Source organism: Psittacula echo, assembly GCF_963264785.1.
Source record: "Psittacula echo genome assembly, chromosome: 12".
NCBI classification, from domain to species: Eukaryota; Metazoa; Chordata; class Aves; order Psittaciformes; family Psittacidae; genus Psittacula; species Psittacula echo.
The window spans coordinates 13,754,631-14,331,346 of record NC_137747.1 but is presented as its reverse complement, the minus strand read 5'-3'; the positions used below and the strand labels follow the sequence as shown (position 1 = coordinate 14,331,346).

General features: G+C 44.2%; 1 protein-coding gene across 1 annotated transcript; it reads right to left on the bottom strand.

Moving 5' to 3' along the window:
• Positions 1-114,271: 114,271 nt before the first annotated feature.
• PTPRT (protein tyrosine phosphatase receptor type T) lies at positions 114,272-572,212 on the bottom strand (the record flags this gene model as incomplete). Its single annotated transcript, XM_080628020.1, has 34 exons — positions 114,272-114,325; positions 115,131-115,266; positions 116,057-116,220; positions 117,747-117,872; positions 121,611-121,742; positions 124,683-124,856; positions 127,769-127,918; positions 128,898-129,033; positions 131,566-131,720; positions 133,098-133,214; positions 135,004-135,101; positions 136,023-136,059; positions 137,104-137,180; positions 145,191-145,278; positions 152,106-152,293; positions 161,103-161,150; positions 161,348-161,425; positions 167,811-167,959; positions 170,139-170,186; positions 177,814-177,843; positions 184,562-184,697; positions 200,897-200,933; positions 210,188-210,461; positions 231,841-231,943; positions 235,308-235,509; positions 269,514-269,623; positions 271,121-271,417; positions 334,555-334,848; positions 375,468-375,642; positions 378,183-378,298; positions 381,388-381,469; positions 387,160-387,431; positions 443,632-443,757; positions 572,143-572,212. 34 exons carry the CDS (start codon positions 572,210-572,212, stop codon positions 114,272-114,274), a joined length of 4,479 nt encoding a protein of 1,492 aa, XP_080484146.1.
• Positions 572,213-576,716: the final 4,504 nt, after the last annotated feature.

The following is a 576,716-nucleotide window of genomic DNA, read 5'->3' as shown; positions in this document are numbered from 1 at the left end:
GGGGAGATCACCCCCAGCTCTCATTGCTTACGGATGACTATACCCATCCTCTGCAACAGGACATGCGGTTGGAGAAGATGAGGAATGGGGACAGAAGTATGACACCTCCCCTTTGGCGTCTTGTTTTCTCTCTCTGGCCTTGATTTTTGTCATATCTGCTACAAGACTTCTCTTGCTCAGGGATGCAGGAAGAGTCATTAAGGTTGAGAGCAAGCATCCATCCAGCCTTGCACAGTGGCCCTTGGCAGCACCTCCAGCTACTTCCCCTGTTAACTCAGGGATTTTTTTAAGACTGATGTGACCTGTGAATTTAGCAGCCACCAGTTCATCCCCTGTACTCTGCTCTACAGACTAAAAATCAGCCCTGACCAAGCCAAGATCCTAAAGCAACACTAAAGTTCTCAAGCTGGTCCCAGTTTTGACCCTTCCATCCCTCTTAGCCCCTGAACTAGCAGAATTAGAAGCAAGGTGCTTCATCTGGGAAATATAATTTATTTGGATATGTGACCTTATATTATAGTTTGCCATGCTTGCAAACCTGTAACTCTTGCTGAGTTACTTCTGTTGTCTCCATTACTGTCATGTTCATTTGTCCCTCAGGCTCTAACGAACATCTCGTCAAGAGCCTCTCCAGCCACAGACATGCCGTGATGGCTCTTTGCAGGGAGGGAAGAGAGGAGCAAAGAGGGAGTTACTCAACTGAGGCTGGAAACACGAAGCAGAACATAAAGCTGAAGTCTGCAGTGTTCCAGGTCAACCTTGCCTTGCCATGTCGCATTGCCATCTCTAAACGTGTCACATAGAAAGCTGATCTTAAAGATTCATATATTACATAAGCTTTTGACCCTGGGATGTTCCTGGTTTGGTAGTCATTAGTCACTTAGAGCCTATGTAACAGCTTCTGTTAAACAGATGCTCTGGACACAGGAAGAAAACCTCCCCTGCACAGGCAGGTGTTGGAAGCTGTGAGGAGTGACTATAAATCCTGCCTGTCCTTTGCTGACACACACAAAAAAGGGAAGCAGGACAGAGTGACGTGGCAAAATAACAAGATACGACAAACCCTCATTATATCTAATATGCTGCTCACTCAGGTACAATGCAACTGTCATTCACAGACACAGGGGAAAGGCTCCTCAGTGCCTCTCCTACTCCCCAAAATTGTGAGCACATCCCCATCAGTGAGTACATGCAGTGCATGGCACAAGGGAGCTGCTAAGTAAAAAAACCCAGCAGTATCTTTCGTGCAGGAAGATAACTGCTGGAACAAGTCCAGGGGAGACCCTTCCTGTACAAAGACAGGCTAAGAAAGTTGGGGTTGTTCAGCCTGGAGAAGAGAAGCTGCGTGGAGACCTCATAGCAGCTTCCAGTGTCTGAAGGGGGCTACAAGGATGCCGGTTGGAACCAGATGATCTTAAGGTCCTGTCAACCCCAAACCAGTCTGTGATTCTATGATAATATATGATAACATATAACAGGACACTGTTATACAAGGCCTCATCATATAGGATGTGTAGATGAAGCAACAGCCAGTCCTGCCTTTACTGACTGGTTGTCAGACCAACCTCAAAGGGCAGTTCCTTCCCCTCCTTCATGCTGAAGGACAAAAGTAAGGTTTGAAATTTGCCACACGAACCCAAGAGGAGCTACATGGATGTGTCCTTGTCCTGTAGCATCCCACCCACTGCAGGATCTCACCCATCGCCCCTCACCTGCAAGAGAAGGGATGAAGACATTTCATTGCAGAGTGTTTCTGAGACCAGCACTGTGGTGAAGACAGCACAGCCGTTTTATGACTGTCATGGGAGTGCATGATGGGGATGCTGGAAATGCACTCAGTCCAGGGAGGCAGCACACCTTGGGAAAAGGCACAGAATCACAGAATAGTTAGAGTTGGAAAGCACCTCAAGATCACTTAGTTCCAATCCCCCTGCCTTCTCCATCAGTGGGTCTGGCTTTGGACTTATAGTAGGTAGAATAGCACACTCCTGTCTGAGAGCTCATAGGTCCGTAGGGCAGAAACAGCTGTAGACTCGAAAAGCAGGACAGGAGGCATTTGAGAAGAAACTAAAAATATGGAAGCCCTTATGAAGGTCAAGATAAAAGTACCTTGAACAGATAGAGAAGAGAGGGAGGAAAAAAAAGCTTACAAAACATTTCCTACTGCTGTTTTCTGAAACATGAGAGGTTTTAGTCTCTAGGAGCCTGTTGGAAAGAAGTTCTCACAGCTCTGCTTCTGCTTCTACAAGTAGTTTTCTGAAAATATAAGAACCCAGAAAATTTCACTAGAATTATTATTTCATATTTATTGCCATTCACAGTATCACAGTATCACAGTATGTTAGAGATTGGAAGGGACCTCAAAAGATCATCTAGTCCAATCCCCCTGCCAGAGCAGGAACACCTAGATAAGGTTACACAGGAATGTGTCCAAGCGGGTTTTGAATGTCTCCAGAGAAGGAGACTCCACAACCCCCCTGGGCAGCCTGTTCCAGTGTTCTGTCACCCTCACTGAGAAGAAGTTTCTTCTCAAGTGTAAGTGCAACCTCTTGTGTTCCAGTTTATACCCATTACCCCTTGTCCTATCATTGTTTGCCATTGAGAAGAGCCTGGCTCCATCTTCATGACACTCCCCCTTTATATATTTATATACACTAATAAGGTCCCCCCGCAGTCTCCTCTTCTCCAAATGTTCATATAGGCAAACGGCAAATGTAGACATCAGCCAAACGCTGGACCATTTCTTCTCTCTTTCTGGGCTCTAGATGAGTACAGTAAAAGGAAATCTCTGTCCCTGGCTGCATAACTTCCACTGGGGGGTTGGAACTAGATGATCTTAAGGTCCTTTCCAACCCTATTCTATGATTCTATGGTGAGGCTCAAGAGATGCAAGACAAACTCCAGAGCACACCAGCTCCAAATTTTACTCTCCCCCAATGAGTTCAGCCTGACAGAACTTAAAACCTCACAGAATGTTTTGGTCCTACATGCACAGCATCATTACAAGTTAGCAAAAATACTAACCTTCATGGGGTTTTATACATAAGTGCTATACACAGAGTCAAAGTTATGGTAGGACAAGCCTTGCAGCAGAGAGGTTCTGGTCTTAAATCTGTAACAGAATTGTGGCCCTTTGCACAGCAAAGTAATGCTGAATGACTCTCCAAACACTCATTAAAGTGAAGCCCAATGGACAGCAGAGAGAACAAGGCAGTAAATCCCTGCTGGAGCCTCTGAAGCCCAGAGGAAACAGCGAGTCAGAAAATTATGCTTCCTCCTGACAACTTTTCCCAAGGTTCAGAACCAGCTCAGGGGTGTCACTTCACGTGTGTCCCTTTGCTGAGTGCAACCAGAAAAGAAAGCAGAGCCCAAACATGAGCTCACTCTTCCTCACTGAGATTTATTGTGTGCAGGAACTGGTGATGAGGATGAATAACAGGGTGCTGAAAAGAGAGAGATGGATGTAAATCAGACTGTTCTCAGCCAGCTTGGGCTTTCACAGGAAAAAGGATTGTTTCCAAGCCTGCCTTGTAACCTTTGACTGACTTCATCTACCTGGCAGTGTTTTCCGCCCACTTCCCCATCACTTTGCACTGAGGGGCACGGAAACACGGTAGATACACACAGGACTGCTCCCTAAAAAGCAAAACAGATCAAGTTTAACAGAGTGGGAAACTGATTTTCACAAGACCATCAGTCACTGCCTCTGTTGTAGTGATCCAGCAGGCAGAGCAGCCCCCAGGGCAGCTGGTCCAGCAGGAGAGGGGTTAACCAGGAGAAGGCACAGGGCAGTGCAGTACAGAGTACAATACTAGCCCTGATGCTCAGCATCAGCAGGAACATGCTGCTACCTATTAGCGTGAGAAACTAAGTCTCTGCAGGGTGCAAATTGGCTGCTAAAAGCAAAGAGTTCTCTGACCTCTTTGCAGCCTGAAATATTCCAAATACACTGCTAGGGAGATCAGGGAGGCATAGGGGAGCCACTGAAATGCAGAGAGATGGATACCTGTGAAGTATCTCTGTCACAGTGGATTATTGCATGGGGTTACTGTATTAAATCACCTTCTTAGCTCTGCAGCCACTCTCCAACTGAACAAACACATCTCATGGAAACCATCAGCCCACCCTACCCCATGCCATGCACTGACTGCAGGGGCATCCAAATGCTCATGACATACAAACCTTCCTAATTAGCTGTACCAAAGGCTGTTTTCTTCACACCCAGCCACTCTGAAAGCACAGTCTTTTCCTGATGAGGGCTTGCTAATACAACTCTGTCCCATAAGGCATGAAAGAAATCCCATGTGACCCAGCATGAAAATCCAGTCCCATGGTGGGTATTGGTGGGGTTTGACAGTCGGTGATGCCAGGGCATGGCTTGGTGATGCACAGGCTGGTGGGAGCAGGAAGGTGCATCGGAGCCAAGAAGAGAGCAGACAGAGACCGGGAACAGAAGTGTCTTCTGGACTCACCTGGGCTCATTGTATTACCCATGTCATGCAACAACATGGGTGAGACCACGGCCCCTCAAATACCATCTTACGTTACAAAATACAGGTATGAGGTGGGATGAGGGGCAAAGCCCCGAGCTTTACCTGAACCCTTTCTAGAGAAAAGTCAGAGTAAGGTTTTCTAAAAGCGACTGGGATCCAGAGGAAGGTTCATGTTTGTGAGGTATGGCTCACTTTCACCTCTACAAGAGCAAGAAACACAAAAACATTACGGTTTAATCTGTCTTCTATCTTGTGTTTTGCTGACAGCTCCATAGGAGACCTCAGGAGCAGAGATATTGCAGGTACAGCTGCAAGCATAATGGATTTTTCAGTTCATTTGGAAAACAAAAAGAGCTGTTCTGTGTTGACCTGAAACATTTTTTCCACTATAATGAGAAAAAAGGAGCAAATACTCACCTTCAATCAACTGAAACATCCTGTTTGACCCCCAATGAAAGCTTTCATTTTGTTTTCACAGTAGTCAACTACTTCTTAATTTATGCTAAATTCAAAACAAGTAATGTCATTAGGCAAAATGCGTTGCATTTAGCTTAACAGTTTCTCTTACCTCCCCGCCCTCACCCATGGCACTAAGGTACTAAATGCAAGTCGAGTTTTGTTTTGGTTTTGGTGTCCCTGCCCGTGGCAGGGGGTTGGAACTGGATGAGCTTTAAGTTCCCTTCCGACACAAACCAGGCTGGGATTCTATGAACTATGTGGAAAAGTGAGGGGAAATCTAACGGCAGGTCTAACCTCCCCTGCCTCCCCTTGCACAGATGTAATAACAGGACCAGCTCCTTCAAATCGGCAGCTTGAAACTCCTTTCCTGCCCCATCTAAATATCTGTAATAAAGGCAATTTACAGCTCAAGAGATGTGCACCCTCCCTCCCCACTGATGGCTACCTGCTAATCAATTGCAGCCGTGCTCCCATCTACATCGTAGAATGTGTTATTAATGGCTGGCGTCCCCCAGGGAACGGCAGGAGAGCTGAAAGTAAACCGTCAGGTTATGTCAGGATTTGAGGCACAGAGCAGCTCTAATTGAAATCCTCTCTGTCATTTACTCATCAGGAATGTAGAGCTCCTTCTTTGAATGAAACATTAGACACCGGCCTGACAGCTCCAGGTGGAAGATTATACAGCAGCTTAATCGCTCCTTGACAGCCCTGGTTACTCCCACATCAGCATCCATTAACCCTGTTTCTATGCCTTTTTAAATCAGTGGCTCCGGGTGCTTTGGAGCAAGAGCTGGTCAGCTCTCGGATGGAATGGGAGCACTGCGTTTCACCAAAGCCAAGTTATGCCGTTTGATGGGGCAAGGGCTGCCTGTCAGGTCACCTCCTCTTGGATGGCAAGCCTCAGAAAGGAGGTTGTCTTCTGTAACTGCTCAGGAAGGAGATAACTGTTTTGCCAAAAGTTAGGATGTTATCAGAAGCTTCAAACTTTTGGGCTGTGCTGTTTCATGCCCCAAGTCATGGATGAAAAAAGCACTGTGAAAAATTCAGCTTTAATTTAACTTTTTAAAATTAATATCTATCCTTTATGTTTGCAGTGAAAAGCTCAAAACCAGATGTGAGTGCACCCTCAAGACTCAGACATTGGAAGAGATGAAAAGAACCCAAAGCCTATCCTCACTAAATCAAGACTGGATGACTCCTGAAAACTGATGCTATAACTCACACAGAAGTTAGGGGCTTAATGTGGAAATTATTAGCTGAGGTCTCCTGAACTGTATTATGCAGGAAGTCAGACTGGATGATGATAATAGCCCCTTCTGCCCTCAAGTCTATGAATCCTTCTCCTGAAAGTTTTGCTATTGTTCCAAATTTGTCCTTCCCTGTCTTATTCACTTGGGTCCAGACTCTCAACACTATTCAGATGTATACCACCAGCATGCATCTTTCAGGGGGAAATGAAAGCATTTTAGCATCTCCTTAGCCTCTCACCAACCTGCACCAGTTCCGTCTGTTTGTTCTGAGACCTCAGTGCAGATCCAGGGAGACAAAAGACCAGTGGGAATGAGCAGACTAAGGCACTTGGTGCTTCTAGTTGCCCCAACACAGGGCAGTTGCTTGTCCCATACAAGTATGAGTGTGGCTCAGCCTTTCCTTATTGATATTACAAGGTAATTACTGTAAGAAATCTGGAGAGGGACTTTTTACGAGGGTATCCAGTAACAGGACAAGGGGAATGGCTTTAAACTGACAGGGTGCCCAGAGAAGCTGTGGCTGCCCCATCCCTGGCAGTGTTCAAGGCCAGGTTGGACACAGGGGCTTGGAGCAAGCTGCTCTAGTGGAAGGGGTCCCTGTCTGTGGCAGGGGTTGGAACTGGAGGAGCTTTAAGGTCCCTTCCAACACAAACCAGTTTCTGATTCTAACTTTGTTTATGAAACTATGACATTAACAGACTAAATTTCAGACTGGCCACACAACACAACACAAACTGTTCTATGATCTTATGATTCTATGGCACCACAAGTCTGACTCTTCCTGCTCAGTAGCTGTGGACCACGTGGACCTGCTGAATTCAGGACATTCGTTTATCAAGCAGAAGGGAAGCAGAGCAGCCATCTCAAACTCTGTGGTTTTGAAAAGCCTCTTCCCTTCATCTGCCACCTTTATCCCTTCCAATCTAATTTTGTGCTTCTCCCAGTTAACCAGCATGTATCTATAACACATCAAGGCTGTCTGCCTGCTGGCTCACCCCTGTTGTCTGTTGCTGCTGTACCACATGCTGCTCCACTTGACTCCTGGCTGCGCCAAGTCCTCGCTCTGTCCATGGGCTCACATGCCCAAAGATTCAGTACTCCTTTTCCATGCAATTCTGGCAGGTTTTGTTTCAGCCTTGGTCCAGATTGCTTTTGCTGGCTCCAGTTGGCTTGGCAACGCCATAGTGGAGCCATCTCCAGGATAAATAGCCCTCTTGTGAAAGAACACCAGCAGGCCTCCTGCGCTCACCTCTTTCTTGCTCTCTACTGTTCTATGGGAAAGTCAGGACAGATGAAACGTGTCCTAAGTTGTCTCAGTGAAGAGAAGATCCAGCCTTCAAATGGTGATGCTGTATTTCTGCAATGCAGCCCTGGAAACCGGATGTTCCTCCTCCCACAGGGGGTTCCCAGCCCCCTTAATAATCTGAAATAAGCTTGAGTCCATGCCCAGCAGAGCTTCCAGCAAAGTCAGACAAACCAAACAGCATGCTGGAAAATAGCTGAGTGTTGGAAGGAGTGAGGAAACCTGGTTAAAGGGAGAGAGGTGGAAAGGACTGCTAGAGGGAACGTGCGCAAAGATGGGTTTGATGGAGGAGAGCAGAGGCTATCTGGTGAAAAGGAGAAGAACATATCCAAAGCAGGGGCAGCACAGCTGAAGGCAGAACACCAAGAAAGAAGAGACTGAGGGAATACAAGAATGAAAGGGGTGCAAAATATGAAAACTAAGCATAGGAATAACAACAGAAATTTGGAAAGGTTGGAGATGAGATATAAGACCAGATATAAGAAGAAAAAGCCTATGAATGCATTCAGAATGGTACCAGTAAAGGAAAATGAAAATAGAAATGATGGTCTGGGAGCAGAGACAGAGGTGAAAAATATAAAAATACAAAAAAGGCAAATTCTTATCTAATGAAGATTAGGAGGTGCCTTCGTGGCTTATAAACATTTTCACACTGTGAACAAAGGTAAAAGAGAGATTAATGCAGCTAATGAGTGGCAAGTTTCAGTTTAAATATCTAAGTACATAGATAGACAGATATTTTACCATGAAAACAAAAGGATGAAAACATTCCAGGAACAAGTTGCTGCCTTTCTAGAAAAACTCTGGCGCGATTTAAAAACCATCACCATCCACCCAAGCACTAAAACTCCGTGTGTCAGGGTCAGGTGAGGGAGCAGGAAGAGTAAGGAGTAAGGTGGCAACATGAAACAAACAGTAAGGTTAACCCTTAATCCAGCCTCTTCAAAAAAACATTCTGAAGATTGTTTGTTTTCCAGGCTTGAATTTATCAGATGGGGTCAAGGCACCACACAGCACAACCTGATTGTGGCAGAACCAGATGGAGAGCAGCAATACTGCTGCACAGGTATCAGTGATGTTCCTTCTGATACACCACTGCCATTTCTCCTTCCACCTCCTATTCCCCTAAAGGGAAGAAGCTAGAAAAAAGGTGGGTTTTGTATTATTTTGTATTTTATATATTTTATATTTATATTATATTATATTTTATTTATATTTATATATATATTTTATTTTTGTATTATTTTGACTATTTGTTTTCAGACACCACTGTATCAGATACTCATATATCAGTTGTTTCATGGGAAATAGATTTTACACTCTAAGTGTCTCCGTAAGTTTATGCAAGGTACCGAGAGATGTTTAATCACTGGGTTAACATTTACTTAATAGAGACTTATAAGATACATAATATTTAATAAATTGTATAAAAGAAAATAATATAAACACTATAGATAAAAAATATTTAATGGAGCCTGCACATCTACTAAACTTACAGCATTTCAGCATGTAATAAGCCACAGGGGAACTCCGGATTTGTCATACCCATGAAGCATCAATAGCACTGGATTTGGAAGTCTTTTATATTGCAAGAGTTTGATTTTGGCTATGCTGCTAGTGAATACCAGCATTAACACACACATGTGCATCCCCTTCCCCAGGAACAAACCTCTGCTTGGCCACTAAATCAAACAGAGCACAAACTGTCAGAGTCCCAAATGTCAGCGGTGATTACGTGCTTGAATTTAATTCAAACCTAGCAAAAAAGAGGATATCAGAGGAGCACTCCTGGGTACGGGTGTGATGTTCATGTACTCACTGTTGGAGGAGGATGGAGATCCTTCTGAGAACTATGAGAGAAGTCGAGCACATGTATTACAGACGTGCTGATTGTAGAAGATAATTCACTTGCTTCCAGTGATGGTCATCCCACCTCTGCCCCCTGCATACGGTTAGAGAAGGGATGAATATGTTTGCTGGCAGCAGATGGGGAGTTCTGAATTATGGCAGTTTGACATGCAGTGACCCCCCTGCTGAGTAGTAAATGTAGAAATAGGGTCAGGAGTGCTCCCTGTGAGGTGACTCTAACACTGCTAATTCTACCTGCATAGTAAGCACCCAGATTATAATCATTATTTATAACCCTCCCAATACATCTCACCTGAGGAACGCCAGTAAAGAAAAGGCTTTGAAAGACAATGATTGCAGCTTATTTACAATGGCTCCACTGGATCACAGCACTCTCCAAATGCATGTTACAGCAGCAGTAAAGGAAGCAAGAGCATTTTTAAAACCTGCTTTTATAGCAGTGCATTGGTGACATGTATTTAAATGATCTGAATGCCATCACACATGGGTTCAAACCCACGGGTTAAATGTCACCGTGGAAGGTTTTTGCCTTGTCTCCTGACAAAATCATTTGTCACCTTCCAATTCATGGCAATGAAAGGAAGCGAACAGAAAATTAGACAAAAATCTATGTGTTTAATGTAAAATGCAACCCTGGAAACCACTTACTGGGGGGGGGGGTTTAATATCATTCAAGAGAAAGAGGGGAACAAAACAAAACTACTGTTAAAGGAAACAATAGACAAAGCAAAAGTCTTTCTCTTTGCTAAATGCTAGAACTAACAATCAAATGAAATAACCATGATGGCTGATCATCTGGCTGCCAGGGTGGATATTTACCTTCCTGTTTCTTCCCACCTCTATTGTGATAAACTTGAATAAGTGGGGAGAAGCGGAGGGGAATTAAGTGATATTTAATTCTAAGCTCAAGAAAGCAGCCTCATTTCCCAGATCACTCAAACGTGTTCTTTATTTCTGGCAATCTGACAAAGTGTCTTATATATTCCAATATTTTTTCCCCATGAATTCCTAGTTTATGCTGCCCCAAATTATAACACTCTTCTAAATATGAAAACCTTTGTCACTCTAATGCTTCTTTTGACCAGTAATCTTATTTTTATATCAGACAAAATATTATGAGCATGATGTATAAGTAATATAACATGGTCTCCATAGCTAAAGACACTATTAAACCACTACAACATTTTTAGACTGCAATGGTAGCTGTACAACAGACACACAAACATGGATTATATGACAGCAATGATAAAAATAATTATTACCTTCAGTCACAGAGCCAAATGTACGGCTCCTAAGGCACTCAGCATTGCTCCTCATGCCAGAATATAACCTTCTGCCTTTTTACCTTAAAGGGGAAAATATTTCAAGTCAAAAGAACTTTAATATGGGTTGATGGTAGACAAGGGATTCCTGATTACAGTCCTTTATTAGCAAATATGTATTTGGTTCGCTTTATCAGAGTGAAAGGTGTGAATTTTCCCCCCAGTCCTGTGACAGTGATGAGAATCACTGTTCTTCTCTAAAACTAGTTCAGACTGTAACTTGGACCCAGATGTAAGAGAAAATGCTTTGAAAATAGACATCTGAGGTTGCAATACAGAAAGATGCATTAAAAGGGCTCAGAGAGTTCTTTCCATGAGTCTCATCATGTATGGCCAAATCCAGGCTTTGAGGGAAACTTGAGTCTTAGGGGTACTCACAAAATCTATTAACTTCGGTGAAATTAGTTATGAGCTTGAATTCCAAAGCTTCTCAAACTGGGAGGTTTTCTTCTGGGGATGTTACTGGGCTTTGGGTCAAGATTAATTTGCACATGAAACAAAGCACCGAGTTTCAGAACCAGAGGAAGCTTTCCTTCTCAGAACACCAGGCTAGCTGCTGCTTGGGGTTGCTTCTGTACGAGATGGGTCACAGAGGAACCATGTCTCACCCCACTACGTTCTGCAGTAGATTTGTTCAGTATTTGCTTAATTTTTTCAACACAACTCTCAGACTTTTAAGTCAAGGACCTAACTTTGAATACTCAAATTAAGAAATGAGCTGTTTAATTTACAGTCACTCAATTGGCATGTCTGTCTTTTACCTTTTTTGCATGAATTAAAGTTAGAAAAGCTACAGCACAACAGCAAACAGCACTGAATCGCAAATGCAACAAGATATTTTCCTATGGTCCATGAACTGAGAGTCTCACAAGTCACCTAAATGGGTGTATAAACACATTGGTTAGCTGAAAAGCATGGTTTTAGGTGTCTGTAATCAGTTGAGGTGCTTGTGAGTGACTTCGGCATTCATGAAAGCAAAAGATTATTTGGACTAGATCAAAGTCCTATTCAACATTCCTAACAAAGCTAGAGTGCTCTGTGAATTTGGCCTCCTGTTCTCCAGTTATCCAAAGGCAGATGGTGATTTTCTATTTGGTCACTATTGGATTTTGCTGGACAACCTCAGCAAGCCATTCTCACTCAATAGGTTGCCAGTGAGCCAGCTGAACCTTCAGGACTTGCTCTGGTTCAGTAAGATGTGAGGGAGGACCACCTGCAATCACTGCTGTCTCTGCTGGGATGAGCCTTAGAAACAGGTTTCCAATTAAACAGGCTGTGATTTCAGGTTCGACATTCCCTTTCCAGGAATATTTCTGTAAACTGAACTTTTTCCCGTGAGCATATCTAATAGTCACCCCAATGCCCAGAATTAGGCCAGGTACAAAAAAATCCCTGAACTCCCAATCTAGGCACAGCCATGATCCTTGCAGGTCTTTCTTTTGACTTCCCTACTGAGACTTGAGGCTTTCAGCTCTTCCTTCATATGACAAGCACTTGTCTATAGAATGGTCAATGTGAAGGACGTTTTAAGCAGCCCTTGACAGCCTGCACAGGCTTTTAATATAGTTTATCATCCATTAAAATAAAAGCTTTTCAGAGAAAAGTTACATTAAAAACAATAAACTGATGCATACAAGCCTGCTTCTCCCCATCTCCTGTGCCCTTCAGACTCCCCCCAGTCTCTCTTAAGATCCATCTCTCCACAGGTCTCCTGGTCCCCTACTTCCCCTTACTGCTGGGAGAGGCTTTTAGCTGCTGAGAGTTCCTTCAACCCTCAGGCGCCCCACTTCAGGAGAACCACTTGCTACTTACCACTTAGCAGTGTTAAAAGACATACAGGTCCTTGAATCTCAAAGGTTATCCGTGGTCTGTCAAGCAGATGGATGATAGACAATATTGAAGAAGCTGTTTAGCTTCATGCTTGAATTCCGCTGCATCTGAGCATCAGTGTGGTATTATAAACACTCCTGTACTACAAAATAATCTGAATCAATAAAGTCATAGGGAAATTCAGGTATCACAGCTCATACAATAACTCTATCTGTCTAACCAGGCAACCTAAAATATCCGTATTATATTCTAGGAGATTATTTACCTAACCTCGAGGAGTCTACTGAGCACAAGGATCCTTTGAAAATATGCACACCCATTTATAGGAAACGTCTTGCAGTTGGATTTCATACTATATAAGTTGCCCAGTGCCTGCCAATGAATTGTGAGCCACTTTTCCAGACATGGATTTCTACCAGGCAGAAATAAAGTATGGAATTACTTTTCTTATTTTATGGGCCATGAGAAAAATCACTGATCTCAGGACTTAAACACTGGCCAGCAAAACAAATGTCCGTTCAAAGGAGAATTATAGAGGCATAAGAAATTGCCAATAAATAACACATCAATATTGAAAGTACAGGGTGAGCTAGCAAGCACATCAAAGGAAAACCCAATGTTCTTAACACCAAAATCCTAAATAATCCTGGCAGCATCTCCAAAGGATATCCAATATATCCAAAGGATATATCCCACTGACTCTGAAAGGGTATTGGTATTTCTCAATGATCAACCTGGAAACCACAGTCTATACACAAATGCATAAACATTAGATAAAGCCAGGAGCTGCGGCTCATGAGATGCTTGTTGAGCTTTGATGTAGAGGTATGCTGAGCCAGCATTTTCCAGTATAGAACAGTGCAAGATCTGAACTAGCTGAATTAGTGAAAAGTCAGGGCTTTGAAGCTCAGTGTTGCCTAATGTGGATGTTAAGAGTGAAAAGGACCAAGTTACTCCCCTTGGAAGGCTGGGTTTGGAATTGCAAAGGCCTGGACATCCATGGAGACCCAACAGAACATTCCTATGACTGAGCTGTGCAATGAATTCCTGTAAATAACTTCATGGTTAAACAGCATCACACTCTCACGGTTGTGCCTGATGCTCACAATTCACTGCATGAAATAATGTTCAAGTTCTATAGAACAGCTTAGCACTGAAGCAAAATAAAACATAACAACATTGAAATCCTGGATACAGGGATTTTTTTCCCTAGCGGCACTGGAATTCAAATCAGAGCATAGCAGATGTGCTGAAAGGAAGAACATCTCATGGCGAGCGTAGGTGTTTGAAATGGAAGATCTGGACTTTAGAAAAAGGTTTACAGCAATGTTGGACAATGAATTCATCTTTATCAGATAAAAGAATTTATGAAACATAGAGTTAATAAATACAATTAAACATAAAAATAATAAACATACTGAATAAGTTTTCAAATTCTCCTGCAGGCTCACAACTGAGCTGACAAGTTAACACAGAAGCTGGAGAACCTCACTTTGAAATCACTGAAAAGTTCCCTATCGACTTCAGTGATACCAGTTCATGAACAGATTTTGGGTAGGAAATTATGAATGTGGCTTTGTCAGCATAAAGTTTATCCGTCCTTCAGAAGACATAAAAAGGAAATATACTTTCTTCCATAGGTAGATGCCATACAACAGCTTCACTCTTTCTTCTACAGCACTTCGGTGCAACAACTGCTTGGAAAATGGGTCTGTCAAGATTCAGCTTGATGTGTTCCCACACAGAAAAATCCTGAAGTCACACATATTTAGGGACATGCTCCCGCCTGCATTAGCAGAGATTATTTGTACCTAATGTTTTTGCTGTTTGGGCTATTAGAGCTCCCTTGGCACTGCAGAGACACTGTGCCCTAGAAAACCTCTCCCAGCATGGCCTTGATTTCATGGCTCTCCTCCTCTTCCTTGTTTCATCCCTGCAGAGCTGTAGCTTACAGAGGCTCATTTTAGGAAATATGTCTCAGTTGACTTATGTGGCCACCTCGTTGACCCTGTTCACTGGAGCAAAAGCCTTTTCCTGCCATCTCCCAGTCCTCCAAGTCCTGGTACTGGAAATGAAGTTTTGATGTCTAAGGCACTGGAGCAGTTGCCCCTGCCTATGGAAGGTGGAAGCACTAAACTGTTAAATTAACAGCTGCAAACAGCTCATGGAATTGGGATGAAAGCAAATGAACACTGCTCCAAATCATTCCTTCTGAGCAAAGCAGGCCCCCACGCAGCCAGGGCAGAACCACTGGTGCTCAGGGCACAAAGCAATCAGCCTGGCAAGCACCCTGGCTGGGGCTATAATTCCACATTCTAACCCAAACTCTGCCCCTGAGACCAACCAGTTTGGACAAAAACACTTCTAGAGAGAAAAATAATCTTGCAACTGATGGAGAAGCCTTAAAAAAACATTGTGAAGCCAAGATTTTTTAAGCCCCAAATTGCTGCTCAGATGGCAGCATTTTTTTCTGGACTGTTTCACCCATCCCTACATGATGATATAAAAGTCAGCGCTTCATTGAACTTTCTAATAGCCAGGACATATTTCCTTCGCAACCCCAGTGCTCTCTCGCTATGAGATTTTCTCCTAAGCAGCGTGACACAACATATTGTAAAGGGAAAATGATAATTAGAAGGAACATTCGAGCAGAGGAACTTGTCTGGAAAAATGCTTTAGTTAAATGAAGCGATAAAGATTGTTTTTAACTTAATCTGTTAAACACACACGCACACACGCGCATCTATTCCAGTACAAGAATGCTGTCCACAGACAGAGGACACACCTAAAAGAGGAGGAGAAGTCAATTCTTGTTTTGATTTTATGGAGGTTAAATGGAGGTGCAGAGAGATTAAAGGCACATCAAGTTCCTAAATTCAGGAATAAAGTGCTGCAGGGCTGTGGCCCAGCTCTGTCACACACTGGAGATGCTGCTGCTCCCACACATTACACAGCTGCCCCACAGCCCCAGGGGAAACCTCCATCACCACTGGGAACCAAATTCACTTTGGATGCCTGAATCTTGCCTTCATCACAAACCCGTCCTTCTCAAGGCATATGGTTAAAACCATTGGTATTTCCAGGCAAGCATGTATTAGGAATGTGGGATAAAGACATTTCCGATACAAATCACAAATATTGGAGAGAGAAATAAATAGAAAATGTTGTCCTGAGGTGAAGAAAATAAAATCAATTGCCCTGACAGTCAATTTCTGAGTCCTTGGCCAGTGGGCTGGAGGGTGGCAGATAATGGCAATCACACATTTTGTAATTAAAAACTATTCCAAACCACATTCTTATTTCTTTATTTTCTCAACCATATTCTTACTTTTTTGTTCTACAATACACTGTGAAAAAATAACTATATAGGGAATAAGATTTTACTTAAATGTATATATAGAGAGATATGTTTCTCTTCAAGATAATGCCAGAGCTTCAACAATCCTTAGGTCCAACCATAGCAGCCTCTACATAGCAAAAATACACAATTGCTATTTGCTAAGCACTAAGAAGCATCTTAAACACCTCTGATTGTGTCTTTCTGCCATCTCCACCGGATTCTGTGTTATCTCTGCAGGGAGCCTGCCCTAGTGTTGTTACTTCTATGGCACAGTCTGATGCTGTAAAGACTCCTTGCTTTCTGCTGCACTCTCAAGCCATACCAGAATCATCAGGGCCAAGCTGCTTCCCAAGAACCTAATCCTGGCATTTGGACATGTTTCTTGAAAGAATAAAACTGTTTGAAACCTGGAGAGGGGCTTTGGACAAGGGCCGGTAGGGACAGGCCAAGGGGAATGGCTTGAACCTGCCAGAGGGGAGACTGAGATGAGCTCTTAGGCAGAAGCTCTTCCCTGTGAGGGTGCTGAGGCGCTGGCACAGGGTGCCCAGAGAAGCTGTGGCTGCCCCATCCCTGGCAGTGTTCAAGGCCAGGTTGGACACAGGGGCTTGGAGCAAGCTGCTCCAGTGGAAGGGGTCCCTGCCCGTGACAGGGGGCTGGAACTGGATGAGCTTTAAGGTCCCTTCCAACACAAACCAGGCTGGGATTCTATGAGTATCATCTCTGTTCAAGAGCTGGTGTTAATTAATCAGTTATATTTTTCTAACCAGAACATAGTAACAGCAGTATCTCCTTCACTCAGGAGTGTTTTGCTTTTGCATAGGAGAGAGAACCATACTGGGGTTTGGACCAGATTAATTTGGGTGTGCAGGAAATGAGCATGGAATTCCATTTTGGAAGAGTAAAGACCGATTTTCCTTTGAGAAAAGCTCACTCTTGCAACAGTGATTGATGTCTAAAAGCTACAGGGGTACAAGGCTTTCAGAAGCAGTCTCAGGTGAAAGGATGCAGCACAGTGCAAGGCAAAGTGACCAAATTTGTTTAATAGATGTGGTTTGTCAGGAATATCTCCATCCCATAAGTGTTCTGAAATGATCAAGTTTGCTCTCTGTGTAGAGATTTGGGAATGAAATAATGAACTGCCAAGTAGTGAATGATCATGACTTATAGCAGAGAGCAAGCAGTGCTGCAATTGCAATGGAACTATGCGGGAAAGGGAGTTTTCCTACTGCTAGTAGCTCTGCCTGAGCCTGTAAGCGTAGTACAAAACGAGATCAATACAGCAACATATGTTTTCTCCAGAACTGAGAATTTTTTTTCTCTCTTCTAGGTTAATGTAAGATTTTCTGGTAGCCTTCTGCTTTTCTCTTCCAACCCTTGTTTTGCTTTTGCCTTCAAACACAGGGAAGAAAGAATCTGAAAGCACAGCTGGATGTCAGCTCTTTGCTGGGAGGCACAGGGCAGTCCAGCAAAGCTCATTTGTGCTCAGGCTGGGACAGGACAACCATGGGTCAGTGTTAAAGCCATTTCCTGCCACCCAGGAAGAATGAATTAACAAATCCCTGGTGTAATAGAAAAGAAGTCTAAAGAAGAGCCTTGAAAGTCTTAATACACCCTGAAGCTTTCCTTGTGATAAACTATTACACTTTTAGATAGCTAAAAATCAGGTATTTCTATACAGGAGTTGAAATGAATTTGGTAGTCCTGGCCAAGACTCACTCTTCTGTATTCTTCCACCCATTGCTCAGATGAATGAATTGCCTTGTACAAGAAGATGCTAGAGATTGGTTGTTGTTCACTTACCACAATGTCCGTGCACAAATTTGCTCTTCACATCTGTGTAGATCTTGATTCATTCCACCCTGGGAAAGAGACCAATTCCTTATGGTCAAATGAGAAGATAAGAGGTTAAGCCAACAGTGTGATAAAGGACCCTGATCAATTAACCAGTCTTTCTGGATGGAAATAGTAGGGTCCATCCTCCACTGGGAGGAAGAGACTCATGGGAAGTAATACTCTCCAGCAGAATCTCTATAGAGGGCTATTCAGCAGAAATAACACATTTCTCCTTGTTGGATTTTATGTTCCAGTAAATTTTGTGCAGATGGAAAGTGCCACCTTCATAGCCCTGGAGACCCAGATGCTGTTGCAGAGATTATTTCTTTTCCTGACACCACCTATAAGCAAGTATGTTTCTTTTTTCTTTCTCCCCCTCATTCCCTGCCTGCTTTATAAGCTCTCCCATCACAATGGTGTCCAAATTCACTGTGCAGTCAAAACATGTTCATATAGGACAAGGAGAAATACTGCAACTGCTCCATGACAAACTCCCAGTACCTTTAGTCGCGCTATAATTTCACAGTTGTGCTCCAAGTGTAACCACTTCCTTGGGTTTAATTGTCATAGAACATTAATAGCTGAGTTAGAAAAATAAGCACCTCTCTATAGATGGAGTATTTGGGCTTTGCAGGTTGGTTCACTTTGGCATTGCTATGAGCTGCCTTCTTTGTCTTCCTAATCTAAGTACCTGTTCCTCAGTAGAAAAGATAACTTTGGGTTCTTCAGTCTGGGTGACCCACTCAGATCTTTAATACTCGGCTCATGCATAATCTGTCTGTGGAGCTCCTTGCTACAGGATCCTCTTGCAGCACATGGTATTATGCAATGCTTTAGTGGGAAACAAGTAGAATTTGTTCTTTTGTTTGCTGTCATCATGTTTGAACCTAAAAATCAAGATGATGGCTTGCATCCATGTGAATCCTCTGATGTCACGAATAATTAAAATTCATTCAAGATTTTTTCACTTCTGGACTTGCAAATAAGCTTTTGGCAACCTTATAGTATCATGTGGCACTAAACTAGCCATGAACATGACAAAATTGCCAGTAGCAGAGAGTTCTGGCACTCAACTGTGCTTTTGCATTTGCAGGTCCCTGCGCCACGCTTCAGAACTATGTAGCAGTCAGTTTTCCTTGGTTTTCTGTTCTTTAACTGTGGCCTGTGCTACCAGCATCCTTCTTGGGAGCTCGGAACACCCAATGTTTCCTTTTTGTCTAGAAGGATCTGTCACAGGAGGTGCTGTAACAGCACCACCAACTGCTGTAACCCACTGCCAACACTGCACAGCCCTTCTTCGTGAGGACAGTGTACCAGCCAGGCCAAGTAAAACATAGTTCTCAAAGTCCATCCCGCAGTGTGGATACCAGATTGTCTCTGAAGGCTGAGAAAGTCCATTTTCTGCATCAATGACAAAAAGCCAGGGCACAGAATGGTCACTGACTTTAATAAGAGCAGGACAGGAGTCTGCTTCAGATGACCAGTCTGAGCTTGTGATTTATTGCTCTGCAACACCCATGTTGTAGCAGATACCACTTTGGGGTTAAAGTCTATGTGGGCTGCCAGAGTTGTTGCTTGTGTGCTTTCTGTCCCGTAACATCACTAAATACTTGGACACCTTCTACCCAGGACTATTTATTGCTAGAGCTATGGGTAACTATAAAATCAAATTTGCCAACCAAGGCAAGCTTCCTCCAGCCCTGTTAGAGCATTACAGGTGTACTCAATGGCAGTTAGGGAACTACAACCCTAAGCAGTTATGGTTAGGTTTGATTTCTGGGTAAAAAATTAAAAATAAAGTTCAAGTTCTATAACTGCTCTCCTTGCACAACATGTGTCACCTATAAATACCCATCACATATGGTGAAGTGCTACAGCTCTGTCATTTACACTTTGTCTGCAGGTGGCAAACTAAACCCAAGAAATGAATCTATCGTAACAGTAAAGTTAAATGTTACAGGAAAACTGAAAGTTAAACGAGCATTTTCATATCAGAGGAATTTGATTTTCTACCATCATCTCCACTGGAGCACTGCACAGGAAATCTCCTAAAGGACTGCAGCCCATGCCATGAAGATCCTATTCAGTTGGCTGCAAAATATCATCTCTCCCTTTTAAATCCTTTTTCCCTTACTTTTACCTCCATGATACTTATGGTGCCATCATAAGTAACTGTATCATTGTCTTTATTTCTGTCAGCGGGTCTTGGCTGCTCCTTCTCTTTCCTGCTCCTTGGAAGTCAGGAATGGCAGGTACAAACCACAAAACTATATTAAATCAAGATGTGCTTTCCTGAAGAAATCACTCATCTTTAAATTTAAAGGATGGTGACTAATCTCTTCCATTCTTATTTTTATTATGGAAATAATTGTGTGTACTGGACAACTTGTAGAAGTATAATACAGAAAACAGTAAGTAAGTACGTGAATTAATAGGATGAATGACTCAACACTGCTTTTGTTAAGTCAAATTGTGATCAGAAATCTCCTGGAGTTCTTTGAGGTGTTTATGAGCTTGCAATTATAAAGAATTGGTCAACATAGCATAGCTGGATTTCCAAAAGACTTTCATGACATTTCCTCACGAGGATTCCTAAAGAAGTGAGACCACCATGGAATAAAAGAGCTGCTCATTTTGTGGGTTAATAAATGGTTATAAAATAAGAAACAAAAGGTAAGAATGGATTTTACTCATTTCCAGCAAATGATGTCTGCTAGAACTTGTTTTGTTCGACAGTTCTACATAACCCCAAAGATGTGATGAATACTGATACGACAAATTGCTGAGGACAGAAAATTATTGGCAATAATCAAACTTGAAGTTTATTTCAAGGAAGTGTAAAAGGCTTCCATGATGTGATAGAAGAAATTCAGTGGGAGGGAATTTATGATTGGATAGACTATAGGGGTCTGAACTACTTTAAATAGAAGGTGATTATTCCGCAATGGTGGATGAAGAAGGGTAAAAGATGAGATAAAGTTATGAAATTATCAGTCATGTGGAGAAGGTGAACAAGAAATTATTATTTGGCTTATTACAATATGAAAACAGGGAAGCACCTAATGAAAAGTGTCGGGAAGAGGGCTGAAACAGATAAAAATATACTTCTTTAGCACAAAATAAAGAATTATTTTGAGATCATTTTCACGGGACATTTCAGCAGCAGAAACCATGAACAGATTGGAAAAATTCATTGAGATAAGTTGTTGTTGTTGCTGTTGCACACAATTATTACACATCTTGCATATTATCAAGACCAGAAAACGCTGAACTCCAGAAACTGGGACAATCATCAGCTTAAAATCAACTTTTTTTCTTGCAGATGCCACCCTTGATAACTCCTTGACATGGAGTTACATGGGTCTTCGATCTAGCATTGCACAGCAGTTCTTCCATGTTCATAGCACAACCACCACCTGAATCTGCTTGGGGGGGAGTTGAGCATGAGCCACAGCTCATTCTGGATCAGGGCAGGAGGCCTACAACAGTTCTGGATTTTGTAGCTATTTATACCTCATACTGCATCCATTATACCTTGCTTTATACCCGAATTGCATTATCTATTTGCAGCAATGTAACACCATATGAAAATTGTCTAGTTTAATAAAAGATTGACTATCTGTCTATAGAAACAAGTTTCCCTCATTTTATACAGAGCCATTGCTGCAAGCTACCTGGTTGTTCTTAGCTGAAAGGACAAGGCTGTGGTAGAGTCAAACTTAGTGTGAGAAACCAGGGGTGATTATCACCAAAGAGACGTGGAGGGTAAAAAACAAGATGAAAAAGAGAGGTAATGCAGTGTGACCATAAGCCTCAAAGCTTCCCTCTCTCAGTTCCAGCTCTGCCTTTCCTGATACTGTAAAAGGATTAGGAGGTTTTTGAAAGATGCTTGGCTGTGAAGGGCATCCAGAAAACACCCTGTTCTTGCCCCCATTCGAAGACCACTGAAGTCAAATGGGCTCTTTTCCACAGCATTTTATATTTAGGCTTCTGGTCCCAGAAATGATTATCCATGGCCGATAACTGTCCGGGAAGCAATGCTACGCTGTCTTTCCCAGCCATTAATTGCAGATCCAGATCAGCTGCTCCGATACCAAAGACAAGAATTGTTTGCCACTCTCTGAGCTTGGGTTAGTTCTTGCTCTCAGACTGCCTACAGCCATGTGACACCCTCCTCCCCATCACCCCACAGCACTGCTAAACTGATCAAACTGAGACCCTTTCTTCAAAGCTTCTGCCTATTTCTGATATCTGCTGAAAACCACTCCTCTGATGGTTGTCACTGGTACATTATTAATGAACAAAGATACCATCTTTCTGTGTGCTAGCTTACAGCTCCATCCTGAAAGAGGCTTTTTCCATCATTTAGGAGTGTGTGGGTTGCCTCGTCACATTGTTTGGGTAATGAAAGGGTATAGAAAACAGCCTGAGACCTGGTACTGGAGACGTGTAGTTATTTCTGATATCACAAGACCTTGTAAGTTGGGGGGTTTGTATCATTTGTGCTATGACAATCGCATCTGAATGTTTACCTTTTAGCCCTATCCCATATTTAACAAGCTGAAAAGATGGATGCATTAGCAGGGATTCTAAGGGGAAAAGAGTGGAATAGAGTTTTAGTCTCCTTTGCTGCTATGTGAAGCTTTCTGAAAGCACAGGCTACTAATGCCTGCAGTTTGCCTGAATATTTAGGTTTGTTTCTGTCCTGTATTTTTTTACCAGTGTTTAATATGATGTAATAAACACGTCATGGTACAAGGCTATGTGGTGATACAGCCCCTTTTACACAGCAGATTCACTTCCATAGTAATGATTAACACTACTTGAGCAGGAACATATACCTTTACATTCCCAATGTATTTCCACTTCCATTTAGCCATGGCTAAAATCACAAAATCAGGTAACTCTCCAGCCAGGCAGGAAAGCTCCAGGTACCAGAGGCCATGTGTTTTCCACCAGGGAATTGACATTCTTATGGTGGGTTGGAACAAGAGCCAAATTCCGCCAGGAATTATTACACACAAGATATCAATGTTGATCGACAAATGCACATTAAAAATCATAGCATTTTCTGCAACAAACCACGACACTCTGTATTGCATCCCATCTATCTACTTAGAAGGGAAAGTGCTAAGTGAAGTTTTAAGCTTCATCCCTGCATCCCCGTAAGCCTAACAAGTGTCCATGTGGATTGCAAGCCTCACATCACAGTGTTCACAGAAACCTGTCAGCATCGATAAGCTGATGGTTTATGCAGAGTGAAACCCAAGGATGAACCTCTGACTTTCCTTTTCTCTTATGAATCTCCCATATCTTGAGGCATACCCAAGTTATGGTCTCTAAACACACAAAAGTACCAGAAATACCTAGGCAAAATCACTAAAACACACAGATTTCAGGTGTTCTTCAGCAGCAAGCGCTGCTTTGCTGGACCGAGGACTGTGACCATTCAGTACATCTAAAACTGAGGTGACATTTTAGGTGCCTTATTTCAAATTTACAGGACTCAAGAGACACAGTTCAAAACTTTGTGACTGTTTCAGTGCAAATTTCTCCCTAATCCCTCCCATCCCCACAACACTGACAAATTGCTGGTGAAGTGACTTACATCGGATAAAATAGTGAAGTTTAGATGGGTTTACTCACTTTTCTCCTATGTTTTTTAGCAAAAAAAAACCCAAGGAGAACAACCCCCTTTGTTTTTTTAATTTCTTCTTAGGAACAGATTTGACATCACCCAGTGCCAGGAAATTCCCACTATCTGAAAATCCACAGAAAATCTGGGAGAAACACAGGATATTTCTGCCTTCAGCCATGACTGCAATTAAAGTGTCCCATTGCAGTACTAAAAGAGCGTACCTCTAAGTTGTGCTTGTTTTGAGCTAGCACAGTTCCAGTTCCAGCTACTGGAATTGATTCCAGTTACACAGTTATCTGCAACTGCATTGAGAAAGCTGTGTTGAAAGGCAAGCAATCATATCTATTAACTGCAGATAGACTGTGAAGGCATACCACATATTTAATTTGCAGGAAAATACACCAGAGCAAAGACTGCAGCACTTGGCTTTTGTCATCAAAAAGCAGAGGCTGCTCTAGGTACTGTCTGGTTGGGAGCAAAGGGAGAAGAAGGCCTTGGAGTTGAGAAAGAAGCAGATTACATGCCTAAACTACAGGTGAAAATGAGCTGTGATCCGTCGGGAGTGAGAGTCTGGCACTTGCTTCACCTTCATCCGTGCTGTTTCCTCTCCTGCTGCTTGAAGATAGCCAAGAGCTTCCTTTTTAATCAAGGACCATTGGAAAGTAGCAGCGGGCTCCCACTCACAACGCATTGATTGGCTTCCAACCGCAGTGACAATTGCATCCTGTAATCAAAATAGCAATCATTAATGGCACAATTATTCCCCCCTCCACACACACGCATGCACTCTTGTACCACTGAGTAATGGTGCTGAAATGCAGACTGCAAACAATGTAAAATGGATTCCTGGCTCTGGGAAAGGCTCCAGGTTTTCAGATGCTCCAGGGAAGCAGGTGTTGATGACAGAGCCTGTGGATCAAGGGGCTGATTGGAAATGGAAAGGCAAATCTAAAGGAATTGAGATGGGAATCCGAGCTGATGCAATTGTCATCTTTTTCACAGTGCTCCCTCCCCATCCCTCTTGCTTGAGCATCCCTCATCAACCCCTCGTCAGGCTTTATCTGAGCTGCTTGCATTTGGCTGGGAATTACCTTCCAGCAGGTTTCCCTCCCCATCACACCTTGTGGCTGTGGAGGGAGCCATACTTTCGGGGATGTCTGATTTTTACTTGTCTGAACACAGAGCTGGGGTGGTTTATTCCCAGGACACCTCACTGTGGTGCCAGCTTTTCCTTTCCTTTTCACTTCCTCACCTGCTTCCAGCTCCCTTTTTGATGTTTCATTTCTGAATAGGCTCTTCTCTATCTACAACCACTACATGCACAGGGGCTCTTCTCCCACTCTGGGCCTTGTGCTGCCTTGTTGGGACATCCTTCTCCATCAGTGTCTTAGAAATCCACTTCTTTTGAATGTGAAACTAACCTCCACAGAAACAGGAATATCCATGTGAGAGATGGACTTTTTTAACCTTAACACTTGCAACACAGAAGAAAAATATAGGTGTTAAAGAACCAAATAAATGCCATGTTCAAATGCAATTTCTTGTTAGAGCTGGGTGGACAGCAGACCTCACAGTTTGCTGTAAACACAGGAGAAAACAAGGAGAGTTATGTAAAATCTGTGTGGACTATCCATGCAGTTGTGGGTGATGAAATAAAAATGCAAAGTCCTTTTTTTGCCAGCCCATATCTTGCATTCCTTTAGAAAGCCGGTTTCATTTTACTCACTGGTTATTTTACTTCAAAAAATCTTTACAATGAAGGTGACTTTTAAAGGCCGCAATACTGAAACAAAGAGGTTGCAAAGTTGCACTCTGAAATGTCAAGAAAGAAAAGGAATGGCGGTCTCACAATCCACACCTCTACTTCCTTCCTCCCCACCAAAGGAACACACCGAGTGAAGCCCATTTTGTGCATGAATTTCATCCTCCTAACTTTCAGTTTGGTTTTCATATTTAGTCCCTGTAAACAGCCTCCCATTCCTCATACTTATGCTACTTTTTTTCTCCCTTTATAAACACTCTTAACCATCCTGGAGGGAATCAAAGTCTAGAGGAGTCCTACTTAAACCAATCAATATATTACTCTGTAAATGTAGATCTGAGCCGTTTATGGACCAGTGAAGATCCAACTAGCAAATGATGCTATTCCCATTGTGCATAGATATTTTGTAAGGTCTTGCCAGTAATGTGTGATACCTTTAGTGGGAGCGTGAGGACTATTGACTGGATGAACTACTGGCAGACTTTCTCCTTCTTAACCTACCAGCAGGTTGGAATCAGGACCTACTGACACTGCAGACAGCAAAAGCTTTCAGTGTAACACAGAGACAAATAGAGGGCCTGAATCTGTAGGTGTGATTGGCTGCAAGATTTCACCAGCACTAAACTAACTTCACCTGCACCATTACAGAAAACCAGGAAAGGATATATTTTTACATTCCATTTCTGAGATATAATAAAGCAGGTCCCAGACCCGGAATGAGATGAAGAATTTATGAAATGTTATTAATAAATAAACCTCTGGGTAATAAAAGCGTGATTTTTGTCTACTCTTCTGCAATGCCTCTTCTGGAACTGCTCCCATGGCATCATATGTTGATTCTTTCTTTCCTTACGACCCAACTTCAAGGTATTTACAGGTGAAGAAGTCTCTTCTGTAAAGTAATCAGTAATCAATATGATGATAGAAACACAAGACCCTCACCTTGGGAAAAGTATTTCTTTGTCAGCCTGCATCAGACTGACTTAATAACAAATCATTAGCAACAGGTACATCTCAAGAGTTTGGAATTTGATTCCATTCATTCCAGATACATGTGTTCTTATTACAGTTCCTTGAGCTTATTCTAATGTATTTGGCCTGGAAAGCAGCCTGAGGAATTTGGAGTCTCAATCAGCTTGACAAAGCCCACAAACTAAATGCAGAACAAATTAGTGATGCCTCATGGTTGCACTGGGTAGCTTGACAAGGCATAAGGCTTGATGAGATGTTCAAAAATACATCAGATTGGATTTAAGACCTGCAGTGGGAGAAGGTAGACAAGTAGAGAGAGCCTGTTTTTGCCAGCAGGAACTGCACAGACATCCATTGCACTCACAGTTAGCATTTTCCTCACTGCACCCTTTCACCCCATGGTCATGGAATCCCAGCCTGGTTTCAATTGGAAGGGACCTCAAAGCTCCTCCAGTTCCAACTCCTGCCATGGGCAGGGACCCCTTCCACTGGAGCAGCTTGCTCCAAGCCCCTGTGTCCAACCTGGCCTTGAACACTGCCAGGGATGGGGCAGCCACAGCTTCTCTGGGCACCCTGTGCCAGCGCCTCAGCACCCTCACAGGGAAGAGCTTCTGCCTAAGAGCTCAGCTCAGTCTCCCCTCGGACAGGTTAAAGCCATTCCCCTTGGCCTGTCCCTACAGGCCCTTGTCCAAAGCCCCTCTCCAGCTTTCCTGCAGCCCCTTTAGGCACTGGAGCTGCTCTCAGGTCTCCCCTTCAGGAGCCTTCTCTTGTCCAGGCTGCCCCAGCCCAGCTCTCTCAGCCTGGCTCCAGAGCAGAGCTGCTCCAGCCCTTGCAGCATCTCCATGGCCTCCTCTGATCCTTTGTAGCCAGGTTCAGAGCTGGTTCTATTGGCAGGCAGAGGTAAAACATGGTGCCATGGAGAACCAGCCTCTGGGTCAGCCTCATAACAGTAAGGTTGGTCCTTTGATGTGGGTCCTGCACACCCCCATCATCCTCCTTTAATCAGCCTTTCTTACAGGTGACGGGTGTTTCTGCTTTCCAGTGAGACCAAGCACAGGAAAACCTAAACCAACTTTTCTAACCTCAGTAAATAGTTCAGGACAGTTTCAGGAGTCTCTTTTGTGACAGCTTGTTCCGCTGCCTCCGGAGCCCCGCAGCAGAAAGGAGGACATAAGGCTTAAGAGGAAAGGAATTCTTTCCCTGTTGGATTCTATTAGTAAGTGCATTTATTTCCAGGAACGCAAACTTTTTATTGTTAACAACTAGTTCTGACCTATACAAGGGACTTCAGCCAAGGACGGCTATCAACCACGGACATACCAGCTCTCAATGAGAGCAACTGCTCCCTAAGCCACGATTTCCAGCAGCTGGACTGTTGGAAAGAAGGCCAAGATCTTCACAAAAGCAAATACTGCCTTCCAAGACCTTGGCCTTGAGGGGAAACTCGCACTGCTACAGGGCACTGCAGCCACTGGGTTCAAGGCAGTTCCTAGACCAGGAACTAAAATGAATTTGGCTGGCTGCTCTACGACATGAGCAGTCACTAACGCATAAACATGTGCAGAACCACCTTTTCTTACAGTGCATTATTATTAACCGGCAATAGCAGCCAGATCCATCATGTTCAGCATGCCCCACATCACCGCTTCACTAAAAATCACAGATTATTGCCCTGTAATTGCCTTCCTGAGCTGTCTAGCAGCCTCGATTCATTTCCATTAAGGCTCAGGAGGATGAGATCATTTAATACTTCCCTGTCCTCCTTTCATTCCCCCACACCTTGTTTCTGTAAATTCGGCAATTACGTGCTCACTGACATCCCCCTCAGTCACAACAGTTAAAGTTTAGCACTTGCAGTTGAAGCAGCTGAAACCATAGTGAAGTAACACTTATTGTCATTTTCACCATGTGCTTTCCCCCTTAACTTGAGAGCAAAATAGATTTGTGCCCTGCAAAATCAGACTGACAACAGTTTCATGTCTGGTACTCTGCACAGAACAGCTTGATGGAGTGGTCAAGAGGAGTGAAAGAAGAACACCAGCAGAAGAAAGCCCTAGAGTCTGGTGTCATCCAAGACCCGACATCAAGTTCCTAAGTCATCTGCTGGGTTTTGCCTTTGGTAGCTGCAGAGAGTTAATTAAAAATGTTCTGGATGTAGATTAAGTTTCTGCACTTGGAAGTTATCGTCAAGGCCTCACCTGCCTTGAAATGAGAACTGCATGTTCTTTGATAAATGGATTGAACTCTTTGCTTTGATGAACCAAGTGTCTGCTGCTTCCTTCAGAGGATTTATTCCTTAGACCAGTCTGTGCCATCTCCTGTGCTGCAACTACACTCAGGGAGTGTGGTCTTCCTCCAACCATGAAACAGCATCCACCTGCTCAGATCAATACTCAGATGGGTTAGGATGACATCAGGTTTGATGTCAGGATCATCTCATGGAAAAACAGGTAGTAAGTGAACAATCCTTCCATCAGACACGTACAAATCCCTGGACTTCTGCCAGCTGGGGAGCACTGCTTATGTCTCCATCACAGTTTCAATGCTGCGTTTGTCTCACTGACGCTCTGCTTCTGAGAACAAGATCCAAAACACCATGCTGCCATTTCATAGAATCCCAGCCTGGTTTGGGTTGGAAGGGAACTTAAAGCTCATCCAGCTCCAACCCCTGCCGCAGACAGGGGCACCTTCCCCTAGATCAGGCTGCTCCAAGCCCCATCCAAACTTTTCTGTTCCTTTTCCTAACTTTCTGCACGTGGCTTTGTTAATTCTGACTTTTTTTCCCTTCAGATAACTGTTAATCCCATAAAGGAGTTATCAGATATGTCAAATATCGCCTGTTCTGGCAATTACTACACTTTGATGCAGCAATCTTTTGATGTTGCTATAACCCCATTTTGTCATTAATTCCCCGTGCCACTGCTGTCAGAGTCTGACCTGATCTGACCCCAAGCTCCCCAAAACACCAACTGCCAGCAGGCAGGAGTCCAGAAGGCTTCAGACAGGGCTTTTCATTCTCATTCCCTTGCTTGGCTGTAAACCTTGGACCCACACAGCCTGTGCTCATCTAAGCTCTGCCACTAGTGTGTGCCAGCTGACCAGAGCAAGCAAAAGCCACTCTAAGGACCTGCTGAGGCAGCCCAGAGAGCTTCCCACAATTCAGAGGACCCCAGTGACTGCAGAAATACTTATTCCACATTGAGAGCTCCATGTGGAGCTCTCTCCCCAGCTCTGCTGGGCTCTGAGGCTCTGAGCATCATCCTTGGACTTTGTTCCCTTGCTGCCTGCAAGAACAGCGGCTCAGCCCTGGCAAGGGGTAAAATGGGTATCATTTACCAGCAGGTAAAATGGGAAATAGGGGGAGGCCTGGGCTCCAGGAAGGATTATGCACAATTAGCCTCCAAAAAGAAGCTTATGCAACACATTGCCAGCTCCTAGTTTTGGCTTGAGTGGCATATGACTTACATTGTCTGAATGTCTGTCACTATACAGGTTTATCAGGATCTGACACAACTACCAGTTTGCCAGCGCTTAAAATACTCTGTGGATGGGGAGGAATTCAGGTATAATAGAACTAAACCTTTGAACTAAACTGCCTCTTTGACCCTCCAAGAACACAACTGCACATCATTTGGGGAGCAGCTGAGCGAAGTATCCATGAGATCTCCTTGGGGTCACATCGCTAACAATGGCATGAGGGATTTATTTAATCCAGGTCTTTATCAAGGAGCCAGGGGCTACTTTCTGTGCTGAGAGAGACATCCTTCTCTGAACTCAAGGCAGGAAGGAAAGGAAAGAAGGGACATTATTTCCCATGGATGGCATAAAGGAGACAGAGCAAGACAAAGAGACAGGAGGAGACACGTGAGCATTTATCAACACATCAGCAACGAGAGAAAAGCAAGATTTGTTCCACATGGGCTTAAACAGACTCAGGAGCTGCTGGAGACTAAAAAGTTCCTCAGCCCCATGGACACAAGGCAAACTGAAAACGTGACCAGCAATGCCACCAAGACAGTGCTGCTCAGGGTCAGCCCACAGTCAAGAAACAGCTCTGAGAGCCACAAATGAGCTTCCTCTCCTTAGGGAACCCAAAGGCTTGTGAAGTTACTTTAAATGTTTTGCTGCATGTAGCTCCCATAGAGGCAGGCTGAGGTGGGAATATGCAGCTTTACTGTTGTCCCTGCCCAGCTCAGACCACAGAGTCATCCACACCTAAGGCAAAAGCCAGGAGCAAAGGGGAAGGTGCATCCCACTTCCCCAGGGCCCCACAAACAGAGTCGCACATTCCTTTGGGGCACTGTGGGATGCATCCCACTTCCCCAGGGCCCCACAAACAGAGTCGCACATTCCTTCGGGGCACTGTGGGATGCCATCCGTGTCCACCCACCAAAGCGTGCTGTCCACCCTGCCCCACAGCTCCTGCAATCCTGGGATTTGCTCCTAGAGTGATGTTCTCTGCAGCCTTCTGCTGTCTCCTGCTTCGGTGCAGCCCAAGGCTCCTACATAACCAGGAGTCCCAGACTGCGCAGCCTTGTCTAATGGCTAACAAGAAGGACACATTTCCACAGCATAAACCCTGCTTATTTAATTTTTTAAGGCAATCCATAAGCTCCTGATTATAATGCTCCCTTCCCTGCCTTGCTCAGATCTGTGTCAGCCTGGCAATGTCACCAAGTGGAGCAGATAAACATTTTACTAGTCCTTCAGGGCTATTATGGCAAATGACGAATTGCTCCATATTCACCCAGAAACAGCTGCTGATGTTTAATTTTTTGCATAAAATGCTTTGGAAATAGAGATACAATGCACTGAGCAGCTGTTAATGCTCTGGTTTGCTCGTGCACTGGCTCTAGTGAGGAGGGCAATGCTTATCTCCAGCACTGCTGCTACCACGAGAGATTGACTACAGCAGCATAGGGTGAGGTCTCAGCTAAACCCGTATCAGCTCCAGCTGCTGGGCTTTCAGAGTCCTGGAGCTTGGGCTCACATTGCAGGGAAACGTCAAACTGAAATCTGCTGTCAAAAAAGAAGAAAACCATCACTTCTGGGCAGGAAATGTTTTTTGTCCTCCTTTTGTTTCTGCACATCAAAAAGAGTTGGATTTTGTTCCCCATATCTTAGGAAGCCAAACTGGTTTTGTTACTTGTCTGCATGATGTTTGATTCCTTCTGATGCCACTTTACAGCTTTTCAGGTGTGAGCCAGTGGCTGAATGAAGCTGGGCATTGCCAGCAGTCTCCAGGCACAATGGGCTTTTACCTGTTTCTCTAGCAGCACATGTGGTATCAAACCATCAAAAGGACTAGAAGCAAACTACAGGTCTCAAGAGACTAGAGAATGTGGAATTAGTCACCCTTTGAAATATGGAGGCCCTAGCAAATGAGCATAGATGGGCTTTGATGTCAGGAGGAGAAGCTGACAGTGGAGCTCAAACTCTGATAGATCCTTCCCGGAACCTGGCTCACACTGGCTTTAATCTCTCGAGGTCTGGAACAGCTCTGTGCTCAAAAACGCCTTTGAGAGATCTCTCCATTGAAAAGGGAAGGAATTAGAGGGAAGCATCACATCAACAAGTCCAGCACTGCTCGGTCTGTGAACTGACGCCACCCAGGACTTGCCACTTTTGCTCAGGGAATCCATGTGTTAGAGCTGGAATTGGGAAGCCCAAGTTTGAGCGATGGCTGCTGATGCCTTTTCACTAAGAAGTGACTCTTCTTACTCTTTTCTTGACACTATCTGTGCACACCCCATCTGAAAGAACATGGCAAACAGATTAATTAAGCCTCCAGTAAGTAAACCTATAGGGAAGGTTTATCAAATCAAGGCACAGAGTCACAAAGTCATTATGCAAGGCTATGGCTAAGGCTGCTCCAAATCTATTCTCTGTGCATGACTAGACACTGCTGTTTTTCGAGGCCATGTCTTCCTTTTGTGCCGCAAAGCTCAGCCAGCCGATAAAACTGATTAAAACAGGTCACTTAATGCACAAGCACTCTGGACAACTTCCTGCTGGGTCTCCTCAACTAAGAGAGCAGAGATTGTCTTGAATGCCTCAGGGCAAACGTCTTTGAGTGTGTGTGTTTGCATGTGCATGACACTGAATAAATTTGATCAGATTTGGTGTGACAAAATTATCAAGGAAACATTTGAATTGCCATTTATGCAGCAGGCTGCACGATGGAAAGCAGAAAGAGAACATGTTCAGGGTGTCAGGCTGTGCTATGCCATGATTAATGGGAAGAGACACGCGAGCTAGAGAATAATCGTACTTATTAACAGCGACATCCAAAGCTAACATGGACAGTGTCTTCTCACCAAGGGCAACTAATGTGTCTGATGCTCCTCTGACTTGAGCCGCTGCTGCAGTGAGGCTCAGGGCAGTGGAGACTTGGCGTATTGGCCCCGACGTCCTCCCTTCTCTGTGCAGAGCCCTCATCTCCAGCTCACCAGACAACACCCCAAGGTACTGCACCACAGAGGCTGGGGAGGCCCAGAGCACAAGCAAATGAAGCTGCAGGACACTGCAGCACATCAGAGAGTGAGAACCTTTTCCTTTGTGCCACTCCAAAGTAGGACAGCAGAAAGGGATTCGCAGCCTGTTTATTCTCCTGAAGTTTAAAATGCACCTGGGAGTCAGAATAACAGATTTAACCCACTTGTGAGCAGGCATCCTCTGAGATCAAGAGTGGTCATTTTCAGATGTGGGGTGCTCTAATGGTTCTAGGAAATTTTAAGTGTATTGCCTCTTTACTTCCACTTTTGCACCCAATTATGGAATTTGTTACACCCAAGAGACCCTTGGAATAAAAAAAAAGCTGAAGAATGAAATCACTTTGCACATCTCTACATTGGTTAGTTTTTGGTGTAAGAAATCTCTTTAAAGAAGGATTGTCAGACCTTGAAACTTGACTATTTTGTACGAGTGTGTGCACGTCTGTGCCAGTGGCTTCTTCATCTTCAACCAGCTCTTCCTTTTTATTTATTCCCATAAATACAGGAGGATATGGCAGGGAAAACTGTGCAGGTGGAACTGAGTAACGGCTCTCAGGGTTTCTATAAATTAACAACACCCAACATGACAATGTACATGTCGTCTTTATCAATTTACTCGCTGAGCCCATGCCAAATGTTCTGCAATAAACTTCCTCCCTGTTTCACACCTAATCATGTGTAGCATAAATCCCATAGATCAGAGACTGCTCACAGGGCTGAGGAAGGATCAGCATGCAGTGTTTATCCTCAGATGTGATCTAGCTGAGACAGCTGTTCTCCCCTGCTCACCCCCTACCACAGCAAAGGAACTTCTATCCACTGAATAATCCGGGTTAGGCTTATTTTCTGGTTCGAATGCAAAGCATCTGGACATCTCCCCATGTGCTCTGCTCTCCACCACCTCTTTTCTTTCTGCTTTGTTTGTGAACAAGCTGCAGGTGAACAGTGCTGCTCAGCACTTTGCAGACCTTATCCGCTATTTTTATAAACAGCACAAATGTGATCAGCACATCAGCCTGATTATCTCCAAAAGGATTCGAGGAGAAGACTGCCAGACAGCTTCAAGTCTTTGAAAATCCTATTAAGGTTAAAGAAAGTAAGGAGCATTCATAGCAACGAGTGGTGATGCGGTGGATTACTGCTGTAATTCAAAGTGTGGAGAGAGAAAAGCCCCACCATCATACTCTGTCTGTTCACGTCACACCAACAGCATAAGAGAATTGTTAAAACTGCCTCCTTTTTTGAAGAGAAAGCTAAATATTCTACTAGAAAGTCACTCTCTTGGCCTCTTGTGCCACATTTTGCCCGCTGCTCACAAATTACACTTTGTACAAGTTTTTGACATCCTTTCTGCTGTTGTAGATGCTTGTCCTGCTTTTCAGAGAGCCAATAGCTCAGGCAGAGCTCTTGCTCTCAACCAGTCTGGATAAATGGGGAGGTGCGCATAGAATCACAGACTGGTTTGTGTTGGAAGGGACCTTAAAGCTCCTCCCGTTCCAACCCCTGCCACGGGCAGGGACACCTTCCACTGGAGCAGCTTGCTCCAAGCCCCTGTGTCCAACCTGGCCTTGAACACTGCCAGGGATGGGGCAGCCACAGCTCCTCTGGGCACCCTGGGCCAGCGCCTCAGCACCCTCACAGGGAAGAGCTTCTGCCTAAGAGCTCGTCTCAGTCTCCCCTCTCCCAGGTTAAAGCCATTCCCCTTGGCCTGTCCTTACATACCCTTGTCAAAAGTCCCTCTCTAAATGCATGTTGTGACAATGCACACCAATACTTACAGCGGTATTTGGGTTTGTAAAGGCTTGAAATATGTGGGGTTTGGATTTAGTGGTCTGGATCTGCAAATGTAGCACAGCATCTGCATTTCCATCTGGGAAACAGGCAAGAAATCTGGATAGACATATGGGAGTCACTGGGTTTGAGATTTCTAACACTGATAGATAAGCACCTAAATTTTCAACAGTAACATCCTTAGCTCAAAGGATCAACTGCATTTTCTCTTTGTTGGGTGAAAGAGCAAGTGTTTCAGACCAAAGCTCCACTGATAAAGAGTCAGAGCTCCTGTATGTCCAGAAGAGCTGCGCTCTTGTTGGGAGGCCACACACTGCTGCTGGGACTCACTGTGTTGCCTTGATTTAGCTGTGCAAGAGCCTGGGACAAGAAATTCAGCACAAAAGCTGAATGAGTGCTTTGGTCACACTTGGCTCTAAGAAGTCACACCCAAGTGTTGGCAGAGATGTGAAAATAAGGACGTGCCTTGTGGTACATAAACAAGATCTGGTTTCAAATCAGTTCCTCTTTGCAAACCTTGAGAAAAGGTTTCTGCTTGTCCTTTTCTTGCCTCATCTGCTTTCACATTGCTTTTCTTCATAAGCCTAAGTTAATTCTTCCTGCTGTTAGCCAAGTGTGGCTGGGTATACACGCATAAGTGTACATAGACCTGTGCATATATATACATCTCTACCTACATATATATATACACACATCTATATGTAGCATCTCAGTGCAAATTTTTACATCCTTGCAATCTCCTGGAAAACTCGCCATCAGGTATTAAAAGGCAGAAACCTCCAGGAAGGCTGATAAATCATCCTGAGTGCGATGTGTGTAGGGGAAGACATTTTGGAGATGATAAAAAAGAAGCACATTTTCAAAATGTCAATGAACCCTCGTAAATGGTGAGCAGCTTTTCAGCTGTCTGCCCACTTATTAGAGGTGGGCAAAGTCTGGTACCTAAAATATTCAACTAGGACAAGCTAGAGCAGAAATGACACTGTAGCCTTTCCAAGCCTATAAAAAGGGAGGGATCAGAAATGATGGGGGGAACGAATTTCCCACAAGCCTATTTTTCAGAAACCAGAGTTCAGGTGGTTCCTGAGAATTGCAAGAGGTAACTCCTCATGAGAAATTCTCTTAGAATACATAGGATGACATTACTGGGCAGGAAGGTAACAGGAGGAAGAAGCATCACATGTGTGTGTTACTCAGGAAGCTGTTTGTATCAATTTCTACTTGTCCGTATGTTTTGTTACACAAATTAATAGCTGGGAATGCCACCACAGTCTACTGTGTCTACTAACTCTCCAAATTCCAGTATCTCTCCTATGTTTACACATGGTAGACATCAGAAATACTGAACATAAACACAAATATAATAGCAGAAATTAGGTGTGATGATTCCTGTAGCTGATAATACATTCATTATGTTCCTGCTTTTGAGTACTCCAGGGAACAGGATGCTCACTTCCCTCACCACCATCACAATTACAGAGCATTTTACAATGACATCCTAGGTCTTTGTTTTTCCTTCTTTATGATTGGTAGAATAACCATTTAGAAATAAAACTCCTGCACCCTTTTATTAAAGAAGATAGGGAGCAGAGAAGGTTGTATTATATATGGCATTTTTATGAAACATTAGGCACAAAGTGATAGCCATATTATTGTATATTAGAGAGCTCTGAAGGATGCTCAGCCAACGTGAAAGCTTGATTGCATGAACATTCAAATACATCTTTTTGAAAGGAGATATGGGCTAATGGAGCAGCTAACAGGCCATGGTGCTGGCAGCTGAGGGGTTGACTTTTAAAGCAAAGTTATGGCTGATAGTTTTAATTTCCAAAATATGTGGCTTATTTTTGTAAGACAATTGAAATATCCACAGCTATTTTCTAATATGCCTGGGATCTGGTTCATCTCCCACGTTTTCAGCACTGGTTTCAGTGCATTTATGCCTGATCCATGTCAGGGCAACAAAGAGGAACTCCAGCTGCATGTTTCTTTATATATGCCTCTTCACACAAGGCGTTTAAGCCTGATTCTAAATCTATCCCTATTCAGCAAAGACTGATGCAGATCTTAGGCTTTCACTAAAGAAACATGTTTAAAAGCTTTGCTTAATAGGAATGAACCGCAAGCCAGGGCTTTAGGAGCAGCTTTAGGTTAGTACCTGCACCTTTCCTGATGAACCTTGCTTCAGAAAAGGATCATTATTTCTGAAAGCCAGTATCTGTGGTGTGAAGCTAGACTTCTACTGAGCCTGCACAGAAGATCATTACTTGGCTGCAGCATCTCAGCAGACAAGTATTTGACATTGATACCCATTTACCAAAGGCAAAAAGAAAGAATTAAAGAGGAAAATAAATAGTTAAATAGTAGATTGCATTTTTAGCAGACTTCCCTAACTGCATCTGCAGAAACTGCAAAGCTCTCTGTTCTGTGACAGCACAATCCTCACTCAAGCATGTACAACACGTTCATGTACAACATGTGCACACAGGAGCTCCAGAGCCTACAATTCATAGCGCCAGTAAACCCCCCCTCCAGGTCCCCCAGCTTGTGCACAGCCAAGGTATGCTTGTGCGTTCTATAGACGCAGTCTCAAAAGGCAGCTGGAAACTTCTTTCACTGTGTTCCACAGTAAGTGCACGTTGACTGTAGTTAAAATCATTTCTATTTTGCAAGGGCAGCTTGGTAACACGCTTCCTTTCATGCAGGGCCATGAATTGCAGCAGCAATTAGTGAGAGACGTGACTGATAGAAGCCATGCTTTCGAAAGGTCAGAGACAAGTTTCCTTGCTCACAGTAGCTGCATGAAGCATCAGATCTGAAAGGGGCTAAAAGCTGAACAATGGGTTCAGGTTTGTAGCAGGCATATTGGACCCACATAGATGTAGACTGTACTAAAAGACCCACTATCCCTATACAATATCCAGTCCCCAAAGCTCCTGAATCCTGCTGATGAAGCCATTCAAAAGGCTAAAGCCCGATGTGTGTCTTTCCTCATGGAAATCTCCAAAGCCATTTCCTTCCTAATTCATAGAATCACAGAATCCCAGCCTGGTTTGTGTTGGGAGGGACCTTAAAGCTCATCCAGTTCCAACCCCTGCCACGGGCAGGGACACCTTCCACTGGAGCAGCTTGCTCCAAGCCCCTGTGTCCAACCTGGCCTTGAGCACTGCCAGGGATGGGGCAGCCACAGCTTCTCTGGGCACCCTGTGCCAGCGCCTCAGCACCCTCACAGGGAAGAGCTTCTGCCTAAGAGCTCATCTCAGTCTCCCCTCTGGCAGGTTCAAGCCATTCCCCTTGGCCTGTCCCTACAGGCCCTTGTCCAAAGCCCCTCTCCAGAAGCACTTAGCACACACATCAGGGAGATCAGGGCTGCTATCGCTCATCACAGTGTGACATGAACCTTCCCAGTCTGTGCAGCACCATGAGACAAGTGGGGACAAGCTGGAGGAGGTCTCCATCTGCATGTGCCTCCTTGCCTCCTCCCTTCACTGTCTGAGCTGCAGCCCTGACACCCTCATCTCCCCAGGGACATCAAATGGAGCAAGTGGAGGACAAGGTCTGGTGCAAGGCACATTCGTCTCCAACACAGGCCAACAGAGCACAGATGGGAAGATTTCCTTTGGCCCCAAATTAAGCAGTTTCTCCAATGCAATCTGCCAAGAGTGCACGAAAGCAATATCTATAAACAAACACATTCAGGCTTTTCCTTTAAGAATAAAAACCTTCTAAACTTAATGTGTTGCACTTACAGGTACTTAGGGGCTAGAAAACCTTACACTATCCAAAGCTTCATTAGGGACTCATGTAGCTACAGATAACAGGGATAGGTATAACTGTAACCAGACCTGAGATTGATTGCTCTGAAAAATAGGTAACAATTAACCAAACAACAAAAGAGTCCAAGCAAGTGAACAGATGAAGTTTGCAGTTCTGTGGTGTGAAGGAAAGCTTGGAAGTGTAACCCACCTGTAACACATGGCTGGGTACTGCTGGGTACCCATCCCTCCATAGACAGCACGACCAGACAGTCCTCCATGAGCCAGGCCAAAGGCACTGCATAGCTGGAGCACCCTGAGATTTGACCATCCATTCAAGGCTCCGTAGACATAAGTATAAAAGTTATTATAGAAGTCACCATCTATTCAACTTCCACAGATATTTTCTCATTCATTTGGACATTTGGGCATGCTTATGCTTAGCAATCCCTGTGACCAACACAAATTCTGCTCTCTATGCAATACAGATCTATTCTATATATCTAATATATCTAATACATTCTAGATAATTTTTCTGCTTTTCTATGAAATTAAGATAAAGCCAGCACCCTCCATAGTGTATCTTAGACTGATATCAGACAGAAAGGTCTACTTTACGCCTCTTCTCCCTGTTCTGTGAGCACAGCAACAGAGAAAATCAGCACAAAAAGCCTTTGATTTTCCTTGTGTTCTTATTTATTTCTGTTTCAACCAAAGTTTTCCCTGTTTAAATCTCAGTTTGCTTCCTTCTTCTGCAATTGGGGTCACCACAGCAGGAGTGAAGGCAGCACTTATCTGGTCACACACAACAGACACCAGCCCAGCAGAAATACAAGCAAGCGCTCACCACATAACTCTAATTGTTAGTGCAGAATTGCACTGACCTAAATGGAATTTCACCTTGGGAGTTTGGGCTGAATTGAGTGAACAGAGGTGAAATTCCCCAGGCACATGACAAATCCTGTGGCTGGCATAGCCAGCGCCCCGCAGCACTTCATCAGGCCTTCGGAGCCCACCATTAACTCCACAGAGTGCTGTTATTAGGGAGAGGAGAACAGCTGTAAGTGTCTCTTAATGCCAGTGGGGAGCTGCAGAGTGCTAAACTACTGCATGTATAATATAAAAGGAAGAGGGATATAGCTGCACTGAATCAGTTTAGGCCACTGAGGTCTGTTTGTTTCAATTATCACCGGTACACTCACGTCCCCTGAAAGCCCCTATTAGCTCCCAATGTGTTCTTTTACACATAGGCACCTTTTCAAATAGCTTTCACTTTAATGAAGCTTTCTTTTTTTATAGCACACGTTGGAGCAGATATCAGAAAGAGAGCCTGAGCCCTTAAAAATAAACAGGTCAAACGTGTCCCTGGTGTAATGCAATGGGATGTGTTGGTACTTAGTTCAGATCAAAGCTGTTGGGCAAGTGAAATGGTGGAAAAAGGGGGAAAAGAACAAAGATTGAAACCAAATAAAGGCCTGCCTTCTCTCCCCTCCTGGTTTCCGTTCAACAGGTCAGTGCCTGATGTTTCCACTTGGCAGTGAGGCTTTCATGGATAAGCAGTCACATCTATCATTTGCCCCCTGCTAGCTGTTTAACAAGCCCTGCTAGGGAAAACACTGAATTCATACCTGGTGCCTCCATTCACGCCTACACTTACGTAGCTGGGTGGCAGGGAGAAGCCTCCGAAGAGGACCATGGCTTCCTATGTCTTTTGCCTGGCTGCTGCTACCACAGAGGGAGAAGTTTGAACTTGTATAGAATGCCCAGGACTGCACCTCAATTACAACTCCAAAACCATCAAATAAAGGCAAGAAGGCAGAGCTCAGATGCTGCCGTCCCCCTGTGCCTGTGACACTGCCCTGGCAGCAGCATTGCTCTTTGCCCTGGAGAAGGGACCTGTGAGCATAGCCCGTAAGGCAGCAGAAAGGGGATGGTGCTGCAGGACCGGTTCCATGTGAGCATGCCAGCAGTGCAGGCTCCCGGCAAGGCTCACAGACAAGGAAGGGATCCTTCAGCTCTCACTGAAACTGGATGGGATTTTTTTCACCTCATTATACACTTGCAAGTCCGCAGCCAGCTCTGCTCAGTCGGGCTGCTAGGAAATGCTGCCTTATTTCAAGACTGAATTTCTCCACACCCATTTCCCAGCCTTCTTGTTAGGCTCTATTTTGCAAGGTCAAAAGGCCCTTGACTCTCCTGACTCCTCTCCATGCACAAGTTCTTAAAATGAATGATAAAATCTCCTCTCCATGTTTTAATAAGATAATGAATAGAATTTTCTGTGCTTCAGGTCATGTAACTCGTTTTCCATCCCCTGAATCATTTTCATAGCCTTCCTTTGAGGTCTGTGTAAGATCTTCCTGCCACTCCTGAAGAGGCAAGGCCAGAGGTGGATGCAGTCCCCCGGCAGCCGTCGCTACAGTACTGAAGACAGAGGTGAGGATGCTCTCCTAATTTCACTTGATTCTTTTCGGAGTTACCCTTCTGCTGCAGAGCGAGAGCTCACTTTGTGGCTGCTGCCCACAATGACCCCCAAGTCCATGCCAGAGCCACCATGTTCCAAGACAGAATCTCCCATCCTGTAGGTCCACCAGCATCCTTGCCAGCTGCATCAGCTGAAATGTGGCTGTATTTAACTACAAGTGCTGGGACTGTCGGTACTGATGTGAGCAATGTGAACATCATCACCTTCGCAGGAAGCCTTCTGCTGCCATCGGGGTCTCCCTGCTCTGCATCACAGAATCCCAGACTGGTTTGTATTGGAAGGGACCTTAAAGCTCATCCAGCTCCAACTCCTGCCATGGGCAGGGACCCCTTCCACTGGAGCAGCTTGCTCCAAGCCCCTGTGTCCAACCTGGCCGTGAACACTGCCAGGGATGGGGCAGCCACAGCTTCTCTGGGCACCCTGTGCCAGCGCCTCAGCACCCTCACAGGGAAGAGCTTCTGCCTAAGAGCTCATCTCAGTCTCCCCTCGGGCAGGTTCAAGCCATTCCCCTTGGCCTGTCCCTACAGGCCCTTGTCCCAAGCCCCTCTCCAGCTTTCCTGCAGCCCCTTTAGGCACTGGAGCTGCTCTCAGGTCTCCCCTTCAGGAGCCTTCTCTTCTCCAGGCTGCCCCAGCCCAGCTCTCTCAGCCTGGCTCCAGAGCAGAGCTGCTCCAGCCCTCGCAGCATCTCCATGGCCTCCTCTGGCCTCGCTCCAGCAGCTCCACGTCCCTCTTGTGCTGCTGCCCCAGAGCTGGATCAGGGCTGCAGGGGGGGTCTCCCCAGAGCACAGCAGAGGGGAAGCATCACACATGTGGATGCAGAACTGACCACAGTTTGCAGCCTGGACTATCTCGGTAAATCAGAATTGATTGCAGGTTTCTTCATCCTGGATTCTGGCATTTCAGCAGTTAACTGCACAAACAGCTGAGACCTCCACAGGCACAGGCAGCCTGGAGCTGCCACAGGTATCTTCACAATGAGCCTTCCTCACTGCTCACCCAGCACCAAGGGCACAAGGGGCCACGGTTTTCCTGAGCCTGAATGAAAACTGAAGAGGATCTCAGTGCTATGAGTGGATGTGCAGTGAAAGCTGCAAGTAGGGAGCTTATGGCTATTACTGACCTCTCCTTTCTTACTCTAAGAAGGGGAGCCTTTCATGCACGGTGCCTTCAGTGCCCTGAGGGCTGGAGGAAGGGGAAAGTGCACCATAAACCAATACAAACACAACCAAGCGTACAGCAATTCTGGAAGGAATTTTAGCAAACATTTCCTTTTGCAGAAATTTTTTCTGAAGAGAAAATAAGAACAGTCTTGTCCTTACGAGGAGACAGATTCCACCAAACAGACTATTTTTTACAGTAGCTGATGCCACTGCCAGCACACAGGAAAGCAAACAGTGATTAAAAGAGTCTCAAATCTATTGCTGCAAGTGAAAAAGGACATGGAGTATATATAAATATATATATATATATATAAATATATATATAGCTGCATGGGCAGCTATTTTTAAGATAAGCAGCAGTGTTGCCTGCTGCTTCCACACCACCACAGTTACAATCTCTGGTGGGTCACACAGTTGCTTTCATCTTCTTTTCAAACCCATAACCAGATCTATAACCAGTGTCCTGTGAATCACTGCAGTGGCTCCTAAGATAATGAAGGTGGTTGTTCAAGACAGATTCATTAAACTCCTGAGACTTGCACCTGAGTGCAAATTGTATTTGCAGGTCTTAATGACGAGTGAAAGGCAGCCCTAGGTTAGATCAGCAGAAAAGTCCAGGTGATTCTGATTTACAAGGTATCTAGAGGAGGGGTAAGTATATATACACGTGTGCACTGCATGCATGCCAGGCTTTCCATGGGTGGCAAAGCAAAGAGGTTCTGTTCAGTGCCCCAGATCCTGGGCTAAAGCACTCTATGTAAAAGTGACATGCTGGAAGGTTGGGAACATGCCCACATTTCCACAGGTGGATATTGAGTAATCCCTTAAACCCCTGAGAAGCAAAGAGGTGAAGGCTGGAACAGGGCTGAAGTGCAGGCAGTTTCCTTTATCCTGCAATAAAAACAGAAGATCTCTCATTAGCCCAGTTTTAAAGGGGGAGGGAGGTAAGAGAAGATATATCCACTGGTGTTAAGTGGAATAAAGAATTATATGCAAACAGTGCAAGCCTGCAGCAGCTGCAGTCAAGAAAACAAATCAACCATTTATTACTTCTCCTTCGGTGTTTTTAAACATTTATAGGGTGCCATCAATAACCAGGTTAACTGTGAATGGCTGATAGTGTACTTCCAAAGCCGCCTTCAACCTGCAAGCATCAGAACTGCTGTGAAAGGGGCTTTTCATCAATGGCAATACTTACATGGCCCTTTAACAGTTTTCTGCATACCTTATGGCAGAATCCTGTTCAGCAAGTCACAGCGGGCTTTGCATGATATTATTAATGAGTGGAGCCAAAGACCATTGAGCAAATGGGAACAAACCAGGGTAATTCTTTGTGCCCTCTCTGGAGAAAGAAATCAGGCACCATTTTTGCCAAACAGAGACTTCAGCAGCATCCACAGCTGAGCAAATGAAGAGGCTTGATGGTCCCTGCTATTTAACAAGGTAGAAATGAATCCTGAGTGAGCTCATTCCTGCTCATAGCACTTTGCTTAACCAAGAACACCCAAACCCCCCAAACAAACTGCATACTTGTGCAGTGACCTGGTGTCAGAACTGAAGAATCTGTCTCCAGACTGATTTAATCATATCAGAAAGATGGATGCCAGGATTCATTACTGTGACAACCTGCTTACTGGTCAATCTCATTATCCACCAGCTTTCAGCTAGGCTGAGACAAGCTTATGTGACATCGACCTGCACTGGGGATCATACAGAGCTGCCTCCTGGTTTCAGGATGCTCCTGGAGTCTGCATGCGATGCTGAGCAGCTGAAGGCTGCATCATGCACATCCCTTTTTTCCTAATCTGGCTGCTGTATTTTACCTATTCCCTTCCTGTCAGTTCTCTGGCATGTGTGGATGCACCCTTTTCACCCAGGTGGATGGAAACAGGGCATCAGAAAGCACAGGTACCACTTGAAAAAGAGTTTCTGATCCCTCTCCAGATGCGCATTTTTATGTGAAATCCCACTGACTTCCTGAGGATGAAATCCACAGAAGTCTGTTATTTTTACCACCTCACAACTCATTCAGGCCAACTCCCATTTGGGTTTGCCAGACTCCCTTCAGCAAAATAAGAACTCACAGTATAGGGAAGGAAGGAAAATGTGCTTATGGTATTTCTGAAGCATTTTCCATTTTGGTGACATGCAACAGATCTTAGCGTTGTGCTCAGCTCCGGTGAGAAGGGCAGTGAACAGAGCCAGCTCCTCCTTTGGCAGCTGATTTCACTGTGGGGTAGCAGGTACTAAGCACCCACTGAGAAGCGGGCAAGTGTTGGGTCCTGCCTCCGTAGCAGGAGAGCTACGTCCCACGAGTGATTTCTGTAACTGCTGCACAGAACATGAATTACTCTCCTACAGACCCTGCTCAATGAGGCTGTAAATACAGATACGTGTCCTACAGAAAGCACATCCTTCAGTTTATAACTTCTGCCGGAGCTATGACATATCTTTCACAAAGACATTTAGCCTCCAGCTAAGGACTTCAAATGATGGAGAACCCACCTTGCTGCCAGGTAATTTATTTCAGTGCTTAATTACTCTCACTAAAAAGTGTGTCCCATATTTCTAGTCTGCATTTGTTTAGCAACTGCTCTAGAGCAAGTTCTTAAATGAGCTCAAATGCATGCTGGACCAGGACTTTGAGAGTTCATTAATGCAGTTTGGATAGCCAGAGAGTGGAGACATGCTCAATAAAGCTGATGTTTATGTATCACTATCAATTCAAAAAGGTGAAACACACTGAACGCCTTTGCAAAACAACAGGCTTGTGCATTTTTAGACATCTTAGTGGAATTTCAATAAAGTCATAAGAAATAATCTACTTAATTTCCACCAAAACCTGCTCTCTATAATGTAAAGGTAGAACAGTTTTATTCCTCATCTTTAGAGGAAAATATTCACTCCATAATCCCTTGCAAGCCTGAGCTGAAAAACATTTATCCTACCATTTAAATTTTTTTCCTCCATGACTTGTAAATGCTGCTGCTTTTCCCTAGAGATAGAACCATAGAATCATAGAATAGTTTGGGTTGGAAAGGACCTTAAGATCATCCAGTTCCAACCCCCCTGCCATGGGCAGGGACACCCCACACTAAACCATGGCACCCAAGGCCTCATCCAACCTGGCCTTGAACACCGCCAAGGATGAAGCACTCAGAACTTCCCTTGGAAACCCATTCCAGTGCCTCACCACCCTCTCAGTAAAGAATTTCTTCCTTAGATCCAATCTAAACTTCCCCTGTTTCAGTTTGAACCCGTTACCCCTTGTCCTGTCACTACAGTCCCTGATGAAGAGTCCATCCCCAGCATCCTTGTAGCCCCCCTTCAGACACTGGAAGCTGCTCTGAGGTCTCCACGCAGCCTTCTCTTCTCCAGGCTGAACAGCCCCAACTTTCTCAGCCTGTCTTCATACAGGAGTGTGGAGACATGGTTAGCAAGCAAAGGTCATGTTCCCATGTCTGAGCTTAATTAAGCACAGATTCTGTGAAATTGAGAAAAAACACCAGTTGTGTACAGTTACCAGCAGTGTAAAAACCCTGGAAGTTAACCAATAGAGATAGAAGACCAGCTGGCCAACCTTGTAGCTAAAAATTGTCTGTGAACTAGGAGTAGAGACCTTGAGGGGAGGATGTGTATATGAGCAGGGGAAATCACCGAGATGCACCTGGAATGTACCCAATACTGTATATGCCAACCAATCACTGCGGGAAGCTGTGTGTACGTGGCAGTTTGACACTATATATACCCATTATTTGAGCACAATAAACGGATCACTTTTATCAATCATATTGATTGTGCATGTGTTCCGTCCGTGCGCGACGACACAGGAGGTGCTCCAGCCCCTGATCATCACTTCCTTCTAGTTGGGATGCAACACTCCTGAGCTTGGAGCAGGTGATCCTTGAATAACAACCAACAGTCTTGGGCCCCCCTGCCCTCTAGGGCTGTGTCCCATGGAACCTTACTAAGCAGGTTCCTGAAGAGGCCAGAGTCTGCTCTCCTGAAGTCCAGGGCAGTGAGCTTGCTGCACGCTCTTCTCACTGTGCTGAGGATCTTGAATTCGACCATCTCGTGGTCACTGCAACCAAGGCTGCCCTGGAGCGTCACATTTCCCACCAGCCCTTCCCTGTTGGTGAGCACGAGGTCAAGCATGGCACCTCTCCTTGTCGGCTCCTCTGTTACTTGCAGAAGGAAGTTGTCTTCCACACAATCAAGGAACCTCCTGGATTGCTTGTGCCAGGCCGTACCTTCACTCCAGCAGATATCAGGGTGGTTGAAGTCCCCCATGAGAACAAGGGCCTGTGAGTGTGAGGCTGTTCCTATCTGTCTGTAGAGCGCTTCATCCACAGAGTCCTCTTGATCAGGCGGTCTATAACAGATTCCCACAGTAATGTTCCCCATCGCTGCTCTCCCTTTAACCCTGACCCACAAACTCTCTGTCGACTGCTCACCCATCCCCAGACAGAGTTCCATACTCTCCAGCCTATCCCTAACATAAATAGCAACTCCCTGTCTGCCGGGCCTGTCGTTTCTATAGAGCCTGTAACCTCCCATTCCAACACTCCAGTCGTAGGAGCCATCCCACCATGTTTCTGTGATGCCTACTACATCATACTCCCGTAGTCGTGCACACATCTCTAATTCTCAGGGGTGCCAGGTTTGCATTCCTGACACTGATTGATTCAAGGGGGAGAAGTATGTAACATTTGCTATGACAAGATGAGCACATGCAATCCTTGGACAGATGTACCAGTGAGAGAGGTAACATTTTGAGCCTTGAATCTATTCAGATGTTATCTGGGTTCAGATTCTATGAGAAATCATTTAGAATATGCAAAGAGAAATAACTACAAAGACAAATCTCTTCTTCCTTCCCCTACCAACATGCAGCCATCAGAAAAAAGCAAGATTCAAGAGGACTTCACACTTGTTGAGACCATAATTCACAAATCTCTCCTAGTTGCCAAACAGTGCTAAGGTGACCACAAAGAAGGATCATTGATTGCTTTTTCTTATGCCATGAAGAATGATGAAAGGTATCGGCATTCTCACCCTGTTCAGCTTCAAACTCAAATCAGTTTTGGAAACAGGATTTTTAACTTTCTTGGTTTGGGTCATTTCAAATATTTCAGTTCAATGTCATTGGAATCAGCTCAGTTCACTCCACTCCATTGTTTTGTTCTGCTTTTTCAAACATAATATTATTATGGTTAAAGACAAATGAGCAAACCCAAGTTATTTTATGCTGGAAAAAAGGGATAACCAAAGCCTAGAAATATACGCTTAAAGAAAAATATAAATCAATAGCATTTTTTTCTGTGAATGATTTAATCCACTTTTCATGAACTGAGACATTCTGAATTAAAAGAAATTTTGTTCAAAAAATTCTCAACAACCCCCAGCAAATATATTTTCTTGTGTTTATAAACCCTTTTTGTCTCCCTTTGCAAGTACCTGGTGTGCTTCAATAAGAACCTCTTCTCTTACCCAATAAATTCAATATACCCATCACCAAATGTGGGGAAAGTACAGCATGCCAACGACTTCAACAAGCATTTCTCTTCTACTTTATTGATAGTTACCTGGCAAGCCTTCAAGGAGCTGACCCTGAAGCAAAACAGATGCATGGAGCCTTGTAACACCTACATCTTCATTTCAAATGTATTGCTTTTAGAAGTACTGTAGGTGTCTAATGGGACTTGGGAAAGCCACATTTTCCTTCAACTACACCCTCAAAGTATATCAAGAGTGTCAAATAAAGAGGAACTAATTCTATTTTGCTTGCTTTCAATAAGAAGGAGGATTGTCTCTCCTCCCCTTCTCACCCCAAGCAACAGCATTGGCAGTAAAGAATATCTTTTCTTAAAGCATAATGTAGAAGCAGCTCTCATTCACTCCAGAAAATCCTGTTTAATCCCTGGATTTGTATCGTTTGATGACTAGACTGAGAAATCTGGCTCCATCTAATCCTTCGGCTTCTGAAGAAAAATGGCTTATTTAAATATTTAGCTGCACTTTGTCAATACCAGCAGGACAGGGGTGATGGACTACAGCAGTTATGCTGGGTGCATCTCCATTAACACACCGTTTCTTCCAGGTATGGAGTCTGCCTCTTGTCTGGTTTATTTAATGATCAGGACTGAGAAGGAATCTGAACAACCCCTCAGCAGCTTGTGCTCATTTGAGGCTGGATATCAATTAGTGGTGCACAAGTAGCCAGTGAGTCGGGATGATCACAATGGTGGATTAGACACAGACTCTGCAAGCAAGTTTTCTCCATACCTCATGACATGCTAATTTGCAGCAACCAAAACACGAGGAGATAATAAAGGTTCAGCCATGGGAGCTAAAGGAGCTCTTAGTGCTCCTCAGTGTAAAGGATGACATTCTTCGTGCATCATGTGATGAAAGCAATCAACACTTCCCACCAAACATCAGCCGTGTGTTTCTCTCATGAACTATTTCTTATAGGTAGCTAGAGAGATGGAGACAGAATTAGAGAAGAGAGACACACCTGTGTTCACAGCAATGCCTTCAGCACCCTGGCCTCGGTGACAGCAGTGATATGCTGGCTCCACAGATATCAGGCAGGGGTTCACCAGACTTGCAGCTTGAGTCCAAGGATGCACTGCCCAGGATGTGTTCATATGCACCCCATTCCCCTTGCTTTCCAGACCGTGCTGGAAAAGCCCTTACAGTCCAGAGCAGAGATGGAGACTCAGCCCATGGCAATATGGCAGTCACAGAGCTGGGCATGTACACTCACAAGCCCAAACACTCCTGGGTCTGCTGGGTGCCAGAATAAACCAGTCAAGAATAAATCTGAAGCCATCCACTGTTTTTCATCCTTGGCAGGATGATCATTTCTTATAGGGTGGATCCAGTCTTACCTCACTGACAATTGTAAAGACAAATACAAAGAGAGTGTACATCAATGACAACAGACTTATCACAGAAACCTGACTTTGAGCTCCAGTTCCTTTCCCCCGGCCCCAAATCTTTTCTCCTTCTGTCTAGGCCAGAGATTCTGTTCCTGCTACCATTTTCTGTATGCTATTCATAAGGTTTCTGCATGTAGGGTGAATTCATTTGGCTGCTACTTTTAATACTGATGCTTTCATATCATATGTACCTGTATGCACATAGGCTTCATGTGAATTATTTCCCTCTTGGTCAGAGCAGTGCACAAGAAACAAATATTTGTTCCGGGTGAATTACTGTATGTTAATATTATCATGCAACACGAGAGGTAAAGTGTGGTAATCTGGTAAGTCCCAGTTACTTTGTGTTCCACACACACATGGTGTAAATCTCGTGAAGTCAGTTTGGATGCCCAGAGGACAGACAAAGACAACAGAGACCTTTGCATGTCACTTCATCATCAGGTAACAGACATCCGTTTAGAAACACAATTTAATAATATAGTTTATAGTGCACATTGAAGTACTGAAAGCAGTCCTGACCACTGACAGGGTAGGAACAAGTTCTCTCCATCCTTAGTGCAGCTAGGATTTGGGGGTGCAAGAGGCAGCTCAGCGCTCCCTCTGTACTTTAGAAGTGAAAAAACCCTGTTCTTCCCCTCTAAAAAAAAATCTATTCAAAACCTGCCAGAAATACAGGCTGCACAAACACATTTTTCCTATCTATTTCTCCTGCTATAAGGCATTATTTATACTGGAAAGATGCCTGCACAGAAGGTGCGATGGGGAGGTTTAATCAGTCAGTCTGCAGACCTGACCTGTATTCTCCACCTCAGCCTCCACTGCAAAGGAATACACAGAGGACACCTTAAAAAATAATTAAAGGCAGACCACACAAAGGATCTACACAGCACTGCCATCTATTAATGGAAATGATGGATGCTCTGTATTAACCTTGCTGCAGTCGCAGCCCTATATACAGGGAGAGAGGCAGCTGTGCGGGTGATTCAGGGAGGTTACCTCTTGCAAATTGTATTAATAATTCACTTGTCTGTGTGAACAAATCCCCTTCCCAGGCTGAAGGGCTGGACTAATTTAATGTTTCAAGGCTCAAATAGCCACATGGCTGCTCCAGACAAAACTGAAGCAGGAAACCTGGAGGTTAACAGCTACCCTTCCCTGAGCTCTATGGTGCACGGTGTTGCCCAGCCTCTCTTGTGGGGTGGTAGAAACCAAAGCTGTCCAGAGCCTGAGGGATTTACTGGTACTCATCAAACGTCAGGAGCAGAACATCAATAGCTCAGCCTTGACAACATCAGACCTGGCAGCTGGCATTGATATGTGGAAATTTTGCTTACCTTGCTCACCACAGACTAGAGTTGAGAAAAGTAAATTAATCATTTACTATGGACAGATTAATTAGTTCCGCCTTTCACCACCTATAAATTGTCTACAACCTTGTCACTGGATTCATAGAATCCCAGCCTGGTTTGTGTGGAAGGGACCTTAGAGCTCCCTCCAGTTCCAACCCCTGCCACGGGCAGGGACCCCTTCCACTGGAGCAGCTTGCTCCAAGCCCCTGTGTCCAACCTGGCCTTGAACACTGCCAGGGATGGGGCAGCCACAGCTTCTCTGGGCACCCTGGGCCAGCGCCTCAGCACCCTCACAGGGAAGAGCTTCTGCCTAAGAGCTCATCTCAGTCTCCCCTCTGGCAGGTTCAAGCCATTCCCCTTGGCCTGTCCCTACAGGCCCTTGTCCCAAGCCCCTCTCCAGCTTTCCTGCAGCCCCTTTAGGCACTGGAGCTGCTCTCAGGTCTCCCCTTCAGGAGCCTTCTCTTCTCCAGGCTGCCCCAGCCCAGCTCTCTCAGCCTGGCTCCAGAGCAGAGCTGCTCCAGCCCTCGCAGCATCTCCATGGCCTCCTCTGGACTTGCTCCAGCAGCTCCACATCCCTCTTGTGTCTTACCAGAGCAGAAATAAAGCATCCCTTTCCTCAGCACAGGCTGGTTTGTTACTCACAGGTATTAAAGCATTTTGCCAGTCCCACCTGGCACTCCTCATAGCAGGTACAGCTGCTGGTGCTATGAGTGGCAAACCCAGCACAGTGGGTCCCACACCAGCTGCACTGAGTTTCATCAGAACACACTGAAGGCTTTTTGGCTAGAAAGCTCTCTAGCGCTGAGTAATCCTAATAATAACTCTGCAAACACGCTGTTAAAGTGAAGGAGTGGTCAGGGAAGAAAAGAGTTCAAATATTCTTAGCAGGGTGGCTTTGCAGGAGTTTGGTCCTCTCTGGGAGAGGAAAACCTTTTCCAGACTCACTGCTGCTGTCGATATGTTAAAAGTAAGTTTTTCAGAGCCAAGAGCCTGTGCTGCCACTTACTACACAAGCCTTTGCTCCAGGCAAGCTGGAAACCCAGGACTTGAGGAAAGGAGTAGGCAGTGGTATTCCTCACTGCAGCCGTCACCTTCACTCATTTACTTCTGTCTCAGCATTCCCATTTTTCACATATATATTCCCAAGCCCTGTTTTATTTAACCTTGTAGCTACAAGGCCACTATCCAGTTCTGCTCTTCTGACAAGGTAGGGTATTATTGTGTGCAGTTCTGATGTCCTCATCATACAAAGGACATGAAACTGCTGGAACAAGTCCAGAGGAGGCCACGAGGATGATCAGGGGCTGGAGCACCTCCTGTATGGAGACAGGCTGAGAAAGTTGGGGCTGTTCAGCCTGGAGAAGAGAAGCTGCGTGGAGACCTCAGAGCAGCTTCCAGCGTCTGAAGGGGGCCTACAAGGATGCTGGGGATGGACTCTTCATCAGGGACTGTAGTGACAGGACAAGGGGTGATGGGTTCAAACTGAAACAGGGGAAGTTTAGATTGGATATAAGGAAGAAATTCTTTACTGTGAGGGTGGTGAGGCACTGGAATGGGTTGCCCAGGGAGGCTGTGAATGCTCCATCCCTGGCGGTGTCCAAGGCCAGGCTGGATGAGGCCTTGGGTGCCATGGTTTAGTGTGAGGTGTCCCTGCCCATGGCAGGGGGGTTGGAACTGGATGATCTTAAGGTCCTTTCCAACCCTAACTATTCTATGATTCTAATCCAATCACATACACAACCCTGTGCAGAGCCCCATCATGTCTGCAGCTATAGGCAATGGCACTGCAGGTACAGGTCTTTGGTGATTTAGCAGAGACCCCACATGCTGCAACCCTATCAATGGTGTGTCCAAAGTGATCTATAAGAAACTGCAAACCACTAGCAGTGTTCTTGCTAAATTACTTAGTATTTGCTTATAGCCCCTGTGCCTTAACTGGCAGCGTTAACTTAGCTCACTGAGCTGAGATGGAAGAGAGGGAAGAGAGAGCAGAGGGGTGAGAAGATGTGGGAGCAACCAACAGGTTTTGAGAAATGCTCCAAATCTGGAGGGGAGAAAAGTGATGGATTTCAAGGCTGTGATGCTTTTCTAAGTGTTTTACTCCCCAGTTGAATGTCACCAACCTTTCTTTATGACAACCTGTACAGTGTTGAATTTCCATGTATTTTGCCTGCCTACACAGTCTAATTTGGAGTTACCTGCTAACAATAATTTAATACACTACGGAGTTTTCATACCTTTTTTTACTCCTGGAGTAGTCATCTGACAACATGTGAAGTGGGAGCCAAACACAGCCGAGACTGAGAACTCCTGTTGTCCATGTTAAATGTGGGTGGCAGAAACAGGGAATCAGGAAAGATTCAGAAGCAGCTGGTAATTATCCCAGAGCAGGGATATTTAAAGCAGACGAGTCTCACACAAACCCACTCAAATAGTTCTCTCGCTGTACATACTGCAGCTACCATGCTCCCTGCTGGGTTTACACTGCATGTACAGGAAGACTCAGGGCACAGGGGTAGCCAAAGCACAGATCTGGGGGTTTAGCCCTGGAGAGAAAGAACAGTGTGGCTTTAACTAGGAAGAACTTAACATAACTGGAAACTGTAAATGTTATGGCTTTCCAGCAGTACTGTAAGCATCGCTTTGAATACATAGCTGTGATACCAGCTGTGAGTGCCTGTGCTGGATATAATTGCTTGTTTTCCTCCTGGTGTTCTTCATCAGCCACCCGACCAACATATGAAGCAGAGGAACTTGCCATATGAGAGAGGAAATCAAGTGCAAGATTTACTTCAGTTTCTCTCTGCTACCAAAGAGAAACAAGGACAGCAGATCTCAAGGTGTAGAGGGAAGAAAGGGACATTTGCCTATAATCCTGACTGAATCCAAAGACACAGAGGAAAACCCCTATGTGCCATTTTCCCTAAGGAGCCCTAAGGCTGTTACATTATGAGAAGTGCTACCATCAGTTTGGAACTACAGGGACCAACATCTGGATCCAAGTCCAATGCAGTGGTGACAGCTGGATTCTTAGCTGCTTGCTGCCTGAGCCTGATGTACCCTTATCTATATATGGCTCTTCTGCTCCTGCTGCAGCTCATTTTGCTGCTTTGTTTCCCACTCACACCCCAGGTCTGCCTCTTTCCACCCCCACCCTCCACACTTTCATACATTCCTGTCTATAGGAGCACCTTTGCTCTCTTCCCTATACCCAAACTTAATCAATATTCAACACCAACTGAAGCAACCTGCAACCAAAAAGAGGGACACAGAGGTGCTGTAATGGCTGGAGCAGCTCTGCTCTGGAGCCAGGCTGAGAGAGCTGGGCTGGGTCAGCCTGGACAAGAGAAGGCTCCTGAAGGGGAGACCTGAGAGCAGCTCCAGTGCCTAAAGGGGCTGCAGGAAAGCTGGAGAGGGGCTTGGGACAAGGACATGTAGGGACAGGCCAAGGGGAATGGCTTTAACCTGCCAGAGGGGAGACTGAGATGAGCTCTTAGGCAGAAGCTCTTCCCTGTGAGGGTGCTGAGGCGCTGGCCCAGGGTGCCCAGAGAAGCTGTGGCTGCCCCATCCCTGGCAGTGCTCAAGGCCAGGTTGGACACAGGGGCTTGGAGCAAGCTGCTCCAGTGGAAGGGGTCCCTGCCCGTGGCAGGGGTTGGAACTGGATGAGCTTTAAGGTCCCTTTCAGCCCAAACCAGTTTCTGATTCTAACTTTGTTTAGAAAACTATGACATTAACAGACTAAACTTCAGACTGGCCACACAGCACAACTAAGAAACAAGTCCACTAAAAGTCATTTGCCTTCCGCAGCACGTAAAGCAGTCAGAGCAGATGACATTCCCCAGCAGATCCTGAGCTACCCAGCATCAGACAGAGGTTTTTCCTTCCCATTCATTCCTGCCCTCTATGGGTTTCAATGACAGAGGGAGTGAAGACAGAAATCTGAATGTTTCTATTCATATAGAAAGGCAAATGTCAAAGCAGTAGAGGAAGTTTTCACAGCTGATAGACCCTGAGGACAGGAATACAAGTGCTGTGTTTCTGGCTTCTAGCTGCCAGCATTCCCAGGCACTCACTGGACCTGATTGAACCCACAACTCCTCTATTAATGTGGGACAAAAGCAGCAGAGTTCTTTAAATCTTTACCTATTTTTGCCCAGATTTTCCTTATAGATTGAATTTGCATCAAAATAAGAGTGTTGTGGACTTGGCAGTCTCCTTTCTACGGCTGATTACTTGAAGGAAACTATATTTTCCTTCACTTCTCTCCAAAATAAAGGTGTTTTTTTTTTTCCAAGGGGAGAAATTACATTGCAAACCACTGAAGATTTGCTATTCAGCAAACAGTTCAGTTCCAAGTGCCAGCTTCACCGCTGGTTGCAATATAGACTGTGAGACACTGTCATTCTGCTATCATTTACTGTGCACAGCTTCATTGTACAGAGCTCTTGACCCTATTGAATTTGGCTCAGGAGTTACCTTACGAGAGAATTTATAAGACAGTGGCTTAAAAGGGAACTTGAAAACTGCCAGTGTATTATGCATTTGTTTAGATGAAAATATCAATGATTTTTTGTTTCCAGGAAGCCTGATGGTTACTTATAGACACATTTAAAGAAGGCGGAGGTGAACCCAGAACTTATTACCTTGTTGCCATCAGTAGGAAATAAGTAGAAATGCCTGCAGCTCCTCAGCAAAAACACTTCCAGAAGCAAGCGTTAAGATTACCAGCACTGCAGTGATGACAGAAGAAAAAACTCACAGATGTGGTATGTGTGATTTCAATTGTGGTGTGAGCATCCTTTATGGAGACTTCAACCAATAGACGCCAGAGCTCTAATTTGGACCTTTCATTTTCACTTGGAAATAAGAATAAAGAAGATGTTTGTTCTCTCTCTGGCTGCTCCCAGGTACTTTTCAAGCCAATCATTCATTTTTAATAAGCAAACAGTCCTTTTTGTGACACGAAGTTCTGAATGGAGCCATGTTCAGAATGACAAATGACTATGAGCAGCATCTTCTGCAATAATTAGCAGGGAACTTCAGCAACAACTCCTCTGATTTTTAGCATTTTTAACAGCAAGAGTAATCTTTGCAGCTCAGGGTTGGATTTCTGGAGGCAGAAAAAGGGACTCTGTTCTGCTAACTTTAGTTTGGAGTACTCACCTGATAGAAACAAACACCAGAGCCAGAAATAATGGCACTCCATCCCCCTGAGTTTGCAATGAATGCAAAACCTCATCCTCCCTCCCTGCTATAACCATCCCCAGGCACTGACAAAGGTAAAGCTCCTTCCTCCAGAGACATCAACATTTTTTCCTGCCCTCTGGGACATGATTGTGGCTTTCCAGACCATGGAAGAACACAACTGGGGATGTAAGTAGGGAAAAACACAGGATGCCACAAAAGAGAGGAAGAATAACCAAGAAAGACAAAGGTAAATAGTGATGTTCACCATGGGGAATAGCCAGTGAAGGTCTTGAGGGACTCATGACATATTGCCTGGGTAGACAACACTTAGGGAGGACTCATTTAGGGCCTGATTGTTATAGAAAGGCACTGTTGAGAAAACAAATAATTTGGGTTTATATCATGCTTTTCACACCCAAGCTATGACAGAGCAACCTGATAAATGAGGTGCAGTGTAATTTCTGACTGCTGGCAAGCAAGGGAGGTTTTATATGCACAGCAGTACTTTGCAGCCTGCCTTTGACAGCAGAAGTGCTTCTGCTGAGCAGAAAGACACTGGGTCTAAAGGCAGGAGCAAGGCAATTTGTTCTAGTGCCTCTTCCAAGGATGCTCCTTACAACCTGAATTCTCTTCTCTTGGGACTAAAGCAGCATCAGCAATAACAAGCTCATGCAGCAGTCCCATCTTGGAACCAACACAGCCATCTGCCCTTTAAAGGGATGGAAGGATCAATGTGTCCAGTCTCAGTCCTATGCAAAGTGTAGAGGCCTAAGTGCCCCTCTGGGATAACATGCTTAATACATTACAGAGTGTGCAGCATCACCCAACGGAGCCGTGTGACTTACTGTTGTGGCCCTACTTGAAGCGACTTTCGCATCATTTTCACTAATGATCACCTAGCCTTTCATGTGTGGGATGGCTGCAAGCAGAACAATTTGTCTGCATTTGTAGGGAGAAGCTATACAATCCCACTGGGCATGTTTTCCTAGCATGTGTTAACTTCTCCGGCAGCAGACCTGCATGACCTCAAGCTAACCTGCAATCCCAAACAACTGTGCTGAAAGTAAATCCGTCTTCAACCTCAGGCTGAGCTGCATGAAGGAAAGCCACATCTGAATAAAAGAAGCTAATTTGTTATCTTGTACTGAACCCTTGACAGTTTCAGCAGAGTTTGACATGATATGGGGTTTCATCAAACCAAAAGTTCAAGGTAAAAGTGGCAGAATTATGTTCAAGAAAGCCTCCCAGTCAGAATGATTGGCTTTGTCTCAAATGAGGAGAAATACACAGGCTGCACTCTGCAGAGGAATCGGTGTAAATCATTAGAAGGAAAATCTAGCAGCTTGTTTACAGCCTGGGTTACCTAAATTATGTCAATATTTCTCTTTTTTTTTTTCCCCAAGCATTCCTTCAAATGCACACAAATCACTTCCCCACCACTCAGCTTCCAAAGAAAATCAAGCAGCAACAGATCCTCCCCTCTCTCTCATACAGCTGAGAGAATAGCTCCAAAAGAGAAAACATCCAGCCCCTGCTCCCACACCTAAGGTGCCAGCACAGAAAGCTGCTGCTGGGCATCACATGGTGAGCACTGGAACATCCCCATCAACAGAGGGATTTGCACTTGCTTAGCTGCCTAATGGTCTTAAAGAGCTGGTGAATAGCAGGTATCAAAGTGTAAGGAGAAAATAAAGTATCTCTTTTGTGTTATTGACAAGAACACACAATAAAACCCCCCATGGCATCTGACCATCATTGGTGAGCATTTCACCAGAAAACCAGGTTGACCTTCACTCATCACTAATGACAACTCTGCTGCAGAATCTAACTCTGTGGATTAGCACAGGGGAGCTCTCAAAGCCTGATGTGCAGAAAGGTTAATTAAATGCTCTTTGTCATCTGTGATTACATTTGCCCTAGAGGATCACAATAGCTGACATGTCCAGGACCACTTTCTAATGTACCTGCCTGAAAAGGAACCAAATTGCAATGGATGCTCTCCTCCACTAAGGTAAAGGAAGTAATGCAATTGGATTTTACTAGACAACCAGGAGGTGCAGCAATAACTCTTCTCAGCTGCCAGAAAGTTCTGGAGGTTTATTGTTTTCTTGAGCTCTCTGAAATAAATCCCAGGGAGTAATTGCAGAACAGAGGAATAAGGCATAAATCCTGTTCAATTGACAACAACCAGAAAAGAGAAATACAACAGAGTTTCATCCCTCCTCCTGCACCCCCCACGTTGCTTCTAATGTGTTTGGGACATTTGGAAACCAGGTAGAGCCGAATGCAGAAATGCCAACATGGATGGGGAATCTGCCTTAATGTAATGCTCTTATGGGAAATCATTCCTCTCAACCCTTGGTAATGGGTTTACAAGGAAAACCAATAGAGCAGAAAACTGATAGCAGCCTGGATTATCTCACTCCAGGACTTCTGACCCTGCAGGAGTGGATTCACATAAATGACCCCAGAGAACAGCTTTCAGCTCCCACACCGTAGGCACCGAGCAGGATGATCCGATCCTTTTGCCTACTGCAGGAGGGAAAGCTGGAGCTCGTGTTCCCAGCTGCACTAACATGCTGCACTTCTCTGTCCACAGCACCATGATCCAGACTTCCAAGTTTTCCAGCTGTGGCCTTTAGGCAGCAAAGGGCCTGGAAAGAAATGGCCAGAAATGTGTCATTTTGTTGTCCAGTAATCAGAATTTTAAGGCAAAGTCTTTGGAAAAAGCTGTGTGTGGAATCCCTCCATCAACCAGTTCACAGGCAATTCAGTGCTGGAAGGGGCAGCGAATCCTTGGCAGCTCTATTTTTGCTGTTGTCACCAACTTCTACCTACTTACCTTAAAGGAGACAAAAAAAGAACGAATGACAGGGCCTGGAAATGCCGTTACTCCCTGAACAGGCAGAGCATCTGTTGCCTGGCACTGACAGTCAAAAAAGCAGTGCTGGGTGCTCACTCACTGCTCCTGGGGCATGACACAGGGAGCAGAGGAAAGCACCAAGTGTGGGATGCAAGGCCAGAGCATGTGTCTGCATGAGCCTCGCTGCTGCACTGTTGTTAAAGCATAGAATCATAGAATAGTCAGGGTTGGAAAGGACCTTAAGATCATCCAGTTCCAACCCCCCTGCCACGGGCAGGGACACCTCACACTAAACCATGGCACCCAAGGCTCTGTCCAACCTGGCCTTGAACACTGCCAGGGATGGAGCATTCACAACCTCCCTGGGCAACCCATTCCAGTGCCTCACCACCCTCTCAGTAAAGAATTTCTTCCTTAGATCCAATCTAAACTTCCCCTGTTTCAGTTTGAACCCGTTACCCCTTGTCCTGTCACTACAGTCCCTGATGAAGAGTCCATCCCCAGCATCCTTGTAGCCCCCTTCATACACTGGAAGCTGCTCTGAGGTCTCCACGCAGCCTTCTCTTCTCCAGGCTGAACAGCCCCAGCTTTCTCAGCCTGTCTCCATACGGGAGGTGCTCCAGCCCCTGATCATCCTCGTGGCCTCCTCTGGACTTGTTCCAACAGTTCCATGTCCTTTTTATGTTGAGGACACCAGAACTGCACACAATGCTCCAAGTGAGGTCTCACGAGAGCAGAGCAGAGGGGCAGGATCACCTCCTTCGACCTGCTGGTCAGGCTCCTCTTGATGCAGCCCGGGATACGGTTGCTTTCTGGGCTGCGAGCGCACACTGCAGCCGGCTCATGTTCATTTTCTCATTGAAGCAGTGTGTCCTCACCTTCTCGAGAGCCCAGGATGAATGATAGCAGGGACTAAGTCTGTGACCCAAAGCATCAGTGAAATGTGCCTCCAACCTGAGCTACAGAAGTTACTCTCAATAACTGGGTTGTAGTCTTGGAGCTGAAGGGAAAAGGACTGCATTTATTGAGGCAGTGTAATCCACTGATTCGACATTAACCTGGCATAGAGAAATAACAAGATCCAATCTGTCTCCTTTAAACCTGAGGGAGCAGAATCTGTCTGGTTTGGAGGCAAAGACACAAGGCTAGGTCCCAGGGCACAGCTGCTACAGCTCTTTGGTGGTTGCTTTCCTCTTTGCTGGTGGTGATGGTTCTGTCAGGCCTCTTCACACATCCACTGCCAAGGCATCTTTAAGCAGACCACCACTGGAGTGCACATAGTGGTGTTCAAACAGTCTGTCACAGTCTAAATCTGATCCTTTTGCTTACTGCTATTTGCTAGGGATAGCTCTGCAAGCTGCTGGCTATGATAACCAACTGTCCTGTCCTGCTGTCCCCACCCTGACCCCTGATCAGGTCAGAATAAAGTGTTATCTCCTCTACACTGCTTACACAACAGTATAGTGACTGGATCATTATTGCCCATGCTAGTATACAAGTGGGAAAAAATATTTCAGCTTCCCTTTTTGACTTCTGAGGGACCAAAGGGCACTCCATTGCAGTTCCAGTCCTGTGCACTATGTTCCCGAGTCAATCCTGCTGCAATCCAACTTCTGTTGTTGCTGCAGCACAGCTCCATGTAGCTGTAGAGCACAATGTCACCCCACACAATGATGCCACCAGCTTGCAATTGTCTTTGCTCTGCCTCCCTGTCCAGTAGCCAGAGCCAGGCCCTTTTCCTCAAAGAGATCAGCAGGAGAGGATGCCACCATTGATACCCTGCAGATGTGAACAGGTTCTTTCTCCAGGGCTATGCAGGGAGGTGCTGGCAATAGCTGCCATTTGCTTTTGTTCATTTACTGTAGGTTAACTCATGGTGCTCTGGAAGAGCATAATCCAAATGGCAGGAGGAAGAAAACATCTGAAGCAGAGAAAGAAGAGAGCGTGCCCCTATTCTTTCTCTCCAAAATACATGTTCCTCACACATACTCTGCTTGTTTGACCCCTAGATTTGAAATCTTAATGTAAAAATTTGGCATCCTTTTCACTGAAGTCAGTGGGATGATGCACAAGCTCTAGTGATTTATGGCACAGGAGCAGAGCCTCAGCAAAGCCCTTAGGGCAAACAAGGCTGCTTTCCCCCTCTATTTCTCCTTCACATAGTGATACAGTGAGAAAAGAATATTGCTGCTTACCAGTGACAATATCAGGTCTCTCCCAATTTTCCTATGAAGACCCCGCGTCACTTTGTGTCACGCGGATTCATTCTGGATTTCTGGGCAGGGGGAGCAGGGAGTGCTGATTTTTTTTCTTCACATTTACAGTTCAGACCTGGCATCAGATCTGGCAAGATGAAAAAGAGGGTCAAGTTTCTAATGCAGCTATAGTTCATCATGCAGCAACCCAGGAACAGAGCTTTCTGCCTGTGAGCACTAGAGAGAAACCATTGCACTCAATTTGGAATCAGATCTGGAACAGGATGGGCCTCCGGATTTTCATTCCAAACCATTCCCTTTCACTCTCATTTTTCTTAAAATGCATATATATTGCTGTATCTAGACTGCACCAACGTAGTTCTTCTTTCTTTTGTGACCAAATGGAAGTTTAATCTTCTGCTCATTCTCACAGCATCCTCTTTCCCTCTTGCTTTGCTCTCTCTCTCTGTTGCCTTTCATTCTCAGCTTTATTTCCTTTTCTATTCCCTTTTCACCATACTTTCCTCTATTTTCTGTATTGTATGTGCCTTCTTTGGTGAGTGTCTGGCTCTGAAAGCAAACTCATGATGCCTTGTACTCCGAGAAGTTATATTAGCCTGCATTCTTTCCTAATGCCAATGCTTTTAAAGAGGCAGTCTCATTTTCATTAAAGCAATTTGCATTGCATTACCCACATTTGCATTCAAATGCACTTTATCTTGATCCTAAAGCATAGGTGTATTTGGGAGCAGATTAACAGAATGTTTGTAAGCAGTTTAAAATACAGCAATCATAAAAATTCCAGCAGCTTTGGGAAATGGTCTTGCTGGCTTTGGCTGCCTGGGCTCTGTCCTAGTCTGTACACCAGGGATCCCAAATGGTTTGGGATAATGGCCCAAGGCATTTAAAAGAGCTGTCACAGTGGTGGATTGCACAGTTTCCAGTGAATTAAGCAGTCACTTAAATTTGATTATCCCCCTCTCAGTTAGTGCACCTAAAAGGGTTGGGGAAAAGATATCCATCATCCAAATCCTGCCATTAAACCACTTTGTGAATCCAGCTTTCAAACATGGTTAACAAAATTAGAGCTTTTATTACTGCCCCTATATCGCCTTCTTCCATCCCTAGGACATCCAGAATGGAGCTTACAATGCCCATTGCCTGGTTTAGGCATTTGTATTCATGTGTAATACCAAAGTCTTTGAAAAGAACAGCAGCAGCAACAAAAGAAAGCAATGCTGATTTTTCTAGATATTATCGTTCCTCAGATTTTTTACAAGCAAAAATAGGCATTTATACTTAATCTAGCTTCATCACCCCAGTCAGGTTGGAATCCTCTGAAAACGCATCTCTGTCTAACCCTTGGACACACAATAGCGGATTTGGGGTATCCCCCAAAAACCCAAGACAGAACAATCAATGTTATTCCTTACACAGAGCCCTGTAAATTTAACACCACCACCCTGCCACACCATGGATTAGAGAAACACTGGTGTGGGTGATGCCTGGGGTGAACACACACACATGTGCCCACTGGAAAGTGCTATGGGACAGGAAGGAGACGAGAGAAAAAGGAAAAACAGAAAGTTGGAGCATACCCAGTTTCCAAATGAGATGGATGGTGCTCTCTGCTTGTGCAAGACGCAAGGGGAAAATATCCAAGATTGATTTGTGAACGCCCAGCAGGAACTGTGCATGGTAGGGATTGCAGAGGAAATAAAGTATAGGAAAATACAGTTTTACTGTGATATGAGAAAGCCAATAAATCAAAGCACACTAGCAAATATCAGATGTATGAATAAATTGGCAGAGCCATTATGTTATACCAGTTTCATGTAGCTGAATGCAGATTGAGCAAAGTTCATTTCTGCAAGGGATTTGCTGGTCACAAAGTTTAAGTCATTTAAGTTTCCCTAAGGGGATAAACCAGCTTCCATCCCTGATCTGTCTGATGGACTAAAAATGCGATTGTTTCTTTGAAACTCTATAAACCTACCTAATAAATCCTACTCCAGAATCACTTTTGCTTTCAGGTTAGTAAATAAAAATCCTCCCCCAGGACCTTGGTCTGGTGTTTTCCCCATTGCCCCAGTGTGCCTTCAGGAGAGCACACACTTGCCCAAACCAGTGGGTAACATCAGCAGGCAGAGGCCTTGTGCTATTCGAGATGCACAAGAACATTCTTTGGTGTTATTTGTGAGCATTGGGACACATGAATAAGTGAGCGCTGAAGCTGGTGACAGGCAGAGAGAATGGTTGAAGGTCATCTTCCTGCTCCATATAATGAGCCATATCCAGGTGCTGTAATCTGGTGGTGCAACCACAGTGCACACATCTTCCTCAGAGTGGATGCTCACGCCTCCTTAAGACAGTGTAGATACATGATGCTCCTAACCACTGCTGAATGAGACAGAACCCAATCCTCTGCTCAATTTCCTGTTGAATGCTCTACTATTAAAACATATTTGTGCGGTGTCCAAGTGCAGAAGCAGTGTTTGACAGCACCTTTTTTCTACCAGCAGAAATACCAGACAGAGAACACAAACTAAAGCACTCCAAAGCCTCTGTCCTGCCCTTTCATATTATTGTTTGCATAAAGCTGATTTTTTTTCCAAAACTGCTGACTCTGTTCTTCTGGGAGTTCTTTTAACTATGCTCATAATATTATCTCAGTAAGAGCATTATCATTCCTATACTACAAAAGTACTTGATCAAAAGAATTTGTTTCAATTCTCTATAGGCTCCAGAAATGAGATGTTCCATCCACGCTCTTTTCAACCTGGATGCAAGAGAGGGGGAAGTGAACTTCCCAGCTGTTTTCTTGTTGATGACTGCAACAATGATAGAGAATGGGAAGTTGTGGAAAAGCGAATGTTCTGTCCTCTGGGGGAGGAGAAAGATTTAGGTTTCCTACTTCTTGGCCTTGTTTTGTAAACACCAAGGTATCAGAAACTGGAGTCACTTCTGATAATCCCAGCTTTGAGTTCCAGCCAAAAGCACCTCCATATGTGTGAGCATGGTAAGTGTTGTGAAGTCTCACTAGCTCATTAGGAATCATGCAATGCTGTACAACCTTGTCCCAAAATGCTGTAGGAGGGAGGCTTAGTGTGGTCAGGGAACTACCCTGAGACTTCAGACTAATTTCCAGCTCTCCCAGAATCCTCATATAACCTGAGGTAAGTCACCCAGGCTTGCTGTGCCTCAGTTTCCCTTTGCACAGGTGTCTCAAGGATAACAAATTCATGAGCTGTGTAAATGACATATCAATAAAGATCATCTAAGATATTAAGTAGAAGCATCCCTACAACTCTGTATGTTGGTGTGACTGCAGAACACCAACTAGAAGAAGAAAAAGACCATCTGCTTGTTCTTAGAGCTACTGGAGCATTTCTGGACCTCCTTCTACAACATAACCTGGCACCTAGATACAGCCTTAGCTGGCACATTCAAATCTAGAGGCACTGTTCCTTTATACCACCATTGCTAAAGAAGCTTTTGGATTTCAACCCAGTGTTGTAGGGATAATAAGGAAATACATATATATTATTTTTTTTTCCCTATACACAAAATGCAGATTGCTATTGTCAGCAAAAAGCCATGTGAACATATCATTACAGGATGGTGTATTTATATTCCAGGGGCCTGGCTGAAAGCCCAGGAAAGCCATAAGAGCTCTCCAGGGCACAGAGTCATCTCACATAACACCAGCCACTTAAACAGTTTGCTTAAGGCACCCAGGCTCCTTCAGCAATCAATGGGGAAGGAGACACACACCTCCCTGGGCATGCTTATGGTCTCTCAGCATCAGAGACCTGGCTGGAAGCAGATGCCAGACCAGGGGCTTACCTGGGGTTTGGAGACCTCTTGCACCCAGGCTCTGGACATCAAACTTCTTTCCCATTCTAGGTCATTCCTGTGATAAATGTAAGAAAATAAGAGCTCTGATAAGAATACAAGAATACAACAAATGTGCTTTTCCCAGCTATGTGAAACACACGGGAGGCTGTGGATGATTTTCTGGCAAAGAACAGCCACATACCCAGATCAGCAAGTGCCTACGTGGAGTTCGACATGAACCAAGGAACAACAAATGGTGAAGGAGGATGGGAGCGAGGCACTGGGAGTGAGAATCCCAGCAAGATAAGAAGGAGCTGGAATTTACTGAGTTGCTAAATTGAGGACTGTTGGAAAACTTTGAAGGTCAGGCTCTTACACCTGTGCTTAACCAATTATATGTTGGTTGTTAAGGGCCTCACAGATATGTATCCAATCACAATGGGCCAAGTTAGTGCAAACAACTTTCAGAAATAGTATATAAAGAGTTTTCTATAATAAATGGCTTTTGTCTGATCACACTGATCTCCAACTGAGTCCATTCTGCGACAGGAGGCTGAGTTGCCTGGAGCAAGGCAGTTTGATTTGATACCCACTGCAAGCAGGTATGTTCAGGAAAAACAGCAGTTCAATACCTTGATGTCTAAGCAGTTATTTAGCACTGATGTTCAGCACAAAAGGTGATCAGACTCTATTGTGCCTTGAAATAATTTTGGCAGAATTCACATGCAAATGCTTCCTGTGAGCAAGCTCAGTGTGTATTTAATACTACCTCCAAGTTGGATTTGTTTGCAAGGATGCTGTTGTAGCCCATTTGGTTCCCAGGCCATTTAGAAGTCACCTCTGAACACTGTGAACACATCTGACACAAAATAGTGCAATGCCAGAGCTTCAAGAATTAATCAGCTGAGATGAGCATCCCTTTTGTTTGTGAAGAACCATCACATTTCAAGGGAAGCACTCATTAAACTCTCTTTCTTCTGCTCATATTTACCACTTGCCCTGTCCCATTTAACTAGCTGGCAGTGAGAAATGACCCTTGACACCCCACGTGGAGTCTTTTCCTTGGAGATCAATAAGTGGCAAGTTGGAAGACAGGGACATAGACCAAGACCCTCCTAAGTCCAAGGTAAATTCTCTCCCAGCAAGGCTGAAGGAGTGCAGTCATTAACCCAGCCAGGAGCTCCCATCCAGCCGTTACAAGGCCACTTTTATTACAATAGCTGGTAGCACTGAGCGATGAGGAGTATCTCACACATCAGTAGGGCTTGTAACTGCTCCCTTAGGAAGGCAACTGTTCAGTTGCACAACAGCCATGGTTTATTACTGCTTCCTCACCCTTGTTTTATTTCTCTCTAAAGCACCACTTCAGCCTTTAGAACAAACAAGTATATTTGTAAAAGTGCCAGTGTGCTTTGCCCTCACCCACTGGCCCTCATTTGTTGTGCTGTGAACTTTGCAGATCATTAGCAGCTTTCTCAGAGAAGATGCAATCCTCACTTCCAAATCTTTTCTGTTTCTTTGCTGGACTTATGGCTGCCTGGACAAAATTGCTTCACGACCTGAGGCCTTAGAGCAAAAGCCAGGGCTGGGCAGAGTTATCATCAGCCTGGCTCCAGAGCAGAGCTGCTCCAGCCCTCGCAGCATCTCCGTGGCCTTCTCTGGATTCCAACAGCTCCACGTCCCTCTTGTGTTGTTGCCCCCAGAGCTCAATGCAGTACTCCAGATGTTCAGAAGTGGAGGGCTACCTAACACAGGAAACACCTGAAATGCCTCCCCTTACATTATTTTGAGTGGATACAATGACCTCTTCATGGGACAGGGTATGTCATTCACTGCAGTTTAAGGAGATGTGTCAGGTGCTCCTGATTCCTCAATCTATATCCCTCCCCCTGCCACCACAGGCAGCTGTGGTTTTCTTAGCCTATTCTATGTTTTGCAGCTGCAATGTGAATTTTGCGTTCTGGTACCTCCTGCTCAACCCAGTGAATCCTGCCCATTTGTACACCAGGGACACTAGCCTCCAGTTGTCTTCTTCTGATACATGGCAAGGCACTGGCACTGCCAAAACCACTGATGCTGTCTTAACTTCAGTCCCTGCTCTCTCCATGTGGACACACAAGGGGACCCCAGCTGTGGTTATCACAGCCAGGCTCAAAAGGTTCCGCTTATAAAGGAACTGAAAACAGCTCTTTGCAAAGGAGGGGACAGATCTAGCCCTGGTGGCCCTGAAAATATCAGTGACCTTTACTGACATTAAAAAATCATGTTTTTCCCAAGCTTATGAATGAATACAACTCTCAAGGACAAATATTGTTCAAAACAAAAACTGAACAAGTGAGAAAATGCAGGATCTTTCCCTCTGGAACACTGTTAACCCCACTTGCCCTTAGCAGCTCTATCCATTTTCAATCATCTTTGTCATGCTGCCTATGTTTCTGGCTTCAGGAAACCAAAACACCAGGAAGCAGAGCTAAGGTGATGCTAGATCTAACCTGAAGACCAGCTGCAGACCTTGGAACTTGCCGCTCATCCTCAATCTGTTCTTCTCATGGATGTAAGGAGCCAGGGTTCAGAAGGCGAAGCCCGAGCTCTAAACCACAGCAGCAGTGTTTTCTCCCTTAGCTATGAACGCTTCCCTCTTCTTTTTGTGCCTCAGCAACAGCTGAGTTGGTAGAGAGGGAAGGAATTCATTTCTCCTGGCTCTGATGGTCGAATGTCAAAACAGAAGCACTTCAATAGTATTTCCACATTAGAGAAACAATTAGAGATTTTTTAGGAATTGAAAAATAAAAGTGTTTCTAATCAAAACAAAAATATTCCATTTTTAGGAAATACGAAAATCTAAAGAATCCGAAGGATCAATTACATTTCTCCTCACATTTTGGTTTTGGTTGAATGCTATTTGCACTGCACCACAAGAAAGATCAGAGACAAAACTCACTCTAAGGGAAAGTTCAAACTGGTACAACATTTTAAAACCTTTGAATATTCTGATTTCTTTTCTAATGAATAATTCTGCATGGATTAGTGTGGCAGAGAGTTTCAAGCATCAGCTTTTGCAAAAATGGAAATCTGCTTTTTAAAGTGCTTTGATAAATGTTCATTTGCAAGCTGAGGACACTGTTCTCAATGCCGCAATACGTACTGTACTCTATGGGACATTGAGCTCTCTGCTACACATTTTAGGATATGCACATTTCATAGGTGAATGAAAAAAACGTAATATTGTTTTCAAAGACTGTTTCATAAGAGATCTTTAACTACAAATGAACTTTACATACTCCAAACCCCATGAATGTGAGATGATGACTGTGAGCAACTACAAGCTTCCAGTTCTGTATCAAAAGTGCCCTATCCCCCATGAAATATTAACTCAAGGTTGGCCACTTTAGACTAAGAGAGTGAAAAAATTGTTCTGAGCCTTAGCTGCTAACCAAATTCCAGTCATGGCTTAGAATATTGTGTCTTTCTATGATGCCAAAAATCCTCATTTTCATTCTGTGCCTTAAATGCCTTATCATGCTTCTAAGTGATCTTTCATAATTGCTACGGTTCCTCTTAGCTGTGGTCCAGAGGGAAGATAACCAATTCTTGTACGCTTTTAGTGTAAATCAAGAGTAATCCCCCTGAAGCCAAGAGTGCAGAAAAGCAAGGTGAGAAGACAGTGAAGTCCAGCTGTTTTCAAAGGGTTTTGGAATCTCTGGGAATAGAAAGGTGTTATATAAATCTAGGATATTACTAGATTATTTATTAGTATGTAATAAATCCATGTAGCACAGTAATGCGCGTACAGAGTCTAAACACTAGGCAGAGGTCAGTAGGTTCCCCATATGTCTCTTTTCTCTCTCTCTGGAGAGCTATGCCATGTATAAGAAGAAATGAAGAGCAAAATGAAAATGTGCAAGGGCCAATAAAAACAAGCTGGTTTTTAGCCCTGATAACTGAACAGTTTGTTTCAATGACATCTTCACTTAATACTTCCATTTTTTCTTGCTTTGCAAGTCCACAGAGTAATGGCAGGCTACAACAGAAAGCTTCAGCGCTAATTTCAGAATCCCTGAGTCAGCCACTTATCTTGCTTTATCCTCTTCGGCTGGAATCTTGTTAAATAAAAACCAAAACAAAACCCACTGCAATTTCATAATCCTCAAATAAATGGATTTCCTCCCTCCTTATGTTTTGCTACAAATTAAACTGTGTTACACTATTCTCCTGCAATTTCTTATTAACTGCCTTTATCCCTAGCTACATTTAGTGCCAGGAGTCATATTGGTCTAACATTAAACCAGCAAAGGCTTACATTTATTGACAAAATTATGCTTTATTTAAGGGTTACATAATGTCAAACTTCACACACCTTCGCTCTCACAGCAGCTTGAAGCTTGTTGTCTGCCCCTGCGGTGCTGAGTCTTGTTTTCCAGTGGGGAGATCTACAGATTAATTCTGGTTTTTTTACAGGATAATGACCATTCGGCCTAGTGCTCTTTACACTATGGATATGTCTGACCTAAGGTGGCTCTAACCCTTCTATCATGATAACTAGATAGCCAGCAGGAGTTTGAGAGAGAAGATCTTCCAGCTTAAACCCACAAATGCAAATGTTACTGGAGCAGCAAGTAAGCTTAAAAGAATAAGCTCTTTTAAAATAGGAACCAAATATTTGCTGGCCTCAGGCACTGCTGAGGGGACTTGCTGAGATTTGAATGCCTCAACAGGTGAAGATTTCAAAGTTTCCTCACTACGTTGGTGTCCTCTGCAGGACTCATACCACTACATCAATGCTGTTCCCATACTCTAGAGAACAAAAGATTATAGAATCATTGAATAGGTTGGTTAGGAAAGGACCTTAAGATCATTCAGTTCCAACCCCCCTGCCATGGGCAGGGATGCTTCAGACTAGACCATGTTGCCCAAGGTTCTGTCCAACCTTCCCGAAACACTGCCAGAGATGGAGCATTTACCGTATCTCTGGGCACCTTGTGCCAGCACCTCAGCACCCTCACAATGAAGAACTTCTTCCTTCTATCTAACCTGAACTTTCCCTCTTTAAGCTTGAACCCATCACCCCTTGTCCTATCACTACAGTCCCTGATGAAGAGTCCCCCTCCAGCATCCAAAGATAATTTACAGAGATTATCTTTGTCATTCAAACAGCCACAAATGGCAATGATGCTTGGACACAACCATGCAGGACGCCCAGCTTTCCAGGAGATGTAGGCACCCCACCAAGCAAATGTAGAAGTAACACTGACATATTAAGGCTATGAGACCCATAATCAACTCACCTTGTGTAACTAAAGGTTTAGAATTTCCCTCCTTGTTTGAAGCAGTCTGGACTTGATTACTATTTGAGCTGCAACATTACATTCAGGAAAGCCAGGTAACTGCTGGGATATTTTTTCCCTGTCCCCTGCACTTCTGCATGTCTTAATATTTGCTGTGCTCTCTGGAAATTGCTTCCATTCTGTATTCTATTCAGATAACAGCAGAGCAGAGGAGACATATGCTGTGCTAACACAAAAGAGATTGTTGGAGGCATTCTGAAAGCTGGGAAAGAAAATAACAGCAACAGCAAAGGAATATCTTCCCCTATGAGGAGTTTGTCCCTTTAGAGCACAAACAACTATGTGCCATTCTGGTTTGTGATTTGATCCTCCTTTGGAAACAAGCACAGGTTTTAGAGTACTGCCCATCACCCATCATTGTACTATCACATCCCCTGTGTCTCTACATGGAAGCAGCTTTTGCAGCAGCATCTCTAGTGGAGCTCTTTCCCTTTCGATTCTGCCCAGCCTGGTGCAACTCTGAATGCTTTGTGGGTGAATGAAAAACTTGTCAATGTCTACACCATTCTGTTCTAGTTTCTGATCTCTCCGGTGTGCTATGTCACTGTACAGCTTCTCCTGAACAAGAATGGCTTTGCTCCTCCTCTGCCCCCAACAATGCACATTGTTAGCCATTACTGCTTTCAGTTCTGGAAACTGGAAACTCAGTAACTCTGGGTCATCTAAACCTATGATCAAACTTGTATTTTTAAAGTGATGGCACAGTACAACACCGGCAAATTGTCATTTCAGCCTTTCTACAGAGGAATTGTGTGCATCTTGGTCCATAGGAGCAACAGGAAACAAGTCAAAGTATCGATCACCCAACTTAAGTCTCCAGAGTTTGAAATGATGGCTATTGAATGGAAGAGATAAGAAAGAAGTATACTGGCGATAACAGAAATCAGCAAAAGGGGTTTGAATGAGGCCCAAGGGGAGCTCTGCCCTATTTCCAGGTCTGAAAGGTGACCTCTCAATGTTCCCTCTTGTTTTGTGCTTGGCTTTTTAGGGGCACAAATATTCCTGGATTTAAAAAGGCAGCTGCATCAGATTTTACTGGCGACGAAGGAAAGGGGAGTTGAAATTTGAACTGTTTTAAGTATCTCATTTTATGATACGTGGTCTCCAACAACACATTGTCTTTCTGTGGAGTCTTCTGTGTGTGGTCCTCAAAGCCCTTTTCATAAATAAAGCCATCTGTCTCTTTTGAACTATAGTAGCTCTAATTTAAAAAGTCAGTATTTGCCAATGTCTACAACTCATTAGCTCCAAAGCTGTGAAAAACTTCCATATGTGGGTGCACCATTCAGCAGTTTCTGGCAATTGCTGTGTTTTAAAAACCATGCCATTAGTTGTAAACATCCATTTTTATGAAAGATGTGCTTTGCTTTGGTTATCAGGTAATTTAAAAGATAGGAGTGAGATTAAGGAAAAAGCCAAGCCCTCAACCTCCTGTCTGATGAAAAAAATCTCACCTGGAGATCTACCTGCATATAAGTGCAGGTAGAATAGATAAACTATTAACTTCATTTCTATGCATGTGGTTAGCTGCCTTCACAATAACAAAGAGAAACGGTCAGACAGCATAATTTCAAAGAAGGAAGAGATTTGCCTCAGAACAGATCTCACGAGCAGGGTCTCTATAAAAGAGAGGCCTCTCGATGAGCCGGGTTGCTGTCAGCAGGAAGACTGGCAGAGGGAGGATGAAGGAAAACATCCACTTGGAACATTTTTTTCCTCATCAAGATATATTTTTCAATGATATCTACACAAAACCTTTGTGGTGCTTAATTGCCAAGATCAAAGTAGATAGGCACATTCTGGTGACAGAAATACTGCCTGGTGCAAAGTGTTTCCTGAGGTGCTGGAACACTCTGTGATGCTACAAAGAATCCCCAGGAAGAGGTGAAGCCCGGCCCTCTGAAGGAAAGCAGTAATACATCTGCATTGCTTTGAACCAAAGTAGCTGTGCACAGAGGATCATGGGGCTAATGCTTTGCAGACCAGAAAACGTGACTGAAAATGGGAGAAAAAGCATACAGTGTGTTCACAGCTTTTGAGTATATTACATGTAGGGTAGAGCTCTTCTGAAAAGGGATTCCAGCTATGTGACTCTGTGACACAGGGCCTTATGCACTTACAACTGAGTCTTTAAACCCCCTGCTAAATGCACTGAAAGAGAAAATCAATCCAGCCCTTTCTGTGTTTTGGCTGCAATTCAGCAAACCACATGGATGATTCCCAGAGAATTAACAAGATTTAAACACATTCATGTTTAAATGATTTAAACATCTTCATGTTTAAATGACCTGTTTGTTGAACTGGGCTTTATTACAGAGGGGTTTAGAAAAATCCCTTGCCACATTTTAACTCTTTAAATGCCTATGACCCAGAAGTGAGGGTGATAGATGATAGTCTCGTGCCTCTTAGCAGAGGTCTGACGTGTAAACATCATTTTAACCTTTTCTGAGAATCTTCAGAGGAATTTCTTAAGAAGAAAAGAAGCCTGCTCTAAAATAAGGATAAGGCCCACAGCCAAAGCTCACTGAAGCCAAAAGAAAGGTATTCCTTGCTTCCAAAGGACTTTAAATGAGATGTACTTAAGAAGGGTCTCTGAAGAAATGGAGGGTCATGAAAGAGGCCACATGTGTGTGTGCATGTGGGTATGTGCAGGAAGGAGATTAGCTCCATCTAAACAGATAAGCAGCTGTGGAAGAGGTTTGGGGACTTAAAGCAATCCTTATGGTGCTGTGACGATGCAGCTGGGCTGGCAGAGCCATTCCTGTTTTGGAGAAAGGTAAGTTTAGCAGAAGAAAAAGATGGTCTCACACTTTAAACACCATTTACTTATTACTCTCTATTTTCCTATTCTGTCTCTTTCACACTTTTTTGGTAACAGGCTCCTTATCACACCAGGAAACAAAGTTTTTTATGATGAAATTTGGGATATGAAAAGCAACTGCACATCCACCTACTTCAAATGGAGTGTCTCAGTGAACTATCCTGCTTCAGAATCTCACGAGGCATCACAGGGGCTTGGACAGGGAAGCCTCCTTGTCTTTGCTATGCAGATGGGTCAGGGCTGACAGTATACGTAATGAGAGATATCTCAAAAAGGAATGAAAGGTATTGCAAAAGGTTACAGAACCCAATGTAATTCTGGGATAGATCTTACAAATCTCGGGTAACCAACTGTCGTTTCCTAGTGCTGTTTAAAGTACTGACATGAGTTGAGTTAAACTTACTTGAAACCAAAACGAACACCCCGATTGAAGGCAGTTGAAGTGAAACTTCAGCTGACTGAAGCATGCTATAGCTGGCTCCTGCAGACACTGAAGAGTGTTAATAACTGAATAATCTCCTTGAGGGTGCTGCAGGGTTATGGATGTTCACTCGTGAGATTGGAGCTTGCTGAGGAGTCTAAAAGCAAAATGCAGGAAAGCAAGGAAGCATCAGAGACAGCCACAAAGACATCATCAGAGTGAGACCTCGAAAAACTCATTGCTCTGCTACAGTGGGGACTCAGTTGACAGTCAGAGACTACTGTGATCAATACGATTATTACAAATAAAAGAACAAGGCTCAACTTCTTACAAGCTGTCTCAAAGTCAAAATAGAGGGAACCTAGCTTGTAAAAAGCAAGTATTTGTTTCCCTAGATTCAGCAAAATCTTCTGTTTGGCACTGCTTTAGCAAGGGAAAAGACAAGGTGTGGATGAGCTTATGTGCTACTGAACTCACAAGTCCAGGACAGATAAGGGAAGTACCACTCATCCATCACTTAAAGCACAACAGCAAGGAAGCGGGAGGCTCAATTTATCTGCCTGTGCTGTGCCTCTTTCTATATGTACAGGAATTTCTATCTCTGGGGCTGTTAATATAGCACCTTTCAAAGACAGTGAATTCTCTTTAGAAATAGGGAGATAATGAGGCTGTTTCCACTCAACACTGCATTGAGATAGAAAAACAAAACAAATAATGCTGTCAAGATTTATAGCAATTACATTATAAAGGGCACTAGGACATTTGTATAAAGAGCTAAAATGGACCTGCAGTAGAAAACACACTTTACTTTTACGACTTTAACTTTAGGGCATGAAAGGCACCTCACTAATGATTAGAGGGATACAGATGAGCCATAACAGTCTATATATCCTTATAAATTATATGCAGGGAGAGCTAAAAGACAGGGAGTTACAGCCTCTGGTGCTGTACCTTTTAACTCCTCACCTCTTTCTTTCTCAGTCTTCCAGCTCAAAGAAGGCAATCAGAACTTATATTGACCAACTGGGTATTAACTCAGTCAAAACCAACCACTTCTAGCAGGTGGTGTAGGAGGCTGCTCTGGACTAGAGTGTTATTATAATACCCAGGCACATGGAAAGAGGCTGAGGTCTTGCAACGGTGCCACTCACATGGTGACCCTGGGTGACACAGCCAACAGCTCATCGGCTTGGGGCTGGCTCATCTCTCTCAACCCCCTCAGCCAGTTTACAGCCACCCCCCTGGTTGTATTTGGGATTTGCTGGGTTTGCTGTCCATGTGGAGCTGGGCCAAGTGCACAACTTACCCAAGCCTCCCAGGAGAGGTCCTGGTGCAAGGCAGGGTCCTGCCGCTGTCTCACTGACCTCTGCTGCAAGGGTTCCGTGAGCGTGACTGGACACTGAGGTTGCACTCTGAAAAAAAGAGGTTTAATATTGTCTATAACTGTTTTTATTTCAGAGTCTTTGCTTTCAGGAGCCTTTCCTCATTTCCTAATTGCAAATGCAGACTCTAAGCTGGAGTAAACTATTTTTACTGGTTTAATACATGTTGTATTTCCCAGCAGGAGGCAGCTAAGAGCACACATGCGTACAGTCAGTTCTTGCTGACAGACAACTCATGTAATTAACTCATTAAGCCACAGTAACTCCGTTTCTTTGGATCACTTGACCTTACGCTAAAAGACAACTCATTCATCAAAGCCCGGACCTCCTTGTGGACAGGAAGGAGGAGGAGAAGGAAGGAAAGAAAGGGGGAGAAATGATGAAGAAAAGGAAAATTAAGTTACTTAAAGTCATAAAAAGTCTGCAGGACTAGCATGGCTGAGCTCAGCACTGAATGCCAGCACTCGGTCTGCAAGCCAAGAAAGTGCCTCCTCTAACACTCAGGGAAATGTACATTTCACATCAGGAAGCAAATCACTCTTTTCCCTTCAAGATAGAGAAAAAGGCAGTTGTGGCTACAAACCTTGGCTGTACTGACAGCTCAGACCTTGACCAACCCCTTCAGAACAGGGCTAGCAGAAAAGTCATATTTCTTTCTGGTCAAAAACACTGAAAGAGAAAGTTTTTCAAATACAGGGACTTTCTTCATGCTTGATATGTGAGAGATTCCTGCTGCAGAGTGGGCAACGACAAGTGAGAAAGCCAGGCTGGACGAGTCTAGGAATATTACTCAGGGAAAAAGAAGCGAATACTTCCAACCATGGCAGCTCACTGCCCAGCTCAAAGGAAAGAAGCATGGATGATTTGGGTTGGTTGGAAGGGACCTTAAAGCTCATCCAGCTCCAACCCGTGCCACGGGCAGGGACCCCTTCCACTAGAGCAGCTTGCTCCAAGCCCCTGTGTCCAACCTGGCCTTGAACACTGCCAGGGATGGGGCAGCCACAGCTTCTCTGGGCACCCTGGGCCAGCGCCTCAGCACCCTCACAGGGAAGAGCTTCTGCCTAAGAGCTCATCTCAGTCTCCCCTCTGGCAGGTTAAAGCCATTCCCCTTGGCCTGTCCCTACATGTCCTTGTCCAAAGCCCCTCCCCAGCTGTCCCTCCACTATGCATCTGTCTCCAGCTGTGGTTTTTGGATAGTCTGTACATGACTATTAATAGAGTCCTGAGGCTGCTCTAATGCAGCGCAGTGAGACAGTCTGGGCAACCCTGCAACTTTGCATTGCCCTCTGCATTCACAGTGGCCTGCAGCAGACAGACAGACAGACACTCAGACTAAGGTCGATGGATCCCTGGGGCTCTTTGAGCGCTGGCGCTGTGCAGGCACCTTGTGATTTCGGAGCCGACTTCTTCATTCCTTTGCCATGTAATTCTTTCTTTATGGAGTTTTACCTTGGGGGAAATGGGTTTTATTGCAAAGTCAAAAGGTATTTTTTACACAGACTCCATTACCTGTTTATAATTAAAACCATAAAATCCCTTCGTAAGAGGCTTAATAACTTCCCCTCACCAAAAGAGGTTTTCATAAAAAGACTCATTAAAAGTACTCACAGCTAATGCTGGAAAATGAAGAGAAATATATAAAATTATTTGGTCTTATTTGAGCATTTAAAAACAGGCATTGTCCCCGTTCATTTTTATAGCTCAAATTGATACACAACTTGCAGGACAATCTTAGCCTCTCTGGTCCTCGTCCCCTTCCTTTTCCCTCTTCCAGGAGTCCATTTGCCTCAAAGTGCCTGGGCCTTACAAGGGCTGCAAGCATGAGTTGTGAGAAGCAGCCGTGATTTCAGACCTTGTGACTGCACTGGGATGTTCAAGCCCAGCAGTTCCTATGAGCTTCGCCATGTTCTGTTTGCTTGTCTTGACCTCTCACCATTAAAATAAATGGATGTTGAGTAAAATTGTTATATTCTATTTTGCAGTAACAACAAGCTAGGAATATGGATCTCGAGGGTTACCACAGCTTGGCTACCACAGAATCATGGAATCATAGGACAGTTTGGGCTGGAAGGGACCTTGAAGCTCAGCCAGTTCCAACCCACTGCCATGGGTAGGGACACCTTCCACTAGAGCAGTTTGCTCCAAGCCCCTGTGTCCAACCTGGCCTTGAACACTGCCAGGGATGGGGCAGCCACAGCTTCTCTGGGCACCCTGGGCCAGGGCCTCACAGGGAAGAAATTCTGCCTAATGTCTAACCTAAATCTGCCCTCTGCCAGTTTAAAGCAGCTTGTCAATGCTTGAAATTTCATGCTCATTCCTTTCCCACTCCAGTAAGCCCATAGTCTTAACCAGTGCTTCAGCAGAGTCAGCTTCAGAGCCTCTTTGATGCAGTATCGGAGTTGTAGAGCGAAAGCTGCACTGTTTGGCTTTCCTCAAGAAGATGCACGTGGCACAGTTCATACTTCAAACATCCTTCATCTGCATCTGAGCAAGATTCCTGCTTTGAGGCATCACAAGAGATGCTGCCACCTCAGCCACATTCAGGTGTCTGCAGCCTCTGCCTCCCTGGGACTGAGCAGTGGAGAGCAGCACAGCTGCTGAAAGCTTTTCCCAGAGCAGGTTATGGTGGGATCTATAAGAGGTACAAAGTTGGTTATATGTGAGGATTATCCCAAATAGTCAAGGCTTTTACTGTTGCAATATTCAGTGAAAAAGATCTGAGAATACGAGTATTAGGAAAGCTAATTTGATTCCACACTCAGTCTGAACTGGTCCTGGGACAGTCAGTGGCCTGGAGGAGCTCTGCTGGTCCTTCCCAGTTCTGAAGAATAAAAATCAAGCAAGGAAAAATACAACCACAACAACCAACCAAAACCAAGTTACATGAGAAAAGTAAATCTTAAACAGACATCTAGCAAGGTTCCTAAAAACAGCTGCGAGTATCATACAGCTTGACCTACACGGATTTACAACTGTACAGGCACCACAACCAGAGACCAAAGAAGCCCTACCCTACAACCACCTTTGTTTTGTGTTTCATTGCCCCTTCAAAGAACCTTAGCTCCAGCTCAGATTCCAGCCTGTGTTTATTCTTTTCCCTTGCCCTAAACCATGTCCTCATTGTCACGAGCACTCAACAACGTCACCTTAGCATTTAATTTTGTGTGCAAATGAGATAAAATTGGGTAACTTAAGTGGTAGCACAGTGGAGGTCAGTGTCTGCTCGTGCCAAGTTCATGGGTTAATGATTAGTATCATGATGCCACACTTCTGCAAAGGAGGGTAGATCTGTATGGGACTGGGGCAGTCCAGACCCTTGAAAGCCAGGCTTAAAACAGATCTTACCTTTAATAGAAGCAGAATGAGTGGAGACTCTTCCTGAAGTCAGGACATTTGGAACCAGATTCTGGGGGACACCACACTCTGAGTTTTGCCCTGCTTACTGGGTAATGAATATATTGTTCTGTTTAACTGCAGAACTGTTGCATCTTATCCCACCCTTCCTCGCTAAGTATTGGTTTCCTTAAATTTACATTCTCACAATGATGTCTCTAATATCTCTGGATTTTTTGTGTAAATCGTTTCCAGTCAGCAATGCTGACTCATGGGAGAGCTGAGGTTAAAGAAACTTTATTTCTGTCAGAGAAATTGATCCCCTGTAATTTAAACCCTTCCAGCACCACTATTTATCTTATGCCTCTCACCTCAGGTTTTTGTGCCACATCTGGGCCATGGCAGGTGGAGAGCCATGTATCTGTCAGAACAGTAAAGCTGTCTCATTGTTCATTTCTGGCCTCCTTGACCTTGACTGCTCACCTTACTTTATTAGTACAGTTCTTCAAAACTTCTCAAAAAGCAAAATATTCCCCCCAATGTAATATAATAGCACTTCTAATGCCTTTTTTCAAGCTGTAGCAACCTCTTGACTCCCTTGCTTCTGTCACCTCTTCCCTTCTTTTTCTTTCTCACTTTTCTTTTTCTCCCAGCCAACACACAAAGCCCACTTCTTTCTTGAGCTTCTGACCTTTTAGCTTCAGCCTTATGTTACTTTAACATACAAATAACCATCATTATGTTAGTTTTATCTGACTGTTTCCTTCACTTGGGGGCTGTGTTACTTGAAAACCACCTAACACATCCTCATTCCTGCAGGAGTGCAGCAAACAAGACTTATCACTCATTGTCCTCTGTACATTGTCTCCTACCATGACTTAGGGTTTCTTGATTTTCTGCTGTTCTTTGTAGCCTCACGGACCTTCTGCTCTTGAATACCTGCCACCTTTCACTTTCTAAGGCTTTACCATTGAATCATGGAATGGTTTGGGTTGGAAAGGACCTTAAAATCATTCCAACCCGAATTCCACGAGCAGGGACACCTCACACCAGACCATGTTGCCCAAGGCTCTGTCCAACCTGGCTTTGAACGTTGTCAGGAATGGAGCATTGGCCACTTCTCTGGGCAGCCTGTGCCAGTGCCTCACGACCCTCACAGTAAAGAACTTCTTCCTTCTATCTAACCTGAACTTCCCGTTTCAGTTTAAACCCATTACTCCTTGTCCTATTGCTACAGTTCCTGATGAAGAGTCTCTCTCCAGCATCCTTGTAGCCCCTCTTCAAATGTTAGAAGGCTGCTATGAGATCTCCATGCAGCTTGATCCTCATAGCCGAGATTACAACAGTCCCACTTCTTCAGAATTCCAAGGGGAAGTCAGCCAAACCAGTAAACTGTTGGCCATTAGCATCATGTATTCATCCCACACAGGACCTCTTTGCTCTGGAATGACATGACCATGATGGAGAGCACAGAGCCCGTTAAAGTAGGCAGCCTTGGGCTATGCCTGCAGCCCGTGTCTCTGAAAGACAACAAACCTGTCCCATTTGCTAACTGATGCAGTAAGTCAGCTGCTCCCACAGCAGCCAGGAGACACTGCAATGATGGCTGTAAAGAAAAGCTTTCCATCCCCTTTATCTGTCCCTAGTACATAAAGGTGTCCTGTAATGCTGGTTTGTAGCTTGCTGCTTTTTCTCATTTTATTTGTAACTCTTCTAGAAACTTCACAGTAATTGGCCTTGGTGGATTTCCCATCAATTTATCTTTCCCTACACCTTAACTCTCTTGAGAACTCAGCCTGTAAAGACTTTGCAGAAGGGGGAATGAATTCCTGTCACATCTGTAGTGTGCCCAATTCAACTGGAGCCAGACCCGTATGGGCTAGTGAGTAGCAATGGAGTAATAGTCATGAAAAGCCCTCTCACAGCTGCTGCTGCTTGTGCTGCACCCTAGGTCTCAGGCTTTCCTCAGAAAGATCCTGAAGAATTCACACAGAAATCTGTGATAGATTGAAAGCTATATTGAACAAATTGAATTTATCATAGACTCACAGACTGGTTTGGGTTGGAAGGGACCTTAAAGACAACCCAGTCTCAACCATGCCACAGGCAGGGACCCCTTCCACTGGAGCAGCTTGCTCCAAGCCCCTGTGTCCAACCTGGCCTTGAGCACTGCCAGGGATGGGGCAGCCACAGCTTCTCTGGGCACCCTGTGCCAGCGTCTCAGCACCCTCACAGGGAAGAGCTTCTGCCTAAGAGCTCATCTCAGTCTCCCCTCTGGCAGGTTCAAGCCATTCCCCTTGGCCTGTCCCTACAGGCCCTTGTCAAAAGTCCCTCTCTAGATATCTTTTAGGCTCTCTTTAGGTATTGGAAGGCTGCTCTAAGGTGTTTCTGGAGCCTTCTCTTCTCCAGGCTGTGTATCAGCTGGATTCAACAAAACAGCAACCACAGTGGGAAAGAAACAAAAATTAGATGGGGTTAACGAGGCTGGTGATGGAGGAAAGAGTAATTCACAGCCAAATTAACCAAAGCAGTCAGGTTACAACAGTGCTTTTGCTGTGTATTATTTGTAGTTAGTGTGTTTATACTGGCTTCTAAAGGAAAATGACATTAAACTTAACAGAATATGGCAAACGCTAGAGGAAAGTCTGAAGCTATCTGAAGCACAACACAACTGCTGCTATTATGAATGGAAGAAATTCCAGCTTACTGGGGGGGAAATGGGAGCCTGTTAGTTCAGAGCCTGACTTGAGCAATCTGCCTCCTGCACTGAGCAGGGAAAGCTCAGCCCTCCCACGCATGAGCTCAACTCTGCTGCATACAAGCACCCAAGGTTTGGACTAAGCTCATCAAATGCAGGAAGGAGTACCATATTCAATAAGGCTGATATAGCATTTCCAAGATGCTGTGAGATAGAATATGCGGTTCAATATAGCTTTCAATCTATCACACCAGAGCACAGCAAAATAGAGACAAGACAGGTATGAAAAATTGCAAACTGGTCAGCAATTTGTCACAGACTTACAAGGAGTTCACCAGAGCTGGAGGTAATGGAACAACAGGAACTTTCTGGGGCTCCAAACCAACAAGGCACCAAATTTTCTATTCCAATCTCAGGAAACTCAATAGCAGCAATAATCATTGAACAGCTCTGAAATGTCTTCTCATGGTTTTCTGTTCCTGATTCTATTGTTCAGGTAGGAGAACATTTCCTCATCAAACAGTTTATTAATAGTCCATTAGACGTTTTTTCCCCTCTGAAGTTGTTAAATGCCATCCAGATGTCAGAGACAAGATACTAAACAGCAAATAAGCACGGGAGGAAACCTATCTTTTCACTGCAGCACTGGATCTGACATTCAAGCATCCAGACCCTGTTTTTACCCCTAGAACTTCACTTACTTACCCTTGCCGCACCTTCCCATTCATAACAGGAAAGCAAGAACAAATCCAGTCCCAAATTTCCATGGCCTTTGACATCAAGTATGAGCAAAGTGAAATAAGGATCATGTTCATGGGATGGTCTGGAGAGTGCCTAGTACAAGAAAGCTTTGATTTGAGGGCTGCAGAAATGATTGCAATACAAAAGAATAAAGGATAATAAAGGGTGAAGAGCATTGTAATTTCTGTGTCACACAGTCTGTCTCCTGTAATGGATAGCTCATTTTTCACTCTCCTTTTTGTTGTTGTTGAAATGTTTTCAGACACCTGCAGGCTGCAGCAATACCTATTTCTCCCTCCATAAAATGGCTTCACATAGCTCTCTGGATGATGCTCAGCAGTGTGAGCAGTAAACCCACACACAAAGGCCAGTAAAACACATGTAGGTACCAAAATACTCGCTGTGTGATTTTAGCTTTTCCCCTTTTTTTTGCTAAGACCAAGCACTAGCAGCTTTTAAGTTTTAAAAACAGTATGTTAGTGCCTTTAAATGTAGAAATGTGCAATGCTGGCTAGCAAATTGCATTTAAGATACAGATGCCTTCCGAAAAAGTTTGCCTGATCACTCCTGCCAAGGCACCTCATTCCTGCTTCTCCTTGGGATACAGGGAGGGCAATTCCTGCCAAATCAACTATTACTCCTGTAATACTGAGTCCGGAAGCTGACGCCCTGCTCATCCCGGCCCGCACCCAATGCCTTACAGACTGGATGACTCTTTCACCCAGCCTTGGAGCCCAGCGCAGCACCTCATCACTTCAGCTCTTTAGAAAGAACATGCACAAAGAAATGAGCATGAACCACCTCATTTTTCCATACAAAGGAAGGAGAAAGTCCAGAACAGCTTCCTACTGGAGCTGCAGCTGCTCCAGCGCGCAAAGGGCGACGTGCATACAAATGGTGCCTAATTAACTGCTTAAGGAGAAATTAGCTGCCATATGTTGCCAAGAAGGATGGGTGAGCTCCCAGTGCAGAAAGCATCGATTACAAACATGCCATCTCATGAAATATACAGCCAGAAAGATGGGCTGTCACACTCTGGGAATGGAGGGGAAGGATTTGGAGGGACAGCATGTGTGCTGTGTTGGTTTTCCTGGTGCTGCTGTGGCTGGGTGCATGTGAGCAGTGCAAAAGGAGCAGGGGAGGAGCTCTATGGCCACAGACACCCATGTGCTGAAACTACAGGTTGTACCTTACTCTGACCCAGCTACGTGTGTTCGGGTGACTACAGCAACGACAGCACAGAGGGTCTGCTCCACCAGTGGAAAGAGCAATTACTCTGTGGGCAATGCAGTAATTCAAGGAACAAGTCAAGTAACCAGCTAATGAAGCTTTTGCACAACACTTCACATATCACAAGATGCCAAGACGGAGAAAGAGCTGGATCTCAGTACTGACCTATTTCTTCATCCAAGCCAGGTACCTTTCATTAATAAATGCTTTCTCTCTGAACTTTGGGAAAGAGGCAAGACAGTTCAGCTCCCGATGCTCGCAATGTGACACAGGTGTGGCCACCACTGGAAAAAAAGGCTATGCTCTCCCCAGTCATCCCCCGGCCAGGTAGCTGCCCACTCCAACTCAACTTTTTTTTCGCTTTTTTTTGTTGTTGTTGTTGTTGTTGTTGTTGTTGATGTCATCTACCTGGACTTGTGCAAAGTGTTCGACACTGTCCCACACGACATTCTTGTCTCTAAATTGGAGAGACATCAATTTGATGGGTGGACCACTCGGTGGATACAGAACTGGCTGGATGGCCGCATGCAAAGTGTTGTGGTCAATGGCTCAATGTCCAGCTGGAGACCAGTAACGAGTGGTGTCCCTCAGGGATCAGTGTTGGGACCGGTCTTGTTCAACATCTTGTTGGTGACATGGACAGGGGGATTGAGTGCGCCCTCAGCAAGTTTGCCGATGACACCAAGCTGTGTGGTTCGGTTGATACGCCGGAGGGAAGGGATGCCATCCAGAGGGACCTCGACACGCTTGTGAGGTGGGCTGATGCCAACCTGATGAAGTTTAACCATGCCAAGTGCAAGGTCCTACACCTGGGTCAGAGCAATCCCAGGCACAGCTACAGGTTGGGCAGAGAAGAGATTCAGAGCAGCCCAAGGAGAAGGACTTGGGGGTGTTGGTCGATGAAAAAATGAACCTGAGCCGGCTGCAGTGTGCGCTCGCAGCCCAGAAAGCAACCGTATCCTGGGCTGCATCAAGAGGAGCGTGACCAGCAGGTCGAAGGAGGTGATCCTGCCCCTCTACTCTGCTCTCGTGAGACCTCACTTGGAGCATTGTGTGCAGTTCTGGTGTCCTCAACATAAAAAGGACATGGAACTGTTGGAACAAGTCCAGAGGAGGCCACGAGGATGATCAGGGACTGGAGCACCTCCCGTATGGAGACAGGCTGAGAAATTGGGGCTGTTCAGCCTGGAGAAGAGAAGCTGCGTGGAGACCTCAGAGCAGCTTCCGGTGTCTGAAGGGGGCTACAAGGATGCTGGGGAGGGACTCTTCATCAGGGACTGTAGTGACAGGACAAGGGGTAACGGGTTCAAACTGAAACAGGGGAAGTTTAGGTTGGATATAAGGAAGAAATTCTTTACTGAGAGGGTGGTGAGGCACTGGAATGGGTTGCCCAGGGAGGTTGTGAATGCTCCATCCTTGGCGGTGTTCAAGGCCAGGTTGGACAGAGCCTTGGGTGGCATGGTTTAGTGTGGGGTGTCCCTGCCCATGGCAGGGGGGTTGGAACTGGATGATCTCAAGGTCCTTTCCAACCCGAACTATTCTATGATTCTATGATTCTAACCCTTACCTCACCCTGTTGCTCCCTCAGCTACCTAAAGCTAACCAAGGAATTATAATGGTGTTCTGCAGCTCAGAAAGTTCAATGGACTCATCAAGGATTCAGCAGGGCTGGGGGGGTGCCGCAAGGAGAGAAATGGTGGGGAAGGATCACACTTTTGAGCAGCAGTGAGCTCATCATCAGCATCATCAGCTCAATTGCCTTTTCCAACAGCACTTTATCAAGTATGTGCTAATCAGGAGAAATCATTTAACCTTTCTCAACTCCTTTTCTGTAAAATGGGTTATTGATATATCCTAGTCTTGCCTGGTTTGGCATGGGTCAATCCATAACTGGCTCTTTATTGCCACAGTTATGGGACTCTGTGAGAAAGAAATGTGAACTGTAAAGAAATGCAACCTGTAACTCATATAGAGCCCCCACTTTCGAAAATCACAAATTGCATCACTTGAAAGCCTTCAACCAAGTCCCTGGAAAGGAATGCAAGACTCCATCATGGTACAGATTAGCCTGTTAAAGTCTGAGCTCCAGCATTTCCTCAGAGGTTTCCCCTTGCCTGCCAAGACTGGCAGGCCTGAAAGCATGTAGGGCACTGCCCCAAACTGTGGAGCAGCAGATTATACCACAGGCTCCATACCATTGAAAATGGCATTATAATGAGGCGTAGATGACAAAGTAGTCACTGCGAGCATCAGAAAGGTCAAGTGATCCTGTGCTTTCTTAGGAGCAATTTTTACAGCTTCAGTAACATCTGAAATGGAATAATCCCTGGTAGGCATTGAGAGCTCTCGTTCTCTTCCTTCCTGGACCTCAGGAGGAGATGGAAAACCCAGGAGATTTATATGTTAAACAGAAATTTGATGATGTTAACAGAAACCATTAGATGTTAAACAGAAGCAAAAGAAATGATCCTCCTGCTTTCTCAGAGTCTTTTCAGCTTCTCCTCCCAGCAGTTTCAAATGCTTGCCTCACACACAGCCTGACTCTCATCCCACTCCTTTACATACACAAAGAAGCAATATAGCAAGTATTCTGTATAAATACTCATCTGCCTCCTAGTGCCATTTAGTGCTCGAAAAATAAGAAGGAACTGGTACCAACACCACTGAATGATGCAAAAGATAAGATACTACTGGATAGAAATACCTAATGCTGAAAATGGGATATGAGCCTCTGAGATCTGGGGCTTTGATACAGCTCTAGAAGTTTTAACTACAGGAGCCTAAGGAGCTAAGAACTGACAATTGTTGGGCTGTAAGAAAAACCTGCTTTAATGCAGAAAATGTTAAAGTAACTTTTAAACCACAGCCAGGAGGCACCTAAATATTGCATTAGAATGGGCCATTGAGCATCACAGCAGCACCAAAGGAAGGGAAACTTACCTAAAGCAAAGAGAGGAAAACTGAAAGGTAAATGGAAAATAGGTATGAGAAAGGTGTAAAAAGAACTGAAACACAGGAGACTTACTCCTGCAAGAGGCCTGGCACATCCTACATGCACAGAACGCCTCTGTATGAGAAAGTGGTATGTTTTGACTTTAAATTTAGCCTTTAAAAACCCCACTGGTTTGTACAGAGGTTTGGTTATCTGGGACGGGTTGAGAGCCAGCCCTATGTGTGCAGTGTCACTTCTCAGTTATTGGCAGTAATTGTGGTTGCCAGTTTGTCACTGCCGGGATCATGTAGTGGATTTAAGTAGAAAGAACATTAATAAACCGAACCCCATCAAGTAACATACAAATCTCAAATACCTTCAGAATTATTGCAGTCAGGCAGCAGATCAGCTTTGGAAGACAGAGGGGAATAAAGTTATTAGATCAGCAAAATCCCACAAAACTTGCCATGTTCTATTCAAATACAACTCTATGAAAAAGCTGCATACACCAGACAAGATGCCATTCACAACACTCTGCAGAAAGAAACAATAAACATCTTCTTCAGAACATGTTCACAGCCTTCTTTATTATCATTACACTAATTATTCTGGGCTATTCACCTCTGTCTTGCTCAATATACATGAAAATTCAAAAGACAATATGGTACAGTATCCTCCCCTCTCTCTCAGCCCGTTCCTTCTGAGAACATTGTTAAAGGCTCCCTCTTAGGAGTCTGAAAGATGCTAAATACAGACAGACAAGAGATTGTCACTTATACTCTGTGTTTTTACAAAATCCAGTAATTTCTAGAAAAGCAAAGTTCTTCAAAATGACCTTTTAGGTACTAGACAATTTATGTGAAGTGGGAGAAAGAGGAAAAAAATCAAGATGACTTTCTCATGGTCGTATGAAGTGCACTTAGTAAGAGAAAGCTGTTGAAAACGCTTATGCTCTATTTTAGGTCTTTCTACTGTTGCCCATCACCATGGTATCAGAATATCTGAAATGTAAAGTAGATTAGCGAACTCAAAGTCCCTGGGGATTCTGGCTCTTTGTCACTTTGGGTGTATGCAGAATCCTACGTGAGGCGAGTCCACGTGTGCTTATTTCCAGCAAGGCTGAAAACAAACTTCATTTTTCTACAGTGCTGCATAAGAGGATGGAGCTACAGCAGTTTCCTAAACCAGACAGGCTTTGGCTTTGTCCATTTTCCTCTGGAAGTTTATTCTGTAATCAGGCCTCTGATCAAGGACTGTTCAGTCTCTCGTGCTCTGCCAGCGAGGAAGGACACAAGACGCCAGAGACAGGACACCTGATCCCAACTAGCCAAAGGATATTCCATCACAGCAAGTCATGCCCTGTATAGAAACTGAAGGGAGTTAGACAGGAGCCACTGATCCCTGACTGGGGACTGGCTGGGCATTGGTCAGTGGGTGGTGAACAACTGTGCTGTGCATCACTTGCCTTTCTTGGGTTTTATTCCTCTTTTTTACCTATTATTATTATATTTTACTTTATTTCAATTATTCAGTTGTTCTTATCTCAACCCACGAGTCTTCCCTTTTTCCGATTCTCCTCCCCATCCCATGGGAAGTGAATTGTGTGGTGCTTAGTTGCCAAGTGGGGTTAAACCCCGACAACTTCAGAATTTGAAACCGGTATTTTGGATTCTCTGAGGTATCAGATATGTGTCTGACTGCAAATATCTTTTTTCTAGGTCTGAACGGGTTAATTTCCCCACTGGTAATTCTGGGAAATCACTCAAATGGATGTGAATTCATGGCACACGTGTTTTATAGCCTTTTCTTTTATCAGAACAAAGCCCCAGCTCCTGTCACATTGCAGTATCTCTCCTCATATGACAGCTAGGACCATCACTGTCACAAGTTACATGATGTAGTTATAATCACAGCGAACATCACATCTCAAAAGTTGGGATTGCGGTCATCTGGTTGCGCTGCACAAAATTACGTCTGAATAGAACTAACAATGGAACATTTAGAACCATTACATGAAAAGATGAAAGAACAAAATAATACAGGGGAAAGGAAAAAAGAGATCTGGGGACATTCCCCAGTGCTGCTTGTACCCTCACACAACAGTTCTGTTTCTCCTACTGCATATGGTTAGAGTGGCATAGATGGCTTGAGCCATTCCCAAAGTCCAGGAGGTCCACTGCAGCAATGCAGTCTCTAGGTCACCTAACTCCAGACCCCAGAGGTGGGGTCTGGCATTCTGGTGACACTGAACATCAGAGCCAATAACCCTGATCATCTGTAGGATGCTATGTGTGAGTAAGCAGAGCACCAGTCCCAACTTAAATCACAGAATCTACCCAGTTGAAAAAGATCTTTAAAATCATCCAGTCCAACCATTCCCAGTGCTGCCAAGGCCACCACTAACCCATGGCACTGAGGGCCTCATCTCCACAGTGTGTGAACACTTCCAGGGACAGTGACTCCAGCACTGCCCTGAGCAGCCTGTTCCAATGCCTGAGCACCCTTTGGGGAAGGAATTGTTCCTCAGCTCCATCTAAACCTGCCCTGGTGCAGCTTGAGGCTGTTTCCTGTTGTCCTGTCACTTGTTCCTTGGGAGAAGAGACCAGCCACCTGCCTCTTGTGTGCTAGAGCATAAGAGTTGTGATGAGGACTGTGACCACAGCACACAGCTCATCATCTAATCTGGCTACATTCACGCTGCTACGCAGTCCTGGAAACCAAACTTAGGTAAATAAATTATTCCACTGATTGTAGGGACTGACTTAATGCACAGTTGGCTACATGCTATGAATGCAAATTTGCTGCTCTGTTGAGTCAAGAGCAAGCTCCACATCTGCACGGCAAATCCATGCAGACAGGAGCATGGATTTGCCATGCTCCTACCTTCTTGTCTCTGCAACTCTTCTGCGAGGCCCTGACTTGCAGTGTACAGAGCTTCTGTACTCTCCAGGGACTTAGTGAACTAAGTTGTTGTCTCAAATCTCCACCAGAAATCTGGGAAAATTAAACCAGAGAGTGTGATCTACAGCAATCCATGCACCCTCTGAGCCCATCAATCCTGGCACCCACTCCCCCCACCCCAGGCAAGGCAGGGCAACAGCTCCAAGGGTCTCTTGTGAGTGCTGTCATGTAGGAAAGTCAGGAACTGTTCCACAGAAAAGGGGAACAATCCATTACTGTAGCTAATGCATTCAGTGAAACTACTGTCAAAGCCTTCTGAGGGTGCAGGGAAAGTTACCCTTAGGAAGGTTTAGCCTCACGTTTTTGCAGTTTTTAGACACTACGCATAAAAGTAGTGTCATTTAAAATAATTACAAAGCCAGGGCAATTGGTTCAGAATTCCTACAAAATAAGTGTGAGGAGAAAGAGCTTTAAAAAATTTAAACAGGAACAAAATCAATGCCTTGAAAATAAATGTAATCGAAAGAAGTACAAGATGAAATCATTACTCAAGGAAGACAAGTCAAATTATTACTGCTTTGATGCATACAGAAAAGAAAAGCATCTTGATAACAACATGGAAAACCGAAGTATCACCATTATCACTGAAGAACATGTTACCAAAAGAGAACTGGGTCCCTGTTTTGTCTGATGCATTCTGAAACCTTCAATAGTAGTGATTTGATTTCTCTGACCTCAGAAGAGGTTCAACCAGACCCGAAAAATACAGGAGGTGATGAATGTACCAGCAAAAGGCTCAGCTCTGGAAGAGCTCTCTGAAGGCAGAGCCACGCAGCTCCACATGACCTCTCTGAGCAGCTACCTATGGGTCAGGGAAGTCACAGGGATGCAGACATTCAGGGATATAGATATTTTTGTATGTCCAGCCATTAAATCTGCTTTGATATAATAAATCAGTAACAAGAATATATTCTGAAGATTATAAGAAGAGTGAAGCATGAAGGTACTGAGACAGCTCTTCAAGAAAACAATTCTTTTATACAGAGATTTAATTAAAGGTTACAGCAGTTCTAAAGAGAGGTCATAAAGGAGATGGAGACAGGTTTTCCTCTGCAGAGCACAGTGAAAGGGCAAAACGAAACAGTCACAGCAGCTGCCCTCACGATGGTAGGGGAAGAAAAGGAAAGAAACGAAGAAACTGCCTATTTCTGCATGATAATTCACTCAAGCAATTGAGCTACATCTATGGTTTGGCACTGGATGTGCTAGTGTGCATCCAAACCTCACATTTTAGTGTGTGTTCAGCCTGACTGGAGAGCGGGCCATTTCCTGGTATCAACCACCCCCCTGTCTTCATAAAATACTGCTGAAAAAAGGCTTCTTGTGGTCAAATAGCTACAAGCCATTTAAAAATCTCAAGTGACCCAATCCAGCATATTCAAAGTCCTTCAAAATAAAAGGTAAACTAAAAAAAGATTAAAATGTGAATCTTCATTAGTGAGAAGCAATATTACTTTTTACTTACTGCTTGTCCTAATCTGCAGTGCATGGAAGGGACAGAAGGGACTATTTCACACACTGATATGAAGCTGAGAGACATGGATTGGGATTAATCTTTTGCTGTGTCAGTTCTCCCCCCACGCCCCCAGGAAATAATTCTCCTTTCCCCATGCTCCTGCCCAAGCTTCTCCCTTCCCCACACAGTTGGAGGACTTGCTTCAGCTGCCTCCCCTCTACTGTCTCTTTCCAGGCAGATGCAAGCCATTTTAAGGCTATTTCTCACTCTGTGAGGTTGGGATGAGATACCTATATGCGGGTACCATTGGTTGCCACTCGCATGCACTGGTGACAGCACTGAGGCCGTGTTCAAATGGTTCGTCAGACCAAGCATGGCTTGCCCAGCTTTAGAGAATGGTCCAGCTGGAGCTGGGGAGCAAAAGGTGACCTAAGTGTCCCTGCACCTGCTTCAGGTAGGGAATATGGTGACAACATACAGTAAATTCCCTTACATTGATTAAAGGACCCATAGATGTACTCACACCTTGTCACCTGCCTGCCTGATGTGAAGTCCTTGCTTGCTGAAAGGCTGAAAGAACCTGGAACTCGTTGCAGCAGCAGAAGCAGCAATGCACAACGTTTAGTGGCCACGCTGCCCCTGTGTCAGTTCCCAGCTCCTCTCCAGCTCCCGCTGCGAGTTCCAGTTCTCCAGGCTCCATCTAGGAAACCTGGGCAAGAACTACAAGTGAACATGCATCTACTTGCACAACCTCATTTCTCACCTTGGCTGGGCTAATGACAGAACTCTGACTAACTTCCCAAGCTTGTTCCTTTTCAGTTTAAATCAGGCTCCAGTTTGTCCCTGTGGACAAAGATGACAGCCTTGCTCTGCCACATCTTTTCAGGTTTATGCCATGACACAGCATCCTCCAGGTGGTCCTGCAGCACGCGCTGCTCTTACAAAGATCGTACAAAGGGATTTGGGTAAAATGGAGGGGGAAGGGGTCCAGGTCTGCTATTCACCAGCTGTGAGCAGCTGAGCAACGGAGGCTGTGCCATGAGGGGTTTGGTTTTTTCTCTTTGAAGCTTTTGCTCTAAAGCTGAAAAAGGGGCAGGAGGCACCAAAACACAACCAAGTACTTACTGCCCAGAGAGCCCTCGCTGCTCGGACCACGGGGCTGTTTACAATATATCTGGGATTGCTCTTCAGTTCCAATAAACTTGAGATTGGAGGAAATCCAAATGAAGGGTCTCGGGTTGTCTTCCTAGCTCTTTCCTTGTGAAAGCAATTTCCTTTATTGGCATCTTCAAAGCTAAAGTAATCTTTCTGAGGGAGGTTTGGCAAAAACATGGAAGGTGTTTATAGCGAGAGGGTGAAAGGCTCATAAAACTCCGTTGAAGCCATCGCAGTCCAAGGTAATAGGTAGCTATAGACCTTCAGGAGAACTAATAGAAGGAACACAGCCCGGGTTTTCAGTAAAAGGAAAGGCAGAAACCTCTGTTTGATTTTTACCAGTACTTTTCCTTTCCAATGCACACACATCAACACCACCAAACATAGTTCAAAAGGGACACAGGACTTTAGAAACAGGCATTCCAGAATACTTCCATTGCTTTAAAGCAAGGAATTGTGCTGAAAAGCCATTCTTATGCTGAAAAGTCATTCTTACTGATCCCATACGATGCTAGAGCTCTCATTGTTATCACGTGGATACAGAGGCTGTTCAACATGACAGCCCAATGAGATGTTCCTCCCAAGAGCCCTTTTGCATTTAGGACAGAGTTAGAGCAATGGGAAACAAAAGAAAAACAACGGCAGAATCTTAACAGTGCTAACGAAGCAGGGTCAATTACAGCAGCAAAAAATGACACAGTCCCACCCAAGGCTCAGCAAAGTCCTCCATGTGCAGATGTGGGACCCCATATTCTCTGGCAGAATCACTTCTTCTGAGCTGTCATCCAGCAAGTTTTAAAGCCAGTAACTGTTCCCATCTCTAATTGTTTTTCACGCCTGCAATTGCAAGTGTATTCAGAGAGGAATGCAGGCAGACAATAGCAGAAGGATTACATTTCTTAGGCATATGTGCTCTGGGGATCACGAAGCTGGGACAGTAGCTGAACACTTCTTGGCAACTGCATCTTGTGGAGGGAGCCAAAATACTCCTTCCTTCTGGACAAAATGAAACTGCTGCATTTATAAAACACCATTGTTTATATTCTTTAAAAATAAAACTGTGCCATTTTCTGCTTTAGTCATAGTTTAATCAGTATATAGAGCTGAAAGAGAGGAAAACTGAAGCTGCAAAATTTTGCCTGGATCCAGCAGTTTTGTTGTTAACAACACCCGTAAGTTCTTTTTTAACATCTCTCTCTGCGCTGATGTCTGAACTGTGGGACAAAAGCAGCCATCAGCATCTTCTCTCCTTGGTTCAAGGATTTCCCTTGAGCTCAAGACCAGAGGTAGGAGGTTCGCTCCTATGAATGGCAGTTGCTCAACTCTAATAACTCCCACAGTCCAATCACTGCTAACGGCACTGGCACCACCAAGCACGCATGCAGGTGGACTGAGATACTTTGGCACCTCAGGGTAGCCCCCATGTCTCTTCCTGTCTAATCAGACCAAGTATTTGGGCTTTAAAATATCCATAGATTAATAAATATATATGCTTCTATTTGGTGTCCCCCACAAATAGCTGCCTGAAGAGATCCTCTACCTCTGCAGCATCATTGTTGGCTCTCACATAGGGAGAGAGCCCTTTCTGGGCTACTATAGGAAGAGCTTTGCCCACTATCAGCAGCAGAACTGAACACAATGACTGGCTGGGCATCCTTTCATACCCACAATCAATGTGGTATCAAAGGATCCAATTTTTGTCTCCCCAGTGGTGCGAGGAGCTCTTCTGTACAATCTGGCTGCCACTGTGGTTACAGTCCATGGTTTTAAGAAACTGCTCAGAGTCCCTTCACTCTTCTCTTTTCAATCCCTCAATTTCACTGCATTTCCAGGTCCTGCACCGCTCTCGCCACTTTCTGGGAACATCCCAGTATTTTGGTTTTAGGATACAGGCACAGAGCAATGCACTTGAACTTACACACAGTCTTTTTTTCCTTTACCCTCTCAAGTAACACAAAATTCTGACTTATAAATTTCTTAAGATTCATAGAATCAGCTTTCTCTGGGTACTCTGTGCCAGCGCCTCACTACCCTCACAGGGAAAATCTTCTTTCTAATACCTAATCTAACATGGCTATAACTGAGTTTCAGGTTAAATTTTACTTTTGCATTCAGAAAATACATTACTACTTCTTTATTCCCCCTGCAGCGTTACTACAAGCAGGGCTAGACCACAACACTCAGATTTTAACAGCAGTGCTTCAAACACAACTCAGAGCTTTGCAATTTGCCTGTCTGAGAGTGGGCAGGGAAGAAGGAAAAGAGGCAGAGAGTGCACGTTTGCTAGGAGGTGTTTTGCAGAGCGGTGCACGTCACACCCTTACGGGACTCAGTAACTTCATGCTTTAGACCTGAACCAAGACACAATTGTAAAATGTTCTCATGCTCTCCTTTGAGGGGAAATCCAAGTCTCCAAGGTTTTTAGGTCTGTCAGAATCCTGCTTGGCTGTGGAGCCAATGTCCATCCCCAGCTACGAGAAGCTCAAGAGGCTTTTAGAAAGCACCAATATCTCCAGCATGGCCACATCAATGGGGACAGCCCTGGGCAGCGACAGCCCCTTGGGCAGAGGCACCTCCCCCAGCTCCTCTGCTGATCCTCACAGCCAAGGCTCTGGGGACATGGCTGGGGACATTGTAGAGCAGGAAATCGGGAGAAAAAGCCCCAGAGCCAAACTTCAGGGATGGCCACAAGTTAAAGCCTGCTCGGAAGGGCCCCGTCCACATTGGCTCCTCTCGAGCCTGCTGCACCTGGATGGCAAACAGCGAGGAGGAGCTGGGAGCCGCTGTGCAGCAGGGAAATGATGACATTGTCACCAGCACAGAGCCCTGCTGGAGTGATTCACATGGTTGGAGTGCTGCAGGGGATGGCTACAGGCTCTTCAGAAGGGATAGGCAAGGGAAGGGAGGTGGTGGGGTTGTGTTGTGTGTCAGGGAATGTATGGACTGCCTGGAACCAAACGTTGTGAGAGAGAAGCTGAATGTTTGTGGGTAAGGATCAGCAGAACCTTTGCTCTCCTGAAGTGCAGGGCAGTGACTCTGCTGCCCCTTCTCTGCGTTCATCTGACAACCGTTTCATGCCCATGGTGGCCAGGACCATGCCAGGCCCCCTGAGTGCTTCTCCACTGACAGCTCCCAGCCCAGGAGGGCATCTTCCCGAGCTGGCACAATGAGAACTCGGGACAAGAAGTTCTCTTGTCCCCAACTTCAGAGCTGGCCCCAAGGAGAGCCCGACCCTGGGAACGGAGCAAGATCGCAGCCAAAGGCACCTGCACCCCCAGCCCCTGAGAGGCGCCGGTGGGGGCCGGGGGAGCCCCAGCCCCCCTTAACCCTTTCCCTGCCCAGGAGCAGCTGGGGACAATGCAGGGGCGTGGCGGAACACGGGGAGCCCCAACATTCCATGGGTGATGTCAAAGAGTCCTTAGCAGCAGGCAGCGGCCAGCACGGACCATGGCGCTGCTGCCACAGCAGCTCCCAGCGCGCGGCCCCCGGGCCCCCCCGGCACTGCAGATGCTGCGGGATTTTGTGCTCCCTGAGAGCTTCTGCCCGCGAGGTGGGGACCGAGCCCGCAGGCGGGGACGCTGCTGGGGCAAGAGCGGAGGTGACCGCGGCCGTGGCTCCTGTCTCTCTTTCAGCCTTTGCCAGGCTGTCCCGGCTGCTCAGCCAGGTGCTGCCCTTCCCTGTGTCCTGGATCCCCTGGACAGCATGGGCACCCCCGCACGCGCAGGCACCACCAGCAGGTCTGGCACCCCTGTCTGCTCTGGCACCGCGGCACCTTCGCGCCTGCAGCATCCCCAGGGCCGGGTGCTGCGGGATCCCACCCCCTGACCCCGGCGGATACGGCACAGGGGCTCTGCAAGCCCGGCCGAGCGTCCCTGCCCTCGCCTGGCTGGGGTGTGCTCAGTGAACCCCATCTGCAGGGACATTGCCAAAGGCTCAGCACTGCTCCCGCTCCCCCCCACAGGGCTGCAGAGGGCTCCAGGTGAGGGCTTCGTGGAGCCCCAGGTCTCCGCCGCGCACTGGACCAGCCCCAACCTGCCTCCAGCGGACACCTCCACGCTGGGCTTCGGCGCTGCTGCTCTGCCGGGTGCTGCCCTGCTGGGCCCTGGAGGCTGCGGGTCCCTCCCGGCCTGGGCAGCCCCTGGGACCCCCCAGGGCCCAGTGCAAGACCTTGGACCCCAGAGCCATCGGGGGAGAGGAGCAGAGGCCCCAGCGGCCCCAGTGCTGCCAGCACCCGACCCCGGGAACGAGCGGGTTGAGAAGGTTCCTGCTGGGATCGACTTCTGGAGCACGGCCACCCCCGTGGGGACACCCCCTGGCAGCAGCAGCCCTGCAGGGAGCGACATCCCTTCAAGCCCCTCTGGTGACCAGGACAGCCGGGGCCTTGGGGACCCAGACGGGGACATTGAGGTCACCGGAGGGATGCTCCTCAGAGAGGCCCTGGGGGTCTTTGGAATGTCCGAGGACATGATGGAGGTGATCCAGGACGTCCCTGGCGATGTCAGCACGCCCGGGGACCCTGGTGTCACTGTAGGACAGGAGGGAGGAGTGGCCCCAGCTGCCCCGGTTGGGGTGAATTTCATCTGTGGCCACGAGAGCAACCAGGGGGTGTCTGCAGACTGCAGCATCCCCGGCACAGCCACCGCCATGGGGACAGCCCCTGGGAGCAGCAGCCCCTTTGGCGGCCAGGTCCCCCCAGGCCCAGCTGCTCACCTCCACTGCCAGGGCCTTGGGGAGCTGGGTTTCATGAGGGAATACGCCAGGGAGGAGGAGGAGGCCGTGCGCTCCCTCGAGCTCTGCAAAGAGTTGGAGGGAGTCAGGCAGGAGGGTCCTGGCAGCAGCCCCATGGCTGGGGAGCCGGGGGGCCTGGGCTCACGCCCACCTGCCAGGGCAGGGATTAAACATGGGGGGAGCCACTTCCCGACTCCCCCCACCAAGTGCAGGGCTCCCCCAGGGGGGGATTAGATGAGAAAAAGCTTAGGATGGGGATGAGGGGAGCGGGAGCGGGGTGGGGGGAAAAGTTATGGGGATGGGAGCAGTGGGGATGGGGTGTAGGAGGGGTGTGGGAGGAGAGGGCATGGGGAGGTGGGGAATGGATTTGGGAGCAGGGGACATGGGGGGCAGTGGGGATGGAGGGCATAGGGATGGGGGAAGGAGGGTGCTGTGGTGTGGGGTGATATTATTAATAAATTGTTGTGTGTTTCATTTAAACCAGTTTGTTCAGCACCGCTCTGTGTCTGTGGGGCGGGAGGGAGCAATGGGGGCACTGGGAAATGGCTCCCAAGAGGTGCCAAAGCCCTGCTGGGCGCAGGGCAGAGTCAGCGGCAACGGGGCAGCAGTGGCGGGGGGAACCTCCTGTCCCCTTCCCCGGGGAGCCAGGACAGACGGGTCCCTGCGGGACCCACGGACACGGCCCCGCACAGGGGCAGCACCAAGACCCTGGCACAAGGGCAGAGCTTGGGGCCAGGTGGGGACGGACGCTCAAGGTGTGGCCGCATCAATGGGGACACCCCTAGGCACCGACATCCTGCTCAGTGACATCCCCTGCAATGCCTCTGGTGTCCCTAGAGTCAAGGCTTTGGGACATGGCTGGTGACAGCACAGGGTCCAAGGAGATGCCTCTCGAGGAGGCCCTGAGGGTTTGTAGGTGCTTGGAGGACACCATCTGGAAGGAGCCCTATGAGCGGTGGGGGGATGCGGGGATGGAGCTGGAACCGTCCTACCCTGCAAGGGCAGAGAAGCGCAGGGGAGCAGCTTGCTCAAAGTCCCCCAGCAAGCTCAAGCCCCTCTCAGCCAGTCCGGGGCTGCCAGTGGGGATTAGAAGAGAGCAGAGGAGAGAGGGGATGGGGGCAGTGGGCATGGGGAGGAGGGTTCTGCGCTGGGGCCGGGAGATGTTCGTGTAGAGCCAACAAGTCCATTTTCTCCTTCCTTTTTCCATTCTGTTTTGCTGAGTGGTGCACATCACACCCTTATGGGACTCAGTAACTTCATGCTTTAGACCTGAACCTAGTCACAATTGTAAAATGTTCCCATGCTCTCCTTTGAGGGGAAATCCAAGTCTCCAAGGTTTTTAGGTCTGTTAGAATCCTGCTTGGCTGTGGAGCCAAAGAAATCAAACCCTTGACACTGAAGGGTGTTGGGGTTTGGCAGAAACCCATGCTGATGCTGTCTGTACCAACCTAGCACGTCTCTGTGCAGAAAAACAAACCCAATTCCCTCCATCTCCTTGTCCATTTTTATCAGCAGGGTGAAGGTAAAAGTCAGTTGAGGCAGAGATTTTAGGTTAACCGCAGAATGCCAGAGTGGTTTGGGTTGGAAGGCACCTTAAAACTCCTCCAGATCCATCCTCTGCCATGGGCAGGGACACCTTCCAGTAGAGCAGGTTGCTCCAAGCCCCTTGAAGGAAGGATCGCATCAAGGAAGAGGGATTTGTCTCATTGAAAGGCATGAAAATCTGTGACATCCTGTGACTAAAAGGTAAAGGAGGTAATATAGAGATGATATTTAAGGCAGTCGGATGGATCAGATCAGACAGAGTTTGCTCAGATTCCTCACAGCCTTGCCAACCCCTCTTGCTTTGTTCTGTTTGCAGCCAAAAACACACAACACGAATCATTCTCTCAAATGGCCACAGAACCAACAAATGAGGCTAAACTGAATTTACTGCCCAATCTCAATTAAAGCTCCACCACCATTAACTGCAGATTTGGGATGTCACTTGGGCTCGTCCCTACACTGCTGAACCTTAAAGTTTATGGCCAGTGATCCAGCAAGTGCAGTCACTCACCTGAAAAGGGAAGGCTCTCAATGGCAAGGAGTTGCCTTGGATGGCCTCCTGACCCAAGGGGAGAGTCCCCAGCTGCAGACCGCTGCTCTGAGGAGGAACAACTCCAAATGGCTGCCCAAGGGGCTCCTTTTACACCCTGGTAGCATCTGAGGTCTGCTCCAATATGATCATAGAATAGTTTGGGTTGGAGGAGACCTTCAAAGCTCATCTACTCCAGCCCCCTGCAGTGAGCACATGGACATCTTCAACTAGATCCGAGTGCCCAGAACCACATCCAGCCTGGCCTGGAATGTCTGCAGGGATGGGGCATCCACCACCTCTCTGGGCAACCTGTGCCAGTGTTTTACCACCCTCATTGGACAAAATGTCTTCATTCTGTGCAGTCTGAATGTCCCCTTTTTAGTTTAAAACCAAGCACTGCTGTGGGGCTTCTTGAAGTGAGGTAGAAGAAAGAGCAGAGGCCTGGCTGGTCCTTGTGGTCCCTCTTGGAAAACACCACAGCACAAAGCATGGGGGCAAATTCCCACTCCATTCTTAACAGACCCTGTGGGTGCAGCTGGCCTGGCCTCTGGCAGGCTTGGAGTTCATCTTTCAGAATATTGAAGGCTTCCATAAGCTGTGGAGTCCAGCCCCATTCCTCCTTTTTCCAAGGAAAACCATGCCATGGGCAAGCAATTGCCAAAAACCCCTGGTCTGTGTTTTCTCCAGGAACCTCACGTGCAGCCGTTGTAATTCTGGTTTATTGCTCAGTGTTTGTCCCTTCCCAGTGCTTCTCAGGGCATCATCAGGTCCTGCAACAGCACCTGCTGCCCACCAAGCCCCTGAGAATTGAACTTCTGGTCCAGGACCTCGGCATTTGGAGGCTGGAGCCTTGAGCCTGATTTTACTCGATAGGTTCCAGCAGGCTCCAGCCACTTGCCCCACTTGTTCTTTCTTGTCTCCACCAATTAGGATACCAGAGTCAGCAAGTTTGCTGCTGATGGGAAGCTGGGGCAGTGGCTGACACACCTGAAGCTGTGCTGCCATTCAGTGGGACCTCCATAGGCTGGAGAATTGGGCAGAGAGAAACCTTGTGAGGTTCAACAAGGGCAAGTGCAGGGTCCTGCCCCTGGGGAGGAAGCACCCCAAGGTCCAGCAGAGGTTGGGGCTGACCCACTAGAGAGCAGTTCAGCGGAGAAGGACCTGGGGGTTGGTGGATGAGGAGTTGACCATGAGCTGGCCCTCGCAGCCAGGAGGGACTGGAGTATCCTGGGGTGCACTGGGAGCAGTGTGGCAGCAGGTGGAGGGAGGTGATTCCTCCACTCTGCTCGACCCTGGTGAGGCCACGTCTGGAGCACTGTGTCCAGTGCTGGGCTCCTCAGTCCAAGAGAAACAAGGAGCTACTGCACAGGGTGCAGCTTCTTGCCATTGAGGCTGTCAGAGCCCTGGCAAGGGCTGCCCGGGGGGGCTGTGGAGTCTCCCTCTCTGGAGACATTGAAACCCACCATGGGCACGTTCCTGTGCAGCCTGCTCTGGGTGGCCCTGCCCTGGCAGGGGCTGGGCTGCACAATCTCCAGAGGGCCCTTCTGACCCCACTGATGCTGTGGGTCTGTGACCTGCAGTGTGTCTCTGCTCTTTAATGACTGCAGAGGTGCCCTGTTTGGCAGCGGGTATCACGACACAGCTTGTCCAGGCTGGGGTAGCGCAGGGGCAGCCTGCGGAAGCCTCACACGAGCAGCTGCTCCCTCCCTGCACCCCAAACTCCACACCCCGCCATGGGCATTTCTTCCTGAAGCCCTTCTTCCGCCCCGGGCTGCCTCGGGACGGCTCCAGATCCGGGCGGCCCGCGCCGCGCTTTGTGACCGACCGGACGGACCCTCCGCTCCCGCCCGCGCCGCGCTGGTGCCCGGCCCCGCCCCGCTCCTCTCGGGGGCTTTTGTGTCTCGTCCCCGCCCGAGCCGCGCCGCGCACGGTGGTTGCTGAGGGGCGGCCGTGCCCGAGGCGCCGGGAGCCTCCTCTCGGGGTGTCCGGTGGTGCCGTGAGGAGGGCTCTGAGGCGGTGGCACCCACCGGGGCCATCGTGTCCGTGCAGCCGCTCTCGGCCCTCGCCTGGGCACAGGCAGCCACGTGCGCTGCCTGCGGCCGCTCCAGGCCTTTCCCTGCGGTTTGAGGGAGTTCTCTCCCTACAGACCCAGTTGAGTCCTTGGAATAGGTGCTCTTTCCTGATCTCCTCATGGGCCCTGCTTGCAGAGCCTTGCCACTGCTGCAGCAGCTTCGTGCAGGCTCCACAGTAGGGAAATGACGTTAAAAGCAGCAGACAGAACAGGAGCTGTGACGAAAAGGCCGTGTTTTCCACAGAGCAACGCGGGCAGAATTGTGAAGGTGCTTTCAGACCACAACTGTCACCGTGTCTGCTGCTGGCAGAGATCTGTTCTCTCTCGGCAAGCTGCGGTCTGCGGTAGATTTCCACGGTGTTCGTGTGGCTTTTCAGCCTGGTCCCATCATTCCCAAGCTGCAGTTTGCAGAAATTAGCCTCCAGACTTGCAGAGCTGATTCACACAAGCAATAGCAGCAGCAGGGCATTGTCAAAGGGAACCATTTGCATGTTTACAGCCCCAAATGAGTTGTGACTTAATACTTGTTCATGGCATGCTGAATGTTTTCGCAGCTCTTTGGTTTACAGAGGGATGGGAGGCTGAAGGAAGGGGCCTGCTTGCCTTGGACCCTGCACTCGAGTTGAGGGTGGGAGGACGGTGAGAGGCTGTGACAGCTCTGAGAGGTGCAGAGGGAGCCAGAGCAGGGGCAGACGCGTCCTCCCCACACTCCCTGCTTCTCATTTTCCAACCCTTGACCCTGATGCAAGCCACAGACTCACACATCAGTCCTGACCTGACTGCAGGGTGAATCCTGCAATAAATAAAATAAAAAAAAAATAAATAAAATAACAAATAAAAATAAAAAATAAATTAAATCCACAGTAAATGGGATTTGAATTTCTACAGATGTAGGTTTTATTTGAAAACTTGTGAGAAAAAGAACATTTGTAGATGGAGCAGGCTGGAGTGAGAAAGATTAAAATACAAGAGTCATGTAACAGTAACACAGCAAGAAGTGAACATGTGGAATGTGTAGCAGGGCTCATCCAGTGTAAAATGTTTGCAAGCTAAAAAAGAAAAGTGGCACTTAGTTCTTTCTTCACCTGGATGCAAAACAGCTCTGAGCAACACAAGCCTGAGAAACTGGTCTCAGAGGTCTGTGGGTGGAGGACCTCCATGACTGGAAGTATAAATTCCTCCCCGAAAGTTGAAGAAATCCCTCTTCTATATCATGCATCTATCTAAGCAACCTTGACAACAGAGACGTAATTCATGTGAGAGTATATTTTGGGAAGAGGCAAGAGAAAGAGATTCTGCTCTAGAGGAGCAGGAAATCAGGAGAAAAAGCCCCAGAGCCAAACTTCAGGGATGGCCACAAGTTAAAGCCTGCTCGGAAGGGCCCTGTCCGCATCGGCTCCTCTCGAGCCTGCTGCACCTGGATGGCAAACAGCGAGGAGGAGCTGGGAGCCGCTGTGCAGCAGGGAAATTATGACATTGTCACCAGCACAGAGCCCTGCTGGAGTGATTCACATGGTTGGAGTGCTGCAGGGGATGGCTACAGGCTCTTCAGAAGGGATAGGCAAGGGAAGGGAGGGAGGTGGTGGGGTTGTGTTGTGTGTCAGGGAATGCATGGACTGCCTGGAACCAAACGTGAGAGAGAAGCTGAATGTTTGTGGGTAAGGATCAGCAGAACCTTTGCTCTCCTGAAGTGCAGGGCAGTGACTCTGCTGCCCCTTCTCTGCGTTCATCCGACAACCGTTTCATGCCCATGGTGGCCAGGACCATGCCAGGCCCCCTGAGTGCTTCTCCACTGACAGCTCCCAGCCCAGGAGGGCATCTTCCCGAGCTGGCACAATGAGAACTCGGGACAAGAAGTTCTCTTGTCCCCAACTTCAGAGCTGGCCCCAAGGAGAGCCCAGCCCTGGGAACGGAGCAAGATCGCAGCCAAAGGCACCTGCACCCCCAGCCCCTGAGAGGCGCCGGTGGGGGCCGGGGGAGCCCCAGCCCCCCTTAATGTGAGGTCACGTCTGGAGCACTGTGTCCAGTGCTGGGCTCCTCAGTCCAAGAGAAACAAAGAGCTTTCCCTCCCCAAGCAAAGAGGTGTTTTCTGCAAAAGGAGATGTTCAGGGACAGCCGCTGCTTTCCATGGAATTGTTGTTGTTTTCCAGTTTGCATTGAGTAACCAACCCAGAAGGGATTCGCACCACCAGGAAAAGGACTTGGGTTGCAGCAGACTTGTCTCCATTGAAAAGCAGGTGAAAGTAAAGGCTTATGTGCGGTTCTTGCATCAATACCATCTGATTTCCCAACCATTTTTAAGGCTAAAGCGAAGAAAAAGATTTAAGGAAAAATACTCTCAGGAAACGCAAAGCAAGCCAGATGCTATTGATGGGAAATCTGTAGAAGCTTTTAGCAAATCTGGCTGCTGTTGTTACCCATCGATCTCCCAAAGTTGCCACACAGAGGATAACCATGTCCTGGAGGTCAGCCTGCTGCTTAAAACAGGGATTGGCTCATACACCCCAAACCCCCCCAGGCTGCAATGTTCCACCCAGACCTTCTTCTGACCACCAGAACCAAGCTCTTGGAGACCCAGAAACTGACACTTGAGGTCACCGAGGAGTTACTTCCATCAGGGATGAAGAGTGCTATGTAGGGGTATGGGAGGTTTTAAGACTGAAGCGAATGAGACCTTTTTTATCTGTTTTTCCAATAAAACCAGTTTGTTCAGCTCTGATCCCTGCCTGTGAGGAGGGGATGGGAGCAATCGGGGCACCGGGAAATGGCCCCCAAGAGGTGCCAAAGCCCCGCTGGGCCCCACATCAGAGGTGCCCAGCCCTGCAGGGCACCGAGCTGGCCCCAGGGCCAAGTCACCAGCAGTGGGGCAGCAGTGGCGGGGGAACCTCCTGTCCCCCTTCACGGGGAGCCAGGACAGACGGGTCCCTGCAGGACACACGGACATGCCCCCGAGCAGGAGAGGCAGAGGCAGAGCTTGGGGCCAGGCGGGGACGGACACACAGGACAAGCTGGGTGGCAAGGCCCCATCCTGAACAGCTCCAGTGTCCCCTCAGCAGGGACAGGCCTGGTGCAAAGCCTTTCTAAGCCCCCAGGCACCCCTCCCTTCTTGCACTCTGCTCCGGAGCAGGGCTTTGCCTCCCGGCGCAGCAGCAGGACCCCACAGCACCCCGAGAATGGCAAGGGACGGAGCTGCAGCCCAGGCACGGACCTTCCTTTCCCTCTTCCCATATGTGTTAGGTGACCGTCACAACGTTCTCCTCTCTCAGTTGCTCTGCTGCCCCTCACAACCAGGGCACTGAGGCACTGGCCAGCAACCCTGCAGTGTCTGCAAAGACTGAGTGTGTTACCATTGGTATGGACTAACCAGTCCTTCATGCCCCAGCTGATGCAGGAACCAGTATCCCATGTTGCAGTGCCTTTTATTGTACAAATGAGCTGGAAACTGGCTACTTACAAGTGGTGTATTCATACATTCAGCCATGTGGTGTAATTATAATTCAACCGCATATACACACAAGCTCAGAGAACTGGAGTTGCTCATTACCTCCTTTTGTCAAAGGTTATTTTTCTGTGCAAGATAGTTCCTATGGCACCAGAATAAACAATAGTTTTGTTTCTTTGCACGTCAGCAGCATTTTCCTAGACAACCCATTCTTCCATTATCAGCACCCTGCACTGTACCAACACCGTCAATAAAGCCTTCCAGTCCAGAAGACACAGACAAGCACACACACACGCACACACACTTACAGTTATACAAACAATTGGTTCCCTACTTTGCTGATCAAACAGGTTCATTTGCAAGAGCAATGCAGAAAACTGGAGTAGCTCAATCCTGAATGGAGGTCCATGCTCTGCTGTTGGGTCAGAAGCTCTACATGGATCCTGTAGATGGAAAAAATCAGTCAGTTCAAGCACAATTCAGCACGTTTCTTGGAAGAAAGAACCACCCGGGTATCGCCTCGTGATATCCCACACTCAGGCAGTGTAACGGAGAAGCCCATTGCAAACTTAGCATTGTACATACCAACAACTTCACTTTCCTAGTAACATGGTAAGTCCATGGTGGAGCTGAGAGCTGTGCTAAGTGTTTCCTACAGAACAGGCTCAGGCAATAAGTGGTAGCCTCTCCTTCCTAGTATCTCCTTCCTTCTCAGCATACTTAGTCATGAAACACAAGTGAAAGGATACTCCCAGGAACATCTTTAGAAATTTCAAGTAAGAGGATATTTAGTACAAGCTCTTCATCTTCTTGATCCTGCATGGAACAAGGCTCACATCCATCCTGTATTTGAGCCTGCTGAGGCTTCTGGGTTTATTCATCTCCAGAATGCGAGGTTCTGCATATTTCACAGATTTTCTATGCAAGCCAGGCTTTCCCTTGCTCTTGTTTTAGAGGGAACATTTCTACATGAAATAAAAAAGCTGTTCTATTACATCACAGAAAATTCCATCAGGTTATGGCTTATCCTAGCTATATATCATCTACGATGTATTAATAAAGGAGTACTAAACATTACATTATTTTGGGCATAAAGAGTCCATTATAGGTATTCATAAACACATCAGTAAATGTTACAGACTTTTAAGTAACTCTATTGACCTGCAGCATTAATGCTCTGTAGCTACTAATCCACAATATATAGCGACTTTATGGATAAGCTTTTACACGCCTTTTATAAATACACTCTTAGTAAGAAACATAAAATAACCCCAAATAGTCACAGAAATAACTCACAAACCCCAAGATCATTACGAGAAAAAGTACATGTCTTTTATCTGGTTTAGTTCATGTAAATTAAAGTAATGCCTCATTGTACAGAAGTAGAATTAACATAGGACAGCATTTAAGAGAAAAATATCTTTCATTGTTTTTCAACTGTGAGCCTTGACAAAAAAGAGGATCTGGAATGGCCAAGCTAGATGGCTCAGAAGAAGAATCTCCAAGCGTAAGCAAGAAGCATTGAATCTGTTCCTTCTCTCTTTATGCCATTTAATTTATGACAGAGGTTATTTGCTTACAGGTATTTACTAGGGGAACACATCTCATCTAACTGCAGCCATCTCAAAATGCACCTCATCTCAACTGCAGCCTGAGTCATTACTGGTTACCTAGTGAACTCAATCAGTGGAGCAAGACAGACACATTCAGAGGACAGTCCAACCCATCTGCCCCAGACTGCTTTATCCAGGACAGACTCACCCTCTGGAGAGGCCTCTTTCTTACCATCAAGACAGTTGTCCACGTTCCCTCTCTAGTTGGACAACTATCACGGAGATAGCCATGCCTGATTAAGTCCCAGGTTTGAAGTCTGCTGTTAAACAACAGCAGCGGAGTCAGTTCAGTGTGAGATACGATAGTTAAAGGTTTAACTTGTGAAACTCAGAGCTTTGGCTCAGCAAAGAGCTTCTGCCACACATGACAGACCTTGCAGTAGTATCAGTGTGATGATACCAGTCATGGTGGGGATGGATGGAAAACCAGTAGCTGATACTTGGAGGCAGTGACCAACCTGGGTAAAATCTATGCTGCATTCACACCCTGGCACATGCCAGTCACGGCAGCAGGAACAAGGTGTGAAGCACTTTGAACCCCTTTGGGTTTCAGGCTTCTGCATCTGTCTTTCCCCAGCACTTTAACCCACCACTATCCTTGTGCTGGGCAGAAAGCAGGACAAAAAGGTGAATTTGTGTCTGTTTCTCAGTGCTGGCACTTCAACATGGATCTTTGTAAGACCATCTGGAATACAGCAGAGCTGTCTCTGCTGTTTACCTTCCATACATGCAAACTGCTGTTATTATCAAGTGTCAGCAAAATATTTTGGATAAATCTGGATCAAGTGCCAAGATGAATTGTAATTAATCACCATGAACATACAGCTGTCTCTGGTAAAGCTAGGGCTGCGCGGGTAAAACTGCCTCTCAATCTTATAGTGTGGTAAGGTGTTCTTTGGTGTCAGCTTCTTCCTAGCATAACAATAACTGTGTTACTGAAGGGTGTTTTACACAGTCTAACCTCATTATAATGAATGCTCTGAATAAACAGTTGCTATATCTGAATGTTCACTGCAATTAAGATGGGGAATTTGCTTCATCAGGCCAATGAAAAAACACAAGGATCTGAGCCAAACACTGAGACCTGGTGCAGAAACAGAGTTTTGTTCATAGCAATGAAAATTGCAGTACTTTCAAAAGCAAATAGTGAATGCATACAAAAAGAAACAGTAAAGTAATAGCAAAGTATGCTTCCAAAGTGATCCCAGGTATGTTTGCTATGCTTTAAGAAAAAGAGGAGCTACATTGTCCTTGTTAAGATGCCTTATCTGTTAACTTTTCTAGTAAGGCTAATGAAAAATGCCAGAAAGAGTCATTCTTACCAGTTGGGTTGTGTGAGCATGGCATGACTGGGCTCTCCTGACACTCCAAGCTGTGAACCTTGACATACTCCTGCTTGTATTCTGGAAATGAAGAGGTCTTCAGAGCATAGCAGCCTTGTGTAATGCCTTGCCTATGATCTACTCCTTTGTACTGGCTGACCTGGGTGCCCAGGTCTGTCAATAAACCAGTGTAGAAGCCCGGAAGATGACAGCCTGCTGGGAAATGTGTGAGAACACTCCTAGTGACACCCATCTCTTGTGCTTGGGTTTGGCACAACAGCTGCACTAAACCCCCCTGGGTGTCTGTCTACAGAAAACACCACAAAAAGCTCAGTATCAGTAATTGTTATTCAGCACTGAACACCAAGGAAACAATATATTAATACCTGTTAGAAAGAAAATGTTGCTAAAATATTCTTCACTTTAACCCATGCTGCTAAGACTATAATTGTCATAACTACTTAGCTTTCATACACAGAAGTTCTGAGAGGACTGACCCCAAATCTGCAGGCAGACTGAAATGCCCAGTGAGGTCTCTTTGCTGCTCTCAAGCTCCTCCTGAATGACATCTGTGATGCACAGCCCATCACTGTGACAAAAACCTGCACTTGTTTTTTTCCGTGCAACCACCCCAGCATTTCTAGTAGTACTATTTGCAATGCATTGTCCCCTCAGTGCAAAGAAAAAGCACAAGTACAAGAGTCCTTAGTAAAACATTACTCTCAGATCACAGATTTATTTTATGGATTTGCAACACAGCCCATATTACAAACATTGTCTGGGAACATTTACAAGAATAAATAAGATGGACTCGCAGTTGTAAAAAAAAGATTACACTTCACTGTAATGTACAGTCAAAAAATATATCTGATATTCATTGACTTGACATTATTTACCTTCCTTCTTTTAAGCTAGAAAGAAAAGACACTGAATGCACAGTGTTGAGATTTCTGTATTTATATTTTTTTCCTTTTTTTTCCATACGTGCTTTATCTATCAAACATCCAAACTGTACAAGTGAGTTTCACCAGTAATCCATAAAGGCCAAAGGAGGGGGGGAGATGGGGGTGGCATTGCAACAGCAGAGACTCTCTCTCATGCAGCATTCCTCCCTGCTGCCAAAATGCATCGAGGGAGCTGGAAGAGGATACTGCTGATCCAGATGCAGCCACAGCATTGCTGTGTGAAGTAGTGCCAGGTCTGGCAATAAGTGATGCTCGTACAGTTTAATGTCAACAGGATTGGTGCAGGGAGGGAGGAGGTGGAGGAGGTTAAATCAATATGGGAGTGAATTTTGTCAATGCAGTTATCCCACATGGGTTAGAGGATGTGTTAAGGATACAGCTCCAACTTTTGGCATAGAAGTACAGTGTTTAAGGGCTGGAGATGTAAGAAAGGGCTACAGGGACAATGAGGGGTTAATGCCAGTTCTGCTCCAGGTACATGAAAGTCTAGCACGTGATGTCTGGTTAGACTGTTAGCAATGCAAACAACTGACCATCCTGGGGAGTCTGGTTAGAGCATCTAAGTTCATGAAAGCTTGTGAAGTGCTGGCCACACTCCCACTTCCATCCCCCAAATGCACTCCTTTCCATAATTTCACAGAAATAACATTTCCTGGAGGTCCCCATTGGAAAATGACACACACAAGGAAACAGATCCCAACATGTTTGAGGTATCTCACAACGTCTCCCAAATAGTGATGCTTCAGGGTATCAGATCTCCCAGTGACAAACAGCTCCACCCAAACGCCATCACTCTGTGAAAGCATCTCCACTAAAGGAACCACAATGCTGTTGGATACCTACATATGAAACACCAGGCCCCAAAGGGTGCATTTACAGCATACCTTCACCTTGCAACAAGCAAATCCTTTCTGCAGACGATGTAGCATGGAATGGCTCATGTTTATACTGCTTAGAAACAGCTCATGCTGAATTGAGTTGCAAGGAAAACATGTTAGTAGCTCTTTTCTCATTCCATTTTTCTTTTCTTTCCCCCCCACCAGGCAACACTATGGGAACACCAGCATCTGGCATTCAGTCTGCTGCATTATTTTGGTTTTTAAGGCTCAGGTTGAAAACAGAATAGTGGTGAAAAACCTGCTGCATGCACTGGGCTGAGGATGGAAAGGCTGATTTGTCTCTCATGTTTCTACAAACTGGAAAAGCTGCCAGGATTTTACCATTATGTGAGTCCAACTGCAGGACAGCTGAGTGGAGGTTGTTGCTTACAGGGGAGGCTTTTAAAACATTTTAACAGAGCAGATAAAGATTATAGACTAGATAATCACTGGAAGTCAGCAAGTTTGGGTTTTTTTCTTCCCATCACACTCAGTACCATCAGGATTTGGTCCCTATGTATGAAAATAGATGATTTTGCCAGACAGTTACAGCAAATTGTACATTCTTCAAGTATGTATATGAGGAAGATGAAGGTTGCCCAGAGAAGCTGTGGCTGCCCCATCCCTGGCAGTGTTCAAGGCCAGGTTGGACACAGGGGCTTGGAGCAAGCTGCTCCAGTGGAAGGTGTCCCTGCCCGTGGCAGGGGTTGGAACTGGAGGAGCTTTAAGGTCCAGGCTGTGATCTATGATAACTTTTCCAAGTCAATGAACAGATAACACATGACAGATTTTCCTAGTGGTCCTTGGCAGAACTGCAGAAAGGGGGCTTTGCTTGCTATGCTGTTGGCTTGCCCTTGATGAAAGAACAGCTCTAGGTATTTTGGGGAACAGGGAAAGAAAGAGCACTTGCATTTAAATTGTGCATTATGTATGTATGGCAATAGAAGACTGAAATCTAAATAGCTGGGAACAGTGGGGTTAACAGAATCTTCAGTACTCAGTTCTGTCTCCCTGACTTTCATTAGCTGGCTCCCCCTTTCTATTCCTCTAAATGTCTGCAGGAAAGATGCAGTAGTTTGTCTACCCTTTGAGAGTGTCCTAGCAGGTATGCTGAGGTTTTGACCCAAAGGCAGTGTTTATGCTGAATAACTTTTGCCACATAGGGCTCAACTTGTCTAACAAACTGGGGCTGACTGAACTGTGTACACTGAAGAGAAATGAAAGAACCCCAAATGAAAATACAGCAGCTTACACCAAGTTCTGCAGATGCCCCTTGCATTAGCTGGAGATATCATTAACGTTAACTGTGGCACCCACGTAACAGGGTTGTTTGTTTAAACTGACTACAGGACAATGACGTTTCCCAAGTGGAACATTTCCATTGGCACATCCAGGACTGCACCAGGACTGTGTGTGCTCGGATGGCTTGATCAGAATTCTGCAAGTGTGGCAGACAAAGACACCTCATATTTGCAGGTTCCTCTCTCGAGCAAACCTCATTTTATCTTTGTCTCTCAGGATTTATTCCCTCTGTAACACTCTGCTCCATCTCCATAGAGCTCCACAGCATGGAATGTAGCATTACCTGGTGTTTATGATCTTGGCATGAACTCGGAATAGTAAAAAAGACACAAGAGTAGCTGTGCAAGCATGAGAGACAGAACAAAGTGCAAGTTTCCTACCTGTTTCAGGACTACAGTTAATCTGCCTTCTCCTCCAATGTTTGTTTCTCCCAAAGGAGGTTTCTTCTCCTTCTCTTCCTGATGGCAACTGGTTTAACTGCTTTCTGAATCATCTCCTTTCTCTGACTCTACAGCACATCAAGAGCAGTGACCAGCAATCCCTGGCTTGAGATTCCCAAGGGAAATCCCACACACTACTTCTAAAGGGCCTGCCAAAAGTAAATGGAAAAAACAGGTCTACCATCTGCATGCTTACACCTACTGCTGTGGGGTCCACATTGCCACTGGGCTTTCTTTTTACAGGGAGTTTTTTCAGATCCAGAATAAAAGGTTGGAAACTACTGACCAAAATGGACAACTTTAACTCACATAAATGGCTCAAATGTGACTAAATTACAGTAACCACCAGAGACTGGCAAAGGCAGACCTCATTTCGTGATTTCTATGATAATTCTGTGCAACCCTGCTGAAGAATTTAAATCACAAACTGAAGGGCCTCCTACTGACTGCCCTGATCACAGAATACCAATTATTTCAAACTGCAGCCATAAATAAAACCACCAAATTCCTATTTGCTTGCTTGCTACCAGAGGTCCCAGTTCAGTTCCTTTAGATGTACACTGTGCTCCCTTGCATCTTCTCTTTCAGCTAATAAACAAGTCCCTCCAGTTTATTTACAGGAGGTCGAAAGCCTTTTTTCCTTACAGGTAACTTGAAGAAGGCAAAACAAAAAGAAGAGCAAGGACACAGCTCCTGCAGAGATCGTGATTAAAACCCCCACCTACAAACCACCACCAAACACACACAGAGAACTACAAAAAGAACAGATTGTTAAGACCTACTGCACCTTTTAGGGGGTTTGCTCTGTCTTTCCCCTGCAGACAACTCAGTCTTCCTTCTCCAGCAGCCAGCCTAGATAGCTCTGGAATTCACTGCTTCAGTTATATCCCTTAACAATTTGAGATGTTAGCTACAACCTGAGTCAGTGACCCCTGAGCCATCCTTCTTTACCTATTTCTAGTTCCTTGTAATTCAGACTAAACACTAGACCAACACTATGCTATCAATAAATAGTGCTCCCTCACTCCTGCAGGATGTCTGAATGGGACTAAGTTTCTTGGCATAATGTCCACTCAAACATTGTCAATGTTGTATCTTACCAGCCTAAAATTCAGACATGGAGGAATTCACCTTTTCTACTGTACATTATTGCTTTCCATCCACAGCAGGGGATGCTAAGGTTGGAAAGCTCAACCTGACTATTAAACCTTTCAGCAGTGAGAAAGCTCCTTTAGCTCATCTCATATTTTCTCCCTTTCCCAGCATAAACTAACCCATCACCCATAATCTTGCTCCAACACGTCACCTATTTTGCTACAGGCTGTTCTCTAGGGTTTAAACAACCTCAAGGTAATAAGGTTATTTAAATGAGCTTCTCTTGCCACACAATTCCCTTCATCATTAATTCCCATTCAGCATACATGCATCTTGCAGTAAGGAACAGCATAAAGGTCCCTGAGCTAACACAGAGTGGAGCTGGTCAGTCCCCAAAAGCATGATGATATAACAGCAACACCACCTGTAATGCGCGGAGCATCTTTCCACAGGGATTGTATGATGGGCATGAGAAGGTTGAGACACACAGCACAGTTACCATATCATAAGCTGTGACTAACAGGCTGTGGTAACCAGCATTAAACTTGTTCCTTGCAAATTAAAGGTAAAATATAGCTTAATCTCTCTCCCTGCAGTGTATGCTACCATCACTTGGCACATGGTGAGTTGCTGTGGGTCAGCTGAGACAGGACCTGGCCCTTCAGTCAAACACATTCAAACCTACCTCAAAACCTTAAATAACTCCACTGCAAGTTCTGTGCTGCTCTGGTCATCCAACAACTCCTGCTCTCCATGCACACATCTCCTATGAGCTTCCTTCTGGCTTTTTAATCCACTTTCCTTCATGCTACAGTTAAGCCTTGATTTACCTCCTACAGTTCACATCTCAATCCTATTGCCATTTCTTCTACCTATAAGTCCTTTTATCCTGGCTGTGACCCTCAGTGCTTTCAGTAACTCATGAGGAGGCCCTATCGCTGTGCTAGATTCCATGCTAACTACTAATGACCATTTCCAAAGTATCCACAGGGAATGATTCCCTCTGGCCTTCTGGAGTTAGTGAAGGCACAAAAATTTTACTGACTTGTAGCTTCTTCCTACCTGGGCAGTCGTTGGAAAAGCCCTTTCTGGGATCTGGATTCTCCCTCTTTGCTAATGGCTCCCAACTCCTGACCTACACTGTTGCAGCAAGTCACCTGTAAGCAGAACACAAATACATGTCTTCCTTCTCATTTTTAACTCATAGTTTTGCTTTGCTTTCTATTTTCTTCTAATTCTTAAACACAATTGTTTGTGTTTAAGAATTCTTTGTGTTTCTTAAACATAATTGTTTGTATTTCTTAGAGGCAAAAGGAAAAAACAACAACAAAAAAACCCCATACTGCCCCAATTACAACCGGTAGTTTGTTTCATGAGATGCCAGACATCCATCTACAGCCCCAAAAGAACTAAAGGGGATTTCCCCATCCCTGGCAGTGTTCAAGGCCAGGTTGGACACAGGGGCTTGGAGCAAGCTGCTCCAGTGGAAGGTGTCCCTGCCCGTGGCAGGGGGTGGAACTGGAAGAGCTTTAAGGTCCCTTCCAACACAAACCACTCTGTGATTCTATGATTAATGGTTTCATGCAGACAACAGAAAGGACCAAATAGAAGCAGAGCAGAGGCACCTGTGAAGGGTTTCTCACTGATACTTTAGGGCACAGTGGCTACATCAGGAAGAATCTGGTTCTAGCTCATTTAAAACCTTCATTATTCTTAAGAATCCAAAGCTCCTTGGAAAGAATATGAGCTAGGTGCTTCAGCATCCTAAGAAGCCCCTCCTCTTCACTCTGGAAGAGGATTATTGCTGTTCCAAGCATCCTTCCTTTGCCTGTTGCAGGTCCTGGTATTGATGATAACTATTTGGTTAGATACTCGTATGTTGGATGAGCTGAGAGTTGTTTTAATCAGATTTTCATCCTTCATTGTCAAGGCAAAGGTATGACTGTTGATACAATAATGAGCATGAAGCAGAGGTGCCTTTTGAATTTACATACAGAATTAGTAACCTGTTTGGGACTCCTGGCATGCTCTGTACCAGGCACTGACATGACAGAGCTCCCAGCACAGTCTCCAAGTATTTACCTGAGAGTGGTAAGAAAGTGGAGTTTCCTTCAACTCTTCAGTCTATCTTTGAGCAAGTCTGTATCTGAAGAAACCTTCATCTCCCAGAATCTAATTTACACACAGAGCAGCCTCATATCCCTGTACCCTCAAGATAAATAAATGGCTAAATTGAAATACTGAATATTGTAAGGCCTTGTTCATTCAATTATTTTTTTTCTCCAAGATTACCCTGCAGACCTCAGTGATTAACTACTGCAACATACCCCCTCCGAAAAGCAATTTCTTAGCTGCTGAGAAGTCAGAGTGAGATCCAGAACATGGCAAAACACATCTGGTGTTTGTTTCAAAGGAGAAGATTGGCACAGGCATTTCTGCAGAATAAAACAAAAGCTGATTCGTTTGAGAAGGGGAGTTGCAGGTCTAACCCTTCCTTAGCACATGCCAGAAGAGGTTTCTGTGTATGTACATCACCTTTCCTGCACCTTGGATGGGTTACTGTTTTGAAGGAGGCCTGAATAAATCACTCAACTGCATCTGATTGTACAACAGTTTGGAAATAGTGAGGAAATCTTGAGCAAGCCCAATTTTAAGACTTATCTTCAGAAGCTCCTGAGCAGGAACCTTCTTTGTCCTCTGTTTGCACAGTGCCTAGTTCAGCAGGGTCCTGTCGTGACTAGGGGTCCCGAGTTTGTATTGTACAGCAATACAAGTTATAAATAAGAAATAGCAATACATAGTATATGATCAATAATACCTACTGTATACCCTGTTCGTCAAACACACTGCACCCCAGCAAATACTTGAAAAACCTGGTAACAAAGTTACCAATTGCAAGACAAATGCAATTTGTTTGATGCAAATATTTAACCTTAAGGTTCAAGTGCCTGGGAAACTCATTCCTGGTATTGCTTCACCAGCACTGAGAGAACACAGACCAGAGCTGGAACTGGTTCATGCACAGCCTTGGGAGCTTAGCAGAAACTGGGAGGAAATGTCTGGGTAGAAGCCAAGGCAGTGAATCCATGAACAGCTTCTCATGTCCACCATCTATTTTCATGCTAAAAGGAACTACACATGAGAAGAGAATTCCAATGTTGGTGGGTTGGTTGTTTTTTTTCTCTTGTGTTGGCCTTTTCATTTGGAAAAACAAATAAACAGGGAAGGCAGACAAATGGTAATGAACCATTTCCGATGTCCCCTATGGCTATCTCATTTGTCCCAAATGACTGCTGCATGGAATTAAAAAACCTAGAGGCTGGGATTTGAGAACAAAATTAGAAATTAAAAAGGAGACATTGAAAAGAGAATTTCCTCAGGGTTTCGTTCCTTCCCCACTCTGCAGCAAGGAGAGCAAAAATACAATCTCAAAGAGGAGAGAAGAAGTCAGAGGGGATTGGGAAGTCCAGTCGTGAGCCTGTCTCCCGTGTTGCTAATTTTCACAGGAGCTTATTTACGAAGCAGGAGATGTTCGAGGGAAAGCAGGCAGCTGCAGACACAGGCATCGGCTCCTCCATCCAGACAGGTCTGTGCAGTCTCAGTCTCTTGCTCCGGGAAGGAAAGGTTTTCCTTCCCACGCTTGTCACTGCCTTCCAGTGTGGGAGAGGGGAGAAGCATTGGCCCGAGTTTGGGGTCTGGCATTCCAGAGGCTCCCCTGCCTCCACTGCGCTAAAAGGAACTCAAGTATTCCAGTGCAACCTCGTATACAAATCTATACTGTTCCTGAAAGAGAGAACAGAAATCACCGGCTTTAGGATATGTGTAAATTCTTCAGAGCCTCATTTTGCAAGCTGCCAAAAATGCCTTCTTTTCTACCCCATTTGGCAGCACCAGGCAAACAGTAATTGCCTTTCTATGCAATCCTGAGCAAGCACTACTAGGAGATGGTATCACCAGTGGAAGAGAAAAGCACTCATAGAGACAAAACACTCATAGCAACAGCCACAGTACGGACTATTCATTGTTTGCTTCAAGCACTCATTGCACACATTGATTCTGAGGAAAGAATTCAGTGTGATCGATTGGGATGGTTGAAATCAGGACAGTTTAATCTCTTTGGCTGCAGGGATCAAGGCCTGGGGCTCAATCTGTTCTCCCTTCCTGGCTTCAAGGCATGTCACAGCATTAAGTGCCAGGCTGTATGCAGGCACAGAAGAGAAATCCCCACACTCCCCAAAGCCACGGGTTATGGCGACTTGGAGTTTAACCTCCTGCAAGCAGCTGGGCATGGGAGACATTGTTCAGGGAAGCATCAAGACCAGAGGACTCATTGCACATGCTAAAGTAGGACTGATTTTAACTCTGATGGATCCACGTTCTGATTCATTTTGATTCATACTGGGCTAAGCCATGTTGGACAGGGCTTGGAGCAACCTGGTCTAGTGGAAGGTGGCAGGGGAGTTGGAACTGGATGAGCTTTAAGGTCCCTTCCAACCCAAACCACTTTGGGATTCTGTGGTTCTTTAACCTATCCTGAAGTCTCCCTGCATATGCTGGGTGGGATAAGGCACAGGTTAAAAAAGCTTACCAATGACTCCACCATGTTGGATTTGTTATTCCGTAGTGTTTTCACGATGTGGAACACATCAATGATATTCTGCTGTTGAATCATTTCACACACGCTGCAGATGGCACAGAAAGTGCCGCTGCGTCCCCCACCATTCCTGGGAGCACAAGAAAAGAGGCAAGAGGTGAAGACAGGACATGGACCTGCTTGAGCGAGTCCCTGTGAGGATGGTGAGACACAGGTACAGGGTGCCCAGAGAAGCTGTGGCTGCCCCATCCCTGGCAGTGTTCAAGGCCAGGTTGGACACAGGGGCTTGGAGCAAGCTGCTCCAGTGGAAGGTGTCCCTGCCCGTGGCAGGGGTTGGAACTGGAGGAGCTTTAAGGTCCCTTCCAATCCCAACCAGTCTGGGATTCTGTGAAGGCTGAAGCAATGGAGGAGAGCACTACTTGCACAGTTCTCACACCATATATGCTAAGGAAGGTCTGTAATACAAGGACAGGTGAAGAACATACAAGGGTTTGTGAAAGTGGAGACCTGCAGGGCAGGAGATGGGTGGAAGAGCTACGCTCATCCCTGGCGGTGGTGGACAGGGAAGTCCCAGGGACTGCAGTGCTGCCCCTCACTGCTCTGGGGCTCACTGCAGCTCTGTGGTCACACTGGGACACATGGCAGCACTGCTTCGATTGCATCTGGACTCCACCTATGAGACCTACCTATACAGCAGAAAGTTAGCAGAGCTTTTTCAGCTGCTCCTCACTGCAATTCATAAAATCTCTAGGCCAGGATGCTATGAAGTAGCACAATGTTCAACTTGAAGTTCATTACAAACGTAATTAACTTTATTTTCCTCAGCTGAAGCCTGGCAAGCCACCAGATTTCCAGATCCGTCATTAGTGCTCTTCAGACAGCATTTCATGAGCTTACAGACATTCTCCAGTCCTACTTACAGGCAGTGGACAACAGTCCGTCCGTCTCTCCCATCGTACTGTTCTTGCCACTTCTCCAACCTTCTGACCACCTTGAGAAGGGAGCGTTTGGAAGGAGGGGTGTCTCTGTATGCTGGCCAGCCAATGTACTGCAGATGCTGAACTATGCGGTACCCGTCCTGCGGCTGAAACAAAGAGTGTTTTCAAGATGTGAGATGGGATGTTGCAGGAAACAGAAACAGGGTAAAGCAGGGGGCACTGGTTACATCTTCCCTCCTGGATCTGATCAGTGTTAATCCCCATCCCTGGCAGTGCTCAAGGCCAGGTTGGATGGGGCTTGGAGCAAGCTGCTCTAGTGGAAGGTGTCCCTGCCTGTGGCAGGGGGTTGGAACTGTTGAGTTTTAAGGTCCCTTCCACCCCAAACCAGTCTGTGATTCTATGATTAAGATTCTGCACTCTGGATACCTGATACAGGGAGGAAACAAGGACTTTTCAGTAATCTGAATAACAATAATGACCTCAGATATTACAGAGCCAGGCAGAAAGCAGGTGCACAGGATCCTTTGTTGTTCCCAGTGGAGAATAAAGTCTCATCAAACTGTACGAGTAGATCAAATAGATCAAATGTCTCTTTCCTGGTTGCCTGTGCTGCAGATTCATTGTGCCTTAAGAACAAGGCAAAGGCGGCCCTCAAAAAAATCCCTGGGGGCCATGGCAGGAAATGATCCTCATAAAGATTTTAGCAGTGGCCACTGGTGTTGAACTGAGATGGGTGCAGAGAATTGTGAGTTCCCAGCATCCACCCTGCCAGCCATGCAGTCACAAGCCAGCTCCATCCTGAGAGTCCCAGAGCCTTGCTCTTATCAGCTGTATGATTTCAAGACTGGTTCCGAGGCCGCTGGCCTGGGATACAGAAGGTCAATATCTAACTGATACATCAGTTGTGTGGTTGGACCACAAGGTTCACGGCAGTGCCATGACTGAATTGCTGCTCAGGTTCTGACCATACAGTCAGACACTGATGTGTAAAACAACATGGAAAAGTAATCTGTGGAGGCTGTTTCCATTTCTGATTAGAAAAAAACTAAAAAGGAGACATAATCAATCTGGGAAACAACTAATGAGAGAAAAATCCTCTCCTGGAAGCCTTCCCTGCAGCACTGAAGTTCTGCTGTCAGGGTCCAGTGTGCAGATAAACTTTGTTTCTATCGTTTCAGTTGTCCTGGGGCTGAGGAATAGAGAGACAGAGTTACTTACAGAAATGGCAGGTGCTTGTTTATAGGAAAAACGGGCAATTGGGAATCCCAGTCTAGCCAGTAAGCAGTGGACCTGTCTTCAGAGACACTGCGCAGCAGCTGACAGATGGGAGAGCTGCTGACACCATCGCAGTTTTATTTCCTATGATACCGATGGTTTTATATTGGCTACAGAGTGACTAATTTATCTCAAATACAGACAGAAAAATGCTTTACATTAAATACAGATTTTCAGCTCATATCATCCACTCTCTACTTTCAGCCAAGAATCTTTTACCAACACAGACTGATGCAATTAAATGTTAATTAAAAGAAGTAGCTACTAAATTCTGCAGTGGAATTTTTTTCCTAGGTGAGGGATTCAGCATCTCTAAACCACAAGTCTTGGTTCTGCCTATTCCTCATGCCAAAATAGACTTTTGAGAGAAAGGAAGCTGGTATCTCACTGCTCTTACCCTGGCCATGTTGCAGATCCGGAATATCCGATTGATGATATCTTCATCAATGTCTGCTGAAACAAACTCTACTTGAATTGGGCCATAACAACAGGAAGTCTTCTCTGGCCAGTACTGCATGCAGAGCTGGAGAAAAAGAAGAAACAGAAAGCACCTTAACTACTGACAAGGAGATGCATGTTCAGTCTTCCTTCCTGCTGAATTTATAACCAGCCCAAAATCCATAACCCATCTTGTATTACATGTATTTGCTCAGAGAAGTCCTCCTTTTACCTCAGTACAAGTCCTTTTGTATCATGAATATGAAGAAAAAAGAGATTTTTTTAAAAGCTTGACTTTTCCCCCCTTCTTTTTTTCCGTATGGACACAATTTGTAACTGAATTCTGGGCTCTGAAGGTGCAGAAAAAGTGGCTGATGAATGAAGCTTCTGTAGGGGTATAGATTTAAAATGAACATAAAAGATTAGTGTATGCACGTAAATCTGGTCAGAACCAGAGGTTTGGTGTGAATGAGGAAGCAGTGCATGCACCAAGAAAGTTCATCTTAATTCAAGCAAAGTGGAACTGCTTTTTTAATGTAAGATGAACCTTTTAGCTTTCGGGCTCTATCAGTGAGCAGGGGAGGGAGGATGAGTTTGCTCTGAAAGCAATGAGAGCAACTCTGATTGCAGGTGAGCCACACAATCTCTGCAGTCTGTGAAGCAGCTCGGAAGTCTTTTCTTATGCAGATATTACTGAACGTACAGAAAAAATCCTACCCATACAAACTACCATCCAGGTATTTCAAATCCATCTGAAGTAGATCACGATGAGAAAATATTTTGTTGAGGTCTCATTAGCAGTTTCTGCTGAATTTTTCTTTCTGAGTTTTCTTCCTATTTTCAAGTGTAATTTTTTAGAAGTTTTGAAACCCCCAGATGCTCATTTGAACTTGATCTCACGCATTTCAGGTTCAGTCATTGCCAGTACCAGCGTCAAGTGTGTCAAGTGTGCATGGTAATGCATTAATTCTGTATCCCTTTTATTCCTTTGATCATATGGGATTGAAATTGGGTGGGATATTCATGCAATCCTATGCTTCTTTGCCCTTGTGAGTGTTTCAAGATTAAGCAAGCCAGCCAAGACCACCTAAGCAAGTCCTCCTCTGAAGGTTTCTTTACTCTTCATTCAGACTTCCAAGCAGCCCACAGATCTCCTCCCAAAGCATCTGCCCAATAGCCAAGGAGATTTGAGCTGAGCTGGTGCTTTAGGAAACAACCTCAAGGTGCATTGGAAGGAAGAATAAGATTAAACCTTTCCTTCATCTTGAGAATCTGCTTTTCATAGAGCAGGTCTGTGAATGGCCATCATCCAAATGTATATGGATATACACTGCTTAAAATTGTCTGTCATCTTCTCTGACCTCCACATGGTTTTAGTTGCACCTTTTCCCTCCATAGTGTATTAAAGGTTCACTTACCTGTTTATTTTAACTATTGTCCTCTCTATAGTTCAGGCACAGCTTTTATATAAGCAGTTTCTGTATTTGTGTTCTACTAAGAGAAAGGAGTAACACACCCTGCACACAAGTACAGTACCTGCAAGTAACTGTACCCCAACAGTTTGGTAGTGCTTAGGGTACAGCACAGTGATGAACAACTAGGTAATTACAACATGGTTACACAATGACAGTGCAAGCACATCCCTTTCACAACTGAGCTGCTGATCTGCAAAAGAGCAGGAGGCTCTGCAGAGGGATGTGGACAGGCTGGATCGATGGCCATGGCCAACGGTGTGCGGTTCAACAAAGTGCTGTGTCCTGCACTTGGGCCACAGGAACCCCCTGCAACACTCCAGGCTTGGGCCAGCGTGGCTGGAAACTGCTCATGGCAAAGGAGCTGCAGGTGCTGATTGATGGAGCTGGACATGAGCAGCTTGTGCCCAGGCAGCCAGGAAGCCCCCAGCATCCTGGCCTGGATCAGCACCAGTGTGGCAGCAGGGCCAGGGCAGGGATTGTGCCCCTGCACTGGGCACTGGTGAGGCCGCACCTCGGATCCTGTGTTCAGTTCTGGGCCCCTCACTACAAGAGAGACATTGAGGGGCTGGAGCGGGGCCAGAGAAGGGCAATGGAGCTGGTGCAGGGCCTGGAGCACAGTGTGATGGGGAACGGCTGAGGGACCTGGGGGGTTCAGTCTGGAGAAGAGAAGGCTGAGGGGGGACCTGATCGCTCCCTACAACTGCCTGACAGGAGGATGGAGCCAGGAGGGGCTGGGCTCTGCTCCCAAGGAACAAGGGATGGGACAAGAGGAACCGGCCTCAAGCTGCACCAGGGCAGGTTTAGATGGAGCTGAGGAACAATTCCTGCCCCAAAGGGTGCTCAGGCATTGGAACAGGCTGCCCAGGGCAGGGCTGCAGGCACCGTCCCTGGAGGTATTTAAATGAACCGTAGATACGGCACTTAGAGATATGGTCTAGTGGTGGACTTGGCAGCATTAAGTTTATGGTTGGACTCGATGATCTTAAGGGTTGCACACTCAAGCTACGTGACACCGTGCTTCAGTAATCATCAAAGTGAGTTTGTGCATTGCCAAATCCTCTTTTCTGTGCCTACAGACTACCTTGTAGTAACAAAACTTTGCTAGGGAAAAACCAAAGCAGGTGAAGTCTTGTGCAGAAAGAGAGTCGCAAGAATAACGCTGGCTGGGGCTGACAGGCTTTGCTTTCCAAGTACAAAGTGTGAGAAAGTGTGTCATTTCCAGAAAAAAACTCTGTGTTTTTCTTTTAAGTGTCAGGAAAGAAAAGGAAAAGATGAAATTTGCCTCTAGATTCAATGGCAAGATACAGGATCAGGCAGGCTGAACTGGACAGGAGGCAGCAAGTACACAGGACCTCCATTACAGCTCAGTGGTGGGACTCCATGGGTCAGCAAGGGAGCATGCTTCCGAGCAGAGCTCTCACTGTACCTGGAATTGAAATCCCATCTCCTTCACCCTGAAGGAGATGCCCTCAATGGATGGGGTGACTGGTTTCTCCATTACCATCAAAAAAAAGAGACCAATAAACTTGCTGCCTTCAAGTGTGGTAAGATTTTGAAGAGAGAGACAAATGCAAAATGAATCCATGAAGCACCAGTTACTTGAGGGTTCCTCTCCTCTTGTTGCACAAGTGCTGTAATGGGTGAATCAGCCATGCCAAATGTACTCTTCACACAAATTGTACGATTATGCCTTTTTGAAAGCTGTTCTGCCACTCATGAGCTAGGTGGCTGGAAATGCTGCTACAGGACGAGCTGCAACAGCTCCTGCCCTGGCAAGCTCAATAATGGTGTGTTCAGTAGCCAAGAAACAACGTACACATGACACTAGAGAGAAAAACACAGAGCAGAGCGTGCTTCTCCAGAACCTGTGCAAACCACACTTCTCACTGTGACTGACTTGCATTGGAAGACTCAGGGAAAAGATCTTTCACATGAGGTCAGCATCCCTCTTGGTTTCATTCTTCTGGAAAGGCCATGTGGACATCAAGCATGAAGCACACTGGGCTGTGCTAGGGAAAACTTCCCTGAACCAAAGACAGTCACAAATATGAAGGGATGAAAGCGGTGTTGAGAGGAAAATACAGGCCCACAAGCACAATGTGTTTAGGTATCCCTGTTTCTTGCAGCAAGAATTAGCTGCCTTGGAAGGAGCCAAGCATCCATATGTAAGTCCATACTTACTCTTCATTATAGCCCAATATATTACCTATTACTTTCCAGTTACCCTTCATTTGTTTATTGGGCTGGGGAGGGGGAAGGGGCACAAGAAAATGGCAGCAGAAACACTCTTAAAACCATCTGGATTTGAGAAGAAAGTTACATGACAGAAATGATGAAAAGCCACTTACCTGTGCTGCATCCATCTCGTTCAGCATCACCACAGAGGAGCAGTTATAATCAAACACCAGCCTCCAGAAGTCTGCTACGGTGTTGGGCAAAGGGTGTTGGGTGACAATAAAGGCAGCAGGTTGCTTGTGGCTCTAACAAAAGAGTGAGATTAGTTAAAAAGAAATTCAATCAACCTTTTTTTCCCAATGACTATTGCACCCAGGAGGCTGTGGCAAGGCAACGGAGCCATTTAACCAGATTATACAAATCACATCTCCTTCTTCTTGTTATCGCTCTGCAGTGAATGAACCTTTCATAATGGGATTCTTTTGCTCCCAATGAAGACATTTCATTAAAGAAGTGTCACAAGAGCAGAGATTACCCAAATCAATTATTTATATTTTGAGACTCAGCAAATAATACTAATTCTACTATTACTACTACTATCAGAAATATTAATAAATGGGAAGAAAACAGCTGGAAACAAATGTTATCCTTTTTTGCTGCAATGAACACTAGGAGCTAGAGAAGGGATTAGCCCCCCTGTCTGCTATTGCTCCCTGGTGATGTAGTGCTACAGAGGTGGCACATCTGGATCCCAGCCATCCTTTAGGAGCTTGTGGGGCAATATTCAGGGTCTGCAGCACTGGCATTTAATGTCTGGTGTTATGCTTTCACCTGAGAAAAGCTCTCTGACCTCAGTCTCCCTAACCATGAAGGGCAAAAACCGTGCTCCCAACCTCTGCAGGGCTCTGTCAATGAATGCTTGTGAGGCACTTGGAGATGGAAGGTTATTGCTTTCCAGCAACGGCAGCCTAAGTGAGCCTACAAACTGCTCAGTACTTGGTGCTGCACGTCTGTGAAGCTGACCTGAATCATAAGGCACAGTATTTCTGAGGCAGAAGAGGCTGGTTTTTAATGCTGTGCAGTCAACAGCCCAATTTTAGGCAGGGGCCCATGCTGAGTGCTTCACCCCTGAGAGAGGGTACAAATGGAGTTCTGTGTCTAAGGGCGAATTTTGGTGAGCACAGTCCAGAGGAGCCTGCAAGACTGCCTTCCTGGGACAATTCATGCTTCCAAAGCCAGGCTCTAACCCATCCTAGGTGTACCATCACCCCTTCCTGCTCTAGCACTTCCTTCCATCACAGCTTTCATGATATACACAGAGTGAGCTGCAAGTCAGATAAGGGTGGGAGAGAAGTTTACAAAGAAGAAATAAAGAGGCTGCCCAGGGCAGTGCTGGAGGCACCGTCCCTGGAAGTGTTCACACACTGTGTAGATGATGCCCGCAGTGCTGTGGGTTAGTGGTGGCCTTGGCAGTGCTGGGAACGGTTGGACTGGATCAGCTTAAAGGGCTTTTCCAACCTCACTGATTCTACGAGTCTATCACAAATCTGGAAACAAAATCATCACTGGGACTGTGTTATCAAGTGTTCCCCAGCATGTGCCTGTCTGCACACAGTGAAAGAACTAATGATGGCTCAAAGCAATATGGGCTGGATGATCTTTTACAAGAGTCCAGGCTCAGTACAAGACTGCAGACATTAAGCTACTGGAAAAGACAAAGAATTTGTAAGGTCTGTTCTCAACAGCCTATGAAAATGTGGGATTCTGGCTGTTCCCCTCTGATTATTATCTTTTTAAAAGCTGCTGATTCATCCATGGCAAGATAAAGCAGAGCCAGAGACCAGCTCAGAAGCTGAATTTCAGTGACAGGTGAAAAATTCCTTCATAGAAATTCACAGGAAGTTTGTGGGGAATGACACAAGTATTAGCAAAGTGATTTGAGGTAATAGGGCTGAAATGTGTGAACACATTCCCAGTCCCTAAGAAACCACAGAAGAAGAGATGGTGCTTCTGAAGATTTGCCAAAGCACAAAACCCACTTTGAAGGAAAACCAAAAAGGTTCCTTAGGAATACTGGCCATGGAAACATCACGATCTTTCTGAAACAATCTGAAATTAATTCCATAACCATTTGACTTGACCCCTTCAATGCAGCAGTACCACTGTTTGCCAAAGACTGAAGGAACAGACAGAATTAAAACATGACCAACCCCAACACTGTTAGGGAAAAAATGCTTCATTGCAGGTGTTTCGCCCTTCGTTCTATTTACACACACTCCAACAATTACTGGCTTTAAAGACATCTTTGTCCAAAGGCAGTCAGGTACTGCAGCAAAAGAAACCATTAACATAATTCACCCTACACAAATGACCTGTGCTGCTGGACTCCAGCCTGTAAACAAAGCAAGGGAAAATGCCTTCAGACAGATCCACATCAGCTTAACTCATGTCCTTAGGCCTTAAAAGTATCCTGCACATCTGATCCATGCAATCCCATATTTCTAACTGCATATATAAATCTTGTGCTCCATACTACAAATGATGCTTCTCAAATTGCTGACCTGGCAAACATTTCTCTTCCAGCTTGTACAACAACCAATGTATGGGAAGACATCACCTCAGACTGCTCATACACTTCTTGTCAGTAATTATCCACCAGTGTGAGGCAGAACCAGTCTAGGGGACACCCTTCTGTGAAGGAGAGAAAAGCCACGTGCCTTTGTCCAGTCTCACAGACTCACAGACCTGTTTGTGTTGGAGGAGCCTTTCAAAGCTCATCTAGTCCAGCCCCCTGCAATGAGCAGGGACACCTTCAACTAGATCCGAGTGCCCAGAACCACATCCAGCCTGGCCGGGAATGTCTGCAGGGATGGGGCATCCACCACCTCTCTGGGCAGCCTGTGCCAGTGTTTTACCACCCTCATTGGACAAAATCTCTTCCTCACATCCAGCCTGAATCTGCCTCTTTTAGTTTAAACCCGTCACCCCTCACCCTGTTGCAACAGGCCCTGCTGAAAAGTCTCTCCCCATCTTTCTCATAGGCCCCTTTTAGGAACTGAAAGACCGTAATAAGATACCCTCCAGAATCTCCTCTTCTCCAGGCTCTCCAGTTTGGAGAGGTCAGACCCAGAAACCACATGTAAGAAAGTGTTTTGCTTTGGATCCCTTCCTCCCAGAAAAGCATCCTGAGAACGAATAAACTCAATGCAGAGTAGGATCCGTGGGTACAGTGCGGTGCTGCTTACATCCATGAGTGCAGCATTGATGTAATTACTGGATTCGCCATCCACGGAGATGAGGAAAGGCAGGCACCGGTCCAAGGGCAGCACGTCCATGCAGCGGTTCTTGTCGTGGTTCCTGGGCAGGAGGCCGATGCTGCAATCCTCTGGCCGCACACGCGGTGTCACGATATTGAGAGTCTGTGCAGGGGAGGGGAGAAGGGAAAGAAAGACAGAAGCAGGCTGAGTGTCTTGGACTTTACTTCCAAGAGGGATGCCGTCTGCACAGCACATGTATTGTAAAGGTACTTGGACTAGCAGATCTGTGGGATCCCAGAGTGCCGCAGAATGGACTCAGTCGGAGATCAATGTGCTCAGACAAAAGCCATTCATTATAGAAAACTAACTCTTTATATACTGTTTCTGAAAGTTGTTTGCACTAACTTGGCCCATTGTGATTGGATACATATCTGTGAGGCCCTTAACAACTAACATATAATTGGTTAAGCACAGGTGTGAGAACCTGACCTTCAAAGTTTTCCAACAGTCCTCAATTTAGCAACTCAGTAAATTCCAGCTCCTTCTTATCTTGCTGGGATTCTCACTCCCAGTGCCTCGCTCCCATCCTCCTTCACCTTTTGTTGTCCCTTGGTTCATGTCGAACTCCACGTAGGCACTTCCTGATCTGGGTATGTGGCTGTTCTTTGCCAGAAAATCATCCACACCAGAGAATGAAAAAGAATGAGCACTGAGGAGCTTGCTGTTATAATACACTGCATTCTGCGCATTGTCCTCAGGTGCTCTTCCAAAATCCGTAAGCTCCAGCAATAACTGAGGGCACTATATACACCTTCCAACAACTTCCAGCTCTAAAACCGCACAGCAGTTAGGTAACATTTCTGTTCTTTCCTAGAGGTTGGGAATAGCTGTCACAGGTACAAACTTCAGCTTTGACCTGGTCATGGAGTGAAACATCCTCATGTTTGTACTATACCTAGGGTGGAAGCACACATCCCTCTCCCTCTTCATGTGGATCCTGGGCAGAAGTACCCTGAGTACTGACCAGGCTAACCCAGCAGGTCAGACTGGGTTCAAATCCTCTGGTGATTCCTCGGTCTAATTACTGATTTATCTTAACAACTCATATAAAAACCCTGAGAAAAGTTTGGGCTTTTTTAAACAGGAAAGTCTATTTGTTTCTGGTATTATTTACATTGCTACTTTCCTTTTGGAGTGGCATACAGAATGCTTCACTTGCATAGTTATAACTTATCTCTGGGGTCTTGCTGTCAGTCTTTGACCATTATCTGTCTTTCCCGAAACTTGATAATCTGCATTTCTTTGTATCTAATTTTCTTTTGTGACCAACCAGTCCAGGTTGGTGAGCAGGGATCAAATACAGGGAATAAAAGTGAATGCATCTCAACACTGTTGCTTAACTAGTGGCACATCAGTGGCTATCTGATGTCATTCCAGTTTCACTTGTTACGTGTCCTCATCCTGAGCAAAGCCCAAGCAGTCATAGAGTGAACACCTCTGCAGCCATCAGAGGAACCCCAAATATTTAGGGTGCAAAAATTCTTACCTAGAGCTTGAGTTCTGCCACAGAGAGGCTACAAATGGGTCAAACAACCCAAGATAAATGAATGTGTCAAAGTTTAAAGCTGAAATAACACAGTTGCTCTAAATTAGGCAGATTCTACATTGAAGGCCCTTAGTCTAGAGATGGAAAGCAGATAATCTGGCTGGGGAAGCAACACGAAATCTCAGACCTCTGCCAGTGCAGATAAATAGATGACTCAATGATTTACTCATGTGTATTTTATGCCCTTCCCCTCGCTCCCTTGTTTTAGTATTTATTCAGCTTACAAAACCTCTCCAGAACAAGCTTTGCCATGTTCAGACAACATGTAGCGCATGAGAAATGCACCCAGGCTTCCTTAGGCCAGTGGGACCTAAATAATACAAATTGCACCAACAGATCTATAGTTAGATCAACTGGTTCATAAAGACTGTAGTAAAAGATACCATCTCCTGCATTAAATCCAGACAATTCGGGCTGAAGAATGCACTGAGCCAAAATCAGTACAAAGAGATTCTACAACTAGACAAGGACCGAACCTCTTATCAAAGTACAGTGGAGTATTTCCTTCCCACAGGAGATGCCAGCCCATGGCTGCTCAAACGAACAAGCACACAGGTGACAAATCTCATCTCCTATCATGACAAAATAAGCCCAGCAAACACTGCCTCTCATCTTAATAGGATGACAGCATTAGATGTGGTTGGGCTTCGGTTCCATCAGGCCAAGCGTCCTGAACCAGAAACACTTTTATAGATCTGGTATCACCTGATAAAACCAGATCTCACTTTAATTGAACTGTCACCAGTTGGGATGCACATTCCTTATCTCACTATACCAACCCTGATGTTTCTGTGGTTTCAGATAAAACCCACACTTTGTCCCTTTGCAGAGGGAGAGAGGAAAAGAGGCATCACATCCCTCTTGTGCTGCTGCCCCAGAGCCGGATCAGGACTGCAGGGGGGGGTCTCCCCAGAGCACAGCAGAGGGGCAGGATCCCCTCCCTGAGCTGCTGCTCACGCTCTGGGGGTGCAGCCTAGCACACGGGGGGGTTCTGGGCTCAAGCGCACACTGAAGTCGGGTCATGGGGAGCTGCTCCTCACCCAACACCCCAAGTCCTTCTCCTCAGGCTGCTCTCAATCCACTTTGTGAACTCAAATGTTTTCTCAAATCATTTTGTACAATTAAAGGAATCTCACCTTTTTACTACTGACTAAGCAGCATGGCTTCTTAATAAATACCTGAGGCCTCTTTTGCCTATCAAACTCACCTTGCCCCAAATTTCCCACAATATTATCTCTTTTCTCTACATCAGTGTTGGCTGAAAATCCTAAAGGGATGCTCAATACCAGTCCATGCTTGAAGTCCATGCTCAGAAATAAACCTCTGCCTGATGCAGCAGTAAAATAACAAAAATCAGTTGAAATGAGACCTGGGCTCAGTGTCCCCCTTCTCTGCTCTATTGGAGATCATAAAATAACACACAGAAATTGATTAAACACCAACTGCAATGACAGACATATCAAATTACCTGAAACTCATCTTTTATCTGGCTGGAATTGGTCTGTGGATCTAGTCGGCTGATGTTGTAATATATGGATCTGAACTCACAAACTGGAATGGCCGTGTTGCCACAGAGACATGCCTCCAAAATGGCATCATGGACAAACACATACTGCTCCTGCACATGGGGGGATAAGACATTAAAATCATATTTTCAATGCAGATAATGAAACATCGTGGGTTTTTTTTTTCCTTAAATCATGCCCGATATGCACATCTGGCTCTGTTTCATGCAGAGACAAATTACAATGTGCTTTGTGACAGCTTTGTGAGTGTATTTCATCCACCACTGACTGCGAGGTCTCATGTCCTCATTTCAGATTTACAAGTAAAATCAGAAGTCACCACTCTCAGGAATACTGGGATAAAATGGGAGTGGGCTGAGGAGGAAATCAGGGTGCAAAGCTTTTCTGTTCGCAGTCATGAGGTACTGGTCAGGAATGAATTGTGCTTTGGACCTATGATAATACCAGAGAAACAACTGTACTATCAGGTCTGGTCTATCGCTTCAAAACCCCTGGACTTCTGGTATTGTGGGTAAAGTTCTTCCCTTGAACTAAAGATGGGAAGTCCAACAAAGTTAAAAGCACTTCTGTGTTGCTGTCCCTCAGGAGGGGAAGGCATTGAAGCACATACATAAACCTGTGCAGCAGGGTGACAGTTCCGGAGAAGTTTGCACAGCTGCTAGATGCTACATGATGGAGCAGCTTGCTTAATCAGCACCCGAAGCTTGAGTCAAGGATGTTTCATTTGTTTAGCGTGCAGTTGATACAAACCAGGCGCTACTGGAGTCTGTGGCATGCCTACGAATGAGGCATGAGAGGATGCAGGAGCTAGCTTTTTTCTACTAGGAGAATAAAATTAATCAGCAATGCTAAGACCTAAACTTCAAGGCTTGGCCTCCTGTCTTGGAGGCCCTGAGGAGCTGCCAGTGAATGTGATTCAGGGCACATCTGGACATGTTTAGCCACCGAAAGCTCGGTATAATCACAGCACAGAGCAAGGGAGTGTTGACTTAATGAATTTCTGGGCTCCTGTTGAGCAGAGAAGCTGACAGAAAAGCAGCACGCTGTAAGAGGAGACCTGCTGGCACCTACCTCTGTCTGCACCAAATTGACTCTTTGGGATCGCAGCTCGCGCACACAGTTAAATATATCCACCACGCCTTCATTCTCTGCCATGTCGAGCATGATGTCGATGGCAATGAAGCACCCTGTTCTCCCAGCCCCTGCACTGAAACAAGAGAGAAACACAAGGAGCTGCATGATCAAGGGACCGTGGAGAGGCCAGGCTCTGTGGAGGAGACCACTGCAGCATGGACACAGCAATCTCCTCTTGGAAGCTGCTACCCTGTCCCTCTAAAGTTGATTTTTATGTGTAGCTAAATTAGCTTAGGATTTAAGAGAGCGAGATGAAATACTATTTCCTGAATGGACTCAGGTAGCAGGAAAAAAAGCTTTGTGTTCTTCAACACCAAGAAAATAATGACAAATAATCACTATGCCATTACAGGTCGGTTAACCTGCACATCCCTCACCACACAGGATGTGGGAGAGCAGTTGCAAATCGACACAATTCCAAACATTTCCTTCTTTAAAAAAGCCATGCACATCTTTACTCCAGTGGGCATGATGAAAGGGGCTCAGTCCTCCACCTCTAACATTTCCCTTTTTAATGCAGAGGAGTCTGGGTCCTGAGGAGGGTGATCTCATGTTGTGGATTGTAAGAGGATGGAGAAAAGGAGCTCCAGGCTACTCAAAACCTTCAGTTTAGAGCCTCCCACTGCTTGTGGGAATTGAACCATCTCCCGCAAAGCTGTGCTGTCACTGTGTCCTTCTTCCCTCCTGGGAAATCATCCAAGCTCTTTAGGTGTGAAGGAGAGAGCGACGGGAACGTCTCTTTACATTACTCCAAAGGAAGAAGGAAAACTCAGCTAAAAAAAGGGCAACTTCAGCTGCATGAAAACTCCAGCAGTGCCGAAAGCAAGGAGATATGAATGACCATAAATTAATGGACCAGATTAATCAACTGCTGAATAGAGGAAAGATATTTTTCATTTGCAGAATTTTAATGAATAAGTGGCATTTCCTCTCCCTTTATCTCTCAGCTTTTCAGAATTTTAACAAATAGTTATAACATTTCTATATTTAGAGGATCCTGGCACTTCATAAATATCGAACAGTGATATTATCCAGCCAGGCATCGATAGGGAGAATTTGGTAATTACCACTTAAAGCAAGTCATTTAAATTCAAAAGCAGATAAATAACGGTGAGGAAATGGCCTCTATTCATTACAATGGGAAGGATGAAAAATTCCTCCTTGCTTTCAAACTCCTTCCAGGGCCAGACTCATGTTCTGGCACCGAGGCAGCAAATTCAGGCCCTGAGCTCTAAATGAATTCCCTTCTGTTACCTCCTCAGGCCTAGCTGTATTTTATTATGGAAATGATTCACTGCTTGATAAAAAAACCCCAACAGAACAAACACCACATCCCCCCCCAACCCAAAACTGTTTAAAAAGGGTGAGATTTAATTGATTTCCCTTTTTAAAGTGGTTGTGGGATGCACTGTCTCTGTCTTCATGATCACACAGCATGGCACTCAGAGGTAAGTGTAGACTGATTAGGGTTGAGGTTTTGGCACTGCTGCTACAAACCCAGGCTAAGGTTTTGTATCAGTCTCTTGCCTTGCATTTGAAGTCATCAAGCTCTGATGGCAGCCTGTGTGTGTCTGCTCTCCCACCAACAGCAGCATGCTTGCTCACACCTCAAACTGTTTCTTCTGCATGTTAGGAACACTCTCCTACATATTCATATAGAGCCTTGCTCAGTAGGGCTTTAAGATCAGTTTAGATTAAGATTAGATATAAAGAAGAAACTTCCCTGTGAGGGTGCTGAGGCCCTGGCCCAGGGTGCCCAGGGAGGCTGTCGCTGCCCCATCCCTGGCAGTGTTCAAGGCCAGGTTGGACACAGGGGCTTGGAGCAAGCTGCTCTAGTGGAAGGTGTCCCTGCCCGTGTCAGGGGGTTGGAACTGGCTGAGCTTTAAGGTCCCTTCCAACAAACCCAGTCTGGGATTCTGTGATGATTCTATGGAGCCCTCACCAGTAACAGCAGCAGCAGCAGAGTTAGCAAGCACGTGATTCAATACTCTGAATTCTCACAGCTGTAAACCAAGCAGTGAGGTTTCCTCAAGCATCCCCCTTTTATTGACTAGCTGGAAGACCCTGGACAGGTTTTCAATCTGATATCCACATTCCAACTCCTGGGCTTTGAGGAGTCCAAGATGCACAGCACTGGCATCCAGACCCACAAAGACAGACTAATGTTTCTGATAAGCCTATTGATGCTGGTACAAAGCTGAACTGAAGTGTATGTGGGTACAGCAAAGCAAAGTTGCTTTAAAATTCCCTTTCTTTTTGTAGACATTGACCCTTCTGCTACGTGAGGTCTCGCTGTAGATAACAACTGGAATGGCTGACCCAAATACTTACCATTCTTCCAGCTCTGCTATGAGTATCTAAGAGAGTACAGGTCACCAGAGAGTCTTTAACATTCAAATGACCCTCTTGAACCTACTTATATCATCTCCAATCCGTGCCAGCAAGGCTCCAGAGCTGCCACTTTAGAAAAGAAAATCAAATTCCACTTTGTTTCCTGGTGAGGCCCACAGATTATACCCTTACACAAACTAAATGCAGCCGATTATTGCCGGATGAGAAGGAAAGAAGCTGATGGAGGAAAGGCTCACTCAAAGAGCTCGCATACCTGCAGTGCACAACAATGGGTCCTGCTTCTGGGGGATTGAGGAACTTCACTTGGCGAACGAAGCCCAGGAGGCCGGTGGCATAGCAAGGAACGCCGTGGTCCGGCCAGCTGGTGAAGTGGAACTGCCGAATCTCTCGGATCTCATGGTAGCCTTTCTGAGGAGACAACACAGCCTCTATGACTGCAGTCAGCACATTCTGATTACTGCTCCTTTCTCTGAGCAAGCATTCAGCTCTCCTTACGCGCAGGAACGTGTCCTGTGCTGCTTTTTACTCCAAGAGATTTCAAGCTGAACTCCAATAACAAATGAGGTCGGTCACACAACTGAGAGCTGTGAAGGTGAATGCCAGCTCCCAGTTCAAACCTGTGGTCTTAGAGTTCAAACCCAGCTCACTTTATAGATGGACTTTAGCACCAGTAAACCATGGCTTCATGTATCCAACCTCCTGTGGTGTTTTTACCATAAACCACCAAGCAGTCACTCTTAAATCCTTCTTGAGGTGCTGAAGCTACAAGCCTGGGGAATGAACACCCTCATAGTAGGCATGCCCCATGACAATGGTAGATTTTCTGCCATTTCCTGCCAAAAAGTCTCAGTTTGAGATTATAGCTGGTGTCAAAATGGGCAAAAAGTGGTACCCAGACCCATGAGCTGGCTTTTCTGGTGAGACCAAGTGATTGGCACATGAAAATGGACACGAATTGTATATGCCCTGCAAGGGTAACAAAGAAGTGCCTGTCAGCGGTGACATTTTATGGTCACAGGAAATGCAGGTAGAATCCAGCAGCAGGTCCCCTAGCATGTCAGCTGTTGGCAATAACATTTCTTACCAGGTTTATAATGTGTTGTGGTTTAAACCCAGCTGCCAACTAAGTACCAGGCAGCCGCTTGCTCTATCCCAGCTGAAAACAGGACAGAGTGGTTTAATGACATATGGAGCTGATGTATTAGAGAACTGGAGCAATATCCCCAGCGTAACTGAAGTTCATTTAGCAGGAATTTTTGAAAGCTTTAAAAGCATTTACTGAGTGTTTGGAGAGTAACTTGGAAGTTACTGGAAGACCTGGAATACTCCGGCACTTACACTTCCAATTTCTAATTACAAGTAACAAAAATCTTCCAAATGCTGCCAATTTGGGGATAATTCTTACACTCTTGCCTTTATTATGTTTTTATTTCTGTTGAAAAGGGACCCTACTTGGCATCTAGTTTAACTGGTAGCTTTTTTGATGTGTAATTTGCCACTGTGAAACACGCGTTATGCCTGGCGTACCATCAACTATCTGCTGGCTTTTGGATCCATTTAAACTTCGTGCACTGTGGATTCTACTTTAATGGCTACATCAAGATGTTCACATAAAATCATTTGTCCAAAATTAGACTCTCTTTAAGATTTAGGTTTCTGAAGTGAAACCTGTCCAAATAGCAACAGGTCCCGTCTCCAAGAACATTCTGGATCTGTTTCCCAGACAATTTCTGAACACAAATTAAGTGTTGTATCAGAATTCCAGCTGACTGAAGGCTTCCTTACCTTCTGCACAGTAAATGTGCGTATGACATACTCTGCCAACGGTTCTGTCTCAATTAATGTGACTTTAATATCTCCATAGACCTCCGTGTCATCTGGCCAGTACCGAACGCACTTTACCTGGGTGAGGGAAAGAAAACATTGAGAGGAAGTAGCTCAAGTTGAGTCTGAACTGATCTACATTTTTCTCCACTTTGAAGCTGAAGCCAACACGAGTTGGCTTTTCTTGTGATGTATAAACCTTGTCAAAATTAACTGTATAAATTAGACCAAGATTCCTTTACCATATATAGAAAGCACAGGGAGGATGTTATCCTGGTTTCCTCTGTTGTCAATGCAAATCAAAAGGATGCATTTAAGCTCTTCTTCTTTAAGACAGTCTTCCTTGAATTTCCACACATGCCCTGAGCATATATGAGGTTCACAGACTCCCTGGCAGCCACTGCCACCACCCCCTTTGAGAAAAATCTATGCTCTTGCTATTGCTACTGTAATTCCCAACTCCCTCTGTTTAGTCAAAGCATTTCAGTTCACAGGGATTGTGAGATCCTTGCTGATACGTTAAATTTGTTTGACTCTGATCTTTCCTTATCAGATGTGGACACAAATTTGACATTTTACCAGCTGTGACAGGCCTCAGCTAAGGCTCAGGAAAGGAATCTCCTGATCACGTAAACATAGCCCAAGCTTAGCCACTTCTAGAAGATGTGTGCTAAACTAATAGTAGAAATTAAAGCCAAGGCTGTGAAACCCTGGAAGGGATATTTAAGGCTAACAAAGACTATCAAGTTTTTAAATGCTTTAGCATGAAAGAGAGGAACAGCACCTAAAAGCTGAAGCAATTAGCTTCTGCAAAGCAGGTTTCATGTTCCAGTCATAATCAGAAGGGGTTTTATAAATATTAAATATGATTAATGCAGGTTTGTTGGGGATTTTTTTACACAGTGGCATGTATTTCAAAGTGCAGTGTCAGCAGAAGGTAACTCAGAATAAGTAACAACAAATGAACTGAACCAGCCGGCATTCAACCATGAGATCTAAAGGAAATCAAACACAAAGCAGCTGAATCACTAATGGCTGTGGGTAAATGATCATTTAAACTTTTCTTAGTACCAAAGCAATGGAAAGTGACAAACACCAGGAAAAACAATAAATGAGAGCTTCAGTTTCTGGCTAAGAACGTCTCTAAACCAAAACCCACCAGAAGTGGGAAGACCACGCTGAGGAAAGCCACCCCAGACATGCCTTTTCCTGCTCCGTACAGCCTACCCTATGCCTTTGGAGTTATTCATGTTTGCTCCCACCGTGGGCTTTGGCAATTGCCTTGTGCTGACACAGGGCCTCTGGTGAAGTGGTGATCTCATGTTGTGGGCTTTGGCAGTTGTGAAGTGGTGGGGGTTGAGGAGGCCAAGCTGCTGGGTGGCCCCAGGATCCAGCCGTGCAGTCTGATACCACCTCGGAACAATGATCTTCTGAAGTGACCAGAAACTCTAGGCTTTGAACTGTTATTTAAAGAGCTCTTTTAAACAGTTTGAACACCAGGCACACATCCTTGCCCCTCTGGATTTTCATGGGTAAAGAAGTATTCAAATTATACAGATAAAGAATAATTATTACAGAAGTACATTTTCCTTCTGTAGTGAAAAAGGAGACAGCTTCTCAGCCAGCATAAATTTGTAGATAACTCCGCTAAAGCCGAGACTTACACCAGGAACACAATCCTTATTAGTCTAGAAGGGAAGCAGCTAAGTATTACAAAATCTAGCACTGTAGAGAAAAGCCCAGAGTGGTTTAATTCATTCCCTTACTACAGTAAGCAAAAGGCATTTCACTTGCCAAGCTTGCCTGAACAGCAGTGTGGTACCCAGTACTAGACTGGCTTTATATGCTGGGAAAGTGGAATCCTTACCCTGCCCACTTCCACCAAGTTGGTGACCATGACCACACTTGCGGAGTTTTCTTGCCAGATCATTCTCCAGAAATCCTTCACTGTCTCTTGCATAGGCCCTAGGGCAGGAGAAAAGGCAAAAGGACATCTTAAGAGAGCGTACTGAATGCCAACAACTCTTCTCAGCTGTTCCCCCGGATTCCCACTCTCCTTTTCAGAGCATTTCTCTGCAATTCAACAGCCGGGAGCCCTTTAAGGGAGCAGACACATCCTTGCAGGTGTATTTGGGGTATTTAAGGTTCTAGCATGCCGGAAATAGAGGTGATAGTGGTGTATTGTAACCAGCAGAGATGGCTCCAGTAGGTAAACATGTATAAGTGACAGGACATGGATGCACCCTACAGTGACTCTGTAATTAAGACTGTACTGAAATGTGTATCTGGTGCAGCACTAAAACTCCTCCATTTCACTCTATATTTATTAGTTATGAAAGAGGAAGGAAATAGGCAGGTATCAGCCCTTTTCCAAAGTCCCCCCAGTAACCAGATGTTCATCAGTCACAGGGTTATTCATACTGCCCTCCTCAAGCAATTTCATACCACCAGCAGGTAAACCCAAGATCCATAAAGTCTTAGTTCTAATCTCATACTTCATGCACAACAGACACGTTATAGATTACACTGCCACCTCTAAGTCTGAAGCATTTCTTATTCTTGTAGCTGAGGTTTTGCATTTGAGTGCCTTAAAGATCTTGGAGCATTCTATACCCTTCCCTTTTGTGCTCCTATACTGAGTTTTCGTAAGTTCCCCAAAACAGAAGACAGCACCCTATAAATAGGGTGTCCCGTCCCTGGCAGAGTTCAAGGCCAGGCTGGACACAGGGGCTTGGAGCAAGCTGCGGTAGTGGAAGGTGTTGGAACTGGGTGAGCTTTAATGTCCCTTCCAACACAAACCAGTCTGGGATTCTATGGAATAGCTCTTACAACCATTTAAAACAGCAGCGGTTTTACAAATATTTAGACATACAAGAATGAACTTGCCTTGAGTTGCAATGTAATGGCGAGGCCGGTGGTACCCCTAGAAGAACAGAAAATACGTGATGGTCTGTGAGATCACAGTTCAGACAAAGCACATTGTGTATTTTATACCTTCCAGGCAACAACAGCTGCTGCAGCCTAGTGTACTAACACCCGTTACTGAATGAATGAAGATAGGCAACTGGATTGCCCTGTGAGATTTTAAGTGATGGTATCTTGCTCAGGCTGAAAAACAAGATCTCATCACACCAAAGCGAAAACAGGAATGAGGCAGCTTTTACTACTTCCTTAAAGAAACACAGGCCCTGGGACTCACCTGTGGGCAGCTCTGCAAACTAACAGGCAAAATGCTGCACCTTCTTGTTTGCAAGAAGATGAAAAGCGTGCTTTGCCTCAGTGTGGAAATGCTGAGTACCTGTCCTACGTACATTTATCTGGTAGATTTTTCATCCTTTAAAGAAACTCTTCTGAAGTGTTTAAGGCCAGGTTGGACACAGGGGCTTGGAGCAAGCTGCTCTAGTGGAAGGTGTCCCAGCCCATGGCAGGGGTTGGGACTGGGTGAGCTTTAAGGTCCCTTCCAACTCAAACCAGGCTGGGGTTCTATGAGTCTATGTTCCTAAGATTTAGAACACGCATATACAAGAAGCACATGTTCATTTGATGATTCTGTGTGTGTGTGTGTGTGAGGGAGGCTGCTCTTTGAATGTTATTCTATAACACTAAAAAATATGTCAATCTATTTACATGCCTTCCACACTGCGACTCTGTAAGAAGTTAGCAAGTCTCATATCTACCAGTGCTATTGCATGGGGCTGATACTGCTTTCCATATACGTCAATTTAGCCCACATTCCACTTATGTTGGTGGGTCTGTCAAACATAGGAAATCTCCATCTGTCCAGATTGGTCAGATAGAATAAACAGAAGACCGAGAACCTTCTCCCTGTCACAACATGATGTTTGTGTAATGTTCAGCTGTCATCCATATCAGATCAACAGTCTGTCCCTATGTCACATGCACCAAATTCATAAGCAGACTTGTCATCAGGAGTGTTTGTCATAGTGGGGATGTCCAGGAGCCTTACGTCTATGTAATTGGCATTTATGTAGTCAGAGTGAGGGTCCCCATCCAGCAGCTGCAATCTCACTCTTGAATGATCATCTGAAAGAAAGAAAGGAAAAGAAGTGACAGTAACGATAAAAAGGAGTTTCTCAGTGTTTCATTGGATCTGCTGGTTCCTGCAAGTGGGGAAAGGAATTCTTACAGCAATAAAAAATGAAATCATATCACATTCCTGTTCCTACAAGCCTGTTGTGTTTAACATGTAATGTTTAGATCCTGAGGTTAGTGTCCATTCGTACTCTGTGTTCAGTAAGTTCACTGCTGTTATAATGCTCACTGAGCTTTTAAACAGACCACAGATGCTGCTTCTGCTTGGCTTGCGGGTCTCAGGACAGAACCTTACAGGATGTATCTCCATGACAAAAGCCATCCTGATGCTGGAAGCCTCCCTGCCTTCATCTGACCTATGGAAACTGAGGCACGAGCTGAAACTTGTCAAGATGAGGATAAAAATAAATACATCACATCAGAGGTATAAAAGATCAAGGAGGGTAAAATGGCAAATGCAATCCTGCAAATAAGAAATGGGACAACCCAGAAACCAGAGAAGAAATACTAAAGGAAATTAGAGCCATCTCCTTTGTGCAACACACAGAACTCACAGCAGCAAAACAGCATCAAGGCAGTGTCAAAACGCAACAAAATTAAAAATATACATGTTTTTGAGGATGTTCAAAGTTCCTTTAGATAAGGCAGTAAAATACCAGATACTGATCTTTCCATCTCCCAGCACTACAGTTCAGAGGCAGACAGAAGCTCACCAGTGGGCAGATTATGACACGATTTTCTGCCATGGGACTGTTCGGATCTGTCCCTGGAACAGCTGGTGCTGGGCCCTGCCACAGGAGATCCTCCTCGAGCTGGGCTCTGATCTGATTTGGTCTGGCAATCCCAGCACAGGCATGTGATTACGCTGCAGAACTCTCTCTAAGGGTCAGTTGCTTGGCAAAGGTACTGGGTGACAGAGGTCACTGCGGGCCATGCTGGGCTCAGTTCTAAGGGATTTATAAAAAGAAGTATAATATTGAGTCCATTAAATTTAATTCCTCTCTACCAGCTATATGACTGTAGCCCTCAGTCAATAAAGCATTAATGTTTAGAAGCAATTTGCAAAATATAGGCCTAAGCATGATTTATATGCCATTAAGAAGAATCACAGCAATGAAACATAAAAATCCGAGGTGTGATTCTGCAGCAAGTCAGTCAAAAAGGGGTTTAGTCATGACTTAATTAAATGTAGGATCAGATAATAATTGTGAGGAGAGATGCGCCTGCAGTCCTGGAAACCAAGATTTGGATATTTATTAAATATTCATTGGGTTGTGAAAGGGAATTATTTTCATACTGTGCTCCTTCTTTGGGTGAGATTTTCAGCCCCCAAAAATACAACCACATTTGCTGCATTTATCAAATCCCGTATTTGCATTCTAAAAAGGTTATGCAGGTGAATCCATCAAAAGCTCTATTATATTTGTATTAATAAATACAACCTTTGCAGGCGCAGTGGAAGGAGGTATGTGTGTTTCTCACAGTGCTGATGTTGTTCCCAATTACCTGCACTCAAGGCAACGGCACCGGGAGTTGCAGTAAATCATGTGGTGAGACAGACAACAAAAGAATTTATACTTGGAGCAATTCCCAAAGACAGACAAATTGCTGATTAAACTGGACATCCGGATGAAATACACAAACCCTCCCGTCGACAATGCCACACTTGTAATTCCAGGCAGCAAACCCAGCTAGGTAAGGATCACATGGAATAAAAGGAAAGGGAAAGCCCCAAGAGCTGATGTTTTGGAGGGGAACTTTAGTAACTCTGCTTGTGATCCCACGATACAACAATGTTATGGAAGTCTTCACTTATTGCAACAACAGACCTAAAAAGTGAAAATGATGTTTTAAGAGGGACAAAGACAATGTCTATGCAGGGGGTGTAGCTAAGGGGCTCTGAATAGCCCTCAAGAAAAAAACCTGCCTCTCTTCTTCTAATAGAACCAAACCCCAAAATTAAGTGTCAGTTCTTTGAGCCACTCACAATAAACTCAAAACAGACAGGATGAATTGAGAGAGCTGGGCTTGTTCAGCCTGGACAAGAGAAGGCTCCTTAAGGTGAAACCTTAGAGCAGCTCCAGTGCCTAAAGGGGCTGCAGGAAACCTGGAGAGGGGCTTGGGACAAGGGCCTGTAGGGACAGGCCAAGGGGAATGGCTTTAACCTGCCAGAGGGGAGACTGAGATGAGCTCTTAGGCAGAAGCTCTTCCCTGTGAGGGTGCTGAGGCGCTGGCCCAGGGTGCCCAGAGAAGCTGTGGCTGCCCCATCCCTGGCAGTGTTCAAGGCCAGGTTGGACACAGGGGCTTGGAGCAAGCTGCTCCAGTGGAAGGGGTCCCTGCCTGTGGCAGGGGTTGGAGCTGGATGAGCTTTGAGGTCCCTTCCAGCCGAAACCAGGCTGGGATTCTGTGAACACCTTTCGAGGCAGCTAAATGTGAAGGACCCAAGTAACAGACTGCAGAAAAGGTCTATGCAGTTAAGACAATTACGGATAAAGAAAAGATGCTCTATAGCTGTAGGAAATGTTGTTGGCTGTTTTTTTTCCTTTAAGCCAATATGGTTATTCTATCTTTGAAAACCACCAAAGGATTAAGAATGATGATTGGAAATGAATGACATTTTACAAAGAGGAGACATCCAGATTTAGGTCCTATTATATTTTGGGAGCAAATAAAAAATACTTTTTTTTTTTTTTTTGGAGGACAGTAGTCAAAATATTTTATTGCATATTTTACAAAAATGTGATTAATTCCTGGAGGAGATTTATTTCTCTTTATAAGTGTGAACAGTGCAGCAGAAAAGAAAAAAGATCAGTGTATGCGGTAAGCACACAAAATATTAATGATGTCTTAATGGTGCCCTTAATCTTTTTCATAAGTTTAGGAGCACAGCATGGATAAAAGTTCATCAAATAACTTACCTTGTAAATCCCTTTTTTCTTCCCAAACTTTGGAATGTGTCTTCTTATTTTAATGGAGAGGGGCAAAAGTCCCACGCAATTTATACTATTAGCAATAACAATATTCTACTTAAGTTTTTTTCATCAAGTGACTTTAAAGGGGTTTTTGAAGAACAGCAAATGTCTTCATTATATCTTCTCTCAGTGGTTAAGATCTGTTTCTGATCCTGCAGCCTATTCACTGGACTATGCTAGCCAAGGAGACAACTTATTTGGATACTGAAATCAAAGTATTGCTCAACTCTTCTCTAAACCTGTCAAACACCATGTCACTGTGTTCCAAATGGATTATAAGTAAGTTGAGAAATGGAGGGAGGAACAGGGAAAAAAATTGCATGTCTGTAACATTGAGGACTGCAAAGAATGGAATTTAAGTGTATAAATGCTTTGATTTCTCTGTTTACTTTAGTCTCTATGTAACTCAGCAGAACTCTAAATCTGTACAGAGTACTTGGCCTGAAAATTGGTCTTAAAAAGGATTTCAAAAATGACAAGAATTTCACCCAGAAGAATCGTGCTCCCACTTTAGCACAAAAATGCTATGGCTTCAAACTTCTGTCAAAATTCCCATTAGTGATCATTTGAAAGATCACTGCAATTTTTCCACATCTCATTCTGAAACCAGCACTGGATTAATCTCGCACAACTTTCGCCATCTAAACATTACACAGCTCATCTAAACTGGCTGTCACAGCTCCTCACAAAGCCAACAGAGAAATACACAGACATCTTTTGAAATGATTCAGCCCAGTTCTGGTATGGAAGGAAAAGATCTGCCCTCTTCAGGACACACCATCCTCCTCCTCTGTCCATCCCCTCTGATCCTGAACTGTGCCCTGAGAACTGGGTAACAGCAAGGTGTGATTTATCCCATCCTCTCAGGACTGAGATCCATGGACACTGCACAGAGAAGCAAGAGTTTAGGCACTACACAAAAAAGCATGGAATAAAAATGCTTGAAAGAGACGACCTTTATCCTAAATCAGATACCGACTGTGCATTATCCCTTTCCATGGCCAAGATGTGCACTCGACCTACGTTTCAGCTGAAATCTCTGTTAATCTCAAACTGTTCTTTGTCTCTTCTACCATAAAATTCCCTGATTAATTCACAGTGTTCCAGCCCGAAGCATCTGGTAGCCAGAGCGTGAAGGAAATGAAGCAAACTTCTACCCTGCCTTTTGTCATCAACTCAAGTTTTTAACAGACCATCACAAGACTTCAAACCTGTGGTGCCCAAGAAGGAACATGCTTTGCTCCAAAGCACAACCCTATGTCTTCATGTCCTCAGCTCTCATCTGAGGGTTTTCACTCTCATTACCCATTATAACAGCTCTAAATCTGGACAAGATGAAGAGAAATAGAAGAATAGAACCAAAGGTCCCAGATAGCTTCTGGATTTTTTCTCTTCTATGTGTTCAGCTCAACATCCCTCCCTTAACAACCACTTGCCAATGTGCTTTGAAGGCCTCAGTATCTAGGCCTTGAAGCAAGTTTAAACCATTTTTTATGGTTTAAGACAAATCTTGCAACTCCACAATTAACTTTGCATTTACAGCTTTTATACCCAAAGCAAAGCTCAGGGAGGCTGCCGGCGATACTATAAAAAGTTTGAGTAGGGCAGCTTCCTCCAGCATGGCAAATCTGTGCAGTCACAGTCCATCCTTCCAGCATCAACAGGGGATTTCTGTGGTCACACAGACCCCAAATCACTCCTCAGGTTTTCTTTTTTTTCTAAAAAAAAAAAGCATTGCAGATTGAAGGGAACCTTGAAAACCGGGGTTTAAAGCACGGGAGAATCATAGAATCAATAAGGTTGGAAAAGACCTTTGAGATCACCAAGTCCAACCATTCCCCAGCACTGCCAAGGCCACCACTAACCCATGGCACTGCGGGCCTCGTCTGCAGGGACGGTGACTGCAGCCCTGCCCTGGGCAGCCTGTTCCAATGCCTGAGCACCCTTTGGGGAAGGAATTGTTCCTCAGCTCCATCTAAACCTGCCCTGGTGCAGCTTGAGGCCGGTTCCTCTTGTCCCATCCCTTGTTCCTTGTGAGCAGAGTCCAGTCCCCTCCTGGCTCCATCCTCGGGTCAGGTCATTGTAGAGAGAGAGAACTTAAAGCTAACTCTCTTGCATCTCCTCTCCATGAAGAGATTAGCCTCATCTGCAGTTTTGGTTTGCAAATGTAAGAACAGCAGATGGTGGGGCTGGCAGTGAGATCTAGGTTTTCACTGGGAGGCACGATGTTAATACAGCCCTGGGAAAGCAGTGAGCCGAGTGAAACAGTGCTGGAAGTGTACTATTACCCAGAAGGCCATAAAGACAAGATCTCATTTGCTGTGATTCACTGAGCAACGCTACTTACTGCGAGAGCTTACAAACCCACATTTTAACAGAAGTCTCTCAAGCAGTTACAAAAGTTAGATCAAATCTGACTTTTCAATTCACTGCCCAAAATGCATGGGGTATCTTGCTCCAGGAGTGGTGGAAATACAACTGTGGTTAAATAAATCACATTACTTGCCATCTGCAGCATTTTACCAAGTAAGCTGGTAGTAACCCACTGCATACTCTGGGTTTTACTAGCAATTACAATTCTAGTACAGCAAAGGAGCTACAGGTGTCATTGTGTTCCACCTCCCTGTGAAGGCTTTTGCACAGTTTGCACCCGCTGAGCACAGTTCATTTTTATGATCTCCCTACAGGGATCTGCTCACCTGCTATCAGCTCTCGATCCTGGATCGCGTCCTTGCCTTTACTCATGGAAGTTGCCCAGCATTGCCATCAGTGGGCTCCGGCTCAAGGCTTAACCAGTGACACCACTGAGCATTTCCCACTGGTTCTACAGAACATCTGATGAACAATATGCTCCTTCCTTAGGCATCCTCCCTCCCTTCTCCCCAGCCTCTGCAAAGTGAAGCGAGGATTTCACTCCATTTTATCACCCTTTATTGCACATTGCTGAATTCTTCTTGCTGTCTTTCAGAAGAGCTGCTTTCTCCTCCTCAAACTCTTTGTCCTGATAAATATTTGAAATGAAGAAAACCCACTCAACTTTGTAATTTACCCTCAACTCTTATGCATCCTTCCTCTCACTACGTTGATTTCTTGATCTATTCCTTTCTACCTTACCCTGAAACCTTTCCCAACAGGCCTCAAACTTGAGCTTCTTTTCTGATGTTTTATACTGCTATGCTTTATACTTCTGCCTTAGCTTTTATTACATTTTGCATTCCCTTACTCAAGTGCATCACCTTCTATCTGTATTTATACTGTATTTATATCTATAGCCAAAAGGCTACCATCACTCTTTGTTAGACCACAATTCATCTTTGTGAACATCTTCATCTTCCCTTTAAATAATACCCCATTTATCTTCCTTGATTTTGCTTCCTTAATTTCTTCTCACATTTCACTTGGGGTTGAACATTTTCTTTGCAACCTTCAATATAGATGAGGTGGTGGCTACTGCACAGACTTGTTTCTTCCTACCTCTACTTTTATATTATACCAACTGTTTTGTCAAGATCATACAAAGAAACAGAGCCTTTCACGTTTCCTTCCTTCTATGATGGCACTTTCATCTTCAGTCCATTGGGTACTTGTTACAGCTGGACGATGCATCTGTCTTAAACTAATTTAATCTAAGCTAATCGTATTGACAGGTAAACTGAACCTCTATCTGGAGGCATCTCTCTTTGCCCTAAGGAACACAGGAAACTTGTAGCAAGGTTCAGTGACAGATTTCCACACTAATTGTAATACTCCAGTACTATCACTTCCATTTTCCATACAGAGAAAAAAAGACTGATGGAATTTGTGACCTGCTCCCAACCAACACAGGAAACCAGCAGCAGAAGTGGGATTAGAGCAAGGCTCACAAATTTCTGATACTCATTTCTAGATCTCTTCATCTTTACCATGGGGTCCCTGAACTGAGCTGTCCTACGCCATTCCCCCGAAACTGTTACATGAAACCACTTCTTTCAAGTCTTAAGAGAGGAATAGTTACGTGTGAGACGATCCTTCTTGTGGCCAAGAGGTTTTTATTCTTTAGTAGATCTGCTTGTTCTACAGCAAATACATATTTAACCTCAGAAAAAATAAAGCACTAAATGTATCACACAGCATGACTTCATTCTGCGCTTCTAGCGTTCTACAGATTTATCCAGTCATGAAAATCTATGGCACATTCATTCATATTCTTATTTCTTGTTCTGATGGTCTCAGGCCTGGCTTCTCCAACTTGATGCTGCTCAGCAGCCCTTACAAAGAATTACCTCTCCCACCTCCTCTCCCCAGTCATTGTAAGGAATAATGAAACACTGGGGTAAGCTGCCTGGAGAAGTATCTGATCAAAATGACAGAGTGAATCTAGTCCTGACTTGGAGAACAAAGCTGACCTGAATGGTCTGATAGAGTCATTCACTGCCCTGCAGTTCTGTGATGCATCAATATTCCTATAATATCAACAGCAACTGGTTATTGAAAGGAGTAAAACTAAGACGCTTTAGTGCATTTTCAGCTGCCTAATTGTGATTCTGAGGCAGAAGCGAAGCTTGTCCCACACATCAAACCGGATCTCTGGAGACAAGCAGTGATTGCTTCACCAGTTCCTGACCGCAAGGAGGGAGAAAATCTCATCTCTGATCCCCAACTAGGAATCTGATATATCTGCATCTCCCCCGGTGCTCCCATCTGTGGCACTGAAAGCTCTGGTTTATGCAGTAGAAATGGACAGAAAACGGGCGTCATCACTCACCATGAATATCTGGCAAAAGGATTTAGCCCTTAAATTGCAAACATTAAGCACAAAGCAAAGCAGATAGAAAATGTGTAAAAACCATCAAGTCATACTTGACTTTATGTAAAACAATGAGAAAAACCCCTAAAATAAACTAAAATCTCAGAAACATAGCTTGGAACAAACATAATTAGCAACCAGCACTGCAAACCAGCTTTTAGTGAGGTTCTCCAACACACCCTTTTCCCCAGGATGCATGCAGCATCTCACAGAAAGGCCAGGTTAATGTGAATTTACACCTACAGGAGATTATGTTTCCGTATCTGTTCTTATTGCGGTTTTCGTCTTCCTTGGCTGTATCCCAGGATGCTGTCTGCCCCTCGGGTAGTGCCTGTAAAACAAACAGTACAGAGACTTCATAAATAGCTGGCCAATGCCTTAAGATGACTGAGCAGGGCAAAAATAAAGGCACTGCATAATTCAGTCATCAACCAAGCACACAAGTGTTCTTGAGGAAAGGGCACGTCCACTAAAGCAAGCAGCAGAGCTTGGTGCAGACCATTTGCAGCTCTTGGCTTCTGCCAGCAAAGAATCATTCGCATCTGGCTACTTCTGATGCAAAAGGACCAGGGGAATTTGTTTCTGGCTTCACAGCCACAGGTTAACTTCATTCTTCCTGCAAAACAGGGTTTGTGGGGATTTCACATCCATACAAACACAGCACTTAGTCTTTCATATTTAAGTTGAAAACAGATACAGTGGTTTCACCTAGTTCTGTATTAATAGTGGAGTGATGCAATGCAAACCACTAGCTGGTTTTCTCTAGGGAAAAATAAAGCAGCTCAGGGTTTAGATCATGTGTAAGGAAGAGAGGCAAAAGGAGGTAAAATGTGCTCATGAAGTATGAAAATAACCAGGCATTTTCCTAAAATCTGCTCTTTTCTTTGAGACAGGATGGGGTAAGGACACTGGCAGCACATGGTGCTGCCCTACAGCCTGGCCTTTCAACTGTTCTGAACACACTCAAATGAGCCACTTTACCCATGGGGCACATCCAGGAAGATTTATCAAGGCAGCGCCAGGAAAAGCACAGGGTGCCCAGAGAAGCTGTGGCTGCCCCATCCCTGGCAGTGCTCAAGGCCAGGTTGGACACAGGGGCTTGGAGCAAGCTGCTCCAGTGGAAGGGGTCCCTGCCCGTGGCAGGGGTTGGAGCTGGAGGAGCTTTAAGGTCCCTTCCAACCCAAACCAGGCTGGGATTCTGTGATTCTAAAATGTCATTTTCATGGGATCTGGCTGGAGGATGGTCTGGCCTTCGCTGAAAGATGGCCTGGATGCCTGAAAGCAGGATGAGCCTTCTCCCTTTCTCAGGATGGTGGGGAATGTCAGTACAGATACAAGCAGCAGGCACACCAGTGCTTACTGCTGGAACAGCAACAGCAACAACTCCCTGGGCATTGCTCATCATAACTGAATGGAAAGCCACGATCTAGTTAAAGATGTCCCTGCCCATTGCAGGGGATTGGAGTAGACGAGCTTTGAAGGTCTCTTTCAACCCAAACTATTCTATGATTCTATGATCTGCAAACCACTGCTGGTGGCGACAGACAGCCTAGCCTTGATCTGGGCCAAAAACACAGGTGAGGAGCACACCTCCCACTGAATTGCACCTATGTGCGTCCACCAAGATCTACTCCCTAACATGATCCCCCATTACTAAAAACAAAAGCAACATCATAAATTGTAGTATTGATGGTCCCTAGGAAATTTTGAGGGTTTTTATATTGCAGTCATTGTAGAATCGTATCTTCCTTAGCTAGCGGTGGATAGTGTGACACAGCTGTGCTAGTAAATGAATTTATACTCATCTTCACAAGCCACTCAGGTCTATTACAGTGCCTGAATGCAATAGCAGAATGACATAATTATTAGGATCTACAACACTGATGTTACAATTCAGTTTAATACAAGCATAGCCCTGGCAGAGCAGATCACTGTGAATGTCCCCCTGAAGGGTTCCAGGACAGAAAATGTCAGGCACTACAGCACTGCCACCAGCACTGCTGGTAACAGACAGGGAGAGTGAGCTCCTGTTCAAAAGCCCAGGATAAAGAGTAATAACTCTGTAATTGGTAGGGCTTTGATCACACATCCATTTCCTTTACAGGCAGCTGTTTCCAAACAGCAACTCATCTCCCGAGCAAAAAATCCCAACCCAAGCAACAAACCCAGACACAACAAAAAATCCCAAAGCAAAAGAAAAGAGCTAACGAAGGTCCATTTTCATCTTCAAAGACTGAGCAAAAAAGATGCCTTATTTTCCCACTAATATCCACTATTACAGCAGATTGACCAGAGAATGACAACAGTCATTAGACATCTAATCACAGCCATCTGAAAAGAAAAAGAAAAAAAAGGGAAAATCCTTTCTCATGACTACCACTGGGAGAAGCTATCTTGGCCAAAGAAAATACATCAGCTCCAATAAATACCTTTTCAACAAACCCTATGTGATTTGAACATGAAATTCTCCATTGAAACTGATGTTTTTATATTAGCCTGATAGCCTCCAGGGATTTAAGAGTCCAGGATTTTTCATCTCATTCAATACCAAAGAAATCTCTGCTTTGCACAGAACTACCCACAGCCCAGCTCTGACTGATGAGGAACACAAGCTACCCTTGCAGAGGTGTACCTTTTCCCCCTAACTTTATACGCACCAGATGACCAAACAGGAGTAAACAGTGTGTACAGGGGTGGTACAGCACAGAGAACTTTCTATGGGATCACTGAAAATGCTGCACCAAGAATGGAAACTGCATTTACAAATGCAATAGTATCACTTATAATTTGGTTGCATCCAGACAAAGCGGAGCACACCTAATGTTTTGTTCCTTCATGTTTTGTTGACACAGTATAATAGCAAAAAGAGTTAAGTTTGTGTTTCTCTGCATTATCAGTAACGGTAAACAGGATAAATCACTCAGATGTTGGTATTTGATATGTTTTTCACAGGAAGCACTCCCTCTTTGAGTTTTTAATGGCAAAATTGTTCACAAACCTGGACTGGATTTTTAGGCTTTTCTTCATTTTCTAGGTCAGTTTTATAAAATGTATAATGAAATATCTTCCCAGTTGTAAAATTTATGTTACAGTGATGCTTTTTAAGCTAAATTGATCCGATTTTGATCTGAAATGACAAGAATAGAACTCTAAAAGTCGGCTTCATCTCAATCAAGCTTTCTAAGCACCACGGCCCAAATATAACTAAAGTGTTCACATTAAATTGAGGCTTCCTGTGAGCCAATTTAAATTTCCAATGGATGCATTTAGTTAGTTTGCTGTTTTTAATTTAAATAGGAAAACTTGAATCATTCATCTGCACTGCTCTAGTCCAATGCTGCAATATTGCTGCCAAAGGCAACATCAATTAAAAGCTGTGCTGCTCCTCTCAAAGTGTGCTACAGAGTCCTAGTCCTCTCTCTGCATCACTGTCTTCTCAGCAGTGGTGGCAAAACTAATCCCGCAAGTCTGCTGTGACCCAGGGTTAAAAACTGTTTTGGCTAAAAGAAAACATAACCTGAAAAGCAGTATTTCACCAGTTCAGGTGCCTATTCTGGTTCATAGCAAAGCCTTAAATCAGCATTTTCCAATGACAGCACCTACAGTAACATCCTGCTGCCAAACATGCAGTAGCGTCATGTCATAGTCTGAACCACAGGACCTATTCTTTTTACCAGACAAAAGCTGTGTAGCCAGAAATGAAATGGTTAAAATCCAGAGGTGACTTAAACAAGTCAACAAGACTCTCAAAACGAAGATGCACAAGGAAGAAGCCGCAAAATCCAAATTAACTAAATGGCCTCAGTAATGCAGCAGGAGAAGGTACTTCAGTGACATCCTAAATCATACTGGAAAATGAGTTTGGACACTTAAGCTTATTATCTCCATAGCCAGTAACTGGTGCTTGCAGTGAGTCTAGGGGACTCGTCCTGCAGCTCACAACAAATCAGGGCTGATAAGTTCTGAAGAAGGAATATGGGACATTTAAATGTGTCCTGTTTAAATGTTTGTGACTATGCCTAACCCCAAACAGTGCTATCTACATCCAGAGCTGGTGATACATTATTCTCTAGTGGTCTACACATTCTATTACTAAACAGCAGCAGCCAAAAAGGCCCAAATCCCACTTCAGCCCCAGGTCAGCAGGCAGACCCAAACTAACACATACATGGCAAGTGCTGACAGATTTCCACTCTCACATACACACACAGAGTTATCATCCATTTCACACCAGCAGTGACACTGCTTCCACAATCACAGCCTGCTTTTCACCTCAGCACGCAGTTCCATGCAAGGTGCAAGCAGCAAGAAATCCTCTTCTAGATGCCCTTGGTAGAACATGCTACCCATGCTCCAATGGTCTGTAGGTGAAGGTGTGCTAAACGAGTATCAGATGCGATTTCCAATTATTTAGTGGAGATGAGAATATAGAGATAAGAGATTGTCACAAAGTGACTGATACACTCCATTCAAAGTGATTTTTCATGAGAGTAAAATTATTTGCTAACATGTCACTAAACAGGCTGTAATTTATGCTATCAATTTGCAAAGTAAGTAGAAAATCAGCTCTTTAGAAGAAAAAATGTATTTGAAGATGACACTAATACTAGTGTATCAAAAGGCATTTTAAAAGAGACACCAGATTCTTTTCCAAGATTTTCTCAGTCATTCCACAAAGCCAAAGAAGCTTTGTGTTCCTCCAGATTTCAGCCAGAGACATCCTTTCAAACAACTTCAACCTCTTGCCCTCTGGGAGCTGTAACACTCCTTGACATCCCTCTACTCTGCTCTCATGAGACCCCACTTGGAGTTCCGTGTTATAGTTCTGGTCTCCCCAACATAAGAAGGACATGAAGCTGCCAGAGCAAGTCCAGAGGAGGCCAGGAGCATGATGAGGAGCTGCAGCACCTCCTGTATGAAGACAGGCTGAGAACAATGGGGCTGTTCAGCCTGGAGAAGAGAAGCTGTGTGGAGACCTCAGAGCAGCTTCCAGTGTCTGAAGGGGGCTACAAGGATGCTGGGGAGGGACTCTTCATCAGGGACTGTAGCAACAGGACAAGGGATGATGGGTTCAAACTTAAACAGGGGAGATTTAGCTTGGATACAAGGCAGCAGTTCTTCCCTGTGAGGGTGCTGAGGCGCTGGCACAGGGTGCCCAGAGAAGCTGTGGCTGCCCCATCCCTGGCAGTGTTCAAGGCCAGGTTGGACACAGGGGCTTGGAGCAAGCTGCTCCAGTGGAAGGGGTCCCTGCCCGGGGCAGGGGTTGGAAATGGAGGAGCTTTAAGGTCCCTTCCAACACAAACCAGGCTGGGATTCTGTTATTTAATATCTTACAATGCAGCCAGTTTTGCTAACGGCTGATTTATCAGGGTGTGCTTAACTTTTGTGACATGTTGGCTTGGGATGTTGGCTTTCCAGACAACCTTCTGGAGTGACACTGATGCAGGTTAGCTAGGTGGCTTCAATGGGACAGGCAGAAGCACGGTTTGAAGGCTGGGATTCTATGATATTCTGTGATAATCTTTACATTTGTAGGATTGCTGGTGGTGGCTGGAAGCTCTTTGGAGCTGAAGTGTTCCCTGCATCCCGTGCTTTGAAAACCAAATTACACCACTGAAAACGACTGCTGCTGCTGCCACAGGCAGTTACCTCTAATTGAAGGGTAGAGCAGCACATGTGATTTGAGAGCTTGTGGCATTCTCCAGGCTATTTCTTGTAAAGAAAGGAATTATGCAAATCTCTATAATGTCACAGTCATTACATACGTATGGAGATAGCACTTTCTGGGAAAGGCAGAACTTGTGGAGCTGAAAGTTGCACTGACATTTTTCATGCTAATGTGCTATTTTGATAATTACCAATGCCAGTGCCAGAAAATTACATATATGCCAGCACCTGTTTTCTTCTTGAGCATCAAGAACTAGATCTTAGGGCATCTGTAATTGAGCTGAATGTAGTTTTGGGTACTATGATGGAAATAGAGGCCAAGGGGGAGCTAAGTAAGTCTCCTAGGAGAATTATTACCCTTTCTCAATATTAAACAGAGCTCTTTATATTGATAGTTTGATTAGTGTGCTTGATTGCAGGGCATGAGTGACTAAACCTGGTTAACATACAGTTACCAGAAACTTTGTTATGACAGTCTTTGATGTCATCTGATTAAAAAAATACTCCCTGGTGACAACCAGGAGAAGATTGCCTCTCAATTACAACAAACCCCAGCATCAACGATGCAAACCCCATGGACCCTGGCTTGCAGGGTGGAAAAGTGAGCTGTTTTCATTAAGTAGCTTATTTTTCACAGATGTTATGTTATTTTTAAGTAGTTTTAATGCCACTATGCATATTAATTGCTTATTGCCTTCCCACAAGCTTACGCCATTCATTACAATTATCGCTTGCCAGGGCAAAGTTTCACATATGTTTGATGTTGTTTCTCTCTTCTTCTGTTCTCTCTGCTCTAAATATATACTCCTTTTCCATTTCCTCCCCAATGTCAAGTTTTTCTGGTCATTTGGATTATGCTCCCGGTCATTCCAGCCTGGTGGGAAGATGAGAGGGGAGCATGGCTGCTTTCATTTTTACAGCTTACTCTTTGCTTCTCTCCACACAGGGAAGAGGACATCAGTCAAACACATTAGGAGCCAGAGGTTTGAGCATACTGGAATTTAAGCTTCACATGGCTCCTGCCTTTGCCTTTACAATTCTGCAGCCCAGTCATCACATTGTGATTTAGTTTGACCAATTGTTAGAGAGTATAAAAGCTCAAGCAAAAGTTCTTCCTTTTCTTAACGCCTGACTTGCCCTGTTGGCAACAAAAGCACATTAACAAGTAAGGACCTATGGGACTCCACTTCCTGCATTGAGTTCAGCACCTTTGGGCATTTACTGTCTGCTCTTTATGAGAGAGAGGGCACGTGCTAACGGATGAGCACAGTGTAATCTCACTGCTGTAGTAAACACGTTTTCTTTGGACTAGAGGGCCATCAAAGAGTGCTAGCACCGCAAAACCCTACCCTTAGAAATGGAAATACGATGGAGAAAGGAAAGGATTAAGAGGGTAAGGAAATCAAGGAACAGAAGCTCTGAAAAACAGTTATCCTCCCCTCCCAAGCATCTATCCTTCTACTCATTCATGTGAGCAAAGGTTCCTCTCACCTCATACTCCTCTTTAAATCCATAGCCCTGTCCTCGCTTCATCTGGGTGATGTGCTGCAGCAGGTCGGCCACTCGGATGGCTGGCTGGAACTGCCCCCGGGGGTAGGACATTTCCACCGGCTCGCAGCTCCGGAACGGGTGGGTCTGGATAGTCAGGGTTGGCTGGGTCATCTCTCCATGGCTACTGTCTGTTTTAAAGACAGGGAGGCAAAACAAGCTTTCACCTATCTGGTATTTCCATTCGCGTTCTTGCTCTGTTAGTTTATTTGATTCTCCACCACCCCATAGGTTGGTGCAGGCAAAAGAAAGTAAAGAAGTAAGCACGAAACACACACTTGCCTACAGCTTCCTGGAGAGACTAAACCACACTTGAGTAAACCCAATGAGATAGAACAGAGTAAATAGCCAGTCAGGCTGATAAGGACACAGCACAGAGACTGAAATAGCGCATTTTGTAAGGGTGAGCTGTGCATAACAACTCCAATCGAATTACATACCTGTCTTCACAAACCTGCAAAGAACATGACTGAGAGATACATACAGATGAGCAAGATACTCAAGTGGGATTTGGGGTTTACAGCATGAGGTAACTCAAAGGGGCCACGTTAATAGCAAACAAATTATTAGCATTTCAAATAAGTCACACAGGGTGTTAGAGGCGAATTAAACTGCTCTGCTGGTTCAGGCCTAAAATTATCTCAATTATGAAGCTGTAATATTATCAGAAATAGTAAGCCAGCATAAAAATATGGTTATCTTGCATGCAGAAATTGACATTCCAGGCACGTAAGCACAGAAGAAAGTTTCTTTTTTAAAGAAATGGATTAAAACCCCCTCTATCGCTATGCAGCTGGAGCTGTAATCTCTTACATCCCCAGCAAAACTCTGTATACACAAAAGATATTCCTGGTGAAGGAATATGGAAGAACTTAAATAACCAAACAATTGACTGTCACACTATTTAACAACAGAAACTCAGATTAAATGAAAAATTCAGTTTCTTATTTACCAGAGATAACCAAATTTAAATAGTTGGCCAAATAAACCATTGTTTTTTCCTATGGCTACAGGTATGTGAGGTGCTTGGGTCCTTTCACACATACAGGCCTTAACAGACTGCAGCAATTCTGTCCGGTCTTACCCAAAACCAACCTATGAGCAAACACAAAATGCATCTCCCTCAGACTGTTCTTAAAAATCCTTAACATTGTACAGACAAGGCTAGTTTCTGACAAAGAGCCTACACCCCATCCCTTGTCAGCAATCCTACAGCCGTGTTTCTGAAGGGATAAAGAATAAATAAATCAAATTTCAATTTCAGGGTGATTTCGATGAGGCAGAAATATGGCTGGAATGCTGCTGTAAACACTGCTGTCCTTGGGAAATCGCCAGGGAGTGTGATCAGCAGCAGTCAGGATCCGTGCCGTGTCCCTTACTGCAGAGGTGGGCAGGGGCAGAGGGATGAGGGCATCGGACGGCCTCTGCAGTGACAGGACATGACAAATGATGCTTGAGCTGGTTTAATGTGGTATTAGGGGGAAGATACCAAGACTGTACGCTCTGTTTTGAAGTTGTGAGTTGCAGGACTACGAGAACAGAATGCCAGCAGTGGACACTGCTGCACGAGGAGGTCACCTCCAGTGAGAGAGAAATAAGTCTGGTGGTTGAATTATTGGAGATGCTGAACACATCCCGCTTCTCCTGAAATAAATTACACAAAGTGATCATCAGCTCTGAAGATTAGGCTTCTGAATTGAAGGATTTCGGAATCCCAGGTTCTCATAAACACAGTCACATTCCCAGGACACTCGGAGATTTACAGAGCCATGGCTCTAGCGCAGCAACCCGCACATACAAAATGTGAATAAATTTGGGATTTAAGGAAGAGTAACATCCAAAGCATTTGTATAATCATCCCTAATGCTCCGACTAATGACAGTGTGAGCACTCTGAACAGAGGGAATTTCAAGGCTTATTAATTCCTCTCGTTGGATTCGCTTTCCCAATGCATCTTTCCACCCCTATTCCCTATTAACCTCCTGTAATGGAGAGGAGAGGATTTTTATCGCAGACCATTTCCGACAGACGTACTACACTTAATTTTCCATCATTAGGTTTAATACAAACCCAATTTCACAACTGGCTTCTCTGAGGAACCTGCAAGTAATGCCACATTTTTATCAGCCCCAATTAAGAAACATTACCACATCCCTATTCGAGAGGGAGTCTTAAAGCTAATGTGTGGCTCTAGTGCTAATACGGTGAGGGCACATGCAGAGCACAAGCAACTTGTACAATGTAGCTCAGATCAGTCAGCTCCTTTGCAGGCAATTATTAATTTCTCTCTTCATCAGATCCTTTAATTCTGGCATACTTGGTTCTTTTGTCGGGGAGAAGTATCATAAGGAGAGGTGAAAGGCAGGAAAGCGGTGCCCCTTCCTTTCCAGTATAACTGCCCTCAAGTAGGTGCCCGTGTTATCAGTCTGGGGCTAGAAGAAGGTGCTCAGTGATTCTCTTCTTTGAGTTTACAGTGACAATTGTGCTTCTGGTCTTTTTGTTCAGACAGATAAAAAATGGTACAAACTCCACTGATTGTAGTAACAGCTCTTGCAGCATGGTCTGTGGCATCACACTGTTCATGTGCTTCTCACCCAGGCAAGCACTTCTGCTTTAAAAGAAGCATCACACAATCTACTCTCAACCCTATGACACACAGACCTGGAACTAGGGAGAAGATCACCTCCTCTGGCCATCTGTGACAAATGCATCTTGAATGGCCTCTGTGCTACCTGAAAAACACCCCAAACCCTAGAATTGCACCAGCTCAGGATGGCTGCCAGGTATTTCCACCAGCCTTTTCTCTGGGCCAAGGAAAGAGCGGAGGGGCTTTTATGAAGACTAATTGCTATGTATGAGGCAAGCCCCATGCTCATATGTTCTGCTAATAAAGCCTGATGCAAGCAACATATTGTTCCTGCTCTGTCTAATCAGACCATGAGTCCAAACCTAAGCAAGGCATGACACCGTCTCCCAAGATGTGCTGTGAACAATTCCAAATGCAGGTAGGAGGGGAGGTAGCAGCAAAATGCTCTCTCTCTAGGACAATCAACTAAAAGTCTTTGGAGGGCTTCCAAAGAGGCTGTGCTTCTCCTGCAGATTGCAGCTATAAACCACATCTTATTCCTTTTGTTGCTCGTATTACCAGAAAACACAATAAAAAATCCCTCAGGAAAGTCAGACCTTCTGCTTTAATTGTTGCACTAAAGGCAAGCCACAGCAATTTTCCACAGACCCCTCTCTCTGTCCCCTTCTCACAAACATGCCCCATGCAAACCACAGAATCACAGAATGGTTTGGGTTGGAAGGGACCTCCAAAGCTCATCTAGTCCAATACCCTGCAATGAGCAGGGACATCTTCAACTAGATCAGAGTGCTCAGAACCACATCCAGCCTGGCTTAGAATGTCTGCAGGGATGGGGCATCCCCCACCTCTCTGGGCAAATGAGGATGAGTTTGTAGGACAAATTGACCTCTGAAGCATGTGTGCCTGTTGGGAGTTTTCAGTGAGGAGAGCAAAGCAAAATATACTTTTTTTTTTTTTTGAAAGATGCTTGAAATAATTCACTCTAATACTCAAAATCTACTGAACATAGAGAATTGTGCACTGGGGGTTTTATCATCTTTTGTATGCATATCTTATTTCTAGTCATATGTCCTCCTATTTTGATAGAACACATGTCACCATATTCCATTTCGTACCAATGATGGAATACAGTACCAAGGAATAATCCAAATTAAAACACTTCAAGAGACGGTGATTCCATTCTGACCTCAGAAATGGGGGCAATGGTTAATTACCTTTGCTGTCTAAACAGTTCTTAATTGCAATTTGATTTTGCTTTGCTTTGACTTGCAGGCATTGAATCTTAATACACCTTCTATTAGATTAAAGAGCCCTCGGAGCATTTGAAACCCTGACCCACGCAGGCACTGACCAAATCACTTCTTCAGTTTGTCTTTGGTAATGTAAATCAATTGAGAGCTTCTGAAGTCTCTCACTGGGGCAGGCTGCTGAGGCCTCCCGTTCTTTCCTAGAACCATTTCTGATTTTCCACAGATCTTTTTGTGCAGCTGTGACTAGAACAGGTATTCTGCATGTTGCTGGAAACACACAGTTTGCAAGAGGATCATTTCTAATATTAGCAGCTCGCAATAGCAAAATACGTTGTCAGCTTGTTTGTTAACCCTTTTTAGTGCAACAGTCTTACTCCCCATAGTAAGATGTCCTTTGCTAACACAGATATTTCGATTCCTGGAAGCTGGCACTTTCATTATCAGCCCAAGAATTCACAAAATACCCTGAAATTTTGTACAAGACGTTAAATCAATGATTCACTGCCTCACATAACTACCACGATTGGGAAACTCTTCAGGCATCTCAGCTTATCTGTTTAGTGTGTGACTGCAGATAATCAAATTTAACAGTGTTGCCTCTCCACTTTTAATATTCATAAACTCTCCCTGCTTATGAAATGGGGCTTCTTAGGACTCTCTGATAGAGAAATAATCATGAGCTTGCTGAAGTAATCTCTGAGGGTTCACTCTACCAGGAGAAACGTGTTGCAGCAGAGGCCAGCTAGGTGGCATCTTTCCCCATCTGATGAGGAACCCTGAGGGTGAGATGCTATTGCTTGCCTACACCACCTTGCACTTTGGTGCTACTCAGACAAGTAAAATAAGTGTCTCCCTCCACCAAAAAACCGATAAACTTCTCCATGGATGTCACATATAAGATGGAGAGCAGCTAAGAAAGTAGATTCCCAGCCTGGCAGTGGCTGTGTGTGACCAGAGCCCTGTGCACCATCCCAGCAGAGCTGCTGACAGACGACCTGCTCCTCCAGAGCACCTCTGGGAATGAAAACTTTAGATCCTTTTATACATGTCACCTTGTTTTGTAAAGGTAGTTTTGTTAGTGTGAGAGGTAGGTACCTGGACACAGTATGATGGTGCCTTCTGACCAGAGAACTGCCTCAAACAACCGAGAGCGACATGGCGCTGGTGTGTCATCTTGTACGTGCAGAGAAGTTTCTTTCAGAACTTTTGCTTTAATATCCACAAATGCCTTCTGTGTCTGTAATGACAGGCCTATCATCCCTGTTTATATTTTTATGCTCTTAGCCTTGCAAGTGTGTAACACAATAAGACATCCTTTGCACCCAATAAATTATACTTTGAGTAGTGTTTGTGATGGATTTAATTATACACATATCCAGTCTCTCCACACTAGAGCAAGGGTTGTCAGTTATTTGACATCTCCCAAGCATGACTCCAGCATGGCTAATATCAGTTTCCCTCTCACTAAGAATATGGTGCAAGCTGGTAAAATTAATTTGCTTTTTTGTATGCGTCAAGGCTTTATTATAGGATGACTATTCAGCTGTAATATGTTATATACAATACAAACACTGGTATGGCAAACCAAAGTGAAAGCATCATTTATCTAATGATATCAACTGACCTAGAAAAGGCACTTTCCTTAACAAAAAGCCTTCTGACACCAGGTCTGACAGACTGCAGAGAATGGAACTTTCTTTTCAAAGCCTATGAAGAAGCCACATATGCATAATCAAAAAAACCTTGAGAAAGTGATTTTCTTTAGGTTCTAAAGAGAATTCTAAGAACTTCTTGGCAAACACCTTACACAAGTCTATTCTACTCATATAGCATACATTTCAACCATTAGCATAGAAGCAAATCCCCTTAAAGATGTAAGGAAGATACTTTGGTGAGGTGAGCTGAAACTTGGGACTACAGGGTACATGTGTAACAGTGAAGCTCTTCAAATGTGTGGACCTCACCAAGACACATCTCTGCCTCCTTGGTGTAGAGGGTGTGTAAGGTAGGTAGACCTGACAGCAATTCATTAGCTACAGATAAAAAACTATTGATGGCAACTTCAATACAGCACACAAAGCTAGCAGCCATAAAGACTGGAAGAGTTTTCCAAGCCACATGATCATCTGCAGGCAGAAACAAATGTCAGAGAAATTCAGATCAAAACCAGCCTATGAGGGCACCCATCTCTGTCGCTCATGCTGCTGCAGGCCAACATGAAAACTGGAACAAGAAACCTGGAATGGGGCTTTGGATAAGGGCCTGTAGGGACAGGCCAAGGGGAATGGCTTTAACCTGCCAGAGGGGAGACTGAGATGAGCTCTTAGGCAGAAGCTCTTCCCTGTGAGGGTGCTGAGGTGCTGGCAGAGAGTGCCCAGAGAAGCTGTGGCTGCCCCATCCCTGGCAGTGTTCAAGGCCAGGTTGGACACAGGGGCTTGGAGCAAGCTGCTCCAGTGGAAGGTGTCCCTGCCCGTGGCAGGGGGTTGGAACTGGATGAGCTTTAAGGTCCCTTCCAACCCAAACCAGTCTGGGATTCTTTTGTGAAAGCCTCTCTCAAATCTCCTTAGAGGCTGACATGGCCTAGAAAGCTACAGATACAACTGACTAGAACAAGCCACTGAATTTCAAGATTCTATTGCATAAACCTGCCTCATCCCACAATTAAAAAAGCTGCTAATGATGACAATTGCTAAAACAGCAGTATCAGCTTAACATCTTTTTAGGTCCTTGGACATTAGGCTGTGGGTATAGCCGCAGCAGACAGATTAGTCACAGACCCATCCAAGCTACAGAAGAGTGAACTGCAAGGCAAATACTGTTTTTCTGAGCAGAAGCCAGTTTTTGTGTGAGGCTTTGTGACAGCATTCTCAGCTTGCCCTGCACATCTGCAAGGAACTACAAGGCACTACAGATCTCATCCTCTCTGGGCAGTGACTCCTGTTATCAGGAACCTCCTGAGCAGTTGTAATGAGGACAAAGGGTTAAAGTCCTCACATCCTGCTGGGAGACGTCAACAGATACAAGGGAGGGACATGCTGGTTCCCCTAAGCTGAATGCCTTGGTGGCATCTGCTGAACAACTTCAAGAGCTACTGGTCATGCACAGTTTCTCCAAAAGCAACCTCTGCTTCAGGCCTTAAAGCGCTGGTACCACATGGGCCTTAACGAAATTGAAAACACAGGGAAATCTACCTCCTTTATTTCCTAGTATTAAATATTCACTTCTCTAATGAAGATATTTGTGCAAAACATTTAAATCCAGAGCTGTCTACAGCTGGAGGAGAAAATTACAGAGCTAAAAACATGCATTACATCAAAAAGTATTAATCAAGCATGGAATAGGGTAGAGGCAAAACCAAAATCCCCTATATCTTCCTATCAACAAATCATGTAACAGCCAAGCCTAGGGACTCATCCATTACTGCAGATACAGAACATTTATTAGCAGAAGGCATAACAGATGGGAACAAATAGCAACGAGCTGCAGATAGTGCCCAAAGATGGATACTGGTGGTGGGATGACTGATGCCCCTTTTAGGATCTCTTTTTCTTTCCCAGGATTGAATATTAATAAACGTCAAAAACTAAATTTATGTAGCTCATACGGCAATGTCTGGTGAATCTATCCAAGAAGCCAGAGGGCCAAGGTTTGAATTTGCCTTCAAGTCACAAGATAGAAATTTCTCCAATGCCAAGGGCTGTTTCATAGCACCTGTGGCTGTTAAATTCAGATGGAACTGGGCAGGGTGACCGGTCTGTGTAAATCATGTCTTAACAGTACCTTGTACTTAACTTCTCATGTGTAAAACGGGGGTATTAATCCTTACTCAGATAGCATGGTTAGTAGAAGTGAAGTTTGAAAGAGCTCTGAATACATCTATACAAGTTTGTTTCTTATTTCCTCTTTTTCCTCTCTAAAATCTGGGATTTTGAAAGTTTTGGGGACTTTTTTTGGCTTTTGCCTTCCCATGAGAAGCGCAGACTGAATCTGTCTGTTGCTCCTTCAGCTTCAGATTACTTAGTTCACACCGTCATTCTCACTACCAGGACAGAGGGGGGAAAACAGCTCCCCGAGAGGAGGATCCGGTTGTCACAGATGCCAGTACCAGACTGAGAGCAGTCTGACACCTCCCAGCAAACTGCAGGTCTGTGCCCTGCTGTGCAAGTATGGCTGAAAGATAAATCTACCTTTAGACTCTTCTGCTGATGACACTGTCTCTGGAAAATGGGAACAAACCGTCTGGAAAACGGACTCCTTTCCTTCCCTCCCTTCTTAAAAGAAGGCTCATTCACTGACATTAACACTGTGATAGGCATCAGGATAAATGCGTGTATAGTGGCAGTCCCTTCAAGCCTCTGTGCCTGTGCTGTTCATGTGTAAGCCAAGGCACTTAAGCAATGGGTTGTAATTTCTTTCTGGTCTACCTGTGGGCCTTCAACATGCTCAGAGTAATGTTTAAGGCAGCCACGGTAGATTACGGTGCCTGGAAGTGAACATTTACTGTAGATAAGTCAAAATGACAGGTCTGGTAAACACCAGTGGTTAGATTTTGATCAACTACACGACATCTTTCTGATTCACAGTCACAGAATGGTTTGGGTTGGAAGGGACTTTAAAGCTCATCTAGTTCCAACCCCTCCTGCAATGAGCAGGGACATCTTCAACCACACCAGGTTGCTCAAAGCCCCGTTCAACCTTATCTTGAATGTTCCCAGGGATGGGGCATCTACCATGGTCCCTTCCAACCCAAACCATTCCATGATTCTACGCCAGCTGCCCACTTACACAAGACAGAACTAAGCTGAAGGCAAGGCAGCCTGCTGGGATTTGGCCAGAATGTCAAATCCCGTTCATAAAAAGAAACAACAAACACTTGTTAGAACTCCTAAACCTTATTTGTTTAACTGTTCTTTCCCTTAAATAATGCTAAAATATCAATTAATAGCAATAATAAAGCATGAGCCAAAAGGCTTTCCAACTAACGCACGACCACAGGATTAATTATGATTTTAGAGCCCAGCCACTCAACAGTGCTCTCTCCAAGTTACATTTCCAAGATACACTAAGTGTGTTTGCTCTCCAATGAAGTGCAGGACACCATACCTGTCTTCTTACCTAACAGCGTGGTCGATGGAACAGTGTCTGATGATACTTGGAGATGGAATTCCGTTCACCCACACGACACAGATCAATGGAAATCAACAGAAGATCGACAGGAAGAGAAGTCACAAAAGATGAAAACAAGGTTAGCTGGATCTCACAAGCAGAAGAGTCGGTCTACAGCTCATATTTGGAACGTACAAAAGCCAAGAACATTTAGAAATGAAAGAAAAGTCTGGCACTAGTACCTGAGTAGTAGGAATTCAACAAAGATTTGCTCTGAAGGGTTTTGCTTTGGACAGAAAATGAACAAGGAGAGGGTGATGCTAGGTAGGAAAGACATAAGGAAAAGACTTTAGACATATATTAAGAGAGAGAAAGAGAACAGGGAGAATGTTCTGCAAAGAACACAGTAATATGGGATATATAAGGCTTATCAAAATGAATTATATTTTTCATCTTGACATGCATATTACATTTATTACATTGTCACCATGATGGATTTTCTTTAATATAAGCACTCCAGACCCCAAATATAGCATTATAGTTATTGTAAATCAATGTGCTCCTACACAGGGTACACATACGGAACTATATTCTAGAAATCTCTTTTTTTAACCAAAGGAACAAATTCACCTTTTTGTGTCTAGGAGAAATATCCTTAAAAACAACCCCCAGAATACAAACTATAGAGAATCAAGTGCAGTATTAACAGGAAAATAAGCCTGCTCAAACACAATGTACACTGCTGCCGCAGAAATACACAGGTAGGATAGCAATTCTTTTGCTAGAACAATGCAAGATAACAGGGGACTTGTTCTTCAACCCAAGACTGTTCATAGCAAATCCTATGATCCTTTCCCGTGCGAACTGGGTTCTTTCAGGACCAGCATCTCTCCTATCTCCCATTTAAAGCATTATCTTTCTCTGGACAAGAATCCACAAAGTATTTCCATATTAACCAAACCTCTATGGGAGGCAGGGCTCAAAATCTTCCCAGTAGATTCTTTTCTTGATAGTAAATTTGTGAGGCTGGTTTCTATCTACAACAGCATACATGTACACTGTTATGGCAATCCATCATTTCTGAAGACATATTCCTTTGTTATAATTCTGCATTCACTCTCAGAGCTACAGGCATTTATTTATCTCCTCTTCCCAGTGTGGGGAAACAAGCTAATACAAATCTCAGTATATCAGAAAGATGACAATAGATAACAGGGAAAACTATCCCATAATCCAATAGAAGTAGATAAAACTCAGTATACATCAAAGTAATTTCAGAAGCAATTTTTGTATCTCTAGACCAAATACCACTTAAAAAATTCATGTTACTTTATAGGGTGAACCGAGGAAGTCACTAGGCTGGGAGTCAGCAGAATTGCCTCCTAAGCAGTTTAGAATCATCTAGTAAATGAACTCGCTCTCATTGTGCATTCTCCTGCCATTTTTCAGACTTACACCCTTTGTGCACACATTACAATAACCAAATTTCTCACAGCTTAGTCCTGCCCCTGCTGCCTTCAAGCCATAAAGCATCTCTCCTCTGGGGCCTCTTACACTTTTCCCCCTGTGTTTTTCAGCCTAAATCAGACCCTTCTCTTACTGTACTTGGAACCTGGCCACTTTTGCAGACCTATAAAATCAGGTCTCAAGAAAGTAATTTGTTTGCCCGCTGTCACAGAAAGTCAACAGGGCTTGGAGCAGGATTCAGGTATCTGGGAGAATAAAAGAACTCACTGGGCCATCCTGCCTTGCCAGGAACTGCTAATGATAAATTACTGAGACAGTGGAAGTTACACACCTCACTGCAGTGAGGCTGATTAAAACTGTTACTAACTGAGGTCTATGAATTGAACCGTGTTTGTGAGACAGGGAGGAGATGCCTAGATTCAGAAAAAGGAAAAATAAAACCCCAAAAAACCCATGTTTCCCACAATTCTGGAGAGCTTATTCCCCAAATCTCACCAGCTACTGGCTTGTGTAATGAGAGCTACGTGCACAGTGCTGCTTCCTGAACAGAGGTTCTTACAAGCAGCAGTGTGTGCAGTGACAGGAAACACCTCCAGAGAGGGCCTCATGTAAGGGTAGAGATTAAGACTTCATTAAAAGCTCTCTCTGAGCTCCCTGCAGTGCCAGGTGAGGCCACGCAGATCCCTATGGCCATGCAGAACGGTGGGGGCTCCATCCTATTCTGGAAATGATTCTCCCTTGCTTTTGATAAGATTTCTCTGAACTAGCAAATCCCACAAAAATCCCAAACCAGCACGAAAACCAATAAAATGAATTTAATGTTTTTCCTTTCATGCCTTTGATGAAATTTGACTTTTATTTTTTATTTTAAAATTGATTTTAGAACTTTTCATTAAGAAAGCATGATGGTCATGATTCCACAAGTCTGCATTTAGCAGGTAACCTAAAATTATCTAGGGGGTAGGAATAAGAACTAGATCTTGATGTAACTGACTATTGTGACACACAGTAAATCTAAAGACCCTTGTATTTCATTCATTGTAAAAACATGCAGGATATGGAAAGGTGTGAATTTACATGCTTCTTGTTAAATATGATCCTTAATACCCTGACTGCCAATCACTACATCTTTCTCATCTTCTTGTTCCTCCTACTAAAAGCATGCTAACTTGGTCACTGTACCCTAGTACCACTAATGCAAAACTCAGCTCCCTACTGCTTCCAAAACACTGCCTTCAAACCGTGCTTCTGCCTGTCCCATTGAAGCCACCTAGCTAACCTGCATCAGTGTCACTCCAGAAGGTTGTCTGGAAAGCCAACCTCCCAAGCCAACATGTCACAAAAGTTAAGCACACCCTGATAAATCAGCTGTTAGCAAAACTGGCTGCATTGTAAGATATTAAATAACAGAATCCCAGCCTGGTTTGTGTTGGAAGGGACCTCAAAGCTCATCAAGCTCCAACCCCTGCCACGGGCAGGGACCCCTTCCACTGGAGCAGCTTGCTTCAAGCCCCTGTGTCCAACCTGGTCTTGAACACTGCCAGGGATGGGGCAGCCACAGCTTCTCTGGGCACCCTGTGCCAGCGCCTCAGCACCCTCACAGGGAAGAGCTTCTGCCTAAGAGCTCATCTCAGTCTCCCCTCTGGCAGGTTCAAGCCATTCCCCTTGGCCTGTCCCTACAGGCCCTTGTCCAAAGTCTCTCTCCAGATGCTCAGAATCAAACAGATCCTGCCAGAACCCTCCCAGCATGCAGCAGGTCAGGATGGCTATGCTGGTGACCTGCAATTCTCCTGGATAAGCCCAATCCATGGCATTTCAGCAATGTAAAGTCAAAAGAGCAGCTCCCTTGTGCATCTCTGCTGAGACGATACACTACTGCTTCTCCCATCATACAGACGGGGTGCCAAACTGCACAATTTACGTGCAATAACATCCCCTCGCACACTCTTCTGGTCTGTGCACAGATACTGGTGGATAATTTTAGGCTCACCTTGTCTCAAATTTGTCATCTTGTTTTATAATAACCCTTCACCAAGGCAGTGCCTTCATGTGACTGTGCAGTACCTACAGGAACACGATGCTGCTTTCCAAACATTCCTATAAGAGGAGCATGCTCCAGCACTGCAAGTCCCATCATTTACCTTCAATGGATTTAGGACAGACTTCTGTTTTTAAAAAAGATATTTGAAAAAATTAACAACTGTGATGAGCCTGCTTCACCTTCACACAATCCCTGGGGTAAAACCAGACAAGCTGGAATTGCCACAAACCAGTCTATCTCTCCGCAAACACCTTTTCCTGATGCCATATGGTGTCAGAGACAGAGGCTGAGTCCAAAAATCTCTTCAGTTTAAACTTCCGTATGTACCAGTAAGAATTCCGCCTGAATAATGACTACCAGTGTAGAATGGCAGGAGGGATGAGGAGCTTTGGTTTCGGCCAGGAAAGATAAATGCCCAGTTCTCTCCCACTTTTCAGCAAGACCTGAGGTCTCCCTGTTCAGCACAGAGCCTACGCATCTTCCAGATGTCATCTGCATGAGTTTGATATTGAAAATATACGTGTTTTCCCTTAAGGCACTGAGACAGACCATCAGATGGAAGCTCCCTATGGGGTAAGAGGCAGGCAGCAAACAGGGCGGGTGCAGCAGCAAGGCAGAGAGGGGTCATCCAGGAACAGCAATAGTTGCAGCAGGAGCAGACCAGTGGCCAAGCTGGAGAGACTACGGGAGGAAAAACGCTTCTATAGGGAACCCACTGAAATTTTTCTGTAGGAAAAGTCTTGAAAATTATTGGGACAGGAAGGAAAAGCTGGAGGGAAGGACACATACCCTGCAAGGACACTGTCATCTGGAGATAACCTCGCTTGCAAGTCATTCAGTAATTGCGGGGTATCCTACTTCAAAAGTTGTTCTTGTCCCATTTGCTGTTGTGAGCTTGCAAGGTGACCTTGGGATTGAAAACACTCAGCTTCAATTCGTGGGCTTTCCTCAAAGAGGAGAGGGGTATTTCCATGTCACTGCCCCGACCAACTGGGGCTCCTATAACTGAGGGTCAAGATACTGTTCACCAAGGAATGAAGCAGCAGGGCAAGAGGTGATGGGTTTAAACTGAAACAGGGAAGTTCAGGTTAAATATAAGCAAGAAGCTCTTCCCTGTGAGGGTGCTGAGGCGCTGGCACAGGGTGCCCAGAGAAGCTGTGGCTGCCCCATCCCTGGCAGTGTTCAAGGCCAGGTTGGACACAGGGGCTTGGAGCAAGCTGCTCCAGTGGAAGGTGTCCCTGCTTGTGGCAGGGGTTGGAACTGGATGATCTTAAGGTCCTTCCCAGCCCAAACCATTCTATGATTCTGTGATTCTATAGGGAAGGTGATTACCCATCATGATATCTGCAAATGCCATTCACTGTTGGGAGGCAAAAGGACAATTTACTGCTTCAACAGCTGATTTCAAAAGCCAGGATGGATAACCCCTGTAAAACTGTCTTAGCAGGCAGGTTAAGAAGTAATCCTATTCTGCTATTCAAAAGTTGGAGTAGGCCTCCATAGAAACTTTTAAGTATTAAACTCTATTAAGGCTTTTTTTTTTTTAAGAGGAAGTCTTTTACCCATAGAATTCCTGCATGAGCACGTGCGCAGTACTGCAGAGACCAGAACTTACCTCCAACGCCTCGGCACCCTGGACCTGGCAGTGAAATATCTGGAGAAATCAGGAAAGCTTAATGGTAATTGTTCCTCATGGATGTAATAAGGAAAACAAGAAAAGAATGGGCTTGTGACTTGACTCAGGCTGTGCTACAGAGGGAGGTGGTGCTAAAACCTGCAGTGATGTCAGACAAGCAAAGGGCTAACTGATTTAAAAAAAGAAAACCTGGAGGGATGCTTTTTTACAGAATTAGATACAACATATTTTCCATCGTTGCCATTTCAAGTCAATGATTCAGCTGGTTTAATTAGGCTCCCAAAATACCAAGGGGGTGGGAAAAAAAAAAAGAGGTCACATTTTCAGCTCATCTCTTCTCTCTTATTTTCTGGTTGGAAACAACTCCTCAAACTTGTAAAAATCCAGATACTGCAGAAAGTGTTAAAAACTCCCTTTTCCCCATGCACCTTAGACAAGGTACCTTGCTGTTTCTAGGCTGTGACAATGCTGTCCTCTGCTATCCTGTCCTTCAAAGAGATGAACCACTGACAACTCTTACTGTCTCTTTAGGAGATACAGCTACCCAGCACCTGAGAAAATTAGATCTTGACTTATGTCAATTTAGTATCAGAGAGAAGTGTCCATTGCTAGCCCTGACTGCCCCCGACACCTATCTGTCCATCTCACAGGTATGTTACACAGAGGGACAGCAGCAACACATGCAGATGGCATCTGGCATGACCTACAGGGAAAAGAAGAATTCACTCAGCCTGTCCCACTCTGAGACGACAAAGAAAGGTTTCAATGATAAACCACATTTGTACCACTTCCATGTTAGTAATTAGGGGGAAAAAACTCTTTACTAAAGATGTTTAAGAAAGACAAAAGGGGTTTAGTACATAGTTGTGTTTCAGAGCTGTTCCCTGTTCAGGCTATAGCAGGCCAAGTGTCAAAAGAAGGAGTGACATTCCCACAGTGTCTAAGTTGAAATTTATTTCATATGACAACGGTTACACAGCCACCATGCAATCCACCATGCACCCAATATGCATCTAGTGAGGCTAAAGTATGACTTCACATTGCTTTACCCACAAAACTCTTCCAGCTACTTGGTTTACAAGTATTAACTAAGATTAGTTTTACTGAACCCATGTGAACAATGAACAGAGGACACAGACAAAAGAAGAAATGCTCTTTCCATTCCAGACCTCTAACCAGGAGACCACGCTTTCTGTCATAACAATTTCACACAGAAGATGTTTTCTCATCCTACAAGTCAGCCTAGTGATTTGATTTGACTCTTCTACTCACAAAGGAAAAAATATTTCTGAAGAGCAAATAAACATGTGCCTTTTTGTCTGCCTGATGGAGTTATTAGAACAGACTTTATAAATTACCCTTAGTCAGAAGGAATGTTCTGACAGTTAAAATAGGGGCAGTGTCAGAGACATTTCAGACAACTGACTTCTACTAAGCATTTGCAATGATCTCTGTCACTGTCATCCCTAGCTCCTCAATATTGTGCCCATAGGAATAGGTTCTTTTAAGAACCTAGAGCTCTCCAAGGGGGACATATCCATTGCAAGCAAGTTAAACTTACTGAATCCATTAACATCTTGGCAGCTGGAAGAGAAAGCTTCTTCATTGTGAACAGCACTGAGTTTGGTACAGGTCTTGTCAGAAGTAGCCATGGGACCCATCTCCCTCTGCGTGCTGGTCTGAGTCTCCTTCTGCTTCTTGGCTAGCTTCCTTTAGGGTATTTTGAAGAGGGGAGAAATCAAGGTCAGTTTTCCCTCATTAAAAACAAAGCAATGACAAAGTACTTTGAAAATCATGATTATCCCACTTGGTCAGACATGCAGGGCATTATGACAAACTGCACAAGAGGAAACCCCACAACTTTCTCATATAAGTTTTGTGGTGCACAGTAAATAGAGTGATACCAGTCTTTGATCTTAGTTGTCCCTCCCAGGGGCTTATCTTGCACAAACCTGCATCACCCCAGCAGTAGGAGTGCTAAAGTCACTAAAGGGTGGCAGAGGTAAAGTCCTGGATGGGTGTCAGCGGCTCCAGGACGAGCAGAGGGCATGGGATCAGAACCAATCACTAGGAGGTAAATGGGACATCTGCATCTATCCCATGGAGGCGCCTGGACCTGGGATCGCCTTTGTGTGCTGCAGTGGGAAGTGTGACCTGAGCCTGTGTAAACTGGGAGCTGGAGCAGGAGCTCTGCCTACAGGACAGCAGCCTCTATGGAATTCTGACACGGACCCAAACTGCACTGAGGATCGACAGTCAGTGAAGTGTGGGGCAAAAGAAAAGGTTGAAGATATTTTAGAAATGCCCAAATATGCCTCTGTTCTGGGAAAAACAGGTCTTTTCTTATTTTGAGGAGCCATCAAAACCATTGGCAAAAGCAGGAGCACTGCCTGCTCTGAAAACACAACCAAAGCCAAGAGCATCAGAGGCTCCTCATGCAAACACAGCTAATAATAGGAAAATGGAGAGAAGCAGAGAGAGTGAGCTGCTGAGCTTCCACTGACATTTGACTGCCCTGTGCTTCATTCATATCAGAAAGCAGAACTCTTTAAAAATGAATGTGTGACATTCCGCAATCCGCACCTTGAGGAAACATCACACAAATCCCCAGCACCAGCAAAGCACTTTGCTTACACAACTTCCGTAGATAAGAAAACAAAACAAAATAAAAGGGAGAAAAAGAGATTTCCGTAAGAAGGAGCTTCAGTTTTCTTTCTTTTTTTCTCTGACTCAAAGAAAAAAAAATAAACCTGACAACAAAATCATTTTGCAAAGAGGTTTTTCTTCACTAAATTTACATGCTTATGGAAAGTACTACCCATCGTTTAAACTGCAGTAGATTCTGATAAAGATTTTCCTTGCAACATATTCAACCAGGCTTGCTTTACGCAAAATACACGTCAGAGTGGCATTTCCAAGCAAGTTCAAGCACACAGTTGCACTCCAGCCCTTCTTGAGGCCAGTTACAGTCATTTGCAGAGAAGGGTCAAAGAGAACTAAAACCTTTGTGCCTGTGGGAAATCCCTATTTTAAAGCAAGCTGACCATCCAGAGCAGGTGAGCACAGCCCTACGGAGAAATGTCCAACGTTTGCTGCAAACTTTTGGACAAACACATCTGCTTCATCTGCTCAACCAGTTGAGGTTCAGCCTTTTAGTTACGTGGTTTCAACTCAAACCTGTAGCTACTCAAATTGGGCACATAATTACAGAGTGCATCTTTAGATCTCACTAAATCTCCATGGTGTATCCACTTCTGCAGATGAAGATGCAAACAGGGGGACCATCCTTGAGTGATGAAGCAAAAAGCTGGCATTTAATGGTGTTAACAGCTTGGCTTCCAGTGTTCAGCAATGTTATAGCACAGCCAGATTTATTAACTACGAGCTGCAGATATTGGAGCCCCTCTTTTTTTTGTGCTGTGGTAACAATAGTCTTCAAGTGTATTAACCCTGCTGTGTGGTTATTTTAATCCTTTAGATTTGCTAGTCATACACGCCTATGTGACTTCTTTGGCAACAGGAATTAAAATCTCTCAGTGGGAAACACTAATCCAAAATGCACAAGTCCTTAATAACAAGCACTCTGGACTGCTGGGGTGAGCCATTACAGACAGCCACGACTGCTGGTTAAAAATGGAGAGTCAAAAAGGGTGAATTCCTTATTAAATCCAGATTAAATTGATTGTGGCAATGATTATCTCTAAGTCCCATTGCCTGGTATCTTCTCAGAAATGCCAACAAGCTACAAAAAGCTGGAATTGGCAACCTCTTTTTCAGTGAACGAACAATAACATTTCTGCATGTGCTAGGCAGGACAAAATAACCCCAAACCCAAGCCCATTAGTCCCCACAGGCCTGCTTACAAAAGCCCTATGCAAAGCAGTTCTACCTGGTCCTGTAGAAGACAGAGAGGCCCCTAAAACATTGGCTTGAATGCCTAAAAAGAAAAGGTGACATGAGTTTCAGGTTCTCACGCTAACTCGCACGCACAAACCGGCCGCCTCTGCACAGGGGGGACCAGCTCCCGCTCACCCGCGCTCAGAGAGAAGCCGCACAGAAAATCCTGCTGCGCCTGAAAAGGCTGCTGCGCTCTTTCCGCAGCACGTTATCGGTTTCCACCTTTCTCCCTCTCTATTCCGGGAATTTAAAAACTCTTCATCTAAATTTAGAGGGAAGAGGCAGACAGATCTCTTTGGAGGATTTCAGCGCTAAGCTTGCCAGACACATCAAGGGGCTCTTGGTTTCTAAATGTGCCTTTTCTGCCTCCGTTACGTGTTTGGATGGAGTGGCAGCACAGGACTAAGCCTATTTGGGCCTTACCATCATTATAATTCATAGAAAGGATTATAAAATCAAATGACTAGCACTTTCTAGAATGTTAGGGATGTGACTTAAACCCACAGCTAGGTAGAGGTTTATTTCACAGCATGTCAAAATGCCTTCGAATTGGAAAAGCATTTATCTGGAAATTCTGTTTCCCAAAATAGGGCACTTCAAGAGATCTTTGTGACTCACTGACCAGCTGCATTGGTGCCACAGCTCCTGCTCTCCTGACTGACCAGCCTCCCCCAGACACAACTGCAGACCCGGATGAAACTGCAATCAGTGCATGCGTGTCAAGCAGTGCATGGGTGTCAGTCATGGGTGGGCTGCAGGCTGCCACCAGCATGCACCCAGCACACTCTGACACCAGGCAGAGACACTTCCCATCTCATGCATTATGCAGCTGAAAAGGGGAAGAAATAAAGGACCAGGCAGATATTTGGAAGAAGAGTCTGATACAATCAACATAGGGTGAAATGGCAAACTCAATAAGGTGACATTAATGGCTGGTTTACATTTAAGTGTAAGGAACATGTGCCAAGAAGTAAACAGGAATCCAGGGATGTAGTTTACTAGGTTGCCCTTTTTTTAGTTCCACGGGGTTTGTAATTGAAGGCACTATACATGCACACACGAGGGATGAGACAGAAAGATGCTCAAAGTAGAATAAAACTGTGAAGCCAGCTGTATCATTCAGGCAGTTGATGCTGACCCAGCTGAAGCACAGATAAAAGTTACTGGCACTGAACCTCAACTAGGCGTGAACTTGGTAAAACCAAAATACAGATGGAGATTTGATTCAGCTCTTTTTGATATTTTTACTACATGATCAGGTCCCCATTTTGCAGAGTTCTGGATAAATGTTAGGGATTACTTTTTTAAAGCAGCTTCAAACTCTTTTTGTATCAGTTTTACATGCATGAATGTTAAATCTGTATCAGCCACTCCTAAAGAGCTCCTCTACATGTACGTTGACAGATTTAATTTTAGATGTCTCACAGGGCTGGATTATATACACCATAATGTGGATTTGCATGCACAGGTAATTGAGACATTAGGTATAGATCACCTAAGTTAAACATGAAATTTCCTCCTACAGAGAAGAACTGCATATTGCCCTCATTTTCTATAAGCAATTTAAGAAAGCTGCAGAACACAATTCCTTTTAGATATTTGTGTGCAGCAGCCTGCTAGGAGTATACATATTATTTATGATGAAATCTGCACAAATTTCAGGCAGGCAGCAACCAGCCGTGCAAACATCCAGCACTGGTTAAATAGCAGTTCTCTGTCCCCTAAACCTGTAGTAGATCACAAACTCAATTTGAAAGAACAGTTTCATGCTGGTGTAAAAATAAGGGAGAGATTATACATGGCACTAGGGTCTGCAAGCCACACGTAATCCTCCTGCTCTGTCTGAGAATCCCTAAGGCCTCTGTTGCAATACTGCACATCAAATAAGATGTGTGCCAAGGGGACATGAACAAAAAAGGTAAATCTAGAAACCATGACCTACAAGCAAAGGCCAAAGGAAATATGGATCTTTAATGCAGAGAAAAGAAAATCAAACAGAGCTGATAGGTCTTCAAACGTATGAAAAGACTCCACATTGGGAAGCTGTTCTGCCTGCCTACAGGGGCTAGGAAAAAAACAATAGGGCTAAGCCATGGATGTGCAATTCATTTTAAACTCTGTGCACCGGAGGCTGCCCATCTCCAGCTGACCATGCAGGCAGGCTGAGCAATGTTGGCAACTGAAGGATTTTAAACAGAGAGCAAGGGGAAGGAGATTTGAAGCAGTGCAGCCTTCTGGCAGCCTGACATGTGGATATCTCCTGCCCATACTTTGATGGTCCTGCTTGAAATTGCAGCTCATCCCAGGCTCCCTTTGTGCAGACTGTAAAGAAGGGCAGGGACACCTGCCATTAAAGCAGGCTGCTGCATTCCCAACCTGGCCTTGAGCACTGCCAGGGATGGGGCAGCCACAGCTTCTCTGGGCACCCTGTGCCAGCGCCTCAGCACCCTCACAGGGAAGAGCTTCTGCCTAAGAGCTCATCTCAGTCTCCCTCTGGCAGGTTAAAGCCATTCCCCTTGGCCTGTCCCTACAGGCCCTTGTCCCAAGCCCCTCTCCAGGTTTCCTGCAGCCCCTTTAGGCACTGGAGCTGCTCTCAGGTCTCCCCTTCAGGAGCCTTCTCTTCTCCAGGCTGAATCAGCGCAGCTCTCTCAGCCTGTCTTCAAATACTCTCTAGCTTAAGCACATTGGCAGCTTACTGCTTCTTATAACCACTCTAAGGGCAAATCCTCCACTTACAGGCACGTATAATGCCAACTTTACTTGCGCTATTTTAGCAGCTGCCATGGTGAAGCCTAACTCAGTGCAGGCCATTGCAGGAGCAGAGGGAATTCCCTAGAGCAAAGATGAAGTGAAGAGTGAGGAGTAGCTGCGCCACTTTTTACTTACAAAGCAAACATTACCTGACACAAGGAAGGGATCTACTGTAGATATAAGATGCTGTCAGTATTTATACTCTGTGCATACAAACGCAGGGTCTTGAAAAATGTAGGGCTGCACTCCTGAAGCTTTACTTATCATTTGCTTATAACTACATAAACCTTAGACAAGAAAGACACATATAAGAGCCATACAGACTAAGCAGATGCTGGTACAGCCAGCAAACACTGCCCTCTGCAAAGTGTAGGCTTGCAACCACCACACATACATGTTCTAAATAAATCTCACTTTCTGGAGTTTAATTGTGCTTTCTTTTAGTTGCTTTCACCAGGCTGGCAGAACTGGTGAGTCATGGTTCTGGTTTTCCAGCATCTAATGAGAAACCCAGTTTCTTCTTAACATTCTGATTTAGCAAGGTGACCTGTGCAGGCAGATCCCCCATCCATGGAAATATATGGAGATATTTAAGTATGTCTGTGGTTATACAGAGGTTTGCCTATAAATAACCAATGTTTTATTTCTTTTCAAATGGCCCACAAAGGGTGGAAATAAATTCAGCACAAACTCTGTTATTTCAGAAATGGCAAGTGTAAATTTAGCTTAATACCTCTGACAGAACCTCTCCTGTGGAAAGAAACTCCTGGCTGACACCACCACCACAACTAAAAATGGTGTGGAATTGTGATGGGAGTTAAAGGGGCTTCCTACACTGCAATGGGCTTGGTACTTTGGCCAGCTCAGGGAAAAGGGAAACAACATACTGGCCACTGAGTGACCTTTCCTTATAAATAACACTACACTGAGTGCCTGTAGCACATACGTGAAGCTATGTGTTTCCAGAAATACTTCTCTGGCCTGATAACACCCTTGATTCCATTTCATTCCACAAACATTATGCAGCCCAGGAACAAAAAACCAAACTAAACCAACATTTCCATTCACAACAGCATTTCCATTCCCTTTCCTGGTGAGAAAATAATAAAGCCTTGATACAGGTTGCTGCAGTCGAAAACACTGCTCAGAAGAGGCGTTTGTCATTTAATGTAAAGCCTCCTTCAAAGCAGATGAACTGCTGTCTGTGGCTCCAGCCAGGAAAAGCAGCAGCAGCTTCCACCCGTGGATGGGCTGCTGTCTTACACTGCACATCATACCTCATAACACATTAAACTGCAGAGCCAGTAACTTTGTACACACCTTTGATGACATCTGTATGGGTGTAAACACAGAGCAACTCCTCTGAAAAGGTTCATACATTGCCCTGGCAACAGCAATGTGCTGAGTGCACCAAGACAGGAACGCTAAGTTCCACATCCCGCTCTTCCCATCACAAACTGAGTTCTGTTCAGAGATCTCAAATCATACACAACTAGCTTTAATGATGGGTAAATGGAAGTACACAAAACTGTGTCAACCCTGCACGATGACTTAGTTAGGAATAGAGGCCTCCTGGGTTTGTATTTCCACTTGAAGTGTGTTAAAGATCTTTATGGCCTTCTCTTTCAACCATAATATCCCTTCCTATATGTTGTAGGAAGTTTTTAATGAAGTATTGCTATACAGAACCTCCATAATAACTATTTACCAATAACTATGTACACACAAAATAGCTAAAAGAGCTGCTCTTATAAATCAGTATTTTTGGTTGGTCTCACCCAAGCTGCAGGTCCTCAACCATCTTACAGAATCAGGCTTTATGGTCCTGGATTGTAGCAGAACATAGGACAGGCTGCAGGCAGAACTCCAGTCTAGAGATTACCACAACGCTTATGGCCTCTCTCTGTAAAAACCAGTTACTCCTGATGTAAGGCTCTGTGACTTTAGCAGGCTTACCATTAACACCTCTTTAGAAGAGTTGGGGTTGGAGATTTTGGTCCCCAACAAGACGAAATGCCAGATGACAAAGGGCTGAGAATTATCTGAAAGCAGATAAGTATTACTCCAAGAAGCACAGCTTTGAAGTCCAGAAACTGAAACTAAAACAATGATGTAGTCCATGTGGTCTTATTTAAATGTCTGCCAGCAGACCCATCCAAGAACCTACTGGCAACTCATTCAACTGAATTTGGCTTCAGGACTAAAACATTCATACAAGGTCATAACACCAAAACCAATTCTATTGGAAATACATACACAGTCTGCTGCTCTTTTTTTCCCAACATTTCAAATAAACATAAATCAAACCTCTTGCTCATAGGAGGCTGCTCCAATTTCTATCAGCTTTGGCTAAGAATTACACAGTCCTTTGCAATTTCAGATTTTCATCTGCAATCATAATGAAATGTCCAATCGCATGTGAAACTTGAAAGATGACACTCAATAAAACTTCATTATGTGCTCCTTCATGGATTCTCCTGCTTTCTTCTCTCACTACTGGAGCATCCCCCATACCCTGACTATTGTTAAGGGAAAAAAGAAACCACAAACAGAGCCTGGTTTTGCCAGATCAGGGAACAAGCAAATTGTCAATATAGAATCATAGAATAGTTAGGGTTGGAGAGCACATTAAGATCATCCAGTTCCAACCCCACTGCCATAGGCAGGGACACCTCACACTAAACCATGTCACCCAAGGCATAGCCTGATGATGGAAGTATTTACTGTGTGATGACTACTTATGTGTTACCTCTACCACATATATACTACAGCTAGCAGAGCTCATGCTTGATGTGGCACTTGGGACAACACAAACACAGAGCTAAGAATGAGCTCTCTGCAAACAATGCTGGGTGCAGTACTAGGGAGATGCAGGTATATGATTTTTGCATCCTGAGCTCAAATCTCCATCGAGTGCTTCAGTGGGCTGTTATGAAGTCATAAGCTTGCCTGATGATACCTCTGGCTTGTCTCTGCTACGATATACTGCATGGTGTACACCTGCCTTATTAAATCTTATTAAACCACTTGTTTCTGCTATTGCTGAAGCTCATTGCAACCTCAGGCTTGGGTGACCTCCAGAGGTTTGTCTCTTCACTTTTCTTGAGTCATTCTCCAGTTCCCTGAGAATAAAGTTCTAGTGTATTGATCCACCAAAGCCATTACAAGACAGCAAAGAGACCGTTTAATAATACCCTTACTTCTCAAGCACAGTAATTCTCAGCTGTTTAAAGCAATGCTGTTGTGCAGCTGTTTAAAAGGGGTCACACAGGGCTCAGAAGTTGATTCATCTTTCTAAATACACACATCTCAAAGTAAAATAAAGCAGGGAACATCCTGACCACACACTGCTGCTGGAAGAACACAAAATTAGCATGGAAAACTGAGGTCTGCATTCTTCAGGCAATGGTGCTGACCGGTGAGGAAACCAAACCAGCAGATGAGTGCAGAGGGCACTTTCCTGATGCTCATGAGAAACGTGCAGAAGAGAAAAGGTTGTAGCAAGAAATGCAACCAGCTAGGAGCACCTATGTTAAGACTGTTTCCTACTTCACCATTTGGTTAAATGTCCCTTGGAATCTGACTACTCAAGGTCAAATTCCATTCTTGGTGAACCAGTGAGAAGTCTAGAGGAAATGGAGTTACTCTGCATTTACAGCTGGATAAAGTCAATGCTCATTATGGTGTCTTCAGGCTTCTTACACACTTAGTAAGTGGGGAAGGTTCCTCTTTCAGTTATTTTCTGATGGGTCATTGAGAAGCAAAATTACTCCAACAGGTGGCACAAAGGGATCCTCACACTTAACTCCTTTGCCCTGCTCTTTGTATGCAAATCAACTCATATGGAAAAGAAGTTGACTTCCACTAAAACGATTTAGTGCATTATTTAATGCACTCATTCACTGACCCGCAAACACCTTCCAGATGTGTCCATAGGACAAAGTCACAAGATCAAGACAAAGACAAACTGTAGGAACAGGTGAAGGAGGAGGTTGCCAGGGGTGGTGGAGGGCTAGCACAGCAGATGTGGCCCTTTGACAACTCTGTTGATGTCAGAGCCCTGGAAGGTCTGGCAGGCTGCTGCCTTGGGGGGAAAGGTTTAGGCCAGTGATACAGCTGCTGATTCTGCAAGATGGAGAGGGGAGACCTGCTTCTCTCAGCAGGAACAGTTGCTTTCTCCATGCCTCCCAGCTCTCTTGGTGACAGCAAAGGCATCCAACACAGTTCTCCAGGACTCTTTCCTCAGATCACTGATCCAGTCCTCTCCTCCTCCTGATCCTCAGACAGCTGTTATCCTGGCACAAACAGCTTGGCCCTGATTACTTTCCAGCCCCTCAATCTTTAGAGAACAGATGGCCCTGGAAGAACTGATGTGTGAAGCTTTTTCATGCACCTTAACAACTGCCTTAATTATGCAGCATTGTCATTAGGACTGGACAGGTGATTTGGGTCTGAACAGCTGAACCGCTTCATCATCCACATCTAAGCTGGAACTTGTAAGCTGAAAACTCCAGGAGCAGGGATGTTTGCTGAGCTGATGGCAAGTCCTGTGTGTCTGAAACCTTGCATTTTCAAAGAGCTTATATCCATGGCTGAGAAATTCCTAACAGTGAGTTTCTGGTGGGCATTTCCCTGCAGCCTGGCTAAATACAGAGGAGAATGACAAAAAGGTGCAGCTGGGACACTGCATTTGTCCATTAGCATTTGAAGAACTATCAACCATAACTGACATATCTGCGGGCATTTATGTGTTTGCAGGCACAGTTACAGGTGCAATGGTAAAACAGGGAAAATATAAGAGTGTGAAACTGAGAAAATAAAACACAGGCTGCTGGATAGACAAGGATAAATGGAGTGGTAAAAAAAAAAGAGGGAGAATACAACAAAGCACAGAACTACCCCAGCCAAGTACTTACAAGTAGTAGGAGTAGGAATATGCATTTCTTCTAAATATCGTCAGCCAGCCAGATGAACACAGTATCCAAAAGGAGAAAAAGGAGAAAAACACAGAATTAGATTTATATGAACTCTGGGATTATTCCTTTCAATCTACAAAGAATTTGTGTTGCCTGTTGTACTGAGCTACTATTTCCCTACTCTTTTGTCAGCAGCTTTTACGTGGGTGAGGAATGGATACTTGAAGTGGAGGCAGGGAAACACAGGCTGTGTTTCCACTTCTGCTATTGACCTGTATCACCACAAGTAAATCCCCTCACCTCTTTAACTTTGCCATGTCAGTAACACAGGTCATGAGACTTACCTTTGCCTCCAAAGTGCTTTGAGATTTTTGGAGTGGGAAGAAATACGTACGAGCTATTAATATAAATAACAAGAAACAGGAAAGTGGCATGCAAGAACACCAGATTTCTGGAATACTTAGACAATGAACAAATCGTGTAATGATAAATCAAGCTTCATCCAACTCTAAAATGCAAATAGTTCATTAACAATTCAAGCCTCTCTCCATATTTATAGATGAGCACTGGGTATGCATTAGCTTTTGCGTCACTGTGATTAAGTCTTTTCTATTACAGGTTTTCAACAATGCACTTCAGAACATTCTGATATGGTTTTGAGCAGAGCTGCAAAATGAGCCTTAGCAATCAGTTAGAACCTAAGAGGTGATGGCTTCCCTCTTATAGCTGGAAAAGGGCTTCTCTGAAGAGGCTGGTTCACAACAGATCTAGCACATGTTATCAGATCCAGAGCCAAGAAAGCAGCAGCAATGGTCAAGACAGGGGAAACAATATTGACACACAAGCTTCAACCAATTGCACAGCTTTAAAATCCCATCCTTGAAGATACTACAAATATCAGAAAGTAGAAATGCAGGGTTCAAGTGTTCACTTTATGGATGCTCTGAACACAGCTTCCATAAGCACACATGGAATCCAGATTCAACACAATTACTCTCTGCACAATCGCCCTCCTTGCTATGCACACACTGGGTAAAAGATGGTGACTTAAGAGACGTTCAAGAGGATTACTCTGAAATAACAGGTTTTGCCTGGTGATGACCCCTACTATAAACCTGAAATTCTGACCAGATTCCTGCTATGTACCAAGTTATTTAAATGACACCAATTCCAAGGTCCACCTCAATGCATGTTTAACATGATGCTATTATCTCCTGACACCCATGCCATAGCAATGCATCAGGTAAGGTGCAGTGCTTGCCACTTGAGCTTCACTCACTGGGAAATTCCAAGTTCCTCTGAACCTCTAAACAAAGGGAAAAGTCAACAGGATGTGGAAAAGGAAGAGGCCACACAGCTGAAGCCTCTACATCCCCCAACTGATCCCATTAAACCAACCCCTCTGATAGCCAATGCCAGGTTTCACTCACAGCTATCAGCTATAATTACTCTGTTGAACATCTTGCTGTACTTCCGGCTTGCCTCATGTCCTGGCCAGCAGACACATGTGATCACACAGACTCTTAGTTCTCATTAAAAAGCTGTGTAATCCCTCAAGGCTGCAGAGGAAAGCTCAGAAAGACTTATTGCAAGACAGAAAATAAAGGAAGACAAACAAAAGGAGGATTATATTTTGGAATTGGACAGGACATTTTGGCTCAAATTCTCCCCCAAAATGCAACCTAAAATAAGGAATTCCTAAGGAATATTTCAAAACTAACTGTTAAAATTGTGAGAGTTACAGAGCACTAAAAACATGCCCTGAACTTAAAATGTGTCACCCAAATTGCAAACCTGCCTGTCATCCACCTGAAATATGGACACAGAAGGGACACGGATCACTGAATGTGCAAATGCCCCTTTTGTTAACTCTATCCCACAGCTTGGGTATGTTCTGCTCAAGAGGCTTTGGGGTTTTATTTAATGAGTTTAAGGTAACAACCTAAATCCTAATGCAGAATAAGGAGATGGAATTTCATAGAAGCAACTAATCCTAGACCCTACATAGCCCCAAATCTCCTTTTTTGCTACCAACAGCAGTTTAAAGAACTTATATACAGTGCACCCATGACAGGCTGTCTGATCCTATTTATTCAGTCTTATCCTTAAAGGGGTCAGTAGAAGCTTTGTCTGCTCAATGCACCAGCCTGAGAAGTGTCACACTCCTCACTCCAGGGAAACGCAAGTCAGGATGACACGAGTGTTCAAACTGCCCGTCTGAAATCAGAACTGACCAAAATCTAATCCTTTGGTGGGGGGGGCAGAGTCAAAGGGTATTTTCTCCAGAAAAGGAGTTTACAAATGTCTTGTTTCTCTTATTTCAGCTTGTTTTTACTAACTGGCCCTGTATTCTCTATTACTAACTGGTCCTGTCTTCCCAATTGCCCAGAGAAGCTGTGGCTGCCCCATCCCTGGCAGTGTTCACGGCCAGGTTGGACACAGGGGCTTGGAGCAAGCTGCTCTAGTGGAAGGTGTCCCTGCCTGTGGCAGGGGTTGGAACTGGATGAGCTTTAAGGTCCCTTCCAACACAAACCAGGCTGGGATTCTATTACACAAAAATATTTAACAGTAAGGGCAAACAAGCTCCTTAGAGAAACAGCAATGTTTTGATACAATAAAATGAGCTATTTCCAGGTATGTATCTATTAATGAAAGAAAGTGGTGCTGTGTTATGTGGGCAAATACACCAATGTGGGCACTCACTGACTGTACCACTTGTACATTAACAGGCTAAACGATGTAGTTACAATTAGTGTCCATCTACATATGATGACAGCAGAATTGCAAACAAGTAGCTAGTGTGCTCCCAAACCCAAGAAAACAAATGTTAATGGTTTTGATTTTAGAGACTGTAAGACAGTCATACTTACAACAGAACTTTCTATATACACATTTTTTACACAGGTACACACATACAGAAACTTTAGCTCACTTCAGGAGACTAAAACTTGTAGATAACAAAAGTAAAGTCAAACCAAATTGTCCACTGCATAAACATTCTGCCTGGCTTAATTTATCTTCACAGATCTGACTAAACCCTGTAAAACACTGGCAGCCTCCAGAAATCTGCAAGTCATTAGAGGTTTTGCAATATCGTCTATTGAAACTACGAGCAACTGGGCAACACTTGCTCATGTCTTGCATACGAAAGGCTCATATTATTTGCTGCATCTCACAGAAACAAAAAGCAGTTTCTGATCTGCCTAATACTAATCTCAAACCAGTGCCTGCCTTCTCTTAGTGCAATGTCTCTTCTAATCTCTTTCCCTTCTCTGTTCTTTGCCCTGGTTAACAAAAGGCTTCATTCAGGAAATCCACTACTGTGCCTATTACCAATGATCTATGATGTCCTGGCCCATGAACAAATGCCACTGTGATATTTTCCAGCTCCATTTCAAGAAAAGGTCTCAAGTTTGTCTAATTACATTGTTTTTCTGCATTGTTGCCTGCCTCAGCTTTGGTGAACTGAGCAGGGAACTCTTTTTAAAGTAAGGTTAATGCAAAAATCGATCGCAAGAGCTTAAGCTCCTGATGTTTCTGTTTGTAAAATAGAAAGAGAACTTTGCTGTGAAACTGCTCTCTCAGACAAGTGTGAGCTTTCAGCTGTGCTCCTCTGAAATTCAAACCAATCTGTGGTCCAGAGGCCTTTCGTTTTTATAACGAAATATAACGCTCCCAATCGGCGTTAGTTTACAAATGAAATGAGCCTGACAGGCTTGAGCTCATCTTCAGGGACCACTTGTCCATATGCAGCTCCAAGCTTCAACTGGATGCAAGTGGTGGTGCCCGTTCAAGGGAGACCTGGACTGGAGTGATGGGCTGGTTTGTCAGTGATGCTGGAGGTGTGCTCACAGAGCCAAGGACAGCAATGCTCCCCAACCTTCCTGCACTCATAGCTTCCAAATGGGAAAAGATTTTGAAGTCGATGAGCCAGATTATTTCTTATGATAGTCTGTATTCCAGTGGGTAACCTTGCAAATGATAGCAAACAGGCCAAGAGCAATACAGGCTGCAGGGATTTTGCATTCTGGCAAGGAGCGACCCAGAGGAAAAGGTGATTTTTCAGCTCTGGAAGGAAAAAGGGGAGAATTTATATTTTTAATACTCCCAACTCACTCACTTTCTTAATTTAATTTTAAAGGAAGATGCTCAGGTTAACAGAGCCTATGGCAAATCCAGATATAGTAACATTCTGTCCATGGGACATCACACCCAAACTGACTAAACGTTGAAGCTTTTGGGACCTGGCTGGTTCCAAAGAAGAGCATGTGTACAGCATAAGGGGGGGGCAATTCCAGTCAGCTCTAGCTTGGGAGTTTTTATATCAAGCTGTCCTGGTTTTGGCTGGAATAGAATTAATTCTCTTCCCAGTACCTGGTGCAGTGCTGTGTTTTGGCTTTAGTCTGAGAACAATGCTGGTAACACACCGATGGTTTAGTTGTTGCTCAGTAGCACTTAGCCTGATCAAGGACTAGATGAGCTTTAAGATCCTCTGCAACCCATACCAATCCAGGATTCTATGACTTCAGGAATACTTTCTAAAGTACATTGCCTCATAAGAGTATCCTTACCTCTCTGACTTAGCATTTGGCAGGTGACACCACAGAAAAACTGTCCTGGTCATCATGAAAAGTCACTGTTTGTTTTCTGCCCAGCAATACACATGATTTATAATAATAATACATGATGGGACAGAAATGCTATCAACTTTTAATAGCTCGTGAAATACACCAGATGTGGCATTGCTCTAATGGCTTTCCTTCAATTTTTCATTTTTCAATCTGAAAACAAAAGCTTTTCTTAAAGAGCTTTCAGGAAGGTAAGAGGACTGGATGAGGGCTGGGCATCAACCAAACCAGAAACCCAGCTCCACGTTTGCTGAAACCCTTTCTCTGGTTTTCATTAGAGGCATCTGATTTCTTTCTGCTTATGAACTGAAAAACTCCCAGGGGCCTGGAATCAGAGACATCTGTTAACCCAGCCTGGGTTAACACCGAACAAAGTGCACCAGACATGAGAACAAAACTCATATGCATTTGCCCACAAAATGGGGAACCTTTACATACACACAAAATTGGATTAAAACCCTAGCTCTCCCTCACCTTCAGTTAATTCATCAGGAATTCACTGTAGTCAGCCCACGTGCCATCTGTTTTGTAGATTACATCATTTGGAAAGGTTACTCAAAGGACATCCAGTCCAACGTCCTCCTCAAACCAGCTTCACTTGCAGCAAGTCCCTCAGGGCCTTGGCCACGTGTTTAATTTCACCAAGGATGGAGCTTCTCCACCTCCACACCACTTTGTTAACTCTCCTCTGGACTTGCTCTAATACATCAGTGCCTTTCATGTACTGTGGATCCCTTATGGATGTCCTATGCCTACATCAACCTCACCAGTGGCAAACAGAAGGCAATAATCACTTGCCCCAACCTACTAGCTACACTCTTGCTAACACTGCCCTGAATACAGCTCAACACTGCCCTGGATACAGTCAGCAATGCACTGCAAGGAGCATGTTGCTGACTGTTGTTCAACTTGTCTGCCAAGATCTCCAGGTCCTTCTATGTCTGTACTGGTGCATGGGGTTGCTCCATCCCAGATGCAGTACTTTGCCTTTGCTAAACTCCACAAGGTTCCCATCAGCCCATTTCTCCAGCTTCTCAATGTCCTTCTGAATAGCAGCCCTGCACTCCAGCATCTGTAGCATGGAGCTATCCATTTGCACGTGCTCTGGATTATGATAGAGGAGATCCTATCTAGATTTAACTGCTACTCTTATTTCTGGGAAATGGGTGACTGTCAGAGATCTCAAAGAAACTCAGCTTTGCTTTGAAAAGCTTCAATCCTTGCAACAGACCAAGTCAAATCATCAAGGCTCTCACACATAATGTTACCTGTACCTAGAGGAGGGTCCACCAGGCCACCTTGCTCCTCTTTCACTTAGAATCAAATTACTGTTGAGAAGTAGGCTTCACTTCAGAAATGAGACTGGTAAAATATATACAAAATGCATCCTTTTCTCAGGAAAACCTCCTGCCTAAGTGGTCTGCTGAATCAGTGTATTACACTGAAAATGTGGAGCTCTTCAAATAGCAGCAACTACAATAGTCTACTTCAAAGTGCAAGTACAAATGGTCCAAAGAAAATCACACAGAATGCACTGTCTGAGCAAATTTCATTACCATTCACGATCTTTCTAAGTTTCATTCCCCTGTAAACTAAAACTAACTCTTGGAAAGATTCTAACCCTCAGCAAGATACAATATTCCAGCTGAAAACTGGTTGCAAAGCAATTGCTGTGTGAAAGAATATCTCATCAAGACTCACTTGGAAGAAAGACTCTTGGTCACATTATCTTAAGACATCATTTTCCTTGGCTGTGAACGAAGAATTCTTGTCTTCTCCTGGACCGCTGCAGTGCTACCTGCACAGGCTCATGTGCCCGCTTCCATTGCCTCCCTGTCACTTTGTACTTCCCCATGTTTTTTCACGGGCTATTCCTCTCCATTGATTATCAATTCATTATTAGTAACACTTTGCATTAGCAAGCATTCTTTTGTTGCTCTTACAGTATGTGCCAGAACAGGCATCTCTCCTGGGACTGTCTCTTAGTGGTAGCAAACAGGGATCAACTGCTGCCCTCTGTAACCCAAACTGAATGTTTTACCTCTACTAAATCTATTCTTCTTTTCTACTAACAACACTGTAGCCAGAAGGTCCAAGATGGAAGCAAAGCAGAAACTCACCTTCTCTTGATGGTAAGCATTGCTCCCAAGAGGATAATAACAAACATCAGCAGACCAGCTATAACTCCAGCCATTTTCACCGTGCTGTCAACTTGTTTTTCTGGTTCCACTGCATTGGAATTCTGGGTGGAAGCTCCTTAAAAGACAGAGGAAGAAGAAGGAGGAGATAAAAAGAGAATTTGTAGAAAAAGTCGTGCAATGACCCATTTTACATATTCATTTGAAAGCCTAACAGCGTATTTGCAATCGAACTGCAATAGACAATTGTCCAGCTAACCCAATCTGCCTTTATAAAGGCTGATGAGAAATAATTCAGAGCAGTAATAGGGTGTAAAATCCCAGTGTAATGCAACTGGCTCTAATATTTTACCACATTATACTGTAATGGGGAATTTACTTGTCTGAAGCACTCAGCATACACCCAGAAGCAGGAGAATTAACAGCAGTTATCATTTTCATCTCAAGCAGCTTAAGTGGAGGTGCAATCCTTACTCATCAAAATACTGATGTAGAAGTTTGCAGTAACATACCCCATAGTACTACTCACAGAACCTTTTATTTTCTTCTAAAATTAGAACCCATTTGTATTTCTCACTATAGCAGAGGCCTGGCTTTTGTAAATACATGGTTGTAATTCTGCATGTAACCAGCATTAAGCCAATGCACAGAGCACCCTCCACATCAGTTAATGTATTCCAGGCAGGAGGTCTGCAGCCCAGGCACGAAAACATGATTTCTTTTGAAATTTTGGGGTCTTTTTTCAGAGTAAAGCCAACACACCTGAAAATAAAACATATTTAGGTGCAGAGCTTACGCAGCACTTTTTGCTTTTCTTCTTTGTCTGACTTCAAGGGTCTTTTGCCCCTGCAACAACTGAGGATCTTTCAGAATGCTGCCTTCTTCCCTGTTGCTAAGACTACTTCTGTAGTGCTCATTATATACCTGAGCTCTGCTGACTTCACTGCTTGCTGCACAGAGTTTTTCCAGATCTAGCTTGAACTACTGAGCTTGATTTAGAAAGCCCCACAAGATTCAAGTTGTGCCTCCTCTAAAGACTAAATAAGCCCATCTTTACCATATTCCTGAGACACTTAACGACTCCTAAAAACACCACCACTGCATTTGCTGAAGTTAAATGAATTCCCATTGCACCAGGTCACAATCTTGGGCTTCACCTTTGCTGTTGGAGTCAGCCAAGTCTTCCTCTACAGCTTAAACGCAGTAGAAAAAGGGAATCAAAGATGAGAACAAAGTGCTGTCATCAGAAGACTGTAATGTTTTGCTCTTTTAACAGCTCAGTGTTGCTGACCTTCAGGAAAAGCTGAATCACTTCTGTTCGTTAAGTCAGTGCTTGGGGAGATAATATTCAATCAGGTCCTCATGTTGGTGAGACAGTACAAAGCCTCACTGGGTTATTCTTTTGCCTATTTGCCACATGTTAAACTGCATAAGCTTTAAAAGATCTCTGCCTGCAAGGATGAGTCCCACTGGTGACCATGATCAAATCATATAACCAAATATAGGGCTATCTGGTATGTTCTGAACAGGGCCTTAGCTGATGAACTTCCAGCGATGAGGAGCTGAACTGCAATAACGTGTTGTATTCTCTTGCCATCATATCTTGAAGAGAACACAGAAGACAAGGACACAATAGATGCAAACCAAAAACCTCACCACATGCAGTGATAAAAGTGTGATTCCATTTTTCCCACAGCTAAGCTGTTAATCTGGTTTGCCACAGCAAAGCACACTATTTACAAAGCAAAGATGATGGCTGTTGGAAACACATGTCATTTTCAGCTTTTTTTATCCCTGCTCTGCTGTGTCCGATTTTCCCATTCAGTTAAGGGTTCACTGGTAACTTCTGTGCTCACATGTCTGAAATGCATTAATGTGACTCTGGAGTGGGAAAATTAAGTATCAGTTGCATATTACCATCTTTGTTTGATAACATCTCTTACAGTCTTGGAGCAAATCTGTCCAAGAGGTGAGCTATATCCCATCATACAGGCCAACACTATCATGCGACAAAGTAAATGATATAGGTACATTTTTTCCCTTGAAAACGGCTAAAACTCTATTAAAGTGAAATTCAGAAGTACTCATATTATCCTTCACTTGAGATGCAGTTCCCCCTGTCACGCTAAATAACAGATGTTGGAGAATGGTTTTCTACCACTAACAGCACAGTTTCTGTACCATCCAAATACCCTCATGAATTGTGAGCCACATTAAAAGCACCCATAAGAATGTGCTGTCAGCTCCATCCTCTAATCTGCTTGATCGGGTTGATTTTGCCAGGCTGTTGCGTGTCACTACAGGCGATGTGTGCTCAGTGTACTTCTATTTGATAGTTCTCATCCCATTGTACACTACTGCAGTCCTAGAAGGAGAATAAAGGCTTATTATCCATCCTGACACCTACACACTGGGGTGACTGATTCCCCTGAATCTTCTATGTAACTCCTTCTATCTGTCTTGGCAAAGGCCAGCAATTCCTTTAGGCTACTAATCCAACCATTTGTAAGTTGTCTCAGCTAATAGCACTTAGGAATTGATAATATGACAGAGTCAGTAAACTCCTGGATTCTTAAAGCTCTGCAGTGAAGTGTTACTGCAAAAGTCCATTGTTTTCCTGCAATTCTGGTGTATTTTCCTTGTAGATGTCATATCTACTATGGTACTCCCACCCGCACCACCACCAGCTGTAGGTAAGAACACTTCTATTCTGGCAGGAGGAGGTCTGTGAGCTATTGCTGTACTTGCAGGAGATGACTTCTGCTGCTCCTGACTGTAATGCTTGTTTAGGATTCAGTTTTGCTTCTCTCCATTATGGACATGCAGAAGGTCTGAAATCCTCTGAGCACAGAAGCCCATAAAACTGTTCAGATGGCCATTCCATACAAATATCTTTACATACACTTGGAAAGCTCTGCACTACTGCACTTGAGGGGCACCCTGTTCTTTCTGAAAAATGTTTATATTTAAACTGCCTTAATTAAAAGGGAAAGAAAATAAACTATAACCATATTTTCTAGTGGATACTTCCACCACATTTCCTGGAACAAATTGTTCCTCATAACTGAAGCTGGATACTGGAATAACAGGATATAGAGCAGGTCACCACTGTTATTAACGTGTGTATTTCAGTGGCACCCAGAGCCCCCACTAGGGTCAGGACCCCATTACACTGTGCTAACATGAAGTTACAATTTCCTGCCCTAAGCTTACTTTCTTAATAAGGGAGGCAAATGATAGCAGACAGTGCCAGAGAAATGAAGGCTGCAGGTCCCCTGACTTCCTATCTGTGCATTATCCACTGTACCAGGTGACTGCTTTCAGAGATACACATTTATGAGCTGTATGAAATGCGCTGTCCCAGAAGCCTGACCAGTGGCATCAATCTGACTCACAGGCATCAGCATTCACCCAGCACCCCATGTTACATCCATAGCTATTTCAAGATTTCCTAACAATCTATTTCCTTTGCTTCTTCAATCCCTTTCAAAATTCCCAGAGATGCAGCATCTTGCAGCAAGACAGGACACGCTACAAACAGCACGTTCATGGGAGATGCTGCAGAGGTGCAAAGAGAGCAGGGGCAAGTGGGTTACTTCCCAGAGTCATCCACCTCATCAGCCCACAAGAAGTCAGGTTGATGGATCATCAAGCACTGATGGGTGCTGGTGATGGTTTGATTAAGGTCTAATCCAGCTATCCAGACTGGCTCAGTAAGGTACAGCTACTAGAAGCATGGTTTCATAAGGAATCATGGGGCCAGCTACTGATGGCTTTCAATCTTTTAAATTCCCCCTTGCTTCAGACCAGGGTTAAAGCTGGCCCTGAGGTGGCTGATAACATAAGGACAAGAATTTTGAGGTTCAAACCTGATTTCAGTACGGGGGGGCGTTCATATGCCAGAGTTAAATCTTTCAGAACATTTCTTCAGCTGAAAGTGTTTCCGTCCCCAGAGGAGAAGAGACGAGGTGTTCAGCTACTTTGAGCTGGAAGATGGTTTGCAAGTGATTCCAACAGCCTAAATCTAAATCCAAGTTTTTGCCAGTCATAACTAAAGAAGAAAACCCTCTCAAAATTCTAAGAAAGTGAAAAATCATCCACTTACCAGTGAGCATTCACAGAGTGCTACAAACTCCTAGAGCAATATTAATATGTACTTGAAATCCTCTTAATGCTCATGCAAGGTAACTAATAAATTATGTTATTTACTTTATTGATCTGGAAAGATTAAGGATATGCCTTTGGCATCACAAGCAGTCAAGAGAGCTGAGGACTGATGCTTCTGGACTGACATCCTGTGGCAATTCCATTAGACCATGATTTTGTTCCATGGGGAACAACACCGGCAGCTAAGTGAAAGGTACCACAGGAATCCTTCACCCAGCAATTTATGCACAGAAGAATTGCCTGAAAACAGTAAGGCACCAGATAATAAAGTGACCTTCTCTGAGGAGGCAGCACAATGAAGATCACCCGGAGCAATCCCAGGCACAGCTTTGTTGGTGACATGGACAGTGGGATTGAGTGCGCCCTCAGCAAGTTTGCCGATGACACCAAGCTGTGTGGTTCGGTTGATACGCCGGAGGGAAGGGATGCCATCCAGAGGGACCTCGACACGCTTGTGAGGTGGGCTGATGCCAACCTGATGAAGTTTAACCATGCCAAGTGCAAGGTCCTACACCTGGGTCGGAGCAATCCCAGGCACAGCTACAGGTTGGGCAGAGAAGAGATTCAGAGCAGCCCTGCAGAGAAGGACTTGGGGGTGTTGGTCCATGAGAAAATGAACATGAGCCGGCTGCAGTGTGCGCTCGCAGCCCAGAAAGCAACCGTATCCTGGGCTGCATCAAGAGCAGCGTGACCAGCAGGTCGAAGGAGGTGATCCTGCCCCTCTGCTCTGCTCTCGTGAGACCTCACTTGGAGCATTGTGTGCAGTTCTGGTGTCCTCAACATAAAAAGGACATGGAACTGTTGGAACAAGTCCAGAGGAGGCCACGAGGATGATCAGGGGCTGGAGCAGCTCCTGTATGGAGACAGGGTGAGAAAGTTGGGGCTGTTCAGCCTGGAGAAGAGAAGCTGCATGGAGACCTCAGAGCAGCTTCCAGTATCTGAAGGGGGCCTACAAGGATGCTGGGGATGGACTCTTCATCAGGGACTGTAGTGACAGGACAAGGGGTAATGGGTTCAAACTGAAACAGGGGAAGTTTAGATTGGATCTAAGGAAGAAATTCTTTACTGAGAGGGTGGTGAGGCACTGGAATGGGTTGCCCAGGGAGGTTGTGAATGCTCCATCCTTGGCAGTGTTCAAGGCCAGGCTGGATGAGGCCTTGGGTGCCATGGTTTAGTGTGGGGTGTCCCTGCCCATGGCAGGGGGGCTGGAACTGGATGATCTTAAGGTCCTTTCCAACCCTAACTATTCTATGATTCTATGAAAGAATGATTATTGAGTACATGTAGCTAAGCAGGAGTGATAATACACACAGATACTTCTACAAAACCTATTTCACAATAATTTGAAATGCTCTTTATTTAATGAGCAATTATAATGTTGCATTTAAAAATGTAACTAGCAGGAAGAAGAATTCAAAAGAGCCATGGGCAGGAGGAAAAGATGGGTTTTGTGTGAGATTTCCAACTGGCATGAAGGACAAAGTCCTGCAATGGAAGTGGTACCACAACCATCAGTAGCTGCGTCACTGCACAGGAGAGAGAAGCATCCGGCAGGAGAAGAGAAAGCAAACAGAAAGGCTCTATTGGCAGTAAAAGGCAGTGTAAGTGTAGATGAGGGAGGGACAAACGAGAGAAGCAACACAATAATGGGAGCTTCAGCCATGGCCAGATGACAGGAAAGACCCAGAAAGGAGATAAGTCAGGCTGGCAAAGCCTAGGTTTGGTTTCCAATTTCTATCACCTAAAAATGTAAATTCTTTAGATAGTTAAAAAAAAAAATAAATAAAAGAAAAAAAAACAATCAGAAAAATTACTTCAAAGCGTTATTTAACCCAGAAAAATTAATGAAAAATAATGGGTTCAAAGTCATTACAAGGTAAAATGAGCTGCTCAATCAGAGTAATTTCTTTGTGGCACATAATGGCTAGGCAGTATGCTGAATGTCCCAATAGACCTAGAGGCTTATTTTCGAAAGACAGTTATTCTCAAATCACTTGTAAACATGATTTCTTTTTCTTTTTTTCCTTTTTATGATGCTTTCTATGTGAGTGGCCTACAAATGACCAAAGCATCTCTGCACGTAGAAATGTTTTTCCTCAGAACCTGATTATATCTATACATCTAAAACACAGTCTTCAATATGTAAAAGCATGAGGGCAGTCAGGTACCTGTAAGGATGGTAATGTTGAGATAAAGTTGGAAGGGCACCATTCTACCTCTTGATCCACAATACCTGTTAGCTCTGCGTGAACTGGCCACATGCATGGGTTGTGGAAGACAAAATTAGTTTGCAGCCTTCCCCTCTATAAGCCAGAGAACTGGGACTAAAATAAAGCCATCATAATGCCGATGCTTCTGTGTGTTGTAGAATCCCAGACTGCTTTGGGCTGGAACAGATGCTAAAGCTCATCCAGCTCCAACCCCTGCCACGGGCAGGGACACCTTCCACTAGAGCAGCTTGCTCCAAGCCCCTGTGTCCAACCTGGCCTTGAACACTGCCAGGGATGGGGCAGCCACAGCTTCTCTGGGCACCCTGTGCCAGCGCCTCAGCACCCTCACAGGGAAGAGCTTCTGCCTAAGAGCTCATCTCAGTCTCCCCTCTGGCAGGTTAAAGCCATTCCCCTTGTTCTGTCCCTACAGGCCCTTGTCCAAAGCCCCTCTCCAGATTTCTTACAGGCCCAGCATAAACCAACAAAGTGAAACAGCTCATAAAATCTGACAGATTCCACTTGGGCTATTTCTTTGTTGTAATTCATTAAAAAAGAAAAAGAATAACACCAACAGTATCACTACACATCACATCACTACACCAATTTTCTACCTCCTGTTATTGACGACTGCACAGCACAGACTGACGACTTCAATGAGACATTCTCATTTCTTTAAAAAAGCTCAAAGAAATGGAAAGAATGATGACAGCCAAAAGCTTTCAACCATATTTGAAGCAGAGAGCGCAGCAAAACAAAGCAGTCCCAGAGAGAAAGACAGACCAGCATTTGTATGAGGGATTATCAGGCATATGGGTTGAATCTGTAGGAGGATGAGGGTAAACACACAGCAAGGAATCAAGATTAGCATTATGAAACTGAGGGAGAATTAAAAACTAGCAGTAAGAGAATAACTGATCCTGAAGATTCCAGGCAAATCCACCACAAAGGCTTTTATTTTCTCGTCCTGTTTTTCTTCCTCTCTCTTCAGAACAGCAGCTCTTGATTTGTGCTGGAGGCAGATACATGGCCTCCAAGTATGAGCAAGGTTATTATATTTACTTGAAAGAAGAGTTCAGATAAAGAGCAGCTGTTGTGATGCCTACCAGTGATGCAGTGGTTCAGAGTGATGCTTCCATCCTAGCTCTCCACGTCTGCAGAGGGACTTAGAAACCAGCTTGCAATTATAAAAATGGAAAACAGGCAAAATTCCCATTATCACAAGTGCAGATTTACAGATGTGACTTCATTTTTGTATGTTCTTAGTCACAAAGAGATCAATCTTTTCAGTGATACAGGCAAAAACTTCACAGCACGTGACAATGCTATGGGTGTGTAATAGACTCATCGCACCCAACAAACAAAACCTGATTAACCTTTGCATCAGCCAGTCCCCTCTAAACATCTCTGCTCATCATGGTTATAGAATCATAGAATGCTTTGGGCTGGAAGGGACCTTAAAGCTCATCCAGTTCCAACCCCTGCCACGGGCAGGGACACCTTCCACTGGAGCAGCTTGCTCCAAGCCCCTGTGTCCAACCTGGCCTTGAACACTGCCAGGGATGGGGCAGCCACAGCTTCTCTGGGCACCCTGTGCCAGCGCCTCAGCACCCTCACAGGGAAGAACTTGTGCCTTATCTCTAACCTGAACTTCCCCTGTTTCAGTTTAAACCCATCACCCCTTGTCCTATCACTACAGCCCCTGATGAAGTATCCCTCTCCTCTTATGAAAACTCCAAAGCTAGCCCCGCAGCAGATATTCCAAGCCCAGTGAGTAAAGTCCAGTGGTGGGTATAAAACGACCACTGGAATCAGGGCACCTTTTGAGCCTGAGTGGTCAAAGGTACCTGAAGCACCAGGGTGGCCTACAGAAGCTGCGCCTGCTAGTTCACCCCAGAGCTGACTGAGCAGCATGCAAAAGAGGGTACCACCACGTTACAGTCAAAGGGAGTCATACGGCCAATGCACTGGGGAGTCTGTGCATACACACCCTACGTGTGCTGCATAAAACACTGGGAAACAGTCTGTACTTTGCCAAGCTGAAGGAGCAGTTCCAGGCATGTCTTGAATGCAGATTTTAATTTTCCTCTACAGTAATATTATGAAACAGTCTCTTTCGCACTTACCTCTCTTATAACATTGTCACACACCCTAATGCTACCATAGGGTTTTTTAAATGTCCAGTCCATGGAAGACATTGAGAAGCACTGATACTAACCCTGTGTCTGAACACTGCCCCACTGAAACATCTAGTTAAGGAAACAGAGGGATAATGTGTTTGTAATAGCCTTGGGTTCATCATGCCTTTGGAAGTGCTATTTAAGGACACTGACAATGATCATGTTTATGAATAACCTTTAAAGTGATCCACAGTACCTGACCAACAGCTGACAGACCTTAGAAAGCACCTCCAGATGCTGGGAAATGAAGACGAAATACTAACAATGCAAGTAAGTTGGTGCAAGCGTATGAAGGTCAGGACGTGCAACACTGCTGGCCTTTGAAATGCAACAGCCCTCCTGTCCTGCCTCCTCCTCTGCCCCATCCCTCAGCCCCTGTGCTTCAGGCGACAAATCTTCAAGCAGAAAGAGAGGACGAAAAAAGATCCCCTGAACCTCACAAGTGATTAATCATCCACTGCAAAAATTCTTTCCAATTCAACCTTCTACTGGGGCTTTAATGTCCAAATACTGCCTTTCCCTCCACTCCTTTGCTTGGCTGCCAGGTTATCTGCACACAAAGGTGACTCTACAACCTACCAGCCACAGCCAGCACACATGGCCAACAGCATCGTTTCACACCAGGTGGGTGTTGAAAGGGGACAAAAACCCCCACAGCACCACAGGTGAATCCTTGCTTTGATTCCAGGAGGGCTTGGATCACCCAGCAACAATGAATTTCATTCTGCTTTTTCTAAAGACCCCTCTTTTCTAAAGCTTCCACCCTCTCCCCTCCCACTGCTTACTTAAACAGGGGAGCCCAAGACGAGGGTCTGGCAGTGCAGCAGAGCTCTGCAGTAGAGAATGTACTTTAGAACCTGGGCTGAAGTTATCAAACTCACTTCACTTGTGGCCTTGTCCAGTTCTGCATCAGGTTCTTAACTAATGGGAAGCTGGTTCATTAGCAGCAACCTGTCCCTAAGGCTGACATTTTAAATTCCTCTAAGTCTTGATAGCAACTTTGGTGCAAATAAAGATGCTCCCTGGGTTAAGTGGGCATCCACACACCTGGAAGTTCCATTTATCTTCCCAGCAGGGAATATTTTTCAGCAAGAGCAACATCAGTGTGTCCCTTACTAGCAACTAATTCGGTGATGCACAAACTTGTGCTAGAAAGTCACTTTTAGAAGGCAGAGATTTGTTCAGGGGGAAAAAAAAACCAAAACCAGTTCCATGCATTCAATATGAAAAGTGTGATAAAACCCTCTGAAATAAATAGCACAAAACTGAATAAACCTGTCAAAGGAGTAACATTCCAGTCTATCAGAAGACAAAATGCAATACAAACAGATATGAAGTGGGATTAGATCTGTTTAAAAAATACATTATCTGTCTACACAACCAGAATAGATTTCAGAAAGCAAAAGAGCCCCCTTAAATGAATTTGAGGGAGAAAGAGCTATTAAATGAACAGTTTTCATATGCAGCAAAACTGTGTGTGAACAGTAACAGGTTTTTTCCTCCTCATTTTCCATTAGTTTTTTTCAGTCTCCCCACCATGATTTCCCTGGTCACTTTTCAGACACAGGCTCATTACTGAGGTCTCAATATTGTTATGTACTCATCTCCCATGAAGGTTCCCCTTCTTCCAGTGCTTATGTGCTACAGAAAAGCAGGAGCACTTCTCTCAATCTTAAAAGCATTTGAACTTCCCAGTAATCCCAATACCTTTTGCACCTCTATCATCACAACCACTCTGATGCATAGTTGAAATTATAGCTGGGTGAGGAAGTCACACCTAGACAGGCATAATCATGGAGCACTGGAAGAGGAACATCCCTACACAAACAATCCATCTCCCAACAGAAAACCAACCCTCCTTCTCCTCCCCTTCATATTAATCACACAGAACTCTGTCACATCCCAGTAAGTCATTCTGTGCCCATCAGGCTAAAGTAGAAGAAACTGCTTCCACAAGCTGACAGGATTCCCTCTCTATTTGAATTTTCTGGAATTAAATGATGGTCCTAGTCCCAGTGTTACATATGACAAGGCAACTTTATGACACGCAGACCTCCAAATTCATTCTGATTGAAACTGTGAAACCCTTGGGAAGTTCTGAACCTCCTCAGGAATGATCTGTGAATGATGCTACTGAGGCTCAATCCTACAACATCTCAGATTCCAGCAGAAATTCCTATACAGAGGGCTTACAGAATCGAGTTTTCATTTCCCTGCCATCATCTCTTCACCAGCAGGACTCGACTGCCTAAGTGTAATAATCAGCCCCACAAAATGATGTAGCTACTTGAATTAAAAAATGCGAGATCATCTCCATGCATGCTCAGAGAGATTCAGGCTGCAGAGGACCAGCAAGGGATCCATGGGGCTCTCCAGCCATGCTCAAGCGCCCCTGTGGAGACGTAAGCGGTGTTTGGTCCTCCAGATGCACAGGCACGTATTCACCTCGAGTATTCAACAGGAGTGCCCCCTGTACGCTGTAGTTAGCACAACTGTCATATTGTCCCATGCAAACCAAATATGAAACAAGAAGTCATGAAGCTGCTCAGACTTGGGAAGTTGGAGCAGTTTTCCTTGTCCTGAGCTGATAATCACCTGTGCTCAAGAGGCTGGGCGGGTTTCGCGTGGTCAATTGTTGCCTACCCATTACTGCTAAGAACAAGCAAAACGGTTCCCAGGCAGCATGCACGAGGAAAAAAAAACAGGGAAAAATAAAAATGTACCTTATAGTGATTATTACAGTTCCATTCTTTCATTTGCAAGAACTCACATGTTAAAGGAAGAAGAAATGAGCGTCAAGAGATAAGGAACCATTAATGAGCCCACTGCCTTGGTTTCAATTACAGTGTAGAATTAATTTAATGCACTTTAAGAACATAAGAGGTAATCGCTCTCTCTTGGTAAGAGGTTGCAATTTGCTCTAATAAAGTGTCAATATAAATATGTTACTTTAAGACAGGGAGAACAAGTCAGTTAATTCAGAAAGAATGGGACAGATTAAAACAAATGCTATCAAGGAAACCAAATGGCAAAACTAATAAATAAAGTGTCTGAATGAAACTGGTATGGCAGAGAGCTGGCAAATCAGGCTTTAATGAGAAACTTGTTTTTAAAGAGTGGTTTCTGCTAATGATATGCACCCAAGTGACTAATGCTGTGAAAGATGACATGTCTCCAGTAATTCAGACAAGAGGAGTAGTCCATGTGAGGAGAGACGTTTATGGCTGGAAGTGGTAAGAAATCTGAGACCAGTGAGTCTGAAAATACATACACAGACACAAGAGGTTAATAATGCTTCTGGGATTAGAAACATGCTGGCAAAACAGGGAAGGGCTAAAGAGACTGGACAAATACAGAGCTTTCTGATGGACTGTCACCACAGCAAAGGCTGATGATGAGTCCCTGCCACTGGCCCTTCCCTCTGGGATCAGCCAAGACACTGGATAGAAGGAAATGAGTTCAACAGCTGTGCTCACCCCGTGGGTATCTGCTATATCTCCTAGCTCTCCTTTGGAGGATGCACTACTGGTGCCATGACCTACTGCTCTGAAATGCTGACACCCCAACATTTAATAAACCAATACACAAAGATTTGAGAGATCTTTCTGGCAACCACAAGAATCCAGTTCATCTCAACAGGAGCAGCAAGCACAAAACCATGCAGAAGGGTGCACCTCTGTGATAGGTGAGAAGAGCTCCTGTGAGAATCTGACCTGAACTGAACAGGGGTTGGTCTGAACAGTCTATTTCTTGCTAGAAGGGGAGGGGAGAAAACCAGAACATCTCCAAAATTCTCTTAAATGAACTAAAACGCTTTTTAAATTCCTAATAGAATCATCTCAGACTGGTTTGGGTTGGAAGGGACCTTAAAGCTCCTCCAGTTCCAACCCCTGCCACGGGCAGGGACCCCTTCCACTGGAGCAGCTTGCTCCAAGCCCCTGTGTCCAACCTGGCCTTGAACACTGCCAGGGATGGGGCAGCCACAGCTTCTCTGGGCACCCTGGGCCAGCGCCTCAGCACCCTCACAGGGAAGAGCTTCTTCCCAATATCTGTTGTCTACTTTCATTTTCCTGGGTCTTACAAAGGGAACTGCCTCCCAGCCTGCTGAAGTGGTGGCAGTGAAGCAACTTCATGCATCTCTCGAGTAATTAAAGCTCTGCAGCTTCTGCCCAGGTGCCGTGCAGCAACACCCAAGATGTGTTAAACCCCCAGGAACATGCTGCCTAACACATTTCATTGCCTAATTACTCCCACATTCATGTTTAGTGCCCTTGTTAATCCAGTGCTTCAAGAGAACCACTTGCCTCGTTTAAACACATCTTGATCCCAATCTTCCTGGCACTGGTGTAAATCAAAACTCATCTCACTAATGGTAATGGAGCTTCTGCAAGTGTCAGATGTGTAGGAATGGAAAAATTAGGCCTGTATCCCCAAATGAACATTTAGTCTGGCACTAGCAGTATGTATTTATTTTCTTGCATCAAAACAAAATATGCTTTTTCCCTGCTACCAACTCCAAGCTTTTAAGCTGTCAGTGCTGAGATCAGCCCTGCTTCCAAAAAAGTTGGAGATTTTTTCCCTGACTCCACAGGGGGATCTTCGTGAACAGCTCTGATGATTTCCTTCAAAGCAGACTACAGGTTTGCTCATTCTAGTCTCAGAAAGACAGCGATGCAAACAAAGACAAATACAGGGCAATGCCATTAAAGATAATCAACGTAATGAGTAGAAGACAGCAATAGGTCATCTAGAACATCCCAGCTAACAGCTTTTGAACAGATCACAATGTAATCTTAATTTTGTGAGTGTCTCTGTCCTTTGCTACCCGTCAGAGAAAGGGCAGATATGACACCCCTCCTCTGGAGTTGGGATGTGAAGTGTCTGAATCCTATTCATATGGAGTTAATGTACGGTGGGAATTCAGCCTCATGACATACAGAAATCAGAAACTATGGGAAAGCTGCAAAGCACAGAACCACACTGTTCAGCTATTGCTCAGCTGCACATACTTCAGAGAGTCACAGAATCCCAGCCTGGTTTGGGTTGGAAGGGACCTTAAAGCTCCTCCAGCTCCAACCCCTGCCACAGGCAGGGACACCTTCCACTGGAGCAGCTTGCTCCAAGCCCCTGTGTCCAACCTGGCCTTGAACACTGCCAGGGATGGGGCAGCCACAGCTTCTCTGGGCACCCTGGGCCAGCGCCTCAGCACCCTCACAGGGAAGCACTTCCCAGGTGCCAGCAATGGGAGATACAGTCAGACCACAGATCTGCTCACGATGCAACCCCTGCTGCGAGCTGCAGGAAATACTGTCCCTTTGAAGAGTTAAAGCTGTATAAGGTTAGGCACTGCTGGGCACGTTCCAGTGTCCTTCCCGATGGGCAGGCATTGGGAAATACAACATCGCCATTCAGTGAGTGAGGACAAGAGAAAGAAAAGAAGGGAAAAATAAACTTCCATAGAGTTAAAGAAATATCTGCCTGTAAGTCCAAAGTGATATCTATTGAGACAGTGAGAATAAACACTAGACCTACCATAATTTCCTGTCCTTTCCCATGCATGTCAATCAAGAGAAATCCTAAAGAATAAGCCCATACAAAAGCAGTGGCTCTCAGCATCCTCAGGCTCTCCCCATCTCTTTTATTTCTCTTATCAAATTAATATTAGTAAGAGATCCCTTTATAAAAAGAGATGACATTCAGAAACAACAGCATGAGGGAGGCTCAGTGACTCCTCCTGGTGACCTGGCAGGTTAATGAAAATTAAATCAGTTGCAGAAGTCAACTTCAGGTCAGACACTTCTGTGACACTTTTCTGAAGGACTCAGAGCAGCCAGTGCAAATCAAAAGGTCACAAAGGTTGGCATTTTCCAAACTACAGAGGTTTTTCTTTGTTAGTCACAGAGCAAATATCCTTCCTGCTAGCATGACAGCTTTCTTCCACCAACTCCAAAAGGAAGGACTAAACCAGAAGAAACTACTAGATTCCATCTAGTTTCTTTGATCTCATGAAGAGACCTCTACTCATGCACTGGGAAAACCCTGGGAAGACTCCTGTCATGCAGACTTGTCTCACCCAGTCCTGCTCTTCCTCTTTCCACCACCAGAAAGCCAAAATAAGGTACCTGAAACGGTCACATCTCTACGAGTTGGAACTTAGGGGGAAGGAAGAGAGACGGAGACACATGGAACATTTGTAACCAGAGAATGAGTTAAATAAAGATTTTACAAGGCCCTTTCAAAAAGGGAGGCCACAAGAGGATCGAGGGAGCACTAGAGCCACGGATGAAAAGGAGAAAGGGGAGAAATGGCTCATGCTCCTTGGCTCTCAGTGGTGACACAACTGCTTACAGCCCCACCTGACGGCACACCAGGTCTTGGCAGTGAACTAACTGCAGGGGTGGGATGCACATGCATCCATCATCTTCATGCACGGCCTTCTCTAATGGACTGGGGGATGTCTCCAGATGAAGACTGAAAAAGTCCTCTTGTGCTACCCAAGATCTGTTAGCTGGGGCTTTTCTGAGCCCTCCTAAAAGCTCTGTAAGTGCAGATGCAGAAGGGATCAGTAGGAAGCACCTAGAAGTAACTAACTTCTGTTTCTGCCAAAGACAAAGAAGTGAAAAGAATGGGAAAAATGGGATAGTGCCTCAAAAAAGAAAACAAATCATGGGTCCCTGCCAATTTTGTTTAAATCTCTAAAGACTCCACAGGCAGTGATGCAGATATTTCATATTACAGCAAAGCAGCAAGAGCACAAGGTGACCACTGCAAGTTTGGAAAATGGAGAGCTACCTCCATGGACAGCATGGTCCATTGCCATTACCAGCTCATCTCCTTATGGCTCATTTTGAGACTATGACAAAAGTGACCATGGCAGTGTTCAAGACCAAGCTGGATAGGGCTTGGAGCAAGCTGCTCTAGTGGAAGGTGTCCCTGCCTGTGGCAGGGGTTGGAACTGGATGAGCTTTAAGGTCCCTTCCAACCAAAACCAGTCTGGCATTCTGTGACATGTGTTGAGGAGTCTTACAGCCACTCCTCTGTGTTACAGGTAAATTGGTTTCTGACACCTTTGCTGTCAAAGCAGGCCCTGGAGTGTTGTTTAAGTCCTTACAAGAGTTGTTAAAAGCAACTCTAAGCTCCAAAAAGGAACCCAGACATTGTGATCACTGAGGGCTCTACCTTGTGAAGCAACCTGGGGATGGGAGCATTGCATCTTGACAATATTTGTCTCAGGCTTGCTCAGTTTGGTCTATCTGATTTATCAGTTTGGTCTGTCCTGGACTAATTGCAATGAAAGTCAGGAATATACTCTACTACTTAGTTGAATCACACCATGAGAATGGCCTGATATAAGAATTGTGCCCCTCTGCGTTCACTGTTAGACTGACACAAGATCTCCTCTTACTTATCTACTTTATACAGTTGTAGAGAGAATGAATTTTAGTAGGAAGTTAATGTTGCTTTTTCAGTGACGTTCTGCCAATAGCAAGAACAGTCCCCAGGACTGACAACAGAATTAAGGGAAACGAGGAACCACAGTGATAAATAACCTGTCTTAAAAAATTAACAGTCTACACATAGAGGTGTTCTGGAAACTGTGTTCTGCCCTTGTAATCCTTTTAAACACAACCAGATAAAAAGGAAAAATAAAAACGAAGGCAAGAGGCTTGTTCTCTGGGTAGTAACTGTAATCAAGTTGTGTCACCACTGCAGCTTGTACAATACTGGCATTATGCTTTGCAGGGAAAAGGAGACCCACATACCTTTGGTTGCCAGCCGGACACAGTTGATTTTTGTCTCCTGAAAAATACAAAAACAACAGAGGAAAACATCAAGATGTGTCATTTGCCCATCTACAGTAAACATACACTCCTTAAAAAGGAATTAAACAAACAAGCATTTTTCTTGCACTTCATCTCTGAAAATACCACCAACAGTTCTATTTGCATGAAAAACTCCATGCTAATGGACTTGCCTACAGCTGCTTTCTCTAACTTGAGAAGAATGACAACACATTCTTCCATACTTGATGTGTGAGTGACGGATCCCATGTAACTGCCTGATTAGCTAACAAAATTCACCCGTTAAATGACCTGATCTGTAATGGGCAGAGAAGCCTTGGGTCAAAAGCACACGCAGTTGTACATCTGATTTCCATGCAAGTTTTGCAAATTGGGTATTTATTTAAACACACGGCAGGAAGACACCGGAGCAGCCGTTTGAGGACTGGAGCTCTCTGCTATGTATGGGAAGCAGAAGAGCTGCTACAGGGCAGCTCTGCCAAGCGAGCTGCTCCATCACAACCCACACCACTGCGGTGGTTCAGTGCAGAGCTGGGCTAAAACCCAACACGTTTGTTCCATCCACCTCAGAGCCCGCAGATCCACATAAACAGGAGCCTGGATCAGAACAGCAATGTTGTGCTTGGCTTAACTAACAACAGCCTTCAATCAGCAGCCTTCTGAGGCCACCTCCACTGAAAAACCTGCTTTTTGCTATCCCCAGCTCCTCATTCTACAGCCCTTGCTGGCATGGGTCACTTCTGTCCGGTCCATGATTGCTATCCAAATCTGAATGTGTTGCTTTGGTTAAAAGCTGTGTCAGGCAGTCATCTGCTGCAGGCTTCTGTAGCACTTTTATGTCTTCACATGCTTTTGTACATGTCTCAGGTGTAATGAGTACTGCATAAATTACTGTGTGGAACAATACTGCATTAATATGGATGCTGCCTGTGCTCTGGAATCAACAGCCTAGCAAATGCACTGCTGAGCACCTCAGTCTGTCTGAGAGCAGAAAAATGAACAGTGGGAAAAGCTGAATTTGCTCATAGAGAGAATCTGTTCCATCTGTGACAGGCCTCAGCTAGAGCAGAAACACACAGCCCCAGCGTGCCTTTCTCCTCATATGTTGCATGTCAGAAAGGGACAATTGCAGGATCCACACTGGGACACACAGAGCAATTCCCTCTGATGCCTTTCTATGCATGCCTGAAGACATCAGTCGGCCACACTACCTGGATATAAGCAGCCCTGTGTATAGTCGAGAAACAATGAGCTATGCAGAAGGACAAATTGTCCCTTTCATCTTGCCTTCAAACTCTCTCAAAGAATCCCTGGATCCCCAAGGACAAATCACATCTATTAAGGCCATCCCTTTCCAGGCATTGAGCTCCCAGAGTGGGACTGAAGCACTGGTTATCCAAATAAACCAGAGGCATCTCTTTGGTGCACTCACCTTTCTCTCCCTCCAAAATCATCTCCCCTACACAACCTGTACATCCATCAGCACTGCAAAGTCACCACAGCTGTACAACAGAGCTCCCCATTCATCTCTGCATGTGTGTAATCAGTCTGAATTGCCAGCTTATGCTGGAAATCCAAAATCTTTATTGCTAGTGATGATATATGAAGCAGGAAAAACACAGCTTTATTTTCAGTGCAGAGCCTCAGCACACAATGCTGGGAATTATCAGACAGACAGATCCTGATGGAGTTTACAATCTATGACAAGGTGACCTGGAAAATGTGTGATGAAAATTAAAATAAAGACCAGCAAGACGACATTTGTGCAGTCTAAAAGGAGGGGGACACTTGATCGCGTTTTGATGAGGTCAATTTTCTTGCTTTCTGCTAGCTTCAAAGTGTAGCAAAAAGCTGGTGTAATCAGTCAATGCTGAGAGAGGAAGAGGTGAGAGAACAAAACCTGAAATGTTGTTAATGATGCTGTAACTGATCTCATTTGAGCATGTGCGTATTCCTGCACATTACCCTCCCACAGGGCAATTTGAGAAGACAGGATGTGTATTCTGTCTGCATCTACTAATTGCTGCATTTAGCACAGACAATAACAGTTATTACAAGACCATGATCAGGCACTGCCAAAAGCAAGGGCAATCAATCACCGGAGGAACAAGACATCTGGACTTCAGAACTTCATTTCAGATTGCATCTTCTGAGAAGGAAAACATAAAAGAAATGTGCACAGACACCAGGCGTCCAGCTATGAGGGATGCTGAAGCTGAAAGACTTGAACTTCGTCCATAATCCTGATTAGGGCTCATTATTCCATTGATTTCCGTTGATCAGCCCATTGATCGACCCACTACTCATCTCTTTGCTAAATTATAGGAATAAGATCTCTTTAAATTTACTCTGTTTTTCTTTGATGCTGCAAACTGTGAGCTTCAACTTCTCTACCAAGAAACAGAATAAACATGTACAACTTCTGATTCAGACCAAGGGCTTTCCTGCACAGTGAGAATGCTTCTCCTTAGCCAATTGTAAAGCAGAAATAAACAGGTAATTCTTCATTATCCATCCTGGTGGCTTAAATCAATTTTAAGAGAAGGAATGAAGTAAAGGGATAATAACAAAAGTTTTACAAAACTAAAAATAAAATCCCCAAATTTCAGTCTGTGTTGTTTCCAAATGTTCTTCAAATGCCTTACATATCTGCAACGATTTCAATGATGAACGAGGACCCTACATAGAGCATATCTACTTCATTTTATGGCTGAAGTCACAGGAATAACTTAATTTAATATCCCAGTAGCACCATTAATTCATCTCTGTATCACTGCCAGGTTAAGGCAGATATTTATATCCAGTCATTGAACAATGCAGGCAATGGGAATGGGAAACCACTGCATGAACACGTCCTACAGCTCTTGATCCAACCTTCAGACAATTGTATCACAGAATCCGAGGCTGGTTTGGGCTGGAAGGAACCTTAAAGCTCACCCAGTTCCAACCCCTGCCACAGGCAGGGACACCTTCCACTAGAGCAGCTTGCTCCAAGCCCCTGTGTCCAACCTGGCCTTGAACACTGCCAGGGATGGGGCAGCCACAGCTTCTCTGGGCACCCTGGGCCAGCGCCTCAGCACCCTCACAGGGAAGAGCTTCTGCCTAAGAGCTCCTCTCAGTCTCCCCTTGGTCAGGTTAAAACCATTCCCCCTTCTCCTGTACCTACAGGCCCTTGTTCAAAGCCCTTCTCCAGGTTTCTTGTAGCCCCTTTAGGCACGGGAAGACTGCTATATTCATTTTGGAAGACTGCTATATTCATTTTCTATCATGCTTTGTATCCAGAAAGCTTACTACATATTAAGCCCATCTACATGTTAAGTAGAACATATTAATGTATGTTTGTGTTTTGGAACTTACTTCCCTATGAATAAAGCATGATCACTGTGTACGCCCAATGAAGGCTGTATTCGTAGGTCCATACACCATGGACACAGACCATAGCAGGATGGTGTTGCTGAGCGCTGTCAAACTGTTCCTGGAAGACCGACTGGACCAATAGTTAGAATGAGCTGCAGACCCTCTGAGGAGCACCCAGACTGTGCTGAGGAGCCAGGTGAGCCTTCACTCCCAACAGCTCCTTCACAAAGACTTGAACCTGTTCTAGCATCCTCTGAATCCTCAGGAAGTTTGTTAACACTTTGTAATAGTTAAAATAGTTTGTTTCATGCAGTTTGTGTCTTTCTGGAAGCAAGGGAGCTGATGCTGTCTACTAATTACTTAGGTTCCTAAAGGTGCATTTCACAGAAGGACTTGGATGATAACAAGACAAGTTCTGCCTCTGTCTCTTCAGTGTTTGGATGGGAACAATTTTCTGCAGAGAAGGGCTCTGAGGGCAGCAGGACATATGTTTATGTGACAGCTGAGCCTTCACAACCTAAAAGGTCAGCTGATTTTTTTATTCTTTTCTTTTCAAATGACAGCCTGCTGTTTACAGCCTAGGAACAATAAAAGCAGCCCAGCTTTTTCATCCATCTGCTTTCGCACCCACAATTTTCGCTTCCCTTTACTATTATTATGACTGTGCATTGTTAACCAGCTCCTGCCTTGTCTGAACACCAGTGAGAGCGCCTGTCCCCAGTGTGGGGCTGCGTTGTCACAGGCACGGCTCCATCAGGCAGCTGTAACACAGACAAGTAATCAGCAACCTCTCACTTGGCCTCAGGGTCAGCTTCAGTTCCCCGTGTCCCAGAGCTATACATGAGCATGCTTGCTGGGAGCCTGCTTCACACAGCATAGAAACCCTGGGGAACACCTCAAGGAATCCCAGAATCCCAGACTGGTTTGGATTGAAGGGACCTTAAAGCTCATCCAGTCCCAACCCCTGCCACAGGCAGGGACCCCTTCCACTGGAGCAGCTTGCTCCAAGCCCCTGTGTCCAACCTGGCCTTGGACACTGCCAGGGATGGGGCAGCCACAGCTTCTCTGGGTCAGTGGACTTCCCTGTAACTTGTATCACAAGCTTAAGGAAACTGTTAGGTCTCTAAAACTGAAACAGGGAAGTTTAGATTGGATCTAAGGAAGAAATTCTTTACTGAGAGGGTGGTGAGGCACTGGAATGGGTTGCCCAGGGAGGTTGTGAGTGCTCCATCCTTGGTGGTGTTCAAGGCCAGGTTGGATGAGGCCTTGGGTGCCATGGTTTAGTGTGGGGTGTCCCTGCCCATGGCAGGGAGGTCGGAACTGGATGATCTTAAGGTCCTTTCCAACCTGAACTATTCTATGATTCTAAGGTAGTTCTCTAAGACTAAGATAAACCTAGTATTGCCATTCCAGTTATCTTTTAGTATCTGTGTCACTTGGGGAGGAAAGGTTTCACAAAGTGGCAGATCTTTTACTATTTACAACAGTTATTTCAATGATATATAGCTAATCACTGAATACCCACACCTCTCAACCTCTCAGATATGAGGTAGAATGGAGGAGGATTGTATTTACTCTCCAAAAACCATTCAGGTCATAGAATCATAAAACCACAGAACAGTTTGGGTTAGGGACCCAACAGCTGGGAAGGCACCTTCACAGGTTCACATACTCTGTCCCAGTATGGCCAACCAGATGTGGAAACAGAAGCTTACACCTCATGAAGCGCTTCCACAGCTGCTTTATTTCTGCCCCAGCGTCAGATCAAGGAGGAGTAAACATAAATGGACAAAACTGCACACCTGAAACCCTACAGAACTGAGCTCCCCAAAGCTGTTTAATAGCTCACAGCAGCAATGCAGGCAGCCTTGGTGACACTTCATTTGTCAGAACACGGCTCGTCCTGAAGTACCTCACTGTTTCTTCCATGGGCCATCTCCACATGGATGAATGCCACCTCTCTACTGGCAGCTGTATCCATACCTCCAAAATGTCCCAGAAGAACAATGCTGTGCACTGTGAGCAGACCTGTCAGCCTCTAGACATCCAGCCAGAAGTCCCCTGCTAATAATGAACTGCCTGATTGTGCATGTAGTACAAGTCATTAAAGAGAAAAAAAATCAATAAGAATCTCTGTAGAGCCTATTACTGCCTCACAAATAATATTCTTATTGATTCCAGTGGTGCTACTTTTCACAATCCTGGCCTGACAACATCACCCACCCGTTGGACCACCAGGCTCATATCATCTCCAGCTGCGCTAATGAGGTCCCGCCTCATCTCCCACTTAGAGGAGAAATGGCCAAGAGTTATTGATTGCAATGGTGCCATTGCAGATTTCATTTGAACTCATTGAGGACAAGTTAAACTCCCAGAAGGGTTTTTAGGAAGCTGCACAAAAATTCAGGCAGGTTTCACAGAGCAGCCAAAGAGATCTCCCCATCAGAGCGTGTTGCTGGATCACTAACCATAGACTGTCACAGCAACCCACATAAAGAACCTGGCGACAATAAAACCTGCAACATTTAATTTTTGATTTTTAAGTCAGTATAAAGATAAGAGAGGGTAAGGAGTAACAGGGTGCTGCCACACATGCCTTGCCTAACGGAACCACAGAATGCTTGGGGTTGAAAGGGACCTTAAAGCTCATCCAGTTCCAACCCCTGCCACGGGCAGGGACACCTTCCACTAGAGCAGCTTGCTCCAAGCCCCTGTGTCCAACCTGGCCTTGAACACTGCCAGGGATGGGGCAGCCACAGCTTCTCTGGGCACCCTGTGCCTGACACCCCTTGCAGGGGGATGAACACTGAAGGAGCTCATGTTTTGAAGGGGCTGAGCTGGGGGATGTTTAGCAGAGAAGGAAAGCTTCCTGTGCTGTCACGCAGCCATTTGTAGCAGGTGGCACCAGCACAACCAGCAGATATCAGTTAACTACCTGCAACAGCATGTGTGGACATCCTGCCAGAGGAAATGAAACCAGTTGTCCAGTATTCATCCTGCGTCATTTCTACTGCTAACTCCTTCTAACAATTATACAGTAACTAATGCTGCTTCTCACCCCCACTGGTACAAAGCCCGGAGCGTCTGTTTTCTTTCTCTCTTTTTTCCCCTCTTACTTCAGGCTCTGACACATTTCAGCTCAGCATCTGGCTTTCGACAGCCCCTAGGAGGGAAATTCACACAATTTGGAAGCGTTTTGTATAACAAAGCTCGAAACTCTTCTGTTTCACACATGTTCTATTTAGACCCCTGTCTGGAAGCAGCACCACGTTGACCAAACTTCAGGCAACTGTGCACAGAAAAGAATTCAGCCAGCGACAGCGATCTCATTCAGCCTTCCAAACAAGCCCAACCCTGCACCAGAGAAGGCAGAAAAGCTTGTGATCTCATTTTGCAGCAATCTGCCACACTTGTTTTGCATCCAGCTGTTAATTATGTTCCTTTCACTGTAACAACCACGGCTAATGGCTGCAGAACAGATGAGAACACCAAATGAACACAACATACAGAGGAGCTGAAACAATGCAGAACTCCTATAGCACTTCCAACCTCCTCCTAATCAAGCTTTTTGACCACATACCGAATGTTTCTTCAAATTAAGCTCTCCCCAGAGCCCTACATTTCCAAAGGAAGCTGTTCTGGTTCACTCCACGGAGGTTTCACATTGCAGCTTTCAGATGTGGACAGGAGTTTTGTGATTCCATCCCTGTCAGTGATTAATGAAACTACAGAATATCCTAATTAAAAACTGAGTGGCAACGTTGTGTTGAGTTTGTCATGTGCAAGGGAACACGAGGCTGTATTGCATTTGTGCTGAACTGTTACTGCCTCAGAGTTCTTGGGTATTGCAGTATCAGAAATGCCATGTTGCAGTTGGAACTATTAGCTGGCTCTAGGAAAAGCAGTCAAAGCTGCTCAGGTTATAGACACATGTCAAAACCCATAACTCTTAAACACAAATTATATCCTTATATACAAATACATATGAATGAAACAAAACTTAACTAGTTACAGCTCATGTTTGAAATGTGGGGCTTAAGGATTTTACCACAAAATCAGAAGTGTCACAGCTACTCCTCTGAAGATCCAGATCCCACTCTTGGCTATTTCCTCTGTATTTTTTCCCACACAGCACTTCCAGGACGTATAAGCATACACTGCACCAACATAAATTATTATTTCTTGCTCAAACAGGAATTTGCTTTGTCTGGCAGGACATTTCTCCTGCTGCTAGAAACTATGTATCATTGCACTACAGACTCTTTTGATTAACCTATGCTTAAAACGTCCTTTACAGCCTCATGTTCCTATCACAGCAGCACAAGCAAGTCATCCTTTTCTGGATCCTCAGCACCTTATACATAGAGTGTGATGCAACCTGCCAGCTCCACAGATCCAGCAAAAGCAGGAACCACACATCAGTGCTGCCTTAATCCAGAATGCCATGGGATCCAACATTTCCATCTATATAACCCATTTATGGCATGCTGTACTTAAGCAAATAAAGTTTCTTGTTCCCTGGGGATCCATTCACTAGCAATTAACTATCGCACAAGGAGGAACTAACTAGACACAGACACACACATATAGTTCATAATTTCCTTTATAAAGCCAAATCTAAAATTGAATTAATTGAGCAGTGCTGGAAGGAAACCATCAACTACACAGGAAACAAAGGTGAAAAGCAGCAGAGTATTAGAGAGATTTGTGCTCACTGGGCACACAGCAGGAACTCTGCAGGAGAATGGCGATAAATGAAGGTAGTACCACCGAGATATGTTGTGAGCATTCACTGTCATTGCCAGCCTGTTAAGACAGTGCACAGTCCTCTGTGATGTGCAGCGGTGTTCTGGATGTAAAAGACACTATCCCAAGTGGAGACCAAAGCCTCCACCATTCACCTTTGATTGATTATTTCTAATTCTGCTCTTTCAGAGGTGATGTCTCAGAGAGTTTACCTACACTGAAGTTAGATTCATGGAAGTACCGGCAGATGTGCTAATAACAGACTCAGCTACCCAACTTCTTGATGCCATGTTCATGCTCTGACACTCTTCATGAGGCCAGAGGGTCAAATTGTATCGTGTTATGTGATAATGAAAAACAATCAGGGGAGTCAAAGGGGAGGAAGGTGAATGCTTAGTCTGGATCTGGTCTGCAGACTGTTAGCTGAGCTGGCCTGGAACAGGAGAGGTAAAAGAGAAAGTCACAGACTGTCCTAGGCTGACTAGAAGGTGAAAAGAGGCCTTCCCTCTTCCTATAATGGGATCTGTTGGGGCATTATATGGCTGTCATCTGAGTCTGAGAATACGGCAGACTGTTTTCTGTGCAGTCTCCATTTTAAACTTAATATCACAAAGTCTACGTGCAGGGTATTCAAAAGAAGTAAGACAGACATGCACACGGACATACAGTATGAATTCCTCAAGTGAACACTCCCAACCATAAGTGCTACATTATGATGTAACCAAAAGAAAGCTACAAGGTAATCCAACTTCATGGCTTTTGGGTAGTTCTCATCTCATGGCTCCTCCAAAATCACAAATACTGAGAAATGGAGAGTATCAAGGTATTGCAGTTATGTCTTTTAAAAGCACAATAGCCCCTACCTCTGACATTTATACATATGCAAAGGAACACAAATCCAAATGCCAAGCAATGCATTTTGTAAATCACATGCCAACACACGCTTTTAGAGTCTGGCTCCCTAGTAGGCTTCTCATTGGATTTAGAGATCAGAGAGAGACTTGAGTGAAGGCCAAGTAATGGCATGTTTAATGTACATTAAAGAGGATAATAAGAAGGAGGAGTTAAACTAGCATCCAATGGAGAAGGAAGGAGAAGAGGGTACAGAGCTGCTCTTATGTACACATCCAGTTTCAATATTCCACTTACTCCATTTGCCTTGCTCAGAGCCTGGAAGTATATGCTGTAGCTTTTCAGAGGAGAAAGTGGAGCATTCCAGTAGCCATTGTAGGTTTTGTTGTCACCCACTGTGAAGGGCTGAGTGACGGGCAGGTTGATGGGTTTCAGCTCGGCTGCAAAGTAGTGTGGTGAGTCCAGACTGGAAGCGTTCTTGTAGCTCACTGGGACAGAGAAGCACTCGATGATATCTGCAGCTCTCCGTGCTTTCTGCAGCTTCTCCTCCTTGACAACTAGTTGATAGACACTAGGAAGGGGAGAGGAAGGGAAGATTAGAGCCCCAAGAGCCTATAGCATCAGGAATGTTTCCAACAATAAAAGACAAACAGTAAAGCACAGTAAGAAATACACAGGTAGAACACTGCACACACAGCTGTTGCGCACCAGTAACAGTGGCAGTGGCCACTATGTAGACAAGATGCTGATCACTTTTTCTGTTGACTTAGTTGAATTAATCAAGATACGCTTTGGTGAAAACCAGAATAATTTCAATAAGGAGTGACTAATAAAACATCAAACTTATAATGGATATTCCACATGCTGAAAACAGATGCTTTCTTCTTCAGCCACCATGTTGAAACATAAACTGCTTTGGCCAAACAGTGATTGTGGTAGAGCAGAGCATCAGAAAGTGTCAACGGGGTCAGGTCCCTTTTGAAATGGCTTCAAGGTGCAAGGACCAGTTTAGATCAAAAAGATTCTCATATCTTCTAAGAACATAACTTTCCTTGGCCTTTCCTGTCTTTTGGGGATATATCCTGCAACGCAGAGCTCTCTAACATTAATTCCTGATGGCAAGTCTCCCCCTATGCTCCATCAGTAAAGGGCTAGCTTATATAGCGAGAAGGGGGTTGAACAGCTCTCCCAATTCACTTTTGCTTCAGAAAACAACTTTTCATATTCTTTCCAACTCTATGAAACATTAAGACTTTTCAACTCCTGCTAAGCTTCTGGCCTCTATGATATGCAACAGCAATCTTGTTAGTTCTAGCTCACTATTTCAGGCTCAGAGAGGTTGCAAGGCATTCAAATCAGACTCCCAGACTGGTCTGTGTTGGAAGGAACCTTAAAGCTCATCCAGTTCCAATCCCCTGCCACAGGCAGGGACACCTTCTATTTTTTTCCAATCCCAAACACTCCTATTTTCTGGTTATAGAAAATGTTTCCTTTATGTATATACATAAATATATATGGTTAAATATCAATTAATCTCCTTTCAGCCTACACATAGGTGAAGGGTTTCCTCCCCCTCTCTCCCAAGCAGCGTTCAAAGGCTGCCACTCCTTCTCTTGGTTATCCCACTTACAAACAATGACCCTATGGACTTTGGAGAAGGGGAGCTCCCAGGAATGTGGATCACCAGATAACTGTACTCTGTCCCTAATCATTAGGGACAATCATTTGATGACATTCTCAGTTTCTCCTGTGACAATATTAATATATGCTCCACCAGCAGGGGCACTCTTTTTATCAGGAGCAAGAGTCCTGAAACATATAGACCCTGGTAACAGATACTCTTTTGCCTGTATTCTTTCTCATTTTAACTTTCCTACTGACATTGACACATTTCTTCCTTTCACAGGGATAACTCACTCTTCAGCAACCTGAAATTTCACTTTTGATATTTATTCTTTTGGTATAACTTGAGGTGTCTCTGGAAGCACAACTGTATGTTTATGAGCATTCAACTGAAATATAATAGATGTCCCATTTGTGTTCAAAGTTAAACCCCATTAATCTCCTGCCCAAACACTGTCTCCTTTCCTATGAAACAAGCATCTGAGCTGAAGCTGCTGTCACTGTTCTTCTGGTGGAACTCAGGATGAGTGACTGACGGCTTTCTTGGCACCTTTATCCCCACTCACACCACCTGACACAGCACGTTCATCTCTGGGTTCTTCACCTACCTGACCTGGTGACCGTCATCCTTCTCTCTGTTATTTGGTAGTGGTCAAGAGGCCACTCTAAGCAAGTGGGCAATGGAAATAAGGAGATCTCCAAGTGTTTGAGTGGCCAAGAGCACGTCTGATTTCAGAGATTACTCTGGATGGATGATTAGTACTCTGAGAAATTGCTTCTGCATAAAATAATTACTTTAGGTCTCACTTTCTGATACTTTAATCCCAGTATTTTAATCTTCCAGGACCCTCCCGAGGGCCGGATTCACCCGCAGCCAGTGCACAGACTGATGCGGAAAAACCCTTTCCGTGCTGTAGCTCTGTTTTTCAGGCTGTGCTCTCTTCCTCATGCCCTGTTTTTACCTAGGAGTCAGAATAAGGGCATTTTCAGAGATCAACTTCCCTGCATTAACCAGTGAGGGGCTGCAAGGCACATCAAGTGCTTCCAGACATGCTACCACCAGCATTCAGATGCTCCCATAACTCTTTGCCTTTTCAAAAAGCCAATGATCCTACGTCCAAATGAAATTCCTGTGAGGATTAAACTCTTTAAAGCTTTAAACTAAATGTGTTGGGGGAGGGAGCCATCATTCCATCCCATCACACCCAGTCAGTTGCCAGCACCTATAATAAATGCTCGGAGCGATGCAGAGATATTCCAGCCACTCCAGCCAATGAGCCGGCTTCATTTGGAGCTCGGCTCAGATGCCTCTATACAAACGCCCGTAGCATGGGAAACAAACAAGAGGAATTAAGAGATATGTGCACGACTACGGGAGTGTGATACAGTAGGCATCACAGAAACATGGTGGGATGGCTCTTACGACTGGAGTGTTGGAATGGAAGGTTACAGGCTCTTTAGAAAAGACAGGCCTGGCAGGCGGGGAGGGGGAGTTGCTATTTATGTTAGGGATAGGCTGGAGAGTATGGAACTCTGTCTGGGGACGGGTGAGCAGTCGACAGAGAGTTTGTGGGTCAGGGTTAAAGGGAGAGCAGCGATGGGAGACATTACTGTGGGGATTCGCCTGATCAAGAGGAATCTGTGGATGAAGTGCTCTATAGACAGACAGGAACAGCCTCACACTCACAGGCCCTTGTCCTTGTGGGGGACTTCAACCACCCTGACATCTGTTGGAGTGAAGGTACGGCCCCCCACAAGCAATCCAGGAGGTTCCTTGATTGTGTGGAAGACAACTTCCTTCTGCAAGTAATAGAGGAGCCGACAAGGAGAGGTGCCATGCTTGACCTCGTGCTCACCAACAGGGAAGGGCTGGTTGGAAATGTGACGCTCCAGGGCAGCCTTGGTTGCAGTGACCACGAGATGGTCGAATTCAAGATCCTCAGGACAGTGAGAAGAGCGTGCAGCAAGCTCACTGCCCTGGACTTCAAGAGAGCAGACTCTGGCCTCTTCAGGAACCTGCTTAGCAAGGTTCCATGGGATACAGCCCTAGAGGGCAGGGGGGCCCAAGACTGTTGGTTGTTATTCAAGGATCACCTGCTCCAAGCTCAGGAGTGTTGCATCCCAACTAGAAGGAAGTGCAGCAGGAGGGCCAGGAGACCTCCTTGGATGGATAAGGAGCCGCTCAGGAAAATTCAAAGGAAAAAAGAGGCTTATAGAAGGTGGAAGCAAGGACAGGCGGCCTGGGAAGAATACAGGGATGTTTTCTGGGAAGCTAGGGACCAGGTTAGGAAAGCTGAGGCCCAGTTAGAATTAAACTTGGCTAGGGAAGTTAAGGATAACAGGAAGGGATTCTATAGGTACATAGCAAATAAAAGACAGACTAGGGACAGCATAGTCCCCCTCCAGAACCTATCGGGAGAACTGGCTACCCAGGATTTGGAGAAGGCTGAGGTTCTTAATGACTTCTTTGCCTCAGTCTTCATTGGCAAATGCTCTGACCACACCACCCAAGTCTTGGAAGGCGAACGCAGGGACTGTGAGAATGAAGATCTTAGGCCCACTGTGGGAGAGGATCTGGTTTGAGACCATCTTAAGAACCTGAACGTACACAAGTCCATGGGACCTGATGAAATCCATCCGCGGGTCCTGAAGGAGCTGGCGAATGAAGTTGCTAAGCCACTGGCCATCGTATTTGAAAAATCATGGCAGTCAGGTGAAGTTCCCGACGACTGGAAAAAGGGAAATATAACCCCCATTTTGAAGAAGGGGAAAATGGATGACCCGGGGAATTACAGACCAGTCAGTCTCACTTCTGTGCCTGGCAAACTCTTGGAGCAGATCCTCCTGGAAGGCATGCTAAGGCACATGAAAAACAAGGAGGTGGTTGGTGACAGCCAGCATGGCTTCACTAAGGGGAAATCCTGCCTGACCAATTTGGTGGCTTTCTATGATGGGGCTACAGAACTGATGGACAGGGGCAGAGCAGTTGATGTCATCTACCTGGACTTGTGCAAAGCCTGTGACACTGTCCCACATGACATCCTTGTCTCTAAATTGGAGAGACATCAATTTGATGGGTGGACCACTCGGTGGATACAGAACTGGCTGGATGGCCGCACGCAAAGAGTTGTGGTCAATGGCTCAATGTCCGGCTGGAGACCCGTAATGAGTGGTGTCCCTCAGGGATCGGTGTTGGGACCGGTCTTGTTCAACATCTTTGTCGGTGACATGGACAGTGGGATTGAGTGCGCCCTCAGCAAGTTTGCCGATGACACCAAGCTGTGTGGTTCAGTTGATACGCCGGAGGGAAGGGATGCCATCCAGAGGGACCTCGACACGCTTGTGAGGTGGGCTGATGCCAACCTGATGAAGTTTAACCATGCCAAGTGCAAGGTCCTACACCTGGGTCGGAGCAACCCCAGGCACAGCTACAGGTTGGGCAGAGAAGAGATTCAGAGCAGCCCTGCAGAGAAGGACTTGGGGGTGTTGGTCGATGAGAAAATGAACATGAGCCGGCTGCAGTGTGCGCTCGCAGCCCAGAAAGCAACCGTATCCTGGGCTGCATCAAGAGGAACGTGACCAGCAGGTCGAAGGAGGTGATCCTGCCCCTCTGCTCTGCTCTTGTGAGACCTCACTTGGAGCATTGTGTGCAGTTCTGGAGTCCTCAACATAAAAAGGACATGGAACTGTTGGAACAAGTCCAGAGGAGGCCACGAGGATGATCAGGGGCTGGAGCAGCTCCTGTATGGAGACAGGGTGAGAAAGTTGGGGCTGTTCAGCCTGGAGAAGAGAAGCTGCGTGGAGACCTCAGAGCAGCTTCCAGTATCTGAAGGGGGCTACAAGGATGCTGGGGATGGACTCTTCATCAGGGACTGTAGTGACAGGACAAGGGGTAACGGGTTCAAACTGAAACAGGGGAAGTTTAGATTGGATCTAAGGAAGAAATTCTTTACTGTGAGGGTGGTGAGGCACTGGAATGGGTTGCCCAGGGAGGCTGTGAATGCTCAGTCCCTGGCGGTGTTCAAGGCCAGGCTGGACAGAGCCTTGGGTGCCATGGTTTAGTGTGGGGTGTCCCTGCCCCTGGCAGGGGCATTGAAACTGGATGATCTTAAGGTCCTTTCCAACCCTAACTATTCTGTGATTCTAATTCCGAATAGCAAGCATCCAGTTACACACTCTGAACTTCAGCCAAACCATCTGCATCACTACAACAATTCTCAGAAGAGTAACAGTCAACTTTGCTCAGAAGATTATAACTTTCTGTGATACATTATGATCCCTATTTGTGGTGGGGCACTAACTCAAACTAAACTGAGTAGGATCTACCCTTTTGTCCTGCAGAAGCACTTCAGCTGCCATTACATCTGTGCTTTGGTGCAGAGCAGGGTCAATCATTTGCTGCTTGTTAGGACTGACACAGTGTGATGACAACCAAGGAGAAAGAGGAGTGGCTTTCCAAAAGGAAGTGCTAGAGGGAAGGAAAAAAATGTGGGCAATGGAAATAAGGAGAAAATATCCAAACTGTTCTAATAGCTTTTATTCTGGCTACCAGGAAGGCGCTAACATGGATCTCCTGGGGCTTTCCCTGTTTCCAGCTTCAAAGCTACTGCTTCCAGCCACTACCAGCTAACACTGCTTTCATAGCAGGAATCAATACATCAGTTGCAAATGCCCAGCTGGATATACGAAAGTTTCAGTGTTGGACATTGAAATGATATTAGAAGAGGCAACAGAAGCAGAGCATTAAAACTCCCAACACTGTACAACAACTTCAGTACAAATGAACTAAAAGATGACATAGTAAACCCACATTTTTAATATTCAGCCACATCTGCAAACACTGCAAACAAACCCACACACGTGCACGCTGCAGGGCAATAGAAGCAGAGATCTTGTGTTCCCAGTGCTAAGTTACCCCATCCCATGTCACACAGCCACGTCACACTGCTGTCCCCACAAACAACAGGACAGGACTGCTTCCCAAAGCATCCATAAGCTCTGCCCTTCAGGAAGCTCTTGAGAGATTCTCAAATCTGAACCACTCAGCCTGACTTCCTAGAAGAAGGGGGGCTGACTGCCATGGTGTGCAGCTGCACACTCCTATGAGAAAGGGAGGCCAGAACGGTGTCCCTTGATGGATTTCACAGGTCTTAGATAAATCCTCATTAATAGAAGCTTTTAAAAGTTTTTGACAACTCCATCCTAAATCACCGATAAAAGTACCAGCCATAATGGTCGCCACAGCACAAATGTTGTCTGCAGAGGAAGAAAATGTGCTCTTACCATCACCTACAAGGTAATCTTTAAATGATGAGCTCTCTATTCAGTGTCAAAGCACAAGTGTGGATAATAAACATTCCAAATCACAGCCCATTTCTGTGCCACTGAGCTATCCCTGAGCATTGTTAAGACTTCTCCTTCCCCTGCTCTTTGATTTCTTTTTGTGCTACTGGATGGACTGAGGAAGCTCTTGTCCACAAATCCAGCCATGTATTTAGACAAGACTGAAGTTTTAGATAGAGGATGTGTTTGAACATGGAGAGGACAAGCTGAGTCAGAGCTTTCAATAAACCATTCAACATCTGGTGGGTTCAGGTCGGTATCTTGACATGGTACTTGCCAACAAAGTGAAATCTTCACTGTACCCCTGGTAACTGTAGAGTACGAAAAGGAATAACATTTCTTTGTAACCTTACAGTGATCCCCTCACCTGACTTACAAAAGCTTGAAAGAAACAATGCTTCTGCAGCTCAGTACCCCCTCTGAGCCAATTTTGGTACTAAATGTTCTTAAACGTATCTTATAAACATTTAATGCATTTTCATTTATTTTTTATATGCAACACATAAATAGATTAACAGCCATGTATTATTTCCAATAATATTTTCTCCTGGGGAACAAAACTAAGTGGCAATTAGTACAGCCTGATGTATGGCTGTGTGGGTTTTAGCACATCAGTGTGAGCAGGTTTTGTTCACAGAGAACAGGAACTTCCCAAACACATTGCTTTCAGAGTAATGTTCCACAGGCTACAGGAAATAAGACACTACCGGCAGACAGCCATTTCCTGATGAATGGTTATCTTAATTCAAATTAAAAAGTACAAAAAGGGGCAAATGAAGGAAGGATAGAAAAGACTCGCAGCTTCCAGTAGCTGTGTCATCTCAGGCTGGAGGCATGAGGAGGTAGCAGCCAATATGGAGCTACATTGAATTTCCACTGTTGCACCTCTTCTATGGAATGAACAGATTCAGCTCTTCTGAAAAGGCTACACAGAGGTGAATAAAAGGCATCGGGTGCATCTGAGCAGATTCAAAGATACAATAACAACAACCAATTCAGCTTCTTTTATTTATGATGTAAACATTTTTAAGCAGCATGCTTTTAAGGCCATGGAGCCTTGTCAACAGTATGGTTCATAGCCTCTGCAAGCATCACACAGAAGCCTCACACACTCAGTGCTGATTTCCTGCTTCAGAGCTCTGCAATAAGCTGCAGAAATCAGATATAAATTCAGTGATCAAATACCAGACCTGCCCACTGGAGATGCTGATACTGGAAACACACCCTGAGACCAGTTTCCGTGGCTGTTATTTAATACTGGTACCCACTGGTACCACCCAGCTTTAAGAGACCACTTTTTAAGTCAACAGTGAAGTTGCAGAATCCAGGCTACAGATACTCAACACCAGCTTCTTTACCATCTGGTTTTCCATTTAACCTATGATCCCATTAAATTTGATGGAGCCAATGTAAATCTATCTGTATATATCCATGAAGGTTCATCATGTTTATTCTGACAGCATGGAGCCATCTCCCAGGATCCTGATATGGGAAAGGGCTGAATGTGCTGTCCGATACCTACATTTAGAATTCAGATTACCTACTGAATATGCACATGCTTGTTTTATGGCCAAGATGGTTTCAGTGATGCAAACAGAGAGAGAAGAGTGGCATCAACATCTTTATTTTCTTTTTCTTAAAGGTATCCATTCAGATACCTCTTATTTCTATAATTCTTATTTACATAAATTTATACAAATATTATATCTATATAATATTATTTTATTCTAAAGCCTGAATTCTGTCAGAGAGACTATAAGAAATAAAATAACGGGAAATTTGAGGAAATATAACAGGCACAGAAGCTAGAAGTATCCTATAAAAATCTACCAGCACTCTGTAGAGCTTACCCTAAGAAATGGTGAAATTAAACAGCAAATGAGATCCTTCTTACAGTGCCTCCAGCCTCTCCTGAACCTGCACAGAAGGGATTTTGTAAGAAATGCAACCAAAGCCCACAAAACTCTAAAAAAAGATTTATATATCATAAATTCTCCTAAAATTGACAAGAACTAAATGGATAACTGCCATAAAGCCTGATGCTGAGACTTGCCGCTCTGAGCATACACTGCACTGCTTTCCTCTGGCTATAATAGCGAGTATTTCCTCCCCAGGCTCCTCCTGCAATCCTGTAATCAAGCATTCCAGCATTCAGAAGTAACTCCACAGCCTGTGTCCAAGTTCACCCAGTGTTCTGGGTTCAAACAAGTCACAATATACTCCTGAGAACTGAGTCACCTGCTTCACATGTTCTAAAATGTCACCATTTTGTATCTTCAATAGCACCTTTAACCAGATGTTCTGAAACTCATCTACAGAACTTAATGAACTGAGTTTCAGAGCCACCTAGGTTGTGCATGCAGGACCCAGTGCTCTGTTGTGCAATTTTCTGTCTATTTAAGAACTGATTCAAACCCCATTAAAATCAATCAAAGATTGCTACTATTCCCATTAGGCTTTGGAACAGCTCTGTGCATGGGAATACAAAATACTGAAGTTAAGGTTAGCTTTCAAGAAATGTTTTTATGAAGCAAATAGGAGAAAAAAGGCTGTTCTGCCATGTCACCTCCTAGAATATGCTTGGCTATTTCAAAGATTCAGAAGTAGCCCATTATGGATACTGGGCTGGAATGTCATCAATCAGCTTGTTCACATCTGCAAAGCATTCACAAAAATAAAGCTTTAATAGTGATGCTACTCGAGGAAATAGTCTCTCATATTGAGAAGTTATTCACACCAGATCCTTCATTTTGCAGTTATTTTTGCGTGTTCTTTTAACACTCATTTAAATTAAACAACTCTTCTCCTGCTTTCACTGAAGTTGAAGAATGCCAACAAAACATCAAAATTCAGCCAGATTTGTAAAAATGGCATAGAAAGAAGAGATGGTAATTACTGCTGTGACAAAAACCTGCTGAGCTGGAGCCAATCATAATGCAATCCATTTAATCAAGAAGGCTGGTAAGGGAGTCTCTTCACATTTTCTTCTGCTCACCTATTCAGTTCAGTTGTCTGGTTTTACTACCGAGGGATGTGGTACCCTGAAATTCATGGAACAAAGGGAAGCTATTTCACACTTGGATAATACTTGTTGGAGGCAGAGCTTTCACACAGGCATTTCTTCCTCACTAAAATCTCAAGCTTTGTTAAATTTCTATAGTGATGGAAAGGGGCTCTAGAAAAAGGCAGGAAGATTAAAGGCTGGGTGCTCCCTCTGTAGAAAAGAGAGATGTTCCCGTGTTCTCCTCAGGGACAGGTGGTGGGAGCCTCGATGCATTTCAGGACTTGTGCACTCTGTCAAGCTTAAAGACAAAAAAGCAAACCCAAACAATCTATTTGTATTTGCAGAATAGCATCTCTGTATCAAGTGCTAGCTTTGGCCAGGATACTTTGAAGCTCCTTTGCAGTCAAACTGCAGCATCCCAGAAAATTCCCACAACTGAGTAAAACATGAAAAATCTGTTACAAAATTAGCAGAGGATTTTTGGAGGATTTTTTTTTGCTTGTTTTTTTGTTTGTTGGTTGGTTTTTTTCTTTTTTGGTGGGGGGCAGAGTGGGTTTGTTGGGGCTTTTTTGGTAAAAAGAAGTGAAAATGTAAAGTCAAATGCAGTGTCACATGGCCTCAGACCCTAGGTGGGTAGACATCTATCCTGACAGACCTCTGTGACACGATATATAATGACTTCACTGTTGTAGCTGTACAAAAAGTGACATGGAGAAAGTGCAATGAGTGACTTCCCTGGTATCACACAGTATCAGTTGTGCATCACAGAACCCCAGACTGGTTTGTGTTGGAAGGGACCTTAAAGCTCATCCACCTCCAACCCCTGCCACGGGCAGGGACACCTTCCACTAGAGCAGCTTGCTCCAAGCCCCTGTGTCCAACCTGGCCTTGAACACTGCCAGGGATGGGGCAGCCACAGCTTCTCTGGGCACCCTGGGCCAGCGCCTCAGCACCCTCACAGGGAAGAGCTTCTGCCTAAGAGCTCAGCTCAGTCTCCCCTCGGGCAGGTTAAAGCCATTCCCCTTGGCCTGTCCCTACAGGCCCTTGTCCCAAGCCCCTCTCCAGCTTTCCTGCAGCCCCTTTAGGCACTGGAGCTGCTCTCAGGTCTCCCCTTCAGGAGCCTTCTCTTCTCCAGGCTGAACCAGCCCAGCTCTCTCAGCCTGGCTCCAGAGCAGAGCTGCTCCAGCCCTTACAGCACTTCCATGGCCTCCTCTGGACTCGCTTCAACCTCACAATATTCCACTCACCACTGCTCTGCTATGAATGACTAACGATCACGTCCTTCCAAGGAAGGACAGATATAGTAAGGAATCTTGTAATGCCAATATTCCCCTATAACCCTTAGCAAGTCTGACCATGGTCCATGTACAGCAAACAGAAACATGGTAACCTGCATAAAACGTAAGCAGCTGTCAAAAAGGCAACTGTATTGGCAGTCAGTATGTACTGACCAAAAAGAAGGAGTTGTGTGCTTCAAAACCTGTTTTTCCCAGCTGTATAATTACGTCTTATAAAATATGCTATCCACACTCACAAAATCACCTCCTTTCCATCCCCAGACCACCAGAACACTGCTGCTTCATCTGTTTACTTGTATTCTATATGCATCATTCCTTTAAATGCTTTAAATCTCTCAGTTTAATCTTTTGGGAAATAAAAAGTTTAAAAAAGGAAAGAAAAAAAATAAAAGTAAAGAACTATAGGGCATTTCAAGGCTCTGTGTTCCATTATCTCAACCATCTCCATAAGCCTGACCTGGCTTCCAACACAGATTAGATACAATAGCTGCCGTTCCCCAGTGGAACAGGCCCAGTCCCGATCTCTCCAGTTCAAAGTTGGCAGATTAAAGATGATCAGCGCAGACAGATACAGCTTTTGCTGCAACAGGAGCTCATATTTGTAGCTTTGGAGCTGGTTTTCTCCTCCTGAGCCACCTACCATCTGTTTATCTACAAAAAAACCACCCCCTTTGCTGTTCATGCCCCTCAGCATTCAACAGGCACTGCTGGCTGAGGTCTTGTCCCCATCCTCAGTGATTACTGGTCTAAGACTACAACGAAGTTTCAAGTATAACAAGAGCCAAAGCGGTTCTTGAACAACCTGCAGGACAAGAACAGACGGGCACTCCCTTGCTAGCGTTGTCCAACACCTTCTGCCATGCCCTTCACAAACATGGTGCCTTGGGGATGGGTATATTTGCATATATCCTTAGAATTAATTTGGGTATTTCCAACAACTTCCATGAAACATGTTTGGATGCAGAAATAACCTAGTCTGGATTTCAAAGCTTCCTCTTTCTTTTCCACAACCATGGCTACTAGTCTATGGCGGGAAAACCCCCACAGCAGAATCCAATGTCTTTAGACATCAGAGAGAACAGTAGGAAACAGAGAGAACAAGAATTTCAGCTGGCTTTGTGTGTGTTTTTTTCCAAACTAAAAGGCTAAGAGAAACACAAGATAAAAAGGGGGAACCTGCTCTGTTTCTAACCTCAGGAGAAACTTCATCACTAGACAAGGCCCACGTGGTCAGGTATGAGTCTACTCCCAGCTGTACATCGATGTACAACACAAAATATTAGCTGCACTGGGTAAGAGATCTTTCAGCACCTGAAGCTGCAGGAGCATCAGCCAGATTCATTCCACCTTATCCAGACACTTAATGCTTTTCAGGAAGTGCAAAGTGATCATGTCTCTGACAACAGAGAGAGGGCTTTGATGGTACCTTCACTACATGTGCCTGAGGATAAAGGAAAATTGAGGATGAAGAAGGGGAGGATGGAAGTCCCAAAGGCAAGGAATTCTTTACAGCAATTTGCAGCTAGGCAAATATTTTTGAAGATATCTTTTAGGCTGAAAGAGTTGGGGTTGTTCAACCTGGAGAAGGCTCTGGGAGACCTTACTGCAGCATTTCAGGACTTCAAAGGGGCCTATAAGGAAGATGGGGGAGAGACTTTTCAGCAGGCCCTGTTGCCACAGGATGAGGGGTGATGCATTTAAACTAAAAAAGGGAGATTTAGGCTGCACAGAATGAAGACATTTTGTCCAATGAGGGTGGTAAAACACTGGTGCAGGTTGCCCAGAGAGGTGGGGGATGCCTCATCCCTGCAGACATTCCAGGCCAGGCTGGATGTGGTTCTGGGCACTCTGATCTAGTTGAAGATGTCCCTGTGCTCACTGCAGGCAGTTGGAGCTGGATGAGCTTTGAAGGTCCCTTCCAACCCAAACTATTCTATGATTCTATGATTTAGTCCAACCATACACCATCTGGGGACACCTCCACCATAGTGGGAATGGGGCAGATGTCAACATTTGGAGATTGTATCCGATAATCCTGTACTTCACCAAATCCCGTCAAAACTAACCATATTTTAGATACAAGAGAAAACATTAGATACAGGGTGCATCCCTTGGCAGGAAAAGCCCTCACCCTGCATCAACATCTGCTCCTGCCATCACCTAGGGACGCGTCAAAGGCGACAAGGGAAGCCAGCATCGCTTCCTCTCTACCAGAAACACTGCCTGCTCTCTTCTCCTCACCTTCCTCTTTTGCCCCATGACTACTGTTAGTTAAACAAGCCTTATTTCCCCTTCCTCCTGCACAGTCTGCAAATCCCTGCCCATCTCCTACCTCTGCCTCTTGCTTTGGAAAAGCGCTGTGAAAGGAGAACTGAAATTACAGAGAGAGAGGAGAGCACCATGGCTGCAGAGGGTTACTCTTCCAGATTGTCTGGCTGCATTTATGATAATCCCTTCATTCCATCTGCAGCCCACACGCTGCTGCAGCAACCCCCTTTTCGAGTTCCAAGAAATTATGCATTCATTATGGAGGAAATTAACACCTCAAAGCAAACTATAATTAGGAATTCTTCAATTCGGTTTATGCTTTTTCAATTAGGCCCTCTATAATTTTAATCACGGGAGCATTAACATGTTTCCAGATTTTATATACCTGTAGTATAATTAAATCCTGAAATGCCTTAGTCTGCAACAACAAAGCAGAGCTTACTCATCTTCCCTTTTATTGCATTTTTGGGTTATTATATGCATTGAGGGGCATGTGCTAGTGCAAAGACTGCCTGCCACGTGCAACAGCAAAGAGCTCACCCTCTGCACCCATCATCCTCAATCCTAGTAGAGACTGCTGGCTGGATGAAAAGCTCCTGCACTGCTTCTGAGGGGTGGACATTTGCCAGGGACTTGTGCTCACACTCATCCCATCTCTTGAAGTACCTTAAGGAGCTGCTTCAATTAGGTAAACGATCCTTGGTGATCCGAGAAAGAGCCAAGCTCCTTTCTGGGCTGCTCCAAACCCAAGCAGGAGTGGTCAGGCTCAGCTTGTCCCACTGAAGGGTCTGATCCAAGGGCCCTCATAGGCAAAGAGAGGCTTGGCATACGGCTCCAGAAAAGCAGAGTTTCTCATTTTTGAAATCTTTTACATGGTTTACTCTGATCCTTTTGTTCTGCAATAACAGGTAAGGGGCATGCTGGCTCTGGGAGCTGTAAAGCAAAGAAATGTCTTGGGAAAAAGAACCTTCAAACTGGCAATCATGGGTATTTTCTGCTGTTCCCTCATCGTGCTGGTTGACAGCTTGATGTGAGAAAATGGCCATCAATTTGTAATTCTCAGCTTAAAGTTCAGACTTCATTAACCTTTTGATTGCTGGAATTTAATCTGACAGTTTACACGGTCAGCATAAAAGATTTATGCAAAACCATTTACTCCCTCTCTCTCAGTAACCTCAGGCCTTCAAAAACTAAAAAGCATTAGCAAAAGCTTTACTGTAGAGCTAATAAAATGCTGCTTGACACAGAAGAATTGGAGTTATGAGTAATTTGATTGTTAAAATATTATTATTAAAATATATGCAAATTTTATGGCTTTCCTCTCCCATTTCTGTCTCCTGACAAAGCACTCTGTGGAAAGACACAACAGGTCATCCAGGCTCAGACAATGGCTGTTTCTGATGGTGGATAAATCCCAGACTGCTCTGCGTTGGAAGGGACCTCAAAGCTCATCCAGTTCCAACCCCTGCCACAGGCAGGGACCCCTTCCACTGGAGCAGCTTGCTCCAAGCCCCTGTGTCCAACCTGGCCTTGAACACTGCCAGGGATGGGGCAGCCACAGCTTCTCTGGGCACCCTGGGCCAGCGCCTCAGCACCCTCACAGGGAAGAGCTTCTGCCTAAGAGCTCATCTCAGTCTCCCCTCTGGCAGGTTAAAGCCATTCCCCTTGGCCTGTTCCTACAGGCCCTTGTCCCAAGCCCCTCTCCAGCTTTCCTGCAGCCCCTTTAGGCACTGGAGCTGCTCTAAGGTCTCCCCTTCAGGAGCCTTCTCTTCTCCAGGCTGACCCAGCCCAGCTCTCTCAGCCTGGCTCCAGAGCAGAGCTGCTCCAGCCCTTACAGCACTTCCATGGCCTCCTCTGGACTTGCTCCAACAGCTCCACGTCACTCTGGTGTTGCGGGACCCAGATAAACGGGCAAAGGCAGTTCTATGATCTTTTTAGGGGCAGTATTCTCTGATAACAATATGCTGATCCAGTAAGAAAATGCAGTTCTTGTATCAGATGAGACTATTGACCCCAAATGGCCCTTATCCTCACTTCTTGGGGCCAACACCTGACTTTTTTGGGGGAACTAAAGAAAACCCTTAAAATACCCATTCAACTAATCATGGCATGCTATATAAAAGACTAAATATTCCTTTCTGATAATGACGGTTGTCTGTCATCATGCATTCCAATGCATCCCTGTATCTCTCCTGATACACAAGAGAAAGCACTTCTAAGATCCAGAATAACTTCAAGTACAGCTGAAGCCATCATGTGTGATCTAAACTTCAAGGACTCAGCTGAAGTGGAACTCTATGCTCAGGTTTGCAGTGCCCTGGGTTTGGACACACTGAGGAAGCCAAGCCTGCAAATGCTTACCGTGCAACTCAGTTCTGTTCCTTTTTGGTCTCACAAACTCCATGCTGATCCATGCAGCTGCCTTTATTCCAGGCCTTCCACCCACATTCTTATTTTCACTCTCTCACATTCACACATAGTTCAAAAAAAGCAGATCTGGTTTATCTTTAAGAGGAAAGAAACTCATTTACCTTCATACTCTTGCCTAAATGAACTGCAGAATACCATGCAGGAGAAACCCAGCTTGAATGATATCAGAACAATATCCCCGAGGTCTATTGTATGAGATGTTAATTAATACAGATAATTAGGCTTATAATATCAGGACCTTAGATTGATAATCTCATTCCTTATTAGATACTACAAAATTAAAAGATCTAACACAACGACTGTTTGCCCTGTATTCAATCAACCAACTCATGTGATGCCTACAACTGAGAAAGGCCAGGATTTTATTTTCCAGGTATTTATAACATGCCCATCAAGGCAAGTGAACCTGCAGGATTACCAAGGGCTGGATAATTTGTTACGCTTCCCATCGCTTTCAACATTAGAACCTTTTTTGTCGTTTCCCTGCTCCCTGACTCCAGTCTTTATTTCCAAACACAAGGTACACTGTGTGGGAGTGTTAAGAACAAGAAATTGCCACCTTTTCTTGGCATTAATGAATTAATTATCCACATAAATGCCTGAGGCAAGCTCATGTGATGCCACCAAGAAGTTGCAAAGCACCAAGCTGAATGGCATTGCTCCCTGTATAGCTATGGAGAGCCGCTCACCAAAGCCACCCTCTGTAAAACCAAGTCCTCCAGCAGAGCTTACAAGTTTATAGCTGCTTCTGTCATTCCTCCTCCACCACAGAACCAAGGTCACTAGGCTGCCAACCATTCCTTCAGGAGGATGGGGAGAACTGCTGTGCATTAAATACAAAACCAAAGTCAGGATGCTAATGAGAGGGATGTACGATAAGCTCAGGATGAATAGACGATGCCTGAAATCATAGAAAAAGAAAGAATTATCTGGAGATAATTCTTTCTGGAGATAATAAGCATCATCTGAAGTCACAGTTGTAGCCTATGGCTCCAGAGATTCTCAGTTTCTACTTTGCTGCAGACTGACATGGAAGACAAGTTTTATCTAGTCAAAGTCTCAGTATTCCAACATAAAATGGGAGTGACACCACTCGCCTTTGTCCCAGGAAATTCGCATTTGTTACAACATGTAGGAATGCAGCAGTGTACAGATACACCATACAGGATTGCTTGCTTGGAGAACAGCTTGAACACAAAACCAGAAAAAACACACTGTTCTTAGGTCTCTGTTAAACAACACTACAGCTGTTTTCTCTTAATCTCTTTAACATCATGTAGACCACCAATATTTCCTTTATTTCATACTTGGGAGCCTAAGAATCAGATGATAATACTCAAGAGTAACACGGAGCTTGGCCTGTATAAATTAATTTCTCCTCCTCGCTGGCTATTAATATGAAAATACCTGTTTCACCTTTGCTTAGCGCATCTAAACGTATCTCAAATATTTAAAGTCCCACTCACCTATTCAGATTTATTCATTCCTTTTAAGATGTATATTAATAAACCTTCCCATCCTTCCTTAGCAAAGTGAATACAAGTATCTGACCATCACACATATACACAGTACGTGACTGTTACCTGAATGCATTTCTCCAGAATCACACATTCAACCTACACTGCATATATATATATATATATAAAATATATATATCCCCAAACAAATATGCATAAAGGCAAGTGCAAAGATTGAATATCTCTGTGCTAATAACACTGTTCTTTAGCACAGTACAGGGCTCAGGTGCCTAAAGGCTGTACCTGTGTGCGGGCAGACACACAAAGAACAGCACAGATTATTTACTGTTACACCTCAGAGAGCTGCAGGAAGATAAGGGAGATGAAATCCATCCTTTTCCAACAAACAAGTTCCCCATTGTCTGAACCCCACACAAAATAATTGCAGACTCTTCTCTTACGTCCTCCTGCAGTCTCCTCCAGCTCAAAACCAGACAAACTTCAAAAATCACCCCTAAGTGGAGCATTTATTTAAACTTTGAAATCCTCAAAACTAATACGTGCTCTTGGAATTTGATTTTCTCCATAATAGTAGTATAGGTGCATTGACAGAACCAACCACATGTTAATAAACCAAGTGGACTTTCAAATATCCAACACACAAAAACCAGTGGACATGTCATGTAGATAAAATCCCTCACCGTGGTATTTTCAAGCTGGGAATGGGATATAAATTCTCAAATAGAGGTCTAAAGATGTCATATGTGAATAATCTATGACGGTCCGACTCAGCCCTCCTGACAATAACAGATTCAAAAGGCAGAATTATCCCCAAAATCACATTGGAGATTTTTTGAGGAAAGGTTTGAGGAGTAAAGATTGAGAACACTTGCATTCTTCTTTCCTCTTCTGAATTCATTATAGATGAATGTCAGTCTTCAGCAAATCAATCACAGCACCATTCACAGGTTTTAGATTGATACAAGAACACCTGAAAGTTATTTTTAAAGGGCAACATGGAGTCAAGCTCTGCAGGTTACACCATGGAAAATAAAGGCAAGAATGGAATGCCTGTGCCACCAGGGAGAATATTTATGCTTGCTGACACATCATTCTTTTGGCAATGGGACAAACTAGTTCAAAGAATATCTAGGTGTATATTATTCCTATTAGTTTATATGAATGCATCTTCACTGTTATCTATAGATCATTAACAGTGCTGAGATCATGATCATTAGTTTTCTAAAGAACCTCATTTAAGTTCTTTATCATGAGCTCTGGGGAACATCAGAAATGCCTTAATGTCAAGAGTGACTTTGCATTTCGTATGCCTGCATTTCAGATGAATGGGGAGACAATGAATCTTGTTTCAAATATTCTCCACTATTACTCTAAAAATGATCTTGCAGCCCCTGCTCCATCTGTATGCTGCTCAGACCCCAGCGCAGTGAAACACCACAAGACAAAGACACAGAACTACTGTATGGACACTAGCTTACAGTCACACCCCACACGTACTCCAAGCCACCATCCCCTACATATGAGATGAAGTATGAAGAATAATTACTGTACAGTGATATTATTTTCATCTTCACAGTTTGGAAGGATTATAACAAAAACCTGGAGCACTGCAGAACAGAAATTGTCAGGTTGATGAGATGAAGGGTTGACCTATTTCTGCAGAGTGGAATATCTCAATATTGAAGGTTTTATAAGAAGGTGTGAGGAAAATCCATTTCAGACTAACGTCAAGTAGCTTTGCAGACCCCTCTCAGGAAGGAGATCCAAGAAAGCATGGTCATGTCTACAAGGGAGGCCAGGAGAAGGCGCATCCTACCAGGATGCTGCATCTTATGGGATCCCCTCCAGTGACCTCGGCATCACCTCACTGCTGCACATGGACACTTGCCAGTCTTTTGTCTTCAATCTGCGTCTGCATTAATGCCTTTGGTAACTGAGCAGAGGATGGCATCTGACTAAGAATCATAGAATCAAGCAGGTTGGAAAAGACCTTTAAGATCATCGGGTCCAACTGTTCCCCAGCACTGTGAAGGCCAAAACTAACCCCTTGTCTACACAGTGTGTGAACACTTCCAGGGATGGTGACTCCAGTATTGTCCTGGGCAGCCTGTAGGAAGGGCTTCAATTCATTGAAGTTTGTATCAGAATTTTAAAGCATTCTGAAAATCAATTTTATCATATTTTATAGAGATGGATGGAAAATACTGTATTTGTGAAGGCGAAATAAATCACACACAAGCAAAAGGCAGCACAACTAACCAGACAACAACAAAGAGGATATAGTGGATCTCAGCTGGAATACAAAAAAACACACTGAGGAGGAAAAACCACCTCATTCTTGTGTGTTACGAGTGTCACAAGCACTTCACAGTATCCTATTCTAATCTGTCGGGTGCTACTGAGGCCATCAAGGGAATGCTACCTGGTTTTGGCTGTGATATTTGGAGAGAATTCACACAAATTGGAGTGCGTGCAGAAAAGGCTGAGAGAAAAGGGAAAGGTCGAGAAAATCTAAGGTTGAAATAACTGGATTTGTTGAGGCCAGACTTAGAACAGTCTCTGTGGTTATACAGGGAAAGGTATTCTGAAACACAGGTTATTCTGAAACACAGGTTATACAGGGAAAGGTATTCTGATGTGTTTCAGGGAAACACATTCTGAGGCTGTCCTAGTTAATAAAAAGCTGCAATTCACCCCAAGACCCTCTCCTCTTTGCCCCCCCTTGTCTATTCTGGTTTTCATATACATGTCTGTAAGTCAATTAAATGAGCTCATAATAGGAAATAACGTTATCACTTCAATGTGGCATGTAAATACCGCACTCTCTGCAAACCTGTGCAGAACAGGCTACGATGCAATTAAAGAAACCAGAGTGAACACTTCTAAAGATCTCTACCAAATATTTTATAACAGATGCATTTTCTGAGAAAGACATTACTCACTGAATGCAGTTAAAGGGTGGTAAATTGACTTGGAGAAAAATCACAAGACTTTTCAATAAAAAGACAAAATAGCAACACTTTTAACACAGCAGGTGGTAAAACGAGATATAAGAATGTTCCCCCATATAAAGAAATAAAACAAAACAGAGCTGTGTGATTTTACTGCTCTTTTCCAGCAGAAAAACATCTCTAAAGGACTCAGAAAATAGGCTCCTTAATTCGCTTATATAGAGTACCAGAGATTGCAAGGGAAAGTTTAAAATACATTATTCAGAACCAGAAAAAAGGGATGGTGCTAAGTGTGAGAGAGAATTTTTTGCTTGAAACTATCAATGCAATCTAGGGGAGAGCTGTGACAGCGGGCCACCAACTCACAGTTCCATTAGAACAGGTAGCTCATGTCTGAGCAATTGGCTCCCAAGTACTTTGTGGGACGTCTTTCAAAAGCACAAAGAACCTCTCAGTGGGGTGGAGGAACCCAAGTCACTTGGAAAGGGTCTCTGGGCTTTTAAAATACCACCCATAGGAAAAAATTCAAAAGTCTCCTGTGAAAACCGGAGGTAAAAGCCTGAGGAGCCTCCAGGGAGCTGATGGCTGCTGGATTCCATTGCAAAGCAGTCACTTTTATCATAAGTGATTCAAATTCCTGCTCTCAGCTGAGGAGACTGGCAGGATGAATGACCAACTGGCACTTCAGCCACTGACAGATATGGCAGTGCCAGCTCAAAGGGTTCATCAAAGGGTGCTGGTGCCTTCCACCATGTACAAACTCACCTGGATGGAAGAGAACAATGAAAGACGCTTCTGTGAGTCATGTTCCCACAGTCAGTGATCTGCAATTGAGTGCCCTACTGCAGCAGCTCATCAGTGAGAACAGGACCCAGCCCAGAGACAGCCAGAAATGTTTTCAACAAGGTCCCCACTTTATTTCACAGGTGCTTGTGCAGATTCCTGCCCCTAAATCCTCTCTGCCACTGGAAGCTGCCTACAACTGACAAAGCCTCGCTACACCAGAGTTCATCTTTTGTGGACCAGATGACTACTTCATTCCACAACCAGCCCAGCAAAACCAGCTTGATTATAACACGAGGAGTGTGGTTAGATCCAGAACGTGGACAAAAGCATCCACAAGCATTAAAGATAATGCTCGCATTCCTATGATAGTTACAAAAAGGCCCTCCCCATCACAAAGAGGAAGGGCAGCAGGCAGAGGCCTGAAGCCTCCTCCACCTTTTCATGGCGATGCTGAATTCCCAGCAGCACAGCACAGAGCTGCACATACCAATGTACTTCAGTGCTGCAAAGGCATCTGAAGTGATGCTGAAAGGGTAATAACCCGGTGCAAGGCTATCAGCATCCTTCCTGGAGGTTAACAGCAGGAGGCAAGCAGGTTGAGGCATTGATAAAAGGAGCCTGTGAAAGGCAGAATCGACAGCAGAGTTGGCCTCTGAGCCAGCGTTTGCTTTCCGCAGCTACATTATCAGGCAAGAATGAGAGAGGCGTGAGCAAAGCCTGGGGAGGAAGGAGAGGGGAGAATTGTGAAAGGACAAGGGGAAAGACCTACCTGACAGGAGCACCCCGGGACTGAGCGGGCTTCAGCATGACGGTAATGGTCGTGTCAGTCTCATTCAGGGGTGAGTCTGTGTCGTACTCTGGCATTGACGGTGCTAGAGCAGAACAAAGAGCAACACGTTAGTTATACCCCAGCTACTGCCTTGGGTAGTGATGGCAACATGACTGGAACAGTTCTTGGAGACTGTTTAACATTTCTCAAATGAAACATCAAAATGCTTCCCAATATTATGCCCAAAATTGTCAAAATTGCTTCAATATTTGTACACTCTTCCTATTAAAATTAAACAGGAATCGCACACATGAATCTTCCAGATGGCTTCAAAAATCCTGTCTGGAATTTTTAACGTTTAATAATCCTTTGAGATGGGATCATTCCTTTGATTTTAAAGGAGAAGAAAGAAACTGCCTGCACATTTAATAATGCCACTTAGGATGAAGGAATCAATGGCAGAGCTAAGAACAGCACCCAGGAAACCTGGCTCTTATTCTCTGTTCAGGTCACTGGATTAGCCCCCCACAACTCAAGAGTTTTTAACACAGAGACTTAAACTGTATCTCCTTCATTAGCTGGAGGGTGTGTTATGAAGCACGAAAGATGAAAAGAGAGAAGCCCAAATTAGCCAGGTTATTTTAGCACTCCAACCCATGACATTTTACCCCAGCGCTTTAGTGATGTTGAATCACCAGGCAGAATTCCAACAGTGTGCTCAGTGCTCCCCAAAGCAACAGAGCAATCCACTGAATATTCACACTTAGCCAAAGCCTAGTTTCTGCCTCTGCTTTGTTATCTTCTATTAGGATCATTTCATGAAAGTAGGGTAGCTTCCCTTTGGAAACATTATTACATTCCTTCTTCCTTCCCTCACAGCAGACATCTGTTTGGGGCAATTTTGACTGTGGAAGAACTGAAGAGATCACGAGATCAGAGCAGCACCAAATTTATTCCAAAGATGCAAGTTTTGTTGAAATAGCTTTGAAGTACAGAGCAAACAGAGGAATTCACACAGCTAGTTCATCTGTAACTCGCAAGGGCAAGCTGCATTGCGGGGAGCCCTTCTTTAATCCTCTCACAGAGCTTTCCACTGTAATCCTGTTTATAATCAGGATTTTTATCTAAATGCCTGAAAACTGTCAAGAATGGTGGCTGCTATTATCAGCTCAGCCACTGACTTCCCTGTCAATAAGCTGGCAATGAGTTCAGCACGAATGCCAGTTCCTTAAAGAGGATTCTTCTGAACAAGGTTCTCGGCACCAAGGGGAAGCAGTGTGAGACATTTAAAGAAGAAGCATGTTACCAGTGGTCTTCTGTACCAGAGATCACTGTAGCTGCTGCAGGTGCCACTACAAGAACTGTTTAGCACCTGCTCTGGGCAGAGGGGATGGTGCTATAGCTGATGCAATACTACAAACAGGTTGCAAAGCCGGTTTGGGCATCAGAAACAGGCTGGGCACTGCCTTTGCAGCTCCATCATCCTCCTTTGAAGCAGCTTCTTCTAGTCTAACTGCAGCGCCGCACTGGGCCACGCAACTGTCTCTGATATGCCAGCTAGCTTGGGTGGCTCCTTCTGACCTCTTCAGTTATCCTCTGTGTAAAACAGTCTATCTGCTGTAAATGCAGAGCATTTACAATCTTACTTTCAGACACATACAATTAAAATGTAAATGCAAAAGCATAGGTCTTGGCAGCCTTGACTAGCTAAAGGTATTACCATAACTGTGCAACACTGAGCATGAGAGACCTGGGCTGGGTCAGCCTGGACAAGAGAAGGCTCCTGAAGGGGAGACCTTAGAGCAGCTCCAGTGCCTAAAGGGGCTGCAGGAAACCTGGAGAGGGGCTTGGGACAAGGGCCTGTAGGAACAGGCCAAGGGGAATGGCTTGAACCTGCCAGAGGGGAGACTGAGATGAGCTCTTAGGCAGAAGCTCTTCCCTGTGAGGGTGCTGAGGCGCTGGCCCAGGGTGCCCAGAGAAGCTGTGGCTGCCCCATCCCTGGCAGTGTTCAAGGCCAGGTTGGACACAGGGGCTTGGAGCAAGCTGCTCCAGTGGAAGGGGTCCCTGCCCGTGGCAGGGGTTGGAACTGGATGAGCTTTAAGGTCCCTTCCAACCCAAACCAGTCTGTGTGTCTATAATTCAGCGATCGATCTGTATTAGTCACAAGACACTGAGGTAAGATGAAGTAGTTTTCCTGCGTACTCAACATGGAGCAACTGTGTAGCACCTCTTTAAACCTCCAGTTGGCAGTGCTCTCTCTACATTACCAACACTGCTCATCAATTTAATGCCTGTTTTACAAGATCCCAGTCCTGCCCAAGGAGAAATCCTCACGAGTTCTGCCATTTAACTGTGATTAGGACATAAACAAACATGTCCACCCACATAAACACATACACTCCCACATTGCTACAGCACATATGTCTTTTCATTTTAGAACAGTCTTCCAAGGACATCCCAGTCAATCCAAAAATCATTCTTCTCCCAACTAACCTCGAGTACTGCCTCTGGAAGCAAGTTTATCATACAGGACTGACCTGGGCTTTTGCACTGAATGTTCAGTGTTCAGACCCTGCTGATGGCCAGTGCAGGGAATAGATATATTTTACTGCCTTACAGTTTACATTGTCACTTACTGCTAACAACTCTTTTTTATTAGCCAGTTTTGAGATAGGGCAATGGGAAACACAGACTGCTGTGCACTCTTTTCTCTGGTACCCAGACATAATTTCAAGCATCACAATTGTCCTGAATGTCCCAAACATTCTTTTTTAACTTTACTGAAATAACAGTCAAGGTATTAAAAATAAAGGAATGTCTTAAACTCTGTTAGAGAACCTATCTTAATGCTAACAATTAAATGGTAAAATTCAATTTCACAGATATCTGCCCAATATTATTTCTAACCCTTATCCATCTTTTTTTTTTGACAGTCAGCCTAAGTTTCCTTTCTTTTTCCTAGATACACATGCACCTTCTGTTTGCAATGCCTCCTGATTTTAATCCCTCTCATATACTCCCCTGCCTATCTCAAGGCTCCTCTCTGCCCTTGCTCAGAAAGGAAACATAGAACCAGCTTTCCTCTTTTATTTTTAGGCTCCTTGCACTATTAATTCAAATACTTCCTTACATCCATTCCAGTGCATTCTGAAAAGAAAAGCCACATTATTGAAGGCGCTTCCTCAGCCACGCAGATAATACCAACAATTATTATAGGGAACATTCATTTATAGAACTAATGAAGGTTCTAATTTAAAATGCTCTATAAAGATATTCATAGATATTGAAGATATCCTCAAATTAACCACTGCATTTGTAACTCAAACAGAGAGGCTGTATTGTGGATGGTTTAAAGATCTGCACTATGAAACTAGTAGAGACACTAGGCTGAGGATCTTTCTGTTCAGCTTCAGGTCTAAAGAACAAAGCCCTAGAAAGTTCTTCTTCAGTTCTCTCCAAAGCAGTACCTGAAATCTTGGTTGCAATCCGTGTTGTGATGGGTGGCCCAAAGCCCTTGACTGTGCTGGCTTTGATGGTGAATGAATACGTAGTCCCTGGGTATAATCCTACAAAGAGGTGATGTGTTTCATTCCTTAGCTTGAAGACTTTCCCTCTTTGGCTGGACAGGTCAGCACTAGGATCCAGAGACCCAACGGCCTTGTATGTGATCTGCAAATGAAGAACAAGGAAAGTCAGGAGATAAGGAGCCTGCTGCAGCTGGCCTTTCTTTGCTCCCCTATTTTGTCATCCCTGGAGACTAGACACTGAAAACACAAGGACAGATGCAACTTCAGCATCTCCAGTGAGTGGTTCTGTATTCAGATGCTGCCAAACAAACATGACAATTTTTCCGAGGCTTTACTTAGAGAAAAATGAATTCCTTCTCTTCACTAAAACCTCAGCACGAGCCGGTTTACAACAAAAATGCACAGAACTGCTTTTGGTTCCAAAGCTCAGAACTGCTGCAGCCAACCCAGAGCACACAGCACAATGGGCAGACCTTCCGGGAGACTTTCCCATACAACCCTCCCCCCAGCACATGAAAGCATTGACAAAACACGGACACATTATCCATCAAGTTGTTTTCTTTTCTCTCATAAATGGGCTTCTCCTGAGACCGCTGAAAACAATGGGAATGACAACAAAGTTTGGGGAAGTCTTTCCATTTGCAAAAGAGAATAATACACTGACATTAAATGCTATGTTTAAATGAAATAAAAGGGCCAAAGCCCTTCTCTTCTGCGATTTGGAAGTCAGCTGCAGATAGCATCTCCCTCCCTGTGCTGAGCCTTAGGTTGCAGGTTTACACGTGGCACAGTGCCTGGTTTTTGCCTGAGAGAACAAGCCAGCAGGTTACAGGCCTTGAGAGCTGCTCATGAAAACACACGCGGCTGGAGCTAACACACCTTTAGAGCACTCCAGGCTGAAAGCTCACCTCTGGAATATGCTCGAGCTCCATTATGCTTCCCCACGGCCCCCCTGGTGACATACAGACACCTGCAAGTAAAACTCATGACTTATTTACCAGCCAATTCCTTGCCTGCGTTCCAAATTCAATCCAAAGGCAGCTCAATTTCCACTGAGCTGTCAATATAATGTAACGTGCTCCGGTGCTCTCCTAACCTCTCCTGATATTATGGGATCCTCGCTTATTTGTAATGAAACACTATGAATAAATCAATGTATGTTAATACACCAAGTCTTCAATTTTTTATGAAGGACTCCACAGAATGCTATTCCCAGCTTTGCTGAAACAGCCTTTGAAAAATTTTAAGTCGCTTTATGCAGATGGAAAATGGTGCATTTTGAGCAAAAATAAATATACAGTGCTTAAAAAGGGAGACTTTAATATAACTGGATAAACAGAGACAAAGACTGATGCTCCCAGCACCAGAGGAGGTGTGAGGGTGAACCCCATGATTTGGAAAGAAAACTGTTTAGACTGTGCTACACCCAAGGTGAGGCAGCACAAATGAGAAGGGCCATGAATTACACCAGACCCACAGAGCAGCAAGAAATTACAAAAGCAGGAATTAAAACCTGGTTTAAAATTCTTATTACTCGCCAGAAGCCTGAGAAAGACAGAGATCTCAGCACAGTGGTCATTAAACCAAGCAAAGTCATGCAGGAAGGAGAAATCTTTACCCTGGCTCCTTCTCCTTAGTTAAGGTGAGGACCATGCAATGCACATGGCCTGGGACAGTATTCTGACAGTTCTTACTGCATCAAGGTACTGCAAGGCAAGGGAATCTTGCAAAACCACCATCAGAGATGGAGTGAGCATCAAAGACCTTAACTTGAGACATGACCCAGTCAATGCCATAGCCAAGTCCAGAAAGAAAAATACATTTAAGCTGTGAGGCAGGAGTGAACTGATGCTATTTGTGTGCTCTGTTTGCAGATCAAGTGCTAGAGAAATAGCAATTCCATAGATCCCATAGGTGAATCAGCAAAGCAGGGGCTTGGGGAAAATGAAAGGGAACTTCCTACTGCTTACTGCTTGAACCACATTCACAGGATGCCCAGAGAGTGCCTTTGTGAAATCAGGGGTATTTATTCTCAAGCAGGCTATAAACATAAATGGAAGATGCACGTGTCCTTGATCTCCATATAAATAAAAGCACTCAGTTACCTTCACCAGCTCTAAAATCACTACAAAAAACAGGTGGTTTTCTTCATTAAGAACCCTATTCCCTTAAGGCAAATAGAGCTAGAAAAGCTTTTTTTGGGGGGGCGAGGGAGGGAGAAAGATATTGATTAAAAAACCTAAACCACTTCAACAGCTTTTCTTTTTCCTGTTGACTACAGAAGGGAGTAGAAGGGACCTTCAAACAACTAGGGTCAACTCACAACAAGTGGGGAAAGCGAAGACTATACTTAAGAGAGAGAACATCCACAATGGAGATGAGAGCGTGGCAGTTTTCAGGATGACTGCTCTCTCAACTCAGACCTCAACATTGCCTCGAACTATTTTTGAGAATATGTAAAGTGCAGTAAAGAGAGATCCATGGCATTATCAAACCGCGAGATCCTTATTTCTGCAGCAGGCTCTATGATACGAACCTTGCTAAACCAGGGCAGAAAAAAGCGATCCTTGCCCACAAAACGTGTTACCTTGAACACATCAACAGGACCTGAATGCCACACACAGAACGGGAGAATGACAGTGCAAAATTCCACCTGGAGAAGAGAAGGCTCCTGAAGGGGAGACCTTAGAGCAGCTCCAGTGCCTAAAGAGGCTGCAAGAAACCTGGAGAGGGGCTTTGGACAAGGGCCTGTAGGGACAGGCCAAGGGGAATGGCTTTAACCTGCCAGAGGGGAGACTGAGATGAGCTCTTAGGCAGAAGCTCTTCCCTGTGAGGGTGCTGAGGCGCTGGCACAGGGTGCCCAGAGAAGCTGTGGCTGCCCCATCCCTGGCAGTGTTCAAGGCAATTCCAGCTACAACTACGTCTCTCCTTGTCAGAGGAGTCCTGTGCAGTGCTGTCCGCCTGCTCCCTCCTGACCCGGGACACATCCAGCACACCGCTGAGCCCACAGGCTGCCCATCCAGCTCTGCATTGCTCATAGCCAGGATCACCTCCAGTTTTTGGTATTTCATAGAATCACAGAACAGTTTGGGTTGGAAGGGACTTTCAAAGCTCATACAGTCCAATCCTCTGCAGTGAGCAGGGACATCTTCGACCAGACCATGTTGCTCAGAAGCACATCCTTCCTGCAATACCTGGGAAGTGCCGCACCAAATGTTTGTGCTTCTGCCTCTGTGGCAGAAGAGTTTCGCTTACAGAAAGAAAAGATGCTGTAACGTGTGACTTTTATGTTGGCTTTCATGTATAAATGCATCATATATCAAATTATAATGGGGTGAAAAGAAGACACTGAGAAGTTGCCACCTTCTTACTTGATTTAAACTAGAATTTCTGAAGCAGGAGGAATTTCAGGGAATCAGACACTGAAAAAAATTCAACAAGAAACTACGGAAATTTCCAACTATGGAGTAGTTTATAAAGGCACAGAAACACATCTGGAGAAGAAATACATCTCTTTCCTGGAATAAGAACGATGCTGAACAAACCACCTGCTCTTCTACTTGGTATGCTGAGTACTTATCTGATTTTCTTGTTCTAAGTGTTGAACCATTTCATTACAAAACAAACAAGAGATTCTAATCCAGAAAATGGGATGACTCAATCACTCGAAAGCAGCTGTCCTGAATTATTTTGAAATAAGCTATTTTAAAGACAAGCCAAGTCATGTAATACTTCTGTGTTGTGAGAAAGGAAACAACAGTATTAATTTAAACACTTAAAAACCTAGACAGAAAACAAATAAAATACTGGAAAATATATTTAAGAATGTCACTCTGATTGAAATATCAAAAATATTTGGGTTTATTCTGATGCAGAACAAATGCAAATATAAAGATGAGGAAATTTCTCACAAGACTGAAACTCTGTGGTTTTTAACCAGCTTTTTGGTTATCTCTTGCATAGCAACACAAGTACAAAGTTGCTTTTTCTCTGCAAACTGCAAGGGCTCTCCAGAGTTTAAATGGGTAATGTAGAGCTTACACTTTGGTTCCCGGCAAAACTTGATGGTCCCAAGGGAAATTCTGAGTAGCCAACACTGTTGTGGTTCTAATCACAGCAAAACCCAGGACAGGCTAAAATACAGCAAACCTAAGAAATATACATTAATAAATCCTAAATCTTCCTTTGATCCTCCTTCACTAAGTTAATGAAATGATTCTCAAACTGAAGCAACAACAGCAGTAAATCAGGAGTAATCAGAAAGTCAGATTGCAAAGGGGTCTGAGAAGGATGAAGAAGAGCCACATCAACACCAGACAGGAGGGACAAAACCCGGGTTCTATCATTCCTCCAACTGGATGGGAATGATGCACTCAGGAGATGCACAGATGATCCAAGTCCTTGGTCAATCTGGAAAGTTTGCCTACATGAGTCCAAATTCTTTGTAACATGTAAAGCAGGTCAACAGCCAAGTACACATTTAGTGGAAACTACAAAAAAAAGGCTTTATGTATGCAATTTCTTAGTGTTCACTGATATATAGCTGCTATGGTAGACTATGGAGAATAAAACAAGAACAGATCAGTGTAAAGAATGGGATGGTTAGTGAGTTTATTCCTTGTTGTTACTCAAGCAGACACCCAATTTTCACCAGCGCACTCTCAAGTCCCCATTCACCAGAAGCATCCCCTCTTACTCCATCTTCCCCTCTGGTTTTCATCCATTTTAAGAGTTCAGAATATTAACTCCTTGAAACCACTGAGCAAACATGATGTTAACAACCACAAAGATGAAGATACAATATTAAGAACATTAGTATAGCTCATCTGTCCTTCACAGAGCCTAATTTCACAATTTGCTAGGGAAACGTGAACACTGCTGTCATCATCTGCGACTGGAAAACTTCTATTGCAATGTGAGGATTTATGAAGCTTTCATTGTGAAGGGAAAGACCAGAGGAGAGCTATTAACTGAACTAGGAAGCACAAGGCTATTTTCCACTGCAAATCTTACTTCAGAAGAAAACACATAATAAATTAAAAATAAATCAACATCTTTAACCCACTATTTTTTCCTATGCCCCTTGGGTGTTAGGCAACTGTGTGTGCACACAAGGTATGGGAAACTGTGGTACTGGAATATATCATTATACATAAAATAACATCTTCAACAAGGATGCTGCGAGGGCTGGAGCAGCTCTGCTCTGGAGCCAGGCTGAGAGAGCTGGGCTGGGTCAGCCTGGACAAGAGAAGGCTCCTGAAGGGGAGACCTGAGAGCAGCTCCAGTGCCTAAAGGGGCTGCAGGAAAGCTGGAGAGGGGCTTGGGACAAGGGCCTGTAGGGACAGGCCAAGGGGAATGGCTTTAACCTGCCCGAGGGGAGACTGAGATGAGCTCTTAGGCAGAAGCTCTTCCCTGTGAGGGTGCTGAGGCGCTGGCCCAGGGTGCCCAGAGAAGCTGTGGCTGCCCCATCCCTGGCAGTGTTCAAGGCCAGGTTGGACACAGGGGCTTGGAGCAAGCTGCTCCAGTGGAAGGTGTCCCTGCCCGTGGCAGGGGTTGGAAGTGGATGAGCTTTAACGTTTTGTGACGATTCTATGGTTCTATATCCATAATACATTATGCTTCATCAGCTGCATCTTGAAAACGTCTGCTCAGCCTCAGTATCATCCATCGACCAGAACACAAAACTCTGCAAGGACTTCCCAGGCTGCTCAAGAAGTTCAATGAATATTCAGCAGTTCAGCCTTCACTTCAGCAGTTATCCTGTGCCCAGGCGCCTGCTGAATCTCTACAAACAGAGACAGTAAGCCAAGTCCTGTGAATTTTACTCCATCTTTGCATGGTGGAGGCAGGAGAGGGACTCTGTCCTGTGCTTTTTTAAATCCTAGAATCGTAGCATGGTGTGGGTTGGAAGGGACCTAAAAGATAATCCAGTTCCATACCCCTTGCCATGGCGGTTAATAAAAGTATCAGGAATGTAGTTGGAAACTGGAGGGTAAAAAACATAGAATCCCTGTAGAAAAAAAGGTACATATTGTTAAAAATGTGGTAATTAAACAGGGAAACGGACTATCAAGCGATGTGATAAATTACCTTGTGGGTTAAGACATTCCTTTGGAAGAATGCATTATGGCACAATCTTTGGACAATAAAATAAAAAATTATAATTTTTTTTTATATAATATATATATAAATAGAATATATATATAATTTTTTTTTTATATAATAGTATAATAGAATCCTAATAAAAGAATGAACTGTGATAAATATCTTATCCCTTCATTGTAACGGTCCTTCTTTTCCCTCCACTGCTAAAGCCCTTTGGGAACCCCGGATGGCTGTTCAGATTCCCTTTAATCCTGTGAAATAAATAAATTAACAAGATGGAATATTCTGCTCACATCAGGGCTGATGTATCCACTCAGCTTTCCCATGCATTTCATACATTCGAGTAAGCTTTCACACTGATGAATAACTGAGTTGCCAGGATTTCATGTGTTCACAACCTTAAAACTGAGGGCAGCAAGCTCTAATGTCTCAGGATTGAGAGCTAGCCAGTCAAGGCAAAAGAATACGCTCATATGTTTCATCCCACCACAGCTGATCCCAGTATACACACCACTTCATCTTCCATCTTTTGTCATAGGGAATTAATCAAACACAGCAAGCAGAATTTTGCTCTGTACAACCATATTTACCATTAAACATCAGGGCTCTAAGTTTCCCCTCTGATTCTAGCAATTGCAGCCTCTTACAATGCAAATGGTAAGTACTGCTGTTAAATCGAACACTAGTTTGTGTATACATTATGCAATCTTAGATATATTTCCCATTGTAGTGACAGCCTGCACAGCAGTTTGGGGAAGGCAGTTGAAACCTGTAAATCCATTACATTATCTGCCTGCATCGCCATTGATGTTTTCTGCCCCTGTATTTATCAAACAGCCCATTCTGCCTCCCCACACCCCTCACACAACATCCAGCCCCCAGCTCCTGCGGATGTCCTGGAGCTGACACGTAGCCACAATACCTTTGGGTCTCTTTTCCTCTTTCAGTTAGTAATGCCTCAAGACTGAACCCATCTCTTGCTATGGACCACAGAGGAGCCAGGACCATCACACAGCCACTGTATGCACGACTGTGCCACGGTGGGCAGTTTGGAAGTAGATGATCTTTCAGGTCCCTTCCAACCCAATCATTCTATGATTCCATAATGTCAGACCCTGACTCATGTCTTCCCTCACTTTGTTGAGCTACAGGAAAATGAAGCTTTTTCCTGACTTACTGCTGTTTTTTGAACTCACTCCTGTCTTGTGCATCAAGACCTGGAATCACGACTTGGGTCTTAACCATCAGCTCTCATCACACCGTGCTGCACACTGGGGCATGGCTGGTGCACTGCTTGCAGAAGGGGCACTGGGAATAAGGCTCCTTGCCACTGTCAGCAGCATCAGCTCCTCCTGTGCTGCTCAGCAGGCAGTGGATGAAGAGGGCAGCGTGCTCCCGACCAGAGCAGCCTGAGCTGCAGTCACAGCCTGCATCAGGGCTGCCCTGTGGGGCCACACACTGCCACTGCATCCCCAACAGCCCTGCCACCGGCCTGCCTGGGCTGACAGAGGGGTGACATCAAACGATGGAACTGAGAGAACAGAGCTGCTGGCATCCCTGAGAATGGAAAACAGAGCAGCCACAGCTTTAATGCCTTTCTTTTAAAGGGGCCCCTGCTTGAGTGAGTGCAGAGGAGGCCATGGAGATGCTGCGAGGGCTGGAGCAGCTCTGCTCTGGAGCCAGGCTGAGAGAGCTGGGCTGGGGCAGCCTGGAGAAGAGAAGGCTCCTGAAGGGGAGACCTCAGAGCAGCTCCAGTGCCTAAAGGGGCTGCAGGAAAGCTGGAGAGGGGCTTGGGACAAGGGCCTGTAGGGACAGGCCAAGGGGAATGGCTTGAACCTGCCCGAGGGGAGACTGAGATGAGCTCTTAGGCAGAAGCTCTTCCCTGTGAGGGTGCTGAGGCGCTGGCCCAGGGTGCCCAGAGAAGCTGTGGCTGCCCCATCCCTGGCAGTGTTCAAGGCCAGGTTGGACACAGGGGCTTGGAGCAAGCTGCTCTAGTGGAAGGTGTCCCTGCCCATGGCAGGGGTTGGAGCTGGAGGAGCTTTAAGGTCCCTTCCAACACAAACCAGGCTGGGATTCTGTGATTTTGAAAACCACTTAACTGCAGACACTGCTGCTTCCCAGCTACACAATCCTCTCTTGAATGGGAATCACTTCTATTTAACCAGAAGACAACCAGGCAGACTCAGTGGGCCACCAGCCTTAATGTTGTTTATGTCCTACTTAGTGCAGCTTTACAGAAGCTCAGGGCTCAGGTGTCTGGTGCCCAGCATCAGTACAGTTGCACCCCACCAGAGTGTGCAGAACACCTCCTTGACTGCCATGCTGTGGCCCTGCCTGCCTACAGGGAACAGGAACTTTTCTCCTGTGCTTTCCTATGGCACTTGCTCCACATTCATAACAGGATCAGCGCAAAACTCCACAAACAGATGAGAAAGAAGGTTGTCACAGGCGAAGTGTGACTTTCCAGCACTACAACTCATCACACAGCTCATAGGAGCGCCGGGTAAGGGAGCTGGGTGTCAGTGGAGAGCGATGGATGTGTTTCACAGGCTCCACCATTGCAGGTGGAGGGCAGGGAGACAACTGAAAGACTTCACACTTGACAACACCTTGGGAAACAATAGGCTATTTAGTTTTAAACCTTGCTTTACATACTTCATGCTCTAACAAAGCCTCCAGAAACCTTTACTTTTCCTTGTTTCAGCAAAATAAACACAAAAAACCCCGATGCATTAAAGTCTGACCTAAATATTACTGAACGCAAAGTTATCCGAACGTTTCCTTCCCTTCCCAAGTCACTGCCTCAGGGAAGCAGGGTCCCTCGGGCTAGGGGTTAAGATCCAAGCGCAGCGTGACCAACCCATGCAAATGACTTGTGCTGGAAGGAAACCACTTCTAGCTCCTGCTATGACCTGCAGGTTGTTTCATTGAATTCAGCATGTCCAGAGGGTGCACAAGGGGAAGAAGGTGTTTCACAGAGCATCTCAGCTGCTGCCAGGTCAGGCAGCACTGACCTTCCAGACATTTTGCAAGGCTTCTTCTCCATCCACACTACATCCGCATCACTCTCACGTAGTCACCACTGAGCTCTGAAACCTCTCCTTTTGAACCTAAGTGTGCCTCACTCCTAAAATACCCGATAGCAACAGCAGTTTCAGATACCAGTGCAAGAAACAGCAAGGAATAGCCATTCCTGACCACAGCTTTCCCATCCTACCTTCTAGCTGTGCCTGAAAACAGGAAGACCAGCAACATGTTCTTAAAATTCCATACATATTCCTTACACAGACCAGCATGATTGGGCTCCTCCCTGGTCACTGCACACCAGGCTAAGTGATAAAGCTTTAATTGCCCCTTCCTCTTCAGTGACATCTCTTCAGACCAGGGCTTAAGCTGAATAACAACAATCAGCACTGCTGAATTTAAACCCGGCCATCCAATGCCTTCTCCCTGCCTAAATTGTACTCAAGAAGGAAAATCAGCTCTTTTCTTCCCACAGCCTCCTGCTCAGGGTCATTCTCATAACCACTCTTCATGGTGGCTCTGCACAACTACCAAACGCTTTAAGAAGCTAATGCAATACAGGGAGTAAATGATGAAGTAGCATTGCTGTCAGCTGAAACTCACAGCAAAGAGCAGTTACAGATTCAGGATACAGAGCCCGAACTTTTGTTACACTGCTTTTTCTGCAGAAATCTGTATCTCCTGGTATTAATTCTATATTTAATCTCGGCACAACTGGAGTTTCAGCAGAAAATTAAAGATCTTTTCATTTGCTTTCCAAAGGTGAAACATAATTGCTGTTCTGTTTAAGTAGCTTATTCCCCTGCTATAGAGACTCTGCTAAGGTTGCCAGCCACGTGAAAACTGGCTCAGTCCCCACTCCTGCTCACACTATGACCGTCTGGAAACACTTACCACTTGCAGTTCCAGGGCTGGCATCCAGCAGAGTGCAAATCATAAACAACCAGGGCCCTTACAACGGTTCTGATACTCATAAGTAACAAAATAAGAAGCCTGGCTCCACAGTTCAACACACCAGCAAGGTATTACTGTCAGTGAGAATACACATTACACCAACCTGACACACCTAAGCAAATGTGCCGAGCCCAGCAAACCACTCAAGCACACATTTAGCTTCCCTTACTGCCAAGGGAATTTAAAGTGCATTTCCACATGCTCATCTCCAGAGGACAAGCATATCAAGCCCAGAGTGTTCTTATCTTAAGATCAACCTGTGAAAACTCACACAAAGGAATTAAAGATTCATCTTCAATCGAGGAGGCACAGAGCACTAAGGGTGAGAACTCACTTGGAAATCAGTTCTGACACAACCCAGGAGCGCAGTGTTTGGCCTGTCTTTCCTCTTTCACGCATTCCTGAACCAAACTTCACTTCTGTATGTTGAATTTTTGGTCCTTCCTTTTTTGCCTGGATCTTTCCATCTTCAGACTTGGATCAGAACTGGAAACACTGGCATCTCAAACACCAAATATCCATGAATAAGATGTGTAAGAGAGGTCATGCTTTGCTAATCATCAAATAAGTTGATTGCCTGCAGCTCACTATCATCTTCATACCCTGAGGAGCTTTCCATAGCATGCCAGAAAGGCAGAATACACACAGTTGAGGGTACGACCAGTTTTTGGCATTACACGTTAAAGTGAAGACTCTGCAGTGTCCCAAGCTATGCCATCATGTTGTCCCATCTTTGGATTTCTCTCACTAGACATATTAAAAAGCAGCCATACAGAGGAAGGGAAGGATGGAAATAGGTTTTGCATTTCCCAAACCCAATTTAAATGAATACGTCCATCTTGTCTGGCATAATTCCCTAAAATACAGGCTGACCAGTTGCAAAGACTCTGAGAAGTGCTGCGAGTCTAATTCAGCCCTACAGGACCAAAGGGAAGATAACCCAGCTCCCCAGCTAATGCACACCCACCATAAATAACAGGGCAAGAAATTCCTCCTGAAGCCAGGTAAAAATCCTTGTTTTAATTTTCCAAGTAACAGCAAATAAATCCACCTGGACTGCTTCAGCTTCTGCAATATTCTAGCAGAAATATGGTCAGCTCTGCAGGTAGATAACAGCGGAGCAAATAAATCTGTATATGCAAAATATTTGCTTGGGATTTAGTGGTTAAGATGCTGTCCTGCATATTAGTATTTATAGCAAGATGGAACACGTTTTCCTGAGCAGCTTTGCAAAGGTTCTCATGAATGTGACTGTGCTGCTCAGTAGTGATTTAAGAGAGCAGAGCTGCAGCCACTGCTTGCTGTCACAGCGTGGTACAACAGTGAGGACCCAGGCCCATCTCCTGGGGTGGATGTGGGGAGATGGAGACAGGGAGGACAGGCCCTGGTGGAGTTGGTACTACAACAGGTTAGAGCAGGCAGGCACCTCACCTGCCATGCAGCATCTTCTCCCTGAAGCAGAGGGAGCATCTCAAACAGGGCACACCTATGGGTCAAGCAGCTTGGGATAGCTGCATTAGGAGAGCATGAGGAAGCCCTGCACTGCATGAATGAAAAGCAATGCCACCATGGAGGAGGCACCAACCCTTGCCTGGGTGTGATGTGCCCCAGCGCCTTGGCAACGTGTGGATGTGAGGCACCCACGAGAGCTTCAGCACAGGTGGGACGCCCAGGCTCAGTGGAGGAGACAGGTACACCCCATCCCCAGGTACACCCCACAGCACAAACCCTGTTTCAGAGCAGTGCATGAGCTGAGCCTGGGGGGTGAACAACTTTCTGCCCCTAAAAACCTTTCCTAACAAGCTTTCTATATCTCAACTTCATCCATTTTGTATCACCTCAACCTGCAGTGACTGGTCCTATGTTTTCATGTAAAAAAGCCATTCAGTTCCCCCAAAACCATGAATTCCTAATCCACACACAACATCCGTCCCACCCTTGCTCTCTCTCAGGGGCACATGGCTTTACACTGTCATTTTACTTTCCACCCTAATCAAAATAGTTCATTGGAATAAATGGATCCTGTGCCCGATACATCAGTGCCTTTAAAGAGCCATCACAGTGTTTCCAGCCCCAGGGCTTTCATTTGTGCACAGACTATTTACCACTTCTGCTGAATAAAGTCACTGTTGCTCATTTCATCTTGAATAAATCCTGGACCTGATTCTTCATGTCCCAGGGAGAGCCCAAAGTCAGACCAGAGCTGGAAATCTTCCATCACCTTGGAAAAACATCATTCCTTGTTCCTCAGGACATAACTGCTTCGGAGCATATACCTGCGATTACAGTTTTTGCAGACACATTGGGTACTACATGAATAAAGTCTTGTTAGTATTACAGACAAGGTTGCCTCCAATCAGGTTTGCTGCAGTTCTGGTTTATTCACCGGAGCTCTATTTCCACAAAAGCCAGAGGCTGTAAAATGCACAGGGTATAAAGCAAGTTAACAATTCCTACCAAAAATGTGTTTCCTTTTCTTTAAGTGACTTCCCCGCTATGGTGTCTCTGAGCTCTCCATTAGCTGAGAGAGCTACAGCTCATCCAGCAAGTAAATACTCATTGTAGAGGGGAAAAAACATACAGTAACCTAAAGTGCAGCAAATGCATTCAGAAGTCCAAAGCTGAAGCAATGGTCCTCCCCAGCCCTTCATAGTGCTGCAGTATCACGGAGAGCATTTCACTTACCCTGCTGCCCAGACACTAGAAAGAACTGGCCAGACAGGGATGTTAGAGGGTAAGGTCTAAAAAGCAAGTGCCCACTAGCCTCGACCCACCTCTGTGTGATGTTCTATTTGTAGCTGCTTTCTCTAGGCAAAAATATCAAGGAAGGGGATTCTCCTCTGTTCTGGGGGCAAGAGCACAAGAGGGATGTGGAGCTGCTGGAGTTAGTTCAGAGGAGGCCACGGAGATGCTGCGAGGGCTGGAGCAGCTCTGCTCTGGAGCCAGGCTGAGAGAGCTGGGCTCTCACAATCACACGATGCCCAAATCCTTCTCTTCCCATCCCAGATATCACACTGTCTTCCTGAGTGCTGTTATCGCACTCGCCCACTCCAAGTCACTGACCCTGGAGCCAGGATATATTTTGAAGCTTGGCAGAGCATGCTCAAGTGCATGGATCCAGTGAGGAACCTGAGCAGAGTGAACACCAAAGCAGTGTATTTTCACAACCACCAAAATCCTGCTTCCTTCAAATAGAACTACTGTTTAAAAGAGGGGGACATGTCCAAACAGGCAAGTCTGAGAACTATATCAGCAAAGGTCTCAAACAGCACTGGGATCAGAGGCTGATTAATTTTGCTCATACACAGATAAACTCGAGCCAGCTCTGGACCTTTCTTCCCATGTTACAATAATTTTTTCTTTGGTTTTTGTTCAATTTGAGAAAACAAAGGCACTCACTCCAACACTGCCCAGCACAGAGATGACTGTATCACGTGCATGATGGTGTATTTTACACTGTAAGGGTTTTTTTTTACAGCTGTACTATTTTGTTTTCTGAATGCACATTATGGGGACCACATGAATGAGAAGTGAAGTGTTAAGATTTACAGATACCTATCAGCTTCAATTCTGGTTTTATGGTCCTTCAATCCACTTCCCATCCTCATGAAAACACTTCTATTTCACTTTTAAACTGTTTTGCAAATCTCTTGGCATAATCCACTTGCTGTACATGCTCTTGAGTTCAGAACGTCAGGGAAAGAAAAGTTTCTGTTCCCTTTTTTAATGGTCTGTTGGATTTTCTTTCTACCTCATCTGCAGGAATACAGTCAGCCATCAATTGTGGTCACAGGATAGTCCATTAGATTGGCTCATCCTCTATTCTTTGTTTTCCACACCAGCAGTGATACTCAGAGCAATCTTCTCTCCACCCCTCTTTTTTATCACCAGATTCCTTGTGATGCTCCAAAGATGCACTGGACTGACTTACATTCCATTAAAAGGTATCACTGTTAAATGAGTATCAAAAGACAAAGTTTAAAATAGTGCAATTTATAGCTCCAACTCCCCCTCTATTATAATGTAGCTCTGCTGCTTCTTTCCCTTTCTCTAATGTGCTGTAAAGTCAAGCATCAAGCTGTCAGCTGAGTCTGACTAGCTCCAACTCTGCCTTAGAAATGAGAAGCAACATCTCTATAAAGCCTGTACCACAACTCTTTGGTTCCCCCATCAGATACCTTTACCTGGGCAAGGATCATTCCTGGCCTCCATGAGAACCAGTGGGAGCTTGTACCAAGTCTGTCCTGTTTGGTGCAATTCTCTCCCTCCCCATAACTCCCGGAGTGATTTGAGGGGCCAGAAGTAGAGGAAAGCAGCTTGGCTTCCCAGTGACACTGCCAAGAAAAGCCCTGTTGCTAACACCACTGCTGTGCCAATGTCTGGACACAGAGCGGGAGCGGGCGGTGGAGAGGCAGAGCCGCAGCACCATGGTGAGCAACCGGAGGAAGCCAAAGGGTTTAACCTGCCATGGGGAGGAGGTGAACAGGGTTCACTGCAGCAGATGCAGACTTCAGCTCTGCACGCTGGGAGTCACAGGATAAAACTCAACTTGAAAGGCTCAGGCACTTTTCAAACTGTTCTTCATTAGGATTCAACTACAAAGCAAAATCAGAGGAGTGCAGAACAGGAACCACTGGATATTTTCTCTGATGATGAAGGTATTTTCTCCCTCTTTAAGGCATTTCTCTCAGTACTGTCTCCCACACAATCTCCAAACACAGTAACCCTAAGCCATGCCTCCTACACTGAAGAGGACTGCAGCAGGGCAATGGGAGCAAAAGGCAGGAAGAACCCCCTCACTCTTGGCAACCCCAGGCGGGTACATAAAGGACACTTAGTCACAGTGAGTCACACTGCAGATGCTCCTAATGCCACCCTCCCCTCCATCCATCCAAATCCCTTCCAAATCCTAACATCATTCTGTTCTTCCCCTGGATGTCTGACACTCTGCAGGCTATTTGAAAGCTGCTAAGAAAAACACCCCGCCAGGAGAGTCAGATTTGCTGTGCTCCTGCACAAAAACATCTCAGGAGAAGGAAGCATTCCAGGGGTCTCCACAAATCAAAAATGGGGACATTTCAAAACCCTAAACGGCACTGTTAGAAAAGCTATGGCTCTTTGTGGTGAAGCTTGAGCTGTAACTTCAACAAAACCCCCCTTGGTTAGCGTGGGCCTATATTTTCTGACTGTCTCAAGTGATTCATAGCTTCAACCTCAAAGCCTATGGTGGTTCAGCCCCAAAGACCATAAAAATAATTGCTTACTACGGAACACATCAAAGCTGTGAATACAGTTTTTTGTGCCAGGTTCTTCTAGCCCAACTTCAAGACTTTACAGACCCCTTATATGAGTTCTCAAAACCTACTGTACCAGTTGAAAGATGGCAAGAGGTTTCAAACGGGACGTGTAGAAACATAATGCTTAGACATAACTAAACCACTGTAAATAAAATACTTCCAGTTGCAGCCTAAACTTACGCTGAAAAAAACAATAGGGCATTTTATCAGAAGGAAAAATACCCTACATTGATGCTTCAAGCTTGCTTAAAGTACAGCTCAAATAGACTTAACAGCTGCTCCTGGACGTACTGCAACATTAGTGCCTTTTACCAACAAGCATTCACACCCTGAATAGTAATAATGAGAATGTAAATTTGAATGAGGCTCAGCTCAGGCTCCTAAGTCTAAAGCATGAGGAGGGTGGCATCAAAATGTGGCAAATTCGAGTGCAGGCACCTGGTCCTGAAAAGTCATGCAGAAAACTGAGTTTATGCTGCTTCTCCTTGGTTCTTATTAAAGTAATTTGGAGGCTTGAAAGTGAAACAGGTTTCTGAATTCACCGGGGACCTGGACAGAGTCATCGCACAGTAATGGAAAGGCAGATTTATCGATTCAAATTAAAGGCAATTTATGGGGAAAAAAAAGCAAGTCATGATTTGCATGAAAGACATTGCCTAAAACCACAGCAGTCTAAGTGTGTTTTGATATGTTTTACACATACACACACAGACTGCTAGCAGAGGGAATAAGCCAGCAGTACTGCTCGGCACTCAGCTCTTCAGGTTATGATCATCCAGCAAGAAGAAAAGTCCTAACACTTTGTTCTCAGATAACTCAATCCTTAGGCACTTCAACAGAAGCCTGTCCCCTCCTTTAATGTGTGACAAGCAGTCTGGTCATTCTCATCCACTCTGTCCCTCCCAAGCAATAAAACCTACTTGTCCTCCAGCTTCAGTGAGTCCCAGGACCCCTCATCTTTGTCCTTACAGGAAATCTGAGGTGTCTTTGTTGCACAACTCTTAGTCCTAGGAAACAGGGAGCAAATCTGAACTACCCCAGGGATATGAGGTTACCACAGAGGACACTTGAGTCTAGGTCTCAATCCCGATAATGGTGTTTTCTATATCAGAACTATTTGCCAAGGGAAGCCTATTGTTTCATGAGGAAGCTCAAGTTTTCCAGGTTTGCTGTTTCTCACACCTAGATTTGAAACTCCAACGATAAGCCTAGACAAATTATGATGCTGAAGAATTCACGTGCACCTCAACCAATGAACACGCTTGTTCTAGCGGAAGGTGTCCCCGTCCGTGGCAGGGGTTGTCGGTACTGGATGAGCTTTAAAGTCCCTTCCCATACAAACCAGTCTGGGATTCTAGTGCTGTCAGACCACAAGCAATTTTACCAGAGATCCCGTCTCCAGGAACAGGCTGCTTGTGCAGCACGTGTCACACATGCAGGTTATTGATCTCAGTAAGCTAAACTCTCACAAGGGACTTACTCAAGTTTCCATTCCTCTGTACATGCTCTGAACACTCAAGCATTTGATTGAAGCAATTACTCTCCCTGAGCCGTGAAACAGCCTGAACAGACTCCAAAGTTTGCATTTTGCCATTTGCATGCATACAGTTTAACACCAGAGAAGCACACAAACAGGAATGTTGGCTTCATGGAAAATCTGAATTTTGGGAGAGTTTTTCTGTGGAAAACAATAGTAAAAAGCAGGATCCTATGTAAATCTTACAGTGAAGGGAATAAAACACTTATTACACAACTAGGAAAACTGCATGAAATGCTGAGGAGCCTCTTACAAAGGGAAATTATCCCATGGTGCAGATGACAAAGGGATCATTTACATTCCCAGTTTGTAAAAAACAGTGATTAATACAGCCAGAACAAATGTAAAGTGCAATGAGCAACTGAAGTGTTCAAACAAAACTGCCAGTTCAGTAATGCTGAATGACAGGGCCAAAGTGCAGGGAAGCAAATCCCAAGGTTCTGTTAGCAGGGAGGAAATTCATGGATCGGCTGAGGAGAAGAAAAGGTGATTTCACACCAAAGGAAATAATTATGAATAAACAAGGATCAGAATGAACAGTTATATTGTCTTTTCTTCCCCGTTGAATGTCTACAAAACTCAAATCTGTTTTAGTTTACAGACTTGGCTAATTAATGCTCTAAAAAAAATCATATCAATTTTTATGGGTCATTTCTAGGGAAAACGACCATAACTGTAACCAGACCCCAGCTCTGGGATTATTGTATCAAGTTTTATTAGTTTTCACGGTGCAATAAATCTTTTCAGCATTGCCTGCTGATCTAATTATAATCCTATTTTTAAGCAATTTTTAAAAATTAGAAATGTGTTGAGGACGTGCATTCTTAATGGCTTGAATTTAATGAAAAGTGCAGTGAAGTTGGAAGCCACACAAGCCAACCTCACAAATCTGCTTTTCGCTCTAAGTGCCAAGCTGGGTCCAACTCTTCTCCAGTCTCACCCAAGCTGCCTCTGGAGGACAAATCTGACACACAAGTCTTTTTACAAACCCTGCTTCTTTGAGTTCAGTTGCACAAACCCAGTGTGACCAGTGCATGATGAAGAGCTCTCGGAAGCACAGCTGCTTCCCCAGAGCACTGGCCACGTAAGGTGAACAACTTCAGTTATTACTTCTCACTTCATGAAGCTAAGATGTTGTAGAATCATAGAATGAACGATAAACTGGTTTGTGTTGGAAGGGACCTTAAAGCTCATCCAGCTCCAGTCCCTGCCACAGGCAGGGACACCTTCCACTGGAGCAGCTTGCTCCAAGCCCCTGTGTCCAACCTGGCCTTGAACACTGCCAGGGATGGGGCAGCCACAGCTTCTCTGGGCACCCTGGGCCAGCGCCTCAGCACCCTCCCAGGGAAGAGCTTCTGCCTAAGAGCTCATCTCAGTCTCCCCTCTGGCAGCATGTCCATAAACATGACAGACCTAGTCCCTCCAGAAGTAGTTGTTTACACGGACATTTCTCACAACTGCATCTATCTTCCAAGACGACGTCCATCTGCTGCATGCAGGCTGTGCATTGTCACTAGCAGATCCATAGAGAACCACTACTCATAATTTTCATTCTGCAGGTCCAAATATTCAGGTGACTATCAGAATGGGGATGGGGAGAGAGAACTAATCATAGCCTGCCTGGAACAGCATTGTACAGATCCAAAACACAATGTGAAAATATATCCATCACGGAAGCAGGCTGACCCCAAAATGCCGACAACCTTAACAGAGCAAGACAAGCCTGAATTACTCTTCAGAAATTCTTCTGAGAAGGTACCACTTTGCATTCAATCAGCATGTCGTCATAACCTCAGGATACCTCCTATAATTAGGAGCTTCTATAATCAGGATGCAGCTAAGCATTTCCATTCCAGATCTGTTTATCACATTAGACGTATGGTACAGTGAGTGCTCTAAGTGAGAAGGGAAGGAATGCAAGTATGAGGAAACAAGCTACACTGACACAAAGTCATTATTTTATATGCTGATGTTTGCATGACCTGCTGCTTGCTGAACTCATCTTTTCACTCTTACAGCAGTGAGGACTGGCTTAGCTTCAGATATTGGCAGGTATATATTATATATAAACATAATACACTGGCAGAGCTTTTTGTTCCTCCTTTTTTCCACTCTCAAGCACAGATACTTTGATTTTTACTATTGTATGGACAAAATAAATGAACTGAGAACACAATGGTAGAAACATTTCTGTCTGAGACACTCGCATACAAGATCCTGAACAAACTCTGCCTTTGCAGTGTCTGAGACACCCAGGAGAGGATAAAGGAACAGTATCATTCCCAAGGAACAGCACTGGCCAGGGACCACAGCTACAAACCAGGAAACAAGAGAAGAAAAGCCAGTTTTGGTTAAGAGCCAAGCAAAACCCGTGAACCGGACTCCAGGGAGACCTTAGGGCAGCTCTCAGTGCCTAAAGGGGCTATGTCCTCAACATAAAAAGGACATGGAACTGTTGGAACAAGTCCAGAGGAGGCCACGAGGATGATCAGGGACTGGAGCACCTCCTGTATGGAGACAGGCTGAGAAAGTTGGGGCTGTTCAGCCTGGAGAAGAGAAGCTGCATGGAGACCTCAGAGCAGCTTCCAGTGTCTGAAGGGGGCTACAAGGATGCTGGGGATGGACTCTTCATCAGGGACTGTAGTGACAGGACAAGGGGTAACGGGTTCAAACTGAAACAGGGGAAGTTTAGATTGGATCTAAGGAAGAAATTCTTTACTGTGAGGGTGGTGAGGCACTGGAATGGGTTGCCCAGGGAGGTTGTGAATGCTCCATCCTTGGCGGTGTTCAAGGCCAGGTTGGATGAGGCCTTGGGTGCCATGGTTTAGCGCGAGGTGTCCCTGTCCATGGCAGGGGGGTTGGAACTGGATGATCTTAAGGTCCTTTCCAACCCGAACTATTCTATGATTCTATGATTCTATAAGAAACCCAGAGAGGGGCTTTGGAAAGGGCCTGCAGGGACAGGACAAGAGGGAATGTAATCTATCAGAGGGGAGACTGAGATGAGATTTTAGGAAGAAGTCTATGATTCTGTGATAGTCAGGACTTCAGAAATCTCTCTAGAAGTCAGAGCAGTCAGATTTTCACACAGACATCTGCCGAGGATTCAGATTCCTGAGCCACAAACTCTATCTAGCCCTCAACTGAGTTTCCAGATTTTTAAATGAAGGCAGGAACCCACCAGCTCTTAGGTGTCATCTCCTGTCCCCTCTCCTTGAATGCATGACATTGGCTCCTTAACGTAACAAGTTCTTGGCAGTGATGTTAAGCTTCATTTACAGAACATCACAATGGTACCTAGCAATATCCCAGTCCACTGAAGCATATTTCTCTCTAGGGACCTTAGCATGAAAAGGCAAAGCTGTTGAACAGAAGGCAACATACCTTCCTCTATGTTTAAATCCAGGTACATATCTGCTTGCAAGGGCAAGAAGCAGAAAAAGCAAGTACGACCTCAGAGAAGAGCTCTGTCACTTCATCAGTTACCTTCTTCACACAGTAACAGCTCTCTGAGCAGCTGACAAGGCTGGATGTGTTGTACCAAACTGCAGTGCATTTAGCTGCTGGAACTATATAAAATCAGTAATTTAGATGCAGAAATAGTCATAAACAGTAAATTTAGAGATTGACACATAGTTGAAAGCTGTTCTACCCATGTCAGAGAGTACACGGCCCAAATCCTTCATCCCCTGTAGTGAAGAAAGGATGCAGAGGAAAGTGTTCTTCCCATAAATTAATACTTGGTTACACATCAAGTCCCAGAGCGATTAGCAGCAGGAGCCCCCACATCTTCTGAAGGTAACTAGATGAAAATAAAATGCATCTCTAGCTTCTGAAATGCACCTTTCTCTTCCAACAGCTAATATGGAACATGAAAATTAACTCAAAGCTCTCAATGGCTTTTGCATTTTTCACTCTGCTTATCTGGAGAGAGAGGTCAGAGACAGGCATTGCCCATGATGCAAACACTTGAGTATTCAGGGACAACTGTCTGTATTTTGCTGTAAAGCCCTGCAGCCAGCAGGTCTCCTGGTGACATCAGTAGGGTCCAACAGTAACTCTTCAGTGGTTAAGGGTTTCTGTTGGTTTTCCCATCTGCACTGCCAAAGCATGGAAGGTCAGAAAAGACTTGTAATAGACTTGGGAAAACTCTGAGGCTCTCCTCATCAGATGGCAATTCAGCCAGGCTTATCCTGGGCTCAACCTGCAAACAGTCCCTCGACACAGACCAGCAAACACAAACCATGTTCCCTTAACCACCTACACATAGACCTACACACAGACTGTTCAGTAAGAGTATAAAAGCATTGCTGTCCTGGTCTGTACCATAAATGTTACTATTGGTACAAAAATTACTATTGGCTTTCTCCAAACCCCAGATGCTTCCATTCAGAAAGGCCCTGCTGCACACAGCAACATTTGGCAGAGTATTTTCTTTCTATGCTTGTCTAATTTAAGACAACACTGAAAACCTTACATGCAACTGCAAACAAGTAGAGATGCAAGTTCGGCTTCAGCACGTTTTGAATCATCGACCAAACAAGAGGAACCACTGTTGGGTTTAGCTCATTCTTCATTGATTAGTCAGAGGCAAGAATTCTCCAGCAGTGTGTGCCCTCAGCACATCAGTACAGATTATGTTCACAGATACTCTGTTTAGATAGCACTGTGTTAAACCCCAGCAAATAATATGGTCACTGAGATGTGCGTGGAGCCCTTCAGGAGGAGCGCTGCTAAAACAATCAGGTAATGACATGAGGAAGCAGTGGTGAGCTGCACATCTTGATTCTTCCCAGGCACAAAAGCTTCACTAGGGCTTGCTCTTTATCTCCGATTTGTTTGGGAGAAAAAGAGCCATTGCTACACCATGCTTCCTCTATCAGAAATGTCAAACAGTTTGACATCATTTTCTCCCCGTGCCACTCAGGAGCTCAGAGTAACAAAGGAAAACACCAAGCTCTCCATGCAACAGACAGAACCGTCACTCTTGAAGCTGTTGTTCTTCCCACAACAGCTATTAGCAACCACTGTAGCTGCAGTGAATTCTCATGGTTCAGAAAGGCTCCAAAAGGTCCACAAAGCCCACGGTCTTTATTTAAATCTGTCAGTAAAGCAGCTAGAAATAGATGTCCCTCTGCTGCTGCTGCTGAGATTACACCAGTTAAACTAGTAGCAGGTAACAAGAGATTTCCTCAGAACTCTTTCATAAGCAACTTTCTGGATACTTATTACCATGACAGAGAAAAGTGAGAGCCTGAGAAACTCAGCTGACAGCACAGCAGACCTTTGCCTCAGGCAAAGCAGAATGAATTCCCCTCGTTGGTGATTTCTAGCCCAGGGCTGTGTCTCATTACTCCTGCCCAAGCCAAGGTTGTTCGAACTTCAGTGTCAGTTGAGCAGCAGACGTGCCTCTTGCTGGCGCTGCTCTGTAAGCAGGAGCTCTGGTTCTGTTCAGCTGGAAATCTGGTCTAATGTAGAGAGAAGTGTGGAAAGAAAAGAATGTTTCTGGAATGTGGACCATTACAAGACAGATTATACAAAACATAATGAGAAAGATTATAGTATCCAGAAAAAAGATTGAGTTACATCCACCAAGCAGTGTTTGCTCAGCAGCAGCAAGGATGAGTTCACAGAGTCTGTCCTAAATAAGGATGACACGTAGGTGAGGATGTAACTTTTGCCTGGATAACCTGAATGATTTCTAATTTGTCTATGTCCTAAATAAGAAAATAGAAACACCATATACACGCTGGTTTGTTTTCCTCTAAATTAAACACAAGTTCAACACTGTCACAGAGACTGGTAAAGTTAAATAGCTCAGAAAAAACCTTTTGGCTCAGTGGAAGGAACCTTATCAAGCACTAAGAGGAAAAAGCATTCCATTGCCCTGCTGCCAGTATTCCAGGGAGAGGCAGAGCTGGGGGCTGCAGCCTGGATCAACCAGCACTCACACTTGGAACCATTGTGTGCAGGAGCCCATGGAGAAGCAAAGGCCCCTGCAGTCTGGGGAACCATGTCTGACTCTGGAAAAGGGACCAAAGGGAGCCTTAGGGAAAGATCATTCTGGAACCAACATCAGCCTGGATAGAATCAGCACCTGCTGCTGTTCAGCAGGGTTTTATCTTTTGTTTTAATAGAATGGTTTGGGTTGAAGGGACCTTAAAGCTCCTCCAGCTCCAACCCTTGCCACGGGCAGGGACCCCTTCCACTGGAGCAGCTTGCTCCAAGCCCCTGTGTCCAACCTGGCCTTGAGCACTGCCAGGGATGGGGCAGCCACAGCTTCTCTGGGCACCCTGGGCCAATTAAATACTTCTAATGTATATTTTCTAGTCTGTGCCCTTCCTCAGAGTTTCTATCTGAGACATGGGCTTTGTAAGAGCTTTTTAAGGGTGACAGCAGCAGCCTTGTTGTTTTTGATTCCTTCTTGTGAACTTAAAAGTTAACCCATAAAAGCTCACTGAGTAATGAACCACTTCTAGGAGAAGCAGCTTTTCAGGCTGAAGAGTGACCCTGAACTGGGAACATTTCAGCACAAAATACAGAACACTGGAGATATTAAATCTTCCAAGGATGAGACTCGGGTTAAAAAGGAACTCCTGGAATTTTCACTGGTAGAATTACACTTATGATGAAAGACCAAAATGTTCCTGAGATGAGGGAGTTTGAAACAGGAATTGACTATGGAGACAGGGCCAGACTGCCTTTGCAGGTATCTGAAGAGGAATATTCTTCACTGCCTCAAGACTGTATTTTCACAGCATCCCCTTTTCTTCAACACTAGAAGAAGAGAGAAGCCAACCAGAATATTGAAGAGGACACCACATTAACTGAACTCAGCTCTCCCTTATGTCAGGCTTTTATGATTCCTATAGCTCTTGCTCACCTGCTCATCACCAGTGCTGGTTTTGTCATTCATCCAAGCTCCCTTGGATGCAGCCAACAGCAAAACAAAACAGGAAAACAGAAAAGGGCTGGCTGATGCTCCCTGAAATCCACTCTCCAATGCGGATTTCAAGGTGATTTGTGCTCCCGTTCGCCTTGGTTCCTGAGGATGGGAGGGGAAGCACAAAGCTCTCTTTTGTGTGCTTGGAGCCAAATAAGGAATTAACTTCCCCAGCACGGTATCAGCTCTGAAGCGTTCGGTACGTCAGGGGGACAATCAATTTCATGGCTCTATAAAGCTGATTGAAACCTGATTACACAGCAAGCCACAGGCTCTTTTCTCCAGGACTCACCAATTGCCTGTGCTTCTTAGGAACAAATACTTCCACAGGTGACTTGGGACTGCAGCCGGGATGGGCATTAGTTTCAATCTTATCAGGAAGTTTCAGACATGGGAGGTGCAAGACTAAAGTTAATTGTACCAAATGTTACACAAAAGGAATTATTTGAAGCAAGTTATCATCTAATGAACAGGAAAGGGTTAGTGAACAGGGTAGTGAACAATCCTTCTCCAGTGCTGGACTTCGTAACTAAAGAATGTACTTTATGACCAGATGAATGTGTGCATTTTCCCTCTTAAAACTCAGTTTAAGCCAGGCAATTATTGCTACTTGCATCCTTCCCTGGCCCACTACATTTCACCCAGGAACTGGAAGGAAGCAAAGGGCTTTCATTTTTCCATTCTTGTACTACTTCTTTTGATAGAAGGTTAAGGGAGAGTTAAACAGCATTTCTGCAAGTTATATTTAAGGCTGGCAACATGTGAAAGACTAACAGCCCTGAAGAAAAAAGTCCTTTAATTTAGTCACAGCACAAGCACAGGATGGTTGGCAACGGTATAAAAAGCCATGGCACAGCTCTTGGTATGACTATGGAATTTAACCCAGGGAGACCCCAAGAATAAAAGAGCCCCATTTGCTCTGTAACCTATTACTAAGAGTCATATAAACATGGAGCTGATTAAACTTGAACACAAACACAGACACCACATATACAAGACAGGATATAACATGATCCTATACCCCATACCCAACCTTTCTCTTGACCAGGAACAGGGAGAGTAGTGCTGAGAAGTTTCACCTAATCTCCTTTTTCCTGTTCATATTTCCCTGGGGCTTTATTACTTCTTGTTTTCTATAAATAAAACCAGATTTCATATCTATGAAAAAGGGAGTAGGAACAGAGTAGGTAACAAAGCAATTGGGAGCGCCTCAGTAATGTATTCAGGCCATTAAGGATTTCATTAGGTTTACTAAAAGGTCATTAATGATAAAATATCTTCTTTTATTTTACCTACTTTCTAAACATTATAGTCTACTCTGCCATTCAAGCTTGCACCCCACTGACATTAATTAGCATGCTATATATTAAGGAGAGTTTTTAATGAGCTGTTATTTCATATTATTTTATTGGCGAGCCTCATTGTTCAGTTTAATAGCAGAAAATGACAACTATAGGAATTGCTCTGATAGGAGTGCGGCACTGAGGCAGTTATTCCAGCTCCGTACTTGGGCCTCAGTTAGTTCCTGACGCTGAAAGCCTCAGGGCTGGGTGGCCACACTACACTGGGCGTACAAGAGCTGTGGCCAATGAACAAACTCCCAATCCAACACACAGCAGGACTAACAACAGTTCTCTGCTTACTCTACATCTGCTTATATCTACATCTACAACAGAAACAAGACCCACAACCCTACAAAATGGATTTGCCACATTTAGAGATAAAGCATCAGTCCTAGCTACTACTGTAGATGATAATGTAAGACCACATATTTTCAGCCACTTAAACTATCCATTTGTGCTTCTTTTCCAAGCCAAAACTCTGCCTCACACTAAGTTGCTTTTCACCACTTCAGACACAAGCAATTGAATTATTTGATTGAACTGAATTATGATCAATTATGATTAATTAACTGAATGATGACTGAATTGAATCAAGGCCAGGTTGGACAGGGCTTGGAGCAACCTGCTCTAGTGGAAGGTGTCCCTGATCATGGCAGGGGGTTGGAATTAGATGAGCTTTAAGGTCCCTTCCAAACCGAACCAATGTGGGATTCTGTGACTGAATTAGAAACAAAAGGAAGTGAGTTGTTCTCCCTGTGCTACAACCTCGCAGCAGCCATCAGCCTCCTAAAGCTGTTCAGTCCCTGCTGCCAGTGATACTGACACCACTGGAGCAGCAGAAAGCAGAAACCAGGCAAACCAGTAACAAACAGGGAGGGCAACAGGAGAAGGCAAAAAGAGAGGCAAGGGACTCAAAATGACAGAGGTTGGTAATGAGAGTAGGGCTCAGGAAAATAAACCCAAACCCACTCTGTGCACTGCATGGCAAGATCCTAAAGACACGCATAGAAAGGACAGCAGTAAGATTAATTTCCAATAAAGAACCATAATACTGGCATCTGGTCCTTTAGAAAGTGAAAACATCACCTTGACTGGCCTTTTCTCCTTTACACAGGGACTCAGCTGCACCAATTAACAGGATAGAGCCACCACCTCTGCCTGTTTCAATCCCATCTATTTGCTGAATTGATACTTTAGATGAAACAGAAAAAAACCATCTAGGAAGGAAGCACAGACCTGTCTCTGTAGTCTGCTCCCAATTTAGGTAACTACCACATTCCAGTAAGCTAGATATTGTAACATCTGAGTATGAAACTGTTAAAGAGCTTGATATGTACTACCAGAACTGCCCAACTGCACTAGATCTTGGAAGATCAGATGGAAGAAATAGGATTAAGAATCAACTGTTTTCCTGGATGAGCAATACACAGAAACAGCAGGGCTAAAAGAAGAGAAATAAGAGAGCTCAAAATATATTTTTCCTAGAAAAGAAAATAGAGCAATTGAAGGCATAAAGACAAGATGTCTATGTATCTACAAAATCATTTTTAACATTTGAACTTTATTATAAGAATGAAATTGTTGGGGTTCTTTTTTTGTGTGTGGGGAAAAGGGGGAGTTGCTCAGTTCTTATCACTCAGTTTGGCTTAGAAAGAGCCCAACACGTACACTAAAATAATTCAGTTCCTTTTAAAGAAGAAACAGTTTTGTGGTAGCCAAACACTTTCTCATTTGCATGGGATTTATATCACTGCAAGTCTGTTGGCTTCAAAAGAACAATAAAAAGGTAATCAAAGGAAATGCTGTGCTCAAGGGACCATACTATGCTTTTATTTCTGAAAGCTTGATCAAGCACTTTTCTCAAACAGTTGATTCATACTATTTATATCACAAGTGTGCTGTTTACCTGGAGGTTGTCATCCCATTAAAAAACCCTGACATCTGAGTTTCCCAAAAAACCCCTCTCATTTTCTCATCAAGATGTTACTGGAAATAATAGGATTTAAGAGAGCATCATTAACAAATACTTCCAAGTGAAGTGGATCTTGCAAGTAACTGAGCAAGTAACACACAATTAAGACTCCTATATAATTTGAAGAAGTTTGTTCAAAGCTCTTTATGGTGTTTATGCAGAGAGATATCCCTAATTAGGAAATCAAGTCAACATTTCTGCTTTTAAGGCTGTGTTTAACTGGGACAGGATGGGAAGAAACAACAGCAACAAAGATACAGCAGGTTCTTTCAAGGCCAGGTTGGATGGGGCTTGGGGAAACCTGCTTTAGTGGAAGGAGTCCCTGCCTGTGGCAGGGAATTGGAACTGGATGAGCTTTAAGGTCCCTTCCAAACAAACTGTTCCATGATGCTAAGATTTACTGCCCTTCTCAATTGCCAAGGAAAGATAATAAATCAGTGCAATCAGCACCATGCACTTTGCAAATTCAGGGCTGAAACCTTACTGAGTGGGGCCCAGAACACTTGCAGCAACTAATCAACACGTCCACCCAGTGCTCAGCAAATACCACAGTCAGCAACCATTCAGATGGGCTTCTCTTCAGCAAGCCCAGCCCTCTTCCAGTACAGTTCTGCACTATGAGCCATTAACTCTAAAAGAGTTCACTCTTTTAGAACTCCTTTAGCTGGGTATATACTCACAGCTTACATGTAATTGAGAGGACGATGCAGCCTACTATAGAGCTGACAGTTCCAAACTTAAGCAGATTAAACATGGCCACACAGTTTTGCTGCATCTTTAGATTATTAAAGAATTTTAATTCAACACAGTACAGATGCAGTACAACATTTATTCCTCGTGTCATTGACATTCATGGACTCTGGTCAAACAATATACTGCAGCGCAAGACACTATATAAATCCAGTGTCACAGGAAAACAACATTAGTGCTGCAGATGAAGAGAGAATAATGCCCAATTGTGTGAAGACCATTGTCAAATGCCTGTACAGATGACTCATAAAGCTATGACTGAATATACCATCTTAATTGACCATTTCCTGGGTTTTGAGCACTTAGTATCATCTCTTTAATGTTCTCTTAATGTTCAGCTAAATGCAGCAGCAGCTGCATGGAGGATGGACTTCCCTCAGTGCAGCTTGGTGAGCTGAAGTGAACAAGCTTCGTCCCAGGGGTATCGTGCATCCACAGAATGCAATTTAGAAGCTGTAACATGATTGATTTTCATGGGAACATTCAAAGCCACTTCTCACTGAAGGCAATTTCCCTGAATTGTTATCTTTCCACTATTTCAGCTGTAGAGCTTTATAGGAATCGGCTGCAAGATTCCACGGCTGTTGCTTTCTTTCCCGGGGGAGCCATTTTTCACTCTTCTTAACCACAACCCACCCTTTAAATACCCAAAAAAAATGTCTACACCAAGTTGAGCTCTCAACCCTTTCAGGAAACCTTCCTTTTTGGCTACGCCTTTTAGCAAGGAAGATTTTATCCTGAAAATGTCAGGTTTCCAAATAGCTTAAGGAAGCGCTATAAATAGAAACGCACACGTATGCATGCAGTGAGTAGCTACCACACCAAAAGATCATGCTTTGTGTCATAGTAGTAGGTACTTCCAGGGGTTAAAGAGGGAAGAAATTTGTTTCCAACCTATTGCAAATGCAGGCAGTGCATCCCCCAAATACTGACCTTACTCATGACCCTCTAAGAGGCAGTTCTCATGTATACAACTTCTCACGCTGGGAAAGAGTGAAGCAATGGAAAAGAAATGGCACTGGCAGCTGATGAAGGGCAGACTGCAATTTTACATGGCAACTAAGAGGAACTGTAACCTCGGAAGTGCAATTTAAACTCAAATCCACTGGGATTAGAGCAACTAGGCTCCAAGCATCCCACTGAAGACCTGAATTTGGGTATGGAAGTCCCCTATATTATTATTCCTGGCATCTAAATAGAGATTTAACAGTATTTCAGGACAGTGGCTGAGAAAACTAGCTAGTTGGATGCTGCATCATCATTTTTCCCCAAGACCCATGTGCAACTCACATAGCACTTCATAAAGATGCGAACATAAGTGATTACTAGACTACACCTTACATTGCCTAAAAAGACAGCTTGCTGCTTAAACATCGCCTTCAGGCACGGCTCACGAAAACGACTTCAACAGCCTGAGAGTGTTTCTCCAGCCAAGGAGTTGAAGATACTGTAGCCACCCTTTAAATGCTTCTAGGACTGGAATACCTTATAACAATGCCTGCCCTCAGCAATGTGCCAAACAACAGGAATACCGGGTGGGTTTTTCACTTCTTTCTCTTCAAGGGAAAAACATTCTAAAGCCTAAATTCTGAGAATTGGGTCACACACAAAAAATGTATTGTCAAAGGTGAAAGCCAACATCACCAATGGAGTGCACCTATGAGCCTCCAGCTGCCCAAATGGGCGGTAAAATGCAGATATAAATATGGGGTTTTAACTTACATTTTCAAGATCATAGAATCACAGAATGGTTTGGCTTGGAAAGGACCTTAAGCTCACCCAGTTCCAACCCCCTGCCATGGACAGGGATGCCTCACATTAGACCATGTCACCCAAGGCTCTGTCCAACCTGGCCTTGAACACTGCCAGGGATGGAGCATTTACCACTCCTCTGGGCAACCTGTGCCAGTGCCTGACCACCCTCACAGGGAAGAACTTCTGCCTTATACCTAACCTGAACTTCCCCTGTTTCAGTTTGAACCCATCAACCCTTGTCCTATCACTACATTGCAAGTTTGCAGAAAATATGTATCTGAAGCACTTCAGTTTGGATTATGGAACAACCATGCTTTAGATAACCTTATGTCAACCAAAAGCAGGAAAACTTAAGTGTCAAAGCTGGTCATAGAATCATGGAATAGTTTGGGTTGGAAGGGCCCTTAAAGCTCATCCAATTTCCACCTCCCTAGTCCAAGACCTTAACTTAGGTTTCTTGCTCCTGCTTTCCAATGACAGCATGGGTCTTTCTGCTCTTTGATGGTGGTTTGACTTTACACACATAGGAGGAAAAAAAAGAACAAAAATGAAATCTTTGTTACATGTCTCTGTACACAAAGGCTTTAAGCTGAACTCCCACACGGTATCAGCACAATAAGCGGCATTTCACTATTAGGGATTTTAAAGCATAGCAGCTTTTCAGGACTGGCATAAAAAGAATCCAAGTTGTGGTGCTTTCAGTCTGCCAGGGGACTGAAGGGGAACAGGACTTACTACAACATTATTAGATGCTGCCACTCACAGCTCGCTACAAGAGACAGCTGTAGTAACACCTCTTCCATGAATGTCACCTGCAAAAACAGCTCTGTAGAGCATTCCACTCAAACCAGCGTTCCAGCAAATCCATTATCACTGTTCAGCCGTGATTCTGAACACAGACTGATCTGTTTGTCTCATCTAAGTACCTACACACCCTGGAGCTTCCTGGGGACTTTACTATAACTAGAGCTCTTAAGCTTCCTCTCTGCTGCAGGGCTTACTTGCAAGAGCAGGCTACACATCTCCCTCACGGCTTTCTTGACTGGACAGATCAACTGCAGATAACTCAGCATACACTTGTGCTCTCAGCTGCTCTGCTGTGCTCCCCCAGCACCCCAGAATGAGCTGTACCATCACTTGCTTTCACACAGCTCATACCCTAATCCTTTCAGCATCCTGATTAACTGACTTGTAATTGCAGGAGCTTTCCGAGTTTCTGTGAACAAGAGGTTTCTGCTTTCCAGAAACAGACAGCAATTACATATTCATTTGGGGCTCTAGATGGTTCCTTAGTTTAAAAATCCAGCTCTGGCTGTACCCAGCTGAACACAAGGAGGGTTAAAGCAGTTTCACGTGCAAGGCTATTGCCACCTTTATTTTTACAGTATCATTGTAAAGGATAAAAGAGATCTACATAAGTCCAAAAGGTTTATTAAGTTCCTTCCATTTTGCTTAGGCTCTTCGGAAGTACTCAGTCATTACTGTCCCTGCCCAGGGCAGGGGAACTGAAACTAGATAAACTCAAGGTCCTTTCCAGATAAACTCAAGGTCCTTTCCAACCCTAAACATTCTATGATTCTATGACATTAGTACTGTTCGCTGGGTAAAAACCTGGCTGTGTAGCAGGCCCAAAGAGAGATGCTGAAAGGAGTTGATTCCAGTTGGTGGCCAGTCACTAGTGGTGTTCCCCAGGGCTCAGTACTGGGGCTGGTTCTGTTTAATATCTTCACTGATGATCTGGATGAGGGGATCAAGGGCACCCTCAGCACATCTGTGAATGACACCAAGTTGGGTGGGAGTGCTGATCTGCTAGGGGGTAGGAAGCTCTGCAGAGGAATCTGGACAGGCTGGATCAATGGGGTGAGGTTACCTGTAGGAGGCTCCACAAGGCTCTTGGGGGTCATTTCTGCTGAGGAATTACTTTGGTCCTAGACACACAGCATGAAATCTTAAAATAACCCCAGAAGAGACAAAGGTGCAGGTATCTATGGTAGGCTGGGGATTAAGCAAGTGACACAAAATTTGACGCAGCTACCTGGACAACACTGGAAATACCCTGGTATTTTTACAAAGATTAAACTTCAATTGCAGGATGAGATGTTCCTGTGCAAAGACCTGAACTTTACTGAGCAATTTCAAAACCAGGATCTTCCATTACTTGGAACAGATTTGCCTGTGATACAGACTTAAGAGCCTGATAATTACACTGAGAATAAACAAGTGATGCACAATAAAATTGCTCACCACGCACTGACCGATACCCAGCCTGACTCGAGCAGTGATCCATCCCTTTCATTCAACTCCCCCCAGTTTCTATACTGGGCATGATGTGCTGTGGTATGGAATACACCTTTGGCTAGTGTGGGTCATGTGTCCTGTCTCTGCTCCCTCCCGGTTTCTGGTGCCCCTCCTCACTGGCAGAGCATGAGAGATCGGAAAGTCCTTGATTCAGGATCTCACTGTTTCAAGGAATGTTCTGTATGTATTTTCACGTGTAAGAAGGCAAACATTTCCCTTCCTGACAACCTTCAGGCACTCTGGTTCTCCTGGTGTTTTTAACACTTGGATTTTCATCCCTTTAGAGCAGAGGGAGAGGAGGAAAAGGAGGAAGAGTTCTGATTCGCCTTGACTTCTCTTTGACTTCTGCTGCTGAATATGCACAGAATCATTATCAGGAAAGAAAAATCTGTTTGTCTCCACTGAGACTTGGGCAGTGATATGACTGGAGGGGCAAAGGCACTGTCATGATGCATCACTACCCAAGAGGCACTGAAGTATCTCCATGTAGCTGCTCAGCCAGAAAAGCTACTCAGATTGCTGAAGTCCTTTCAATGAGCTGAGCCTAAGGCAAAATTTTAGTAGGAAACTGCCTCTTTAAAAATTAAAAGGAGTTATTTTTGCATCATTTGACTTGGATTATTTTAAACGTGTTCCATTATAGGTCACCTGTGTTGCCAGAAACATAACGAATTTGCAACTGATTCTCTTAAGATTAATTCCTTAAAAATACAGACAGATTTAGTACATAATTCCTTATACAGACACAGGACAGCTTGTAGTATATGTTCAAAATACTGCAAGGGTTAGTTCTAGTCTAGTACAGACAGGTAGTACGTAACCTGCACAGACTGCCACATGTGTATCAACAAAAAATGACTCCTTATGTAGTCATGGTTATTGCCTGGCTGGAATTATTGAGAGGAACTTCTACTCATTTATGAAGTCTCGCCATATCAAATCCCATCTACCCTTTGTGAGCCAGCTGGAGAGATGACCTAAGAGTCAAGTTACATTTACGCCCAAGAGAAAGTCAGTATCTCTTGCTCACGCTGCAGTGTAAGAGCTCACTGGTGTGAAACCTGCTTCATTTTTCCCATTTGACCATCAATGTGACAGAGACAGGCAGTGTCAGTGAGGAGATCTAGCAGTGACATGTTAGAAGACGTGCTGGTCCAAAGAGAGAAGCTGGAGGGAAGAGGAAAGGAGCAGAACTCACTGGTGATGGCAGAGTGGTTTCTTGCACCCACGCCTTTTCCAAAGTAAGTCTGTACATTCAGTCATCATAAAAGAGAAAACAAAAAAGCAGTTCTTCCCCTCTGCATCAGAAAACGCTGCACAAACCCACACTGAGGATTCCTACATGATCATAAAAGCATCTTTTTCTAATCTTAGTGATAGATGCTGAACCTATAAACCGAAACACAGCCAGCCAGCACTGGTGTTCCACTTTCTGCTAGTTAATAAAAGTGCCTGTACCTTCTCTTCTAGGACTATCGCTCATTTCACATGATCTACTAAAGCAGCCTTTTATATTCCTTCTCCACATATTTGGTGTACCCAACATTATGGATAGTCTCACCAGAAGCAGATGACAACAGTAACGCCTCCTTACCTTAACAAGAAGCATCTCCTTTGATACACTCTAATCACATTCATTAGTTTTCCCCTTCAGCACAGGATGGCCAGTGATCATCCTGTAGCCTGCTGTGTGTTTTGTCTGCAGGCAGGGAGAGCGGTTGGGCTAGACAGATTATCGTTGAGAGATTCAGTGAGAACACTGTAAGACAAGACTTAATGGCTACATTCTGCTGAGCTTGCCAGGAAGTAGTGTGACTTTTGGAAAGGCAGAGAGGAATTAACTGCAGTATTTAGGTATAAAACCTAACTGACGTTTACTCAAAAGAAAAGGAAAAGAAAACTGACCATGGAGATACTGCAGATGAAATAAGGGCAGGAATTGAACACCCAAGACAGGGGGAATGTATGGCTCTCATTTTGCAACAGATCTTCTCTCTTTTGAACTGGAAAACTTTCAGTGATAGCAGCAGACTATCTTGAAGAAGCTTCTCTATTTTAATCAGGCTTCTTTTAGCACCTGCTGAAATCTCAGAGCTCAGGATTGGCTTAAACACAAATGAAAAGGGCCCTGTGGCATGTATTCCTTGACAACAATCTGTTCTCCTCACCTCATAGAGTGTAATGATGCCATTTGTCTCATTTGGAGGCTTCCACTGAACATAGATCTTCTCTTCAAAAGGTCCTCCCTGGATGGATTCCAAGGGAACGGGTCCAGGAACTACAAGGAAGAAAAAAACCCACCAAAAACCTGTGTGAGAAGCTCCCACAGCTCCAGCTGCACACACATCAGAAGACACCAAAAAGCCACCAGACACGAACTGAGAGCTCAAAATAGCTAAATAGATAAAATAAAAATCCCACAAAAAACTCAAGGCACCATCATTGCCAAGGTTCAAACCATATGAAAGGCCTATTCTTAACCGCTGGTTCAAATAGGAACACCCTCATCTAACCACTAAGTGATAAATAAAATCAGAATCCATGAAAATATGAAGCTAATTTCAGTATGTCCTTACTCAAGCGCAGCACAACAGCAGCAGGGAATTAATGTGTCCTTCTCCTCCCACACAATAAAGATCTATCTCCCTAAACAGCCAGATTGCACCTTGGCATAAAGATGCTACTGGGCTGCTCACCTTTATCAATATGAAAGATTGATTTCCTCAGTGAAGTAACAATGCAAGATTTATATTTCATTATGGCTACAAGGCCAGCTAAAAAAATCCACCTACTCAAGCAAAACTTGAATGCTGTGGAAGGTAACCAATAAATGCACTCCCAAACCTGCCTGATGAAAACCCTGTTCATTTTTCTGAAGGATCTGCCATCCTCTTATGTCCCCCTGGATGATATAATGGGCTGCAAGAGCCACTTTCAACAGGAGAAACTTAGGACAGCAATTCCTTCCAGTTCTGGCAGAGGAAGAACTTCTTCTTTAACACATTAGACAGAATGGAGGCTTGTCATCTGTGAGAGTCCTCGAAATAGCTCAGATGGGATAATAACACTTTAAAGCTTTCCATCAGTACTTCCGGAAAATAGTTCTTTTCTATCCAGAATGGAAGAGTTAGCACTGGATGAATTTAGCTTCTGAGACATATATAAAATGCTACATCCAGATCAGTATTAAGAAAAGCTACAGTGTGGAAAAGAAGATGCTATACTTCTTTTTATGGGACAGTGATGTGCATGCACAAGAAAAAGTCAACAAACACCAGAATTTCGTTTGCCCGTATCATAGAATCACGGAATGGTTCGGGTTGGAAAGGACCTTAAGATAATCTAGTTCCAACCCCACTGCCGTGGAAAGGATGCTGCTCTGTGAGTCCTGGATAGTTCAAAACACAACCTCAAGGCCAGGCTAAATGTGGTCCTGGACAACCTGAAGATGTCCCTGTTCATTGCAGGGGGTTGGACTATATGAACTCTGAAGGTCCCTTCCAACCCAAACTATTCTATGATTCTATAGAATTAAAGCTACTGCTGTGTGGTAACTGCTCAGACTGGCATTTGTCATTCCCAAACACCTTGGGGATCCTTGCTGTTTCATCCCACAGCTGTGGAATGGGAATTATTTACACTTACAAATATTGCATAACACACACTATCCAGAGAATCCATTTATAAGTTTCATGGGGCAAAGGGTTATGTTGTTATTTAGAGCTTGGAAATATTAAGTCTTCCTCCCAGCACAAGCAAACCCAACACAACTTACCATCCTCCTCCGTCTGCACAACCAGCTCCTCACTCTCCATTTTACCCTCAGGGTTTGAGAGGGCCAATCGCAGCCTGATGGTCATGAAGGGCCGAAGACCTCGCAAGGTGTAGTGGGATGAGGTTTGGATGAGTTCCTCTGCCTCGAATTTTTGCTGGTTAAACACATATTGGTACTGGACAGTGAGATTGTAGCTGTGGCAGCGGGTCACCGCATAGCCAAAGGGTTCCCACTGCAACGTCAGCTGCCGGGAGCGGATATCAACCACTTCCACGTTCTGTGGTCCATGGACAGGATCTGTGGAGCAAGCAGAGAGGCAAAAACTCATTAATCTGACATTAGAAGAAGTCAGCTATCCAATAATATGCTTCCTGTCAGAGTACTCGAGTATTTCACAGTTCTGAATGTTCCTGTCTTTACAACGTGTAAGTGACAGGGAAATGAACGTCAGAGCCACAAATACATCCTGGCTCCCGAGTTTTCCCTGTCACAGGGCCCTGAATCAGTGGTCATGCTCCTGATTCCTGAATGTGATGAATGTGGTGAAACCACACTGAATCCGACAGTGGCAGCGTGAGTCCATCAGGTAAGTGGTGTGAAAGTCACACTCGCTTCATTCTCAACTAAAACAAAGGGCAGCAGAAAACAACCAAAAAAGCCCCCAGACCAAACAAAAACCTCCTAAGCCCCAGAAAGGTAGGTGATCTACTTGAAAGTGCCCAACTACCCTGGTGAGTCCAGCCCTAGTGATGCAGACATATGGAAATGGCTGCCAGAGAAGGGATGAACTCGAGTCTCAGCTTGCCTATCATAAACCCATTCTGCTCAGAGACAAAAGCACAGGAGTGTAAGAATCAAGATTAGGAGCCTGACTGTCAGACTTCCAACATCCCAGTGTACTGCCACCTCCATTTGCCAAACCCTTGGCTGCTTTGGCGATGGCACATCCGATCAGATCACGCTGCTCCTTGGGTATGTTCTGAGTCATCTCCACCTTCTGCCAATAAAACTTTCCTTTCAGATCCTATCAACGCCTTGGCCCCACCAGCTCTTTATCATCCCTTCCACAGTATGTGACGGAGGTGCAGCTGAATATTCATGTGGAGGAATCATTTTCACCTGCTGTTCCTTAACTTATTTTTAACAGCATAACTCAAATATCCTTTATATAAAGCATAAATGCATGTGCTGCTAGACAGGGGGATACAGAGAATGAAGGATGAGTAAAACCAGTGTTTGAGATCTGTCAGATGGTAGCAATATTACCCATGTCATCCTTTGCTTATCTGACATTTCCTCAACTTGCACAGCTCGTTTGCTTTTTGGCTCAGTATAGATCTATACCGGTTCAGCAGTTGCAGTCATTTTTTCTCCTTCTTAGTAGCTGGTGCAGCGCTGTGGTTTTGACTTTCGGCCTGGGAACAGCGCTGATAACACCGATGTTTTCAGTTGCTGGTCAGAATGTTTACTCTGACCAAGGACTTTGTGAGTCTCATGCTCTGCCAGGGAGGAAGGGAAGCCGGGAGGAAGCAGAGACAGGACACCTGACCCAAACTAGCCAGAGGTATTCCATATCATAGCATGTCACATCCAGGATGTAACTGGGAGCTACCCGGAAGGGCTGGATCACGGTGGGGCGGGGGCGAGTTATTGGTCGGTGAGGTGTTGTATCCTCTTCCCTTGTTATTTCCTTTATCATTATTATTATTGGTGGTAGCAGTAGTGATTTGTGTTATACCTTAGTTATTAAACTGTTCTTATCTCAACCCGTGGGAGTTGCGTTCTTTCGATTCTCCTCCCCGTCCCTCCAGGAGCGGGGGGAAGGAAGGGTGAGGGGGGGAAGCGGACTGCGTGGTTCTAATTTACAGCCTGGGCTTAAACCACAACAACATCTAAGCAAGGGAATTAGAAAATACATCATTTGATGGAAATTTTCCTGATTTCCAGTACAATTCAGTGTTTCGTCTATTTCTGATATTCTCTCATAATTTCGACCTATGAAAGGAACAGAATGTTTTCATGGGAACAAAAAAAAAGTCATAAGGCCTCCAGAATGCTAGTTATGCTTCTTGGAAAGATAATTGAAGTGAAAAAAAGCCTTCTAGTAATTCTTGAAAGTAAAGCACCCATCACACTGACTTCAATCTACTAATGAATAAGCAGAAAATACACTATAATAACCAACATATTCTGTATTATTTCCAAGAAAACCCTAGTGAGTGCCACTGGGAAAATAGCTCTCTTGAAAAGGAACAGAATTCGGAACCTTTATATAGATGCAGCCACTTTTGAAACAGGATGGATATGAAAGGACCAGTGGGCTGAAGTGAGCTACTGGCTTAGGATTCCGTATCAGTCACGTCAATCCCTTGGCATACAGAAAACACACCTTAAATTAGATTCTTCAGTAGCGTGTCAAAGTAATCATAATTTAGAAATTAGAAAGTTTGGATGCATCAGTATACACACATATACTTAGCATTAGCTGATAATCATTCTTTGTAGTCTAAACCCAGTGAAAGAACCTTTCTGTAGATAACTTGGATAGGTAAAAAAGGTGAACAGAAGAATGACTGTGTGAAGTCTCAGCCTCTGAACCCATAGAGGTAAGCACAAACCTCCTTCCAAGCTGTATCGAAAGGCAAGAAAACCAAGAGCAGATGCAGATGCTCGTCCTTCCAAACTCTACACAAAGTAATCCACTTAAGACCCCAACCCAGAATGTGGCTGCGACAGGAAAAACATTTCATGCCAAGACAAGAATGTAGCTGAAGATGGCAATTAACCTCAGGTTAATGCTACACTGTTCTTTAAATTACAGTTATTTTCTTTAAGTCAGTCATGTTATGAAATGAACGGGTAATTTGAGGGTGTTTGGTTTATTGATGTCAGATGTGCTGACTTTATCAGTGGGTAAGGAACAACTCTGATTCAGCATCATCTCACCAAATCAGATGTCCAAAACCTGGACTATGGAAGAATACCTGCAGTTTTTAGCTTGCTCATCTCACATTTGCCCTTTCCTTTCACACCCAAAACTTAGGTAAGTCTTGGAGGATGCCTTGTATCAACCAGTTTCTAATTCTACACAAAATTTATTGTAGAGGATACACCCTGAAGCCTTTCTTGGGTTTTGCAACACAATCTTTTCAATAGAGTACCCAGCCTATTGACTGCAGATGACTTTAGTTCCAAAGCAAGAAGCTAAAATACAGATCACAAACATAGTGCAGAACCACTACACAATCACAGAACACGTCACATTCTCCAAAGTACTCTGTTCAATAGCTCTAAACTGTGAGATTCTTCAGTCCAGTCAAAAAAATGCGACCATGATGCTGTACAGATCATAGTGACAGCAGGCGGACAGAGGGAACATTGAGGTGAGCTCTTAGGCAGAAGCTCTTCCCTGTGAGGGTGCTGAGGCGCTGGCCCAGGGTGCCCAGAGAAGCTGTGGCTGCCCCATCCCTGGCAGTGTTCAAGGCCAGGTTGGACACAGGGGCTTGGAGCAAGCTGCTCCAGTGGAAGGGGTCCCTGCCCGTGGCAGGGGTTGGAGCTGGATGAGCTCTGAAGTCCCTTCCAACCCAAACCAGTCTGGGATTCTATGAACCTCTCCCAGGGACCTCCCAGCTGCACTCTCTGTCCTTAGCCCAGGGAAGCAGATTTCTGACCCAACAGTGATGTGCAGTGTTCAGAGACTGCATTTTCTGCCATCACAATTTTACAGAGAAGTTGACTTTTATGGCTGGTTTTCCTTTTCTCCTTATTGTAACAGATCTCCCTTTGTTCACTGTAGCACTCTTGCTCATTGTGAAGTCAGAAAACCAAAGGAGGATTTAGATCAATAATAACAATTGTCTTTGCTTTATACCCCTCCATCAAGAGAAGAACAGAAAGGAAAGGCAGTGATGGTGAAACCCTGGGGTTTGAACATGAAGTTGAGCAGTGAAGTTAAACAGAGACAATTGTTGCCTCCAGGTTAACTATCTGATGCAGGAGCCTAATTGGAAAAAGTCATTGCTGTCACTAAAGACATGATACGGAGCAGAAGGTGCCCTTACCCGTCTGAGGCCTCATGCCCATGTCTCCTGACCTATGGAGAGCAGGAGACAGTTTATTAGCTGTGCAGTTGTCCACTGATTGAATTGGTTTTCCCAGCAGGTTACAGAGGCTGAGAATGCACAAAGGGAAGAAAAATTAGTGTGACAAGAGCTTTCTGTGAGCCCTCAACTGATGCCTTCTGATAGAGAAAGAGTAGGAAAATAGGTGTGATTCCTGCCTTCTCATTAACACACCCTCACATAAGCTCATCAGCCAGTCACTCCCACCAGAACAGGCCAACACCCCAGTAAGGTCCCCAACCCTTTCTCCTAGGCAGAACTGGGAGAAGACAAGGACAACCCTGGGTGTGTTGGTAGTTGATAATGAGACCAAAACTTGTGATCTTCCAACTACCAGCATGGTCCGTCCTCTCTCTGTAGCCCAGGAAATACTCAAATCCATTTTAATTTACAAAATATAAAACTGGTAGCATCAGAGAAGGGCTGAGAACTTCACAGAATATTTCACTCTCATGATAAATCAAGACAGTGGCCACTTGTCAAACAACAGCAGCAAAACTCCTTATGACGGCAATTAGGATAAACCTTGTGTTTTCCAAGTACATTGCTCTTGTTCTACAGCTGGAAAACCACAGTCATTTCACAGAATCCCAGCCTGGTTTGGGCTGGAAGGAACCTTAAAGCTCCTCTAGCTCCAACCCCTGCCACGGGCAGGGACACCTTCCACTGGAGCAGCTTGCTCCAAGCCCCTGTGTCCAACCTGGCCTTGAACACTGCCAGGGATGGGGCAGCCACAGCTTCTCTGGGCACCCTGTGCCAGCGCCTCAGCACCCTCACAGGGAAGAGCTTCTGCCTAAGAGCTCATCTCAGTCTCCCCTCTGGCAGGTTCAAGCCATTCCCCTTGGCCTGTCCCTACAGGCCCTCATATCTCTCTTTTTGCAATTCATTATATTTTTTAAACAATCTGACAATGACTCCCCTCCAGGCTTCAGATTAGGTCTGAAGCCTTCTCCATCCCACTTTTGTTCCCTATTGCTACTCTTCCTCCTCAAATTTCCACAGGATGAAACAAGCCTAGTGAAACACCTACTCTAAACCCACAGCAAAATAAGCAAAGCAAAAGCATTCAAGGAGTTTGCATTAAATCCACAATTCCTGTGTGTTATAAAACCACCCCTCTAGAGTGCATGCTGTTCACTGTCAGAGATCCTGACAGAAACTGTTCCACAAACGTCCCACATCCTATGTCCTATAAATGGACATTTCAGGATGACAGACAGCCCTGTCCATCCCTGCAGTGCTGTGTGTCTGTCTGTCACAGAGCTCCTTTGCTGAGCAGTATAACACACACACTGCTGCCCATCACATTTCAGTGCTCTTGAATGTGCTAGAAATGCCTTTTCAGACATGACAGATAAAACCATTGATTAAGCAGAATTCGCTGGTCTTTCAGTGCTGTAGAAGTGTTTTGGCTTTGCCCTTTTCTGCAGAAAGAACATCACCCTAATATTTGGATCTCATTTTTAGGGTTTTTTTAAATGAGTTCAGTTCTCATCACTTCTCCAAAGTCAGTGCAGACAAGGCTGAAAGCAGGCAGTTAGATGGAAAGGCATGTTCTGAGAAACACTGCAACAGAGAGAACAGAGAAAGGAAACTGATACAACAAAATCACTGCAGAACAAACAGCCTGTTTGTTGAGGTACCTGTAATCAACTAAATCCCAAGTCATACTCAAATAAATATGTGTCATTGAAGCTGATGAACTAAAATCACAGAATCACAGAATGGTTTGGGATGGAAAGCACCTTAAGATCATCTAATTCCAACCCCCCTGCATGGGCAGGGACACCTCACACTGAACCATGTCACCAAAGTTACTTTATGGCATTCTCTGAGCAATGAAGAAGGAGCCCTGCCATACAGATGAATCTGTTGTAAAGGATGAAATAAGTCAAGAGAATGGCATACATGCTTAGTTAAGTCAGGGTCTGAGATCAGCTAACAGAGTTATGCAGTACCAGGTTGGGCTGGGTTGGAAGGCACCTTAAAGCTCATCCAGCTCCAACCCCTGCCATGGGCAGGGACACCTTCCACTAGAGCAGCTTGCTCCAAGCCCCTGTGTCCAACCTGGCCTTGAACACTGCCAGGGATGGGCCAGCCACAGCTTCTCTGGGCACCCTGGGCCAGCACCTCAGCACCCTCACAGGGAAGAGCTTCTCCCTCATGTCTCATCTAAAGCATGCCACAGTTATGATCGTTTTACTTCAGCTCACAGCACATCTGCTTCATTTTTTGATTGATGTGGTTTTTGGTTTAGTTGCAAAGTTTACTTTGAATTCTGCACTGGAAGGAACCCAAGATACAAAAAAAATAATAAAAGGGAAAATATTTGATACGTTACAAATCTCATCAAGCATCCTGTGACCTTTCAGTAAGCTCCCAAACGTGCCTGTTGCTCTCATAGACTCAAAATCCACACGCTGGCAGGTACCTGAAGTCACACAGAAACCACTTCCCAGCTCTGCTCATGCTCCTTACACCTGGAACAGAGCCCCAAACCTCTCTTTGCTAACAACCGCTCGCTAATGAAGCACAACCGTCTAAAAAGGTATATCAGCATCTGCTTAAATGGATTTCTTTGTCATTATGCTAGGAAGTGGTGAAATGAAGTCCTCTTTCCTTGTACCTAAAACTGCTGTTCCCTAACCAACTTAAAAGTAATAATTTAAACCCACAATAAAGGGTAATTACTGGTTTTATTAAAGTCATCTATCATGGATACCCAGAGCAGTGGCACTCCATGGCTGGGAACAAAATGTACATTATTGAGCATTTTGCTAGTTAAATACAAAAGCACAATTAAATATGCTAATGAAAGTGAGATTCCAAACCAGGTAAACTTGAGGGCTGTGTGAAGCACAAGTAAAATGTGGGGTTTTTACAGACTCATTTTATTATGTATAAATTTTAACTATTTATTTTCCAACCATGCGTGTGCAGTTATTTTTATTGCCTCTTCCTCTGTGTACAGCTGTCAGCTTCAACTGGAGTAAGTGGAAGAGATCAGAATAACATAGAAGCTAGTTCCTGACAAAAGAGAAATTACTGCCATAGAAATAAGTAAGGCAATAAAAATAGGAGGGGAAAACAGAGGTTCCTCCACCCAGCCATGGGTATGTTGAACTGTTCTGAGCAGCAGAGAAAAGCATTGCTATTGCAGGTGGGCTTTCTCACATTTGCAACTATGGCTTTCGCTGTGTAATCTGCAAGAGGAATTCTCTGTGTTCTCTCAGAATCCTGACTTTCAAAAGCAAAAAATAAATATTGCCAGATCTGCTTGCAGCTCTAGCAGAAGAAGCTATCAGTTCATGACACATCAGCTTTGTGGGCACTAATGAAATACCCTCATTGACCTACACCGTTTTTCTCAGGTTCAGGAGCAGCAGTAACTCCCTTTTGCATCACTGATGGGGAGCTTTACGTGAGGAATTTCCATATGATGGGCACTCACTGATTCCATGCCCTTGATGACACTTGAAGGGATTTTTGTGGAATCACAGACTCGCAGCCTGGTTTGGGTTGGAAGGGACATTAAAGCCCATCCAGTTCCAATCCCTGCCACGGGCAGGGACCCCTTCCACTAGAGCAGCTTGCTCCAAGCCCCTGTGTCCAACCTGGCCTTGAACACTGCCAGGGATGGGGCAGCCACAGCTTCTCTGGGCACCCTTAAAGCTGCTCCTAAGCCATGCCTAAAAGTTGGGAAACAGCTCATTTATTCACATCAAGATTTTTATACTTGAGGATGGGTTTTTCCTGGGTGAATTGAGGCTCTGGCTTACTGCATGTAGAAAGAAAGAAAAAGAACTGATACGGAAAAAGGCAGTGTGTTTTGTTTGCTGCAACTATGGTTTGATTCTCTGCTGCCATGGCTTTAACAACAAGGCTAGAAGGAAGTAGATGGGTATTCATGTATGAAAAAAAGCCTATGTTTTTAACAGAATTAGGCAGCTGAGCTCATTTCCACCCCATTAGGATCCGACTATGAGACAGTGCTGCCAATGAAAGTGCAAGAGATTAGTTTTCCCCTCACTAGCTTAAGCAATGCTCTGGGCACCAAATACAGATCACAACACTTTTCAGGGATATTGCAAAGCTCCTGCAGGGAACTGATCCAGATCCTGCCTTTCAATTTCTCAGCAAAGCCATTTCCACACAAATGCACCACTGTGCCCTGAAAGAGTCTATTTGGAAATGGAAAGAGAAGAAAGGAGGGAGATGCTTATTGGAAATCCATTTGCTGGAAGTGAGTTAAGGAAAGCTGAGAGTTTCTAAGAAAAGATCTGTTAATATGTCACTGAAACATTCCAATAACTCCTGCCACAGTCTGGCACCACTGGGCTGCGAGTTGTGACAGCATTATGGGGAGCCACACTGTTTGTTCACTTAATATACCACTAAATCTACATGAAGAAAATACTGTTCCTAATTTCATTTTCCTCTAATATTCCTATGTAGAACAAGTGCTGAAAAAGTCAGTTTGATGGTTAGTTGTCCTCCAGCTATTAATGATTTCCTTCTGTTCAGAGCAGAGGGCAAGAAAGAAGGGCAGAGAGAAAATAGTTCCTGCTTTGCTATTAAAATAACACTAATCCTACTGGAAATGTGTTAGCATCTGCTCCCCAGACAGTTATAAGTTGTCTTGAGAAGCAGAAGATTAGAAACATCAGCGATCTCCAACTGGCATCCATTCAGCTCTCCTCTCTCAGGATTTACACAATCACTTTCTCCTCCCTCTTCATCTTCAGAAAATCTCGTATGAAACTTAAAATCCACAAGCGCTACAGCTACAGTGTGAAGCAACCAAGTGCTGGGTCCTGTCAGAATTAAGGTGGCATATACAATGGGAATTTTGTGTTATCTGTGCCTATGCACCGTGCCCAAGGACTTCCAGAGATTTTTCAGTGTCTCTGCTATCAAGGACTCGGGAAGAGCTCATCACCCTCTGCAGTATCCTGGTGCCTTAGGGCACCCCAAGCCTCCCTTTGGGGGTAAACCCACGCTTTCAGACCATCACAGTTCCCAAGCAGCTCCAGGCTTCTTGCCCATGGACCGCTCTACTGGAGAAGTGTTCTTCCTCACAGGAGCACTTCCTCCCACATGTACACACACATAAAGTAAACCAGATGTAAGTGCCAACACAGCCTGTCAATTCAGTGACTCGCTGATGGTCTGACCAGCAGAGAGCAGTAGGCTGCAGCCACGTATGTCTTCAGCTGTGCCAATGGGCAGCAAAAGAATCCCAAGACTTAACTTTGCTCATGACTGAGAACATTATCTACTTACATGTTCTTCTATTCCTTTACTCTTCCTTGCTCCATACCCTCCACTGCCACTGATCTTCTGCCTACCTCATCCCAGTCTTTTCTCCACTCCAGCACTTACTGCATTCTCAAAGTCCTCAACTTCATCTGCTCCCAAGCCTTCTTATTCCATCCGAGTTGCCAGCCCATCCCAATCCACCCTCCAACAGGGACTGTAGTTCCTCATCAGCCTGTGTTCCTGATCCCTATCAGCTGCTGAGTCTTAGTCTCAGACCTTGCTCATATCTTCTACACTCACCCTAAAAAGACAACCCAGCTCCCTCTCCTGCTCTTTGTGCCCAGCTGCCCTACACAATTATTTTTCTCACCTTCTGCTCCCAATTCCTCTCTAAACCTACTTCCCCATTTTCTTTCTGCCAACACATTGCATCAGCTCTAAGTTCAAGCCCAGCACATTTCTCCTTCAGATTGACTCAACATGGTAGGGAAACCATTTTTGCTAGAGGATTAAGGTTCCTTTAGCTTCTAATATCTAATTTAACCTTGGACAGGACAAGAGGAACTGAGAGCAACTGCAGTCTTTTGAAGGCTGTGAACTTCGTACTGGACACATGGGATACAACTTTCCCATTTCATCTAATTCAAACACAGAAAGACTGTGGTGGGTCAAGCCTTACCATAGCTGCACACAAGACAGTAATGTTCAACTTGCTTTCATATTTGGACTTTAAGAACCTGAAACATGGATTTTTTCTCTCTTTTTGCCTATCAGCACCTGACCAAAGGTGAGGAGGGCTAGCAAAATACTTATTAAAGAATGCATATGAAATTGCTAAAAATAATAATAATAGATAAAAATACAAGATAAGATCCAAGCTCACTGGAAAACGCTGCGGAGAAAAGGAATAAAAAGGACCAAAGATTTCTCTGCCCACCACAGAGGATGATGTGAAGATAGGAGAATGCTCACCAGGGGCAGCCTGTCTAACAACTGCCTACTCTACTACTATGTCTAGTGGAAGCACCAGATCTTTGCTTTCATCATACTTCACAAAAGAACACAAAAATAAGAAGCCAGTAACTGGCTATCAGCACTCAATGAAGAATTAGGGTGTCAACCAAAGGAGGTAAAAAGCTGTTGTTGTTTTCTGTATCTAACCTTATTCACTGCCTACGTTCTCCAATCTAGATCCTGCTATCTCTATTAAAGACTACAAGACCACCTAATGGAAAGCTAACAGCCTGGGGAAGTGTTAGGTACCAGCACACTCATCAAACTAAATTCTCCTGTGAGAGCAGGTTATTGATTTGTGTATTTGACTCTCTTTGGGATTATTGTTCAATTACTTTTATCCTGTGAGATGAAAGCAGCTGAATGGAACATCAAAAGCAGACCAAAAAGTCGCCTGTTTCATTTTTTCTTTCAAATCTGCATAACATCCATTACAGAACTGATTTTTAAGAGAGCCCTCTGAGAGCAGCAGTGGAGGGTAACTCCATCAGGCACACAGCTCTCAGACACATCCTCTCTAATTGTTCTGGCTGCAGACAGAGTATTTCCTATAGAGCACGCAATTTGTCCTTGAGCAAATGATGGTCTGTGGGATGTATCTGACTGCAGCTCCTTTTATCAGGTGAGCTGCTTGCTGCCTGGTGATATGATTAGTAATTTATCACAACTTATAAATACAAACACATAATTTCCACTATATCTATGTATAAATACAAATACAGTATATCATTTCCACTACTAACTCTTAGCACCACTGAAGAGCTTAAAGCATGGTGGTGGTCAAGAGACCATGAAAATGTCATTTTGCTGCTCTCCATTCATTCTGCACTAAAAGGTTTTCATGCTCTGCTTGAGAGAAAAAGTAAGATGGTTTTAATTGCCACCCCCTGTTTCCACTGTAGGACATGGACTTGCATCCTTTTCATTCTGCTGCACACATACAGCCACTGCAGCATCTGGAATCAGGGTCCTGCTGTATTGCTCGAAAGGGATATGTAACAAGGAGTTGACTGGTGCACCTTTCTTTTTTTGAAGTGGGCTTAGTTGTGCAGTCATCAGACAAAACTGGCTTCAGTTCCTCAATATGAGAATACACACACTCCAAACTTAAAATTCGAGTAGGATAATCTCATAATGAGCAGGGTACTAGAAAAGTCATGCCTGTGGTTTACATGGCAGGGACATTACAACCATAGAATCCCAACTGGTTTGGGTTGGAAGGGACCTTAAAGCTCATCCAGCTCCAACCCCTGCCACGGGCAGGGACACCTTCCACTGGAGCAGCTTGCTCCAAGCCCCTGTGTCCAACCTGGCCGTGAACACTGCCAGGGATGGGGCAGCCACAGCTTCTCTGGGCACCCTGTGCCAGCGCCTCAGCACCCTCACAGGGAAGAGCTTCTGCCTAAGAGCTCATCTCAGTCTCCCCTCTGGCAGGTTAAAGCCATTCCCCTTGGCCTGTCCCTACAGGCCCTTGTCCAAAGCCCCTCTTCAGGTTTCTTGCAGACCCCCTGCTTTAGGTAATGGAAGGCTGCCATTCAACTTGCAAATAGTACCCCCCTCAGTGATCAAAGCCCTCAATTTTGAAACTCATCATCGAGATGACCTTACCAGCAGCCACGTACCACCCAAGACCCTAAGTGTGAGTGTTGTTAAAGGCAGATCTGCAGTAACACAGTGAATTTAAATAAATACTTGCACTTCCAAATATGCATGTTTGATGAATACCTGTTTCCTCAACTCCAAGAGGAACCATCCATTTTATAACACCAATATTCAGTTGGCCAATAAGGCCATTAAGCTGCAAGCTGCACTCTTTAAGGGGGGGCTGTACCGATGTGAGCAAGACTGTGATTTGAGTTCACAGCCGCATCATGGTCAGCTATAGACTGGACCAGAAAGCCACTTTGAGACCAGGCAGAGAGGGAGCACCGAAGTTCCAGACCATTGCAGCTAGATTTTACTGCATTTAAGTTATTCATCTGCTCCAGCATTATTTTTCTCTTTTTCAACAGCCTGTTGTAAAATTCAGGTCTCTGCAAAGCTGTGTCAGACAAGGCCAGGCTGTAAAGCACATTGGTTTTCTTTTAGTGATGCAATTACATGGGGAATGTAGTCATGAATATTACTAAACTTTAAAATATTGTTTCTAGGGGCAATAGATTTTACCCAAAGAGATACTGGTACTCCACCTCGACATTAAAAATATCACTTTAAAACTTACAGCAATGCATTTACAGTCCATTAGTATGCCTTCGCGAATGTCATGCTTCCAATGTGACAGTCAAATTCCTGAATCAATCAGCCAAACAGAATTATTTCAGTCAGAAATTATGTGAAGAGAAAGTAGCAGAAAACAGCAAAATGTAAAATAACTTTATGCTGTAACTTAAGCAACTAAATGGACTTTTTTGGTGAAATAAGCAGCAGCACACTGTGGGGATCTGCCGCATGGCATGATGAACTGCACAACATCCTGGGTTGGGTTTTTTTCTATAATAGAACAAGGTTTGGGATTTGAATTTGTGATCCCAGTGGTGCCTGGGAGATTTCCAGGCATTCACACACAGTTCCAGGTCCCTGAACACCCGCTCACTAGCTGGTTCTGCACCAGATAAAGGGGCAATGCCAGCATACGCCAAGTGCAGGCTGTCCACACGCATGGTCTGCACTTGGAGTTTTGCTGTTGTGCTCTCTCTCAGCTAAGTTTTCAAATATATGCATCAATCCATACGCAAAACAGGCAGCCCCTAGGTTACTTCAGTTAGAAATTCTGCTCTGGAACATCCTTGTCTGCCAGTCTGACTTGCAGAAATGGCATGGCAGATTCTATCCTAGGCACCAACGGATGTTGGAGTGTACAAATCCCTTCTGCCCTGGCTAACATCCCTTTATCCTACCACAGCATATTCAACATATTCACAAGATGACTCACATTCATCTGAACAGTTTGCAAGTCCTGATGGCTTTCAGATACAATTGTGGATGAACTCAGCAAGCTATCTCCAGAATGCACCATGAATCATACTGCCCTTCATCTCCGGTATGGCTTTGGGGTTTCATGTCTTCTCTTTGGTTTACCCTCCAGCAACTCTGGACAGGAATGAATTTTTCCTGTAGCCAGACAGTAGTGATGGTACCTTCTATGTAAAAGACAGACAGTGTATGAGACTGATCAGGATCAAGAGCCATCAACTTCCTCTCTTTCCCCAACATTCTCGCAACCTTAGCTGGCCTGTCAGGCAACTAACCCAGATCAACCACTGCTGGTGCAGCACCTTGTCTAAAAGCAAGTAAGATGAAATAATCTAGTGGTCTGGTCCTAGGGGAAGATGGCTGATGGATGGCGAAAGGGCCATCTACCTTTGGTTTCATATTCTTAGTGAAAAATGAAGAGCCAGTAGTAACCAATGAAGTATAAAACTTACAGTCCTGTATATATTTCCAAATGCCAGGAGAAATAAGCTTCTGACTTAAGTGTAGGTTAAAACCAAATAAATCTACTTAGGTTTTAAAGTAGATCTCAGTAACTGTATATATATAAAAAGAAGATTTTACAAAATAATGGGTAGCAATATGAGGCAATGAGATGTGATAGTGCCAAAGATGATTTCCAGATACATGAATTGTACTGAAAACGTTAAAAGCCTTGAGAAAACACCTTGAGGTAAGTTACAGTTCGTAGCAGGCCCATCAGACCCAGCTCAGACCTTTTGTGTGAACCAGGACGATTTTTTCCTGCTTCCTCGTTCCACATTAGAATGTTGCATTTTTAATGTTTGCAGTGATTTGTGACACTGCTGGGTTAAAGCCACTGCAAAACTCCAAAGTAAAACCCGGAGACTCCCATCCTCACACAGATAAACAAGGAAACTGTTGAACCTAAGACACTCATTTTAAATGGGAACCAAAATGTATATATTTTGCTTACAAGATACCCTTTGGATTATATACACAGAAAAGGCTCAGGCTGAGTTTTGTTAAATAGCTGTAGCAGGCATCAACTACCTGGGTAAAGAAAAAGGCACTACTTTCTCACACAGCAACTATGATGTGATTATCAATTAAAGAAAATGTGTATTAAGATGAAAAGGGAATGTATTTCCATCTCTCAATCTCTCTGCCAATGACTGGGTGTCGTAAAAATGATTCCAACAGTGTGTATTTAATAGGAAGCCACATAAGGGTTAATGGAGACTAAACGAACCTGAGAACAGTTTCCAAGTCACAGATTCCCCATACAGCACTAATCTCTTGATATACTTCCATAGCAACTGCTCCAGAAGTACAGCAAAAGAAAAGTTGATGTTATTACACAGGGAGTAGGATAAGGAGATTTCTATTCCAACTCCCAGCAGTTCAAATTTGGAACTTCAATTCTTGTCAGCAGCATTACTGCCACAAGAAGTTCAGAGTCACTTTGAGTCATGCATCCCCACGCAGGCTGCCTCAGCAGAGGCAACATACCCAGCTACGACCCCATGGGGCTCATGGTCCACGGGAGAACAGAGAACAAAGCAACAGCCATTCCCCTGTGCAGGGGCTTCCATCCAGCTGAATTCCTGAGAGCCACCAACAAGAGAGGCTACAGGCCTCAGCTTCATACACCTAGGAACTCTCTACTGCTGAAAGATGAACCTCCAACCCTGCAGACAGAGAGGTCACTGTGCCAGGTGAGATACAAGAAATATTCCTGTTACGTGTGGAATTCTGTTTTACATGCCCCTGCATAAATCATTTCCATTACTGCTACTGCTTAATCCATTTCTATCTAAAGCAAAGCGGCATGCAAAGAAGTGCTGATACCGCAGCAGTCTTGGGTGATAATGTGGAGAAACTACAAAGCAATGAGGAAGTTCCTCGCATCGAGTACCACACTGTCAAAGCATCCACACATCTGATAGCTTATTAAGAAAGCTTCCTTCTTTTTATTCCTTCCTAGAGGAAGGAGATTTTAATCTCCAGTAATGAGGATGCAAAGCAAGATGCTTGCCACCTCCGAGGTATGCTCACCTACTTACCCATACCAACCTAGTTTAAAGTGCATAGATTGCATATACTTGTACTGCAGCCACTGCAACTTCATGTACTTTTCAAATGCCACTGGAGAAATTCATTGCATAGGGGGCTGTTTTGTCCTGCTGAATCCCATTCTCTTCTGGGGTATGTTTCTAAAAGGTAGTTTAAACTAACTTGAGTGCTTGTCCACAAACAGTAGGCAATAATAGTATCAAAGAGAAATAAAAAGTGCATAGTACACTGTAAATGTACAGTCCATCAGCCAGAAAATAAGTCATGTAGGAAGAAAGAACCAGAAATCAGGAACCAGAAATTTTCACATACAGGGTTAATATTCTTGTGAATATAATCCTCCTATCCAAGATGTGACAAATCCAGATGGCTTTGAAAAGTGAAATAAAGCTGCAGTGGACAGCACATGTCTGGTGCATTTATTATAAGCAGAAATTAATACCCAGGTAGGAATAACCATAAATCAGTCTTACTTAGCTCATCAGCTGAAATACCAGCCTTTACATAAGAATACAGTTTTGGCATTTCCAATCTCACACTTCATTGTGATAAAAAGCCAGACTTGTCACTAAATCCTGGTCTGCTAATCAGGAAGGGTGGTAAGCTGAGAAGTGGAGCATCGATCTGACTGCACAGTCTGAAACAACAGCACACAGGGAGGGCATCCTGCTCACAGTGCACGGACACCCATAACCATCATAGGAGCTGGGAAGGAGAAGGAGCAAGTATTATCACATAATTACAGACTGGTTTGTATGGGAAGGGACCTTAAAGCTCATCCAGTTCCAACCCCTGCCACAAGCAGGGACCCCTTCCACTGGAGCAGCTTGCTCCAAGCCCCTGTGTCCAACCTGGCCTTGAACACTGCCAGGGATGGGGCAGCCACAGCTTCTCTGGGCACCCTGGGCCAGCGCCTCAGCACCCTCACAGGGAAGAGCTTCTGCCTAAGAGCTCATCTCAGTCTCCCCTCGGGCAGGTTCAAGCCATTCCCCTTGGCCTGTCCCTACAGGCCCTTGTCCCAAGCCCCTCTCCAGCTTTCCTGCAGCCCCTTTAGGCACTGGAGCTGCTCTCAGGTCTCCCCTTCAGGAGCCTTCTCTTCTCCAGGCTGCCCCAGCCCAGCTCTCTCAGCCTGGCTCCAGAGCAGAGCTGCTCCAGCCCTCGCAGCATCTCCATGGCCTGAATTAAGTTTGAAAGTGCCAGGCTCCTGAGATGCCAGTTCCGAAACTAAATACAGCAATAATGACTAACTTGATCATGAAGCAGCTCAAATGCACAGCTCAGCACTTGAGGCTCAATTCAAGAACAACATGGATTTTCTATGCAAGTAATCATTATATATGCATAAAGATCTACAGGATTCAGATGGAAAACAGATCAAAAGTGCTTCAGCACATTAATACGGTAAGAGTTTTACTGGGAAGTAACTGCTGCAATTGGGATCCAACTATAATTGTACTCTGAAAAAGGCAGACCTGTGTATTTTCACCCACAATACACTGAGTCTGTTGAAAAAGGATCTAAGAAACTTGGTGCCTGTGCTTTGAACAGAGGCATGTGACAAGGGGTAACGGGTTAAAATGTAAACAGGGGAAGTTAAGATTGGATATAAGGAAGAAATTCTTTACTGTGAGGGTGGTGAGGCACTGGAATGGGTTGCCCAAGGAAGTTGTGAATGCTCCATCCTTGGCGGTGTTCAAGGCCAGGTTGGACAGAGCCTTGGGTGCCATGGTTTAGTGTGGGGTGTCCCTGCCCATGGCAGGGGGGTTGGAACTGGATGATCTTAAGGTCCTTTCCAACCCGAACTATTCTATGATTCTATGTGAGATCTAACACATTTGATAACAAGTCTGCAACTGCCTTTTCTTCTCTCATTTTGTGCCTAATGCTTCAAAGGAAGGAAAAAAGAACACACCAGATTAGCTGCTCAGGATTGTGCAGAGAAATTTCATTCTTGGAATAGGTAACAAGGGAAAAATCTTGGTTTTTTTCCCCTAGAACTTTTAACTAGAGTACTGGAAAATACTAAAATATCTTCAGTCTGCTATCCATCAGTAGCCCTAAGTGAGCATGACATGCAAAAAGGGACCACTGTAAAGGCTTCAGATCTCAATTTGTACCTGTATTCAGTAGGAAAAACTATTCCTCAGGTTGAGCAGGACACAAAACGCTTGTCCCCCGATACAATAAATATTGTACTCACAGTGTTAGAGACAGCTCTTGTGCTTCATGCTTGGAAGCTCCCAACTTACCCTGACACCAAGACTGCAACTTGATGGTATTTCTGTTTCATCTCAAATTCCTGTAAAGGTCAGGCAGCTTGGGAACATCCTGCTGCGGAATCAGAAGCAGCAGAAATATGCACTGAGCATCTGTGGGGATCTTCTCACCTTTCAACGGTGCTGAACCACGCGAGAGGTGAGGGCTCTGCCTTGACTACTATTGGAGTAACTCCAGTTTTAACAGGAACAGCTCTCGGGTCAGTTCATGACCAGTCATTACAGAGCCACAGCAGGAATGAAGCGGCCTCTAACAAGGAGCCACCACTGAAAAAGAACTTATGCCACAAGAAGCTGTGAAGAAGCCTGCCTGATGTATTGTATTTGTCACTGGAGAACCGATGTCCACGGAGACTTGTCTATAGCTGGCCAGAGACAGAGGGGAAAAACTCTAATTCAGTAGTGATAATCTGCTTTTATCTCTGCACTTTCTGTCCCTAGTCCAAACCTGCAATATAATCAAGAGGGAATAAAAGGAGTTTTCTTTGATGAGCACGTAATGGTGATGAAAACCACCAGAAGCCCTCTGTGAGGATGTTATTTTGCCCATAGCAGGCAAAGCTTTTGTCAGTTGATAATCATAGATGCTGGTGTGTTTATTTTGACCTATTTGAAATCTCAAACAGTTAAAAGAGAATGTGAAGCTTTATAAAAGGCACTTCTGAGAAGTGTTATTCCAAAAGTATAATGGTCCCATTTGTCAAAAATGCAAGTTTGCCCTTTAAGCACAGCCCTAGTACATAAAAGTCTTCAAACTCCTTTCAGAATAGCTGCTCTCCAAGTGTTCAAGAGCTGACAATGAAAACACGCTCTGCCCTGGTTCAGAGGGCAAGCATTTTGGCTTAGCCTGCTCAAGAAGAAATGAAGGTTGATTGTCCCCAGCTCCAGCAGCCCCACTGACTGCTCTTCAGAACGGAATGTGCTCTGAAGGTGTCTTCAGTCTTCATAGATTTTCTATGCAATTAGAAAGAACAGGGCAGGGAAATCTGAGGAAGGAGATGCCCGCGGGAGTGATGGAGCGCAGGATATGCTCCCAAGGGAGAGCCACTGGCAAGTTTCTGAGGTTTCTATGCTGCTTAAGGAACATTTGAGATGGTGTTTTTGCAGCACAGGGTAGGCAACCATGAGGAGAAACTGCTCATGAATCAGCAAATACTTGTGTGTGTTCCTCAGGTTTCCTGAAGTATTTACATCCTTCTATAATCCTAAGAGGAAACAGGTGGCTCTTCAACGTACTTGTGGCTTTTCCAATTACATGCTCAGACTCACAGCATGAGGACTCAGGGTGGGTGGCTGGTTGCTGTGTCATTGCCCTGCTATGGCAGACAGAAAAGCATTGATCTCCCTCTTGGAACAGGAACGTACTGATTTGCTTGTATGCAACTTGCAGCATGGCATTTGTCTCGAATAGTCCTTTTGCGTTTAACGGAACCAACGCAGGTATTTCCATCTGCTTTCACAGGTCACTCTGCATTCAAGTTATAGGAACTTGTATGCACATCATCATAGAATCCCAGCCTGGTTTGTGTGGAAGGGACCTTCAAGCTCATCCAGCTCCAACCCCTGCCACAAGCAGGGACCCCTTCCACTGGAGCAGCTTGCTCCAAGCCCCTGTGTCCAACCTGGCCTTGAACACTGCCAGGGATGGGGCAGCCACAGCTTCTCTGGGCACCCTGGGCCAGCGCCTCAGCACCCTCACAGGGAAGAGCTTCTGCCTAAGAGCTCATCTCAGTCTAACTATGGTACAGACTAAACAATATAAAAGACATGTGCTGGGATACACAGAGCAACTGAAACAAGAAATGTGTCTAAAGTTGTCAATTTTCTCCCAAGGTAATAGAAGACTCTGCAGCCCAGATGTGCGCTCTCTGGACAGCACCAAGATCATTACGTCAGAAACATGACCCAAGAACAATAAATCTGAGGGTTAGGAAGAAACACATTCAAAATTCTTTCATCAAAGGGGACTCAAAGAGTCCATGCAAGCAGCTGTGTGAGGAAGGGTTTGCCTGCACTAGCACCACTGCTTCTACTGGTCCCTGGAGCATGCCTTGGCTATTTCTCTGTTGTGACTGAGCTTAACAGCACTCAAATTTGCTCATTACAAGTTTCAGGAGTTCTGGAGACTGAAAGGACACTTGTAAATTAGTAGCTATTGACCTGTGATTGACCTTCAAAGTGTGATCAATAGAGAGTACCAGAAGGGAAAAGGCTAAAGATTGAAATGCTTGCAAAAGGTACCAATGAGATCGATCACATCACAATCAGAAGTCCTCAAACCACATGTTCCAACACATCTACCTTTAACTATAGCTTTTCCTTACCATTTTAGTTGGCCACTGGCTACCCAAAGATTTGTAACTCCAAATCTGCTCTAAACTGAACAAGCTCAAGTGTGTGGTGCAATGAGCAGAGCACGTGTCATCACACATCGCTCAATGTCACATCCATTATGTGTCCAGGTAAGAGGTTCAGCAGCACAATCACTATTCTTAAAGGAACAAGTCTTGGTGTGATATCTTTCTTGCCCACCCAAATATGAGTATTGCTGTTGGGTCTTGAACATAACAAATAGCAGAAAAGATGACAGAAAATGAGAGTATTGGTCTTTTCCAAAGCAGCATGTGTACATGAAGTTTCAGTTCGAAATGCCTCAGGACCGGAGGTCATTAAGATAATCTCCTCTGCCTTTGTCAAGCATAGTGCAGGAAATGATCTGGCACTGCAATTTCCATGCTAAGCTGAAGTGCCCCAGGCAAACAGGCTACTAATTCTAATACATTTCCCTACTCTGATGTTTAATAGAATTAGTTTGCTGTTCTTCTTTCTTGGTTCCCATTCACCTATTCACAGCTCTATTCCTGGGAACACCCTACATTCTTCCTCCAAGTGCTTACAAAGGCCTATATTATATACTGGGCTTTTTCTTCACTTTCTGCCCTGATGTTGCCCAATAGAGGCCTAAGATGTGTGTCTAATTTCCTCTCCGCAGGCCATAATACCTCCTCCTATTTCCCTGAGCATTTGGAGTGTGAGTATTTCAATTCCTTCCAGTTTTTCAGCACCTCCAAGACAACAACTGATTATTATATAGTTTCATGCCTTGAACCAGAACATCAGCTAAGCCTCCTACCTAATAGGATTGGTAGCTCCAGAAGTTGTATCTGGAATATTATGAGTAAATGTGAAAAAAACCCATTCTAAATGGAAGTGGCACACGAAAGACAAGAGACAAATAAATCAGCTGGAAAAAACTCCACTCTTGCTGATTACCAGCACTTCAGTCCTGTCAGGATCTGCAGCATTCCCTAAGTGCTCTGCCTGCAAAGTACAATGAATGCAACAAATGAAATCATCTTACTTAGGAAAAGTCAGGAAACAATTTAAGTGAGGCTAAGTGAGCAATGGAAGACTCAATTCTTATCAAGCAGCTTTTCTGCCCTGCTTCAGGAAATTCTTGTACACTGGAGATGTGAGGAAAGTATCTGGAAAAGACAAAGGAAGCCAGCAGATATTTCATTCCTGTTGGGAAAGAGGCATTCACAAGCCTGTTTGCCCTTATTTTGAATTCAGTATCACAAATTCTCTGAAAAAAAAGTACCTGGAGACAAATTTCAGTGCACAAATGTAGGCATTATTTTAGGAATATTAGTAGGCATGGAAAAGTGTCACAAATAAAACATTAGCAAATAAATTTAGCAATCAAACACAGAGGGAGATGAGCTGAGCACTAGACAGAGCATTTGCAGAGCCAGCAGAGAAAGGGGAAGATGCTTCAAACCCTGCAGGTGGAAACGGGAGAGCTTGGAAGAGATTTCTATTTGGAAATGGGAAACAAATTCAAATCTCTGCCTTTCAATCACTTACACAAAACCCCTTCCAAAGTCTGTTTATTCAGATGAAGCAGAACTTGGGCCAGAATGAAACCAAAGACATTTAGTACATCCTAAATCTCAGTTCTAATTCAGAACCGGCAATTTACGTCTATGCTGAGATATGCCAGTTTTGCATTAAAAGAAGTGAAATGTAGGTTTCTAAATAAATTTGATCCAACTCAAAAGTTCTTGTGCTGTTGTACGCAACATCCTGGCTTCATTTCTTTCACTGATATTTAGCATCAAAAATGAAGCACACATCCTGCCCTGGGACATGAATTGAGCTCGTTTCCTGTTGAATTTACTTCATCCTCACTAATCACCAAGGAGCACGAGACCCTGCTTCATTCCCATTTTATAGTGTCTAATTCTTATGTCATTGCAAGAGGCTAATAATCTACTTTCTTCCGATGAGATGTTTGTCTCACACTCAAAAATCAGCACATGGTACACATCATTCATCGAAGCAACCAGGAGAGCACACTCCAGTCACCACCATGTATTAATGTCAACTGGAGAGCAATTCCACTTCATCCGACCCAAACTAAACAGACAGGCATCACATCTTTGATGACAGGCAGAACTATCGTCTCTACAGCTCTCATAAGCCCCTACTGACACCAAACTGTACATGGGTATTTGTGCTAGACTGGGAATCCATTACATTGCAGTAATCAGAAAACCAAATCTGAGAGACATTCTGGGGCTGCACATGGGAGCAGAGGGAAATTAAGAACATAAATCCTGAACGAATCAACAGGGGAAAAAAAACCCAACGTGTATAATGGTTTGATTTGTCAAAATATACTACAATGGGCTGGGTTTTTTCCAATTTCCTACATGCCTGTAAATCCAGACTAACTCCATTAGAGCTCTGGTGGGAAGCTGGATGCAAGAGAAAAGACTCTGATGTCGGTTGTTTTATGAAGAGAACACAGAGAATCACAAAGCTATTAAACACCCAGCACTCTGCTCTGCGTAATATCAACCCCAGGATGCTTTATTGCCTCATGTTTCTCTCAAGAGTGGTACCCAGAGAATCCAGTTAAGGTTAACACACCACCATGCACACAGAGCTTGGTGAAGTCACAGCAGCTATCCAGTGCCTCTGAAGGTCTTGAGAGAAGTCTTACAGAGTTAAAGATAAAAATGGCAAGAAAGATGCATAAGCACCCACCTACATCTTGTTATTACATACGAGGAGCATATTATTAGGTGAAATACATACAAAATTGGAGAGGGACTTTTTACCAGAGCATATAATGAAAGGACAAGGGGGAATGGCTTGAACCTGCCAGAGGGAAGATTGAGATGAGCTCTTAGGCAGAAGCTCTTCCCTGTGAGGGTGCTGAGGCGCTGGCCCAGGGTGCCCAGAGAAGCTGTGGCTGCCCCATCCCTGGCAGTGTTCAAGGCCAGGTTGGACACAGGGGCTTGGAGCAAGCTGCTCCAGTGGAAGGTGTCCCTGCCCGTGGCAGGGGTTGGAGCTGGATGAGCTTTAAGGTCCCTTCAACCCAAACCGTTCTATGATTCCATAAAAAGCTGCATGAAGGAAGGTCCTGCAGTTTGACACAGGATTATTATATAAATGCCAAACTTGATATGTAAATTCTTCTTCAATATCCATTTGACAAAATTAAAAGCTATGCTCCAAAGTATCATTTAGTATCGTGCAAGAATAAAACAACATCAAATTAGACTCTTTAGCCAAGTGAACTTTTTTTGGTAGTAATGCTTAGCACATGTGTGTGCTTGTAATTAAATGCTCAATTAAATATGAGCATCTCACCTTAATAATTAAGCAATAAAGACACATCAGGCAATGCGTTTCTGGGTGATTATAACCTGACTTGGGTGGTACGATAAGGAATGAGGCCAAAGATTAAGTGCCTTAAACCACCTGAGAAATTCATTAATACCTAGAAATGTGCTGTCTGGAGTGTTTTGTTGCCATTAAAACAGGCCATTTTATTTGGTCTATTTTTCAGGCTGTGGCTAAGGTGTAGCTGAAAGCTTTTGGGTTCTTGCAGCAGTACGTGTATTGGTGCTGTTAGAGGATCATTTTGGGCTTCACTGTACTAATTTAGGAGGAGATCTTAAAGGGGCAGTGCTGTTTCTAAGGGTCTCAGATGGCTGTAGAATTAGAATATTAGAATTAGAATGCAGAAATTAGAAAAAGAATGTAGAATTAGAAAGCATTAGAACAATAGTGAAAACACCCGTAAATTTTTCTCCCCTTCATCTTGTTCCTGTTGATCCCTTCTTGTACTTCCTTTCACATTCTTCAAAACCCAAAAAATTATCATAGAATCCCAGACTGGTTTGGGTCGCAGGGGACCTTAAAGCTTATCCAGTTCCCACCTCCTTCATGCATTCTACATGAAACAGCCTCTGAGCTTACACCAGAAGTCAGAAACAGCCCCTAAACCAAATGTATTGTCTCTGCCTAAAGTAGAAGCACCACATGTATTTCTGAGCCTCTGACACTGCAGACTAACGGCAAATGAAGATGACAATGACTGTATGAAGGCACTGCAGAAAACCCACTGGATTCAGTGCCTTCCACCAGCCCTGGCCTCTCCTACAGAGCTGAGTTTCTAACCATTGTCCACAGATAGAGGTATAAGCTCAAGATCTTTGTGCCTTAGCCATGGCACCCCTTGAACTACGTATGAGTTTTGCATTTCAAATACCAACTTCCGTCCCAACTCTACCATCTCTTTCCAAAACACACAATAGACACCTTTTGTTTAACACACTACAGAGAAGGAAACATAAGCTTGGAAAATACTTCTTAAAAGAGATTTTTGTTCAAAGCCCTGCAGTCAGCATAGGGGATAAAAAAGGAACTCTTTGAACAGCTCAGCTGATTTATTTTGCCATATAGGACAGTGAGTTTGATCTTTCAGCAATCATCCATGTAATCCTTGTATTGCTCTAGGATGTGTGATCCGTTGGTTTCAACCCAGTGGGCATTCTTTGAAACAGCACTTGAATGAACTGTGTGTTTTACCTGAATTAGATTTAGTGCTGTTGTGAGCATTAAGGGTAATGGACACTTTTCATGTAGAAAATAATGTTTCATTTGTAAAAGCACGTTGCAGGCCATTTGAGAAAGGAGAGAATAAAGAGAGGAACCTGGCAATGAACAACCTCCTTGGAGTCAGAGACAAAATCCAGGAACATTCAAAAACCCCAAAGTTTCTACTGGGTCCTGCTATATAAAGTCCTTTTCCCTACAGGAACTGCTGACTTTATCACAAACAACAGGAAATAGAGATGTATTTTTATTCTTTCCTGAAATGAACACATATTCTCCGAACTTATCTTGCCATGAGGCACACACTTGGTGTCTGGAAGGTTTTAATTGTACTTGAACATTTCTGTCATCTGACGTCAACTTTTCCCATCTACATAGGCACCGGAATGCTGGGTAGAGCCTTGCACATGAAGCTGTGAGAAAGTTTTAATCAACCATAAGACTTGGAGACTCTGAATGCCTGTAGAGCAGATGAGAACAGCAGTTATAAGGAATTTATGGATGTATGTTGTTAAAGAAAGCCAGTACTTCTTCAGCACTGAAGCTAGTCAGGATTTTATTCATGATGTTCATATTGTACCAACAACTTCAGCTAATCGCTACCAAGAGCCTTTTTAAATCACATCAATCTATCATACCATTTATAATTAAATCATCATTTCCTAATGCAAGTATTGTCACACCTTCAGCTTCAACTACAGTGCAGGCACTTGTGGTCTCATCGTCACCTCCCACTATTGTTCTCTCTGGTGGATACTCATCACATCCTTGTCTGAAGAGCTGAGTCAGAAGCTCCTTCCACTTCACTGTGACTAAGCTCCAGAGAAACCTTTGCAAAAACCCACCTGACACACGGTGTTAACTTACTAAACACCCTGGATCCTTCACCACAGACACCGGAAGGTAAAGAGACACATTTCATTTCAGTGCTCCTTCCCCTCCACCATGACTCTCGACTCCCCTAAGACCACTCACTTCTATGTCCTTTTTCTCACACCAGAACAAAACACCATGCACATTCTTTCCCCTTGCAAAGCAGGGTATAAGAAAGAGGTGATTTTCTCCAAGTTCAGTACATCTGGATAATTGTATTAGCTTCTTATCCCACTGGGACTGAAGAAAAATGACATACAACGTTTCTTGAGCAACATAATAACCCACTTTGAATTATGACACTTCTCCATATACAGTCTGAACAGTCCCAGTAGTTTCAAAATTGCCCTTTTGTCTTTAATAAACATCAAGTATTTCACTATGTCAAATACAGATGTTCCTCAGATTTGTCACCTACTTGCAGTTCTTCTAGGGAAGAACACAACACAAGAAGACCAGCATACAGCTCCTTGTCCTTCAGAAACGAAAGGTGTTTCCAAGCAGCCTCATATTCCTTTGTCTCTAGGTTTTGTGAGACAATCTCTGTATCAAAGCAAATTCAGGACAGATAAAAAGCAGGCCATGAAAAACCTAACAAAAGGAATTTGCTGCACACAAAGAGTTATACTCATAGAAACGAAAGTAAGTTGTGAAGCCTACATGAAGAGTAATGACAAGGAATTTCTTCCCTCCCCTGCAGGAGGATTATAGAATTCCTTAGATGGAAGCACTCCCTGTCACTGCAGTCATTTGGAGCTGTCCCTTTGTAGGCCGCAGCCCTTAGTTTGATGTCCTGCTTTGACTTGCGTGCAACAGATGGGCTTCAAACCAGCAGATATGTTCTTTGTTCTCTGATGTGGAGAAGAATCTGCTAAAATGAGCATCAGCTGATAGGAGAACATTTTTCACTCCTTCTCAGAAAGGTACCAGAAAACATGTTAAACACAAAGAGTGCAGCACTGGGCAGCAGAAGGACATGGAGCAACACTCCACCATGTACTAACTCATTTGGAAAGACATTTCCAATGGCTCTGGCTTGGCACAAGGAACCAATCTCATGCAATCTTTCCTCTTTCTCCCAAACCAATCACTTGTAAACACTCTCGCATACTTCTGACCTAGTCAACAATATTACTTTGCAGCCTTTAAAAGCAATAAAATTCACAGAGGACAGGAGAAGAGCTTTTGAGGTGAGTCAGGGAAAAGGAAATAACGTTTTCAGTCCAGGCAGGGAGAAGGGTAACTAGATCAAGCATCTAACAAGGTTTTAGCATTCACATGAATGCGTGATAAAGGGACACGCAGTGATGGGCCAATCCTAGGTGATGCAAGAGCAGAAAGGAAACAAAGATCACTTCAATTTACCACACCTGCCTAACTCCTGATGCCAAAGAAGTGTTAAATGGATTGAACTGCTTCTGGGCAAGGTTGCACGGGGAAACATAAGAGGAATTTTCTCATTTATAGAAGAAATAGAACCAGTGGATCATGCTGCACTTTGCTTCTGTAGGCCAAGCTGGCAGGGACACCACACTAGAGCCAGCAGCACAACTTTACAGGGTACAGCTATTAAACTGGTATTTCACTGTCAAGCTGTCAAAGCTGTTCCCTTTCTTCTTTTCACTCTCTTATCAGTTTAACAACCACGACTTCCCCTGACACTGCCTACGTGGTGTTGGCGGCACAGAAACGTGAGCAAAAGGCAGACTAAAGCAATTTGACAGTTCTTGGAAGAAACAAGAATTTCAACAGAATCTATCTGAAGCTCAAGCAACTGAGGCTTCCTTTCAAACATCTGGCTTTGGGGTGAGAATCACATAAGCACAAGGCAGGGGTTCAGCAGGACTTCCCAAGGCCCCAGGGTGCAATGCCCACAGCACTCTGCAGTGCATCATGTCAAGGATCACTGGCTGTTGAGCAGCACAGCAACAGCCCTCGATATAAACTGTTGTCTAAAGATAAACAAGATGCCCAAATCATGGTTCCAAAACAAGGGCTTCACCAGATATGTCTCATTTTGTTCTCTCCTCCTGGCCTCAACATTCTCTAGGCACATGCAAACACTAAAGGCTATTTAGCTTTCTCCGATACAAAACAGTTTCTGTTGTTCATTCACATCAAACCGGCATTATACCTCAAAAAGAAAAGTTCCCTTACACTGGCAGTACCAGTGCTGAAGATCTCTATTTTCCAGGAAGAAGTGCTGATGGAATCCCCTTCTGCACCTCCACTGACAAATACAACATCATGCAGCAGCCACAGCTGCAGCGACTGCTGACAGCATCCGAACCTCATTCCATAGTGGCACTTGTGTCTGTAAGAGGTCCCTGTGGTGGCACATAAGCAGTGCTTGCAAGGAGAGGAACTGCTGATCTACACAAGGAGAAGAGACCTTCTGTCAAACTCAGACACATTTAAAACTTCTTAAAGTGTTTTCAAGATGTTTGTCTTCTAATGATGAAAATCTTTCAGGCACAGCAACCCACTGAAGTAACATCAAGGTACAGGTCAAAGTGATGCATGGAAACCATGATATTTCATATAAAATAGTAATGTTTGTCTTTGAGAGATTTGCACAGGACCTTGGTGTCAGCAGTGAGGTAGCAAGGACGAAGGCAAGCCCTAAATATCTGGCCTTGCCTCCTCTGACCTACCAATTTCTTTTACTGTTAGTGCAAATCTCTACATTGGATGCAGAAACTGCTCTAGCAGAAGGTGCCCCTCTCCATGGCAGAGGATTGGAACTGGATGCGCTTTAAGGTCCTTTCCACCCCAAACTACTGTGTGATTCTATGATCCTATACATAAAATTATGTCAAAACAGACTTTAGCTCCTCCTTGGGGAAACAAACACCTGCACTACTAGCAGCTCGGGTTCAGTTCCAGGGAATTCATTCTCTACATTGCTACTGGCAATTTGTACTGCCCAACACGCACATCCAGCTCAGATACTCCTCTCTGCTCCTGCCCTGCAGCAAAGCCATGAACACATCTCCTCCCACAATGTAACAGCGCCTAGGAGCCCAGAAGAATTAGCCAACTAGTAAGTATTACTACTATATATTTAATACTGAACTACTTAATTATTTATCACACACTATTTACATAAGTATATTGACATATAACGTTTGATAACAAAACAAGGTAGTACTAAGACTAGTAATTCAATGAGGCAATCTACTCTCAGAGGCAAAGGGTGCAGGCAACCCCCATAACCAGCTCTGGGATGACAGGTTTCTCCATAGGTTTGAGTGAGAAGGGCTGCTGGCTCTACCCCCATACTTTTAAAAATGGGGGATTTAAGGAAGCAAGTTTGGTATAGTTTGGTGAAACTACTGCTTTGGAATTGAGATACAGAATTCTACAGAAAACCAGGATCTCTTACATGACAGCACCACTGAAACCAAAGAGCATGACTGCAGAGAATCCAGGCTTGAATAACACACCAGGCCCAGTGGTGTGTACTGCACATCCTTCTCTATTTGGGTGGTCTCAAAATCAATTGTAAGGGGCCTAGTATAGAGGGCTCTCTCTTCAACAGCAGTTGAAGCATTTCAGTTTATGGGCAAGCTGTTATAATCAAAGAAATCCTTTGACTTTCCTTGGTTTGATCTTTGATGTTTATGCCATTTGCTGTTTTTTCACATCTTCAAAGGCATCTAGAAACATCTTCTCCAGCCTTTCGGAATTTATTTGTAGAGAAGGAGCAGGGGGGGAAGACAATAAAGGTTGGGTGAATAACCAAGTTACCTGCTGCAAATGTGAGCATCCTTTAACTGTATTTCTCCCAGTCTTCCAGGAAGGAGCAAGGAAAACAAAGCAAACCCCCTGGTTTCAAAGCTGGAGCCACCTTCCCACATCTGAACACCACCGAGCTGGCATGTTATTCTCCGCAGTCGTACTCTTTCACTTCAATGCTGCTGTCACGTAAGAGACCCAGCAGTATCAAAGTAAAATTACAGAAGCATACACCACTCTTGCCAAAGGCTACAGCAATAAAATACAAATACTCTGCCTGCTTTTTATTGTTTGTTTAATTTTAAATATATAGAAAGTGATAACAGAAGTTTTAGCCCATCTATTCTAACGTTATTAGAACTAGCTACTGGATCAGGAAGCTCAGTCAGATTTCTGTTGGAGCACATACATAATGTTGTCTGCAACAGTACAGCATAAGGGTAAAACCAGAAACCAGTGCAAGTCAACAAGGAATATCTCATTGCTCTGCTGCAAGCCATTTGTGTTTGAAGGCTGTGTCAGTCCGAAAGCTCAGGTATTCTCCAGTAAGTCACAAAGGGCAGACTGGCTATTTCCCTGCTGGCTGGCCATAGCCTCTAAAATACCTACAGCTATACCCACAGACCAAACAATAAGATAATTTGGTTTTCTTTTGCCATTTTCTACTTCACAGCATAGTCCTGAATGTTAAAACCATGTATTTTGGTCAGAAGTTATTTTATAAGAAGTACTTGAAACCACGCTACCATAGCTTCATTTGAAATTCAGGCTACTGAATGCTGCTGCTTTCATTTCGCAGGGGAAAAAACACTCTGCAGGTACCACAGCAATCTCATTTCTGATATGGGAGAAGAACAAGGGGAAGGAAGAAATGATTTATGTGACTTTAATGTGATGTGAGGCAAATATGAGATATGATTAAGATATGGTCAATGGCACAAGGGCATGTGAGAGCCCTTATGCTAGCACCCCTTTGTCATATCCCAACACATCACCTTTAAAAATTGGTTTTTAAAATGGGATCAAGTGATGTGAGACCTGTGACTAAAATACATCTCATCTGCCACAGTCACGATGAAATCCAAACAAAACAGAACATCAAAAATACCAGTGTGACTGTGCTACGATGACATGTTCAGATAAGAGCCATCTACTCAAGTAACCCACTTTCCTATGAAATTGTCTATTTTCTTCCCTTTATTTCTTCCTGCCACATAGGCTATTACACGCCATTGACATTTCTTTCTGTTGTAGCTCTAAAGGAACTTGGACATTAATTTGCACTTATAGTAAGCAGAACTGGAAAAGGTCAGCTATCTGAAAAATGCTTTTTGTACTAAATGCCCAGCAATGATTAAGTCTTTCAAAAAATAGCAACAGGAGGAAGAGTTTGGTCATTTCACCAAGCAGCTGAAGAACCCCAAAGCATCTGTTGGCAAACACTTGAGGGAACTGCATCTCCCCAGTGAACATCACTGGAAACGCAATTCCTTCAGCATAGTACAGACCATGAATGTGGATGCTGTTTATAATGCAGTTTATGGATTTTATGAGGTAACAGGCAAAATAAAACCTCACAGAAGTAACTGGGAACCCCTAAAAGTACAGCTTGTGACCAGCAGCCCTCAGAAAACAACCAACCAGCGCTCTCCTCCACAGAGAATCATGATGCATTTTACACCTCTGCACTCTGTGTGTTTCTGGTGATTTGAATTACTCCCTGGCGCAGGCACGTGGATACCAGTCACTGCTCTGCAGCTGAGTGAGGAGCACTGGGAAAATTACTGGGGCTATTTAAAATGTCACTTCTATTTGACAGTACAAAGCCTGGAGCCCATTTCCTCATTTCACATGCTGTACCCTTGATGTCTTCCCTCTCTCCATGAATGCCGGAGCACTCTGCCAACACTTCTTTTCTGGGGTGCAAATACCATTCAAAGGACATTCTCCCCCGTCATTTGTTGCTGCTGAAACCTTTCTGCTGCACTTCAGGTCTGCAGCGTTCCCAGGACTGTGACAGATCATGGTTTTCTTTGCAGAGAAGTTGTTACCCCTTTTATTCGCTTCCAAATTGAATTTTGTATTGATTAAAGGTCCAGGCATTCGCATGATATTTAGTTATCCCTTATGAGAAAGCACCTTACAAGATATTTAATTCTCCATTACATTCTATATGTAGTGTTTTCATATCTTTGTATAGAACCTAACAATTTTATTCCTGCTATAGACTTTTATAGGGTGGTCTTAAAAATCTTTAGGACTAGACATAATTCTTTATTAATTTCTACTAGTTTTTAAAGCAATGCCTGCAGGACCTCTTTGCTTTCACCCTTAATAAATTCTTCAGATAGAGTTCATAAATGTTCACTGAATGTGGACCACAGTATCTTTAGCAAGCTTAAAAGCAGAGGTAGGACACCTCAGGTTGAAGTGCCCAGGGTCACTCAATTCTGTGCCTATTTACAAATAGGAAACCATGATACTGTTAAGCTCTAGCTTCTTGACCCTCTACAAAGAGATGTGCAATTAGATGTTCATTTCAGAATGAATATGATCTCTCCACCACATGACTTAAAGACACTATTTCCCATCAATACATGTAGATTACACACTGCTGAGCCAACAAAACCCACCCATCTTTGTAAGTCCTCTATTTGACTGCACACTCAGGAACAGTTCAGTTACTTTCGTGCACGATGTGTTGAATCGTATCCTTTTCGGGTCCTCTAAGAAACTGCGCCAGTTACAGAATCATGGAATGGTTTGGGTTGGAAGGGCAGGGACACCTTCCACTAGAGCAGCTTGCTCCAAGCCTTGAGCACTGCCAGGGCCGGGGCAGACACACCTAGGAAGTCTACTCATTCTACACGCTGTACTTCATGAATAGCAGGATTACAGTGGGCTAGATATCATCCTTCACAATGAAGAACAGTTTTAAACCAGTATTATTGTGGCCAAAGCAAACCAAGTGGTTACTGCAACGGAACATACTGCAACACTCAAAAAGTCTACCTTTTTATGTCACTGGATTTCTAAACATTTAGGAAACACACGGAGCACTCAGCTTCTGTTTAGGAAGCAGAAAATCCTTCAGCAAAATAAATAAATAAAATAAAATGACTACTTAAATGACTATTTACAGCGTTTGCTGAGGGACCACAAGGCCAGCAACGAAGGGCAGAACTGTCAAACAACAAACTTGCATCAAATCCTTTTTCCACCCAACACCAATTCCTTTGAAAATGATTGATGTGCCCCTTTCATTTAAGCACAGTTTGAAATGCAACTGCGAGGAGAAATATAAAACAAGATATGGAAATAGACCACAATTGGTCATGCAATTTAACATACAACACAAGAGGAAAAGGGAAACCTTCCTTAAAACTCAGCAATGACTTTCAGGGATGGGCAAGAAAAAGAAGGGCAATTAAATGAATGGTTACATGAATTGTTTTAAAAGAATAAGGGCGTGCAGTTCAGACTTTTTCATCAGAATATACTCAGCTTCTGCCCCTCAAAACCTAGATAATGAATTGCTAAACGTTATTTGAATAGTGACCTTCAGCCACAGGGGCAGGGTGGTGCTCACAGGGCAGCCACCCCCCACCTCCCGGCCAGCTCAGGCTCGCTCCTCAAACCACTCTGTTGTCAATGACATTGTGATTTCCTATACTGCAGGCCTGGCACAGCACCAAGCACACAGAAAAGGGAAAGATTAACAATACAGGAGAGCAGCAAGCAGCCCAACATTACAGCAGTGGCCTCAGGGTACACTCAGAGTGTTTTCAAGCATTTCTCCAATGTATTTTCTCACTCTTCCACAAGCCTCTATAAAATGCAGCCAACGCTTTCACTATATTACCATGGTCACTGCCATAAAATGTGTTCTGGAAACACCTGAGGATGTTTTATTGTATGCCCTTAATAGGAAGTAGCCTGAAGGTTCATAGGCTTACTAGTAAAAAAGACCTCTGCTGTCTCCTAGCCTTGTTTTTCCACGGATTCCCAATACCACTGGCTCCACCAATGCACTGCATTAATGCTGCAGTGCTGCACATTTCCCTGTACTGACACATTCAGTTTATCCCTTCTGCCACTCTTTTCTTCCTCTTTCACCTATCTACATATCATCTAGCACCAGATCTGTTTCCTATTTAAATTCCCATCCTCCACTTCAAGGAACAACCATGGAATAAGCCAGGATCATTCTAGGGGTTCTTTTTAAGAGAGGGGATTCACTACTATTCTGTGTCTGGTTATGACAAAACAGATGCAATATGGCTGTTACAAGGATGTCTATATTCTTCCCTGCTTCCTCCATTATCTGATATGCAAATATGGCCTAATTCTCTAACTTATATGCATAAGGGGACTTAGAGTCATTGGCTGCATGCAGGATACCACCTGGCCATGAGGTTACAGGACAATAATCCAATTCCAACCAAAGTGTGTTTCTGAAGATGCTGTTGTTCCTCCTCCCCTGTCTGGTTCCTGTTGCCTCCACAGCTCGTACCAACTGCTGTGCACATTATAACTCCTAGCCTGAAATAACAGGATGTCTTCTGATCAAGGTTCAGCTCACCTTTTATGACTGTTGGTTGGTCACGGGCCCCAGCTCCGAACAGTTAGTGCAGGACCTTTGGAGGTTTCTACCCAGCGCCTTGATCTCAAAGTCCCCTTCCAATGCCTGGGCCAAGCAGATTTCAAATACCCAATTTTGATATTAAGTTTCTTGATTTGGGTCTTTAACACTGCAGGAAAGTGCTATACATGGAATAATGTGCACAGGGGCTAAAAAAGAGGGGGGAAAGGGTCCTCATCCCATGCAGCCTGGCAAAGCATGGCAGTGGGAGGGAAAGAGAGCCAAGAGCTCCATCTGCTCCCCAGCAGAGCTGCAGGCTGTGCATTGCTCCTCTTTCCTGATGCCCAAGTTCCCCTGAATGCTTTGTACATGAATGAGCTCCTCCATGCAGTTGAGATGCAGATTGCACATCATCAACACAACAACTACAGAAATTAATCCAAATTCACAATAGATAAATCTCAAATTATCTGCACTTTTATATTATCCAAGGTTCTTCCAGGAACTGAAACCTGATCTTCATGCAATTCCTCTTATCTGAGCCAAACACTCAGGGTTCCCTCTGCCAAGATCATCTCTATTCCAAAATCTCCTTATAGCAATGCCTGCAAGTTTCAGAGCATGGAACACCACCGGATCACAAAGTTATTTGAAGCGTGTCAGGTCGCATTTACTACATGTCATTGGTTTTCATGTGTATAAAATGAACTGTTAAAAGTCCACGTGGATGCATGCCTGCACACATACGCCTGTGTGCCTGTCTGCCTATTTTATTTCTTCTATGCTCTACAAGAAGCCTTATCTCCTTAGGTTGTACGTTTTATTGCATAGGAAACAAGTCATCACAGAACACCCAAGCACCTAAGTTTGTTGTTTGGTTTTAAAAAGGAGAGCAAGCTTGTTCCTGTCATGTTTGTTCTATGCTAAAGCTACAAAAACCAAACCAAGGACTGTTGCTGTCTCTGGTTTTTCTTTTCTCTGCTCTGTAGAGGTGACAGGAGAGGGTTCAGTTCTGATTATCACGGAAACTGGAGTCAGCAACACAAGCACTTGAGCAAGGGTAAGCAAAACCCCCCTCCACCCTATGCACCCTGTTGGGAGGCTTCAGCTTTCTCTGGATGCAGCTCTACCGGAAGGCGCCTGAGATTTCAGCCTCAAGAACTCGTTCCTCACTGACCTTCCTGCTGCACCAGCCAGTAAGTACGCACGTGCTCAGGGGTCTTTAAACAAAGATAGTATCAAGATCACGAACTCATCTCATGTGGGGGAAAATGTGGGAGGATATTTTTTCAGTGTTTGCAACCTTGTTTTGTTTGGTTGGGGTTTTTTATATCTTAACTTTTTGGGACTTCTGGCTTTGCTTGCTTTTAGTTTCAAGCATATTTTCTTACAGGCTATTTGGTATTTCAAGCAGTACATATTTGTCACACTTTAAACAAAGTCAAATTCCTGAGCTGGAAGAAGTCCCCCACCCCTTGGGAACACAGTTAAGCCCAGGCTGGATGTGGTTCTGGGCAACCTGATCTAGATGAAGATGTCCCTGCTCAATGCAGGGGGTTGGACTAAATGAGCTTTGAAGGCCCCTTCCAACCCAAACTATTCGATGATTCTATGGTTGTTTGAATAATAACCACTGAACAATGGTTGTTAAAGAAAGAATAAGCTGCAACCACTACTGCCTGTGCCAAGAAGATGTTGCTGCCATTTCACCGAGTTGGCCAGTTTAGTCAGTTATGTACATGGGCATTGAGAATAGGAGGGGAAACAGCAACATCTTTCATAGGGTTCCTTTGTCCAAGGCCAGGTTGGATGGGGCTTGGAGCAAGCTGCTCTAGTGAAAGGTGTCCCTGTTCGTAGCAGGGGTTGGAACTGGATGAGCCTTAAGGTCCCTTCCAACACAATTCTGCAATATTCTGATTCTATTAACTGCAAACCCAGAGACAAGATGAAAAGTGCTCTCTCTGAACTCCTGAATCTCCAAAACCAAATCAATATTACTTACTACAGCTAACAATTCCTCAAAAATCAGCCTTTAACGCAGACCAAGGTTTCGTTTTCTCCTTCAGCCATTCAGTTATCCATAAATTCAAACTGAGAACCACCCCCCAACTCTCAAGTGTTGATCTTTGCAGTATTAAGTTTCAGTTCAAAACAGCGGTATCCATCTCCAAGCATGCTCACATCAATTGTAAAGTCTAAAACTGAATCTTACAAATCAGAAAGATAATGAATCCTTTTCTCAACCGCTAAACTTAAAAACTAGGGAAGTCAATAAAGTAAAATTAATCTTTTCACCATTCAGGTTGGCCTGATTCCAACCTGTGCACTGAATGTGGCTCAGAGAAATGATTCAGCCTTGCAAACAGGCATCTCCCCCTCTTCCAGGAATAGCAGGATGTGCTACAGACAAGGATGTAACAAATGGGATCTGGCGATAACAGATCCAGGTACTTGTTACCTCTGACAGAGGCACTTTGAAGACAGAGCTATGCAACCTTCAACTCTTTTAATTGCTGCTGCCACTAAAGGGGCTGAGAAGAAGCAGAACAGCCAAGAGCAGCAATGGTAGCAGCTCTCAGTGCAGCCAGCCCTGTCATCTACCCCTTCACTAGCTGGGATGCAGGGAGCTGCTCCCTTGGATCTCCTGTGCCAACCTGATGGGAAGAAAGCTTCAATTTGGTGCTTCAGTTCTGCTTCCTCTGCATGCACCCCCAGCAGCTCGAGTCAGATCAAACCAAGCACATCACTGTGTCTTTGGCTGGAAGGCTCAATGGCTTTTAGAGAAGAAGAGAGATATAAGTGGAACATGTTGCAAAATAAAGTGTCATAAAGAGGATGCTAGACTGCTAAGAAACCACCTGGGCTCTTTAAATTTGTGCTCTTTATTTCTGACTGCTCAACAGAAAATCACAGGCTTGCTGTACCATTTAAATCTCTAACACAGCAAAGATGAAAGTTTGGTGCTGAGGTTTCATGAGCTAATCAGCAGAGCTGATTTGAGGCTATGCATAATGTAAGCAACTAAGACCCAGAGCTATACAAGCACCCTGAGACAGTCCCATCATTTCAGTGATCTAAACCCGGGATGGACACACCATGGACGAGTGCAATGCTCTACACAAAACAAGACAGCACTGTCAGAAGCAGCACAGCCCTTCCAGGACTATCACATCTCTGCTTAAAAACCCTGTAAGAACTGTTGTGGTTTAAACCCAACCAGGCAGCTCGTTCACTCACTGCCCCCCTTCCTCCCCCCACTCCTGGAGAGATGGGAAGGAGAATCAAAAGAATGTAACTCCCATGGGTTGAGATAAGAACAGTTTAATAACTAAGGTATAACACAAACCACTACTGCTACCACCAATAATAATAATGATAAAGGAAATAACAAGGGAAGAGAATACAACAACTCACCGACTGACACCTAGCCCATCCCCAGCAGTGAACTAGCTCCTTCCAGGTACTTTCGGTTCTACATCCTGGGCATGACGTGCTATGGTATGGAATACCTCTTTGGCTAGGTTGGGTCAGGTGTCCTGTCCCTGCTTCCTCCCGGCTTCCCCTCCTCCCTGGCAGAGCATGAGACTCACAAAGTCCTTGGTCAGACCAAACATCGGTGTTACCAGCGCTATTCCCAGGCTGAAAGTAAAAAACAACGCACTGCACCAGCTACTAAGAAGGAGAAAAAACGACTGCTACTGCTGAACCCAGGACAGAACTAACTGCTATTTCAGCCTTCATGAGCCCTTCTTCCTCATGAGAGGCAGAACAATGAATTGTTTTGCCCATTCCCTGGTCACGTTCATGACACTTCTGACATCTCACTTTCAACCACATTCCCTAATAAAACTAAGCTCATGAGCTCAGTGCCAGTATTTACATCCAGAGCTACAAAAGGACATTCTTGTTCTGAGAAACCCAATTGTCACCTCACCACAGATGGTGGATGTAGCTATACATACACATCTTCAGCTGAACTTGACCAGGTTTCACACCCAGAAACATGTAACTGAAGCTCACATCCACATCCTGTTAAAGCCAAGCAGACAGCAAAAGATATTTGAGTATTGACAACTTCCCTCCCTTTCCTTTCCTGTCTTCTCTGCAAACGACTGACAAATCTTGCCAGCAGCCATTTATCAACTGGAGAAAACTCGGTTTTACCATTTATATTCAGCCAAGAGGAGGTTGAGCAGCAGCCCAGGGAGGGGATTCTCCTCCCCATCTGCTGTGCTCTGGGGAGACCCCTCCTGCAGCCCTGATCCAGCTCTGGGGCAGCAGCACAAGAGGGATGTGGAACTGTTGGAGTGAGTGCAGAGGAGGCCATGGAGATGCTGCGAGGGCTGGAGCAGCTCTGCTCTGGAGCCAGGCTGAGAGAGCTGGGCTGGGGCAGCCTGGACAAGAGAAGGCTCCTGAAGGGGAGACCTGAGAGCAGCTCCAGTGCCTAAAGGGGCTGCAGGAAACCTGGAGAGGGGCTTGGGACAAGGGCCTGTAGGGACAGGCCAAGGGGAATGGCTTGAACCTGCCAGAGGGGAGACTGAGCTGAGCTCTTAGGCAGAAGCTCTTCCCTGTGAGGGTGCTGAGGCGCTGGCCCAGGGTGCCCAGAGAAGCTGTGGCTGCCCCATCCCTGGCAGTGTTCAAGGCCAGGTTGGACACAGGGGCTTGGAGCAAGCTGCTCTAGTGGAAGGGGTCCCTGCCCGTGGCAGGGGGTGGAACTTCCAACTGAAACCATTCTCTGATTCAATGATGACGATGAAGAGGCCCCCAGAAAGAAATAAGAATGCAGCGCAGTGCTGTTACAAGCAACAGCTCAGACAGTACACATCCAGCTCCTTCAAGACTTATCAGTCACTGCCTGAGACATCAGAGTCTACACGCTGGATGTTCACAAGCATTTTAAACAACAGAAGGTGCTGATCAGTAAAAGCTATTAACTGCCACTGCTACAAACTCTGAATAATCAGAAATTCTCTTGGGCAGGGCTTGAATTCTGTTCCTATTAGTTTAAGGATGAAGGTGAAGCTCCAGGCTCCATCTGCACGTGATCCAGAGGAAGGTGCACTAAGGCTTTTATACTTTAAGCTGTAAACAGTAACAAAAAGTACGTACCGGTGAACAGCTCAGTCTGCGTTTTTAATTCCCAAATATCTTGCAATTGCCATTCCAGAATCCCTAAGCAGTTGATAAACATAAGATTACAAAGCAACACTAAGATCTATCAGAACCTCATACATATGGATAAGAACATAAAGACACTGCAGGACACATTTCAAGATGGAAAAGCCAATGCACAAAGAAAAATAGACCATTTTTTGTTACACAAAGAAAAACAGACCATCTTTTTTACACAAAGGAAAACACACCATCAACACAAACTACTAAACACTTAGGACTTCTTTTGCAAATGTACATATAGTATCACGCCATGGCAATCTGTGCAGACACTAACACGCATTTTTGCACAGCAGGCTGCACACACACAAAGCTTTACTTTGGTCAAGATTGTACAGAACCAACAGGCAGAAAAAATGTATTCAACACAAGTTCTGACTGCAAACAACAAACCTCATTGATTCTGGTCTGACAGATAACACATACACACAAGAACTCTGGCTACCGTCACGATGTGCTGAAAATCATTTAGGTTATAGCAAAGTCAATGCAATAACAGCAAAACTGCACTTTAAGTTTCCAAGCAGAGCGTGCTCAGGCCTAGGACTGCCCCTTGTGCTGGGTGCATGGAGCACTGTGGATGTGGCACAGGAGCTCTTCTCCCTCCGAGACCCAATGCAGCAGATGGAGCCATTTGCTCCTGCCCCACAATACTGCTGGGGTTGAACGGAGGGTGCCAGGGAAGACAAGTGCTCCCCTGCCTCCTGGAACCTGCTGCTTTGTCTGCTGACAAATTCTTCCTCAAAGCACACACCAGAAAGCCCAGGGCAGTGGAGCATTTGCATGTGTCTGCAAACATAGCTAACGCCAAAAACTCATCCCCAGCGCAACTGCGCTTGGAGGTACGGCTCCAACCATCCTGGCTGACAAAATCACAGTTATGGGAGATACACCGAGATGTTACCGTTTTCATACTAAAATAGAGACTTAAGTGATGTTTCCACCTCGTTTTAACCAAAACTATTGGTCATTCTGTGATGTTCCTGAAGTAAACTGCTTACTGTGTCTTAGTCTCTTAGTGGTCATATTTCAGGGGTAGGCGATTAGATTTCTATTTGGCTTTGTGTCAAGGAGAGCAAATCTGGACACAGCACAATAATTAAGCATTCTGAATTGCTATTATGGCCTTGACATTTAAACATATCAGTTCTCTATTAAAAAAAGACTGTTACAGCTGGTTCCAACTTTCTTTGTTTTTCTCCACTACCTGTTTTTAATAGGATTCAAGTTCACAACCTGTGTGTCTCCTCCTCCATCACTGTACACAGTGTCCTGCAGCACTTCACATACTTCAGTTTAAGATCATTACAGGCTAAGAACAATGGATTTTAAAGATGGTGAAGGTCATGCCATACATCTAAATTGCCACTGACTTTATCCCTCTCAAAACAAGCCTTTAGGCATGGCAAATCCAGGTTCAAGTGTTAGGAAGCACTTACAGCAATTTCAGGGACAAGCTATATCCCATGTGATTTCCAGTGGGAGTTCACAGCAGAATACACTCCAGGTGAATCCTTGCTCTCAGAGGATATCACAGGAGCCTGCAAATATCTCTTGATGAAAGCAGCTTTACCTTGCATTGCTGCTACCACCACATCTCAGCCAGGCTGTGCCTCTTAAGCAGAGGCTGTTTGTGTCCAGTGTGCTTTTTTTCCCCCTGCCAGCTGGAACAAGCCATGTAGAATTTGGGAGGTACAGCATGGACAGTTTATTTCCCAAGACATCTCATACTGGGTAGTTTCAACCTACTGCTTTGCAGCATGATAATGAGCAAACCTACAATGGAGTCTATGTCTTGAAATTACTTGTGTGATGTTCCCAGGATTTGTTAAGTGCTGTTCATGAGGATTTGCAACTCAAACCTCAATGTAACCATGTAAACCTGACTCAAAGAGAACTCCATTGGCTTGCACAGAACTTGGGTCACACCACATTTACATTCACATAATTTATACACAATAAATTATAGAATTTACACACAATAAATTATAGAATCCCAGCCTGGTTTGACCTTAAAGATCATCCAGTTCCAATCCCTCCCATGGCCAGGGACACCTTCCACTAGAGCAGGTTCTGCATCCAACACAGAGATTTGCACTAACAGTAAATGAAATGAGTAGACCAGATGGGGCAAGGCCAGATATTTAGGGCTTGCCCTCATCAGTGCTATCTCACTACTGACAAGGGGGTCCCATTCAAATCTATCAAACAGTAACATTTTATCTGAAATAACACATTTTGCATACATCATATTTATTCTGCCTCAGGGTTACATCAGTGGACTTGCACCCTTGTGCTGTACTGCTGAGTTGCATGTGGAAATGTGCTGAAGCTAGGAGCAGCAACCTACCCAAAGCAGCAGCTACTTGGAGCTCTTGGAGAAAGAGAACTGAACTCCAAACTGCCTTACCCTATTTTCCGCAGTGATTCCCAGTTTGAAATGCTCAGTCAAGTCCAGAAGCCCAAAACCAAACTTCCTTAGAAGTGATAAATGCTCTCAATTCTAATAAGGTTCTGTTGCCTCCTGCTCTGTAGTGCTGGCCTCCACAGGACTGCTCAGGGTCATGGCCTGCTACTCTACTAAACAGCAGTCATGTTGAATTCACCAGAAAAGAAGAGGCTAATGAATCCTGCTCCATGCGCTAATGCACCACAGCCCTGCCTGCTCAGCAAAACTAACATTAGCCCATTAGAGATTTTTCTTTCAGAGTGGTAACATGAAATTCTGCAAGGTGATGGAAAACTGTGGTTTGGGATATTGTTCCCCCCGTGATTATTTTTCACACCACTCTGCAGAGCTTTAAGTACATGATAAAAGTTCACACTTAGCCCAGACTCTGCATTAGCTATTCTCTCCTGTGGATGCTTGCTGCAAGGGATATAAACCCATGTCTCTTTCTTTTCTTTTATGACAGGAATTTCTTTCTTATGGTAATCTTTTATTAGCTTTCATTCTCAGTTGTCCACTTTGATTTAAGGTACATCTTTCCCCTAGACTGACAAGGCAGCATGAAGCAGGCATATCAAAGCTAAAGAGTTATTTACTTGAAAAATGCCAGCTTTGAAGATCCTTTTTTTCCTTTAAATGGAGTCTTTCAAAGTCCAGTGTCTGCAACTTCCCATTGAGTAAAATGACCGTACTCCTCATAGAGCTGCTCTTCCCTAGTCTGTGATCCATCTGGTAGCTCAGGCGATTTATAAAGGCTGCATAATAGAGTTCACACAAAATGCCATTCCCTCACAGTTAAGAACACACAGTTCATGAACAGGGCAGAGAGAAGTATTTGCATGCACCTCTGCAGCAGTTGATGCAGTGTGGCCCTTCTCATTCCTAACACCTTGGGAGAACAACTGCCTTTGTTCTGGCTGAAGTAGGAACCATAATGCCCTACCAGGATGACCATAAAGTCCTGTTTTCTTCTCCTGCTCTCCTTAACCTGACTACAAATCCTCAGGTTCCTGGTTTAGTCTGCAGCCTCCTCACCCTTCATCCCCCCTCCAACACACACTAATAGCTGGGACTGCAACATTAAAAGTCAAGAATGAGGGAGTCTGGACTCCTGGTCAGAGGAGTGAGCTTTCTGAGTGAGAGGAACAGTAAATTAAAGAGTCCTGTTAACGGAGGAGAAAATAACATGTCATATATGCCTCTAAAGGCCATGACATCGATCATAGAATAATTCAGGTAGGAGGAGACATTTGCAAGTGATCACGTCCAACTCCTACCAAAGCACAGGTAGCTTCAAGGTTACATTAAACTTGGAAATTTGAACGGATCCATTTCTTCTGGTCCTCTCACTACACAGCTCCAAGACGATTTGGATCTGCCCTCTTTATTACAACCGTTATTTAGCCTCATTTCCCTTAGGACCTTACATACCTTATGGTCACTGCAGCCAAAGCTGCCACTAACCTCCAGAGTCCCAAACTTCATAGAATCCCAGCCTGGTTTGTGTTGGAAGGGACCTTAAAGCTCCTCCAGCTCCAACCCCTGCCACGGGCAGGGACCCCTTCCACTGGAGCAGCTTGCTCCAAGCCCCTGTGTCCAACCTGGCCTTGAGCACTGCCAGGGATGGGGCAGCCACAGCTTCTCTGGGCACCCTGGGCCAGCGCCTCAGCACCCTCACAGGGAAGAGCTTCTTTATATCCAACCTAAAACTTCCCTGTTTCAGTTTGAACCCATTACCCCTTGTCCTGTCATTATAGTTCATGATGAAGAGTCCCTCTCCAGCCTAACAGATCCAACTGAGAATCAACTTCTGGCTCACCCAGCACCTGCAACCTAAAATTACTCTTGCTGCACTCCCAATCCCTTTTGGATTCCTTGCATGCTGCCATGCTGCCCTTCCAGCAGATGCTGGAGTGATTCATTTCCTGCATGCAAACGGCATTTCCAAGAAGCTCCAGGAACCCAAAGGCTTCCTGAAGAGCCCACAAATAGCTCCACATCTGCCAGTCCACAGCTCAATGTCATCACTAGGGTGTGCAGCCAGTTAGAGAGGGACATTCCTCCACATTAAACAATGTTAGCACAAAGATTCAGTACACTCTTTTCTTTCACGAGCCTGGAAACTTTTCTGGGAAAAGCAGGCCTTTATTTTAATTCCTCAAGAAACAAGAATACCCAAGTTGAACATATGCTGCTCATGATCTTGGAAAAGGGGGAATCTCTCAACACCCTCCTCATTCCTTGATGTCAAGAGAGCTTGCCAGGTTCTCCCTGTTCCCATTCACACCAGAGCTGTATTTTTTACATATATATATTTTTAGAGCTGATACTGACTACGTGAAGTTTTGACAGCCTTGACAGCATCATGTGTCTTCCAAAGCTTTCCAGCACAAGCAAGGAAAAATAAAGAAAGAAAATGAAGCATTATTTCCTGACTCACTAAGGGGCAATTTATATACAGGTCTGCACAGTGCTTTGGTTAACTCATCAGAATTTTACACTGAAACAAAGCTCATGCGGCTCTGACCTTCTGGTCTCCAAAAAGCAGGGATGATTCTGGCATCCCTGTTGACAGCTCTCCCTTAAAAACTGAGAATTGCCTTGCAATAGAATTCAAAAGTATACCAGGAAGAAGTTCTTTGCTGTGAGGGTGCTGAGGCGCTGGCACAGGGTGCCCAGAGAAGCTGTGGCTGCCCCATCCCTGGCAGTGTTCAAGGCCAGGTTGGACACAGGGGCTTGGAGCAAGCTGCTCTAGTGGAAGGTGTCCCTGCCCGTGGCAGGGGTTGGAGCTGGAGGAGCTTTAAGGTCCCTTCCAACACAAACCAGGCTGCGATTCTATGACTTGCAAACCAGCAATACAGGTGCTTTTGCAAGGCCTACATCCACAACAGAAAAACAAACCACATCCATCACCAGCAAGCCTCAGCAGATAGCTGTAATCTCGGCTTTCCTCACCCTGCTTCTGAATTCTCATCCTTAACATACACTTAACCCTTGTCCTCACTGAAAGCTGTGAGCTCTTATATGATACTGCAGGAAAACCACAGGGATCCTCATCTCAGGGTGAAAAAACACCTTTCTCATCCTTTTGAAAAGCTAGAGGGTGCAACGGGAATGGTCTGACAGGGCTCCCAGCCTGCCGGTGGTACCATGCTGCCTGAGACAGCAGCAGCAGTGCTGGCTCACGACTGTTCGTGACCCCCATGAAATACAGCAGCTCCATCCCACTCCAAAACTAGCAAATGCATCATCCCAGCTGCTGGCACAATATTACCCCCGCGGCTGTCTGAACTGAAGCAGCTTCACAGGCATAGGAATGTATCAGCTGTAGTCCCTTTCCTACATGAGGAATCTAGTTTACAATGCCTGAAAAACTTCCTTATCTGGGTAAAAAAGGAAATAGTTGTTAATGGCTACTGAGTTCCTGCAGATATGTACTAAATCCATTATTAACCTAGTATCCTGTGTGCATACTCTACTGTACGGAGTGTGTAGGTAACCATCAGGAAAGGATATCACAGATCTTTCATGACTCACTGTGTTCAACAGCAGCACCTCACTTCAATGAATAACACACAATAATGACTACACCAATATAATAATTAGTTCTTTGCTTCCCATCTCGCTGCCTCTGCATAACCACAGAAGTCAGATCTATGCATTCTTTTGACAATTACCATTTCTTTCCCTCTATTTAGAAACAAACGTAATTACTTCAACTGGAGAAGACAGAATTACTCCTGCAGCAGAGTCAAAACATCCATCAACACTCATTTTCTGTAATTATTTCACAAGCAGCTCTGTCTAGCATCTTTCTCCAATGAAAGGAGTTTTCAAAAGGCCTTTGGCTACTTAATGAGCAGCACACAATTACAGGCACAACTGAAGAACAAAATACAGGAGAAAAGGAGGATCTCACCCTTCATTTAACCTTCTTTTTTAGCATCTGCCTTTAAGCACAAAGTAACTTCAGAGAACAAGATGAACCTCCTCCTACCCGCACTGTTCTACTGTACATGACAGGCAGCAAAAGTTGCCAACAGCCTCTTTCAGGACAGGGAAGTGTCATGCTAGGATATAAATAAATACTGTCTATCTCTGTGTTTCACATCCTAGTGCTTTATTACCACAGCATCTTGAAAAGAATGCTGTGATTAAGCTTACATTTCCAAATTATTACTTATTAGGGTCTTTGTCTAGGCACAAACCCCATACACAGCTCCCCTATTCCAGGTGAATTAGCACATCATACACTGCTCACACTTAAACTGGTTGCAGAGTTGCACAGAACAAGTAAAAGCAAGCGTGGAACAGACTCAATATTAAGAAGAGATGAGAGTACATCACTGGTTAAAAGCCAGTGGTATGAGCAAATAGCACCTGAATCTAGAAGAAAAGCCCCCCAGATGCTTTTGCTTGGATTAACTAGAGCTTGGCCTCTTCTGCACTCCAAGGAACAGTGGAAGCTGAAGATGAGAGGAACAGAAAAGACAGCAAGAGGAGACAGGCTGCTCTGGACAGGCAGACTGCTCCTCTCATCACTCTTAAGCCAAAATAAAATGTGACATGAGTATGACAAGAGGCTATTCCCCTTCCACAAGCTTCCCAAAGAAAAGAGGCACAGAGAGTCCTACATATTATTATTGCCTCCACACTCCCACACGATTCCATCACCCTGCTGACACCCAAAGCCTGACAACTCCTGCCACCAGCTTTTATGAATTAAAACAGAGCTATTTTAAATTCAAATCAGGTGGCACACCTCCGAAGTCATTTTTATACTTGGCTGCACTTCTAAGACAAACTTTGAGCCTCCTCACTTCCCAAATAGGGGCTTTTAGGGCATGGATCAGCAAACAGCACACTCTGGCTCCTCACACCATCCACCTACTGATGCCACAGGAATCGGTACCACAGAACAATGTATTAAACCAAAGGACTGAGGATCCAAAATACGTCCAACCTGAAGACAGACAAGTACCAAGAAATTGCCTTAGCAGCGCAAACCTCAAGTAGGTAGAAAGCAAAGAAGTAGCTTCAGGTTTAAGTAGTTGTAAACTTAGTTCATAGTGAGATTAGCATCAATTTGGCAGGGGGAAGAATTAAACTTCTAAAGATAAACCTGTAGAATCACAGACAATTTGTAAAATGGTGTCAAACAGTTTGCCATAAATTTAAGGGGTATTCAGTGCATTGAACAAGTGTAAGATCTCCAATCCAGATACCTAAGCAGAACAGGAATTGGGATGTTTCAAGAACTGAAGATGAATTTTAATGACTTTAGAGAAAATTGAGAAGGCAAATTGCCTTTCAAATCTTCTTCCACAGCAGTTAATGCTTCAAACTGCCACCTACTACACAAGACGAAACCTCATTTTGTCTCATCTTGGGATGGCAGAACCAGAAACTAAGAAGCCAGGTGAGAAGCTGTGCTGCATTTTAAGTGGGGTAGTTACTGTTTGGGACAGGAGTCAGACTGAAACCCACATGGCGCCACAGATTTATTTCTTTTCTTTTTAGAACCTAAGCCAGGTTCATGTCCCTGAAACTGCTTTTCCTACCACATGCAGGGATAGGAAGGAAGGTACTTGGTTTTCTAATTAGGCTTTAGTCTGTTTAGTATTTAGTGTGAATGAAGGCCACAGCCTGCTGACCCGCATGAGTTACACCTAAAGAGCAAGGAAAAGGACTCTGATTTCAATAAAGCACTATGCAAAGGGCTAAATACTCACTGAATGGGCTACAGACCAGAAAAAATCAATCAATAAATAGAAGCAACAAGGCAATAAAACACCTGATCAGATCCTGGCACTGAAGGACTGGGACAGTTATTGGATGCCTGCTCTTATCTTTCCTATTATAGGGACACTCAGCTGTCCCCTCCTGCCTGTCGAACTGTTCTTCATGTCACTGAGCCCTCGGGAAGGAACCTCTGCAGTCACAGCAAGCCAAGGTGGGCTGCTGAGCCCTGAGCAGCGCCGGCCCCATTCACATCTTCTGGTCCTGGGCTCAGTACTCAGCTTGGTACCATCTGCTCTTCAGCCACAGGCCCCCATCACCATCTCTCTTCTGCCAGTGTGACACTGCCACAAGGTGCCCAGAGAAGCTGTGGCTGCCCCATCCCTGGCAGTGTTCAAGGCCAGGTTGGACACGGGGGCTTGGAGCAAGCTGCTCCAGTGGAAGGGGTCCCTGCCTGTAGCAGGGGTTGGAACTGGATGAGCTTTAGGGTCCCTTCCAACACAAACCAGTCTGACTCAGCCATCACTGATTACCACAGGCAAGGCTTGCTGCAGCTGCCTCAACAGGGTGTTTCAATAACAAACTAGTCCCCTATGGAAGATTTACCAACTGGAAATGCAATGTATCACTGAGCATCTACAGTCAAAAGAAGTGAAAAGTGTGTCCCAGAGAGCAGTGCTAGTTATGGCAAACACTGAAGCCAACACGTTCTCACCCTCTCTGTTTCCAAATGTGCCATAATATTTACTACTACAATATCTTTCCCCATCAACCCTTTAACTATCTCCTATGGAGTCTAATTATAATGAAGCATTGTAACATACAATCAACACTTGCACACTATCGATAGATACTTGCAGACGTTATTATAAAGAAAATAGCTCCTCAGCACTGATTAACATAGAAGTCTTAACAAATCTTCTGTATTTTCCCTGTTTTATGTTAACCTCAACATTTTGAGGCTAGGAAAGTTTCACTGCTTCTCCTCCACTGTAATTACTTCACTGACATTTCGCTCTTGAAAAAACAGTGCTTAGAGTTGGGCAATAATTAGGAGCATCTTCTTTCATCTGCTACTTGAGGCACACTGAAAACAACATCCATCTTCAGATTTCTTTTGCAGGTTTAGACAGGGTCTAAATAAATATTTATACTATGTCTAAAAAAATTTAGCAGTGATTATGTAAGGAAGAAGCAGGTAGGAGAAAGGTCCCTGAAGTGAACTGCAGCATCTGGGGCTTGGACCTTCTGCTCCTCTCACAAAGGGAGTTGTATCTCTGCTTGTTTATGTATGCATACAGGGATGGAAAAGGGACAAAGTACATTCCTCGAGTTGCCAAATTTGAATGCAATGACATAACAGTGATTGTTTTTACATTTTATGCCTCTTTCTGTGTTGATCAGTATCAGGACACAGGAGCCCCACATAAAGATCAGGTTCCTCCAGCATAAACACACAAGGTGACAGATTCTGCCGAGCACTTACCTAGGTCTGTACACACACACTGAATAGGCATCAGCTTCTCTATACAATAAACAGCAGAAACAAAACGTCCCCAACTTATGTTATTATAAAGAACACATTATATGGTATCAAATAATGAGATCTTCCCCAAAGCTGCTTCTAAGCAAGTGATACTGCTGAGGCAGTTAGTTACCTTGTGTTTTACTCAGAGGTTATTTCCTGCTCCCTACAAACACACAACTTTGTAAGTTTAGTTCTTCAGGCAATTTGCCCCCCAGTAATGAAGTTGTATCTAAGGAATGTTATAAGGCTTGAATTACTCTTTGAAAATGCCTTGTATACATCACCATGAAAGTTTCTAAGAAGATTAATTATAACCCAAAGGTCTGACACACACAACACAATCTGCAGGATGAAATGAACCTATTCCGTAATGCCTCATCCTCCCAGGACAACACTGGAATCTGAAGGCAGCAGGACTCACTACCCACGTAAGGCACTGCAAACATGCACTCGAGAGCTGAGAGCTGGCACAGCACTTAAAGGAAACCGACATCTGAGACTGTGCTTTGAGGCAGGAGAAGCCAAGCTCTTACCCCACAAGCACAAAGTATCACCGCAGCTCTGCAATTCAAATACATCCTTTCCACTGCAAGAGAGAGAGATAATAAAATACAAAGCAAATAAAGGAAACAGAAGATATGATATTGTAAAAGGTGAACAGTACTCAACCCAGCACTGCTACAGCCACAGTGAGCTCAACAACATTCCAGACATCCACTGCTCCTCCCCTCTACATTGAATGGTGTGGATTAATACCAAAATAGCTTTGTATTAAACAAACCAACCCCAAAACACCACCATACACCCCCAAAATGGTGCAAAACAATGAGATGGCTGCCAAGAAGCTGTGCTGTTCTGAAGCTTCCTTCAAAGCTGCCCTTACCAGTGTCTCTAGTACAGTACATCTTGACACCCATATGTTGACTGAGCAATGGGAGGACATGTGGAGCTCTGCAGCTCACACGGCCTGGCAGGGTTCCTGGGGCTCCCACGTTCTCCAAGCAGACAACATACTACACAGAGTGAGGAGGCTCCCTGGATACTCCAGGATAGTATTTTAGTGTCAGCACAGCTAAAATTATAGCAAGCTATGTAATTTGGTGGGTGCCTTTGTAAGAAATGCAGAACGCTCAAAGGACTCGTTTGAGCTGATTGTCACCAGTAGAGGCCACAGTGCCACAGATTTCCAGCAGCAGCAAAGATGTCCCTGGTGCTCCACGGGGGTCTCCAGAACAGGCACCAGATCTTCTGCCATCTCGCCTCCAGCACAGCAAAAGGAATCAGTGTGGGCATGGAGGAAATCTGCTTTCTCAGCAACTTTTTGAGGCTGGAGAACAGCGCTTCAAGGCAGGTTTGCAGCCAAGCACAAAGCTCTGGCTCTGCATCCCACCATCTGTTGACTCTCTTGGGGCTGGACATGAGGAAGCAGATCCAATAAAGGCTGTTTTAGCAACCTGCCCCTACCTTACTCTCCTTATTCACAGAACTAGACATGCACCCACCACACAACTAGAGTGAACGCTCATTTTCCTCTGCCAAGTCATCCCAGGGAAAGCTGTCTGCCACTGCAGAAGGGTTTTCCACCTTGAGGTGAGGTGATGGAGCAGAGAGGAGGGGTGCAGACAGCAGCCTGGAAGCAGGGGGCCAGTGCCTGCAGTTTTGCATGGAGAATTAATGAGTGATTTGTGACTGTCACATACTCACAAAAGGGTAAGCAAAAGAAAGGTTTAAAAATAAAGAAAAAACAGACCAACGGTGCTGTAACTCTCATAAATATCATAAAAGCAAAGCAAAAAGGATTTTTAAGGATAGACCTGTCAACACAATCTGGGAATCACTCAGCTTTGCTGCCCAGAATATGACCACGTCGTCGTTATCACTGTGCTCTGAATACACAACAAGGCAACCTGCAGTGGTGTGAAGGGTGCCCAGAGCGTTTCATACTGTCTCCATGCACCCAGGAGGGAACAGATGGAGTGCTGGAGGCCACAGTTTGCTATTTCCTGACTCCTTTAAGGAAGACAAATCTAAAGAAAATGCTGCAGGTGATATGGCAGTAGTACCCCAGTCCTTAACCCTGGGGATGAGCTAAAGTAGGATTTGTTTCATAAAGTCTTTAAGGTGTTTGAGTTTAAAAGCATTCCTATCAGTCAACACATTCAAGCACATGATCAGAGGCAATGGCACTCCTTGATTCCTGTGCTAATCTCTACACAGCGTGGCAAGTTTCTTACAGGAGATTCCTGCATGGTGTTTACGAAGTCTGTAACTCAGGCAGCAATTTAAGCACATCCTGCTTTTTTCACCTAACCTCTAGAGGACAACCTGGGTTTCGAGTTATTTACCTGCAACGGGACATACATGGTCAGCAGACAAATGTGTATGTCTGGGTTAAGAGAGGAACTGTTACCATGTGCTGACAACTGGAAAGGTATAAGCGATCCAATTCAAAGCAGTCAAATGGATAAACCTGACTGTGCCAAGCGGATGGTCAACTGAGGACAGGTGCTGCAGCAAGAGAAATACATCACCGAGAGGAACAGCTCTTACAGGCACCGAGGGTTAGAGATTTTAGTCACGTAGAAGGAAACCTGGACCCTGGTTTCTGGGAAACAGCAGGAGAAAACATCACTTGAAAAGAGCTGAGTTAGCTGAAACAGCCTCACAAAGAATCATAGAGTAGTTAGGGTTGGAAAGGACCTTAAGATCATCCAGTTCCAACCCCCCTGCCATGGGCAGGGACACCTCACACTAAACCATGGCACCCAAGGCTCTGTCCAACCTGGCCTTGAACACTGCCAGGGATGGAGCATTCACAACCTCCCTGGGCAACCCATTCCAGTGCCTCACCACCCTCTCAGTAAAGAATTTCTTCCTTAATTGCAAACTCTGGTTAAAAAGGAGGCAGAGACCGGGGAGCCAAAAATATGTATGGATGTCTAAATCTTCATGCTCTTTACAGCAGCAATCAGATAGGATTGCATTTATAAAACTCTCTCATGTGCATTCTGAATGATGAGCTGTTCCCAACACAAACGCTACAGCCCCCGAGTTCCCCCAGCTGAGCACCGAGAGATCACACACTGCAGATGGCAGTGTTGAGGGCAGCGGGGAATCAACATCAGGTACCGGGGCAGTTGGACCACAAGCCGGGTTCTGCTCTGTGTGACTGCACTGAGCACCTGCCCCACGGCTGCAGGACCTGCTTGCTTCCCTGAACCAGGGATGTATCAGGATCAGGGGAAGAGCTGGGCTGTTATTTTGGCTTGAAAAACTGATCCACAATTCTAGATCTCAGAGGCAAGTGCAGAAACCTCTGGTGCCTCCTCCCCAATGGGCTGTACAGCATCATATCACTCTGACATTATTCTTCCTAATGCTCATACAAGAAAAGATTATAGTATTTCTGTAAGATGAATAGCATAGTGCTCCATAATCCCTTCTATTTCCCTAATTTAAACTGTGATTTCATAAGCACTTCTGTACAGATGAACACCGCCAGATCTGAAATGAGGTAATCATGGACATACAGCAGCAACCACAAAGAAATGCTGGATTATTTGCAAGGTCTTTTTTCATACCATGAATGAGGGAAGTGCATTGGAAAAAAGCAAACCTCAATGCCCATTCTTTAAACTACTGGCTTTAAATTCCCAGAAGGAAGACTGAGATGAGCTCTTAGGCAGAAGCTCTTCCCTGTGAGGGTGCTGAGGCGCTGGCACAGGGTGCCCAGAGAAGCTGTGGCTGCCCCATCCCTGGCAGTGCTCAAGGCCAGGTTGGACACAGGGGCTTGGAGCAAGCTGCTCCAGTGGAAGGTGTCCCTGCCTGTGGCAGGGGTTGGAGCTGGATGAGCTTTAAGGTCCCAACACAAACCAGGCTGGGATTCTGTGATAAACAGCACTTCTATTTAAAATATCTCAGTGTTATACTGCCAAGGGGCACCCCTGTGACAGAGGAAAGGTAGGAGTAATGAGCTGTTGATCCTCATGCCTTCAGCACACAGGTACAGGTACACTACAGCCTACAGAGGGCTTTAACAGGGTAATATGTATTACTTTTAGCATAGGCTATCACAATCAGATTTGGAGATGACTTCTTGGTACAAGCAAGAGCATCTTCTAAACTGAGACATACACTGACACAAGTAAGGGTAGACAAACTGTCACTCACAGGAAGGAACCAAGTCTGACCCCCTGGGAGCACTGACAATGACCTGCGAGCCCCCGTCCCCCTACAATGCCAGCAGTGTGGGAGCCCTGGAGGATTCCAGAGCAATTCCTGATCGGCTGCAGCATCATGTACCACTATTGTATGAAGCACTGTTTGCACAGAGCGCAATTCCAACTCTTTTACACTGAGATATTTGCTTCTGTGTGAAAATAAGTAAATATTTGCAGCGCTCTGCCAGCTGGATCAGGGAAAGCTAAAAACTGCCTTTCCTAGAGAGTAGAAGGCTGGCAGAAGGTGCCTATCTGGAGTTCACATGCACAATGCTAACTGAAAGCAACAACTATTGAAAACAGCTTCAGAACATAAAGCTTCAGAACACCAGAAGTAGACACAAACCTCATTTTCACTCTGCAGGTCTTATGTTGGGTATTGCAACGCTCATCTTTCAACTTGGTGGTTCCTGGTGTCTTTAGAAGAGTAAGACAAAGTGAGAATCAAAAGCACTGAGATTTCACAAAGGGAAGCCTTGCAACTGAAACTAGTACAAGTGCATGGTTGAGTGTCTTCCAAGAAGAAAATATGATGTGTTGATGTGACGGGCACCAGTTTTACAAGAAACTTAACACTGCTCACCCAAAACCCCATCACCACAAAGCAAATCACAGGATGCAACACACTATGAGGTGATTTCTATACATTCAAAGTTGCAACAAGCAACGCTTCACAATAGGAATTAATCCACTGTATGTGTTGGACAACAACTCAAAGACTTTTTGGGTCCCTTCCAGCAGCAAAAGGACCAGCTTTGTCCCAGGTGGCACACCACAGTTTTAATTACGTAGGAAAGAATAAAGCATCCCAGTTGCAGACTTGCTTTCAGGCACACTTTCCTTCGTAATGGGATTCTTTCTAACCGGGAAAAAGAACCCTGTGGATCTTTTCACAGAGGAATGTGTTATGAATGTAATAAACATTACAGCAAAGGGACCGATGGAACAGTAGGTTAACAAATAACCCATCTGAGTGGAATAAAACCAGCTGGGAAGGACTGGGGTTTACATGTACATACAGTAGTTCATACCAAAGATTGCCTTTGGTGTAATATCCCTTCTCTTAAATCTGGCATCCCATTCCTCTGCCTCCCCCCCATCTCTCTTAAAAAAAGACAACTTAATGCCAACAGTTATCTTCCTATTAAAACCATTATTAAATTAATTTATCACTTGCAGGCTTTATCTTCAAAGTGCCAGACTTCTTCCTGATACCAAATCTAATCTTTCAAGCTCACCAGAGATTTTCATCAAACTTCCTTAACTGACAACTCCAACTTCTGGAGGTTTGGATCTATCTGCAAGACCCACTTCCCTCGTGCTCCTTTCTGGGTCTCTGGTAAATGCTACAAAACCTTTCGCAGTGCCGCAGGGAGGAAACGGTGATGTTCAGGCTTTCAGCTTATGTTACCTTGTGAGTCGTGGTCTTGCTCTAAGCCCCCTCCCAGTGGCTCTAAAACCCCTCCCAATCTCTGCAACAAGATTTTACTTTAATAATTTGAAGGATTATTGGCAGCTAAAATGAGGATTTGTGGATATTGAGTGAAATCCATTGTCACAGCAGCTGTCAGTCTGATTTTGATGCTCAGGCCTGTGTGCCTCTCCAGCAATGGTTGAGTACTTTGATATGGTCACAGTTATGCTCGACTCAAATGCTGCTTCTAAAGTCATAAAATATTTCACTGCTTCAAATTTTCAGAAAACATAGCTTAAAAAGCAAGTGAAGAAGAAAGAAAAAGCTTTTTGGCTTATGAACTAAAGAGCAAACACAAGCTAAAAGGAGTTGAAAGCATTTCCCTTTTTTATCCCTCACTGCACTCACTGGAATAGCAAATAATTAAGATGACTGAGCCCATGAATCCCTCTCCAACCCCATGGCCATGGCAATACCAGGATCCCAATCCAGGGCCTGTGGAGATTGGGGAGTCCTTACTTCTCCACTGTCATGAGAACTGAGAAACAAATGAAGCCCTGCATCAACCAAAGAGAATGAGATATATCCCACTCCCTCTTTGGTTTGACCTGTTCAGATACTGTAATGTAACTGAAACAAGGTCAGGTTGGAGGGGGCTTGGAGCAAGCTGCTCTAGTGGAAGGTGTCCCTGCCTATGGGAGGGGGCTGGAACTGGATGATCTTAAGGTCCCTTCCAACCCAAACTGTTCTGTGAGCCTAAAATGAGAAATGCCCATGGACAGAACGGGCGGTTAAACAAATAAAATTCCATTACCAAGCTCAGGCAGTGTGAAAGTGCAACTCCTGCAGACACATACACACCGTTACCAAAGGAGTTGTGCTCTTACACTCTCCTACTCTATCTGCTTGTTCTGCAGCAGTATGACTTAAGATACCAACATTCCATCCCCTTATCCAGAGCTGTGCAACACCTCTGCTCCTCTGGGTAAGTTGGCACACATTAAACAACAAGTAATGTTCATCTCGAAAGTTCAGCATCCACTTGTGGAAAATAAAAGGGTGATTTATTTTACTGATGGTAAAATGTAAAACAACTAAACACATAAGGAACAAAGATATTCCTAAATGTCCCACAAATATTTCAGGTTAAAAGCCATTAACATAAGGTGAAAAGTGTAGTGTGATCTTCCATTTTGCCCCCTGCCTTGCTTTTGCGTTATATGTTAGAGCTTCCAAGAAAGCCAAATAACATGTGGCTTAGTCCTTGAAAGGTTTAAAATTGGAAACTTTGACTGGATAAACTCTAAACATCTCTTATTATTTGAGTGGTTTTTAATGCAGACTTGTGTACATTAAAAACTCATTTAAGGATAAAAGGCATTTATGTTTCAGCGATCTTTGGAAAGGCAAAAAGAGGAACATAAGCAGGAAGCAGTGAGCAACGTTTGCCCCAGGACAAAGAAGGGATCATGACTACGGAAATCCATAGAGCTTAATAAATGCTTTGCAGGACTGGGCCTGTCATTTCACTCCCAGGGTGAGTTCTGGTGTATCTTACCCAGAGAAGGGAAGCAGACACCTGCCTCTGGTGGCTCCTCAGTGGAAGCTCAAAGCAGGAACACACAGAGAGCATTATGCCATCCAGTGCTCTCCCACTAACGGGGCTTTTCACACTCCTATAAAGCAACATCTGGAGACGGTCGTCTCATCACATCTCAAAACTAACAGAAGCAGTAATAATATGGTTATACGGGATGACATTTTATGAAAGATGCCACTTAACTGAAGACTAACAGACACCATGCAATTTAAATGAATTGCTTTTAGCAGGGTACTGAGTGACAATCAAGAAGAAACGTCTGGCCCATTTGGGCAAATTGTGGAGCAGAGTCTGAATGGATGGAAAATGCTGACTCGGGTAAAGCAGTGCCAGCTCTGCACAAGCTAAGGACATCATCCTATGAAGTCCCATTTGTAGGACCAGACTAGAGATACCCTTAAATTGAGGGTGCTGAAATGAAGCTGCATAAGCAAAGAGGAAAGAAGCTATTAACACATCGAATATCTGCTTATTGTGCTTTCCTCCTCCTATGGGTTCTTTAAGCGAGCTGAAAAAGAGAATCACACAATTATCTTAACACAGACAAGAAAATTTGTGTTGTGCACAAAGATAAGAACTCAGTTCCCTGATTACCCCGGGCTGCCTTGGTGAGGCAGAAGCTGACGTAAATTTGATGCAGATTCTCTGAGTATCATTTATGTCCAGGCTCCGGTTCCAAAGATCAGATCATAGACTCACTGAGTGGTTTGGGCTGGAAGGGACCTTAAAGCTCACCCAGTTCCAAACCCCTGCTATGGGCAGGGACACCTTCCACAAGACCAGGTTGCTCCAAGCCCCGTCCATCTTGGCTGGGATACATTAGATATCTAATCTAGGATTTATATTAGACATTAGGAAGCTCTTCCCTGTGAGGGTGCTGAGGCACTGGCACAGGGTGCCCAGAGAAGCTGTGGCTGCCCCATCCCTGGCAGTGTTCAAGGCCAGGTTGGACACAGGGGCTTGGAGCAAGCTGCTCCAGTGGAAGGGGTCCCTGCCCGTGGCAGGGGCTGGAGCTGGATGAACTTTAAGTTCTCTTCAACCCCAAATCAATCCATGATCATTAGTAAGAACTGCTCTTGGCATGGAAGCCTCATGCCTTTATGACCTTACTGCCCAGCCTGTCCAATCAGAAAACCAGGCTATAGTCAAACCACATTCTAGAAATACATTAATTCAAACAGTAACAGCACTAAGCAGAACCAGTGCGATGTGGAAATGAATAAGTACACTTCATCCTAACAAATAAAAATAAAAACCATTGCTGGCTAACAAACTGCCTTTGCAGATAAAAAGTAAATCCCTAGAATTTAAATCCACCATGAGCAAAATCCCTCTGGAAGAAAAAAATCCAGACCAAAGCATTATTATGACTGCCTTTATATTCATAACTGTATTTATGCAGACTAAGATAAGAGCAATCAATCCACATACCTCAGGACGAAAAGCCCATCTTCTGCACGGATCAGGATAAAGAAGACTCCTCACCACATGTTCCATGGTTAAAGGCACCAGGGGACATGCGTTGCTGGCCTTAGGAATTTTCAGGCATTGGTCACTGCTAGAAACAAGTATCAAATTTCTGGCACTGATATGCTCCAGCAGTATATCCCAGCCTCTTCTCTTCACCCTGCTGCTTCCTAACACATGGAATTTAGTGCGTGAACTTTGGATGCATGAGGGCCTCACGCCAAACGAAGTATCTTGTCAGCTCCAAGGATCTGTCTGGCTTTTCTGGAGTTCTGTATTCAGCCAGTCACCCAAAGTGCACAAGCACTTCCCCTTTCACCATTCAATTACCTTCCCTTCTCCTCCCAAATTCCTTCTGTTCCATATAGGTCATACCTTCTGTTATATCACAAACATAGCTCAGAAAGACATCTTTTGCCTGGAGCACCCCTATCACGCAACAACCTGCACCTCTGCAACTTGAAGAGAAACTTGAAGTACACTTTGTTTCCTACAGAGCTCTGTAGTTCACTTGTCTGTATTGTTTCAAGAGGTCTGAAGGGACATGTTGTGGGCTGAACAGAAGCTGAGACCTGGCAGAGCTCACAGCCACAGGATGCCAGTCATCCAGAAGTACTACACCTTCTCTTCCACCTGCCTTTTCTCTCCGTGTTTAAAGCGTGGATGCTGTCCTTCTGCTCCCTCAAAAACAAACTGAGGAGGGGGAAAGAATAAACAGAAGTCAAGATACATTTATTATCTATTTAATCAACCTGGCAGGGAAAACCATCATCTTGCATTGAAAGGGAGACTTCAGCTATGAGGATGTGATGCAGATGAAGCCCCTATCTTTCAGCAACACAATCGGGCTGTTCCCAAGCACAAACTGGGGATCAAGAATCAAAAGGAAAGAATATTTTTATAACTCTACTCTTATCTCTGTAGCTGTCATGCCACAGGCTACTGAGGTGGAATAAGAACATCAAGCTAAGCAGACAAAGTCACTGAAATGGGTACTGGTCCTATAGGCTTCACAGGATCCACATTCCAAAAGGCAGGCACAAAATGATGCCATATCCTCAGCAGCGCACCTGCAGGGTACGGCTCTTGGGAACAGCTGCTATCAAGAGAACAGCAGCAGCATTTCATTGTGCTACGTGAGCCTTTGTTCCAGGAAATTTAGAACAGAGCAAAACCCAACACAAGCACAACCTGCACGGGAGAGGCTTGTCTTACCATCGCTGAGAGAAGAAAGGCCCTCACAGCACTAAGCAACACAGGAAACAAGAAACCCAGGTTAGGTTTTCCTTCACTGCTAATATTCTAGAGAAGTATTAGCCAACAGTAGCAAACTTGCTAAAAAAGTATCTGTTCCCACCACTTTAACATTTACAGTTATAAAAACAGTGGAGCCAAAAGTAAATATTAACTAAACTAATATTAACAGGGAAGTGATGCATGTTTCAGGACAAGGCTTAGCCTAACTCCCAAGTTAAATTAGGCTGTAAATGAGTGATTGCAGTAATACCTCCACATCAGTTGTACAGAACTCTTTCAAACCCTCCACACGCCATTTGTGCAGTGCTTTGACTCACAGATCAGCCTTTTTCAGGGTGCTCAGTTTTTCTTTGTAAGCTTGAAAACCAGTACAAAATGAAGGCAGTGCAGCACTCTCAATTTTACTTTCCAACATTGCCATGTAAATGTTTCCTATTTAATGAGAGTTATCACCTTGAAATGAAATCAGAAAGAAGCATTTATGAACCTGTTGTAACAACTTATGCTAACTCAGCGCACAATGAAGTTGTTGGTTGTTCAGTTTGAGCATTTCACAGCAGCACACAGCTCCCTCCTTTTTCTAACATCTGTAACAGATCAATAGACCAAACCATTTCTATAAGACATGTGGCCTTAAACTGAAGAAACAAAAAGGCAAAAGCTGCTTCCCAGTTCTAAACTTCACAAGATTTCATGGAAACAAAGTACCTTTAACAATAAGGAAGAGGTTTTCCAACTCCCTTGCAATACTGTATCAAACACTGAATGTACAGACCATTTGCATTTATATCAGCTACTTTATCCCGACTGACTGTAAGAGGAGTATTGAATTCAGCCACACTGCTCAAGAGTCATTTTTATTTCTCCAGGGCAACAACAAAAATTGAGTATTGATCTTGACAACTGCTCTTTTCTCCAGGAGCTAAATCACATCCTCCTGCTGAATTACCCAGTCTCCAGCAGCTTATCTGAAGAGATGGGCTGCATGAGAACCATGTGAAGTTTTTCACATGAGGACAAACCTCCCATTGTGATAAGCATGTCCAATGAAGAATTACTGACTGGGGGGGCAAATTATGGTGTTTCTCAGGACTTTTTCTCCCCTCCCATTCCTTACCAAGCAATTCTCCTGTCAGACTGGAAAGCTTCCTGCTTCCAACCCTCAAGGTCACAAAACCCTACCCGTCTTCACAGCATCACAGACTGGTTTGGATTGGAAGAGACCTTAAAACTCATCCAGTTCCAACCCCTGCCACGGGCAGGGACCCCTTCCACTGGAGCAGCTTGCTCCAAGCCCCTGTGTCCAACCTGGCCTTGAACACTGCCAGGGATGGGGCAGCCACAGCTTCTCTGGGCACCCTGGGCCAGCGCCTCAGCACCCTCACAATCAACCAAAGCACAAAAGATCACTCATTTCCAAGGGCAGGGTTTGCCATGTTTTCTGGCCATTAGCTTTTCTTGGATGGAGCCAAACTGGGACTTAATTTTCAGTATCATCTCTAAAGATCAAATAGAAATGAAGTCTTGTAATGCCATCCTGTAGAAACCAAAAACATCACCAGTGGGTAAGACATACCCAGGCACATACTGGTTATAGAAATTTAGATAAGATATTATCCAGTTTAATAAAACTTCTTTGTGCTCAGAGCGAGACTTTTCATAATTAGTTTTTATGGGGTTTATATAATGAAAAACTTTTTGAAGTCCATGAAATCAACTTCCATTCATTCTGATCAACAACCAGAAAATAACGAATGATTGTGATATGAGCTACATCACGGTACAATGACTTTGTAAGCTCATGCTCTGCGTTCTGGTCATGTTTTTGCTCTGATGCAAGCTTGAGAGTCAAGAAACTCACAGCAGACAACTACAACTCTGTAAGCAAGCTTCTGATGCTTGATTTGAAGTGGAAGTAAAACATGGTCCTTCCCAAATCCTCTTCTGATTTAGAGATTAAAATAAAAATGAAAAAGGATCTCATTGCAAGGTGAGGCTATGCCAGCAGCTACTCACTAGCACATGAGTATCCAATGCCTATGTGAAAAGACACCAATAAGATTGTTTAGTAAAAGGGACATTGACTTCTCACTGTTGGAAGGTTGCAGACACCTTCCACTTATAGTTACACTGATTTCTTGCAATTTAATCATAGACTCACAGCCTGGTTTGGGTTGGGACCTTAAAGCTCATCCAGCTCCAACCCCTGCCACGGGCAGGGACACCTTCCACTGGAGCAGCTTGCTCCAAGCCCCTGTGTCCAACCTGGCCTTGAACACTGCCAGGGATGGGGCAGCCACAGCTTCTCTGGGCACCCTGTGCCAGTGCCTCAGCACCCTCACAGGGAAGAAAGTGTTTCTTTAAATATGTAACTGCTTCTTCACCAGTTTAGGTGATATTCTCCTACCATTACTTCTGCAGCCGATTTTGTTCTCTCTCATTAGAGGCTCTAATAAACACAGTGCCAACACTAAATAGTCCAGTCAAATAGGACAACTCCAGTCATCTACTGACTGCAGACAGATGTGCAGCAGTTTGGTACTTGCCTCTTGCTAAGAAAAAATAATGACAAAGAAAGAAAGCAAAATTTCACTTGAAAAAAGCAGCATCACTCATCTCTCACCTATTTAAAACCCCTTCCTTTTCACTGATGTCATTAGGTGCTCTAAGAAAAATGAAGTAAGCAGTGCTCTCTTCTTGGTTCAGTGCATTATTTAGTATCTTTACCATGGAAGTTTTGTGTAATTATCCCCAAAATCGGGTATTTTGAGGGAGTTCCACAACATAAGGAAATTGGAATAATGAGTTGCATTTTCCTGCCCATCGTACCAGCTGGCATTTTGCAGAAGCTGCACATCTTCAGATATTGGGTAAGTCTCTCCCTTTCTTCAAATCCATTTTTAGGATCAAGATCATTACAATTTCTCCATCCCATAGAACCTAAATGCCATCACCATCAATCTCCACAAGCTCTGTATGACAACTACCATTAACAGAATGACCTTCTCCAGGTAGATTTTCATTAGTAAATTAGGACAGAAAACAGTGAGTGGCTCAGCTCAGCCAAGTGGAACAGATTATCCACAGCATCCTTCATGATGTCCATCGATACCTGTGCTGAGCAATTGGGGATCCAGTACAAGAAATCATTCAGCACAAAGCCAACAGCCTTTCTGTTGTTTTATTTTTACCCCTGCAGTAAGTTAAAGCATGCTTTCTTCAAAGGTAATGCAGACCAGTTTGGCTGCTGCAGAGTGTGTCTGCAGAGGCCCAGCACATGAACCACGCCAGCTCAGCACATCCTATTTCCATCTGCAAATGCCTGGCCTGCAGTTATTTCTGCTGAGGGTTAGAGAATGTGACCACACTAGAGAAGGAGACAGCCAAAGACGAGCACCAGAGCATGCGCCCATTTCCCAAACAGGCCAGGACATCACCCACGTCACTTCATGCTTTCCAGCTAGCTGCAGAAAAGCCTCCAAACATCTGTGTTCTGCCAATGGACAGACGCTGAACATAGCAAACAACTCCACACCACATCCTCAAGCTCGGATTTATGGTTTTTGCCAATTCTTCTAAAGATGCACTAAATGTTCACTGTATATAACCTGTATAGTAAAGGAAAGGCAGTAAGGATGTACCCCCCCCCCGCCCCACAATGCACACAACCTGCCCGGCTTCTTCTCTTGGTAGAGGAAGAGGATGCTGCTGGGGATGCTCAGGCTGGGACAGTGGGTGAGGAAGGCTAACACTGCACTGCTCAATCCCATCCCAGGAAGGATTTGGCTGTTCTTGAAGTATTCCTCCCACTTCAGCCTTCCTATTTGGTCGGAAAGAGTAACTAGGGCCAGAATGCTTTTATGTAAGCTTTGCATTACTTCAATCCACTTGCTGCAAAGCACTAACTTGTGGGGAGGAAGGCTTTAGAAGGAAGAGAGCAGCCTGTTAATCTGTCCTTTGTTCACAGCACAGTGAGGACGCTGCAAACATTACAGAAATGCAAACCTTGAGAAGACAGCTGTGTGGTAGGAAGAAGCGCTGGACAGAAAACTGCCTTGTTCATCCTCTTTCAAATCACAGAGCTTGATTTCCTTTAATGGCTGATAATTAATGTATGAAACCATATATTTAGCCATTATATGTGAAACACGAGGAACATGATCCCTTGGTTTTTCCTAGGAAGGCCAATATGGCTTAGAAAGAGGAGAGACTTCCTGTCTCTGGAGCAAAATCAATCTGTTACAATATGAAAGGGAAGATACTGCACAGCATTTGAACAGGTTTCTTTGTCAGGAGTGAGGAGAGGAATCACTTCCATCAAACGGAATACAAGAAACTAAATGCTTCCCACTTCACCACACTGCACTCATGAATAGACAGCACTATTAGTTAAGAACCAAAGCTGAACTATTACCCAAGAACAACATACATTTTTTTATGCATTTACAGGGTGAAGATTTTCCATCAGACCAGTCTGACAGAAGAACAATTTGCCTACTGGAGAACTGGTTGGAAAAGTCTCATTCTCTGGCCCATTCCAACAGAAAGCACCCATACACCAGAGCAGAAAGTTTGGCAAATACACGACGTGCATAAAAACTACAGTTCCCTAAACACTGGCCTATGGAATAGGAAGTAAAATATTCCAGGATACAGGAAAATTCATCATGTTAATTCAGATCACTGACAAAGCACATCTACAAGCATGTGTGGAAGACCATTTGTTACTATGATATTAAGTGAACAAAATCATCTCTGCTGTATTACGAAGCTGTAGCAACCTACCTGCACACTTAGTCCTTGTTGTGAGCGGTGGTCCAGGGGGACCGGTCCCTCCTTCTCCAGGGCGAGTGAGCAGCACTCGGATCTCGTACTCCACATCAGGGTCCAAATGCCAGAGCTTGTAATTAGGAGAGTCTACAATGTGTGTTTCAGCCCAATTCCCAGTGGTCGTCCGGTACTCCACCTCTTTCAGTATGATGGGCCCATCTCCAATGATGGAGTTGGCGTTGGGTTTGATCCACAGGTATGTGGCGCCGACAGCCAGCAGCTCGGGGGGGGCGATGGGAGTTGGGGGCTCTGTGGACAACAAGAAATCATGGAAGCATGAGACTAATGTGGCTAAAGGAGAAAATTTCCACTTGCAAGAATACAGGAACCTCAAAGCAACTATGGTTTAAAATAAGACACAAAGTCACTTTTAAGAGATCAGAAGGTTTACACTTATTCCCTCTGTAAACATCTGAGCAATAGCACTCAATATAATACTGTAGGGTGAGGGGGCAAAGAAGCTTTAAATACAGACAACTGAGTGCACTTGGCATATAAAAAGGTTCCAGTACAACAGCCTTTCCTCTACTCTGTGACCTGACGTGGCAGAATATCGCAATCATTGCTCATGGTATTGGGGTTCAGCCAAATAAATGAGTGTAATGCTTACTGTGACACAATTAGCAGTGAGTGGAAAACTCAAATGACTTGCTTATTCAGTGATTTTACCGGGGAAAAGAAAGGTTAAAAATAGGATGTGGTTTTAAATCAAAGCACTGGCTGTGTGTGTGAGAAAATACTAGTGAAGTTAAACACTAGGGATCACAGAACAATCACAGAATCCCAGACTGGTTTGGGTTGGAAGGGACCTTAAAGCTCATCCAGTTCCAACCCCTGCCATGGGCAGGGACCCCTTCCACTGGAGCAGCTTGCTCCAAGCCCCTGTGTCCAACCTGGCCTTGAACACTGCCAGGGATGGGGCAGCCACAGCTTCTCTGGGCACCCTGTGACAGGGCCTTATCATGGGATCTTCCCATGGTTGACAATATCAGTTGTCAAGATTCTGCTAGAATTGAGCTTGTGGTAGCTCAGAACTAAGGCAAACTCTGAGGCAGCAGTGAATCAACACCTCCTGTCATGTTTGATTACAGTTTGCTTAACTTCAGGAGTAAAGGCACTCAAGCAAAGTCTCTATGAGGCTTGAAGAGTGCCCAGACGTCTGAAAAGCATCATGAAGAGGCAGGAACCTGGCTGCTGAATATCACCTCTGTGATAAAAAGAAAAGCAAACCGATAAAAGACATCTCAGCAGCACCATTTGATGAAAGCTCAAAAATAAAGCAAAATAAAACATGTACAGGGCTCTGGCTGCCTGCCTGGTTTTTATTCTTCCCCCTCTCATCAGTGTGTAAATAACACTTGCATATTGGAAGCTGCATGAACAGCCTAAGCCTTGTGGTTTTGAAACCCTTCAAACCTGAGCTGAACTGGGCAAGATTATGAGCAATTCCCTTAACCTCCCCTGGCCCTCCCTGTGTCACACACTAATGAGCTCTGCCCTCAGCCCCAAGGACACAAACTCTCTTCTGTCGTGAAAATAAGGTGACAAAAGGACATCTTTGTCTCAGAAAAAGGAACCTATGAACATTACAACACGACATTCATGTTAGAGTTCTGGGGCAGTTTTTCTAAACCCAGCTTAAAGGTGATTCCTCAAAGAACCCACAGAACTGGAAGAATCAGAAAGAGAGAAGAAAGGAGTGTGAGCACCACATGATGGGAGGAAGATGGGCCTTTCTCCTCTGGAGAAGTATTGCAAGTTAATATCTGCTCAATGAAGAGAAATTAATGTGTGGAAACCATTATTACACAAAATGATCAACTGAAACATCATTAATTTCATTTCCGTTGGCTAATGGCAATGAACCAAGCTGTCTCCTTGAGACCGACTGCAGCAGTTGTGCATCGTACCCCTGGAACGACAAGCAATCTGAATTGTGACTGCAGCAGGTAACCAATGTAAACCAAAACCACCGTTGCGAGGTAAGCTTTGTGTGGAATGCCTGTTTCTGATTCGATTTGGCACTGTTCCCCTAACTCCTGCCAGAACCCTTTTCTGATATGTCAGGCTGATTATGTTTTGACTTAGGAAGGTGATTTGTCCAAGAAATTTGCTTTCAGGAAATGCATGTGGATATCATTAAAAGATCAAATTATTATACATCACAGTTTATTACTTGCTTCTTGGTGCAAGACAATTAAAAGATAGACTTAGTGCTTTTCATTCCCAGTGCAAAAATGACATCTTACAAGTCACATCCGAGCGGAACACAAGGCAAATGAAATATTAAACTCCATCCTCCTGAACTGCAGACTTCAATAGCAGCATGATCCAGGTTACTTTGGGATTTGATTGCAAGTTAGCAGAGATTTATGGGACAGAACTTAATTAATAGAGCAGTTTGTCCTGCTAAAACCAGCCATGGACATCTCATCTAGCATGTCTAGAAACTACCATTGCCAAAATGATTTAAATTAAGATTTACGCAGCATTACTGTCTTCTCCATTGCAGGTCACACTTAAATCTCCCCCACAAAAAAGGGATGGTCCCCCCAAAAATTGGTGGTGCTTCCACCCCATTAATTTCCCCCTTTCTAAGTACCATTTGGAAACCAGGTGCTGCAGAATATTGGAAAATGAGGAGTTTAAACCATATTCTTCCCATTTTCCAAATTTAACAGCTCCTATAGTAGTTACTCAAGGCTCAATCCCATCTCACTGAAAATGGTGTGCTCTTTCCTCCTGGCACCAACTGGACAAGAAGCAATTTGTTTAATATCACTCTGTGCCAGGTTCCTGCAAGTGAAGGGCACGAGCCTCCCATCATTTAGCCAAAAGTGGCACATAACTAAGAACCGTTCCTTGCCATTGCTAACTAAACTCACTTGTGAGTTACAGGTGACCAGCCTGATATAGCGAGCTCACTGTTTAATTAAAATCTCTACATGACCCTGATTAAAAAGACACGGTGACAGATCAGCCTCATGTACATGTAACCGGGATCAACCAGCCCCATTTGATCCAGACAGTGTTTTGTATTGCAAGCCTTGTCTGGCTTCTCGTTCCCCTTCAGCTCTTCTTCTTCCTTTTCCTCCGAGTGCAGAGGAGGAAGCCACAGGCTTCCCAGCAGGGAGGACATCTGGAACTGGATTTCTGGAAGTGGAACAGTACCTAGCCTGAATCCCAGATGGAAGGACACAGAAAAACGTGGTTCCCTGCTGCCCCCTTTTCAAGGAAATAAAAGACCTATGTTGAACAAGCTCAAAAAAGGGAGTTACTGAACATGAGTAGCTTTTACTGGATGTGCAAAGCAGTACCAGTTGTGCAGACATGAGGGGAATTTGGGATATGCCTTTCTCCTCCCATTAGAAGAAGAAATACACCTGTGGATTACAGCTTTGAAGCTGCAGAACCCTGCTAGGGCTTTAACATGACAGAAAGTTTAGTAATGCAAAGAGTGTGAGAAAACAAAAATAACCTCAAGGACCAAAAAAGACCAAAGAGAATCATGGAAGATCTTGAATTGGAAGGGACCCAATAGGGATCATTGAGTCCAACTCCCCGCTCCTTGCAGGAATACCTAAAACTCAATCCTATGATTAAGAGCATCAGGCAGATACTCCTTGAGCTCTGACAGAGTCGGTGCTACAAATACCATACTTTGCAACTACTGTGAAGAACGCACATACTTTACTCTTTGGAAGCTCCTCCTGAGTGTTTCTACTCTACTATTGGAGTACTTCTTTATGTGATTTTTTTAAGCAAGGCAATTCTAAGCAATTGTTAGATGATGGAAGAAAATTGCCCTCCATGAATCCTTCAGATGCAACTGGAAGACTGAAAAACAGGAGAAAAGTCCCCCAACAAGTGTCATCACTGTCTCCTGTGAAATAATCCATAAGAAAAAGGCATTATAGAAAATATAAAACCAGCTGGAGAAACCCCTTAAGCTATGGATCTTCTAGGAATAAAACTGAACTTCCTGAAAATTCCTTTCTTGTTCATAACAAGACCATCTGACAAAATGTACAGCCAAGATGACCAGGAACTTTAACTTGCAGTGATGGCCTCTGAATGGCTTTAGGCAACAGGAACCCCTTATGCTACAGAACACCCGTATATCACAAGGTTCAGCAATTCTGCTTCTAAAGTACTAACCTGTACGTTGTTTTGTTACTGAACAACCATGCCAACACATGAATTCCTCACACAACACTCTCAAACACTGAAATAACCTCTCAATTTTGAACTGAGAGAATCAGAAAACCAGAGAGGACCCAGAGGAGCCTGACCCAAGCCTGCTTAACAGAGGAGAAAAGCAGGTCTGTATCTGCCTGGGCTGTCCAGCCCGCACCTTCCACACTTCTTGCTTCCAAACCATCCACTGTGGATTCCCCACACACAGGCCAGGCCTGCAGAGCAGCAGAAGGTGGCTGCACCATGCACAGACAGCCCTGCAGTGCTCTCACAACACACAATGTACAGCACAGGCTCCAAAATCAGATCATAACAGTCTCTGACATTCTCTGGGGGTTGAAGAGGTGGGGATGGGAGCTGATACCAGAAGACATTTGCCCAACAAGCAGGATCTGTGTTTTCAAACATAACACTGCTTATTCCTCTACTAATGGGAACTGCAAACTACATGAGCAGCTGTGGACTGTGCTTGCCAAGTGGAGAAGGATGGGACTGGAAGGCAAGGGAACCAAATTTTCAAGTTCTGAGAACTTTTTTAATCAAAACCAACACAGAACAAAACATATTTGTATGGTTTGCTACAGAACAACCACAGACCATTACAATTTAAAAGCTACTCAGATCACAGGTACTTAAATTTGCATTTAAGAAGGCAAACTCAGCAGTTCTAAATAAAAATGGAATCATGTTGAATGCCTTTGCTCCTCCATCCTTTAGGCAGAATTTGTCACCTTTGCAAACCTTACTGATGGCTACTGGAGATTCACTTGACTGAGCAGCAAACCTGAGTACCCTTTCTAGTTCTACACCACGGCAATAAGCACTCTGAGCTCTTAATGACAGTATTTATCCTGGCAGTGCTCATTAACACGGTTCCTACTACTGTAGTAAATGGAGCTGTTGAATTTTGTTTTGCAGGGATTGTCCAAACTCCCAGTTCCATCAACGGCGCAAAGAAACGGCACAAGGACTTTTACAGTATTTAGCATGAGACTAATTTCACTGTGCTGACACCATGCTAACAGGTTTTTGTCTGAAAGAGAGACATTCAGATGTGTCTCACAGTGACAGATCAGGCTGACAACAGTGGCACATGTCAACAGTGTCGGAAGAGTGTGACAGCGGCATTAATAAAGTGATTCCTTAATTCACCCGCACGGATAGACTGCACCAGCAAACAGCACAGTTTGTGTGCTCCAAACCAGAAATGCCCAGACCCAATTCTGACATCAGCAATTTGGAATATTTAATTAAAGCCAAAATCCAGGAAAAGGAGAGAAGATTTTGAGGGAGGGAATCCTGCCCCTCTGCTGTGCTCTGGGGAGACCTGCAGTCTGATCCAGCTCTGGGACAACGACACAGTGTCACCAAAGAAAGCCAGTGGAGCAAGAGACCCAGTATTTGGCAGGGTGCTCGTCTTCTGACATCTGCCAAACCCAAAATTCAAAGACTATTCCCTGTACAACAGCATAGGTGCAGCACTTACATACTGAGGGAGAACTTGCTGCAGTCTGATGAAAATGCAGAATACATGCTCTCTATGTGTTTTCCCCTTAAGAAGGGGTGGAAAAGGTCCTCAGTGATCTGAATACATGTGTTCTAAATTAAGCAACTAGCTTTAAAGAGTAGAACCCTGTAATGCTTACAAGAGTTACTATAAAGCAGTAGAAAACCTCTTAACTATTTCCTAAAAGCACTGCAGTCACCATGCAAGACAGCAGAACAAACCTGAGCTGATCAAAGTTCATCTGCATTAGTGTCACTTATCAAACACAAGTTCCTGAGAGCAGGAAGAGCTGGAGCAGAGCCTCCTGCCACTTCTTCCAATGGTGGCACAGGTTTCATTAGCATTTCACACTATTTGTGTCTCAGGAGCTTAGCCTGGATCCACAAGAGCCTCAGAGGATGCTTTCATTCTCTAATAAAGAAGAAAATAGCATCGGATTAGGTGAACACTATCTCATTTCCCAGTGTAAATTAAGTGAATTAGATGGAAGGCTCTGCGCTCTAATTGTAAAGCTTATTACAAGAACTCACATGGATTAGAACTGGATGCTTCTCTTTGAGTCATTATTTGTACTGTAAAAGAGGAAATAAAGGTGACTACAGACTCCCATGGCTCAGTGATGGCTCAGTATTGATACGTAAGAATCCCCAGGATTGCAGCACAACATGTTCATGAGGTGTGTGCACTGAGTGCTAGAAAGAAACCTTTATTCACAGGGCTCCCCTGCACAGGACACAGGCTGCCTCGTAGGTAATCCCTAAGAATGACAAGATCCCCAGGGTTGGGAATCACAGACAATTAACTCTCATTTTTAATGTGCATGCAATTTGCTGAGTTTTTCAACTGCAAAAAAGCTTCAAACTGACATCATGAACAGGAGCAGTAGAAGATGCTGTGAGGGCTGGAGCAGCTCTGCTCTGGAGCCAGGCTGAGAGAGCTGGGCTGGGGCAGCCTGGAGAAGAGAAGGCTCCTGAAGGGGAGACCTGGGAGCAGCTCCAGTGCCTAAAGGGGCTGCAGGAAAGCTGGAGAGGGGCTTGGGACAAGGGCCTGTAGGGACAGGCCAAGGGGAATGGCTTTAACCTGCCAGAGGGGAGACTGAGATGAGCTCTTAGGCAGAAGCTCTTCCCTGTGAGGGTGCTGAGGCGCTGGCACAGGGTGCCCAGAGAAGCTGTGGCTGCCCCATCCCTGGCAGTGTTCAAGGCCAGGTTGGACACAGGGGCTTGGAGCAAGCTGCTCCAGTGGAAGGTGTCCCTGCCCGTGGCAGGGGTTGGAACTGGATGAGCTTTAAGGTCCCTTCCAACACAAACCATTCCATGATCCTGCAATTAATTTAGGCATTAGGAACATCTGAAAGGCATCAGAAAAGTAAAGCCCAAACCAAACAAACAAACAAGCATGGTCTCTTCTTTGACAAGGGAGATTGAAATACTGGAACTTTCCACAAACTCTGGTGAAAATATTCTGATTTCTCCAGCAGAAACTGCTTCAACTGCACATGCACCAGTGGTCATTCAAGTTGCAGGTCACTTCTGGACCTATGTCTGAGTTTCTATAAACCCAGGGTTTCTACAGCCTATGCATACCCAAAACCTGTGCTGCTTCCTTTAACAGCCAATTCCACAATTCGAAACATCAGTCTATGTGAGGCTCTTCTTTCTTTCTTATGACTACAGAAAGACTGCACAAAGATATGGAAATGTGCATCCACATCCTATCAAAAAGAATGTCCTCTCCAGCAGTCCGTAGCCAGGGGCAGCTTTAGCTCTCCCTCGTGTTTCTAGCTCCATGGACTATTTAAGCTCATACATCATGTGTTATTAAATCTGTTTCAGCTTTCTGCATGAACAAGCTGCTGATCTCCTATTAGGGCTGGAAATGTAAACTCAACATGCACCAAAAAAGGAGAAAGGCAGGAATAAACACATAAACTGTGAAACATGTAATTTCAGGTCAACTCAAGTTCAAGCAGCTTCATCAGTTGCTATGCTACCAGCTTATGATGGTGGGAAAGGAGGAAGGCAAAAGGATTTTACAGCTTTGTCTATAGTGGCTATTTAGCACCTTCTGCTTTCCGGCACATCTCTGTCTGCAGATTGCAGGATCGTTAGTCTTTAAGCTGCTGCAATGGCAAGTGACTGGAGGTATTAACCACTATGAAGCAGCATGGAATGGTTTCTCTGGATTGATTAAGAAGCTTAATCCATAGCAGCCTGCTAGGTTTGCAGGAAAAGCCTGAGGCAGGATTCTTCCTTTCATTTAAGGCAAAGAGGGGAATTAAACATCCCACTGCCCTTTACCACCCTGCGCACTGTCTAGAGATGTGCAGAACAGTAAGGAGAGCTGAGGCAATAGCCAGGCTGGAGTTTAAATATGAGAGACCACCATGGCAGAGACCTGTAGACTCAACAACATCCATTCTGCTGTTGCACCACAGATAGTGATCTCTCTTCTTGCAAATACATTACATACCCCAGAGCTGGGTCAGCTTGAAGAGGGAGGACAGCACATTTCAAGACATGTTCACAGTGCATTCTCACCATATACTGGTAAAGAGAGTACGAGTATGTTGGTTTACAATAGGAAATCACAATTAATGGAGGGTTGTAGGGCCAGAGACTAAATGCATTCTGATCTTCCAGGCTACAGGCTTTATGACCCCTTCCACAGAAGCAAATGCCAGGCTTGACGCATAAATTTAGGCTTTTTTGGCCCATACAGCAAAATGTTTTAATTGAAGCATTTATTTTCCCATGACAGGTCTGTGAGAAACACTGATCACATTTGATCATGAGGAGGCAAGTCAGGTCTGACATGGCCTCTAAAGAGCAGTCATGGACATAGCAAAGTCAGTGACAGAGCTCTCGGGAATCCACCATGGTACAGACACACACACACCCACCACTAAAGCAGCACCCAAGGAACATTTCAAACCATGCACCTGGATCACGGGAAGCAGCATGAACAAGTATCCAGGCAATGAAGTCCAAGAGTGGATGGCCACCTGCTTGATACTCATCTGCACAAGAACACGGGGGGTCAGATCTCATACTCATACAAACCTTGGATGAATCAAAGGTGACTAATTTTAAATGGATCTCTGCTGAATGCTCATTCTGGAAGTCACTCCTGTCTCAACTGACTGAAACGACAGACCTGGGCAGGCTGAGGCACACAGTTAGCACAGGGGAAGAGCAGGCTTTGCTGCCATCACAGCTATGCTTCATGCAAATGTAAGAGATTCCTCTCTTCTTTCTCCGGCGTTAGTACAGATGTACTCCCCAGGAGACCAAAGGAAACTACTTGAACGCCAGGGTATCAATGCTATTTAAATACTCCTTAGGCAGATTCCAGACCATTCACAATAATAACACCTCCAGAAATTGCCCTATGGTTTACATCCCAGAAACTCAACACAGATGAATCATCCTTCCACAACAAATACACAACCAAGTGTGAAAATGAGCCAAGCTGCCAATAACTGCTGTGCTGCCACAAAGGCCACGCTGCTTACACAGCTATGTGAGCAACCTCATCATTTATTGACATGTCAATGAGACAAGAATCTTTGCTTCTGGTGGCAAAAAGAATCATAGTCTGCAAGACAAACAACAGGAGGAACAACTTGAAGTTCCATAGTAATTTCCAGAAAACAAAGGGATCTATTCCACCGCTAAGTCACACACCAGTCTCTGGCCAGTGTAAAATACACACAGAAGAAGCAAGTCTGCTACAGAGACACGCAACCAGAACTGAATGTTCCCACTCATTCGCGTATTCCAACTGTTTTTTCCTCAAAGAATGAACAAACTTTCTACTTCTGAATGTAGCTGAAAGAACACCTGACAGTCAATCCCATTAACCCTAAATATGCTCCAACAATATGAGGAACCTCTCTCAAAACATACTTTCTCTGCTTATTCCATCTCATCCACCCAAATGCACCTAAAAGCCTTGCTCATTTAGAGACAAGGCAAACTACAGTCACAGTATCACAGTATGTTAGAGATTGGAAGGGACCTCAAAAGATCATCTAGTCCAATCCCCCTGCCAGAGCAGGAACACCTAGATAAGGTTACACAGGAATGTGTCCAGGCGGGTTTTGAATGTCTCCAGAGAAGGAGACTCCACAACCCCCCTGGGCAGCCTGTTCCAGTGTTCTGTCACCCTCACTGAGAAGAAGTTTCTTCTCAAATTTAAGTGGAACCTCTTGTGTTCCAGTTTGTACCCATTGCCCCTTGTCCTATCATAGTTTGCCATTGAGAAGAGCCTGGCTCCATCCTCATGACACTCCCCCTTTATATATTTATATACACTAATAAGGTCCCCCCGCAGTCTCCTCTTCTCCAAACTATAGAGACCCAGCTCCCTCAGCCTTTCCTCATAAGGGAGATGCTCCACTCCCTTAATCATCTTTGTTGCCCTGCGCTGGACTCTCCCCAGCAGGTCCCTGTCCTTCTTGAACTGAGGGGCCCAGAACTGGACACAATATTCCAGATGCGGTCTCACCAGGGCAGAGTAGAGGGGAAGGAGAACCTCTCTTGACCTACTGACCACCCCCCTTCTAATACACCCCAGGATGCCATTGGCCTTCTTGGCCACAAGGGCACAGTGTTGGCTCATGCTCATCCTGCCATCTACTAGGACCCCCAGGTCCCTCTCCCCTACACTACTCTCTAACAGGTCGTTCCCCAACCTATACTGGAACCTGGGGTTGTTCCTGCCCAGATGCAGGACTCTACACTTTCCCTTGTTATATTTCATCAAGTTTCTCCCTGCCCAACTCTCCAGCCTGTCCAGGTCTCGCTGGATGGCAGCACAGCCTTCTGGCGTGTCAGCCACTCCTCCCAGCTTAGTGTCATCAGCAAACTTGCTGACAGTACACTCAATTCCCTCATCTAAATCATTGATGAATATATTAAATAATACTGGTCCCAGTACTGACCCTTGAGGCACTCCACTAGATACAGGCCTCCAACTGGACTCCGCCCCATAGACTACAACTCTCTGGCTTCTCTCCTTCAGCCAGTTCGCGGTCCACCTCACCACCTGATCATCCAGACCACACTTCCTCAATTTAGCTATGAGGATGCTGTGGGAGACTGTGTCAAATGCTTTGCTGAAGTCAAGATAGACCACATCCACCGCTCTGCCATCATCCATCCACAATGTTATTTCCTCATAAAAGGCTATGAGGTTGGTCAAGCAGGACTTCCCCTTGGTAAAGCCATGTTGACTGCCTCTCATAACCCTCTTATCCTTGACATGCCTTAAGATGGCATCAAGGATAAGGTGTTTCATCACTTTCCCAGGGATGGAGGTGAGGCTGACCGGTCTATAGTTACCCGGGTCCTCCTTCTTGCCCTTTTTGAAGACTGGAGTGACATTTGCTTTCCTCCAGTCCTCAGGCACCTCTCCCGTTTCCCAAGACTTGGTAAAGATGATGGAGAGTGGTCTAGCAATGACTTCCGCCAGTTCCCTCAGCACCCGCGGGTGCATCCCATCTGGACCCATGGATTTATGGATGTCCAGATTGCTCAGCTGGTCTCTAACCCATTCCTCATCGACTAAGGCAAACTGCTCCAGTGACCTGGCTTCATCTGAGGTCTCAGGAGTACAGGGCTCTTCAGGACTGCCTCCGGCAGAGTAGACAGAGACAAAGAAGGCATTCAATAACTCTGCCATCTCTGTATCTTCTGTCACCAGGGCACCCACCCCGTTCACCAGTGGGCCAACCTTGCCTCTGGTGTTAGTTTTATCAGCTATGTATTTGAAAAAGCTCTTTCTGTTGTCCTTGACCCCTCTCGCCAGATTTAATTCTAAGGAGGCCTTAGCCATCCTAGCTGCCTTCCTACATCCTCTAGCAGCACCCTTATATTCCTCCCAAGTGGCCAGCCCCTCCTTCCTGACCTGTAAACTCTCCTCTTCCACTTGAGCATACCCAGCAGTTCCTTATTTAGCCACGCAGGTCTCTTGGCCCTCTTCCTTGACTTCCTACATGTCGGGATGCTCTGATCTTGAGTCAATTTGGTTTCTGTCTTCTCTCTTTTTTCTTCTTACATCAATCACATTTATACAAATAAAATAGCCTTGAAGCACAGCTTGGTTTGGAACATGGGGATCATGTAGATTGAATCCATACACTATCTGTATACTTCTAACAGCACACAGTACTTGCAGACAGCCGGAAAGTCACACTAACATCATGAACTTCATGTCTGATACAGCCCATTCTATTTCAAGAGTCTTAACCCAATATCACAACCTCACCTGCGAAACAGCAGAGAGGAGACATTTCAAAACCTCTGTAGTCATAAAGGAACCTATTTTGTAGCCATTAAAGACAAGAGATTGAAGGCCTAAGACAGCAATCTACAGCAGTGAACAATGAGTGATGCTCGCACTCATGTATTCTTAGAGCTACAACCAGGTGAGCAGCCAGCAGCAAAGAAATGATGGGGATGAGAAGTGAGAGCTGGTAATTTCCCCAGCTGCAGGAGGGGGGAAAAAACCATCCAACACCAGGAGCAATTCCCTAACCATGAGGCCAATCTCTCGTAAATCCAATAGCCCAACTAAGGAAAAGCAAACAGGATATTTCCCCTAAACTTGAAGGCTACCAGAGATCCAGCATCCTGGATGTTAGAGTTTTGCTGGTTTTTCACAAATCTCCAAATATTCCCAAGGATGTCGGCACTTGGTAAAAGAATTCTTTTGTTCCATACATATCCTTGCTTACTGCTGTGTTGTCCCTGAGACAGATGATAAAAATAAGATCTCCTACCACTAGACAAATCCGGGAGCCTATTTAGACTTTGGAAGAGCTGCACAAGGGCCTGTGGAGTTTAGGCTGTAGAACTGAACTGGTTTTAATGGGTCTTGTATCTGAAAACCAGTGTTAAGTCAACCAGGGTCCTGCATAGCCAGGAGCCTCCTGCGTTTGAGGTTATGCAACAGAAACCTGTTCACCTAGAGAAGAAGTTACATTTGATTCCCATTATACCACTTATGCATAGCCATGACCTCAAATCAGCTACCTTCAAAGAAAAACTCTATTGTTCCAATGGCAGAATAGTCGGTTAAAATGTTTTACTGAGGAGCCATCGGAGTATTTACTGTGCTACACACCTTCCTAAAGCAGAAGCTGCAGATATCCAAGCATTATCTGCATCGATGACTAAGTAGTTTACTAATAGTTTCTTCAATGAAGCACACTTTCCCATCTAGAGTTTTCTGCTCACAGTAAATGATTACTACCCCAACCAACGCAAATTGAACCTGTGTTTTCCTGAGGAGGTTCAGATTCAATTTGGATTTACTGATTTAATCAGCTGAGAGTTTCTTACATAGTCTGGTCCCCTCCAGGCATACATTTAGTAAGCTCCCGAGTTCAGCATGTGCTGCAAAGGCTAAAAACAGGGAAAAGAGGGTGGGAAATCTACTAAGACATAGGAGAAACTCTTTTTTTTTAACAGTATGAATACATAGGATTCAGATCATAACAACCGGTCATACTTTCAGGGTGATGCACACCGGTATACCAGCTTTGATATACAACCCAAACATTTTTAATACCGGTATTCTGTAAGTATGGCTATCAAACAGGACAAGAACCATCAAGAAACAGGAATTCACCCACAATCTGGCTTGAAACAAGATCACGGGGACTACCTAAACATAAGGGAACATCCGATTAAGCACCACACTGCTGCAGAGTGGGATTTGAGCTCACCACTGACGGAAAGAAGTGGATTAGATGTGTTCATATATGCACATACCTGCAGTGTTTGTATGTTGTGATGTTTCCAATGTGGTGGTGATAAGCACTGTACAAACAGTGACAAACAGTCTCTACACCAAACAGCTTGTAACTCAGCACACACAGACAGACAGGACAGAAAGGAACAGTGATGAGGCTCAGCCAGCAAGGCAGGCTGCAGTCTCTCTGCATTATCAGCCTGCTACAGAATACTCTGTAGTCATAACAACAAAACTGAGAGATGCCAATTACCATAACAGCAAGCCCACAATTAGCAGCATCTGAACAACATGGCATCCTGTAAAACTGAAGAATCAGCAGCTGAAACACAAAACGACCAACTATGAGGTTCAAAAGTTTTCTTCCTACATTAGAGTTTCAAATCATGACTTGCAAAGTTCTTTTTCTCCTTGGTAAGGGATGTTTATCACTTTGGACCAAGACCATACTCTTCTCAACTCAATGTAGAAGTCATTATGCTGCAGTCCATTATTCTGTGATTTGAAGCATGGATGGATAAACAAGTTCATCAAGGAAATGCCACCAATTTGGGAACCTCCATTTTGAACTCTAGAGCTGCATCTTTCACATTGAAGCAAAATATCACAGGCTGATTTTCTAAGCATTTGCTACACACACAACATGGAGTTAGGACACATAAGGGTTTCTTTTCCCATTACTTTGTATATGTAGAATTCCAGCTGCTGTGGATAACAAATTTTAAGCAGAGGAGTAACTGCATGAGCTGTCATATACATCATCAAGAATGTCTGTGTTAGTGATTTTATCACTCCATCTTTATTAAGCATGGCGTCAAAATTCACCTTTCATGCTGTCAGTAATCCCTGTCAGGGACCTGGTGAGACATTCCATTGATAACACACCTCAGCATGAAACAGTGCTGCAGTATTCCACTGAAACACAGAGACTTGGAAGGAAGAACAGCGACACAAAACATCCAGAACAGTCTTGCACAAGTGTCTGAAAGGACCTGACCTGATCATGCATAGTAAAGTATTCAGTTCTTCCAGTTTTCTTCTATTTATTTTCTGTCTTCACAAGCAGAAACCTACACTGTCCAAATAGAGTCCAGTTAGTACCTCATCAGAATATCCTTCAGTGCCACAGAAAACTATTTATTCCTCAAACTTGTAAATTCACATTCCCTCCCTGGAGCCCAAATAAAAGTCACTAGATATGGTTAGACACAACCACAACCTTCAGAAGAACTAGAGAAAAATAATCTTACACAAAACACGCACCAGGAGGTCTACTGCTAGGTATGGGTATTAAAACCGTGTCTATCTGGCTTCACCCAGAGTTCCTCTTTCCAGGTATCCTTAAAAGTAGTAGAGAATCTCCTGAGTTGAGGACAGGCAGATACAGATTATAGTGTAATGCCTGGCTCTAATGAACAGCATCTGATCATTTCCCTACCATTTGTTAACCATTCATCAGCTTAGTTCCTTGTAGGTTTGCTTAATTATTTAAGAAACACAAAGATATTTGGCTTTCGGCCTAATTCTTCCTTAGTTTATGCTGGTACAGATCCAAAATAAATGGAGTTACCGCTGTGATGCAAATAAGCCAAGTTTCTGCTCTTTTGTTGCCAGTAATCTGAAATGTTGATGGTTTCTTATCCTTCACAGGCAAGCTGATAAGAACCAGCACCAGAGGGAACTATTTTCTAACAGAATCTGCTCTGTGCCTGTTCTGAACCAATTTGGTGCTTAGCAGGACCCTGGCACAGGTCCACAGTCCAATGAACATGATTAAAAGTGATTTGATGAATTCAGCCTATTGAACAGGTGGCTGTAAGCAGTCTGGAGGGAGAGGAAAAGCACTATGTGCTAGGTGGAAATTCTTTATGCTTCCTAGAACGGTTTAAGCAAGGACAGGTCTGTGAAGCTGGGCGCAGAAGACTTCAAGCATCCGAATGCCATTAACTGATGCCTGTCAAGAGCTTGGCAGTGACTAGGAGCAAAAAGTAGGAGCAAGGGAAAAGAAATCACTGCCTGGGTACCTGTGCTCCTCACCCCAGTGTATTTGAGTAGATCCTAGGATATCAGGAAGTAGGGGCAATCAAGACAGGATGCTGCTCAGCAAACACAGTTGCTGCAGGACAGTGGAGTGAAGCCAGCCTCCGAGGGTCTGCCTCTGCTCCATAATAAAACCAGGGACAAGCAGAGCCAGCAGCTTACAGTCAAAGCAAGCAGTGCCAACCAGATGAGAATTGACTAGAGACAGCTGAAGTTGATGGGGAGCTACTCCAACTGACAGGCACACACTGATGGTATCCAAAGCTTCCTGCTCTGCGGCACAGCAACGAAAGAATAGGGATTTAAATAGAGTTGTTTGTAGATGGTTTGTATAAGATTACACAAAACCCTGCTTTTAAGAAGTGTGTGATAATTTCACATAATGGAAGAACTGAGCTAAGCCCATCTGGACCTTCTGAGCAGCAGTGGTTGATTCATGCACACATATTAAACACCCTAGGCAGAGCATTAGAGGATTTCATTTCCAGGAGAGTTAAAGCAATGAAACAATCAGAGAAGGGTACACTGGGACTAATGGAAGAGACATGGAACCAGTCCCAGAGCTGTAACAAAACCTTTTGAAAACAGTTTGATTATGACTGTTCTCAATTATTAAATGTAAGACAAGAAAAACAAACAGTGGAAGCAAATCTGCTGCTTTCATCTAGCAAAATGTATTCCAATGTTTTCTAGGAGAAGGCATTGGCTCTCTAATAAGTTACACTATGCATTCGCCCTCTACTCTGCTGCTGAGCTTGACAGCTGCCCTTCGATTTATTTGTCTAACTCCTATTGAAAGTTGAGTAAAATATGGAATACAGGGAATCCATGCAGTGATTTAGAGGCATCCCACACCCATCTGTCACAAGCTGTCAGCCTGAACATGACCTGCCCTACAAATGGCAGCCCTTCACCTCCTCCCTCATAAAACCTGCTGCTGTGTTTTCCTGGGATCTACCAATCCTCACTGCTAAAAGCAAGCTGCCCTGAAACATGGACAGCAAGACTGAGGTGAACTCACACAGAATGGTGACCTCAGAGCAGACCTCCAATATCTGAAGGGGGCCTACAAGGATGCTGGAGATGGACTCTTCATCAGGGACTGCAGCAACAGGACAAGGGGTGATGGGCTCAAACTTAAACAGGGTAAGTTCATGTTAGATCTTAGGCAGAAGTTCTTCCCTGTGAGGGTGCTGAGGCGCTGGCCCAGGGTGCCCAGAGAAGCTGTGGCTGCCCCATCCCTGGCAGTGTTCAAGGCCAGGTTGGACACAGGGGCTTGGAGCAAGCTGCTCTAGTGGAAGGTGTCCCTGCCCGTGGCAGGGGTTGGAGCTGGATGAGCTTTGAGGTCCCTTCCAACCCAAACCATTCTATGATTCTATGTACAGGCTTCAGCTGCAATGGTAACACTGCTCCTGTTATTACTGGGAATACCTGAACTTCATTTAAGAATGGAAATCACCTTGTTATAAATTAAAAAAGACTCCCACTGAAACAAAGGCAAATTATACTCTAGAACAAGAGGATATACGTTACAGGGAGAAACAAGCACTTCACACACACACACATTTTCTTCTTTTATAGGGTTCTTAGGAGCTCATTTGGAATTTACCATGCATGTAAATGCCACATGAATTTCAAGTACTGTGTTAGCTGCCAATCCATTACACAACCCCTTGCAATTCTAACTTACAGCTCCTAACTGCCTATGGCACCAGGTTTGGATTCTAGTCCTTACAGCCCATTGCTTTCTATTTAGATGATCTTGTTATCCCCTGGAAATCACAGGATTAACATTTCACAGCACCTCCCAGATAAGGTGTGCTTACGGTGGAACAGTGCCCAATGTTTCATCATGGAAACAAGAACACACAGGAGGCTACAAATCAGCTCTGTTCCACAGGAAAGGATTTCAATACCTAAATGGCTTTTACAGACAGTTATTAAATTTAAGCACAAATGTTTAAGGTCCTTCTTTACGTGACATTACTAGAGCAGGCATGGGTGAGAGGAGAAAGAAGACTCTGCTGCCTCTTCCATCTTCCTAGCTGAAATGACCGGCAAAGCCTCATATTCCAGGGTGGGAACTAAACCAACTGAGAGGTCAGCACACAACAGCTTCTCCCACCCCTGCTACAGGGAGCAGCATATCTTTTGCTGGGAAACCTAGCACAGTGCATCCACTGATGCTGTAGGAGTAACTGGACACCCTCCAGTAGTTTATGGTCCTGAGAGGCATGAATGAGGAATTAAGCAGGATCATGCCCTCAACATGAGGAAAGCAGACTTTGGCCTGTTCAAGGTTCTGCTAGGAAGAATCCCATAGGTCCTGAAGAGGAGTCCAGGAGAACTGGCTGATTTTCAAGGATTACATGGTCAAAGCTCGGTGTTAACTGGCAAATAAGCTCCTCATTAGTTACTATCATTAACAACATGCAACTACTGAAACTGGTTTCAGGGTTATGCAGAGCACCCTCAGCTCAGAATGACTTCAAGCCAGGGAACATCCACATCAGCATCTGCAACAGCTCAGGACGAGGAGGGAACGGTGAACCCTGAGAAGCCAGAGGCTTCCAGTCAGTTGTAGCTCGCTGCTGGTGGTTCCATAGCCCAGACTGTCCATTTTGTGCCTGCAGTGTAGTAAAGATTTTCTTCATCAGAAAGCCAAAATTTCCATAACGGTTTTGTGTACTGCTACATTTTACACTTGTATGTTTAAGGCTGTTTTCACTGCAGGCATAAACAAGGTTTTTGGGTTTTAGAGATCCGGACTTCTAAAGAACAGTGTAACACTTCCCAAGAGGAACTTGTAAAAAACGAAGAGCAGGTCTCCTGAAAACATTAAGATCAAAAAACCACCAAACCAGAACCATTTCTTTGCATTATTCAACATAAGGAAACAAAAAACCCTGAAGAAATAAAACTGGACTGCAGTGCAGTTTGTCTTACCCACATGAGACACTACTCAAAGGCCTTCACTAAGCTTTAATTGTGCAAAGGCAGGAGGCAACAAAGCAGATGATGAAGGAAGCAGCACACACGGTCTTCCCATGGCACATGGGAAGCTGTGCTAGAATACAACCCACAAGTTAATATCCACAATTAGCTAACTTGACCCACAAGGCCTTTTCAAGTATCTTTTAAGTGCCTTTTGCTTGAATTGTATGTTACAAACCCCTTCATTTCTTTGATTCATTAAGTTCAATGCCTCCTTCACACATTAACAGCGGTATCTGACTCTTCAATCAGTGGAACCCAAGAGACCTGAGGTAACCACATGAAAGGAGCCCAGGCACATGGAAATCGAGATTTTAAGCATTTCATCTGATCTGCTTAATTACTTGGCCAGGTTAATTTACCACTGAATTGCACCCAATTCCTGTCCTCAGAAACCACAGCACAGGCTGAAGATTCTAAGCCTGTGAATCAATGGTGTCTAAATGAGGCATAATAACCAGACATCAAAGACCTAGTGATGAAATCTATACACCTAACACCTTCTCAGGACAAGAAGCTCCTATAACTGAGCTAAGGTAGGGCAGCAGCAGCATCAACAGCTTGTCTCTGAGCAGCCTGTCTTGTTTTCCTTGAAATTGAGAAAGAAAAACATCCCAATGTGATGTCAGCTTAATCAGAATTATTCATTCCTCATTGTTCAGTTAGAAGTGCCTGGACATTAAACTCAGGTGTGTTTACACACAACATGTTCCAACAGAAAGTAACTTATGTGGGTAATAATAGCATAGTCATCTCACAAGTAGTGTGAAATACATCCAAAGGCACCATTTCTTCCTGTAAACAATAAAAAATGCTTAGCAGCTACCTCGGATGAGGAATCAATTGGCAACCTGGGATTCTGGTGTTCCTTGTTAAAAAACCTCTCTCAGAATGTTGCTACAACTAATTTAATAGAATTAACTACAGACTAGTGCAATACAAGAAGTAAATGCAATGACTCAAACTAGCATTTAAATACCTCTCCTATACAGAGCCAGCTTCAAGGCAAACTTAACAAGGCCTGTCTATAGAAGACTTGAGAATGTAAATGAAGGATGTACAAACACAACAATTGAACACAGTCCCATCTAGGCAAGGCACATATATAATCTGACACAAAAGAAAGAAGCTAAAGAATTGCAGTGTGGTTCATAGTAGGGAAAAAATCATCTCGTTACATCTTATTACCCCAAGATTACCTGCTGTAATACACTACCATTGCTTCACTTGTTGGAAGCAGCAGCGGAAAATTTGATCATGGACATTTATGATTGTTCAAATGACAAGCTACTCATGGAACAGCCAAGATTTGCAAACTGAATATGCAACACACTTACATTCCCTTCTATTTCCACCATGAGGATTGGATGCCACATTGTAATGCACAAAAGCTCAGTCAGTGGTAAGCCCTGTGGTGTGCTTTAGCCTAAAAAGCTACCACAGGTAAGATCTGTATTCTGCCAGTCCTATTTAACTGGTCTTTACAGTTTCTAGTTAATCCATGTCAGAGTTTCCAATTTATAGTCAAGTGGCTCCAGACTTAGTAAATGATTCATCCCACCTCTATAAAACATATGATCCCATTCTTTTTCCTACAAGGTTGTCAAAAATGGACAGGGATTCATTCTTGGGGATGTAGGAACTCTTCTGGCCCCTCTTTCCCAAGGGACTTCGAGATTCTGCCTATTTCACTTCACAGCTGGGGGCAAGTATATCACAATCAAAGCTCAGGCATTTCTCATCACATTCCCAGCTATAAACCCATCACATATCATCAAATGTGTTCACCTTACAAGACACTTCAAACATCAAACAAGGAAGACCTGGTACAAACCTGGAGTGCATCCAGGAACAGCTACCCCGGCCCAGGACAAAGACCACTGCTGCTTCCTTTCTTTCTAAAGGTGCCATTAGGGACTGGCAGAAACACTCCAGGATGTATGGCTGTAATATGCAGTTTTGAGGCCAGTTTGTTTAGCAAGTTATCTTCTCTGGTTGTTTGTCAGAGTTCAGTGTCCCTTCCACACAGTGTGATGACCTAAAGCACTGCTTGTTTTATTTCCTTTCATGAGATAAATAGAAATCCAACAAAGTGTGGAGCAGGAGCAGCATTTGATGGATAGGGCAGCAACAGTCCCTTTCCTGTGTCCAACACTATGACAAGTTCTCCTGCTGGAGCTGTGGTTATAGAATCCCAGAGTGGTTTGGATTGGAAGGGACCTCAAAACTCATCCAGTTCCAACCCCCTGTTATGGGCAGGGACACCTTCCACTAGAGCAGCTTGCTCCAAGCCCCGTCCAACCCGGCCTGTATGGTAACACTTCTTTATGTATTTTCACAGACCTGAAGGAACAAGACCTTCAGCATTCAGATGTGCTGCAAAACTGGCAGAATTTGCAGGAAGGGGGCAGCTGCTGAAAACTACTCCAGGACAACAGTGAGAAGGAAAAGTGCAAGGTCCTGCACATGGCTTGGAGCAATCCCAACCACAAACACAGGCTGGGGGAAACTGGATGGAGCAGCCTAAGGAGAAGGACTTGTGGGTGTTGGGTGAGGAGAAGCTTCCCTGACCTGGCTTCAGCGTGCACTTGAGCCCAGAACTCCCTCTTGTGCTAGGCTGCACCCCCAGAGTGTGAGCAGCAGCTCAGGGAGGGGATCCTGCCCCTCTGCTGTGCTCTGGGGAGACCCCCCCTGCAGTCCTGATCCAGCTCTGGGGCAGCAGCACAAGAGGGACCTGGAGCTGTTGGAGCGAGGCCAGAGGAGGCCATGGAGATGCTGCGAGGGCTGGAGCAGCTCTGCTCTGGAGCCAGGCTGAGAGAGCTGGGCTGGGTCAGCCTGGACAAGAGAAGGCTCCTGAAGGGGAGACCTGAGAGCAGCTCCAGTGCCTAAAGGGGCTGCAGGAAACCTGGAGAGGGGCTTGGGACAAGGGCCTGTAGGGACAGGCCAAGGGCAATGGCTTTAACCTGCCAGAGGGGAGACTGAGATGAGCTCTTAGGCAGAAGCTCTTCACTATGGTCTTTAAGGTCCCTTCCAAACCAAATCATGCTATGATTCTATTATTCTGTGATTCTATGAAAACCTGTTCAAAAGGCTGATGTTTGAGACCACTTCTTACATTTGGAGTAGCCTCCAAATGCATTTCCCAAGTTTGTGCATTCTAAAAACATCAGTCCTATTAACTTTTCTTGTTAAAAAACACACCAAAAAGAAAAGCCAGACAGTAGGAAGAAGTATAAAATGGAAAACAAAATTTCTAAGAAATTTCTCAAAGTAAGGAAAATAGTACTTGTAATGAGACAATCTAAATCTGTTCTGAAGAGCGGAGATGAGGATGAATATAATTTCCTATGATCTGTAATTTCCTTTAAAAGCCCCTTTAGAATGAAGGTAGAGCTGCATATATCCGAATTCAACTCCATCTGGTCAAGTTAAGATAGAGGAAGAAAGGAAGGAACAGTTAAAGGAGAAACCCACTTTTCAGAAAGCAGTGATTTCAGTGAAATCTGTCAGTGAATCAGTCGCGTGTCTTGCACTGGATCCTACTTCACCAGTGAGGGTGTCACTACGCGTTTGTTCACCACATCCCTGCACAGCCCCGTGACATAGAGAACTGGCCCATGACCAGAGAAGCAGGTCAGTTCTACATTAAGAGCTTGGCCTTCCCATGAACTTGCAGGCAGGGGGCTGGGACTGATCCTGAATGCTGAAAAACTGCAGTTATCTGCAGGTGGACATCGCTGCCTCCTCCACTCCACACCTCTACAAAGAGGATTCCAGTATCTTCTAAATACACACAAAGTCACAGGAGTGGCTGGGATCAGCAGAGCATCCCAGCTCCCCACTGCCAGCTTGTCCAGGTTACAAATAGCTCTTTTTGTAATCACCACAATGATACTGGGCAGCAGCAGTTCCCACACGTTAATTATGGTACAGGAGAGAAACTTCCACCTTACCGTCCCATCCTCTCACTCCCAAAGCCTTTTCTGATCAACCAGAGAGGGGATAGATAAAAAAAGTTCCTTTTCAAGCAAGGCAGTGGCTATGGAAAGGGATGGCAACTGAAAAAAAGCACCCATCAAAGCACTCTGCTTTCCGATGCATCTCTTTCAAAGTCTTGCAAATGCCAATGGAAATGATGGGGCGTTTGATGTTTTGACAGAAGCAAGAATGTCACTAAGGTAAGAGCTGTCAGCCGGGGTTTATTTTCTCCCTGAAGAGTAAGGCCACTGTTTAGGCATTAACTTTTTTACTAATCTTTTCTATTTCCATCCTATAACACAGTCCTAAAGATGCCATACCTTATCTGCCTCTGAACTAGATAGATTAGAGAGTAAGAGTGACAGCCTGTGAATAAAAGCACTATAACCACACATGATTCCATCAGCAGCCCTGGCACTAGGAAACAAGAGGAAAACTATTCCATACCCCGGTGCTTTGCTTATTAACATACAGTACTGCTGAGGTACAATAAGTAACAGCAAGATGGTTCCCAAAACTGCATTATTTCATACACATTAAACAGACATGTATAGCTTTAATCAAAAGAGATGGCTTTCTGTATCTATTTCCAAATTCATCAGACCCCAAGTATGGATTAAAAAGATGGCATGACCAGCCAATACACAGACACCCAGGTTGATGACATTAAGTACAACCACAGGGACAAAAGCATGGGAGATGTTACCCAGTGGATAGAAAGCACTAGGGACTTATATCGTAGGAGGCAGAAGATGAGAAATCAGAACCAAAGCACAACCTGGCTCAGGGAGTGAGCCAGGCTCAGGACAGAGCAACTAGCTTCAGCAGAGTTTACACATGCTGCCAGCCTCACCCAGCAACAAAGTCAAGAGCATGAGCAAATCACCATCACTATAACCCAACTTGATGGCTTTAGTTGTTCACCAGCTGCTTAATAGCATCTACTGTAAAACTACTCTGGACAACCCACAAGCAAATTCTTCACATTAACAAGTGGAAGGAAGGTCAGGAAATACAGCAACAGACTTTAGGAGACAAGAGTTGACAAGAAATAAGTCCTGAGATCAAGGAGCCAAAGCTGATAAACTGTAGAGGGAACAGTGCCAAACATTTGTCCAAGGCTTCCAGAGAGCCAAGAGGTGCTGCTCAGAGGAACGATGCCTGGAGATGCACCATGAATACGAAGAGAAGGTCAGTCCGCAGTGCCAAACAGTGCTACTGGTAGGCTCTGATGGCAGAATGCAAATCCAAATGTAGCAACTAATGGCACCCAACAGGAACTGCAGTTCTTGAGAGATACACAGAATACTTAAGATTCATTCAGAGGAGATTCCTGAAATGTCTCAGAAACTCAGTGATGCTTATTTAATCCACCACATGGAGTAAGAACTAAAATCCTCTCCCAAAGCAGTGCTACGTGTCAGTTTGGTACAGAAGATCAGAGAGGTCAAGCAGCTCTGCTAGCACAGACTCCTCAGAAGACATTTACCAACAAAAGAAAAGGAGGTTGAATCAGAGAGTGGAATAACAGGGTACCTCTTTATCAGGCATAATACAATAGATGTTTATGTTCTGCACTAATTTGTTTGATGGTACTTATTCAGAAACCCTTAGTTATTAAAAAGCAAAGTGGCATGTGAATAAGCATTTTTAGATGCCTTGAATACTGAAGCAAACGCATTCTCTATAGAAGACCAGCAGACGTATCAGAGTGAGTCAGATATTTCTGTTCCCTATTTAAAATGAAATTAGCAATCCTTTAGAGGAACATACTGTTTCTAGATACATAAAAGCAATCATGACTGTATCAGCAGCTTCTAACCCATGCATAAGTTTTACTTGCTGTAGTCAATACATGGCTTCTGCTTCATTCACATGGTACACAACAGTGATGCACACTACCTCAGAGAGGAAAAGACTTTCTGGAATCAAAGCTGGTTTGCTTTCACAGTGAATACACCGGGGAAGGGAATGGACAGAAGTAAAACTGTGCATTATACAAAGGAAATCTGTTTGGACAAACAAGCTCATTCATCACAGGTAGTGTACCAGGATTGCAGCTATTTCTGTACTTACTTCAGTGCTGTGGAAAGTGTGAGACGCTGCATCTTCAGATCTCTTCATCAGGCCCTCAGAATTTGCTAGCCATGTATTTTCTCAGAGCATACATCACACTCACGCACTGATTTGGTGCAGGCTCTCCGAGAAAAAAACAACATCTGGTTCAATGCAATCAAATCCACGAGAAATTCAACACAAATTCTAAAATTACTCATTTTTAACTACTAAAAAAAAGAGATAAATCTGTGCAGGCTTTTCAGCTTCTGCAAGGCCATTCACAGCCCCAAACTTCCTAAATGAAGCAGATGGCAGTGGTATTTACTGCACTTTCTTTTCCGTCAAAAATCCACAAAGAAAAAGCTGTTTTCAAGAAGTTGGTTCCATCCAGTGAAGTGTCTTGCACTAAAATAAACCTTGTTACAACATTCAACCTGACTGCATTCAAAATCAACTAGCTTTAACCTGGGTAAAAGCAGCATCCCCCTAAGGGTGTCTTTAAGGAACAGGAAAGGCTGTTGTAGACTAATTAAATTTGAACTCCCTCTTTTCAATGGATAAGTAAAATACTAATTGGTTGGAACTGATGGTAATTTCAGATTTAAGCCACTGTGTAGTGGTCTGCTTGCCTTTCATTTGGAAAGACTTAAGAACTCAAACTTCCTTTCATGCCAGTAGTATTAGCCCGTGGCCCGGCAATATTGTGACTTCAACAAGCAGCAATATTTACCTAGAAAATGTCTCCTTTTAGCAACCCCACTCCATAGAAACAGTGGTGGAACTGATTCTGGTAAAAATACCAGCTTTTGTAAGAGTTGCAGCTGGGGACAGGAGAGGAACTTGGTTTTCCTTCATACAGTTGCTCATGTTAACTACACAAATATCCAGAGTTATTCCTTCTTAAGGGCATCAAGGACTCCCAGCTCCAAGTCTGCACCCAGAGTACACGTTAGATACCTGTTTCCTGGCCTGGATATAGCAATAGGACCAATGCAAAAGTGAAGCAGGAAGAACTGGGCGCAAGAGGAGAGATGCAGGAGGAGGAGAAGTCATGTGGGAAGCTCTGGTTCTGATGGATGTGCAAAAGAATTCAGGAAGGGGTGGATTTAAGGGCATGGATAGTCCTGCACTGAGCTAGGGACGGACAACACTCCTGTGGGAGGCAGAAGATGACCACTGCCAACTGAATTCTGGAAGCTCCCATCAAGTCTTCTGACATCCATCAAGGTCTCATCCCAAAACAACCCTCAGTGCAAATGAACCACAAATGAAAACAATGGATTTTCCTACTATCACGGGGTGGAAGGGAGCCAAGCAGTGCATTCAGAGTCCATGTCTGTACCTCCTACTCTGGCTTAGCTGCTCAGATTGGAGCAATGTGCATGGATTTAATGGCAACCCTTTAGGACACAAATGCACATACCTACCAAATTGTGGTTTTGTTTTCATCCTGGATATGCTTTTCATGCAATATTAGCAAGGCCCCATCCTTCACCATTTTACTACTCTGATTAACTTCGCAGTTGTTAATTCTCCTGATGATGGAACCCAGCAGGATTTTACTGAAGATTATTTTTATACCCTCTCAAAGTGATGGTTCCAAACTGGAACAGAACACTATTTATAACAAAAAGCAGGCCGCAGACCCTACCAAGGTATGTGACAACTCATTTAACAGATACATGCTTTGAGCTATTATTTCAGGTAAGTTATCTTTGCCACATTTTATGCCATTGGCTCAGGGCCCTAATCACAGTCATTTAGTTACACAGCATGTGAAGTCCCCTGGGTCCAGTTTTTCACTAATGTTAACAAATATAGGCTTGGATTTGCAGTACGGTAAATGCTTTAATGTGTGTGACAGTGCATGACAAGAGCCGAAGTGGTGCTTGTACTCCACGATGATTCTATTAACTACATAAGAATATTTTAAGTTCACCAGGGCATAAAGCTACAGCCACTCTAGGAATACCAAGAAACAATACACACAGTAAGTGATGGCTACTACAGCTATTTTGAGTGCTCACCTTAGTGGTCTGATGAAACAGCCTCAGAGAGCAAGTGCCTCAGTCACAGAGTTAACTGAGGAAAGTTCAAGTTTAGGCTCAGCTTTGGCAGGCTGATGTCACATGTTCTAAACAGCCAAGCTTCTGCTCGAAAGCTCCCAATAATTCCAACAGCCACCAGAATTACTGCCTTTAGTTTGTCTCCTGTCTCCATCTATTTACAAAAGTCTAGAAAATACTCAATTTAATTCTCTCTCGTGCATGTAGAATGACTTTTCCCTTTAAGGAGCCTTAAAGTACTGGACAGGAAGTTCTTGAGATGCAGTGCATGTACTGCTGTGACAGTGAAGCAATTTTTGAGGAATATCTGTAATCAAAGCCACTACCCAGGCCAGGCAGGGAATGCCAAGAATCCAAAAAACACAGTTAAAATCAAAACTACATCAAAATCTAGCTGTGCCTTTTTTAACAACCACCAGGTAATGCCTGGGGAGAAAAGAGCAGAAGAGAAGAGCTAAGAGTTCTGTTCCTGTCCAAGGACACAGCTCCACTGGCCAACCTGGATAACACAGACCACATCTGGCAGGTACAGATGGCTTTTAACCTAAAAGGAACTTCTGAGATGAGCAAATCACGATGGAGTCTGCAATGGTCAATGGGACAAGATATATAGTTTTGAAGTTTGCTTCCATTTTTTTTTTGTTACTCAAATACACGTTGTCACAAAGCACTTCTGAATTACAGTTTGATCATAAAAGTTCACTTATTGCTCCCCATGGATATAAACAGTATCGCACATATCCTGTAACAAGCTGAACTTCTTTTTACTCTCCACTTGTGATATGAGTGCCTGGAATATTAGTTTGTTCAACAGACACAAATGGTGAGATAAAGAGCACATTAGAGCCTGTAACTTGTAGGTACGTAACACCACGTTCTGCTTAGCAATGCACAAGCAATGCTGGTTTAATGGAAGAACTGTTGTGTATACAATATTCCTTGTTTTGCAATTAACTGGCTTTCCTCTTCTTTTACAAAACACATACAAGGAACTGCAAGGCTGTAATTGTACTAAAGCTGCACTATTTGGGTGTAATCCTAGCAACTTCAGTGTCTACTGGCCAATTACCAGTTATTTTCTCCATTCACTTCTTCCAGTATTACTACTGTATTTTCCTTTGTTCAAATTGGAAACGGGATAAACACATGTTGCAGAAACCCGAGAGTCACTTGGCTGATCTTACTGCCAAAATTGTGACTGACGTAAGGAAAATCATCACCTCACCTGCAGCAAAACATCATGGCCTGGCACCGGAACTGCTGCCCTGGAGAGCAGCTAATGAGAAAGAAGGAATGGGTGGGTATGAAAATGGAAGAGCTGACACAACAATGTCCAATGGTTTGATCTGTGACAGGCAAACTCCCTTTTCTGTTTATTCAAACAGGTAGTACAGCATAGAACCATAGAATGATTAGTGTTGGAAAGGACCTTAAAGCTCATCCAGTTCCAAACCCCAGCTATGGCCACGGACACCTTCCACTAGAGCAGCTTGCTCCAAGCAAATGCAGTAAATGCTGGAGGTTGCTGATTTAGCATACACAACCCACCTGAAACGATTTTCAACTAAAATGCCTCACAAGCTGCACAGTATTAAGCTTCAGAAGGTCACTGCTTCATACTCTCATGCGATCTTCAGACCATCCCTTGTGTCAGAGAATCCATTCCCCTGTAGTTCCTGGCAGCCTCGCTGCAGAAGCCCTCACTCAGGTAAGAAAAGCGAGTCCATTGCTGATGCACTGCCTCTACATCATTCATCTTTTCCTGCTGACGTCTCAGAGAAATCAGACCCATCCCTGTCATTTATTATTGCTGCAGCGCTTCTGAAGCAGAGACGCAGTCCTCTGCCTAACAAGCCTCACTCCAAACAGTGCAGGCTCCTAGTTAAGCTGTCCCTGAGTAAATATGCTCCTGAGGCTGCTTAGACTTTATAGAGTTAAGCAAATCATATGAGTACATCATGGAAAAATACTCTGGCATGTTTAGCACGCCTTCAGAGGTCACAGCCCTTCCACACTGTGCATATGCCAATTCATATGCCAGCTTGGCTACTGAGCACCACGTTGGCTTTTTCAAGTAAATACATCTGTTCAGTTCTTCCCCCCACTATTCCACTCCATTTGGCCATCTTCTACCTAGGCAGGTTCTCTCTCACCTAACTGCAAGGAGCACTGTAAGCCACAGAGAAAAGCCTCACATTTAAAGTGAGGCTGTAGGTCCATGTATCTGAAACGTTCAAGTCAAAATTCGAAACAGAAAAAGCTAAGCTGCCAACTTACTGAGGTTTGAGCAGCAAGAATAAAACTTAATCGATAGAAACAGAGCCTCTGCTAAGCACCAGTAAGTTTTAGATGTAAAAACTCAGCCATTAACTGCTATAGTGAGCAAGAAGCACCTGAAATCCTCATATAAACCCAAAGTTTTCCAAGGCTAGGTTCTGCCTATCTTACACCTCACAGTGTTACACTAAATAGTTAACAACTGAAGCCTTTTACTTCACTGTGAGTTTTCATTAAGGTTTTCCTACATGTTTGTGCTCCAGTCACCCCCCCCGATATGGGTTTGGAGAGGGGAACGTTATCATACAACCTTCACACCATTAGTCTGACTGTTCAGTGAACACAGACCCCCTTATGTCTGTGCTCAGCAGGAAGGTATTGCTCTTCCCTGTGACTTCCTTCCCAAAATTCCCCCACATGTTGGCTGAAGCATCTTCAGGATTTGTGCCATAAATCCTATTTCACCTCCCTTGTGACCAAGCGCAACAAATAGTATTATCACCCCCCTTGCAATCTACTGTCCTGGATGCCATTGGCAGACACACTACAAGTGTCTGCTAACCTGTGAAATCATAGGGAAACCAGGTGAATCTTTCTCCTCCATTCAATACTGACCTTTTATATCAGGTTTTTATGACACATAGTTTCAGAATCCCCTGCAGATCACAACACTCCCTCCATCTTTCACCTCTCCTGGGCTGTATATCTGCTTATTTTCAGTTTAAAGCTCAGCCTTGAAACACACTTCTTGATTTAGGCTGTTCCCTATGAGAGTCTCCAAAGTATTACACGTAAAGATCAATTCTTTCACTTTTCTCAGAAAATGCATTTTGAAGCAGTAATAAATGCTACAAGTTGCAGTACACTGTGTGGTGTGCTGCTTACTGTGATAGCAGTAATGATGCCTGATAGGCCTTGGTATTTCCACAAAAAGCATTCCAGAGCCTGCGGGAAATTGGGAAAGATTGAAACTATCACACAATCCTCCTGCAAAACAGGCAAAATGGGGAGAGCCAGCACCAAACAAGGTCTGAGTCTCATTTATTCCAGAAGCATATGCACTTCATTTTCCATTATGGCCAAACTGCTATTCACTTACCTGCTGATGACAGACTGCTTGCCAGTGCTCCCAAAATACATCCGCGCTTTATTCCTAGCAGGGTTAAAGCACATAAAGACAGAAAGAAACACGAGGAATTCTGAAAAGCTATTGCTAAAATCCCAATAAAATCTGGAAAATTCACCTCCTGCCACATCCCCAGAGCGTGAGCAGCAGCTCAGGGAGGGGATTCTCCCCCGTTGCTGTGCTCTGGGGAGACACCCACAGTCCTGATGCAGCTCTGGGGCAGCAGCACAAGAGGGACGTGGAGCTGTTGGAGCGGGTCCAGAGGAGGCCACAGAGATGCTTCGAGGGCTGGAGCAGCTCTGCTCTGGAGCCAGGCTGAGAGATATATGAGATACTTCTCCAGAGATGGCAGCAGAGCTTCAACAGGACAGGGGACATTGCAAAGATACTGACAACATCAATCAAACATCAAAGCAAAGATCAGGGTCAACACAAGTTTCTACACAGCAACAAAACATTCACTACTTTAAGATTTATTATACTTTGCAGAAAGACTTAATATCTGTTAGACACAAAAGCTGTAAACATTTGCCTAGAATAAGATCTAGACACTAAGCACTTAAGACCATCAGAACTCACCTAAAGTTGTTGAAATCTTCGATAGTTTAAAACCTTTTAATCATGATCAACCTCTCCTGAAAACTCTGCTCCTTTATCGCTCCTGATGCAGGAATGACTTGGAAAGTCTATGGCTTGCATATTGCAAAAGGTCAAATTAGATGAAACATTTTTTCTTTCTGTCACTACAGCTCTAAGTGAGATGAGATATATGTAAAAGAATAAAAGTTCCTTACGAGTACAGAACTGCTGTTCCTGGGGCTGAGGCGTGCAGAAAATTCACATCCTCCCTTCTAAAAGTCAGTCTTGGAAGACAGAACATCCTAGCTCCCACTGAAACTATCCCAGCTTTAATGAAGAGCATTAACATTCCCTTTTTGCTCAGGAACTACCAATAATCCTACTGCAAAGACTGGAACAGGGCTGTGATTCCAAGACAACATAAAAAGGAATTACAGTGAATTTGAGGATAATTCTGTAACAGAATGAGTTTCCTCAAATGCCTTGACTAAATGCTGTGTTAACTAATGCTAAATTATATCCAATTGGCACAGCTTTGGAGAGGACCATAAATATGGTGAAAAGGTTTTATCTTGAAGACAAAGAATATATTTTTCCCAATTACTGTCAGTGTGCAATTCGATTCTAGATAGTGGAGCTAAGCCTTGTCTGCCTCAACATGTGTCACCCCCCAGCTCTAACGTAGCCCTGTCCTCCCCTAGCAGGCAGTAGAAAATAAGCAGAACACTCATTTGTCCAAGGCTGTTTACTTCAATAAGACTCAAGCTTGCAGAGTTTGAGGTTATTCTCAGAGATCACAGTATTTACTATTGGCAGCAAGTGAACATCCCCATTTTAAATCCTGAAAAAGGAATCATTCACACAGTACTGCATTTGGGATGTCTTAGAGTTACACACATAGAAATTGATGCAAAATACTTCTCTGCTACAAGATTTCAGTTCTCAAGAACATATGGGTTTGTGACTACAACAATAACCATAAAACTTCCCACAAGTTAAGAGACAGCTCTGAGTAGCTAAACCAATGGGTAACCTGGTCTCTTGGAAGACGTCCCTGCTCACTGCAGGGGGGTTGAACTAGATGAGCTTTGGAGGTCCCTTCCAACCCAAACTATGATTCTATTAGAAAACAAAAGTACCGAAATTCCTGGTCATCCTTAAAGTGCTGTATGCTTGGCACAAGGCAAACAGAAGTAAATGAGTTGCAGGACTCACCATGCAGAGCAAAGGTATGTAACAGAGGTAAGGTTAAGTAGAGGGAGGCGGTAGAAAACCATGTGAGCGCAAGCACAGAATTGCTAACAGTTTGAGTTTCAACCTCAAAATCATGGAAAATACTGACAAATCATTATTTAGTGAGCAACCTGGGCCAGAAGACTGAATAATACCATGCTGCTGCTCAAAAGGCAATAGGATATGGTCAGCAGTATTCAGAGGGTCAGTCAAAACCTCAGCAGTAGCAACAGAAGACGGATTTGCCATAATATGAAGGAAAGAAAGGAGGAAAGTAAGGAAGGAAGCAATCCAAACCTCTTCCATTTTAATTTGTGTCTGTATCCTGCTGAGGGAACAAACACTCTGTAAGTTGTAGTCTGTCATGTAATTCTGTATTAGCTGCAGGCTAATAAATAGAACTGTAAAGCATATGCAAAGACTGATTTATAGGATCCAAAGAGAGAGAGGCCAAGTCTTGCAGCTATTTGCATCTGCCTCACATACAAACAAGCGCTGATGGAAAGTTCCCTGCTGAGAGAAAGGCAAGAGATACATTGGAGAAAAAGATAGTAAAAAAGAAAGAGGACTGGAATAACTTCTTCAGAGAGGAGGTTTTACGTATTTGTGCAGCAAAGCAGAGCACAGTGCTGCAGCTGGAATCACTCATCATAACAAAAGGAAAGCAAGAAAGATCAGCAACACTAGGAGAGGTCTACGAACAAGGCTGAGAGAGCTGGGCTGGGTCAGCCTGGAGAAGAGAAGGCTCCTGAAGGGGAGACCTTAGAGCAGCTCCAGTGCCTAAAGGGGCTGCAGGAAACCTGGAGAGGGGCTTGGGACAAGGGCCTGTAGGGACAGGCCAAGGGGAATGGCTTGAACCTGCCAGAGGGGAGACTGAGATGAGCTCTTAGGCAGAAGCTCTTCCCTGTGAGGGTGCTGAGGCGCTGGCACAGGGTGCCCAGAGAAGCTGTGGCTGCCCCATCCCTGGCAGTGTTCAAGGCCAGGTTGGACACAGGGGCTTGGAGCAAGCTGCTCCAGTGGAAGGTGTCCCTGCCCGTGGCAGGGGTTGGAGTTGGAGGAGCTTTAAGGTCCCTTCCAACCCAAACCAGTCTGGAATTCTATGAACAAAGCCAAGCCAGAGTTTTACGAGGTTCACCTTGAAGATGTTCTAGCACCGCTGTTCAGTAGGAAGCATGGACTGTAGAGAGCCAGTAAATGTCACACTATGTCTTTTTTCTTCTGAAATTGATAGTCTCATTATTAAAATAGTTGCAGGGTTTGCTGTAATCATCACCCTGTTTAACTGCTGCTCAGCAGGTTTCTGCTCCTTACATCTAAAGCACACTTTAAAAGTCACAGCTGCACGGGGCTAACAGTGAGGATGGGATCTGATCCAGTGTCCCAGCACACGGCAGATGATTAACACATCAGATCAAAGCTAAAAAACAGCACAACAGATTATAGGGTGGTGATTCTATGAGAACTCTATTTCATCATCTTACAGTTAGAATGGATGCTGGGAAATTATTTGCTCAGAAAAACGAAGCATTATTTGAATGGGTAGAGATGGAGAAGGACTACAAAATCTCACTTCAAACCTCCAATTTTGCCTATTTTCTTGCCTCAAATACTCTCACAGTTGAGTGGGGAACTAACTTCAAAGTGATCATTCTTTCCTTAACACAGAAACACACTCTTTAATCTCTTCATTCAGACAGGACAAATGCAAACATAACCAACACCCAGCTTCTCCCTGGAGTTCAGTTATACCAGCTTTGAAAGCAGAGCAGTTCAGATCCATCATTCAGAGGTAAATGCTATGCAAACTTTAAAACCCCCATTCATCTGAATACCCAACACAAGCGTGCAGAATGGTCTCCATTCACCACCCTAACAAAGGATTTTTGTCATTTCCAAGCTTTGAAGCTCAAAACATTCTGGAGCTGCCATAATATGAACATCCTTAGCTCAGAACTCAACCATTCAGTGCTTACAAAGCTCCCTCAGTCTTTCCTCCAAAACCTGCAACCTTCTTTACCTTAGTATTAGAGCTTGTAAATGCCAACCTCCAAACCCAGCAGAAGAGTTTAACAAGTGCCCATATAGTAGATCAGCTGCAGCATATGCAGTGGTATAATAAAAGAAGAGGTGGTAGAAGGGTGTACGTAACACCCAGACCTGGAAGTCTGTGAGGAAGCTGAGTACAGACATAAAGAGAGATCTTCGAAGAAAAGTGTTAGACCTCAACACAATCCAGGATGATTTAAGAGGTACAAAGGGAAAAAAGCTAAGTAAAATAAACCAAGGTAAGGTAAGGAACCAATATATTGCTTTTAACTGTCTGGGTCAGAAAATCACAGAATTGTTTGGGTTGGAAGGGACTTCTGGTAAGGGTCTGTAGGGACAGGCCAAGGGGAATGGCTTGAACCTGCCAGAGGGGAGACTGAGATGAGCTCTTAGGCAGAAGCTCTTCCCTGTGAGGGTGCTGAGGCGCTGGCACAGGGTGCCCAGAGAAGCTGTGGCTGCCCCATCCCTGGCAGTGTTCAAGGCCAGGTTGGACACAGGGGCTTGGAGCAAGCTGCTCTACTGGAAGGTGTCCCTGCCCGTGGCAACGGGTTGGAACTGGATGAGCTTTAAGTACCCTTCCAAGCCAAACCACTCTGATTCTATGATGCATCTCTGTGTTTCACATTAAGTAAAGCCCCACTTTTTTTAGGTTGCTTTTTTCCACTGCAACAGAAGCAATAATTTGATATGAAAAGGGTACCCTTCCTGCTGAGGTAACAGCTCGTATCCAGCAAATATATCTCACAGGTGCCCAAGTAAACCTAAATCAAAGCACACTCCTCACCAACACCCAGGTATGCTGACAGATGATACTTCAAGGGACTTCTCTTGAATTAAAAGCATGTAACAGGATTTTAACTACAGAGTGGGTAAGTTAAGGACAGCTTTAGATTCTGTTTTTCATGAGAAGCCCATTAATAACTTCCCTATAATTAAACAGGCAGAAGAAGGATGAACAAAAGAGTTAGCACTGAATGTGACTCATCTTTTCTGCTAAATCTTTAGCTAAGGCATAAGCAAAGAATTATCATTGTGCAGTGTAATGTCATATAATCATCATCAGAAATCAACCTGCATGAAAATTTGTACATTAAAAAGAAACAACAAACAAGGGAAAGCTGCCAGACACTTTTTACAATGGCACACGTCTGAGTTACCAACCTACCGACTGCAAGGAAATTTCCAGTTTACAAAGGCATTGGGGGCTTTACCTGCACATTTGATGCTCTTTTCTGAGTATCAACAGTCCTGAATCAGTTTCTGTGTAGTTGCCTTAAACCTTCTTGCTAATTTTAACTAGAAACTGGAAAGGCTGAGACTTCCGACTACAGGACATAAACCATACGGATCATCTAGCAGGAACACACCCCACTAGCAACAGCAGCATAGATTGGAGAAAAAATGGTATCAAGAGTTAGCTCTATATTTTGATTACACTTGGCAAGCATGCTACAAAGCAAAAAGGAGGAGGAGTAATAGTAGCCAAGTAACCGCTACTCCCCTCTTCTTTTCAAAATAAACATAAGAGAAGTGATAGCTGCAACACTCCAGCCTGACAAATGGGTACTACAGTGCAATGGAAGCCTCCAGCACTGAAACCCAGAACTGGAGCTGACTGCTAACACTCTACACCCAGCAGCAATACACTGGAGAGTCATGCTACTGCTGCAGGGTGGAAGGCAGCATGAAATATGTGAAATTATCTTGTCCATACCTTCCAAACATGAGTGTAATCCCAGGCAGGCTGAAACACATCCATTTGGGTTTGCACCATCCCAGCTCCCACCAGCTGCAGTATTTGTTGGGAGCTTTCTGTAGAATAGGAAGTCAACAGGGATGCGTGCTGTACTGGAATACACACCAGTAAATAACACTATTTCTACTAATTTGGGGTTCATATTTTACCTGAAGACCAAAATTTAACATAAATTATTGAAGGATTTTTACCTTCACAGAATTGGGAATGCTTTCACAAGACAGCTTGCTCAGACTTGGATGCCTTTTTTCTCCCTTATATTCTCTGATGGGATAAGGCACCTCAGAACTGCAGATGACAGAACCAGGCTCTTCTATAGAGGTCTGCCCTGCAAGATCAAGCCACTGAGAAGTCAAGGGAAGCAGAGAGAGTCTAAGGGAAAGAGAAGATCTACCTTCACAGTGCTGCTTCTGTCACTGTTTTGTTCTTTGGAGATTCCCTCTGTTCCCTTTGAATGGGGGGAAGAAGGAACACGACACAGATGAAGTACAAAAGACAGTTACTAACCAAAGCAACAAAAAGGGATTCTCCCCACGGGGAATCTTGGCAGTTGCAAAGTTCAAGTAACTGCAATCAAAGATAAATTTAAAAAACAAATCTTTCACCAGGTTACTCACAGCTTGTGATAAGGAGAAGCTATTTCTTAAGAGTGTTGACGCGAGAAAAAGAAACAACCATCAGGTACCTTCTCACTACTACTAGCTATTAGAGCTTTCTCTAGGAGCAGTGAGGACTCCTTCCCCATGACTTTTACTCAGAACCACTGCTGACATGAGCTGTCTGCTCACCAAGCCACAGCAACAGCTGGTATCCACTGTGCATCATGGAGGCTGGGGACAATTCCGCAAACAAGGAAGGAAGAAACAGCTTCCCATAACACTCTTCATCCTTGGAAAACTGAAGGGTGTTTACTCAAGTCCCTTCTGCTTCAGAAAGATTGTTCCTTAATCCTTCTCTGTTTATTATTGTATTTATATCTTCTATTTAGTCAATACACCATCAGCAACATCATACTGAGAGATCTACACATTAAAACCAAGTCCAAGCAAATCCATCCCATGCCTATTTCTCTACCAGTCTCAAGTGAAATTTCAGTCAGGATAAAACCAGAACTCTTGGACTAACATTTGTCTCAGGAAGAAAACCAGACAAAAAAGTCCAAAATAAAGCCCCACAAATGATGGAGAGCATCAATCTGTCAAGAAATTCCTGAAACAACTCAGTGGTGTGATAGGAAAGTCATCATAATTTTCCAAGAGGCTACCTGGAACTTCCAAGATGAAGTTTAAGCCAATCCTCCCTGCTTGTGTTACACAGAAATGCTACTGAAGGAAGAGATCTAAAATGTTGGAACAAAATATACAGAGTGAATTGTCAATACACATTTGTGAACCTCCCCTTACCCCAGCTGTAGCTGGGATTCTTCCTAGATGTGCTTACTCTAATTTCTACCCTCTGCTGGAGCACCCGTGCATGGCACTTTGTGTTATTCTGAAAGCAGGATCCAATCTCTGCAGTAGACATTAATCAGTTCTCAGGGAAATGGCTTCGTTTGCCAGTTCTATTATAGAGGTTAAACAGAAGGAGAAGGAAATGTTTCCTTTGGAAGGAACACATACATCTCATACTAACTACTGACATCTATGAAACATGAGCTTTGTCTTCCTATCCCCCCAATCCACTTCACAGAAAGATGCAAAGTTGGACTGAAAGAAGTGAAAGAGGAGTTCAAGCTCTTGTAAGAGTGGAGGAGTGCTTGTAATCTCTTTGCCATCACTTCTCTCACACCCTCACCTAATGATTAAAACTGAGTTAAAGCAACTCACTGAACCAGGCAATTAAACAGAGTAATGACAAGATCAAGTAATTCCCAGGCAGATGCGAGCACGAAGGAAGGGAGCATTGCATTGCCTCCACCACTGAGACTGCACAGAAATAACAGACTGTAAGTAGCTTTTCCAGACACCCCACAATCACAAAGCCATTCTCCCTTGTTCAGTAATTCCAAGGGCAGCATAACCTTCCTAAATGGCTCACAGGCACACACATACACCCCCCCATTATGTGCTGGGGTAGTGTTCAGAAAAGCAACACCATCACACACTTTATCAAACCTGTACATAGCTTCTCATGGCAGGACATGTAAACTCTGCAGACTGAATCTGCCTGTGTAAGCTGGAAGAACGGGGAAGGAGGTAGCAGGCAGCTCGAGGGGAACCCCCATTGTCACAGCTTCTGACACTGAGGGCAGCACGAGCAAGAGCCTTTCTCCTGTTCACAAGGTGATAACCTTGAGGACCTTGATTAATGTCCATTACTCAGGCAGATGAATTCAAACCTACACTGCATCTTCCATGATCCAGATGAGTCTGGTAAGTAGCTGGAAGGCAGGAAAATTCCCATCTGAACTTATTAATGCAGACTAGAAAAAGTAGTTTGAAACAGTAAAATCTAAAAGACACATAGACCACAGCTAAACTTATCTCCTAAGTGCTTCCGAGCCATGGAATGGACTCAGTCTTCCAGCCACCCTGACAGCTAAAGAGGAGAACTGCCGTGCAGTGTCTACTCTTCACATCAACACCCCAGTCTCAGGGGGTTGGATGAACTTTAAGGTCCTTCCAACCTAAACCGTTCTGGGATTCTATCATTGATTTAGGCATCCAGAATATCTGGAAGGGATCAGGACAAAAAAACCCAAACAAACAATTGCAAACAAACCTGCTACACACACACGGAGTTCAAAATGTCATTCACAGCCTTACCTAATGTGACAGGCATCCTAGAAAGACACCATCACTAATAGAGACCTTAAATGGTAAGATTCTAGCCAATTTCCACAGTATTTTAAACAATTTTACACAAGCAAGCCCTACATTTAGTTCACAATGTGAGCAAGCGCCACACAGCTTTTACTTAAAAGAAAATTACAGAGAAGCAGCTTTCCATTCACATGTGATCAGTGCAGTAAGAATCAGACCCGCAGGGTTTGTGGAAAACTGCCCTGCACAAAATTGGCTTAAATTGCTATATGTGCAATGGTGAGAGATAAGAAATAGAGAAGACCTACTTCCACTGGAGCACCAAAGGATGGTAAAGCGTACAGATGGAAATGATAGGTTTCTCTGGCTTGACTATTATGATTCTAGTGCAAAGAGTAGAATGAATGTATTGACATTCATACAAACCTTTCAACAGAGTCAGGAGGCAGGAAGGTATTAGCATACACAGCAAATAGCTGTCTATAGAACAGTGTTTTCACAGCACTACCAATGTATCTCCCACCACCAAACAGACTGTAATGATTTGAAACTAACATAGTGATGAACTTTAGTATAAGGCCTTCAGTGATTACTGATACTGTCCTTAGTAAAGATGTTCACACACACATGTAAGGGGAGGACCTGGGGGGGGAAAGGGGGGTGGCAAGTGGATGTTTCATTTCATTGATCATTTTTCAATTCAACTGATCATTTGCTGAAATACGTCTCTGTTGTTTCAATTTAGGGTAAGGAAGTACGTGTATTTCAAAGCAAAACTTCTCTTTCTGTATCTACCAAATCTTACAATTCAATATAGAGCAACATAAATTAATCTTTCCTTTCTCAATACTACAATTAAACATTGTACACACAGCGAAGCAAACAGATCTTTACATTAAAAAGATCCACAGATACACTTTTAAACCTTAACCTCTGCTGAAGAAACTCCCTTTGGTTTGATGTTCAGCTGATCAAGAGAAAAAGCACATGAGAGGCTGAGTATTAGGTTGGATTTAGCGGGTTAGGGGCATCCAAGTACATGATTGTAATTCAATAAACATCTCTTCAGAATTAAACAATTCCAGTTTGTTTTCAGCTCAGCCTATGTGCCTGCATTACAGATTTGCTCTTATTCCCACTAAAATCAGTGTCAGGCTCAGGAAGCACTCATCCGTGCAACCCCAGCATGTCACAGTGCTGCAGCAACTAACCTCCACTGAGCCACCCAACCTTACCTGCTTCCTACACAGAGCCAGGGAAGGAGGATGCACCTTCCCACAACTGAATCACCCTCCTAATGTATCTTGTAGCTGGGTGCCTGCTCGAGTAACCCAGCAGTGAATACAGCAATGTTTCTCCTGGTGGGCATCCAACCATTCATGGTTCTAACTTATCTTTCTGGGATTTTTCCCTGCTTATATCAATGAACATGAAAGGGCTGGGCACCTACTCAACTTTGCATATGCTGATATTTGGCTGCTCTGGAAGACTGCCTTCCCTCTCTTTAGCTATGATACAACACTAGATATGCTATTCCTGGCAACTCAGTCCCATTCTAACCATGAATTAATTCCTTCAGATTTGAACAAGATGCAAGATTACCAAGTGGGAATTAAAAGCACTTGGCACGTAATAGAAGTGTCATCTGTGTGGTCTGAATAACTGCACCACACAACACTCTATATTCAAGGCAGGACAGTGAACAAAACTGATCTCGTTTTTGCAGCAGCCCTCTATTTGCACACAGAAGTGAAACATACAGATCAATCAAATTATACTCTGAGCAATCCCATACTTCAAACTCCTCTAACTTCGTATCATCCCCACCCTAAATACATTAGCCTCCGGAGCCACCTTCTGATCTCTCCACCTAGGAGTCACTGAGTGTGCCCGTGATGCAGCTCAGGGTCAGTTAAGAAAGAGAAAAGCAGCTCAGTGAACAGCACTTCACCACATACCACATAAAGGCAGGATTAAGACACATCTGGCATGTGTCAGGCACAGTATCAGCTCTTGAATCACAGTAAATAACAAAGGTAAGCTGCTAGTATCCTTGAAGAACTACTGATAGTTCTACTGTGTACTTCAGGACATCAGCAGAGTCAATCCCAGCATTTACTCGCAGCAGCCCTGAGCAGACTCTTCTGACGTGCAATGCTCCATCACAAGATGATTTATGCCTGATAAAGTATTGTAAAGGCAGGCAGATGAAGCTGACTGACAGCCAAACTGTTAGATGACTACAGTAAAAGTATCCATAATTACCATGCACTACTCCAAAAGCTTACAAAGAGGGCTGTATCCAGACATAGCTCCAATTCAAACATTCCTTTTGATAAAATGATTGAAATTCATGTCACTTTTACCCTTTTTTCTCACCTAAATTAAATATGAATGAAAGAAGAAGGTCCAATAGGCTGTCAGGTTTCTACAGAGTTGCCATCTGGGAGAAAATACTCATCTTGCATAAACTGGCTGGTTTAATGCAACCTACCTTTGACTATTAATTCTGCGTAATTGGAAACTCCGGATCCGCCGTCGGAGCGAATGACGCAGCGGTACTTGCTGATGCTGCGCTGGGAGGTGTCAGCCACGCTCACCGTGGCAGAAAAGCGCCTGTGGTTGACCACTCGAGTGACCATCAGTGCTGTGTCCCTTCCATTCCATTGCTGCAAAGGCAGACAAAGAAAATGCAAGTCATTAAGACACCCAAATCATGCACCCATGTGTGATTCATTCTTTGTTACACTTCTTCCCTGTGAGGGTGCTGAGGTGCTGGCACAGGGTGCCCAGAGGAGCTGTGGCTGCCCCATCCCTGGCAGTGTTCAAGGCCAGGTTGGACACAGGGGCTTGGAGCAAGCTGCTCCAGTGGAAGGTGTCCCTGCCCATGGCAGGAGGTTGGAACTGGATGAGATTTAAGGTCCCCTCCAACACAAACCAGTCTGGGATTGTGTAAAGTTTGGGCATTTAATGCATTATATTTACTGAAAGACTAGAGAGAGACAGCTCAGACTGTGCAATTGTACTCAGTATATTTAGAAGCCTGGCTAGGATATGAAAAGACAACTACTGAATGGCTTGTGTACACCTGGGAAAACGCTACAAATGACCGGATTTCATAAACTTGGCATTTTCAGATGTAAAACTTTGACTCTGGACCAATTCAAAGAAATTGGCTGGATGAGCAGATGTCCTTTTACGTCCAGCCTTCCCCAGTAATCCTCTCTGCCAATGCCAGTCTACATTTTCCCAACTGGAAAAAGGACAGATAAAGAATTAGAAAGAAACAGAAGTTCTTCACATGAAACATACCTAAACTTGCTCAGCTGGCCTAGTTTATTAGGAGTTTCAAAGGAGAACACAATGTTGCTTTGCCAATTTCCCAGTAATGAGTTTTTGGGGGTGTTTCCAATGCTATTTTCATTAAATGCTTCAATTTTAGAGAATCGAAAACAAGTTTCCAGCAGCAACAATAACAAATTCCTCCCAAGCCCCTGTTTCTCACAGGAAAAGGTTCATGCACTGCTTCAGTGTTTTTACACATATCTAGACATAATACAGAAAGATTTCACTGAAAGAATGCAAAAAAGGATAAAGAATAAGCCAAAAATATCTGTCAGTGGCTGCTAAAACTACCCCACAGGTTAATAAACTTCAGATTAAAATGGAATTTTTAGGAGAACAGCTGTGACAAGAGTACACTTGAAGTACCTGTCAAGTCGTTTTTACATAATGCCAACTGCTTTCCTCTCCAGCTCAAGCCTTTTCCCAATAGGAATTTCCGTTCTTGTGATTAGGTAAACTGATTCCTCCCCCAGCATTTCAACTACATTTGAAGTTGTTATTTTTCAAGTTTATTAAAACGTTTGAAGTCAATAAAAATGCTTGAGAAAAAGCTCTCAATTGTTTGACTACACATGCCACAGAGACCATGATGAAGGCCATTCCGGGCTGCCTCTGATGTCACAAAGATGGGGTTGTCAGGCATCAGTCACATCAGGTCAAGCTGAGAATAAAATCCAGTGAGTGACTTATGTTGGCACATATTTATGTACATGTACAGTACATCCAGGAAGAGACTCCTCTTGACTTGTTTGGGATGTTAGGCGTTTAATGGTACAGAAGTGACAGGACAGGGTGGAATGGCTTTAACCCACCAGAGGGTAAATTGAGACGAGCTCTTAGGCAGAAGCTCTTCCCTGTGAGGATGCTGAGGCGCTGGCACAGGGTGCCCAGAGAAGCTGTGGCTGCCCCATCCCTGGCAGTGTTCAAGGCCAGGTTGGACACGGGGGCTTGGAGCAAGCTGCTCCAGTGGAAGGTGTCCCTGCCTGTGGTAGCGGTTGGAACTGGATGAGCTTTAGGGTCCCAGCACAAACCATTCCATGACTCTCTAGGGTTAGAAGCAGCAAAGAGCTCAGTTATTTTAAAAGCTTCTACAAGAGCACTATGTATAGTCCATGGCAACGTTAGGACTCACAGATGACAGCACTTCAAAGGGCAGAAGAAGTAATTTTTTCCTTCGCTAGGAAACATGCACTCCACAATTTCAGTTTGATGTATGTCCCATTTCTAACTCTAGAACTGAAAATGAGTTCTTAAAGTTGTTACTACACCCACCTGAATAGCAGGACCCAGGCTTTGAAGTCCAACTAGCAGGGTGAAAGTACAGATATAAGGAAAGGGAATGGTTTGGCCTTTTAGTGAGGGACTAAAAGAAACAATCTGCACTCAATGCAGCTGAGGCAAACTGGAAGGAGGAAAAACAGTGGCTGCAAACTGGTTTTGCCTGGTTTCACCAGCCAGGGAGCAATCTCGGAACTTAAAGAGTAGGTTTCCTTCTGGACATATTGTCACTGACTCTGGGCTGAGGACGTTTTTGGAGAGTGAGAGGAAAGAAGATTGCATAATAAAGCAGAAGTGAAGAACTATTCCACTTGTTCTGAATCTTGTGCTTTATGACCTCCTTACAGGTACATCAGCATTGTTTTGAATCCTAACTTTTGCTGTCACTGGCCATTCTTCCCATTCTCTCTATCACAATTCTGTACTTTGTCGCCTTAAACTCTCACCTAGAAGCAGTTCAAGGCAGATTTTGATGAGAAGATTTTGCCCCACCACGCAGTCTTTCTCCATTGACTTATTTTACTTGGAAAAAGAAACAAACCAAAACTAAACCAAGAAACCAAAAACCCCAAAAAAGGCACATTACCTGGAGCCAGAGCTTGTCATGCTGTGACCACTTCCCCCCAGCAATGCACTGGAACGTCGCATTCTGTCCCACGTTCACCTCCACGTTCTGCAGCCGGAGGAAATGAGGTGCTTTTCCTAACAAAAGAGAAGTATTGCAAGGCTAGAGCAAAGCAGTGATGGGCTGTGTCACACCAACAGATACAAACACTCAGCAAAGCACTAAGGCCTATCCTGGACAAAGGGATTTTGTAAAATAAAGCTGTCCTTCGGTGTTTAACTGCTCACTGCAGTGATAGGGATGATGGATCTGACAGAGGATGGCCTGAGGGACCACAGAGAGCTCTAGCACAGCTAAAAACAAAGACTGAGATCAAATCACAAGTTCATGGGCATCAGCACAATCTCTCAGTGCTTGCTATAAAGCGTAATAGAGTAATTTCTTTTCTTCAGAAAGCTATGTTTCTAAAAAGGTCAAAAAACCCCTCAAACGCTCCTGAGCTTGTCAAGCGCAACTGACCCAAAGCCAGTTTTCCCAAAGGTCTTTTTTCCTTTTAATTTTATTGACTATCAAATACATCCTAGACCTTTAGAATAATAATGTGTCATTAATACCAGATCAGGTGTTAAATGAAATTTTCATCTGACAGTACTGAATCACTGCATTAGTATAAGATAGCGGATATCAGAGTTTTTCTGATACTAAATTCAGTATTAATTCAATATTAAACCACTGATATTAAAATTAAAAGCACATCTGGTCACAAAGCAACCAGAGCAGAGGATTCTCTTTTTGACTAAATACCAGGCTCATTCACCTTTGCATATTAACATAGAGGAAAACAAAACAGCTTGCAATAGTGAATCTGACACTTAAATGAACTTAGTTCGTCCTAGGCTTCAGAAGAAAGTCTGAGCACCATTTGGAACCACTGAGCAGGACACACTGAAGCTCTAAGAGACTCCAAAGGACAGAGACTTTCAACTTCATTTTTGCATTCCTAGTATGACTAGACACCAATTCAATCACTTCAGAGGGCACTAACCCATATTTTTCTATTTCTAAACAGCTTCAAAAAGATTTGGGCATCTGTGCCTGTGTGCAAGCTTGACACAGAAGTATTTGTGTACTACAGAAACATGAACAGAGAACACACACCAATACGCTACGCCAGATGTTTATATCTAGCTTCTGTATCCCATTCACCACATGCTCAGCTTGCTGACATCTCCTGAAAGATAGTGACTGTACCATCATGCTCTCTGGGAATCAGTAATTGGCACCAAAGCTTACTGGAACCCTACCTCCGGGTGACAGAATGTACTACATGCTATTTGCAGGCTAATACTAGTACTTTCTGCCTGCAGTCTTGTGTGGGCACATATAAGCCAGCTTCACATATAAAGCTGTTTGGAGTGGGTGAATGCAGCCACATGAACCTCAGACTCCTTGAGTCCTGACTCTCTTGAGGCCTGTGACTGCACATACAGTCACTGTGATTTAGCATCATGACAATCAATACTGCACTGCATTCCTTCCCAGGACAGACAAAAAGGCAACACCAGTGAACTACTTATTTGCCTCCATTACTGTGTCATTAGAGGCACTTCATCGTGGTTTTGCTGCTACTTAGGTTTGTCTGCTGTGCCGTCATCTCTGAAGGTAAAGCAGAAATGAGTAACACCAGTAATTTCAGTAACCACCAGGGTCATCAGGAGTACCACGGTCTCCATGGCTTGAGTTCTAACAATTGCAAAACAAGTATGAGGGGAAAAGCTTGTACAAGTCAATGGAACACACTCTGGTGACATTTACCCTGTTGGCTGTCATTGCTCAGCACAAAAGCAACGCTGGCAATCAGACAGGAGAAGCATTTACAAAGACCCTGCAGCTTGTACTGGGTGCTTGTATGCTGCAGGTTGCAAACCAATTCAACACGGAGTAGCCAACTGTTTGAATCACTTCTGGTTTGAGTCACCAAGAATGCACTTAATTTTTAAGAGTGCATACACTTGGAGAAATGGATTTAAAACCAGTTTGAATACTTCAGTTAAATTAAGCAGGGGTGTAACACAGCATCCTGTCTCTGGTTTTAAATCCCAAACCTTGTTCAGGCTCTGCCCCACACTGGCCTGTCTCTCAGTGAAGGGATTGGTCATCACCCAACAGGCTGTGGAACACACACAGATCATTTATGGGATCTGTGTGGATGCTGCCGTTATCAGCAACATCTGGCTCACACAGATTCTAAGTAATTCTTAATGAAGTGCACCCAAAGGCCTGAGCAATGAGCACATGGTAAATACAAATATAATTCAGTTAAGCAGCAATTAACCATACTGCAGTTATCAAGAATGTCCTGTTAAACTTGAGCAGAACCGTATCTGTCACATTGAGTGGCAGCTGTTCTCTGAAATCCTCATTGCAAGAAAATCAGTTGATTTCACTCCATCGATATGATCCATGAATTTTTGTGTGAGCAGCTGTCATGGACTGACTAGAACTATGACCCAGTGAGAGAGGCTGTTAAATTAAATCTTTAGAAGAAACTGTATATAACATCCACAAAACAGACACACAAAGTCCTCAAGCCACACTGTAGATGCACAGAGAAACCAAACAAGTTCAGACTCAAAGACTGAGGCTCAAGGTTCTTTAAATAGAAAAAAACCCTATAAATCTAAGTGTATTATTATGGCTGCAGTAGGGGAAACGTGGCATTAATATTTTTGAACAGCATAATGAACCTGCTTTAGTTTCTACTCCTGTGCAAGTGTATTGTCTGACTGAGATACAGTATTATATCTTTATGGGCTGAGTGGGTTTAACCTTTGTTGAGAGACCCTTAGGATATGTCCTTTACCAAGGAGATACTGAAACTATTTGTTCCTGAAGTTACCCACACAGGGTATCACCAGAAGCTTTTCAAATTGTTTTCTACAGCAGTATGATTCAGAAATAATAAAAGAATCAGGTTTATGTTCTCATAACAAGAGAGTAAAAAAGACTTCCACAGATGGCCTGGTGCTAGCTATAGTCTGAGAGCACATTTGCCTCTTGCACAACTTGCTAAGTTAGATAATTATACAAAGCTGATTGTCTTTAGGTGCCTCAGAGGGACAGAGGATGACATTTTAGTGCTGACCAAATTGGGTAAATCACTCCTTTAGACTGTAAAGCTTGGTAATAACACACTGATATGGTTAGAAAAACAAAGAGTGCTCACTGCATGGATGGGCAAGAACTCTGACTTCATCCACAGCTATGTACCCTGGGTGTCCTTTCAAAGAGACAGACTCAAATATCACCTGAAACACAAAACAAGAAAAATTTTCTTAAGAAGAACAATTACACACGGCCATTCACCAAGTTCTGCTCTTATTCCAGTGTTTGAGTCATTCAAAGGCATTTCAGCAGGAATAACAAAGGGATACCAGGCAACACAGTCTGTACAGGTACACCAAAGACTGGAAATCTGTTCGATATGAAAAGCAAAAAGTTAGAGCAACATTCATTAGGATTAGAGACAACTACGTAACTATGTGCTGCTTGCATTTGGAAGAGCAAAAAATAGACTGTGTATATCCACACCTACATTTACTTTAAGCACCAGCCCAAGAACATTAGGTGGATAATCACCTTGGTTTTAGTATGCCTAGGAATGCTGGAGAATGCTGTTCATGTACTCCTATTGAGTCAAAAACCCTGAATGGATCCTCCCGGAGAACATCTTCATTTGGCACACATACCACTTCAGTACTGGAAAGCAAATCATGAGGAATTGCTGATCCTGAGTTCCAGTTACTGAGATGAAATAGGATTCTCATAGATATAATAAAGATTTTTTTGCCTTTCCATGGCTTGAACTAACACAGCCTGAGAATGAATATTCACAAAACCCACATGTAGTATTTCTCTACATTAATGGTGCACTAACTAGCAATTTCTATATTATGTATGTAGCTAGGCAATGAAAGTGTTCCACTAATTTGCGTCTGAATAGACAGATATTAAATTGCACATGAACCAAAATCTCATTCTTCCCTATGGCTTTGTGATTTTACCTGGAAAACTGTCCTGAATTATCCTGTTACCAAAAATATACAAGCTATCCCAGACTTAGCAGTGCTAGTAAAACCTAAACAAATGATAAAGAGATCATTAAGTTAACTACTGACAAATAAGCTAACCAAAAGTTCAGAAGAAAATAGCACTAAATATGCACAGTTTGACCAACAATTAAAGGATATTAGGACATATAATCACAGCCTACACTTTATTCAGAGGAGGTAGTGAAGGGAAGCGCTGAGCTCCTCTCTGGTGACCAGTGACAAGACAAGGGGCAATGGTTTTAAACTGAAAGAGGATAGATTTATATTAGACATTAGGCAGAAGCTCTTCCCTGTGAGGGTGCTGAGGCGCTGGCACAGGGTGCTCAAAGAAGCTGTGGCTGCCCCATCCCTGGCAGTGTTCAAGGCCAGGTTGGACACAGGGGCTTGGAGCAAGCTGCTCTAGTGGAAGGGGTCCCTGCCCGTGGCAGGGGGTGGAACTGGATGAGTTTTAAGGTCCCTTCCAACACAAACCAGGCTGGGATTCTGTGATTCTTATGAAATGGAATGAAGCTGCATCAAGGGAAGTTCAATTGGACAGTAGGAAAAGGTTCTTCACTGAGATGCTGGTCTGCCTCTGGACATGCTCCCCGCGCTACCTGTTTCATAGGAGAAAATCTTTCCCTAATTTGTAACCTCCAACACAGTGGTCAGGGCACTGAGCTGGCAAGAGTTCACACATGATCTGGCCTACTCATAGGTAGTCCTGCAAAGGAAGAGGGAGGTAGACTCAACGATCCCTGTAGACCCCTTCCAACTTCAGCTATGCTGTGATCCTGGGAGGAAAAGGGAAGTTTAGAAAAATTAAACTGCAAGAGAAAAACAGAAAACTGCAGCCTGGTTATTTAATGTGCTGGTGGTGCTACCTCTCAATTAGTGATTCTCTTCCCAAAGGAATCCTTTACTACTCTGAAAAAGAATGAATGGATGGAGACGTAACGGATGCCATCCTCTGCATTTGAAACATGTTCTCAGTTTCATTCCCTCTTCCCAGGGTAATGTTCACACTGTTCTGAACTGCTCATGTATGCATGAGTATACAATAATGTTCGCAAGGACAGAGTGAATCAACATGTTCAGCTGGCACCGTTACCACTATCAGAGCAGGATTCCAGTGCAGATACTTGTGTCACATAAGAAAATCCTTCAGTAATTTGTAACCTCTAAAATTCATCATTTGAACAAGAAGTTAACTACCTAAAGCCAGTTTTCAACACTGTTTTCACTCTAACTAAAAGCTGGTATCCCAGTCTGTCACTGCGTAGTCTTTTCTTCAACTCCTTCATCAGATATAAGCCAGGAAAAGATTCAGCTGCCCAAAAGCTGGTCACTGCACACCCTGGTTATGAAAGTGAGCAGCAAGTCCTTTGCAAGTACAGGACTGCCCTCAATCATTTAGCTTTGCATTTGGGCTTCCAGAGTGCAGTTTCTACTCATGTTTCCATGATTTCCTACGGTCTGCTTCCCTAATTCAGAACACATCCAAACATGAGATGTGCAGAAATCCATCCATTAGCAAAAAAGACATCATAAAACCAGGTAGAACACAAAAACTAACAGGCAAAGATGAAAACTAAGAAAAGATGAAATGCTTAAATACATAGAAACAAAGTTCTACTCCAGAGGAGGGTGGACAAAAACCAGGAAGGAACAATTGTCCAAGGAACAATAGGAGGAAGAAAGTCTCTGAAAGACAAAATAATAATAAAAAACCCCAAGTGCTTTGTTATCAAGGCTCTTAATATGCTTCTGAGGGACTGTATAAGAATATAATGCAAGCCCTTATTATGGAAATTATAATAATTTTAGAAATGAGATGTCATTCATGACAAAAACTACACTTCCTGAGGAGGGCATGGAAGGAACTGCAGCTCCCTTCAGCCTTCAATTCCAGTGCAACATTACAGCAACAAAATCCTCTTTTCGTTTTGTATTACCAAGAAGCTATAAACCCACAATGAACTAAACCCCAATTTGCTGCAAACCAAGAGCTTGGAAAGAAAAGTTCTCCGAGGCATTGGCATTTAGTGCATGGCAACTGGAAGCACCCATTCACAGAGAATTGCCTTCATTAATTACACGTTCAGAGTCTTTAAAGCAGCACAATATAGCTTATACTGGTAACAGAGTCAGCTCCTACAAAACCCATGCACACTGGTGCAGAATCCACTGGGAAGTGTGGAGGATCCTCTCAAGTCACACAACATTGTTCTGACAGACTAAGCTATTATCTATTTTACTTTACACTTGGATGTTCCTGTTATTGCCCAGTTCAAATTTCCATGTTGTCTTCATCTGTATCTTGCAGCATCTCAGCCCTACCAAAGCAAGAAGAGCACGGAAGCATCCAGGTTTTCCTGAGAAAGAAGGAATTTCCTGAGGAGGAATTTCCTGAGGAGGAACAGGCAGGAATAAAGGCTGATGAGGCTCAGCTCTGCAATTTTCACACTGAGTATCTCTCATATCCTTTTACCTTCTGTTGGAAATGCAGCGCAATGGTTGAGACACGGGCCTTTAACAATGCTTTACATTTAAGAAACTTCCCAAAAATTAATATAGATGAAAAAATGCAAAGCTTTACTCTGAAAAAACATTCTTAAATGCTTGGGAGACCTGGAACTACAAAGTCATTTCATGTTTCCTTCCCAATAAATAATCCTACACTTCACTGTTGCTCTATACCAACTGTGCCTGTGTTAGCCTGGCTCATCTGTTGTGGTACAACGGTTTTCTCCAGGCATGGATCGATAACATTCCTTGCTATACATCAAAAAACCTCTTCCAGGCAGACTCCTGCACGGCCCTTGGTGCATTCTGGGACTAAGCTCATCCTTATGGCAAGCAGTAACTCAAGATTACATGTATTACCTTTCTCCAAGAACTATTACAGCTTTTTCTCACTACACTCAGAATATCTGCAGGCTGGGAATCCACGTATGAGTAACTCCAGGGCAGACATCATAAATCTCCACCACCACCACCATTTATAGCTCAGCAGAGTGCTTTTGGATCTAGATGACTCCTGCGACCCTTGCACAGAACTACCAGTCCCAAAACATGAACTCTGGCAACTAGTTACTAGTATTCCACTAGTCCCATCTCCAAAGACCAAAGTAGGTGTGGAAGCCTCAGACCCAGGGCAGGCAGTTTTTGCCTGACTGGGTTTTTGATGCACACTGCAATTCAAGATGGTGGTTTGTGTGCATTAAGAGAATAACCCACATTTTGCTTGACGAAGATGTCATGATTTGGGAAAAATGCTCTTTTTTCCTGTGTTCCCTGGTGCTTTTGATAACACAGACCATGCTTTCAGGCCTCTTTGCGTACAAAGATTTCTCCAGGCGTGCAATTTTCATTGAAAGCTGACAACACTCTGATGGCACGTCCTAGATTGGGAGCATGAAACAGGACACGGCCTAGCAAAGAGCACACCCAGCCTTGGGGCATCCTGTACCTCCAGACTCCCTCAGCCGTAAGTGTCACTGCAGGCTGCCAAATAACAGGAATTTTGACTAGAGCCCCTCACTATGATTTCCTCCTCACCTTTGCAAGCTTAAAGTTTTCTTTTTTAAACCTTGGTTAAATGTAGAAACTCACAGGATAGTGTGAAACATAGGAGTGGTTTATGAAATCAGAGACCAAGGATAGGTCAGTCCATTAGATTGCCCATAACTCCACTTAGAGCACTGTGCAGTTCTGGTGTTCCCAGCATTAAGAAGGACATGGAGCTGCTGAAGCAAGTCCAGAGGAGGCCACAAGCATGATCAGGGGCTGGAGCACCTTCTGTATGGAGGCAGGCTGAGAACACTGGGGCTGTTCAGCCTGGAAGAGAAGGCTGCGTGGAGACCTCAGAGCAGCTTCCAGTGTCTGAAAGGGGCTACAAGGATGCTGGGGAGGGACGCTTCATCAGGGACTGGAGTGACAGGACAAGGAAGCATGGGTTCAAACTGAAACAGGGGAAGTTCAGGTTAGATCTCAGGCAGAAGTTCTTCCCTGTGAGGGTGCTGAGAAAAAAATCTTGTCTGATTTAAAGGATTTTTTGCTCAGGAAAAGCAAACTTGACCTGCAAAAGGACTTGCAAAAGAAGTAAGGTAGGCTCAGGCAATCTGCTATTGGTATTGCTAAGGACAGGAGCTCTCATGGAGTGAGATCAGACTGTCTCTTCCAGGTTTTTAAAGCACTGATTACGTGGGTGAAAGATCATTCCTGTTATCTCTGTGGAGCACCTACTATGAAGCAAATTCTCGTTCATGATGAGGTTCATGTTAATCTGAATGGAGTATAAGCATTTCACTATGATTTCAGAACAAGGGACAAGTTGTGCACAGCCCTTCAAAGACCACTTTCCATCCGTTTGCATCCCTTTATCCCTCCCTCTCACCCTGCACAGTGTGGTTCTATATATGCTGCTGCTATCCCCAGCTCTTTTCCAGAGGTAGAACACAAAAACATTCTACTTCAGCTCTGATTTTACAGACCTGCAACCCAGTTATTAGAAGTAAATAAAAGAAAGAAAAAACAAAAGCAAGCTTTTCTACCTGCTGTTTCCTATCCACAGACTATTTGTGGACTTTTCATAGTTTATTCTATCCTAATTCCACTCTCACTCCTGTCTCTTATTCATAAAATCACAGACTGATTTGGGTTGGTAGGGACCTTAAATCTCATCCAGTTCCAACCCCCTGCCACACATGTTCAACACCTAGTATGTGAGTCCATTGTGAGCAATTTACCTAATTAAAACTAAAACAATGAGAGCAAAGTTGCTGCCAGACTTGAAAGTGGGGAAGGAGGGGAAGGGGTAAATGATTTTCAGAATATCCGTTGCTAACAATAACTTAGCTCATACCCAGCCAAATGTTCTAAGGAAGAACATGCCAAACTCATACCTGATAAAAATGTGGCCAGAATGTACTGATGGCAAGTTCTGCTTTCACCCATCCTTCTGTAACAACTCCCGAGACATTCCATATGGGATTGCCCTGTGGTCCTCCATTCACCTTCACGTAGACGTTCAGAGAGCCAGGACTTGAACGGTCTCGGCTGGACAGGTAATAGTGGAAGTCAATGCAGTGGGTGTCATTTTCCTTCAGTGTAGGCAACAGCAGGTGAGCCTTCTGCCCAGATGCTCGCCCAGAGCTGTTCACCATCATGAAGGAGCCTATAAAAGAAAGCAGAAAGAGAAGGAGGAGTGGTTTTACCTGGCTTTTGCAGTAGAAGAGAAGTTGTGGCTGCCACAGCCCAGGCAGTGTTCAAGGCCAGCTTGGACAGGGCTTGGAGCAAGCTGCTTTAGTGGAAGGTGGCCCTGCTTGTGGCAGGGGTTGGAACTGGATGAGCTTTAAGGTCCCTTCAACCCAAACCAGGCTGGGATTCTGTGAAAATCAGTTTCATTAGAAAAGTCAGTGATTTCCTTAGAAACCAGAAAACAAAACATCCATCTGAAAAGCCCAAACTAAGTATTCTATGCTCGCTGTTAGGTAACAGGAAGAAAGGGTATTAAGATTTAAGGTGTATATACACACAAATAGACTGAGAACCAACTAGAAGCATTTTAAACAGATAACATCAAAAATAAAGATAAAAATACTGGGCTTTCATGTATGATTTTATAACCTGTGATAAAACAGGCCCTGTAACCTGCAGCACAGTGACAATGCAGCAGCAGCGAGGTTCTCCTGCCAAACACGGTCCCCCAATGGCACATTCAATAAAGAACTACTACTGCTACAAGGGACCCAATTGACAGCTGTTGTCTGCCTTCATGGCCCTTTCCTCTTTCAAGCCAATCTGTACCTGTATCTTGGCACTAGAAACTTAGAGAGGCTGTAATGTGTTAGAAAGAAAACCAAACCATTTTAGGAGCCCAAACGCATGAGGCTTGCAAGCCTCTTCTAGGAAGGAAGGACAGGCTGAATTTAGGGAAGGAAATACATACTAAGGCAATTTATGAGTTTGTTAACCTGGAAGCTTGCATTGTATTAACCATGGCACTTGATGTTGAACTGACATTTTGACTCATCAAGCCATTATTTCACAGCACATTGTGTCTCAACTCATGTCTTTGCAGATGCATCAAGGTGACAAATGTTAGCAATAAGGCAAAACATTATGAGAGTTATTTGATTCAATTCTGCTGAAAGGCTCTCCTTGACGTGTGCACAGACACTCACCCTTGGAGAAAGCTAAACAAAACACCAAGAGTGGGAGGAATTTGTGTGTCAGCAGCCAGGCATGATAATTTTTAATCAAACACAGCCCTCTCGACACGCTGGTTCTGATGCTGCTGCAGATGTATTTCTTTGCTGGCCTCTTGCAGCTCCCAGAAGATTGAGTTTTAAAAGCCCTGCCTCACTCCTAACCTAGGAGCCGGATAACCATTTTGATCCATTCTGAGCAGTGAACAGCCAGATATTCTAAACTGTATCAACAGAAACCAGAAACTTGCTCCTACAAAAATGCTTTTTTCCCTTGTGTTTCTGCGATAGATGGGCGTTTTGTAAAGCACTGAAAAGCGTGGATGCAGAAGGAAGGCAATCTTTCAAAGAAAAAGAAAACACAAACTCAAGAGGCCCTGGCAAAATCACGCCAAATGCAAGGAAGACGGTGTGGTAAGAAACAGGAAAACTGAGAGGCAAGATGACATCATTTTGATATACTGAATTCACAATGGCCGCAAATAAAAAAATTGCAGATTCACAGCAAGGACTTCAAGAAATGTAAGAGCTGAATCCAAACTTCTTTGTATCTCTCTAATAATCAAAGTCCGTAGCATGGGATCTTGACACATTTCACTGCTGATATAATTCTGTTCCCCATCAACCACCAAATCTCCTTCTTCAGCAAGTACATGCTAATCTTAAAACCTACCTAGGTAAACTGAAAAGCTGAGACACTGGAATTTGGATTCTGTTTCTCTGACCCAAGATAACTGCTGATCACAAAGGATAACTGATGAGGTTTGAAGAGGAAGCACAGGCAGATAGTTAAGGCTCAAAACATGACAGACAGACTGGATTCTAAGAGTAACTGTGACACTTCTTTAACAATCTCTGTCAGCACACACTCTGCCTGATCTTCCCTTACAAATTATGCCAAGAACAGTCGTAAGAACTACACTTCTATTTTGGGGCAGCAACACAAGAGGGACATGGAGCTGTTGGAGCGAGTGCAGAGGAGGCCATGGAGCTGCTGCGAGGGCTGGAGCAGCTCTGCTCTGGAGCCAGGCTGAGAGAGCTGGGCTGGGGCAGCCTGGACAAGAGAAGGCTCCTGAAGGGGAGACCTTAGAGCAGCTCCAGTGCCTAAAGGGGCTGCAGGAAACCTGGAGAGGGGCTTGGGACAAGGGCCTGTAGGGACAGGCCAAGGGGAATGGCTTTAACCTGCCAGAGGGGAGACTGAGATGAGCTCTTAGGCAGAAGCTCTTCCCTGTGAGGGTGCTGAGGCGCTGGCCCAGGGTGCCCAGAGAAGCTGTGGCTGCCCCATCCCTGGCAGTAGATAACAAACCCTCAGCCAAGCCCCAACTCTGGTCATACAGCTCCAACCAAATCAACTTTGCCATTGAAATCTCTCTTTCCTCTTGTGCTCTTCCTCATACCAGAGAGCTCACTGACAGCAGTGTCTTTGCTCAAGCCTAGCCCACAACAGCCAGCACGGGGAGCCAGGGAGGAGGCAGGATGGCCCTGACACCCAAAACCCTCTCAGCAGTCAGGAGCTGGCAGGTCAGGAGCCAGGGCTGCCCAGAAACAAGACACTGAAGGGAGCGGGCGAGCTCAAAGCCGGCAAGGAACAGCAGAGGGTATTCATGCAGGCACTGTGTCCAGCAGCACAATAGAAACACAGAGCTCTCAAAGGTCACATTGGAGTGAAAACCACTCAGAGAGACGGGCAGAAACCCCACAAAGTGACATCGCAGAAGGACATAGCCCAGCCTCAGAAAGTGCTTCAAAATGTCACCAGAAATCCGGCTCCAAGACAAGAAAAACACTGCTTAGGGGACTATCTATTTCAAACAGCTGGTGGCACACAGGACTGCTGCCAAGCTGACCCCATACTCTTTGGTCTTCAGTTGCACTAGAAAGCGGAAAACCACTGGGAGAGAAACCAGGGATGTGGCTCTAACTAAAACCTGTGCCTCAGCCTTACTGAGGCAAGTTCACTCTTCTCTTTTGTCTTTAAATACTGTCCCAAGCAAATCAAGTCACTGAAGATGGAAGGACCACGAGTGTCCAAACAAACCACTGTGGAACAGCTCCTTTGGATCTAGGAAGGAGCAGGCCAAATGATAAAAGCAGTCTCTCCTCAAAGAAGAGGCACCTGCAAGCAGCAGAGGTGAAGCAGGTCACTGGAACACTTCACAAACCATCTCCCGTCCTCTGCTTGCTGCAGACACATTGCCACAGGAGGCAGAAAGGAGAGATTAGGAGCAGCGATACAAACTGCAGAGGTACACAGGATTCCCAGTCAGGAAATCCAAGGGTTTCACTGACAGCTGACACAGCTCCTGCCACCACTAAAATTATTTAAAGCCCTGCTCTGAAGAAAAAATATTCACAACTCTCCTGGAAAATAGTTCTGAGAGCTCCATGGATAATTCCATGAGGAGAAAGAGAGGGAGACATATACGCAGATATACATGTGTAGCTATATACATGTAGTTGCACATGTAGATATATATGTGAGGATATATATACAGGTATATATACACACACACACATATATACATGTTAACACTTTCAAGAATGGTTGACCTGATAGTTAGGGGGCAGGGAAGCTTCATAACGTGCCCTATGGGTCCCACCAGCCAGGGCCCCAAACGCCAGTGACAGGGTGACAAGAGCCAGCAAAGACGCCATGCAGGGAGGGTCGATCTTCCCTGAGAGCGAGACCGAGACTGAGCCCTGGCCCACACCAGAGAGGGGCGAGGACAAGAACAAACCCAAAGCGCCACAAGCCCCTTTCCCACCACCACCACTGCAAGAGACCGGGAAGCACACACGGCCCTAAGAAACATCATTGGGATGGGAACCCGCTGCGGGCTGGGAAACCGTGATTTAGGGCAGGGAATCATCAGCAGGGGAGGAAACCACGGCCAGGGGAAGCTGCTGGGGTCCGTTGGGCGCGAGGCCGCTGCAGCAGCCGGGATTGGTGGAAGGTGGGGTGGGGCCTGCTGGAGAGGGGCCGTTGGCCCCAGCCCAACTGACACTGACCCACGGTCATGGCAGGTACAGCAGCAGCTCCCGCTCCTCCCGGGGCTCCTGCCCCACAGGTAGCCCCCAGCCGGCTCTGCCTGCCCCTTTCTCACCCCAGCACCTCTCTCTGCTTCTCCCAACAGAGAGGTTTCCCCTCCACCTGCCAATGGCGATGGAAGTGTCTGGTCTGAGCTCCGATGCTCTGGCCGTGCAGCGACGGATCGCGACCCGCGCGTTACCCCCTCTCCCGGGGCTGCCGCTGTCCTTGGGGCCTGCCCAGGACCAGCCTGGCCCCCACCAGCTGGCGCATGGGGGGTCAGGGCCCCCCGCGGCCCCGCGGCAGCGCCTCCAGCTCCCCTCTGCGCTGCCGCTGCCACCCGCGCCACAGCTCCCCTGCACCCGTGGGCAGGAGGCGGCCTCCACCAAGGACCGGGCAGCCACGGGGGACACCGTCCCCCCCGCCAGGCCCCACCAGCCTGCCCCGGCTCTGCTGACCACCACCAAGCCCAGAGGTGAGGCCTGGGGGCTCAGGAGCCTGAGCGAAGGCAGCCAAGCTGAGCAAAGCTTGCATCGCCCTGCACCTGCCTTCCCTGTCCTTGCTTCTGCAGCAGCAGTGACCACCCCAGCAGCTCTGGCCGAGCCCATGCTGGTGTCCCAGCAGGGACCAGCCGCCCTCGCTGAGGCCTTTCCCGACCACGCAGCGGACACCAGCTTCACCCATCGGCTCCAGCCATCGTCTGACACCATGCACAGACATGGCACCATCCCTGATGTGCCCGACTGGGATGGCTTCATCCAGCAGCTCCCTCAGCTCTCCGAGTACGTTGTGGAGGGTGGCGGCGGTGGTGGTGGGGCCAGGGGACACTGAGGACACTGTGCATCATCTCTCCATTTCCCCAACAGCCTCACCATCACCGAATTCTTCAATGAGTTCTTTGACTTCCTGGAGCGTGTGGTGAACGGAGACTGCGTTCTGGACCAGGCAGTGCTGGCGCAGCTCCCAGACATTGAGGACATCATCGTGACCACTGATGGACCCAGCTGTCCTGCTGAGATGCTCCATCAGCTCCAAGAACATTCCAGGTACGCGGCGCAGGGCGGCGCAGACCCATCGGTGGTGGTGGGGCTGGGGGCTGGTGAGGACACAGTCCCTGATGTCCCCAAAGACCCCATCCCAACCAGGCCCTCAACAAGCTCCCCTCCTCTTGGTGTACAGGGCAGAGGACAGCAGCACTATGGAGATGGAGGCTGCAGGGGACAGAGCTCAGGAGAGTCCCCAGAAGGATCCCGTGGCAGCTCCTATGGAAAATCCACTGCTGAGCCCCCGCTGGCAGCCCAGGGTGCTTCTGAACCGCATGCCACTGCGGAGTGTCCTGGCCCCGGCTGCCCTCCCACACCATGCACCCATCACACACAGACTGGTGCAGGAGGCACTCAACAGACAGCCCAGGGTGCTTTTAAAGCCATTGCCAGTGCCCAGTCCTCAGGCCAGCCCCTCGGATGCCTCCCAGCACCAACCACCCATCACTGACAGACTGGTGCAGAAGGCATTGCACAGCCAGCCCAGGGTGCTTCTAAGCCATTTGCCACTGCCCCTGGGACTCGTCTCATGCCAGAGGGTGCCCACACTGGCAGGAGTGGGCAGCAGGCCGACCAAGCGCCCCATGACAGCCAGCACCACCAGCGAGCAAGAGTCCTCCCAGCAAGACAGCATCCCAGCAAAGAAAAGGAGGAAGATGGAGCTGCGCCGGCTGAGCAAGCGCTAGGAAACGCTGTGCCAGGGGCAGACACACAGGCACAGCACAGCAGTGGGCAGCAGTGCACAGCGGGCAGGAAGCAGCAAGGGGAGAGATGAGGACGTCCTGCACCAACCACACGGCAGCTTCCTGAACTCCATCCCGAGTTTGCACCCGCTGGGGCAAGCAGTGAAGGTGCTGGGGCACTGTGACCATCGCGCCAAAACCATAACAGAGCCAGAAACTGCCCTGACAAACCTGGAAGAGAGCGCCATGGCAGCCAAGTCCCTGCAAAATCAAACGAGCAGGTGGCAAATCCCCTGGGAGATGGCAGATGAAATCAAAGGGAAAAGCATGGGAAGAGAAGGGGATGAGGATGAAGGATTTCCCAATGCTGACTTGTTAGAAGGTTTAAGAAAACAAAGACAGCAGCTTACAGCACAAGAGGTTCAAACAGACTCTGCTCACAGAATCACAGAATCAGCCGGATTGGAAAAGACCTTTACGATCATCATCCTAAGGTCTTTTTAAGGCTGCCATCTCACCACCTACTCTGCTCCCAAGCAAGGATGATTTCATCCCCCTGACTGAGCAGGCACAATCCCAAGACAAGGAACTGAAATCATCTCAATGGTGACTGCAAAGTGCCTTTGCCACCCGGGACTGGTGCTGCTCAACTGCTGCAGCACACACTCTTGGCCACCTCCAAGATGAGGGCTGCTCTGGGCAAAACTGCACTTGTGGCATCCCAGCCTCCAGTATTTTTGCTTCTACGAGCAACAGTGCAATTAGAACTGCAGCAATGCTCTCCCTTCTACACCGCACAACCAGAATCATTCACTTCTCTGCCCCACTGCACCCAAGAAGGGGAGTTGAAAAGCCTGAGCCAAGCTGAACAAACCCTGCATCGCCCTGCGCTTGCCTTGCCTTTGGGTGCCTTAATAGCAGCAGTGACCACTCCAGCAAATCTCGTCGAGCCAATACAGGTGTCCCAGCAAGGACCAGCCACCCCCGCTGATGCCTTTCCTGACCAGGCAGAAGACACCAACGCCAGCCATCAGCTCGCCTCATTTAACACAGGAGATGAAGTTGACACCATCCCTGATGTGCCCGACCGGGACGGCTTCCTCCAACAGTTCCCTGAACTCTCCGAGTATGTTGTGCAGGGTGGGTGGTGGCGGGGTGATGGTGGGGCCAGGGGACACTGAGGACACTGTGCCTGATCTCTCCATTTCCCCAACAGCCTCACCACCACCGATTTCTTCATCGACTTCTTTGTCTTTTTGAAGCGTGTGGCAAACAGAGACTGGGCTCTGGACCAGGTGGCGCTGGCGCAGCTCCCCGACATTGAGGACAGCATCGTGACCCCTGATGGACCAGGCTGTTCTGCCGAGATGTTCCTCGAGCCCCCCAACACTCCAGGAACGCGGTGCAGGACGGTTGCCCAAAGAGCCATTGGTGGTGGCGGGGGGTGGTGGGGCCAGGGGACACAGAGGACGCTGTGCCTGATTTCTCCATTTCCCCAACAGCCTCACCATCACCAAATTCCTCACCGAGTTCTTCAGATTCTTGGAGCGGGTGGCGAATGGAGACTGCACTCTGGACCGGGCGCTGCTGGCACAGCTCTCCGACATTGAGGACAGCACCGAGACCACGGATGGACCCAGCTGTTCTGCTGAGATGCTCCATGAGCTCCCTGAACACTCCAGGTACATGGCTCAGCGCAGCTGCACCAAAGAGACATTGGAGGTGGTGGGGCTGGGGGCTGGCAAGGACACAGTTCCTGATGTCCCCAAAGTCCCCATCCCAACCAGCTCCCCCTCCTCTTGGTGTACAGGGCAGAGGACAGCAGCACTATGGAGATGGAGGATGCTGACAACACCTTCCACGGCAGCCCCAACAGCCTGGACACCGACAGCTCCTTCAACCAAGTCCCTGACGCGCTGCAGCGCTGGGTGCACATCAGGAGAACAAGGGCTGCTCAGGGTCAGCGATGCTGGGAGATACCGACCCCTTCTGGGAGGTGCCGGCCTCCCCCTTGCAGGACCCACAGGGAGAGCAGGTCAGGGGATCAGCAGACCTCTCGCCCTGGCCACCACTGAGCCCCTCGCACACTGCAGAGGAGAGCTCTCTGGAGAGCTCTGTGCAGAGCTCTGAGGACGCCGCAGAGCCTGCAGGGGACAGAGCTCAGGAGAGTCCCCAGAAGGATCCCGTGGCAGCTCCTATGGAAAATCCACTGCCGAGCCCCCGCTGGCAGCCCAGGGTGCTTCTGAACCGCGTGCCACTGCGGAGTGTCCTGGCCCCGGCTGCCCTCCCACACCATGCACCCATCACACACAGACTGGTGCAGGAGGCACTCAACAGACAGCCCAGGGTGCTTCTAAAGCAACTGCCAGTGACAAATCCAGAGATCCTAATGGCCCTTCGAACTTCCCTGCACAGACACACTAGTGCAGGAAACACTGCATAAGCAACTCAGGGTGCTTCTAAGACGCTTGTCGCTGCCCCTGGGACTCATGTCATGTCAGAGGTTGACCACACTAGCAGGAGTGGGCAGCAGGCTGACCAAGCGCCCCATGACAGCCAGCACCATCAGCGAACAAGAGTCCTCCCAGCAAGACAGCATCCCAGCAAAGAAAAGGAGGAAGATGGAGCTGCGCCGGCTGAGCAAGCGCTAGGAAACGCTGTGCCAGGGGCAGACACACAGGCACAGCACAGCAGTGGGCAGCAGTGCACAGCGGGCAGGAAGCAGCAAAGGGAGAGATGAGGACGCCCTGCTCCAACCACACAGCAGCTTCTTGAACTCCATCCCGAGTTTGCACCCGCTGGGGCAAGCAGTGAAGGTGCTGGGGCCACTGTGACCATCGCGTCAAAACCATAACAGAGCCAGAAACTGCCCTGACAAACCTGGAAGAGAGCGCCATGGCAGCCAAGTCCCTGCAAAATCAAACGAGCAGGTGGCAAATCCCCTGGGAGATGGCAGATGAAATCAAAGGGAAAAGCATGGGAAGAGAAGGGGATAAGGATGAAGGATTTCCCAATGCTGACTTGTTAGAAGGTGCAAAAAAACCAAGGCAGCTGGTTACAGCTCAAGATGTTCAAACAGACTCTGCTCATAGAATTGTAGAATCAGCCGCCTTGGAAAAGACCTTTAAGATCATCATCCTAAGACCTTTTTAAGGCTGCCATCTCAGATCGGCTCTGATCTTAAGCAAAGATGATCCCATCCCCCTGACTGAGCAGGCACAATCCCAAGCCCCACAACAAGGAACTGAAATCATTTCAATGGTGACTGCAAAGTGCCTTTCCCACCCGGGACTGGTCCTGGCCACCTCCAAGATGAGGCTGGTCTGGGCAAAACTGCATCTGTGGCACTTGTGCACAAGCCACCAAAGCCATAAAAGCCACCAGCATTTATGCTTTTATAAGCCATTAGAACCATAGAACTTTGCTCATTTCCACACTGTGCAATCAACATCATTCACTTCTCTGCCCCACTGCACCCATGGCCATCAGTACTCGTATTTTAGAGTTAACTTTGCAGCTGAAACAATGCTCCACATCTTTCCTCACTGTCCTGAAGAGGTGCAGAGCTGTGCCTGCTGTCATAAGTAAAACCCTGCTCCACCACTGGCCCAGTGGAGAGTAGCTCTGCACAGCCAAAGCTATTCCAGCATCTGCGGAGCTTCAGGACTCCCTGAAGCTGCAGCTGGGTTAACTGGACTGTGTGGATTAGATAGGCTGACATGTTAGAGCCATGTATGTATAAGGCCATAGCACACACCAGTACAAAGTGTAACCTAATACCATCAAGGATCACAACACATTACAGACAGTCACAGACTATCTCAGGAGAAGACTTTTAAAGGACTCTGAAGGGTCCAACAGGCTTTTGGAATAGCTGCTATAGAGACAGAGAAATGAAGCAGCCCTCCACCTTGCCTTGTCTCTCTGCTGTGGGGTTACAGAAGGTCGAAGAATAACAAGTGCCAATAGTGACCACAACAGTGCACTCGTGGCAATACCTCACCAACCAACACTCCCTGATCCATAGACTGGAGATCCAAGGAGCTATCAGCAGGTCTCTCTCACCATTCAATAGCCTCATATGGCCACTGCAAAAGTCTGGAGTGGAGACCAACAGCAGTAATAGCTCCGACCAGCTGCAGTCACTGCAACCAGTGTCTGTCACAGGGGCCAGACCAGTCACGGCCACTGGTCCTAATTCTTAGGTAGCCCCAGCATACCTAATACCAGGCATAGAGGGGCCCTGCCTCCAGCCACGTGGAGGACAGGGACAACCACCTTAACTGGACCCTATGGCTTAGATGGCCTGGCACAACTACTAGTATACCCCAGTGCACAGTGCACCCTAATACCATCAAGGGCCACAACACATTTTATTTCTGGAGTGACAGGGGCATCCCAACAGCTGACTGCTCTGGAGGCTGAAATCAGCCTGACTGGGAAGGAGTGGCAAAAGCACCCCACTGTGACTGGCCCAGAGGCATCCTTGGCATAGACCCTCTCAGGAGAAGGTATTTCAAGAACCCTAAAGGGTACCAATGTGCTTTTGGAATAGCTGCTTTAGAGACAGGGGAAATTAAGCAGCTTTCCACCTTGCCTGATCTCTCAGAGGATCCTTCTGCGCTGGGGTTGCTGAATGGCAAACAACAACAAGTGCCAGGCATGACGACAACAGTGCACCAGCGACAACACTGCACCAACCGAGACTCCCTGATTCCCATCCGTGAGTTGATCCATTGACTGGAGAGCCAAGGAGTGATCAGCAGGGCCTACTCACCCTTTAATAGCCCCATACGGCTAGTGCTAACGTCTAACGGAGAGTAGAGACTAACAACAGACTATCGTGACCTGAATAAAGTCACACCACCATTGAGTGCTGCCGTACTGGACATGCCAGAACTTCCGTGTGAAATGGAGTCAAAGGCAGCCAAGAGGGGTGGGACAGCTGATATTGCCAATGTGTTTTGGGGTGGCACAGCTGATATTGCCAATGTCTTTTCTTCAGCCCCTTTGCAGGCCACAGTTTGCTTTTCCTTAGAGGGGAGTCCAGCACACTTGGAACCGACTGACCCAGGGGTGGAAACAGCCCTGCCCTCTGCCATGGCCTGATCCAGACTGCGCTGGAACAAGGGCAAGCTCCACAACACCTGCAATACATTGATGACACCACTGCGTGGGGGGATAGCAGCAGCAGCAGAAGTTTTTGAGAGGAAGGAAAATAATCCAAACCCTGCTGAAAGCTGGTTTGGCCATAAAGCAGGGTAAGGGCAAGGGACCTGCACAGGAAAGCCAGTACTTGGGAATAAACTGGCAAGATGAACACGGAGACAACGAGCTCAAATAAGTCACCCATAATCACCAATAAGCTCCAGTCACCCAGGAATCCTAGGAGTCCTCATGGCAGAGGGCAAAGACTGTGGAAGGTCACCAGAGGAGGAGGTGACACGTGCTGGGAGGCCCCACTGTACCACAAACTACCAAAGAATCTGATGGGGAAAATGGTCTGGGTTGTTCTTGCCTTGGGTAAAAGCAAACCTGCTCGTGGGACTGCTTTCGCTCAAGGACCTGGTGCTCTTGGTGGGTAATGTGGGAGGATGGGCAAGGCTGGTGTGTATCTCAAAGGGATTTAATTCTGGGTGAGAACAGCCACTGAATTGAACTGTGTGATGCTGTATACGCTGGATACTACCGCTGCCACGGTGGCCTTACACCCAATACAGCGCTGGACACCTCCTGGCACCCATCTCCACTGCTCCAGCTTGGAGGATCTGAACCCTTTTGATCATCACATTAACGAAGCATGGACTCAGTAAAATTGGACAAGTGCAGTGGAGATGGATTCAGAATAAGCTTCAGCATGCAACAAGCCAGCACCACACACCACCCATCTTTCCTGCCCGGAGAGACACATGACAGATGGAGCCCCAAGTCGTGGACTGAATGAACTCAACAAACGCTTGTAGTGATGGTCCACAGACTAGGGGAATGATATCTCTGTGTGTGCATACATGTATGCATATATATCATATGCATATATGTATGTATCTCTCAAAGGACAGTAAAGCTGATGGTAGAAAGTGTGAGACCTGGCATGTCACGAATGGTATGGAATAAGGGGTGGAAACTCTCCTGGTTTCGGCTGGAATAGAGTTCATTTTTTCCCTAGTAGCTGGTGCAATGCTGTGTTTTGGCTTCACTGAGAACAATGCAGATAACCCACTGATGTTTCATTTGATGCTCAGTACCACGCACCCTGATCAAGGACTTTTCAGTCTTTCATGCTCTGCCATGAGACGGTGTCCTGGGTTCAGCAATAGCAGTCAGTTTTTCTCCTTCTTAGTAGCTGTTGCAGCGCTGTGTTTTTGACTTTTGGCCTGGGAAGAGCTGATAACACTGATGTTTAGACTGACCAAGGACTTTGTGAGTCTCATGCTCTGCCAGGGAGGAGGAGGGGCCGGGAGGAAGCAGGGACAGGATGCCTGACCCAAACTAGCCAAAGAGGTATTCCATACCACAGCACGTCATGCCCGGGGATGTAACTGGGAGCTACCCGGAAGGGCACGTCCTCTTTTCGGTCGGGCTCTTTTCCGGCGAGTGGTATCGTATTTTCTTCCCTTGTTATTTCTCTTATCATTATTACTATTGGTGGTAGCAGTAGTGATTTGTGTTATACCTGAGTTACTGGACTGTTCTTATCTCAACCCATGGGAGTTACATTCTTTCGATTCTCCTCCCCATCCCTCTGGGGAGTGGGGGGGGAAGTAGACTGCGTGGTTCTAATTTACAGCCGGGGCTTAAACCACGACAGTTCATTTTGGCGCCCCACGTTGGGCGCCAAAAAGAACTGTCGTGGTTTAAGCCCAGGCCATAAATCAGAACCACGAAGTCCACTTCCCCCTCCCCCACCTTTCTTCCCTCCGCTCCTGGAGGGACGGGATGGAGAATCAAAAGAATGCAGCTCCCATGGGTTGAGATAAGAACAGTTTAATAACTAAGGTATAACACAAATCACTACTGCTACCACCAATAGTAATAATGATAAGAGAAATAACAAGGGAAGAAAATACGATACCGCTCGCCGGAAAAGAGCCCGACCGAAAAGAGGACGTGCCCTTCCGGGTAGCTCCCAGTTACATCCCCGGGCATGATGTGCTGTGGTATGGAATACCTCTTTGGCTAGTTTGGGTCAGGCGTCCTGTCCCTGCTTCCTCCCGGCCCTTCCTCCTCCCTGGCAGAGCATGAGACTCACAAAGTCCTTGGTCAGTCTAAACATCAGTGTTATCAGCTCTTCCCAGGCCAAAAGTCAAAAACACAGTGCTGCAACAGCTACTAAGAAGGAGAAAAACTGACTGCTACTGCTGAACCCAGGACACCGTGGCAGGGGTTGGAGCTGGATGAGCTTTACGGTCCCTTCCAACACAAACCAATCTGGGAGTCTAAGATTTCATGCCCAGGGAAGCTTGTCTGGACAGGATATGTCACTTAGAGGCATGTGAGAGATCATGAAAATTGGAGGGGGGGGAGGGGGACACACACAGGAAAGGGGGTGGTGGAGAGAAAACAGCATTTTAGGGACAATTGTGGTTTTCCTTATTATCCTTAATAAAATTGACATACTGTGATACAGAGCCTGACAGCTTTCTTCAGCCTGAACACAGAACTGAAGCTGATGGGACTTCTTCTCAATTTATAGGCCTATATGTGCAAATAAAAGAGATACAATCTGGTCTGGCACCAACAAAGCACTTGCCACATATTCCACTCCTATACAGAACTAGAGAATGAATTCACGTGTCATAATGGAAATTATTGATCAGTGGATGACTGAAAGCCACTTCAGTGACTGCAGGCAAGAATGTGAATAAAACCCAAGGTATCCTGGAGAAACTCTAACTTAGGCCATTGCATATCCAATTCTGCAGAATAATAACAGTAGGGAAAAAAATCATTTGGCCTCGTTTTGTTCACCTCCTTAAGGCAACTTCCTGTGTCATAAACACTGAAGTGAAAAAATGATTTTTTGGGGGCAAAATTTATAGTTATTGGATGAAGAAATAAGCAGCTTGACTATCATGTCAATGAAAATTAGTGCTCTTGGTTCAACAGGTTAGAGCACCTAATATCTTGCTGGTTTTGCCCTGTGTAAGCGAAGTGAATGTGTTGTGTTGGGATCAGCCAGAAGCAGGAGGATGGGAAGCTGGTAAATAAATTCATTTTTAAAAATCCCCTCCACCCCCAGGCCCATAAAGCAGCATTCTCTCATAGTTATTAAACAGAGCACTGGAAATTGGGAAATTAAACCATGAAGTGCTCTCTTGCTGGCCATAAATTTCAATTTTTCCCCTGCTTGCTGCATAATGATGCCTTGATAAGCGTCCTATTATTGATGCATCTGCAACATATCTCCTCTTTCTGGAGCTGAAATGCTACTCGGTAGCAGATGGTGGCTATTGTGTTTACACATCAGCACTTTATGATTGCATTTTCTCACGTCTGCAGTAAAAAGAAAGCCGTAATTGAGTTTTTAATGGCTTTGCACATTGTTCATTAAGATTACATGAGTGTGTGCTGACAAATGACAGCTGAAGAAATGAGGCACCGAGAACCCTCATGATCACCACACAGACCTCAGCTGACGTGGTTTCATTACTGCCTTTGAAGAACGGGGCTGTTTAAAAGTGAAATTATAGCAACCATTAAAGGCTGAATGTAAACTTGGAAAGAAAGCTGTCAAAATGCTCAACTTCAAAATGAGACTTTGGGAACCTTGAAAAACCACAATCAGGTACACCGTGTTCCCTTAAACTGCAAACTCCTTCCCAAAATAAAGGAACAGGCTTTCCAGCAGCTCCATCAGGCACACGAGCATGTTTTAAACACAGTTTTGCTTATTGCCAGAAACAACTCTATCTGCAAAACAGTAAGTGTGATGTCTGTCCTTGTTAAGGTAAAACACAGCACCATGGAATAAGCCCAGCTGGAATGGCCTCAGGTTCCAGCTCAAAGCAGGATCAGCCACGAGGCCAGACCAGGTTTCTCGGAGCTTTTACTTCTTTTGTGTTACACACCTCCCAGGAGGGCAGCATGTGCTGCCCCTGTGGAAACCTGCTCCATTGCTCCACTGCCCTCACAGTTCTTATAGTCAGTCCAAAACCTCTCTTTTCAACTTCAACCCTTAATCACTTGCTGCAGTGATCCCGACTTGGAATTCCTGACAACCTCCTCCTAAGTACTCAGGAGCCAGTGCTAGGTGCCTGCAAAGCCTTCCCTGCCCCAGGCTGAGCAACCTCCTCAGGTTGTTCTTACAAGGCAAGTGCTCCAGCCACACACACTTGGAGGCATTCATTGAATTTGCTCCAGTTCATCAGCGTCTCTGATATTATGCCCAAAATTGGGCACAGGATGCTCAATGCAATCCAATGAGTGGCAATGAAAGGGAGATCTCTTCCCTTTGTCTACCAGCTACGACCCTTTCAAAACAACCCAGGATGCCATTAGCCTCCTTTGCTCCCAGAGCATGCCACTGGCTCATGTTCACCTTGCCATCTGCCAAGGGTACAGTGAAGAGGCATTTCCATTTCAAGCAGCTGATGGTCAGCCCTATCAAGTTTTTAAAGTCAAAAGCTGCATCAAGCCTTTTCATTGATGAGCCACAGACTGATCTTCCTCCTGTAATTTCTGTTGAGTCAGTCAGGAATAAGACTGTGTCACCAAGATCTATAGTGTAATTAGACACTGTGCTGGGGAAAAGAAATAAGTATTTCCATGCACATGCTTTCAGCTACCGCGACCTTATTTGCATTCCTTACATTATGAAGAGTTGTCACTACCCACCTGCATCACACTTCCCACATTTTTACATCCCCGCTCTTCAGACTCGTGTGTACCACCTGAAGAAGGCTCAGAAATCTCTTCTCTCTGAAGTCAGCAGCATTTGTACCAACTCAAGATTAACCAAGCTCTCCTTGCTGCTACCCCTCCTTCAAGTATTAGGACAAAATCAGACCCATTAGTTCTCAAATGTGGCCATACTGAATTAATCTACTAGTGAAACAGTTTGATTCACAGACAGATAGGAATATAAAGTGCAAGCTGAGTCCAGCATAATTCATGAGGCCAATCCATTCACTTGGGCAATTGTCAGAAAATAGAGAAGTAGTTTTTTTAAAAGTCTGCTCTTTGTAAAGAGCTTTTCTTCTGGAAATTCATGTAATGAAAAGAATGTTGTTGTTGGGGGGGTTTGTCAGGAAAATCTTAAGAATCATAGAATGTTTTGGGTTGGAAAGGACCTTAAGATTATCCAGCTCCAACCCCCTGCCATGGGCAGGGACACCACACCATGTCACCCAAGACTTTGTCCAACCTGGCCTTGAACACTGCCAGGGATGGAGCGTTCACAACTTCCTTGGGCACCCTGTGCCAGCGCCCCACCACCCTTACAGGGAAGAACTTCTGCCTAAGAGCTCATCTCAATCTCTCCTCTGTCAGTTTAAAGCCCTTATAAATCAGCTGGAAAACATTTGAGACTGATGCTTGCTGGAACAGTGTCAGTGGTCAAATCACCTCTCCCTCTTCACCAACAAACTCACATTCCAATTTACAAAGCAGAACTCTGTCAAAGCTCAGAAGAGCCATTGCTCTGACGTTACAGCCATCAGGACCCGCTCCGAGTATCTCCTGCTTACCTGTAGGCTCCAGTTATTTCTAGAATTTTCTTCCCCAACATCATAAGAGTTTATTAACTAGAGGCCAATGGCAGCAGTTGGAAGCCCAGATTCACTGCGAGACAAACCATGGGGCATGCTCTACCATCAGAAACAGTTCTAGAAGCCCCAGCAGTGAAAAGTGTTTTAGCAGATTCACTGCCCACATTCACTGTTGTTCAGGTCACTGCTGTAGCGTACTTGGAGTGTCCTTACTTCATTAGTTATAAAAATGCATAAATTGGCAGTGCTATAAAACAAAAGGCCCTGTGAGCACCAGAGCCATACTAGTCTGAGGTGAAGGAATCCTGCAATAATAAACATAATTCTCTATAAACAACAATGAGAATTCTCTATAACTTTAATTATACCTTCTTCATTACACTGTCTTCTTTCAAAACTGATGGAAATGTGCACTAAACCCTGAAAACTGAATAGATTTTGTTGCATTTTAATTCCAGGAGCCTGACAACTATTCATCTTATCAATCACTATCTTAACTTATCTTATGGTAAAATGCAGGCAATTTATTGAAACACTTAATACTTTAGGCTATTGAACAGCAAATAAACAAAACAGGGGGAATGGCCATAAATCAACATAATATCTTCATTTAAAGACATTGCAAATCCTGTTCTTAGCACCCAAGAGCTTTATTACAGCGAAATGACTTGTAGGACCATTAATGAGCCTCTGGTTCAAAGCCTCTTGCAAGCACTTCTCAAGAAGACTCAGGGTTCAGCTGAATACCAAGTATTCCTGTCACCAGATTTAACCTGTGCCATGAACCACTCCCAAATGCCGCCTCTTACGAACACAGCAGCATTTCAGTAATCAGCCTCTATAGACAACCTCTGGAAAACAACTCAGACTTCTAAGTTCAAGATACACAACTACTTGTGCAATGAGCGTATTATAGACTTTCAGAATGGTTCATGTTGGAAGGGACCTTAAAGCTCCTCCAGTTCCAACCCCTGCCACGGGCAGGGACACCTTCCACTGGAGCAGCTTGCTCCAAGCCCCTGTGTCCAACCTGGCCTTGAACACTGCCAGGGATGGGGCAGCCACAGCTTCTCTGGGCACCCTGGGCCAGCGCCTCAGCACCCTCACAGGGAAGAGCTTCTGCCTAAGAGCTCATCTCAGTTTCCCCTCTGGCAGGTTAAAGCCATTCCCCTTGGCCTGTCCCTACAGGCCCTTGTCCCAAGCCCTTCTTCATGTTTCCTGTTGCCCCTTTAGGCACTGGAGCTGCTCTAAGGTCTCACCTTAAGAAGCTCTCTCTTCTCCAGGCTGAACACGTTAAAGAACTCTCTTAGGCTGAAATGCCAACAATGAAGGAGTTCAGAGGTGTTGTAAAGACTTTTCTGAAAAGGTAACTGCTACTTTTTACACATCTCAGCTTTGGACTCAAATCTGGTACTCTTTTTAGAACCAAAGTTCCAACTCATTACAATGCAGCAGAGCATTATTTTAGCAAAGCCTGAAGATGAAAAGCTCTCCACCGAAGCAGATACAGATTCGAGGAAACCATGTTACAGTGCAGTGACCACAAGGAATTCAATAATTAAATCACTCCATCTCAGCTAGTGCAACATCAGCAGCTCTCCTTGCGAGGGGCAGCAAGAAGTCAAAAGTCTGCTGCTTCTCAGTATGAAAACTGCCAACAGGAACAGGATCTGATCTGCCCAAACATACCTGACATGTACAACATTAGAAGTTTCTGTTTTGAAACCCTGTCTTTCCTATGAAGGTCTGATACATGTAATGGTCATCAGACACAAAAAACCCTAATAACACATGAGTATCCTCATCAACTTTCTGCATTATCCAGGTGCAGTGGTTGATTGATTATGACATTAAAAACTTAACAGCAATCCTTTCCCAGGGTGCCCTTTGTGCTCTACTCGTATTTGGTGTTTCTCTTGTTCTCCAGTTCTGGGTTTTCTCTGAATATATCTGTTCACTTTTGCCCAATTCTCTCTTCTACCATTTTAAAAGATAAAGGACACACGCTACAATCCCCCTTACTCCTCCCTTTCCAAGTATGGAGCAGCTTCTGTGGGATGCAGTCTCGTTTAAGACATGTAGATGGATGGCTCAAGGATCATAGTAAGGTTGAATACAATTTTTTTTCATTTGGCTACTCTAAAGCCACTGATGTTGTATCCTATCCTGTGGTCACCCTGGTGTAGCTCAATGTTCTCAGTATTTCTCATTACATTATTCTCCAATTAGAATGTCAGCCAGAATTCCATCTCTCATTAGCAGACACGCAGCTACATTAGTAGCCAATATTTATGATCTCTGCAACTTGTGTAAAGCTTCCATATGCTGTGCATATGTAACACTTGCTAGGAAACAGCAAAAGGATTTACTACCTTTATATCTGTGGCAGAAACCACATATTAAACCTAAAGCCAAAATACAACTATGGCAACCGATGTCTGAAGAGGAATTGTTTCTTCAACAGTTTGTTTTTCCATAGCTGTGTTCTAACCATATGGTCACTTGTTTGCACATTTAAGATATCAACACTGCAGCTCTAACCCCAGAATATGGTGAGGTTTATAGGCTAAGCTATTTTTGCATCACATTTTCAGCTTTGCTGAGCTCAGTTTCAGTGGTGCTGTTGAAGGCAGTGATGCTATTCTGGGTGGAAGAGAATTTGGCACAGTGAATACAGAGAATACTCCAGGCCACCTCAGAAGGCAGCACTCAGTGTGGCAGAGAGAGCTTCTCAAAAGGAGCAGCTCAGAACTGCCAAAGCAGAGGCTGCTGCAGACCACTGGAGAGGTGAATTGGCACAGGAGAAAGGAACCTCCCTGCCTCCAACCCACATCTCCCCAGCTGCAACCACTGCCATTGCTCATCCCCATGGGAACCACATTGCACCACAGTTTTCTTTTAAACACGCAATGTTTGCCTGCCTGAGCTCCTGTTACAGTTATAGCACAGGAATAACTACCAGCATCCTCTTTTTCAGGGATATTGTCCTGCTCAGGTGGACACTTTCTAGTTGAGTGTTACTGACAAGGTGCCCAGAGAAGTTGTGGTTGCCCCATCCCTGGCAGTGGTCAAGGCCAGGTTGGAGCAATCTGCTCTAGTGGAAGGTTGTCCCTGCCCGTGTCAAGGGGCTGTAACTAGAAGACCTTTAAAGTTCCTTCCAACCCAAACCAGGCTGTGGTTCTATGATCCTATGACCTATTTCAGGAAGAGAAAAAGAAATGCCACCTTGAAGCAGCTCGGTTGCCAACAGCGGCTGTACTGGCATTCAGAGAAGAATACTGTATTTAATCCAAATAAAAGATATTTGTCCATAGCATGATCAAGTTGGTGACTGGCTCATGACACAAAACAGCATTTGTGTTTCAAAACATCCCAAACCATGCAGTTGCAATTTGAGATTATAAAACTAGATACATCATTACACAAAAGTTGAAGCATTATTTAAGGAAACATCTGACAGCTACTGAAACTCGCCAAATATTTGTACTGAAATAACTTGACAGCTGTGTGCAGTAACAAAGCATTTGAGTGGTTTGAAATCTGCTGCCTTTGAGCCACTGTATATACAGCTCCATATTTTAATGAAACTAATATGCTCAGCACACTTCCCATACACAGAATTTGCAACAGCTTTATTATGACTCACTTCTTGCTCTGTTTGATATTAGACCCAACACATTTACCACTATCTTCCAGGGCTTTTATTCCCACATGGTTTTTTGAGCCCAGCTGGATGCCTGTGTAAATATTTTTCGCTCAACTGTCCAGCAGAACACGCAGATTCATTTCCTGTGGACCGCAGCTCATGTAGAACCTCACAGTGGCGCACACATGAGGTTATGTTTTTATTAGAAATTAATGCTATCTGACAGATCTCATTTTCTGGTCGAGGTTTTCTTGCTGTGTATGACAACAGCCATGCTGAGCCCTGCAGGTGATGCTGTACTGACCCCATGGCAAGCGGGTGGAACTGGGTGAGCTTTAAGGTCCCTTCCAAACCAAACCAGGCTGGGATTCCACGATGCGGTCGTAAATGCACTGAACTGCCTGGGAGGATCTCATTTAAAGGAAAGGTGAACGCAACCACATCACAAACACTGCACCAGCTCCTGGCACTTTGTTTCAATGGATGGAGCTGAGGCGTACAGACACAATGCGGAGCTTAGGCAGAATTGTAGTTTGCAGAGTAAAGAGTTCATCCCATTAACCAGAAATCACACGTTACCCAGAAGACACGGCCCCTAACCCATACCAAGGATCCCAGCTCAGTTTGTCTCAAGTTCCTCACAGCTCTCAACGACTTTTCCTGGCAGTGCCACTCTACACATTTAATTGCTGATCTCCCCTCACAGGATGCAATTTTATACATTATCAGGAAGGCCATTTGGTTCATCAGCTGTTAACCTCCTGCCACATGTGACTATCTCCACTAGCCTTCAAATCCCACACAGAATTCTGTTCCCCTGAGGACGACTTGAGATAATAAACGCTCAGGAGTTATTTCCAAAGCTTGGGAATCCCTGCTAAACCCAGTTTTAATCCACTATTACAGTGGCATGGCAGTAATTTCTGTACAGTAGAAAGTCAGAGCTTCCCTCTGCAAAGGCTCTGCTGGTCAGACTTCCATGCTGGATTCACCCTAAGTGCACTCATCCTGTATGCATCCCGTATGAAGATAGACTGAGAAAGTTGGGGCTGTTCAGCCTGGAGAAGAGAAGCTGCGTGGAGACCTCAGAGCAGCTTCCAGTATCTGAAGGGGGCCTACAAGGATGCTGGGGATGGACTCTTCATCAGGGACTGTAGTGACAGGACAAGGGGTAACGGGTTCAAACTGAAACAGAGGAAGTTTAGATTGGATCTAAGGAAGAAATTCTTTACTGTGAGGGTGGTGAGGCACTGGAATGGGTTGCCCAAGGAAGTTGTGAATGCTCCATCCCTGGCAGTGTTCAAGGCCAGGTTGGATGAGGCCTTGGGTGCCATGGTTTAGTGTGAGGTGTCCCTGGCCATGGCAGGGGGGTTGGAACTGGATGATCTTAAGGTCCTTTCCAACCCGAACTATTCTATGATTCATCTGTTTGCTATTGGTTCAAGCATTTCCACCTCCGAGCTTTCTGGGATCATCCTGTTTTCTCTAAAGAAAGACATTTCCCTGCTCTTCTTTTCAGTGGCCAATGAAACCGCCATGAAAACCCCACATCAGCAAAACAACCACTTCTCTGCAACATTTCCTTCAATTCTGAAGAAGATTTGCTGTTCCTCACCAAAACCATGCCTGGTCGTTTGCCCCAAAGTATCTTAACTGACAACCAAGCTGAAAGGTCCAAAAATAGACACAGCAATTCCTAAAACTAAAAGCAGTGCAAAGTAATCATTTAAACCATCCGACGGGTACATTTTTCACAAAGGGAAGCAGCTAATGACTGATGTGCTGCTGACTCACTACTCCTTGTCTCCTCCAACTAGTAGGTTTATTTAAATCTCCTACCTCTTATTACCTTATTCGAAGTTCTCTTTTCACCCCACTTTAAAGCGTCTATGCTAGAGTTTGAATTTATTCTTAGGAGGCTCCTTTTCATTTTTAAAAGTAGAATGACATTTTTATCCTCAAAGTTTCCATCTATTTGCCAGTCAGCACAGTCCCAGCAGTCTCTCCCAGTTGGAACTTTCAATCTTCAAAGACGTCCCCAAATGTAGCAATGGTTGAATGAATGTGGAGCTGCTGGAATGAGTGCAGAGGAGGCCACGGAGATGCTGCGAGGGCTGGAGCAGCTCTGCTCTGGAGCCAGGCTGAGAGAGCTGGGCTGGGGCAGCCTGGACAAGAGAAGGCTCCTGAAGGGGAGACCTGAGAGCAGCTCCAGTGCCTAAAGGGGCTGCAGGAAACCTGGAGAGGGGCTTGGGACAAGGGCCTGTAGGGACAGGCCAAGGGGAATGGCTTTAACCTGCCAGAACAGGGGAGACTGAGATGAGCTCTTAGGCAGAAGCTCTTCCCTGTGAGGGTGCTGAGGCGCTGGCCCAGGGTGCCCAGAGAAGCTGTGGCTGCCCCATCCCTGGCAGTGTTCAAGGCCAGGTTGGACACAGGGGCTTGGAGCAAGCTGCTCCAGTGGAAGGTGTCCCTGCCCGTGGCAGGGGGTGGAGCTGGATGAACTTTAAGGTCCCTTCCGATCCAAACCATTCCATGATTCTACAACATGCTCCAATGTGTAAGCTATACTTCCTGACATGAAGAACAAATGGGAGTTAAGTTTCCTGCATACAGCCCCATCTTAATTCTTGTATTGAAACAAATGGCAAGATAAGGATGTACTCCAGTAAAAGGGCAGCTCTGCTAGACTTTCAAGTCACTAATTCTATTTATCAATATTGTTGTAATTTAAGCTGGTGTGAAACATTTTTGGGGGATTACGCATTTTATCCATCAGCAGACAATGAACACTGGGACATGTTCCCAGCATAAACAGCATTAGAAATTAAAATCCTAAATAAAATATCTTGGAACAAATATAAAGTATTGAGACTCACCTGGAGGCAATTCTAGCACTGCAGTTCAGGTGGCTGAGAGGTCAAGGGAAAACTCCAGGCATGCCTGCAGAACCCAAATGCAGTTTTCAGCACTGGCATGACTTCAGAAGGGAACAGAGATTTCCCCATAGGCAAGGTTTCTCTCTGCTATTCAAAGAGTTTGTAGCTGAAACAGTTTGTAAATACCTTGGATAGAAGGAACTCAAAATCTGTGTGAGCAGTTGTGGCAGGTTCTGCTCCTGCTGTAAATGAACCTCCCCCTGAACTCAGCACGATCAGCATCAGTGCCAAATCATTAACAAGCAGTTTCTCAGTAGGATTATCTATTCCTGAAAAATAATTACTCCTCGTGGCCTTGCTTCAAACAGACCATTTATGGAGGATTTACACAGAGTTTCCACACATTCCTGCAAAGAGGCTCACCTCAGCACTTGGACAATATTAAGCTTTCAGTTTTCCCATTAATCTCTACTACAGAAAACTAGTCCAGGGTCATACTTCTATTTTTCCTTGTTTAATATGTCAAATTCTGTTCTTAGCACAAGGGTTATTAGGGTTGTAGTCTACTCCAGGAGTCAACAGTGTTCAAAAATGGGTTTTAGGATAGAGATTTCCCCAGCACAGAATCCCCGACTGGTTTGTGTTGGAAGGGACCTTAAAGCTCATCCAGCTCCAACCCCTGCCACGGGCAGGGACACCTTCCACTGGAGCAGCTTGCTCCAAGCCCCTGTGTCCAACCTGGCCTTGAACACTGCCAGGGATGGGGCAGCCACAGCTTCTCTGGGCACCCTGGGCCAGCGCCTCAGCACCCTCACAGGGAAGAGCTTCTGCCTTATATCTAACCTGAACTTCCCCTGTTTCAGTTTGAACCCGTTACCCCTTGTTCTGTCGCTACAGTCCCTGATGAAGAGTCCCTCCCCAGCATCCTTGTAGCCCCCTTCAGACGCTGGAAGCTGCTCTGAGGTCTCCACACAGCTTCTCTTCTCCAGGCTGAACAGCCCAAACGCTCTCAGCCTGTTCAGTTTTAGAGCCCTGTTTAAACAGCCAGGTGTGTTTCAGGCAAACTGGGATGATTTTCATTCGACTTCTCACTTGGGAATTCCAAGCAGGAGTTGAAGGAATAGAATTTGGATCCCATCCTGCACAAAAGCACACCCCAGGTTCCTGTCAGGCTCTGGAGCCAGGAATTTGTAATGCCCTGACAACAACATTGCAATTCGAGGTGTGTATTAGTGTTATCAATATTATACACTGTGTGACACACATTCATTATGCTCCTACTGCCACTAGAAATGCTGTTTGGTGTCACTTATTCCCTTAATCCTCCAGCTGCCTTCACAACACCAAACTAAGCATTAAAGAGGTGCCTTGCTTGTAGGAATACAATTCAGCACATTCTCTTGAATGCATGTGTCTGTGCATGTCATTCAGTTACAAGTTGCTGATATTCCCCTGAAGTGATGAAAGCTTTCAGACCTCTTCTGAAAGCTTTATCTTTTGCAGATCCATCCCCCAGATCTTTACACTATTTGTCAAGTAACTGCTCAGAACTCTGACCTGACCCATGCAGAAGATAGGTAGTACAAGAACAGCCGGATTCCTTAACCCGAGTGCCACTCCTGTTTTCCACATTGTGTTCATCCCGACAGCTTTGGAGATGAAAAATCACAGGAGAAATAAGAGACCGTCTCTAAATGCATAATGAAATGGGATTTATTCCTCTGATAGTTGCAACAACATAAAGTGTGCCATTACAAACGCTTATTTATTAATATTACTTCAGCTTGCAACAGAGTCTAAAAATAGGCAGTTACTTAAAAATGTACCAGTGTTAACATGAAACATCTGATTAAACATCTAAACAACTTCTCCCCTTCCAGAGGACACTTTCAGTTTGACTACTACCAGTGTTAACTCCATGTGCACTGGAGCAAGGTCAGCACACATACCCCACCCACAGCTACTAGAATGGCACTGCATGGGCAGATGATGACGATTAAAGACTAAACTAGAAAGTTCATACCTCTGAAAAACAACTGTTGAAATAATGCCAGCGTTTATGACAGGTGCACAACAGTGGGTTTTTACTACTGCTGACACTTAACCAGAGCAACCTGCACAACTTGCTCATGACCCGGTCATCCACACAGAACCCTCCCATATTAACTTCATTATGATGAGGAACCTCATGAAACCCATAATATAGCCCTTTAAATGAGGGTGCATGTGCCTATTGAATTGCCAGGATGATCCATCTTGTCAAGGACAATGGTATTGAATGCTGGATAGATTTGAGCATTTCTCAAACTATCAAAACCCTGTGTCCAGCCTGGCCTTGAACACTGCCAGGGATGGGGCAGCCACAGCTTCTCTGGGCACCCTGTGCCAGCGCCTCAGCACCCTCACAATAAAGAACTTCCTCTGTTTCAGTTTGAACCCATCATCCTTGTCCTATCACTACAGTCCCTGATGAACAGCCCCTCTCCAGCACCCTTGGAGGATGGACAGCAGTGCTGCAGACACAGGGAGCTCAGTGCTGCCCTGCCCACAGAACTCTGCCCTTCCCAGCTCTGGGCTGGAAGCCCAGGTCAGAATACGCCACAATAAAACAAACCTTTTGTCTAAAAGAACAGTAAAAATGTTCACAGCTGAAGACATCCCCTGCTAATGCTCTGCTCAAAGTGGCTCTATAAACACACCATTGCCAGGGGCTGAGGAAGAAACACACCTGAGATGGACCACCGTGATGCAAATGTAAAAACAACATTTACAAACCCACAGCTCTTTGCCATTTGTTTAGTCTTCTCTGTTACTTTTGGCATGCAGAGCTCCATGATGTGAGCCCCCTGAGGACTGGATTTAGCAGCCATCCTGCCTGACAATTCCTGTGGCAGGTTTGCCTCCTTACCCTGGAGGGAAGAATCCAATTTCCAAACCTCCAGGCAGTCCATTTAAAACACACTTTCCATTCGGAACACATACCACTAGCAGCTTGTGCTCTGAGGACACAATTATGTTTCACTCTCGTAAGGCAAAGGCTCAGCGGATTCCACTAAAAACTGGTAATGTGTCCTCGATTTACACGTGCAACAGAGAGAGCTTTAGGAAATGTTGATTTCACAGCGCTGTGGATACCACATGCTAAAGGGAACCCTTCCTCTGTCTCCAAAACAATACTCTAATAACTCTACCCTTTTTTTCCTTTCTTCTAAAATATGGTTCCAATATTAGACCATTCTAATTTAAGCAGATCAATACTTCTTTAGTCACTGCATTCACGACAATGCATAAATGAATTAACAAGAATTACGATAAAACCTGTCCTGTTTGGAACAGTTTGTCTTTTGGCATCACACAGCCTCTATCAAAGGCACTAACTGGGAAGCACAGCAGTGTAATTTCCTCCTGCTCACAGGACCTGTCAGACTGGGCATACAACTGTTTCACTATCCACTCTCCAAGAGCTGTGTTTCCAAAGAGCTGTGTTTCCTTAATCTTCCTGGAATTCCCTGGCTCACTGACATACTTTTTCCCTCATATATTTCCATTATGCATTTGTGCAGAAGGTTTTTTAACCACTTGCTATTTAGGAAACCATCGAACAAGTCTATTTCATCCACAACGCTGTTAGAAATCCAACACCAAGAAGCACCTAAACTTCCCCATCCTGACAAGCTGAGAAGTAGTCTGTTGTTGGGCAGAAATGCCAAACGCAAGCCTGGCCAGGGAAGCTGCCACCTAACAGCAGCACTGCACGTTCCCAAGTACTTACACCGACACTGGGACAGTGCTGGGAACTAAGGACACTGACCACAGACTGCAGCAATGGCAGGGAAAGCAGAACATTAACTCTTTTCCAATACAGCATCAACACGTCCTACAGCTCCTGGCACCTTCAAGTTACTTAGAGGTGCAGTTTTCAAGTGCCTGTCTCTTGTGTGTTTCTGCACTCTGAAGCAGATATGCTTGCTGCATGGCAGGAATTCACATCCTCAACCCCACCATTTTACAGCAAGTCTCAAGTATGCTTTTAGCTGGAATAGAATTAATTCTGTTCCCAGCACCTGGTGCAGTGCTGTATGTTGGCTTCAGCCTGAGAACAATGCTGGTAACACACCGATGGTTTAGTTGTCGCTCAGGAGCACTTACCCTGACCAAGGACTGTTCAATCTCTCAGCTCTGCCAGTGAGGAGGGGCACAACGAACCAGAGACAGGACACCTGACCCCAACTAACCAAAGGATATCCCATAGTGCAGCATGTGTGGAGACCTCAGAGCAGCTTCCAGCATCTGAAAGGGGCTACAAGGACGATGGCAAGCAACTCTTCATCAGGGACAAGGACAAGGGGCAACGGGTTCAAACTAAAACAGGGGAAGTTCAGGTTGCATATAAAGCAGAAGCTCTTCCCTGTGAGGGTGCTGAGGCGCTGGCCCAGGGTGCCCAGAGAAGCTGTGGTTGCCCCATCCCTGGCAGTGTTCAAGGCCAGGTTGGACACAGGGGCTTGGAGCAAGCTGCTCCAGTGGAAGGGGTCCCTGCCTGTGGCAGGGGTTGGAGCTGGAGGAGCTTTAAGATCCTTTCCAACACAAACCAGTCTAGAAGTCTATGATTAAAGTCAAGCTGAAATTGCTCCTACTGGTTTATATTTCATCAGTGTGAGACTGTGTTTTTCACTTCAGATGAAGAACACAGAAACCAACACACCACATTTGATAAGTAACTAATGAGCCTGGCATTTTCTCTTTAGAATCAGCTACGCTGGAATGCTTTCAAATAAAATAGTGCAAGAAATCTTACACTGAACAGTTGGAGAATAACACCTTTTACAGAAACTCTTCTAAGGCTGGGTAATTAGTTATCAACCTTGAAACCTTCAAACTTAAGATGTTTCAGGCTTATCAGACAGTGAAAAATCACAAGCAAAATAACTTCTATTCAGCTACCGAGAATCACAGCAGATTTGCCACTTCTTGAAGATACGCTACCAGGGAATTTGTTGCTAAGACAAGCTTTAAATAATCTGAGGATCTGAAGGCCACCTCCAATGCCATAGAATTTCACATATGAGTCAAGAATCTTCCCTGGTACCTCAGCTTCAGGGTGATTTGCTCTTTCCCACCTGTAAATATTGCAAAATTCAATGTGTGTGCATGGAAAACAAGTCCTCCTCCCTCCTCAAATGGTCCAACCAGTGCAGGTTCCCTGCTAAAGGCAACAGGATGTGCTCCCTAATCAATGGAGAGACTCAGCTTTAGTGTTCCGAAGCCAGCATTGCTAAAATGTATTACTACCCCACCTCACAGCACAGCAGCATCATTTAGTCCTTTATGACAGGCTTAGGGAAAAGAACACACTTTTATAGTACTTGAAGTATGTGCTGATGCATGTGTTTGTGAAGAAACACAGATTTATCTTGTTCTGTCCATATAGATTTTCTTCTGTTGAATAAGTCATTAGAATAAGAATAACCGAGTCCTACCACATGCACAAAAAAGCTTTTCAAGTCTGGTACTGTCTGATCTCAACATACAAGTTTTATTTGTGATTTTCTTTGGGGTTTTTGACTCACAGGGCATCCAGATGCTACAACTATCTTGTTACCACATGCAGCATGCACAGATACACTGATTTTCCATGTTGAATAATGAAATAGAAGCGAAAGGATCCACAATATCTGTGCCTCACCTCTTTGTTCAAAGCGGCCACCAGGATTTTTTACAGCTGACCATGCTGATCTGCACTTGCTGGAAGGGTGTCCCAAAGATTCCTTCAGAAATCAGGGAATACAAGGTGGTCAGTGTGCTCCGAACTCTGCGTTTACGTGCCTCATCCCTGGTATGTTCTATCAGTACCACTCGCAGAGTTAAGGAGGGCTTAAACCACACTCATCTGTTACACACCAAGCTCCCCAGCACTGCCGTGGTACCAGAGGTTTCAAACCCAAGGTTCAGACTCAAGGCTTCATTTACTAACACACCAGCTTGTTGCAGGAGCTGGGCAAAACATGTCAGTGAACACGGTGTCACCAGTTCAAAGACCCAAGTGGCTTTAACGAACTCTAATACAGTAATGAAAACGGAGGTGGTAATACACCCAAAACTACTCAAACATCGCGGTGGTTCAGCTGCTTCTGCCATTTATGCTACTGCTGCCTTCCTCCCCCTAAAGGCAAGAGCCTTGCTGTTCATTGCCACAACATCAGAAACCAACCACACACGAAACTCTGCCTCCCTGGGAGAGAATGTCAGCAAGACTGATCCTCTGCTCAGCAAAATCACCCATATCCTTCTACTTCCCTCCTATGAAGAATCTCTCAGAGAGGCAGAACAATGTACAAGCGTTAGGCACACTCAGCCCTTCACACGAGCATTCCTGCAGGATCAGCCTTCCACGACACACTGCTCTACAAACCTCTGTAATGAACGGGATAGCATATGCTTTGCATTACTCTCTGCTCAGATGAAAGCAGAATCTCGGGGAAAGTAATGCAAGAGGCCATGCTGGCATGAATTAGATTCCTTTTAGCCCGCTAGCCCATCTGTTGAAGGAAGGATCCATGTCTCAGCTCCTTGAGAAGCTCTGGCAGAAGGGATGAATGTCAGCTGAATTCCTGACATAGCTATTTAGTTAAATGGAACAAAAAAAGGCTGCTGTGGGGCTATGGGGAGAATTACACAAGCTCGTAAGTCACCATCATGGGAAGAGGCTGAGCAACTGCATGTGAGTGGTTCACCCAGTAACATGGACACTTCTCTTATGTGTTATGCTCAATCTAGCTTGACAACTGTGGGTTTGTTTGGGCTCTGTAATAGTGTGAATCCTGCACGTAGCATTTTTCAGCTGATGGGTTACTCACTGCTCATTTCTGCTCATTGCAACATGTGCCTCTAAGCAACAAAAGCCCTGTTTCTATTCCTGGACTGGATCATGGAGCCTGTTACAAGCACGGAACAACTGCTCCCACAACAAACAGCAAGTAGCAGAGACAGGGTTTTTTCAGGCAGACTCGAATTCTCACTAGCAGCCAGCTGCCCAAATCTCCAAGCTTCCCACCCCCTAAAGACCCAAAGCCACTCACATTGTGACTGATTTCCCAGTATTGCCCTTGCTCTCTCCAACTTGATTTTTACTGTGTTCAGTTCTGAGGCCCCCAACGTAAAAGGGATGTGGACCTGCCAGAGTGAGTCCAGAGTAGTACCACAAAGATTATCAGGAGGTTGGAACACTCTCCTATGGAGAGTTGGAACTAAAGCTCGAAGGTCCCTTTCAACCCAAACCATTGTATGTATGTACGTCCTTGATCCAGAGAATAAGATGAATGCCTTTAGAACCGCATGAGAACCACCAGCTTGGCAGGGTCAGACAGAGCTGCAGAGTGAGCCCATGAACAGCTTTTAAATGGTCGGTAGCAACTCTGGGATCTGGAGCAGTATCTGCAGAAAAGACCTGTTTTGCCAGCTCCTGAACACACCTTTCCCTCGGGTGGCAGGAAGAAACATCCTCTTGTCTTAGGATGGGAATGAAACTGGAGAAAAGCATAACCTCCGATGCCCAGGGAAGAAAGACACAGCAACCAGATTCCCAGGAAAGACACAGCAATCACACTCCCAGGAAAGACACAGCAACCAGATTCCCAGGAAAGACACAGCAATCACACTCCCAGGAAAGACACAGCAACCAGATTCCCAGGAAAGACACAGCAATCAGACTCCCAACGTCCTGTGTGAACAGCAGTGCCTTTGAAAAAAATTAATAAATTTAATGTTCTGGTTTGCTTTTAGATATTTTGGGAAATGCATTATCAATCACTTTAAAAGCATTTGGATGTGAAGGGAACTGGGGCCTGACCTACCAACAGCAACTTCTGAATTTAATGCTCAATGCCAGATTCACTTTAAGGAACATTTTAGCTGGAGCCGCAAGCATCCCATGGAGCACAGTGCTCAGCTCAAGGAGTCCTGCAGCATTCCACCCTGTTCTAATCCCGTCGCACCAGCACAGCCCACCCAGATCATCACTCAAAGGCGTGCAAGTGTTCTTGCTGTTAACACCCTCTGTATTTCCCCACCCCCGAGCAGATATGATCTTGCCACTTACTGGCATACGAACAGGAAAGAACCTTGCCCAATATCACTGCAATAACACACCGTACCTTATGACAAGCTGAGATCCTACACAAATACTCTTTCAGGTCATCCAAACAGGTATATGTACTCCCAACAGCTCTAATGGGAACAACTCCAAGTAGCTGTGCCTCACCGTCCTTGGGGATCTGGGACAACAGCATTTGCAAGTGTCTCCACCATCACCATCTCACAACAACATGAAAAACCTCGAGTGTTGTCAGCTCACAAAAGAGCACCCAAGCATCAAAACACATGCGGTAGTTTTGTGTAACAGCTTTTGAAAGCAATATACAGCAGATGCTGGTTTAACACACGCAAGTTCCTCAGTATTTTTGCTTTAATTCTAACACGCTTCTAAGTAACTGTTTAGATCTGAAACACTGTGAGGTAGCCCATGCCCTGACAGAGAATACAGCTGAGGAACAGTAAGAAGCCTATGAGAGCTATGGGTACCACCCATGCAAGGTGATTTAGTCCTAAAAATACCACAGATCCCATCCATGCTTCCAGACACAACCACCCAGCGCGGTGCCTGTCCACCTCTAAGTCTTGCATTACGCTGTGTCGTTTCTTAACTTTCTACACACTTTGGAAAATCCAATTTCAGCTCTAAAGTCACAAACAAACACCTCTGGCACCTGCAGTCTCATTTCTGTGACACAGGCACAGGGGGAGCTGCCCCGGTAACACTGTGGTTTGCTCCAGTTTTCACTCAGCTCTGTATTTGCTGTTTAAGATCTGGTTTGGATACCAAAGGAAGTGAGACCAAACAGGAGCAAACACCTCCAACAGCAACGTACTTCAGCGAAAACTCCGAAAGTCCAGTTTGGGTGAAGCAAGACATATTGTACCTGTATGTGATAAACTCTGACCCTCTAAAGAGTCCTAATGCCTGCTGCTGTCAGAGAAACTCAGCCCTTGGGTCAGCCCGGTCTACTTCAATGGGCTGAAGCCAAAGACTGGGGTAAGACAAATGCCATGCAGGATTTCTACCTTTTGTGCAGAACTGAACAAGTGACCATCGCTCAGAGCAGAGTGGCAGAAATGGCACAACTTAAATGAAAGCGTTTGCAATGGAATGTAGAAATCCGGTACAACAGCTCCCTACTGCTCTCTTTTCTCTGTGACCTGCTGCATCACAAAGCACACAATGAGGTAACAGAGCCCAAACACTGCAGGGTTTCTCCACCAAACACATGCAGCAAAAGAGGCCACATACCACAGGAAAATAGAATTTCTCAATATGCAGAATACGCTGCAAGTAAAGAAGAAAGAGCAACTTGCAAGCAGTGAAGAACCTCTTGACGTTACTCATTTCCTCCACAAGCAGTTTCAATGCTATCCCAGGGCACCTGAGCTATTGCTTTTCATTTCTGAGGTACACACAAGTTCAAAGCCACCTCCTTGCCCGCTCTGAGAAGGCATTCAGCTATTTCCAAAGCGGCCGAGTGGGGAAGCACAACTGTACCCTTCAGAGTGACACTGCAGGTTCTGGTGATCCGGTTACACTAGATCAGACACGGAAGGCTGGAGTGAGACATTCCTACAGGAAGAGCCAACAGTCAAACTGGAGTTCAGAACAACCTACATGGAAATTCACTAAGTCCCCATTTAGTCGAACCTGCTCCATCTCTCCTTGGCAGAAAGTGCCTGGATATACATAGTACATTCATGCATAACTTCAATGACTGAAAATACCCACAACTAAAAGAAACAAACCCCACAAATGCTATTAAGAACCAAATAACCCTGACCTGTGTGCTCGTGATAAATGATTTGTGTACATACATGGTGTCCTGGGGACATCACAGACACTCCTTCCCTCTCTAGTTGACCACAAGCAAGTTTAACCTGCCTTGTCTTGTAGCTATAATAAAGACAATTGCTTTTAAATTGCAAGTCACTACTTCAAATTACCTCATGTGTACACAGTTGTTAGGGTTTTTTAATAAAAGTACATTAAAAAACCGGCAGAAGACATAAAATTCAATAAATGTTGGGCATGGACTGAAAACAAGCGGGTAATTCCTCCTGGGGGGTTCAAGCATATTACTTTATCCAAATATTTAAAAGGGGTTTATTGATTTATCTCACTAATTCCATATTTTTAATCTTTCCACCTGATTCACTTTGTGCCCAGCCTCCCTCATGCCATTTGCACAAGAGGGATGTGGAGCTGTTGGAGCGAGGCCAGAGGAGGCCACGGAGATGCTGCGAGGGCTGGAGCAGCTCTGCTCTGGAGCCAGGCTGAGAGAGCTGGGCTGGGGCAGCCTGGAGAAGAGAAGGCTCCTGAAGGGGAGACCTGAGAGCAGCTCCAGTGCCTAAAGGGGCTGCAGGAAATCTGGAGAGGGGCTTGGGACAAGGGCCTGTAGGGACAGGCCAAGGGAAATGGCTTTAACCTGCCCGAGGGGAGACTGAATGTGCTCTGAATCACTTCTCTGCCCAGCCTGTAGCTGTGCCTGGGATTGCCCCAACCCAGGGGCAGGACGTTGCACTTGGCTTTAATGATGTTGTACAAGGTTTTCTCAAAGCGAAGCATGATGGAATAGTTGCCACTGGAGTATTTTCAAGAGAAGTGCTAAAACATTCAAACATACCACGTATGTTTGGGTAGTCAGGTACAAGCAGATGGAAAAGAAGGTAGTCAGGTATACATATGGACAGGCAGGAGGACAAGTAAATGGAAAAGCAGGGATATTCCCATCATGAACAGGGTCATAGACTGCACTGGTTTTATTTTGCTGTCAAATATTACCAGGCTGTTCTACAGTGTAGTGATTGCATCCTCGTGTACAGATGTCAAAACCAACCTGGGAATCTGAAGCACACATTCTGGGAAACCTGACAGTTTCATGAACAAAAATAATGCTTAAATGTCTGCTTCTAGCCTGCAAGAATTAGTTTGGAAACATATTAAAAAAAAAAAAGGTTGTTTTAATGAAAGAATATTTATGACTTTGTTCTATTTGCTATTTATCAAGATACTTATGTGAATTCTTATCCACCAAGACAAACAACGATCATTCCTTGACGACAAAGCAATGTCTTCCCAGCCTGAAAAACATCAGCTGTACAAGCGAGTGTTGAAAACCCTGACATGTACACAAGAAACATGTAGACAAGCTAATAAATACAACATCTCTTAGTCAAACTAGCTCCGAAACTCCACAAATGCCTCCTCTACAGGAGTCAGGAAGAACATACAGACTGGCCAAACATCATGTTTAGGACATACAGAATGTACCAGATGCACTGTTTTGACTGCACTCTAAATGGATGCTAAATATATAATTAAAGCTGTCAATTAAAAATCTCACAGAGAACAGAAAAACACAACAGTAGTATATATGGAGAAGTCATACAAAAAGGAGAGCTGGTTTCAGTTCTTTGCTTTCAGCCCCACTGCCCATAACCTTCATCACTAGTACAGTGTTGCACATCAGATCTCCTTAATAAAGACACATAAGCAACAACCTCTGTTAAGTTCTGTAGTTGGGAAAGGTTGAGTACAACAGGTCTGAAGCACATAGTGGAGCACTGTCACTACCAAGAGACTTCATCACTGAGGAGCTGGTTCTGACGGGTGGGACAGCTGGAAATTCATAGGCTAATGGAATAGTTTGGGTTGGAAGGGACCTTAAAAGATCATCCAGTTCCAACCCCCTGCCACAGGCAGGGACAATTCGCACTAGACCATGTCACCCAAGGCTCTGCCCAACCTGGCCTTGAACACTACCAGGGATGGAGCATTTACCACTTCTCTGGGCAGCTGTTCCAGGGCCTCACCACCCTCACAGTAAAGGACTTCTTCCTTGTATCCAACCCGAACTTCCCTTGTTTCAGTTTAAACCCATCACCCCTAGTCCTAACACTACATGCTCCTGATGAAGAAATTAACTCCAGGCAATAAAGTTTCTGGTTTAATCTCATTCATCTTCAATTAAAGAGAGTCTCTTCCTCTAGAAACTTGTACTCTACTGGAGAATGAATCCTTCTGTAGCCTTTTTAGAAAGATTACATACAGTTGTTACAAAATCCAGTGCTTGGTATTGCAGATACTGTGCAAGAAACAACCTGGAGTGCTTCTAAAAGTAGAAGCACCCTTCTGAGTGGGGTGCCTGTGTCTTCAGCAAAGTTTCTCCTAAGAAAACATAAAGAATGTAAAGAATGCTACATCTCTAAGCCAACCACATAGGAACTTTGTGTTGGAGCTTCCATGGTCCAACTTCCTCCCATGGGGGAAGGTCCAGTTTAACAGTCACATCAAAGCAATGCTCAATTTCCAGTACAACTTCAGAGTCTTTCTCCCATCTTCCTCTACTTTCTAGCCTGATTTTCATTAACAATCCCAGGAGACACACAAACACTTCCATGCTCCAACACTTCCAGCCCAGAAGGGTTTAGATGTGCAAAACACTTCTGCGAAGAAAGCCTGGGAAATTCTTATGGAGTAAAGAGCTGGTGGAAGCCACTTCTCCCTTCTTTCCCACTCTTCGAGTTACAGCTTAGCTCCTGTTCTAATAGTACACACAGAGCATTTACCCTATTCTTGTCCTTGAAAGTCTCTATTTGATGTATTTCCCTCTATTCCAAGGAATTGTGATTAATGTGCACAGCCCTGTCCCACTTCTAGTTCACAAGCCTTGTTCTCCCAGGTATCACCAGCTCAAACATTCCTGGAGCATCTGCCCGTTCTATTCCCACCAGAACATCTTTAATTCCATGAGGCCCCCTGTTAATGGCTTTTCCCACCTTTATTTTCCAAAGGCTATTAAACCTGCATTTTCCCAACCTCCCTTCATACCTTTAGGATCCTCAGGACCCCAGGACCATTCCAGTTTGACCTCTCATTTCTTCACTAACAGCCTTTCCAAAATAGGGTGAGCTCCACTTGCTTCAGACCCCCAGTCCTGCAGGGCTGAAGAGACAGCCAGAATAGTCACATTCACTCCAGAATTGGTTTGCTTTTTATTGTGTTTAATGCTGCTGAGCAATGCAGTAAAGGCAGCAGCTTCATCCTTTATAAACCTTTTTTCTATTACTGCCTCTTTCTTTTCCTGTTCCTTTTTAAACTATATGATTACTTATATTCCCCTTATTTTCAGCTTTTACAGCTTCATTGCCTTACATTTATCCAGAACTCCCAAATCATCTATGTCCTAACCTCTGTGCTGGAACCACTTCTAATCTTTTTTATTCCTTTGATTATAAATAACCTTTATACAAAACCTCACATTTGATTTTTCAACATCTTGCTACAGACTTCCCAGTGACATCCCTGTTAGAAATTCCAAAAGCCAATTTTAGGAGTTATCGTTCTGACAACTTGCTATATAACAAAGGGGTGAAATACCTATTGAAGCTCAGCTCATGCACCGATTTCAGATCTTCAGTGGACCTACTCCGCATCTCTGATTAACTTCATGTACACAAATATCATCCTTCATTCCAGATGATGATGCAGTTCCTTCCCCTACTTCAGATTACGCTTGTTCTTCTTTTATCAGCACTTCTACACAAGAAATACTCCCCTTTTCAGTTCTGTTGCCTACTCAATCCAAGGGGATTCAAGAATAAATTCAACAGCTCATTTCCTCTCTCATTTAGTAGCTCACTTTACATCCAGATAAGAAGGACAGGATTTGGAAGAATAGTACAATGTTTGCAGAACATCCAACTTCCTGGTTTGGAATTCAGATCTGCACCTGTGAATATTCTGATCCTGGTATCAACCCATTGATTGTGATATAGGAAACTTTCCTTATCCTATTATAATAGGATTAGGAATTATATTAGAAATATGCACCATTATTGCATGTACTTAGAACAGTCCATGGCTATAAATAAATACTTTTTACCTAACATTCTCCAAAGCACCTAAGAGGTACAAAGAAAGCACCAATAGGGCTTCAACAGGTAAAGCTCAGGTTAGGTATAAGGAAGAAGTTCTTTACTGTGAGGGTTGTGAGGCGCTGGAATAGGGTGCCCAAAAACGTGGTGAATGCCCCATCCCTGGTAGTGTTCAAGGCCAGGATGGACAGAGCCCTGGGTGACTTGGTCTAGTGTGAAGCGTCCCTGCCTTTGCCAGGGGGTTGGAGCTGGATGATCTTAAGGTCCTTTCCAACCCAAACCACTCTGTGATTCTATACTTTAAGATTTCTGGTATTCGAGATTTTGTTTGTGAATGTACAAATAACAATCAAGTGCACTATGACGGGTGAAGAAGGATACTTGATCTCCCTGGTATGTCTCAGAGATGATATCATCTCTGGAGTGGGAGCTACAGAACTCTGGGTTTGATGCCCAGCTTGCTTCAGCCAGTGAGAGTTTTGCTAGTCCTCAAAAGGAGCAAGACTGGATGAACCACAGAGACAAGTTCTCCTGCTTCAGGAGCTACTTTCATTTTTCCTTTCTCTTCTCTGCTTGACAATCTTTCTTTCAGGAAGACACCGAAAGGAAGCTGAGAACTGCCCATCACCTTCAATAACAAACGGCAACGCTCACCTTCACTGTGCCCCTGGCAGATGTGGGCCCAAAGCTTTCAGAGATTGTTTCCTGCAGAGAAGAAACTCCATATGGTGACCCCCAGCAATCAGTGAGTAGGGGAAAGTCTTCTTAGGAAGACTAAAACCCACCAGAGCAGAGTCCCCTGAACAGCAAACCTGGGTTTATGTGACACAAATCCCACTTGCTCAGACCTTTTCAGATCACAATCACCTGATGTCACCCTGCTCTTCAAACCCCCCGCCTCAGGGCTTGTGCCAGGACATGAGAAGTAAAGTGAGGTTACAAATCAGGACAGACAGAGGGATGTCTGTGTTTTACAGACTGAATCAAATATCCTGAAGGTATGAAACATTTGTGACCACTTATTTTTCACTCTACGGTCCATTCCCAAAGTGATCACAGAGCAATTGTGAAAGGCAGAATAATTCTATGGAGGCAGCAACTTTCTTCCATGTTTTCCTGATCCAGCCAAGATGACTTCCATTGGTTGCAGAGAAATCACACAAGAATACCTCAGATCTTTACATTTCAGATATATCAGTATTCACATTTTTAAAATCCACATTACTCCTCTCATTGATCAAACAACGATTTGGTTGTGAAACACTACAAAATGAAAATTAAACTGTTCTGCATGTTCATAGTTACCACTAGAACATTCCCTGCACCTGAAGGAAGCAGATCTGAGTCTTCGATGGTCATTTTCAGAGCTTAGAGACTCCACAACCCATTTTCAGTCTATGTAACTGGAAGTTAAATAAGCCTGTAGACAATCTCCTGCTTTCTAGCTTCTAGATTATATCTCTAAATGCAATTTTAAAAGAAAGAAAAGCTTCAAAACATCAAAGAAATATGGTATAAAGCAAATACGGCATTTAAATGGAAATGATGTAGACTGTCTGAATGGGAACACAGGTTATGGAGTCTCCTGCTCTGTACTGTACCACTAATGCTCCCTATAGATGAGAAGCAAGCCAAGTCCCTCCTGCACATCTGTGCCTCTGTCATGTCCCCAGGAGGAATCCAGTGCCTTTCTAATACACAAGTACATGGCTTTAGCAACCAGTTCAAAGCAAATAAGTCTTTAAATGTCAGAGGACAGTAATCACAAGTGCTTAAAAGAAAATGAATCCAAAACCCAGGAGTATCACAAATGACAGTAACTGAGGATAACTGCCATCTGCTTAACGCACCAGAGCTGGGCTCCTGCAAACCAGACTCGTGTTATCTTCAGGGGACACATCTCATTTGGGCAGGAAAGAAAAACAACTGGGTGACAGTCACAACTGTTAACTCAACTGGGCTCAGGGGCTTTAAATGCCAGTAACAACTACTGGGAGTAAAAGGAGTACATGCTGAATTCACTTTAATGGGTGTCCTAAATAGCTTCAGATTTCTGCCACCACTTAAGGTGACAAAGTCAACGCACGAGTTTGTAACAGAAGGGAGGAGCATCCTCCACAGCCAGAAATACCACTTCCATTTCATTTGCTCCTGCCTCACTTTTCCCTTGAGAAGAATAGCAGATGAACCAAGGGGAAATGAAGCAAATTTACAACGGGGCCAGCTTGCAAAGTACTGCAGGATCATTTCACATCATCATAGCACAGAAATGCTGAATCCCATTACTCTGCCAGCAGCAAGAGGCGGACCTCACACACAGTTATCAAGGGCAACTTCACTTAACACACTGTTACTTCCAGGTTTGTCTGCTCTTTTGCATTGATTTTACCTAAAAGAAGTATTTCAGGGAAAAAAGAACAACTGTCGACTTGTTTTTACTGGAGCAGCCCAGTCTTGTAGTACAAAGTATTTACTTATTCATTCCCAAACAGAACTGGCTACAGGGAAATGATTTAAGCCTCAGTGAATCAGAGGCATCATTTATGATCTTTTTCCATATGCTGTCCAAGCCTTTATTGTTTATTCAGCTTCTGATGCTTTGTTTATCTACTGATAGTTTTGAGAGGTTCCTGTTGTGGTTTGTTAAACATCCTGGAACTGGGTTACTGCTGGCATCACCAGGGGCTCTGCCTCATTGAATCCACAGACTCACGGCTCCAAATCTGTCAGTTCACTCAGGTCACAGAGCTGACACCGTTTGTATTTCTATGTGAAACTTAGAAATGCCTGAAGCATCCCACACACATCAGACACTTGTCTGAGCCTCCACTGCCGTGATTCAGTCCACATTCAATATGTTTTTCTACAGAATTCAACAGAATCAGATCGATCTCATTAAACAGATGAACAAGTTACCCACAGGCTGCCAGTGAGCACACACCAGCGGTGAAACTACTGTCCTGAGTGTCTAAGGCTGGGTTAGACAGCCTCGGGTGACACGGTCTAGTGTGAGGTGTCCCTGCCTGCAGCAGGGAGTTGGAACTGGGTGAACTTAAGGTCCTTTCCTGCCCAAACCTATGGTTCTGTGATTCAGCCCCTCATGGTGTGGTTGCAGCCACCATTATTGTCCTGGACCAGCTGCCTGTGGTACACAACGCTCTGGAATGAAAGTCAATCTATGTAGGTGGGTACATTGGACACCCTGAGTAACAGCACAGGTAGTGTCCTGTAGGTATGAAATGAGGAACACTTTAATGTATGAGTAGTAAGCATAACCATTTGAAGTACAAATATAGGTTCCATCAAAGCTCAAACAGCTTTAAAAAGATCCCTGTCTGTCCTATCCCACTGCTCTCAGGGCTCTCTGGCTTTGAAGCTTTCTCTTTTTACAATTAGTCTTGTAAAACCTAAGCCAGGCTCCAGCTTCGCACTGGCACAGGAACCCAGCTGCATTTATGTCAACATAAAAGGAGTGTTTCCCTTAAATGCTCCTCACTGGGTTTCAAGGTAAACGTGCTTCTTTACAATCTGAACCTGCACAACCGTGAACAGGTCATGTACTACCTCTAGCACAGGTCACTGCACAATGAAATCTCATGGCAGCAAAGAAGGAACCAGGAGCCAAGCCAGCAGGTGAGCTGCTGTCCTAGCAGGTACCTGGCAGTTGAATGAGACTATGAAGTCTGATTCCATTCATTTAATTGGAGATTGAGCTGTAAAGAGGGAGCGATACAGGGAAACGTGCAGCCGCTGCAGCAGCCCTCAGCCCCTTGGTTCAGCTGATGAAAGTCACCACTGGTTTCATGATTCCTGAAGCTAAAACCATGAAAGCACAGGTGCTAACAGGGCTCACCTCCATTGCACCATGCAAGAGGGCGTTGAGCATCACTCCCAACTCCATTCTGCTCTGCTGAAACCTCATTTGAGGTCTTCAGGACATATTTTTATCTAAAGCACAGGGGTCCCAGGGTAAACGCCTGCAGTGGCTATGACACACAGGAGACAAATCTAGCTCCCCATGAAAGAAAACAACAAACTTACCACTACAGAATTACCTGTAGTACATTTATCCTAATCTCTCAACACACAAATGTTCCCAGTGACTTCAGGCAAACTGCTCGGTGGCAAGAGATACAAACTGTCAGGCACCAGTGAAAGGCAATTAGTAAATCACTGTCTCTTTTGTAATCACTGATGAAATCTCTATTTTTTTATCCCCTATTGCTCACTTCCCCCAAACATCACCTGGAAAATGAATGCAATTAATTATATTAGCCAGCACTTTGAAAACAGAATGGCTTTTCATTTACATTCCTGGCAGAGATTCAGGAAGCCTGCACTACTGCAATGGTGACTGACTGCTCCCGCAGCTACACCAGGATCCTGAAGAAATACAACTCAAGTAATGTTCATGATGGGATTTTTAGAGCTAAGTACTTTGCACTGTTAAATGTTCTGAAGTAATACTGCAGTGAAAAGACTACGTACGGAAAAAGAGTTTATTATGTGTTTACAGAAGCTAGAACCGTTTCACAGAATCCCAGCCTGGTTTGTGTTGGAAGGGACCTTAAAGCTCATCCAGCTCCAACCCCTGCCATGGGCAGGGACACCTTCCACTGGAGCAGCTTGCTCCAAGCCCCTGTGTCCAACCTGGCCTTGAACACTGCCAGGGATGGGGCAGCCACAGCTTCTCTGGGCACCCTGGGCCAGCGCCTCCTTCACTTTTCGTTCACTCCTGCACCAAACCCTACATTTATTTTTAGGCAACCAAAAAGTAGCTGAATTTTTTTATGTACTGAACTCATTACTGAAGATGCAGACACCTTCAGTTTCACAGTTTTCACCTATGGAACACTGATCCCACCCAGGTCAGCCACAACTCTGTTGGTCTGAAGGGGCTGCATAGCTTGTATTTGTGTACAGGGAGGTGCTAATTTCACTTCGATACGGATGCAGCCGTGGCCATGGCAGCACTGCTGTACTGCCTTACCAACAGAAGCTGACAGTAACAAACACAACAGAAAATGTTATACTGTCCCAGATAACATGGGGTTTGTGGCAAACTTCCAAGACAGACAATAAATTAAGGCAACAGGGATTATACATTTGTTTTTGAAACATAATTGGTTTGTAAAAGCATAATTATTTATGGTGATGCAAATAGCAAGAAAAAAGTGCAGACTGGTGTTTGGAGCTCAGGGTGCAGGACGAGGCAATGGCAGAACACACATTTAGTTGCAAACTGGGTACACATTCTACAGCCCTGTAATCATCCTACCGCAGAATTACACCTCAACCATGAGTGCACAAGAAGGCTCAGCAGTGGTCCAAGCACGCCAGCAGAGGTGCAAAAGGGAAGAGGTGCAACTCTTAAACAAGGAGACATGCACACAGTCAACGAATTTCCAGGAGTGTGTGTAAACTGAATGGAAAGACTTAGTCACTGCCCTAAAAACACCTATTAAATAAAGCATGGCATTGCCTCCAAGGCTGACAGGTTTTTATCACTTTCTCTAAATTCAAGCAGATGTATGGGAGTACATGCATCAAACACACAGCACAGTGCAGAACATTTGTCATAGCCCACTGAATTCTCTATAGGCTATTCCATTGTACATTTATGATACAGGCTGCTCAACTTTTCAGATCTGAACTTCATTTGAGAAAGCTTTAAATATATTTACCATCAAGCGAGATAATACTTATTGCCTTTGCTTTTGGAATACTGAAAAGCGTTCAGGAAAAGCAGGCGGGAGGGCTCAGTCTGCTGTCTCAAGAGCCAAAGAAGAAAAGGGTAAGCACAGGGATGCAGAATAACTAAAAACCCCTAGTACTGGTCACAGCCTTTGAACTAAAAGTAGCAGTGGAGAATGACTGAGCTATCAATCTGAGCAAAGATGCACTTCAGATGGAAATGGTGGCTTCTTTTTTCCCACAGAAGAGAGAGATGGAGAGAAGACCTTAGGAAGGACATAATGCAGTGTTTTATTTTTAATACGGAAGGTACAAACTCTATTTCAGAGGGAGGATGTTGGTGATCCATCTATTTCTCATGTCTCAGACAAAGGGGAAAGAACAGATAGCTCATAGAATAAGAAAGCTAAAATAACTCTCAGTGTATTACTGCTCCTAGAGCAGTGTCTGGATCCAAATGAGGAGTTCTGAGCAGTTCCCACTTGTCCTTGAGCCAATACCAAGATTTCGGCTAAATGTTTTGATCTCTCTGCTTAGAGAGGTGTCTAAGGGGGGCTAAATATAACCTGGAACCTGCAGGCATGAGGTATACCACATTTAGCAGCAGGCCAGAATAGATGCAAAGCTGTAGTCTGGACCTGTGCTTGCCAGGATCTCACTACAAGTGATGGAAAAGTCAGTTGTTTGATTTAAACCACATGTGTGAAGACATTATAATATCCCCAAGATGATATAATGGAGAGAAAGTTAATCTGACTGCAAATTTGCAAATACGGATTCGCAGACAAAAGATAGTCTGGAATGCAGGGAGGGAGATATACTGAAGCTACCAACTTCGTACGTTCATAGCCTCCCAACCCTGGTGAGCAGTTTCAATGCACTGTACACTATGAGCCCTGCCCTGTAGTATCACACAGGTTATTTGCTTTCATACTGTGTCTTATTGAGGACAGCAGTGAAGTCTTTCAAGCACTCTAACACTGACTCTTCTCTTGGAACAGTCATGGACTTTTGCTGTACATCTAAGAATATAGAACTGAATTACTGTAACTGACTCCTGGATAGTTTTATCTTTCTGAAGACAGGCAAGTCTCGATCAAGCAGCCTGGACCACTACTGCACTGCAAGAAGATACATAAAGAGACAGAGCATACTGTTTACCAGTTCAATGAGCTCATCAGCAAGATGAGCTAAGATGGTAATCACAGCAAAGCTCTCTTTCTCCCAAAATACTTAGGACTTTGAAGTTACTGTGCATGGGTAAAAGACATCTGCCAACAGCATGCACCCCTCTAGGCTTCAGAGGAAGCCAGGGCTCACACTGGGGATGCACAGCAGGGATGGAAGCAGAGAGGGCAGATTCCAGTTAATGGAAGGTTTGGAGGGTCTGAGGCACTGCCTGCTGCTCTGATAGACATGAAACTGTATCTTAACCTACTAGCAAACTTCCTCCACCTGGGAACTACAGGTTTAAGAGTACAACAAATCCACCTCAGGGGAACATTAAAGAGCCCAAAGCCCCTAAATTATTACAGGTTTCATTTCTGAGGGAATTTCATATGACCACTGAAGCTCTGAGATACTTCCTTAAGTTATGTTAAAAGTTGAAATACTGGGGGAGAAAAAAAGTTTCTCTTCAACCACAGGACTGGAGCTCATGCTTTCTCTTCCAACAAATGAACATCTTGAACAGAAGAGACCGTGCTCAAAGTGTTAAAAGAAATCAAGGGAGCCACCAGTCCTGTGATCTCACAAATCAGGCCAAACACTCACAATCCACCCTGCCCAAATATTAAGCCATCAGGGATGGAGAAAGCCCTGTATGTAACAGCTCTTACTTGTTTTACAGCAAGTTACAGCTCATTTGGAGCAGCACACTAATTAATACAACCAGAGGCAGACGTTCCAGCCCTCTTCCAGCAGCACACATTAGCATCCACTGCCAACAGACTCGATAAAGTTCAAAGCTTATCTTGCAGGCTGCACGCTCCCATGTTTGCTCAGAGCAGCAGCTGGGCAAGAGATCTCCCTTCTTCTCAAAGAGCAAAATTCAATTAGATCCAATCATCTTCTCGCCCTTGTAGAATTAAGATCGTGCTATGAAAACAAGCACATTATCTTCTGAAATCCTGTTTCTCACTTAAAGGCTGCACGGCTGAGGAATCCTTTCTGTACAAGTTCAGCTGAGCCACACAGAGTGTGCTTGGCCTCCTTTTCTGGCACTCTCAAGGAAACAGTTTTACAGATCTGTCTTTCCCTGCACTTGAGGCTGTGAGGGACAGAATCCTGAGAGATGAGTGCAAAGAAGAAATGAACAAAGGAGAAAAGGAAACGGACATAAGGTCTTGAGAAAAGAGAACTCAGAAAGCGTGCAGGAAGAGACACAGCAGTGGTTTTGAAAGCTTCTTGGTTTGGTACTATACAAAAACACCTTTAAGTAAAAGAGGAAATCTTAGCTCCTAGGCAAAGAAAGGCTAGGAACACGGATGTTATATGAAAAGAGCAGCCGAGAGAATAAAGAAGTAAAAATGTAGGAAACTGGACTGACTGCACTTGAAAGCTGGACTGAAGAAAACATTTACAGCTAGTGAACAGCACGGAGGGTGAAGTTTCAGTTCAGATATCACAGTGATGCCAGATGCTGTGTGAAAATCAAACAAATACATAACAGTGAATGGAGTTCAAAGGGGACCATACAAACGAGCTCCTACATTTAAAGTCTAGTTTCTAGAGCTAAATCACTGCACACCAAGCTGTGAGGTCAGTTGGCACACATGCACTTGAACAAGCTTATCAAATTGTGTCCCCATTAAATTCCCATGCTGCAGCAATTAGCCACACTCCAGAAGACCATCCTGTGCAATCTGTTCTAGATGAACAGCTAATGAGAACTAAGCTAAACCACTTCATTCTGGTTATGATTCCTCCTTTGAATATTCCCGTAACTATGCTGCTAAACAACTTAAACCTATAAAACTGAAAGGGGAGAAGGCATTTGTCTGCTAAGAGACAGATGGAGTAGTAAAAGTGGCCATGAGAACGTACAGTGATATCCAGGGTACATCTTCACTGCATTACATTTAGCAAGAATTTAGTGTATGGGTGGGGGGTGGTGGTTGTTTGTTTGCTTTGGGTTTAAGTATCTTGATTATATTCCAGTTAGGCTGGAGGTGAGGGAGATGTGATTTGGGTTTTATTGCCAACATTCTTCACAGCTTGAGCTTCACTACCATAACCCAGAGCAGATTATACATGAACATGGTATTGCAGGAGGAAAGAAATGCAAAAAAAGTCTCATACACATAGAAAACAAAATGGGGAGGAGTGAAAAGGAACTTTTAAAGTGTTTATATTTTCATGTGGTATTTGAATGGTGAGGAGTTAAGCCTGAGTTTATGGTGCAGACTGACTCGTCAGGAGGTGTCGCTAACAGTTATCCTGTGAAGATGCTCAGCACACTGCTTGAAGAGTTACTCACTCGGGTGCAAAAGACGTGCGGTATAAAAGTGAACTGAAAAATGGAAGCACTTCATAAACTTTCAGTACATAAAACATTTGTTCTAAAGCATCTTAAAATTAAGCAAACAGCTCTTGGACACCGGAGCTGTGTTGTGCATTTCATGTTCTGCTTTCCTTAAAATACCCTTCTGACCAACACATTTCCTTGCTACCACCCCTCATGCTTGCACTCTCAGTAAACCCAAAGCACAAGAGCAGAAGAAACTGCTGCCATGACTGGAAACAGAAACCCTCTCTCTAGCGCTGGCAAAGCAGCTTTGTTCTGTTTGTACAATGCCCACCCTGAAGAACCAAGTCTAAGTACTGCAAATGAGGGCTTGACACCTCTCTGTGTTCATAGCCACTATCCTATCAAAAGCCAAGCATTTCTCAAGGTAACAGAGGGCCCAAAGGGCTGCGTTACAGACTGAGATGTCTCAATTCCCTGGGAGCTCCCTGGGACTTGGCTGGTGCCATTTTTGCTGCAGCTGTTCATTCTTGTGGGAGTTCACATCATGAAACGTGACAGTGAGAAAGAGACGACGAGAACGCAGTGAATGCAGCTTTTCATTTGAAAAGCTCCTCAAACACATACAATTGCTTTATTTTGCTTAATTTTCAACATTCATAAACATAATTGCATTTATTTTTCTAGTCAATACTGAAAACAAGTGATAATTTGTAATATTACAGCTTTTATCTCAAAGGAATACAAGCACAACAGTTCCCACTCCCTTCTAAAAGAGGTGAACGCTACAGAGGAGGTTGGATTGCCAAGGCAGGAGATGCACACAATTATTTTTCCCCATGAGAATATATTAATATTGTTGCTATCCATTTCCTTTTGTACATGTATAAATGACTTTTGGAAAACAGACTTACTTGAAGCCAGTATTTTAATTGTGCCAAATTACATGCACTAAAAATCAAATATGGGAGTAGCAAATCCTAAGCATAAAAAAAAAAATAAGAACTCTTTCTCTCCTCCACGAATTGCCAATAGCAGCCGCTCTCAGTGGAACCAGTGAACAGAGGTTGTTATTACCATGCCATCCCAACAGTCTGCATCCTTCTAAGTATGTTCACATAGAAGTATGTGAAAATCCAGACTGGGTATGCTCCTTGTTATGAATCCCCATCCTGTTCATTTGAAGCTGCTGAAAAGACTTTCAGTTAATTTTACTCCACACTTAATCAGGCCTATGGTAAAGAAACAGCATTAAATGATTCTTAACACTGGAACATAAGATACTTTACTATAGCTCCATACTCAGGTGCTGAGGGTCTGTTAAGAGGTGGAACAGCTTTCTGGCAGAAGTCAAAAGAGAAGAAAGTAAGAAAGGAGAAAGACAAGGGCAGAAGAAGACAAATGGGAGAGAAAGCAGAGCATTATCCAGACAATCCACTGCAGTACAGAGTCTGTGTAAAAGATTACACCCCCTTCCCACTGTATTTAACCGCTAAGCAATAAAGAAGATGCACCCAATGGAGAGGAGGTTCACAGGCTGGGAAAACAAAACCATCAGCTCTGTATACTTAAAATTTCCCTTGTGGAAGGTTGTGACAAATGCCTCAGCTCTCACTATAGCTCCAATATTCCTTACTCCTGTCAATTCCTTCACTGTAGCTCCCTGTTCCTTCTGAAACACGTTCCTACTTTAGACACTGCTTTTCCTCTGGTCCTTATTATCTACCTGCTTCACAGTCATTAATTTTGTTACCCCATCTTCCCCAGAAAGACCTTTCCCATTCCTCATCCTCCCCAGGCACCTGTTTACCCTGTTCTTCCTTCAGCACACTTTTCTTGCTTGGGATTTTCTGTTATGAGCAAAAGGGCATTAAATTATCAATGTGATCCTTAGTACAGAAAGAATCTCCACAGAACAAGTCCCTGAAAGGTCTTAGGCAAATCTTGCTTTGTATCCTAGCTTTATTTCAATGCAACCATGTTTATTTCAACAGAATTTCAACTCTATTTCACCTACTTCAAAGAAACCTCCCTTCCTTCCATCCCCCTTTAATGTTTTCCACAAGAAATGTTTTTCCATTGGTGTGGTTATACAATTCCCTAACTTGGCTCTCCAATAAAAACCGGTTTTAACACACCTGGCTCTGGGACAGCATGTCCTAATTGAGCTCAAAATGCTAGATTACAAAAACCACAGGCTGTGTGCTACGATGCTAAAAGGCATCAGCTCCTGCTAGAGCCAAGAGGTGCCGAGGGAATTATGCTTCAGTACTCAAACTATGGAGGTAAAACCATGTACCAACAGCGGCTCTCTTGCCCTTCCCGCCTGTGTGATGCTGAATGATGTTGCAGCAGGGCTTTAAAAGTGTCACGGTCTCACTAATGGCAATAATGGAAAGGTTCTGACATTCACCAACAGATCTGTTTCTGACAGCTTTCACAGAAAAGGATCACAAATAGACTGACAACAGTTCAAATGTACCATTTAACACGTCAAGGTGCAGTAACCATGTGTATTCCCTACAGACAGCAACCCCTTCAAGGTCATTAAAAGGCCTCCCTAGAAGAGATTCTTTCAGATTCCTTTGATAAGGTTTCTTTATACCATGCCCATTCAGAGAAGGTTACACATCCTTGCTAAGCTGGATTTCAGAACCAACACACCATCTGCATCTAAGTGGAAATATGCTTCTGCTAACCTCTCTCAATAGCACTGAGGAGAAATTCTATCTCACCTTTACAATAGGAATGGCAAAGTATTAAACTCAGATGTGATTTCACTTCAGTAGAAGGCCTCTGAGGGGCAAATGTTCTTAATTAAATCCCTTCTCTTGCACCTTACATCATGGAATAGCTAACTAACTATTTGGCTTTTAAGTGTGATGGTCTTATTTTACAGGTCTGCGATTCCACATGTACTTGGGTCAAATGGTCCTTCACTATTTCTGTTCCATCCAGAACTAGTAGGCCTAATCACAGAAGAAAGGTTCTACTTGGTGTTGGAACACAGGGACACATGCCAGAAAAGAATCACTCTTAAGACTAACTGCTGTAAGTTGTTACCTTCCTGAAGCCAGTTCTACGCAAAAGAAGCTCGTGGTCATCATCGCTGCCTTCCCCTGCCTGCAGCAGGTGAACTGCATACTAATGCAGGTATGACTTAGTTCCTGACAGCCCAGACCTGCTGGGAGATAGCCAAAAACTATGGGTGACAACACATTCATCTGAGGACAGCCAAATCCTAATGCTGGGCCTCCAGCAACCATTACAGTACCAGTTATAGCAATGGCTTTGGGGGTCTGACTGCATAGAGAAGAGGGAGCAACCAAAGGCCAGTGCAAAAGTTCCCTCTACTTGCTTGCAAGGTTACCTCACTCCCAAAGCTACATTCACAAATAGGCCAAAATAGTACACTTCCCTGAGGGTCCAAACATTCCATGCATATCCACCCAAATCCAGGAAATGAAGCAATCAGCCCCCAAACTCAGGTTCGCATCAAATAGGGATGGAATTCTGCAAACGAGGAAAAACTACTTACAACTGCAGCTATAAAAAACAACCCCAAAACACAGCCATGAAGCTGCACACTAAACAGCACAACAAAAATACACTGAGCAAAGCCTCCAGAGATCCCCTTCTATGCTTAAAACCTGAGAAATGACTTCGAGTGCATCACCCAGCCCCAGACGAACATATTTACTTGTATGGATGTGAAAGAGTGGGGAGAAATGTATTTGACTCACTCTTAGCAATTCTGGGGAAAAATGATACCCAGACAGCTGAGCCAAATCTCTTTCTCCCTCTCAGACAAAACTGGATCATGATTCATCATATGTACACAGTTGAATTATAATTTATGCCTTTAACAAGTTCCTTTGTGTATTTTCTTGTAAGCAAGAATTAATACACTCAGACACAGGCAAATGTTAATTTTATTGCATTGCCTTTCAGGCTTACAAATGTTGAGTCTAACTCTTCTTGGCGTTCCTTCCAGCCTGAAGGGAAAAAAGACCAACGTGTGACCTATGCACAGAGGTTCTCTGTTCTCTGCAGAGAAGAACACTAACTTCACATCAGTGATCTCCTGAACAAAAGGATCCTGCCTGTCTTCAGCGTGGGCAGAGATGGACGAATATCACCTTCCTCTAGGAAAGCTGTTCCCTAATTATTCATTCATGCTGTAACTCCACGGTGCCACTCCACAAAGCCAGGAAGGTGACACAGGAAAGCATTTGGCCTATTAGATCAACATAAAACTTCACTCAGTTCAGTAGAGTCCAAGTAGAATTCAGCCATCTGGTATTCATACATACATCATGTCTATGATGTTTGCCCACTAAATGAGTAGCTCACGAAGCAACACTAATGATGATAACCCTTCTGTTCTTTCCGGGAGAAGCTCAGAAAGCCCTCCAGTTACTGGAACAAAAGGAACAGACCCACTTAGATGTAGGAAGAGTCCTCATTCCTTCTCTCTGCTGCAGGAGGAAAGAAAGGAATTCTGCTACAAGCTCTCCGTGAGGTGATGCAATGCATTCAAGGGAAGTGATGAGCTGCACACACAGCTCGAGCTGTGTTCGCTTCCCTGGGCCAGGCAAAGCAGACTCAGGTAAGAAAGCACTCAGAACCCATTTGTGCCTTAACCTTGCCATCTATTACCTCAAAAATGCCCCCCCATTAAGAGCATTCCGCACAGGCTCCTCTGCCAAGCTGATGAGGGAAGATTAGAGCACAAATGCTGACTGCATCTCTGGAGGGTGAACCAGACCTGCCAGTGCCTCAAATGCCATGAACACTAATGGTGTATTTAGCAGCCATTTGGTAATATCCTGCCATAATCTCCTAAAGCACCATAAAAAAAGCTCGGATCCTTTAGCTGAGTTGCCAACGGAGAAGCACAAGGACACTTGTGGCACTTCTGAGCCACTGCTCAGCATTAGCTGCCTGCTACTCCACAAGCTCTACAGACACACACACAGAATCCATGCAAATACGGTCAGTGGCATTCCCCACATGTATACTGCATCTTCCAAACTAGCAGTTAGACACTGTAAGCAAGTGTGGCTCTTAGAAGGTTAAAAATGGATTAATTTCTACCACAAACACACCTTTGGTCAATAACAGATCCTGTTTCCCTTTGCAGAGAATGTGTGGGCTCTTTCTGGAATAAGCAAGCAAAGCCCAGCAATTCTCACTCTGAATACTGTAATTTGCTCATCCATAAATTCATAGTATCTAAACTGTTTCTTAGACAAACAGAATGTCTACTTAGAAAGCAATTCAGCAAGAAACAGCATGATATGGATCATGGGTATAGATACAAATCTATGTATATACAAACACATACACACCAAGTAAAGTAGCACTTACACTAAGTGTGATTTACATACATGAAGGGGTAAGCAGTCAGGCAGATGAAGCCAGATCTTCAGGCTCTGTGTGCTGTGTATCTGCTAACTTGGAACAGGGAAACTTCATGAAAGCAAGCCTGAGATTTAACAGTAAATCTAACACCAAGGAATACTGCGGAGACAGACACATGGCAGGATAGCTTTGTGGCAAGAGTAGAATCGTATTTAATACAATTAAAAGTAGTTACTTCAGTCGAGTCAGCCCTGGGTAAGTCTCCATTGGAGTTCATTTGCAACTGATGGAGAATTCCTCTGAATGTGCAAATATTAAATGCTTTATTAACATTATTCTTCCAACTGCTGCAGGAACAGGCAGGGCCAAATCCTTGGAATACTGCAAGCTTGTAACATGACAAATAAGGCCAGTACTTTTGCCTGGCTAGTTTTAACACATTTCCTTGTTGTACCAATCAAGCATCGGCCTTAAAAATACAGAAAAGCTCAGGCCCTACTTTACCACCAAGCAAATCACTTCTGTGACCCAACATAAACTAAACAGCCGTGTCCATTACACATCACCCAACAGCAGCACATAAAGACTGAGTATTTACAGAAAAGCGGCAATGAAAACTGTGAGATGGGAATAAAGAGGCGCAGGGGAGATCTACCGGCTGTACTTTGAACTTCTGTAACAGGATTAAAGTCTTGTGCCCCGCCAGCACTGTTATGCAGAGCACTGAATCCCTCCTTGGTAACACAAACTTAGGCAAACACCCAAAAAAGATCAGAAAGCGATGACTGAAAGCATAGGGTAGAGAAGGAAATGAGACACTGAATCAGGAAAGGTTAACAGGTTCAGCCCTGCAAAGCAAAGACTTAACTGCATGCAACTATATGAAGGAAGTTATAAAAGAGACCAACAACTGATTATTCTTCCTAGCCAAGGACTGAACAAAAAACTACTGAGATGAAGCCATAAAAGGGAAATGAAGGACCGAGAAACTTTCTAATTCAAGCAGTGGAACAAGCAGCCCAAAGGCTGTCGAATACTCATCGCTGAGGGTATTCAGGCTTAAGTAAACACCCATCTGTTAAAGAATGTTTTGCTGTAATAGCTCCTGCAAAGTGGTGGAATGAGAGTCCCACTGAAGGCTGAGGACGCAACACCTACAATTCATTTCTTTCATTAATTTCATCAATTAATTTCAGGTTTTGAAACATTTACTCAGAACAACAAACATCTGGTTCTTAATCCCCCAGTTAACGCTGCTTCCAGCCCTAAGGAATTAACCATAGAAATCATGGAAAACAGTCTGTTTGCTAGCAACGGAGTAAAACAAATTGCCCACCAACGTCTACATTGCTAAGAGAGCAGTGTAACTGTCCTTTTTTTCCCTCTTTTTTTGACATTTTAATTTAAAAAATAAAGACTAGAAAGTAGTCCCCGGGCAGAGGCTTTGCAGCAGTGTGTCAGCAGAGGGATTACACAGCACTGCAGACTCAGATCTCACTCACGGTACTGACCTGCGACCTATGGATGAAAAGTACTGTAAAACGGGCTGGATATTATCATTAGTATTCAGGAGGCCAGAATTCCGTGGCCTGGTTGAATTCAAAGGGACCTTCTGAAAGCAGACACATTCGAGAGAAGAAAAGAGCTCTGGTGTGAAGGCAGGCGGGCTGCCCGGGCAGGGGCCAAGCCATGCTTCCTGCCACCGGCTCCCAGCAGGCTGCGCTGCAGACTTGCTTAGTACCATTGAACCAAACCAACCCCTGCTCCCGTTTTGTTTTCATCACTTCCAAAATGTAGCATTTAATCTACTAACAACTACAAAAAGGTAATGGTAAGGTAATATTTAAAATGCCATACTGATAAAGAAAACCTATATTACTTATTGCACTCTCAGAACCCATGTGTTCTGGGCACTCCTGTCTCTACTCTTCATGCCAAGGAGTTTTCCCAGCTACAGCTGGCCACCAGAAGACACTCGTTCATAGAGCCCCAGACCGGTTTGGGTTGGAAGGGACCTTAAAGCTCATCCAGCTCCAACCCCTGCCACAGGCAGGGACCCCTTCCACTGGAGCAGCTTGCTCCAAGCCCCTGTGTCCAACCTGGCCTTGAACACTGCCAGGGATGGGGCAGCCACAGCTTCTCTGGGCACTCTTGTGCCAGCGCCTCAGCACCCTCACAGGGAAGAACTTCTTCCCAACGTCTAATCTAAGTCTACCCTCTATTCCATGAACACCTCTGTTGCCATTTCTTACACCCTGCAGCTCAATGGATTTACACCCCACTGCTTCCAGCTGCTGTGAAGAAATTAAACTGAATGCAAAGCCAACCACCATAATCATTCCAGCACTCTGGCTTTAAAGATGTCCCTGCCTGTGGGAGTGGAACGTGCTGTTCATCAGCTGATTCGCCCAGCTCTGCCACTACATGAATTTTAAATAAACATCTTTAATTCTCACAAAACAGACTTTTCCATACATACCAAATACAAGCAACATGCATTACGATTCTGTGCAGCAACCCAGACTCTCAATAATCGCTCCGAACGTCTCTGTTAGCTTCAGGGACTCTAATTGACCACTACAATTTACTTCAAGGTTAGTGTGATTTGGACAGCCCTTGAAAACGTGTCTTTGTTACCAGAGCCTTCTGCGCACTTTTGCTGCGGTCAAGCTTTTTCTACCTGCCCGTTTCACATTTTGTGCTGTGCGAATACTCCTAAGACAAGACATCAATTAGTAACACGAGGATCCCAGTAATTTCTGCTTATGCTCCTTCAAATCTCTTCAGGTAATATTTCTTTATCAGCATATTCACGTTGGCAGCTGCTTTACCTTTGCATCTTTCTACAACAAAACTCTCGGTGTTTCTTACTTGTTGTCTGGCCTTCATTAAATCTGCAGCTGCTCTAAGATCTTTGTATCATTTATTAGTGCTACTAGATACCACAAAGTGATGTACTGAGGGCGAAAAACACCTCTAGTTAGTTTTAGAAGAAATAATTTTGAAAGCCTTGTTAAAAATTACATTTGTGCTTTGGGGTTTGGTTTGTTTGGCATTTTTACCCTGCATTCCAGACTGTTGTTTCTCTACTTATTTCTCCATGGTTCCAGTGTACTTCAGATGATAATACATTTCCATATAGAGTCCTGAAAGATAGATCCTTTACCAGTTAGAGTTGACAAGTATTGAGCTCATCCAGTCCAAGCCATATAAGCCTTCTCATTAATCCCTTGCTTTCCAAATTGGATCAAAAGTGGGCACGTTCCTATCCCTTCAGTTCACTCTGGTATCAGTTAATTCAAAGATCTATGTGTCTCTAGCTAGGTCTTCAGCAGGGTCAGGGAAGAGGATACAAGGTAGGAGCTGAGATACTATGGAGATTAAATTGCCATGATTAAAAAGCGACAACATCCAGAACAATGAAATACCAGAAAACTGCAACATTCCCAATTAACTCGGGGATGCCACAGCCAAATCAAGTGGAACGTGGCGTTACACGCTCTGAAAGATCCTGTTCTGAACAAGCTCCAGTAATAAAACCACCCCACAACTTAACCAGCCTTTAGTGATGGAGAAACTGCAGTTAGGCTGGTATCTTGTGTGCTTGTTTTCTAATGACAAAAAGCATACAGAGATGAAGACTGGGCTGTCAATCAGGGAGCTATTGTGTCAGCTCTACATGGTAGCCTTAGCACACAGCGAGCAATTACAAGTCTCTTACCCTAGCAATTACAGCCATAAGAATACCTCTTGAACAACATGACGTTCCGGTTCTGCCATGTAGCTCATGCTTCTCAGAGTGCAATGCACTAACTGTAACAAATACTTCCTTCTTAACACTGAAATCAAAGTCTTAACTGGCTGGTCAGGTCTCTCTATCATTATTTCCATTAGAGGGGCTTGTACTGCTACTGTAGGTGGCAAGGAACACAAACTTAGTGGGCTTTCTTAAGTTCTTTTTCAATGGGAACAAGGCATTCCACAGCATTTTTAAGGATAGAGAACCGATTCCCACACATATCACAATGGTGACTCCAGTGGGAAACAAAACTATTGGAAATCACCATTATTGTGAGCTCTTCAGAGAATATTCCTATCATGTGGAAGACTGATATTATTGGATGCTCTCAATATATGTCAGTACATAAGATATTCTGGTAACTCTCTGTTGGAAATGGGTGGGTTTTGCGTGTGAAAATTTCAGTCTGAAATCCCAGCCAAATCAAGCACTAACTGCCACACTTAATTCTTTAGGAGTTTGTCTTTCTCAGAAATAGAATTTAAAGCTCTCAGTTAACAGCTAAATGGAAGGTCCGATATTCCCAGACATTGCAACACTTTACTTTTTCTGACCTCTCAAACATGCCTCTCCCAGAAAAGCCAGCTTTGTGACCCTGAAACATGCAAAAAACTGGCCAAGCCTTAGAATGTTATACCTGAAACACTGCCTCCCTGTTGAACACAGGGATAAAGTACAAATAAGCTATGTAAAATGATTCAGCAAACATATCAAATGGCAAATGTTGGGAAAAGACACATTTACGAACACTGTTGTCAAATTACTTTGAACGCAAAAGTCATACTGGGTTCCGTTGTGGTACCCGGACCCAGCACTCACCCATTTAGGGCTCAGAGCTGATTCTCTCAGAGAACAGCATCTCCCCCACTGCTGCTGGGGCTTCTTACTTACCAGTTGGGACAGCAGGATCCATTGTTGGCTTTTCCCAGGTATTGATCTGCTCCCAGGTAAATCCATTGGTTCCCAAGGCCACACTATAACCACAATTACTGTAGTGCTCATCAAATGAACAACCACCTAAAACCAAGGAAAACAAACAGATTCCTGCATTATTTATTATGGCCGGTCAATTACTTAAATATTTCGTACCCAAGTTTACACAGGCAAAAAAACCCCACAAATTATTAGATTTCAGGCAGCAGAGCAGGTATTCAGAAAACATTTCTGTTCTTTCCACACTTTGTATCCATTGGAAGCCTGTGTTTTCTTCCCTCCATGCTACTGTTTCCTAGATTGGTTCCCTTTATTTCAGCTTATTGCCTTTACATTTACAAGCATGTGACATGCACATGCAAGAAACTTTGCGTTTGGGTCCCTGTAACTGAGAGTTCATTACATAAACCCCCAAGTCAGGTACTAAAAGCAAAAATACCCCAAAAAATAGAACAGGGGGGTGAGAAGTGGGAGGCTGGAAGAAGGAACACAGATGGTAAACAAGTACATTGCTGTTCCTACAGGGAATCCTCACTTCACTTTTAAGCCTTGAATTACACAAGGTTGGGTTACACCTATGGGAAGTGCAACCTGCCTTTTAACCATCTCTTCTGCATAACAACATGCAGCTCTGAGTGGCACACGACCATTCCCCTCAAGGTCTTTCCTGTCAATACTTTTGAATGCAATGTTGTTCTTGACAACAAGAGAGTAACAAGAAGTGGATGGCAACTCACATTCACACCTTCCAGACTGTTGACTGTGATCTTCCCTACTGCAGTTCCTGAAATACTTGGAAGAAGTTAACTGTCATAAATAACCTGGCAGCTGCCTCAACACTTGCGGATCAAGAGAAATCCAGGAACACTGCACTGAAATTCTGTATTCCAACACAGATCTTTGAAACGTGCGTCACGCAGACAAATCAAGCCACTTTATTCCCTGCTAGGCTGGATATTCCTCTGCTGGTGTCCCTTACGGTACCTCAGGCACATTCCCCTTCACATCCACCCAACTTAGTCTGCCAAACATATTTCAGTACTGGATCCTTTAGATCAGTCAGCCCAGGTCCTGGAGTTTAGACCTTAATCATGTTAACAGTGTCTCTCTACAGCTCTGGCCTTCTCTCTTAGGAAAGCAAGGATGCATTTTCTCTGCAGATGCTATTCCTCCAAAGGCAACCGGACATCTCACGCTTCCAGGCTGCAAGGGCTGAGCTCAAGGCAACACTAACTTGCTTTGCCAGCCAAGCTGCCAAATTGCTCTTGACACTAATCAGAGTTACAGGCAGAGATGCTCCTGACTCTTCACTCCTTCCCACAGGCTGCACTGCATGAATAGATGGAATACGAGTGATCCATGGTTCTTTTGCCATAAGGATTATCCAACACTGGGGACACAGAAGCTTTCTTTGGTTTCCACCTATATTTTCTATTGTCTAGTTCCAGAAAAGCCCAAGCTTGTCTTTGTTCCCGTAGAACTTCTCATAAATGATGAACACAAATATATACCATGTCATTAATATTTATTAAATCCTCATTCTGCTAAAGGACTTTATGCTCACTCCAACCACAACTGGTTTTCTACAAAGCTTCACGTGTTATTTCTATTTAAGTATATACTGGAAGGATTTGTTGGGTAGAGTGCCTGACACCCCCAAAAAAATCACAGAATCATAGAATAGTCAGGGTTGGAAAGGACCTTAAGATCATCTAGGTCCAACCCCCCTGGCACAGGCAGGGACACCTCACACTAAACCATGCCACTCAAGGCTCCGTACAACCTGGCCTTGAACACCACCAGGGATGGAGCATTCACAACTTCCTTGGGCAACCCATTCCAGTGCCTCACCACCCTTACAGTAAAAATACTCTGTTGCTGAAGACTTTAAATACAAGCTTCTCTTAAAAACATATTTCATATACCATACATTTCCATGATAAATAAATCTGACTACAGCACATTCTATGACCCCTGTAAACTTGCCTGTTAGAGTCAAGTCTCCGGAAATATTTCCTTTGTGTCATTATTTTACACTATTTTAGTAATTTCTGCTTTAAATTTACCACACTTGTGAAGCTTTGCCAGCTGTCAAAATGAGCAGCATTACACCTAAAATGTTTCCTTAATTTAATAAATCTAATATAGGTGAAAAAGCTCAAGTTTAGAATATTAAACATGCTCATTAAAAAGTCTAAGGGAAAAATCAAGGTGTTCCGGATTGTGTGGGAGTACGCAATGCAACTGAAAGTCACCTTTATCACAGCGAGAGGGTATGAGAGACAACATCAAACCGCCTGCTCTCAGTCTCCCTTTAACAGCACAACTCCAGACGCAGCCCATCCCCACACAACCTCTGCTCAGCACACTGCAGCGCACAGTAACGGTGCTGTCTCCCAGCTATTACTTTAAAGGGATTGTAAGCAAAGTCTCTGATGGAGCCAGGCAATTGTACAAGGCCTCATGTACGCAGAGAAGATTGCACAGGTGCTGCTCCGAAGTCCCAGAAGCAAACCAAGCAACAGTAGCAAAATAGGGGGTAGCAACCCTCATATAACAGGGAATGTACCTGTCAATATCTTGCTCTAATCAGCTAAGTAAGTTATTTTACAATGCTGAAGTAGGCAAAGTCAGCAGAGGGGCTGAAGAGTACAGCGAGAACCAGGGGAAGAGTTTCCACTGATAAGAAACAACACCCGGGGAAGCTTCTAAAGCGCCTTGTATGAAAGTCAAAGCTAACCTTATAGTACACTTAGGTAAGAAAGGCAAGGATAAACCATAGAGAGCCTGAAACAGCAGCAAAACATCTACATTTTAAAGACCTAACAGGTTAGTGGAGAAACCTCCAAATGCGGAGTGGCAGGGCAATAAACCAGAAAGATTAATGTACCAGAAGCAACAGAATTGCAACTTGTAGGTGAATTTGCAGGAAATGAGAACAAGGAGAAAAAAACTGAGTCTATTTTAATGCTCAGACAAGCAGGCTGGCTGCAGGAATCCTGGGTACCAAGAGGAGGGAAGTCTCCATCTGCTTTTTGCAATGGGGCGTCAAAGAGCAGAATTAAAAGTGAAGTTGGGACCCAGAGCTATATTAACTTAGTAGATAAAAATCAGCAACTCCTCTGTTCGCACTATTACAGTGTACATAATACAACAGAACAGGAAAGAAGCTTCAAAAAGTGGAAGGGAAGAATCACAACATCTAGAATATTCCAGATGTAGCGGTTACTCGTTCATACCTGCCAAACAAGTATATACCATAGGAGGCCTTACTCCCACCCCTTCTGCAGAGCACGGCACATGGCACCACAGCTCCAGTTACAGGCAGCCACGCTCAAAAACAGCTCTGAAACTTCCACCCCACCTCCCCTCGGGAATTCCATGCCCACCGCGCTCCTCCTCCCTCACTGACCTCAGGACAGCTCCCCTCACTATTCCTCTCCCCTTTTCCCGGCTTTCGCCCCTTCTTAAGCGCGATTCCCAGAGGCTCCCGCAGCTCCGCCGGCCCCGGTCCTGCGCGGTGCGGTGCAGCTCGGTCTCTCTCCCGGCCGTGGAGCACAGCTCTTACAACCACATCGGCTTCCAAAACGCAAACCCAGCCCTGGGTCGTGTTTTCCCGCCCCTCTCCCGGAAGAGGTGCTGCCCGTGCTCACCTCTTGGGATGGAGCGGTCCGCGTTGCCGCACAGCACCACGCTGCGAGGTCGTTAAAAACGCAATCACGCCCCATTAACGATTTTCAGTTTAAGCTGCATTTTAAGTGTCCACTTCACCAGGGGTAATAACTGTAAAATGAGCTGGCAGGCGAAACTGACCAGAGGTGTTACATTCATAAGCTTAACATTAAGTATTTCCAAAGACACACTACCTATGTGGATACCTAAATCTGAGCTACACCTAAATATACTAGAACATAAAGGGGAAGGGGGGAAGGTTAGATCCATCCTGACACAGAATCATCCAGTGCTGAAACATGACTGCTTGGCAGGAGAACAGAGCTATTCATAAACACAGAAAAAATAATCCCCAAATTGAAAGACAAAGATACCATTCAATGATTTAGGTACCAGGTTTGCACGCTGTCATTTTAGCCACAGTATCACGAAGGGGGTTAAGGAACATGAAAACACGTACACATTTACCAAAACAGGGTTCTACATCTTCGTATATTAACAAGAATGAGGATTTTTTAGGAAGCAAATGGGGATGTTGGAGTCTTTCCCATGTTTGGCTGAAAATTAAACAGTGACAAATGCAGCTGCTAAGTGGGGTAAAAGAAAAGCGAATGGATATGACTGATATTGTTAGATAATGCATGTGGTGTTGACCCCTTTTCACAAAATGAAACCCAAACAAGAAGCTCTTCTCTTCCTGAAAAGGGTCATATTGAAGCAAATAACAGCTCACACAGGAAGGATAAAATATCCCTTGTTTTACACTGCAGGCTCGTAACAATGCCACTGCTCATCTGAATGATGCTAATTAATCTTGAGCAGACCTATCATCAGTCACTGAGACTTGCCCCCGGATTAAATGTAAACCAGCCTTGCATAAATGGAATGCCTCCTTTGAATATATAATTGAATTTGCGGAAGTGTGTGCCAGGGGGGTGTTTAAATAAGTGCACAAATATGATAAAAAGAACTTCACGCCATAATATCTAATTCAGTAAGCAAAAATAATGGCAGGGCACAGTCTAATTAGTGTTTGATTTATTTATTTTAACAAATCCAATTAGGAAAATGTTTTATAAAGTCATCCAATGTCAAACTCTCACTGACAAAACAGATCTAAAAAATTCCAATACTTCCGAAAAGAGATAAAGAAACGTATTGCGTGAGAAGCCTCACTGGTTATCCTGTGCTTCTAAATACACACAGAAAACAGCACAGATTCAGACATCATTTGAAGCGCTTACAACATTCCCAAGGTGGGAAGGGGGTAGAGACACAGCAAGCACGTCAGTCTCCTTTGTCCCGTTTTAGGTCTTTTTCTGGGACATAATAAATAAGGAAGAAAACTAACTACCTAAGAAAAAAAGGGGGGGGGGGGGAATAACACATAAATGCTTTAAAGGCATGCAATACTTTGCTGGGGAACAACCCTTCCAAGACTGTCCTGACAGCTGAGATATCAGTTCATCAGTTTAGACCTTGGCCTCAAGAAATATGAGGCAAGTAGAGGAAGAAATAAACACTGTTATGATGAGGTAGTACTTAGGATCTATAAAACTCCATAAATGAACACGCTGCTGTTTCTGATCATCCATTCTCATCTCTTCCAAAGACATTCTTGCTGACAAGGGCTGTAAGAGATACATTTGACTCATTAGGATAATTTCTATTATGGGATTTATTATACAAAAACACATTTATAACTTTTTTGTTTATCAAACTGTGAGACTTCACTTGACATGCTTGAGAAATCTTACTTTATATTCTTATGGAGGGAGAGGAGAATAAAAATGTGCATGTAAAGCTTATGTGGAGTTGCTTTGTTTAAGATGGGATAAACAAAGGGATTTTGGGGTCCCCTCCTCCAGGAAGAGTACTTAGTGCTTTATGTGCTTTCTAGTCCTTCCAGAAAGATTAAGACAGAAGACATCAGAAACATGCATACAAGCAACTCAGAATGCTAAGCTGAACAAGAAAGCAGGTCCAGATTCTCCAGACTGGACCTATTGCTAACTGGCACTGTCCACAGGCTCAGTTCTCAACAGACATCATGCCAAAGAGAAGGACAAGCATGAAGGGATTGAACTTGTCACTTGAGGTATCATCAGTTTTAAATGTGACACCCTAAAAGCAATGCATTTTGTATAGCCTCAGCTGTACATCCTGCACAGCACAGGATGGGAAGCTTGAGAAGAGCCAACAGTAATGGGTATCTCATCTGTCAGAAAATCATCCTGCTGCCATCATGTTATCAACCTGCTTTTCTAACTGGCTAATTGCAATCAGTACTTCATTATTTTATATTTATTTTTTAATATTATTTATTATTAGTGGCATTTATTATATTATCTATATTATTTATTATTTATTAGTGGCATTATTATATATTTGTTTTTCTAACTGGCCAATTTCAATCAGTACTTCATTATTTTACTGAACTATTTATTCTGTATTCCCAGATTTTCAGGAAAAAGGCTTCTGCAAAGAAAAAGGAGTTATCTTTCCTGAGTCAAAGGGCACCGTATGTTCACTGTGTATTTAAACTCAGACTCCACAAGGGAAAGGTCCTATGACTCCTCAAACTGCAGGGAAAAAGCTCTGATCAAGTTGTGTGCCTTGCTTCAAGGATCTACACCAAGAGAAACTGAGAAACAGATTCTCCAGTGTGTAATAAGGTATAAACTCCAAAGTAAAATATTCATAACATCTTCTGATGTCAGTTGTATAGGAACTGAGCTTAGGCCTACCATAAATTCAGATAAGTCACTCAACCATGAAACACAGATGCACTGAAAACCAGGCTTCTCCACTTCTGGTGCTCACAAAAGTGCTTCTCTCCAGGTATCCAGATGTTCTGGGGTTTAGAAGTAAACATCAGTAATTTCTCTAGTGCCTCAAACACATTCCTGTATGTGATTCGGTTTCTACTGCAAGATCAGTCCTCCTTGATGACTTGATCTGCCCACAGATGAGTTCCATCTCTTTTCCTTTCCATCTTACTCTTAACATAGCATTATTAGATTCACATATAAGCAGAGAAAGTTTTAGCTACACTCTGGAAGGTGCAAGTCCACTGAGATACTGGTAACAATTGCTTGGTTTAGGTACGAATCATTCCTGTTAGAATTGACTGAATTTCATCTATTTCTCATGGTCTCTTTTCTGGCAATCAGATCTCTCAGATTTGGGGTAGAAGGGTGCAGGAAGTGTGTGTTTTTAACTGCTCCAATGAAAATCACTTCAGGATTAAAATATATGTGTATAGCTTTAGGGTTTGTTTTCCTCTATCAAGTTAAACCTTGGGAAAAAAACCTCTAAAACCCCCAAAGTGGATCACAGCTTAGAAAAGCTTTTCATTTCAAACAGAAACGGTAATGGTCCCAAAGTAGGCTCAAGATTGGCATTTTTTATACCACTGTGATTTCAAGCGCTATCAACCTATTAAGGAAGACTATCGTACCAGTATACATCTTTCTAAAGTCTTTTCCAAATTGGTATGCCATGTCAAATTGCTATCTCTGCAGATTCATAGATTCACTGAATTGTTTGGGTTGGAAGGGACCTTAAAGCTCATCCAGCTCCAACCCCTGCCACGGGCAGGGACACCTTCCACTGGAGCAGCTTGCTCCAAGCCCCTGTGTCCAACCTGGCCTTGAACACTGCCAGGGATGGGGCAGCCACAGCTTCTCTGGGCACCCTGGGCCAGCGCCTCAGCACCCTCACAGGGAAGAGCTTCTGCCTCAGCTTTCTGCCTTGAGCTCACCTCAATCTCCCCTCTGGCAGGTTAAAATCATTGCCCCCCATCCTGTCACTACATTACAACATTACACATCTATTTCCACACACTTTGAAGCAGTTTATGAGCACAATTTCCATGCACACACACAACACATATGCACATATTCAATGGTTATATGTTCATTTCATAGAAACCTTGCTACAATCAAAATATTACTGACACTGCATAAGGGATCCTGTGTGGTCTTCATGACTGTCACCAATAACATATCTGAATGTTGTGAAAGGAAGAGATCAAATAGGTCTAACGTTGTCTGGTGAAACACCTAAACGCAAAATGACCTCCCAGTAATAAGTTTTTCTTCCAATACTGACAAAGTTTATCAGTTATCTTCTAATCCCATGAAACCACTCTGCTGCAAAACAACCATTGTGCCTAGGATCCTGGCATATATGGAACAAGTATTTAAGCTTTATTTCCTAAACTTGTCAGGTTAAGCTAAGTTTTCATTCTTAAATTCATTGTTATAGGTTTCTCTTTGCAGAAGCTTACCTACATCTCATGATTCAAGCCCTGGACCAGCTCATACATTCATTACTGATTCTGTACTTTATAATCCACCAAGGATGAGTGAAAGTGCTTTGAAGTATCCTAGGAGTAAAACTAACACTAAATGTCATTTTTTTAAATTTATATGTCCAAATTCTAGGATGACTCATCTAACTTCAATTGCCAGAATGTCTGTCCTTTATTTAATACCAGGAATATCTTTTTCCTGCTGACAGCTTAGCTGTCACTATTTCAATAGCTCAATATTAACATTTTATTGCTTTATTTAAAAGTGTCATTATTAACATATCTATAATCTCATTGGATTTCTTAAGCTATGGAACAAAGCCCGTTAATACACTGCATCTTTCAAAGAACCCTAACTTTGCAAGTTCAGTTTAGTTTCAGTCTGCTGAAACACACCAAGATTTATGTGAAGAGATTTCAGACTTGTCTATCCCAGTGTAATGAAACTTGTAAAATTAACACCAGTCTTCAAAACCATACAGGATCCTTAAACAGACATTCCTCACCATCTTTTCTTATTATTCTAGCTAATAACCTTTGTAATTCAGTAGTTTAGTGGCTTCCTGCTTTATTCATAGGATGAAATGAAGATTCCTTTTTAAAAATCCAAATTTATACCACTTTTATTCTTGTAGTCTAAATATAAAGCCCTACTTTGCTTCCATTTGTTTCTTAAGTCACAAGGCCACTTGGTTTTCCCTAAAATAATGACATTCTGTATTCCAAAAAATCCATCTTAAATGATTAGCCATGGTTGTTGAAGATGTGCTGTATTTGTCAGTGAAAACCATTTGTGGGTATTCATTGCTTTTGCAGTTTCACCCAATGCTGCATCAGCTGTTGCACTGGAGTCTTGGATCAGTCAGAACTCTCTGCTGACTTACTTCATTTCAGCATTAGGTAATGTCACGTGGAATACCTATTCAAGCTGCAGTTGTTTAAATGGTGTATTTATTTTACTTTACCATCCACCAAGGCAGCAAAAAACTGTCTGAAGATAGCTGTTTCTCACTTATTTTATATTCCATTAAAAACCTATCTTCCTCAATAAGCTTTTGTACAAACTTCAAATGCATGTGTTTGGACTGTAAGCAAGAAGCAGGCATTGACTGACTTGCGTTGTCTTTGGTGATGAGTAAAATAATGTCTCAAAAGAGACAATTTCAGGGATTCCAATACCATCTACAAGTGTTCTGACCTTTCTCTTTTCCCTGTGCTGCTGTTCCTTTAGTGCTGCTGGGGCTCCTGGCTTGGAGTAGGATCTCCTTTTAGCTGAGATGTTTTCTTGAAGCTTACAGTCAGAAGACATGAAGACAAACTTGAATGGGGGTAGGAAGTCTGGTTTATTGCCAGTGAACAGCATAAAATTAAACACGATTTGGTTACAGTCAAATGTAACCGGAACAGACATATTTTAGAGAAGAATTTCAGTGCTTATTGGGCTGGCATTTTCATCATACTTCCATCAGCTCAACAGCCTTCCCAAATGAAGCCAGAGGAAGTCAATTAAACCAGTGCTGAACTTCAGAAGGTCCTTTGTTCTCTTTAGAAATTCCCACCATTCAGTCTGCAGAGACCTCTGTGAAACTTTTGCACTCTCTGAAGCTTCTCCACCATATTAGCAAAGCTGACCCCCTCCTAATACCTAGCATAGTCTAGTGACTACATCTTTCTTGTGCACTTACAGAAAACTACCCACAGTATGCATAAGGACAAACAGGTACGTCTATACACACACATCTGTACATACATACATCTATACATACACATCTGTATTCCAGGTGGTTCCTAAAAGAGTTTAAATGTTTTATTGTAGAAGAGTCTGATACGGTCAGTTGATTCTTGGTGAACAATACTGGTACTTTGTTCAAATTGCTTCTAAAGAACACCACATGCAGTTAAAGGTCCAGCATTGTGCCGATCTCCAAAGGCTGCTCCTTGATATTTGAGCTAGCAGGCTTAATATAAACTAGCTCAACCATATGCTGGTTAAATGACAGAAATCTATCTAAAAAGATAAATATCATCTGGTACTGATCATCAACAAATAAAGCCTATTGACTGATACAATGGCAGTAACTTGCAACAGGTGTTGCAATTGATGTATCTTCTTACATTTAATAACTGGCTTACTGGTAGCTACTCCCAGGGAGTGGCTCTATAAATAACTTTCATTGAGGTCTAAGCAATCCTTATAGCTACAAGTTTGTGCATTTCTCAGACTGAGGTTCTCTTACAAGATATCCTTTTGCTTGTTGCTAACAGTTATTGCTTCAAATTACATATAAAGTGCAATGGCAAGGCTATGTGAAAATACGTATTTTAAATTGGTTTCAGTTAAACCATGATCTTCATTTGATGTGTCAGGAGCAAGTCAAGCTCAGAAATGACAGTGGTTAGCCAGCTGCTCTGCTTTCACATGCCCTGAGGTCATCAGGGAACAGGGAGGGTAAATACTAGACTATGCAAAAGACCTTGCAAAGTTAGGCCAGTTGATTGACAGTTGAGGGACTAACAAGCAGCTAGAGGTTCCAATTTTAACAATCTGTTACCTGAGTCTTTCATATACATATATATATATATAAAAGATATATATATGTTTATTTTATCTCTCCATTTCTCATACCCATTTTCTCCCTTGATGTTCCTGGATGCTTTTCAGAATCACAGTAAAGTGGCGCGAGCACTGAGCACCGGAACCCTGCTGTCCTCTGCAGCACGTTGTAAACATGGGAATGATGGGAAGGTTTGCTTGCTTTTAGCCTCCAGACTCCTCTGTGTAAATTCTCTACCCAAAAAGCAAAACAGCGTACATACGTGCCAGGAATAAATAGATCCCTGCCCAACAGCACATGTGAGCTCTTGAAAATATATAGAGCTCCTTTTCTGTTTAACCAAATTTCCTACTACACTATGTAAAGCAGATGTGCAAAAGTGCTTCTCTAATTACAGCTATGAATCTTCCACTTACAGTAGCTGACCTAGAACATGCATTTAGCACAGCTGCAGCTGCAGTGTTCTAAACTCCGTATTAAAGAGGAACAGCAAGGAAAAGGAGGGGAAATTTAAGGCAGCATTAGCAGAAATGTAGTTCTCTGTGAAAACAGCTTGCATTCTGTTAAAAAGGAGGCAACACACACACCTGCCCACTCAGGGTGTCGTTCTGACCCATCCTTAGCCACCTGCAGCCAGTGACAACAGCAGGCAATCTCTAAATATGATGACCAGCCACATTTTGCTGAGACAGTCCCACTGAAATCACTACAAGGCAACTTCCCTCCATCCCCTTACGTGGGGAAATTACTTGCTAATAACAGGCAGTTCAATATCTGCCGAGTTTCTTAATGTTAGAGGATTTCCAAACTGTGAAGTGCACTAATTTGCAATGTTTTATGGTCACTGTGGACTTCATTTAAAAACAATTTCAGGCTGTACTATCCTTGTTATACAAAATTTACTTGGTAAAATACAGCAAAAGACTCCCTGTTCTATTATCCAACATGTTTTTTCTGTTTCTGGGATATATCATCTCCACAGTTTGAGGCTGAAACATAGAATAATGGATTTCCAACAGAAAATATTTTTGAAGAAAGATTATCTGAATTCCTCAGTTCTTATGCCTTTAAAATAGCATCAAGCCTGAACCCTGCCAGGAAGAATTAAAAGCTTAAAGCATTTCTGAGACTTGAAAGGCACAAGGTGAAGGAACCTAAATGTAATCACCATTCAGGATACTGAATGACCAGATTCTAATAAGAAGCCCTTTTCTGTCATACAAGCCATGGTTTCTGTCATCATTTAACCCTTGTCTCATTGAGACGTGAACTAGATACTCAGAGCTTTTTATCCCCAGGCTCATGTTGCCATCCAGACAGACAGAGATGGCCTAGTGAAGGACAAATTCTAAACATCTACATTTGAAACATGCTTTGAAATACTTTAACAGACAGTACATCACTATTTCCTTTTAGTAACCTAGGAGGATTTTGTTAACACCTACACAAGTGTAAAACAAGACACTTGGGAAGTACTGCAGACAAACTTTCTGTTGCTGTTCCTGCACTGTCTAGGCTCATAAAAGCAATTCAGATGCACAAAAAGCTCATCTACTGGCCGTTTACTTCTGGAAATAAGGTCTTACTAGCAATTAGATAACTGTCTTTGCTTAAAAGATTTCTCTTCGCACCAGACCTTGAATGACACTGTCTCCATAAATAAGACAAATATCTTCTGCATGATACTGCTTTATCCATATCCTCATCAGGCCCTAGAAAACACCTTTCCACTTGGATTTTGGTAGCTAGAAGGGTATTTGTGAGTACAGCTACATGCAGTATTTAACAGCGTAGGAAACTTCATTAAAAGGTAATGCATTCCCATAGCCCCCAGGTGAAAGCACAGGAACTCAGGAACAGAGGAAGCGTCCTTCTAAAGATTCTAGCTATGCAGTTTAATTGAGCATATAGTTCCTAATGAATTCATTGTTCGGTTTTATACAGGTCATTGTCATTTTAAGATAATCTGTGCAAGAATACATTTCATTAAATATATGATTCCTCAAAAGGTTATCATTGTGATATTAAGTAATTCAGAAGTTAATTCAGTTTCTGATCAACTGAATTAGCATTGGATATACTTACCCAATTAGAACTATACTGGAATTATATCGATACTTCAGGTAACTGCATGAGGCACTACAGCCAAAAATGTGAGAGATGGAGCAAAAGAGTTGTTCCTTGGTGTTTGCCCTATGATCCTTCTCTTAACCTGAGGCAATCAAACCTCTCAGGTGCAAGCCTTAATGCACTGCATAGGTAAAACCAATAATGTAATAAGTTAATCAGGCATCACCATTTGTTATCTGCACACTTTGCAGCCTATTGGAACAATTATAGCATTAGACCATCTTTTTTATCCCAGAGTCCTTTCTCAGTCACCTGACCAGCACATATCTGGGACTGGCAAAGGAAAAGACAACAGAGCATTGCGTACACAGAGCTTAAAAATAGAGGAATGGCTGAAATATGTCAGGCATCTGCTATATATTAATTGGAAAAGTCACAAGAACAGAACAAGCACACACTGAATAGTCCCTGAAACACCTTCCCAGCCTCAAACAAGCCTCACTGATACAGACTGCTCTTTTTCAATAGATTTGCCCAAACATTTCCAGATCTATGCACACTTCTGTTGCCCAGAGAAGCTGTGGCTGCCCCATCCCTGGCAGTGTTCAAGGCCAGGTTGGACACAGGGGCTTGGAGCAAGCTGCTCCAGTGGAAGGTGTCTCTGCCCGTGGCAGGGGTTGGAACTGAATGAGCTTTAAGGTCCCTTCCGACACAAACCAGTCTGGGATTCTGGAATCCATAAACTCCTGTGTTAACTTCTGCATCTTAGCCATGCTCTGACAGCTGCTGGCTCTTACCTTCACATGGGGACAGCTAGGAACAGGAAGGGCAGGAGTGTTCTTGTCCTTATGCAAGGCTGTACAACCATGGGACAGCAGCAGTGTGTTTGCAGAGACAGCATTTGCCCTGTGCTGAACTGGTACTCCAGATCTGAGAAAGGGCCTGCAGTATATTTTCCCATGGAAGTAAGTGTGCCTGTCAGGCTGTACCCATGAGACTCAACTGCTGTTAATCACATTTGGCACCTTGGGACAAGACAGGCTTCTCTCTAAGCTATCCATCAACAGTGCATATTTATGATTTCTAAGGCACTGTCTCACAGGGAGGACAAAATTGTGGTCCTTGACTGTACTGCAGCATTTTTAGCAGTTTAAGACTATTTTAAGATCAGATAATGAATAGAAACTTGATGATGAAGTCCCAGCTGGAATAAAGGTGTTATTTAAGTATATCTGAAAATACTCATCTGTGGCAAAACCTATTAGAATTTCCCAGAACAGAGACTACAATTAAAATGGACTTCAAAAAAAGCAATATTTAAACAGCAGTTACAATTTTATTAGCAGAAAGTCTAAAAAGAGTCAAAGTGAGTGGATTTGGTTTCAACCACAAAGCTTGTGCCAGGGCTGCATAGGTCAGGTTTTGTTTTAATGAAATTTTCCTCTTTCCCCTCCAGTCTTTCCTCAGAGAAAGAGATGATACAGCCATAAATCAGCTGCATTCAGCTGCAGGACAGGTGTCAGCACTGACTTACTGAACACATTTGACCTGACTTAGTTACACTACTAACTTTAAAAGCAGTTGCAGTTCAGTGATCCCACTCCTCACATCACCACCGAGGCTCAGTGGTGAGATTTCTCATGTATGTAGAGCTAATTGCCACAACACTTCTTTAATGGACTGAGTATTATCACAAACAAGGAATTTAATTACACACCACTCTGAAAACAAGAACATGAAAATATGAGCTATTAAAAAGTGACCTTCTCTTTCCTTTGAGTTGACAGCAGCCACGGGGAACACTGTACTCATAGTGACAGCATGAGCTGTACGCCTGAAGTAAAAATTGCAGCATTTATTAGCAGATAATCAGCTAAATTATCTGATTTTCTTTTAACCTACATTGAATGGGGAAAGAAATAGCTGGGCATGCTCAAGAGAGCTATGACCAATAACATGGCATTGGCATTTTCATCCCAGCATCACCAGGGATCATCTTATCACAGCTTTCCTAGAATGGCTGGAAAACACCAGGGCAAGGACAGAATAGTGTAAAAGTGAAGCTCTGCTGCTGTTTAGGAAAAGAAAATACTTCAACTGTGAAGCAGTTTGTGCAAACCACAGGTTCACTCTAGCAGCAGTGTGACTTCTGTGATGTGCTGAATTAATCTTTCTTCTAAAGGAGTTCCTGTGCTGTACCAAATACTTCAGATGAAATGATTTTTGGTCTATATAACAGCATTCTTATTTCACCATCCCACCTTACAGAAACATACTCTCTTTTCAGGACCAAATCTCAGAGTCTCAGCCCCATCTCCTTCTGTTAATGCTCCAACAGCTTCTTGTCACTTCAAACTGATTTCTAATCTTAAAGCAAAACACTAATTGGTCCTGAGATGCATGACCGTTCGCTCGGTAATGCTAAATTACATTCCACTCTAAAACTTTTCATCACATTTCAAAGTCCTAATTTCTCCTGTCTCATAATTGTGTCCTCCTCCAACTGTGTGTGATTGACTGTATTTAGCCAATTCCTTGTTAGTCCTAAATTCACCCATTTAAACACACTTCTTCCATAATAACGTTATAAAACCTCAGTTTGAGCTCCTACACTACCTTTTCCAAAGCGGTGCCTCCCTACCACTGTAGCTCAAACCCACAACTAATTTTTCAGTAACATCCAGTCACTGATTCCCTTGTGAAGTGTATCATTTCAGATGTATGTGAGTGCATTTCCAAAACTCTAGACTAAGTTAAACCTGTTGGCTTTAGCAATCAGTATGGCAAGATTCAGTCGTGAATGAAAGATTTTGTACTCGCTTAGACCAATTTTCCGTCCATCCAGTTCCATACGTTATGATATTAAAAGTGTTGACTGTGATTTAATGTCTGAGATAAAGTCAGTGGACTAGCATGCTGGTACTGATTAAATTGGGCAGTTATTAAATAGAACCTGATTTCCAGTACTGTCAAATTGATACGGTACTTGAGAGGGGAAAATGATGATGAGAAACAGAAGAACAAGTACACTTGCTCTAAACCCTTTCGTTTAACAAGCTTCCATTTGGCTTGCTTAGATTTGAAGTTCCTGTTTTGACATGAAGCATCAATCTAGAATTAGTAACTCATAAGTATCTTTATAAGTTACTACAAGCGTAGATTTTTTCCTCATTGAATCTTGGGAGAATTTCACAACATTGCTGATGCACACTATGTGTAGAAAGCTGGTTCCCACCCTGGCTTTGAAAGTTTACTTCTTTTATATACAGATAAAAGCAGGTATATTTGTACACATAGCTAAGTAAAAGAAATCCTATCCTCTTTCTGCTAACATTCAGGAAGCTGGTCGACATTACACTTGAATTGGTAGTAGCTGTTGCTTTTCCTTCACTGTGTGAGAAAACACATACACCAACAGCAGTCACTGCTCTGTTTTTCGTGTGGGGCAGGCAATAGGCAACTCCTTGAAGGTAACAAGTGAGTGCGTGGGTAGGAACAAGCCCCAGTAACCTGTTGAAAACATTGGGCTTGTACCTTGTTTTTTAGGTCAACAATATGGTACTACCCAATCTGTGAGATATGCAACAGAACTGGTAAACACAACGTAACAGAACTGATAAAGCACAGAAAAATAACTGAAGTCCTTTTTAGGTTACTTTGCTAAATCCCAGAGGACCACGTTATCATAATACTTCTTTTTGTTTCTCTACAACCCTTCACAACAGAACCATCCAAGTTAAAGGGTTATACTTAAATTCCCGAGACAAAAGAGAGAGAACACTCATCACTGGGGGAACTGTGTTACAGAAATGAAGCCTTCTGCTCTAAAGTTCAACCTTTTCCTTGTTAAGACATTTTACATTGCAGGTTTCTTCAAATTAATGTCTTATACTAGTGCAAGCAAGACTTCAAATACTTATGACTTGAACAGTAATGTGTCAATGAGAAGCATAAATCATGCATGATGATTGTTTCCTTCCACCGGTCCACAGTGCATTTATGTTTGAGTGGAAGATCTGCTGCTCCAGAGACCAAACTGAGCACCTCCTGCAAGGCTGCTCAGAAAAACTAAGAACCCCACATCACTTTGAACTACCATTAGTCATTTAAGGTTCTCTCAAAAAGAAGAGATTCCATACATAATAAGTGTGCCTACCAGGGAATTTAGATTGTTTATTTAATATATGGTAAGATTTTCAATTAGCTTCATGTATTTCTAGGCTCCTATAAATGTCACATAATTCTATCCTTAAATATGTGATTTTTTTCCTAAAGCAGACCAAAATCCTTCACCTATTTTTAATGAGCTTTGTGTCCTTCATGAACTCTTAAGCTATTACATATACTACCCACTGTCTAACATGGGGTACGTTGAAAAGGCTGCCAGGAGATACACAGAACAGGTAACTGGACTACCCATTCTTTACCTTTTTTGTTATTATTAAGGCTTTTTAGTTAAATTATGTTCATTTTCTGTATGACTTTTAAAGCAGCATGATATGCTTGCAACCACCCACCCCACGGGCATGTAATGAGACATCATCAGATTGTAAATTGTTATATTTCTATCTTAATCTTTAAATTTGTTGTTCAGTGTCAGCATTTCTGGACAAGTATAAAGTGTTTTCCAATAGTCTTACATCTTCCTAGCCAAGATATCAATCACAGGTCTTATCCAAAAATATCTCCAAATGGATATTCATCCTTTTTCCCAGAAATACAAACTATACCCAGCTGAACATTCAACTTCCCATGTTCTTGTAGCATGCCAGAGACAAAAACGATGGCCAGAACGTGAATAAATTCACATTATTGTGCTAAAATCCTTCATTCCTTTGGAATTTGCATTACACTGTACGCTAAAGTCTGCTGTGAAAATCGGTAGTGGACTCTAGGTGAGTAAGATTCTGGCAGTGTCCTGGGAGGCTGAGAGGTTAGGATTGATGCTAGGAGTCTAAACACTAAGTCTAAGATTTGTTGCTAGCATAGCACTTATTTACCTACTAAACCTTTGTTTCCTTATGCCTGATTAGAGTCTGAGCCCTCATGAAAAAGGCATGCTTTGAAGGAGAAAGGTGAAGCATTACAGAGTGTCTTCCTTTTGGTACAATTTGGTTTCTAAACTGTGGTTTTAGAACAAAACATGGCCTACAAGCAATCTGGAGAGGGACGTTTTGCCAGAGCATGTAATGATAGGACAAGGGGGGATGGCTTTAAACCAAAAAAGGGTAGACTTGGATTAGATACCATGAAGAAGTTGTTCCCTGTGAGGGTGCTGAGGCGCTGGCACAGGGTGCCCAGAGAAGCTGTGGCTGCCCCATCCCTGGCAGTGTTCAAGGCCAGGTTGGACACAGGGGCTTGGAGCAAGCTGCTCTAGTGGAAGGTGTCCCTGCCCGTGGCAGGGGTTGGAGCTGGAGGAGAGCTTTAAGGTCCCTTCCAACACAAACCAGGCTGGGATTCTGCAATTTAGAAGCTGCTCTGGCCAAAAGTGATGCCCAAGTAATTTGAATGTATCTTTTACTCCTTTTCAGGTAACATTCTTGCCCTGGTGTTACAGGCAGTAGAATGGTAAGAGATCTCTGGTAACCAGTCAGGCATTATGTGCAAATGCTAGAGCATCTCTTTCTCCGCAGTTACACCCCAATATGTAATCCCAATCTGTAATAGTTAGCTTGGTGAAATACATTAAAAGGGGTAATGCATACTGTACTTTTAGCAACCAAGTCCCTAGCTGATACCTTAATTCCCCGCTTTAGAACACCGACCCATCAAGTCTGTACCGGCTGCTTCCTGGATAGGTAAAAAAGCAGTTGCTATCAGTTCACCCAGATTAAATTTAGCTGCCCACCAGCAAGCCAGCCTCATTCCTGAAGGTGTCAGGTTTTTAAATACAAGGCTCCAAGCATCTACTTGGATTACTTTTGACTTGACTGTTTCATGGTAGAGGGAGGCAGAGTGTAAACACTGACAACCTCAGACTAGGGGGAAAAATAGTCAATATTAAGACTTGTGTATGCCCCTTCCTCACACAGGACTATGCAGACTTTACCTAATTCAGGTCATTAGGTATTTTAATTACTCTTCAAAAGTATCATGGAATTATTCTTACTCAAGTAACACACTTGGTCTGCCTGAAAGGTGCAAAAGCATTAACAAAAATGCTTGACTGACAAAGTTCATACCACTGCCACCTTTATCCTTCTGTCTCTGAAGAGAGACTGAATACACCAGTGATGTTCTACTGTTTGAGGTATCAAATGTTCACCAAACAACAACAAACTGGAATTTTCAAGGCAAATGCTTCTTTTGAGGAAGGAGTTGCTGTGTTGTTTTTTTTTCTCCCTAAGAAATGGAATCTTGTGTTCAAATAAATATTATGATCCTGTATCATTCACTGACTCTTACTTCAGACAGGCTTATTTGTCCCAGAAAGGAAATCACACATTTCCATTTATAGGTGTTCCTTGTCCATTTCTGGGTTTTTGCAAACTCAAAAGCTCCCTTGCAGGTAATGCCCCAGACTTGTTTGACCCTCCTCAAACATGCATCAGCAGCAAGAAGACATTAAGCCTTCAGTTTGGTAGAACCTGCAGCTCTGCTCACACTTAGTACACACAGAGGACAACTGCAGAACATGGCAGTCTGTTTTCTGATGTAAGACTCTTTGCACATACACACTGTGCTGTCATGTTTGCATTCACAGGTGAGCAAGCTTCTAGCGCCTATGACTGTAAAGCTTTCACTTGCAATTTAAGTTTAAAATTCCATGAAAGGCAAACGACATCGGAAACACTTTCATAATGTGGAATCCTGGGATAAATGTGTCTACAGAGAATTCAAATGCCCCCTTAGGAGACTACATTAATTCATGGATAAGATCCCTCAAATAGCAGGCTAGTCATTCCCCCTTCAAATTCTATCTTAGACAAAAAAAACCCTAAATAGAAGAATAAGCAGATTTTTCTTCCAGAAGGCAAAGCAGTATTTCTGGACAAGGCCATGCTTTTGGTCAATACTCATCATCAGTTCAGACTATGTGAAAAAGTCCTCTAAGTGTTACTTTTTAGATCTTTCCGTAGAATTACCTGGCATTAGGGATAATGCTGCGGTAAAAGAAATACTTTTCACTTGGATGTGAGAAACTTGAATACTGACAGACTTCATTTGGGCTTGTTTGCAGATCTCCCTAACACTACGCACCAGGAACAGTGAACAAGGCAAATAAGTGAGGAAAAGTAGCCAAGGACATTAAGAGCAGGACATACCCATGGAGAGACCAGGCAGTGTGAATACCTCCTTTGACAGCTGCTTAGTGTGTTAGGAAAATGTGGCTTAGCTTCAGGTAAGATAAGTGCCCTCTGATAGTGGAATTTCTGAAGTACAATTTTAATACAACTTTCTAAAACTCCGAGTTGACCTAATACTGCTTGAAGGGATTATCCACCACTGAAGCAATGGTAATGTCTGTCCTTTCTCTCTCTACTCTACTAAACTGACCACATCCTGTATCTTCTCCCCTCCTTTCACCTTTTGCCAGCACTGACAGCTCTGGGTTTATACTGCCAGACCCTCCATTGTTTTTTCCTAGTAGTAGCAGCATCACACACAATTCAAAACAAGAAAGAGTACCGACTGTGCTTTTCCACCCCACTGCCCCTTTAACTGATAATCCTGGGTGGAAAAAAACCCCAAAACTTAAGAAGTGCCACTTTAATTTATGGAGTTGAAAATTTCAGTTAAAAGCAATAGAATCAGGAATGGAGAAACATTCCCCATCCCTGGCAGTGTTCAAGGCCAGGTTGGACACAGGGGCTTGGAGCAAGCTGCTCCAGTGGAAGGTGTCCCTGTCTGTGGCAGGGGCTGGAGCTGGAGGAGCTTTAAGGTCCCTTCCAACACAAACCAAGCTGGGATTCTGTGATTAGAAGTTTGCAGCTTAGTGGCCTCCCCAGTGCTGTAAATGAACACTTGTTCTCCCTGTGCAGATGCCTCAGTGAAAGCAAGGGATTCATTTCCACTTTCCTGCAATACAAGTGGACATTCGAAAACTGCACAGAGAGAGGTGCTCATTTGGTAAATCTTCTAGGCCTGTAGAAAGGACAGCAAAAACACACACTGCAGTGTGAGCTTCCCCTCTTCCTCCCTCCCTACGTACTCCTATCAAAGCATCCCGGAGCTCTCGCCAGCATTAACACCCTTCCCACCTACGCTGTTGTTCCATTCAAGTGTTTGTGTGGGCTTGCGCGTGGACCCAAAAGCTAACTTGCTGCTCTTTCCTGTGCAGATCCTTCCCTTCTGTTTCTTCTTTAATGAGCAAAACTCAGATCTTCCTGAGAAATTATAGCAGCTTGGGGGGATGGGGGAAAGGAGGGAGGACAACAATAAAATAAACTCAACAGCACTAAGTTTTTGTGACCATATACAAAAATGACCCCTGGTTCCAACTACTGCCATACAGCAGCGTAGGTAAAATGCTGAGACTTGAACCTGTTGGGACATTGCACAACAGTTCCTGCAAGTCTCCAGCTTTTAATACAGTTTCACAAGCAGAAATGTCACTTAATCCCTTTGGGCAATTGCTTTTTAAAGGAATTGCTAAGTATGAAAAGCTTTCCAGCATTCTGAGGAAGATATTAGACAATTGGCAACCCATGATACAGAACAAAGCACTGCCCAACTCCGTTCCATCCCATTCCGCAAGCGTTACACACCATCTCCTGGCACTTTTACCACTCTCATGACTCTGGCAGCAGCAGAGCAGCAATACCTTTCCACACAAACACAATTGGAATGGCAGAGCTCCTTTTAGTGCAGAAACCTGAACAGACTTTGCAATTATTGCTAGTGCACCTGCCCACAGAAGCTTACACTGACCCTACTCAGTAGTAACTTAAAAGCAAAGCAGCCACCAATAGCACAGCTACTCCACAAAGACCTCTTTGCTGTGCGTTTACAGACTGACTATAGAAACATTAAGGACTACAGGGGAACATAACAGACAGAAACATGAATTTCCTAAAGATGCCTTACAGTGCTGTCTCAGATGCAGCTGTCCTTTGTTTAAATGCACAGCATTTGGTTGCTTAAAATTCCTATGCTCTTTTCTCCATGTCCCATCCCATGTGAAGCATCTGGTATTTTTTTTACTTAGTGAAGACCTTAAATATCCAAAGATTCTTGGTTTTAAAGTACCAAAGGCCTGATAAAACTTGCGGCCAGCAGCTGCTGGTAGCAAAAGCAGCACTCTGGGGACAGAGCATCATGGGGTGCTGGCAGGAAAAGAAACAGCATGACAAAAATCATCCATTTGGTGTGCTGCAGTTTCCAGAGGATTTGGCTGCATGCAGCCACCACCTGCAGCTCCCCGTGACATCTGGAAAAGCAAGCTACATGGGGAAATAACCACAGCCATTCCCACCTGGTGCTCCGTTCCTGCCACCACATGCACAGAAGAGCTGTGGCCATCAGGAATATGGATCATCCCCCCCTGTTCCGAGCTGCAATTAGGACAGCCGGGATTATTTCTCCCTTTACACAGTGCAGGAATGCAAGCAGCTTTTGCTTCCCACGGAATATCCACATGCTTGGTGCATTCAAGCAATGACTTTATCTTGTAATTCAAGAATTCCTCAGAGGCTGTTTGATTGTTCTAGAGGAATACAAGTGACTTTAAACTGCCTTTCGGATTAAACAGCATCGGTTCCCCCCAGAGGTTAAGATGGATATATGCCTGCTTTCCATCACAGAAAGTGACAGCTGTAGCCACTATTTGTCAGGCTGAAAAAAGGAATTCCACAAATAGTGTAGAAATAGAAAACTCGCTGTTTTTCTAATGATTTCCCACAAATCAAAGTGGGAAATCACCATTTTGCTATGCTCCATCTCTAAACATCTCAGCAAATCTGCTTTTTCTGGTTTGCAGAGGCTGGATCAATCAACCTAAGTGGTTTTGATATGTGAATTCTGCTTTACAGATGGATAACCTGTGCCCGAGCACTACAAGGAGACTTCATTGTCTCTTGGAGAAAAGCTGCACAACTCATGCCGCAGAGAAATCTCTTTGCTTTCCCAGTGGTTAAGAAAAACTGCAATATCCATGTGGCTTGTCCTTGCTGGGAGTCTGGAGCAGCACAACACCTGAACAGATTTTGAAGGACCAGGGTTGGTTAGGGATGGGAGCATCCTGAGAGGGGATAGATTAATACCCACAAGAACAGCAGCTCCAAGAAGAGCACATTGCCCCTGACACACCACTGACTGTTGTGGTTTTGGCCCTTTCTGAAGCTACTGGAATTCCAATGTCAGAGAATCACAGAATCATTTAGGTTGGAAAAGACCTTTGAGATTGAATCCAGCCACTCCCCCAGCACTGCCAAGTCCACCACTGAATCACATCATAGAATCATAGAATAGTTCGGGTTGGAAAGGACCTTGAGATCATCCAGTTCCAACCCCCCTGCCATGGGCAGGGACACCCCACACTAAACCATGCCACCCAAGGCCTCATCCAACCTGGCCTTGAACACTGCCAAGGATGGAGCATTCACAACCTCCCTGGGCAACCCATTCCAGTGCCTCAGCACCCTCACAGTAAAGAATTTCTTCCTTAGATCCAATCTGAACTTCCCCTGTTTCAGTTTGAACCCGTTACCCCTTGTCCTGTCACTACAGTCCCTGATGAAGAGTCCATCCCCAGCATCCTTGTAGCCCCCTTCAGACACTGGAAGCTGCTCTGAGGTCTCCACGCAGCCTTCTCTTCTCCAGGCTGAACAGCCCCAACTTTCTCAGCCTGTCTCCATACAGGAGGTGCTCCAGTCCCTGATCACCCTCGTGGCCTCCTCTGGACTTGTTCCAACAGTTCCATGTCCTTTTTATGTTGAGGACACCAGAACTGCACACAATGCTCCAAGTGAGGTCTCACGAGAGCAGAGCAGAGGGGCAGGATCACCTCCTTCGACCTGCTGGTCACGCTCCTTTTGATGCAGCCCAGGATACGGTTGCTTTCTGGGCTGCGAGCGCACACTGCAGCCGGCTCATGTTCATTTTCTCATCGACCAACACCCCCAAGTCCTTCTCTGCAGGGCTGCTCTGAATCTCTTCTCTGCCCAACCTGTAGCTGTGCCTGGGGTTGCTCCGACCCAGGTGTAGGACCTTGCACTTGGCATGGTTAAACTTCATCAGGTTGGCATCAGCCCGCCTCACAAGCGCGTCGAGGTCCCTCTGGATGGCATCCCTTCCCTCCGGCGTATCAACCGAACCACACAACTTGGTGTCATCAGCAAACTTGCTGCATCTTTGTAACACCTCCAGAGGCAGTGCCTCAACTCCTTCCCTGGGCAGCCTCTTCCAGTGACAACACTTTCAGTGAAGAAGTTTCTCCTAGCATCCAACTTAAGCCTCCCCAACACAACTTGAGGCATGTAACAACATACAAAGCAGCAGCAGCGCCACAGAGAAACAACCAGGCAGCAGTAAATAACACTGATGAACATTCAGAGGTTCTTACCCATTGAACTTTCCTTGACAATTCTGTACTAACAGCTGTGCCCCACACATGCTACAAATGCAAGTGCAGATCAAATCCTAGTTCTTAATGATTTTTACAAAGCCTTTAAGCCAGTAAAGCTCTGCTGGACTTGGGAGTCACAAAACCTATTGGTTCTTACCCAAAACACTTGCAAAATTTGTCAATATTCAGAAAGTCGTCATTCAAGCCTCCTGCAGCTACAAGGAATTGGGAAACCAAAGTGAGGGAATCAGGGTCAGCTGGTTCAGCTGCTGATGGAAGGGACAATGAGAATATAATACTCAGGTGAGAAATCCTAAGTTTGTCTTAAACCACAAGGCAAACTCTACATATGTGCAGGATAAAGTCCTTGAAAGAAAGAGCCTTCTGGTGCTTGTGACATTTGGGATTTGTGTGCTTTCCTTTTCCACATATAAAGTGAGTGCTGCCAGCCTTAATATTAGAAAAGTGCTCTTACTGGAAGTGCCAGGTACTTACAGCAGCTCAAAATGATCCTGAATTATTACTTTGGCCCCTTTTCTCCTGTGTAGCATTCTCCACAGAGACAAACAGGAGAAGAAACAACCTCAGATGGGCAAAGAAAATTAATTTCTCTTTCATGCGGGCTGTACTGTTCAGACATCCTCCACAGGAGAGGAGGTCTCAGTAAAAATCTCAGTCCTTCTATTCAGCAGTACAAAAGCCACATACAGGTATCCTCAGCTGTTTGCCTGATCTGTTTTACAAACAGCAAACCAAATCCCAATCCTAAACCCTTGCAGACCTGAAAAGATCCTGAGGCACAGCCAGTGGATAGGAGAAAATTTCTTCCAGCACTGCAGAAAATACAGACGACCCAAGTAACCTTGATTTCCAGCCTTCACTGACCACGGAATAGAGCACTACCATTCGCACATCAGAAATGATGCAGGAATGATGCAGAAAATAGCAGTTTTCATTTGGAGCATTTACACAAAACCAAACTATTCCGTTCCTTACCTAGTGTCTCAAATTCAATTGCCTAAATGTGTTATCAGAGGGCAAGGTTTGCTTCACAGTGCAGTGATTCCATGCTATTCAATTCATCCACAACTTCTCAGCTGCTCCACTGCCTCCCTCCATAATTGCTATCACCAGAAGATTTAGCTCCATGAAACACATGTCCCATTTCAGTCAAATGATCCAATTCCTGCAATAATGAGGATAAAAAGGACACAGAGAACACTTCTTTACTTTCTCTTTTTCTTCTTTACTAATGCCCACCACTTGCCCAGATTAAGAAGAAAGGATGCTGCAGCCAGATCTTTGCAACTAGAGCAGCTTGCTCCAAGCCCCTGTGTCCAACCTGGCCTTGAACACTGCCAGGGATGGGGCAGCCACTGCTTCTCTGGGCACCCTGGGCCAGCGCCTCAGCACCCTCACAGGGAAGAGCTTCTGCCTAAGAGCTCATCTCAGTCTCCCCTCTGGCAGGTTAAAGCCATTCCCCTTGGCCTGTCCCTACAGGCCCTTGTCCAAAGCCCCTCTTCCAGGTTTCCTGTAGGTCCCTTTCTGAAGCATTGTCCCCTTTGTGTTGTTACATTCCCACAACTTAATGACAGCATCTCCCCATGCCCTCCATAAACCAGCAGCTCACTGATGTGAGCCAGCTGGAGCAGAACCAAACAGAGCTGAGCACCAGGTAATTTGGGTGTCTCCTTCCCACCTACTACCCTCCTTCATCCTAGCAAAATTTTAGCCAAGACTAACTCCTATTTAGAATGTGGCTCGAGTTGGTTATTTGTTTAAAAATTACTAGGGAAAAGGGACAGAGCAATACTGGTAAAGGTAACTTGTCGTGGCAGCGAAGCTTAGGAATCTCAGGCTAAAGCTGCTTTATGTTATTACTGTCAGCCTTGCCTCAGCAGCAGCAGCTAGATTGAAAATGTGAGCGTAGATCACAGGCTATTACCTGTGTAGATAAGAACCTGTTCTTCCTTGATGAGAAGTAGGTCACAGAAGATGACCAATTTGGCCAGCTAAAAATGTCCACAGAGCCCCTTTAGATCACCCAAAACCTGAAAAGGTACCAAAATGCAATGCGCAGCTCCCTGCTTGCTCTGCCTGTCCTGGAGGGGAAGTGCAATCTCACATCTGTTTGCTGTAGGCACAAAACGGTTCTCATTGCCTTGTGATTTGAAGTGTATGTAATTTTAAAGCATGAAATTACAAATTATTTCTACACCTTGCACCCAAAATAAAAGTATGTACAGGTCTCAAATTGTCCTTTGTGGCCAACAGTTCTGTTGGAGGGGTTTTAAGCTTCAAAGAGCACTACACTTATGATTCCGTAGTTGCCGCTGTCCTCTGTTACACAGGGGGTACTCATCCGCCTAGAATTACATCTGAAGGACTTTGCCCTGTTCTTTGCTTCACGTGAACAGGGAGGAAAGAAAAAACAGGAAAATTGGGCTGCTCTGTCTCCCCTGATTCCCTGCGAGCCACTTATCTTGCTCTCAAGACCTGGGAGAAATTACCTTCTATATTCGTACTGTCCTGCTTGTAATGAGTAGTTCCCTCTTGTAGAGACATGGCTGATCAGGGATTCTATTGTAATGACATAAAAAAAGCTCAAATAAACTCTAAGCCAGTGCATCAACAGAAAGTGTTTGTTACACCTTGCAAACAACCTCAATGCTCTTTTTCCTTTGGCAGTTTGCTCTGAGAAAAACAGTTAAACATAGCTGTTCCCTCATGCCATTGACTGAAACTTTGTCCTTTTTCGCTGTTGTTGGTAATTTGATTTGGTTTTTTATGGAGACCTTAGGACAGAAAGTAGAAACCAAAAGGATCATTCAGGGTTCATCTCCCTGTACCAAAGAACTCGCAAGTCGCAGAGATACTACTTAATAGTTATGGTTTTCATGGGGTTTAAATTCTAAAACCTTTTCATACTGCTGTAATAATTGACTGATGGCATTGCTGACATTCAGTAGGTATAACCACCCAAGGAGGGCCCCATCTTCTGATAACAGACTAACAGCAGTCATAGCTATGGGTGCAGGATTTCAGCTCTCTCTTATCTGACATAAATTGAGGAGGTACCACTTTAAGCTGTCTTACACTTCGAATGTTCCTCTTCCTCCCCAGTGACCAGGACTTGCACTCTTCCTCTTCTGTATTTTTCATTCAATAAAGCTACTGGATGGAGAAGCTCCTTCTTTGTTCCCATAAACATAATTCAAGCTTGCCCTAACTAGCAGGAGTCTGTAACCTGCACGGCACCATCAGCTGCTTCTTTATGGTTTCCAGTCTACCTATAGAGGTTAGAACATATTATTCTTTACAACCTAATGTAGCTCCTCCAGCCTGAGCGCTGGCTGGTGCCGCTGCTGTGCCTGGAAGCACCAAGTTCAGTCCCCGCACAGATTACTTAAGTTCCTGTGGCACATGGCACTTTGCATCATGCATTAACATCAGCTATTCGGTATTTGCTCCCTTCCTTAGTAGCTTTTTTTATGCGTAGTGACGTTCGACTTGGAGTCTGCTCCAGGGGAGTGAATACTATGGGATGGATTTCTAGATGCAAGTATCAGAAGTAGGTCAAAGGCAGGCACCAGCTCTCACCTTCAGCAGGCAATGCTGCTCCTGGAGAGTTGTTGAGACCTGTGGAGGGCTCACAGCATTTACACGGTGTTTGCAGTAAAGGTGTCACAGGCAACTTACAAGTACAAAATATCCCTGGTCCCAGGGTACGTGCACATAACCCATCCAACAGGTAGTTAAATAGACAGCACTCTGCTTCCCTGCTGTCACTGCTGGCAGAAGAGCTCACTCCACCTATGGGGATACTGACAGCCACATCTCTCAGCCTCCTGCTTACTTGAGCCTCATTAAGCTCTTCAGATGGCATGGTGACACAAGGGAGGGATGGGAGCAAGAGCACTGTTCATGTAGCACATGCCTGAAGTAGATTTTTCATGAGAAAACACTGATTTTTTTTCCTGACAGCCACAAAGGCCCGCAGGGAACATTTAGCTATTGTAGACACTGCTCCTTCCATCAAAACTAGGCTTCAGCATGCAGTTTCCTTCTCTCTGCCCAGGGTGGCAGGGCACAAAGAGGAGCAAAACCTGCCTCTGGGACAGCCACAAAAATCCAAAGGGAAGAATTTGCACAGAGTTCCTGGCAATCTCATCCAGCCAGGCTGGAAAAGCACAGAGGAGGGGAGACAATTTCCCAATAGCTTAATACTAAACCTACGCTTTGAATGTTCTATTGTGGCACTGAAAATCTCATGATCAGAATTAATTACAAAGGAAGCAAAAGAGAACAAAAAGATTATGCCTGCAGCAAAGCTGTCACAGGATGCAGCAGACTCGGTTACTTACTTGCAAACCTGCCTTACTCCTAAGGATGCATTCTGTCAGAGCTAAGAACCTAAGAACAGCGAGCATTTCTCTAGGGAGCAAAGGGACTGTGTTGGCAAGTCATGTTCAAGACATCAGGCTGAGACAAAGCAGCTCAGCGAGGCCAGGCTGCTGGGCTACTGTCTCGTAAAGCTTTTAGACAGGTAGAATGAGTGAACAAACCGTTTTCTTAATCCTTGATCTCCTATGCCACAGTGTGACCAACCTTTTACTTTTTATAGTACCTCCTTTTTAAAGACTGTCTGCGTATTCTAACACACCCCATTCATCACACCTACAGAGAGAACAAAGCTACACAGGCACCAAACCTTAACTGAGCAGCCACAACAGGCACATTTGTTGCCCATGACACAGATTAAAAAGCACAAGAGACCTGCAAACAGGCGCTGTCAGTTGTGAGAAAACTTCTCAACCCACTGTCAGAGCAGTGTCACTCACCACAGAACCAAGGAAATCTGTGCATATTGGCTGACAGCAGGATGCACATTTGCTTTCTGGTATCTGCTGCAAGCAAAGGAAATGCGGACCTCAGGAGGTACTATGAAAGCAGCAAAAAATGATGAATTTCCTCATTCACAATATCTTTGTGCTTTCAACCGTGTGAGCAGGCAAAGCAGGTTCACATGCAACCATAGCTGTTTCTAAACAAAATGTGTTTTGTGAACTGGAGGAATCTATTACAAAGCACAGAAAAATACCTTTGCGCACAGTCTAATAACATGTTTTCTCTATTAGCTCAGTCCCCCTTCAGTGGAGCCATGATTCTACCCTCTTTCCTTCTTTCCTCCCTAGGAACAGAAAAAGCAGCAGTTTTAGAAGTGATTCCTAAACGCTATTAGCATTTATTATAAATTCCCAGGTACAACTTACGCTTATCTCCCAACAGCATGAAGAGAGATCTCTTTGAGGGGTTATGATAGAAGTAGTCATTTCACAGCTGATCTCCACACACTGCTTTAACAATCCTGCCCATTCCCAGAAAATCCTGTCACCCTGTAATCTGCAGAAAGATTAAAGGTACATTGCAAAGCTTTAAAACCCCGCATTTCTTCAGGTCTCTTATGAGTCAGGTTTTCCCTGAACTCACTGTTCATTATTTCTGAGCCAAGAATTGGAATGAAGTTCCTGTAATTCCACTAACATGTCACTTTAACAAGCAGTGATAGGTGCACTTCCTGGCTGCCAGAGGATCAAAGAGCACACCAGGACCATTATGCGAAGGAAAAGGGGAAATCAGAGCTGAATAGCTATGATGTTCTGAAGTAGGTTGAAGCATCCTTCATTTAACCTTAAATTTTCTGCCTCTATCATTTCTGTGCCTCGAGAAAGCAGAGAACTCTGTGCTCTTGAGAAGAAAGACGTTCATCTTTAACCCAAAATCAAAGCCCCAAGTACTCTATAGCTTGCTGTACACCCACCCCCAAAAAGTGATATTAAGTGATGCTGCAATAATTACAGGAGAACTTGTTCCCATTTTTTCCCCCTTGTCTTCAGAATGGTGTAACATCTGCCTGAGTCACTGTTTCCTCCCAACTCCCCCTCACCCTCTTGCTGTGGTTGCGTGAAGTGGCAGCCAAAACCAGAGGTTGTTGTTGGGTTGGAGCATGCAATTTAATTAGGTGCTCCTCTCCTGCAGGATGAGGTGGAGAGACAGAGACAGAAGGCACAAGCTCCTTCTGGAAGGAACCCAAGAAATTAAACAGCAATCAGATCAAACAGTGAGAGAGAAATGTATATTAATGAACCCTGTGCTAGTGCTGGAACAGGAAAGATGTTTCCAATCCCGCACCATTTCCAAGGCATTCCCTCTCATTCATATTTCATTAAGCCCCTCTGCTCTGTTTTGGAACTCTAACTGGACAGTAGTAAGCAAAGGCTATCAGTCACTCCATCCTCACTTAGAGCTAAATTACTGTCTTATTTTAACCCGTAGGCACACCGCATAAGCAGAAACCAGTTCTAGATGCTGGTAGCATTCTAGTGTTTGGGATTTGTTCTTTGGAGAGCAAATGGTGGCTGGTTTCCGCCTGTAGGAGGAAAGTTCCCCCAAAATTCATTGCTCAATGGTGTCTCATCCCTCATCCAAATGCTTTGCAGCTTAGCAGAAAGTATTCCCTATTCTGGGCAACTTCAACAGCTCTGGAAAGATGAGAGGAGAACAACTCTGATTACATGGCCTGTTAGATCCCTGCTAACCATATTTCTTGTACAAGCACACTCATGTTTGTCATTTTTGCAGGTTCTTACCTCTATTCTAAGATTAATCATACAGAAATACCTCTAGCCCAGATGACAGAACCATGATCAGTGCTTGGATAACTGCAATGATAGGATCGCCACTTGTTGGAAAAGTAATATAAGCCATCAGTAACTGTTCAAAAAGGCTTGACAATAAATATATCAGGAATCATTTTTTGATACAGAAGGAGAAAGGCAACCAAGGGGTTGGAATAAATGAGTTTTAAGGTCCCTTCCAACCTAAACCAGTCTGTGATTTAGCTTTAACTTGACTAAATGAAGTGGAAGTGCTTGACACTATGAAAGCTGAAGCTATTTTGAATGATAGCAACTATGAAGCAGTAAAGTTTCCAGCTCATGGAAGAATAGCAAGAACAATGAACCTATGAAAAAGCAGATTTCAGAGGGTTCAAGTGACTGGCAGGTAAGGTACCACAGGAAACCACACAGAACACAGCAGCAGTTCTAGAAATCTTGCAGTTCTATAAGGCAAACTTTTATAGCACTTTTATAGAGAATGGATAGAAGTGAGAAACAAACACCTGAATCACAGATTCTTCAATGAGCTCATGTGCAAGTCTGAAGAAGGTGGTGAAACCAGACCATATTATTTAAGCGAGCTCAAAAATACAGTAGGGGCAGGAGAAGACCCAAATCAGAAAGGCCAGTGGCACAGAAATAACTAAAGGCTATAAAAGCTGTCATGAAATCTCTGCACTGCAGTAAAGAGGTAACACTACAGAAGCTGGTAAGAAAACTGTAGTATGATAACCAGTAAAATGGAGCGAGGGAGGGGGGAGAGAATAGTTGAACACAGCTACAAAAGTCAGACGTCTGTAACTTGGCTGGACCTGATAAAGTTTTCAGAACTTCTGGTTTTATATTTTTTTCTTTGAATAAAACTTGGAGGACTGAGGAGAATCTAAAAAATGCACAAAGGTGAATGTAGTACCTATCAAAACAGAGAGAAAAAAAGACAGTTAAAGGCCAGCCGACTTAAGTTAAAATTTCTCCTCAAAGCAATAGCACACAGTAGACAAACCACCTGTATGTATTTGGGTGATAAGGAAATGAATAACAGCCAACACAGACTCATCAAGACATAACAGGCTGTTGGATAAAGGCATAACAGAGACCAGATACCCAGAGTCCAGTGAGGTTGAGGGAGTGGAATCTGCCCCTCTGATGCAGTCTGGGGAGACCCCCCCTGCAGCCCTGATCCAGCTCTGGGGCAGCAGCACAAGAGGGACGTGGAGCTGCTGGAGCGAGTTCAGAGGAGGCCACGGAGATGCTGCGAGGGCTGGAGCAGCTCTGCTCTGGAGCCAGGCTGAGAGAGCTGGGCTGGGGCAGCCTGGAGAAGAGAAGGCTCCTGAAGGGGAGACCTGAGAGCAGCTCCAGTGCCTAAAGGGGCTGCAGGAAACCTGGAGAGGGGCTTGGGACAAGGGCCTGTAGGGACAGGCCAAGGGGAATGGCTTGAACCTGCCCGAGGGGAGACTGAGATGAGCTCTTAGGCAGAAGCTCTTCCCTGTGAGGGTGCTGAGGCGCTGGCCCAGGGTGCCCAGAGAAGCTGTGGCTGCCCCATCCCTGGCAGTGTTCAAGGCCAGGTTGGACACAGGGGCTTGGAGCAAGCTGCTCCAGTGGAAGGTGTCCCTGCCCGTGGCAGGGGCTGGAACTGGATGAGCTTTCAGGTCCAAATCAAACCATTCTGCAATTCTCTGGTGATACGATTTTGACAGTCTCATCAGATAGATTTCTAAACCCTGTTTCTGAAACTTGTTCATTTCAGAGATGGCTTTATTTTCCTTTTTTCATGTTGTAAATACAGTAGTTTCCCAACATGATTCAGAAATTTCTAATGAGACATCAAACACTTCAAAGCAAACTGTGGCTCAGCAAAATACTGAAAGCTTTGGAAGCATTTGGAAGAACTTTCATAACTAATTGTGGAGGACCACTACAAAGGGGAGATGCTTCTAAATCTCTTGTTAAGAGTCAAGCAATGGGACTGGTTTCTCTGGGAAGGCTGGAATGCCACTGGATCTCCTGCACTGGACTTTGTTTTTCTCAGAGACAAAATGCCATGATTAATTTTCTCATCACTTGAACATGGTTTATAATTGCTAATAAGTACCATCACTAGTACCTCTCTGTACAGATGGCTGAATGAGACAACAAGTGATTACATGATTAGTTCAAGGTGTTGTCAGCAAAAACAAGCACTGAATCCTTCTGCCACTCTGAGCACTCAGACTGGGTTAATTCTTGGGACTCTAATCTCCGCAGGGTACAGGGAGCAAAAGAACACGTCTTTACAGTTGTGACTGAAAGAGAAGGATAAGTGGCTGGCACAGTACCTGAATCCATCTCTTATCTGCTCAGTAGGGAGAACTCGTAGGCCCTACTGATTTGTTCAACCAGCACGTAGTCAACTGAAAGCTTGCTTCAGACAAGTACCACATCCAACCCCTCAGTTCTCATCCTTGTCTCAATGGCACAGGCAGAGTGAGAACATCCAGAAGGATCATCATCAAATCATCTCTGCTTGAAAGAGCTGAGCTCCCAGCGCGGCGGTTGCTACCCTGCCACTTCACCCCAAGGAGCCCTCCAGGTCTGGCAGAAATAAGCACTGCTTTGACACCATGGTGAAGAGATGCGCTGCTTTAAAGCAATCATTTGCGGATGGATACTTTCCTGAGCATGAACCACAGAACACACACCGCTCAAAACCAGCAAGCCAGCAAGCACACAGAGACAAAAGTATCCCATCAGGGGCTGAAGAAAAGACCCTACTTACATCTGCTTGTAAAGCACATTTACAGTTTGGTGGTTTGAGACCTCTAAGATTTTGCTGCTTCTGTCAACCAGACACGAACACAGAATACTCACATCTAAGGTGCTAGCAAACACCTTAAAGATCCAGTTTCTTTCCTGTCTCCAAACATTGGACTCTGCCTCCAGAACATGCCCAAGAGCACAAATAGATGTGTCCCAAATTCACCAGTTCAGGATTAGATTGTTCAGAGCATTTTCATTCCTGCCACAGTACGGCAGCCTTATATCCCATGATACCGTGGACCAAGTCTGAAGAGAACTGGGTACATGTTAAGAATTTGGGCACATTGCTAAGAATCAATATTAATTTCACTTGCTTCTTACAAAACCACATTCGACTGGATAGTGTATGGGAGGAGGCAAATCCGTGCTGCTGTTGGGTGGCCTGCATATTACACCAAACTAAAGCCTGCGTATTACACTAAACTAAAGCCTACGTATAAACACTAGTTCATACTTTACAGTTCACACCTTCATATTACTGAATGTAGTGCTGGAAGGAAAACAATACATTTTTAGTCTCTGGTTGGTTTATTTTACCTTCTTTCCTGAGCAAGAAAACAGAATACTGTTTTGTACCAAACCAGCTTTAGTGACTGTTTTACACTTTATTCATCGCTGTCAGTGAAACAGAGACACACTTAGCCAGCCAACCCTCTCTCCCCCAATTCCCCTCATTCAGCAGCATGTCCAGCAGTAAGGAAATCATAGGAGAAGAATACTACAATCACAGCATATATGCAATATAATTCCTTACCAATCATTATTGGTGGGTTGTGGCAATGTGGAACCATTCCCTACACAAAGATAAAAAACCCAAAAGTCCTTTTGCAATACAAGTTCACAGACCTGATTTTACAGTCTAACAAGCAGTCCCTTTTTGCAGACTCTTGGGAAAAGCAACTATCAGGACACAGCTCTGATGCTGAGACCACCATGGGGATGGGAAAGGGAATCCAACCTGACAGCACATCTCCCCATTGTCAGCCCAGAGCTGCCAAGCTGCTACACACATCCAAGCACTAACAAAGTCATGCTCATGGAGAGCTTTCCCTCTCCCCATGGTACAACCATCACAGCAAGACATCTCACTGGCTGCCTACAGAGACAGGATTAAGAAACATTTGTGTTTATGTTCCTCTCATAAGAGAGAATGCATAAAAACAGAATAGCACAGTTCTGACTTTACTTCCCCAGACTGGTTATTCCAGTGGCAATTCATGAATCTAAATTATTAAGCCTTACTTTTTAAACTCGTTAGCTCCCAAAGCTAACGTGTGCTGGGTATTACTGCAGCTTATGAGAAGCAACGTGGATCAATGAATCCAGAGGATGTAAGAGAAGGAAGCAACTGAGCTTGCAACAATAGTGACTCACACTTAATGGGAACGAAACCCTACCCTCCTGAAAACCCCCTTCTGTGGCAGAGGGTTGGAACTAGGTGATCTATAAGGTCCCTTCCAATGCAAGCCAGTCTGTGATTCTATGGATTCTATAAAATACCACAACCCCATGTTGTGTATGAAAGACAAGTCATGGCTGTCTGAGCCCTTCTGTATACTTAACTTTGACTCTGAAACTGGAGTCCTGATAACTTCATTTCAATTTTCAGCCTAAATCCTTAACAGACAACACTGGAATGGTAGCTGCCCTGACCCATGGGAGGGAAATGCAGAGCATCGCTGGCAGGGAGCACCCCACAGACTTGAGGCCAAACCGTCCTCTGGAGGCTGTAGCTGCAGCATCCCTAGCAAAACCAAAAGCCTTGGCCAACACCTGTTTCCTGGGATTTGCTGTGGGAGAGTTTGCCAGCCTGCAAAAATCCCTGGTTGCCATAGAAACCGAAATACCATAGTAAAGGCAAAGGGAAGAAATATTCAATTGTCAGCATAGAAAGATTGATTGTTTAGGTTCCCCCCACATGTGTAAAACCAACACAGGGCTTTGTGTCATTTATTCCCAACCTAAATTCCTTCCCGCTGGTTTCATCTGATATTTATGAGGGCTGCGATCTCCTAACCTTCTTCCTTTTCACAACAACAGCCTCCCTTTGCTGCAGGAACAATAAGCCAAAGTACACCAAGAAGGGGGAGGGAGCCCTGCGCCGTTTACGTCTCCATAAAAATCATCATGTAGGCAAAGCACTGAGGAAAAAGGGGAGGAAAAGGAGAAAATGCCACAATTATTTTTTTTGAAATTCCCTTTGGGAAGCACTCCTGGAATACCAATGGCTGCCACACAGCTCTTTGCTATGCAAGTGGCATAACCATCCCGAACCTTTCAGAAAGCAGCTATGCCAAACACTACGGCTCATCTGATGCATTACTCCCATGGGTTGTAAATCACTCGCGCTTCCTGTTAATGAAGAGCCTGAACAACTTTATGACCAATTAATTGGTGTACTTAGGTAAACTAAAGTTACAACATACTGGATTAAAACAACAGAGCATCTTGTCCAGTACTCAACCCCCAACAGGAGCTGGTTATTGAGGAAGGTGTAACCAGCAGCAAGAGATCATTATGTGCAGTAACAAGGCTCGTGGGAAGGAAGACAGTGCCTAACCCCAGGCAGTGAATGGTTGGCTGATGTCCTAAAGCAGGCAGCTTCATATCTCATCCCCAACTTCATCCTACATAATTTAACTGTGGATTTTCAAGTAAATGTCTAATCTTTTGCCAAGCCTCCTAAGTTATTTTCCTGAAATGCCTCAAGACAGAACAGCACAAGTAAAATGTGTGCTCTTTTTTTATCGGTTTTAATATGCTACCTTCCAAATTTCTTGGATGTCCCTTTTTTCCCTGCGTGACAAGAATAACAAATAGCTGCTAACGAAGAACTGCACAGATGTTACATTCTCTCCAATGGATTTTTGAGCATTATAAGCAAGATACACAAAAAATAAACTTTACTGATTTTTGTTTTCATTCTGGAGTAGTTGATCAATGGAATGCAGAGTGAGAAAAGCACAGAACAAATCAGTTTGGAAGGGAGAACTAGGGTAGAAACACAGGGAGCAAGGTGAGGTAGGCAGGGAAACCCGTGTGAAGGATGCTGTGATGCTGAAGAGAACAAAAAGTGGCAGGACACTTCTTCTGGATCATAAAGTGACATCAAGAAAAGCTCTTTTGGGAACAAGACCCAAAGGTGATGAATAGCAGAACAGACAGTAAAAGTGAATAAACACAAATATAACAATCTGTGGTACACAACTGGAAATCTTCCACTTAGTTATGAAGACAGTGTTACAAGAAGAGATCAGACTGCTAAGATCTTTTAATTGTTCTCTTGAAAAAGCCCAATAACACTACCATCCATGGAAAAAAGTAATCCTTGGCTTTTTAATTCACATTTAGGAAATAGCAAACAAGCTTAGAGTGAATGACCAAAGCAAATTACCGCCTATCAGATGTCTCCACACATACCCATCTTTGCTGTACTTCTGCACTTCCACCCCAGCCTCATTCAGTGATCCACCCCACTTTGAAGCTTCCTAATTATGTTCATATACATTTAGTTTGCTTCACTGCAACCAGAAAAAAGAAAAGCATGTACCAGGCTCCTAAAACCTTAAATGACACTCGGTGCTCATCACAGGGTGAGTAGCTCCCGTTGCTCTCTCCCATCTTCCAAACAGTTATTACATACAGAGGGAAAATGGAAGAACATGGAACACATTGAAGCAGACCCTTAGCTTAGGGTTAAGCTCACTTCCTTAATGAAGCTGCTTCAAAGTCATTGTAAAGGATTAGGAGACAGTTTGAGCTAAGCTTTAGCTGGAACAGCACACAGTGGGGAAGGACTGGCCAGAACTTCAGCTGAGAAAGACCAAGAAAGGGAGATATTCCTGAAAAGAACACAACTAAACCTCCTGTAGCTTTTATTTCACTTACAGGAAGAATTCAGAGATGGACCAGAGGTAGTACCCTCAGGAAAACGCCTTTTCTTGCAAAGCCAAAGGGCAGTCTCTGTTGCTGCAGGGCTTTATGGACTAACCAGAATTTCTTATACCTGCAGAAGCCTCCGCTGGCTTTTATTTCCAGTATGTTCACTCCTTTGAACATAAGGAAACAGGGTGGTGCCCACCAAAGCCTATGCCATTGCGACAGCAGAGAACAGCAGAGCATTCCCAGCAGAGCCTGCCATTAATAGTTTTACTTTTAATTAAAAGAGTAAAAGGTGAGAAATGAGAAAGTGACACTGATTTACATTTACAAACCTGGACTGTGACACAAAAATAGGAAAGCAGCACTTGCTGTAGCGACACACATTTTTGATTACGACTTCAGGCTTGGCACACGTGACGTTTTTATCTTCCTTTCCTTTATAAATAGGGTTGATAGGTTTTCAAGGCATTTAAAATTGCTAGAAAGCACACAGACAACTTTCAAATCAGCACTGCAAAGCCAAGCAGCTTCTTAATACAACTGTTACCCAAGATAACTCCCCAAAAGATATCACATATAAAAATTCTGCTGTAGACAGGCACAAATCACACATCTCCAGAAAGACAAGTTTAAAGAAATAAACCCAATGAAAATTCAGTGCATTACATCACACAATCATTTGGACCCTATACAAAATTCACTGACATCAACAATAACATTTGCAACGAACTTCCAGACAGGATGCCCGGTATCCCTCTGAATGGGATTTGGTTTCAGGAAGTCTAAGCAGAGGTCAACAAGTTTTCAAGCACTGGCATCATCTTGGTACAGATTTTTCTTACAGTTTTAAAGTAGTCATTTTGCAACCCAATCACCCCCGTCTATAACACTGGAAGAGTTTTTCTGTGCTTTCCTGAAGCAACACAAAGGGGTTTGGCAGGGAACGACTTGAAGCATGTGCAAGGCACTTGGAATATGAATGCATATAAATGAAATTATTTCATTTGTAAGAGACCAGCCCCAAACAATTCTGCACAGAACCTGCTCCCTAGTCCTGTACATTCAACCTCTTTCAGCTCAATGCTGCTGGTTTATTTATGCACTGTGGCTTCCTCAAGTTCGGTAAAATTCAGAGATTTAACCTCATTTTAGTTTGAGAAACTGATTTCTACAAATTAAAGTCTGCAATGCTCCAGGGGGTTAGGAAAAAAAGAAGCATTTTGTCTGCTAAAAAGGAAAACTAGAGATACCTCCTGGGAATAGCTAAAATTGCTTGGTTCCTCTGCTAACACCCTGGGACACAGCAGTGGAAACAGATGTATATGCGAGGGCACAATGCAATGCAATCCATGAGGATGGCCTCAAGCTCTGGAATTTGCTTTCCTGGACTCTTGTTCAACCGACAGCACACTGGCAGGCTGAGCCCTGACGCTCCATCTGCTTGAAGGAGGCAGGAGAGAGAGTGTGCAGGGAGGGAAAAGTCCTTCCCCAACTGCTGATGGCCACGGGCTGGATAACGCAGACAGAAGACCTGTTTAATTTAAACCCTTAGAGCAGCATCCTTTCACTGAACAGCAAAGATTTTAAGAGGTAAAGCTTACCCAGAAGAAACTATTACGTGCATTCTATATTCTTGGTGAGGTACATAAATCCCGAAGGTTAAAAAGAGAAGATTCACAAAGGAACTTTAGGTAGACTGGTGCACTCCACTGAAATGTCAAGGATTTAACTCAACCCCTTCTGTTTCTGCTGTGTTACATGTTCTCTAACTTAGAGAAGAAGCACCAACTTCCCTGAAATTCATACATGCATATTATGTTTAAATGAAAATGGAAAAGTTCTAACCCACTTCCAGACTTTTACAGAAGTTGCTAATTCCTTTTTTTCTGAGACTGCTCCCAAGTGAAGGGGGAGCGAACCCTGCCACTTGGTGTTAATGGAGTGTTGTGCAGATTTTTGCCTGAAGGAAGAGATTTTAAGCAGCAAAATCAGAATTCAGCAGAAAAAGTATCCCCCTTTACCTCAATTAGGAGATGAAAGGGGCCCCCTTGGGTCCCTGGAAACCTGAAAGAACGGGGCAGCGTGAGCAGCAGGGGTAAGAAAGCTTTATGGTTTTACTTTGAATGCTGCAGCTGCAATCAGTGAGAAGTTTTCAGTTTGCCAGACCTCAAATATAATCACAGGTGTGGTTTTTTGCTCTGTAACATCAGTATAAACCCAGAGCCACTCCACTGACACCGATTACCTTGAGCACACGTTCATGCCTGTATGGAAAGAGAAGCATCAGCAGCTGTAGGTTCATATCCAGCCCTCATCAGTGTTTCCAGTAGCACATAAAGTATTGTGATTAACATCTGTCACTCCAGCTTTGTTATTTCATCTTCTCCTTGGAGTGCATTATGTGCAGGACAGTGTTTTGCTTCTGTATAAGTTATAGTGAAGAACCAGAGATCTGAAGGACGTGAACAATGCATACTTCAATGTGCACCCACTAAAGTAAAAGTTTGTAAGTCCCATTGCTCAAGTTAATTGGAACTCATCATTGAAGAGTCAACCAAGAAGAGCCCCACACTGGCTCAGGGTGGAAAAGGTCTATTGCTGAGGTTTATACCTGCAGCTAATGCCCAGCACTTAAGCAAGAGGAAAAAAAACCTAAGAGTAATGGTAACTATAAATAGGATGGATCTCCCAGAGAAATGCACAGCATCTTCTGAGTTTTAAATTCAGAATATCTAATTCAAGTGATCTGTAATAAAAGGATGACGAGAACAGCTGATTCAAGAAACAGTCAAAAGCAAAATGCAAGAGAACTGACAGGAGTTCCAGATGTGTGTAATCTCACTGGAGAAAGAACAGTGAGGGGGAAAAAAAGCCCCTCAATTCTTCTCTAGTCAGTGATGACAATACAACTTACATTGTCTTTTGTGTATAACTAAGAGGCCAGGACGAACTCTCTATTCCCCGCTCCACTTAACAAGAGCATTGCTATCCATCCAAGCCTCCTGTGTGTTCTTTCATACAGAGAGAAGGAAGACAATGATAACTTCCATAGGTGACATTTTATTCGTTAATGTTTCCCCACATCCACCTTCCGTTTGTCAGACTCTTATCCCTGTAACACAAAGACATGGCAGAACTCCCCTGCAGCTCTTTTCTCTCCTCATTGAATCAGTGCCACACGAACACACTTTGTTTTTCTCCCCTGGACTGCCTCATGAACAGTGCTTTTCTGTCATAGGTGCCCTGCCTGCTACTTAAGTCTAAAGGAAATCCTAAGTGCTAACAGTCTCCAGAAACATAAGCAGAATACTGAAGAGAAGAATCATTTTCTCCTTCTAAGCTGGTTGCCTGACCCCAGCTCTGTGTCTGCAGTCACAGGGAAATTCCGTGTAGCTTTGATTACATAGATCTGCTCTGCGCATCTCTGCTTCAGGATACTGCCAAAGGCTTAAGCCTGGAACCCAAATACTTTCAAATCAAACAGCAAAGCAAACAAACTCAAACTAAAATTACCAAGAGACAGAACATATGCTGAGAAACAGAAGAAAAATCACAGTCCAGGTTCCGGACTTCACAAACTACACATGAAATATAAGGCTGTAACTTCATTCTTATGACAAAACTCTCAGCTGATGCTCCACACATCAAATAAGATGAAAGCATTTACTGAATGACTGCAGTCTATGCCACGCGGAGCTGCTAGTGCCTCCAGCCAGCGTAAGAGGAAGAGCCTTAGTGCCCGCACGCAGATGGAATGCCTTGTCTTTCTGCAGCTAGAATTTTATTCTTGACCTGTTTGAGTTATATTGAGCTTTTCAAAAGGGATAATAGGAATTATGTTAAAAAAGTCCTCCCACTTTACACAGACATTAATAATTTCTTTTGAGCCTATTGTAGATACAGCAAGCTTTAAAGAATAGCCATGAGTTCATTTTCACTTTTAATACCCTTATCTGTGCACTGAAATCAGGGAGTCAGGCAGCTTGTTCCCCAACGTGCATTCATATTCAACAACAAATCTACTTTCGCAAGAAGGTGCTATGCAGTTTTTGCTCCTAATTACAGAATATTTAATCTGTAACTATGAATCTTGTTTCAAATTTTGTTGCAAAGTTTGCAAATTAACTTCTTCCTCTCTTGCTGTGTTATTGGAGCTCAGGAAGAGAGGTGTTTGCAACTTAAGTGTCACATCTGTTGGGTGTTCGAAAGTAGAGCAAATGCTTCACTCTGGGTAGTCCATTTAAAAGTGAGCAGATGAATTTGTCAAAGCAATAGTGAAAGGGGGGAAGTATTCGCTCAAAACAATCCTTCAGCTCCTATGGATATGACCCAGCAAGAAAATCTCCAATTTAGTATTGCCCCAAAGACACAGGAAGAATTAAAATCTCCGTTACAAGAGGCCTAGAATTTATTGCTCCTATTTTATCTCAAACTGCAAAAGGGCGATGTGGTTAATCAAAGTACTTCTAAATGCTTACATTATTATTCAAGCCTCAATTTCAAAACAGAGTCATTTAGTAGATCTTCTGCTTTAGGCAAAATAAACTGAAAAAAAAAATCTGTTGGTATTTTTGTTGGGCAAAGGATGAAAAAAGGCAAATAAAGAACAACCATATAAAGTAGCTGAAGCCAAAAAACTCTTCATCTTATATAGTTCAGCAGCTACTGAACTAAGTTTACTGTACTCCTCAACATAGTTATGACATGAAGTTGGTTCACACAGATTTGATATTTCAGTTTCTCAAAAAGGCAGAAAGTCTCCTGCATTTACAGCAACAAGAATTATTATTTACATAATAATTTCTACTAGTTGTAGAAAACTAACCTGATATCATCATCCATAAACCACTCTTCAACATCCTTCCCAATTAGGACAGCAATTCTCTCAATTGATAGATCAACAGAAATTTAAGACCACCAGACATCTCAGCATTATGGCAAGACTTTATCAGTCACTTCATCTTACATTGGCCTTTCACTTCTTAGAGAGAGATACCCAAAAAATAAAGGAAGAAACACAGTGAAAACCAAAGACTATTTCTGACTTCCTAATAAAAAGGAAGAAGTAGATTTTGATCTCCAAGCAAACATACAACACACCCCCAGGAGGATACCTGGATTTTGGAAAGTAGCAGAACCATCCATCACATGCCCAAGACACATAAGAAATGCAGTGGTTTATTGTGAAGGATCATTGAGATGAGGTTGGTCTTTTAATACAAGATGTGCCTGATCCTGTCACTGTTGATACCGCCTAGCGAAGGTTAAAGTTTGATCTCAGCGTCCTGAAAATGAGCCACTTGAAATGATAACTTAAGTCTCCTCAAATCTTAGAGCTGAGATTTCAATAGCATTAAAATTTTAGAGAAATCAAGTATTTCATTTCCTTATTATTTTATGTTGGGAAACAAAGGTGAGGCTGCAGACCAAGGACCCTGGGAGATGAATTTCGTTACCACAGTCATCATCCAGCCATGCCTCCATTGTTTTCCTACTCTTTTCTGCTTCCAGCAGATGAAACAAGTCCTAGAATGGGCTGATCCTAACAGTGTCTTCAGGACAGGCTGTAAGGATACACCCCAGGAATGCTACACAGAACATACATTCCCCAAAACTGAGACAATGTGCTATCTCTAGAGCTGTCATACTTCTAAAATACTCGGACAAAACCAAGGAGCATATATCCCTGAGTAGACCCAGAAGGAAGGCACTGACAAACAGGACACCTCTACAGTAGTAAAGGAATGAACCATGCAATTAAACAGAGAAAGATTAAAACAGAAAGCAGAATGATGTGGCTAATTAAGCTGCTTTTCAATAACTTGTGCCAAATTAAGGTGGGTATTTGTGCAAGGAAGTAAAAAATCACTGTGGTGGCAACTTGGTGTTTGAGTCTTACTGCTATTTGAAGGAGGCAAATATTTGCCCTATCCAAGGAGATAGGGCTCAGTGAGATGTAATAAAGGACTTAATAGCGTGAGGTATCTACAGAATAGCAGACAGAAATTACTTACTTGGCAGAACAGAATGAACATCATTAAGAATAGGCTTCGGGTCAAGCCTAGTGTGGCAGTGGTTGAAAAGACAACTGTTTGATGCTGAGGTTGCTGGGAAAATGCAGGAAATTAAAAAGGGGAGATGCTGTGTCAACATTTGCCATTATTTTTAATACACAATTCAGATTATGGATTCCAATAAAATCAGCAGCAGATGAGCTAAGCACACTCGTGCAAACTCAGCTCTGCTTCTTTGTTGATAACGCAATATACATGAGGAGAAGAGAACTCGGTGCATAGGAGCAAACCAAAACGTGAGACAAGATTTCAGGTTACACAAGTACCAACAGCTCAGTCCCTAGACCTTGGACTCCAAGAGTGCGAGTTACACAAATGTTGCCAGTCCAGAAGAGATCTTTTCCCACAGCTGTGATCCTTGTGTCCTTGGGAAGGGACATAGTACATTAGAGAGCTCCTAAAGTCTCCAGGTGAGCTGTTGAGTGCTCTGCTTGCATAAGGATGGATTCTCTCCCTTGGAGGCACATGAAAGCCAGTACCTACCTTCCATATTTTCCTGGTTAGTTTTTGCTAAATGAGCACCTTGGGAAAACATCATAAAATGTCAACATTTAAAATGTTGGAAGCTCTGTCTGTTCAGTACAGGGAAACTATACCCAGAGGACAACATCCTGCTGTGTTAGAGCAGCACAAATCCAGATGTCTTCATTCATTTTTTTTTAAAGCAGTGACTCTACATCTGTGCTAACACATTTCAGAACAGGATTTGGCTTCAGTGCATGCCATCAGCAGTGATCCTCTCCAGCAGTATTATAATGCCCATAATACTTAGAAGGCTTTTTTTTCCTGCTAAAACAAGACACCAGCTGGATATCCCATCTTCCTTATGCCTATAGTTCTCAAAGCCACAAAACTGATGCCATAGAATCAACCAGGTTGGAAAAGACCTCTAAGATCATCAAATCCTATCTTTAGCCCAGCACTACCAAGGCCACCAATAAAACACATCTCTCAGTGCCAGATCTACACATCCCTCTAGGGACGGTGACTCCAGCACTGCCCTGGACAGTCTGTTCCAATGCCTGAGCACCCTTTGGGGAAGAAATTGTTACTAATATCCAGTTTAAACATACCCTGGTGGCATTGAGGCCATTACCTCTTGCCCTTATGCTTGTTACTTAGGGATATTTTAGATCCTTTTTACCTTGCAGAACCACAGCCTCAGCTGATGTGATTGGACAAACTCAACCGAGCACACCTCTGTGGGGCTGCAGATCATGGGCTTGGGTCAGCAACTGCCACTTTCATAGCATGTTTTCACAGTTTTGGTGGCTATTTCATTAGAAGAAATTCTGTCTGGTTCCCAAAATACTTTCATCTGTTTTTTACAGTGTTGCAAACCTTGAGGTTTTAATGCTTTGGGAGAGAAAGATGTAAAGATAGCACTAAACAAGTTGCAGAGGCTGTAATGAAACTTGCTTTACACTGGATCTATTTCCTTTCCCATCCTCCTCTCAGTAACTCCCTTTCGTGCCCCTGTACCTCCAGCAGAACCAGCGTCCAGGATTAGTCTGGAGCTCTGGACTGGCCAGGCAGTGGCCACTGAACACAGAACTGCTCAACACTGCATGTTCTTGCAGCTACCCACAAATGTCAGTCTCTCTTTCCTCCCAGCTACCAACACATAGCCCTTGAGACAACAAAAAAGGGCTCCCACTCTTCCACAGTGGCTGAATTTAAAGTCACTGCCAACTTGTTCACTTGGCCAGTGTATCTAAAACTCATCAGTGAAACACAGAGCACACACAAAAAGGAAAGTGTTGAGAAAACCAAACACAAGTGTTTGTCATCTTACTCATTCTTTTCTATGCATACAAGCATACTACTTCACTTGATGCCCCAAACTTCATGATAAATCAGTTAAAGAATGATATGGGCAGGAGAGTTTATAGAAAGGAGAATTTGATCCATCTTCAGCTGATATCATGTTGCCATTGACAAAAACATTTCTACGATGAGTTGAGAGAAAGTCAGCCAGTGAGTTAACGTGTCAGTCACAGGGCAGCAGCGAGGCAGAGAATATAAACACTGCGCAGTTACAGACATACTGTCCTCCCCAGCAAAGAGAGCTTTTGTTAGAGGAAATATGAGAATTCCCTCAGAATTGGTTTTCTGTCCTTCTGCCAGTGTAAGTTTAAACCTTATTGTACAGTTAAACTGTCTAACACTATATAGGTTTGTTCCAACAAGTGAAAACATATCTGATATAGCAAGCAATGACATAGTGAATCAGAACAAGCACCCAGGAGTTTTCATTATAGTCTTACAATTGACCACAAACCTGAAGTAATAAGTATTGACAGTTAAAAGCGTCTGTACAAAAGAGGAAAAATTCTCTAGAAGGCACAAGTATTTGCCCAGTTCATAGTAAAAATTGCAGAGGATTCTTGCACAGCAACCCATGGCATCATTTGCCAAAGGCATTTCATCACAGAGCAGCATTTACTTGATAACAGGAGAATCTTGGCTTATTGACAGCAACTCAGCGCCTCTGCCTTTGTATCCCTCCCTTCAAGATAACACAAAAGCAGCACCAGTTCATAATATCCTTCTGTGTATCATCTCTAGCCATTTGCTCTCTCACCTTGCATTTATGCTCTGAACACTGTGGGGTACACATCCTCTTTATTTCCCGTTTGTATTGCACACAACAAAATTTACTTTTATGAGTTGCCACAACACAGAGCAGACAGAAACCAACCTCTGTAACAGAGGGATGCTCACCCAGATTCATAATCCTGGCATTAGAGGACAGCTGTCTTGTTTATTAAGGAGCAGGAAGTTACCAAAGGGCTGAGTAAAAGCCTAACAATTCATTTCTGCAACAGAAGTGAGCCTGAGTTATTAACTATGTATTTGTCAATGAAAGGGCAAAACTCTTTGTCAGGCACAGATTTAGCTCACAGGATGCTCATACCCACATGTGAAAGTACCCATGTTTATGAATCAATAGTGGTGCAGCTGTCTGAAAAACATGCCTGGCACTTACGTATTCTTTTCTATCAGTGTGTACACAGCAGCTTTATAAAGCCATCAGATGTGTCTTTGGGGTCAAATCTCATTAAGTGCTTGCATTTGATGCAGTTTCATAGAGTATAAAATAATCAACTTCAGGAGCCTGGCTTAACATGTATGGGCTGACAGCTGCAATCTGAGGCCTTTGTGTTAGAACGTAACAAAGGACATAAATTACACAAGTTTTGTTCCTGAGCAGTAGCTGAGTTCACCAAAAGATACCTTCTGGTTTATTGTAAAGTCTGCTGAAGCTCTACACTTACCCAGAATGAAAAGAAAAAGAAAATCAGACAGAAATACAAATTGGATATTAGTTTAGATTGGAGATGAGGAACAATTCCTTCCCAAAGGGTGCTCAGGCGTTGGCACAGGTTGCCCAGTGCTGGAGTCACCGTCCCTGCAAGTGTTCACACACTGTGTAGCAGAGCCCCTCAGTGCCATGGGTTAGTGGTGGCTGTAGCAGTGCTGGGGTAAGGATTGGACTGGATGAGCTGAAAGGGCTTTCCAATGTATTTGATTCTATGATTCAGGGAAATGCTAGCAAGCCCCATCATTCAGCTCTCAAAAAGCTCCAATAGATTAATCCAATAACTAATGTGAAGAATCACTTCAACCTTCCTGGACACTGAAGTAAAAAGAAACCAAGTTGGCTACAGTTAACAAAGAATTACTGGTTTTCATCCCAACCATGCAGGAAGCTTATAAGGTGCAAAACCAGCATCAGAGCTCATTGCTTCCTCCACCAACAAAAGTTACAGGATGGCACTGGAAAAGGAACAAGCAGAGAAAACAGATTTTCAATGGAAGAAATACTGTCCTCAAGGACAGCTCTTTTGAGATAAACTGACTGAAATCAGCAAAGAAAGAAGGCAAACAGAGCTGGCAGAAGCAGACTTCTGAAGAGGCAATAAGAACAGCACATTAATTTGCTGCTCAGCTGTAATAGTGCTTTCTGTAAGTGCTTGACTTCGCAGACTTAATGTGGTGTGAAAGTTGGGTTTGTGTGAAATAGATAAACATAATTATCTTGTGCTCATAGTGAGCATTATTTAAAAGAAGTTTTTCATATTCACTATTCACTGGGATAAAGAGGATTTGTAGCGATCAGGAGGCCAGCGAAAGTGAAAGTGTGGGAATTAACTGAAAATATGGAGTGTGGATTCATCCAAAAGAACATTTTAAAGACGACTAGCAAGGTATTACAGTTTGCTAGCAAAGAGCTTACTAACTTGAGAGAGAATTGAAACAGAAAATAGCCCTTGATCTTAGAGCATGATAAAGTTCCTCAGTTCAGAGTAATTATTCACACCCATTTGGGCAGGAGCATCACCGAGTGCAGGAATCCTCAGTTCCCTCTCTTTCCTTTCCAGGCACTGTTCACACTGCAAAACCACAGATGATGCAACCTTCCCGTTTCGTCACACTCAAGGCAAGTAAGCGGAAGTGTCTGTATGACTTGTATTACTTTTAATTCAACTTTATTGTCATAAGTTACTTTAATAAATCCATTTTAATTGATTTAAATAATTCTTTAAAAAAATTCTTATTTTCCTCAAGCATTCTTAAAAACTTACTTTCTTCTGCTCTAGACAGTATGGTTGAGACTGCTTCATGTATCTGTATTAAAGGACCATTTTGTTTCTCAATTTCAATTCAAATAGCCAAATCAAAAGCAACAACCAAATCTCAAGAAAACAACACATGCTTTACCGACTGATAGAAACATACAGAAAACCAAGAACCCATATAAATCCATAAACTTTCTTGAATAAGAGCTTGTATCTACATTGCAGTTTCCGCACTGAAAAACTCAACTCGAAGAACGCATCCTGCATTAACTTTTAATGGATTTATCGTCCATTAAGGATCTTACCTGGGAAAATAACTGAGTAGAAAAGCAAAGTAAGACTAGGTCCTGCTTGAAAGAGGGTAAATTAAGACAAGCTCTTAGGTAGAAGCTCTTCCCTGTGAGGGTGCTGAGGTGCTGGCACAGGGTGCCCAGAGAAGCTGTGGCTGCCCCATCCCTGGCAGTGTTCAAGGCCATGTTGGACACAGGGGCTTGGAGCAAGCTGCTGCAGTGGAAGGGGTCCCTGCCCGTGGCAGGGGTTGGGACCGGATGATCTTTAAGGTCCCCTTCAACCCAAACCAGTCGGGGGGTTCTGTGATAATTAGAAACTGAAATGTTAACATTTAAAGACTGAGCCATTCCAGAGCCGGTTGAGTGGCAGCACTTTAGAGGTGCCAGGTTTAAGAAGCAGCCTGCAGTTTTACAGTGGCCAACCTTTACAGCGTGGAGGTGTCAAAGTATTCTTCATTAGTTTACAGTTGCTTTAAGTGATGCCAGTGGGACTTCCACGTGACCGACCTTGAAACAAGCAGAGTTAGGGCACCACAGAGCCTAGTTTTGAAACTCTTGACCTCCACTATTCTTCCCACTGGCTGCTATGACTGTGGTCATCACTTCTGTCACAGCTTTATCCTAGTTTCCACTCTGCTCCACAGCCTATCAAAATGGTATTTCAGCTTTAATTGCCTCAAAAAGAACAATAATGAAATCCTATGACTATCATTTTAAGAAGTGAAGAGGCTTTCTTAGTAGCTCTTACATACAGGAATAGATTTAAGTAGTTGGTTGGATTCACACTTTCCTTTCCAGGCAGACTTTTTAGTATGTATCCAGGTGTTGTCAAAGAAATCAGCTGAGTCCAACTGGGATGATATGACAGACACCTGCAGGAGCAACTGGTCCTGAATGATTTCACTAGGGAAGCACCTTCTGTTGTAGCTGACAACAAATTATACACTGGCAGGGCATGTGTTCCTCAGAAGATGAAGTTGCATCATTTTGAGAACCACTTAAGACCCTACTGGAAAACCTGGAACTTGGAAAACAAAAGCTCAAAAGAGAAAACAACTCATCTCCTCCTGTTTGTGCCTATCAAGTCATCCCACTTACACAAGCCAGTCTTTCTGCCTGCTGTTGGCAAACAGATGAAGGATATTGATTTGACTGGCAGAGAAATAAAATCAAAGATTCAGCTTCACTGAACTTTAATATAACGTAATTTGAAGTTAAACACATTATGGACTGATATCAACAGCAGCACTCCCCAGTCTGAAAAAAACTGATTCCACCTCAAGAAACATTACTGGAGATGAAGAGCAAGAATGAACCAAAATGTTTTGTTTAAGGCCGGAGGCAGATCTTGCATGTAAAAGCAAAACACAAGAAGACTGCATCTCACACCAATGCCTAAAGAATGATCCTCTCAGTTCATAACCAATATTGAGTTTGCCCAGCACTTGCAATATGTTTGTGTAAAAGCCACACTCCTACTCCATCATCTGAGGACAACAGGAAATCAGTCTCGGTGTATACGGATAATCACAGTGGCTATTCCAATACAGACCTAACATAAGCATTAAAAGGAAAGGATAACCTTAATCACTATTCCTCTAATCCCATCCCTTCAAAGCCCCTGGAAGCACAGCGAGATTGCAGCAATGCAGAGCACAGTCTGTTACGTATCCTGAAACTAGATGAAATTAATGCAAGCATCCTCTCCCTTCTCAATATCCTGTGTCAATTGTAGTTCTCAGAAATGTCCTGTGCCCCAGTTCTATGCTGACAGGGCATTGGGCATTGCTCCAGAGGCAAAATAAAGAGAAAACTTTGGGGTTTTCTCTTCATACAAAACTCAGTTTTCACACAAAAGGATCTTTCAGGTGTTGCTGAAAAGAAAACCAACCCCAAGCAACTAAAGTTATAAGCAGTGAACTGTTTCTGATCAAGTGCTGTTCAAAGGATTACTTTAAATGTGTAGGCCATGATTCCACAGAATTCAAGAACAATAATTTTTCCTGTGCTTACCCTTGTCATTATTGTGAAAGAAGAAACATTATCCCTATTGAATGAAGGCAAAACTGTTGTGTAAAGACCACAGGACACGCTTTTAGACGTAATAATGTACCCAAAGCTATAAGACAGTAATTAACAAGGTTTAAAGCAGCAGCCAGGCATATAACTCCTACTGAAAACCAGTGGGAACTAATCACTTAACACCTTTCTAAAACTGGCATTAAGTTCCTATATACCTTCTGTGCCATTAACACCTTGGAAGTGTTTAGCAAATTAGCACAAAACCTCTGGAGGACAGCAAAGACTCAACCCCCAGGCTCCTCTCTACCTGCCACTGGGTCAGCTGCTCTTCTCCCAGCCAGCCTGGAAAAGGCAAGCGATGATGAGTGCTGGACTGTAGCTTGGACATTCAGCTGGACAGGAATGGCTCAGCTCAGCACATGCCTGTATCCTGGTGCAAATACTAAGCATTTCTGTGCCACTGATCCAAAAGCTCTAGAGAAGTGTGTAAAGGTTAGCTTAAGGAGAAATTAATTTGAAAGTAGAAACCACTACTCTCAAGTAGCAGAGATACTGGATTTCTCAAGTAGTAAAATTCTGGGACCAGGACCCTTCTCTCATTTCACGTTTCTCAGCATATTTCTACACTTATTACAACAGACCCAAATGACAGCAACATCACCCCTAGTACCTTAAGACAGTCTTAAGAAACACATAGAGAGCACAGTGCTCATCTGAAGCAGCTTGTAGTGCAAGTAACATTGTCCTTTCTTACGTTTTTTAGGGTATTCTGAAGCAGTCTGTGTCCTTGATACCTAATACTTTGCGAAAGTAGAACTAAGGACAGACCACAACGGTTAACATGCTGCATTAACAAGCTCCATTTGCCTTTGCACTGGGCACAGGTACCTGACTCATGACTCCTCACACCCTTCTGCTCTCCTCCCCATCTCTTTTCCAAGCAGTCACACAACTGTGTGTGACCTCTGGGGCTCATGCTTTTCCCCTCCTGATGAGTCCAGACACTGTTCACATCTCCCATAACCACTCCAAAGCCACTCAGCTGCTCTCCTCTAGGAGGAGTGATGCTGCACCACACAGCCGCACCTTGGAGGCTCTTTGGAGCATCTCACAAACCCAGGAAGAGGCAACATGTAACCTTCAGGCACAAATCCTCTATGCCGCCTCTGAATACACATCCCTTAGTGAATAACAAGCTCCAGGTACCACCAAAATTCTAATTAAAGAAAAGCAATACAAAGCAAACACATTTGAAGCAAATCTTTTTTGAGATTAACAAAAGATGTTTTATTTTGTTGGGTTGTTGAGGTTGGTTTTTTTTTTTTGTTAAACCAATGCATATTCTGACTTTAAATTTTTACTTCTCTAGGATTGACAGATAATTGCCACATTTGCCCAAACCCAGTTAGTATTTCTATCCAAGATACTGTTTTTCTAGGCACAGAGTATATAGAATCAGAACGGCTACAGGTAGGGAAGGTGAAGAACATAGCAAATGCACATGTACACTATACCCTAGAGCGCAATAAGTCTAATGCATACCTACCTGGGTACCAAGATGTTAGCTGATTTCTTAAAAAGCCATCAATATTCCATGTACGAACCCAGCGCAGAAGTGGGGTGTCCTTTATAACCCAAACTTTCTCACTGCAGGCTTGAAAAATCTTGGCAAGCTGAGTGGTCCACAGATGTTAAATACTATTAAGATCACTTCAGGGAAACATCATGAAACACTGCTCTGTCAGTGTCACAGCTGCTGTTCCAGGGAATTTCAGACAACTTCAAATGAGAAAGAAGGGACACATTTTTAACAGTAAAGGTGGTTAATCACCAGTGCCCACTGCAGAGGGAAAGGACTGTGTCTTCCATATCTTGGTATTTGAGATGAAGCTTCCAGAAGATGCGTAAGCAAGAATCTAAGGCAGGCTTTGGTAGGGGTTACAGTTCATTTCTTGGCTCTGAGTGTGAGAAAATAAATGAAAACGAGTAGCCCAACTACCAGGAGATGCTGGTGGTGCTACGAGATGGTTCCTCCTGTGCCAAATTCCTGTGAATCTGAGTTTCAATGAATGTTCTCACACACAATTTGGCAAACTCCTGAACTTTCTGTGCTTTAACAGAGCAAGAAGAAACTGCTGAGACTGAGACATCTTTAAGTGATCTCACTCCTAAATCATAACATAAAGCCCCTCAGTTTAAAAAGAGCAGGCTGGAGGAAAGCAATAAGCTTGCTGTCTTGCTGAAAATAATAGAGAAGCCAAACAGCCTAGGAAAGACTGTTTCAATAAAAATCGAGGCAGACACTCTAAGGGTAGGAAAACTCATACAGGAGGATATTTGCTGATGTCTGTTGGTTGGATTGAGAGCTTTAAAATTCAAGGCAGAAGCTCACTGAGAATTAACAGGCAAACAGTAGAGCAAAGGAAAGGAGCAAGGCAGACCAGTAATTCTTCAGAAGAGGACTGTAGGGGAGAAAAAACAAACCACAAGCCTTTGGTTTAAAGAAATAGGCAAAAGGGAAACCCCAAACTTCAGAACATTCTAGTGAAGTTGCTGCTGAAGACATGACCTCACTACTGAGTATAAGAACTATCATTGTTGGGAATAATATAGACAAAATATATGCTACTATTGTTGTTAGAGGAAAACCAAACAAAACCTCACTGATTCTATTACATTACTGCTCATACTACTTCCTTGGTACCATTGGACTTGCAGCCACAGAACTGCAAGACTAAAAAGAGAGCCTTGAAAGAACGGCAAGGTCTGACAAAAAGGATGCTCTGCCTCTGGAATATGGTCAAAAGTTTCCAAGACAGATTAAGATGGAAAAATCCAGTGCCAACAATGAGATTCTCTCCGGGACTGGTCTATGGTTGAGGTTCAGATTTTACGTGTACTTCTGGAAGGGTGGGGGCTGGAAAGGTTAATATAGAATAAAAAATTAAACAAACAGTAATTTATGAGATACGCACCAGAACTGTGAGGCTGTGAAAGCCCTTTCACATACTTATCAAAGATGCCCAATCGACTTTGATTTTGTATTTTTAGGGTAAATCCACACATGAGCTCTAGGTGCTGAATTCTTACCAGGGCAAAAAACGTGTGTATGCATGACAAAAGAAATGGGGAAACATGCAAATGACCTAGAGTTGAAAATATCCCCACCACCACCACCCAAAAAAACTAAGTAGTGCAAATCTGACAGCATAAGCTTAAAAGTTGGATTGGTACCTGTTACAAATGTTAGGTCCTAAAAGTTTGACATAACATATTCCATAGTAGACTTTACAAGGTTTTCCTTAGGACAGTGACATGCTTCAGTAGACCAAGAGAGATCATCTGCTACTGAGAGAACTGAAACAAGAACCATTTTTCAGTGAGCTCATGGGTTTTATGAGAGAGAATTTTAAAGCAATAATTTGAGATTTCAAAGCTACAGAGCCATAGTCTTATTTCAGATAACATAAATCTTTCATTCTGAACAAGTATTTTCTTATCCTAGTATGATCTTTCCTATGATAAGCCATAGCTTGAGTTTGAACAATTCCTTTGTTTCAGATAAAAGTGACTGGTATGGCTTGAGCATGAAAGCAAAGAGGATGCAATAAGCTAGTTAATCTGTTCTATCTTCTGTACATGGGTTCTGAGCGGTAAGAACTTAACTGAAAGGTGAGGAAAAAGAGAACCATTTCAATCTCACAGTGCCTGATTTCACCACCATCCAGGCCAAGAGTCTCATTTCCAGTTCACCCAGCCTTGAAGGTTTATATTTCTAACCTAGCCACCTTTCAGCTTCCTTGAGAAAATCACCTCGTAGGCAGGGTTACAGTGTGTTCAGAACACATCTGGCAACACGGATCCCTTCACGGCATACCATAAGTTTGAAGATATTAAAAAAGCATGAATGAAAAGATTTGCCTGGAGAAAACTATTTCAGGTTTATTTCAATAAATACTTTGGAACTTTATTATTATTTGTAAGTGATGAAAGTTTGGAAGGATGATTTGCTGTTGCTTCTTTAAAAAAGTGATTTTGCAATCACCTTTCTATGTAGTCAGAACGCTCTTCCTGGTACACAGCTAAAGCATTCAGTTGCCTAGCAGTTTTCATCTCTTTAAATGAGAAAGGGTATGAAGGGACTTACCATGGTCTCAAAGCAGAGCATGCATTATTGGCATGCTTTCAGAAACAATCTCAGCTTTACCAGTGTTGAGCTTTGCAAATCTGTGCAATTGGGTGTTTCCATGGCTTTTAGAGGATCTATAGGTGCTTTTTTCCCTTCTTTTCTTTCACAACAATAATGCGTTACACATACAAGAATTCTTAAACCTTGATGCTGCATTAAGCTTCACACAGAAGCACAAACACACCTTAAGCCTCAGGCTCAACATCATTTACATGCTCAGATGTTATGAATCCAAACAGTACCCTGAGGCCATGATACAACTTAAAACACTTAAAACAGAAAATACTTGTAGCAGGAAAGTTTCAGGTAATTAGACCCTTAGTATTGGGACTATATGTATGTGGGGTTTTTCACCCCAAAATACTGCAACAAAAACTATACCCAGTGAAGTCTAGTTGGTCCTAGATAATGATAGTTAGAATTACTGTCAGTTAATTACTGATTAATTTCTATTTAGGTAAAGATATATCAAGAGTTTTTATAGATACACAGTGAGAGAGAAGGAAGCACATTTGAAGAGGGTCTTTTTACAGCCTCAGCAGCTCTTTGTCAGAATATCTTTCATTTCAGTGGATTCAGCAAGGCAGTGCTTGCTGCAAAGCAAATTGTGGAAGTTTAGTGATTCTGCCTCTTCCATTACAGCATCACCAATATGGAAGCTGAACTTTTGCAGTTCTAAAACCATTATTTTCCTAAGCTTTAAAACTAAATCTCAACATTTCATCATTTTGTGGCAGTTTCACTTTATCTTGCAGTGACAGATTCTGTAAACTATGGCAGATTCTCTATTTTAACTCCAAATCCTTTAAATGATGCTGATGTTCATTTACAGAAGCTAAAGCACTCTGATCCGACTCAGCAGGACTCAAGTGAGGTGTGTGTGTTTGACAGGATGAAGCGTCTTGCCCCTTACAGCATTGATCTATAAACACCACAACTAAACAAAACCCCCAAAATAAATCAATATCAGAAAGTCAGAATCTTGTGCACAAAAAGCCAACACTGATTTTTAGTGCAACATTGTCCCACAAAGTTCTGACAGTCTCGACTGTAAGAACCGGATTTGCACCTGTTTATTCCCTTTAATACACAAATTCCAACCCAAAATCCACTCCACGTGGCAGAGCTACACAGTATATTCAATAGGACTCTGCAGAGACCTCATGTATGACCAGAGTTGAAGGTCAGGGTACAGTAGTAACTGCAGTGAAAAATATTACAATTATTTTACAGAATTAAAGTAGAAAAGTGAATCCTTGTAAAGGAATTTAGCGGAGAACAACTGGTAATATTGCTTTCAAGCTACAGTCCCCAAGCCTACAATCTTACATACATGGGGAGAGATAACACACATTCATAAGACACTCCAGAGTAATAACCATCACAACTTGACTTCATAAAGGGTTTGAATAGGCATGAGTGAGACAAAAAAACATACGCACAACTCCTACACAAATGAGGAAAGATGCCCAAAACAATGCATGGAACTATCATGCAACCTGTTTTAATTGGCACATGTATTAAATGAAGGGATTATTTGCTTTCTAAGATTTTTTCAAAGGCTACCTTCAGGTTCTCATGGTTTTTTTAGCTTACTTAAAGATTACTTTAATGACATTTTGGATGAAATACTTTGTAGTGCAAAAAGATACAGAAACTATTATATCCCTCCCCAACCTTTCCTGTGATTTATTAAATTGGAGCAAAGATTTCATCCTGCTGCTGATTCAGCAAAGGATTAGGTACAGACATGGATAATGGAAACCCCTAAATCCATCAGATTGAACTTCAATAAATCCTAAGTATTAACTCTGTGCACCTCTCTAGCTAAAGTGGGAAGAAGAACTTCCCTATGAGTTACACCATGACTTTCCTCCTGTATTCTTTACATGCTCTTGCAATGCACCACACAAGAGACATTCTCAGTAGAAGAAAAGTGGCCTGGGCAGACTGCTGGTCTGAAATAGGGACTACTGAAGCAGGTATTACAGGAAATAACAAATTGTTTCCTGCCAGGTCCAAATACAAAAGGTCTGCCAGGGAACTGCATTTTTCTCCCTTAACATGCCACATCCCCCCCCCAGATAACACATCCAAGATCCGTTTCTTGAAGACATAGCATGAACTAAATATAGGTACTTCTTATTACGCAGGCACAGTAATAGTTTATCAGATTTATAGATTTGGCTGCATCTCCCACTACAGAAGCCAAAACTGTATGAGTGATGAACTACAGCGATACATGAAATTACAGACTACAGGGAACATGTTGATAAAGACGCCAAAGGAAGGTGCAATATGCAGGCATTCGAAACAGCCAAGGAACAGGAAGCTCTCTCTTTGCATGGGAAGTTCCTAAATGTATGAACTTCCTTTGGCTACTGATCTGTGAGTTGGGAGATTGAAGAGGGAGAGAAAGAGGAGAGAAAAGGGAATACTCTGAGCTCCTGTGCTGAATCTAGGGCTCAAACAGGCATCCGTAACATCTGAAGCAGGATTATCTCCTGGTACGCCTCAGCAGACCTCTGCTCCCTTTGCAGAGTTATTCCAGGTTACACACACTGAAACACATTCCTTTTGCTCCTCCACAGCACTGTGCAGTGATCTGTACCTGCTAACTCTTGATCTGCAAGGGAGGTTGCCTATATGACTTGGCCATTTATTCTTTCTTAGCCCCAGCTTCCATGCTTGCCAAAAACTGTGTGCACTAAGTCCAAGCTGAGAGGCAGAGGGTGTTTGCTCAACTCAAGCATAGCCTTGGTGCATTGGCACAGCCACTGCACTGTACTGGTTTTCCTCTATGGCTCAAGAAAGATGCAGCTTTTGTTAATATTAGCTACATACCTAGATATACCTGGCAGAAAACACATGACAAAACCCCACAATAAACCATAACCTGAGATCCTCCAAAGAGGAATTGTCTGAAAGAATTGCCTATGGCATTCATATATGCGGTAGAGGTCCTGTATGGACAACCACTGCCCAAGGCTACTTCTTTACAAGATAGTCGTTGGCAGTTATGATGAAAGCCATGCTACAGTACTTTCTAGGCTGACAGGACAGGGGGAAGGGAGTTACAAACTGCTCTATGGTGCAAGTAAATGCACACAAAGAACCCTGCAAGATTCAGAAGAACATGTTTATACCTTTAAGATCAAATCTACTCATTACTCCATGCCATCTGTATAACATGCCTTCCCTCTCACTGACTGACACTCTCAAAGACAGTTTCGATGGAAAACTGATGTTTTCCCCAGGTCCTGGGGCTGACACACCTTGCAGCCGGGGCAGGTATAACATGTACTCTGTGAAAAAGAAGGGTTCAGATTCTGCCTCAGCTGCAAGCACTTACCTGTTGTCCAGCTCCTAAGAAATGACAGCAGTTTCAAGCTGCCCTACCCACTTAAGGATCAAGATGCAGTGGTACCTAGCAAAGGGAAGACTTGGTGCAGAGAGCTCAAATGAGCTTACAAACATTAAAAAGGCACTATAGGGACATATATGCGACTATCTTGGAGATGTTGAACTATGCTTAAACAAAAAAATCCTCTGAAGTGATCCCAATTGTCCCAGCTCAACAGCAGCAATGGTTGCTCATCCAAGATGAGCTTGTGGCATCAATCTTGCTTTGCTTCTAAGCAATCAAGTGTCCCATTGACCAGGCACTCACTGCCTCCACATGCAAGGGCTAAAGAGCTCTGCACCCTGGGATCTTAGAATCATAATATGGGTTTGTGTTGGAAGGGACCTTAAAGCTCATCCAGTTCCACCCCCTGCCACGGGCAGGGACACCTTCCACTGGAGCAGCTTGCTCCAAGCCCCTGTGTCCAACCTGGCCTTGAACACTGCCAGGGATGGGGCAGCCACAGCTTCTCTGGGCACCCTGTGCCAGCGCCTCAGCACCCTCACAGGGAAGAGCTTCTGCCTTGTAACCAGCATTCCCCCTTGTCCTATCGCTACAGTCCCTGATGAAAAGTCCCTTTCTGGCATCCTTATCGGTCCCCTTCAGATACTGGAAGGCTGCTCTGAGGTCTCCACACAGCTTCTCTTCAGGTATGAGGGCAGACCTGTGGTACAGCCCCAGAGCTATGTGCTGGGGGTCCACTTGTGTTCTCTCAGGGCAGACAGCAGGCTGCAGTTCCAGAGTGATTAGTCTGCCACTTTTCAAGAACACAGAACACGTTTAGCATTAAACAGGAAGGATTATCCTCCTGTACACACTTTGCAGCCTCCGCAGCCAGCGCTGACTGCGGATACAGGTGTTTTGCTGGGAGCAGGCTTTGACTCTGGCACATCATTAGGAAAATGCTGCTGTGCTTTCCAGCTCATTTGGCCAGAGCAACGGGGGTAACTAATGCCTACAACTGCATCAGTTGAGTGAGAGACACAACAACTGTGGGCTCTTCTAAGGCTGTCTTTGCTTTCCAGATTTGAAAGGGTCCCTTGTTGATGCTGTGTGCCAAAGGCATACCTGGAGACCAAAAGCCTGCCTTTCCTCTGGGCTTCCAAGACTCTCAAACACCTTTCAAAGACAGATGAAAAATCCACCTAATAAATATGGAAAGAAACACTCTTACAAAGCTATCAAGAAGTACAAGAGTTGGAGAAAGTACTGGAGGGACCCAGGTAGAATTTCAACTTGCTTTTTTCATTTCTTTCCATAATAATAACCAAAATTTACACAATAGTAAAAGCCCTGCATGCAAATGCAAACATCACTATAATCCCTGTTAACAAAGCACACTGGAAATTAAAGCAAGCTTAACTAAGCAGTGTTTGTGAATATTAATGAGACTAAAAGCTAAATCCAAGCTTTAAAAATCTGAAGTGAAAAGAGGATTGTTTTCAGACTAATTTGTATTTCAACTGGATGCTTTGCATGCAAAATGCAAGGCAGAGAATGAACTTTGTTGCCCTGGAAAAGCATTAAAATTAGTATAACAAAGTAAGATCTTTGACAGCTCTAAGTATCTGGATATATCCAGCTTTAAGCTATGCTCAGATGTCACCGGACAGTAGCTCATTCCAAATCTCCTCATTACAGTTTATTGCAGAGATCAAAAGAATGCATATTTATTTTTCTTACTGTCACACCTGACAAGTAAAAGCAACGCGTTCATCACCCACAGAAGTTTAGGACAAAGGCGGAACAGCTTTCACACCTCGCACAGGCAGTTCCAGCTTGGTTTCGTGAATGTTAAGCATCTCTTCTACCAAACTGAATGCTTTGAAGCCCTACCAATGTCAGAGAGGAACGGAAAGCACGTCAGGTGGGGTTTATCTAAATGAGACACCCATATCATCTCTGCTCTCTTCACTCCTGGTGAAGAGAAACTGGTACTTCAATTCTGCATGTCAACTCATCCTCATACAGATGTCTAGGTGAGACGAATCATCCCCAAGAACCACCTATTCCTCTCCATTTGCTTCAAGGAGAGCTGAAGACTCACTCCAGTGCAGCTTCCTATACCACAGACATCTAAAAGTTAGTGAGATCAACCTCACACTTCATGTTTCATGGTTCAGAAGCACAACATACCCTATCCATCCACTGAAATTTGACCAAGGCATTAAAAGTACCAGCTCAATTCTTACAACAGCAATGTTCTTCCACGACCAGACTACCTCCACTTGACTGTCCTGAACTAACACAGCTCCATGAGCTTCAGTGCTTTTTGAGTTTGCTCTTTGGTTGGGTTTGGGAGTTCTGCTTTGGTTTGGTTTTTTTCTAACCCCCAACATTAATTCAGTTCATAGCTGTACCAGATTAAATGCTTCTCATTGAACTGAGCACTACCACCAGGTACCACCAGGCACACCAGGCAGGCTGCATCACCACACATTCTAACAAATCTATCTGCTCTATCCTCTATTTGAAACATACAGTCCATGAGGCAAAATCCATCTACTGTTTAATATTGATAAATGAAAAGCAGACAGAGAATAAGAATTGTACTAGTCTCTGAAAAAAAGTAACACCATTGGAAGATGGTGGTGTCTGATTCTACTTGCCAGACACCAACGCCAGGCATTCCTGGGGAATGCAGGGAGCATTCAGGTTGAGGCATGGTAACTCAGATTCTTCACCTATCCATGGAGGCACATGCAGAGTTCCAGGGGAAAAGATAAAAGCAGTCCCCAGGCAGCCTTGACTCTATTCTACCATCTCCTTACAAATGCACTCAAAGCCCAAAGGAAACAAATTCATTTTGTAGGGGCAGATAATCCATGCAGGGCTCTTCTGCTTTTACTTCATTCTGCATCAACAGAAGGCAGTATCCCTAACAGATGAACTACTGGTAAAAGACAAACCTTGGGCAAGTTCTCTTCTCCACACTCACCCAATTCCTCCTTTCCCTCTCATCATCCCCATCCTATCACTATCCCTTCCACACTGATTACAGGAATACACAGCTGCAGCCTGCATTATTCAGCTTAAACAAGAGAGCAGTGGTTACTGGAGTTCAAATGGTTCATTAACTTCTTGTGCTTGGACCCTGGAGATGCGAATCCTCTTTCTGGAGCAGAATCACATGAAAGAAGCAAAATATAAATAAAATGATAAAATAATAGATGATAAAAGTGAGCAAAACAGGACTTCCCCACACACACTTCTGTTAAAACCCTAGACCAAGGGGAATTCCCATCCTTCCCATGCAGAGAAGAACGTAAGGGAGCACTGCAATCTCCAGGCTTAAGACTGGAATTTACCTCTTGCATTCATGCACAAATAGGCTAATAGTTTGGATTCAAGTCAGAATCACAGATGTGTATATCCTAAAACACAACTGCTAACATGCTTGGCAGCCTGTGCAACATTGGTACGAATAAGGCTTCTCTGCCAACTGGTCTCCAGTGCAACCCAAATGTTCACAATAAACCAATGTTGCTCAAGTTCTGTATTCCTGTTCCATGGTAAAGGAGTGAGATTTAAGAGCAGCAGTTTGGCCAAAGCTTTATACCAAACTCCCCCCCCCCCCCCAGCATCCAGAGACATGATACCCAAGTGTGCTGAAAGCTACGTGTGCTCAACGCCAGCTCATTTATTTCAGTCCTGACAAAAGCAGTGACATTTGCCAAAGTTTCCATTTAATTCATCCTCAGCTGAAAAGCCCCATTCCCTAGAGGTAAATATTGCTGTCTAATGAGGAACAGTCATGCACAATTACACTCTAAGGCAGCAAACGGCTGAGGAGCTTGAAAAGCTGATTTGTTAGACTAATTGCTGGAGGTAAGAACTTGGGTAAGGATGGGCTCAAAAGGAAATCTCAGTGCTTCCAAGGGGATGCTACAGAAGGAGCCTTCGATCTTCCTCGAGATGAAAAAGATATAAAGTAAGGACTGGGTGAGAAAGCAACCTGAGCCATCACCTATGAATTTCTTCACAGGAGAAAGGAGTCTTATTTAAAATGTGCATTTTATAAGCTGCAGCAGGAGCTTGCCTCCAGCTCTGAGAGCCGATCCCCTTGACAGCAGCACACCTCTCCTCCTGACTAGCAAGCTCTCATCTGCATCTGAGGCTGTGGTCAGCCAAGTCCCAGTGCCAGCCACCTATAGACTGTAAGAAAGAAAATACCTATTAAGGAGAGGCTTTAAGTCTGGGGTTGTAGAGCTGCAGGTTTACAGCCACAGCAGCATCGTACCTGCCTCTCCTGCTCTACCAAGCCAGAGCAGCTTTCTCCTGCTGCTGCTGCCATGTGAGCACAGTTGCAGCTGTTAATGTACATCACCATTTCTCATAAGGGTCATCTAGCACAAAGCTAGGACGAAGCAGTAAAGCAGCCACACAGATTTGTGCCCTATAGCAAAGATAGTCTAGAAAATAACAGTAAATCACTGAAGCAGGATGTGCAGCATCTCTGCCCTGAAGAACAGCTCCCCTTCCCCAAGGTACTCCTCCCTTGCATCTCACCCCGTTCCTCCTCCACCTTCAAAGTACCCGTGCATGCCAACAAGGAACTTTCTGGCCCTTGAACTAAAACTCTCTGGGTTTCACTTTAATGTTGCAGAGCTTCTGAACTTTTTGCTTTGCACCTATTAGGAGATATTTCAGTTCAAGAGCACCTTTCAGGGGAAGGAAAAAAAAAAAAGACGGAGAGAAAGAGAACAAGAAACCCCCTCAGCAAACCCAGTAGCATAGACTGCTGTAATTGATCCAGGAGGGAGGTGAAACCATAATTAATCCATCTGGGAGACGGGAATGTCTCAAACACACTTTTTGGGGAAGGAGAGGGGGAGCACACCTGGTTAATTCATTTTACAAACAAGCAGAAGCTAATTGCTTCAGAGTGCCAGCAAAACCTGTCCAGGGATTGTATCCTCTTATCTAATGCCACCTGCAGCAGGACTGTGCTGCTCTGAATTACAGCCAAGATCAAAGAGCATCTGTGCACAGCATTACTGTATTTCCCCCTCCCCTCTCCTTGCTCCCTGAGAAAGGTTTGTATTTCTGATCACTCCGTCAACTCCTAATTGCAAGACATCCCCATTTCTCACCCTCCTCTCACACAGCACAGCGATGCAAAGCTCAATGTACCCATCATGCTTTACAGCAGCAGGAAAAGTGACAGTCTCAAAGTGGCAGGATACAGCTCCTCAGAAGGCAGCTGCTGCCAGGTAGTGTGTGTCAGTGTACAGGCCAGCATCTGCAATTCATACACTCACTGATTCCCACTTGCTACTGCTAATAAGGGGCAGGTTAGATGTAGAACAGCATTAATTAGTTATAAATTGAAATTAATTACCATAATAATGAAAGGATGCATGAATATGAAGTTTGTTTCTTTTGCAGTGGTATTTATGAAAGATAGATTAGTCAGGTAATTTGTATTAGCTTTTTACCGACACACTCAGGAGGAATTCAGAATACAGTACGAGGAAACAGCTACTTGGAGACACTAATTATTAGCCCATGTCATTCCAAGAGGATGGAAGCACCTCCAAGAATCAAATGTCATAAAGCAAAAAGTAGATAACACCACGTATCATGCCTGTTAGGCATGTGCTCCGCATTGCCTGCTTTGACCCTCTTTCATTGATTTAAAGTCCATCTGTGTTGTTGGGAGGTGAATTTGCAGGACAGCTGGCTGAGCGTGCTGCCTTCGGGCATCACCACTGATGGAGCAGCAGGATACAAGTTCCAGCTCACAGGACCCTGGGTGCAGCCCAGCTCACACTGAAATCTGTGCTGGAACACTGGTAGCCAGCGGTGACCACACTTCAGAAAGCCTCCTCTCTAATTGTGTCTCTATAGATGTCTATAGATCAGAGAAATAGCTCACAAAATCATCAGTCATAAAACCCAGTGGAGAGCACTGCACAGAAAGACATCCTATGCCTGTGGGGACAAACCGCATTACCCACATCTCCGGTTGGTTTAAGATAAAAGAAACTCTTTGGAAGCTGGGCAGTGGGAGGATTTTTTTAAGTTAGTTTAACAGTTCCAATCTCCATGACTGGCTGGAAAACAGCAGTTTTAACTGCAACATACTGAGCTCACCCATCACCCTCCACTTAACTGGGCTGTTGGTAACAACAAAACGTGCAGCACGTTTTTACACTGCATGGAAGTGGGTGGCAGCAGTGGCAGAAATGATGAGCCCATCATGTCAATCAGTGGCAAATAACACAGCAGAACCCTAATGACCCCCCTAGCAGTCCCTGCTGCTGTCTGAGCCTGACAGCACACCACTGCTGCAGCACTGTGCATCCCACACCTAAGCCAAAACCCAACACAGCAGCTATGTGCTGCCCACAGACAAGACACATGACAATGATTAATCTGGGAAGCTGAAGTTATGATAACAGAAATAAGACTTTGAAATAAAAACTCTTGAGATAAGGCCACTTTTGTGGGTAGATCAGACTCAATGTTGAGAAGTTAACATTGACTTAACACAGAGGAGAGGCCAGCAAGCACAGGAAAGAGACCATTACAGGTGCCTGAACTTGTACTCACATCTAAAACACTAAAAAACAACAACAACAAAAAAAGTATTTACTTTACACTGGGAATCCACTGAGACCAAGTCACAACCTCCTTCTATGATCTTTCACTAGATCCCATCCCTGGCAGTGTTCAAGGCCAGGTTGGACACAGGGGCTTGGAGCAAGCTGCTCCAGTGGAAGGTGTCCCTGCCCGTGGCAGGGGTTGGAACTGGATGAGCTTTAAGTTCCCTTCTAACGCAAACCAGGTTAGGATACTATTATGATTCTATGATCCCTTCAGCACAATAATGAAACATGCATGCCATGAGCCAGAAACCTTGGTACTGAGAAACAAAACAGTCGCTCAGGACACAGAAACAGGGTATGAGATCCGCAATACATTCTTTAAATATGCTTTAAATATGAAAGCTCTAGCCTTTGTTTGGTTCAGCTGGCAATTTACGGGCCAGCTAACCTCCATCTTAGAAACTCCACTTTATCTGGTGAGGGAACAAGCTTAGTGTTTTACAGTGGTAAAATGAATAGCTGCAAATGAGGACAAGGAGAGGGAAAAGAGGTTTTAATCTGTGCTGATCAGACCAGGGGAGATCACAGTATGATAGAATGGTTGTCCTGTCCCTACAGGCCCTTGTCCCAAGCCCCTCTCCAGGTTTCCTGCAGCCCCTTTAGGCACTGGAGCTGCTCTAAGGTCTCCCCTTCAGGAGCCTTCTCTTCTCCAGGCTGCCCCAGCCCAGCTCTCTCAGCCTGGCTCCAGAGCAGAGCTGCTCCAGCCCTCGCAGCATCTCCATGGCCTCCTCTGGACTCGCTCCAACAACTCCACATCCCTCTTGTGCTGCTGCCCCAGAGCTGGATCAGTACTGCGGGGGGGGGTATCCCCGGAGCGCAGCAAAGGGGGAGAATCCCTTCCTTGACCTGCTGCTCATGCTGCTTTTGCTGCACCTACATATTGCCTGAGAGGGACAAGTCAGTACTGGCATAAATAACATGCTGCGTAAAGCAAGCGTAAATTCCCACCAGTTCTGCAAAAGGCCTTTTAGTCCTGTAAGTGCAAGTTGTATGTACTTCATTCATTTCCTATCCCTGGTGGGTTTGTATTAAATTAAATTAAATGTTTATACAGTGCTTTGAAGATGTGAAGGAGTGAAAGTGGCAAATACTCTTACTAGATATCAAAGAGCCAGCTATAGCTTCTAGAGAGCAAGTGGATCCATCAGCTGAAAATATTGGTTGTATCTAACACTGTGACAAAGCAGAATGGTATAAATGTCATTTTTTTCTCCTCATAGTACATAGACAGGAAAGTACAGAACCATACTCAGGAAGAAGCAGATCACAGCAGGACTATTTTAGCAGAAGGATTACCTTGTTTGCTGGGAGGAGCACTCCCTTTCTCTGAAGAATCAAGTGTTGGACATAGCTAGAAATAAGACACTAAAGATGACAGATACTGCTATAACCCATTATGACAAACGCAGTGTCTTTGATTTAGGCTTATTTTACCAAAGCTAGACTCTGCTGCCACTGCTGTTCCTGACAGGTGATGTACAACTGAGACAATACCTGGAAAAGAGGAAGAAGAGGCTGCACTGAGAGCCAAAAGGCAGGATTTACAGAGTGATAGTTTCAATGTTTCTTTATTGCCCATATCAAATATGAATGATTTTCTTCAGCAGAAATGATGTCCTGAATTAATGATTCTTTGGATTTCAATGGAACACTTCACATTCTTTTGGAGGATTTTTTTCACTTCATCATGTTATCTGAGAATCTTGAAGATTTCCATTTTGCCAGCCTTCATCAGAAGCGTTGCTGTCTTCTCCTACTGTACTGGAGGTGGCAAGAGACCCGTTACTTTCCCAGTATCTCTCCTATAGCCACTAAACACCAAGTTAGAAAAAAAAAAAATACATCACAAAGCCATAGGCAGCAGATTAGCACTGCCACCACTAACTGAGCTAAAAATACACCAGCATGGAAATAATAAGGGGGGAGAAATCAGTGGAAAAGACATTGACATACCAGCAGCAAGGCAGCTCCAGCTGTTTGGGCACATCTGGCCAATAAAAATGACACTACCATCACCTCATTTATCCTAGTGAAGGACAGAAAACCAGAAGCTGGTTTTGCAGGAAGCAGCTGTCTGATGCCTGAGCAGGAAGCTAAAGATTTATATTCCTGCTGCCATTTGTGGATGTTTTCTCAGGTTAAATCTGGCATCTCAGAGCTGTGAACCTCTCTTTGCCTTTGCAAAAGACAATCCCAGCCTCCTGAGCTGCCAGGAACAGCAAGGGTTAATATCCCCTTCCTGAGATGTTGTGGATATGCTGTGAAATGCAAGAAAACAGTTACCTTGCACCTTGAATGAAAACAGCAATTGGGGAGCTTTATTCCCCCCCACACTAATTCTGAGCAGTTATTTTATTTACTAATTCCTCTTCAAATATCTCCACATATTTGGACAAAGGGGTTGGAGCGCTATAATCTGGTTAGATTGGTTGGATTTTGTGTCTTCATCCCAGCCCTCCCCCCACAACCTGCAAATGCTGCCTGGGGAATCTGTGCAGCTCTGTTAATAACAGCTCACAGAGGTTACCAAGATAATGCACCCAAATCTCTTAAGTAATGGCACAGCTCTCGGATACTCAGGTTTATTTAGACAGTGCTTTTAAAGGAGATAAAGATTTAAATTTTGATTATTCAAAATGTAATTTTAATCTTTTCATATAAATGTTAAGAAAAAAAATATCTGGGAGCTATCATGGGGAAGGGCAGAGAGGATAAAGCAGAAATGGTTTTGTGGGAACTTTCTCCTATCTCCCTGGAGTATGAGCTTTAGTAGCGCAACCATTCTGGTTACTGTTAGAGCATTTAAATAGCCTTTGATTCACACTATAAGCTGGCTCAAGCCTTTCATCTAGGTGTGATACCTATACTTTAATTTTGTTACATGCCAATTACCACAGATTGACTTAAATCTGTTTTCAGGTTTGACCACCAATTTGACAGAAATAATAGTTCAAAAAGCAGTTCTGTGTGACAGAAAATGAAGACGAGGAGCAAGGCAATAATCACCACGAATGAGCTGAAGAACACAGCAGCATTAAGTGTACTAGGTGATTGTACTGACCCATGGGCAAACTATGAGAGCAGCTCTGCAGACAGTGCATGGCTCTTTGAAGTGATAAGGGGTCTGGCATCTCTCAGAGGGTTTGGACAGCCTAGAGCAAATGGAAGAAGCAAACGTATGTGATAGAGATAGCGGAGTTTCATCTCAGCCCTGTGCCAGCAGCATGGGAAAAGGAATCAAAGACAAGCTAGCAGTGAGAGAAAGCCTGAGAGCCCATGAATTTGACAACAGGTAAGTGAAAATCCCTCATTTAGGCATAACAGCAAGAGAGGATGGAGACACTGTAAAGTTCTCCTAAGGGACTGCTGCAATAACAGCTTCAGGAAATAAAGACCATGGAGGCAAACAGTGCTCACTGATGTCCAGTGTAAGGACAAGACATAACGGGAACAGGATGAAACACAGTTAATCCCATTTAAGCATAAGAATAAATTTAGTCATAAAAATGATTGAACACTAAAACAGGTTGCCCAGAAAAGCTGTGGAATATCAATCCTTGGAGATATTTAAAACTAGACAAGGCCTGGAGCAATGTGCTCTAATTAACCCTGCTTTGAGACACCTCTGGAGACATCTAACCTCAACCATTCCATTATTCAGTACCATCTGGGAAGTACAGGAGAGGACCTCAGACCCCTCAGGAACCAGCTCCTCTCAACAAAATCTCTTAAAATCAGACGAAAGGACTCAAGATGCCTTTAAGATATAGGAGGCTCCAAATATGAACTGCTAGCTCTCTTTTACTATAACCCAAAGCTCCTCTCCATGTTTTGACACCCAATTCCTTCCCATCAGATACAGGAGTGTTATATCTACCTAACTTCGTTTTTTCCTTTAGCTCCATTTTTAGCATCACCTTTCAAATCCACAACCAATATCACATGTTAATGAAATAACCCTCCAGAGAATGAAAGCCACAATGCAAACATGGATGTCTTTATCAAACATAATTTTTGCTTAGGGAAAATTTCTCTCTGGAGAAGAGCCGTGGTTTAACGGATCCAAATTTAGCTCACTGGTGCCTCCTCACAACTCTAAAAGCTTCTAGGCAGTCTACATAAGCACATGGATTTTATAATGCCAATGTTGGTCAGTAAAATGGAAGTTGCAAGTAGATTATAAAGCAGGCATGCCCTGTGTATAAAACTGATCTTCATGTGAAGGTGGAGAGATGCCAGTGATGGAGTGGAGTGGGGAATTCAGCACATGACAGTGCTCTCATGGCAGCACAAAGTTGTATCAGGCTCTTCTCTTGCAGAGGGCAATTCAGAGCTCAGAAGTTGCTGCAAACAGCAGTGTCCAGCCTAGCCCCCTTCCAACTAGTCCATGAAAAAAGTCTACAGACTGAAAATTGCAACGAGAAGCCTCCTATGGTGCACTGCAGACATATTTCAATCTCACAACTCATCTGAGCTATATGTACAGCTTAGTTGAGGTTACAGCACTCATTCAGGCTCCGACCTCTTCCCCGAGACTGATGATTTCTGTTCACTGTTAAGACACAGCCACTTGTTTGCATTAGTTTCCTATACAAGGAAAAATGCCTTTCGCACTGCTTGAGCTGGCTTTTGTTTTACCTGCGGGAAAAGCAGCCACAAAAAGTCATCTGAAACCCCCTGGCCAGAGCTTTAATAGACTTTCACCTGCTGTGTAGCAGGCACTGAAGGCAAACCAAGCCACATACTTCCAAGAGGTTAAGAAAGCATAATGTACCCGCAACTGAAAACAGCTATCCATCTGTAGCAACAGGAACAAGAGAAAATTGAGGTGGAACACATACTTGGAAAAGCAAAGAACCCCTAAGATAGAGGTCAGCTCTGAACTGAGCCCAAGCCAGAGCAGCACTGCACTAAACAGGGGCATTTATTTTTAAATCAGAATATAGGAGTCAATAAATCATTTCCACATAGGCCGTGAGAGAGCTGTCAGATGAAGTGACTTTCAGAGGTTACCAGTCCAGCCTAGGAGCAAAACTGCAACTTTGAATTTAAGACAAAAGCTCATACCTCCCATTCGGAGATGCTGCACACAAAGCAGCTGCGGTGCAGGAACAGCAGTACCATGCTTCTAATTTACATTCTTTATGATCCATATCAGTCACTTTGGAGACATCAGGCTAACTGGTGTTTCTCTTGACCTCCTCATCCCAAATTTCATTACACCCAGTAAGCAACAGTATCACAAGATATGGGCAGAGCAGACAGCATCCCAGCATTCACCACATCTGTCATGGAATCTATTCATCCCTGCTGAATCCATCAAGTAGAAATCTGATAAATTCCTGCTAACTCAGGGGCTCTGAAGCAGCTCTGGCAGAGCAGCTTTCTCATGTGCCTGGTATTAACTGCGGAAAGTACCATGTTGCTACCACACGGTATTATATCAGCTGCTAAAGTGTCCAGACAGCAATCTCCTCACCCACTCTGACCTTCCTCTGTTACTTACTGCCCAAGTCAGCCCCCAAAATTGGAAACATGATTGTTTCTTAAAATCTATTATTGCATAATATTACTAAAAACATTATGAAAAAAAATAATTTCTATTTTTGACTTGGTGAATACCATTTTTTAGGTAACTAGAGAAAATTAAAAGTGAGAGAGTTTTAACAAGCCTAGTTCAGTTCCAGTCGGGTTGAAGCTGGCTTGAGTACTGCTGCAGACTTGCATGGAAGGAAGAAAAACTAAGGCCATGTCAAATACTTTCTGAATTCCACCCTAAACTGGCAAGCCTGAGGAAAACAAAATGAAATCGGGCTCTGCTCATTTGCTATGATAGGAGCAAACATCTGCAGAAAGATTAGTATATTAAGCATTCTTGGGAGTTAAGTCCTACTACTCACACTTTACAAATGGAGAAAGTAGAAGTAATTTGCCCAAAAGCCGTAAGACAGACAAGGACTCAACTGAGTACACAGCCTACAGCCTCTCCATCTGGTGCTCTTCTGTCTGCTAAACAGCAATACTCTTTCAGGCTTCAACCAGGGAAAGGATAATGCAATCTGGATATTTACTTCTTTTTCTGGTCTTGCTACATTTTCAGAGAGGAAATAGATCTATATTGGAAAACACATTGATTGCATGCTCCAAGTCCCAAATTAGATGAAGAATTTCTCATTTGAATAAACCAAAAACATTCTTATCTTAATTTAACATTTCTCCATAATGAAGAGAAGGATCAAAGACACTGCAGATTTTTGCCAGGCTCTAATAGAAGTTGAATTCAACTCACAATTTCTGAGTCAAGAAAAATTCAAATATGAAAATATTTCTCTGCCTCCCAAATCAGAGTAAGGAGTTGAATTTCTTTCAACCTCTAAACCAGGACTCGTCAAACACTGTTTTGATAGCTTTTTTAAGCAAAATGACACATTTTGATATTTCTCAAACACTTCTTTCAGTTCTCAACACTGCAAGTCAGGTTGATATGAAGTGCTGTTTTCCTACTGCAACAGAGCTCACATCTCACACGCTGGCAGGACCATCTCTTCATGGACACTTATCACAGAAGCCTGGAGAGCGTCACAGGAGATACAGATCGGAGGCTTGAGCTTTGAGCTGAGCACTCAGCAGCTTTGCAAGGTGTGGACAGAAAGGAGTTCATGGCAAAAGAAAGCCACAGACAATTTTTACCATTCAAAAGGAAAACACTAGAAGACAGCTCAGACACTTTGGTCCAGCTAACAGCACATTTCTACTGACCATGAAAAAAATACTTTGTTTTCCTTAAAGGGGTAAGGAGGCAGCTTCTTGCTTGTTTTCAAGACTCTAGGCTTAAAGCTGCCACAGAGACACTGACCTTGAAGATAATGCTCTTCCTGCAGCAAAAATAATTATGACTAATAATTCCCAAACAGTTTTTTCTGTAAAACTGGAAGTTAATGCATGTTTGAACTTCTCATTGCAGCTTCTCTTCCCCTCAATGCTCCTCTAAGGGCTGGGTACTGTTTGATGGGCCACAAGCACCCCCTGCAATTAGCTCCAATTATCATTAATCTCTCAATTGCCTTTTTTTGTCTTTTCTGAAGCAGCCAGCAAAAACATCCAAGTAAGCTGCAAATACAGGCGTGCAATGCCAGAACAGAGGAAATTCAGCAGGCACAGACATTCATGTAACATCTGGGAGAGCTGCTCTTATTCACTTTTCCTATTGCATTGGGAGAAAAGATCAAATTCATTTAAACACAGAAAGGAAGCTTCCAGAATGAACATACATATATTGCTGTCATTGAAGTTTTGGTATATACCACAACAGTATGTATAGCATGGGATTGAAAAAAGGCCATGCAGTATGCCAAGCCATGAACTACCGTTCAATCCTCTCTTTTTCCCAAAAGAGAGATCCAGAGGCAATTATTTTACCTTTCCTATTTCTTGTGGCAACCACATTCTTCCTCTTCCCCCACAATGGTCTGCTCATACTCTGAACATACCTTATCCTTGAAGGAAAGATCTGCTGGCAGGCACCACTCTCTAGCACACAATATTGGCGGCTATCATGTCACAACATCTAATTGTAGGAAGCTGGTTAGTACCACAGTTTGAAGTCAAGGAAACAAAAGCAAAATAGAAAGATCACCTTTTCATCTCTCCATTTGTTTAAGTAGGTGACACCCACGAGATTCAGATGCAATAATGTTTGTAAAGGGATGAGCATGAGGCTGGGAATTAATGTTTTAGGCTTTACTAAGAGGAAACAGCATGGGACAAAAGATGTGCCTATTGATCTCCACTTTGCAAAATGCACACTGCATTCATTCGGAGCAGCTTGGCAATTAACAGAGCAATTACATCCATCCACTAGAACCCAAACAAACAGACTGGCAGGATGTGCAATCTTTATATGGTCAACAAAACCCCTTTGATTTTAATGATTAGCTGTAAACAAGCGCCCAGTTACATGTACAGAAGGAAGAATGGAAGTAAAACAGACCAGTGGTGCTCAGAATCAAACTCTCATTTGCTCTCATGTCTGGATTCATACACATGTTACTTTATGTGCCAGAAGTTAAGAGCCATTGCCCAAAGCTGGAGGATACTTTGACAGTGTAACTACTTGAGATGCTTCCTACAAAGCAGCAGAGGGAATCAATCTTCAGGTCTTTACACTACAGCAACAAAAACATTGCAAACGATCCATGACTAATTCTTCTGAGTAAATGAAGCGAAAATTAAATCTATCCTGTTCTTATTTAACACCTACAGGTCAATCCATCCTTCAGCTGCCTTTTTGTCACAGGCTAGTCCCCTGCCACAGCGAGTGAGAGGCAGAGGATGCTCTCATACAGCTCCGGAAGCCAAGTGTCCACCTATGAACAGCCACACACAGTGGTGAGGATGGAGATCAATAGCTAGAGGCCCCTTGGGCTGTGTTCCCATTTCTTTCCAACCTAACACTTCAAGCTCCTCACATACTCATTTCTTCCTTAATTACTACAAGTAATTTTATTCATATACTTTGCAGCACCATTAACTACTACCTGAGGCTTAACGTTAAAAATGATGAGGCAACGTAGTCTTAATGGTATTAATTAATACTATCATGGCTTTAAAGTTTCTCAGATCTGGCCAACTGAGCATGTGAAGCTTTTGGTGAGTTTCACTGTTGTTAGTTCGTGGTTTGGTTGGGGGTTTGAGGGAAGGAATAGGGATTTTTTCGTTAGAATTGGGTTTTCTGAGGGGTGTTGGTGGGTTTTGTTCGTTTCTCCTTGCTTTATTTTTAAGTAATGCCCCTGCCAACAAACAGGAGCAGAAAGGTGGAGCCTGTAAAAGCAGAGAATGAAATGAAAAGCAAAATAACTTTCCCACCATTATGAAGTGTGGCAGTTTGTCTGAGCCACTCTCATGCCTTTGTGAAGACAATGCAGAGACATGAGAACCACTGGGAAGACAGAAATAAAGTCTATTCATTTGGGTTTCCTTTGTAGTTTTGGGATTTTGTTTTGGGTTTGTTGTTTTGTTGGTTTTTTTTTGTTTTAGTGTTGTTGGTTTTTTTTGGGGGGAGGGGAGGTTGGGAAGTTTTTGCTTGGTTTCGATTTTTCACCCTTTTGCATCCCTACTTTCTTGTGTTCTAAGCATGGAAACAATCAGAAAGCTCTCTCTTGAAATCACTTCGATGGCCAAAGGCCTATGACCACTAATGGGACTGCAATGGCAAAGGCTTCACGGGCTGCGTAAGTGGACATTGCTGCAGACAGAACACAGAGGCTGGGAGAGCAAAGCAGAGAGACTTTTTGTTCCTTCAGTGACACATTCAAAATTTAATCTGCACAGCCCATCCTGTCAGAACAGAAAGGCTGAAACTGTGTCCTCAGCAGAGGGTTTACCAGAATATGCACATTTATGACTTCCATGACTAAACCGGCAGAAAACCCGGCACAAAAAGTTCACTCCGGAGGTTTCTATTTCTGGATTTCCCCCTTTTTCTCTCAGATGGAGCAGGGTTTTCTACAAAAGGCGAGTTTGCTTTAATCCCAGCTCTCAGAACTCAAGAGCTGAGAAATACCTGAACTGCCCGTGTTGCTGGTGTGAGTTCCAGGGTACTGAGCAAACAGCTCCAGTTGCAGCTATAGGGATCTACAGCTGTTCAGCACCGCTGAAAATAATTCTTCTTGTAACAGGAACAAAGTGCAGCAGTCAAACTGCTCAATAGGTGCTATTAATTATACTGTGAGCTGAAGAACGATATATTTACTCTGCAGTGATACTGTAATGATCAGGGCAGTGCCCTGCTTTTGCCTGGTATGTACTGTGTGCAGTAGCTACTTTTCCTCTGCATATAGGTGTTTGATAGTATTATGTAAAACACAAGGTACTTGCTACCTATATTTAAAGAATTCACACTCCTGAAATCACCTTAAAACAACATTGAAAGTCACGTGAACACAGAAATGCAATGTCCTTATTATATGTCTTTAAACCAGGCTTTAGGAAAAAAGTCTGCTAGTGTTGGCAAATATTTTGAAACTGCCGCCCTGCTTTGCCAATTATTTTCTTCCCAGTAACTTCTCAATATAGTCAAGAGACTCAGAAGCCACAACCTGAGAGTCTCAAAACCTAGGTATTCAATAGCTGGACACAGGGAATCCCAGCCTGCTTTGTGTTGGAAAGGACTTTACAGCTCATCCAGTTCCAACCCCTGCCACGGGCAGGGACACCTTCCACTAGAGCAGCTTGCTCCAAGCCCCTGTTGTCCAACCTGGCCTTGAGCACTGCCAGGGATGGGGCAGCCACAGCTTCTCTGGGAAGCACCAGTTATCTTGGGAAACTCTTGTCTGCTCCCTACAGTACTGTGTGCACCCATGCATGGGGGGTAATACTGAGAACAACGCAGCTTTCTGCCAAGGCTACAGACATCAGGACAGACTAGTAAGTCATCCCAAAGTGAGAAAATACTCTGTGGCTCAGTCCTTGAAGCAAAGGGTTCAATCTTGCCATCTCACGTCCCAGGCAGCACAAGCCCAACTTGGAATTTGCCTTAAAAGAGCCATTTTCATACTTCCTTGTAAGAGATTAGCTTCTTGGCTTTATCATTCCTAGATACATATATATAAAAGCCTTACAGCTTTATGGGAAACACCCATCCCTGGGAATCAAAGAAGCTCTATACTTGGAGGAGAACAGTAACACAGCATTGTCTGCTATAGTAAACCTACTCGAACACATTCTTCCACTGGAGACCAAACGTTGTGTTTGACTGGATCTTGCATAGTTAAATCCCTTATCCTTCTCCATCTTCCATTTCCTAGGTATCCTAACCGTGAACAACACGAAGTTCTCCTCTATCACATGGATGTGTAAACTCTTACATTCATCTGCTTCAGCTATAGAGATCAGTAAAGATACTGCAAAGGTGATTTCTCATCTCTCTCAATTGTGATATAAATAGTAGATTGAAATAAAAAGATGAACAAAACAAATTAATACCGAGTAGCATCATACCTGAGGGTCAGCACTGGCTCTGTGCTCAAAATCAGCCCTTCAGTTTTGTCCTTTCAGTGCATGGGCATTGATTGCGATTTCTGACAAGAGGAAGACCTCCATCATGACTCAATACTAGGATCCATTGGTGCAGCTGCACTTAACTGCAGTGAAATTACCCTCAAAATGTTAAATAAAGCCCAAATTCACTATTTTCTGTTGCTTCTCTTAAACGTTCCACATTTGGATTTTCAGGCCAAAGGGTGCTGTAATATTTACGTCAAGCCTTCATTTTCACCTATGACTGACTTCTGCAGGGCCCAGCTTATAGTTTTCACTCTGAAGCAGACCTTGATCTTTCAGGAAAAATATCATAATTCTGCCTTAATAAAGGCTGAAAGAGGTTTCCATTGGGAATTTTTTGAACTAGGAAAGGAATATATTTTTCAGGAAAAATAAAAAAAGGAAAAGATGCAACTTTTTTTTTCTTCTTTACAACCACCAGCTTAATTTGAAACACAGAATAAATTAGGGCAAAAAAAAAACCTAGGGATGTTTAAGGCAAAAACTCTTTAGCAGCTTTGCATACTTGAGTATGAAGTGGAGGCGAATTAACTGATCATCTTCTGCACTAAACTTTTACAGAAGATAAATTATTTGACAGAATATTCTCTGGAGTGGTCTTTAAAAGAAAGAAATAAAAGGTAGAGTTTGCATTTTGCTTGATCAAAATTATTTCCTATTTAAATAATCACAATTATGCATCTCAACGCTACGTATTCTTTTTATGGTCATTCACAGAGTGTCTCTGCCATAGGCACTGTACAACACCTAGAAGGTCTAAAGAACTTAATAATGTGCTGTAAATGCTGGATAAAAGAATTTTTACTGTTTGCCATAGACAAAATTGGGTAAAAATCATAATAAACAGATGTAGCAGCCATTTATACTACAAAAGCTTTTCTAAATCTTCCTGTCTATTCTCATTTCTCTTGTTCTGCATGGGACAGGAGATATCCCTGGCTTAGAAAAAAGAAAAACTATTTATTTTACCCACTCTCCTAGAAATGACATACGTTAAAAATAAAAAAGCCATTCATGAAGTGAGCTAGTCCTCCTAATTCCCCGCTCCAGAATCATGATGATATTTTTTTGCAAGCTGCTGACACCAGCTTCTCAAGCCCCCAGGTTTCCTAGCACCACAGGGACAGCCAAGAAGCCACTTCAAGTAAAGCAACCATTTGCCCTCCCACTTTTGTCTTGTTAAACCTTCTTATAAAGCATTTCCACCTGAGACTTACAATACAGCTTATGGGAAAGCCTGCAACAGTCTCAGTCTGGGTTGGAAGGGATCTTAAAGCTCACCCAGTTCCAACCTACTGCCATGGGCAGGGACACCTTCCAGCAGCAGGTGGGACTCCAGACCAACACAGCAGTGAGGGTCATTCTTCACTGCAGCATTGGCTGCACCAGCCAGGTGGCTCCCACATGCTCCCATCAGGCCACCCCAAGATGGCCAACACCATCACTCCAAAAAAGGGAAGAAAACCACACTTTTTAAGGAGATATCATTAATATTACAGTCCTATCCCTCTCGTGACAGTACTGCTGGATTTAAACTAGAGAAGAAAGGGAAGTCTAAACATTTAAGCCCAAGACTCAACTGGAAAAGCTGTAATGCAGTCGCTGCTTTGTCACAGGCTGACCAGAGCTTATGCTCGCCTTTTGGAGATCTTCCCTGTTAAGTTTTCTTCAGAATGGCTTTGCTTTCCAGTAAGACACATTCAGACACACAAGTCCCTTTGATGTATCAGGATCCACTGAACATTAAAATCCAATTACAGTGGAGAAAACTCTTTATAAATTCCCCTAAGACTGGAAGATTTCTCTTATTCAGAAATATTTCATCCCATTTAAACCAACATTTCAACCAGGAGCTATCTCAATGTATCTGGGAAAAAGCCCAATCTCTACAATTCTCTCCAGTGAGTAGCTCTGCAGAACACCCCTTCCTCATCTCCTTTCCTCCTCCGATTTGGTGGATCCCACCAGGAATGAATCCTGCACACAGCTTGACAGACAGGTTAGGAAAAATATTACTTTCCAAAGTAGCCCAAGGGCAAAGCCATGCTGTCTCCAGGGACATGGAGGTCATCATGTGCTTCTCAATACGGCAATTCATAATGCTTTTCAGTTATTCTTTCACTCCTGCACTCTTCAGAGCTAGTCAGCTTTTTCTGTTATACATTTCCAATTTGCTACCTGATGGTAAATTGAATAGCTGATGTTAGATTTGCTTTGTCACAAGGTTACTATAGACCTTGACTGTTTCTTACTAAAGAAAATGACTTTATGTCATCCATTAGTGGTTGTTTATTATGGAGACTTCATACTGCCTCCAATAGGGATGCCTTTGATTTCGGAAAAAATCAAACCAGGCACTCGTAGTGTTCTGGGAAGGAGAGCAGTGATGAGGAAGCAGAGAAGAACATCATTAAGTTTCTTTGGCTATAAACTCAGCAGGGCCCAATCTCAGTATTATTATGGGCTGTGTCAATTTTAAAGTTCAAGTTTAAAAAGCATACAAGATTAACCATTCAGGGGCTCAACTCTCTGCTATGAATTCCTCTTTCTCAGAGTTTTAAAATGTGACTGGGTATAAAACCAGAGACTGCACAAGGCAGCTAAAAAAATACCACCTCCAGCTTCCCTGCTAGCTAATGCTTCTTGAACTTGCTAATAGAATGCACAATAGATGTACAACAGCATAACTGCTGATTCCTCTAACTGCCAAGCTTTCAGAGAAAATCTTTTGGACTTGTGTCCTCCCTGCAAACACCCCTCACTTTCAAAGCTTCTCTCCTTGTCTCTCCATAGTACATTCTGAACCTATTTTCCCTTTCTTATTTTAGTTGCACCTAGAAATGAACTGAAACAGTGAAAAAGTGATCCTACAGCTGGAGGTAGAGCAGCACCCCAAAGCCTAAACTACCCAGGGAGCAGGGGCACAGCACACACAGTCTGGTCCTTTGCAGAGAGAAGCACCATTTAAAGCATGAATTTTAACACTGTCACTGGTTTCACACTATTCAACACCCCGCTCACATTCAGCAGCCATGGTTATACAGAGAAGCCATGAAAACCTGGAAGGACTGGCAGGCACTCTATTAGTACACAAGGTAAACGCACGTTCCTGAAGTAGAAAATCTCCTTTGAGTAATTTAGCTGCTTTGCACTGATGATCACATAGATATGCTGCTGCACACATCGCATGCCAAAACAAGTACAATAGTCTTTCCTATAGGGAGAGTTATTTTGGAAGTTGTTTAGGGTTTGGAGTCTATACATGTATAAATAAAAGATTAACTCAAACTTTGAACAAGAGATTAAAAATATATTCTGCACCATTACCATAACATTCACAAATCTATAATGGGAAAACTAGATTATAATTACTTTATTATGTTTATAGTTTTGAATGAAACAGGATGTGTTAATACTTCATAACTTAAAAAGCAAGGTTATGAGGTTTCAAGACAAGAGAAAAAGAAAACAAATCCCTTCCAAATGGCCATAGGCTAATGCAATCATAGACTCACAAGGCTGGTTTGTGTTGGAAAGGACCTTAAAGCTCATCCAGTTCCAACCCCTGCCACGGGCAGGAACACCTTCCACGGGCAGGGACACCTTCCACTGGAGCAGCTTGCTCCAAGCCCCTGTGTCCAACCTGGCCTTGAACACTGCCAGGGATGGGGCAGCCACAGCTTCTCTGGGCACCCTGGGCCAGCGCCTCAGCACCCTCACAGGGAAGAGCTTCTACCTAATACCTAACCCAGCTCTACCCTCTGCAAAGTACACTTAAACCCTGCTAACATTAATGTTCCTTCTAATGAGAACAGGCACATATAGCTTTAAACATACAGCAGCATATGGAAACCTCACACCCAAGCCCAGGCAGAACATGAAGCACCTCCAGCTGCATGCATGAGGCTGAAAGGAGCCCCCCAGTATTTCCCACAGCCCCAAAGGGTTTCCCCACAGGAGGAGCTGGCACAGCCAGCAATCCTCCACTACAATCCCAGCATTCACAGGCAGGAGCTGGAACACAGCTCGACTGTACAGGCAGCGCAGTAAGGGAACACTAGGGCTCTCATGCCTGCTCACATCCCACTTCATACTGATGCAAGGCTTAGCTCCAAGCTAGGCAACTGAAGGCTACAGATCACAGCCCAGCAGTAATGCACTACAGCATCTGCACACTGCAATTGCTTGAGAGCACCTTTTGCTTTTAATTTCAGAGACTCGCAGACTGGTTTGGGTTGAAGGGACCTTAAAGCTCATCCAGTTCCAACACCCTGCCACAGGCAGCGACACCTTCCACTAGAGCAGCTTGCTCCAAGCCGCATCCAACCAGGCCCTGAGCACTGCCAGGTTAATTTCCCAATTTAAAGACATGGGATTTTAAGGTAATTAGATTTTCAATTTACTTCTTTTTCTTTTAAATATTCGATGTTCACTCATTTTATATCCTAAAACTTATTCTGCCTTTCCATAGGGGGTTTTGCTGTAAATGACCAAAGACAGAGATACACCTACACACAAATTGTCCAGGTCATGAATATTTATAGCTTCAAGGTTCATTTTCCCACACCCCCCCCCAATTACCCGCACCAAGTACTATGGCTTATGTCAGCACAAATAGAACATCTCCTGTATGACGCAGAACAATGCGGTCCCAGAAACCCAGGGCTGCTCTGAGTATAAGTTCTCAGGCCTCAACCCAACTACCACATATGGTAGAATAAACTGTGAAGCCAAAACTTAAAGTATAACAAAAAGCTGAAATTTAAAGATTAAACTGCTGCTGCAGAGATAAGCACATCAGAAGCCATGAGACCGGACTGATTTTGTTTGGGTTTCCTCCCCCCCCCCCAACATTCTCTGGTTGTATATTTACATTGCAGTGCCCAAAAGGCTGCAGTATCCTGCTCCCTGTACTAGGCAGCGTGCAAACACTGCTCTAGAGACCTTACAACATCAAAAAGTCTGTTTTATTGAAAAGAAATTGCAACAGTTGAAATCTCTTTTTTGGAAACCTTCAGGTTCAGGATGCCAAGTGTAATAACATCAGTTGACAATCCCACAAAAACACATGGTGAAGAGAGTAAAGATTGGAAAGTGAAAGAAGCGAAACAAAATAAACCCACTCAAAACCCTGTACCAAATACGATGACTTCTCCCACGCTAAAGCAACACTTCTGACATTTTCAACTGTGAAACCACAATGACATCCTCAGCCTACCCAAAACAGCCTGGACTGTTTCTTCTCTGCAATGGCTTTTCTTCCAGTATCACAATATGTGTTCTAGACAAACATCTGAGGTGGCCAAAAAGCACCCACTTGTTAATGTTAATTGGCTATCCAGCACATCACCCAGAGTTGTGGGACACTATTTCTTAATGACATTTCAGGGAGACAAAAAAGTGCTGATCGGTCTCTTCTCATGAGTTCCAGTAAGAGATTTATTCTTTCTGGGCAGCTCATGACAAACAAACTTAATCATTTTTATTCCATTAAAAGTAGACATAGCATTTCTATTCCAGGAGATCTATGTTCATTTTTGCTAATTGTGCAATAGCACAATGTTTTCTTAAGCCTTTTAGACAGTTGACTGATACAGGGCTGAGAAAACCAGGGGTTATCCAGTAACATTGACAGCAACAAAAAGAGAGCAGAGGGTTTTTTACCGCTGGTATTGTGGTTGCATCCAAAGCAGATCAAGGCTGATGAACATGAATTTAGAGGAAGGCAATCATTGAATACCAGACTGGTCTGGATTGGAAGGGATCTTAAGCTCATCCAGTTCCAACCCCCTGCCACAGGCAAGGGTACCTTCTACTAGACAACAACTAAACTGGTTTATGGACACTCAGGAGAGACTGCAAGGGCAGTGTGATAGTACTCCATCTACACTTACTTATTGATACAACTACAAACAAGCCAGGCTTGAGATCAACTTCAGCTGCTTACCCTCATCAGAAACATCACTGCTCATGATAGTTGCTGCAGATAACAATGTAAACTGGGAAAACTTAAGGAGAGATCTAGTGCCTTTTTAAAGGCATAGTATTCTCCTATTTTCATTCCTTGGCAAACAAGCAAGGCAGGAATTTGTTACCATTCCAGTCTCATATCCAGCTTTCACAGTTGTCCTGGACACCAGTTACACCGAGGACTGTGACATATTGACAAGGGCTAAATTTCACACAGGGACTTTGCTCCAGCCTGCTTGAGTCAATGCTATGCAAAAGTCACAATGATACAAAAAAGAGCTGCAACTTCATCAATAGAATCTATGTTGCAGTTATATCGTATGGAGAGATACCACAGCTTTGTCTGTTCAGGAGCATTCACAGTTGTGTGCTGTTCATCAGTAAAACGTTCCATTACCATAAAAGGCTGAAATAAGGAGTGCTCACAGTTGTCCTCGTAGGGCTAGAAGAAGCCCTTATGCTGAGGGTGCTTCATAGACAGAAATGACACACTCAGGAATTGGCTATCATCTGCTAGTTCTCAAACACAGAATTTAAAGTCAATTAAAACAAGGTCCTATCAACCACCTGCCATCACTCCAAACATCCCCAGGGGCCCATAACAGAACTGAATATGTTCAGAATATGAAGAACTGATGTTCAGGCCATTCATATAAAAAGTTAACACTTGGAAAGATCAATAGCATTTCCCATTAGTTGTCTCCACAGATTTATCATTTAGGTTTCTCCTTAGCAGCCTTGAGGGAAGATTGAGAGATGTGTGTGACTGCACAGGAACTAAGAAAAGTCTCCTAAAGGCATTTAGAACTATTATTACAATAATTCCTTTTCAACAGATGAATGAACTGATGACATTAGACATGAAGGGATTTTCTGCAGGCTGGTCCCTATACATTATGTTACAGCTGGATGGCTGACCTTCAGAGCTGTATGACCTGCCCAAAAGCCTTGAAATTTCCACACCAGAGCTGGTGGCACCTCACCAGCTGATGGCAATTCTCCATCTCTGACAAGAGCCAGGTCTGACCCCACAGAGCATTTCAGCTGTATGTCTGTCCCAACCCCATCCCAGAGTGCAAAGGCAGAATCTCCTCCTCAGGCTGAAGCTGTCACCTTCTAGTTCCTGGACCTCACTTTTCCCCTCAAAGCAATTCTCAGCCATACAAGGGTTTTCAGTTGCAGTTCATAGCATCAAAAAACGTGGCCATCCATTCACCACCAAGCAACACTTATACAGAGAAACAGGGAAGCAGCACTGGTAGAAAACCTCAGGCATGGTTTAAATAAGAATCATAAGTCAAAGCATTCAGCAGAGTTAGGTATTGGTTTACATTAAAGGAACCACTGACTTGAAACACAACACAAAGCTGCTGGAGAACAGGATGCTGCTAGAGCATTGCCCCATGCCCAAAGCTGGCTGCATCTTCTCTGCAGATCCCAGTGTGTGATTTGGGGTCTGTTTGACAAGGCAATGCTCACACACAGCTTACGCTCTACAGACTACAGCCGATAACATACCTTTCTTCATAACACCTTCTTTCACCACGCAATTCTGGGATCATTTTTCCCCTAGGGAGAAACATTCCAGAAAGTGCTCAACCTGTAGAGTATACTGCATGTACCCCCTACACTATACAGAGAAGTTTCTGACATACCCATTCATTTTGATTTTTCTTCCTAACACTGCCTTGAAAAATGATAAAAGGTTCTAAACTACCTCCGCTAAACACTATACACATGAAAACCTAACCTCTGCTGTTGTGAAGATGGGTGTCTCCTGTGGCTCTGAGATCCAAGGTTCTCATTACAGTCTAGCAAAGACTTTGAAAAACCTGTAATTGCTGCATAACCGAGGAGAACTTGTCTTGAGTATGAAGGCAGAGCCTGTTGTAGGAAATGGCGAAAAGGGCATTGAAACAGAAAAAGAACATTAACTTCACTAACAGCAGTTACCTGGAATCACTTGATGCTCAGAATGCTCAAAAAATATTCTGAAAACGTGAATTTCTTCAGCAAATGCAGAATTTCTTTGCTATGCAATCATTGTAGAATGGTTTGTGTGGAAGGGACTTTAAAGCCCATCCAGCTCCAACCCCTGCCACGGGCAGGGACACCTTCCACTGGAGCAGCTTGCTCCAAGCCCCTGTGTCCAACCTGGCCTTGAACACTGCCAGGGATGGGGCAGCCACAGCTTCTCTGGGCACCTTGTGCCAGTGCTTCAGCACCCTCACAGGGAACAGCTTCTACCTTATTTCTAACCTCTAAGTTTGAACCCATCACCCTTTGTCCTACCCCTCCAGTCCCTGATGAAGAGCCCCTTCAATGCAATGCAGTTGATGCGCGCAGGCTCACAGCCTGCATTTCTCTGTAAACACAGCAATCTCGGAATGGTGGCTCACAGGTACTCTGATCCACTGACAAAAGCAGAGCTGTGACAGCTCATCCCAGCAGCACTCGCAGGTCAGAGGGTGATGAGCATCAAATCCAGGCCCAGGGTTCAGAACAATTTATAGACCTAAATTAGTGTACCAAAGTTCAGTCTCTAAAAGTTAGAGAACCAAAATAGTCTGAAAAATGAGTAAGATATGTGCTATAGATTAGGATTAAGCTAACAGTGTAGATCTACATTAGTTTAATACAAACCAATATTAACCATCCTTTACAAAAAGGAGATGCAAAGCTACAGAAGTAAATAACAGGGATTGACTTCCATGAGGGTTATCTGTTTTTCTTTAGGCTTTGTTTTGAACAGCTAGCTTCCTTTAACATTCTTCAAGACAAAGCAGTGTTGTACAGTGTAAGGAAAGAACAAAGTGGTTCCTTTCATCTGCCTCTCTATCTTCTGAGTAAATATTGCATCATTGTTCTCCTTAGGAAGCATCTTTCATCTTTGTTTCAGGGACGTGGGTGAGCTGTAGTTAGGAGAACCCATCCACCTTTTACATCTGAGAAACAGATCTCAGAGGGCATCCTCTCTCCATAAAATAAAAGCAGGTACAAAGATTTCCCTGTCATCTTCACCCACCACACTGACATTGCTCACCAGAGGTCAGCTCTCTCAAGACTTTGGGCTGCTGAGGGGAGCAGGAACGGCTGCATGATAAACTTTATTTCTCCTGAGATAGTGTCAAAACAGCTCACAGGAAATCAAAGCGTGTGCGTGGCTGGGTACCATCTGTTACCCTTCCCAGAAAAAGGGTCATGGTATTTATACCTCTCCAGAGTATCCACATTAGCTGTAGGTAAAGGCTCTTTTCCTTATCTACGGCTCCACACAGAAATATAATGGCTGCAGAACAGATGGGGAAAAACAATACAAGGATATTATTAGGACAAAGCTATATTACATGGAACAGTTCTGTACAGAGTGAACTGTAGATGTGTACTGCAGCTTCTGGAAATGTAAAAATTATATAGAATAGATCTTCATAAGCATTCTTCATAGCAGAACAGCAGCATTTGCACTTAAAATGTTCCATGTGCAGTCTGGACTGAAAAGGAAAAGAGAATATGGTAAAATAGTAGTAGTTTTTGTGGCCTTTTTCGAGAGTTACTCCATCACTGTGCAACAGGGTCATGGAAAAGAAAAGTGAGCCTGTTCTGATGGTGATTCTCTTCTTGCATCAATCCATGGCTATACTTCTACAGCACCTACCTGCCCCTGACCTTTCATGCCAAATGCTTAAACTTGAAGCATCGTCAGCTCCTAGCTGATCATAGAAGAGAAACCCACATATTCTTCAATCTCTGTCACCAGACAAGTTAATCATGGATGCTCCTAAAAAGAGATGTTTGTTTTATCCAAGAGGTGATCTCCAGCATCCCCTCTGCCACAAAACTGCACTTTTCACTCGGTTTTCTGTTTAAAGGTCTGAACTGTTACAACAGTTTTGCAAGTCCTACAACAGTTTTACCAACTGTTGTAACCAACGCTGGTAGAAATCAAGTCCTCAGGAGCTAAAGCAACACCTCTACAACCAAGGTTTATTTCTCCACAGACAAGAAGCTTTTGACATATATCAATACTAAATCTTAATACTAAATCTATTAATACTAAATCTTAATACTAAAACTCTTAGTTGCTGTCAGTGTGGAACAGAAAAAGTACAGAAGACTACATTCAGAAACCTATAACACACTTTAAGACCAGTGTAAATTACATTTCTGTAAAATAAATCACCATATTAAATGTAGCGGCTCCACTTTTTTTGCTGTTAGCATATATGTTGCTGTAGTTAGGCGGTAGTTTTGATCCAAAGCCTTTTCTTTCTATTATAGCTAGGATAGTGGAAGTGTTGATATGAAGTCCATTGCCATTAAATATGCAGGATTTAATAACACAACCCACCAAGTACTGATTTTCACGCTTAATACTGACTTAACATATTGTGATATATACACACTGCAGACCACAAACAGCCAGCTCTTTGTAATGGCAGCATCCTAAGAAAAGTAGATAGAAGCATGCAAACTAGGTTTAGTCCACTTCCTCTTACCTGTGGCTATAGAATGACTGCAGAGCAGGCACAAAACACCTCAGAAGCAGAAGAGCTGGTATCAATATTCAGGAGGCTTGCCAGTGTCCTGATTTTTTATTAGTCTGCATTAACAGAGGAGCAATTTGGAGGAGATGAAAGGAAAGAATCACCCACAGCTACTTCTTGGTTGCTGTTACCTTACCTGGCTACTCACAGTAACGAGGTGCCTGAACACTCTCAAGTCCTGAGTGTGAGTTGAGACAACATGGCTTAATGAACTATCATGGGAGGGACATACAACAGCATCCTGAATTTGCTATTTCACCACTGCAGCTCAGCTGCCATACACTGAGTTACCGGTGTCAGACCTTGTACTAACTGCACCAGGTAAGACTTTTGGAGATCTTGTATAGGTCACAAGGAGTCACAGGGAAAGCAGAGATCCACCTGGTAGCCCTGCCCGTTCCCTCCCATTTTGAGCTCCCACTCCACATACACACACACAAAAAACATTTCATCACATAAGGATGAGTTATGCCATCCACACCTTAATTCTACTAATATATCACAATAACAAGGTACATCTTAGATACAGTTAACATCCACAACTGCATAAAGGGAACAGCTCTGCACTAGAGTCAACTTGGATGCTGAGACACTTGATAAGCCTAGGGAATTTCTTTTCTCTGTCTCATCAGCTCCCATTCTATAAACAGAAAGAAAAATTATATATATTCCCTAGTCCGAGACTGAGAAATCTTACAGCCCATCCTCACTAGTCACCAGCAGCTTTCAATTTATTCATGCAGCAAATTACTTAAACCCCCTCCCCCACCATATAAAAATGCATCTGTTTCTGATTTAAAACAAAGTTCCATTCCTATTTTTTCAAAAGCTTTTATCTTAAGGAAATGTGGAGGCTTCAAACTTGTGTAATTTGCAGTTCATTTGAACATTAATGGAAAGAAATGTTCTTCCACTTCAAACTATTTCCTCAGTCAATTAGACAAATCCTCTAAGTGGAGTTTGTGAAGCAGTTCGTGTCCAGGAACTTAATTAGTACTGAATTTCAGCACTTGCATCCACCTCAGCCAAACTAGCAACTAGGTAGGGGCCAAGCAATAGCAGCATCTATGGAAGAGCAGCCATGGTGACAGCAACAGGTCACTTCAGCCAAGGCAACAGCTGGGATAGATGGAGACTGTTAGAAGAGGTTGCAAGAAGCAGTCATCAATCACAAAGGAACAGTTAATTAAACATGGGTGAAAGACCCAGGAGAGGTTCTGACTGCCTATGGTCATTGAGAAAACTCCGACCACAAATTTTAAGAGTTATAGTTTTCCCCAGTGCCCTTGCTGAATTTCTCATTGACATTTGCAAACTATCCCTGCTACACTCCCCTGCAGTTTCAATTATACTGTCACTTGCACATTTGTTTGTCCTAGTTAGCTGCTCTGTTCTTAACCGTGGTTCATGGCACTCCTAATTAGGATTGCTAGCACAATACCTTTCAACAGCAGAAGGACCAACCCAGAGTGTGAAGCCGGGGGAACAAGCATGAAAGCAGAGCAGCTCCATACGGACAGAGCAAGAACCATATCTCAACTCTCTAGATAGCTGTGCTGCCATGGTAAAAGAAGTGCAGAAAATACAGAGCAATTTCTAACAATAATTAGGGTCTTTTGGGAAGAAAGGACTTTGAAAAATATTGATAGAGAAACTGAGCTAAGGAAATACAAGGAAGCAGCCCCTACAGCCATAACAATCTTTGAAGTCCTGGTGATAGCACGGGATTATAGCAGAAACTAAGTAAATTTCTTAATAAAAGGTTTGTCTAAAGCCAGCTTGCCTCTTCCTAGAGGGGCTCATCCCAGCTTCCTCACTAGCATCACTACAGCAAACAACAGTGCACATGTATTATCTCAGGACCACAGTCCAGGCTACAAGGTAATTCCCTCGGCTGTTCTTGTGTTCCGGTAAGGAATAGTCTGGTTATTGCTTGTTTGGGGTTTTGTATTTTTACCCTCCTGATTTCAGCATCCACAAAAAGACTTCTAAAAACCAGAGTCAATTGGAAAACCATCAACAATGAGGTGAGTAGAATCTCTGCTGCAGTAGTAAGACTTACTCATCAGCATGTCTAGCAGATGGATACACTATATTCCCTGATCTGGTATGTGGCAGCTTTCCATTTTTACAGAAAGAACAGGGTGCTCTCACTCTTTTTTTTGCAAATAAGGCATTACATATATAATGCAGAACACAGGAGGCCACGCTCATGCACCTGAAAAGCTGATATTTCCTACAGCCCCCATTCTGTCCCCAAGATAGTAACAGCCTAACAAAGGACATTTCCTCCTGACCTTCAAGTGAGTGCAACAGTCTTGAAAGCAAGTGATAATTACCTTAAATTAACAGAAATAATTTCTGTACATTTCATAAAAGGCAGATTTTATGCCAGATCCAGTGAAAGAGAAAATACTGGTTTTGAACAATGCTTTCATGTGCATTTGTCACCAGTGGAGACATCAAACTGCTTTTTATGGTCACACATGTAACAAGACCCACAGCAGATTAAGAGGAAACACTTGAGTAGGTTTATTCCACACTGCCCTTATCCTTGCACCTGATTTAACACACTCCAATGGATATCTTGTATCCTGGTATCACTGAAACTTCCAGACCCTGGTCTTCAGAGTCACCTCTATGACTGGATACTCTCTGGAAGAGGGAACACGTATATTACCTGATGGATAGACACCAACTGTGAGTTACATCTACATTGATTATGTAGCCCCCCATGACCACAGCACCTGGGCACACCAAGTCTTTAATATTTTGCCTAGATCCTTGGACATGAAAGAACTGTGGTTCTGATATTTCACCTGCACATAAATCAGAACCACAGCTCAGCTTTGTCAAGATAAGCACAGAGCAACTCAGCAGGCATTCTGACAGCTCCAAGAGACCTTGGTTATCCAAGATTAAGCAACAAGTCTGCTCTGGCAGGGGGATTGGACTAGATGATCTTTTGAGGTCCCTTCCAATCTCTAACATACTGTGATACTGTGATACTGTGAAGTCTGTGAAGAAAAGACAAGTGAACCCCCATCCACAGTTCAGCCTCACATCATTAAACAGTCCTTTCATACGCAGAGGCAGGATATGCACAACCTGAGGAAGAGCCCAAACGAAAAACACACAACAGAAGTGCCTGATCTTGCAAACCAATAAACTACTCCCTGCCCAGCGAGGTCTGTGTGATCTGCAGACTCTTCTCATGGTGCTGTACCAATTTATCTGGGGAAAACAAAGTCAACACTCAGCCCTGTCTATCCCTTCACCCACAGGTTTCCTCTGAGGGTCCTGCTCTTGCACAGCCTGGAGAGCAGCTTGGATGCGGGATGATGAGCAGTGATGAGCAGGAGCATCCAGCACATGTGATGTAGCCAAAGGGGAAGAACTTTTTGTTTCTCAGGGGTGACAGTATCAAGAGCCAAGGGAAAACATCAGTAAGAGATGTAACAACTGAAACAAACCCAAAAGCATCCACTAGAATTATTTTTTTTTGGTACGAGCTCATATTTCTGTTTTGTTTATTATCACAAAGAAATACAATATATTTTCTATCCCATAAAATACACATATAATTTTTTGTGATAATAAGACTCAGGAGAAGCATAAATATTCCCAAGGGTTTCAGCAGTTCAGAAGAACACTGTAAAACAGTTTGATAACTTGGAGATTACATTTCCCTCTATTCACCATACACACACACAGACACACATATAAAAGCCTGCCAAGGGGAACATTATTGATGCTTTATAACTACAAGCTAATAAACCTCATGAATTTCATTTATTTGAAGGCTGCAACAGAAGCAGAAAGATAAGTAGCATCCTTAAATTTGGGATCATTAATTTAATCCCCACCCCCAACACACCAGACAGCTTTCCATGTTAAATCTCATTAGGGTTATTTTACCAAGAGCAAGCAAAAACCAGTAAATGGCATTGGGGAAGGAACATTACAGGCCCGTTCAGCAGTGTCCCTCCTGAATTACCCATAACAAGTGGTGATCCGATGTTTCTGCTGGCAGAGCTTTTGTTTTGTTCCCAAGAATAATTAAAGGTTAAGATGGAGAGTGCAGTGGCCATTGTCCCAAGCACCTGAAACCAACAACCATGACCATGGATCCATCTGTCCTGAGCTGTTCTCCCACAAACACCAGAGCCTCCCTCCTGGAGGTCCTACTCAGCTCACGGGTCTCATCTCCCCCACTTCACCCACTGGAGAGGACCCAGCCCAGCAGCAACTTTTCCTGGTGATCTCTGATACACAAGACACGGGCATTTAGGGGAGAGGGTACAGAGCAAGAACAGAGCTGGCATAAGAGTCACAGCAAAGGTTTCTCCTCCCCTCCCCAAAGCAGCTGCAAAGCTGACACAAGAGGATTCACAGCAGCATGTCCAAGACATTGTTTAAAAAATATGAGATCATCAAACCTGCTATTATAGAGTAGTGTTTCTATGAGATGCTGTTATCAAACATGACCCACCGCTGCCACCCATGCCTTGCATCAGCTGGCTTATTTGTGGCATTTGGCACCATCATTCACATTTGCAAGAACATGGAAAGCATCTGCTGTGCCTGCTCTGAATTGCAATCAAGTCATTCCAATGTGGAAAGGAAAGGTAGAACAAATCCTTAAACTGTCAAATGCTGCAAATGGAGAAGAAATAGGATGCTGTGGAGTGGGAAGTGCCAAAAATCCATCAAACACAGGTTAGCTATCTTGTCAGTGGTGCTAAATAGGTATAAATGGACATGTTCAGTCAGGCAGACACAGCACTGTGAGGAGCTCAATGAGGAAGAAGGAGGAGGGAGGCAGCCCCCCTTCCAGATGGGATAAATCAGCATCTGTTTTGTTCTCAGCTTTGAATGCCTAAATGCATCTTAAAAAAAAGTCACCACAGAGGGAGAGGACTGTGAGAAAGGCAGAAGGAGTTGTTCAATCAGACAGCACACATTTTGGACAACACAGACAGCAAAAGTCTAGCAATCCTTCACAGCGTCACTTGTTTTGTCCTTGCACATTTTGAGCACAATATTTGAATGTTATAAAAGCAGCTTCTTAGTTATGCACATTCCTTATAAACCATCTCTGCTCATTAAGAGAGCAAAATATCATAAAGCCCTCGACTCCCATCATTTCTACTTTAAATTTACAGAGCAAAATCTCTATTCCATGAATCACCAACAGGAATAACAGCTGCCCTATCAGAAGCATCCCCATTCCGCATCTGCTGTCCCACATTCCAGAAGCAAAGCGCAAGGAGCCCTGCTCAGCTCAGCAGCTGACACCCAGCACACAAGTCCGTGTCCACCTAGAATACTCCCCCAAATCTGTGTCTGATTCTGCTGGAGACCAAATGCACTTGAGGCAGTTGAAACACCACAAGGGAGACTCCTTTGTAGAAATTTAGTTGACAGCGCTATTCAACTTGGTATTTAAACACCTCCCTGACCCAACAAAAGCTAACCACAAGCACTGATCCAAAATCCCAGGGCACGGGAGAATTGACCACAAAAAATGATGAGGGTGCTGAGGTGCTGGCCCAGGGTGCCCAGAGAAGCTGTGGCTGCCCCATCCCTGGCAGTGTTCAAGGCCAGGTTGGACACAGGGGCTTGGAGCAAGCTGCTCCAGTGGAAGGTGTCCCTGCCCGTGGCAGGGGTTGGAACTGGATGAACTTTAATGTCCCTTCCAACCCAAACCACCCAGTGAGTCTATGACACCAGGATTTTTACATCTGATCAGTTGCCTGGATTCTGTTGCTCTTTACCTGTGGGTGCAGCTTTTGAATGACCTGTGTTCTCCCCCTCCCAGATACACCAAAAGAACACACAACAACACTTAATTTATTTCATAGAATCCCAGGTTGGGAGGGACATCAGGGGTCATCTGGCCCATCCTTTCTTGGCAAAAGCACAATCTAGACAAGATGGCCAGCACTGTGTCCACCTGAATCTTAAGTGTCCAGTGTTGGGGATCAATCTCTTCCCTGGGAAGATTATTCCAATGGCTGGAGTTGTTCTCATTGTGAATAATTTTCCTCTAGTGTCTAACCAGAAACAAGCTTAGCTAACAACTGGGAGAAATAAATTCAGTCTTTTGACAGAGCTTGCAGTGCATTACCTGACATGGACAAAAACATAATGGTTTCTTTTAATTCCTTAAAAAGCTTATTACTACTCAGGTAAATAAGAAAAGGGCCAACATTATACCCTTGAAATACACAAAATTGAGCCTTACTCTCAACATCAATTATTCAGTTGTTTAAGCTAGCACCTATTCAAATGTATTGCCTTGAGGCAAAACATCTCTTCCCCAGTACCATCATTCTCTTTGAAAACAGCATTCATCTTGTTTGCCCCTTTTGGAAAGGAAGTTTGATAAGAAGTTAGAACAGATCTGAAGTATTCATTTAACTCCCTCACTCTACACTGTTCCTCAGCCTGACCTTGCGGCTCAACCCTGGAAACAATAAAGGATTTATAAGTGGCTGCCAGCTGGATTCCAACCATGTGGTATTTGTGGTCACTTGCTCAGCTCTAATGGGAAGACATCCACAGATTTGGCTTTGACTGTGAGGTTTCGGTAACACAGGAATAGCCATTTATGGTTTTGAACTCACGTTTTTCTAATGCACATTTGATTGCCAACCTCAATCATTATTATCACTTATCACTAATTATTTTCCTTTACCTTTTTTAAGCTGAAAAAGAAAAAAATTGTGGGAAATGAAACATAGAGTGGGCACCACGATACAAACCCCACCAAAACTATGGACAAGTCAAACTGACATCCAACATCATCTGCACCTTCCTAAGGATCTGGACTTTCCTAAGGTCTTTCAACTGGTATAAACACTTCAGGACTAATCTTGTATTCTATAAGCAGAAGTTTGGGATCTCTGGATCTCTGAAAACTGATTTTAATACAAAATTAAATGCCCTAAAGTGAATAAATGTTGACATTTCCTGAAAAAGATCGGGAATTCAGAGCAGAAAAGGCTAACCTCTGAGGAAACCAGTGACCAAGCCCATCTCCTGGCTACATTCACTGGTATAAAATACAGCTGCTATCGAACATTCCTGAAACATAATGGAAGCGCCAGGTAAAAGGCTGAGACATCTCACAGCAGTGCTGGAGGGGAAAATACTGGAAGATTTATACCCATCTGGAGGTAAGTGGTGGGAAGCAGTCTACAGAAGGTGCAAATTTTATCTTTCCAGCTATCCATCACCCAAAAAGAAACTTGCTTTGGGCACAGCTATATTACAAGTTTGTTACTGACTGATCTTGAAAAACACTTCAAGAGAGTTTCATTTTCCAAAACCAAAGTAAATAAAAGCAGTGTTGTTATCTGCACATCAATGCAGAAGGCATTTTACATACACAGCTAGTGGTTTGTGTAGGTATTAAAAATGTAACAAAAATGACAGGAGCTTTAAAAATCAGAAGAATCAAACCAACTCTCAGTAGTTTTCTTCCATGGCCTTGTCAGAAATGCCAGATATTTCAATTTCCATTCATTTGCTTGCAGGATGATCAATGGTTTAGTTTACAATAAAGCAACACAACTCCTTCAGAGAACACCTGCATGGGTTAAGCTCCTATTATAATGAATAGGAGTTGCAATGCAGAAGTTGAGAAGCAGAAAAATGAGTCCCAATTTATCATTATCTTCACATTTCTCACAAGTCATAAAACCACAGAAGAAATGAAAAAACCTCAAACCAAGAAAATCCCAGTCCTACAGAAAATGCTAGATACTCTACATATAAGGAGAAGAGTCATTTGGGGTTTTACCAGGTTTTTAAACATAGCACCAAGGAAAGGACCTTGTTGGCTCCTAAATTAAGAGATGATCTGAATGATAACCTAGCTTTTTGACCAAGAGCTGCTTGGCCACAGACGGTTTCACACCTCCATGTCTATTTTTCACCACTCCTGACGATCACATACAATTAACTCTTATCTAAGTCAAAAGCCAGTTTGCTGCCTCTACTTCTTCCCTCCAGGTCTCAGCAAAGAGCATGAAACAAAGCACAGGCCACACCTCATCACCACCTTCTCTCTGAAAAGGGGGCTGATAGAGCAGGTGGGATCATTATTGCCTCCAAGACCACTCCATTGACACCCTTGACTTGGTTAAAGGTGGTGATGCTTGTGGTGGTCCTAGCTGGATGCCAGTCAACAAACCCAGAGAGCTTAACCTGTCAGCTCAGACACCTTATGGCACCAAGAGAGCAGTGAAGGAACAAGCAGACTCCAGGAAACAGCGGTTTTATGAAGATCTTAACCCCATTACATTAATAGAGAAAACACTAAGGCCTGCAACTGCATTGCCAATTCTTGCGTAAAGCCCAATTCCCCAGAGCAGTAGAAGTAATGTCCTAATATTTTATTCACAATAAGATAAAGATTGTAGCATCCTCCTTCCCCCACCTCACTCTTCAGGTCACTGCTGCTCCCCTCCCAGACTTGCCTGTTGGAAAAGCTGCTCCAAAAAGCAGCAAACACTTGACATGGCACAAAGTACATGAACAGTAATAAAGTTCTCCTATGAAGTGCAGCTACACAAAATCAGCCAAAGTATAGAAATGCCTATGACATTTAAGGCAAGCCCTTAAAAGACCATGAAAAGAACAGAAAATATCCACCATGTGAGCCCTTGTATTCACAAGAGAGTCTCTGCAATGGCTTAGTGGTCAAGAAAGATTTTTCTCTGACTAGTCAGAAATAAGTGGTAACAAATGGCTTCAGAATTGAATAGTTTTCGTGGACTTCTGTTAAATAAACAGTTTTCAGATCCAGTGACACGGGGTTTTTTTTGCCATGTTACAAGAACACAAACATTCTCATTTCATAGAATGGCTTGGGCTTTGAAGGGACCTTAAAACTCACCTAGTTCTAACTGCCATTTCAAGCTCTTTTAAATCCTGAAGCTTGGAATGTAACCTCTGAATTAAAACTAAAAGTTCATCTTCGGCTTATTTTAAAATATCTTGAAATAAAACCAAATGCTTCAAGGAAGCCCTGGTTTGATGCCTCAGAGAGCCTGTAAGTGATACTGACGCCCAGTCAGTGTCTCTTTTAAGCAGAAAGAGCTGCTTTAACCAAGTTCTCAGGTCCTGCAGTGCCACTGCCTGCAGCTCTTATCGGGGTCACATTTACTTTTGCAATCCCTAGATGCAACCCCTCAGCTCCTTCCTGTGCTAATTGGACCATCATACCTGAAGGTGCATCCTAGATCTTTGAACTATCGACTCCCTACCACTGGTGGGAAACAGCATGGTAATAGGTTAAAAAGTGACTGCATTAGATGGCAATTACAGACCTCTGGATTACAGTGTAACTTCCCTGGCTGTAAAGTAAGCAGTGATGAGTACTGCAGGGTGCTAAATAGAAAAGGCACACACCACTTACCCTGGTGAGTGAACTAAGAGCACATGATGGTGAAATCCCAATGTTAAAGAAAAAACTCTCAGTCCTGCTGTCATCTAAATTGATTATCTGCCTACAACAACACAGGCTTAATTACAAAACTCCTCCATTCAAAGCATTAATAACACTAGGTTTTAGCCAAGATCACTGATACAGTGACCATCACTTCAACTGTATGCTCCAAGTCAGCTTAGAAAACTCTGAGGAATAGAGTGCTCTGCCCTGGAAATAAATCCAGGTAGTCCAGAAACAGCTGAAAATCAGCTGTGTGCTTCAGGAGTTACTTCTGACCTGATTATTTCTGAATGAGCTCAGAGAGGTTTGGGGTATTTCCCCCTCACCTGTCTGCAGGTGATACTGGAAGTCCTTAACCATGTTTCTAACCCAGTGATTTTGATAATGGTTCTTAAAATATTAGTAACAGCAGCTGAGGGGTGGGATGCTCAGTGTCTGAACAGTTTTCAAGCAGAGATCTCAAACAACAAACCACTGATCATGGGAAACCTCCGAGGTCAGTGCACAGATGGGCCCATCTGCAAGGCATATGGCCATGGCACAGCAAGTCCTGAGAACTGGAAATGATGGAGCCAGTCAAAACTGCATGGTCAGGTGTTTATCAGTTTGTACAACTCCTTAACTGACACACAGTTTGCAGAGAGATTCTCGTGAAGCTTTATTTGATTCAGGAACAAAACTGCCTCGATATTTAAATTGCTCTCCTTGTTCTTACTCTAGAAGCAGCTGCTGCTGATGCTCAGCTTTCATCTGGAGTTTTAACACTCCCTAAAGACATCAGGTGAGGTTCCCCCAGCTTTTAGACTTGGTACAGTCTTTGGGTTTTAATCCAGGTCCAATCTCCTACCTCTTCTCAAAAGTCATAGTTGAAGAAACCATAAAGTTAATGAGCTTGCAATCATTCATTTCCAGTGATTGCTCAGAAAAGCAACCTGTTAACCAACTGGTTGCTCTTGCTGCATGACAGATCCTGCTCAGTACCAGCCAAGAGGGCTGGTACTGGCAAGGTAGCACAAACAGGAGCTCCTTCCCCTCAGAGGTATCACAAAACAATAGAAGTTTCTATAGACTTTTGACATGACAAAGTTTTACATCAGTTTTATTTTATAAGGGGGGAAAAAAGGGAGTGGAATAGAGGAGAGCACAAGGTGATTGTATCCTGACTTCAGCTGGGAAAGGGAGAGAAAGGGGAAGAAAAAGTTCTTTAGAAACAAGTATGTTTAATGAACAATATGAAGTGTTGACTACATTTCAAAGGGACTGGAAACCACTTTGGTAAGAGCAGCCAAGGAAGAAAATAGAGAGGAATGTGAAATAAAACAGATTTCTGGATTTATGCATACAGAAAAGTGACATTTCTGAAGTTCTTCCTCTGCAGGGCAAGATACCTGCCACATATTGTCACCCCTGCAAAGGGAGAAACAGAGAAAAAATGTAGCTCTAGAACACAGGAAGTTCAGAAATAGCCCTTGGGAGTTTAGGGGAGAGGGAGGAGAAATAAAGAAATTATGTGTTTTATTTTTATGTACTGAGTAAAAAGCAAAAATTATGACTTAGCCTAGAGGAGATGTCCAGTAGAGGGATTTTTATTGATGTGTTTTTAAAGGACAAATTAAATGACCTGAGCAACTACAGAGTTGTCAGCTTGGCATCAATCCCAGGTAAAATAACTGAATGGCTGATACAGAACTCAATTAATAAAGAATTAAACTAATAAAACTCATCTATAAAACCATATTGACTGAAATAACAGGCCTTGACAGATGAGCATCATCTCTTCCATAAACACTTATTAAATACCAGTAAGTTTAAGCATTGACAAAGATGCTTCAAGCTTTCGCAAGGCATTTCCCTTAGTGTGATCTGACATCCTGTTCAGTTAACCACTCTACTGCCAGAACACAGCACACACTGAGGGAGCAAGAGCTGGCTCCTGTACCTTCTCCAGATCTACTGCATGGTGAAGATGTTCTCTCAACCTCTGATACCAAGAACCAAGGCCAGCCTGGCTGTTTTCCAGGCCTCCTTCAGCATCACTGGCATGAAACATTTCCTCAGTACAGCTTACAGGCATAAATAAAAGCAGCTAAAAGACACAACAAAGATAGAGGTGAAGCTCCTTTTCCCCCCAATTTGTTGGTATGAAGCTAAATTGGCACACTTGAGGCATGAGAAATATATTGTCAACAACTTAATGGACTAGGAAAAGTCATAGAAGCAAGAGCCTGTTTTCACGTGAATGCAGGCAGAAGATGTAGGAGATAGAAAAGGAGGAAGCAAATAGAGAAAGTGAGCTGTTTCTGATGAAAAGATTGTGAAAGGTGAATACTTACCAAGGCAAGGAAAAAAGCCACAAACATTTTGGTATGTAGGAAGCATTTTTTGATATAGCATGCTTTTTCTTTTTCTTCTCCAACATGTTTAACTGAACTACACAATGCTTTCAGGCTTCTTGGATCTCCATCATTGCTCTGCAATGCCTCATGTTTCTCAAGCAGTGGTGGGAACCAACACAAGGCACATGGATGGATCTCAGGGGCTCGATCCCTTCAAGGACTTGGAAAGCAATTCTGTTCCCTTTCCATTTCCCCCACCAGCAGCCAACCTTTGCAACTTAATTATCAATCTTTTGTCCCACCAAAAGAAGACCAATATTCCCAATCTCACATCAAATCTGTGGTAAACTCCATGGCATCACTTATTTCCGAATGAATTTGCCTTATTAAAAAGTAATGAACTATTAATTAACTTTGCACTCATACTACAGTGTTTAATTCTCAATCCAATTAACAGCAATCTGTGAAGGATTCTAATGATTATTTTAAATTTGCTAAGAGAAACATCTCTGAGCCTTTCATGATAAGATATTTATAGGACGGCTTGGACTGGATCTTGCTCACATTCTAATTCAATAACATTTGTATAATACTTTAGCTTCTCTCTGCGACATTATCTTTGACAACATATCATTCAGATGGCAAAGCAAGGCTGAGTAACTATAACTGCTTATTTGGAAGTTGTTTTGAAGGGCCTATTTTTAGCTTTGCCAATGATACCCACACAGGTATAGAGGGTTTTCAAATCCTCAAGTACTGTTTCTGCTAAGTTTCACTGGGACCTCACATAGGTATTTGCTTCACAAAGGATGCTGAGGTGCTGGCACAGGGTGCCCAGAGAAGCTGTGGCTGCCCCATCCCTGGCAGTGTTCAAGGCCAGGTTGGATGGGGCTTAGAGAAACCTGCTCTAGTGGAAGATGTCCCTTCCCATGGCTGGGGATTGGAACTGAATGGTCCTTTCCAACCCAAACCATCCTATGATTCTACAATTCTATGATTATCAAAGTGTTATGAAGTGTCCTCTGCACAGAGGAGCCCACTCAGAAGCACAATATAGGTCTTACCTTCTTAAGTTATAAACATAATGACAGTGTTTTATCTTGTATGGCTTTTAAACCTAAATATGAGCTGGTTTTACAAGACAGACTGGACCAGAAAGACACTATTTCTATACAATTTTAGCATCTGGAGGTTCTTTCCCTCCCCTGTACACAGACATAACAGAACACACGCCTGTGTAGCACACACTTGTGCAGTCACTACCTAGACTCCTCTTGCATCATTTCTGACAGAGGATAAAGAACTTCTGAAATCTGCACTTAAAGGAGAGTCATTCTCTCCGCCACTGCAGAAAAGGCATCCGACACAACAAAGCTGCAGCTTTTGATTCTCATTAATATTATAAATTTTCCCAAAAGCAAGAAACAGAATAAAGAAACTTAATATTCAACATCACAACTGCCTGTGTGGTTCTTAATAATTGCTTGCCACTGCCTACCTAAAAGGAAAACTACCTGAAAACCTACAGATCAATAGTCAATTCTGAGCAATTGTGGTGTGCTGTATCATGGGTTCAAAATACCCGATTTCAATCGTGTTCAGAGCAGAAAATTTATAGAGGCAGTTAACAACTTATCTTTATTATAAGCTACAGGTTGGGCAGAGAAGAGATTCAGAGCAGCCCTGCAGAGAAGGACTTGAGGGTGTTGGTCGATGAGAAAATGAACATGAGCCGGCTGCAGTGTGCGCTCGCAGCCCAGAAAGCAACCGTATCCTGGGCTGCATCAAAAGGAGCGTGACCAGCAGGTCGAAGGAGGTGATCCTGCCCCTCTGCTCTGCTCTCGTGAGACCTCACTTGGAGCATTGTGTGCAGTTCTGGTGTCCTCAACATAAAAAGGACATGGAACTGTTAGAACAAGTCCAGAGGAGGCCACGAGGATGATCAGGGGCTGGAGCACCTCCTGTATGGAGACAGGCTGAGAAAGTTGGGGCTGTTCAGCCTGGAGAAGAGAAGGCTGCATGGAGACCTCAGAGCAGCTTCCAGTATCTGAAGGGGGCCTACAAGGATGCTGGGGATGGACTCTTCATCAGGGACTGTAGTGACAGGACAAGGGGTAACGGGTTCAAACTGAAACAGGGGAAGTTTAGATTGGATCTAAGGAAGAAATTCTTTACTGAGAGGGTGGTGAGGCACTGGAATGGGTTGCCCAGGGAGGTTGTGAATGCTCCATCCTTGGTAGTGTTCAAGGCCAGGTTGGATGAGGCCTTGGGTGACATGGTTTAGTGTGAGGTGTCCCTGCCCATGGCAGGGGGGTTGGAGCTGGATGATCTTAAGGTCCTTTCCAACCCTAACTATTCTATGATTTGTACATGTTAACCAACATCACACACAAACCCCATCTAGTTTACCTTAATACATACCACCCAAATCTGAAGTAGTATAACTTATGGCATGTTAAAACTGATACGCTTACCTAGAAATACGGCAATGGTTAAAGTTACAGTGGTCTGAGGATGTGAGGAAGAGGCACTGAAGTGCCATAAAACACAAGTTTGTGGTTTGGGTTTTTTATAATACAATTCTTTCAATACTAAGATACGGTCCGCATCAACATCTTTTTCTCTTCCAGATATAGGGGCTTGTTGCTGTTTACTACAGGCTTGCCATTTGGAGCTCACCTATTGCTGTGATCTTGTTGGATTTCCCCACTTCATGCACTGCTAACAGTGGAATCATACACAACATCTCCCCCCACCACAACACTGGTGCCCATTTAGGGACCTGAGGCTAGGAAAGGGTGCACCAAGGAGACCATAAACAGAATCAAGTCTAAGAACTAAATAAACCAAATGCTGGCATATCAATCAGTCAGTTCCAGTTAAAGTCAGTTTTTCTCTCTGTGTGGCTTTGTTGTCAAGCAGCAGGATACACCAGGAGAGAAAGCTGAATCTCCCTGGCCTTATATATTGAAGTAGTTCCCAAAGCCATTATCTGAATTTGCTTGCTAAGGCTTTTGAGATGTCCAAAGTAGCAAACCAAACCAGATGCTGCTTTTTTTGCTTTGCCATGATGCTCTAGCACTTCTGATTCTCACATGGAATCATGCAGGAACACTACACAACATGGAGCAAGGACTCTTCATCTTCCTGATTGATGATCATCACCTTTGGGTTTTATTTTCTCTCTCATACAGTTCATTCTGCATGGCTCTAGTGTTCATTTGCATGCTTCATAGCCTCCTGCTTCAGAGGGGATGCACGCTACTCTTTGATGATTTACTATCTGCCTTTGATTGAGGCTGAGGGCATTTTACATTATTTTATTATCTAACGTGTGTACACACAGCATGTTTTAACTGCTGCATCCATAACCCCATTTTACAAATCAATGCTGTGCCTCTCTCCAAATCAGAAGAGCTATCTGGAATTATTGATCTCTTCATATTTCTTTTTCTATTGATCATGGCATCTACAGCACAATCAAGTTTCCTTTGGCACAGGTTATGTTCACATTAAGCAATTTTCCATGTTCAGTGTAGCGAGAACTGCTATTAGCTTGCCCCAAAGTAAGAAAAGTTAAGCTTCCTGAATATTTTGTACCTAACCCTCAAGACACAAACATTCTCACACTCAAATCACTTGTAGTGTGACCTCTGCCTATTTAGATTGGAGAAACTACTGCAGTAGACAAGATTTTTCCAATCTCAGAGGACGGCCAGTGAGCTCTATCCCAAACATAATAGGCAAAGAACAGCTGGTTTGCAAAAATCAAGATCTGAAAGGCAATACATGAAGATGCTTTCTACTTCTTTGAAGCACAGAGAAAGCTTTAAGAACCATTTCCACATCTTACTTAACCAAAGACAATCGTAATTTGGAAACAGCCCCTGTTGAACCGCTAAACCACTAAAATATCAAGGAGTTAAACAACACACACAAGAACAGCCCCCCTTTAGCTGTTTCTTCCACAAAAATTACTTCTACAAACCATTTTTCTCAAATTCTGTTATTCAGAAGTTCTTTACTATGGAAGTAACACAGCAGTAACTGAATAGGTTCTTGGTGCATTAAAGATTTAATACTTGTCATGTAAGTGCATCTTTGCTCTTACACAACCTTTCTGCAAGAGGGGAAACAACTGTGCACTGTGATAAAGTCAAACTTGCACGTTAGTTCTCTGACTTCTGGCATAGATAATGCATTACTCTAGAAGCATATATTTTAAACACATTCTTTCTTCCTTGGTGGAATTCAGCTGTGCCTTGAATGCACAAAGATATTGGAAGTATGGTTCTTTATATGGATCCAGCACATGGCCCCTTCCAAAACTCTCAGCACAGTAGCGCAAGTTTTATAGAAGTTGATGGTATGCAGCTTCACAAGAGTGAGCAAGTGTTTCACGACCATGCACAAACAGTATGTCCAAAGCATTACAAGGGCACTGGATGTTCACTACTTAAACAGCACCCTTGCCACATGTTTAGTGTATCTGAGAAGATATAGATAACACTCACTGTGTGTGCATAGTATATATGATCAAAGCATCCTGCAACCCAGTTAAAGCTCATGATCTGAGCAGCCTGCAGAGCACCTGCAAACAGATTATGCCCAAATCACCTCAAGATCTACTACAGGCTGGAGCTTTAGATGAATTGAGAGGAAGAAATAGTTAAGTCCAAAAACCAGAGCATCGGAGAAAGCACTATACACAGAAAGATCTTTAAATGAACCATTTGATAAATGTTACTTTGAGTAAGATTTATATATTCAAGTTCACTCCTGCTGAAGTTAAGCAGGCTGATCTTATTAAGAGCTAAACTACTTTAAAACTGAGGTCAGGATCTAAATACAGCTATACATTGGAGCACACAGTCTCCAAAATAACAGCCCAATATAGGTTGAAGGGTGTTAGACTACAAAGTCTGCAACAGAAATCTTATCTCCCGTCCCCTGTTTTTAAGCCATTAATGTTGCCATATTACAGAATCTCAAATAATTCATTTACATGGATGTAACTCATTTATATAAGCACGAGGAAAGCCAGCAAAATAAACATCAAAAATGAAGGTTTTGGTACAGCACAGAAAAGGATTTTACCAGATTCAAGATACGGTCAAATTAAATATTTAATAATATTTTATAATAATTTTTTTATAAAAAAAAAAAATCCTGATAAAATACCCTAACTTATATTCGACTTTTTTATTCATCCCAAGAAAAGCTTTACAAAAATCGATGGTGTTATAACTCATACTGTACTAAATGCAGATGGGACGGAGTGAACCAGTTGCTAACACTGCAATGATTTAGAGCAAGAACTGAAAAAACAACACTTCCAACTGAAAGAACTAAACACAAATATGTAGAATACTGCTCTCTCTATAGCCCCCCCGCCCCTCTCCTTTCCTGGGAGAGTCACTAGAAGCAACACTACTTTTACAACAGATTTTGCTTGGTAGAAAACTGGGCATCGAAAGTTTGTGGTTCTGCAGCATCATTACAAATTAAATGATTACTGATGCATGAAACACAACGTGGCTGGATGAGGTGAACAAAGCAGTAAGATAAGGAAAACCTGTCCCAGCCGAGGCAGCTTGCACCTGGAGCTTTGTGAGAACTTGGGTTTTTCAGTGCACAACACTGCCAGTTACAAGAGCAGCAATCTGTTACCCTCAAAACAAAGGAAAACCCAAGATCCAATTTGCTCAGCTTCAGCTTTTCCACTTTCTAAGACAATTCAAAACCATCTCAGCAACAGCTTGAATTCACATGCTGAAAACCTGAGGATGCCATCTGCAGTCCTGCATTTACATTTAACATTAAATTGTGCCTCTGGCAAATTTCATACTCTGCCTACAAAGCTTCAGCCTCTTATTCCAGCAGCTCTTCCAATATCTGCATGTTACCTCCTGAGCTATAAGGACATCTGCTCTTGAACACTCTAAGGAAAAAATGCCATCAAAATTAAAGATACTTCACATCATAACATGAGATTGACAGCCTTGGTAGTGCTGGGATAAAGGCTGGACTTGATGATCCTAAAGGTCTTTTCTAACCTAAACAATTCTGCATCATAGAAAACACTAGCAGTACCAAGGGGTCCCTAAATACTACAGTTTTCTCTACAACTGCTTTTTTCCTGCAGTACAGAGCACGCATACGGAGTAACACAAATACCACCTTTGTTTTGAAGTCACACAGCCAGAGCTGCTCTCTTACTAACCCAGGAACTAACTGGATGCTGTTTGCTGCAGGGTCTGATAGGGAGCAAAGTGATCATTATTTTCAAGCACAGCATGGCTGGGGAATCCCAAACTGGTTTGGGTTGCAAGGGACCTTAAAGCTCATCCAGTTCCAACATCCGGCCACAGGCAGGGACAACTTCGACAGGCAATGCTGGGAATGTGGTACCTTCACTACCACTAAACCCACCCCAGTATGACAAATCATTCAACTCTATTTACTACTAATTGTGTCTACTGTTTATAAAGTAATTCTTTTAATTGTGGATTTATCTCAGCCTTGAGAATGCATAATTTACATGCACAACAGCTTATTAGAAATCTTCTCGCAAACAAGGACAACTACAAAGTCACTTTGTACCACTTTCAAAGTTGAACAGCTCTGAACCAGACAGAAATCCAGTTACTTGCAGCACAGCATCCTGTTACTCACTTCTGAGGCACTTTCCTCGTGCTATTACACAGTCCATACAGTGCAGGGGTAATTCTGTGTCAATATGGATCAGTCCATGAAATGTGTAACTGATTTTCCATAGTATAATCAAACAACTTAAGGCCTCAATAGGTAGTTTAACCACTCGAAAGAATACAAATGAGTAAAGGCACTCTGATGTTTGCAACCACTAATAGTTTAGAAGCTTTCAGGCCACACATGTTTAATCACAGAGAGTTGATTGGGATGATGGGTGACTGATTGTTTATTGACATGTGCACAGAGGGATGGAAACAGAATGGGATAATTGGTGCCTTGCCAGAGGAGCTGGCAATCATCACTGACCAGTTTTGATTTTTGGACATCAGCCCAAATATGATACTGTAGGTGTCAGATAAGCTTTGTGTTTGGCAAAAGTGAAGCTACATGCATAACTTCACATATATGATTAATCCTTTTAATACTGGGCCAAGCTACTCCCAAAACCTCACAGTTAGTCAGGGCCTTCATCTGCATATGTTACAGAGCAGTTACATGCACACATTATTATCCAAGCAGAAAAACAAGTTGGCATTTAAAAACCCCAGCAACAGTTAGATGCCTTTTAGGCACTTGGTATGAAGCAGTAATCACCACATTTCTCTCACAGCCCAATACTGAAACGAGGGAAGAGAAAATGTTTGCTTTTCTGAGAAGTGCAATATTCCAACAGATGGGAAGTATAACCAACCAAATGTTGACAGAGCATGAGGATTCGCAATCGGAGCAGCATAAGGTCTCTGTCCCTACTGGAACTTGAACCAAACACCTTCTCCTCCTAGAAGTACTCGGTCTGTCAGCAGAGCTGTTGGCAATAATCCTGTCAAAGTTCTGCAAACAGAGATGATATGCTCACAAGAGAGGAACACAAAAAGAAAGATGGCTCAAAAATTGCTGGGACTCATCTGTTTCAACAAAGCTGCAAGTAGGGAATGGTTGTGGGTCAGCTCTAGAAAGTCAGGGGCAGCTTTTCTACGTATTTTGATGGGCTTTGAAGCAGACCCTTGAGCACAGCTGCCCAGTTGATACCCAAACCTTCAAATGAATTCTAAGAATGCCTCAATGCCTCCACATGGCTGAAGTCACATCCAAAATTCAGCTGCTTCTGTTTTATATGACCAGCATCAATGATAGCTCCCATCATCAGAAATACAGATCTTTTTTCAATCTAAAAATTAATCTGCCACCTCTCCCCCCTCAGCCTTTTCTTTAGCATCCTTCTCCCTTTAGTGGAAATTACCATAACTGAAAAGACTCTTAAACCTCTATATGTAAATTACAATCTTTCCAAGGACTATTTTTTAGCACTGTAATTTACCTTTAATAATTAATAGCAAAGAAATTCAAGATAACTCACAGTGTTTACTTAGAGGATTGCTAATCAACTCTCCAGCTTGGTTAGAATTAAAAGAACTCTCTTCAAGACCTCCCCAGAAGCCTCTGTCCCCTCTTCTGCATTGGAGTATGTACATAAATGTATATTCACACACAAACCCTCTAGAATACTTGCAGTTGCAAAACAAAGACACAGAAAATCCTCCTTATGAGTCTAAATAAAGAGTCCAGACGGTCTCACTTACAAGCAGCTACATTAAGTTTTGAACTCACAAAGATGGAGGCAGAGGGGAGCAGGGAGAAGGGTATAAAATCAACCCCAAACACTTTCACACACAGTTTCTTGTTTTGAGATGGTAAAAGGCCTTACTTGCAGAAAGCCACATCTTTGTGGGAGCAGGGGGGTTATTCCCAGCTCTGCTCAGAAGGGGTCTCTAGTTTGTGAGGGAGAGGTTTTGTGGAGATGAATATCCTTTAATTAAAAGGCAGACCCCATGAGCATCATCTAAGTCAACCTCTGATTGGGGATAAAATTTACAACTTCATAGGATCCCAGCCTGGTTTGTGTTGGAAGGGACCTTAAAGCTCCTCCAGTTCCAACCCCTGCCACGGGCAGGGACACCTTCCACCAGAGCAGCTTGCTCCAAGCCCCTGTGTCCAACCTGGCCTTGAACACTGCCAGGGATGGGGCAGCCACAGCTTCTCTGGGCACCCTCTGCCAGCGCCTCAGCACCCTCACAGGGAAGAGCTTCTGCCTCAGATCTAATCCAAATCTACCTTCTTTCACCATAGTACTTTTCACCACAGTATTCATTTCACCACAGAAAACCTAGTATTTTTCACCACAGTAGAAAATACCCATGGCAGGGATGGGATACAGATGGAGAAGAGAAACATGGGAAAACTTAATTTCAAAGCTCATCAGGTTCCCAAAGCCAGCAGAGACTTCACAAAAGCACTTCACTGGCTGTCAGACCCAGAATACTTCTGCACATGCAAACAGACACCCCTTAGCAATTCTGACAAGCAACAGTGTGCCCATATCCACAGCTAAGCAAAGACGTTTTAAGAGATTTGGAGGAAGATACTGGAGAAAAAAGTAATCAGCTATATACATAAGGCTTTATCTGTGTGCAAAACAGCACTAGGAGAAAGGAATTTAGAAACTGACACAAGCTTCCTTGCTTTTAATACCTCCAAGTTAAAAAAAATCAATAGATTTTAATTGTTCAGTGCAAAGCAATGTTTTGTTCTGAATCCAAGGTAAACATTTGCATGCTCTCTGCTAAAGAAATCTCCTCAGCAAGAATTTATTGAGTATTGATCAAAAGGTTTCTCATCAGTAAAACAAACTCAATTTCAATCTCCGATATTAGAAAACTTGACAGTTTCCAATCTAAAAATTAAGCAACACTCCAAGAGCACAGTGACAACTGTCACAGGTATTTCCTGCCTTCCCACCCCCTCCAGAAAGTCTCTGGTTTATTGGGGTGGGTTGGCTCTGGCTGAACACCAGGTGCCCCCCAAAGCTGCTCCATCACCACCCTCCTCAGCTGGACAAGGAAGAGAAAATACAGCAAAAGGCTCATGGGTCATGATAAGGACAGGGAGATTCCTCACCAGTTACCATCATGGACAGAACAGCCTCAGCTTGGGGAAGTTAGTTTAATATGTTCTAATTAAATTGGAGCAAGGTAATAAGAAATAAAACCAATCTTAAGCACACCTTCCTCCCACCCCTCCTTTCTTCTGGGCTTTTCTCCCAAGTTCTCTACCTCTTTCCCCTGAGCAGTGCAGGGGGAACAGGGACTGAGGGTTGTGGTCAGTTCATCACACTCTGTCACTCCTTCCTCCTCAAGGGAGGACTATTCAGACTCTTGAGCAGCTCCAGTGTGGGGTCCCTCCCATGGCAGACAGTCCTCAATGGTCTTCTCCAAGATGAGTCCTTCCCACTGGCTGCAGTTCTTCATGAACATTCCCACCTTGTCCTGCCACTGCATACCCTTGTCAAAAGCCCCTCTTTCTAAGAAGGATGTACTTATTTAACAGTCAATTTTAAAATACATGTAGTTGAAAATTCAGTGGTGGGAAATTACAATAGTGACATTAAACACAGCCATGCACCTGTGATTCCCCATTAAAATGATAGAAAAAGCATCTTAAGGGTTTTGCAACTAGAAACCTGAAACACCAACTTAAGAGAAGACAAACTTTTGTAATTACCTGGTACCACAGCTCCTTTTCAGTGTTTAGCTTTCGAGAATACTATACTAATGAGATTTCAACACCTCACTGGGCAGAGGTATTGGAGGTTGTATTTGACACATCTGCACTGCTGGTGTCCCAGGCAGAGCTTTGGCTCTTACACCCCCACCATTCTCCAGGAGCTGATGACTCTGAGCAAGAGACAGCATCCATCTGACAGAGCAGCTAAGAGGATCTCTGCAAACAGACCTGCAATCCTGACAAGGATCCATCATCAGGAATGCCCCACCTGTGGAAGTGTTCAGGGTTGGATGGGGCTTGGAGCAATGGGGTCTAGAGGAAGGTGTCCCTGCCCATGGCAGCTGGTTGGAACTAGATTAGCTTCAAGGTCCCTTCCAACTATAACCATTGCATGATTTGAGAAGATTCATGTCTGTTAAAGACACTACTGAGGCCAGCTCTGGTCTGGTGGTGGCTGTTACCTTGTGAGCATTCAGATACTAACCAAATCCTCTCTAAAGCCAGAGAGGAGCCTCTACAACCTTGACAATCAGCTGATTCAAAGAATAATAACAAAACTCATCACATTATTGACTTTGTGCTACAGGTACAAGGCTACAAAAACACCTATGTCTTTCCTCACTAAAGCAGCAGCAGCAGCTTAGAACAGAGGCTTGGACTGCCCTGAGGAGCTTTCTCTTTCCCTGTTTAATGCATGCATTTAAAACACTATTAAATGTGTTTCCAAGACTACTTGCAGTGCTTGCAGTTTACAGACTACAGCAAGCAGGTAGTCAAAGTTATATTTTGCAAATCATTAAATTTAATGAGATTGGTCCAAGCAGGCAGAGCAGCAAATACTATCAATCCTGTAATGGGAACTAGAAATACCAGTGCAGCCAGGAATGAACATACAGGAGTCAACAACCATAGGCCAGACTAAGCAGAGATGGACTTAGGCAAACAAGGCAGGAATCTACTTCCACAGATTTGTCACTAGTCAAGATAAAATCCATCACTGAAAAAGCCCTCCCTTTTTTTCCCTACAGACTGCTATGCTATTTTAAGATATGAATAAATGCAAAAATAAGTTTGAGATACAGTACTGGCAGAAGAAGGATTCTGGAGGTATCAAATATGCAACACTACACTTTGTAGTACCACTCCCGAAACAAGAGTTTAATGAGTAAGTTAAAGTAAGTTAAACCACGAACAGCCCCAACTCATTCAACACACCTTAAGAGAGAACAAATTGACTTTGTTTTGTCAATTTACAGAATTCAAACATACTCTAAGTTCGGTTCTATCAAGCTAAGCCACCACGACAGCAAGGATACCTCCTACCTTTAAGGAGGTCCAAGTACTAGAAGGCTTTTCAGGACTTCTAGAGCCAAATACCTTGCTCAAGATGCCTTAAATAAAACTGTCTCAGCTTCTAGCAAGACATTCTGATAAATCAGTATTTTACCAACAAATGTCTCTCCCTTCTTGTATATTGCCTCAAAATAGAATTAGTATGATTTGCTTTAAATGAAAATATAACAGCTACTGACACACTGATTATTACCTTTCTGTGTCTAGTGGACAGCGCTGAGACAGTAAATCAGGATGAGCTAACATAATACACCAATTTATTCAGCAAAAGCAAATATTTGATGAAGCACACACTGAAATTGAATCAAACAAGAACCACCTGGGAAATCCTGCCCTATGTCTCAGCTGTCTCCAAATGAAATCCCAATCTATTTAGGTTTGTGTGTCTGTGAAGATAGACAAAAATGTGTATATCAAAACAGCTATTGCATTAGGGTTACACTAATAAGTGCAGAGTTAAAACATGCGCATGCGCACAAATACACAAGTAGTACAGAACAGACATGGATGTACTGATGCAAATCTAGCCTTAAGGGATTGGAGCACCCAACATACAAGGAGAGGCAGGGAAAGCCTCAGGAAGGGTCATGGTGATCTTACCAGTGTCCATAAACACCTGATGAGAAGGAGAAAAGAAGATTGAGCCAGACCCTGCTCAGTGGCATCCAGTGAAATGGCAGGAGGGAAAGCGGATGAATTAAAATACAAGAATCTCCGTTTAAACATTGAAATAAAAAGCTTTTCTACTGTGAAGGTGGTCAAACACTGGAAAAGGTTGCACAGAAAGGCATCTTTACACAAATTCCATCTTTTCCATCTTCACACAGATTCAAAACCCACCTGGGCTCTGATCTGAGCAACCTGCTGGAGGCATTGAGCAGAGGCTTGGACTAAACCATCTCCAGAGGTCCCATCTCAACCATTCTGAAATTCAATTCCAATATCAATACCATTTAACTTAACAGCTACCTGTCTCTTTACCTAGACTCGAGCAACCACAGACCAAGAAGGTGAAAAGTAGCATTTTAGGCCATTATAAGTCAGAGACATTGTCACTGTTTGCTTTATAGGTGCCCCCAATACACAAAATAAATGCATTTAACTTTCTCTACTACAATACAGACATAAATCAGACACAAATATAAAAGATAGTTGCATCTTAAAATCAATTCTTAACAACAGCTCAAATGAAAAAACAAATCCCTTTCACTTCCCAGCATTTGTGTATTTACTATTACACCATCTTTCTTTAAAAGAATACTTGCCTGCTGTGGGAAAATCAATGTCTGCCCTGCCACAGCACATCCATCACCTGCCACAGAGCAACGCCTGAAACAGCGAGCTCCTGAATCCATTTGTGATAGAGACCTCCCCAGGCATCATCCACTTTGCTAAAGCAACGCACTCCACTGCTCATTCAGGCACCAGTCCGATATGCAGGCCTGTTTACAACACAAGCCTGAGCAGCTGCAAGGAGAAAAGGAGGATGAGCAGACACGTGGGCATGCACTTGGGGCAGGGGCTCACTTACAGGAGTTCCCTTTTGCCTGAGGAAGGGCAAAACTCGATCTGGGTGAGAAACATCATCCATATCATGCAGAAACCCCTTCGATTTCTTTTGTTAGAAAGGTTGTGCACAATCCCTAACCTAAAGGAGCTCCCCAAAGATAATTACAACCACTGTCTCCCAAATCCCTGTGATAAATAATGGTTTATATTGCCTCTTTTGCACACGTCTCTACAATGAAAGCACTGTTTCATGTCTAACTCTGACATCTACACCTTGGCTACAGAAGGCAACAAGGGCAGATGAGCTTAAAGATACAAAACTGCCACAATCTAGAACAAATTCTGGAAGACACAAGCCTCAGAATAAGAGTTCTGACAGTGGTGGAACCACCAGTTCTCATTTTGACCGGTTAGTAGAGACCTGGTATCTCTTCCTGCATGGAAGAGCTGTGCACTACTTACTGTTCCTAAGAAACTTTTGGAAGGCAAAAAGTAAGTAGCTCTATTGATTTCATTCAATGCATGTTCATGGATGACAGTCAAGATCTTATCAAGCCTTCTAGAGAAGCTATCATTTGATAATACCAGGAGTTAGAGGAAGCCAGCCTGAAAACACACTGCACTCATATTGCCTTTCGTCAGGAGATCTGGAAGGATTTCACAAGTGTTAATGAAGCTTCCCTAGACCCCTACAAGATAGAAAAGAAACATATACACCGTTTACAATACACTTAATAGAGACATGGAAAAAATAACTTGCCAAGGGTTATAAAATCAGATAGGGACAGAGCTTGGAACAGAAGACCTGAGCCTCCAAATCCCAAATGCCTAATCTAAATACATTAAAAAATGTTCATCTATTTCCTACAATTGAGAGTATCTCACAATACAGAAATTCCTGTGAGTATAAGAAGTATTATGAAGGAAACATGCTTCTCACACAATTTGCATGATTTCAGTACAACATTCCATAGGCTGGTTTGTCATCAAGGAAAGCTCAAGTTAGCTAAAAAGGGCACGGTTTCATTTTCACCTGAGAGATTGCAAAATGCAAGCACAGTGAGTCAGAGTAATTTGGTTCTCTGGGAAAACCAGGAGCAGAGAGAATGCAGAGGGCTGCAATACACTTCCAGAAGCATTAATTAACAGTGAAGCATCATAAAGTACTAGGCGAAAGGAAGACTTTGACTCATGTTCATCTTGGAATACATTTTCTTTAAGTCATTTCCCTTGTGTAATTATACATATATTACAGATAATGTTCTTGCTCTCAATTTGCCTTGCTATAAAATGGCAATGTAAACATTTTCCTTCTCCTTAAGATCTTTGGAATCAAATTTTGATCTGAAGAAAGGTATCCTGGGGAACAACATTCAATGCAACAAATAATTCATCTCTATTTACTTTCTTGTTAAAACATTTAAGTGGAAGGAAGGGAGCAGAAATAGTCAAGGTCAAGTCCTACATAAATGTTAGCTTGAATATGTGATTCCCACTTCCATTACCTTGTGCTATTTCATTACTGTGTCCTATGGACATGTACAATCAATAAACCATAGTTTGAGTTTCCTGGCTTCTGTTTTGTCCCAAGTTCCCATAAAAGAAAAGCGGTAAGTGCATTCTATTTCTGACCAACTAACTAAGGCACCTTCTGATACAGGCAGATATCCTGAAGAGCGACATCCTTTCCTTCCCAAGTAAACTAAATGCCAATGAAACCTAAGTCCATGAAGTTAAAAACAAACTCATTAATCCCACCATGCTTCTCTCAAATTTTTGTGACCTTCCACAAGCTGCTTCTATGACACAGAATTGTTTAGGTTAGAAAAGACCTTTAAGATCATCAAGTCCAACATTTATCCCAGCACTACCAAGGCCACCACTAACCCATGTCCCCAGGTGCCACAACTACATCTATGTCTTTTAAATCCCTCTAGAGACAGTGACTGCAGCCCTGCCCTGGGCAGCCTGTTCCAATGCCTGAGCACCCTCTGGGGCAGGAATTGTTCCTCAGCTCCATCTAAACCTGCCCTGGTGCAGCTTGAGGCCGGTTCCTCTTGTCCCATCCCTTGTTCCTTGGGAGCAGAGCCCAGCCCCTCCTGGCTCCATCCTCCTCTCAGGCAGTTGTAGGGAGCGATCAGGTCCCCCCTGAGCCTTCTCTTCTCCAGACTGAACCCCCCAGGTCCCTCAGCCCTTCCCCATCACACTGTGCTCCAGGCCCTGCACCAGCTCCAGTGCCCTTCTCTGGCCCCGCTCCAGCCCCTCAATGTCTCTCTTGCAGTGAGGGGCCCAGAACTGAACACAGGATTCAAGGTGCGGCCTCACCAGTGCCCAGTACAGGGTACAACCACTGCCCTGGTCCTACTGGCCATGCTATTTATGATTTTCTAGGGATTTCAAGATCTTTGGTGTGCATTCTCAGCAGAAGATGCTTTAACTCGCAGCAGCAGCTGACAGGCCACTGATACACTCATGGCTGGTTGGAATGAGCTCAAGTACCAGCCTTGGGAAAACAAAACCCATGAGCTGATGGCAGCCCAATAACACTAGAAAACCCCCTTTGCTAGGACTTCCCTTCTTGTACCAACAGCATGGCATAAAGACACAATGCTGTCTTCCCTCTATCAAACACATTTAACATTCAAATTGTGAGACAGAAAACTAACAGAAAATCCACTTAGAAAAAGATCTGCTAAAACATTTTTAATTCCTGTTTTTCTCTTACCTTTTTACTCTTCATAGCACAGAGTTGTTATAGTCAAGATAAGAATTTAGAGAGGATTACTAAACAAATCTATTCAGCTTTACGGCCTCAGAACAGGAACTGATCTGCATATTTATTAAGCATATGTATCTGAGCACACAGGCACACACACCTGCTGTGGTGCCACAGTAAATTCCTACAGCATAAGACTGATGGGCATTGCATTAACACATGGGAGGAATGAATGGCCACTATATACAGCTTGAAGAGGAAAGAACAGAGTAAGGAAAATGAATTGGAAGCCTGAGGGTATAATGGAGAAAGTTTCGAAGAAAGTCATTTTTTCTCTTAAACACTGCAGTAAATACTGAGAACAATAGAATTGAAGTTAATTTTCAACAGACATGAATTCCCTCATGTTGACTGATAAAAAACACAGTCTGTTTCCTCGCCTCCTTTCTTCTTTAATGGGATTCAAATAATCAGTTATTCACTTTAATTGCAACAGCACTGGTTGCCCCACCCAGTCTTCTAATATTACAGTTAAAATGAACAAAGCACAGGGTGACCTTAATTGCATACATGATGCTGGTTTGATTCAAACAAGAGGAGTGCACCATGAGGCATCACCTAGAGAACACATTCATAAACAATCATGAAGCCTCAAATCCCACTTCGTTATAGCCCAACTGTCTGCTAGCAGGTCAAGCCTAAGGCACAAAACACATCCTCACAACTCTCCATGATCACCTCACACAGGAGCTGTTTGCACAGTTCACTCTTCCAAAGTATCCAAACTTCTGCTTTTACTACTTTATCAATTCTGGGGTGACACTGTACAATAAAAGAGGCAGGGTACTGCACAGTTACACACAGACCAGCTTGTGACTGCAAAGCAGCAGACAAAAGCCCCACCAGTATACTAATGCAGCCAAAAAGAGAAACCCCAAACTTACTCTCCAGCTCTTACTGGTGATAGGTTTGCCTATCACAAAGGGAAGAAAAAGGTAACGTTATTAATGTCAATAAAAATCAAACTTTCCGACAGGTATTAAATGCCCCAGCAGAAGGTTGTTCACAAAACCCTGTACAGATTTGACTTAAAAAATATTACCTGGTCACATATTTTCTTTCTGCCACGGGACCTTTTGTTGTTCTATGCAGGAGGTGGATGGTACTTACTGAATGAACAGCTGTGCAATATTTGGCTTTATTCTTATCACTAGCTCCATGGCCCCATGCATTATTTACTGCATGCTATGCAAACTGATCTCTACAGGGAGCATTAATCATTTCCTTTCAGATTTGTCTCCAGCTATAGAATTTATGACCCTTCACAAACAGATATGCGCTCCGCAAACCACCTCACAGCACCGCATCCAATCCTTCCCAGAGTAGGGACCCAAAGAGATGAAGGAAGGATACCCATGTTAACTCCCATGTTCCCCATTTGAAGCACCCAGGGATTTTCAGGGTCCTTGGGAATCTCTATCAATCCCACACGTGGGAAATGCAGCAGCACTGATTTCAGCTGCAGACCATACTTCTAAAGCCCTTCAGGATGTTACATCCAGGGCCTCAACTCAGGCCCTCCTGGGGCAACAGCCAGTGCTCACCTAACTTAAACAACCTTACCCAGCATCATTCAGGAGCTTTTCTGCAGAAATAAGACATCACTTTCTTAACACTCCTCCTCTCCCCGACTCATACATTATGTACTTTTTTAGCACCTACATGTCATACATGGCACTTATAGCTGGAGTTTTGTTTTACTTGGGGAGCTCTGGGGTTGTTTTGCTTTGTTTTTTGAAAGATCATGTTCCCTATTTGCCCCCAGGTTAGATCAAGTCTGAATACAGATTTGGGTGGGGGGAGTGGGAGGAATTTAGAAGGGGACATGAGGCAACCATCCAATCTTAACTTCACCACAATGCTGCTGCTTTTTTACAGATCTGCAACAGATAATCAGATGAATTAAAAACACAGTTGAGAAGCATTAGTATGTGTTAATGGCACTCACACTTACTACATTCTAAATACAGTATTCTCTCTTTTTCCCCACTGTACCTCCTCCTCTTTTCCCTCTTCAGCACCATTATAAGAGATTTCACATCAAAAAGCCTGCAGTGGATTGCTTGTTTTCTCACAGAATGCAGTACCTTTTTTCCCCATCTACGCAAGACACTCAATTATTTTGTCCTGTCTAAATTAAAATGACTCCTGCAACAGAGTTTCCACCTTTTCCTTTGGGACATAGTTCCACAATTTCATGGATGTGCAATAAGATTTTCCTAGTGCTCAAAGTAAATTATTCTCTTGTTTTAATCTCATTCTATTACTCTTGGTACACATCAAGTAGTTCTCCCTTCTTGCCCTTCCTTTCCTCTGAGGTGCTCTCCCTTTCACACCTCCTTTCTCAGTTACAGCTCCAGAAGCTGAATGTATTTAGTGATTGCAGATCTTTGTTCAAAAGTGAAGAAACTGCTGTCACTTGTAGGTACTCTCAATACTTTGTCGCTCTCAGGAATAAGATGATCTCCAAGGCTGAGGGGAATATTCCAGACAGAAGAAAATCCCAGACACACACTTCTTTAAATCTCATACACAGCAGGTGGCATATTCTGCCTTTGGTGTACTTGCCTCTTGCCAAATTCATATTCAGTTGCATGCAAATAGGCTGTCAATTGTCAGCCCTCTCAAAATTTCAGCATTAATCACTCCCAGATTTCTCTCATCCACTCAAAATAACTTTATATCTATTTACCCTGGATCTATATTGCAATACTTCCCAAGACCGGGGCTAAGTTTCAGCCTGGGATTCTTAATTCCAGCATTATTTCTCCAATTTGCAGGGTTCTAAAGTTTATCTTCACTTAGAAAATAACTTACAAAAAAATTGCCTCTGAATTTCTCCTGAATTTTAATAGGAATTGTATCTGAAGTCTGATCCTGAGGAATAAGCTTTCTGTCAACCCTTACACTATGAGGAAGCATGTTACAGGTTAATTGTATGCTACAAGCACTCACTCTGTATTCTGCTTGGAAATTCTGACATGCATTACACTTGGCAAGCAGGATACCCTCCAAACTTGGGTCATGTATTGATAATGCTTTTGCTGTTTCCTGCATGCTCAGGGTCCCAAACACCTGTAAGTCACCCTCAAGTCAATAACGACTGGGAATTATAGAATCATAGAACAGTTACGGTTGGAAAGGACCTTGAGATCATCCAGTTCCAGCCCACCTCTCATGGGCAGGGACACCCCACACTAAACCATGGCACCCAAGGCCTCATCCAATCTGGCCTTGAACACCACCAAGGATGGAGCACTCACAACCTCCCTGGGCAACCCATTCCAGTGCCTCACCACCCTCTCAGTAAAGAATTTCTTCCTTAGATCCAATCTAAACTTCCCCTGTTTCAGTTTGAACCCATTACCCCTTGTCCTGTCACTACAGTCCCTGATGAAGAGTCCATCCCCAGCATCCTTGTAGGCCCCCTTCAGACACTGGAAGCTGCTCTGAGGTCTCCACGCAGCTTCTCTTCTCCAGGCTGAACAGCCCCAACTTTCTCAGCCTGTCTTCATACAGGAGGTGCTCCAGTCCCTGATCATCCTCGTGGCCTCCTCTGGACTTGTTCCAACAGTTCCATGTCCTTTTTATGTTGAGGACACCAGAACTGCACACAATGCTCCAAGTGAGGTCTCCCGAGAGCAGAGTAGAGGGGCAGGATCACCTCCTTTGACCTGCTGGTCACGCTCCTCTTGATGCAGCCCAGGATACAGTTGCTTTCTGGGCTGCGAGCGCACACTGCAGCCGGCTCATGTTCATTTTCTCATCGACCAACACCCCCAAGTCCTTCTCTGCAGGGCTGCTCTGAATCTCTTCTCTGCCCAACCTGTAGCTGTGCCTGGGATTGCTCCAACCCAGGTGTAGGACCTTGCACTTGGCATGGTTAAACTTCATCAGGTTGGCATCAGCCCCCCTCACAAGCGTGTCGAGGTCCCTCTGGATGGCATCCCTTCCCTCCGGCGTATCAACCGAACCACACAGCTTGGTGTCATCGGCAAACTTGCTGAGGGCGCACTCAATCCCACTGTCCATGTCACCGACAAAGATGTTGAACAAGACCGGTCCCAACACCAATCCCTGAGGGACACCACTTGCTACAGGTCTCCAGCCGGACATTGAGCCATTGACCAGAATTCTTTGCGTGCGGCCATCCAGCCAGTTCTTTATCCACCGAGTGGTCCACCCATCAAATTGATGTCTCTCCAATTTAGAGACAAGGATGTCGTGTGGGACAGTGTCGAAGGCTTTGCACAAGTGCAGGTAGATGACATCAGCTGCTCTGCCCCTGTCCATCAGTTCTGTAGCCCCATCATAGAAAGCCACCAAATTGGTCAGGCAGGATTTCCCCTTAGTGAAGCCATGCTGGCTGTCACCAACCACCTCCTTGTTTTTCATGTGCCTTAGCATGCCTGCCAGGAGGATCTGCTCCAAGAGTTTGCCAGGCACAGAACTAAGACTGACTGGTCTGTAATTCCCTGGGTCATCCATTTTCCCCTTCTTCAAAACAGGGGTTATATTTCCCTTTTTCCAGTCATCGGGAACTTCACCTGACTGCCATGATTCTTCAAATATGATGGCCAGTGGCTTAGCAACTTCATTTGCCAGCTCCTTGAGGACCCACGGATGGATTTCATCAGGTCCCATGGACTTGTGTACATTTAAGCTTTTAAGATGGTCTCAAAAAATACTGAATGACACAAGGAAGTTTAGTACTTCTTTCAATGAAACTCTCATTTATTCAGCATTATTTTAGCATCAGAAGCTCATCAGCACAGAGCATTGGGGGAAGGTAGGGGGAAATAGCTCTTTTCTGCTTTCTAACCATGCTCTTCACACCAACACTAGTATAAGGAAGCACTGAAAGAAATAGAAAACCTCTTAAAAAAAAAGAGTGATTTAATACAGACAACTGCCAAGTGACCTCCAAACACCACCAAGACTTTGCTCCAAAACATTACTTCTCAGCCATTTGGGGAACTCATTTTTGTATTATTGCTAGAAAAGCATCAAAGTGCAAGAGTAAAACCAGCTGTCCAGGACAGCTATGCTCTGTGTGCTAATTCTTTACATCAAGCATGCACAGAAACGTTAATAAGCACATTAGAAACTTCGGCATGTGGAACAGCTCTATAATAAAAGATGCAAAGATGGGAGTTTACTTTAAAAGGGTTATTTTTGCTTGGTGGGTTCATGTAAGGACAATTAATTATGCTTTCTTATTTTTACGGGCTCTGGCCTTGGCAGTCTCCAGGGTTATTCCTGTGCCAGCAGAGACAGCGTGTTTGTTTATTTCCAAGCTTCCCACTTCCCTGATTACTGCTATCACGTGCTGGTATCTGTTAGTACATACACCATCTCCCCTTTTTTAATCATAAAAACACATTGACTGTTTGCCTAAGAGACCTTATTGCTGACAAAACTCATTTATTCAGGAAGCTGGAAGGGTGTTACCACCAGTTTCATAGTAGAAATGCCTTTAAAATGCCCACATATCAGATTCCCTATAGAATTTATTGAAACCCATTATTTTATACTAGATTCTATGGATTTTTTTTGCCCCAGTTCGTGCTGGAATGCTTGAATCTCAAGAACTGCAGGGGAACTGCTTGGTTTAGAACAGCTATTTTCCTACAAATCGATTTTCAGATCGCATTTGTGGAAAATTTTCAACTAGTCTTGGATTTAATGAAATCAATTTTTTTTTTACCTCCTTCTCCCACTGAAATTAAACAGCGGGTCCAATTCAAGTAGGCAGCATCCAAACAGTCAGCAGCATCCCTGGCAATAACTATATATATACTCCTTGTACACAGGAGTAACATGGAAGAATTATCTGATTGCTGGCAAAGAACACAGCTGTTGCTGCCTCCTCACCTGCCTTTTGCAGGCAGGATACTATGGGGCATCTCTGAGAGACACATTTGCCCTGAAGGGAGTAAGTCAGGGCTGACAACCAACAGCCAGACAGCAGGAGCATTGAGAGCTGGAAGCCACCAATCTGAAAGTCAAATTGAACAAGAGATGATGTCCTGTTTAGCCAGAGCCAGCAATGCAACAAAAGGTCTGCTGCAGACTTACACTGAAGTTGAAAATACAATTCTTTGAAGGGAGCAAGCAAAGATGAGCAATTGGCTTTAGGTTGCTGATTAATGCAACAACCTCCAGACATTTGTGTTTGGCTACTGCACAAAACTGCACATCATATCTGGGCTGCTGACATAGGCTCCACACCAAGCCCAGCAATGCACTAAGGTACCCAGACATAGTTGCTATCCTAACCATAGAATGGTTTGGGTTGGAAGGGACCTTAAAGCTCATCCAGCTCCAACCCCTGCCACGGGCAGGGACACCTTCCACTGGAGCAGCTTGCTCCAAGCCCCTGTGTCCAACCTGGCCTTGAACACTGCCAGGGATGGGGCAGCCACAGCTTCTCTGGGCACCCTGGGCCAGCGCCTCAGCACCCTCACAGGGAAGAAATGTTGAGCTACTCTGGTACAGACAGGGATGATAATCTTGTTTTTCAGAAGGCAAACGTATCAAAGTCTTCTCCTTTTACACTCTTGTTCTTTTTCATTACTGAAATAAACAATGTGCAACTGTAGTGTGAAAACAGGAACAGATCTCTGATGTATCATTTGAGCTAGAGTAACAACAGAGAAAACTACTTCTATCATGTTTTAGGCTCTTAAAGTACTAGCAACTGGCTTGTTTAACATAAATCTTGTACTTCTCTAAGCAGACCTTGAATGGGCTGCTAGCAAATGCAAAATATGCTTATCAGTTTGGTTTGTGAAGAGATGTGATCAACCAGTTTGAGAAAACATCATTGTGAAATTAAGGGCTGACAGTAACGCCTCAGCACCACAGCCTTTGTTTCAGCCTAAGGACCAAGATTTGCAGCCCTGAGCTCTCCAGCAGTAACTTTGGTTGACAGTTAACTTGCTAGAAGGGAGATGACAATCTGATGGCAGTGCCAGCCACCCTCCCAGCCTGCGAGCATCAAGAACAGCAGCCAATTTCTGAGCTTTATTTCGTGTCATCTTCCTCACTGTTTCTATCCTGTCAGGCTCCTCTTACCTTTCATGTTTCTTTTCTTACTTGCTCCCTTCCTCTTCCTACTGCTATAATCTCATCATACCGCCTTCCCATTGCCTTCCCTGTAACTAACCCCCCACCCAAACACGCCAGCATCTTGTCAGCTGTCACCCTTGCTGCTTGGCTGTGATGCTGCTCCCCTTTCTTCTGCTATTTCTCTCTCATACAACTGCAAGATAAAAATGATCTTCAGGGTACAAAAATGAGTCATTTGTGCCTCTGAAGCACTTAACACAGTTGGCTCCTCAGATGTTTCAAAGTTACTATACAATAAAGCAATCACTTCAGGTTTAATAAACAATAAAGAGGAAAGAAGGACTTTATATTAAAGATGCTCACTAGGAAAGATGACTTGATATAGTTACAGGCTGACAATTGCTTATCAAGTCCAGAATGAGAGGGAAGATAAGCTTACATACACACCCAACCCGAAGGCTGGAGAAAGCAGGTCCCCTGCTAGAACAGAAATGCAGGTACACACACACCTCTTGCAAAGAGATGGAGTTGCATGGAAAACACTAGAAATAGCTTGTGAATGTTTGTATCTGTGCTTTTCACTTCTTAGGAACTGAAAAGAGAAAGACACCAACCCAGTGCAGCCAAGTGTGGAACTGCTTGGTTTGTTGTGGGGAGGGCTGGGTTGGTTTGGGGGTTTTGCTTGGGTTTTTGTTTAAAACACACTTCTTACAGGCACACACCTCTGAAAAAGTATCAAAACATGAAATATCTTACCAAGAAACAACTGACTGTGGAAGAAAGGCATTACACTAGCACTTTCATCAACAACTGTTTCTATTAAAGCACTGAATTCACACCTAGAAATGCTGCTAGCACATAAATGGGTGTACCTTGACAGAAAACCCCTATTCTGGAGAAATGAAGCATCAAGCGCAGCAGCTTCCCATCTTGCTGACAGAAGTGCTCTTCTGCTTATCCAGCAGGTATTGCTGCAATTCCAGTAAGTGTGTTTCTAAAGGAAGTGAGACCCCCCCTATATAGCAGCCAAATTGCTTTAACCCCCTCCTCACACCCCTGCTTCACCTTCATGCTCTTCTTCTACCAGTTGGTCACAACCATGTCACACGCTTTCTGCCAGGGGACAGGTTTACCAACTTCAGTATCTTTTCAAGCAAACAGAATATAACACCAAGAGCACTCTCACCCCTGTGCTTTTTTCATTAAGAACCTGAAAGCACACTTCACACAAATGTTGTCTTTGCTTATTTTGGCCTCTCCCCCTCCTTTATTGAGGGGCTGAGTTTTGAGTTGGTACTAAGGGAATGAAGATTCGCACAGATGCACAGATTAAGGTCATTCCAGTAACAGCAACAAATTCAGCAGTACTGAAGTCAAAAGCACATTTCTAGATCATCCCCAGTACAGGACAAAGCCCTACTTCTGCTTTAGCAGGTGGTAATGATGTTTTCTTCAAATACAAAGAGAGAAGGATTGACTCCCCCACATTAAAAAATAGATAAACCATGCATTAAGTTGCAACACTCTTCATGTTGTTCTTTACGACATCACAGAGGACAAGTATTGAAGCAGCCCTCTTCTGCTCAATGCACAGTTGAATTAGCAGCCAAGAGCTGCTTCCCAGTGATTTAACAGAGTCATTACCCAGGAATGAAGCTGTGATTGACAAGGATTGTATGTGGAAAAAATAAACGTGGTAAAAATCCACTTCCTCTGTTACACTGACTCTGAAGACATTTCAGCTAACAAAACATGATATAGGTTAATTTGAACTTTGCCACTACAAAGGAAGCAGCACAGCTGTATAGAGGTTTGCATAACTACAGGTTGCCCAGGCTGCAGCAGTAATCAGTGCCCACACAACATCATCAGCTGTCAAACCCCACAGCCCTTCTGCAGAATGAGCTCAAGAACACAAAGGCACAAGAGCCAGGTCCCATCCTCCCAAAATTCATAAGCAGCTCAATCATTCTTAACTACATGAGCTGCGCCACATCAAACACAGCAGAACTCACCAAGTTGGCTTGAATTCCCAAGCCCACAGTCACAGAGAGAGCTCTCTGGAGAAAGGAAGAAACCAAGCTCCTGGCCTTGGATTGATTTACAAGCACTAGTTAAAAGAAGAAACCCAGAGAAGACCAAGCACTACGTAGGTTCACTCTTCCTGGGGTTTCTTCCCCTGTTTATAGCTCTGCTCATGGGTGGATATTGCACTCCCCAGAATTACATCAGCTTTAGCTATGGCAGTAAACAACACTTGGAGTATTCTTTCTTCAAAGGTCCTTGTTTTCTTTAACTGACTTTGTAGCATTTTCTTCTGGGACATTCAGTGCCCTATCATCCAGCTTGCAAAGCATCCGACATCTCTGAACAGTGCTAAGATAGATGGGATGTATTTATCGGATATTAAAAAACAAGTGCGTCTGATTAAATGATGTATAGTCTGATTAAGACATAGTAATTGCCTCCTCTACCATGAAGATATATGATCTTTAGAGCCTGCAATAATGAACACTAGAAGCAAATGCTTCTTTTGTAATTACGAGCATACAGACAGACAGGGCCAGTTTGAAAGTTCTTACTGATGCCATCAACAGCAGTCACCTTCTTTGAGTGGCTGCTTTGGCATATGTAGAGTTGTTGTGTCCTCTGAGTCTGCCTGGAAAGAGCAGAGTGGTGGGAGGAAAGTGGCATTCAAAAGTAAAAGGCAATACAGGACTAAGAAGGTGATAGGTCAAGAGATGGTTAAAGACTTCCCACAAAAAAAGAGAATATCATCCAAATGAAATTATACCCAGGTAGTGCTAACCAGCACAGCAGGAAAGCACCATCAGAAGGAAAATTAGAATCCTAGAAATCCCAGCCTGGTTTGGGTTGGAAGGGACCTTAAAGCTCCTCCAGTTCCAACCCCTGCCACGGGCAGGGACCCCTTCCACTAGAGCAGCTTGCTCCAAGCCCCTGTGTCCAACCTGGCCTTGAACACTGCCAGGGATGGGGCAGCCACAGCTTCTCTGGGCACCCTGGGCCAGCGCCTCAGCACCCTCCCAGGGAAGAGCTTCTGCCTAAGAGCTCATCTCAATCTCCCCTCTGGCAGGTTAAAGCCATTCCCCCTTGTCCTACCCCTACATGCCTTAATGTTTCCTTAGAGAACTAGGAAACACGCGTGGTACCAGTAAAAAAAAAAAAAGTGAATCTTTGGCTCAAGTAAGCCAATACCACTCCATGAAAAGTTCAAGAAATACCATGAGAAGTCCAGCATATTCTTTTCCAAGAATGATACCACAGAGTCAATAAATGTCAACTCACAACCCATGATTTGTGGTACTGGGGCAATAGGAAACACAGGAGGTTTCTTGCTTTGCAGCAGGAAATCTGGACTACAGCCTGGCTCAGTTTACAACAGCAGGTGACCTCTAGATGCTGCTGCTGTTTACAATATCTGCCAGAAAAGCCTCATCTATGAACATACCTCCAAGCACATTTTAGAAGCTTCAATACATGTTTTATCTATGCGTTACCAGACACTGAGGAAATAGACTGAAGCAGTTTCCATACAAAACTAAGAAATCTCTAAAGGACATAGGCTTTATATAGCAATACTCACACACACTCCGGCTGCTCATCACCCAAACATTATAAGAGTTTTTATGAATGTTAACTAGGCTTCAGTATTTCTATGGCAAACCAGATAAGTATCATCACTCTTATTGCTCACATCAGTGAGCAAACCCATATATACCTCAAGCAGATTTTGGCAGGTGGGTTTTAGATGACTTCTGCCTTTTTTTTTTTTTTTTATTAGGGCTATATTAAATCAGTCACAAATTTACTCAGTGCCAAAATATTTAAGCTCCAGTGCTAACGTTGCACACCTCTGCATTCTACATTCAGCACTTTCCATTCAAGCAAAGAATAAAACCTGCCAATACACATTTACCTCATTTATAAAACTATAATGAAAATTACCAGAGGCATAAAACAACTATTATGATAAATAATGAGCTTTAAAAAACCCCATACACATACAGAGGGAGAATCAGAGAGACACTGTTCCTTCTATGCTGAATGTTATTCAAAAGGAGGATTGTCAGCACAGTGCTCAACAGATCAACTTATTTCCCTTTCTGCTCTCCACTTAACTGGATTTTATGTACAAAAGTAATTGTTCCTATAAGAACCAACCCATGTCCATATCTTCTGAGGTTCAAAGCCCCAGACCTACATCTTTGCCACTATTTGGGTTTCCATGGTAACAGATGATAGTGCCTTCTAAAAAAGAAATACTATAATATTCTGCAGTAAGTGTCCCAAATCATTCCCGTAATATAAATAAAAACCAGAGCATGTGGGCCTGCACAGAGAGCATAACAGACTAAAATAGGACAATTAAACAGGGAAAGCAGAGCTGAGGGACTTTCAGAAGGGTGGGTGGTAAAAACAGGGCTCTGAAATGCAGAGAGAAGAGATTATCACTCAGAGTTACAAATGCCTTTATACACACAGTGACCTTTCCTTGCCACTGTGGAAATAGGCAGTTTCACAACATCACCTTTTTAATATTAATTGTTTATGTGCTAGAAAACAAATCAAGCCAGCTAGGAGTGAAAAATAAAGTTGGATTGTAGTGCTAACAGCTCCCCAGAGGGAGTGAAAAGTGATTATTGAGTTAAATGGCTGCATTGTTAACAATTGCCACACAGAGTAGCTTGCTCAGGGAGATCCCGTTTCTCATTGCCAATTTGCTGACAGCAAAATCTGAGAGTAAATGATCTCCAAGGAAATTAATTCACCTTCCCCCAAAATTCCCTTCCCGCTTGCTCCCCTTTCATCTTCTTTCTTCCCTAGACAAACCGTGTGTAACAAGCTAGTGGTTGCCGCAACTTTAAGATGTGGCAGCTCTATTTGAAAGCAGCCTGCTACATGTCTAAACACTCGGGAGCATCCACAGTGAGACTAGGAGCAGTATGGGGGGGGGAAATAAAGCAAACACTGGCATCAGAAGAAAACCAAGTGTCAAAGTAAGCCAGTGTTCAGGTGAACAGACACAAAAAGTGTCGAATCTCAAAAGCATATCTCCAGTTACAAATAAATACAGCGACTGCAGGCAACGGAAAGTAATTGCTGGGGAGGAGAGTTAGAAGTCGAGCAGTACAGAAATCACAAAGAAATAACCTTTAACCAGCTCCCTCAGTGTGAAACCAGGTATTCCTGAACAAAGCCATCGGCGTTCTGCTGTCACTTTGTAGTATTCCTAATTTTATATGCCGTGGATAATACGAAGCAGCAACAGCAGCTGTGCAAGCTGGGTCGGAATAGAACACCACGTTGTCTTGACTTGTGTCTTTCCTACTTCTTAGCTCACTACCATGTAAGAAAACAGATCCGAAAACTCAGCCAACTTCTCGCACAGTGATTTTTCGGGGTGTTTAACAAAAGGCTGCTGAATAAACGCATTAGGCTTTGAAAAAGAATCAGACGGGAGCTATTTGCATCCTAATAGTTATGGAGACAGCACCACCTGATGGAAGATGCGAAAAGGCACCGGTGGCCGTAGCGAGTCTCCAAACTTCATTGAAATGTTACAGACAACGCGCATCTGAAAAACTTTGCTTTTTACCATAAAAATATCAGCTCTGTGGCCAGAGATCAGACCACGACACTTCACGCCAGTCAATACAGTCTAAGTGGAGCAAACTTTCTTTTATAGTCAATAAGAGCAGCTCAGAAAACATCATTTTTTCAAATGAGCTTCTCTCTGACTTGTAAGCAGCACACTCAAGTAGGGGGTAGGAGGCAATAAGGACTAGAAAACCTCTCGGTCACTATTCCCACTGAATAGATGATTCAAACAGAATATTTCATGGATATATGTAAATAATAACAATATCTGGCCAATCCTTCAATGTCCATGTGTTTAGCCCAAAAGGCTCATACTGTATCTGAGGGCAATAACAATGGAAAGTGAGTTTTACTCCCTTAAAGTCTGATATTTTCACAGGACACTTCTTTCTAAGCATCTGGGTAAATGAGTCATTAAAAGGCAAGGATCTAATCTCAATTGATACGACAAATGTCAAGAACATGAACATACAGTTGGAAGAAAGAAAAAGCATAGCTCCCCATATTGCTTACTCAACGAAGCAGCTATCGAACTAGGTTAGATTTCCCAGCCTTTCTAATAAATCTGGGGATCTGTGCAGTTGCCTAGCAATGTAGACAAGATACAAGGGGGGTGTCACACCGGGCAGGATTGATGACAGCAGCTACTTCACCGAGCTGAGACTCCCGGAGCCCTTCGCACGCCCACTGGCTTTAAAGCCAGGCTGGACCCAATGGGGGTTACAGGAGCTCCGGCTGCCCGGCATCCGCGACCCTCAGCACTATTTCTGTCTTAGAGAAGCAAGACGAAGTCATTTGAGCTGTCTCAGTCTTAATTAAGAAAAATCTTTTGCTGTTTAAGAGCATCTAAACTTAGTTTCCTACCTCCAACACGCCCGAGCCACAAGCACTGAGATTTATCCCTATGCTTAGCAATGCAGGACAGGGAATTTTTACTTATCTTAAATACAGATATAGGTGGAAAATTCGGAGTTAAAGGAAAAAAAAAAAAAAGAAAAAAGACAACTTTAAAAGCTTAATACATGAAGTCAGGAGAGAAGAAAGTTACAACTAATTTTTTCAAGTAAAGACAACACTGAAGTGAGAAAATTAATGTCGTATTACAAAAGCCAAGCGAAAAACAAGACAACGCATATCTTTGGTACAAAATAGCACAAAAGGAGAAAAGGAGCTCTATAAGCACCTGTTATCTCCAAGTAATTCAACCCATGCCTAAAGAAACTCGTAGGAGAGTGAAAATAGCTGGCTACTATTACTGTCCACATGCCAGGAGAGCAGAGTATTCCTCAACAGAGTGATAGAGAAAGTGCCAACTGAGAAAGGGCCGGTCCAAGTAGCTGAGCCCACCGAGAAAGTTACTTGAGCTGCGAGATACGAGGGGAGAAAAAGCTGCCGCTAAACTTGCCATAACAGCCCCGAGCCCCTTCGCCTGGCTGGGGGAGAGAGGCAGCGGCTCCCCCGAGCTACCCATCCTCGGGAGCTGACTCTGCCTCAGAAAGCCTCTTTACCACAAAAAAGGGCTCAGCGGTGGTCAATCCAAGCACAAAGGCGCTGCTTTCACCTCCAACCGCACCAACATCCCGCGGACCGAGCCCCCCACCCGCCGCTGCACGCAGCCCGGTGGGGTCAGCAACAGAAGCCCCCGGGCTCCGGGAGCCGACTCCCAGCGCGACTGCTCGTTCCCTCGCCGCCTTCCCGAGCCGTTCTCATACCGCCCTGCCTGCTCCGGGGCTCCCCGCAAGCCCGGGGGAAGGGATCGCTGCCTTCCCCGGGGCCGCACGCCCAGCCGCGGGGGATGCTCAGGGGCCGCGGACGAGGAACCGTTCAGTCGGCGCGGCGGCACTCACCTGCGAAAACCTGTCCGTGCGCCTTGGGCAAGAGCTGCAGGAGGAAGACGATCGCGGCGACGCTGGTCATCCTTCCCCGGAGTTCACCTGCCCCCCGCGCTGCCGCGGTGCCGCTGCCTGCCCGCGAACATCGCCCGCATCAGCGGCGCGGAGCCGCGGCGCTGCTCGGAGGAGCCGCCGAAGTGGCGGCGGGCGGCGCAGGGAGCAGGCGGGAGGGAGGCAGCGAGCCCCCCCGCACTGAGCCCAGAACTGGCCGCGCCCGCGCAAAGCCAGCCCCGCCGCCCCACTACGATGAGGGGCGCGACCCGGCCCTCCCGCGGGTTAAAAGGCTTCTGCAGGAGCTGGTGGGGGTGGCTTGGTGTGGGGGGATGTTAATTCCTAATCAAGCCCAGCTGCGCACACGGGAGTCTCTCATCGGTAGCAGCTGGAGCATAGCGCCTTGGCAGGCAGTGCCGGCTGCCTGCTCCTGCCCTTCTTCCAGCGGGAATGGAGAGTGAACGCGGGGTCCTGCTTTAACCGGAGGATGGGGAGTGCGGCTGAGCGCGGGGATGGGGACGGGAATAGGAATGGGAAGGAAAGAGGAGAAGCGACCCTCTGCTAGAGCCCGGCGGTGGGAAACGGTGGGCTCCGAGGGTCCTTTGTGCGAGAGGCGGTTGGGAACAGCGGGAGGCGGTTGCAGCTGAAAATACTCATTGTCATGATTATTCACTTTACTTTCGAGATAACTGCTAAATACCTCATTGAGCACCGCTGCGCGCCGAGGCTTTATCACACAGGTGAAGGCACAAGCTTGAACAAACCCCTAATAATTGCCTATTCCCCTGGCAAGTTCTTTACCCAAACAGCGTGCCTCTCGTAAGAGAAAAAGAGGCACAAAGTAGATGAATCAATACCGATAAACCACCTGAGCTCAGGTTTGCACACTGGAAGGAAGTCGGTGATTACCCGGCTAAAGTACCCGTGTACCCAACCACCAGCACCGCTGGGGGATGTTAGGCAGCACCTCAGCTCGCAACAGAAATGCCGGTGGTGCTGGGCGCGAGTAATTCACGTTTCCTAGCACAGCGCTTTCCCGTTACATCCAGCGCTGCTGCCGCCAGCGTCCCAGCTCCCTCCTCCCGTTCCTGTGGCTCTCCCCAGCTCCGTTTCCCGCCCAGCCCTGGCCAGGAGCAGCCCGCAGGGGGGGGTGTTGTACCGGCGGTGGCCCCGCTCCCGCACGGAGCCTCCCGAGCGCAGGAGCCTGGTTCAGCGCGCGGGCTCTCACCAGCAGGAAGAGCTCTCTCTTCCCAATGAGTTATTTTATTCCTGGCCTTGTCCCAAACCAGGGCAGGAACCAGGCCGTTAACACCGATTTGTATTTAAAACTACTGGTGTGTATTTCACACGAGAGCTCCGGAGACTTAAAAGTCACACACAAAGGTTGAAGATGATTTCCTTCATACTTGCTTGAGCAAGTCGAGAGAGGCCATGGAGATGCTGTGAGGGCTGGAGCAGCTCTGCTCTGGAGCCAGGCTGAGAGAGCTGGGCTGGGGCAGCCTGGAGAAGAGAAGGCTCCTGAAGGGGAGACCTTAGAGCAGCTCCAGTGCCTAAAGGGGCTGCAGGAAACCTGGAGAGGGGCTTGGGACAAGGGCCTGTAGGGACAGGCCAAGGGGAATGGCTTTAACCTGCCCGAGGGGAGACTGAGATGAGCTCTTAGGCAGAAGCTCTTCCCTGTGAGGGTGCTGAGGCGCTGGCCCAGGGTGCCCAGAGGAGCTGTGGCTGCCCCATCCCTGGCAGTGTTCAAGGCCAGGTTGGACACAGGGCTTGGAGTAAGCTGCTCCAGTGGAAGGGGTCCCTGCCTGTGGCAGGGGTTGGAGCTGGAGGAGCTTTCAGGTCCCTTCCAACTGAAACCAGGCTGGGATTCTGTGATTCTTTTAGGGCTCAGTTCAGGGCACATCCTGACAGACTCTCTTGCCTGGGACAGATCCCGCCTTGGTGAAGGCACCCATTGGAAGCACTGTGCCCACTCCTGTGCAGTTGCAAGGGCGAGTGAGGTTCTGGGGCTGGGCCATGGCATCCTGAGAGTAGGAGAGAGAGAGGGCACTCAGCTGGAAGTGCAGGGAAGGTGTTTGCTTGCCAACACCAAGCACTGGTCTAGCTGCCCCCTGACCAGCTCACTTTCAATGACCAGAAAGGACTGTGGTCATTGACGAGGCTTGTGGTTTTGGCACTGAAGCACCAAGTTTGACATTTTGAAGTCACCATTGAAGAGCTTCACATTGCATTACTTGTCTGGTGAAGTGCAAGCACTACCTTGCTAGCCAATGGAGACAACTTCAGTTTGCAACTGATACTCTCCCCTCAGAAGTATTCAGCACCCCTGCCCAGAGCTGAGGTTCAGAGGTCACAGTATCACAGTATGTTAGAGATTGGAAGGGACCTCAAAAGATCATCTAGTCCAATCCCCCTGCCGGAGCAGGAATACCTAGATAAGGTTACACAGGAATGTGTCCAGGCGGGTTTTGAATGTCTCCAGAGAAGGAGACTCCACAACCTCCCTGGGCAGCCTGTTCCAGTGTTCCGTCACCCTCACTGAGAAGAAGTTTCTTCTCAAGTTTAAGTGGAACCTCTTGTGTTCCAGTTTGTACCCATTGCCCCTTGTCCTATCATTGTTTGCCACTGAGAAGAGCCTGGCTCCATCCTCGTGACACTCCCCCTTTATATATTTATATACACTAATAAGGTCCCCCCGCAGTCTCCTCTTCTCCAAACTATAGAGACCCAGCTCCCTCAGCCTTTCCTCATAAGGGAGATGCTCCACTCCCTTCATCATCTTAGTTGCCCTGCGCTGGACTCTCTCCAGCAGGTCCCTGTCCTTCTTGAACTGAGGGGCCCAGAACTGGACACAATATTCCAGATGCGGTCTCACCAGGGCAGAGTAGAGGGGAAGGAGAACCTCTCTTGACCTACTGACCACCCCCCTTCTAATACACATATTTCACTCAAAACCAAATCCCCCCAGTCCAAAAAAGCCCTCCAACAAAGTGTGCTCCTCTCTTTAGGCGTTAGCATCACCTAAACGATTATGACATGCCACTATCTTCTGTTAAGCATAAGGATGATCATAAACAAGCATACAGTTGGAAATAAAGGGCAAGCAGAGAACAGAACAGCAAGAAGAAAGAAAACATCACTAAGTATTCTGCTGGGTGGTAGAAAGGATCCAGCCATCACAGTAAGCATAGTCAGGAACTGCTGGAATATTCTTTCATATCAATTCAAATTGCTCAGACAATAAGACCAGAGAGTCTTGAAACACAGAGATGTTGCTGGTAAGAAGTGAAGGAAATGGCAGCAAAGAACAAGCTGTAAAAAATGAACCCGAAATCACCAGCTGTTTCCATATAAACTAAATGGGAAGTAGCAAAAGCAAGTCTGGAATTTGTGTTCAGAATGACGAAAATTTGATAAACTAAGTGATTTCCTGAGGTGCAAGCTGCTGAGGGAGTGGAAAGCAGAGAAGCTTAGTGCTTCTCCCAAGGAAAGGTGTCAACCCAAGAAAAAGCATCATAATGCTTATGGAGACAGCACCATAAGCAAGGTGAAGAAAGGCAGAAGATCCTTACCTCTAACTAGATAAAGCAGAAAAAAGTTAGAAATAAGCAATCTACAAGAGTCTGGAAAAAAGACTGATCAGAAGAGACAACTATGCCTTAGATATCAAATAGTGTGAAGCCAAACGCTAGGCTGAACTAAATCAGGCTGTAAAGCTTTATAAAGGATTGCCTGAGCTAAAAACCATTTTCTTGGGAGAGAGGAAAGCAAAGAACGAGATAAGATACAGGATGACTGCAGCGAGGACAGGATAAGCTAAAATTAGGCAGATATTAGACAAAAAACCCAAACCCTGAAGTGAGTATTTCAGTTAACGGCAGCACTGAGCTGGTAATAATCTTAAGTGCTGAACAACAAGCACAGTATGAACTCTGGAGCCACTTATCTTCCCACAGTGTGCAAGACCTTTAGTAGAATAAACTATGGAGGAATAAGGATGTAGAGCTAAACAAAAAAAAATAGTTTAAAATACAATGTGGATATTCCAATGGAAATTGGGCAGATCCAACCTTAAAAAGACCACCCCAAAGCAACACCACACAACACAGGTTGTTTTGTAAATGAAATGAATATGATCAGGTCACATCTATCAACGTTTTCCCAGAACTACCAGTTGAATGGGACCCAGGAAAACAGGCAGTGTTGCAGAAAGCACATGCAGCAGTGAACTGCCCTAAAAGAGAAAGGGACCAAGGCTGGGCAAGCAGATATCACAGAGATGTTAATGTAACAGTCAGGTACTTCTAGAGCCATCTTAAAGTTCAGATCTTTACATTAATACCATGGGTTGACTTCTAAGGGAATGTACTGATGGCAAACTCATAGATGTTTGTAACACAAGAGGATCGAAATAGTCTTCCAGAGAACATCATCATCTTTGAGAATTGAATGGATAATGGTTGGATGAAATGCAACTATCACAAAAAGTCATATCACTGGAGAAGGACAGTGAGAAAACATGCTGTGTATTATGTATTAGT